Source organism: Mesoplodon mirus, assembly GCF_964341445.2.
Source record: "Mesoplodon mirus genome assembly, chromosome: 8".
Classification (NCBI taxonomy): Eukaryota; Metazoa; Chordata; class Mammalia; order Artiodactyla; family Ziphiidae; genus Mesoplodon; species Mesoplodon mirus.
Window position 1 is genome coordinate 35,479,473 of NC_138984.1, and position 576,716 is coordinate 36,056,188.

Here is a 576,716-nt window from a genome sequence, read left to right on the forward strand (position 1 = left end):
CCCACTTGCCCCAACGTTTTTCTTATTCTAGCTGCAGAAATGTCTACTCACAGGAAATTGCATGGACAAGTCCAGTCTGTGCCCTGAAGTGGAGGTGTAGGGTGTTGCATCCACCCAGCACCTTGATGCCTTTCCTCCTTCCTCCTGGCCCACAGGATTATTCCATTGGAAAATAGTGATCCAGTCTAGGTAACCACTCAACAGATAAATAAACTAGGGCCCACCTCTCTGAGCGCAGCTTCACCGCTTTCTCCCTTGGTTGTCGTCTCTGCCACACTGGCCTTTCCCTGCTTCTTCTTTTTTTTTTTTTTGTGGTACGCGGGCTTCTCACTGTTGTGGCCTCTCCCGTTGCGGAGCATAGGCTCCGGACGCGCAGGCTCAATGGCCATGACTCATGGGCGCAGCTGCTCCGCGGCATGTGGGATTCTCCTGAACCGGGACACGAACCCGTGTCCCCTGCATCGGCAGGCGGACTCTCAACCACTGCGCCACCAGGGAAGCCCTCCCTGCTTTTTGAATGTGCTGAGTTCGTTCCTGTCCTAGGCCTTGGTGCACGTTACCCGTTCTGCCTCGACTTCTCTTCTCTCAGATGCTGGCATGTCTCTGCCTTCTTGGTACTTGGGTCTGAGCTCTTCCCTGACCACCCCGTCTGAAGGAGCATGTCCATCACTCTCCTAACAGCTCTGTTTTGTTTTCTTCATGGCACTCAGTCCTACCCGATGCTTCTTCACCTGGTATTTGCTTTCTCCACTAGAATGCAAGCTACCTGAGGGCACCACTGTATCCCAGGCCTGGAATGGTGCCGACCACAGAATAGATGCCCAGTGAGTACCTGTTAAGTGACCAAAGAAGGCTCTTCCATGTTGCAGTGATAACAACCCTGTTCCTAACCAGCTGTGGTTGTTTGTCCTTGTATCTTCCCTCCTTCTCTATTTACCATCAAAAAGCAGCATCAGGGCCTCCCTGGTGGCGCAGTGGTTGGGAGTCCGCCTGCCGATGCAGGGGATACGGGTTCGTGCCCCGGTCTGGGAGGATCCCATATGCCGCGGAGCGGCTGGGCCCATGAGCCATGGCCGCTGGGCCTGTGCGTCCGGAGCCTGTGCTCCGCAACGGGAGAGGCCACAACAGTGAGAGGCCCATGTACAGCAAAAAAAAAAAAAAAAAAAAAAAAAAAGCAGCATCAGGGGCTTCCCTGGTGGCGCAGTGGTTGAGAATCCACCTGCCGATGCAGGGGACACGGGTTCGTGTCCCGGTCTGGGAAGATCCCACATGCCGCGGAGCTGCTGGGCCCGTGAGCCATGGCCGCTGGGTCTGCATGTCCGGAGCCTGTGCTCCGCAACGGAAGAGGCCACAACAGTGAGAGGCCCGTGTACCACACACACACACACACACACACACACACACACAAAGCAGCATCAAACCTCTCTTCACTGCTTTCTCTCAATTCCAAAAGCATCTGCAGATCCAACCAATTGCTTCTTTACTTTCTACTTAATAAATCAGGAAACCAGTCTCTAATCTGCTACTAATAGTTTGTTGGCTTATCAATGTTCGTATCTCATTTTCCCAATTAAGTAATAAGCACCTGGAGGTTAAGCAGCTGGTTGTTTCCCCCACCATGCTCAGCATGGATGACAACTTGTTCATTGCAGGGATTCATGAATGCTTTACTGATTACCCCAAATACTTTAAATGAAGGAGGCATTAGTGATCATTCATTCATTGGCCCAGCAGTTATTAAGCATCTACCTTGCACCAGGCATTATGCTAAGTGGTAGAAGCACAGTGGAAAATAAGATCTACATGTTTTCTTCCTCCAAAGAGTTTATAGTTAGTAAGAGAAACAATTAACATGTAATTAAATATCAACCATTGTGAGAAACATAGAACAGAGCAATTAGCTTTGTCTGGGGAGAAGGATCAGAGAAGACTTCCCTGAGGAAGGGACATGTAGGCCCACAAGATGACTAGGAGTTGATTTCAAGAGAATTGGGAATGGAGGGGAGGCAGGCTGGGGGAGAGGGAGAGTGGCGTGTGGAGACGGAGGCCCTTCCACTGGCTGCTTCCACTTAGGGGAAAACCGACGCAGGGATTGTTTAAGGGTCCACACAGTCTGTTCACCATCTTATTCTGCCCTTGTTTTCTGTTTTTGGCCTCTGCCCCTGGCAGTGGAAGCATGGAGTCCTAACCACTGGATTTCCAGGGAATTCCTTCACTCTGCTTTTTAAAACAGAGCAGCCAGTGATCACAAAGAACACATGATTCCCATTTATAGGAGCGCGGATACTGCCAACAAAAAGCATAAATCATGGTGTTTCAAAATATTTATAGGAGTAACTCCTTCAGAGTCAATATAAAACACAAGCATTTACTGGAGAAGATCAGTTTTAGAGTACTAAAGTCAGATTACGGTATTAGAGTTGGAAGATATAAGTACTATGGATTAGGGAACCAAATACATTCATTGCTGGGAAACTGGAAACTGACCTTGAATGACTTTAAAGAAGTGTTTTTCCAACACGCAGGGAAAGTTTTGCTTGAATGGTATCTTGTGAAGTGTAAACAAATTATTAAGACGGTTACTGCTTAGCCTGGGGGGCTATGGGTGAGGCCTAAAGTCCTCTGGTTTTCTCTCCTTCGGAAACCCTCAGGGCTCTGGGGAGCTGAGTCTAAAGATCCCTCATGGCAGAGGGAACAAAGGTTGTTCACAGTAGGAAGGTAGGAGGTTGTCTCTGCCAAGTTTTTCTGATTCTCAGATCTCATTCAAGACAACGGGGGAAAAAAGCAACCACTGCTTTTTTTTTTTTTTTTTAATTTCTTTCCTTTTAAATGGGTTGTTCCAGTGGGTGAGAGAAATGCCACATCTATTGACCCAGGTGCTTGTATGTTTGTTATAAAAAAGTTCTTATGAGTTACATCAAAGAATCCCTGTCACCCAAGGAAAGAATTCACATTGGAAATGACACCCCTCCCCAACAATTCAAACAAACTTATTTCTGGGAAAAAAAATGTAACCAGTCTTGCCTGCTGATGTAAATGGAAAAGTACTTGCCACTACTTCTGTGTCCCTGGGGTGCTGCCTTTTGTTGCGAGCTCCTCAAAACCTGAAGATGGAACACTGGCAAGCAGACCAACAGTGGGTGCTTTTAGGAACCCCAGGTTGGTCATTAAATGACCTTAGGTTGGTCATTACATGTCTATGTTCCAGACCCTCCATTCTCAACCTCTTTGACTGTGAGGTCCCTTCCCTGCCCCTCCCAGCTCCGATCTTCCAGCCTCTGCGGAGCCAGGTGGCTGCTGGGCTTGTGGGAAGCTGAGTGCCAGTGAGGCCTGGGCTGTGTGTGGGGAGAGGTTCCAGGCTGGGGGAAGACCCTGGAAATCTGCACTTTGAGAACTGTGAATCTAGAGGAGAGTTTGGTCCTTTGGGGTGCAGGTGTGCCACATGGGCCATCCAAGCCCTTTCTTCCCAATGGGCGAGTATGAGGGGAGTCAAGGGAGCTGTAAGGCTGTGAGTCTTTCTCAGTTTCCTTAGAAGGGCACTGGCAGGCTTCCTGCTTCTGCCCTGCCAGCTCACCATGTGAATCAGGATCACTTTGGCTTCTATAGCCTGGTGCTTCTTAGGGTACTCCAATAACTAGGTTGGAGCCCAGTAAGCTGACAAATATATTCAAGGGGGCCTGTTGCGGATTGAGCTGCATGAATTTCCCAATGTGATCTTATTTGGAAACTGGGTCTTTATAGATGCAATCAAATTAAGATGAAGTCACACTGGATTAGAGTAGGCCCTATAAGGGCCCTTATAAGGAGAGGGAGATTTGGAGACAGACAGACATACACGGAGGGAAGATAGACATGGAGGCAGAGATTGGAGTGATGTGTCTATAAACAGGGAATACCAAGCATTGCTGACAACCACCGCAAGCTAGCGAGAGGCAAGGGACACTCCTTCCCTGAGCATTCAGAGGAAGTATGGCGCTGTTGACACTTTGATTTCAGACTTCCAGCCTTCAGAACAGTGAGAGGATACATTTCTGTTGTTTTAAACCAGCCAGCGTGTGGTAATTTGTTAGTGCAGCCCTTGGCAACTCATACAGACCCAAAAGTTAGAGGGACAATTATTCAAAATAGAACACACTCAGCAAAAGGGAGCTGTCGGAGGAGACAACTGTCAATTTGAATTAAAAAAAAAAAGATTATTGAAGTGCAGCCCTCATTAGGGCCGCCCCTTCCATCAGAGGCCTAGCGTGCAAGGGCCTGGGAGGCAGAATGATTTCAAAGGAGGGGCTGCTGCTGCCCTGTGCCCACACTGCGGGCTCCACTTCCTGTCCAACTGGTTAGGTGAGGGCCTTTGGCTGGTCCAAGCTGCACAGCCTCCACCTGCCTGCTGAGTGTACCAGCTGGAGCGTGGCTACCTCTGCCTGTTGTTGAGGGATGGAGCCACCTGGAGCTGTGCTGGCCACCAAACAGAGAACAGCCTGGGGCGGGACCATGGTAGACAGCCCCCCCTAGGGCAATGCCCAGCAGAGGCATCGGGCCCAAGTTCTGCCCAGGAGAGCTGATGGGGTGGGATCCTGAAGGCAGGCCCAGCGGGCCCTGAAGGCAGGTCATAGCTCCAGTGGGCCTGGAAGCTAGAGCATCTAGCCAAAGAGGATTATTCTAGAGCATCTAGCCAAAGGGGATTATTCTGGAGCCTTAAGGATTTGGACATCTCTGGACCTGCCATCCTTTTCTTCTTTCCTATTTCTCCCTTTTGCAATGGAAATGTCTATTCTATGCCTGTCGCACCACTGTATTTTGAAAGCACATAGCATGTTTTATTTCCTATGTAGCACTTTGCCTGCATGAAAGAAGGTCATGAATTCTGTGGGGCAGGGGTGGAATGCTATGCTCTGAATGTTTGTGTCCCCCCAAATTCATATGTTGAATCCTAACCCGCAAGATGATGGTATTAGGAGGTGTGGGGCTTTGGGAGGTGATGAGGTCATGAGGGCAGAGCCCTCATATATGTGATTAGTGCCCTTATAAAAGGGACCCCAGAGAGTTCCCTTGCTCCTTCTACCAAGTGAGGGCACAGTTAGAAGACAGCAGTCTATGAACCAGGCAGCAAGTCCTCACTGGACACCAACTCTCTGGTGCCTTGATCTTGGACTTCTGGCCTCCAGAACTATAAGAAATAAATGCCTGTTGTTTGTAAGCTACCTGGTCTGTAGTATTTTGTTATAGTACCCAATGGACTAAGACAACCCCTGCCCCCAAGACTTTCTCAAGAAAAAAACCAACCAACCAACTTACAAACAATTCAGTTGATGGAACAAGATTGGAGAGATGTGTCTACAAGCCAGGGAACACCAAGGGAGACACTCTCTGTGAGCTGAAGAGAGATCTGAGTCTAGAGATTGGAAATTCTCCTCAAGTTCCAGGCTGGATTGAAGAGAAAGACACGCATCTGACATCTCCTGACACCATTTTTGTACTCCAAGGGTAAAAAGAATTTCTTACAAGGTACTAGGTTGAAAGATCAAGTTTTCTATGAAAGAAAAAAATTCAGCCTGGCATCAAACTTCTCGCTGCCACATGGACGATAGAGGGTGGGAGACTAGCAGCTGCAGGTTTGGTTTCTGAGAGGAGAGAAGGACAATAGATACCTTGTGGGTGGAGCTAAGTATTCCTGCCAGGGTAACAACCACCTTACCAGCTGAGAAGGATCAAACAGAAAACAACCCCGTTGAGAAATGTGAAGAGGAGAGGAAGCCTGAATTATATAAATATGTGACATTATATTATTTGTTATATATGTATAAATAAATAGAAAAATTAAACATTTTAGATAATTATAAGATATAGAAATGAAATAACTATTACTACTTAAAAATAATGACTAGCAGATTGGATTAGAAAAATACCCACCCTCCCCCACCCAAAAAATATATATAAATATACTAAGAAACATGTTTAAAGTGAAAAAGAAAGGATGAAACATAGATGGGTCAAAGACATAACAGGCAAATTTAAACAACAAGACAACTTATTATGGAAGAGAATGGCAAAGATTAAAGCTCTATCACTGAACAAAGCACCAGGAACAAATGTATTTACAGATGAATTTTACATAATTATTAAGATAATGCCAATGTTATTTAAACTCTCCCAGGTCGTATACAATAGAAATTATCCCCAATTCATCTTATAAACCTAGCAAAATGTTAACAATGAAACCCAACTCAGACAGTACAAAAAATTGTAGAATAGATCTGCTTATGAATGTAGACACAAAAATTCTAAATAAAATATTAGTAAACAGGATCCAGCAATGCACTAAAGGATAATACATCAAGTAAGGCTTGTTTCTGGGACACAAATGCAGTTCAATATCAGAAATTTATGACATTTTACAATTTAACTTAGTTTGTTACATCAAGAAAATAAAGGATCAAAATTAATCAAATTGATAAATGCTATTAAGTTACTTGATAAAATTCAGCAGACATTCCTAAGAAATACTCTAAATCAAAGAGAACAAGAAGAAACTAGTGAATAAGAGTATTTACAATAAACAATAATTAATATTATCCTTACAGGCAAAAATAAAAATATTCAATTAAAATCAAGGATTATCTAGGGATGCCCTTTCTTACCATAATTGGATAACACTGCCCTGGAGGTTATAACAGATGTAGTAAAATAACAGAAAGATGAGATAACTTGTATAAGTTGATATAAACATTGGAAGAGAAGAAAACTCGATTTAGTGATTGATATAATATAAATATTGAAAAATTAATAGTTTTTGTTATTATGTAAATACACACTTAAAAATGGAAGTGGAAGGACTTCCCTGGTGGTGCAGTGGATAAGAATCTGCCTAACAATGCAGGGGACACGGGTTTGAGCCCTGGTCCGGGAAGATCCCACATGGCTCAGAGCAACTAAACCCGTGTGCCACAACTACTGAGCCTGTGTGCCACAACTATTGAAGCCCTTGCACTTACAGCCCATGCTCTGCAACAAGAGAAGCCACTGCAATGAGAAGCCCACGCACTGCAATGAAGAGTAGCCCCCGCTCACCACAACTAGAGAAAGCCCACGTATAGCAACAAAGACCCATCGAAGCCAAAAAATAAAAATCTTAAAAAATAATAATAAAAAAATGGAAGTGGAAAAATTTCCATTCACAGTAGTTCCAAGACATAGAGTGCTTAAAAATGAATTCAACCAAAAAATGTATGGCCTTCCCTGGTGGCGCAGTGGTTGAGAGTCCGCCTGCCAATGCAGGGGACACGGGCTCGTGCCCCGGTCCGGGAAGATCCCATATGCCGCGGAGTGGCTGGGCCCGTGAGCCATGGCCACTGAGCCTGCGCGTCCGGAGCCTGTGCTCCGCAACGGGAGAGGCCACAACAGTGAGAGGCCCATGGACCGCAAAAAAAAAAAAAAGAAAGGACTTACGTATGGCTGGAGTAGAATGGTAGAGAGAAATGGAAAAAAGAACAATGAGTTTTGCGTAGGACCTCCAAGAGACACTCACTCTCCATTTATTTTTCTCATTTCAGAGAAAGAAAGCTTTTTACTCATCATAAGATGATATACTGACTTATGTAAACCACCATGGGGTAATTTACCCCAGTGATTCTCAACTGTGTGAAGTTTTTAAAAATACAAATACTCTGGTTGCATGCCAGCCTAATTAAACCAGAATCTCTGGGATGCAATCATTCCATCACTTTTCAAAACTCCTCAGCTGATTCAAATGTATGGCCAAGTGTGGAAGCCGTGAGTTTATGCCCTTGTCTTGACCATCTCTCCCACACTAGATTCTGTATTGACGACACGGCAGATGTGTTAGCACTAGATTCTCATCTCACTGGTTGGGAATGGGGTCCAGGCTTCATTAGTCCAATTTAGTCTCTTGGAAGAGTGCTTGGTGTACAGAGCAAGAGTGGACCCTGGATTCACTGTGCAGTTGTGTTTTTTGTGTCCTCCAGTCCCCCTCCCCCATTAAGCTTACTTCCTCTTAATGTTATCTCACTCTCCTTTTTTCTCTCAAATTTTCCAGTGTTCATTGCTCTCCTGTCTTACCCTTATGACTCCTCCAGGAAATAGAGGCAAGAGTTCCCTTCACCGCCCAGCCTTACTCATCTATAGCTGCAGTCAGCCTCATCCCCATTCCAGGCCGGGAGGGTGAGGAATCCCCCGACCTCCTCCCCTGTGCTCTGGATCCTATCTATTCTTTTCTCCCCATGGACTCGCTCCATTATCACCTGCCTTCCTAACCTCTTCCTTTCTAGGGTCTCATTTCCCTAAATTCCCTTGAATTTAGAAGTAAGTTCAAGTGTTTGTTGTGCTAAAAAAAAATCCCCAAATCATTATCTCTCTTCAGCTAATAGCCCATCTTTCTCCCCTTCTTAGTCAAGTTTCTTCAAAAGCTGTCCAAGACTTCCTGGCCCTCCAGTCACTCCTGTCTGTACCTCACCATCTGTACCTCGCCTTCTAGCTCCACGTCCCTGCTGACAATGCTCTGGAAGCAACCTAATGGCTCTGGGCCACTCCCTGGTGTTTCATACTATTGCACTTCTACCATCTTGGAAATTTCTCTTCTAGATGCTCCTTTCAACTCTGGCTACTCCCTCTTGGTCTCCTTTGTGAGGGTGTCTTTCTTTGCCCATTTCCCTGTCTGTTGTTCTACAGTGTCCTGCACTTAGAAGCTCTTCTCTGGTTCCTGCTACATTCCAGACAACCAGAGCTGAAAACTTGTCTTCACCACTAACTGGCCCTCGTGACATTGACAAGTTATTTAACCCTCTTGCCTCCGTTTCCACTTTTTTCAGTATTAGTGATAGTCAAGCCTATCTCAGTGTTATTTTGGGGACTGAATATGATAACATATGTAAATTACTTTGAACAGTGCCTCACATTCAATAAATGTTAGCTATTTTTATTATCATTGTTAGTATTTATGTTGATAAAGTTGAATAAACTATAGCTCCGGATGAGACCTCTCCTCTGAATAACAGACCTGTCGACATAGATACCTGTGGACAATCCCTCTCAGGTGTCCCGTAATTACTGCAATGCAATGCGTCCAAAGCTGAACTCACCCCTTTTCCCTCCTCTGCTTCTCCCCTTCCTAATCTGTGAACAGCGTCACTCAGGGACCTAACACAAAAACTTGGGAATCATGCTAGACAACTCCCCCACCACATTCAATTAGTGAGTAAATTTACATTTTAGGTCAAGGTGACCTAAAATGCTCGACCATGTAGCATGACTTGAGGTCTCACTTAGCCCTTCCAGGGGAATAACTTTTCTAGTGTATGTTGACCTAACTCTTCTTCCAGGACAATGTATCACCTCTTTGTGTTAAAGGCATTCTTGCCTGGCCCCCACTCTGAGATCTCCTGCTCAAAAGCAAAGGAAGTAGCTGTACAGCAATAGAGAGCATGGCCCTGAGAGACTGGCACACAGGACAGATATACTCTGATGGGAAGAAAGTCCATGGGAAAGATCTGGAGCTTGGGAAGCTGCAGGAGAGCAGGCCTGGAGGCCGTGTGAGCACGATGGACACCTGGAGAGAGGAGAGGGGACATATGGACAGGAGGTGGAGGCCCTGCATTCTTTCCAGAAGTGCTGGGGCCAACACAAAGGATACTGGATCTTCTTGGTCTCAGGGGTTTTTTTTGTTTGTTTTTTGTTTTTGCGGTACGCGGGTCTCTCACTGTTGTGGCCTCTCCCGTTGCGGAGCACAGGCTCTGGACGCGCAGGCTCAGCGGCCATGGCTCACAGGCCCAGCCACTCCGCGGCATGTGGGATCCTCCTGGACCGGGGCACGAACCCGTGTCCCCTGCATCGGCAGGTGGACTCTCAACCACTGCACCACCAGGGAAGCACTCGGGATTGTATCTTGACACCATGACGGTGCATGCACCGCAGCCTCCTCCCCTGCAACCATACTTCATACTTCCTGTGAGGTGGACCGGAAAGAAGGGAGTCAAAGAAAAGAGGGGCCCAGGCCGCTCTGCTTTCTACCGTTTTCTTCTTCAGATACTGATAACAAGTAAGTCATTTTCTGGAGTCTTCCACCAAGATTTCCTGCTTAGAGAGTTGTTCTACTTTTTTGCATATAAATGAGCTAACTGGTGAAAGGGGAGAAGAAATCCCTACAGACCCACACTACACTGCTTCATCTGAAAACCCCGATGCATTTCTGAATCCAACATTTTCTGGATTTTAGAAAGATAGTACAATCGCCCTCCAGGTGGGGCTAGTGTTTGCAGTCAAACACTAATGTTTCTGCAGTGAGTCATATGTATATTCACACTGAGTGGGACACATGAAGACTACAAAGAACCTCATGACAGTTAGATCAGAGTCTGCCTCCCAATGAGTATGAAAAAGCCTGTTGAATTCAGGGTTGTGGACAATGGATTCTGGACTCGTGTTATATTATTACTGTGGAAGTGCTGGGAGATGGTGCGTGTGTAAAATTCAGAAACGCCCATCGGGAAGTTAAACTTTCCCTGGTTCAGCAATGTAATGCTTTTGCTTTCTTATGGGATTAGAGAATATTAATTGAATAATCTTGGCTCCTGAACCAGTAATGTCAACAGCCTCTGTGTTCCCCTCCCCTGTATGACGCTGGCATATTTTGACAAAGAAACAACAAACAATATATGTAAATCCCCTGCTACAGGTTCTATTAGAATCTACTGGAATTTGCTTGGGACCTTTTCTGGGTGAGGTTTAAAAAGGACTTCATGGGTGCAGATTATACTTGGCTTGGGTGGAGGTGGAGACTGATTTCATCTTGGAAGTTGCTGCCCATGAAGAAGTAATACCGGATCAGGACACCTTGGAGTAAAGTGCTGAGATTCTTTGCAGAGGTTCATAGTGGCTGCACACCCACTTCCTCTGTTCTTTGGTCCTCAGTCTAAGCCAGCTCAGGGAAGTCAAGTCATGTGGGTGATACCTTAGTGAGAGTGCACCGTTGACCGGAACAGAAAAGGCAGAGAAACCCTTTCTCTTTGCCTTTGGTGTCCTGACATTTCTAAGCAAAGGAAACCAGGAGCCATCTGGCTCAAAGATGGAGGCAAATTTTCACTTTTCACTCTGTCAGACCTTAAAACAGCTCTGTGCTGCACATGTTAATGTTGCCTTGAGTGAAAAGGAAAAAGTTGATTCAATTGGCTGCTTTGCCCTCTGGTCACCAAACAACTCGCTTGATGCCACTCCCACCAGAAGTGTCTGACTCAAGCAGTTTCTTCCATATTCTGTTGACTCATCCTAAAGCTCATCATTAGGTAGGGTTGCCAGATAAAATATAGGACACCCAGTTAAATCTGAATTTCAGATAAAAAATAAATTATATTTTAGTGTATGTCCCATGCATTCAAATTCAAATTTACCTGGGCATACTGTATTTTTCTATGCTAAAGCTGGCAACCCTACATAATAAGTCAAATTCAAACAATAATATATCAGAAGTTTATTTTTTGGTCCTTTAAGAAAAGAACTTTCTCAGTGTCCCCAAGATACACAGCCCTACAGCATATCCAGAAGTTACCCTGAGACTAAATGCTCATGGCCAGCATGGGCAGTTGACCATGGAATTTCCACTGGCTTCTGGTCATCCATCAGTGAGTGATTGTGTCCCACGTGCCAGGCAGAGAATGTGACGTTGGGGTCAAACTTGATTCTTTGCCTCAACGATCTCACTCCTCCTTCATCTCTTGTTACACCCTCCCATCCCCACACACAACTCTTTACATCCGTCAGAATAAATTGCTTTCAGTTCCCTCAAAAGCAATATATTCTCTCGCCTCTGTATCCGCCCCAGCTCACACATAACACCGACAAGGACACCCTCGCCCCCAAGACTTCCCTTTGCCTAGCAACTCCTATATAACCCTCCTCTCCTCCTTCCATCCCCAAGCCTGCTGTGAGTGCCCTGCCCGTGTCCCGACAACATGGCACTCATCACGCCCACTGTCTGCTTCTTCACTGGCTGTTTCCCTCACTAGACCGAGGGCAGAGGCTGTCTTCTAGCTTACTGTCATTTGAACACCTGGTGCTTGGTAAAATTCATCAACTGAATAGTTGTTTCAAGAACTGCAAGAGGGCTTCCCTGGTGGCGCAGCGGTTGAGAGTCCGCCTGCCAATGCAGGGGACACAGGTTCGTGCCCCAGTCTGGGAGGATCCCACATGACGTGGAGCAGCTGGACCCGTGAGCCATGGCCGCTGAACCTGCGTGTCCGGAGCCTGTGCTCTGCAACAGGAGAGGCCACAACAGTGAGAGGCCCGCGTACCGAAAAAATAAAAATAAAAAATAAAATAAAATTTTAAAAGAAGCACTGCAAGAAGTGTTAGGGCTTCAGTGATGGTATATGTGAGGGGAAAATAAGGACAAATGTTTAGGGAGCCTCTGACACATCTCATTTCTCCAGTTTTATCCTAGAGCCAGGATCTCACCCGGATTAAGCAACTCTCTATGACACACCCTCCTTGACCCAAGCAGCTGTGGGCCATCCACTCTTTGTGGTGCTTTATCTTGTTTTACAGATTGGATCGCTTAACAGCAGGCCAGGAGGTGTCATGTGGAAGGAGAGGTGATGCAGGATTGCACCCCAACAGGTCTGGGCAGGGAGGCCGGGATGGGTGGGTAGCTCAGTGGGAGGCTGTGAACTTGGGCAAGGAAAGAGTGGAATGGTTGAAGGGAGGTGGAGATGCCTCCAGACAAAGTTTTCTCTTTGTGTGAGTGTGTCCTATTCTGGAAATGACACCTAAGCCAGGCTCCAAGCCAGCAGCAAATTGGAGTTTTGTGGCAGCCTGAAGTTTTTGTAATATTGGACACCTGCCTTAAGGAAAATAAGATAAAGTTATGAATATAACTTAGGTAGAGGGCTCTGGGAGGGACCATGAGAGTCCTGTGAAAAGTGAAGAAGGTCAGTGCTGGTATGTGCATGTGGGGTGCTGATTCTGGTAGGAAATCTGTGCTTATTCATAAATATTCATGAGAATCAACCACTTGAGGAACAACTTAAAAATAAAGCCCTGGGCTTCCCTGGTGGCGCAGTGGTTGAGACTCCGCCTGCTGATGCAGGGGACACAGGTTCACGCCCCGGTCCGGGAAGATCCTACATGCCACGGAGCGGCTGGGCCCGTGAGCCATGGCCACTGAGCCTGCGCGTCCGGAGCCTGTGCTCCGCAATGGGAGAGGCCACAACAGTGAGGGGCCCGCATACCACAAAATAATAATAATAATAATAAAAATGAAGCCCTTAATTCCATCTCAGAACTGCTGACTCTGTAATCAGAGGTTGAGATCTGGAAGTCTTAGGTGAGTCTTAATTCCTCAGAACAACTTATTTATAATACTAGACACCAGAAAGGAATGAACAGAGAGGGACACTGAGGGAAGGGGTGGGAAAATGGGAGACTGGGGCTGCTTCTGGCTATGCTTACCTGGGAGTCCATGAATTTTCAGCTTATTCCTGATATAGGATTTCTTCATTTTAAGATGTCTAGAGAAAGCATGGTAAAGTGTGTAGTAGATTTAGAAGCGTAGTAAAAGGGAAGTGATACGGTGTGCTAACACTGAGACTTTGAAGCTGGGTAAATGGGAGATGGCGGAACCAGTGAGGGAGGATTTGGCCTGTTTGGGTTTTGTTTTGTTTTGTTTCAACTATAAGCCAATTCCTGGAACAGTGAGTGCAATGGGGACACTAGGGGACCATACTGGCTACAGTAGTAAAATAATGGGGTAGGAAACCAGATTGAAATGTTAAATAGTGAAAGATGGAGGCTGGAGAGAAAATGAGGCATCAGATACACACAATTTATTAGATAAGTCTGGCAAGGAAAGAACAGGGAGAAAGGAAGTCATGTTTTTAGATGTGCACATTGGGAGGCAAAAAAACAGAAGCAGAAGGAAGTGAAGATTCTGGAGGCAGGATTGTCTTGTACACCACTGACTCCTTAGTGCTTAACACAGTGCCTGGCTCTTAGTAGGTGCTCAATAAGTATACTTATTTTTAACTTATTATGTTGTTATTTATTTATTCATTTATTTATTTATTGGCCACGCCTTGTGGCTTGTGGGATCTCAGTTCCCTGACCATGGATGGAACCCAGGCCACAGCAGTGAAAGCCCGGAATCCTAACCACTAGGCCACCAGGGAGCTCCCTTAACTTATTATTTTGAAACAATTATAGTCTTACAAGAAGTTGCAAAAATAGGAGATGGTCCTATGGGCCTATCCCCCAGCTTCCCCCAGTGATGACATCCCATAAAACTGCAGTACAATAACAAAACCAGGAAATTGAAATCGCCATCATGCTGATAACCAGACTCCAGGGCTTCTTCAGATTTCATCACTTATGCATGCACTCATATCATGTGGGTATACTCAGTTCTATGCAATTTTATCTCATAGATCTGTGTAACCACTGCCACAATCACTCCCTTGTGCTACCCTTTTATAGTTGCACCCAAACCCAGAAATTTCTTTTTGACTATTTATTGAAGGTGCAGGAGGAGTGAGAAGTGAAAAAGGGTCCAGATCAAAGGTTAACAGCTGGGAGTGCATTAGTTATACATTGGGATTTTGAAATATATTTATAAAATCTTGTTTTCTCTGATATGGATTATAAAAAGTTGACAAGTCAATGAAATGCCCTTGTGGGAAGCTATTGTCAGTAACATGCACCCTTGAGCAAGTGGCTGGAAATTTTTAATCTTTTTTTTGGTGGGGACCCGCCACGTGGCATGCAGGATCTTAATTCCCTGACCAGGGATTGAACCCGTGCCCCCTGCAATGGAAGCTCAGAGTCTTAACTGCTGGACCGCTGGGGAATTCCCTGGCTGGACATTTTTACATTCACACTCCTGAATATAAAACCATCATCAAGGTGACCATGGGTCTCAAAAGTCATAAAGTTATTTCCAAAGTTAGCACACTCGAGGTTCACTGGATGATTATTTTGGTTTTGCTCAGGTGAAAAGTACAACAAATAAAGCACAAATCTATCACTTTTAGATGCATTCTCTGAACTCCAACTAGACTGTACAAATTAAACACAAGCTTATTTACCTAGAGCAAATACAGAGTGACTTTCTTCAGAAGTCTTAGCATGGTCTTTTTTCACCACCCAATCCAGATCGATTGCAGTAAAATGTGAGGATACAGACTTTCCTCAAGTAGAATAGTAGATTTACTTCAGGATCACCATTCTTCTCTATGACCTATACTGTTGAAATAAGAGAAGGGATTTTAGGAAGATAATACCAACATGTTATGGCAATTCTATCTGTTGTTTTGGGGGGCATGTTTTTGATAGGTGGTGGATTCACAAGGACCAAAAACAACAAAGGAAACCATTTCTAACACTTGGAACTAGAATTTTGGAGAAATAATGGAGCATTATTTCAGAACTTTCTAATATATGTGACAATTGTAAATTCTGTATTATTTTTCCTTAGAGTTACCTGGAAAGGACCAAGATGGGGAAACAGGTAGATTCCAAAATTGACTCAAGATAACTCACAGCCACATAAAGTCATCAAAATGTTTAGCCTGAGAAGATCCCCTAAGGGGGTCATAAGGGAGTATGTTATAGGGGAGCCACTTCTGTCTCTGCCACCTCCCCTCCCCCAGTGAAACGGAGGTGCCAATGTGAAGGAAGAGCAGAAGAGAACATAAATCTCTGCTCTGTCTATCCTGTGGTGCTCCAGGCTGCTCCTCCCAACAGATCAAACCTGGCACATCAGGGCTTCCCTGGTGGCGCTGTGGTTGAGAGTCTGCCTGCCGATGCAGGGGACACGGGTTCGTGCCCCGGTCCGGGAGGATCCCACATGCCGCGGAGCGGCTGGGCCTGTGAGCCATGGCCGCTGAGCCTGCGCGTCCGGAGCCTGTGCTCCGCAACGGGAGAGGCCACAGCAGTGAGAGGCCCGCGTACCGCAAAAAAATAAAATAAAATAAACAAACAAAAAAAAACCCCTGGCACACAAGATGAAAGCTATCTGCCGTCCCTGGCTCAGGCAGCTCCTCTGCTGGGTACAGTCAGGCAAGATTAGAGAGGAGAATTGGAGAGAAACTCATCAGGAAGGGCAGCAACACTGAACCCAGAGAAAAGAGGACACAGGCTCAGTAGTTGTGGCACGTGGGCTCAGTAGTTGTGGCGCACGGGCTTCGTTGCTCCTCGGCATGTGGGATCTTCCCAGACCAGGGCTGGAACCCATGTCCCCTGCATTGGCAGGCGGATTCTTAACCACTGCGCCACCAAGGAAGCCCCTTAATCTTTTTTTTTATATTCACTTGTTTCTTCAAATTTAAGGGTTAAGACCTCGAACTACTTAAAACCAGAAACATGTACATAAGCTTGCTATGGGCTGGAGACCGTTCTCAGGACTCCCTTAATCCTACAACAGCTTGGTAAAATGGTATTGTCATCTTCACTTTCAAGATGCAGAAACTGAGGCACAGAGACATTAGGCAACTTGTCCAATGTCACATAGGCAATGGTGACAGAGTTGCTCCAAAGTCTGTGTCTTTGACCTCCTTCCTGTGCTCCAGATGGAAACATGGTAGGAAATGAGGCTGGAGGAGTCATCAGTGACCAGAGTCTGGGCCAGAGCAAGTAGGGAGGCCTGGTAGGCATGGTAAAGGTTTTGCTGAGCTGTCTAAATATGATGGGAAGCCATTGGAGGGCTTTTAGGAGGGGGTGACAGGGTCTAAGTTTTAAAAAGATGGCTCAGCTGTTTGCAGAGAATGAAGGGTAGGGGCAAGGGTGGGAGAAGAGAGATAATTAGAAGTTATGACATTGGCCTAGTCAAGGGATGATGAGGCTTGGACTAGGGTGACAGTTGGGGGAGTGGTAAGAAGGGGCCAGATTTGCTGACAGATTGGATGTGAGGGGTGTGTGTGTGTGTGTGTGAGTGTGTGTGTGTGCGTGTGTGTCAGGGGTGGAATCAAAAATGTCCCCACAGCTTTTGGGCTGAGCAGGGCACTGGAGCTGTCTTTTACATCTCAAGTTCTATTTGGATACGAAAAGTTTGGGAACCCTAAAAAGCATGCATGTGCTGCAAATGGAGATGGTGAGTGCGTTGTTGGATATTCAAAGCTGCCTCCCTTTGCTTCCTGTCTTGAGGAGAGGGAGGGCTCCGGGTTTGGGACAGAATTTCACTACAGAGACTCCAATCTTCCTTCGAACCCCGAGTTCTGACCTCACCGGCCGGGCAGTACGGCCCCACCCTCCCCTGCCTTGCTGCCTCCGCAGTTCCCATCCTCATCCCTCTGCGTGCTCCTTACCCAAACAGGGGTTTGAAGGATGAATACAAGAACAAAGAAAGGACATTTCAGCAGAAGGAACCACCGTGTAAAGTCAAGGAAGTTTGAAATTGCGTATTACGTTTCAGAGATTTACAAGTAGTTTTATCCTTGCATATGAATTGCATGAGAATGAGTGAGAGGAATATGATTATCAAATAAGATGGTTCTTTTATTCAGAAATATTTGCGTGCCTGACAAGATCATTGTTCTCCTGGATCTTAGGGGTGTGTGTGTTTGTGTGTGTGTGTGAGTTCTGTGGGAACCGTAAAGTACTACATATTGGGTTGGCCAAAAAGTTTGTTCGCGTTTTCCTATAACATCTTACAGAAAAACCCAAACGAACTTTTTGGCCAACACAACAAAATGCCATGTATTTAGAATGTGATGGGATAAAAACAACTAGAGAAATAAGTTAACTTCAGGAAATGGTAAGCCATGTGATGAAGAGGGGAAGGTGATACAAACTGACTTAAAAGACTAGTTTAGTTTTGGGTAGTCAGCACTGTGGTGCATTTGAGCTGAGTCCTAAAGGCCAGCCTACTGAGAGAAGGCACAGGAAAAGAGAGCCCCAAGTGGCCCAAAGGAAGAAATGAGCTTGTCATGTTGAAAAGCAGAAAGAAAGCCAGTGTGGGTGTGTGTGGAGAGAAGGAGGAAGATGGCATGAGAGAAGATCAGAGATGGCAGGGCCAGGGAGAGGGGTTCGCAGGTTTCTAGGTGGGAAGGGATGCCACGGAGAGTTTTGAGCTGGGATGTAACATGATTTATATTAGATCATTCCACTGTATAGGGAATGAGTTATTGCTGATAAGAGGGTAGCCTGGATACCAGATCTGAAGCTATTGACGGGGTTGATGGGGAATTAGACTAGGGTGTAAGGTGGTGGCATCAGATGGAGAGAAGGGGACAGACTTGGTATGAATTTTGGAGGTAGAACCAACTGGATCAGTTGATAGGTGACATACAGGTTGGGGTAAAGGAAAGAGAGGACTCAAGGATCAGTCCTAGGTTTCTGGCTTGAGCAGGTGGGTGAACTGTGGAGTCACTTGCTGAGATAGGAGAACTGGGTTTGTAACGTTGGGGGTGGGAGTCTTCTCCTGGGTCTGTTCAGTTTGGGTTGCTTATTTGACTTTCAAGTCCACATGTCAATTGGATATAGGAATCTGGAGGTCAGAGGAGTCATCCAGACTGTAGATGCCAATTTAAGAGTCATCAGCTCCCAGATGATATATAAGCACAAACCCCATGGGAACTGTAAAGTCCTATTTCTACTGTGGCAGGAAATATTAGCTGATGTGCTTCCCCCTTGCCACTCTTTTTCCCATTCTTCAGGTACTGGTGAGGGCATGCCACACTCCCAGCCTTCAGAATGCGGTTCTTACATCAGGAATGCAAAAAGAAATGCAGAAATGCCAGGCCCAAAGACAGGGATGCCAGAGGTTAGTGTCTTCTCCTAAGGCCACTGTCCCAAATCTACTACAGGAACTTTGTACTGCTGGGTTTCCATTGAGTAGGACTCAGTTTCTGCTGCCAGGTGGAATAGAGCTTGAGATAGAATTTAAACATATATATTTACATATATATATAATTTAATATATATAATTACTATATATACATAGAGTAAATGAATATATAAAATATATTACAGTTGTGTAATTGCTAACCTTTATTCAGTACTCAAGTATATGCTGAGTGAAAAGCTTCCCTGTATTAGCTCATTTAATATTTGTGATAATCTTTTTATTTTTTAACATCTTTATTGGAGTATAATTACTTTACAATGTTGTGTTCGTTTCTGCTGTATAACGAAGTGAATCAGCTATATGTATACATATAACCCCATATCCCCTCCTTCTTGCATCTCCCTCCCACCCTCCCTATCCCACCCCTCTAGTCACAAAACACTGAGCTGATCTCCCTGTGCTATACAGCTGCTTCCCACTAGCTATCTATTTTACATATGGTAGTGTCTATATGTCAAAGCTACTCTCTCACTTTGTCCCAGCTTACCCTTCCCCCTCTCCCTGTCATCAACTCCACTCTCTTCATCTGCATCTTTATTCCTGTCCTTCCCCTACATTCATCAGAACCTAGGTTCTTTTTTCTTTTTTTTAGATTCCATATATACGTGTTAGCATACGGTATTTGTTTTTCTCTTTTTGACTTACTTCACCCTGTATCTGTGCATTAATTTTTTTTAACATCTTTATTGGAGTATAATTGCTTTACAATGGTGTGTTAGTTTCTGCTTTATAACAAAGTGAATCAATTATACATATACATATAATCCCATATCTCTTCCCTCTTGCGTCTCCCTCCCTCCCACACTCATGTGCATTAATTTTGTATCCTGCAACCTTACCAAATTCATTGATTAGTTCTAGTAGTTCTCTGGTGGCATCTTTAGGATTTTCTATGTATAGTATCATGTCATCTGCAAACAGTGACAGTTTTACCTCTTCTTTTCCTATTTGGATTCCTTTTGTTTCTTTTTCTTGTCTGATTGCTGTGGCTAAAACTTCCAAAACTATGTTGAATAATGGTGATGAGAGGGGGCAACCTTGTCTTGTTCCTGATCTTAGTGGAAATGGTTTCAGTTTTTCACCATTGAGAACAATGTTGGCTGTGGGTTCATCACATATGGCCTATATTATGTTGAGGCAGGTTCCCTTTATGCCCATTTTCTGGAGAGTTTTTATCATAAATAGGTGTTGAAATTTGTCAAAAGCTGTTTCTGAGTCTACTGAGATTATCATATGGTTTTTATTCCTTAATTTGTTAATGTGGTGTATCACATTGATTGATTTGCATATATTGAAGAAACTTTGCATCCCTGAGATAAACCCCACTTGATCATGGTGTATGATCCTTTTAATGTGCTGTTGAATTCTGTTTGCTAGTATTTTGTTGAGGATTTTTGCATCTATGTTCATCAGTTATATTGACCTGTAGTTTTCTTTTTTTGTGACATCTTTGTCCGGTTTTGGTATCAGGGTGATGATGGCCTTGTAGAATGAGTTTAGGAGCGTTCCTCCCTCTGCTATATTTTGGAAGAGTTTGAGAAGGATAGGTGTTAGCTCTTCTCTAAATGTTTGATAGAATTCGCCTGTGAAGCCATCTGGTCCTGGGCTTTTTTTGTTGGAAGATTTTTAATCTCAGTTTCAATTTCAGTGCTTGTGATTGGTCTGTTCATATTTTCTATGTCTTCATGGTTCAGTCTTGGAAGGTTGTGTTTTTCTAAGAATTTGTCCATTTCTTCCAGGTTGTCCATTTTATTGGCATATAGTTGCTTGTAGTAATCTCTCATGATCCTGTGTATTTCTACAGTGTCGGTTGTTACTTCTTTTTCATTTCTAATTCTGTTGATTTGAGTCTTCTCCCTTTTTTTTCTTGATGAGTCTGGCTAATGGTTTATCAATTTTGTTTATCTTCTCAAAGAACCACCTTTTTGTTTTATTGATTTTTTTTGCTGTTTCCTTCATTTCTTTTTCATTTATTTCTGATCTGATTTTTATGATTTCTTTCCTTCTGCTAACTTTGGGGTTTTTTTTTGTTGTTGTTCTTCTTTCTCTAGTTGCTTTAGGTGTAAGGTTAGGCTGTTTATTTGAGATTTTTCCTGTTTCTTGAGGTAAGATTGTATTGCTATAAACTTCCCTGTTAGAACTGCTTTTGCTGAATCCCATAGGTTTTGGGTCATCATGTTTTCATTGTCATTTGCTTCTAGGTATTTTTTGATTTCCTCTTTGATTTCTTCAGTGATCGCTTAGTTATTTAGTAGTGTATTGTTTAGCCTCCATGTGTTTGTATTTTTTATAGTTTTTTTTTTCCTGTAATTGATATCTAGTCTCATAGTTGTGGTTGGAAAAGATACTTGATACAATTTCAATTTTCTTAAATTTACTAAGGCTTGATTTGTGATCCAAGATATGATCTATCCTGTAGAATGTTCCATGAGCACTTGAGAAGAAAGTGTAATCTGCTGCTTTTGGATGGAATGGCCTATAAATATCAATTAAGTCTATTTGGTCCATTGTGTCATTTAAAGCTGTGTTTCCTTATTTATTTTCATTTTGGATGATCTGTCCAATGGTGAAAGTGGAGTGTTAAAGTCCCCAACTATTATTCTGTTACTGTCAATTTCCCCTTTTATGGCTGTTAGCATTTGCCCTATGTATTGAGGTGCTCCTGTGTTGGGTGCATAAATATTTACAATTGTTATATCTTCTTCTTGAATCGATCCCTTGATCATTATCCAGTGTCCTTCTTTGTCTCTTGTAATATTCTTTATTTTAAAGTCTATTTTGTCTGGATTGAAAGTAAAAAGACACAAATTATAAACCATTCAAACAATAAGTAGAGAGAGAGTGTGACTATAGAAACATCAAACAACATAGATTTCAAGAAAGAAGTATACAATTCAGAGCAAAAAAAAGAAAGAAAGAAGTATTACCAAAAATAATGATAAATGGGACAATTTATCAGAAATACTTAAAAATCCTGGGCTTCCCTGGTGGCGCAGTGGTTGAGAATCTGCCTGCTAATGCAGGGGACATGGGTTCGAGCCCTGGTCTGGGAGGATCCCACATGCCGCGGAGCAACTAGGCCCGTGAGCCACAACTACTGAGCCTGCGCGCCTGGACCTGTGCTCCGCAACAAGAGAGGCCGCGGCAGTGAGAGGCCCGTGCACGGCGATGAAGAGTGGCCCCCGCTTGCCACAACTAGAGAAAGCCCTCGCACAGAAACGAAGACCCGGCACAGCCAAAAATAAATTAATTAATTAATAAACTCCTACCCCCAACACCTAAAAAAAAAAAAAAAAAAAAAAAATTAAAAAAAAAAGAAATACTTAAAAATCCTAAAAGTGATTTATTTAATAACAGGACTTCACAATACAGTGTTAAAGTCCATACCCCAACAACAACAACAACAACAACAACAAAAAGTCTATTTTGTCTGATATGAGAATTGCTGCTCCAGCTTTCTTTTGATTTCCATTTGCATGGAGTATCTTTTTCCATCCCCTCACTTTCAGTCTGTATGTGTCCCTAGGTCTGAGGTGGGTCTCTTGTAGACAGCATATATATGGGTCTTGTTTTTGTATCCATTCAGCAAGCCTGTGTCTTTTGGTTGGAGCATTTAATATGTTTACATTTAAGGTAATTATCAATACGTATGTTCCTACTACCATTTTCTTAACTGTTTTGAGTTTGTTATTGTAGGTCTTTTCCTTCTCTTGTGTTTCCTGCCTAGAGAAGTTCCTTTAGCATTTGTTGTAAAGCTGGTTTGGTGGTGTTGAATTCTCTTAGCTTTTGCTTGTCTGTTAACGTTTTAATTTCTCCGTCAAATCTGAATGAGATCCTTGTTGGGTAGAGTAATCTTGGTTGTAGGTTTTTCCCTTTCATCACTTTAAATATGTCCTGCCACTCCCTTCTGGCTTGCAGAGTTTCTGCTGAAAGATCAGCTGTTAACCTTATGGGGATTCGCTTATATGTTATTTGTTGCTTTTCCCTTGCTACTTTTAATATTTTTTCTTTGTATTTAATTTTTGATAGTTTGATTAATATGTGTCCTGGCATGTTTCTCCTTGGATTTATCCTGTATGGGACTCTCTGTGCTTCCTGGACTTGAGTGACTATTTCCTTTTCCATGTTAGGGAAGTTTTCAACTATAATCTCTTCAAATATTTTCTCAGTCCCTTTCTTTTTCTCTTCTACTCCTGGGACCCCTATAATTCAAATGTTGGTGTGTTTAATGTTGTTCCAGAGGTCTCTGAGACTGTCCTCAATTCTTTTCATTATTTTTTCTTTATTCTGCTCTGTGGTAGTTATTTCCACTATTTTATCTTCCAGGTCACTTAACCGTTCTTTTGCCTCAGTTATTCTGTTATTGATTCCTTCTAGAGAATTTTAAGTTTCATTTTATTGTGTTGTTCATCTTTGTTTGCTCTCTAGCTCTTCTAGGTATTTTTTAAAAGTTTCTTGTATTTTCTCCATTCTATTTCCAAGATTTTGGATGATCTTTATTATCATTATTCTGAATTCTTTTTCAGGTAGACTGCCTATTTCCTCTTCATTTGTTTGGTCTGGTAGGTTTTTACCTTGCTCCTTCGTCTGCTGCTTATTTCTCTGTCTTCTTATTTTGTTTAACTTACTGTGTTTGGGGTCTCCTTTTGACAGGCTGCAGTTCGTAACTCCCATTGTTTTTGGTGTCTGCCCTCAGTGGGCAAGGTTGGTTCAGTGGCTTGTGTAGGCTTCCTGGTGGAGGGAACTGGTGCCTGTGTTCTGGTGCATGGGGCTGGACCTTGTCTTCCTGGTGGGCAGGGCTGTGTCCAGTGGTGTGTTTTGGGGTGTCTGTGAACTTAGTATGATTTTAGGCAGTCTCTCTGCTAATGGGTGAGGTTACGTTCCTGTCTTGCTAGTTGTTTGGCATGGGGCATCCAGCACTGGAGCTTGCTGGCTGTTGGGTGGAGCTGGGTCTTAGCATTGAGACGGAGATCTCTGGGAGAGCTCTCATTGATTGATATTACGTGGGACTGGGAGGTCTCTGGTGGTCCCAGTATCCTGAACTCGGCTCTCCCACCTCAGAGGCTCAGGCCTGACACCAGGCTGGAGCACCAAGACCCTGTCAGCCACATGGCTCAGAAGAAAAGGGAGAAAAAAAGAAAGAAAAAAAATTTTTTTAAATAAATAATTTTAATTACTAAAATGAAAAAAATTTTTTAATTTAAATAAAAAATTTTAAAAAATAATAATAATAAAAAGAGAGAGCAACCAAACCAATACAAAAATCCACCAATGACAACAAGTGCTAAAAACTATGCTAAGGTAAACATAAAAATCAGAAACAAATCAGTCTCAGACAGGAAACCCCAAGTCTACAGTTGCTCCCAAAGTCCACTGCCTCGACTTTGGAATTATTCGTTGTCTATTCAGGTATTCCACAGATGCAGGGTACATCAAGTTGATTGTGGGGATTTAATCTGCTGCTTTTAAGGCTGCAGGGAGAAATTTCCCTTTCTCTTCTTTGTTTGCACAGTCCATGGGGTTCAGCTTTGGTTTCGGCCCTACCTCTGCGTGTAGGTCACCCTCAGGCATCTGTTCCCCACCCAGACAGGAGGGTGGTAAAGGAGTGGCTGATTAGAGGGCTCTTGCTCACTCATACCTGGGGGAGGGAGGGGTACGGTAGTTATAATTGGAATGTGGGGCAGCCTGCAGCGGCAGAGGCCATCATGATGTTGCAACAGCCTGAGGCACGCCATGTGTTCTCCTGGGGAAGTTGTCCCTGGATCACAGGACCCTGGCAGTGGCAGGCTACACAGGCTCCTGGTGTGTGTGTGTGTGTGTGTGTGTGTGTGTGTGTGTTATACTGACCTGTGCTTGCACACAGGATTTTTGGTGGCTGCAGCAGCAGTGTTAGCGTTTCGTACCCATCTCTGGTGTCCACCTCTGGTGTCTGAGCTGATAGCTGCAGCTCATGCTGGTCTCTGGAGCTCATTTAGGTGGTGTTCTGCCTTCTGTGTGCAGACAGGAAAGGAATCCCCTCTCCTCACACACCCCAAAACAATGGTCTCTTGCCTCTTAGGCAGGTCCAGACTTTTTCCCAGACTCCCTCCCAGCTAGCTGTGGCGCACTAGCCCCCTTCAGGCTGTGTTCACGCAGCCAACCCCAGTCCTCTCCCTGGGATCTGAACTCCAAAGTTCAAGCCTCAGCTCCCAGCCCCTACTCGCCCTGGCGGGTGAGCAGACAAGCCTCTCGGACTGGTGAGTACCGGTTGGCAGCGATCCTCTGTGTGGGAGTCTCTCCGCTTTGCCCTGTGCACCCCTGTTGCTGCGCTCTCCTCCATGTCTCTGAAGCTTCCCCCCCGCCCCGGCTCACCCCCTGTCTCCACCAGTGAAGGGGCTTCCTAGTGTGTGGAAACCTTTCCTCCTTCACACCTCCCTGCCCGAGGTGCAAGTCCCGTCCCTATTCTTTTGTCTCTGTTTTTTCTTTTTTCTTTTGCTCTACCCAGGTACATGGGGATTTTCTTGCCCTTTGGGAAGTCTGAGGTCTTCTGCCAGCGTACAGTAGGGGTTCTGTAGGAGTTGTTCCACGTGTAGATTTAGTTTTGATATATTTGTGGGGAGGAAGGTGATCTCCACATCTTACTCCTCCACCATCTTGAAGGCTCCCCATTGTGATAATCTTTGAGGTAGGAATCAAATCTCCATTTTACAAATGAGGTTCTGAGGCACCCAAAGATAGTTACATGTTTTGTACAAGTGAGTCTGTGCCCTATGAGATTCCTATTTGTAATTTCTTATTCTTGTTTCCTCAACCACCTGTGAGACAGAGAATAATTCTCAGTTTCCTTGGAATGCTGGAATAGTCTACCCTAACAGAGTAATAAAGTTTTCACTGCCTGTGAAATAGAAACGATTGCAGCTTTTAAATGTCATGGTAATTTATCCCCTAGCTTTTATCCATCACGTTTTTAAAAATTGTATGGCCTGACTCTGGGTGCCCAGCCCCTCGCTGGGTTGGCTTAGTTTCACCACTGATGGAACCTGCTTGGTTGAAAGACCCAGCACGACCCTCCTGAGATGTGTTGGCAATTCCAGGTCCAGGTTATTTCGACATCTTTTTCAAGCAGATGGAGCTGCAGTGTCTCCCTGGTGAGTAGAAATGTGTATAAATAGAACACCAACTGTTCCTTAAGATTTAATAGCACAGAGTTCCTTCCAGGGCTTGTTTGCGCTTGTAATAATACAGAGATATGGTTTCTCCTACCATGTGAAAATGGGCAGTTATCCCTTGGAGTCAGATATTTCTTGAGGTCTTGCCTTCTCAGTAGGCATGGGTCTTGTTTGCTCAAAGATGTAAAACTATGGACTTCTCATCCTCCCTGGAAATGCAGGTCATGTTGGGAGCTGGGCTGCATCACAGGCCTGGAGATTTCATGGAACCACCCTCTGGAGTCTGAAAGCACCAGCTGTTGAAACACACACATGCCACTTGTCCATGTGTAACAAATCAAACACCCAGACAGAAATAAGGCCCCTTAGGACAGAATTGTTTAAACGGTACTGCTTTCCTTGAACATTTCCATAGCTTTTGCCTATAATTTACAATCTGTACTTGATGTTGTTGTTTTTGAATTCTGGTTCATCTATGCAATGGAGCCCTCGGTTCTGCCCACCAAGTGGCTGGCCAAGAATTCCATAGCATTCTTCTGCCACGCAGTTGCTCTCTACCCCAGGAGTTAAGACAAACGGGCACATGGAGGGCTGGATAACACTGCCCTTCCCTTCTTCCAGTCAAAAATGGGGGTGTGGCCTCTCTGCCACTCCCCGCCCCCTACCCGGCCCCTCCTGTGCCCACTGGCTCACCTGCATCTCCAGAGACAGCTGGGCCCTGCTATAGGGCACTTCTATTTCTATTAGACATTGTCTATTGTCATTGTAACAAAACGGGCTATTTTTTAAGGCTTCTGGCTTCTGCGGTGTGACAGGGCAAAGACAGACGCAGTAGGTGAGTCCTCCCCACTGCTTCCTCCTTCCTCCTCTCTACCCCTCACAGGGAGGGGCATTTCCCCCTCCCCATGGGTCTCTGTGCTTCCCTTCCTGGAGACCAAGCAGGTTAATGGTGGGGAGGAAACAAAAGGAAGAAAGAGTTGGGGAAGACAGACAAGCCAGACTAGGGTTAGATAGGTGGGTTTGCAGTAAGGGCAGTTAGTTGCAGGGCTTGACCGAATTAGGAGGAAATAGGCTTTCTGGAAGTGTGATGAGTTACAGATTTCAATGAACATTCTTCAGGAGACACAAAGACTGGAAAACACACTAACATTATTTTTGGCTACCAGACTGTATTTCTTAATGCCGCTTGGTACATGGATCCATGGGAACGGGAATCTGCTGGTACACAAATTTGGTCAGTCAGGACCAGAACATTTATTTGGATCCTAGTGTACTTTGCTGGAGGGACAACCAGTCATGTTCCATGGGCGGAGGCTATGAGAGTAGCACTGTCCATTACTGGCACTTTCAGCTCAAATTCCCTCTCCTCCATCTCAGGACCTACCTGCCTGCGACTCTAGGATTCTGCCCTCTGCTGGGCTGAAGTACCCCAGTTTAGAGGGCCATGAAATGTTTTCTTTTCTTTTAAAATCAGAAGAAAAAATGAATATAAACCACCCTGGATTATACTTTTGTACCAATTCAGCCGTAAAATATAATTTCTAATATTTGTTTATGGAGGAAGGAGCCCCCAAAGGCAAAAGTCCCCCAAACAGGCCCCATCTTGCACCACCTGCCCCAGTCACAGGGCCCACTACGATCAGGGCAGGTTGAATTCAGAAGTGAAATATGTGTAACATGGCTTGCCCACAGCCCTAAGCCAATTCTTCAACTTTGCTTTTAATAAAATTGGGATAGTAATTTGATCTTCATCTGTTTAATTCCTCTATCTATTGCTCAGTTGTCCTGAAATCAGGCAGCCTCTTCAAACTCCAGCACATCAGCTAATCATTTCGGTCTCACACTCCCAGCTTATTTCACTAGGTCAAACCCATTAGTTTCACAAACTTCTATATGGCTAATGTTATTCTTGACACCTTTTTTTTTTTTTGTGGTACACGGGCCTCTCACTGTTGTGGCCTCTCCTGTTGTGGAGCATAGGCTCCAGACGCACAGGCTCAGCGGCCATGGCTCACAGTCTTAGCCGCTCCGTGGCATGTGGGATCTTCCTGGACCGGGGCACGAACCCGTGTCCCCTGCATCGGCAGGCGGACTCTCAACCATTGCGCCACCAGGGAAGCCCCTTGACACCTTTTTGATTCAACTAAATTTACCCAAATAAAAGCTTCACTGTGGTCACATGGACTCCTATGGTTTGGGTGTCACTCTAGCACGTGGAGCACCCAGATAGGTATGAGCCTTTTGGGATCCGACTCAGTAAAGGGGTCTCTGTATTTGGTTGTGGGCACCATAACCTTGACTCTAACAGCCAGGTTGAAAGCCTCCCAAAATAGACTTCTCTTTTCCATTCTAGTCCCTCAAACTTGCTTCCACACTGCAACTGCATGGATCCGTTGAAAACACAAATCTGAATATGTCAATGTCAACTGCGTGTGCCTAAACTCCTCAGTGACCTGCCCTGTATTTGGAAGAAAGCAAAGATGCTAACATGGCCCTGCCTGGCAGGCTCTCCATCCCACTGACATGCTCCCCACACAGGCCTTCTCCCAGTCGCTGGCTCACACCTCTCATTTCCCACCGCAGAGCCTTCAAGCATGCTATTCCCTGGCACCATCTGCTGCAGTTCTTGCCCAGGCAATGTCCCCTTATCCTCAGGGCATGGCATTGCTGTTGCTCTTGGACTCCCAAGTCTCAAAGTCCCTTACATTATCTTCACTGACCATTTCATATTTCTTCTGAGCACTTAACAAAGCTTGCAATGACATTTGTGTGGTTACTTGGTTAATGTCAAGTCTCTCCTAGGGTCATAAACTCCATGTGGGCAGGGCCTGTCTTGTTCACCATGTGTTTCCAATGCTTAGCACAAAGCCTGGTTCACCTATGACTTTATAAAGACAAAATGGATGCTCTTTTAAAAAGAATGACTAAATTCATACTGTAATGAGCTTTATCCTAAAGATTTTAGAGTGGGTCTATCCTGTTCTTTCGTACTAAAGAACTGATAATAAGCCTATCCACTGTGGCTCAGACGATAGTCTATGTTCTTTCTGGACCCTCTTCTGGGTGATCTATGCTGTTCTTGTCCTGCTAGGAGTCCCACTACTTATTTCAGGGCTTTCAGTGCTCATCACAGACAGTTGCTAACTTTTACTTAGGCACTTGCTCAAAGAAAAGTCTTTAAGTACAAAATCCCTTTCAGTGATTTCTACTGAAGTCTTGGCCTCTCTCCAATTTGCTTCACAACTTTTTAGACAGCTATTTAATTTTGTAATGAAAAGGACTGCATGATGCTGTGGCTTTGTTTAACTTGAGCATCCTGTGTCTGTGTTCTCTTTGGTAGCTTCATTCTCTCTGCAGGACCGGCAATGCCTCTGTGACTCTGCACTGGTGAAGGCATCTGCATTCTGGAATAACAATAAGAGTTCACTTTTATTGAGTGCTCACTATGTGCCAGGCACTGTTCTAAATATTAGCTTATTTAATCCTCAAATCAATCTAGTAAGGCAAGGACTATTATAGTACCCATTTACAGGTCCAAAACACCAAGGTATGAGAGTTTAAGAAACTTGCCCAAGGTCATACTCTAGAAGTAGTAAAGCCAGGACTCAAACCCGGGCAGCCTCGCTCCAGCATCCTGGCTGGTCACCACTAAGTACCAATGCCTCCCTAGGGACTTGTGGATGCCATGACATTTCTGGGCAAGCTTCATTAATGAAACCCCTCATTGAAAGAAATAATTAGGGAGTGGCTCAGGGAACGCATCTCTTCTCCTGCTCCCCTGGTGACTGTGGTATTGTAGGTAGATAGTGGGTATACGGAATTTTCTTCTGGCTGCGAAATAACTGCTACCTTGGCCAGTCACTCGTTCTCTCTCTCCTTTCTGGTCAGCAAAAAGAGAATTGGCATACATATTGGGCTGTGAATAAGTTAGACATTTAGAAGCTGATGACCCTTTGTGCTTATCATATGGCACAGTACTGGTCATAACAGGAACTCAAAAATGACTGTTGGATGAAGAAAATAGTACGAGTGGGATGGGTTCCACAGTTTGGGCTCTTGGCTCATTTTCTATGTTGAAATTCATCCCTCCAATTTACTGGAAGATCTAGAAATAGTAAGCCCACCCAAGAAGCTAAAATATCACGGGATGGTGCAGGAAAATATTATCATCTTAACACTTAAACCATTAGAGCAGATCAAGTCAGGCATTTCTTGGTAGTCTTCAAAGAGCCTTCTCAACAAGGAGCATCTGGGTTTCCTTTGAGGACTGTCTTTCTTGCGCATTACTCTCCCTTCCCTATGTCATTCTGGTCTCCTAACACTGTCTTGCATCAGGTACCATATTAAACAATCCAAACCTCCTGCCATGCTAGTAACTGACAGACTCAGTTCTCTGCTCTGTCCAGCCACTTGAGCCCTCTCACTTCCTCTTCTTATTTGTGCCTTGTTTTCATTATTTTTCTTTACCCTTTAAGGCTATGTCTCATGCATATGTTCCTCACCCCCACTCCAGTTTGTTTCTTATTTCATTTTCTAGTCATTTTCCCTTTGAACAATCATTAGTGATCACAGTGCAATCCATATTAATTGGAAATGATAAAAAGACGAACAAAAGACATCTAGCCACAGATAAATTTTAAAATAAAATTCTTGGGACTTACCTGGTGGCGCAGTGGTTAAGAGTCTGCTTGCCAATACAGGGGACATGGGTTCGAGCCCTGGTCTGGAAAGATCCTACATGCCACAGAGCAACTAAGCCTGTGTGCCACAACTACTGAGCCTGTGTGCCACAACTACTGAAGCCCATGTGCCTAGAGCCTGTGCTCTGCAACAAGAAAAGCCACAACAATGAGAAGTGCACCGCAACGAAGAGAAGCCCCCGCTCGCCGCAACTAGAGAAAGCCTGTGCACAGCAACAAAGACCCAATGCAGCCAAAAAATAAGTAAATAAAAATAAATTTTAAAAAATTCTTGGGGCTTCCCTGGTGGCGCAGTGGTTGAGAGTCCGCCTGCCAATGCAGGGGACACAGGTTCGTGCCCTGGTCCGGGAGGATCCCACATGCCGCGGAGCAAATAAGCCCATGAGCCATGGCCGCTGAGCCTGCGCTCTAGAGTCCTTGAGCCACAACTGCTGAGCCTGCGTGCCTGGAGCCCGTGCTCTGCAGCGGGAGAGGCCACCGCAGTGAGAAGCCCATGCACCGCAACTGGAGAGAGCCCACGTGCCGCAATGAAGACCCAACACAGCCAAAAATAAATAAACAAAAAATAAATAAATTAAAAAAAAATTCTTAACACTCAGGCTCAAAGAAAGACTAAAAAAAGAAAATATAGACTTATAAAAATAGACAATGAAAAGGTTCTATGTCAAAACCTATGACATGTGACTAAAACTATATTGAGGGGGAAATTTTATAACTTGAAATGTTTTATTTTTAATCTAGAATGATTGAAAATAAAAGAGCTAACCTTTCAACTCAAGAAGGCAGAAAAAGAAAAATAAATCCAGAAAAAGTAGGAATAGGGATAACAAAGATAGAAGAAGAAAAAATATTTAGAAAATGGGAAAAGAGTAGAATTGATAAATAAAACCAAAAACTTTTTTGGGAAAATCTAATAATTAAATATTTAACAAGTCTGCTTAAGGAAAAAAAAATGAGAAAATTCAAATAAATAGAATTAGGAATAAGAACTAGGATATAACTATTATATTCAACTTCATGCCTATAAATTTGCATTGCTTATACTACCAAAAATTTAGGATACACACTCCTCAGTGTAAGAAGACAAATGCACTTCAATGGAAAAAATAGTTGACTATGATATACAGATATTATGGAAAACAATTTAGCCATTAAAAATAATGAAGAGCTTTGGCCCAGGATTAATCCTTCCAAGGGGGATTCCTGGAATCTTCTCTTCCTGGTCTCCCTGTGTCCAATCCCCTTACTTTGGCCCATTTGCCACAGATTTTCCTACTGTTCTCTCTGATGGTGTCATTGGTCTCCTTAACAGTCTTAATAGATCTTTCATCATAAAATCCAGTAAATCTTCCACTTGAAGCTCTTAACCATTTGGCAATCAGTTTAAGAACATTTACTTCCAGGGGGCTCATGTATGTGTACGTTCATAAAATACAAAACACAGTCACTGTCCTCAAGAAACTGACAGCTGGATATAATGAATGATTCAGTAAAAATTACAAAGTGAAATTTTATTAAGTACCCAGAAGCAGACTATGAGGCTTAAGCTGGGTGGAGCATGCGAAAATGTTTTGGAAACTGGACAGTGGCATGCAAATATTGCTTATTATTATTGTAGTTATTATTTTATTTGCTATAGTTCCAACAAAAACTCTTGACTGCCTATATGTAAATTGCATCCCTAATTGCAAATTCCTGCTTAGCCTACCACCCTCTTCACCCTTCACGTGACCCTCAGACAGGCAGCTCCAGTTTTTGAAAATGATGGATAGAGAAGGGGGCACCCCAAAAGAAAAAGGTGAAAGGGAATGAGTGGGAATTCAAAAAGGATTTATTGACTTGAATGTATTTATGGTGAGTCCATGTGCAAAATCAGCTTGTTTGTATAAAGTATAAAAATTGTACAAAGAAGTTTGATATTAGCTATTGTTCAGTATTTGAACATTTATGTTAGAATACTCCAGACTGGAGAATTTTTTTTTTTTTGGTTTTTTTTTGTGTGTGTGTGCGGTACGCAGGCCTCTCACTGTTGTGGCCTCTCCCGCTGCGGAGCACAGGCTCCGGACGCACAGGCTCAGCGGCCATGGTTCACGGGCCCACCCACTCCGCGGCATGTGGGATCCTCCCAGACCGGGGCACGAACCCTCATCCCCTGCATCGGCAGGCAGACTCTCAACCACTGCGCCACCAGGGAAGCCCTACTCTGAGTTTTTGAGAAGCTTGACAAGTGGGTTTAAGGAAGCATCAAGGTATCTGAAGCTATTTGAGGCACTTCTCTTTACAGAACGGTTTCCTTCGGCCCTTGCCTGGTACAGTTTTCAGTTTCTTTTTCCTACCAAGATACTTTTCAAGAACCACTAAATCTACTGCAGAAAACAGCCAGGCTGGCTTAAACATGTTTTGCCTACATTCTCTTTGCTCCAGAGCACAAGGATAAACGCCACCACTCCCGTGGTCATGGGTCGCAAGACGCCCGGCTGCGCTCTTTCTTTACAAGGATGCCCTGGAGGGAGAACTGAGGATGGCTGCTGCTGGCCTGGTCATTGTCCCCTGGTCCCCGCGAGCGGGTCCTGGCGGGGCTGGCTGGCTTGTCTGCGTCCTGGTCCTCCCCGCGCCGCGGCGTCAACGGCCCAACGGCCGCGGTGCCCAGGGTCCTCGCGGGGCGGATATTGGCGCAGCCGTTGCTCCGCGCGTGCGCGTCCGGTCCTCCGCCCAGCCCGGTGACCCCCGCCCCGGTGGCGTCTCCCCGCCCCAGAAGCTCGGCCGCGCCCCGGACCTGGTGGGCGCACGACCACGCTCTCCGTTGACTCTTATCTGAGAAAGCAAAGCGTCCCGTGTCTCGCGGGAAGCGGGAAGTGTCGGTTGAGCAGGTAGCATTCATTCCTCGCTCGTCACCAGGCGCTTCGCATCTCGGCGGGACCCTCGCCAGGCCTTTGCGGTCTGGGATTTATGGCGAGACGGGTGTTTGGGCACCGGGAGAGGCTGGTCAGAATGGCCAGTGGCTCCAGACCGGGTCTGGGTGAGCTGCACCTCACCGAACGCTTCCCAGGCCGCAAACGGTTTGAGCCTGTGCGCGGTTTCCCCCGAAGTCGCCCAACGTTCCGCGGCTCATTTCCTGTGACCGCCTCTCCCGCCTGGCTGGCCTCATCCATGCCACTGCCAAGTGACATTTGCCCATCGGCCCGCAGACCGGAGTCCATGCCTCCTCACCCGAGTTTTGAGACCCTCAGCCCCCCTGGAGTTAGGGGCACATTAATCGAGGCTTGCTGGGGTTCATCCACTGCAGGGGTATGATCTTGTGCTTTTCAGGCCAGTGGAGGGGCTTTTTGTTTTAAGTAGGTGTGTAATGGGGGACTTTTCAGGGCCTTTCAGATCTTGCTGTCTAGTGATCGCCCCCTTCCCCGTGGCAGGCATTGGCTCTGCCTGAAGGTGTGCTCCTGCTCTGGCTGTGTGCCCAGACTCCAGCACTCACCACTTCTTTCCAGGTGTTCAGTGCTTCCTGGCTCTAATTACTAATTTGCACTGACTCATGAATCTGTCTGCGGCCCAGACCTCTTGCCAATCCGGAATTCACTGCCTGTTGGATAAACTCCTTGGCTGACTACCAGGCTATAAATCTAAAATCAAATTCTCCACCTTCCCTTTGAAAGCAGCTCCTCCTCCTGTGTTGTCTACTTCTGTTAAAGGCACCACTTCCTCCACTCACCTGAGTATAACCTCGGACTTACCTTGGACTCCTTCTCCCCTGCCCACCCTATCCTATCACCCCATCCTATCAGGTGGCAGAGGCTGATAATATCTATCGCTAGTACTTAGCTGTTAATATGTGTCAGACTATGTTAAAGACTTTTACAGCTCAGTTCATTTAATGCAGGGCCTCCACTAGGTAGGTACCATTTTTTTCTCTAGTTGACAGATGCGGAAGCTGAGGCACCGACAGGTCAAAAACTTGCCTAAGGTTAAAAAAAACAAAATAGACATTTCTCCAAAGAAGATATACAGATTGCCAGCAAACACATGAGAGAATGCTCAACATCACTAATCATTAGAGAAATGCAAATCAAAACTACAGTGAGGTATCACCTCACACCAGTCAGAATGGCCATCATCAAAAAATCTACAAACAATAAATGCTGGAGAGGGTGTGGAGGAAAGGGAACCCTCTTGCACTGTTGGTGGGAATGTAAATTGATACAGCCACTATGGAGAACAGTATGGAGGTTCCTTAAAAAACTAAAACTAGAACTACCATACGACGCAGCCATCCCACTACTGGCCATCTGCTCTGAGAAAACCATAATTCAAAAACAGTCATGTACCACGATGTTCATTGCAGCTCTATTTACAATAGCCAGGACATGGAAGCAACCTAGATGTCCATCAACAGATGAATGGATAAATAAGATGTGGCAGATATATACAATGGAATATTACTCAGCCATGAAAAGAAATGAAATTGAGTTATTTGTAGTGAGGTGGATGGACCTAGAGACTGTCATACAGAGTGAAGTAAGTCAGAAAGAGAAAAATAAATACTGTATGCTAACACATATATATGGAATCTAAAAAAAATAAAAATGGTTCTGAAGAACCTCGGGGCAGGACAGGAATAAAGATGCAGGTGTGGAGAATGGACTTGAGGACACGGGGAGGGGGAAGGGGACGCTGTGACAAAGTGAGAGAGTGGCATGGACATTTATACACTACCTAATGTAAAATAGATAGCTAGTGGGAAGCAGCCGCATACCACAGGGAGATCAGCTCGGTGCTTTGTGACCACCTAGAGGGGTGGGATAGGGAGGGTGGGAGGGAGATGGAAGAGGGAGGAGATATGGAGATATATGTATATGTATAGCTGATTCACTTTGTTATAAAGCAGAAACTAACACACCATTGTAAAGCAATTATACTCCAATAAAGACGTTAAAAAAAAAAACCACACAGCTAGTTTAAGTGGCAGAGCTGGGATTTGAACCTAGTCATCTGATTTTTTTTTTTTTTTTGGCTGCATTGGGTCTTTGCTGCTGAGCACAGGCTTCTCCTTGCAGTGGCTTCTCTTGTTGCGGAGCACAGTCTCTATGCGCGTGGGCTTCAGTAGTTGTGGCACACGGGCTCAGTAGTTGTGGCTCACGGGCTCTAGAGCGCAGGCTCAGTAGCTGTGGCGCACGGGCTTAGTTGCTCCACGGCATGTGGGATCTTCCTGGACCAGGGCTCGAACCCGTGTCCCCTGCATTGGCAGGCGGATTCCCAACCACTGCACCACCAGGGAAGCCCTTAATTTTTATTTTGATGAAGTTTGTTTAAAAGAAGAAAAAATTTAAGTGACAACACAAGCCCTGAATTTTTGAGTAGTCCATCTTTTTAGGAAACTACTAAAATGAAAAGATTACTTATTCTGAAACTTGCTCTGTAATGGATTTAAGTTCATGATACTTGTTAGGGCTTAGTAGAAGGATATGTTGTTTATGAGATAAACGGTACTGGGATTACCCTTGACCTGGATATAGTATGTGGACACTTCAGAGCAGTTTTTCTCAAACTTTTTTTGACCATAATTCACTGTAATATATAAATTTTACATTTTTACCAAGTACACTCAATGTGTGCTACATGCACACATTCACACATACAGAGAGTTAAGAAATAAATCCCATCCCTCATGTATAAAACATTTTGATATTGCCTATATTAGTGTATTATATTCTGCTTAATTTAAAAATTGTGGTTGTAACCTAGTACATTAACTTTATGATCTTCTATCAGGCAGTGAACTGCAGGTTGAAAAACTATTCAGGAGCCTACCTGAGAAATTTTACCCAAGGGACAGGAGAAGGGCCAAGGAAAGAACCATCTCTGTCTTTCTTTAGGAAGTACAGTGTAGTAAACTTTACACTTTTTGTGGGGAAATACAGGCGCTGATGGAGGGAGCCTGGGAGGCAGCCATAGATTTGATGTTATTAAATAGAAAGCAGTTTAACCCACCAAATATTTGTTAGGTGTATCTTATGTGTAGCCATGGTTCTGGGACTGAGGAGACGGGTGAGAGAAATAGGCCTTGGCCTCAAGATGCTATAGATACTGACTAGTGGATAAGGCTGTCTAGGAAATGCCCATAGAATGAAACCAAAGAGGTCCAGGATGGAGTCCTGAGGAACATCAACATTGGTGGGAATGTGCAAAAGCAGACAAACAAAAAGCAAACAGGGAAGGAAGAGCCTGAGAAGGAGCGGGAACATCACGAGGGTGAAGCATCATAGGAACCAAGGGAGGAGCGTATTTTAAGAAGGAAGGAGTGGGAGAAGCTAACCATGACGAATCTGCTAAGTGGTCAAGAAGGGCTAAAGTAGCACAGAGGTCTTTGGGGACTTTGGGAACAGCTGTTTCGGTAGCGTGGTGAGAGAGGACATCAGATTATACGGTTGAGAAGTGGGTAAGCTATAAGCTGTATAAACCAGGTTTGGTGAAATGCTATCCAGTGATGGCCCTCGAAGAGACAAGCTCAAAGAAACATCACCTTGGCTTTATTAACATTTTCCATTCCAACACCCCAACTCTATGTGTGGGCTGATGTGTTGCCACATCACAAATAATGATCAGTTCTGTAGATTGAAAGGGTATTAAGCCCAACCTCTTTGAGCTACTATATCCAGGACCACAACTGAGATCAAGATAAGGATGTTCATCTTGCCATGTCAGTCTTTAAAACTTAGAAAAAGATGAAAAATCAAATGGAACACTAGATTCTTCAGGGACTGGAAGCCCCTAAGCTCCACACATATTAAAATGGGAGCCCAGGTTTTAATCCCCTTATGTGACATTTAGGTGATTGCATAAAACCCTCAGCTTTCTTTAATAGGGAAAAGGAACACCAAAAAGTTCCTGAGAAATGGGAACATAGTCGGCTTTAGACAGGAGTAGTAGAGCAGGGGTCCTGGAAAGTCAGATGAGTGACAATTCAGATTATCCACCCAAGAAAGGGTTGATTACATTATTACAGAATGGATTAAGTTCCTGTACAATGACATCTTTGAGCTTGGCTTGAGATAGGGGATGTGTCACTGTACATTGGAGGGGCTGGGGTAGTGTAGGAGATCCCTTTGGGCATCATATGAGGGTTGGGATAGCATTGGAGGGAGAAGGGAGAAGGATACAGGACCAGCTCTCTGCTTCAGCATCCTGAGCTTGCCTAGCAGGGATGCCCTGGTTTTGTTCTCTTCAGGTGTAGATTTCACTTTTTGGAATGTTGGCGAAACCTTCTCACTGGTAAGGGTGGCTTCAGGAAGGAAGGCCCTTGGTAACAAAGTGTTGTGAGTAGGACTTAACCTGCTTCTTGCTTGAGGGGTAGTGAGGTTCTGGTGGTGATGTAGATACTTCCTCCCTCTCTAACAGTGTGAGCAAGTTTTACAGGATGCAACCTCCCTCTTGTTTTAGGGCATAGAAGATGTTCCTTCTCTTTGCTGCTGGTCCAGAGGCTGAACAGGGTGAAAGGAATTCATCGAACATCATCTGCTCGTTCACCTGTTCTCTCAGAGAAGGTGAGCAGCTCCCATTGCTGGTTTGCTGTGTGGACATTCCAAAATCCTGAGACTGGTTTGAGATATAATCCAGACAGGCTGACTGTAAAATAAATCCTTGGAGTCTTATTTTGAGACTTTTACCAGTGCAGGTGAGCTACTGCATCACGTGGTCCAAGAGTGGGGTGGGATTGTTCAGGCTCTGAGGTTCTCATGGGGGGCATTATGTAATTAATTGGGGGCAGAGATAAGCCAGCCCAAGAAAGCTGCAGTAAACACAGCTAAAGGTTCAGAAAGAGGGAATGCATGCTCTACAGGCTAAGAGAAATCCCTATTCCCCCTTGCCCCTTGCCTCCACTCCCCTCCAAAAGGAAGGAGTGTTGCCACCAAAATAGGCCAAGGGCTAAGGCTATTTTATTGGTTACTCCTTTCATTGTGGGGACATTTCAATGAGAAGGGCTTTCCTAGTGACAAGCTCAAATTGAGATGTTCTCTCACCCCTGTCTTGTGTGCTTTTCTGTCCATAGGATGGAGGAGTGAGAAGGTTGGGGCTGCTTTCAAAGGGAGGCTGTAGAAGTGAGATGCAGGAGACGCAGGGCTGGCTCTCCTTTCCTGAGAGGAAGCAGGTGCACTCTCTCTCCCTCTCTGCCCCCATGACTTTTCCTCCTACTAGGCTAAGGAAAGAGAGCTTGGGACATTGCCCACAAGGGAGCTGTCCAAATGCTGGAAGGCCTGGGGTGGGGATTAAACTCTAGATTTTATGGAGAAACTCTTCTTACCTCCAGTTTATGCAAAGAAATTTTCATAAATTGGGCATACTGTCCCTTGCGTTTGCCAATGTAGCTCCCAACTTTCTACATCAGGGCTTTGGGCTGAAGATCCAAAGGAAAAATCAGCTTATTTGTACGTCAGTGTCTGGGACTTTTGAGGGCAAGAGTCAGAGAGCTTAGGGGAGTTTAGGATTCCCTGTCATTGCTATTTATAATTATTTGTCAACTACCCCACCGTGAGCCGATTATAAGTTTCTTTTAGAAGCATAAACAGAAAGGCTTACAAATGTGTGTGTGTGCATAAGTTAAAACTTTTCTAGAGAAGAATTTTGTCCTTAAGAGACTACAGAAAAACCAGCAATGCTCACTTAAAACCAATGTCCATATTGTTTATTAATTCAAGGACTCAGTAGTTTGTTCAACCGGGAAAACTTTGGGAAGTTTTCAATGTGTGTATACGTGTGTGTGTGTATCATTGTTGGAACTGACTTTTAAATATGTATGAGAAGTTTTTTTGTTTTTGACTTTTTTCTTTCTGTAGATGTACTGATTAGTTGAGAACCGAGGAGTTCATTTGTTTCGAGACAATTCAAAACCCTGTTTCAGGGAAGAGAGTGAAGTGTCTGTCTTCTAAGGCTGGACAGTATGTAGGTCAAGGGTCAGGGAGAATAATGTAGGTCCCCAATTGTTCCCATACTGTCCCTTGCTCTTCACAGTGGTATGCTCCACTTACATAATCTTTTCTAGTTGCAAAACAGTTAATTTCTCTTAAACTTAGAGTGGGCTGTTGAAATACCTGAGTTTTAGTAATTTTTAGGGGCTCATAAGGGACTTTTGACAGCATCTGAGGAGAAAGGATTTCTGCTATGAGACTATAAGTGGGAACATTGAGGAGTCTTTGGCATCTGGGGAGCTAGTCCTTCTTCCTACATCAGTGTGAATCTGGAGACAAATCTGCCTTGGTTAGTGTTTTCCCAGATTAGGCACCATTAGCCTTTGCTCTCCCAGTAATTCCTCACCTGTTAGATTGACCCACACGAAATGATCATTTTTATGTCAAAAATAGTCAAACACCAACAATTTAATATGGTTTAATCCAATAGCAAACAAGGGCATCTGCTGATAAAGTACTACACTCTTGTTTTGAAATGCTTTGCCCTATTCTTCTAGTAGATATACAGATTTATTTAATTTTTATATTTGGTAAAACCAATTTGGAAATTTTGGTACATATTTGTCTGAGACACTCGAGGAAGGATCCATTTGATAGTCTTGGGTCAAAGAGGTTGGGTAAAACCAGGATCCACCTGGAAACCTTTTGGGTCTTATGGGAGGGCTGCTAGCCATAAGAAGTGAGCAAAGTAGATGCAAACTGCATTGGCAGGCCCTCTCCCTCTGCCTTGGGGGACCCTGGCTCCTCCAGTCATCCGCTGCTACATGAGGGACAAGGGGGATGAAACTGTGAGGGCCTGTGAAAGGAATCAGGTTTATCTTTTTATTTTATTTAAGCATTGGCTCAAATGCATCCCTCTGGGCTAAGCTTGAGAAGTGCCAAGTCCTCTGGTGTTGGCAGATGATACAAGGACTACAAAACCTCCCAATACTCTGCAAAGGACACCAATATGGCTTCTGTGTTTTATCAAAAAACCCCAAGGACTCTGGACACTGAAATGAATGTCCTGGTGCTAGAGACACCTTCTGAGAACTAGTTATAGCCAATAATAGGAGCTGTAGTCATGCCTTTACACTCTGGCATCATCTCAATGTAGTTTTCCCTTCTGTGTTTTCTCTCTTGTGTTTTTCATTTCTGTATCTCTCAGGGTTTTATTCTCAGTGAATTCCTCAATATGATTTTTTCCCCTGAGAGATAGATAGATTAGTTCACTCATTCATAAAAAATTTTTTGCAGGACAAATTAAAGGAAGGTTTAGATGCTTACCTCGGAGGAATAGATTGCTATTGGATTTCATGTTGGTGCCAGCAGAGACACAGGGAGCTCCTCTGGGTTATCAGTACTCTTTTTTTTTTTTTAAAATCAGGTATTTTGTGCAGCTTTGGACCATGGGTGTGTACGTTTCCTTTGGGAGAAAATTTCAGCTCCCCGAAGTATAAAGTCCAAGACCTTGAATAAACACTCCTTCAAATCTAAGGCACAGAAAGAAATGAATCTCACTTTTTTATCCTGTGCTAAGAATTTCCAATTATCATCTAAAGATGTAGTTCCTTTAGTGACTGACTCCTCTGGAGTCCAGGAGTCTCCAGCTCTCAATATTCTACCTGTAGATGCAAGAAGTGACTTTCTGATGTTCTTTTGCAGATTTTAGGAAATTGCCTGTATTTGCTTACAAAAACAAATAATGCTAATCTTCAATAGTCCAATGAATCATTTGCATAATGGTGATTTTAGAAACAGATCCCCAATTCTCCTGTGGTCTAACCTTTAGAACAAGGTTCATTCATCTTAAAGTCATTTGACCAATAGAAGGAACTCTCAGATCCTTTTTTAGTTACTAGGATGTCTTTCAGAGTCTGAGGATGGTGGCCAAGGTCTTGGATCTGTTCTCTCTCAAGAGAGAATGTCCCAGCCAATTTCTTTAGCAATGGGTTCATATCCCAGCATCAGTCCCCCTCTTTCCCTCATTCCAAGGACTAAATTCTGACACAATTTGACTACATTTTTAATCTAGTAGTTATTTAAATAGAAGTGAACCCTACAAAAATTTGGTTCAAGAAGAATTAATGATTGGAACTGTGAATTTTATACTGAAATAAACTTTCAAACATTTTCTTTGTTCATATTTGTGATATGCTAAAACATTTGGGTTATATTAAAATGTTAAAGAGCACAATTGTTCAGCTCTTCACTGTGGAGTTAAGGCCCCCAAGCTTTCACCCTTGGCCCATCTATTCTCTCTCCCTCTCCCTGCCATGATCCTGGATTCTGGTGTGGTTTCAACTACCACTTCTCTGTGGATCACTTCCAAATCTACATCTTCATCGCAGGCCCTGAACTTTAGACTTGGATCTCCAACCTTCCCCTTGACACTTCCACCTGGGTCTCTCATAGATACCTGGGAGTCAACAGAACTAAGCTGAGCTCATACTTTTGTCTTTTAAGTGTTCATCGTCTTCTTAACTTGAAATTTCAGTCCCGGAGACCACCATGATTGGATCTCCATTATGGAAATTTGTGATCTATTCTTTCTTTCTTTTTCTTCCCATCTACTGCCTACCTCATCAACACCAGCCAATTTACCTCACATTTCTGAACATCTGTCTCCTCTTCCTCACTCTTCTACTGACCTCATTTATGCTTCTTCCATCTCTTGCCTGTCTGTGATGAGTTTCTGACTGATCTCCTTAGTGGTTACCTAGACAGTCAACCATCAGTCAGTGGTTCCTACTGTCAGTGGGTATCACACACTCCTGGAAAATTTGTTGAAAACACAGATTCCTGGACCCTACTTGATTCAGTAGGTCTGTAGTATTGCCTACAACTATGCAATCTATAAATGTTTGTTGAGTGAATAAGTAAATTCAAGGATTCTCCTTCTACACTTGTATGAGAAAAAAAAAAGAAGATAAGGAAATAATTTTAGTTAATAGAACAGTTTAGTGATGCCCAGGAAACAGAAGAAAGAGAGTTGCTTCTCTCCACCTGTATTCAAAGCAAGTAAAATATGTGATTAGTGTGTGGAACATTCATGTACCAACTCACTGGTGCCATAGAATAAGGTGTGTACGTATATGTCCTATGTCAATTTTCATTTGTTTCAAAATAATTTTTTATTTTCCTTTCGATTTCTTCTTTGACCCAATGGTTGTTTAGAAGTGTGTTGCTTAGTTTTCACATATTTGTAGATCTTCTCACTTTCCTCTTGTTGATTTCTGGTTTCATACCACTATGGTCAGGCAAGATAGTTGATACAATTTCAATCTTCTTAAATTTGCCAAGATTTATATTGTAGTTATCATATGATCTGTCCTGGAGAATATACCATGTGCACTTGAGAAAAATGTATATTAGGCTGTTGGATGAATGCTCTGTATATTTCTATTAAGTTCTCTTGGTCTAAAGTGTGGTCCAGTTCCAACATTTTTGTTGATTTTCTGTCTGGATGATCAGCAATAGTGCTGAGAGTGGAATATTGAAATTCCCTCCAATTATTTTATGTTGTCTATTTCTGCCTTAAGACATGTTATTAATTGCTTAATATATTGGGTTGGCCAAAAAGTTCATTTAGTATTTTCCGTAAGATGGATCTAGTAGCGCTTAGTTGTCTTTAACTTCATTCGAAACAATTTTGTTAGATAGTATTGTGACAGCTGTCATATCAGCACATGCATTTTAAAAAAACTTATCAAAATTGGTGAATTTTTGTGTAGCCATTTTAGTATCGAAGATGGAAGAAAAAAAGCAACATTTTTCAGCATATTATGTTTTATTATTTCGAGAAAGGTAAAAATGAAACCGAAATGCAAAAAAAAGATTTGTGCAGTGTATGGAGAAGGTGCTGTGACTGATCGAACATGTCAAAAGCGATTTGCGAAGTTTTGTGCTGGAGATTTCTTGCTGGACAATGCTCCACAGACAGGTAGACCAGTTGAAGTTGATAGCAATCAAATTGAGACATTAATTAAGAATAATCAATGTTATACCTCGCGGGAGACAGCCGACATACTCAAAATATCCAAATCAAGCGTTGAAAATCATTTGCACCAGCTTGGTTATGTTCATCACTTTGATGTTTGGGTTCCACATAAGTTAAGCAAAAAAAACCTTCTTGGGCTTCCCTGGTGGCGCAGTGGTTGAGAGTCCGCCTGCTGATGCAAGGGATACGGGTTCGTGCCTGGTCTGGGAAGATCCCACATGCCAGGAGAGGCTAGGCCCGTGAGCCATGGCCGCTGAGCCTGTGCGTCCGGAGCCTGTGCTCCGCAGCGGGAGAGGCCACAACAGTGAGAGGCCCGCATACTGCAAAAACAAACAAACAAACAAACAAAACACTTTCTTGACTGTATTTCTGCATGCAATTCTCTACTTAAAAGTAAGTAAAATGTTCCATTTTTAAAACAAATTGTGACGGGTAATGATATGTAGATACTGCACAGTAAGGTGGAATGGAAGAGATTTGGGGCAAGCCAAATGAACCACCAACAACACCACCAAAGGCCGGTTTTCATCCAAAGAAGGTGAGGTTGTGTATATGGTGGGATTGGAAGGGAGTCTTCCATTATGAGCTCCTTCTGGAAAACCAAAAGATTAATTCCAACAAGTACTGCTCCCAATTAGACCAACTGAAAGCAGCACTCGACAAAAAGTATCTGGAATTAATCAACGGAAAACACAAAATCTTCAATCAGGATAATGCAAGACTGCGTGTTTCTTTGATGACCAGGCAAAAACTGTTACGGCTTGGCTGGGAAGTTCCGATTCATCCGCTGTATTCACCAGACATTGCACCTTTGGATTTTCATTTATTTCGGCCTTTACAAAATTCTCTTAATGGAAAAAAATTTCATTTCCCTGGAAGACTATAAAAGGCATCTGGAACAGTTCTTTGCTCACAAAGATAAAAAGTTTTGGGAAGATGGAATTATGAAGTTGCCTGGAAAATGGCAGAAGGTAGTGGAACAAAACGGTGAATACATTGTTCAATAAAGTTCTTGGTGAAAATGAAAAATGTGTCTTTTATTTTTACTAACAAACCGAAGTCACTTTTTGGCCAACCCAATATTTCGGTACTTAGGTGTTGGGAGTGTATGTACTTAAAATTGTTATATCTTCTTAATGTATTGACCCCTTTATCATTATATAATGACCACCTTTGTCTCTTGTTACCCTTTTTGGTTTGAAGTCTATTTTGTCTGATATAGGTTGGCTATGCCTGCCTCCTTTTTGTTTCCATTTGCTTGAAATACCATCTTCCATCCTTTCACTTTGAGCCTAGGGGTCTTTTAGAGCTGAAATAAATCTCCTGCAGGCAGCATATGGTTAGGTCTTGTTTCTGGTTTTTTTTTTTTTTTTTTTTTTTTGGTTTTTTAAATTCATCCAGCCGCTCTGTGCCTTTTGATTAGTGAGTTCAATCCATTTACATTTAGGGTGATTATTGACATGTAAGGATTTACTACGGCCATTTTATCTTTTGCCTTCTGATTATTTTGTCTCTCCATTGTTTCTTTTTCCTTCTGTTTCTGTTTACATTTTAAGTTGGTGGTTTTCCATGAGGATTTGCTCAGTCTCCCCCTTTTTAATATTTCATGTCTCTATTCTAGATTTTTGCTTTGTGGTTATCATGAGGTTTACATAAAACGTCTCATAAATAAAATAGTCCTTTTTCTTCTGATAACATTTTACTTTCAATCACCTATAAAGGCTTCATTTTTTTACTTTCCCCCTTTTATATTTTTGGTGTAACAAATTATCTCTTTTTATGCTGTGATTTTATTACCAAGATGTAGTAGCTATAGTTATTTTTAATGATCTTTTCCTTTAAACTTTGTGCTATAGGTAAGAATATAATATATTATTCTAAAAAAAAGTTATAGTATTCTAATTCTGACTAACTATCACCTTAATCAGAGTTCTGTGTACTTTCCTTTGTTTCAACTTGAATAGCTCCTTTCAACATTTCTTATAAAGCAGGTCTAGTGGTGGTGAACTCCCTTAGCTTTTGTTTGTCTGGGAAAGACTTTATTTCTCTTTCATATCTGAAGGATAACTTTGCCAGAGAGCATTCGTGGCTGACAATCTTTATCTTTCACTATTTTGAATATTTCATTCCACTCTCTCTGGCCTATAGAATTTCTGCTGAGAAATCTGCTGATAGCTTAATGGGGATACATTTGTAGCTTACTGCTTTTTTCCCCTGGCTGCCTTTAAAATTCTTTACCGTTGACTTTTGACAATTTTAATATAATGTCTCTTGGGGAAGGTCTTTTTGTGTTGCAAAAATAAGATGTTCTATAGCTATGTACATTTGTATATTCAGTTCCTTCCCCAGTTTGAGAAGCTCTCAGCTATTATTTCTTTAAATATGTTTTTTTCCTCCCTTGTCTCTTTCTTCTCCTTCTGGGATGCCCATTATTCTTATGCTGGCTTTTCTAATGTAGTCAGATAGTTCTCATAAGGTTTCTTCACTCTTTAAAAATCTTAGTTCTCTCTCCTCTCCCACTTGAATCATTTCTATATTTCTATCTTTGAGCTCACTAATTCTTTCTTCCATATGATCTGCTCTATTTCCAGTGTATTGTAATGCATTCTTCATCTCATTTATTGAGTTCCAGAAATTCTGTTTGGTTCTTTTTCAGATTTTCAACCTCTTTGGTAAAGTAGTCCTTCTGTTCATTAATCTTATTCCTGAGATCATTGTATCGTCTTCCTGAATTTTCTTGTAGCTCATTGAATTTCTTCATAACTGCTATTTTAATTTATCAGTTAGATCCCAATATTCCATGTCTTTGCTAGAAAATTGTCATTTTATTTTTGTGACACCATATTACCATGATTTTTCACGGTGTTTGGTGAAAAGTGCCTCTGTCGCTGCATTTGAAGTAGCAAATTTCTCATTTAGGCAAGGCTTTATTTTGATTCTAACCGTTCTACAGACTGGTAGTTAAAGAGCATTCCTTTTGTTTTCCAGAAGGTGGTGCTATAGCACAAATTTTTGGTTTCTCTTACCAGCGCTAATTAATTGCTGAGATTGGGCAATGTATTAAAAGAAAAAAAGAAAAAAAAAGCAAAATGTGATGGCAGAGCCAGTGAGCCAGTTAACACTTGGGGCTTTGAGTGTACCGATGCCTGATAGGGAGGTCCTCCAGTAGAGGAGTCCCAGAGGTCCTTGGGCAGTGCTCTTGCCTCCTGAGGCAGGCAGCGGGAGACATTTTCCTTCAGTTCTCTTTGCCTGCTTCCCTTTCCTTTTCCTCTCCCCAGTCACTCTGGCCTCTCCTGAGAGAGAGCAACAGAGCAACTGATCCCTACAGCTCAGCACATGGCTGGGCAGGCCCCGCTCCCTGCCCCCCCCCACCCCGCCTTCACCCTCCACCTCCTCTGGTAGAAAAGTCGTGCCGGCTCGAAGCCTTCTCTGCCGCCACCAGCTCTGCCTCCAATTCTGTCTCTTTGCCAGTTCCTCTAGGGTCCAATCCACCTTCTTTCAGATGCGCAGAGGGATGGATCTCACGGGTGTCCTGTTTATGCCTTTCAGGGTGCTTTTTTTTCGCTTACGGATGTCCAATTAGTTGTAAATCAACGGGGAGAGAAAAAAGGAACGACTCATGACACCGTGCTGCTGATGTCACTCATAAAATTTTTGATATGTAATCTAATAGAATTTTTAAGGCTTATAAGTACCTATACTAGTCCATCTCCCTATAAAATTAAAGTTGCAAATTTTCACCATAATCAGTCTTAATATTATAGTCATTAAAAATAATAGTTATGAAGATGAGGTAATAATGTGGCAAATAGGTATGATAAAAACATATCAGGGCTTCCCTGGTGGCGCAGTGGTTGAGAGTCCGCCTGCCGATGCAGGGGACACGGGTTCGTGCCCCGATCCCGGAGGATCCCACATGCCGCGGAGCGGCTGGGCCCGCGAGCCATGGCCGCGGAGCCTGTGTGTCCGGAGCCTGTGCTCCGCAACGGGAGAGGCCACAGCAGTGAGAGGCCCGCGTACAGCAAAAAAAAAAAAAAAAACATATCAAATGGGAAAAAAAAGGCAGCATATGAAATTATGTACATATAAGACCTGAAACCATAAAACTCCCAGACGAAAACATAGAGGAAAAGCTTCCTAACATTGGTCTTAGCAATGATTTTTTTGGAATTGACACCAAAAGCACAGGTAACAAAAGCAAAAGTAAACAAGTGGGACTACATCAAACTAAAAAGTTTCTGCATAAGAAAGGAAACAGTCAACAAAATGAAAAGGCAACCTACGGAATGGGAGAAAATACTTGCAAATCATATATATGATAAGGGGTTAATACCCAAAATATATAAAGAACTCATACAGCTCAATAGCAAAAATACAAATAACTCAATTGAAAAATGGGCAAAGGACCCAAATAGACATTTTTCCAGAAGAGACATATAAATGGCCAACAGCTATATGAAAAGATGCTCAATATCACTAATCACTGGGGAAATGCAAATCAAAACCAAAATGAGATATCACTTCACACCTGTTAGAGTGTCTACTATCAAAAAGTCAAAAGACAACAAGTATAGGTGAGTTGTGGAGAAAAGGGAACGCTTGTGCACTGTTGGTGGGAATGTATTGGTGCAGCCACTGCGGAAAACCAGAAAATTAAAAATGGAGCTACCGTATGGTCCAACAATTCCACTCCTGGGTATTTATCCAGAGGAATTGAAATCACTATCTTTTTTTTTTTAATTAATTAATTTATTTATTTTATTTATTTTTTTTTTTTGCGGTACACGGGCCTCTCACTGTTGTGGCCTCTCCCATTGCGGAGCACAGGCTCCGGATGCGCAGGCTCAGCGGCCATGGCTCATGGGCCCAGCCGCTCTGCAGCATGTGGGATCTTCCCGGACCGGGGCACGAACCTGTGTCCCCTGCGTCAGCAGGCGGACTCTCAACCACTGCGCCACCAGGGAAGCCCTGAAATCACTATCTTGAAGAAATATCTGCACTCCTATGTTCATTGCAGCATTATTTACAGTAGCCAAGATATGGAAACAACATAAGTATCCATTGACTGATGAGTGGATAAAGAAAATGTGGTCTATATATACACTGAAACACTGCTCAGCCTTAAAAAAGAAGGAAATCGGGACATTTGCAGCAACGTAGGTGAACCTGGAGGATATTGTGCTAAGTGAGATAAGCCAGACACAGAAAGACAAATATTGCATGATCTCACTTATATGTGGAATCTAAAAAAGCCAAACTCATAACAACTTATACTCTAAAGAGAGTAGAATGGTGGTTACCAAGGATTAGGGTGTGGGAAATTGGGGACATGTTGTTAAGGGTATAAACTTGCAATTAGTAGGTAAGTTCTGGAGATCTAATGCACAATATAATGGTTATATCAACAATTCTGAATTGTAAACTTCAAAGTTGCCAAAAGAATAGATCTTAGTGGTTCTCACCACAAAAAAAGAAATACAATAATATAATAGAGGTGTTAGCTAATGCTAATCATATTGCAATATATAAATGTATCAAACCAAAAATTGTATACCTTAAACTTACACAATCAACTATACCTCAATTTAAAAAATTGTTAACATGTCTTATACAAAGCAAACACTCAGTAAATGGTGCTTATTCACTAATCCTGGGGCTAAAGACAACCTGTTACACATATTTTCATTTAAAAGTTATGTCTGGTTTCAAGTTTTCTTTGTTTTTTTAAGTCTCAAGTTTTCTAAGTTCAAGGACCATATTTTTCATCGTCAGGATATTTTACTAATTCTTTTCATATGAACTTATGCTTGATTCATAGTCACCAACTTTTTCATATCCTCCAATTTAAAAAATAAGTATATTCCTTTGAGGAATGGAATTTAAACATATTTACCTTAAAGTCACTTCAGTTTGCTCTACTCATCCCTTGGTAACAAATTCTTCCATTTGTTGTATTTTATGGCATTAGTTTACAGCTATAAGTTTATAGCATATATTATAACATATATAAATGTTAGTAGTATATATATGAATAGTGCAGATTATAATATTTTCTGAGTATGACAACTCCTCTTTTACCATTCTTCTTGTAGACAGGTTGCTTTTGACATATACATTTAAAAAGTTGTACAATATTTTTCAGAATACCTGTCAGGAAGTGCCCATGTTAACACATTAATCAGAAGAGGAGTATGAGAAGCCTTGCAAGCTTGGGGAAAAGAAAAAAACAGAGCCAAATACCGGCAGTGGGCAGGGAACCTTGGCCAGGTTTGGTATTTCCTGGTTTGGCTGCCAGTGAGGTGATATGTGAGCCTGGCTTTGTATGATTCCATTGAAGAGCCAGATCATCAACCTCCCTTCTGATTATGTGCTTGTTGGGGAAACTTCTGGTTCTGATTTGGCTTCCTGTGTAGACCCACCTCCGGGAAGGCGACTGTGGTGGTCATATAGAATCCGAGTAGTCTGTTCCTTTTACAGTTGTTATGATTCTTGTCCCGCAACTATAAAAGAGCAAAAAAAGCAGGGAGGGTTTTCTGGTGATATTTTGGCTTCACATCTAAGTTTACTATCAGAGAGAAAGCAAAACAGGTCATAGGCCAACAGTAGAGTGAATTTAAGAAATACACAGAATGCTATGAGGTCATTAGAGGACTATAAAAAGCAAAGGTCAGGGCTCCCCTGGTGGCGCAGTGGTTGAGAGTCCGCCTGCTGATGCAGGGGACACGGGTTCGTGCCCCGGTCCAGGAAGATCCCACGTGCCGCGGAGCGGCTGGGCCCGTGAGCCATGGCCGCTGGGCCTGCGCGTCCGGAGCCTGTGCTCCGCAAAGGGAGAGGCCACAACAGTGAGAGGCCCGCGTACCGCAAAAAAAAAAAGCAGCAAAGTTCAGCAAGCAATCTCCTACTCATGGTATCTTGGGACTCCTTGTACAGGTCTTAAGTTTAGAGAAATATAGCAAGTTAGTGCCTTAAAAAGAGTAATAAAAATGATCACACTGTAGGAAAAGTGATCTTAGAAACAAAGAACAAAAATTCATGACCAGCTTTGGCCAGTGGGAAAACCCCTTCAACACTCTCTGTGTGCTTTTGACCTGTCCTCATCATTCTTCAAGCACTCCCTTGCTTTCTGGCACAATTAGATTTTCAGAGGGCTGACGCCATGCTCTTTCCAGATTTGTCCGTGTTTCTATGACTCCAATATAAAAGTAGGCAGGTCATCTCACTTGACCTTGACAGATCTAGGAACAAGGCTCTTGCCCCGCCCTGAGCCTGCACCCCACTGTGGGTGGATCCCAACCTACTTCCAGATGTGTGTTGTAACTTTATGGCCATCACCAGAAAATCATAGCACCCTCCCAATAAGCTCGAAAGATGTGCCAATATATGTTTATCTGGTAAGAGCAGGGTTAGTTTTTGTTGCTTCCAGTGGGATCTCCTTGTTGCCTGCTTGGACAAACTCCCTTGGCTGATGTGGTACATTGTTCAACTTTACTTGTATGGGGCTGTTTTGGTCATCTATGGTTTGACTCACAGCTACTATAATCAAGCCTCCATTTGACAAGAGACCCTCAGGAGGCAGAATGTAAGGCAACATTTCTGTAGGGCAAGATATACTAAGAAGCAACAAATGTTGCATCCTATTAATTATTGAGACCGAAAGGCATAAGCGCTAAATCCATGCCAGACAGCACTAAAAAGCTTTGCAAAAATCCCTCTGTCCTAAGCTGTTGACATTATGCATGGGACCATCAACAACTAGCTTGTAAACCTGTGGTTGTTTTAGGTGTAACGAGACATTACATGTAGGAAATTATGGGACTTATCTCAAAAATTTCCACCATCCCAGCATGATAATACATTCCTCTCCCTAATGAAAGAAGCATTCCTTTCAATGAAAGTAAAATAAAATAAATAATAATAAACAATATTAAAAAATGTGAACAATGAAGCATGACTTTTCAAAGCTTCTTTTCTCTTCTAATGGAGAATAATTTTAGGACAGTATTAAATACCCCTTACCTAAAATACCCAAGTGGTAGAAAGACTAATGCTTTTGAATAAAGGCTTTGTTAACCTGCAAAAGAGAAGTGTTTTCAAAGGAAAAATATAAAACTGGACAAAAGGATCAAAACATGGGAAAATGCCCATTTTCTTGCAGTCATACTTCTTATTATTGGGAATATTAATTTGCTGAGTGAACAACAAGCATGGTGAGGAGACAAAGTCACTGTTTTGGTGAATCTGTTTGAAGAACAATTGTAAAAGTGATGGAGGTAAAAGTCTGTGGTGGAAGTTTAAATGCAGGGACCCCAAGCAAAATCTTCCTGTCCCCATTCCTGGGCCTAGGGTGGAGCTACAGCTATGGGCTATGGTTAGAATATGCATAGTATATTTTTAAGTTCAAAGGAACAAAGTGAAAAAGAGGTAACTTTGGTAGATCACTTATGTTGCTGCCAGTGTGTCCCATCCATCACTGCTCCCTGAGGGTCTCCCATGAAACATCAAAGTGACTTTCAAACAGCACTAATTAAGCACTCATGTGGCTTTGCAGAACCTCTCCTCCCTCAATTTTAAAATCTGGGTCATGTTGTCATATGAACATTTTATTCCTGGAAGAAGAGCAAGAACTGCCACCCAGGGAACACCTATCCAGTTTTCCCATGAAAGTTTAAAATGTGCATGTGGAAAGTAGCACATATTTGTAAATTAGTCAAAGGTGTTTTTCAAAACATGATCAAACTTAACAGCTTCTCACGCAAGGACTTCCTATAAATGTATTGCTTTTTCTCTGTAAATTCCCAGAAGTGAACGGGATGGTATAAGCTCTACTTTCTTTTGCTAATAACCAGACACACAGTAAGTTGCGTTTAAACAAGAACAGCATTTAACAGCTCTGAAGTGCTTCTCTGGATGTGAAAACATATCCATATGAACCACATACTCCTGTTCTGTAAAATCTGTGTTGCTGATGTGTACCTGTCGCCTAAGCTCTTGCTACTTAACGTGCAGTCCAACAGCATAGTCATTACCTGGGAGCTTGAGAGAAATGCAGCCTCTAAGGCGCCACCCAAGACCTGTTGAATCAGAATCTGCATTTTAACAAGATGCCCAGGTGATCCGTCTGCTCCTGAAGATGGGGCAGCACTGGGCAGGGGAGGAGAAGGAAGCCCTGAGGGATGCAGTAGAACATGAGACAAATGCTTCTACCACACAGCCCACCGGAGCTCTGCAGGCTTCAGCCACACCTGGAGCTCACCTGCCCCTTCCGGGTGTCATTAGGATTCTGGCTACTAATGGGCTCACGCTGTTGCATGAGGGTCTGGCAGGAACACTGCAGGTGGAAAAAGCAGAGTGACAGAGAATTAAATGGTCAGGACTTCTAAATGCAGCAGAGGTTCTCATCTGGCACCGACCATTATATTCTCTGTCCTTCCTCAAATAGCTTCCATGTGGTTTGACTCCACATCTAGGTGATGGCCAGGCCCTGGTGTTCCTTGTAAAAACGGTGGGGCTTAGAGGGTCACCCAAGAGGTAAAGGAGGAGGCTGGAGGGAAGCCAGACAATGTGAACCCCATTCGCCCAGTTCTACCAAAACAGCTCTGTTCTTATTTGCTTGATCTGTTAAGGTTCCATTTAAGATTTGCAGCATACTTAGCAAGGCTATGAATACCACTGCCCAGAGCAGCGAGCACCAGAACTATTCCCAGATCAGGTAAGAGCGAGGCCGCGTGGTGTGAAGAGACATGGGTTTTGGAGTCAGACATCCCTGGGCTTGAATAGCTCTGCTTCTCAGCAGACTTACACTCTCCATGCCTCAGGGATCTCATCTGTGACCTGGAGATACTAACAATAGGTGACCACACACCTGGTCTGCCCAGGACAATCCCTTGGTTACACTTCTTATCTTTACGTTAATATTGACGACTTCCTTTGCTGTCCAGAGTATCTTGGTTTGGATGATATGGTCACCCTAATACCTGCTTTAAAGGGTTGTTTTAGGTACTAAATAAGATTAGGTAACTACAGTGCTTGATGTCATCTAAGTGACACTTCTTAAAGAAGACATTTTTGTAACCCAAATGGTTACAGAGTTACCAGTATTGAGTAGATTACTCTTGGCCTTGGTACTCAAGTTCGGCAGACCAAACCAGGGAGATCTCTGCCCACACCCTTTCAAAGTGGAACGTTGCACTTGTCCTTTTTTAGCTACGATGGCCTTTGGCTCTCCGAACCCCTGAGAGGGCTGTCTGGGGTGGTCATCGTTCTCAAGTAAGGAGGTATTTTGTGTAGGGGCTTGTTATAACTGTGCTCTGCTTGGACATAGTGAAATGGCAAGGGTACAGGAGTGGTACCAATTTACATTTCAAGCCTTCAAAGAGAGAACCTCCTGGCTCAAGATCCAATTATCTCCACCTGAGAGTTCCTCTTGAGCCCCCTTCTTCTGTGGTTTCCCATGGCCAGGCTGGGAATGAATGGATCATATTACATTCTATACTTCAAATAATGCTTCAGGAAGAAAGGCAGTGTGTCCTGCCTTTGTGAAGTTAGGGTCTTGGGGTGGTGTTCTTAAAATGTATTAAGGAAAAATAGAACTTATGCTGCTAAACAATAATCCTGTGCCCACTATTTCAGGTGGTACCGAGAAACACTATGAGATGGTGTTTTACCCTCTTCTGTCCAGTACTCATGAGGAAGGAAGGCATCATGAGAAATTTTCTGGACTAGAGCAGAGGACTCCTCTGGAAAAAGGGTTTGAGATTTAAGAGGAAGTTTGGTGTCAGTAAAATCATCACCCACACAGCTTTGCCATTGACGTCTGCACTAGTGGAGACCAAGGTTGGGCACAGTCATGGTATTTATCTCTCCAAGATGTATACAAGACATCAGTATCTTTAATTCATGGCTGGCTACCTGCACAGGAAAACAAGTGGACAGAATGTGCTCTAGGACACTAATTTAAACCTATAGAAAAGTCTTTTATCTCTTTTGAAAAGTGATAAGGAGATTCATAATCTATGGTTTAGGTGGACACATAACAACCAAATATTTTTAAGAGTTTAAAAACTTTTAAATAGGAAGTGCTCCCCTATACCCCAAACCTGTCAAGTGTCAGAGGTCAAAACAAATCCCACAATGCCACATGACATGGGTTTTAAAAAGTCTTTATTGAGGAAAGGGGTTTCTTGCAAAGAGAAAGCACAGATTCCCCATCTTTTCATGACCCATGGAGAGGCCCACTGTACATGCAGCATGGGTCCATATTCTAGAGGAAGGGCCCTGACTCTACTATGGGCCCCCCTTTGATAAGATGAGCATGAGAAAGTGGGCTCATTGATGAGGCAATGAACAGGTTGTCTGGTACCAGGAAGTCTGAATTTGGGGTGCTAATTATGTACAAGAGTTGTCTGGAATGCTGGTAGCCCAGCATCTTGGCTTAGGAGCCCATGAGCAATTACAGATTCTCTACAGGAGGAAAGGAGCCAGTGGTCCTTGGGGAGCTGAGTTTTGGTGAAACCCCTCTCACTAGAGAAGGGAGGTGAAGCCCCCTTCCCAAATCCCAGCTGCCTCATTGACAGGTAATCCAGAATGAGCGCCTAGGGACACCTGTGGGCAATTCTGGTCATTGCATTAGAAAGCCCACAGGTGATATGATAGTGTCTGGGAATATTTTATAAAGTCTAATCTTGACTGATGGTGAAACTGAAACAACCTCACACGTATCATTTTGGTGTTAATACCTTGTCCCGATCCAACTACATCATGAACTACCAATACAGCCCCATCTGTGTAGACATGAATCAAACAGCAGCCTGGAAATAAAATTAGAAATCTGTCCTCCCTGCCATCTGTACACGAATCTTTGACAGTGAGGCAGTCACAAATGAAGTACCAAAAGTCCCTAAAATAAAGACAGTTTCACTCAAGTACGTACAGGATCAGTGGGTTCATCAAAAAGTGTGTGCCACCTGCGAATAGCAAAGGTGCCACTCCATGAAAACTGTGAAGTAGAGAAAAGCCTACACGTACACTTTATTGTTAGAATTTAGTCATGAGCTTTCTCTTGGTCCTCTTGCCATTTTCAGCTGCATTAGTAGTTACAGCTCGAATGCCTGCTGGGCACTGTTCTCCTATCTCCCTCTTTCCTATTGTGAGGCTGAATTCAATGGGGAATGCTCTCACCCTGCTTCTTCTGCCCTGCGAAGCAATAACAAATTGACCCAAATTGTTAACACCCAGCAGAATTTAGAGCTCCTTGTCCTTTGTTGGATTACTGGCTCTTTTTGCCCTCAGTTGTCATTTAGGGATTGCCACTCTGTCCTAGTGAGTGTGTGTTCTTGTTCCTCTGAGCATATTACTGTCAACTGCTTCTGGGGAGTAAAAAGCATGCAGAGAAAAGTAAGGAATAGAATATAGCAAAGTATAAAGAAAAAAATCATCCATTATCTCATTGCTCACACCCTGTTATCATAAGAAAAATTGAATAGTGCTAATATAAGTCCTCAGTCCCTTATCTGCAATTATGAATTCCAAAAAGCCCTGAAAACCAACATGGTGGAGAAACCTGACTTGATCTCATCCAATGATGAGATTCATAGTCTTTTAAAAAATCTCAGTGTGAATAATCATACACTTCGCTGTGGAAATACAAGCTTGAATAGGGTATGTTGCCCCAGACTCTGCTGAAGATTTTACATAATATCTGGTAGACAGATCATATGATCTTTTAAATCAGGAAAATAAGAATCCCAAAATACATCTGGCCTAAAGGGCTTCATAGAAGGGATTATGAACATGTACATGTACCCAGTTAGAAAAATCAAATAATACAGGAAGGTACAAGATGAAGAGTGAAGTCTCCCCTGCCCACTTACCAGCCCTGTCTCTCTTCCTGAAGGTAACCACTGTCATCATTTCCTTGAAATTCCTTCTAGAAGTTATTTTATGAATACGCCATAATTTTGTGAGATGATTTTTACAAAAGGTGTAATATTATAAACATCATTCTTGGATATTTTCCCATAGCAGTATATAAAGCTCTACCTCATTTATTTTAATATCTGCCCAGCAGTCCATCATATAGATGCAGCATAATTTATTTAAGAAGTCCCAAATAAGGAACACTTTTTTTGGGGGGGGGGAGTGCCCTCTTGTATGAATATCTCCTGAATCAGTGAGTCCGACCCCAGGTAAAGAAAAGGATGGAAAGAACAGCTCTGCTGGATGGGTGCAGCGTTCCCAACCTTCTGTGGAGCTGGGACAAACCATTGTTTTCTGGATCTCAGGACAGCACCTCCTCCTCCAAGGTGTTATAGCATATATTTGTTATTTAAATTAGAATACATGTATTGCGAGAATTAAAAAAATATGTGTATCACAAAATCATAGGGGGGGTGGGTCATGAAGATTCCATCTATAAATGGAGTGGGCTGTGGGTTTCTATTTGAGGGCTCATTAGGAAGCAAAGGTAAAAGGTGGGGCCTCCCTCAAGGAGATGAGCAGGTAGAGAAAAGACGAGTTCTGAAGCTTCTAGAATAGTCAGAAACATCGGGGGAACACAGGACAAAGCCCAATAGGCCAATGATGCCTTCATACCCATTGCCAAGGGATTAGACAGTGAGTCAGAGGGGTCGTGGGAGGGACTCAGTGCGGTTCTGGAACACGAGACAAAGCTGCAAAGGCAGTTGGGCTTGGATGAGGGTCAAGGATGAGGCCCAGGCTCCTGGCGGGAGAGGAGCTGCTGAGAAGTGGCCACGTAAGTGTTTCCCTTGGTATAAGCAGAGGAGGAGTGTGCCTGGGACAGGCTCAAACCTCTGCCCTCCTTCCGGATGCCAAGGATGTCATGCCATGACACCTACAAGCCTTGGGGCGAGGGCGGTGGGAGGGAAGAGAGGAAACGATGAGTGAGCTCTGTGGAAGTCGTTTTGGGGAAACCTGAGACATCCATCAAAAGGACACGCAGTCACTAGAGTACGGCTGAAGGTGGGGTGGCCGAGCGTCAGTGCCGGGGAGCCCTGATGTGCGACCGTCGATGCCAGAAGGCGATCAGGGGAGGGAGGAAGTCCAACGTCCAGGGAGCCCCAGCTTAGAGACTGCAGGGAGGGGGCAGGGTGAGACGGGAGCCCTGGGGATTCTATCCTGGCTGACCAGTCGCTGTGTTTTGTTTGGCTTTCGGCGTCCACAGGTACAGCCCTTCCTCCCTTGGCTGCTTCCCATCTCCTGACAGCGGCCCACGCTCACACCTCAGCTCTTTTCTTCTTCAAACTAAACGTTCTGAGTTTCTTCCATTATTTTAATGTTGAAGCTCTCAATCACTGTTCTGGCTGACTTACTTGATACTCTCTGGTGGGCTCTATTGAAGAACCCTGAACTACTTATCTATCTGTTGAATGAATGGTCCCTTCAAGGAAAGCAGCCGTGTATGACTCTCTACCTGCCTGACCCCTGACTCCTTTTTTTCTTTTTTTTCTTTTTTTTTTTTTTTTGCGGTACGCGGGCCTCTCACTGTTGTGGCCTCTCCCGTTGCGGAGCACAGGCTCCGGACGCGCAGGCCCAGCGGCCATGGCTCACGGGCCCAGCCGTTCCGCGGCATGTGGGATTTTCCCAGACCGGGGCACGAACCCGTGTCCCCTGCATCGGCAGGCGGACTCTCAACCACTGCGCCACCAGGGAAGCCCCCCGCCTGACTCCTTTATGGTGTGCTGTAACACACTGCAGTTCAGCACATACTTATTGAGCATCTTGTATGTGTATTTTATGTGCTAGATACTAGGAGAATAGAAATGCAAAGGCAGGAAACTTCCCCCCACAAGAAGCCAGTGGTCTGGCAGGGAGCCCAGCTTATGACAAGCCACTTGATTCAGGATGAGATGTTCAGGGTGCTGGGAAAGAGAGCACCTGGCATGTGGGAAGTGCTCACCAATTATGATGCTGAATGAACTGTGCAGGGAATCTAGGCTCACAGAGGGGGATTTCCTAGAGAAGGTGATGTCTGAGCAGGGATTTACTTCTAATGCACGGTGGAGTGGGAAATCACCCATGCTTGTAAATTAGTCTTGATAGAGCTCAGAGTAAGAACCAAAGTTCCTCTCCCACAGGCTGAAATCTCCTGGGGTATAGTGCTTGAGCTTTGTGATGGTTGTTTTAGATTCTTAGTGGTATTTTCTGCTTCTTTACATACTCAAGGCTATATTCCACAGTGTTGATGGTGCCAGAAGAATATTCTTCAGTGAACAGGAGCATTTGTATAACCAGGTTATAAATGCGTGGGGATGAATCAGGCTTGGCCCAGTGTCACCCCAAATCCTAATCTGTCTGTATTCCCAAGGTCCCCCAAAACAAGGAGACCTGCAAATGCTATGGCTTCTATTCACACGTTCATCCTGCTTTTAGCCTTTCTCTCATTCCCTGCATTAATGTTCCCTTTTCTTTTATGTGCAGTGACTCAACTGTCACATAATGCAGTAGTGGGGCTTGATAAGAAGGTGCAGAAATCACATTGTCAGTGGAGCCTGTGGGTGAACACAGGGTTCTGTAGATATTTGAAACTGCAAGCTAGTCAATCACTGAATTTTTATTGCATGTAATGACTTTCCACACCTTATATTTCCCAAGTAGTAGGTGGCATCCTCCATTTATTATTATGTCATCCCTACCTTTAGAATAAAATGGATTGGAATAAAATGGAGAGGAAAAAAATAGAATCACAACTTTAAATGATTTGAGACTGTGAGTTCATGTTTATGGAATATTCCAGAAACCATTGTCATCTTCTTGACTATATGAGTTAGGAGACAAAGAGTAGAATAACACCCAGGAAAGAGTAGGAAGCTATAAATTTCTTGCTTCTTCTTAATAAATGAGGCAGCTGGGAAGCTATCTTTATGTTTAAGAAGTTCCTTTTCTGTTGATGTTTCTTAGGAGTCACAATGGACCACTTTTTGTGGTTTTTGTACATGACTCTCAGTTTTTAAGATTGGTTATCAAAAGCAATTCATTGGATTTCCTCTGAGTAGTTTGAGATTTTTTTTCAGTGCTTTCTTTTTTTTTAAATTGAAGTATAGTTGATTGACAGTGTTTCAGGTATACAGCAAGGTGATTCAGTTATACGTGTATATTCTTTTTCGGATTCTTTTCCATTATGGTTTATCACAGGATATTGAATACAGTTCCTTGTGCTATACAGTAGGACCTTGTTGTTTATCTGTTTTAAGGATAGTAGCATGTGTCTGTTAACCCCAAATCCCTAATTATTCCCTCCCCCTACATTTCCCCTTTGGTAACCGTAGTTTGTTTTCTCTGTCTGAGTCTATTTCTGTTTTGTAAATTTACAAGTTCCTTCGTATAATATCTTTAGATTCCACATATAAGTGATATTGAATGATATTTGTCTTTCTCTGTCTGACGTACTTCACTTAGTATGATAACCTCCAAGTCCATCCATGTTGCTGGGAATGGCATTATTTCATTCTTTTTTGGGGCTGAATAGTATTTCACTGTGTATATATATATATATATATATATATATATATATATATATATCACATCCTCTTTATCCGTTCATCTGTTGATGGACATTTGGGTTCCATGTCTTGGCTATTGTAAACAGTGCTGTTATGAACATTAGGGTGCATGTATCTTTTCGATTAGAGTTTTCATCTTTTCCAGATATATGTCCAGGATTGGGATTGCTGGATCATATGGTAACTCTATTTTTAGTTTTTTAAGGAACATCCATACTGTTCTCTATAGTGTCTGCACCAATTTACATTCTCACCAACAGTGTAGGAGGGTTCCCTTTTCTCCATACCCTCTAGTTTGAGATTTTTTTTGATTCCTTTGTTATTAACTTTGACAAGATTCTTTATATAATTAATGGCATTAATGATTAACTGTTCTGCAAAGTTTTGTTTCAAGCCTTAATTTCTCATATTCTCCATCCAAATACAAATCCATGTTCAAACCTTGCCATTTATTTCTTCTCTCATAACATTTCTAGGATTCTATTCTCCTCTTTCAACAGCCATCCTTTTGTCTGAGCCTTAATTCTCTTACATCCAAACTACTGCAGTTGTTCAAATTCCAGAGTCTTCTCTAACCATTTCTATTTTAAATCCACCCCATAAAAGTGGCCGAAGCCACCTCCCAAGAAAACATCACTTTGCTTGCGAAGCCCATAACAGAAACCTAGTGGTTTTTCTTCAGCATACTGAACCCCACCCTTTTCTTTTTTCACTAAGTCACTTAATGCCACCTCCTTTATGAAGCTCTTAAGATCACAGTCTGCCTAATTTTGGTTGGGCTACTAAAAATTGAACATATGCCTATAATGCCTTTTAAAAATGATCCTGAGTCAGGCGGGCAAGGCAGCACGTGTGCCACGAAGGTAACCTTGGGTCTGAGGCTGGTGATGGTCCCACTGAGGCAGGTGAGGAGTGGTGATGGTGACTCTGCAGCTGCAGATGGGAGCAAGTTAAAGAAAGGTGTCTCTCTTTCTTTGTATGCCTATGTGTCTGCTCAGTACAGGATCCGTGTTTGACTCAGACATCAATCAGGAAATAATTTCTGCTGCCTCACTGGGCAGAATACAGCCCACCAGCACAGAATGCTGAGCCCCACTAGGAATAGACAGGTAGAAGGTAGAGCAGGTGAGCCCCTGGATGAGAGGCCAGGGGAGGAGCAGGAGGCATTCTTTGCAGTGAGTGGTGGTGGGAGCAGCCTCTGTGGAAACACGATGATAAGAAGACTAGGTGTCTAGGAACCGAGAATAATTCGTGTAGTGCAAGAAGGGTCCTGAATCAGACATCCACAGAGCTGTGTGGGGTAAGAAAGATACTAGAAACATAAACATATTGTAAAACTGAAGCAGAGAAAGGCCAAGGACAGTCTTTAGCTCTAACTGTCTGAAGACTCACCAATTCTTGGATGAGGGATGAACTGAAAATATCAAAGCACCACTGCATGTAATTTCTATCTTATTCTCTATATTTACATCTAAGTTACATAAAATTTTAAATGACTTCTAAAGATTCGGGGATGCATAATTAATTCTTGATATACTTCTGGGGAAAAAAAGAGCCCCTCCATGGATTGTTATCAATAGATATTTGGATTGGGTGGCATCTCGAGAACCTTGTGCTCAGAGTTTTCAAGACTGATAAGTAGCTCCTCATAAAGCAATGCATGAAGGAAAACAAACAAACAAAGAAGCCTGACTGACAAAATCCCACACCCAGGGATTTTGACCTAACTGGTCTGAAGGGGAGATAAGTATCAGCATTCAAAAATCTCTCCAGGTGATAGTAATTGCACCAGGGATTAAGACCACTGCTCAAAAGAATGGTCTTTGCTGGGTCATTTCTGCCTGGGGGTGGCGGGAGTCCCAGGAATGCCCCAAACACCAGGGCTGGGGTAAGAAGAGTGGAGGCGAGGATAAACACCATGAGTCCCTGCTTGTGGCCCGTATCCCAAGGGATAATCATGGCAGGTAGGTTGGCAGGAGATGGTATGTCACACTCTTAGGTGTACAAGGACACTGGGGAAGAACAAATTACTAATTATAATATATTTCTGAAAACTCTTCTGAATCCCCTGAAGAAGGCTTTGTAAAGTCTGAAGTTAAGCCCAAATAGCTTACTAGTGAAATAACAACTGAAGCATTATATACAGCCATTAATAGTTATGAGGATGTTTTACATGATAAAAAATTACGTAAATGGCGATGGGGAAAATTCTCTAAAATTGAATATATAAACAGAAACAAATGAATTTAGCTGTATGTAAAACTGATGCTATTATCACAAAACATTAATCCAAGTAGATTTTGAACTCAATTTTCAGGGTATACACTCTCACTAGGATCGATTGTTAGAATAAAAAGAAAGCTTCAACTTTACTTAGTAAGTTTGTGGTTTGTAGTGCTGAGTGTAGTGATTCTGAAACTATTTTGTGTGGGTGTTTACAGGACTGTGCAAATGAATAAATACATGTATATTTTTGGGAACCAGAGTTCTCAGTGTGGGTGAAGGGGGTTACAAATATGGAATGGGGGTAAGTGAGGAAGAACCCTGCAGTTTTGGATTGGAATTAGGGGTATTAAAAGAAATATGAACTCATTTCTTTTAAAAATATGTATTTCCTAACTGAAAATAGGAAAGAGCAAAGATGCCCCTGTAGCAATGAACACACCTAACACCAGATCTGGTTTCTCAATACCATTTCCCACTACAAGTAACCAGGACTCCTTGGAGAAAGGTCAATTCCAGATTTGGAGCCAAGAAAGGACACAATCTTGTTGAGTTAGAAAGTAAGAATGTGCTCAAAAGCTGATGGATTTATGTCAAAAGGCTACAGGAGGCAGCTTGAAGGGGCTCCTACTGGCAAATGTGGAACAATCTGAGTGTCAAAAATCATATGGTTGGAAAGGATTTTGACACATTAATTTTTTTAAAGCCCGTATTGATACAAAAAATTTTAATTTATTTACAGAAGAATGTCAAGTAATAAATGTAAAATGTATAACAAAGTTAGAAGAAATCACCAGGCAAGAATCATTAGTGATATTAAAACCAATGGGTGGGGCTTCTCTGGTGGCACAGTGGTTAAGAATCCTCCTGGCAATGCAGGGGACATGGGTTCGAGCCCTGGTCCAGGAAGATCCCACATGCCACGGAGCAGCTAAGCCTGTGTGCCACAACTACTGAGCCCACTGAAGCCTGTGCTCCTAGAGCCCGTGCTCCACAACAAGAGAAGCCACCGCAATGAGAAGCCTGCGCGCCGCAACGAAGATTAGGCCCTGCTTGCTGCAACTAGAGAAAGCAATGAAGACCCAATGCAGCCAAAAATAAATAAATAAAATAAATTTTAAAATAAATAAATAAATAAAACCAATGGGTGAAAGATTTGGGAGGAACAGAATATTCATTCAGTCTCAAACTATCACTCCACGGATAGCATATTCACTACAAAGGGGAAAAGATACCTTTGCATAGGATAAACCTGGCAGTACCACTTTAACCAAATGATCAAACTTAATATCACTGATAATGGGGCACATTAAGGTGTTGTGCCTCCAGATGTGTGGTGATCAAAAGACATTCCTGATGTTCCTGCCAAAAATGTTTACCCTGAATCGAATCAGGAAGGAAAACCCATCAAATCCAAACAAAGGGATATTCTGCTGAACTGTCCTCCTGGCTCTTCAAAAATATCGATGCCATGAAAAAAATATCTGAGACTGTTTTAGAATAAAAAAGATAAAAGAGACATGCAGTGTATGATCCTGGATTCAATCCAGGACCAGAAAAAAAAAAACCCAAAAAATCCCAGGACATTATTGAGTCAATTGGAGAAATTTGAATATGACTCATATATGAGAGAAATAGTATTATGTAATTTTAAATTTCCCAAGAATGATTGTGCTGTGATTATGAAGGAAGATACTGTAGGAATACGTGTGTGTGTATTTAACATTTTATTTCCTTCTGATGTTTTGCTATTTAAATTTTTTATTTTGAAGAATTTCAAGCATTCAGAAGAACACTGATAGAGGAGGGTGGGATAGGGGAGAGAGAGAGAAGGGCACAAATATGGCAAAATATTAATAATTGGTGAATCTAGGGGAAGAGCATATAGGTTTTCATTTTTCCAAATGACTGAAATTTTTCAAAAAAATTTAAATAGAAAAACACAAGAGAAACATGTTAAATAGTTTTCAAAGAACATTTAAGAGGTAGTTGGGAGGATTTTCTGCAGGAAGTGAGGGTGAGAGATTGAGAATGCCACTTAGTTTTCTGCCTTCTGTGAGTAAGTGAATGATAAGGTCATTATTTAAGGTCAAAAACAGAATAAGAAATTGGTTTAAGGAGGAGGATGGTTAGTTGAGTTTTGATCTTGTTGATTTTAAGGTGTCCATGGCCCAACAAAATGAAATATCTTAGATATAGAAGTCAGATCTTCATGGGAAAGGTCAGAGCTAAAGTGGATAATTACCAGCATGGAGAGGGTAGAGAAACGATGAGAGACAATAAGATCACCAATGAGACCTTAAAGAAAGTGAAGAGCAATGAGCTATGGGATCCAGGGGAATTCTAACATTTAAAGCAGTTCTTAATCTAGGCATCAAGGAGTCTGGGAGACCCCGCAGCATTTGCCAATACCCACTTCTCTTCCTTTCTAAGTGTGTAGCTAGCTACTTTTCTCAGTTTCTCCTGCCTCTAGGTGAAATCATGTGACTGAGCTCCAGCCAATGGAATGGGGGCAGGTACCTTCCCCTGCTTCTAGGTGACATCATGTGACCAAGCTCTGGCCAATGGAATGGGGGCAGGATCATATGCACCTTTCACTCTCCCTGACTTCCCATCTGTGCAGTTGGAAGCTGAAGACTCCAAGATGGCTGAGCCACATAATGTTGGAGGGTGGCTTCCTGAATCATGCTTGGAGAAGAGCCACCTAGCAGAACATTCACATTGATTTGCCCAATCAAGAAATCAACCTTGGTTGTGCTAATCCATTAGGGTTTGGGGTTGTTTGTTGAAGCTGGTAGACTTACTTATACAGGAAATAGTTTATCTGGGAGAAAGGTCCTTTTTCTTTGGGAGAAAGGTCTATACCTTTATACTCTAAGGGGTCTGGATTTCCAGAAGAATAATAGGACTAGGCAGAGATGGAGGAGCCAGAGAGAAATTAAAGAAGGAACAAAGAGGCATAAAGAGAAACTCGAGAGATTAATGTCAGAGAAGCCAGGAGAGTAGAGTTGCAAGGACCAAACGGTCTGCAGCAGAGAAGGCAGCAGAGATGTCCAGAAAGAGCTGAAGAGTCTCTCACATTGGAGGACTAGTAGGCCACTGGTGGCCTTGGCAGAAGCAGTAAGTTGAGGCATAAACGGGAAGGAAGGAAGTAGACAGGGTAGGAAATTGCTATAAAAACTTGTCTCTGAAGGGAAGGAGAAAGAAACAATAGCTAGAGGAGGAAGCAGAATCAAGAGAGGGTTACTTTTAAGGATGGGATGGACTTGAATTTCTCAGAATGAGGCAGTAAAGAGATGGAAGTTAAAGGTATGGAACATAGAAGGGATAATTGTGGAGAGTGTATGGAACAAGGGAGCTGGTGTCAACACTGACCCCGGAAAGGAGGGAGGAGCCCTCACCATCCGAGACTGCATGCAAGGTGGAGGTGGGGAGGGGAGATGGGGATTGGGGCAGTTCATACTTGATGGGCCTCAATTATTGTTATTCCTTTTTTATGAAGTAGGAGGCAGCTATTATCTGGGAAGAAGGGGAGGAGGACTTTTGGAGGAGACTGGTACAAATCGGGGCTGGGCTTTGCCTTTTTCTTGATGTTTAATGTTTGCCTAAGCATTAGCTTTTATACCTGGGTTCCACAGCTATAAATCAAGAAAATGACAACACCTCATTTAGAAGTGCATCATGACCCAAAAATCGTGACTAGAAATGTACCAACCTGTGTTAATGCTGCATCCTGGCTTGACAGGTTATGTCCACTTCTTTATCCTCTGCCTTTCGTGCCACATAATAATGTTCCTGTCCTAAGTGTGTTTCCCCTGCTAAACACAGCAAGCAGATGAGGGTCTTGTATTTATTTTTATTAAAAAAATTTTTTTAATTTATTAAAAAAAAATTTTTGGCGTTGCCTTGCGGCATGCGAGGTCTTAGTTCCCCGACAGGGATTGAACCCGGGCCCTCTCAGTGAGAGTGCAGAGTCCTAACCATTGGACTGCCAGGGAATTCCCACAGGGTTTTATTTTTAGAGCTACTTAATTTAAACATATTCAAAACACAATACAGCACATTTTACTAAGTGTTACTATTATTTTCTTCTAGGTCATGGGAGTAACATTTGGTTTCCTATCTTGAATCATTTTAATTTGGCAAAGTTTTCACAGGCAGCTATTATTATACACAGGAGAATTGAGTGATTATGTGCAATTTAAAATCTCCCACATGTTTGGCTCCATTTCCCTATCTGCTTTCATTGGCGTATTCTCAAGAACTAGAAACTAATTATTACTGACTTGAGCAAAAAGTCAGTGATCAGATAAGAATAAATAACGAGATGTTCTCACCCAAGGGTGAATCTACTTCTGCAGTGAAACTGCCCAAGGGGCAGGGGTGGCTTTACCCAGCACATAGAGACTAGCACTTAAGCAGTCACACCCAGCCAGTCATTCGTCTTGCATCTATCTACTAGAAAGATTAAATCCAAACCACAACCAGCACCCACTGAAAGAGGCCTCTTTAGGTGTGGAGAAAAGGGAACCCTCTTACATTGTTGGTGGGAATGTAAACTGATATAGCCACTATGGAGAACAGTATGGAGGTTCCTCAGAAAACTAAAAATAGAACTACCATATGATCCAGCGATCCCACTCCTGGGCCTATATCCAGACAAAACTGTAATTCAAAAAGATACATGCACCCCTATGTTCATAGCAGCACTATTCACAATAGCCAAGACATGGAAGCAACATAAATGTCCATCAACAGATTAATGGAGAAAGAAGATGTGGTACATATATACAATGGAATACTACTCAGTCATAAAAAGGAACAAAATAATGCCATTTGCAGCAACATGGATGCAACTAGAGATTATCGTACTAAGTGAAGTAGGTCAGAGAAAGATAAATACCATATGATATCACTTATATGTGAAATCTAAAATATGACACAAATGAACCTATCTATGAAACAGAAATAGAATCAGGCACATAGAAAATAGACTGGTGGTTGCCAAGGGGGAGGGCGGTGAGAGAAGGTTGGACTGGGAGTTTGGGTTTAGCAGGTGCAAACTGGTATATACAGAATGGGTAAACAACAAGGTCCTACTGTATAGCACAGGGAACTGTAGTCAATATCCTGTGATAAATCATAATGGAAAAGAATATGAAAAAGAATGTATATATATATAAATGAGTCACTTTCTGTACAGAAGTAATTAACACAACATTGTAATTCAACTATGCTTCAATAAAAAGTTTAAAAAAATATATTAAAAAATTTAAAAAGAAGAAAGAGTCCTCTTTAAAACCCACAGGGACCTCAGCTGTGAAGAATAAATGGTTGCATGTGAGGGGGAGAGGGGAGGGAAGGAGTGGAGGATAAAATCTTTTTTTTCTAAATTTCACTGAAGTGTGAAGTAAGAACTTCAGAAATCTATAATTAATCGTAGGTAGAATATAAAGTTTGTTTGCCTTCAAGAAGCTGGAGATGATGCAGAAAAGTACCAGGGCAATTGGAAAGAAGCATTTAATGATCAGCCCATCAACATAAATTTTAAATTGACCTGGTACCAAAAAATATTTATATATGGGCAGCTTTTGAATTCATACCCCTGAATATCTAGGAAGGGTATCCTGGAATTATTAGGTTCATCCAATTTTAGTTCTCTCTGTGATAGAAGTCTGGGAATTTAATAGTAACTCCAGTGAAAAGTGTTGCCAAAGATTCTGTTTTCAGGCCTCTGTTTCTATCTCTTCTCCCTCCAGCTTCTGCCATGAGATTGGTGGCTATAATTTTCCTTAATAAATCATAGGACAAATTCCTTCTCTCTCCACCCCTTTACTTCAGATTCTGGTCGTAGAGTATTTGTCTTTTTATTCAGAAATCTCTGAAAAACTAGGTGTGATATATGTTTTAAAAATTGATTTTCAGATATTATTCTCTCCTTTGGTGACATCATTCACTCACATGGCTTCTCCCAAACCTACATCTCCAGCCTCAGCATTTCTCAAAGCACCAGAATTTCCTTCTAACTGGCTGTGGACAGTACCCTCAAATGGCTTGCTGGCCCCTTGAACCCTCATCTTCTGCCAATCTCTAATTTCAAGGTTTTCTTTGATTCTTTTTACTCTTCACACCTAGTTAGCGACTTGTACCTGTATTCTCCTCTCTACTCCCAGGTACCAGCCGTCATCTCTCACTTGGCATACTATAATGACCTTTGACCTTGTTTCCAGTGGACACTTACATTCACACTGCACTGCCAGGTTCACTGAAGGGAAATTTTGATCCTATCACCTTCCTATTCAAACCCTCAAATGACTTCCATAGTCTATGGAACCAGTACTATTTTTTGGCCAAGGATTCAATGTCTTTCATAAAACCTCTCACTCCTCTCTGAGTCTGATGTTCTGGATGGTCCATCTCTTTACTAACTTCCATGAGAAGAATTAAGATGAGTCAGTTGCACCCAAGTTCTATAGAAGCAGCATCATCGATTAAAATCGCATCAGTATTTTAAAACTTTCATGCTGAAAAGGGACTTAAGAATTGACCTTCAATGACTTGATCAAAGGTTGAAATGCCTCCTCCACATTTCTTTGTTCTCATTTTTTGTCAGGCCTGATGAATGACCTGTGTTGTATTGCATCCCGTGGGTGGTAACAAACAAAAGGTATTACCGATATAGTGTAATTCAAGATTCCTGACTTTGGTCGCCTCCACATTCTCACACTGAAAACCAAACGCAATGTTAACCGTCACTCCAGGAATTTCCTAGGACAGCACTGATTTCAGACACAATGTCCCAGTGCCTCAAACCATGTATCTTGACCTGGTACAGCTCAGAAAATATGACCATCATATAATGGAATCCCGTCATGTGCATACTTAACTTACCTACGAACTTCAGCCTTCACTGAAACTGGGACTCCTCTAACACCTTTAATCCTCACAACCACAAACATTCTGGAGGCTTAATTTAGATTAGTCTAATCCCTGCAGGCGAGCAGGTGGCCTTTAGAATTCTCCCTCCACCCCTAGCCAGGAATTTGATGGGAATGTTAAAGGAGAATGATTTCAATACTTAGACACCTGCATAGAAACTTAATCTTTGTTCCGTATTTTAAGTCACGCTGTTCTCAGACTTTAGTTTGCGTAAACATTACCGAATAGGATCATATGTATAAAACCTTGTGTTCTGGACTTTATGGACAATTCAAGGGATTTTTCAAGGTTACTTTTAAAATTTATTTTTCAAAATTAAACAACACAAATGAAACAGAATCAAAATGTATTTGATGGAGAGTCTTGCCCCCATCATAAGTCACATGTCAGAAGGGAATGAAAATGTATAGCAGCAAGGTCCCTGTCAGCCAGGGACAACATGCCCTGGGATGATGCGTGGGGTTTCTTGTAGGGTAGAGCATGGGGCTTGAACACCAGCTCAGCTCCGCCACCACTAGCTCTATGACCTCAGGCAATTCACTAGAACTCTCTAAGCCTCAGTGTCTTCATCTTAAAATGCCAACCTAAGAGGGTTCTTTGCTGTCTCAAATTCATTCTGAAATAAGGCTTAGTACAAATAAATAATCTAAGGTTCTAAGGTTGTGAGGAGGGTTACATGTGGTCCTGTGTATAAAGGCCTTTGGAAAATAGCACCAGGGAGTAGCAGCTGCCACTATGAAAACACCATGAGAATCTGAGACACTCTGGTCATACCACCTGGTCCTATGCAGATGGTCTTTCTACTTCACTGCCATTATCATGGGTCATCCTGAGTTTTTATCAGGTGGACCACACCAGGCAATGCCAGGGCCTTGGAGGCATCAGTGGGACTGGGAAGGAAACAGAACCACAAAGGAACCAAGTGTTACATGGGATGTCATGGCCCTCTTATGTGTGAACAGAATCTCAAGAACCCCAGTGTAATTCACAGGAGCACCACCAGGCAAGTCTATAATGACAGTGTGTTAAAACCGTGCTAACACTATGGAAGTGGAAAACATTTGTTTCATTGGATGCTGAGGATGACAAAAAAGGGCGTCCGCAGGGGAGCATTTTGTTATTCTCACCTTCCACTGAAGGCATATCCTTGAGGTTTCCTAAACCAATGCTCAGTTGGTGGCACTTCTGGGAACTCAGTCTCCTTCGAAGATGGACATTCAGAAAAACAGTAGAGAGAATTATAGCTCTTTGGGATCTCATGAGCTGAGGAAGTTATTGTCATCCTTTACATTCTCAGGTAGTAATGGCCAGCTCTTCATATACCAGCTCCTTATCTTGGCAGGGATGCACTCTTTTACCTGTTCCCAAACCCAGTTTTCTTCTTTAAAAATTTTCTTTTACCAAGCTAAATACTGGGATTGCTTTTTTGTGAAATACTTTGATGTACTGAGTTGGGTAGATTGTTAATAGATAATTATGCCTTTATAATACCTGCTAGATATTTCTGGCTTTCTAACTCTGCCCTTGTTTACTTACATGATTTTAGCATGTGGTGTTGGTTGCACACCCAGGAAGCATTCTCCTGCTAAGACAGGCATGTCATCACAAAATACAGCCTCTCCTGTGGCATCTTTAATACCTAACTGGTGCATGATGGAGCATCTACCTGGGTCTTGGAGGGGCTGCTGAGGATCTACACTCTATGTTTACAAAACCAAAGCCAATCACAAAGCAAATCAACCAAGCAGGAGTGTTGATGAGATAGAGACATCCACTAAGAAATGGGTAGATCTTTCCCTAGTCTACGTGAGAAAGAACTTTCCAAACTAGTCTGTTCAACTTAAACTGGAATTTTCTTCTTCCTCGCTGTCTACAAGTGTGAAGATAAGAGGGTAGGTGTGATGAAGATGAGTTGGGGTGGGGACTGGACCATGAGTGAAGATGGATTTGGGACAGCTAATATGTGGGAAACTCTGCTTTTCTGAGAAAGCATACATGTTTCATAAAACAGATCTTAGTGAAAGTCCACTAGAGGTAACATTTCTAATACTGGCAAGTGGAAGGCCATGTGCTCTGGTCAACATCATCTGACAACTTTGGAAGCCAGCCTATGCAATATCTCCCTCCAGGCAGGCAGTGCTGATCAAACGAGGGTCACATGGGAAACTGGGAGACAGGAGTTCTAGTCCCGGTTCTGCTGTATTAATTTTGGGAAGGAGTTTTTGTTCATTTGCTTGTTTGCTTTAAGCCCTTTGGGCTTCAGTTTCTAAACCAGCAAAAGTGCAAGATTAGATCCATGCTTCTCAACTAAAAAACATTTGAACTTATAAACCAAGAGCGGAGAATTTTTTATTAACCTGGGACTCTGAATTTGGAGGTGGGGTGAGGATAAAATTCCATTCAGGCAAATGGGGCAACAGGTAAAAGAAGATCTTTAAGGAGTGTCAGTTCTTACCTTCTGTAATTCCATGTAACCAGAGGAATTCCAGGGAATACTCCTGGCCCCTGCAGACGTCTTCCAGAGATCCTGGGGACAAACACCAGGCAGATCTCAAATAACAGGCTCTTTTGTGCCATCTGGTAAACCTATGGGGGCCAACAACCAACCCAGCCACAGCAGATCAGTCAGTGCCAGTGCGAGAACCAGCTTTCTGATCTGGGAAACACGTTTGACCACTGCTCTGCCCTCTCTCCCCTGTTCGTCCTGGGTCTATAGCAGTGGGTTGGTCTGGGGTCCTGAGGACCATGTGAATGTGACCGTCTGTCGTACATGCATACAACAATAAGTCTGCTTCCAGCCACAGGGGATCAGCCACAAAATCCTTTCCCCCTGCATTTCTCTCAGGCTTCCTGCTGCCTTTTGTTGTATTTTTGTCCTTCAGATCTGTCCTTACTGTTCATTTTTGTGAGATTTTATTAGCATAAAAACATAACAGAGCTATAGGGAGGGTGGGAGGGAGACGCAAGAGGGAGGGGATATGGGGATATATGTATACATATAGCTGATTCACTTTGTTATACAGCAGCAACTAACACAACATTGTAAAGCAATTATACTCCAAAAAAATGTTTAAAAAGTCAATATAATTTAAAAAAATGTATAACTTCACGGATAATTAAAGAAATGCTAATCAAAATAATAAGACACCCTTTTTTCTAAACTGTCAAATATTAGAAATATATATGTTAGAAATATATATACTGTATATATACAATATATATAAAATATATATATACCCAGTGTTGGTAAGGGTGTGATGAAATAAATGTAATCACACTCAGTTGCTGAAAGTGTAAGTGGAAATAATCTTCCTAAAGGCTACAAGTATTAAGGACCTAAAAAGTTGACAGAAACTTCACTTCTAGGAACTAATTGGAATTGGACATAAGTGGAAATGAAATGCAAAGACTTATGTACTAGAACATTCACTATAATATTATTGTTCTCAACAATGAGGGATTGGTTACATAAATTATAACACATCCATCTGAATAAAAAAACATAGCCATTAAAATTGTTTTGGGGGCTTCCCTGGTGGCGCAGTGGTTGAGAGTCCGCCTGCCGATGCAGGGGACACAGGTTCGTGCCCCGGTCCGGGAAGATCCCACATGCCGTGGGGCGGCTGGGCCCGTGAGCCATGGCCGCTGAGCCTGCGCGTCCGGAGCCTGTGCTCCGCAATGGGAGAGGCCACAACAGTGAGAGGCCCGCGTACCGCAAAAAAAGAAAAAATTGTTTTTGAAAAATATTTAGTGACATGGAAAAATGTTCATGATACACTATAAAGTGAAAAAAGAAACATGTCTGATTATATATAAAACATAATCATCACTTGGTAAAAATATGTGTTTTATTTATTCACATATTTATATACACCCTAAAAACTCTTAAGATTAGAGGAAATCTATTAAAATCATAATGATGTGTTAAGAAAAACTATCCAAGGCTTGGAAAAAAGAATGAGTGTATGTCCTTTCCATGTCATATCAAAACAGTCTAGCAGAGCTGCTCAGTGATTATCTGATTCTCTAGGGGAACATTCCTTTGTTTAAGTTATTATAGTTGTCACCTCTTATCTGAAGGAACTGTATTCCAAGACCCCCAGCGGCTGCCTGAAACTGCAAATAGTACTAACTCTATACATATTGTTTTTTTCCTATACATATATACCTATGATAGAGTTCAAAAATAAGGCACAGTAAGAGAATATCCAGATTGCCCACGTCACTACTCTTGCTCTTTGGGACCATTATGAAGTAAAATAAGGGTTACTTGAACACAAGCACTAGGATACTGTGGGTAACCGAGATGGCTACTAAGGGAATAACGGGAAGGAAACGCTGAACTAAGGGGTGATTCACATCCCTGCCGGGATGGAGTGGGACTCAGAGAGATTTCATCATGCTCCTCAGAATGGTGCACAATTTAAAACGTATGAATTGTTTATTTCTGGAATTTTCCATTTAATATTTTTGGAGTGCGATTGACCAGGGGTAACTGAAACCACAGAAAAGTGAAACTGCAGATAAGCAGGATGACTGTCTTTCCTATTGATTTAGAGCCTGGACTATGTGAAGTTACATGACAACATGTGGATTTTTTCCCCCAGTAGCTAATCAAGTTATATCTGCTCTTAAAGATTACGGTTTTATTCTCTGCAAGATAGGAACCATCTTGGTATCTAAACTAGCAGTCTTCCTTCCTTGTTCTCTCAGTGCATGTACACTCAGTCTCTCAAATTCACTTTCATTCAGTTTTATCATCTAGCTGGTTCCCTCAGTGATGAGTTAAGTAAATCTTTCATGTGTGCTTAGTTTAGATTTGTATGAGAATGAAGTTTTTAATATTTTCAAAATACTTTGACTGTGGCTGTATATTGGAGGTAGGTTTATAAGAGATTTCAGTGTTCTTCCTTACATCCTTCCATATTTGTCAAACATCCATGAAAGGACATGTTTCACTTTTATAAAAAAAGCACAAAATGTATGTGTACACACGTATACGTACATTCTAAGTTGATTTTTCAGTCCATACTTGACCTGGTCCTATACCCAGTGTAGGGCTTACCTCCCCGATGATTTCCAAATGTGGCTTTGCAACTGACAGGGCAGACTCTGACTCCAGGGGACAGATAAGAAAAGGTGTTATTATGCTCCCAGAAAACTAATCTGTGTAGCTGGATAAGTACAGGTAGGTTGATAAAATCCATTTCCACTGTCAGCTGAGCTGGACGGGGGACAAACTTCTTTAGTGGGAGCGGAGGACAAGTGCCTGAGTAAGCACACGCCCCCTCCCGCCCCCTTCATCAATGGAAACTGGAGTCTGAGTCCTGAGTGAGGGACTGGAAGCACAGCAAGGTCTGAAATGTGAGACCCAGGGGAAGGCAGAGAGGACCACAGGAGGAAAGGGGGCCAAGCATGAGAAAGAGGGGAGGCAGCAGACTGGAGGGGGAGCCTGCGGAGACCCCAGTGCCCCCGTGTAGGCTGGGAAGGGAGCTGGTTCAGCCTAGTCTTTTTTTTTTTTTTTTTGCGGTACGCGGGCCTCTCACTGTTGTGGCCTCTCCTGTTGCGGAGCACAGGCTCCGGACGCACAGGCTCAGCGGCCATGGCTCACGGGCCCAGCCGCTCCACGGCATGTGGGATCTTCCCAGACCGGGGCACGAACCCGTGTCCCCTGCATCGACAGGTGGACTCTCAACCACTGCGCCACCAGGGAAGCCCCAGCCTAGTCTTTTGCACCCACACTCTGAATTTATCTTTCATCTTCCCCTCCCAACTTCACCTCATTTCCAACCCCATAGCCATGCAGCTGACATGACTATGGTCGCTGGTATTTGCTTAGAAATGCACATGAGAATTTCTGGCAGTTTCTTACTTTTGTTGCTCTCCTTTGCCTAATTTATTGACTATTGGAAACAATTCTTTGTCTTCCTGCAGAGACAGCTGCCCCACTCAATAACCTAGGAACAGAGGTGCTGTCATCCACTGGGCTCTGCGGTACACATTCTGGCCTGGAGACACCACCTCGCCAGCGACCACCTGATTTCTCATCGTCACTAAGGCCAGGACTGATAACACATCTGTTTTCTTGGTTCTGTCACGTCAGAAACCACATCAGAGAAAAAGCCACAACCCTAAAACTAGAACATAAATTACACAGAGGCAGGCGAGAAGGTCTTTGCTGCCCCCTGTTGGTGGGCTTCTACTAACCCCTAACATTTTATTTCAAACATTTAAGCAGTATGCTACTTGGTTTCAGTATTTTTACTCTTTGAGAGTTCTGGTCCTGGTTTTGCCACCTATTCGCTGTGAGACCTTGTTGAAATAATTAAATTTCTTTGGACCTCACCCCTCCTCACCTATGCCACAAGCTTATTAGTCTCTTTCAATGATATGATTTGAGATGCTAAGGATCCTAGGTTTTTAGAACTTTTAAAGAAAATGGATAAGAAAATAGTGCAATGACCTAAAGCCCTCTAATGATGTAGATCAACATCTAATCTGTTATTACTGTTTTCACCTAGGCATGTGTAAAATATTTGCTGCAAACTCTATTTTTATTATGTTGAATCCAATTCAAGTTAAAAATAAAGTAACTAAAACAGATGAAAGTGGACATCATAAACTTCATAATCTTATACCTTTCTAAAGACAGAAATGAAAACAGAAACTAGGACTTGATCTGGTTTAAGGCTTGCATGTGTTTCTCCAGAAAGAAAATGATCATGTAAAGGAACTTACTGCGTTCCTTCTTGTTGGGGGGTGGGGGAAGAAGCATTAATTATAGGCACCATACTACTGAAACAACCTTATACTTTATTAATGCAGTAGTATTCTTATTATAAAAAGGCATTCTAAAGTTAAAATGAAATTGAAAAGAGCCACACATAGTGTCGTGACTCTCCCATGATATGGTTATATCCAGATGTATCTAGGGACCCTGCCTTGGAGAAAAAGCTTTCCACCTGTGCTAACAGAGCAAGACTCCTCCAGCTTACGGGAAGCACTCTGCCGAGGCTACAAGGGGCAATTTATTGGGCAGAAGGGTCTGAATCAGTGAGTAAATGTGACAGTGGCAGACAGATGGTATCCTGTGGCAGAGAGCATGTGGGTGAGTTTGAAGAGCTGAGATATCTTGAGAGGGTCAGTGGTAAACACAGGTATGTTACTCACAAGAACAGTGACATCAACAAATAAAATCCAAATGACAGCAATAACATCAATCAATGAAAGACAGCCATAGAGGCATGTGATTATTTTCAATCCAAATCCTGAACTGTAGACGTGCAACTAAATATTACTCCCCTGGAACTAGTCTCCTTGGGAGAGACCACACACTTATCTCAACAGTGCTGTCCTCCTCAAGACATTTGGGGATCCCTCTGGGAGGGATGTTCATTCAAAGCCTGTGGCCTCTGTGGCAATAAATGTTTATCCCTTGAAGGGGGTTTGCTTCATGGTAAGAGGTAAAAGACATTCAAAAGCCAGCTTGATGGATAAGGCAGAGGGTCAGACTGGCTAAAACATTTTTTGGTCAAAAGTCAAGTAAAGGGCTTCCCTGGTGGTGCAGTGGTGAAGAGTCCGCCTGACAATGCAGGGGACACGGGTTCGAGCCCTGGTCCGAGCCCTGGTCCAGGAAGATCCCACATGCCGCAGAGCAACTAAGCCCGTGCACCACAACTACCGAAGCCCGCGCTCCTACAGCCTGTGCTCCACAACGAGAGAAGCCATCGCAATGAGAAACCTGCGCACTGCGGCAAGGAGTGGGCCCCTCTCACTGCAGCTGGAGAGGGCCGTGCGCAGCGGCGAAGACCCAACGCAGCCAAAGGTAAATAAAGAAATAAACAAATAAATAAATAAATGTTAAAAAAGAAAAAGAAAGAGAAAGTTATTTTAAAAAAAAAAGTAAAAAGAGACCTATTTTTCTCGTGTAGTTTGTAAACCAAAATGTGTTCTGTTTTGTCTTCAGTTTCACCACAGAGGGGCACTTCCCCAGGCCGGTCCTGTGGGAACTTCCCTTTCCAATTAATTTACCTGACAAGGTCAGTATAAATCTAGGTATTTTATAGTCAATAGGCTCTTGACACCATCAAAGATGTCTTGTGATCCTCATGAATCCTCTTCTGGGGATTCCACTATAGTTAACATTTTTCCCAATGAAGCACTACTGAACCCCTCCCACGGCTGCAGTACAGATGCAGGCAGCCCAGAGCTGACAAGGAACGAGGGCGTCAGGTGTGAGTGAGGGCAGAGAAACGATGGCCCGTGGGCGACACACAGTCACAACCTTCCTTCTGGGGAAGCTGCCTCCCAGGGCAGGCCATGGATGAGGATTCCATCTTTGAAGAATTCACTTTGAACACTGGACTGCAGATAGACTGAGATTACCATCAGTGGTTAAAGGCCCTTGCAGGGAGATACAGCCATTCTAACTCAGGCAGCTAGAATGTGAACAGAACAGGATCCAGAGGAAGCCAACAGAAACGCAAAGCCCCAGCATTCAAAGAGGAGGGTTGAGACTGGGCTGCAGGCACAACCCAACAATTCTTTCATACAGAGACCCTGAGGGGTAACAAGGATAACTCTGTGGTATGTTATTTATATGTAGATCATAGTTTATAGTTAATAGTTTAGTATATTTTTAGTATATAGTTAATATTTTATATATGACATATTATAGTTGCTATAATATAGAATTACCCTAAAAGGTTGAATAAATTGTGTCATTCTCATTCACATTGATTACCAGTTCAGTTGCTCTCAACGAATCCGTTAGTTGTCTTTTTAAGGCAACAAGTTAAAAATCCCCTTTGGAGGCTGTTAACATAGACTTTCTGGATGGGATAGACCCTCAACAGACAACGGCAGACAGGGCCTGCGTGGGGGGACCAGGAAGGCAGCGCCCACCTCCCTTAGAACCTGATCAAGTGGCTTATGCCACGAAGATCTGAAATTAAGTAGTCTGTCTGATTTGGCCTCGTGGAAAGCACAGATGGATGTAGCAGGAAACGGCAGCAATACTGAGTGATACAACCTTTCCACACTAAGGTACCCACACCCGGAGGTGGGCCAAGAGAACAGAGAGCCATGATCTGCTGTGAAGCCCAGGTTCTCAGGTGATTCACTGCTGTGTTTTCGCCTCTGGGAGCTGTGTGGCGGCCTCTCCCAGGCTGTCCTGCCCGAAAGCGAGATATCGTCATTCATATTCTGTAAACGTGGAAAAGAAGGCGAGTAGGGAAAGAAGGCTCCAGTGGACATATGGTGACAACTTTTTCGTTTGTAAATGTCCCATTTTTCTGATTATTAAAGGAACATATACTCATTGTGGACCATCTTGTAAATACAGAAAGTAAGAAAAAGAGAGTCAAAATAGCTTAGAACCCCTGAAAAAATACGGAAACCATTAGAACCCTTTCTTGCTCCACAAAGTCAGTGCTCCCTCCTGGGTGATGGGTCCATCTCCGGCCTCTTCCCTCGTGGTCCAGCAGCAGCACTGTTTTCCATCTCCAGCCCCTGGCATGCGCTGCACTCATCCTCTTTACCTGGTTATCCCCACTTACCCTTTGATCTCAGCTAGGAGAAGCCTTCTCTAACTCCCCTATAGAATCGGTCCTCCTGTTATCTGTTCCCCTAACACCATGCACCTCTCCTTTGGAGCACTTGTCCAGTTGAAATTTTAGTTTGTGTGATTATTTGTTTGACATCTATCTTCACACTTAAACTGTAGGCTTCGTGAGGGTGGCGTCCGTGCCTTTTTATTTTTTAAAGACCATTGTATCCCAGTGCCTAGCACAATGCTTGCTTGCTTCCTCGTCTAACTTGACCAAACCCTCCCCATCTTTAAGGTTAAACCTGAATTCCACACTCCTTTCCCTATGCCTTCAGTAATTCTCTCTCTCATTTCCTACTAATTTGTATCCAGTTCTACATGACTGGTACCAAATCGTTCTCTAAATGGATCATATTCCTAGGTGACACTTTCAGCAAGTGCTAATCTGACTTCCTGCTTCCCTCTCTTCCTCCACCCATTAACAAATATTCCTGTTCACCTACTGTGTGCCTGGTACTGTTCTAGGGCTGAGAGCAGACAAGTTCTTCTCTAACAGGAAGACAGCATTTTAGCAGGGGAAGACAGCCATCACCAGATCAGTGAATACACAAGGACGGTAATTTCAGATATGATTAAGTGCTATGAAGAACCAAAGCCAGGTAATAGGGTAGGTGTGAGAACAGGGGCTTGAAAACACTTCCTGGTGATTCCAGCAATGGTGGTTATAAAGTGTCGCCATGCAGGAGTGAGGCTTAGGGGGAAACATCTCAACTAACGAATCTCTACCTTCTAAATTACTCTCATCCACCTTTCCATTCCATCCCATATTATAGTCATGATTTTTAAAAAGGAAAATATTTTTTTCACATCATAATTGCTTGTTTCTAAGAATTTTCTGGCATCACAGGCACTGCACAATTTTAGATTCTGTTTCATACAATAATTCACTCAGCAGAGGGAGCTCATGCTTTAATTCTGGGAAGTTGGACAGAAAGCAAGATTCTTTAAAAAGAACCTGAAATAAATGCTGCAACTCTCTCTCTCTTTTTTTTTTTTTTTGCGTTCGCGGGCCTCTCACTGCTGTGGCCTCTCCCTTCGCGGAGCACAGGCTCTGGACGCGCAGGCTCAGCGGCCATGGCTCACGGGCCCAGCTGCTCCCGCGGCATGTGGGATCTTCGCGGACCGGGGCACGAACCAGTGTCCCCTGCATCGGCAGGCGGACTCTCAATCACTGTGCCACCAGGGAAGCCCTGCAACTCTCATTTTAAATAAGGTTGTCTTTGAGTACTTCTTGGAGCTAAGACCATTTGACTAATACATAAATAGATGTGACTGATGAATTCATTTCGGGGAAGAATTTTCTTTAATAAGGTTCTGTTTTACATATCAAATAGGCTAATTTAGAACAGGTATCCCAGCTCAGGAGTCTAAGGATTCATCTAGAAAGAAGACAGCTGTCAACTTGTCCACCTTTCTGTTAAATTGCACTCTGAACTCAGAACATGAACTTATTTGACTCATTTTAACATGACTGTGATTTGATACTGAATGTGTGCATATTGAGGTCCCTGCCCTTTGAAATTATAAAACAGATATTTATTTAGACTTCAAAGAATATTTACTACAACATAAGCCAAGGTCAAAGGCAGAGAAAGTAAAGATCGAGAGAATGAGTTAATCTCTTAAAGAGCCAGAACCATGAAATTGACTCAGCAGTTCTGAAACCACAGGTGAAATCAGCAGCAATAACAGCAAGTTAATCTCTTAAAGAGCCAGAACCATGAAATTGACTCAGCAGTTCTGAAACCACAGGTGAAATCAGCAGCAATAACAGCTGGGGTTTTGTGTGTGTAAACTACAATTTTCAGTTTTCCAGAGGACTACAATAATGACAGAAAAGGTATATTAGGTAGAATTTCTCTTACTGTACATATCTGATTAGTAATTCTGCATTCTAATTCTCATTTCTACAAGATAGAAAGCAACATTTAAAAACACACTGTTGGGCTTCCCTGGTGGTGCAGTGGTTGAGAGTCCACCTGCTGATGCAGGGGACACGGGTTTGTGCCCCGGTCCGGGAGGATCCCACATGCCGCGGAGCGGCTGGGCCCGTGAGCCATGGCCGCTGAGCCTGCGCGTCAGGAGCCTGTGCTCCGCAACGAGAGAGGCCACAACAGTGAGAGGCCTGCGTACCGCAAAAAAACAAACAAAAAAACACTGTTTTCTTAATGTATGCAGTGTGGGGTTTTTTTTTGCTGTTTTTTTAAAATTGACGTATAGTTGATTTACAATGTTGTATTAATTTCTGCTGTATAGCAAAGGGATTCAGTTGTACATATATATATATATATATATATACATTCTTTTTTATATATTCTTTTCCATTATGGTTTATCATAGGATACTGAATATAGTTCTCTGTGCTATACAGTAGGACTTAGTTGTTTATCCATTCCATATATAATAGCTTACATCTGCTAACCCCAACTCCCCACTCTATCCCTCCCCCAACCCCTTCCCCCTTGGCAACCACAAGTCTGTTCTCTATGTCGGTGAGTCTATTTCTGTTTCATATGTATGCAGTGTTTAAAATGGGTATTTATTTTTGTCTTTTCCTCACTTAAAAATCCCCAAATTCTCCTTCATTAAAATTTAAAAATCGCTGTAACTGGGCTAATCCAAAAACAGTACAATTTTGAAAGCATCCCTTAGATTGTAGAGGAAGATTCCACTGATGAAAAAGAAAATATTGGGAATTCCCTGGCGGTCCAGTGGTTAGGACTCCATGCTTTCAATGGCCTAGGGCCTGGGTTCAATCTAAGATCCTGCAAGCCGAGTGGTGCAGCCAAATAGTATCACACTTATCGCTCTTTTTCTACGTCTATCTTTCCCACAATACGATGAGTTCCTAGGGAAGAAATCATGTATTTTTCATGATTTATATAGCCCAGTGCCTGGCACATGGTAAGTGCTTAATAACTATACAATTAATAGACAAATGAGTGTTTTTATTAATTAATGTATGTTTGGCTGCATTGGGTCTTTGTTGCTGCGTGTGGGCTTTAGTTGCGGCGAGCGGGGGCTACTCTTCATTGTGGTGCCCGGGCTTCTCATTGCGGTGGCTTCTCTCGTTGCAGAGCATAGGCTCGAGGCGCGGGCTTCAGTAGTTGTGGCTTGCGGGCTCTAGAGCGCAGGATCAGTGGTTGTGGTGCACGGGCTTAGTTGCTCTGCGGCATGTGGGATCTTCCCAGACCAGGGCTCGAACCTGTGTCCCCTGCATTGGCAGGCAGCTTCTTAACTACTGCACCACCAGGGAAGTCCCCCAAACGAGTGTTTTAAAATGATTTTATTTTACCTGTACTTTTCACAGAGTAATATTGGTCTATGGAATTGAGTACAAAAAAAAAAAAGAAAGAAAGAAAGAAAGAATTGAATTCTAAATAGTAAAAAAAAAAAAAAAAAAAAAAAGCCTCTCCTTGTTGGATACCTTTGGGACAGGCTGCTTGGAGAAGAGAAAACTGAAGGAGTGAGTGCCTGGTGACTATTTTGGCCTATGAAAACACCACGGGCTGTTTAACAGGGAATGTGGTCGCTGTTGCCATCTGCTGCTGGAGGGGAGAAACTCACGAAGCGCAGCTTGAACAATGGAGGTAGCTAGGGCAGCTGGAGGAGTTTCTGGGTGAATCAGCAAACATTTGTTGAGCCACAGCTCTGTGCAGAAAACTGAGTCTGAAGAGAAAATGTACAAGAATGGGCATCAACAGAAAATCTACAAACAACAAATGCTGAAGAGGGTGTGGAGAAAAGGGAACCCTCTTGCACTGTTGGTGGGAATGCAAATTGATACAGCCACTATGGAGAACAGTATGGAGGTTCCTTAAAAAACTAAAAATAGAACTACCATACGACCCAGCAATCCCACTACTGGGCATATACCCTGAGAAAACCATAATTCAAAAAGAGTCATGTACCACAAGGTTCATTGCAGCTCTATTTACAATAGCCGGGACAAGGAAGCAACCTAAGTGTCCATCGACAGCTGAATGGATAAAGAAGATGTGACACATATATACAATGGAATATTACTCAGCCATAAAAAGAAATGAAATTGGGTCATTTGTAGAGACATGGATGGATCTAGAGACTGTCATACAGAGTGAAGTAAGTCAGAAGCAGAAAAACAAATATTATATATTAACGCATATATGTGGAACCTAGAAAAATGGTACAGGTGAACCGGTTTGCAGGGCAGAAATAGAGACACAGATGTAGAGAACAAACGTATGGACACCAAGGGGGGAAAGCAGTGGGGAGGGGGTGAATTGGGAGATTGGGACTGACATGTATTCACTGATGTGTATAAAATAGATAACTAATAAGAACCTGCTATATAAAAAAATAAATAAAATTAAAATTTTTTAAAGTCAGTTTAAAAAAAAAAAGAGAGACAATGTACAATCTTTACCAGGATTTTCTGAATAAGATCAGATGCAGTTGAGCATCACACTGGAAAATATAATTTCTTCCAGCCTCATGATCCTGTGATTTGGTTAGTGGCAAGTAGCCTTAGCTTTCTTTAGCAGAACCATCTGTAACATAAGGATCTTGTTATAATAAATGAGAACACACCTTGTGTGTTAGTCACTATAAATAATTCCAACATCCTTGCAAGAGAGATAATAACTGGATGGAACATTTCTTTAAACTTTGTATCAGGCCCTTACAGGTAGGAGAATTATCATTAGTGGGAAAGAAGCCAGCTAGATTTCATGTTGCAAATAACACTGTGACCTAGAAGCAATTATCATAGGCCTAATAAGCAAAGTGAAATAAAAGTGTGACAAATGAGGCTTGTTTTCGACCACATCCTAGAGTTGCACTGAGAGGTGAAACTGCTCCTTAGGAGCCAGAGATTTTAATTATATAACAAGCTGGCTATTAGTTGGGCAAAAGGGTGCGTTTGAATCACCAGGTATGTATTTTGATTTGTGAGCAGATGCTATGACTCATCTTCTTTCATTAATTTTGATTTTCAATCAAAGTAGGAACTGTGGTGTCATTGCTGTCACCATCCCACAAGGGGAGCCTTAGGGTCCTTCATCTTCAGTCCCAGAGGTCATTTATGGTTCCTAGGGTGATCCAGGGAGTCCTCTCCCCATAGAAAGCCAGACATTTCTTCTTGGGCTCTTTTGCCAATCTCAGCAACAGATAAATTCAGACTTAATGCTGGTGTCAATGACAAACACACGGCCTTCATTAGAGCTTACAAACTGAACAAGATTTAATGGAACCCACCATGATAACAAAACAAAAACAGATACTCATAGAACAGTAGCCTAGTCAATTCACAAGTAAATTCACTGCTTTGCATATTTATTTTTCCATCTCTTCTAGTTAAAAAAAAAAACTAAGTGGATTTTAATTAAATCTTATCTTATAAACAAACAAGAATCTTATGTGCCAGGGATGAGGTTTCTAATGTCAACTTCTCAACCTAAGAAATAATTGCTGGCTAAGTTACAAATGATAACAGAACATCAACAGAGAATTAACTGTATGTGCGCCAGGAGTGTGTGCTATTTATTATCAGGCAGGCTTGCAAAGTGCAAAAACACTGAGTCCATCAGGAAACGGGAGACCCAGGTTCTAAGCCCTGACTGACCACTAGGGAGCCAGGTGAATTTAGGAAAATCTCAGTGACTCTCTAGGCTTGATTTTATCTGCAAATTAGGGATTTGACTAGAAGATATTTTGGCTCTCAGAGGCCATACTTCTGTGAGGTAAGGCTGGCTGTTTGTTGAAACATGGTGAAAGAACAGAATGTTCTGTGAAAGAACAGAGTTGTTCACAGTTTCACAGTTCTGTGAAAGAACAGAATTGTCTAAAGCCAATAGGGACCTTCCTTTCACTGACCTTCATTGTTTCCCAAGCAAGATTGAGGGGTTTTACAGCTACAGCGGAAAGTTGGACTTTTCTCGGTTAGCAGAAGTAGTTAAAGAGCAGAATTTTGTTAAAGTTTTCCTCCCATTTCGTTTCTCTAAAACCAAGGGCACTGCAAGTGAGAGTTGACAATAAGACGGAATGAACAAGTAAATATTTATGAGGGTGATTTGCAAAGAGTAGATCACGCTTAATTGGGTGACCTTTTCTTTTCCTTTCTCTTCTTTTATAATGGACTTCTGTGCTTCCTGTTTTGACCTGGTACAGGGACCATATAATAAGTCATATTTTCTAAGTCTGAAATAGTTCCTATTCCACTCAGCCTAACTAAATTTGCCACTGTTTTATGATGTTCAGCAAAGAATATGGTATTCAAGGAAAAGCCCTTGACTTCTGCTTGCTCCTTCACATGAGTAAATCTGAGAACCACTGGCCTAGTTTTATAGAAGGGAATAACCATGAGGCTCAAAGAGGGGATGTGACCTAGTCAAGGAGACACAGATGGTTAATGTGAGCAGAACCATGAACCCGAGGGCACCAGGCTCCCTGCCTGGAGTCCTCTAAAGTTGAAATGGTTCCATGCATCTGGAAAAAACATGGTTTAAACAACTTCCGCTAGTTAAAAAAAATAAGGAAACCATTTCTCAAGGGAATTGGATTAATTTGTTTGAAATTAAATTTGATTCTACCTTTAGAAAAATATTTTATGCAAAACCGTTTTGCTCTTTGTGGGAGCCATCAAAAGGGCAGATCTTTGGGTGGAGGTCTGTGTTTCCATAAATCATTTCACACTGAATAATTTCAACACTGAACAAAAATCATGGTGGAAGTTGCTTAATTGACTAAAGTGATGGAAATTTAACAATAAAGGCAGATTGGCTAAAAGAGAATTTCTTTTCATAAGAATTCTGTAAATCTTGTCTTAAGTTATGTGTTTTGTCGGAAAGAATGACAGAGAGATGGAAGTTTCTGGGAACTGATTAAAAGCTCCAGTTAATGAAACAATCCGTACGTGTGTCTCACCAGGTTGGGCCAGTGGTTCTCAGAGGATAGTCCATGGATTCCTTTCAGGGGTTCCAAGGTCAAAACTATTTTATAATAATATTTACCCTCTTCTTTCTCATTCTCTCACGAGTTACACTGGAGCTTTCCACAGGTTGCACCGTGTGTGGTACAGTAACAGGCTGAATGTAGAAGCAGATATGCAAATCCAGCTGTCTTTTAAGCCAGTATTAAAGAGCTTTGCAAAAATTGTAAAACAATGCCACTCTTCTCTTTGATTTCTCTTTGGAAAGATAGTTATTCTTCATGAATCGTATGTTTTTCATGCTAATGTGCAATGTGTTCACCCATGTTATTTTCTTTAAAAAATTTTTTTTTATTGGAGTACAGTTGCTTTACAATGTTGTGTTAGTTTCTACTGCACAGCAAAGTGAATCAGCTACACTTATACATATATCCCCTCTTTTTTTGGATTTCCTTCCCATTTAGGTCACCACAGAGCATTGAGTAGAGGTCCCTTTGCTATAAAGTAGGTTCTCATTTGTTATCTACTTTATACATGGTATCAATAGTGTATCTGTGTCGGACTTCCCTGGTGGCGCAGTGGTTAAGAATCCACCTGCCAATGCAGGGGACACGGGTTTGAGCCCCGGTCCGGGAAGATCCCACATGCCTGTGTGCCACAACTACTGAGCCTGTGCTCTAGAGACCAAGAGCCACAACTACTGAAGCCCGCATGCCCTAGAGCCCGTGCTCCTCACCAGCAGAAGCCACCGCGATAAGAAGCCTGCGCACCGCAACCAAGAGTAGCCACTGCTCGACGCAGCTAGAGAAAGCCTGCGCGCAGCAACGAAGACCCAACACAGCCAGAAATAAATAAATAAATAAATTTATTAAAGAAAATAATAATAAAAGGGCTTCCCTGGTGGCGCAGTGGTTGCGAGTCCGCCTGCCGATACAGGGGACACGGGTTTGTGCCCCGGTCCGGGAGGATTCCACATGCCGTGGAGCGGCTGGGTCCGTGAACCATGGCTGCTGAGCCTGAGCGTCCGGAGCCTATGCTCCGCGGCGGGAGAGGCCACAACAGTGAGAGGCCCGCGTACCGCAAAAAAAATAATAAATAGAAAAAAAAATAAAAGACCCCAAACTATTAAAAAAAATAATGTATCTATGTCGATCCCAATCTCCCAGTTAATCCCACCCTCTCCTTTCCCCCTCGGTATCCATACATTTGTTCTCTACGTCTGTGTCTCTATATCTGCTTTGTAAATAAGATTGTCTATACCAATTTTTTCAGATTCCACATATATATGTTAATATACGATATTTGTTTTCCTCTTTCTGACTTACTTCACTCTGTATGACAGTCTCTAGGTCCACATCCATGTTATTTTCAAATTAAAAAATGTGTAAAGCATTTCCCAGTTTGGGGAATTCCCTGGCAGTCCAGTGGTTGGGACTTGGCGCTTTCACCAATGAGACCGGGGTTCAATCCCTGGTTGGGGAAGAAAGATCCTGCAAGCCATGCGGTGTGGCCAAAAACAAAACAAAACAAGACAAAAAATTTCCAGTTTTAATTTCAAATACCTCAAATGTTAATAGATATAACCCACATAAATAAAGGCTCTTTAGGGCCCTCAATCATTTTTTAAGGGCATAAGCAGTCTTGAGACCAAAAAACTGAGATGCCCTGCAGGGCAATGGTGACACAGCAGTGAATGCCACATTTTCCTCACAGGTGGCTTGTGCTCACAACCTAGTGAGTACATAGGTGATATCGATCTGGCAGAAGATACCCTACAGGATAAGGACAGAGCTCTAGGGAGCACAGTGGGATTCCTCCCCAGACTTGAGAAGACTGTGTTAGTGAAAGGTTTCTGAAAGAAATAGAGAAGGCGTTCCTCAGTCTATGCTTTCGACCCACCCCTTCCATCTCTGAAGTTTCCAGCTTCTCCCTTTTACATGTATTCTTCCCATCAATCTTCAAGCTTCTTCCACCAATAAATAAGACAAAACTCAAACTCTTCAACCCCAATCCCCACCAAACCCTATTGATTTTGCCTCTTAACCCTCTCTCCCGTCTGCCCCCTCTCTCCATTTCCACCACCAGCACCCTAATCCTAGACACCATTGTCCCTCTCCTGGGCTGTGTGATACCCACCTGTCACCCTGCATTCCCTTGTGACCCCTTCCAATGTTTACCCCATACAACAGCCAGAGTAATCTTTCCAAATGGTGAATATCGTTTATTGAAATCCTTTCATGACTCTCCATTACCTGCGCAAAATATTGATATTCTTTAGATCTGCACTAAAGGCCCGTCAGGATCTGCCCTTCTCTGCCCTTTCCAGTCCCACACTTTGGGGTAGGGGTGGGGGTTACAGTGAGCCCTCCAACAGGCGATGCCCTCATCATTTGGGATTGTTGGTTTTTCCTGAAAGCTCTGAGTTCCGCAAAGCCACTAGCCAATACATGTGATTTTTACTTTACCTAGAATTCCCTCTCCATGTCCCATTCATTTCCCCTTCCTACTTTTTGATAACTTCTATTTATAATTCAAGTTTCAGCTCAAGCTTGGCTCTTTGTCAAAGTCTCTCTGGATGTCCACCCTCTCCCACCTCTTGCTCTCTGCTCCACTCCCAGACCCCGGTTCCTAGGTCTCCATACAGCCCTCTTGGCCTTCTATTGTTAATTGTTATGGGCACATCTGTCTGACTCTTCCATCTGATTGTGAGCTCCTGAGAGACAGGCAGTATATCATTTCTGTATCCCAAGGGCCTAGCAAAGTGCTGACGTTTGGGATGCTCCCCATAGAAGTTTGTGCAACAATTACAAATGAGTCCAAGAGACGCCTGGAGGAACAAGTTTTTAAAAAGAAAAGAAAATGATTTAAGCCTGTGTCAGGCTGTCAGGTAAGTGATATAAGGAGCTGGTAACTGCCCTCACCTGCTTACAGTTTGTACCCTGGGTTTTCTTTGGATTTTAATAAAGATGCCTGTGTGCCAAAACAGACTCTGACTGTCCTGCTTTGGACACAGAAGGAGATGAGTTCTACTAGATGAAAGGTCATGGACAAGGTGGGTCCACTCAGGGGCAGGGCAGGGAGGGGAATGCCTTCCACAGTTTCCTGAAGGTGACGGTAGTGCAAAGGTACCCATGGGACAAATTGATATTAAGTCAATTAACATTTTGAGTAAGTAAAATTTCCTATGATAGATAGTAAATCCTTGTTCACTTTGGCTTTATTTTTAGTGGGGCAAAAACTAAAGAAACAAGTTATAAGGAAAAGAGTGTTTTTCTTTGAAGATGTTTTACATTTTCCTTTTTTTTTTTTTTTTTGTGGTACGCGGGCCTCTCACCGTTGTGGCCTCTCCCGTTGCGGAGCACAGGCTCCGAACGCGCAGGCTCAGCGGCCATGGCTCATGGGCCCAGCCACTCCGCGGCATGTGGGACTTTCCCGGACCAGGGCACGAATCTGTGTCCCCTGCATCGGCAGGCGGACTCTCAACCACTGCGCCACCAGGGAAGCCCTACATTTTCCTTTTGACATTCATGTTAAGATATCTGAGTTAAAGATGCTGGAAAGTATCACCTGGGGGTGAGCTGATGGACTGTTATTCCTTTAGAGTTGACATAAAAAGAGAAATAAATCAGGAGAAAAGAACGTACCATTAGTTCAGGTGGAAATATAAGTTCCTGGGTTGAGTCCAAGGGCTGCAGGTCTTCTTTTTTACACAATTTGGTACAAACTTGAAGAAAAAAAATTAGTGTTTTAGTCTTTTGGTTAAAAAAAAAAAAGTCAAAGTTTGATAAGCACCACGGTCATTAACAGCCAAGTACTGAGTCTCTCCTGTTTGAAAGGCCCTGGACTGGGCTCGGGATACATGGCAGTGAGGGACAGACCAGTCCCTCAGTTTTACTCTGATGAGAGGAGCATCTGTCAAGCAGTTGTCCTGTGCCAAGCACAGGGCCTGGCTGGATCAAGATGAACTACAATTAGGGCCAACAGAAGCCATGCATCAGAAGAGGGGTCCAGATGGCAGGCTCCCCGAGGTCTGGGAACAGTGGTTGCAGAGGCTTCCTGGAAAAGGGGTGAGGAGGGAATGGAGCCAGCACAGACTCAGATTGGGCAGCTGTCCACAAGGTGTTAGAAAGAAACCAAGTCGGTGGCTTTGACCACAGGGAAGTGATTAGAAGGAGGCGGTGTGAGGGGTCAGAGCAGACAGACTGTGGAACGTCTTCAGAAGTGGGCTTCAGTTTTGAGACAGCATTTGGGGCCAGTGGGAGCCACTCAGCATCTCTGAACTGATAGTTCTGGAAGGTTTCTTGGGCTACAGTATGCAGTGGTTCTTGATTCCAGACCTGCAGACTGGTTGCGTTTGTCACCTAGGGAGTTTTGTAAAAATTCTGAGCTATTCCCGGGCTACTCCGCACGAGGTTCCAATCCAGTAAAACTGAGGGAAATCCTAGGCCATCACATTTTTAAAAAGCTTCGTAAGGAATTCTGGGAAATGTGAGGACCCTGCTGTGAGTTGGGTTGTGTGGGAGGTGTGGGAAGGAAGGTAACCAGGTGCAGAACTTGTGTGATGATCTCAGTGTAAATGAAGATGGTCTGGATTAGGGCAGCGTGAGTGTGGAGGAAAAGCGACATGAGCTGGAGGGCTAGTGCGTGCTAAAATCATCAGGCCTTGGTTCTGGGTGAGAAAAATCACACAATGGTGGTACCATTTACCATAAGCATGGAAGGCAGGAGAGGGGCTGGTTTAGCAGAGTAAGAGTGGAGGTTACATTGGCTTCCCTGGTGGTGCAGTGGTTGAGAATCTGCCTGCTAATGCAGAGGACACGGGTTCGAGCCCTGGTCTGGGAGAATCCCATATGCCGCAGAGCAACTAGGCCCGTGAGCCACAACTACTGAGCCTGCACGTCTGGAGCCTGTGCTCCGCAATAAGAGAGGCCACGATAGTGAGAGGCCTGTGCACCGCGATGAAGAGTGGCCCCCGCTTGCCACAACTAGAGAAAGCCCTCGCACAGAAATGAAGACCCAACACAGCCCAAAATAAATAAATAAACAAATGTGGGGTTTAAAAACAAAAACAAAAACAAAAAACGGGAGAAAAGAGGGGTTAATAGCTAACTACTATTTCAAAATTACCAAATCATACCTCGTTTCTAGCATAAAATAGTAAAAGTTTAAAGAGTGGAGGTTACAGTGAGCTCAGGATTAGGTATGGGAGGGAAGGGTCCAGAGAGAGAAGCAGTAGGAGAGGATTCAGGAATCATTTATGGAGATGTTACCTGGAGTCTCAGGAAGGAAGAGATGTTAGAAAAACGTATGGCAATAACTCAGCCAGAAAGGGGACAAGGAGGGGATGTCGGGGTGGGGGGAAAAAAAAGAAAAAAGAAAGGGGACAAGGAGGGTGAGTGCAAAAGGATAGAGGGGATGAGACCTGGCTGCACCTATGGGAAAGGCTGTCTCATAAACGAGGCACGGATTTGCCCAACATTATCCCCTATGTGGACATTACAGGAAAGCGGGTCTCAGACAAAATTAGAAATGGCTTTCTAAACCAGAGTTGGCCTGGGGAACCACTGAATCCAGTTCTGTCTGTTGGCTATTACAGTTCCAGGGAAGTCTGCCCATTCTAACAGGGACTAAACATGGTTAGTTGACACTTTGCAGGGAGGTGATGTAAGGAAAATTATAGCTGAAGAGTGAGGAATAGTTAGATTAAGCACTTTATTCGATTTTCTGTAACATTATTTTTTATGTATATGAACTACCATCCTGGAGTCCACTCTTCTTTATATTTCTGTTGATGTCAGAAGTATCAAATGTGGCTTAAGGAGTCCATTCCCAACACCGTCCTTAGTCTCAGATTGTTGGGACTCCGTTCTGGGTCCCAACTCTAGATATTAAAGCACAGACTATGGGTGATAAAGAAAGAAGACTTGCAATTTTGGTGCAATGATGCTACTGTTGTCTAACGGACACCACCAAAACCTAGAGGGATGAGATCCACGTGGTACCTGGCAATGTTAAAAACAAGAAAACTAACAAAGGGCGGGACCATATGATCATAAAATATAAAATTGAGTGGAGATCCAGGAACTTCACAGGAAGAAAGGGAATAGAGACCATTTGGGTGAGAATGCAAATAGAAACAAACAGAAATGTACCTATGACTCTCTCCTACCTCACACTACGGGCCACAGTGCTTGCTAAAAGTAACTGTCCAGATTCCCTGCTTTTATTTTCCTAACTTAGTGTTTTTATACCTGACCCTCTGATCCTTGGCTTTCCATGGCTTTTTTTTTTAAACATCTTTATTGGAGTATAATTGCTTTACCTTTGATATCTGCCTCTAGCCCCTTAGTTCTGGGGCTGAGACTTCTACTTCTGGCTTATTGGATCCAGCTTCCTTGATCTGAACATGTAGTTTCAGCATTCTCTGCAGCCCCAACAGGGGATGTCTTCATGCCTCCAAACCCATCCTACCTCTTGAACCAGAAGGTTGCTCCCAGCGGGGTTTGGACAACACAAGCCTCTTGGCCCAACGAAAGGTACGGATGGGGCCTCCCTAAAGCAAATCACAAAACTTGAACAGAGAGAGAATATAGCTGGGAAGGGATCCTTCAATTACCCAGGTTTGAGAAGCTCTACCTCTTTTAAAGAAGAAGCCCTAAAAAGTGCCTGCGTGGCTCAAAAAGTGAGAGGAATAAATGAGGGGAATGGCTGTCGAGCCAACCACAAAGGCTGTGATAGGAGAGTGACAGAATGTTTAGGGAGAACATCTTTGGGTTCCTAACAAGAGAAAGACAAGAGGGCTTGGTGTTGTTAGTCAGGGCTATAGGCTTCTCATAAATCCATTTCAGAAAGTACAGAGCGGTGATGGCTCTTCTCCCATTTACCAGCAACTGTAAAAAGGAAATATAGCATAAAATGCCCAGGAAGCTCTCAGAAATGAAATTTGGAGGATGTAACAGTAAATGAAGAAATAAGGACTGTGGGTGTGGGGGGCACTGTAACCAGATTGTTCTCTGCTCAGCAAAGACAAAGAGGACAGGAACAAATTATGGAAGTAATGGGGCAAACTGACGCCAAAGGCAGAAGTGTGAATCAGAGCAGTGCCAAGTTGGCTAAGTGCCAGACAGAGAGAACTTTTGTGGGAAATGCTATCGAACATAAGATGTATCACTCAAAGAACAAATATACTGCTCAGTGAGGATAGAGTAATATTAACAAGTGTCAGAGAGAAGGCACAACTATTTTATTCCTAGTTTTGCTTCCGTATTTCTCACCAGAGGAATACTTGGTAAACCAAAAGCATCAGATAAGCACATTTAAAAAGATGTGATGCCCACCACACGTGGAGATTTTAAGACAGCACTTAGCTTCTTTAGATCTGTTTAAGTGGTCAGATCGATCAAGGTGAACTTTGTCCCATGACCTTGAATTTAAAGATGAGATTGTGAAACCATGGTCAGTAGTGTTTTGGGACATCACAGGAAACCAGAGCAGAGCTGGAGCCCTGGAGACAGGCAACCATTGATCCTGGTCCTCGAAAAAATGCACGCTGATGAGGTTGACTTTGTTCTCGGGCAAATCTCTGCATCTATTCTGGAATGGGTTATTGATGAGGGGGCCTCGAGAAGTGGTCCCTAAGAGGAGAGTGAATACTGAAGAAAACTAGCCTCTTTCCCTTTTGAGAGAAGATTTCTTTTTTTTTTAATATAAATTTATTTATTTATTTATGGCTGCATTGGGTCTTCGTTGCTGTGCACGGGCTTTCTCTAGCTGCAGCGAGCAGGGGCTACTCTTCATTGCGGTGCGCGGGCTTCTCATTGCTGTGGCTTCTCTTGTTGCGGAGCACGGGCTCTAGGAGCCGGGCTTCATTAGTTGTGGCCCGTGGGCTCAGTAGTTGTGGCACGGGGGCTCAGTAGTTGTGGCTCACAGGCTCTAGAGCGCAGGCTCAGTAGTTGTGGCGCACGGGCTTAGTTGCTCCGCGGCATGTGGGATCTTCCCGGACCAGGGCTCGAACCCGTGTCCCCTGCACTGGCAGGAGGCTTCTTAACCACTGCACCACCAGGGAAGTCCCTTGAGAGAAGATTTCCACACTGAGAAGCTGGTCAGTGCTGTAGACACAGTGCACGGGGGTTTTATGAGGCATTTGATGCTGGCTGTGCCCCCTCTGTGGAGGGGATGAAGAAAAGTAAATGAATGATACCCCAGAAGGGTTTGTACTTGAGTGAACAAGTCCAATGTCAACAGTGTTGATTAATTTTCTCATAGTTCTCCGCTTGGCTTATTCTATTCAGTATTTTAATCAATGACATACATACAGACAGAAGGTAATGTTTATCTGATTTGCAAATAATAGTATCAAAGTTAGAACACAACGTGACAGGCATATATGCAACTTAATAAGAATTTAAAAGTTTCCAAAATGGAAAAAGGGGAAACACTGCTTTAAAAGTCTTAAGGCTTTTTTCCATTGAGTACAAGTTGATGAGTCATAAGGGAGTTTCTTCTGATCCCTAAGAGTCTATAACTTCATAAGCGTTAATAATACTTAAATAACAACTGTATCAGCTACAGCCACAACGAAACATAAAGCAAACAAACGTTCGTTGCTCCTTTTGGCTGACTCTATGTACATAATTAAAGGATTTTTAAAGGCCTAATATTTCCAAACACCATTCCAATAACATTGCAGCTGCATCAGAATCACCCATGCAAAGACTGTTTCCATAAACATGTGCTTCCCAAACATACATTACGTTAAAGTGAGCAGAAACAATTGATATGATGCCAAGAATGTAACAGTCATGTGGAAAATTCACTTTACTTCTTGGCCGGCTGCCTCAGTTTCCCCTCCTGCTAAATAGGGATGGATAATACTTGCCAACACAGCTTGAGAGAAGTGGGTCACAGAGATCAACGAGTCAATCTTTGCCAAGTCCTTTGGCCTGATTCCTTGGAGGAAAATTCTTGAGCATCCTGCTCATCTTGTCAAGGATAGTACTCGTTCCACAGTGTAGAGGTTTGGGACTCACCACCCAAGCTTCCCATTGACTGCTCTGTGGTGGGGCTCTGGGTGGTTCCTTAGGAGACTGAAGATGCTCATCACCAGGCCTGGGGTGCAGAACTCGCAATGGGTACCATGGCCTTTAGCAATCCTTTTCTAAAAGCAGAGAACACAGAGGATCCAGCCTGAAAGCTGAGGGGTAGGAAGCTCTCAGAAATGAGGCAGAGGCTCTGACTGGTACAACTAAAGGTCGGCACAGGCCCGGCAGGTATAGGCTGGAAGTGCTGTGATTATTCACATGTAAGACGCCAAGGGATGCTTTCTGGGGAGAGAGTCCCTTGATGTCTCTGGGGAGGAAGTCCTCGAAGTTAACCTGGGGCATGACTTCAAGGGCACAGTTTGGATTCAACCAAGACCACAGACATTGAGATTATCTGCTTTTATTTTGTTCTCCCTCTCATTCTGCTACCACTTGGGGAAAAAATTGAATTCGAGGGATTTGTTGTAAAGTCTTCTGTCCATAGAGAGAGCTCCAGCTTTTCTACTTCCTATTTCCGCTGAAGGGTTAGCTGGTGTTTCATTCATTTTTGGACATTTGTACTAATGCAGCTGAGTACCTGAGTTTAAAAATCCCACACAAACCAGCCTTGAGACTAATGCACCCAGCTGTGTGCCTCTGATGGTGTGAGGGGCTTCGTGGGAGTAAAAGGACAAAAGGTTGGTGAGGTTCCTTCCGCCTGGCCTCCGGCTCAGTGGTCTGCCGGCGACCTTCCTGGCACACCAATGCCTTATGGTGTGGGAGGGTATTTTAGCACGAGACATAGTCCTTACCCCCAAAGTGTTTATTACTTATTCAACATATATAGTCTTGACTAAAGACTATCACATAGCATGCCAAATTCAAATACCTAAGTCACAAAAGTTTTTTTTTTTTTTTAAGCATTTTCTTCTGGCTAGAATTAGCAGCTTGGCCATTTACACAGATCAAACACAGAATAGGCAACCTTGTCTTTTTCATTTCGTTATAGGAAACAAGATAAATGTGCATTTCTGTGTCTTTGTGCATAGGTCCCAAAACCTTCCTGCAGGAAGGATTCCTCCCTGAGGCAATTAGATGGTCTGAAGTGACTCAGAGAGTCACTCCCTCTGCACCACTTGCCCGTACATTTTTACAGAAGTGTAATAAGCTTCAAATAATAATAAAGAAAGCCACAGAATGAAAAAAGAAATTAAGGAAATGTTACCATTTCTTCCTATGAGAGGGACAGAGACCTTCACCTACCATATCTATTTTCTTTACATCTTTACTGGAGTATAATTGCTTTACAATGGTGTGTTAGTTTCTGCTGTATAACAAAGTGAATCAGCTATGCATATACATATATCCCCACATCTCCTCCCTCTTGCGTCTCCCTCCCACCCTCCCTATCCCACCCCTCTAGGTGGTCACAAAGCACCGAACTGATCTCCCTGTGCTATGCAGCTGCTTCCCACTAGCTATCTGTTTTACTTTTTCGCCTGCCATCTTTGTCCTCTAAAACCATAAGCCATGGCCCAAACAGCTAAAGGAGTCACCTAGATCTATATTTATCTTGAACTCATTAACCTATGCTTTTACCTGAACTAGATCAATCCTGGTTTTGGTGCTTCCTATGCCTTCTAAGGCGGCGGCAGCAGCCCCATCGAGGGAGCAGATGGGCACCAGGCAGGCAGCGACGGAGGCGTGACTTCAGAGATCATACAGTGAAGCCGAAAAGAATTGGCCCAGTGACAACAGCAGTTTCCAAAAAAGAAAAAGGAAAATGTATTTAGATGATTATAATAGTAATTACTTTGATATGAATACAATTAGTTAAGTATGTATCAAAGCTGGGCCATTACATCAATGATTTGGAACTTGAGTATGGAGACCTAAAAATAAATATTCTATTCCTTGGAATTAAAAAAGCCATTTCCCCCTCCCAACTATCTTGTTGAAAAATAGTTTTGGAGTTGAAATGGTCTCTGTTTACTCCTATACCCTTTTCAGTTTGCCAGCTGTTATATGTCTGGTCAAATAAATTCGTGACCCTTCAAACAATCTCCAGGTTACCTGTGATCTTATAAAAGACCCAGAGGATATGAGGAAGAAGTTAAGAGACCACCTTGAAGGCAAGTCATTCAATAACTTCAGCAGCGTGTAAACTCCACGAGGGCAGGTAACTTTGGTTCCCAGTGCCTAGGACAGGGGAAGCTTGATAGATACTGGTTGAATAAATAATGAGGATAATTGGGCATTTCCCCTAAATGTTCAGGCTTTTGAATGCACATGAAATTCATTGTACCTCTCAAGAGGAGGAGAGAACTTGAGTTTGACCCTGAATATGGTCATCTGTCTACAGGAGCGTTATTAGGAAGGGGGAGAGCAGGCTTTTAGATCTCTCCTGGGGTCTCTCTCTCTTTTTAATTCACACAAAGACAGGAAAGGAGGAAGTATCTAAAAGGCACACAAACCATCGAAAATGGAAAATTTCTAATATAATTGGAGCCTCCCCAGTACCACTTCTTTTAAACAAGGAAACGTAGGATAATTGGAAGAGAATATAATACAACTTTGGGTGCTTGGCCTAAGAAAAGAAAAAGAAATCTATAGCCATCCGTCACAAAATGCCTGAACGTTCAATTCATTCATAAATCGATGATGGAATGAGCAGAGGGGATGTAGTGAATTAGAGCTGGTTTTCTGCATGGTTGTGGGACACAACCCAATGCTGTCATGACACCTTTATACAGTCACAAGAATGTGAAGATGTCAAAGTGGAAAGAAGGTACACAAACAAGGTACTGCTGCCTGTTGAGTTTCTAAGGGCACTTTTCACACTTTTTTTGGCATTGAAACAAGCAAACAAAAATCAATGTCTCTCAGGGTCCTTCTCTTTTTTTTTTTTTTTTTTTTTTACATCTTTATTGGAGTATAATTGCTTTACACTGGTGTGTTAGTTTCTGCTTTATAACAAAGTGAATCAGTTATACATATACATATGTTCCCATATCTCTTCCCTCTTGCGTCTCCCTCCCTCCCACCCTCCCTATCCCACCCCTCTAGGTGGTCACAAACCACCGAGCTGATCTCCCTGTGCTATGCAGCTGCTTCCCACTAGCTATCTATTTTACGTTTGGTAGTGTATATATGTCCATGCCACTCGCTTGCTTTGTCACAGCTTACCCTTCCCCCTCCCCATATCCTCAAGTCAATTCTCTAGTAGGTCTGTGTCTTTATTCCTGTCTTACCCTTAGGTTCTTCATGACATTTTTTTTTTTTTTTCTTAAATGGTGGCTTTCACTTCTTTCCAGATTGCAGGTATAGATGTGTTTTCTGGTCTCCAAACCTGCCCCAGGACAAGTCTACAGGGGGCTCCTGTCTTTACACTGTGATTGAAGGTTAGGAATCAGTCAGAACACCCTCCAGGAGGCCGGACTGTCAGCCGCAGTCTGGGGCTCAACTCTGGTGAATTCAGGCAGACCCCAGCTCTCCAGAGCTCTCACTGGTCAACTCTCAGTTCCATAGAGGGTCAGTGCAGACAGTGATCACGTGCTCACAGCTGGCCTGGCGGCTGGCCCTGGAGACCAAGGCAGGACCCTCAGCTACATGTGACACTGACCAAGAGGCTGAGGCCCTCCATGAACTTAAGTTTCTCAGAATGAATCAGGTGTCAGGGAGTGGGGCTCAAAAACTCCCACATTTCAAACAATATTTCCAGGTGATCATTATCCTTGCTTAAATTCAGGAACCATTGTTTTATACCATTCCATTTGCAAGACAAGCCACTTACTTTAATCCTACCTACAATCGAAATGTTTGTAATGTCTATTTAGGTCTTCCGCCCATTTTTAAATTGGATTGTTTGTTTTTTTGATATTGAGCTCCATGAGCTGTTTGTATATTTTGGAGATTAATCCTTTGTCTGTTGTTTCATTTGCAAATATTTTCTCCCATTCTGAGGGTTGTCTTTTTGTCTTGTTTATGGTTTCCTTTGCTGTGCAAAAGCTTTTAAGTTTAATTAAGTCCCATTTGTTTATTTTTGTTTTTATTTCTGTTACTCTAGGAGGTGGGTCAAAAAAGATCTTGCTCTGGTTTATGTCAAAGAATGTTTTTCCTATGTTTTCCTCTAAAACATATAGTTTATAGTGTGTTTATAGTGTGTGGTCTTACATTTAAGTCTTTAATCCATCTGGAGTTTATTTTTGTGTATGGTGTTAGGTAGTGTTCTAATTTCATTATAAAGATCTATTTAAAAAAAAAAAGAAGCTCACATTACATCTCCTAGTCAAGGCCTATCCCCGTGAATACAGATCAGCCTTATCAAGCTGCTGATTAGAAGAGGGAGGAGGTGGTAGTCAGCTAAGCTAGGGCTGGTGTAAGTTGGCACAGTTGCCTTATTTAATATTATTTAATTGCTAAATAAACTGATTCAGTGAATCAGCCCCACAGTAAAATGATGTAACAAGCAATAAATCTGATTAAAAAAATGTTTGTAATGAAGCATGATAGGAAGAAACAGTTCTAAACTTTGCAAGAGAGATTGCAAAGTTTCCAGAGTTTCTTATTAGCTTTGATTTCCCAAACAAACAAAAAGATACAGTGTTTTCTCAGGTAGAATAATAAATTTACTTCAGGATCTGAATTACTCTCAATGACCCCTGCAGAGGAAATGATTCTATAGATTGAGGCAGTTTACCTGTAGCCCGTTATTTCTGAATAATAAGAATCATTCGGACTATGCTTGTTGATCTTGTTGGCCTGAGTTGATCAAACATCACTCTTTGCAATTATAAAATTACATAACACTGTATTGTATTTGGCTTTATTTTGTCCAAATGTTTGCCTTTGTGTCAGAGGATAACCAACAAGGATTTGCATTCTAACACAACACGGGTTTCAGGAAAGTAATAAAAGATTATGAAATACTGAATATTATAAACTTTTTAAATTCTTGAGTTCACAGAGTTGAGTAAATTGGTTTTAACTCTCAATACTACCTATAAAACATACTCTTTGTTTGTCACTCATATTTGCAAAGTTAAGAAAACAAGACCTTGGCGGTAGTAATCAAATAGCATGATTTCAGCACCCACGGGAAAACATTTGCACAACTCACTGCCACTTCCCGTTGGTGAAGGGATTCTAGAAGGCTTGCCACCACCTGAGGAGAGGAAACTTGGTCCAGGGGAAGCAGCACAAACTCTGGGAGCAGAAAGATGAGAAGCAATGTCCCTCTGATGCCTATTAGCTGAGTGATCTGGGGCATATAGCTGCCCTGAGCCTCCATTTCTGTACACAGCCCTACGTGGAGGGGGCACACATGGGACCATTATGCTCAGTTTCAACCTCAACTGCCTCTTCCTCTCTACCAGTGGGACTGAGAACAACGATGCTGGGTTGCCCTTCAGGTCCAGCGTTAAAGACAGTGAAAAGCAAAGTGCACATTCCATTCGTGGATTGTGTCTTAGTTAAATCTCAAGAACTCAAAAAAAAAGTGGGAGGGCTCCCCGGTGGCGCAGTGGTTGGAAGTCCGCCTGCCAATGCAGGTAGGGGACACGGGTTCGTGCCCCGGTCCGGGAAGATCCCACATGCCACGGAGTGGCTGGGCCCGTGAGCCGTGGCCGCTGAGGCTGTGCGTCCGGAGCCTGTGCTCCGCAGTGGGAGAGGCCACAGCAGTGAGAGGCCTGCGTACCGCAAAAAAAAAAAAAAAAGTGGGACCAGAAAATTATTTTGCCCTTTGTCCTAATTTAAGGACAAAGGTCTGATTTAAGCCCACTTAAAGAAGTAACAGATTGGGCTTCCCTGGTGGCGCAGTGGTTGGGACACTGCCTTCCGATGCAGGGGACGTGGGTTCGTGCCCCGGTCCGGGAAGATCCCACGTGTCGTGGAGCTGCTGGGCCCGTGGGCCATGGCCGCTGGGCCTGCGTGTCCGGAGCCTGTGCTTCGCAACGGGAGAGGCCACAACGGTGAGAGGACCGTGTACTAAAAAAAAAAAAAAAAAAAGTAACAGATTAAAATGTAAACTAACTGTAAAATTTATCCCTAGCTTTCCGGGATGACGTCTCTTCTAGTCTTGCTGGTCAAAAGTTTTATAATTAGTTGCAAATGATCTGAAGATTTTACACTCCTAATTTGTGTGTGTCGGGGGAGGGTGGCTTGAGGCAGAGGGGAGGAAGGAAGTAGGGAGGAAGAGAGAGATGCGGAAGCTGGTCATAAAGAGAAATCGATGCCTAATACTTAGTGAATACAATCTAATTTGGCATGCAATTACCAAATGTAGTCTGAAGACATCAACATAATCCAGTGCTTTTCATCTAGTAGTCCTAATGCATTTTACAAGTAGATTCCACCCCCTCCTCCCAGAGACCTACAGATTGATGGAGTGCCATGGTCACTGAGTCAATCACCAGTTCACGCGCTGGTCACCTGAACCTAATACCTTCTTGCTACCATGGTTTCTTTCTCTACATAAATTTAGAAACTACAGCGCGATAAACTTACCTTCCTTCCATTCACAAAGAAAACAAGTTCATCTGACTCCTTAGAATGAGACGTTACGCCAGAATAATTGGCTGAATGTTGTGGAGTTGCACCGAAAGCACCTGCTGCTGTGTCCACCTGAGCCAGGGGCCGAGATGTTCCCATGGGAGGATGACCAGCAGGACAGAGGGCAGCCCCGAGGGGTGATTCTGGTCTGCTCTCTGTCTGTGTTCCTGCCGTCAAATCCTGTTTGCCTGCCTCTCAGTTGTCTTATTTCCCTGCCTCCCTCTGTTACCCTCACTTAGGCCAATTTGAAAGGTCAATCTCAATCTAGTTCTTACACAATGTACACTTTTCCCTGCCCTGGGGGCGACCCACCGGAATAAAATTTCTTCTTACAGGGGCTTCCCTGGTGGCGCAATGGTTGGGAGTCTACCTGCCAATTCAGGGGACACGGGTTCGAGCCCCAGTCCGGGAGGATCCCACATGCCGCAGAGTGGCTGGGCTCGTGGGCCATGGCCGCTGAGCCTGCGTGTCTGGAGCCTGTGCTCCGCAACGGGAGGGGCCGAAGCAGTGAGAGGCCCGCGCACCGCAATGAAGACTGGCTCCCTCTTGCCACAACTAGAGAAAGCCCTCGCACGGAAACGAAGACCCAACACAGCCATAAATAGATAAATAAATAAATTAAAAATTTTTTTTCTTCTTACAGCCAGCAACAAGAACTTTCTTTAATCTGAAATGGAACTAAATCATGTAGATGTAATGCATTCAGGTGTGTTTTTAGGTGTTAATGTATTTGTTTTTAAATTATGAAACGAATGCTTATTTTTTTAAAATCAAAACCACAAAATTGTATAAAGTAAAAGCGAAAATTCTCCTTCCCAATTTTCACTTTTCAGAGTTAACTATTACCAGATTCCTCTGTATCCATACAGAATTTTTCCATGCGTATATGAAATCTAGAAAGTGAAATCAAACTATTCATATTACTTCGAAATTTGCTTTTCTCAAGTTACTTAGGCGCTTTGTGCCTCAATGCCTCACCTGTGAAATGGACAAAAATAGTAGTATCTCTCTGGGGATTGCTGTGAGGATTCAATCAGCTAATAGGTGTACTTAGAACAGCACCCGGCACCTAGTAAGTTCTCAATAAATGTTAACTATTTTTATTATTATCATAATTTATTAAACTGTCCTCTAAGTTTTACATTGTTTTCCATTTTTCACTATTACAAGTAGGCTTTATCTTTGCACATTTGAGCAAGTATTTCTGCTGCACAAATTCTGAGAACTGGAATTCCTGGGTTGGAGGTCCAACTAAACTGGCTTCCAAAATGTGCAGTAATACAATGAATCGTGTATGAGAGAGTGTCTGTTTCCCCATATGCTTCACCAGCACTGAGTACCATCCATCCTTGGCATTTTTCAAATATCTGGGGGGAATTTCAGTTCATAATTGGCATTTCTTCTGTTATTGTGAGATATTCCATCTTGCTATAGATTTAGTGAATATTTTTATTTATTCTTCTGTCCTCTATTTTCTCCTATTAGGTTTTTTACTTTCTTACTAATTTGAAGAATTTTCTTTTAATTAATTTATTTTTATTTTTGGCTGTGTTGGGTCTTCGTTTCTGTGCAAGGGCTTTCTCTAGTTGCGGCTAGCGGGGGCCACTCTTCATCGCGGTGCGTGGGCCTCTCACTGTCGTGGCCTCTCTCGTTGCGGAGCACAAGCTCCAGACGCGCAGGCTCAGTAGTTGTGGCTCACGGGCCCAGTTGCTCCGCGGCATATGGGATCTTCCCAGACCAGGGCTCGAACCCGTGTCCCCTGCACTAGCAGGCAGATTCTCAGCCACTTCACCATCAGGGAAGTCCTGAAGAATTTTCTTATATACAAGGGATATTAACCATAATCTGCTGTAAATGTCCAGGTATTTTATGCTGGTTTGTTAACTGTCCACTGGAGACATCACATATAGCCCTTCAATTGCGAGTATCCTGCATCTGGGAGGATGGAGTTCCATCCTCACAAGGCTTCCAGATGGCATGTCCGTTGTACCCTCTCTAGGTCATTCCATTGCCCAGGCGCTTCTGAGTGGTACAGATGTGATATGACCATTGGATCCCATATCTCACGCTTACCTCACCCTGCTGCAAAGCAGGTGACAGTATTTGCTGTAAATTGTTCTGAGGTGATGTTATGGGGGATCCTACAAGAGCAGATTTAATACTAAGTAAGCCCTTAGGCAGTGGTGATGGCTGAGGTCCTGGAGGCAGGCACAGCAAAACTTCACCCAAGACATGCATCTCTTTCTGTTAAAATAAATCACAGCTCCTTCCAGGGTAGAAGTGTTCAATGTTGTCAGCTTGCCACCAAGTGGCGAATTGGCCTCCTGGAAGGATGCTGCCAAACTGGGGACTAGCTTTGGTCTGTATTGGGGGCCGGTTGGACATTCAGCATCAGCTACATGGATGCACAGGGCCCATCCCTGCCCTCCTGGCCCTTCCCACATCCATTGTGTCAGCAGTGGAGTGACCAGGGACAGAGGTGGCTAATGTCAAATGCCATTTTGTCTACTTTGCCTCTTTCATGGTGGGTGTTTTCTGCTAGAACTGGAATTCCTGGGTCGAAGGGTATGTACACTGCTGGGTCCAACTAAATCACCTTCCAAAATGTGTGCGGTAGTACAACCAATCAAGTATGAGATTGTCGCTACTACACACGAGTCCATATATATTTTAACCTTGGGCCACTCAGCTTTCCACACAAAGTGGATGACCAGGTACGCCATCCAAAGCTCTGCCCATCAGAAGAATCTACCCTCACCACCTCTGAGTGGGGCTGTAGTGAAGACACCACCCATACCTGGCTTGTACACACATACTGAGCCCACCCATTTGTGAACCAAGCTGACTTTTCCTTTTCCATCGGTTTGTCATAAAGGACCTCTCACTCCACCGTGTAGCCACAGGGGTGATTTGTGGGAGACATGCTGATGCGACAGTAGTGGGTAACGGGGTCTGGGTTACCTGCAGCTTGCTTGTTCCTCCAATTCCTGCTTGTGTTTGATTTTGGATGTGCCACTTCCAACTTACCTTATTGCTTCTGGGCTTGCTTAATTGCATTTTAACAAGATCCTCAAGTTATTTGTGTGCATTTTAAAATGAGAGCAGCACTACATAGTATCAGACAGACAAAAGGATAGGTCGAAGTGATAGTGTCTTCCAGGCAGAGGACACAGGCAAAGGTTCCAAAGTGAGAATCAGAACGGGAAGTGCTCACGGTAAAAGAGAGGGGGTTGTGAGATAATGCTGGAGAGGTAGGCAGGAGCCAGATCACTGAGGGTACACACGCCACCTTAGGGACTTGGAACAGTATTCTGGTGGGATGAATAGGAAGCCATGGCAGGATTTGAGGCAAGATCGTAACATGATCATATTGTGTGTGTGTGTGTGTGTGTGTGTGTGTGTGTCCATACTTCTACACGTAACTTTGGCTTTAATCTGGAGAATGGTTTGGAAGGGAAGCAAAATGAACACGGGCAAAGATGAGGAGGCTACCGCAATAGTCAAGTTAGAAATAATGATGGTTTGGAACAACATGGGAACAAAGAGGGTGAGAGGCAGAGGTAAGACACTTCTCTGAGGTGGGAGTAACAGGACTTGTGCACCTGGAGGACGGAGCATCTCGGATCACTCCCCCCTTCCCCCCAACCCCTGGCTTTGGCTCAGCATCTTGTGGACGGCTGCACTGACAAGAAGATCTATTTGGGACCCATTAAGATGGAGGTGCCTTTGAGACATCCAAGTGGCAGTGACAGAGAAGTTGGGTTTCCAGAGCTGGACTTGGAGTGAGAGAAGCCCAGGCTGCAGGCAGAGAAGCCACAGGAGTGAAGGCACCCGCCAGGGAGAGGGAGTGAGATGAGAGATGAGGACCCATGGCTCCCTGGGAGATCCCAGCATTTATAGACGTGGGCTGGAGGAGGGGTTGGCAAAGGGAGGAAAAGAGAGGGGGAGAAAGCAGAAGACACAGAAAACCTGGGGGAGCCAAGTTGTGAGGATCCTAAGAATGTGCCCTCCTTTGATCTGTGTCACCACAGCATCCAGGGTGAGACTTTAAAATGCGTCAGTTCATGTTACTTCTCTGCTCTGCATTTCACTCAGATTAAAAGCCCACGTCCTCCCAGTGGTCTCAAGGCTCTGCTTGTCTGCCCCTCCCCAGGCCTGTTCCAGGCTCACAAGCGCCATTTCTGTCCACAGAGAGGCAGGCACGCTGCCCCCAAATGCTCTGACGTGCTCTTCCTCCAGGTACCTTCTTGGCTCAGACCCTCACCATCCTCATCCCCAGACCTACCAGCTGCAACCAGCCCCAGGCCTCCCTCACTCTCCATCGCCTTAACCTGTTCTACTTGCATTGTTCCCTCAGCACTCGGCTCCATCGATCACACTCTGTAATTCAATTATATTTATTATTTTCTGTCTGTCTCCCCTGACTAGATTATAATCTTCACAAGGGCAGGGATCTTTGTTGATCTGGTTTACTGTTATGTCCTAAGTGACTAGAACAGTGCCTGGCACATAGTAGGTGCTCCATAATCATTTGTGATATGAATGAGAAAGTCTGCTCTTTAAAGGGTTTTAATGTAACCATGTGTAACCATAATAAGAATGACCTTAGTCTTTAGTCCTAGGCCATTGAAGAAGTTTTGCCATCTTACCTGGCTCTGGGACAAGAGTCAAGAGTTGAAAGTGTGACAGGGAGAAGATATTATACTCTAGTCTCTAGTCCTTTATACATCAGTGCCGATGTTTCTCTCTGCCATTAATGGACATGGAGGTTTTCAGCGATTCTGTCTTGCTGCTTAATCCACTTTGAGGTTTCCTGTCACTAAAGGCCATTGGGATAAATTTCTTATGAATCTCACAACTTCTCACTCTTCCATGTTTTCTGTTTCTCACATACCATAAAATTCACTCTTTTAAAATGCGTATAATTCAGTGGTTTTTAGTATATACACAGGTTGTTCACCCATCATCACTATCCAATTCCAAAACATTGTCAACAGCCTGAAAAGAAACCCCACACCCATTAGCCATCACCGTCCCATTCCCTTTTCCCCTCAGGGCCTGGCAACCATTAATCTACTTTCTGTTTCTATGAATTTGCCTATTCTGGACATTTCATAGATGGAATCACACTATTAATATGTGGCCTTTTGTGCCTGGCTACTTTCACTCAGATAATATTTTCAAGGTCCATCCATGTTGTAGCGTGTATCAGTATCTCATTCGTTGTATGGCTCAATAATATTCCCTTATATAGATATACCACATATATCAGTTTACAGAGTTGGGCTGTTTCCAGTTTGGGCTATTATAAATAATGCTATGAACCTTTGTGTACAAGTTTTTTTGTTTTTTGTGTTTTTTTGCGGTACACGGGCCTCTCACTGTTGTGGCCTCTCCCGTTGCGGAGCACAGGCTCTGGACGCGCAGGCTCAGTGGCCATGGCTCATGGGCCCAGCTGCTCCACGGCACGTGGGATCCTCCCGGACCGGGGCACGAACCTGCGTCCCCTGCATCGGCAGGTGGACTCCCAACCACTGCACCACCAAGGAAGCCCATAAATAATGCTATGAACCTTTTTGTACAAGTTTTTGTGTGAACATACGTTTTCAATTCTCTTGAGTATACATGTAAGAGTGGTCATATGCTAACTACATGTTTAACTTTCTGAGGAACTGCCAAACTGTTTGCCAGATGACCTGCACCATTTTCATTCTCCCCAGCAATGGATAAGGGTTCCAATTGCTTCACATTCCTGCCAGCACTTACTATTGTCCATCATTTTGATTACAGCTGTCCTAGTGGGTGTGAAATGATATCTCATTGTGGTTTTCATTTGCATTTTCTTCATGACTAATGAGTTTGAGCATCTTTTCATGGCTTATTGGCCACCTAGATGTCTTTGGAGAAATGTCTATTTAATTCCTTTGCCCATTTAAAAATTGGGTCATTTATCTTTTTATTGTTGAGTTGTAAGAGTTTTAAAATATATTCTGCACACTAGATCTTTATCAGACATATGATTTGCAAATATTTTCAATACTTTCTCCTGTCCTGTGGTGTGTCTTTTCAATTTCTCATAGTGTCTTTTGAAGCACAAAACTTTTTAGTTTTGATTAAGTTCAATTTATCTGGTTTTTTCTTTGGTCCTACAGATTCTTTAGACATAGTGCCTAGATCCATTCTGACAAGAAAAAGAGGGTGATAGCAGATGGGGACAAATGAGAAAATGACAAGTTTACAGTTCATACTAATAAAATTACTTAGAAAACCGCCTTTCACTAGACAGTATAATTTCTGTTGGTGAATACAAGCCAACTATGAATCACATACAAACCATCATCTTCCATTCCATTCAGCTGGATGGATTTAAGGGACAGAATAATAAAGAATACCATTCTAGAGGAAACCAGTTAGCATTTATGCCATTTAAAATATGATTTCTAAATTGCTTAAGCATATCTATCAAATTCCAAATGGAACATTTAAAATCAGCATCCTATAAAAGCAATAATCTGTGAAATGATTTCTGAACTGTGAAAATTTGTCTTTCAGACCCATCATCCTAGAGCATTGAGACTGGATAGATTGCTTTGTTGGAAGAGCCACCCCATCATCGCCAGAGGTTTGTATTTGATTCATATGGGTACACTCCAAGGAACATAGGATCCAGGTTTATCTCTTGGAATCTGGAATAAAAGGACAAGTTTGGATGTTTGCAACTTGGAAAATGTTTGTGACGTGTGACAAATAGCAGACTATAAAATAGGATAAAAATCACCCAGAGGGTGACCAGGACAATGAGAGGTCTGGCCATGACAGTATGAGAAACGTGGAGGAATCCAGGAGAAGACCAAGGGTCAGGCGGGGCAGGACAGCTATGAGAGTCATCTCATGCTTGAAGAGGGACAAAGGAAAGGTGGAATCAGCCTCTGTGCTTCTCCAGAGTGAAGCGGCGATTCGTGGGGTTTAGGAAGAGCTATGAGGGGTACCATGAAGGGCCCTCATGAGAGAGGTATAGGACGGGGCTCTCCCCTCAGTATAAGGAATAACTTGTTTACGGTCAGAGGAGTCACTGTCAATGGCATGACCTCCTCCTACAATGAAAAATCCCACTGGAAGCACCCAAGGAGAGCTGAGATGTTTGCTCAGCCGGAGGGGGGCGGGACGGGAGGTGGGGTTGGCTTGCAGGAGGGATTCCTGCTGCTGGGGGTTGGGAAAGGGCCCGTCCTACTCTGTTGTTCAAATGAGGAATGGCACATACTCCCAGTGGTTTGGAAGGAAGTTTAGTCTGTCCTCTAAACTTCCTTCCGAGGAAGTGAGATTGCGGAGGTGGCCCAGATTCTTGGCCTGGGATTCTTGGGTTCAGGGCACGGCTCCTGAACTTTATCCCTGACTAATGTGTCCTGGGAAGGGAACAAAACTAATAAGGAGGAATATACGATTGATGAATGAAGAAATGAAGAATGAACCTTTCTTGTTTAGTGGTGCAGAACTGAGCCCCACTGCAGGCAGGCTGCTGTCCTGCTCAGATGTCTTCGGGACCCCTGTCACCTCTTCCTCCGTGGAAAACCACCATGGTGGGTTAATGAAACTTAACCACAAGGACAGGGAAAAAACAATTCAGACTTGTATGAGCAGAACATACCATTTTTGTGAACTTGTCTTCACAGGCCATTCTAATCTTCTCTGGGGTCAGTGGACTATTGAGCTTCAACGGTCCAAGCAGCCCTCTCTCCTGTCGTGCTGCACTTACCGCGTCCTGGATGGCAAAAAACACCGAACACCCCAGGAATACCCCAGACTCTCCCAGACCCTGGAAGGGAAACAAGTCAACTAGATTATGACTCTCTCTTTCTCTCTCTGTATGTATATATACATATGTATGTGTATTATGTATATGTGCATCTATAGGTACATATGTGCATGTATGGGTACATAAAATATTAAATATTATATGAACAACTTTTTCCTTTAAAAAGCTAATTCACTATTTTAACCCAGTATTCCCATTCTTAGGATTCCAGCCTAAGGAAATGATCCCAAATGGAGAAAGCAGATATAGGCATTAAGATGAAAAATCAGACAACCTGATGGTAATAGTAGTTTGTGTTAGTCTCCACGATTCGGAGTATTTTTTTATTTTTTATTTTTTTGCGGTACGCGGGCCTCTCACTGTTGTGGCCTCCCCTGTTGTGGAGCACAGGCTCTGGATGCGCAGGCCCAGCGGCCATGGCTCACAGGCCCAGCCACTCTGCGGCACGTGGGATCTTCCCGGACCTGGGCACAAACCCGTGTCCCCTGCATTGGCAGGTGGACTCTCAACCACTGAGCCACCAGGGAAGCCCAGATTTGGAGTATTTTTTAAAAATTGTATAATGTTGTTAAATTACTTTAAAATTAAAATGTTTTGGGAATTCCCTGGTGGTCCAGTGTTTAGTACTCCGTGTTCCACTGCGGGGGGCACGGGTTCAATCCCTGGTTGGGGAACTGAGATCCTGTAAGCTGCATGGCAGCCAAACAAACAAACAAAATGATTAATAGGGCTTTTTTCCCCTACAATCCTGGCAAAACCCCCAACCAAGAGATGAATGTAGCCCCTCCCTGCTGGCACAGATATCACATAAACATGCATTTATTCATAGAGCACAGCTTACCTTAGACGAATACAGGGTATTTGAGTTTTGAGATGGAGGCAACAAAGAAACGTGCAACTCCATGGGGATGTCACAGATGGCAGGGATCTTATATTGGTTTGGGCCCCGAGTGTACAGGACCCCCTGAGGAGAATAATTCAGTTCCTCTATTGTATAAAGTCCCATGCCTTGAATAAATGCACCTTCAATCTGAGGCAAAAAAAAAAAATTTCCATATATGAGAAAAGACAGTCAACAGTAACATTTCACCTTCTTGCTGTTAGTCTGAATTTTAAAAATGCAGTTGAAGGGGGTTTGCAGCATGTCTTGGAGTACGTCTCCAAATGTTTACTTACAAGTTCACCTCGAAGCATGTCTGAACATCTTAGCAAGCGCTAAGTTCACTCAAAGGACTTGAGTTCGAATCTCAGCCTGGCATTAAAATTGCAGCTCTGGAAGAACCCTCACGGAGCCTGTAGCCCAAATGCCCTGACTTTTTCTGCCTACAAGGCAGCTGGTTGGCCACAGACCCCAGCACCCCAGGAAAGGCTCTCGGGGCTCTGGAACCTTAGCAGCTCCTCACTCACGAGCCTGCCGGCCTCACATCTCTGGACTCAGTTTCCTCGCTTGTAACATGAAGGGTTTGAACCGTGTGCTTGCTTAGCTTCCTTTACAGCTTTAAAATGCTCCGGTTCTTAGATGTCAGCACGTGGACAAAATTACCTTTCCACACAGACTTCTGATTTCTGAGTCTCTTCTTCCTTTCTTTCCTTCCTGTGTCCATATTTTCTCCACCCATCTCCATCCTCACTTCTATCTATTAGCAGAGACGTTCTTCTCTACCCCGATGTTAGAGGAAGCTTCCTAACACTCCAGACTGCTCCCCGGGCCAACTCCCCTCCCCCTGCTAAGTGAGGTGCCTGTCTTTGGAGGCTTCCACCAGCCCGGCCCTCTTCTGCTCCCTACCTCCAGCCTCACATCCTGCTCCTGGGACATGGGTGAGCGCTGCCACCAGCCTCTCCTCACTGCCAGCCATGAACACAAGGTGTGCAGAATCTTAGCTCTTTCTTTAGGTTGATTTCCTCCACTCTCCTCCCACCCGGAACACCTCTTCCCGATCATTCTTTGACTACCTGGTCCACACCACTTCCTCCCGGAAGCGTGCTTTGACTTCTCCAACCCATACATTCTTCCCATTCTCCAGTCAATGTCCTAATTGGAGAGTCCCTCAGACTATACGCTCCATTGCAAGTAGGGAGCTGAATGGCCCACTGGGGCTGAGGCAGGTAAAGAAAGTGAGTGACGCTTCCAGAGAGCATGTGACTCTCTAAAGAAGCAGCCAATCAACTTTTCCTCGTGGAAATGTAGCTCCGGTGTTGTCAAAGTTTCTGTGTTTCCAAGAGGTGCTAGCCATTTGAAAATTCATGTAAAATAGCTTGTGATTTTTCAATCTTGTTAATTATTTCAAATATAAATTTTAAAATGTCTGTGGGCAAAATAGGCTACCCATCAACAGCTGCTGCTGTAACTATTTGACGTTTGTTATCTCAACCCAACATTAAACTCCCTGAAGCCAGAGCCCATCATCTCCCCAGGATTCAGCACTAAGCACTGCATTCTACTTCCAGCCCACAGGTATGGGGCTCACTTTTCACCTCTAGGCTTAGTCCTGCTCATTCAAGCTCCCCAGTCACAGACTGTATGTTTCTTCAAAAACTACCTGAAACACCTTTGTTCCCTTCCCTTTTTTAAACACTAAGAGATTTGAGTTCTGTGGCTGTCCTGAATGGAAAGATTCTGAATAAAGGGATAGAATAAGAAGATGATGAATAAGCCAACAGGATGTGTTCCTGGCAGATCCCCCAGAAGTTTTGACTTTTACAAATAGGGAGTCAGGAAAGTCATTTCCACATACCTGGCCTATGTCAAGGGCTGGATTTATACTGCAGCCAACATCCATGACAATGTCTGTTCTGATGTTCTAGTAATTTAAAAAAAAGTTAAAATGTTTAGTTTAATGAATACAACTTGGGGAGACAAAGTCAAGAAGCAGTTCCTGTCAGGATGGCATTGGAAAAGAACCTATCTTTGGGCCACATTATATTTCAGGAGAAAGAAGCAACAAAGTTTATTATGTAGAACTTTCAAAGTTATATAAATACTCAACCAGCTTAATCAGTGATTTTTTTTTCTTGGAAAAAATAGGAGAGAAAAATATTTACTTGACTTTGATTCCAGCTGAGTGATGTAACATATTCCATTTAATCCACTATAACAAATAGAACATATGCCACAGAAAAGAGAAAATGTCTATGGCCCTCTTGATCCTTGTTGTAAAACTTTGTGGCTACCACACAACCCCACATTCAGAGTCCAACTGGCTGGGTGATAGTTACTGAATCAAGAACTTAGGGTACATCAGCAACATTTTTCATTTTCAGAGCAGAGCAGAGATTAAATCTAACGTTACCATTTTGGTGACCAAACGTTCTCTGATAACCTACAAACGAGGAGAAGGACAGCAGGCCCAGCCAGGCTGGTGGTGACACCTTTGCTCCTCAGCAGGTCTGTACCTTCTTTTCTGTGACATATGGTATTTGTCATGACAGATTCTACTTATAATAATAATAATAATTATTATTATATATATATATTTTTTGCGGTACGCGGGCCTCTCACTGTTGTGGCCTCTCCCGTTGCGGAGCACAGGCTCCAGACGCGCAGGCCCAGCTGCTCCGCGGCATGTGGGATCCTCCCGGACCGGGGCACGAACCCGTGTCCCCTGCATCGGCAGGCGGACTCTCAACCACTGCGCCACCAGGGAAGCCCAACTTATAATTATTAATGGAACAAAGGAAACCCAAGAATTTCCTTATTCGATCTGGGACTTTCATCTAGCATTTTTCTTAAGTAAATTAGATAGTGATCTAGAATGTTTTACTATAATAAAACTTCAGGCACCCACCCCTCCTGTGTAAAGACACAGTGAAATGTAAATTTCTTTTCCACACCAGTTAGCAAGGCTGGTGGCCTCTTCTAGGAGACCAGTGGCCTCAACTGGAAGCGAGCAGGGGTGCTCTCAATTCTGCAGTGTTAGTGAAGGTTTTGCTTTCAAGGCTGTGGACTTCCTGCTGTCTGCACTGTCATTTGATAGGGCTGTTCTAGGCTGTGGCAGCCAGACTCCACGATGGCCCTCAATGGCCCCCACCTCCCCGTATTCACGTCCTCATGCAGCCCGCTCCCGCACTCTACCAGGGGTGGCTTGTGTGATCAGTAGGATATGGCAGGAGTAATAGTTCAGCACTCCGAGACTAGGCTGACTGTGGCTTCTGTCTTGGGTTCTATCCTAATCACCCATACTCTCTCTCTCTCCTTTTCCTTTGGACCAATCCCTCGCGGGGAACCAGCTTTCACGTCCTGAGGACACTGAAACATCCTATGGAGAGGTCCAAGTGGTGAGGAATGGAGCCCTCTGGCCAACAGCCAGTGAGAAATTGAAGCTTCCTGCCAACAACCATGCAATGCAGCTTGGAATTGGATTCTCCAGCTGCCACTGAGCCTTGAGATGACTGCAGCCCTGGCCGACAGCTTGGCGGTAACCTCATGAGGAAACCCAAGCCAGAATCACCCCAATAAGCCACTCCCAGGTTCCTGGCCCTCAGAAATGGTATCAGCTAATAAATGTCTGTTAAAGCAATTCCATCAATATGAGGAGAATTTCTGAAAAACAGGCCACAGGGAGGTCCCTTAGTGGGATGTCACATTACAGCCTTTGCCTTGGGGGGATACCTAACCTGAGCCTCAGATCTAGCTTTTATGAAGACATCTGATAAGGCTGTTTCATGCATCTCTTAAGATTGTTCAGTTGGGCTTCCCTGCTGGCGCAGTGGTTAAGAATCCGCCTGCCAATGCAGAGGACATGGGTTTGAGCCCTGGTCCAGGAAGATCTCATATGCCGCTGAGCAACTAAGCCCGTGCGCCATAACTACTGGGCCTGCGCTCTAGAGCCCGCGAGCCACAACTACTGAGGCCTCATGCCACAACTACTGAAGCCTGCGCGCCTAGAGCCCGGGCTCCGCAGCAAGAGAAGTCTCTGCCATGAGAAGGCTGTGCACCGCAATGAAAGAGTAGCCCCCACTCGCTGCAACTACAGAAAGCCCGTGCATAGCAACAAAGACCCAACGCAGCCAAAAATAAATAAATAAATTTATATAAAAAAAGATTGTTCAATAAATTATAAGAGCACACCTTAACATTTCATACCAAGGCTAATTATTTCCCTGTTCTTAGATGTTAACAAGACTAAGGCACATGCAAGACACAAGGAAACCCAAATGATTAAGTCTTCACCAACATTTTCTTCGAGGGGGGGGGGCGTAGAAATCAGTCAGCATGAGAGAACTTTCTACTGAACTCCCTAACACAGGACAGCTACTGTAGCATGAAAAGCATGCTTAGAGTGATCACTGTCTTGCCCCAGTCCAAGTTTCCCCCAAAGTAATCTGGTTTGAATCAGAATCCAGACATGCTAGATACTTGAATGGGCAGATTCAATAAAGGTGTAGGTTCAATAACGGTATATATAATTTCAAAGATTAGGCTGACTACAGTTTAAAAACATACAGGCTGGAGACATATTAAATGAAAACTTATATTTGATCACAATCCAAGATGCAGTCACAAAGGATGTTTGGAAATATCAAGAACTAGAGCTTGCCTCTGGGTAACTTTTGGGCAGATTATCACATGACAGCTGTGAGGGCATCACAGTCCCATTTAATCCATCGATGATCATTTATTGTTATTGATAGTGGAAAGGGGCTTCATTTACCCTCAGAAGCCCAGCTACAAGAGGAGAAACTCTGAGTCCTTGAAGCAGGAGTGTGTGTGTGTGTGTGTGTATGTGTGTGTGTGAGAATCTGTGTGAGCATCTCCTCATAGCATTTCTTTTTTTTTTTGCGGTACGCAGGCCTCTCACTGTTGTGGCCTCTCCCGTTGCGGAGCACAGGCTCCGTATGCGCAGGCTCAGCGGCCATGGCTCACGGGCCCAGCCGCTCCACGGCATGTGGGATCTTCCCGGACCAGGGCATGAACCCGTGTCCCCTGCATCGGCAGGCGGACTCTCAACCACTGCGCTACCAGGGAAGCCCCATAGCATTTCTTAAAAGCATAAGGATGCTCTTAAACTATCTAAAAAGCAGGACCTAGCTGGACAAAAGATATCAAAAGCTGGCCACTAGCTCCCCTGGGCTGGCCCTTGGTGCTTGTTAGCAGATTGTGGATGCTTATGAAATCCTTCAAGAACGCCATATGGGGCTTCCCTGGTGGCGCAGGGGTTGAGAATCTGCCTGCTAATGCAGGGGACACGGGTTCGAGCCCTGGTCTGGGAGGATCCCACATGCCGTGGAGCAACTGAGCCTGTGAGCCACAACTACTGAGCCTGCACGTCTGGAGCCTCTGCTCCATAACAAGAGAGACCAGGATAGTGAGAGGCCCGTGAACCGCGATGAAGAGTGGCCCCCGCTTGCCACAACTAGAGAAAGCCCTCTCACAGAAACGAAGACCCAACACAGCAAAAATAAATAAATTAATTAATAAACTCCTACACCCAACACCTTCTTTAAAAAAAAAAAAGAATGCCATATGATGGCATTTCATGCAAGAGGAAGCCCCCTGTAGGCTGCTTCTTCCTTGAAGCCCCCTGTAGGCTGTGTTTCTTCCTTGAAGTGATTTTTTTTTCCTGATTCCATTTGAAAGAGCAGGGGAAATAAAGAAGAGAGGCTGCCAGTTGTTTTCCACATAAAATACTGAGGCGATTGCTGAGCTTCTATTTTCCTTGGTAAAACAGACAAATTATCCTTAGGCCGATTACATGGTGCCTCTCTGGTGCTCAGACAGATGGAATACGTGGAAAATAGATGTATCTAGAGTTCAACTTGAAGACCTTCCCAATTGGTACTGACCTTATGAGCACCTGTCAGACAGTCTATCTCAACCTCGGAACAGGCAGCTCCATAAACAAAGTATTCAAAAGGACGGCCTTCGCCTGTCTCCCAGTTCATGTTCGACTCATAACCCCTGGAGGAAACAGAATTCTTGAGGAGCGTTGTTAAGTGATCAAGTCCCCTAATTGCAGACCACAATGGTTAAACAGACCCGTTAAGAGCTGTGCTCAATATGTATGCACAGCAAACCAGAGGAGTGCACATGTACAATGATGTGTAGCACATAATACATGCAATAAGTCTGCTGAATAAATAAATATTTACTTCTTTCTTATTAAACTTCCTTTGCCTGAAAAAACATGAAACCACTCCCTACCACTGACTCCTTATGCTTGGAAGTTAACTGCTGACTGTATGGACATTCATCCTATTGCTTTTGGCTAATATTGGGTCATGTAATCCTATTGCCATCAGATTTGGGGGATTCTACCTGGATTTTACACCAAACACTCCTTCAAAGGTGCACGCTTGCCTGTTCACCCGTCTTGCTGGCTCTAGGATTCAGCCTTCTGTGCGAGGGATCAGGCCCCTTGGCTCTCATTCTGTGCCACTACTCTGGTCGCTCCATCAGGCACCATGGCCTGCTCTGTTCCTAACTATTCTTTAAGAACACCAAACAAATGCCATGGTGGAAGAGAAGCATAGGCCAGCAGCTTGCCAGTACTTTCTACCCTTCTCTCCTCTGCTCTGCCCAGTCTGGAGGGGCTTATTCCTGATAGCCTGGGACACCCATGACAAGTGACAAACAGACAAAATCAGGTATGACTCTCTATGTCACTCTATTCTCTGATGGCTTCCACTCTCCATTAAAATAACTCGATAAATTGATAGATTCTTTTCCAAAGTGTCTGAGTTCTAGTTGTGCCACATCTTGACAACACATAGGTATTGTCAAATTCTTATATTTTGCCAATCTAGAAGGTGTGAAATGGTATTTATCTTATTATGGGTTTAATTTGCATCCCTTTCCCTTCATTTCCTAACTTAAGGGACACACGGAGTTTTCAACAAAAGGTCAACCACTGTTGTGGGTCCCAAGCACTAACCCCCAGGGAACCCTCCAGTACTTCCCAGTATGATTTGAATCATCGATTCAGCTGTATTTTATTTGTGTGTCTATTTTTTCCCAGGCTTTCTGGAAATTTGGATTAAGTAGCACCTAAATGTTCTTTATAACAGTGGGTTAACACAAGGTACAAAATCATTTTTTGCCAAACTGGCAAACAGAAATGAAACTTCCCCTCAAGATACCGCTGCTATTTTCCATAGCATGCGATTGAAAGGACTATTTACCTGAAGTATCCAGTAGCTGAAAGACTAATGCTTTCATTAAAAGCAGCCTGTGCCTGGGAAAGAAGAATACAACGTGATGCAATAAAGATGTTTAAAGTAAGAATCACTCGAGACTTCAATATTCATTTTACTCTGTGTTAAATAAAGTGATCAGTAGTAATAACTAGGAAGGACCAAGTTTAATTTATTCCTTTCAGCGTTTTCCATCTCTATAGGCATTTATGGTTCACTGCTTGTAGGAACAGCATTTGTTCAATGCATATCATCATAATAAATGACTCCCATGGTATGTTACACTTATAGATTGGACCATTGTGGGCAACACATGTTCTGCTTATGAAGAATTTCACTCAGTCACCTGGAAAGACTTAGCCTATTAACACAGAACATTTCAGGAAAAAAATGAGTGGTCAGACATTTAATTTTAATATCATGTATCCATAACAGACCTAGGACCGGGGTACAATCTTACTAAATTGTACCATTTACACCAAAGGTTCTCCTGACTCTGCAGTGTACACAGTTGACTAAGATACAAAATGATGCCCCCAAGTCTGAGAAAGAAAAATGTGAGAAGTGCAACCATTACAGAGGAAAGTGGGCTGAATGGCAGCATTTTTTGATGGTGGAGGACCGACTCCCTTGCACTGCATCTCTCTCCATCTTTCTCCAACCAGACTCTCCCAGGAAGCACTGGGCAAAGGGCAGAAATAAATATGCCCAGAAAGGATTGAGAGCTCCTATAAATATGAATTATAGAATGAATCCTAACTCTACGGAATAGCAGGAACCATTTCTAAGTAAGACTCTCCAATGTTATTTCCTCCAGACCAGTGCTTTAATATGACTTGACATCCTAGAACTGTCAGCCTTCAGTGGGTATCCATTCCACACCATCTGGTACTTTAGAACCTGTTACTCTGAAAAGTTTCCTAGTTGACTTTAGAATGTGTGTCTTCTCATCCAATTAGATTTTAGGTAGATGAAAGGAAGCAGTTGAATATTTCCATTCCATTTAGTGCCTACTATTTGCTGAATAGATACCCAAATGGCTTGGTTTCCTCTGTCTAAAAGAGTGCTTATATGATTTTTACCTTTATAAAAGGATTCTAGTGTTATCTTCCAATTTTAGGAACAGGGGAGCCCCCAAAAAAGAACAAATAGATGAACTGCTATTATCTAGAAAATACCTAGATTCCTTAGGAAGAAACATTAATTAATTCTTGATTGAAACAAGAGTTCTGGACACAAGAACCATCTTTTCTCTAATAAAGAATTGTCCCAGATGTAGGAGTTCCTCCATCATGCTGTGATAATATTTCCACAGGCCGAGAGCCAAAGGCCTCTAGTGATCATGATGTAACTGCAGTACCTTTTAATGTGCCCTTTCTACTGATATTTGATTCACACATCTCACTCTCCTCTCTCCTTTTTTTTCCTAACATACAATACAAAGTAACAGTGATTCTCACCCAGTCCTTCCAAGTGCCTCCAGGATTCTTGTTGATGATGGGTTCAAGGCGTTTTAGAAGAGTCTGACAAGCGTCCTAGGGATTATTTTTTAGTTAAAATTATGACCATAATGTCATGCGAACAACAATTTCAAAAACACACTATTATGTGCTGTTATATAGGCTTATTTAAGAGGCCCATGGTACACGGAGAAGGAAGACACCAACCCCGTAAGACGTGGTGTGAAAGGTCTCATGGGGTTGGGGGTGAAGCATGAGCTGGTCTTAAAGACAGACCGCCTGGGATGGGGGCCTTGTAAGCCCTGCTAAGCGGTCACGACTTAACAGAAAAACTGTTGATAAACCACCGGTCACTGTTTTTAAGCTCAGCATGGTCAGATTTATTTTGTGGGAAAGCTTTCCCTGGCTGCAGAAAGCCAGAGTGAAAGGCAATGAAACTGCGGTGGACAGACAGAGCCTTGCGATGGCCCTGACAAGAGGCGCGAGTTTGAACCAAAGCAGCCGTGGTGCTGAAACCTGGAACTGGAAAGAGACATTTCTGAGTAGAACTGAGAGGGCTTGGGGACCAGTGAGCTGTCAGGAGTGAGGGAGAAAGGAGGTGGCATCTCCCGCTCGGGAGAGTGGCCAGTCCTGGACACTGACTGAGCCCCCGACTGGGGGAAGGAGCAGTTTTCCCCAAGAGGGTGTGGGAAGGAGACAAGAGCTGGGTTGATTTGCAACATCTTCTGAGCTCCAGCCTTGACGGGGTTCATGATTTGGGTGCCACTGCAACGATTTTTACCTTTACTGCCAACCCATTGAGATCGGCCACCACGGAACCTCCAGAGATGTTTGCATTAGGGACGGTTTCTGTGCTTGTCCCCCGAAGGTGGATGTTGGACAATGGCATCCTTAATTCACAACTGGCCACCTGGATTTTGGAAGAGATCTTCTTTCACTTTTCTTTGGTTAGTCATAGACCCGTGCACTTAGCACATGGTAGCATGTGTGTGGAACACCCCCATGCCCAACTGGAACAAGCAGCAGGACCACGAATTCTTCCAGCCACAAGAAGTTCCTCTTGTCTAAGACCCTGTAGCTAGTCTGGCCCCCCAGCCCTGAGCACACTTTCTTATTCTTTGACTTTCTTTTGTGCACCAGGAAGAGGAGGTGAGTCAGGCCCCAAGCCAAGGCAGGAAGAAATGTTTCATGTTTTCATCATCATGAAATCAACACCTTCAAGGCCTCTCCTACCTCTGTACTCTGCAAAATTCTAGCAAATCTGACTTCATCAGAGAGGAGATGCCTTATCCACATTTCTGGAGATGCTCCAGGAAGAGAGCATTTCTGAGAAAGGACAATGGCTTTGTTAAAGCAGCTGCACCAACCGGAGATCCCAGAAGTACATGGTGCCAGTGCCACTGGCCAACATAAGGACTTAGCTGGCCGCTAGGTTCTTCCTTTGTGTTTAATGATGGGGCAAAATCATACTACTAATCTCAGCTGGTTCCACATTCTCTTTCCTGGTAGCAGTATGGCTTAGTTGAGTTTGTCCACAATTATGACAGGGGCATAAAGCATACAGAGCCCTCCCCATCACTGGCTTTCAGAAGACTGCCTACACAAAGTGCATAGGCTTAGAACAGAAAGGTTTCTGGCGGCCCAATAAGGAAAACACGGAAGTCTCACCCCAGAAAGGGGGACAGGTATGACCACACAATTCTCAAGTGAGTGATAACATGAAATAAAACATATATTCAGCACCTCTATGATAAGAAAAGTGCAAATTAAAGCAATAATGAGATACTTTTCTCTATTAAATTATCTAAGATTTTTTTAAAAACAATCCATAACGTACAATGTTGGATAGTGGTGTAATGTGATGGATACTTTCTGGAAAACAATTTGGTAACATGTGTCAAGTGACTTAAGATATATTCTGTGACCCAGTAATTCCATTCCTGGAATTTACTTTAAAAAAATCATTGGTTTGATCACAGGTTTATGAACAAAAATGTTCACTGAAGTGTTCAACAATTGGGGATGGCTAAATAAATTATACAGACATATACATGCAGCATTAAAAATCATGATTGTAAAGAATTCTTAATGACAGGAGGAAATGGTCACTCTATATAAGGATAGGTCAAAATCCAGGATATAAAATTATATAAACAGAATGCTAGTGATTTTTTGAAAAAGAATAAAAGTCAAAATAGAGAGACCCCAAAACAGTGATTATTGCTAAGTGGTAGAATTGTGCAGGGTTTTCTAAAATAATGTTTGTCTTTCAACTGTTTTATAATCTATAATATTACAATAATTAGCAAAATAGAAACAGTAGCTAAAAATTATTCTAAAATAATTGAGCGAAAAGAAAACTGGTAGTTTGGTTAGAAATATCAAATGTGTTTTATACTATCAGTTGTTCAGAGTCCTTACTATAAAAAGGGCAAGAAATAATGCAATACATCAGAATTTCTAAATCTTTTTATTGCCCAGCAAAGGTTCAAAACAGACAACACACTTGTTAATATATCCAAAGGAAAGCAGCAAATGACCATACAACCTTCTTTAGCAGTGAGACAACCAGAGGCTATTCTACCACGTTCTTTTAGGAGGGTCAGTTACAAAACTGGCTTGTTTACCCAGTTTCTGTGAATAGCTTAGCAGTTGAAGTAGTCAAAGCTAAAGTCTCCTACCCTTTTTATTTTGGAACAGAAAATGTACACTCCAAGTCTCTCTCTCATACAAGCATCTACAAGCACACATCCGACTTAATCCAATTATCTGCATTCTTACCTGAATCATTTTAGTGTGGACCCCCTGCCCCATTTCAATTCCACCATGAGTCACCAACACAGACCCATCTAGATAAATGTGAACCAGGGCAGCAGCCTAAGCAAAAAAGATGAAAACGGTTGCCACGATCTGTTTGATTGGCATGATCACATATCTTGTCAATGAGAAAACCTTTTCCCTGTAAAGCATCCCCTCCCTCCTTTCCACATCTGCTGAAATAAACACAGACCCTTTCCCCATCACCCTGAGAGCAGTGAGCAGAGCCAGGGCGAGGCAGGGACAGGTGCTGCCTCATGATCGTCCCACAAGAGGCCAGCTTGTCGCTGGATGGCTGTGAGTCTGGGGCAGGATTAGGCTGCTTATGCTACTATTTCCTCAGTAGATCAGCTGAGCGCACTGGTACCTTCAAGGATCCCCCCTACCCAGGGTGGAACAATAATCTGGATTTGGATTTTTTGGGGGAGAGGGTGTCAGTTTTAAATGCAAAGTTAAGTATAGATAGTTTGGGGAAGAAAGAAGACTTGTTTACATGAACACTTATCCCCATAGTTGTAGGTATGTTATAGAGAAGCAAAAATAAAAATCCAAATAAGATGGGGCAGATAGACATTACTTTTTTGCTGCAAAATGAGCTAAGCCCACCCTCAATCATCTTGGCCCAGAGTTATAGGGCTTTAGAGTTCGAAGAGAACTTGGAAGTAATCTTATCTAACTGCACAGCTCCCACAGGAATACAGAAGGAACCAAACAGCTAACATAGAATAAAGGGCTGCTGTGGTCAGAAACACCCAGGCTCTAAGCTAAGCATGTTTTACAGTCAATAGGAATGTGCCTTCTTGCCAAGTCTGCTTGTGCTAAACTAGGGGGTATGGAGATGGGCCAGGAGACTGAGATATCCCAGGAGATGGCAGAAAATGTGAATGGCGCCTTCACTTTGAGCCTCCAGTATACGAGCAATATTAACAGCATATGGGCCTAGAGAAAAATGCTTCTAGTGCTTCCACTGTGGTTCAGGTGGCCTGCAAGGCACACACCTTTACTGCTGCTCAATTGGGAAATGCCAGCCTCTTAGATGTAGTCTAGGCCAGCCAGGGGTCACTAAAAGCTATCGGCTGTTTCTTAATATCTAAGCTTCTATGCAGAGTGGCATAATAATCTAGGATTTGTAAAGGCAGGTCTTCAGAAAATTCTGGCGACAAGCTAATTTCCATTTAATGAAGCTAAAATTTTTAAGCCTTGCTTTACTCACTTAGATTACTTATAAACAACCCTGGTCAGAAGTGAAAGTCAAGACTTCCGGGTAAGATGGCGGAAGAGTAAGACGCGGAGATCACCTTCCTCCCCACGGATACACCAGAAATACAGCTACACGTGGAACAACTCCTACAGAACACCTACTGAACGCTGGCAGAAGACCCCAGACCTCCCAAAAGGCAAGAAACTCCCCACATACCTGGGTAGGGCAAAGCGGAGAGATCCGCACACAGAGGATCGGTGCCGAGCGGCACTCACCAGCCCGAAAGGCTTGTCTGCTCGCCCGCCGGGGAGCGCAGCGCTGGAAGCTGAGGCTCGGGCTTCGGTCAGAGCGCAGGGAGAGGACTGGGGCTGGCGGCGAGAACTCAGCCTGAAGGGGGCTAATGTGCCACAGCTAGCCGGGAGGGAGTCCGTGAAAACTCTGGAGCTGCCGAAGAGGCAAGAGACTTTTTCTCCCCTCTTGGTTTCCTGGTGCGCTAGGAGAGGGGATTAAGAGCGCTGCTTAAAGGGGCTCCACGGACGGGCGCGAGTCGCGACTGAAAGCGCGGAGCCCAGTGACAGGCGTGGGACGCTGGGGCTGCTGCTGCCGCCGCCAAGAAGCCTGTGTGCGAGCGCAGGTCACTGCCCACACCGCCCTTCCGGGAGCCTGTGCAGCCCGCCACTGCCGGGGTCCCGGGATCCAGGGGCGGCATCCCTGGGAGAACGCACGGCGCGCCTTGGGCTGGTGCAACGTCACGCCGACCTCTGCCGCTGCAGGCTTGCCCCGCACTCCGTGCCCCTCCCTCCCGCCCGGCCTGAGTGAGCCAGAGTCCCCGAAGAGGCTGCTCCTTTAACCCTGTCCTATCTGAGCGAAGAACAGACGCCCTCCGGCGACCTACACGCAGAGGCGGGGCTAAATCCAAAGCTGAGACCCAGGAGCTGTGAGAACAAAGAAGAGAAAGGGAAACCTCTCCCAGCAGCCTCAGAAGCAGCGGATTAAAGCTCCACAATCAACTTGATGTACCCTGCATCTGCGGAATACATGAATAGACAACACATCATCCCAAATTGAGGAGCCCGGAGTCAGTGCTGTGCCTCTGAGGTGGGAGAGCCAACTTCAGGACACTGGTCCACAAGAGACCTCCCAGCTCCACATAATATCAAACGGCGAAAATCTTCCAGAGATCTCCATCTCAACACCAGCACCCAGCTTCACTCAACGACCAGCAGGCTACAGTGCTGGACACCCTGAGCCAAACAACTAGCAAGACAGGAACACAACGCCACCCATTAGCAGAGAGGTGGCCTAAAATCATAAAAAGTCCACAGACACCCCAAAACACACCACCAGACGTGGACCTGCCCACCAGAAAGACAAGATCCAGCCTCATCCACCAGAACACAGGCACTAGTCCCCTCCACCAGGAAGCCTACACAACCCACTAAACCAACCTTAGCCACTGGGGACAGACACCAAAAACAACAGGAACTACGAACCTGCAGCCTGCAAAAAGGAGACCCCAAACACAGTAACATAAGCAAAATGAGAAGACAGAAAAACACACAGCAGGAGAAGGAGCAAGATAAAAACCCACCAGACCTAACAAATGAAGAGGTAATAGGCAGTCTACCTGAAAAAGAATTCAGAATAATGATGGTAAAGATGATCCAAGATTCTATTTCCCAGATCCAAAATCTTGGAAATAGAATAGACAAAATGCAAGAAACAGTTAACAAGGACCTAGAAGAACTAAAGATGAATCAAGCATCGATTAAAAACACAATACATGAAATAAAAAATACTCTAGATGGGATCAATAGCAGAATAACTGAGGCAGAAGAACGGATAAGTGAGGTGGAAGATAAAATAGTGGAAATAACTGCTGCAGAGCAAAATAAAGAAAAAAGAATGAAAAGAACAGAGGACAGTCTCAGAGACCTCTGGGACAACATTAAACGCACCAACATTCGAATTATAGGGGTTCCAGAAGAAGAAGAGAAAAAGAAAGGGACTGAGAAAATATTTGAAGAGATTATAGTTGAAAACTTCCCTAATATGGGAAAAGAAATAGTTAATCAAGTCCAGGAGGCACAGAGAGTCCCATACAGAATAAATCCAAGGAGAAATACGCCAAGACACATATTAATCAAACTGTCAAAAATTAAACACAAAGAAATCATATTAAAAGCAGCAAGGCAAAAACAACAAATAACACACAAGGGAATCCCCATCAGGATAACAGCTGATCTCTCAGCAGAAACTCTACAAGCCAGAAGGGAGTGGCAGGACATACTTAAAGTGATGAAGGAGAAAAACCTGCAACCAAGATTACTCTACCCAGCAAGGATCTCATTCAGATTTGATGGAGAAATTAAAACGTTTACAGACAAGCAAAAGCTGAGAGAGTTCAGCACCACCAAACCAGCTTTACAACAAATGCTAAAGGAACTTCTCTAGGCAAGAAACACAACAGAAGTAAAAGACCTACAATAATGAACCCAAAACAATTAAGAAAATGGGAATAGGAACATACATATCGATAATTACCTTAAATGTAAATGGACTAAATGCTCCCACCAAAAGACACAGAGTGGCTGAATGGATACAAAAACAAGACCCATCTATATGCTGTCTACAAGAGACCCACTTCAGACCTAGAGACACATACAGACTGAAAGTAAGGGGATGGAAAAAGATATTCCATGCAAATGGAAACCAAAAGAAAGCTGGAGTAGCAATTCTCATATCAGACAAAATAGACTTTAAAATAAGGACTACTAGAAGAGACAAAGAAGGACACTACATAATGATCAAGGGATCGATCCAAGAAGAAGATATAACAATTGTAAATATTTATGCACCCAACATAGGAGCACCTCAATACATAAGGCAAATACTAACAGCCATAAAAGGAGAAATCGACAGTAACACAATCATAGTAGGGGACTTTAACACCCCACTTTCACCAATGGACAGATCATCCAAAATGAAAATAAATAAGGAAACACAAGCTTTAAATGATACATTAAACAAGATGGACTTAATTGATATTTATAGGACATTCCATCCAAAAACAACAGAATACACATTTTTCTCAAGTGCTCATGGAACATTCTCCAGGATAGATCATATCTTGGGTCACAAATCAAGCCTTGGTAAATTTAAGAAAATTGAAATTGTATCAAGTATCTTTTCCGACCACAATGCTATGAGACTAGATATCAATTACAGGAAAAGAGCTGTAAAAAATACAAACACATGGAGGCTAAACAATACACTACTTAATAACGAAGTGATCACTGAAGAAATCAAAGAGGAAATTAAAAAATACCTAGAAACAAATGACAATGGAGACACGACGACCCAAAACCTATGGGATGCAGCAAAAGCAGTTCTAAGAGGGAAGTTTATAGCAATACAATCCCACCTTAAGAAACAGGAAACATCTCGAATAAACAACCTAACCTTGCACCTAAAGCAATTAGAGAAAGAAGAACAAAAACATCCCAAAGTTAGCAGAAGGAAAGAAATCATAAAAATCAGATCAGAAATAAATGAAAAAGAAATGAAGGAAACGATAGCAAAGATCAATAAAACTAAAAGCTGGTTCTTTGAGAAGATAAACAAAATTGATAAACCATTAGCCAGACTCATCAAGAAAAAAAGGGAGAAGACTCAAATCAATAGAATTAGAAATGAAAAAGGAGAAGTAACAACTGACACTGCAGAAATACAAAAGATCATGAGAGATTACTATAAGCAACTCTATGCCAATAAAATGGACAACCTGGAAGAAATGGACAAATTCTTAGAAATGCACAACCTGCCGAGACTGAATCAGGAAGAAATAGAAAATATGAACAGACCAATCACAAGCACTGAAATTGAAACTGTGATAAAAAATCTTCCAACAAACAAAAGCCCAGGACCAGATGGCTTCACAGGCGAATTCTATCAAGCATTTAGAGAAGAGCTAACACCTATCCTTCTGAAACTCTTCCAAAATATAGCAGAGGGAGGAACACTCCCAAACTCATTCTACGAGGCCACCATCACCTTGATACCAAAACCAGGCAAGGATGTCACAAAGAAAGAAAACTACAGGCCAATATCACTGATGAACATAGATGCAAAAATCCTCAACAAAATACTAGCAAACAGAATCCAACAGCACATTAAAAGGATCATACACCATGATCAAGTGGGGTTTATTCCAGGAATGCAAGGATTCTTCAATATATGCAAATCAATCAACGTGATACACCATATTAACAAATTGAAGGAGAAAAACCATATGATCATCTCAATAGATGCAGAGAAAGCTTTCGACAAAATTCAACACCCATTTATGATAAAAACCCTGCAGAAAGTAGGCATAGAGGGAACTTTCCTCAACATAATAAAGGCCATATATGACAAACCCACAGCCAGCATCGTCCTCAATGGTGAAAAACTGAAACCATTTCCACTAAGATCAGGAACAAGACAAGGTTGCCCACTCTCACCACTCTTATTCAACCTAGTTTTGGAAGTTTTAGCCACAGCAATCAGAGAAGAAGAGGAAATAAAAGGAATCCAAATTGGAAAAGAAGAAGTAAAGCTGTCACTGTTTGCAGATGACATGATACTATACATAGAGAATCCTAAAGATGCTACCAGAAAACTACTAGAGTTAATCAATGAATTTGGTAAAGTTGCAGGATACAAAATTAATGCACAGAAATCTCTGGCATTCCTATATACTGATGATGAAAAATCTGAAAGTGAAATCAAGGAAACACTCCCATTTACCATTGCAACAAAAAGAATAAAATATCTAGGAATAAACCTACCTAAGGAGACAAAAGACCTGTATGCAGAAAATTATAAGACACTGATGAAAGAAATTAAAGATGATACAAATAGATGGAGAGATGTACCATGTTCTTGGATTGGAAGAATCAACATTGTGAAAATGACTCTACTACCCAAAGCAATCTACAGGTTCAATGCAATCCCTATCAAACTACCACTGGCATTTTTCACAGAACTAGAACAAAAAATTTCACAATTTGTATGGAAACACAAAAGACCCCGAATAGCCAAAGCAATCTTGAGAACGAAAAATGGAGCTGGAGGAATCAGGCTCCCTGACTTCAGACTATACTACAAAGCTACAGTAATCAAGACAGTATGGTACTGGCACAAAAACAGAAAGATAGATCAATGGAACAGGATAGAAAGCCCAGAGTTAAACCCACGGACATATGGTCACCTTATCTTTGATAAAGGAGGCAGGAATGTACAGTGGAGAAAGGACAGTCTCTTCAATAAGTGGTGCTGGGAAAACTGGTTAGGGACATGTAAAAGTATGAGATTAGATCACTCCCTAACACCATACACAAAAATAAGCTCAAAATGGATTAAAGACCTAAATGTAAGGCCAGACACTATCAAACTCTTAGAGGAAAACATAGGCAGAACACTCTATGACATAAATCACAGCAAGATCCTTTTTGACCCACCTCCTAGAGAAATGGAAATAAAGACAAAAATAAACACATGGGACCTAATGAAACTTAAAAGCTTTTGCACAGCAAAGGAAACCATAAACAAGACCAAAAGACAACCCTCAGAATGGGAGAAAATATTTGCAAATGAAGCAACTGACAAAGGATTAATCTCCAAAATTTATAAGCAGCTCATGCAGCTCAATAACAAAAAAACAAACAACCCAATCCAAAAATGGGCAGAAGACCTAAATAGACATTTCTCCACAGAAGATATACAGACTGCCAACAAACACATGAAAGGATGCTCAACATCTTTACTCATTAGAGAAATGCAAATCAAAACTACAATGAGATATCATCTCACACCAGTCAGAATGGCCATCATCAAAAAATCTAGAAACAATAAATGCTGGAGAGGGTGTGGAAAAAAGGGAACACTCTTGCACTGCTGGTGGGAATGTGAATTGGTACAGCCGCTATGGAGAACGGTATGGAGGTTCCTTAAAAAACTACAAATAGAACTACCATATGACCCAGCAATCCCACTACTGGGCATATACCCTGAGAAAACCATAATTCAAAAAGAGACATGTACCAAAATGTTCATAGCAGCCCTATTTACAATAGCCCGGAGATGGAAACAACCTAAGTGTCCATCATCGGATGAATGGATAAAGAAGATGTGGCACATATATACAATGGAATATTACTCAGCCATAAAAAGAAATGAAATTGAGCTATTTGTAATGAGGTGGATAGACCTAGAGTCTGTCATACAGAGTGAAGTAAGTCAGAAAGAGAAAGACAAATACTGTATGCTAACACATATATATGGAATTTAAGAAAAAAAAATGTCATGAAGAACATAGGGGTAAGACAGGAATAAAGACACAGACCTACTAGAGAATGGACTTGAGGATATGGGGAGGGGGAAGGGTAAGCTGTGACAAAGTGAAAGAGCGGCATGGACATATATACACTACCAAACGTGAGGTAGATAGCTAGTGGGAAGCAGCCGCATAGCACAGGGAGATCAGCTCGGTACTTTGTGACCGCCTGGAGGGGTGGGATAGGGAGGGTGGGAGGGAGACGCAAAAGGGAGGGGATATGGAAACATATGTATATGTATAACTGATTAAATTTGTTATAAAGCAAAAAAATAAAATAAGTTAAAAAAAAAAAAAAAAAAAAAAAAAAAAAAGAAGTGAAAGTCAAAGGAACTGCATGTCAATCACCAGATATGCCCAAGGAAAGGAGTGCATTCCTAGGTCGATTCTTTGCCCACCAGAAGGACCTTTATAGCCATCTGTGGGCCATGGGCCACACTTGAAGAGCTGTCTCTTTACTGGCATCCAAAGGTTCACACTACTCTAGCAAATGACAAGCAGAAGGCTCTAGCATTCCAAATCAGGCACTTTGACAGTGAAAATGCACTCTATTTACCTGGTCAGCTGGTATAAACTAGGGATGTATTGAGAAAATGGTGACATAGGAGCACTTTCTCTGAGGACAAAGGCACATACACTCACAGCCCAAGGGAGAATCTTAGAACCTTAGGAGAGGCATCGTTGCCATAATAATCATATCCAAGTGCCTTGGGGAGATCCAGCAGAGCATGTTTTACTGTCTGTTGACATATCAGTCCTGGAAACGCTGTCTTGTGCTCCTGGTCATTTATTCTCTAAACAATAAAGATAAGGAGTGACATCCTCTACAAAGCACCCAGGGCGGGCTGCCCAGGGGTTATGCACCAGAAGGCAGGGGATGCCAGCTGCAGCGGCTGCTCCTGGGCTCCTTCTACGGCACCTCTTTGTAGTCTGCTGGAATGTAAGCCCCCTGAAAGGAAAGTCTGTGTCCTAAGGCATCCTTTGCAAAGCAACATACTACCTCATGAGCAGTAAGTACTCAATAAAAGTTTGATAAATGAATTGGCAACAGCATAGCCATTTAATCTGATCCTTAAGCTTGTAGACACTATATTTGGCCTCCTTGGCTCTGCCAGCAATTCAGAAGTTGCTTGTGGGTGAAATGTGTAGCTGGCACATGTGACTGAACTACAAGTACAGTGGATTGTGCATTTCCTTCATGTGTGACCCCGCTGGCAGCAGCGCTCTGCCTGTGTGTCCAGGGCAGCATTTCTGTCCGAGACTGCTGAGTAACTTGTCCCATGTGCTGTTGCAGTCTTCTTGGGCCACTTAAAATGTCAAATTTGGTTCAGTTAAGTGGCACCACCGGATGGCCCATTGTTAGCGCCACAAAAGATAATTCTGCAAAGCTGCATCTACGGGCTTCCCTGGTGGAGCAGTGGTTGAGAGTCCGCCTGCTGATGCAGGGGACACGGGTTCGTGCCCCGGTCCGGGAGGATCCCACATGCCACGGAGCGGCTGGGCCCGTGAGCCATGGCCGCTGAGCCTGCGCATCCGGAGCCTGTGCTCCGCAACGGGAGAGGCCACAACAGTGAGAGGCCCGTGTACCGCAAAAAAAAAAAAAAACCTGCATCTACGAAATCAGCACAACTGGCACGTGGGAACAGATAGGTCTCCAATATAAACCTGGAACTTAGTCTGTGAAATTTAAGTCCTCAAGCAATGACTGCTGGTGTTGGTGAGACATGAGCTTTGACCCAACAGATTCCCAAAATGTCACAGCCATTCAAACAGTTGAGTTCCTCTTCTGTGCCAGGCACCGTATGAAGGCACTGGGAATACAGAGATTCATTAGATACTGTGTGCACTTCAGTGCTCTGTCTAGGAATTAAATGTAATGCAGGTGAGGCATGTCTGACACCCTCAGCTGTTGGGAGCACAGTCCTGAAGTCAAGTCCTTTTTCTACCACTCACTAGCTGGATGTCCTTCTGTAGGAGAGCGGACCTCTGTGGGCTTCAGCTCCCCCTTCTATGAAACAGAATCACACCAGCCAACAGAGGGGAGATGGGGCTTAAATCAAGTGGGAAATTGCAAATCACCCAGCCTAGGGCCGTAGACACAGAAGGTGCTCTAGTTCCCCCTCTATCTGGTTTGCTTCAGAACAGAGGCTTTCAGCGTGTGGCTTCCAGGAAGCAGCCTGACTGATCTCAAACTCCTCAATTCAACTCTGCAATTCAGCCTTAAGCAAATGTTTTAAGCACAGAAGCTGGTTTCCAGGGAAGGATGGGAGGGGATGGTGGTGGTGGGGAGAGCGTCTCAGGAGCCTTTGAGAATGAATTTGTGCTGCTGGCTGTTGTCTAGTTTCTTCCCAGCTGAGCTGAATCCCACCTCAGTTCCCTCCAGAAGGTGCTATGGGGAAGCAGCTTGATGTAACTGACAAAGCACAGCTTCTGGAGCCTCTGAGACCTGAGTTCTAGCACCAGCCCCGCCTCTCACCAGCTGTGGGACTCTGGACAAGTTATTTAAGCTCTCTGGGCCTCAGTTTCTCATAATTAACATAAGGTTACAAATCTTATAGGTTGCCCTGAGGGCTGAATGAGATGAAATCTAAAAGAGCTTACAACATAGTAGGTGCTCAGTAATTATCGTTAATTTTTATCTACTTTTTGAGAAATTTCTGATGAGAGAAATGGGACAGACCTAGTTTCCTGTGGAGGCCAGGTATTAAGTAATGGCAACCATTGAATACAGACAGCCTGCCATGTCTACCCACAGCCTAACGCCCCCAAATTTCCAGAAGATTCATATACAATGGAAATTGTTTTCTGCATGATCCTGGTCAGCGTACTCAAGGACAGCTGGCCCAGACTGACCTCTTTGCTGCCAGCTGGCTAATCAGTTTGCCCCAGAACTATATACAAAGAGTCACTGCTCACTAACCCTTTTCTAGGGATAGTTTTCCCCCTTCCTTTCCTTTTTAATAACCTTGTTTTTACATATATATGGAATTTAAGAAAAAAAAAGTCATGAAGAACCTAGGGGTAAAACAGGAATAAAGACACAGACCTACTTGAGAATGGACTTGAGGATATGGGGAGGGGGAAGGGTAAGCTGTGACAAAGCGAAAGAGAGGCATGGACATATATACACTACCAAACGTAAGGTAGATAGGTAGTGGGAAGCAGCCGCATAGTACAGGGAGATCAGCTCGGTGCTTTGTGACCGCCTGGAGGGGTGGGATAGGGAGGGTGGGAGGGAGGGAGACGCAAGAGGGAAGGGATGGGGGAACAGATGTATATGTATGACTGATTCACTTTGTTATAAAGCAGAAACTAATAAAAAAAAAAAGAAATTCAAACTGTATAAATAAATAAATAAATAAATAACCTTGTTTTTGCCTTTATTCCTCAACCAGAGCCTCTTGACTCTCTCATCTGAGTAAATCGTAGGCAGATGACTAAACAACATCTGTGCTGTTTTGCCGTCGTAAACAGGAGAGGCATAGGAAGGCTGCACTCAGATCACCACTGTGCTGTTAGACGCCCCTCTGCGTTAACCCACCACAATCAAAGCTGCGTGAAAACGTTCTGGTGATTTCATCGAGGCTGAGTCAGGATAGATGGGTGGATGATGGGTGTGGAAATGGGGGAAGGGCCTTCCTGCCTGCTTTTCCTGGCCTCCCCATCACACGGCCTACACACTAGTGCTCCTCACGGCCCCACCCCCACTGATCCCTATTCTGTCAGCGCTCAACACACACACCTGCTGTACCTTCTTCACGGTTCAGCCAAAGGTGTGAACTCTGCGAAGGGGAGTGACTACAGTCTTGAGGGCTCTGCCGCCTCATCCACATGTATGTATAGATACACACACGGACACGTAAGAACATAGGGAACAGGGTTCCCACGTCCCTGCTGTACAATGAGCGACAATAAAGACCACCAGCTGACCAGGGTAAGTTCCACTCAAGAATGAAGAGGTGGAACCTGCAAGTGAGGTTTAGCAACCAAGCAGGGAATTCATTTAATCAATTAAAGAAAGTAAACAACAAGAATAGATTTTTCAGGACTTCCCTGGTGGCGCAGTGGTTAAGAATCTGCCTGCCAACGCAGAGGACACGGGTTCGAGCCCTGGGCTGGGAAGGTCCCACATGCCGTGCAGCGGCTGGGCCCGTGAGCCACAACTACCGAGCCCGCGTGCTGCAACTACTGGAGCCTGTGTACCTAGAGTCCATGCTCTGCAACAAGAGAAGCCACCGCAATGAGAAGCCCGCGCACCGCAACAAAGAGTAGCCTCTGCTCGCCCCAACTAGAGAAAGCCTGTGCGCAGCAATGAAGACCCAAAGCAGCCAAAAATAAATAAATAAATTTATTTTTTAAAAAAAAGAATAGATTTTCAGTCCTCCCCATGATACCTTTAACGGCTATAAAGTGAAAAACAAACTTCTATGATTGTGTTTGAAAAGCTATTTAAATGATTTATTTTTCTGGATGTAATTTTCCCCAACCCACCAAAAAGGGGAGGAACACTGACTGCCTCGCAGCTTCTTGTTATTATTTCATTTCCTGTTTCTATCTCACAGAATCAGAGTAGCTGAAGAGGAGTCTTGGGGGTCATTGGTCCCCACCCTTATTTTATACTTAAGTGATATGGGCCCACAGTGAGCTAACTCAGCTGTTCAATTCCAAGGCCAGGAATAGGTGCTGGGTCTCCCAATTTCCCAGCAAGAATGCTTGTCACCAACCCTGGGGAAGTGGGCAAAGTAGCTCTCGTCTCCTCTGGAGAAAAACTAGTTGGACGGAGCACAGCTTTGGGGAAGTTGAACAATTAGATATTGCAACCATATGGCTAATCCACCTTAATGGAAAGTTTCCTCAACACCTTTTGATTTGTCTGTTTGGAGAACTAACCTGACCAGCAGCAACTGATCCAAGGCCGACAGGAAACTTGAGGGGGACCATTGCCAGCCCCTTCTTCTTCCAGCAATTCTCCGAGTTGAATTTTTCTACAGCTGCTTTCCTTAGGGCGTAGGAAGACATGGCCATGCATTCTTTCCAACACTGGATCAGGTTCTTGGCATTAATCTCTTGTTTGTAGGGTGTTTGATCAATTTCCTTATACATGTTTATCGTTCGGACCTACAAAAGAGAAGGAGATCAAAAGGGTTGGGGGGGCGGGCCTCCCTGGTGGCGCAGTGGTTGAGAGTCCGCCTGCCGATGCAGGGGATACGGGTTCGTGCCCCGGTCTGGGAGGATCCCATATGCCGCGGAGCGGCTGGGCCCGTGAGCCATGGCCGCTGAGCCTGTGCGTCCGGAGCCTGTGCTCCGCAACGGGAGAGGCCACAACAGTGAGAGGCCCGCGTACAGCAAAAAAAAAAAAAAAAAAAAGGGTTCGGGGGGCACGAGGCAGACGTAGTCTCTCCCACCCACTGTCCTCCTCGTCAAATTCTGCTCATCATAGAAAACCCAAACTGAGTTCAATCTACTCCTTGCTGAAGCCTTTTCCAACACATAACATCTTCCTCTTCCTCTACTCAGAGCCTCTATCAAATGTGTTAGCACTTATATGCCTTCGATGCCGCTCTTGTGTGAGTTCAGAGGAAGGACTCCTTGCCTCATATTCCTTATATAACTCAACAGTGCAGTCTAGGTACACCGTGGACTCTTAATTCCAGTTGTACTTGTGAGTATCTGTTGAAAGGTAATGCTGAATTTAATTCCAGGCTACATGATCCGTGTGATTTCAATTTTCAGATGCTGAGGCAAGAGAAGACCACTCACTTCCAAACAGGAAACTATGAAAGTTTGTTTAAATATAGCCCATAACTAGGATGAAAAGCCAATTAAGAGATTCTATCCCAGGATGTCTGAAGCAGAGTAGAATTCTTCCTGAATTCCCAGAAATTGGTGACTAAGGCGCCCAGCTGAGAACAAAAGGTCAAGTACTTCACATTCTCAGCTGAGAAAACTCTCAGCAGTTGAGGCCAGCCCTCTCCCCAAGCTGACAGGGGCCATTATAGACATATCTTCTTCCCATCTCCCCCTCCAAAAAGTCTCAGATCATTATAAAAGGATGACTGGAAATTAGTGAGCTGTGCCATTTTGGGGAATGTGTTTTTGTTGTTGTTGTTTTTTGGGGTTTAAAAAAATTTATTTATTTATTTGGCTGTGCTGGGTCTTAGTTGTGGCACACAGGATCTTAAGTTGCAGCACATGGGATCTTTAGTTGCAGCACGTGGGATCTTTAGTTGCGGCATGTGGTACCTAGTTCCCTGACCAGGGATCTAACCCAGACCCCCTCCATTGGGAGTGCGGATCTTAACCACTGGACCACCAGGGAAATCCCTGCTGTGGTGTTTTGAAGGACGGCTACTCTCTCCTCCATCTTCTCTGGAGATGAAGGGAGGTCATTAGCTGATCCTCCTCCTAGTGCTACCAATGTGACAGCACATGTGGGAAAGAGGCCATGGTGAGACAGCCAGGAAGGGAGGGGCAAGGGCCCCCCACCCAAGTTCAAGAGACATAAAGATGATGGCTCCTGCCTATGGTCACAAATTCTAGTGCTGGGGGGGAAGGAGGTAGATGAATCAGGGACTGGGGCTTTCCATGGATGGCTGCAGCATGGGGCCAAGAGGCGCGGGATTCAGGGGATGCTGCGTGAGGGGCCAGCTGAGGGTCAGTAGGAGATTTAATGCTTGCAGGGGACTGTCGATTTCTGAGAGGGCTGGCAGAAATGGAGCCCGGAGACAACATACTTGAAAAGTGGCTCCATCTAACCAAGAAGAGGACAGAGAGCTTGCTGGGAGAAGTCAGCTGGGGAGATGCTGTCTGTTTTCCCTGGTCCTCACGGGAGGGAGAAGGGGGCAGAGGGCACACCTTCTGCCCACCCCAACTCTATTCCAGGATCCTGGGAAGGGAACCGAGCTTTTTAATGAATGAAATTGGGACCAAGACTTAAAGAACAGAAAGGAGGCCATTTTAGTAACTGAAATGACTCAGATGACAGCTCCCTAAGATGTTAAGGAAGCAGAGGAAAGAAGGGTTTGACAGAACTTATTAGTAGCAGTTATACTTCTAACCCATGGAGACTTCTCACTAACAATGAATCCAGAGCTCACTTCTCAACACCCTCTGCCCCAGGATTTTTGAGGAGCCCGAGTAAGACAAGGGCCCCTGAACTCTGGAGTCCTGCTCTGTATTAACTAGTTAGCTGGGTTACCTCCAGCAAATCATGTAGCTCCTATGGACCCCAAATTCCTCAACATGAAGACTCCCAGTGGCCCTCCCACCTCTAAAATTCACTATCTTTCGTCTGTGAAACTAATTCAGTTTTACCTTCTCAGGAGACAACCCGCATTTGGCTGCAACTTCCGTGATACAGGATTCGGTGATCAGCCCTGTCTGAGGAAAGCCAAACCCTCGCAAAGCCGTGTTGGATGGAAGGTTGGTTCTGCACGCCCACGCCCGACAGCGCAGGTTGGGAAACTTGTAGGCATTTTCCATTTTCAGAAGTCCCATCTCTATCATCTGGGGAAATCCAGAGTTGATGTGATGAGACCTCATCCTTCTGCACCTGTTTTACCATCCTGAGACTTCGGACCAAAATCAGGCCAGAAATGACCTACGTCACATCAAACATGCTAACCTTGACCCATGTCTCGAATTAAATGCATTTTTACTGTAAAATGATTTTTAAAGATTTGAATAATTTTTTTTGAAATAATTACTTTTACATTTTCACATTAGGGCTAATGCATTTTCCCCCAGGTTTTAAAAGTTTCCAAAAGCCTTTGAAGCATTCATAGGCCCTCTCAGTCTACAGAATGTAGAGTCTCTCTCTGTTTACAGAATAAAATATCCTGAAAAACAGGAAAAAAAATGTTGGTATTTGGCCTAATGCATTTGTTCTCAACCAGGGGCAATTTTCCCCTCTTCCTTCCTGGGACATTTGCCAATGTCTGGAGATATTTTGGGTTGTTAGGTCTGGAGGGTAGCTGCGCCACTGACACATACTGGATAGAAGCCAATGATACTGAGGGACATCTTATAGTGCACAGGGTGGCCCTACAGCAAAGAAGTATCCATTTCAAAACATCAGTGGGGTCAAGGTGAAGGTCTAATGCTTGCATCTGGGAAAAGAGCTCTAAGTTTGGGAAACACGGAGATAACACACAGATGCAGACTTAGCCAGTATCTCTGGGCTCACCCTGGGGGCACCAGTAAGTAACATGAGTCTACTTGCTCCCTGCATTGCGAATCTTTATGCTTTTATAATGAAATATTATTTAACTATTGAACACTTTTTCTGAATTAAATAATTTTATGTAACACTTTCCAGAATGTGAATTTGCTCATTAAAACACTTACAAGTAATGACTCATCCAGGGAGGCACCTCCATTGCCATAATGCTCCACATCCAGGGCCAGGATTCTGCCATCGTGCATGAATCCAGCCTGGGGAAAGAGAATGGACCTTTGATACTGGTTCTGGGGACCAAGTCTCTCTAAAGTTTACTCTGTCACTTGTGAACCCTCTACATATAGATGAAAAATTTTATGACATTAGATTTGACAATTTCTTGGATAAGACACCAAAAGCATAAGCAACAAAAGAAAAAACAGATCAATTGGACTATATCAAAATTTAAAACTTCCCAGTATCAAAGGATACAATCAACAGAGTGAAAAGGCAATCCAGAGAATGGGAGAAAATATTTGCAAACCATATATCTGATAAGGGGTTAATATCTGGGATGTATAAAGAACTCCTACAACTCAACAACAAAAAGCCCCAAACAACCTGATTAAAAAGTAGACAAAGGACTTGAATAGACACTTCTCCAATGAAAATATACAAAATGGGTAACAAGCACATGAAAAGATGCTCGGCATCACTAATAATTAGGGAAATGCCAATCAAAACCATAAGATACCACCTCACATCCATTAGAATAGCTACTATAGCAAAAAAAAAAAAAACCCCAAAAAACAGAAACAAAACAATGTGTTGGTGCAGACGTGGAGAAACTGGAACCCTTGTGCACTCTTGGTGGCAAGGTAAAATGGTGCAACTGGGTATTTAGCCAAAGGAATTGAAGGCAGGATATCAGGGAGATATATGTATACCTATGTTCACAGCAACATTATTCACAAGGGGTAGAAGCAACTCAAGTGTCCATCAATAAATGAGTGGAGAAACAAAATATGGCATATACATATGATGGAATATTATTCAGCCAAAAAAAAGGAAGGAAAAAATTCTGACACATGCTACAACATGGATGAACTTTGTGGACATTATGCTAAGTGAAATAAGTCAGTCACAAAAGGACAAACACTGTATGGTTCTGTTTATGTGAGGCACCCAAAGTACTCCAATGCACAGAGACAGACAGTAGAATGGTGGTTTCCTGGGGCTGTTGGGAGAGGAAGGAATGGGGAGTTATTGCTTAATGGGTACAGAGTTTCACTTTTGCAAGGTGAAAAGAATTCCAGAGATGGATGGTGATGACTGCACAACGTGACTGTACTTAATAATGCCACTGAACTGTACACTTAAAAATGGTTAAGATTGGGCTTCCCTGGTGGCTCAGTGGTTGAGAGTCCTCCTGCTGATGCAGGGGACACGGGTTCATGCCCCGGTCCAGGAGGATCCCACATGCCACGGAGCGGCTGGGCCTGTGAGCCATGGCCACTGAGCCTGTGCATCCGGAGCCTGTGCTCCGCAACGGGAGAGGCCACAACAGTGAGAGGCCCGTGTACCGCAAAAAAAAAAAAAAAGGTTAAGATAGTAAATTTTATGTTATGTGTATTTTGCCACAAATAAATATAATAACAATAAAAAAGGAAGGATAGAGAAAGATATAAAAGCAAAACAAACACACAAAAAACCCCTCCTGTTTAATCTGTCACTACTGTTCAATCTTTTTTCTCCTCCTAAAGCAAATCAACTGCATATTTCTTGACCTCTTTTTCTCACCATAAGCTCTTGAATTCTGACTCCCATCCTCATATTTCCACCAAAACCTTTTCCCCTAAAGCCAGCGATCTTCTAGTCTCCAAATCTGGTGGCCTGCACGTAATGGACTCTGCACATTTTTCTCATAGGGCCCAATTTCATCACAATTCTCAGCAGCATTTGGTGCTGCTGGAGGTCTTTTAAATAAATATCTTCCTTGCTTTTAAGATGTATTCAATATTTCTGAACTTATTAAAGTTCATTTTGGGAATTCCCTGGTGCTCCAGTGGTTAGGACTCTGTGCTTTCATTGCCGGGGCCTGGGTTCGATCCCTGATCGGGGAACTAAGATCCTGCAAGCCATGTGGCGTAGCCAAAAAAAAAATAATAATAATAATAAAAGTAAAGTTTATTTTAATGATTTTTGTTGACTGGAACCAAATTCAAACCGAAGTCAAGGGCATGAACTGTGAATTCAGCAGTTTAAGTCTGAGTCCTGGTTCTGCCACTTAACCCACTCTGTGATCTCGGGCAAGTCATATAACCTCTCTGACTATCTGTGACCTGGCAATAAGTAAGGTAATGCAGGGAAAATCATAAGCCAGTGACTGAAACCTAGCAAGTATCCTAAATACTACTACTGTAAATATTATTAATATCATCTCCTGTCCTCATACTACCCTCCATCAGAACACATTATTTCCTCAAGGTTTTACTCATCACTACGCTGATGGTTTCTGTAACTTATAATCCAGTCTTTTCAATAAAGTCCCATATCGATAAAGGACATTTCCACTTTTAAATGTCCCACTGTCACTTCTTCTCCAAACACACAAATAAACTCATCCCTGTCCATCTAGACTGTTTCCTCCTTCCAACTTGGCTCTATCAGAAACCTCCAAGGCATGTTTGTGGTTTTTATTCTCCATTATATTTTGCTAAGTTTGTCACCAAATTCTATTTTATTTTATAATAGCTCTTGGACCCAGCTCTTTTTCTACATCTTCCTATCATAGCCAGACCCCAACTGCTTCATGTCTGAAAGCATCAGCTGCCCCCAGGTGGTGTGCGTCCTCCCTCCTCGCTAGGTCATCCTGCCCAGTGCCATCATATTCTCCCCCTCAAAGCGCCCATGTTTGGTTATGACACTTGACTGCTCAAGCATCTACTCAGTCTCACTGTATCTTATGAGATCAAGTTTAACCCCCCCATCCTGGGATTCTCAGGCCACTCTGAGTCTGGCATCACCTAACCCAACCCACCTTATTTCCCATTACTTTCCAGTAAGCGCTCTGTGCTCTAATTCCCCTTCTCCCCTTATTCCTGCCCCTATCAAACAGGCCACGTGTATCCCACCTCTGCATTTATGCTGCTACTATTCCCACCACCTGGTATGCCTTCTTTCTGCCAATCCATTCTTGAAGGTCATTTACGTTTCACCTTCTCTAAGAAGTTTCCTGTACACACTCCAACTCATATTCATCTCTCCCCATAGTTTTACTATGTGCACCTCCTCCTTTAACCTGAGATTATTATGTTTTCATAATGACTTCATATGTGTAAGTCTTATTTCCCCCTCAACGGCTAAAATGTGGCCTCCTTCAGGACAAAGGTTGCTCTAATAAATCTATGTTGCACTAAACCCAATTCAAAATATAGCTTAGGGTGAATGTAAGTTGAAATAGATACATTCGTTATCTTCTAACAATATGTATGCAGGTACACCAGTTGTGGTAGAAACGATGTGATGTGTTCAACAAATCCTGTTGTCTTTCATCCTGGGCATGCAGGAAGACTACATTTCCCATGCCCCTTTGCAGTTAGGTGGCAAAGTTCTGGCCAATAATGTGGCGATTAAAGCAAGGGCCACCACTTCCAGGCCTGGTGCTCAAAACATCTCCCACAGAACACTCTGCCCCCTCTCTTCCCTTCCCTTCCCTTGTCTGCTGCCCTCTGCAGAAAATCCACTGGAGGACAAAGAGTCTTTAGGGCAGTGCTAACGAATGGAACTTCCTGTGATGATGGCAATGATCTCTATTTGCCTGTCCTATATGGCAGCCACTAGCCACAGGTGGTTATTGAGCACTTGAAATATAGTTAATGCAACTGTGGAACTGAATTTTTTTTTTTTTTTTTTTTTTTTGCAGTACACGGGTCTCTCACTGTCGTGGCCTCTCCCGTTGCGGAGCACAGGCTCCGGACGCGCAGGCTCAGCGGCCATGGCTCACGGGCCCAGCCGCTCCGTGGCACGTGGGATCTTCCCGGACCGGGACATGAAACTGAGTCCCATGCATCGGCAGGCAGACTCTCAACCACTGCGCCACCAGGGAAGCCCTGGAACTGAATTTTAACTTTCATTTAACTTAGTAGATTTAAATTTAAATAGCCGTATGTGCCTAGTGGCTTCCATATTCAACAGTGCGGTCTGAGGGGAGGATGGTGGTGTTACTAGATGGAAAAAGCTTGAGTCCATGAGCGATTCTGTGCAGCAGGGTTCTCTCCTGTTCTCCGCCCACCTCCCACCCTCCTCTGATTACACTGGGCTGTTACTTGAGCAAGAGTTAACACAAAAAAGGTCTAAGTCCCAGAGAGTTTTTTTTGTTTTGTTCTGTTTTGTTTTGCGGTACGCGGGCCTCTCACTGTTGTGGCCTCTCCCGTTGCGGAACACAGGCTCCGGACGCGCAGGCTCAGCGGCCATGGCTCACGGGCCAAGCCGCTCCGCGGCATGTGGGATCCTCCCGGACCGGGGCTCGAACCTGTGTCCCCTGCATTGGCAGGTAGACTCCCAACCACTGCGCCACCAGGTAAGCCCCCCAGAGAGTTTTTAGTTGTTAGAGCAGTTAGCCCATTCTGACAAGTAAACTTATTTCTTATAAAGCAAAAGAATACTTATTTTCTGCTACGGAAACTTTTCTACGAATTAGGAATTTCTGGTACAGAGTTTTACCAAAATACCTTTGACATATTGATAAATGAGAAAGCTGTTGGCAAGCATTTGCAACTTCGCATAACATTATTGTTACAGAAATTATTCTGTTTTTACCTCCCACGTACAAAACTGTGGGCATAGTGTGGTTATCAGATCCACTTTCATGGACGTATGTATATACTCACATGTTTTCCAGCTATGCTCTCTGTAGCAGCCAATACCAGCTCGTACTTTTTCCACAAACTGATATCTTTGAGGGAAGCAGAAAAGCTTCACTGAACCAGCCAGTAATCAGTTAGCACGAGGAAGAGAAAGTGTGACACACAATTTGTTGATCTGCTCACTGTTATTCCCCAGTAGAGAGTAGCCAGATGCTGCCCTCTGCATTTCTGTAATGTTATATTTACAACATAAATCCCCCATCCTTCTACTCACTTTATACTTTCCAAGGTAAGGGTGGCGGCCTCCAGTTATTAACATGTCTTCTCCTCGTTCCAGAATGCAGCGGACTGCACGACCATGCCTAAAACAGGAAAAAAAAAAAAAAAAATCGGGAGAGGTAAACTCTTTTACCTAACAGGTATTATCTGGGGTTTATGTAACTCCTAGTGAGAGCCTGGTGGCATCCACACACACTGCAGAACAGCAGAGTGACTCCCTGAGCCCAGGCTGTGCTGCTCTCAGGCATACACCAGTGACCTCCTCTTCCTTTGGGTCAGGGCACAGTGCCTGGCACTCACTACTTATGCAAGAGGGCTGTCGGGCCCAAGGCTCTGGGGTATTGCTTTGGGGTTATTTCCCACTGTGATAATCCCCTCCATGATAGGCAAACAGTCCCAAGGCCACATTATAGATGGTTACAAATGGAGGAACTCAAGTGGTGTCTGACTGCCAAGTGTTCCCTGATAAGACAGGTCTGGAATGAAGGTCTTTTTGTGTCATGGGGCAGAGGAACTGACGTACATTACTTAGCAAAGAAATTAAGCTAAGAAATAAAGGTGTGCCTGTTCCAAAGACAATTTCCTATGGTTATATTCTGACACCCTTAAAGGAAAATGGTACTATAAATAAAGGTAAGCCTAACAGAAGCAAATTTTCCATTTAAATTAAGGTGAAAACACACACACACACACACACCTTTTGAGATACACATATTTATATCTATCTATATGTATATAAACCTTTTGAGATATGTACAGGTGTAGATATATAGATAGATATAAATGTCTACCTCAAAAGGTTGAGCTGACCTATGTAGATATACAAGTGCTAAGGACAAGTAACCCCACCCTTTCAGGATCTGCTTCTGTCTACTCTCCAGGTATTATATATTTTACTGTGGTTTTTACTCTTTTCAGTAATTGATTCTCATTTTTGTTTTTATAGTATGTAGTTTGACAATATAAAAGAAAGAAGTTGTAACAAGCTGGCAGCTTGTTTGTATATTTGTATATTATATGTGATTTTAAATAACCTTGACCCAGATTCTTCCTCCTTAACCACAGTGTTGAAAATATTCAATGTGACCTCATTTTATTTTTAGTCTACTTAACAGATTTTCCCCACTTACTTGTTTGCAGCAAATGCGGTGATGGCTGCCATGATGCCAGTTTTCATCACCTTCCCCCCGAAAGCCCCGCCAACACGCTTTACATGACACATGACCTTGTTAGCTGGGAGCTTCAAGGTTGAAGCAACTATGTCCTGTGAATGATAACAGTTCTCATTAATCTGACCCATCTGCAGCAAGGGAGTGGGAATAGTCCTTACACATTTTGATCCCTTAATGTTGTACATGATACACAAATTGTGTGGTTATACTAAATAATGGGATGATTTCCAGTAACCTAAGCATGCATCCGTGCTGATCTCAGTAGTATTTAGCTGTAATGACAGCACCAAAACTATCCTTAATATTAAGTAGTCCTTCCAATATCAACGAGATATTTTTGTGATAATAAAATTAAAAAAAATTTTTCCCCATGAACTACACCCAAGGTATCCTTTTCAGACTAACCCCTAGGGATATGTTTCCTGCAGCAGTGAGATTTCGTGGCCTTCCAAGCCTCTCTCAGACTGGGTCTTTTCCCTGCACACCACTGTCTCCACTGGAGAATGAGCACTCCTCACCTCCCATTTGGATTCAGTGCCTGGTGGGTCTTTCCTGGATGTAGGCCTTGCTCTTCCTTGCCATCCTAATGTTTGAGGTCATTAAGTCTTTTTTGTTGTTGCTGTTATAAGTTTATTTATTTTTTTATTTGTTCTTACTTTTATTTTTTATTTTTGCCTGCACTGGGTCTTTGTTGCTGCGCGCAGGCTTTCTCTAGTTGCGGCAAGCGGGGGCTACTCTTCGTTACGGTGTACGGGCTTCTCATTGCGGTGGCTTCTCTTATTGCGGAGCATGGGCTCTAGGCGCGCGGGCTCAGTAGTTGTTGCACGTGGGCTCTAGAGCGCAGGCTCAGTAGTTGTGGTGCATGGGCTTAGTTGCTCCATGGCATGTGGGATCTTCCTGGACCAGGGCTTGAAGCCATGTCCACTGCATTGGCAGGTGGATTCTTAACCACTGCACCACCAGGGAAGTCCAGGTCATTAAGTCTTAATAACTCATTTTTATACGTGGGGAGCCCAAGAGGAATGAAGTGATGGGACCAACGTCACACAGGGAGTGAGAGGCAGAACAGGAATGGAATGGAGTTCGCCTGATCCTTCTTAGTGTTCCACCTTCTAAGAGGCCTCATTCTCCACATTCCCACATTCCTACTTGCTCTGGTAATGACACTGGCTCCTTGTGACCTACTGAATCAAGACCCCAGTGTTTGTTCCCCTTACTTTCACCCTGATGCTTAAACCAGCCACCCCAGGCACATTCAGCTTGGGCAGTCTTCGTATTATTCCTCCTTCTTTTTTTTTTTTTTTTTTTTTTTTGCTGTACGCGGGCCTCTCACTGCTGTGGCCTCTCCCGCTGCGGAGCACAGGCTCCGGACACACAGGCTCCGCGGCCATGGCTCACGGGCCCAGCCGCTCCGCGGCACGTGGGATCCTCCGGGATCGGGGCACGAACCCGCGTCCCCCGCATCGGCAGGCGGACTCTCAACCACTGCGCCACCAGGGAAGCCCTATTCCTCCTTCTTTACACGCGTGCTGCCTGGCATATAGGACACAGGCAAAAAGGGTTTGCAGAAGGGACAAGTGAATGAATGAATGAACGAATGAGTGGCATTTGATCTTGGTGTGGAACTCCCTGGAAATGGCTTCTCCTCTCACCATCTAGACAAACCTCATTCCCACTGTAAATCCCAGCTTAAGACTTCATCTTCATGAGACTTCCTGGATGATTCTCGGGCTTCACAAACCTCCATTCCCTTAATTCTTCCACCTATGTAAATTCTGAGTTTGTTGCTTGCATTCTGCCCAATACTATTTCCTAATTGCTTCGTGTGAGTTAGGTGACTGTTAAGTTTTGGAGGGCAGGCCTTCCTTTGTTAAATTTTGGGTTTTTTTTCAGTTTTGTTGAGCAATAATTGACATACATCACTATATAAGTTTACGGTACACAGCATGATGGTTTGATTTACGTATATTGATTACCACAATAGGTCTAGTTAACATCCACCATCTCATATAGATACAATTAAAAGAAAAAAATTTCTCCTTGTGACAAGAACTCTTAGGATCTGTTTCTTAACAACTTTCATATATAATACAGCAGTGTTGACTACAGTCATCATTTCTTTCATGTTCTTAACAGTGCCAAGAGTATAGAAAAAGAGACCGGCTGATCCCATAAGTGATTTTAAAGTTACAGATCCACAAACAGAAGGCCATTACTTTCATAATACTATCTTAAAAGTTTTAAAGTTGTATGGTTATTAATACCCAAATGGATATGGCTATTAGTATTCCAAACTCCTTCAGTTTCTAAAATGTTCTAAATTGTTCTTGGTATATCTTATTGACAGAAACCACTTAGCCATGTCCCCTCCATAATGGTCCCCACATTACCTGTATGTATTTGGGAAACTGTGTGGACACATAGACATCAATTTCTTGATCCTCTCCTTTGGGAACAACAAGCATGCTTTGGGTTTCCATATAAAAATGTTCTTGACCTCCCAAGTGTATTTCACCTGTTAGACGAAAATATTCCAGAATCAAGGAGGCAGTCAGATAGGACAGGTAGCACCCCTCAGGTGTTATCTTATTACAGAGAAATTCCACTGACAGTGTTTCTGCTGGGGCAGTGGGTTACATGGTAAAGAGCCACAAACAACAATATTTAGCTTTTATTACACCTGCATATTTGAAGTAGAGTTCTGCAGGGGAATGTGTCATGTCTGCCAGCATGGTAGGTCTCAGAGTGATAAAGATGTGTGACTTTTCAGAGTCAAAATACTACAGCAAGGAGAATTCCAGTTCCAAGACAAGATGGAGTAGATGCATTTCTCCCTGTTCCTTCTTCTAAGTACAGCTAACAATTCTGGACATTATATGTAATAAAAGAAACATAAGAAGGTTCTGAAAAGTAGAGGAGAAGGCAAACCAGCTAGGAACTTTGAGACCCAAGGAAAGACACAATGTTGAGTTCAGTGGGTTTTGTTATTTTTTGCTTCATATATCCCAGACTTGGTGCCAGGGAAGCAGAAATCCAGAAACACCAACAGGCAAAGAGAAAAAAAATCCCCCAAGAAAAGCCTACTTTCTCTAGCCAAAGGACGAGGAAAGCGGAAGCCTATCAAGACAATACCTACTCTGCTCTAGCCAAACACTACAGAAAAAACTGCGGACCTATCTCTGTCTGCAAAAGTTGAGTGGGGAGCTTAGACTTCCACCCTTATCAAGCTGTGATGAGGTACCCCAAACCTTCCACTGGGGTGGTGTTAATGGGGACCCTACAGGGAACCTGGACTTCCATGCTCCACCTGGCAATAACAAGACATCACCCCCCAGTCGTTCCAACACAGGGTCAGAGGAGTTCTGGTAAAACAGATGATTTAAATAAGATCCAAAGTCTTACAACATAATATCCAAAGTGAACCGGATAAAATCAGAAATAATTCATACCAAGAACTCAACTTGAATGAGAAAAGACAATCAACAGATGCCAACAGTGAGATGACACAGATGTAGGAACTATCTGTCAAGGATTTTAAAGCAGCCATCATAAAAATGCTTTAATTTACATAAACACTCGGAACAAATGAAAAAAATAGAAAATCTCAGCAAAGAAACAGAAGATATAAAAGAACAAAATGGAAATTTTAGAACTAAGAAATACAACACTCAAAATATAAGGAGCTCAGTGGATGAGCTCAACAACAGAATAGAGAGAACAGTGGGAATCATCAGGGAACAAGAATACAGAACAATAGAAATTGCTCAACCTGAGCAATAGAGAGAATAGACTGAAAAGAAAATGAGCAGAGCCTCAGAAACATTTGTGATTAAAATTAAAGTCTGAACATTTGTGTCATTAAAGTCGAGTATTTGAAGATGTAATATGTGAAAATTTCCCAAACTTGGTAAAAGACACCAACTTACAGATTTAAGAAGCTGAGTAAATCCCAAAGAAGATAAACCAAAGAAACTCATGCCAAGACACATCACAGTCAAACTTCTGAAAACTAAAAACAAAATATGTTGAAAGAAGAGAGAGAAAAACACTGCCTCTCCTACTGGGGAAAAATACTTCAAAAGACAGCAGATTTCTCATCAGACACCATGGAGGCCAGAAGAACTGGTACAACATCTTTCTTCAAGTGCTAAAAGACCTGTCAACTCAGAATTCTATATTCAGTGAAAATATCTTTCAAGGATAAAAAAGAAATTAAAAAGACATTCTCAGATGGGGGCTTCCCTGGTGGCACAGTGGTTGAGGGTCCGCCTGCCGATGCAGGGGACATGGGTTCGTGCCCCAGTCCGGGAACCCACATGCTGCAGAGCAGCTGGGCCCATGAGCCATGGCCGCTGAGCCTGTGTGTCCGGAGCCTGTGCTCTGCAATGGGAGGGGCCGCAACAGTGAGAGGCCCACGTACTGCAAAAAAAAAAAAAAAAAAAAGACATTCTCAGATGAAGGAAAGCTGAGAGGGTTTGTCTTCAACAGACCTATCAAAACGAATGACTGGCTAAGAGTTCTTGAAACAAACAGGAAAGTTTTTTTTTTTTTAAAGGAATCTTGGAACATCAGGAAGGTGAGAGAGAAATGGTAAGCAGACAACAACGGGCAAACACAATAGACTTTCCTTCTCCTCTTGAGTTTTCTAAATTGTATTTGAAACAAAATTATAACATTGCTTCATGTGATTTTCAATGCATGAAGAATAAATTTTTAAAGACAATTGTATTTAAATAAGGGAGAGGAAAAGGATGTAAAGGGAGGTAAGGTTTCTATACTTTACTTAAATTGATAACGTGTTGCCACCAGATATACTGTAATTTAAATTTCACTTCTAGAACTACCACTAAAAAAATTTACAAAGAAATACACTCAAACCACTATTCATAAATCAAAGTGGAATTCTAAAAACTGTTTGAAAAACAGAAGAAAAAACAACACAATACGACAACGTCAGTCATCATGTTAGGTGGAAGGCAGGACTTTTAAAAATTAAAAATGTACCCAATAAGAATGATTTGTAAATTATTTGAGGGAGATTCCCAAGGAAATTTTTTGTATTAGAATCTGGACTTCCTATCTCATCCAAAATCTGAGTAAAGAAAGAGTACAGAAGAACAAACAGATTCTACTTCTTTTATAAAACATAAAAATTAAAATATCAAGAACCCAGATCTCAATTTCAATCTAAGCTCTTATCAAAAATGTACATTGAAAAACCCATTTGTCAGGAGGCTAAAATCCATGGTTTGCAATATTAGTGATTTCACCTATCCACTCAGAATTAATTTGGTTAAGTATCTACTTCATTGAAAAAAATACAGAGCTAAAAAGTATTAGACAGAGCTGTTTCTACTTAAACCTGTAAGGTAGGCAATGTTTTAGGGCCCTGGTACATTGCGCTGCCCAGCCCCGTAGCCCTGGACCCACGGTGCCCTCTCCTCACCCCACAGTGTTGCTCTCAACTCTCTCGGTTGGAAACCAATTTGTTCAACTAACCCCTGAGATAAAATGTTACCCCAGTATGGGTTTAGGAGTGATTCCTTTAGGCGTATTTACATTTTAATGAGTTCCTTAAAGATGAAAAGCCATTAAGATAAGAAGGAGTCTCTCTGTACTATGCCCAACAGGACAGGGTGTGGGGAAGACAATCCCAGTTTCAGGGCTTCGAGATCTCCTGCAAATCCTGCTACGAAATTGTCAGTGTAAAGCTCAACCAAGATCACAGAATTTTAAAGAGATGAATGAGAAGCGGTGTAATGCAGAGGAGAGAACGCTAACTTCAGAGGTGGGAAACGTAGATAGATTTGATTCCTGGTCAACTGTCTGTCTCTCTAGACTTAGCGGGCTCATCTGTAAACTGTGTTCTTTAATGCCCCTCTGGGGCTACGACACCAGCATTACGTAGGGCTGAGATACATCTGCACAGTTGGTAAAAGCCAACAATAATATGATTCCCTTCAAGAACACGGTCTAAGACTTGATGTGATGCTCAATATATTTAATCTTTTAAATATGCTTTTCCTTGGAGCATCTATTTTCCTAAGGGGCAATTAAGTGCTGTTATGATCAGGACCTCCAGTTATCTCTCATTGAAACAAGTAGTCAAAAATTCTTCATCCAAATGACAACTGCAGAGTAAGAATAAAACCCCTCAAACCAGTGAGTCAAGAGGATGAAAACTTAAAAGTAGTATAAATGTCCCTTTTAGAGCTTCCTGTTCACTTTTATACTTGTCGATAGGGTATGGGAAGTTAAAATTCAAGTAAGAGACAGATTGAACAACTTTCACCTAACTAAATCAAATAATTAAATAAGATGTTGAGTAAAAATACAATAACTGAATCCTCACACAAACATATTATGGAAAAAACAGAGCAAGGACATTTTATGGCACAAGTGGAAGAACTTCCCTAAATATTGATATTTCCAAGATGCTCTCGCCAGGGACTCTGTACAAAAATGCTCCTTCCTTCTGTTCTCCCACAAAACAAACTCACCCTATGAATGTTTGCTAGATTTTACTAACCCTAAGAATCACCTGGAGCACAATTAAAATTTATCAAAAACAAATTCCTGGGCTACCCTGGGTCTTTCAACTCCAGAATTCCAAGAAAAGCCCACAGGAATCTCCAGGCAGGTCTTAGAAGCATCTTCTAGTGTGAAAAACTGGGAAACACTGAGTTTGATAGATGAACACCTGCCGGTGTGTTCCCTCAATAATAGACAACCTTTTCTACAGAACAACAAAAATATCCAAACCTAATAATAATTATTGTTCACAGTTATGGCTCTCTTACTATGCCCCAAGCTTTGTGCCAAGCACACATTTATTATCTCTTATAATTTTCATAATGGGTCACTGAGGTCAGTATTATTTTATCCATGTGATTTTTTTTTTTTTTTTTTTTTTTTTTGCATTACGCGGGCCTCTCACTGTTGTGGCCTCTCCCGCTGCGGAGCACAGGCTCCGGACGTGCAGGCTCAGCGGCCATGGCTCACGGGCCCAGCCGCTCCGCGGCATGTGGGATCTTCCCGGACCGGGGCACGAACCCGTGTCCCCTGCATCGGCAGGCGGACTCTCAACCACTGTGCCACCAGGGAAGCCCCTATCCATGTGGTTTTGAAACAAGGAGACTGAGCCCAGAGAAGTGCCCTGCAAAGTCACACAGCTAGTAAGACAGGATGCCAAGGAATACTGGCAGGGTGACAGTACAAGGTGTCTTTGCTACAGCTTCCAGGTGACATTATCCACTCAGCTCCGACCAGCTTCAGGTTTTATACAGCCATGGAGTGAAGAGACATGACAGGCTTTCAGCTCAGTGGCTGAACTTACTGATTATATATGGCACAGCTCTGGGATGGTATGTTTTAGGACTCTTCCTGTGCTTGAGATCAGGGTTGGAGAGAAAAATTAAGGAGATGGTAGCATCTAGCATGCACTTGAGGCTAATATCCTGGAAATTCACTTGAAGACAGGAGATGCAAATGACTTATTCTCTGCCCTTATTCTCTGAGATATGGTACAGACAGCCCATACCCACCCAGCAACACATCTGGGTTAATCAGATCTTGCATGACAGGCATTAGGGATAGATTTTACAGCACAGCAGTATGACAGCACGGCATATCTAAGACCCACGGTAAATCACTTCTGTTCCTGCTATAAAGGACATCACTAAGACAAATGGCAACATTCAAATAAAGTATGTAGATTAAATGATAGTATTACGTCAATGTTAATGTTCTGATTTTAAAAACTGTATGTTTATGTAAGATAATATCCTTGTTCTTAGAAAAATGGACACTGTGGTATTTAGGAGGAGAGAGGCATCAAGTCAGTAACTTACTCTCAAATGGCTCAGAAAAAAATGTGAGTGTGTGTGTGTGTGTGTGTATATGTCTCTCTCTATATAGAGAGAGAGACAGACAGACAGACAGGCAGAGAGACAGAGACACACACACAGAGAGAATGATAAAGCAAGTGTCATGAAATGTCTATTGGGGAATCTGGGTAACTAGGAGTTTCTTTAATGTTTCTGCAACTTTTCTAAAATTCAAAATTACTTCAAAATAAAAAGTTACAAAAATTTTATTGGAAAGTTCAAATCAACTGATTTCCAAGAGGGAAATTTAATTTTCATTACATATATACATAACTAAAGGAAGTCTGCAAGGAAGTGGGGGAAGGAGACATGGAGGGAGACAGGGAGAAAGCAGAGATGAAGGGGGGAGGGAGAAGTCAGAAAGGATGAAACAGAAAGAAACATGGGCTTTGGAAATCCTTAAACAAGCTATCAATCCACAAAGCTTCGTGGCTTAGTGGCTGTTGTATGACGGTGCTCCTTCACCACTCTGAGCCTCAATTTCCGGACCTTCAGGAAAACAGACACCCTCTGTATAACAACTGGGCAGGCCGGGGTTGCTTCCCCTCTCATCATTCTTTTCAGATAGTTTTACCTTCAAGAATTTGATCCACCATTTTAAATGCTTCATCAATATTTCCATACTCCAGTTTCCTTTCTTTCTCGAAGAAGGACTTGTGTTGTATAGCATCCTAGAAAGAGAACAGAAAAGTGAGGCCCCCGGGGCAAGAGACCCAGCCCGACAGCAGTAGCCACATGTGATGCTGCATCGTCTGAGTCTGCGCAGCGCTTCTCTTGCTCTGGAATCGCATGAGCTGAGCTGAGAACCAGGCTGCAGAAAGACTCCCCATGGAGCAAATGCAAATGTCCACTTCAAAAAAAAAAAAAAGTATGCTCAGAAAACACCTAGCACCAGGTGGTCCCATTACGGAACTAATATTTCCAGGCAGATTATTCTTTTCATTCCACAGCCCATGTTATGCAGCCAATGTAACAAGGCACAGAGGTTTAGATCTTGGGCTCTGGACCCAGTCGGAGTTGTGTCCATTTTCTCCATTTACCAGCTGTTTGACTGTGGGTCTATTACTTCACCTCTTTGAGCCTCATCTGTAAAATGAAGGTAGAGTTGTGCACATAGCTCCAATAGGGTTGTGGAAAGAAAAGAATGAAATGAGGCATGAAAGAGCTTACACGGCATATAATAAGTGCTCTGTCAGTGTTAGCTGAAGACACTCTAGTGATAAGGACATGGTGGCCTTGCCTGCCAGCCCCAGGCTCCTCTGGGGGTATGAGTACAGCATTTGCACCTGGGACCTCCAGCCCTGGAAGAAAGATTCCATTACAAGTCCAGAGTGGGTACCACAAATCCACTTATATTCTGGTTCCTAATGGCTTCTCCCAGATGCCTACTGAAGGGGTACAGTAGTAGGTACACATAATCAGGGATGTAGCTATAATAATCTAGGTTGGTTTTCTTACCTATCCTTAGGAATCCATCTTGCTGTAATCCCTGGGTCCTTGGCAAATGTGACATGCCAGCTCCTGCCAGCATTTCTACAATGGATTATTGGCCATCTATGAAATTCCAGCCTGCTGGCAGCTAGGGATTCTCCTAACTCTGGTTCCCTCTGGCCACCAATCGGTGTCTAGACCAATCAGTATACCTTACGGGATGTTCTATTGTGATCCTGCCATTTCCTCCATTCAAAAAGTGGGTTGGTTTTTTTCTACTACCATGGGGCCAAGGGTCTTTGATAGAGTGTCTGTTGATTGCTTCTATTGCTGACCAGGTGCTGGACCCTGGGTAACTGTGTCTTTCAGCTTCTGCATCAGAATGGGGATAATAACAGTTTTTACCTCATAGGATTGTTGTGAACATTTAGTGAGTTAATGAAGGAAACCTGCTTAGAACAAGGTAAACACACAGAGAACTCTAGGTATTAGCTATGGTCACGTTGTTGACCATGACGATTGATGAGAGATTGTGGTCGAGAGCATAGTTTTCTCACCATGGTCATCAGCCTGACCCCGTGAGCCAAGAGTTTTGATAGCATTTCCCCATCCAAACTATTAAAAATTCAAAAAAGCATAGGCTAGGTTAAACAGTAGTGATAGTGATGGAGATCCATTTGTTTTTATCCTATTTTGATTGATAACACACTTCCTAATGGAATCAATTCATATGATTTTCTTATTAATCTAAGACTCAGATATTCTAGGTTCAAAACAGAAATTAAGTTTTATAAATCCAATTTTTTTTAAAGTTTAATCTTTTTCCACTTCCCTTGCTGCTTGCTCTTTGAGTAACTTGGAGCTAATTTCCTGAATATTTCTTGGTCAGCAAAGTGATAAAAAGAACTGTAATGTGTAGGGAGCAGGGCATATTTCCTTGCTATACAGTTTGATTAAATCTACTTGATCTAGTTGATTAACCTTGGAGAGCTTAACCTCTGATATAAACATGAGGTAGTTCTTTTCCACGATGTCAAAGTTTGGTATTTGATGCTGGGATTCTCTGGCAGACAATTAGAGATGTGCTGGTCCAAGTTGCGGGGGAAGGGGTGGGAAGAGAGTAGTATCTATTTGCTTATTTGGAGTTTTATTTGGCTGGAAAGCGGGGTGAGGGGGAAGGGAAGATATTTAGCTACTGGGATTGGGCAAAGAATTACAAACAAGATTTTTTGATAAAGTATTACGGACATAATTTCTTACTAAGAAGTAAGCCTAACTCTAAAACAAAATGTTGAGGAAGGAATGTATAAAGTAAGCAAGCAGAGCAGGCAACATATGAATGAAAAGGGTTTAAGAAGGGAACAGAATGTTTGAATTTGAAACTGGCCAGGAAAATTTGGAAAGCATAATCACTCTTTGACTCCAACTAAACTTTTATATTTTTGTCTCCTTGACATGATTTTATTTTAATTTCAGAACACAGAGGACATTGTCCAGAAACAAACTCTATGTTCCTTGGCATAAAGCAGCATGATAGGAAACATACCCAAGGCCAAGTTCTCCTGGAGACACTAATCTTGGCCAACTCATTTCCTTATTTTCTGCCTCAGAGCATGCTAGTCACCTAGAGCCCAACTTATTTATTATGTTGTGGAGATAATATTGTATTCCGAGATTACACTGAGTCTGTATGTGCTGAATCTTATCTATTCATGATGCTTTCCCAACTTTCGTGCTTTTATTACTTAGTAAATTATAAGAACCAATGAAATATATGCAGAAGAATACTCATTTCATGGAGATGAGTCTGAAAACCTTTATAAATTTCAAAATCCTTTTTAAAAAACAGGATAGGAAAAGCAGTTCCCCAATTTGTTTACGTTGCCAAAATAGCTGTAGGCATCATAGGATCTATTTCTCATACTTACTTAAGATATGCATTAAAGGATCTAAAACTAGTGTCTGTAATATATGTTTCACAGAGCATCTTGTTGGTTCTCACCGGGTACCTGAAAGAGTCTGGGTGAAGGTGTATATGGAGTCCTAGGGTGTGTCCCCTCTCCTGAACATTGTTGGTTACCCATCCAGCATTCTTTTCACCTGTCCCCTTCCAAATAGTGCTCAGATTTCTGTTTAGGTCTCCATCACTCCCCCATACAGCCCATAAACCGCCAAGAAATCTGACCCCCCCTCCAGCAGTAACCACCAGTTCTTGCCAGTCATGAATCCAGAGAGGGATGTGACCTAAGTGCCTGATGAGGCCGGATCCCAGGACTCGTGGGATGTTGGGACAATGGCATTCTTTCTTGCTTACTGGACGTGAACTGGAAGCTCCTGGCTGCCAACCTGTCACCACAGGAGATAAAGCCTGTACCATGGGCAGCAAGGAGGAGAGGCAGAAGATCAGCTTTCTTGCTAACACTGATGGAGTTTGAGGCCAACAAAGCCCCTGGTTTTTGGAAGCCACTTTGAGTTGGATTTTCTTTCCTGTTTCTGCAGTCAAAAGCATTTTAAGTGATATGCCACTGAAATCTGCTTTTCTGGCCCAACCTTTGAACTCATTACCTCGATGGTCAGGATCAGTGGCTCCAAATCTCGGTAGACAATCTTCACTCGCTGTGCAGCTCGCTTTGCCTGAACCTCGGAATCAGCAATCACGGCACAGACAAGCTCACCCACGCAAAATACCTACAACACAGAAAAGACCTCTGTTTCCAAGGAGGGCAGGCACCAGGGCCTCTCCTTTCGTTCATTTCCCCCCTCCCTGCTAGCACAGAGCTAGACACACAGTAAATGACCCCTTCACGTGTGACTTAACCGCAGCGCTGTGGTTAACGAAGGCTTCGGTAGGGAAGCACATCTGTCAGAGTTGGCGTGCTGACCTCAGGCATTGGGAGAGTGCAGGTCTTTGCGCTGCATCATTGGCAGCAGTGGCTGAAGAGGGACAGGTCTGAGGCTGCCTCATGTACAGCAGAAGAGTCAGTCCCGTGGTTTGACCTGGGGTTGCCACACCACGAGCTGGGCCATTCCGAGAAGTGGCTTCTCCTTCATGAACCGGGAGCACCAGAAGGTCACAGACCATCTCACCCAGAGAGGAAGGAGGGAGAGAGTTATAACGCAGCACGGCTGGTGAGCCCATCTCTGCCCTGAACTGTGGTGGAGCACACACAGGCTTCTCACAGAGAGAAGTGACTACAGGAGCCAAGAGCGAGCCTGGAGCATTCTTCGGTTCACCAGCAGGTGGCGTAGGTAGGCGGCCTAAGGAGGTCACCCAGGGACCAGGGTAGAAAGCGGATGGGGAACAACAAAACTAAGGCTCCAGAGAGGTAAAATAGTCAGGACTGGAAGAAGTCGTACGACCTTTTGATTCTCTTTCCCACCTTTTACTGTGATCCAAATCAAAACATAATCACACTCATTTTTAAGAACGACATTAGATTATTAGGTCTTTTCTACAATTACCATATAGTAGTTTTATCACCAAACAAAAATGGTAGTTAAAGAAAAGTTAAATCCAGCACACACACACAAAAGTGTGTTGGGTATGGGTGGGCGGGGGCAGTGGGGAGACACATGAAACAAAAATGGCAAGTGTTAATAATGGTTGGAGCTGGGTGATGGGCCTATGGGGATTCATTGTACTAGTCTCTATTTTTGTGTGTGTTTAAAATTTCTGCAATGAAATGATTTTTTAAAGATATAGCGTGCTAAGGACAAATACTAAAAAAAAGGAATGAAACTAACGAAGGCAATCATGCGCAACAGCTCTGTTCTCCGCTCTCCACAGACGTGGGTCTTGCCCTGTGACCTGGTACACAGAAACGCCCCTGAGATGCTCAGAATCAACGCGCACACACCTCGGGGCCCAGGAGGGCTTTGCTTGGTTAATTAACATTTACGCAAAGGCCATAGTCCTCATTGTCCTCTGCCTTGGGGGAGGTTCAACCTTGACTTCAGACTCTCAGCCACCAAACTTTCATTTTTATCAACTAAGTCTGCTAGTGAGAGCCAGAGGCAGGGACTCTTCCAAATGGTAAAGCTCTTTTGGACACTGAACTGAGAATCTGGAGTTATGCAGAAAACCTTCTGGACACTGCCCTTGCTGCATTTTCTGATAACCTGAGATACAGTAGTCAATGTTTTAATCATTTGAAACGTTCAAATGGCAACAATGCTATCACTGTTCCTCTGCTCATTTACTCTGCTTTGTAGGAAGCAGTGTATGGAATATGCTGATGAATCAGACGTGGGCTCTCACTCAAGGCATTTTACTAGGTAGGAGAAATAGGTAAGACATAGACATAAATACATAAGCTCAATAGAAGATAGAAAGTGCAATAAAGGTCCACGTTGTCTTCTCCTCCAGACTTTAAGTTCTGCAAGGGCAAGAACCACGGGGGTCTTGTTCACCTACGGCAGCAGGTGCTCACTTAAAAGATGCCTGTTGAACACATGGCCTATGAATGAATGAGAGAGAGTGAGTTCCGAGAGGGAGAGAGAACTCCTGGATTAAAGGATAAGGAAAGACTTCATGGTGGAGCTACCACTTGAACTTGGACGTTGGACTGAGACTGGGGCAATGGCAAGGGATTCTCAGGGAAAGTATGAGAAAACAAAAGTCATTATTCTCTTCTCATATATCCTTTCATAAGTATGAAAGCAACACATGATCTTACTACTAGAAAATATAAAACACTCAAGTATCTTTTATATAACTAGTCAACTTCTTTACTTACGTGGAAAATGAATATTTTTGAACTAATTCACTATTAGAATATAGTGATTTATAATAAGCCTTCAAAGAATACTGGAATCCTTTATGATGTGCCAAGTTCAATGCTATCTTTTAAGAAAATACGAAGTGTCATAAACTGAGGAAGTTACCTTTAAAACAGAAAGCAAAAATGCAGTACCTCATCTGTCGATAGAAGTTTCTCAGGTTTGGTTAAAAGGCAGAAGGAGTTGATGCCATGAAGATGTTCCTCAGTCAGGATGTCCACCACACCTGGCAGGCTGAGAGCTTCTGACAGATCCACAGACCTAGATAAGAACACACAGAACAGGGCTACTCAGAGTGGCCCCGCAGCCTGCAGACCACAGAGAACGTGCTTAATCGGAGAATAAGATATGAGAGAGAGAAGATACCTCCAAAACCCTCCAATAAGGCTTCCCTGGTGGTGCAGTGGTTGAGAGTCTGCCTGCCGATGCAGGGGACAAGGGTTCGTGCCCTGGTCCGGGAAGATCCCACATGCCGTGGAGCGGCTGGGCCCGCGAGCCATGGCCGCTGAGCCTGTGCGTCCGGAGCCTGTGCTCCGCAACTGGAGAGGCCACAACAGTGAGAGGCCCGCGTACCGCAAAAAAAAACAAAAAAAAACTCCAATAGTTCTATGCCAGACAATTGGGAAAAAAATTCCTGGGACAATGAAGTTATTATATGGAGGGACAAACTGTGGTGAAGCCTACACTTTGATCCCATTTCACTTCAAATCTAATACACTGGACATTGCCAACAAATAGCTTATCCTCTTCAAACCGTTACTTTTCACTAATGTGACTTGGCCAAAAAGGCAATCATTTCTGTCTACTGGGTAAAAACCTTATCACTTACACAATCTTAGCGTGAGCTCTTGAGCTTGTTACAAAAGTCAAGAACAGCTCCCGGTCCACTGCAGGCATGTCATCACAGTAGATGGCTTCACCTGTGGCATGCTTAATACCAGACAGATGCATGATGGGATGGCCAACTGGGTCTTGAGGAAGCTGCTTTGGGTCTGCATTCTGTTTAATCAATAATCAACATATCATTTTTATAATCATATTATGCACATCTCTCATGAGAGGGGAGCTATATAATTTACATCCAAACCAGAACACTTTCGAAAATAAAAACGTCACTATTAATAAGACCAGGACAGTCAGCCTATTTCAATAATTCAGTAGGCAAACTGGGATGTATAGCCATGATGTTGTTCTTATTTTTTCCCCACTATTTTGATATAGACCACAAACATCTCGAATGCAAATTCTATTTGTGTAAGTAAATGAATATAAATCTTTCTTCCTGACAATATAAAATGATGTCCTTTTGCAAATGCTCATGCATTTCTTTAACTTGTACTATCAAAATTATTTTACTGTTGTAGCTAAGCACGGCACATGTACTATTTTGCAGAAAAGCCTGATGACCATGTTTATAGAAAATGAGTGCGTGCATTCAACCACAAGAGCTTTTTTTATTTTCTACTTTGAGTGAGGAAGTCTAAGAAATAATTGGTAAGACTCATAACTCAGACAATCCTGATAAAGAATGAAGACAAAGGAAGCTGCATTTTGAGTAATGATTCACTAATATTACCTTTTCTTAGAGACCCACAGAGTAAAATGTCTTGCCACTGATTTTATAAATATCTTAACTATGCTTCATTAACCAAAGTCGAAATTAAGAAACATAACATCTCCTCCAGTATTTTAAATATGAGAGAGTTGTTAGCTTTCTGGGTTGGGAGAAGAAGAATTGGAGGTATGAAGAAAGAAGGGTTAAGAGACATGGTATAGACCAAGCTCAGAGACCAGGGGCAAGGCTGAGGCTGCCGAGGGGTCCGGTGATGGGACTGTGGGAGGTGGAAATTCCAGGAAAGTTGCCAGCCAAGCGGCCACTCCCCAAAGGCTCCTCTCAAAGGAGAAGGCAGATCTGGGGCCTGGAGCTCTGCAGCAGCGCCAAGCTGCCCCGTCCACACCTCGTGGGGTCAGCACTGCATCCGGCACCAGGGCTGAGGCCAGACCCCCTAGGCTTTCTCAGGAAGACCCGGGCAGGAGGAGGGTCGGCCAAGGTAAGGCCTGGAAAAAGCTATGGAGGTTCCCTTTCCCACCCCATCTGCTGCTCCACACTGCTGTTCACGGGGTCACCCTGAGCCGGGGGAGGCACGGACTCTTTCTTTGAGATGAGGCTCACAGTGCTCCACTGCATCACACAGCAGGAGGGAAGACAGAAAAGGCACCAACAGGGCTTCCCTGGTGGCGCAGTGGTTGAGAGTCCGCCTGCCGATGCAGGGGACATGGGTTTGCGCCCTGGCCCGGGAAGATCCCACGTGCTGCGGAGCGGCTGGGCCCATGAGCCATGGCCGCTGGGCCTGCGCGTCCGGAGCCTGTACTCCGCAACGGGAGAGGCCACAGCAGTGAGAGGCCCGCGTACCGGAAAAAAAAAAAAAAAAAAAGCAAAGGCACCAACAGAACACATGCTGGTCAGCACCTCCACTGAGAGGAAAAGAAGCCATAGAAGCTGACCTGTTTCCAGCTCAGCATCATGTAAGGCATCTGAGAAATTTTAAAAAAGTAAATACATTTGTATTTGATTCCCAGAATGTGGTTTGAGAAAGCCTACTTATTACATATTGACAATACATGAGATGTTTGATTCCACCTAGAGTGGTAGCTCATGTCCATCATAGCTGCAGATTTTGCAGAGTCAGAGCTTCCCTTGGTTCAGTGAAAGTGCTCTGAGGTTCTTGCTCCACAGCATGGAAGGGAAAGACCCTAGCTGTCTGGGATCCCACTGATCAACTGTCATGTTTTCTTCTCATGCAGGTGTTTTGCTTTCTTTGCCTTTCTGAACGTTTAGATTCCATTTACCAAATACTATGAATGGAGGAAAGCCAGCATGGTTACGATTGGGAACTTTACATAAAGGTATCTGTGAAAAGACACCTCCCCAAGCCCCTCTGCTGCTCACGAGACCCAAGAAGAATGTTTGTCAGTCACTGCCAGCCTACTTGAGGGACTCAAAAAATAAACCTTCAGCTTGAGATGGATCAGAGGTTCTCTAGGCAGGAACCTGGAGAAACCTCTGATCTGTCAGAGGGAAAAGGAGAGTGGCACATGTAATCCGAAAACACATTCAGCATTTTTATTGGTTATTAGAGAAATGAGGAAAAAAACCCTATTGTTTTTATACCATAAATGACAACAAGTAAGATATCAGCCAAATTTTCCCTGACAATTATATGTAGAAAGTAGAGTCATTTCTCAAATGAATTTGGCATAAGACATATGTGTAGGATGCTCTGAACTTATTCTTATTTCATATAAAATTTACTGTTTTACAGTAAAATATATACTTACTGATAAACATTTATTGTTTTAAAGACCATATTTGCTTCACTTAAATGTAAACTTCAATTCTGTAGTTAGTACAAGACAATGCACCAAAAAAGGAATATTGGCTAAGTCTTTGTGTTTTGTTTTGTGGTGGCTGTGTTCATCCTGACTTTATAAACTAGAAAGCAGAAGATTATGAAGAAAAATAATTTAGAACTTGGCCTAGGCACCGTTAAATAAAGGTGGACATTAGGCCACAAATGTAGGGGAAGGGGGGAAATGAGAGAAAATTTTACATGTTGGGGTTCAGGCAATATGAACAGGCATTTGAATCAGCCCCAGTGCACACCAGCCCCATCCTCACGGCCAAGTGCTCTCAGCAGGCTTCTTCTCCCCATTCTCTGAGAAGTTGAGGTGGTGATCCAAATAAAAACATGTATCAGGTCCGGTTTGTTTCAGATGGTAGGGACTGATGCCCACTGTGAAATGCCCCCAAAGTGCTACCTATAATGCTGTGTTGAGTTCTCCATTTGAACAACATTTGAATGAAAAATCACCCACATCTTTTTTTTTTTAATCCAAAGAGATTTTTTCTATCCTGAAGAGCAAAATTCCAGGTAATCCATAAGCTTAGACACTAAGGAAACACATTCATAGGTCTCTACATAGGCTCTGGGAGTTTTCTATGACATAATACTTTTTACTATAAATACTGAAACACATCACTGCTTTGGGAAAAAAGCATTTTGGAACCTTGCTGTGAGCCCTGCCTGCCAAAAGGTTGAAGATAAATCCCAAAATATATCTTTCATATATATATCTATAAATTTAAAATTGATTAATTTAGCTGAAGCTATAACTTTTTTTTTAAAAAGTCAGTTGTGATGAATCTACTAATGAAAGAGGTTGTATTTGATTACTTGCTTGTGCTTGTTATATGGCTAAAGATACCATGGAGGAAAGACTGTTGTCTCCTCTAACTGGTGATCTCTGTCAAAAGGCTTTTAAGCAAATTAACTGACTTGGGGAAAAAAAAAGTTGGTCATGACTGCTGAAGTTCCTCTAGCAATGTGGGTATTTGTGTGTGTGTGTGTGTGCCCACGCGCGTGTGTGTATGTGTGAAAACCCAGAGGAAAAACAAAAATAAAACATAAATATGAGAGATACACTACTTCCAAAACTTGGTCTTGCAATCTATAATAACAAACTATGTGAAGATTATCACTTTTCTTTGGACGATTTGAAAGCCCATTAATTTGTTGTTGTTCCTGTGGTTGTTGAAGTTTATTCCATGGTCAAGGCAGTGTTAGGGTATTTATAAATAAGCCAAACGTTGCAGTGGTCGTATTTTACACCGGGGAAGAGGGAAGCTATTTTTGACTTTCAAAATGATCACTTTCAACACTTTCAATGGAGTTTGGCATATTTGAATTTTGAATATATTGAACCTATAAACTGAAGAGATATATACCAACAGGGAACTGTTTGTTATGACATACTGTAAGCTTTTACAACTAAATTCAACAATAGATCCAATGAACTGAATCTATTTTAAAAGAATCTTTAAAAAGCCTTTTCATGCTCTTGGCTTAATCAAACTCTCAAGGTAAAGTTTCTTGAGAACAATTTCAAGGAGAAGCACTGAATCTTATCCAGTTTACTGACAGGAGGACTTCAGGCGATACTCTTATGATGTTGTAGCTGAAAATTCTGTTTGAAGGTCATGAGGAATTGTGTTCTAACAGGCAGCTTTCATTAGGAGACCTTGAAATTAGCTCTTAGAACCTAACGTTTGATTCAACTCTAAAACTAACTCACAGAGAAAACACTTGGAGAATGGGGACTGGGGGAGCCGAGTATCTCCACATTCAAACAAAATAAATCAGCAGCTCTGACTTTGGTTGTGTTCTGACTTCCACAATGCCAAGGGCAAGAGCATATGGCAAACTAGGCAGCTTGTTCATGTCAGTGGTACAAGGCCACAGAACAAAACACACAGCCCTCAAGTTGAAAACAGACATTTAAAAAAATTACCACTGCTAGCTTTATTTTTAATCACAATACTGCATTGATTTTGAAAGTTTAATTAACAGTAAAGAAGGCTGTGGGTTCACCAGAAGGGGAGCTCGGGCTAATACATCTTGATAATCACTGAGAGGTAAGTGAAGAAGCTTTAGCACAGGACCTCTGAATTAAAAAGAAGAAAAAAAGCCACTAACCTGGTACTTTAATGTTCTCCAGTGATGTCTGGAATGAAGCTCTTCTAAAGCACTCTCGTACTTGTCTGTAAGGCTAGGATAGTGAACAGGGTCCTGAAAAGTAGAACCACTGTAGATATTTAAAATATGCCAGAATGGTCTGGGGAGGGAGGCTAGCATGGCTCTTAGCAAGCAGCTCTACTGTGAAGTCTAACATTTGTTAAGTACTTGCCTAATTCAGAATCCTGGAAGTAGAAGCAGGGTTCTCCCTGACCTCCAGGACACACACTCTGGAAGGTCCACACATATAACCACATATTATGAAGAGCCACGTGAAAACAGTAGATTACTGACTCCCAATATCTTTATGTTTCTTATGATACTTTCACATGCTTTCCTAAATGATTTGAGGGCTTACAAACCAGTAAAACAGGGAAGCAGAAGCTAAGTAAGTAATTGGAAAGGAAGAGAGTAGTTAAACCAGGAAAAAGTCAGAGCCAAGGTACACCACTGCAAATGAGCATCAAGCTCTGCTTTGTACCACCTGGCCAATCAGGAAGAAGAGAAAACGCGGCGGGCTGCATCTCTGCCACAACCTCACAGCAGTAAGCATTCTGGGGCCCCAGGAGGAACACTTCCTAGAGCTGAGGAAAAGTGGGTCATTTGGTCCTTAGGCAAGACTTTAAACAGTGCACCTAATGGTTATTTTTTACAATTTAAAATTTTTAACAGAAAATTAAAGCCAACAAAGGCTATTATTTTTAATAGCAGAGGAATATTAATAGAGGAAATTGAATAGAAGGTAAAAGACTACAAGATGGAAGCTGTAATTTATATCATTTGATTCATCCAATAAATTGTATTAGTTTGCTATTAATTGGAGGAGTGTATAGTTGGCTTTATTACTTTTTCTCTTTTGATTACCTAGTGACAATATGTCACATATGTATGATTTCAAGCTTCTATTCTAAAAACTTTGATACAACTGTTCTGGTTCTTAGTTCTCATATATAATGAGAAGATACCTTCAGAAGCAATGATAAGAGAGAACTCTGCCCCTAATTTAAAGTGATCATACTAGGGCTTCCCTGGTGGCGCAGTGGTTAAGAATCCACCTGCCAATGTAGGGGGACACGGGTTCGAGCCCTGGTCTGGGAAGATCCCACATGCTGCGGAGCAACTAAGCCTGTGCGCCACAACTACTGAGCCTGTGCTCTAGAGCCCGCAAGCCACAACTACTGAGCCCGCATGCCACAACTACTGAAGCCCGCATGCCGAGAGCCTGTGCTCCGCAACAAGAGAAGCCTCCACAGTGAGAAGCCCACGCACCACAGCGAAGAGTAGCTCCCACTCACCACAACTAGAGAAAGCCCGCGTGCAGCAACGAAGACCCAACACAGCCAAAAATAAATAAATAAATAAATTTATTTTTAAAAAAAGGAAAAAATTTCTATACCACATGAGGAATGTTCTTGGCTTCTAGTCTAGTTTGGTCCGCTGATTGTAGCTTGGGATTAATGAACCAATATGGTTGAAGTTCCCTTTGGGTCTAGCAAATTTATTCCAAACTTTTTTCAGTTGTATCCTCCCTAGCCAAGTCTTGTAACTCTAATTGTTTGTCATACAGGAGGCCAAGTGAAAGAATGCCCGGATGCTTACTACTGTGATTATGACTACCAGTAGGCAGTCTTCACCATGGTTCTCTGAAGCATTAGGGACCATATGAAGCCTTTTCCTACGATGACCCATTTCTCAATAACCTTGTGGAGTGGCTGCCATTGCCACCTTACAAGTGAGAGAAAACAAAGCTGAACCCAGAGAAGAAAGCCAAACGTACAAAGGTAAACCTTGACAGGTGGAAGAACTGCTTTCCTAAGGGAAAATATATTCAAATCATTAAGAAGTTTCTGAACACCATGGAGACATACAACAGGTCAGAAACAAAATAACTGAGTGGTATTAAACCAAATCCCGCACAACTCTGTGCTCTACTCGCCATTCTTCCCCAAACACACACCCCATCGACAGACGGCCTGCCATACGCCCAGCAAGCCCGTGAGTCTCCGATTTGGGTTGTCTTTTCTATTCTATTCTACAGCTATTTGGCAGGGAGTTGTTGCCGCCACTTTGTGTATCCCCAGAGCCCCCAAGACTGGGAAAGGTAACGCATGGTCAGGTCCACTTACCATCCTCTTCAAAATCTGTGACACTTCCAGGTAGAACTTGAAGAGGAAGCTGATGATGAGAGTCCTCTTGTACTCCACCCTCCCACCTGGGGCTGAGCCTGGGAGGGAGACTTCATCCAGAATCAGCCTGCAAGCTGCGTCCAGCATCTCTTCATTCCAGCGCCTATGGGCGTCAAAAGAGAAGACTCCTAGCCCAACAGGACTCACTACCTCACAGGCTCAGTGAACTTGTAAGACAAATAGCGACAGTTTAATGCAGGAGAAAAAGAGTACAAACTCCAGAGTCAGGCAACCCAAGTTCAAATCACAGTCCACCACTCTCAAGGTGTCTGGCCTGGGCCCACCAGTTCATCATCTGTAAAAGGGCAGTAATGGTAGAACACAGCTCCTGGAATGGTCGTGAGAAAGAAATGACAACTCATGTTAAGTCCTCAGCCCAGGAGTAACTGCTCCCTATATCACTAGAACGTTTACTGCATGCCAGGTTCTGTTTTACGTACCTTATATGTATCCATTCATTTAATCCTCTCAACTGTCCTATGAGGTGTGATTATCTCCCTGACTGATAAGGAAACTGAGGTACTGTAAGATTAAGTAAGCTGACAGAGATCACATAATTTATAGGAGTTGAACTGAGATTTGGACCCAGGCAGTGTGGTTCAATCAAGATTGTGGTTTTAACCGTTAGTGTATTACTTCTGAAATGTTAACTGGTACCTAGTAAATGCTCAAGAAATATTGGCGACTAGTATAGAAATAAAAAAGTTAGGTATGCATGTGCATTTAGCAAGTTATTATAAAACAAACTCCCATAATCTATCTTTCATAATGGTAAATTATTCTCTTACAATAAAGAATGCAGATTTACTCATTTTGCTTACTGTGTCTATATACTATTGGGAGATGGGTTCACATACACACACACACACACACTATATGGTGTCCACTTCAGAATTCACTACGACACATGGAAATAATCATGAGATCTTACTGGAATTCCATGTCGTTAAACAGAAAGGTAGTAAGCATTTTTCTTCTTGTAATTACATGATACCACAAAAAGAGCTGCTCTATTACTTGGAGACTAAGGACATGAATCCATACCTTCCGATGAGTTTCTGGCAGGAATTCTTTGCACAGATGGTGGTTGGACCAACGCCTCCATATGCAATGGATAACTCTCTAATGATGCCATCTCCTCCTCCAAAATAAACTCTCATTCCCGAATTGACTATCGCTAGTGCATTCTGTTGCCGCTGAGCTTGTCGGAAGGCTGACACAAACTCCCACTGAAAGCAAAAGTGAAGTGGCACCTGTAGAAACACACTGAGGGACAACTGTGCACGAGGCAGTTTGTTTATGTTGCCTCATTTGACCCTTGTCACACTCTCTGTTATGGGCCAAATTGTGTCCCCCTCAAAATCGATAAGTTGAAGTCCTAACTCCCAGTACCTCAGGATGTGACTGTATCAGGAGACAGGGTCTTTAAAGAGGTGATTAAGTTAAAATAAGATAATCAGGGTGGGCAATGATGTAGCATGGTGGTGTCCTCCCAAGAAGAGGAAATTTGGACACGGACACAGAGGGAAAGCACACGGAGACACAGGGAGAAGATAGTTATGAAAAAGCCAAGGAGAAAAGCCAAAGGAAAACCAACCCTGCAGCACCTGGATATCACACTTCCAGCCTCCACAAGTGAGGGTGTAGTTAAGTCACCCAGGCTGTGGTTCTTTTTTTTTTTTTTTTCTTTTTGCGGTACGCAGGTGTCTCACTGTTGTGGCCTCTCCCGTTGCGGAGCACAGGCTCCGGATGCGCAGGCTCAGCGGCCATGGCTCACGGGCCCAGCCGTTCCGTGGTATGTGGGATCTTCCCGGACCGGGGCACGAACCCGTGTCCCCTGAATCGGCAGGCGGACTCTCAACCACTGCGCCACCAGGGAAGCCCCTGTGGTTCTTTATTATGGCAGCCCTAGCAAATTCATACACCCTCCAAGGCAAGCTTGATCATTCGCATTTACAGATGAGGCATCTGTAATTAGGAGTGATTCAGTAATGAGCTCAGGGTCAAAGTAGGTCTAAAACTAGGATTCACTCTTGAGTCTGACTCCAAAGCCCTTCTTCTTACCATTAAGTTCTATTGCCAATGTATAGCCTCTTCAAAACCTCAAGATATAAGTAGAAGTATCATTTTAAGTCTTATTTAGGAAAAAGCCTCACGGGACAAAGAATTTTTAAAAATCTGTAAGAAAGTAACTTTAGAGTTTGGTTTGGGTGGCAGGAAGGTGGGGAGGGAGAAAGAGACACAGAGAGGGAGAGAGAGGTGGCGGGCAGGGCTGGGGAGGAAGGCAGAGTCTAAGGTCTCCAGATTCTAGCAATGATGGGGGGTATATAACACAAGTGAAACATACCTAGTCACAAATCCTCATATTCTCCACTGCAAACACTCAACACCTTTTCTTAACCCGCCCTATGTTGGAATTAACAAGCTGTGCACTCACAAGTAAAACCAAGAAATTGAAAGGACGTTCTCACCTTCCTCAAATAAGGGATGTTGACTGAGGTCAAGATTTCTTCAGGCTGAAGGTCAGCACTGGGGCACTTCCTGAGAAACTGCTCATTTAAAGGAATCTGTCGTTTTCCTTCTGTGGAAAGAAATGACACTTTCCCTGGAATCTGTTCTATTAAACAATCAAACTCCCAAAACTTGGGAAATAATTCTACCAAATATCACAGGAAATTTATTGTTTGAGGAAAAAAGGGCTCTTCCTATGTTTAAAAATCTTTCACCATGGGGCTTCCCTGGTGGCGCAGGGGTTTCCCTGGTGGCGCAGTGGTTGAGAGTCCGCCTGCCGATGCAGGGCACACAGGTTCGTGCCCCGGTCCGGGAAGATCCCACATGCCGCAGAGCGGCTGGGCCCATGAGCCATGGCCGCTGAGCCTGCGTGTCCGGAGCCTGTGCTCCGCAATGGGAGAGGCCACAACAGTGAGAGGCCCACGTAACGCAAAAAAAAAAAAAAAAAACTTTCACCATGAAATGGCATCTTGCAATGTTTCTTCCCATCTAGGGCCCACCTTTTTTTTTTGCCTTCCTTGCTTGATTATAAATAAAAATGTCTAGCAGAGTAGACCAGAGGTCAGGTAGAATCGGACCGTAGCACTCTTTCTGAGCAGCATGATTCATTTTGAGCTTTGTAAGAAGGGAGAGGACATTAATATCCCTTTTGATATTCTAATAAAGTCATTCAACAAACATTTATTTATAACCATGAACCCTACTTGATACGGTAGTGAATAAATAAATTGCCTTTAATGAATTTTTATACTAGTGGGATGCAGTCTTATTTGTTTATATCTTTTCTCAGCACCAAAAGAATTTCTGTTCTTTAATCAGCATATTGGGGGGAGGAACTGTTTAAAGCTATAATGAAATAGGACTTTGGGATAAAGCTAAGAAGCTTTTGATGTTCATATTTACATCACAAAACCTATTTCTCAATAAATGATTTTTTTAAAGGATGTGACTTAAATTGATAACTGAATGTACATCTTCTTCCTTAAGATAATTTTGTGGTTTAGATGACATGAAGAGTGGGCATTTAACAATGCAGGTAACAGAAAGTTAGTACATATTTCTAAATGAAAAAAAAAAAAGCAACGGATGTATAGAGGACCAATGAAAACTTCCTAATAATTGTCGACAAAGTTAAAATAAAAGAAATAAATGAAAAGTCCTGGACTTAGTTTCAAAGAACAAAACTCAAGTAAATAAATATAGAATGAAGCCCAACCACTGTTCAATAGAACAAGGTCTGCAGGCTTCCATCAATGGCAGCTGGAGCATGAACACATAGCATGACGTGGGTGTCACACACTCCTGTACCACCTGGAGAACGTCTTTGACAAAGGGGCCCAATCGTTGTCAATAGCCTAGAGTTCTCACCACTGTTCAGATCACACCGGGACACTAACCAACACTGGTCGATGTCAGGGGACCAGCATGGGAAAACATCTAGCACACGTCCTCAAAAAGAAAGAGATGAAGACATTGGGTGTGTGTGCATTTAGGACCAGACAGACCAACTTTCCAAGCATCCAGAAAGGCAGAGGAATTATTAATATTATAAAGGATAGTAATTTTCAAAACTGGACTTCCTGCATCCCCAGAGAGGCAAAAGGGTAGGAGGAACAGGGTTTAATAATCCCTAAGAAGGAGCTGTCACTTACCTTTTGATAGCACGTTGAGGGTACAGTTGCCCACGGCCAGGAGGGGGTTCAGATCTGAATCTGGATGCCTGCTCACTATGTGGCCCCCTAAAGACTTTTTAAAATAATGGGTTATTTTCACTCCACTTATGTAATTATAAAGACACAAGTGGTAAAATAAGAATCAAGCAAGACTTTGGAAAACTATTCTTTTTGTCTATTCCAAAAGAATGAAAATGTCATGATTTATCAGGGACAGTCATTCATGGGACACATACTAGATGTTACTGTCGTCAGATACATACAGCCATGTTCCTGATCTGGGATCCAGCCAGAGTTCCCAAATGCTTCAAGAGAGCACGGTACATCTGTGTCTTCTCCTCCGGGAGCTTCAGGATCACATTAGCCAGGATGTCCTTCACCTGAGCCAGGCTGAGGGCGGCACCTAAGGTCAGTCCTGAAATGAAATCATTTGTAGATAACGCAACGTGATCACTGCTGACCTGGAAATGTCCATTAGATTTTAGACTACAGATATGGGATCTTTATGCTAGATACATGCTACCCTGCTTACTGGTGGTCATGGTGGTGACGGTGGGAATAGTGGTTGGTAATGGAGGTGTTCATGATGATGGTGAAGGAGGTGATGGTGTTGGTGACAGAAGAGGGGGTGAGAGTGATGGTTGTCATGGAGGCTAAATTTTCTGAATACTCACTGTGTCAAGCACTATGCTGAATGCTTCACAGAATCGTCTTGGATTCTAACAAAGCTTTGAAGTATTAATAGTCCCCCCCACACTGAGATTCAGTTAAGTAACCTGACTAAGTTTTTCAGCTAATATGTGACATGGTCAGGAATTGGACTCCAGAGCCAGACTCCAAACCCACATTTCATTGCTTCTCATCATCGTCATTAAATCAATTTCCTTTATTGAAATGGAAAAGCCAGTTTGTAAGCTGCTTAATACGTAAACTTGTTTGGTTACTACTGTGCTTCTGGAGGGCAAAGACTCCATCTTTATCTTCTACCCAGCACTTAGCACAGTACCCTTCACTGAAAAGCTGTTACATTTCCCTCACACAGCAGACATAAAAGTTCTTCAGTGAAAATCCGACTCTTCAGACAATTAGTATCTCGTATAATTAGAGAGAATTCTTCCCTGAGCCTCCTCCAGAGTGTTATCACCTTACAAGGGAGTCTCTCTGTACATTACAATTATGAATAAGACTTTTTTTGCTTGTCTGCTGAGCAAAGCAAATAAGCTGATTAATGCATTTTAACTAAGAAAATAGGGACCTTAAGAACTCACCATTATCTGTATAGTTTACAACACTCAGTTCTTCAATTCTATCAGGAGAAATTATAACTGGGTGAAAGATGCCTTTAAATTTCATGTCAGGCCCTGAAGGATTAGGAAAAAAAAACAAGCAGACTGAGATGAAGGGGGGTTAACTGCCTTTTAGATTTTGAAATTGTGATTAAAACTGATGTCTTTAAATATATAAAAATTACATATCTATTGGTCTGTTCATTGCCAAATCGCACAAACAGAGAACCGACGGGTGGATTTTCACTAAACTTGGGGAACTCTTTGGACTCGTCAGCCTTAAAACTTGGCAGACACGTCCAAGACCACTTGTGGCATACTCAAAATTCTCCTTGGGAAGACTCTAGGAGACTCCTCAAAGAAGTAGGCAGTCCAACAGAGTTTACAATGGACACTACAGAAAGAGCCTGTCACTGCAGTTTAAGAAAACCTATTATGGCCATTGAGACACCACTGAGAGAGGAAACAGCAATTTCAAATACAAGCTCCAGATCAGTCTCTACGTGGAAAGACAGGACAGCTGTCACTGGAGCTGCTGCTGCTAATTTGTTACGGAGCAGGCCTCTTGGGTACAGCTCTGTGCACTGCTCTGGTTAGGGCAACAGGAATTCACTTATGTGATGGAAGTTGTAAAAGTCTCTTGAGCAGTGCTCAAGGGAAGTCAAATATAAATGATTTAAAATGTTATTTCAGACTGCTTTTTCGGAGAACATGCATATATGAGGTTTTCTCCTCCCCAAAGGCCTTTTCCTCAGTTTCCTCATAAGAAGTCCCTGGGGATCTACATACCCACAGAGGTGTTCCCCATGACAACCGGGGCCTGGGGATACTTGAGTTTGGCTTCTAGAAGTTCGTTCAGGGTCACTGGAGAAATCCATGTCATTCTATCACCACCAAAAATCCTGGTCCTTTGTGGTTGTTTCTCAGCCATTGTCTATTGAAAAAGCAATAAAAATTCAAGATCGTCTCATGATAATATTTCCACCTGTTTCTTCTCTGTCTTTACAGGAACAGAGAAAGGAGATAGAGATCTTTTTAAAAAATAAAATAAAAGTGTGACTTCCCTGGTGGCGCAGTGGTAAGACTCGGCGCTCCCAATGCAGGGGGTCCAGGTTCGATCCCTGGTCAGGGAACTAGATCTCACATGCCACAAGTAAGAGTTTGCATGCCACAACTAAGGAGACCATGGGCTGCAAGTAAGACCCAGCTCAACCAAATAAATAAATATTTTTAAAAAATCATTGGAAAAAGCAAAACAAAATAAAATAAAATAAAAGTCACTTAAAAGTAGAGCTTTACTAGGAATCAGAGTACAAGATAAAATGTGACAATATTTTACTCCTCTGGAGACTATTCCAATACAGCTCCCTTTGGTGCTTTTATATCTCAAAAGAATCCATTTCAATGCTTAAAAATACTTTACATGCTTAATTTCGTCAAAACATTTAATGGAAGAATAAAACTCAGCAAAACCGGAAATAGAAAACACGTCTAAATCTACAGATGCTGTGATGTCTTTTCAGGACATTTTTTAATACATACTATCTGCTGCTTCTTACATTCAACTGTCCCCTGGTGGTGACTCCACCCTCATTCCTCCATCTCTGCCCTGGTCCCATACTCTTTAGACCCTGGACTGAGAATGGCAGGTGGATATTACCTATTCGCCAATCAGCTTTCGAGAGGATCCATAAGCAAATATCCTTCCTGGCATTTCACTGTGAATTCCTCTAGGATGAGCTCAACTTTGTCTTACTTACCATTAGCTCAGGAGGAAATATCAATTCCTGAGTTGGATCCAATGGCAGAAACTCCTCTTCTGAGAAGAATTTTAGATTTGTCTTAAACAGAGAAAGTACCAGAAGTTACTGTCATCAGGCAATTCTCCCTACTTTAAATCCTTTGTGGAATAAGGTCAGATGAAGGTAGGCATAGAAGAGACAGACAGACAAAAAACCCCACTGGTCAGCTATGGTACCTGGGCTCTAAGCCAAAGGCTCTAACACAGACCAGGTCACCAGCATCTCAGCGCAGATGCTGGTGGGCCTCCAAAGCCCTCAGACCCTGCACATGCTCCTTGGAGCCTGGGGGGAGCACAGGAGGCAGCAGTGTGAGACACAACTGAGAACCAGAACACTCCCCTGAATTGCCACCTCTCTTATCACTCCCTGCCTTTCCATTTCCCTAACATCTCCACTAGAAAAAAGACTTGAAGAAGGCTTTTTTTAAACTAAGAGACAATAAGGGATCAATGTGTTCTCCCTCCTATATGTAGCTGGATGTGACCGAGAGTAACATCAGGAGTGAGGGATGAAGTTGTTAGGTTAGATTTTTCTTTTTTTTTTGATAGAGATGGGGGAGGGGACATGCTGACACACCTCAAATTAGTTACCTTACGCAGCCATTTAGTCTTCCTAAAGGTAAGTTGGTCTCTACTCATGTCCTGAGAAAATCTTATAAAAAATTTACATTTCACTGACCTCATTTCCTTCCTCAAACTCTGGTAATCCATTTATTCCTTGATCCAAACAGCAAACCCCATTTTCTTTACTTTGACAGCAGCCAGAAGTCTAGTGGGTGAAAAAAACAAATAACCAAGAATTTATTGTTGATTCTACTAAATATTTTTTCGGCTTTATTGAGATATAATTAACAAATAAAATTGTGTATATTTAAAGTGTACAACATGACTATTTGACATGCGTATACTTTGTGAAATGATGACCACAACCAGGTTAATTAACACATCCATCACCTCACATAGTTAACCATTTGTGTGTGTGTGTGTGTGTGTGTGTGTGTGTGTGTGTGGTGAGAACACTTTAGGTCTACTCTCTTCACAAATTTCAAGTACACAACACAGTATTATTACTATAGTCACCAGGCTGTAAAGATCTTATAACAAAGTCTGGCACATGGCAATAAATATTAACAATGGTTTAATATTTAATATTTAATTAACAAGAAATAATTTATTAATTTATTATTAATAGTTTATTAATAAATATTAATAACAAATATTATTATTATCACTCTGTTCTTATGATACACTGCTTTCATCATTTAAATTCCAAAGGGCCATCTTATGTCCCTCATTTCAACATTGTTCATCTATTCATTCAACAAGCATCGATTGAGTGCCTATTCCATTGGTGCAAAGTGACTCAGCCTCTGCGTCAAGCAGACCACCTTCTGGTGAAGAGATGGAAGAGCAAATGGGCAATTACACCACCGTGTGCCCAGCGCTGTGATAGGGGTGTGCTCAGAGGGCTGCGGGAGCAGCAGGGCAGGGTACCCAACCCAGACAAGCAGGTCAGTTAAGACCCCTTGGAACAATGACCCACAGCCAATGTCGAAGTGCTCACGTGCTGCCTTTGTGGCTACCAGGGCAAGCTCAATGAACCAGGGTAGGCGCCCTGCTCAAGATCAAGTAACAAACAGCAATTATGGACCTTGAGATAAGAAGTAGCCCTGCATTAGTGACAATGGGCTATTTTCCTAATCACACCTGCCAACCCGCACCATTTTGTTTCATTGAGGAAAAAATATACTCAGAAATGTATTCCTTTCTACTCACTTTACAGAAAGTCTTGCATGCATCGATTATGGGCCTGTATCCAGTGCAACGGCACAAGTTACCTGAAAGGGAAAAACCCAACTCTGTTAATCAAGGAACCTAGAGAGAGGCACCGTCTGCCAAATGCATGCTGGAAATAAGGACCCCATCCAAGAAGGAAGCCCTGTTTGACATTTTGGTCCCCAAATCCACAAAGTCGGATTTTTTTTTTCGTCAGCTACTTGGGATACCTGGTTGATAGTCTTGAGGTAGTCTAACAACTCAGCTATCTGTACTTTCTCTCTGTAAACAGTTTTTATATCCTCTGCTTGTGATAGGTGCTCAAAGAATACAATGATTTCAAGCCAAGAACTCTTGGTCTATAGGCACACTCAAGAGCTAAGCTTCACAACCCAAATGCCCATCAACAGATGACTGGGTTAAGAAGATGTGGTGCATATACATATAATGGAATGTTACTGAGCCATCAAAAAAGAATAAAATACTGCCATTTTCAGCAATGTGGATGGACCCAGAGAATGTTATACTAAGTGAAATAAGTCAGACAAAGACAAATACTGTATGATATCATTTATATGTGGAATTAAAAAAATAATACAAATATACAAAACAGAGACAGACTCACAGACAGAGAAAACAAACTTTGGTTACCATAGGGGAGAAGGAAGCAGAAAGGCAAATTAGAAGTATGGGATTAACAGATACAAACTATTATATATAAAATAAACAACAAGGATTTACTGTATAACACAGGGAATTTTACCCATTATCTTGTAATAACCTACAATGGAATATAATCTGCAAAAATACTGAATTACTATGCTGTACACCTGCAACTAACACAATATTGTAAATCAACTATACTTCAATAAAAATTTTTATTTTCCATATGTAGTAAAAGACAATGTAAATAAAGCTGCATTGTACATCATTTTTTTTGATATTTTAAAAAAAGAGTTAAGCTGCAGTCGATAGAAAGATCAAAGGCATTATATAGCAGCAAAGATAATTTTCAAACTCTGGAAGCAATTGGGCACACAATTTATTTACAGTAAACCATTAGGCCAGTGTTCCTCCACAGTGGTCCATATCCCATGTTCTCCTCCAATCCCCAAATCTGGCATCTATTTAAAACACAAAGCCACTGAAGCCAGCTGTCTGGGGTTCGGTCCCAGGAATCTTCATTCTTTACAAACTCCTATGTAAGTCTTAAGCACCCGAAAATTTGAGAACCCCATGTCACTTGTTCACATCACAAACGGCCACGAGATCAAATGCATAATAAGACTTAAGGGAAATAAGGCAGAAGACAGTTTGTGTCTTATGCACCTCCCCTTTCTACTTCTGTTTAGTCTTGTCTTCCCTGGAACACTTTCGCAGAGGAGCTGAACACATGAGCTTTCGGCCCATGTAACATGGCAGAGAAATAAGGTCCCTGGGAGACAGCAGACAAGTAGAGCCATGGAGAATTTCACCAGAAATAGGATTTGGGAGGCACTTATTCTTTAGAATTGTTCAGAGTCTTGTTAATGAAGACCTCCCCCTATCCCCCGCTAAACACACACACACACACACACACACACACACACACACACTGAGTTCCTGAATTTGATAAACTAGCTCCAGATAAAGGCAGTTCTTTGAAATAAGTATCACCAGAAGATGTCAGTCTCTTTGATTTCATGTTGCACTCATCAGGAGCCCTCTGACAACTTCATATTGCCCTGAAAGCACCCACCTGATAGGAGAGAGCAGCATGTGGAGATAACTGGACCCTTTCCAAGGGTAAATGAATAAACTGGCTTTGTAATTATTATTAAAATAAGCACACAATAAAAAAGGGAGGAAACTCTTACAGATTAAGAGAGACTTGAGAAATATATCAGCCAAGTGCAATGTGTGGATCGCGTTTGAATCCTGATTTGAACAAACTAACTCCTCCACTTATTGGTGGCATCATTTTTAGTAAATTACTCTCTTTAAACCTCAGTTTCTCCATCTATGAAATGGGGGATAGTAATAATGCCTACCTTATAAAGTTATCATACAGAGTAAAGGAGGTAATTTTTATATAGCACTTAATGTAGTGCGTGGCACCTGATAAATGTCTCATGTTAGCTATCATTGTCAACATCATTTAAAACTTAAAGCACACACACATATAACCTACCACCAAGAGCATCAGTTAACTGACTCAGGGTGGGCTCTGGGTGGTTCCTCAGCAGCGTGTAGATGGACATCACCATCCCAGGGGTGCAGAAGCCACACTGTGTGCCATGACACTTGGCAATCCTCTCCTGGAAGCACAGAAAGGTTGAAAGGCAGAATCTTGGGCCTGACCCCAGACCTAATGAATCAGAACCTGCATTCTGACAAGATCTCTGGGCGGTTCACATGCACATTAAAGTTGGAGAAGAAGCCCTGGAAAATCCTTCTCAGCCTTGGTGTCTCCCTTTCTTGGGCTGGGGTGGCCATGATGACTGGTCCTCAACAGCTTTTGAGCTTCACTGAAGGTTCTCAGCTTTCAGAATCACCAGGGGAGCTTTAAAATTTCCAAGGTCCAAGCAGTACCCCAGACCATTTGACTGAGAATCTCTGGGGGTGGGGCACAGACATATGTTTTTTAAAGATTCCCAGGTGTTTCAATCTGTAGTCCAGAATGGGAAATCACCGAGATAAAGGAAGTCCTTCAAAGAAATGAACTGAATTATATTCAGGTTGAGGGAAAAAAAAACTTTTATTTCCCAAGTGCCTTTATCTGCCCACTATTGCCCTAACATTTCAGCACACAGGAATTCTTTTACAAAGTGCCATCATTAATCCAAAAAACAATCAAGAAGGAAACATTGCCTTGATTTTTCTTCCAAATCTCCCCCTAGCCCCCAGCCTGTTCTCTTTGGAGTCTAACTTCAAAGGTGCAACCCCATTTCAGAAGCCATCATCTGTCTACACTGCAGCCAGGAGATGGGCGGCAGGTACTAAATGAAAGGGTGTCTTCATGCCTCCGAACAGCGAGTCCCACAAGCATACCCAGGCAGAATCTGCTCCTTCTAGGTAAAGAGGTTTCATAGAAAATAAACAGAACCCAAGATTCCTTCAAGCACAGAGAATTTGAACTTTGGCCATTTTCTATGTTGCCCCTATCTTTTTCCTCTTCCACCCTCTCCTCTTAAGTAGTACTCATTAACTTAGATAAAAACAAGTAGCAACTGCATTTTTCTGGGCAATGTATAAATAATTGAAAGAGTCAGGAGTCTGAGGTGCCCTTTCATTAAGGCAAAGTTCTAACAAGGTGCCTCCTTAGGAGAAAAGCCTCAAAATTCATTAACAACTCCTATTATATATCTTCCAAACAAGCCCTAAATTTAACAAATCTTTTTGGTAGCTGAGATTTTCACTCAGCTTTAAAATCATGTTATTTTCCTCTTTATAGAAAAAAAATATTAAGATTATATCCCCCAAGGCACTTGGCTCTCATTTTTTTATAAGTTTGGAAAATGTAAAATGGACAGGTCCCATCTAATTAGAATATAGAAAACAATGCTAGTGATGTCAAGATTTTTTTTTTTTTAAAGAGAAAGTTCTCTAGTCTTTCAAAAGTATTTTTCTAAGAAGTCAGTCACATGTCCCAGGTTTCACTCCTGGCCCGCAGCTTGGTGTCATCTGTTGGCTGTGATCAAGCAGCAGGGCTCATTGCTCTACTGTATTAATTTCAAGAACTCATCATGTCATTAATGGTTTTCGAAGCACAGAAACCCTAGGAAGAAGAGGTGCATCCTCACCTGAACAGGATGAATCCTGGTCTTGGTGCTTCCTATGCCTTCCACTGTGGTGACGGCAGCCCCATACAGAGAACAGATGGGAATCAGACAGGCGTTGGCTGGATAATGTCTTCAGAATGAAAAAGAGAAGCACAAACTACACTGTATCCGGTGGGAAAGGAGCACCACCAACGTGGCAGGTTTTGTATAATGTCCCAGGTTTTGCATATACATTTTGTCCTTAGCTCATGGCCATTTTACAGAATAAGACTCTGAGGGTCAGAGTGAGTTGCTCAGGGTCACAGCTGGAGTGTCAGATAGGATTCAAATCAGGCCTCCTAATTCTAACTCCAGAACAGTTTCCACTAACTTTGTTTTTTTCTCTTGATTGAGGGGCTGACATTCTCCTCTCCAGTCACGTGTGACAATCACCTAGAGCATATTTCATCCTCCAAGCAGATGCTGGGCAAGGGGTTAGCTGGGCAATAAAGTTAAATTGATATTGTGCCTCAGAAGAAGAAATAGGGTGTGGATACAGAACTCCTCAATCCCACAAACCTACTGCTAGAAAATGTCTAACTCAAAACGACTCCTAAAATGTTCTATTTACCAAACAAAATTACAGATGGCCAATAAATATATGAAATGAACGTTCAACCTCAAAAGCAATCAAGAGAGATTCAAATTAAGCAATGAAAAATCATTTTTATCAAAGAAAATGACAAAGATTTTTAAAAATTGTAATATGCATTATTAGCAAAGGTTTGGGAAAATGGAATTCACATATTGCTGAAAAGAATGTAAACTGATAGAGCTCTTCTGAGAGACATTTTGCTGGAAGGCGTAAAAACTTAAAGATGCATTCACTCTTTTATCCTCTAATTCCATCTCCATGGATCTATCATAAGGAAATCATCACAAACATAAATATAAACATATATATACACATGAATGCTCACACTCCTTATAATAGTGAAAACCAAAAAATAATCTAAGTGATCACTATTTGGGGGTTGGTTTTGATACGCCCAAACAACAGAACATATACAGCCATTAAAATTATACTTATTATTTTGAAAAGATATTCATGAGAAGTTCAGCAAAAAATAGAGGTTTCTAAGCTGTATAGGCAGTATGCTTCCTTAAGTATACACACAAAAGAAAGACTGGAAGAATATTTTTCATTTATTAAATAAATGTAAATATTTATTGAGTGCCTACTGTGTGCCAGGTGGAGTACCAGGCACTAGGACTCACTGGTGAACAAGACAGATAAAATCCCTGCCTTTCCTGGAGGGGTGGGATAGGGAGGGTGGGAGGGAGACGCAAAAGGGAGGGGATATGGGAACATATGTATATGTATAACTGATTAAATTTGTTATAAAGCAAAAAATAAAAAATAAAGAATAAAAAAAAAATCCCTGCCTTTGTAGAGTATATATTCTAGTTGAGGGAAGATAGACAATACATAGGTACATAGACAATACATACATACACAAACATATGGTGAGAAGTGCCATGAATACCTTAATATAGGCGAAGGGAGTAGGGAGTTGCCGAGGTGAGATGGGGCACTGCTATGGAGAAGGTGGTCAGGGAGGGCTGAGAATGTAACATTTTTGCTGGAACCGGAATGATTTGATGCCCGTCAATGTATCCCCAATGCCTATCACAGTTCTTGTCACATAGTAGGTGCTCAATGCATATTTACCAAAGGAAGAAGAAAAACAAAGTTCAAAGCTACAAAAATTCAACCATATCTGGACTTTGCAGCAAGGTACCTTATCCTCTTGGTAATGGGGTTACATCGTGATATCATCACCGTGCAGGCACCACAGCCTCCCGCTCCACAGCCATATTTAGTTCCTGTGAGTCGGACTGGAAAAAGCACAGTTAAAGATAATGTGTTTTCCATAATTCTCTTTGTGAAATAGCTCTGACCTTAGGAGACAACACCATCAAAGACTCTTCAATGTACAGTTAAGTTTGATACTTATTTATCAAATAATGTATGTATGTCTTAGTTGCTATTATTTATAATCTTGTAAATTCTTGTTTTCCATTTGCGTGTTATATCTAGTCTCTTCCTTTTTAAAACAACTGGACCCCAGGTTGCCAAAAATAAGGCCAAACTTAAAAAAAGGAAGAGTCTACACATATAAGGCCTTGAGGATTTGAAGGTATGAGTACACTGCATATCTGTTCTTATCCTTATCTGTGTCTTTGATGACATACAAAGTGGAATGTCAAATTGTAAATAATTCTTAGAATATTTGTGTCATGTTATACAAGTGTGCCATATTTCTCTGCTTCTCAGTAGCAGAAACTGCTAGTTGTTTCCCAATATCTTTTCCCTCATTCTTTCTTGGTAATAGAAATCCTAATTTTTGAGCTACACACATGGTTGCCCAGAATTAAAAAAATACATTTTCACAGCCTCCTCTGATGATTGGTGGGGTCATTAACAATGTTGGCCAATGGATGTAAGCATAAAGGCTGTTTTTGACGTCCAGGAGGGAAATGTCCTCAAAGGGAGAGGGGTGCCCCTCCTTCATCCCTTACTTCTTCCTATTTGCTGGAATTCAGATATGATGGCTGGACCTCAGTTAGTCATCTCTGACCATGAGAAAGCTTCATGCTGGGGAGGGTGAAGCAGCAAGACAGAAAGAGCTTGGTTCCTGATAGTGTTGTGACAATGCTTTGCTAGCCTGGATCTACCTACCTTTGGAATTCCTTTGTGTGAGTATGACAACCATGAGAATGTGCCTCAGAGACTTCCTTCAACATAGAGGGTAACTGACCAAGAGACCCAACTGCTGCACTTTGATATCCATCACCCCACTTTTCATCAAGGCCATGCCTCGCATGGGCTGCTTCCCACCAATGGCTCAGTGCTATGCAGAGGTATGGGAGTCCTTGTCAACCATTCTCAGTGGCTTTGATGAACGTGCCTTAGACTGCACAGAAGTCTGAGACCCTTCAACTCAGCCTTCTCCCCCTCTCTTCCTTACAGGTCTCAGTCTTCTATGGCTGTCTCCCTATTTCACTCAGGCATTTTTCCTAATAAAACCCTTGCATATTTAATCTCATTTTTTGGTGTGTGCTTCCCAGAGAACCTGAAATAACACAATGAGAAAGAAATAAACTTCTATCTTGATTACTGCTATTGGGATTTTCTGTCACTCACAAGTGAACCAAATCTTAAATATCACATTGGTACCATGGATAACCAGGAAATTAGTATTAATTACTTTTATGTCCAAAAACCTTGAGGACTTCCCTGGTGGCACAGTGGTTAAGAATCCGCCTGCCAATACAGGGGACATGGGTTCGATCCCTGGTCTGGGAAGATCCCACATGCCGCGGAGCAACTAAGCCCGTGTACCACAACTACTGAGCCCACGTGCTGCAGCTACTGAAGCCTGTGCGCCTAGAGCCCGTGCTCCTCAACAAGAGAAGCCACTGCAGAATGAGAAGGCTGTGCATCTCAACAAAGAGTAGCCCCTGCTCGCCACAACTAGAGAAAGCCTGTGCACAGCAATGAACACCCAATGCAGCCCAAAATAAATTAAATTAATAGAATAATAATAAAAAAAACCTTGAATGACTTTCAGAAGATAGCTATTGATATTTTCTGAGTTGTGTGCTCTTTTGGGAATTTCACTCTCTCTGGGGGAAAAATGTACAAATTCCTATTGTCACACAAGTTTGCATATAATGTAGTGGGGTCCACAGACCTCTGGAAGCCCACTGGAGTTCATGCGTAGCAGGATAAGAATCCATTCCTTAGATGGCTTTTATTGAGAAAGTTTTTCCAAGGTAACATTTTCAGGTTTAATTTCTCTATTGTTCTTTCACTTTCATTTCAGGAGATTTCTGTGCTCTCTTTTTCTTTTTCTAAATAACTTTTATTATTTGTTTATTATTTTATTTTTTATTTTTGGCTGCATCAGGTCTTAGTTGCAGCATGCGGGATCTTTCATTGCGGCATGCAGGCTCTTCACTGCAGTGCGTGGTCTTCTCTCTCTAGTTGTGGCTCACATGCTCAGTAGCTGCAGCTTGCGGGCTTAGTTGCCCCACCGCATGTGGGATCTTAGTTCCCCGACCAGGGATCAAACCGCGACCCTTGCATTGGGAGGTGAATTCTTAACCACTGGACCACCAGGGAAGTTCCTGTGCTCGCTTTTTCTAATGGGCATGATGATTAGTCCTTGAAGGTAGAATATCAATATTGTGACTCTTAATTCTAAAGGATGTTTAATTAAGCCATTTTAGCACCCATTGCTTTAATTCCCATTGTTAGCTTCTCCATTTTATTCAATGTATTTAATGCCAAAACAGAGATTAGAAAGAACTTGGTTCTCTGATAAGCACAATTGTTCAATGCCTACAAAACTCCGATCTAGGACTTTCTTAAAAATGAACATAAAACCGTAGTAGGGAATATGACTCAGTGTGGCTCTAAAAAGATATCTGAAATATCACTTGATGAGGATATCAGGGATATACACACATACACACATATACACACTCAAAGCAAAGGATACGCTTCTTCCTCAGATATGGTAACAGCATTGTTTCAGGATCAACATTTTTTTCTATCACCTGTACCAAAAGAAAGAGTTTAACTCACAAAGCTGAGAGAACTAGAATATTTACATTGGGGGCTCATGCTAATTTCATGCACTCTTCTACTCATATTCTAAACTTGATTTAATGTTTACGGAACACCTGTGATATACAAATCACCTCTCTGAAGTGTGAAGTCTACATCTTGAGCCCGGCCACTACTTTGCCACTGTCCTTGGTCCTGAATTATCACTGTTCTCTAAGGCGGTGGGTGTTTCTACTAACAAAACATTAGTGACTCCTGTCCAACTTCTCCTAGAAAGTCTGAAGCAAGTGAGGGTAAAGATAACAGTAGAACTGAATATAGGAGGGGGAGGAAGAGAAAGAGAGAGGTGGGGGAGGTCTCCTGGACTAGAACAGTCTCTGAGAAATTGATATAGTTTTTTTTTTTAAAGACTTGTTTGTTCACCATGTTCAAAGAATTACATTTTCCAGAAAGAGATCACAACCAACCATGGCTCCCAAATCTAAGAGACAAAGGAGAAGATAAAATGATCCAAAGATGTGCAAGCAAAGACACACTTTAAGAAGTTTGTGTGGGCGGCCTAGCAGCATGGCAGTTAGAACAGCAGCACCCAATGGATGGCATGACTGAAATGTCACGATTGGTTATGTTTTCCAAAGTGATCGTGTTTTCTCTTTTTTGATGACAAATTTGGATTTCTTTTAGATTCACAAACAGAAGCATGATTTACTTCACAATTTCAGAACTAGAAATCATCCTTCACCATGTTATACTAATTTTCCCTTCTGGAAAGTAGGTGACAAGGGGACACATGCTTCCTCACCCTTAATTCTAAGTGGCCATAGTCCGGGCAAAGTGAGGCACATGCCAATTACCAAGGTCAGATCTGTGCCCTAGAGGAATGTGCAATATGGTAAGAGAGAAGTGATTATGTGTGTGTGTGTGTGTGTGTGTGTGTACACATACTAGAATACAAGGAAAACTGTGGGATGTCCCCAGGCATCCCCAACTAAATTGGTCCTCAAATGGAACTCTTTATTTCCCAAACTTACTTCTTCCTTTCTTTTCCCTAACTTGTTTAATAGCCGTACCATCTGCTAGGTCACCTAAGCTTAAAAAACTGCGCTACCTTCGACATTTTCTTTCCTTCAATCCACCACAGTCAGCATCATCAAGTCCTGTCATTTACACTTCCAAAACGGTTCTCTAAACACCCTTCACTTCTACTGTCACTCCCTGAAATCCACCCTTATCACCTCCAGCCTGAACAATGATAACAGCTGCCTAACAGGTCTCCTGCCTCCATTCCGGGCAGCCACAATGCCACCCTCTATACCACCACTTGAGCAACCTCTCTAAAATCCAAGTCTGATCATGTCCTGTATCTGCCTAAATCCAACACTGGCTCCTGGATGCCAAACTGCTCTGCTGGGAATTCCTGAATCACTCAGGGTGCTTGTTAAAATGAAACCCCTATCGAATCAGGATTTCTGGGACAGGGAACCAGAAAATGTGCATCTTTAATGAATACACTGAGCGGGTCTTAGGTGAATTTCTACTCAAGAGCTCCCGGAACACAAGAAGAAATTCAAACTCCTGAGCATAGCCTACAAGGCCTCTTTGAGAAACTTTCCATCATTTGTCATTCAACCCATGCATCTTGAACTCTGGTCACGTGGGAGAACTGGCTGGTCCCAGCAGTGCAGGGACTTTTACCCTTAACTACATTTGCTTATAGGATTCCCTCTGTCCTGAAAGTCCTTCCTCTCTTCTCTACTTGGCCGAAGTTTGTATGCCACTCAAAGCCCTGCTCAAATGTTCTTTCCTGTGGGATGTGCTGCCATTTAATATATGCTTCCCACTCTCTGCTCCAAGAAACAGTCCTCCTCTGTGCTCCCATGGTCAACATCTACACATCTTTCACAGAACGTGTTACTCGGCAGCATAATTAGTTGTGTATGTATAAGCCTCTCTTGATCCTGAGAGAAACCACCTTCCATTATTCTTTAGGTCAAACACTGAACTAGGTGCTGGGGATATATGATAAGGACATAATAAATGTTAATCTAAATGAATAACTTGATATGTACAATTTGCTATGAGAACACTAAGGAAGGAGGGATGATTTCTCACAGGCTGGGACTTATGAACAGAAGAAAAGAAAGAAAAACAGAAGAACCAGTAATGGTGGCAGAAACTACTGATTGTCTATCTCAGCATGCTTTCTCCCTTTCTTCCTTCCTGCTGTCTGTAATAAAGATCACGTGGCTAGAATGCCAGCAACCATTTTAGACCATAAGACAACACATTAATGGCAACAGGGGAAAAAAAAGAAAAGAAACTTGGGTCTCAGATGACACCAAGAAGCCTCTAGACCAGCTCTGCAATGACTATCCCCAGATACAGTATCCTTTATGTAAAAGTAAACATGAATTATATCTTTTTTGAACTACTTAGTTTTGAATTTGTGCCATTTGCAGGTGAAACTAATTCTAATTCATACATAAGATGGTGAATCCTCAGAAGCCCAACCTTAATGGAGAGACAGGATCTGGGTAATAAAGAGCACTTCAGGCTTGAGATATATTTGTATTTTCATAAGGAATTAATGGCAGAGCAGGCCTTGCTTGCTTGGGTATTTGTTCCCGGAGATGTCTCAAGAGATTTGTTCCCGGAGATGTCTCAAGAGTGGACTTTGGCTCAAAGTGCCACTGGCTTGAAATGTGTTTACTTTTCTTGACTTGGTGGATGGCACATTTGGAGGAGGGAAGTGGGGCAGGAATCTGGCATGTACCCTGTCCCGGCAGGTCTTGGAGTGAAACAGGGAGGTCAGGACTCAGATGGTAGCTGGCAGGGGGCGGGGAGGGAGGGCGGGAATGAGGGACAGAGTTATTCTCACTGACTCTGGTTGGGAGAAATGATGCCAGCTCTCAGCTCAGGGTCATTGCATGTTTTTGTCTCAGTAAAGCCTTGCATGTTGCAAGGGTGGCATGTGTCCCTCTGTATCTCCACTGGCCCTTTGGGAGATAAGTTCACATTGCACAAGGCTGACAAATCACTTTCCTCTGTGCAGGGCTTGTGACTAGTGCATGAAGGGGGCCTTGCCAGATACAAGACAGAGGCAGAAAGAAGAAAGAGAAGGAGATCAGGAGGAGAGAGAAAGGGGTAAAAGAACAGAAAATAAGGAAAGCTGAGAGGAAGAAGACAGGAGAAAGAGGTGTGTATTGTGGGACATGGTGAGGAGAGAAAGAGGGAAAGAGGCCTGAGGGGACAACCAGTGAGGAGGCCCTCAAGCTGCTGAGTGTTAGAGCAGACAGTACAGGACTCAAATCCACGCCTCACCATTTCCAAAGCCCACACCTTCGATCTCTACGCCTCACTGCTTCATAAAACGAGTTGCTACGGTTCCTGAGATGTGTTGAGAGTGGCATCCAGGATGTAATTTATTCCTGGGTTCTGCCTCCCGCAAACTCCGTGTTAACTGGGTCACCTGCTTTGGAGGCTGCTGGGTGAGAGTGAGATTTCAGAAATCTCTCCGCAGCTAGATCTCTGACCAACATGCATGGCCTTAGCCCCTACCCAATGACACCTTTTGGCGACTTGGGGGGATTCTGCAAAAAACCCAGACGGGAGGCCAATGACATCACCCAGAGTCTCCTAACTGGCTTCAAAGCTTCCTTTCAAGGGCAGGATTTTAATCCCAGAGGTTATGTTTGACTTCAAGACCCCCTCTCCTGGTGGCTTTCTTCTCTCACTTTTCTCGACAGCCACTCACCCTCTGAACCAGAGACTTTATTCTAATTCTATCCATGTGGCAATCAGGCTTGATTTCTGGGATTGAAGCACACACCTAACAGAATTTGGAAGGGAGGGGCAGGAATGGAAAAGGGTGACATAATTTCTTTTAACAGGGTAATTGCAAAAACTAAATCAATATTTCTAGAATGCACTTTCCAAATGATCACAGGGCTTTTGGCCCATAGATAAAACAAGCCCACAGATAAGGACCAGCTTATCTATTTTTAAAAATCAACAGAGCACGGGCTTTCCTGGTGGCGCAGTGGTTGAGGGTCCGCCTGCCAATGCAGGGAACACGGGTTCATGACCCAGTCCGGGAAGATCCCACATGCCGTGGAGCGGCTGGGCCCGTGAGCCATGGCCGCTGAGCCTGTGCGTCCGGAGCCTGTGCTCCTCAACGGGAGAGGCCACAACAGTGAGAGGCCCACGTACCGCAAAAAAAAAAAAAAAAAAAAAAAAATCAACAGAGCACCAACTATTATTAGCCATTCTGTTAAAAGTTCCACTACAGTTTGTTTGGGAGCAGGGGAGGGAGGAGGGGGAGAAGCAGCTAGACTCAAACACCTGTTTCCTCCTTTAACCAAAACCCTTTCCATCTCCTCCAGAGCCCCTGGCCACATCTCCAGCCCCACTGGCCTCCTTGCTAACCCCCCGAGCACGGAGAAATCCTCGTGTCTGAGGATCTTTGCACCTCCGCTCCCTCGGTCTGGAATGCTTTTCCCTCAGACGTCTGTTCCTCACTTCATACTGGCCACAACTCAAATGTCAGCCTCTCAGAAAGCCTTAAGCATCCATCCCGCCTGAAGAACCAGCTCTCGCCCCTCTCCGGCCCCTCACTCTGCTTTATTTTTTATCCTGGCATTTATCACTGCCTGGCTTGATACATTTCTATTTATTTATATGCTTGTCGTCTGTCTCCCCAGCACAACATAAACTCCGTGCAGACAGGGACTTGGTCATTTCTGTGCTCTGTTGTGTCCCCTGAGGGCATTGGAACACTGGCATAGAGCAGGCCCTTAAATAAATGGATTAAAAACTATCACTCTTCTTGAAGTAGGCAGTATTATCTCTGTTTAACAGAGGAACTGAGGCTAGGTTAGGTTGTCTCCCTAAGAATTGGAGCTGGAAATGAATACTTGTTTGTCCAAATATAAAGGCCAGAGCTGTGTCTACTATACCATTCAGTTATGCAAAAGAAAAAAAGAAATGACATCACGTGATCACTTCAAACCCAACTCCCATCTGCCATCCTCACCCTTATCATGGATCACGATCATAGCAGTCCTGCGAGGGGGTCCTAACGGCCCCCAGCGCGGTTCAGGAAAAACAGGCTCATCTTACCCAGGGTGGAATCCAGGCAGCAGGAACAGAGGAAGATTTTATAGGGTCTAGAACTTGCACAGTTTGGGGGAGGGAATCCTCTTTAAGAAAAATAATACAAAATCCAAATTCGAAATTAGGCTCAGGGCTTTAGAAGAGGCCTCACAAGTGAGAGGCCCTGATGCTTGACCTTCCTTAGCTTTCTGGTGAGTCCCTGTGCCAGTCAGGGAAAGTCGGGCTATCCCGGCCCAGAAGCAAGGATCACAGTGGGGCTCTGAAGGCCCCGGCGCGTGGAAAGGCCGCTATCACGGCCCTTGCTCCCTTGTCTGCTCTTAAGGAAGCCCTTTAACACTCCTGCCTCGGTTTCCCCCTTGCAAAGTGCTGGGAGAACATGAAGAGTGAGCAGTCTATGGTCACGTCTGTGGGAGTGTTTTAAAGGATTCCCCGGGCGCTTTGCTGCCTCCAAACATCGGACAATAGCTGGAACTGCCCCAGAGGATCTGCAGAGCCAGCACGGCTTCTGAGAGGGCAGCTGCTGCGCCAGCAGTGGGCCCACTAAGGACCTTCGAGTCCCCAGAGGAGGGTGTCGGCTCAGCGCTGCCAGGAACTAGCTGTGACTTTGGAAACGATGGGAGTGAGAGGTCTCAATGAATTCATTTCTATGGTCCTGTCCTGACTCCAAACCGGTCTCTGCTCATCCAAACACACCCAAGAGCTGAGGCCTAATGAAAGACCTTCCCGTTTGGGGGTGGGTTTGACGGAGGGAGGATTTGGGAGTGCTGACTCTGCCGAATAAGGACAGTCATTTCTCTTCCTGTTTATGGGGCAGGGTGCGGTTGATACTCAGCCTGTGCGTCTTGGAAGGAGAGGAGAAAGGAACATGAGGAAGGCGGGACCCAAAGATCCAGGCAGTCCCTGAAGACGCATCCTTTCCCTGCCCCGACGCGCAGGCAAACCCGCGTGCAGCCCAGGGCCCGGCGCGTGAGCAGCGCTCCAGTACCGGGGAGGTCCGGCGGGACGGCCGGGCAGCCCCGGGGCGCGCTCACCTTGCGGCCGTTCACGTAGAAGAGCAGCTCGGCCGTCCCGTCCATGGTGGCGGCCCGCGGTCCCACCGCGCGGGCCCGCGGTCCGAGGATCCCGAGGAAGAGTCGCCGGCACCTGGGACCCGACGACGCAGACCGGGCTGCAGAGGCCTAAATTCCAGCCACCCCCGAGGGATAAAGTCCCAATTCAGATCCAAAGTGCGGTGAGCGCCCGGCCAGGAAAGCTCTCCCACGGATATCAGGACGTCACTGCCGCGCTCCCTCCGGCCTGAGACCATTGGCTGAGACCCTCGTTCCCCCGCCTGCGGCGGTGGGCGTCTGCGCCCCACTCCCCCGCCTCTTAGCAGGTAGGGCGGGTCCTGTGACTCTCTTCGGTCGTCTTATATTAGTACGTATTTTAATGGCTTTCCAGCTAGATTTGAAGTCCTGGAACAGTAGGGGTTTTTTTGTACCTTTCCTGCCACCACGGCTGCCTCATCCTGTACTTTTAATAGTTGGTAAACAATCACATTCATTCCAGCTTTGCAGGAGAGGAATTTAAGGACAATGGATGGTTTTACAACTTTACCTCACAGTTTTACAAACAATTATTCCAGTTTTTTATATCAAGAGCTACCTTGATATAAACTTTTTAAAAGTTTTATCGTTATTCAGTTTATCCAGTAAATCACTATAAAGTTTATCTGATGAGTGTCAATAGAGATGTAAAACATCTCGAAAAACTTTTTAAAAATAAAACTTGGAAAATACTGAAAAGCATAAAAAGAAAAGTCACCTGTGTCCACAACTTAGAACTTACCCCTGTTAACTTTCTGAGTCTATTTTTACATTTTTGAAATCTGCAGTATAACACCTTTTAAAAGCTCAAATGGACTCACACTCTTTTCCAGACTTCTCTTAACATACCTAGAACATTTGCCATCTCATTTATGTAAACGTATACGTTATTGTGAAAATTTCTAAAATTTGTACATAAAAGAGTACAACTAGCGTCCCCATACGCCTGACTCACTGAGCTTTAAAAATTCGCAACATTTTGCCACACTCCCATGTCTCTTCTGGAGTATTTTAAAGCCAATGTCAAGCACATTATTTTACCCCTAAATACTTCAGTATACATTAAAATTTTTTTTCTTACAAAGGAAAATGCCATTATCAAATATAACAAAATAAGTATTTTAATATCTTCAAATTTCCCAGTGTCTTAAAAAAATGTCTTTTTACATTTGATTTCTACTTGATGTACGTCCTTGTTGTCTCTTCAGTCTTTTTAAATCTAGAATAGTCTCCTCATCCACTCCTCCTTTTTAAAGCTATCAACACGTTGAAGAAGAAGCCTAGGTCAGCTGTCCTATAGAATGAACATTTTGAATATGACTGGTTGCTTCTCCCTGGTGTTCTTTGTTCCTTCATGCTACTGACTTCTTGAACCCTGCTTACGGATCTAAAGCTTTGATTTAATTCAGGTTCAATTTTTTTTAACCATCTTGGGTTTTACAATTGTATCTCTTTTCGCTTATGCCAAAAATCTTGGTTCTAAAACTTCAACATAATTGCTTTATCTTGTCCTTAGATCGATTTCAAAACAACCACATCAATACTATGGCCGCAATAAGGTTAGTAAATAAAAGTTTAAGATTTCTTTACAGTTCTTTTATTCTTAGAGTATACCCTAATAAAGATACACATTTAAAATTCTTTTTCTAAGGTCAGTTATCTGTTTGTCACCATCTTGATAGTTTTCATTTTCACTTGTTTTTCAAGTTAGCTGCTCCCTATTGCTGCTTATGTTGTTCCTTTTTTGTTGTTGTTATTACAAACCATACCATAGTGAAATTTTTGTATTCTTTTCAAGAGAATTTTTGGTATAGTTACCTAAAAGTGGGATTGCTGCGTCAAATGATTTTATATGCATATGTATTGAATAATTTTGCTAGATACTGTCAAAACCTTTTCTATAAATGTTGTATCATTTTGCATTCCCTCCAGCAATGAACAGGAACCTCCCCAGGGAAAAAGGAAGAGGCTGGGATTATTAGAACTTGGAAACTTAAGAGGAGACCTCTGAGGGGAGGGCACTGTTCAGCTGCTGTTAATACCTCAGGAGGTAGGAAAAGGGCTTCCGGGGGTCAGTGGGCACTCAGATTTCAAATGATGGCGTGTGGCAAGGAGGGTGCTGCTCCCTCAGGCGCCTGGAGGCGGCTCCCTGATGAGCTAGGCCTGAGGCCCGGGAGTGGGTACAGCCCAAGCAGTGTGGGCTCTAGGAGTGCTAAACCAGCTGGTGACCGGGACCACGTGTCACCCCACTCCCAGCCCCCGCCCCCCGCGTGAAGCGCCAATGCTGAGGTGATGCTGAGGGGAAGAGCAGGCCAGCAGGAAGGAGCAAGTCCCTCTTCCCTCTTTCTGACTTTCCATCTCCTTCTATCGCCCCCTATTGACAGAAGCTTAAAAGTCAGCCAGCAAAGAAGAAACGTGATTTGCAGAGTTCTGGCATCACACAGCAAAGTATAGAGAGACGGGCTTAGAGTTGAGACAAGAGCTGGCACACATTCAAAAGTGGGGTTTATTCCACGAGAGCAAGAATTTGTTTCAGGATCAACAAATTAATGAATATAGTTCACTATGTGAATATATCAAAGGAGGATAATCATGTATCTTTTTGTGCTGGTTCATATTAAGCTACTGTGTTTTGACTTCAAACCCACACTTCTCTACTCCACTGTAAGGCTAAGCCTTGGCAAACCACATTTCTCCTTTGCCAGGTTCCCTTCCAGTCTCTGGCGATAGGTGATAGAGGGGAACTGGAAGGATGGAGGAGAGAGACATTTGCTGTTCCTGTTTGCTTCCTGTTCCTGTCAGCGTCACCACAGAGTGGTTCACGCGGCGGGAACAACTGACTTCAGCAGCCACAGCTGGCTCCAGTTCGCAGCTTCTCCACATTATCGGACCAGTCTTGTGTGGCCCTTCAGGGAAACAGCACCAACCAGTTGCACACCCTCCCCCTAGAGTCCTCTAAGCCTTTGAAGTCTTCCTCTAAGCCTTTAAGTTTCAATACTTCCATCCTTTTCTCTGTGTTCCCTCAGCCCCAGAGATGGTGGGTGCTTCCCATAGTTACTTCCTCTATGATACTCCCCTAGTCCCTTTTGCCCTTTCAGTTCTTGTTCAGTTCTCTAGAATATGGTTAACAATTTATATCTGTGGTTTTTATCTCTTGGCTGGACCCTAACTAATAGCCTCCATCAGCACCAAAAGTCACTTGACAAAATTCAACATTCATTCATAATTTTTTTAAAAAGCACTCAATAAAATAATAATCAATAGATAATAGTTTAATGTGATTATAAACATACATAACCAGCTCAAACCACAGCATCTTACTTAATAGGATAAAACCAGAGGCATTCCCATGAAAATCAGGAACAAGACAAGGATACCCACTATTGTCACTGCTATTTAACATTTAACATAAGGTAGCAGCCATGCAATTAGACAAGAGAAAGCAACAAGAGGCATTAAGAATTGGGGAGAAAAAGGGAGTAAAGATAGCTTGGTTTTCAGGAGATAGATCTAGAAAATACTGCAAACAATAACAGAGTTTATTTCCCATTTATATTACCAGGAAAAAAGAGAGAATGCCTAGGCATCAAGAAATGTGGAAAACCTCCATGAGGGAAACTTTGAAACTCCCACAAAGTCTCTATAATTTAAAGAGGATGGTAGTGGGGCATCAAAAGAAACACAGACAAGTAAAGGGAACAGAAAATTGAGAAATAAATTTAAGTGTACATGGAAATACAACATTGAAAAATGTGGCACTGCAAATCAGTAGTGGAAAACACGGACTTTTTAATTAATGGGGAATCATTTGGAAAAAGGTCAAAATTGCATTCGTATCTCACACCATGAAACAAAATCCACGTGAATCAGAAATTTAAATGTAAAAACAAAATGAAACCATGGGTAGATGTCTTTATAATATGGGAATAGGAAATTTGTTTCTTGCTGTGACCAAATTCCGCCAACAATAAAAGAAAAGGTTTATAAGTGTGATACATACAATGAAAAATAATTTGCATGGGAACAGAAAAAAAGAAAAGACAAACCTCATGGAAAGGAGAAAAAAATAGAACTAAACAATAGGAAACATAATACCAGAGAATGACTCTAGGAGGTCCGAAGCCTTAAAGTAATAGGAGTACAGGAAAGGAACAGACTGTCAGGATGCCAAGCTCTTAACCACCGTGTAAACTGTTCCTTTAATAAAGCCTCTAGCCTCCATTCAGCCAACACTGTTGATAATGAGTAAGTTCTGTGGGACTCTGTAGTCCTACAGCAGTTTCTCAAAGCTTGGTCCTAGGACAATCTGCCCCAGAATTATCTGCGGTGTTTGTTAAAAATGCAGATTTCTGGGCCCACCCTTTTCGTTGTCGGATATTATCTTAAGAAAACTTTTCCATATAGGCAGAATAGAATTTGACTAGTCATCTGAATACAGTAAGCTATGTTCATTAATCTCAGATAGGAATAGGATTTACTACTTAAAGTTATAAAAACCAAATTCAAAAGAGCCTGAGAGGTTAACCCCTCAGACAAGTCATCAGATTACACATTATGGAAGTAATACAGAAGCTGCAATTGAAGAAGTAATTTTGAAAGTTGAAGAACGAAGGGTGAAAGACAACTGGCCAGGGCAGAAGGTGACTTTTAAAATCTTACAGGTGTTCACATTTACTGAATGGTTTTAAAAACAAAACAAAACAAGATAGCTTGGTGTACAACAAGGTAACCAATGCAAAAGTATTTATAATACATTTTATTTGGTTAAAAGGCTAATAGTTATTGTGTAGTTAAAGGTTGGTTGAAAGGAGCTTAAATGAGCAGGAAGATGTTATAGGATGACCAAAATAATTTTAAAAGGTTAGTATTACAAAATAGCTATTTTATGCATATTATCTATACATAAGAATAAACACTCCATGAAAAGGCAGAAAATGAAAAAGAAAAAAAAAAACCAAAACTTTTTGTCATACGTTTCATCTTCTTGATCTTAGTTATACCCTTGTTTTGACTTCTTATGGTTTGAGGATTCAGAAAAACCAGAATGTATAAATTCACTCATCTTCTCATCTTCCTGCAAAGTAGAAAAAAAAGGAAGATTAACAATAATAACAACCTAAAGCTAATGCTTTTGCTGCAAAGTATGGAGAGGAAAATTGCTGCATCATACCAGTAGAAAGCAGTTTCCTCAAACCACAAAGCTTTGTCATATATTTAAAATACTCTATGATAGTGGGAATTATAAATAAGGTTTAAGAGAAATTAATCAACATAGATTTTACACATTTCATGATTTACTATATATTTCCTTTTATTATGAACTTTAGCATACATATAAGAATATATAAAAATGTACAATTTAAAAACTCAAATAAATGCTGATACACCTACACCCAGGTTAAGAAATAAACTCTTACCACACCTCACAAGCCTCCAGTGTGCCCCTTTCCAGTGTGCTCCTTTTTGTGAGACGAGATCACAGTTCTCTCATCTCCCAAGAAGTAACCACCAGTTTGAATTTAGTTCATCAATCCCTTGTTGAATAGTAGCAGAAACAGTGGGCATTCTTGCCTTGTTCCTAATTTAAGTGGAAATACCTCCATTGTCTCCTCATTAAACAAGATACTGCCTTCAGGATTAAGGTATGTATATACAATTTATCATTATAAGAAAGTATCCCTCAATGTCAATCGAGTGTTTTAATCATGAGTGACTTGAACTTCGTCAAAGGCTTTTATCAGCATCTATGAAAAAATCATATGCTTTAGTTTCTTAGGTTTATTAATATGGTATACGAGGATAGGTTTTCTAATACTGAACCAACCTTGCATTCCTGGAATAACCTTACTCGGTCATGGTATATGTTTTTCATAGCATGGTGTGGATATGCTTTTGTAATTGTGCCATGAACACTTGAGAGGAATATGTATTCTCTCTTATCAGAGTGTGGAGTTTGATATGTATACATAAGATTTACCCTATTCATTATGTTGTTTAGACCTTCCATCTCCTTACTTATTTTTTGCCCACTTTATTTGTTTTATACTGAGTATATTAAAATCTATTAGTGTGTTCCTATCTGTCTCCATGTATCTCCTGTAGTTTTTGCTTCATAAAAGTAGTTGTTCTGCTATTTGGTACATAAATATCATAACTATTACATACTCTTTGTGGATTAGGGCTTTTACTATTTAAAATGTCCCCTTTTGTTATGTTCAGTACTTTGGGACTTAAGAGATAAAGGCTTTAAAAAATATATTTGTATTACCTTCCTGGTAACTCCTGCTGCTCCTACTCTCAACGCCTATGATGACCACTCCATAATATACTGTAAGCAGTTTCCATCAGTATTTATTCTCAGTGGGGGCCTATCAAAAGCTGTGATATACCTGCTGCATGCCATTCCCAATCCAAAAGGAAAAAAACAGCAGCTGGATTGTTATTACTCTTAGTATTTATACTAATGTACATTGTGATATTTGGTTTTAAAAAATTTGCCAACTAAACTGATTACCAGATAATCTGCATGCCCAGAAGATCTAAACTAAAATAGAATACTATTTCATTACAGCATTTTGCTGTATTTAGTTTAGAATAGGTAGCTCTTTTAAAAGAATTAATTAAATTAAGTGTTATTCAGCAGTAAAAAGGAATGAGAAAAGTCTCTACAGATTGATATGGAGTGACTTCCAGAACATACTGTTAAATGATAAGAAGCAAAGCCCAAAAAAGTAGTTAAGTATGCTACCTTTATGTAAGAAAAAGGGTGATATACATATATCTGCTTATTTGTGCAAAAGAAACACAGGGACAATAAACCAGAAACTAAAGGAACTGATTATCCACAGGAGGTGGTGAAAATAGGATAGAAAGAGGGAGTAATGGGAATGGGGTAGCAGGAATGAATAGAGTTGACACTTCTCGGCATATGCCACTTTGTATAGCTCTGACTTGTACAACCCAAGAAATGACTCACATACTCCAAAAGTAAACAACTAAACCTACCAAGATGTGGGAGAAGAAAATGGAATACAAACAATAACAAATGAATAACATAATTATGTTGAAGGTGGGTGGTAAGAAAAGAACTAACCTAAGACAAAAAGAACTGTACCTAAATGTTATGATCTAGTTAGTATGTTTCTCATAGGGTATGGGTCAGCAATTCTGAAACTACTTTATGTGTATGCTAGAATTGAACAAACAAACAAATAAATAAATATATCATAGATAATGAGAGCCAGGCTACTTACCAATAGCGAAAGAAATTACAAATAAGCAAAGCTAAAATGAACCCTGTGATGTTGAACAGGAATCAGAGGTATCAGTCTAAACTCAAGGTTTTCACTATACACACAGATAGATAAATATAAAAGTATGCATATTCATGGATTAGTATAATACATACATTTCCTAGCTCTGTCTGCTGATGGGGCCTAATATCAATTGCCCCTGTGGTAGACAGACTCTGTGGAGGACCCCGCCACGATCACTGCCTACTGGTGTTCATGCCCTTGTATTATACCCTTTCCTTGAGTATGGACAGGAGCTCTGAGTTGGATCTGACCAAGAGAAATGGCAACGGTGATGGGGTGTCTCCCTTTTGGGTATATGTTTCATTATATAGCACTCCATCTTGCCAGAGGATTTGCTCTAGAGACTCTCTCTGGTTTTGAAGTAAGTGGCCATGTTGGGAGGCCCATGGGGCAAGGAGCTAATAATGGTGGCCTCTAGGAGCTGAGGATAGCCTCCAGCCAACAGCAAAAAAGCTGGGGCCCTCTGTCCTATAACCACAAGGAAATGAATTCTGCCAACAATCTGTGTGATCTTGGAGGCGGATTTTCCCCCAGGAGAGCCTCCGGACGAGAATCAGCCTGGATGACACTGTGATTGCAGGTTTGTGAGACACTAAGCAGAGCACGCAACTTAGCTAAGTGCAGATTCCTGGTCCACAGAAACCAAAAGAAAATAAATGTGTGTTGTTTTAAGCCACCAGGTTTATGATAATATTGTTATGCAACAACAGATAATACAACACAACATAAGCAGTGAGAATACCTAGTGCCCAGATCTTGTATTGTACCAATGCTAATTTTCTAGCTTTGATAATTGTACTACAGGTATGTAAGATGCTAGAATTGGGAAAAGCTGGGTAAGGAACATATGAGAAACCTCTTACTATTTTTACAACTTTTTGGTAAGTATAAAATTAGTTCAAAATAAAAAGTTTAACTTACAACTCAATAGGAAAAAGATAACCCAACTGAAAAAAGGGCAAAGGATCTGAACAGACATTTCTCCAAAGAAGATATAAAAATGGCCAATAAGCACATGAAAAGATGCTCAATCATTAGTCATTAGGGAACTGAAAATCAAAACCATAATAAGATACCACTTCACACTCACTAGTATGGCTAGAATCATCAAAAAGTCAAATAATAACAAGTGTACTGGTGAGGATATAGAGAAATCAGAACCCAACAGAGTCCCACTGTTGGTGGGACTATAAGATGGTACGGCAGCTTTGGAAAACTGTCTCGCAGTTCCTCAAACGATTAAACATAGCTAACATATGACTCAGCAGTTCCACAACTAGGCAAATACCCAAGAGAAATGAAAATATATGTACACAAAAAAACTCACAAATGTTTATAGGAGCATTATTTATAATAGCCCAAAGGTGGAAACAACTAAATGATCATCAAAAGACAAATGGATAAGTAAAATGTGGTGTATATATACAATAGAATATTTAGTCATAAAAAGGAATGAAATACTACTCATACATGTTACAACAGGGATGAACCTTGAAAACATTATGCTAAGTGAAAGAAGCCAGTCACAAAGACCACATATTATATGATTTCATTCATATGAAATGTCTGAAGAGGATGTCTATAGAGACAAAAAGTAGGTGATTGGTTGCTTGTCTAGGGCTGGGGGATACAGCAATGACAGCTAAAGGGCATGGGGTTTCTTTTTGAAATGAAGAAACGTTCTTAAATTGACTGTGGCGATGGTGTGCGTATCTGTGACTCTACTAAAACCCACTGAATTGTACAATTTAAATGGGTGAAACATATGATATGTGAACTATAGCTCAATAAAGCTGTTTTTTAAAAAAGCCCTTGGTTAACTGGCTTCTCTTGTACCCTCTCTTGCATTGCTGCCACCTGCTGGTTATTGTTTTAAAATACCTGTCAAAAACGATCAATGTCTTTAATTTTATAAAAGCAAACACTGAAACAAATGCAAAGAGAAAATTTGAGGATACTTCTCTCTATCCTTTTGGAAATACCATCCCAAATATGATCAGGTTCTCTGAAATAGTAACTTCATTTATCCTTGGAAAAATAAGATTCTGAATAAAACATATGTAAAAGGCATTTGGACATTTTTTGAGATAATCAAGGAAATGTGAATTGGGATTTGCTATTAGATGATAGTGAGGAATTATTGATAATTTTGTTAGTTGTGATCATTGTTGTCCAGTTTTGTTAAGTTTTTATATTCTAGAGATATATACAGAAGTGTTTTAGGAATTAAATGACTCAATATTAGGGATTTGCTTTAAAGATACAACAACAAAAAACAGATAGCGGAAGTAAATATGGCAAAATATTGATAACTCTCAAAGCTGAGGGATGGATAAATGGTGGGGGGAGTACTATTCCCTCTTTTGGGGTATATGTTTGCGGTTTAAAAAAAAAAAGAAAAAGGACTATTATTCTTTGAGACCAAAGGACACATAAACACGCTGAATTCTCCTAAGGACAAGGTAGAAAATCAATAAATGGGGGTAACAAATAATGAGGTTTACAAATTATAGGCAACAAAAAAAATTTTTTAAGCCTGTTCAAAGAATAAAAGAAGACATTTCTTCAAATCTTACCCAGGTCATACTGTGGTTGTTACATGTCAACAATACATGCTTCACTGATACTCAGAAGTGTTCAAATACTAATTCAGGCAGGAATCTTTTTGAAAGCACGTATTTTAGAGTACCGCACTGAAATCGCTTTTATGTCATTGAAATACTCACCCTTTGAGACTTGGCTCTTTTAAAGAGAGAGGAGTACATCTTCTTCTTCGGCTTGACAGCTCTGAAGATAGATCTTCTAACTTGTTTTCAGATTTAGCAGTGTTATTTGAAACAAAACTGGTATTTGTCAAGTCCTGTAGCATTCTAACACCTGAAAAGAGTATTGTTTTCAAAAATATTTTTAACAGTATATATAGAGATATGGAACTACATATAGGATATTTACTGGTTTGTAAATTATTGGTAGCAAATTTTTAAACTTAATAATCAAGTTATAATGTTAAATTTTACAAAAGTAGCACTGAAATTATCTGTAAATCAGTTTTTTTTTTAGCAATAATGAGAGGAAAAGAGACCTACCATTTAAGACAAACTAGCAAGTAGTAGCCTGCAATATTTTTATACTGAAATCACATTTAGGCTGACAGAAATTCTTCATGAATTCAACTCTAGTCACCGAATCACGCAAATTACTGCACATTCATTCAACATTTGTCATCGACTGCTCACGCTATGAAAGGCACCATGAGGAACAGAGATGAAAGACAGCTCACCAGTCTCTAAAATGTCCTCCAACTCTAGACCTTGGCACTTCTTTTGCGTCAGTATTCCTTTTACCTGAAGTCTTATCCATAAAAATCCTAGTGTTCTATATACATACATTGAAATGTTAGGCTCCCAGTAGAAAACTTTAATTGATACGGGAATGTCTAATGTTGCAAAATTGCTAACAACAAAAGAATGTCAATGTTAAGGGGAAAAAGTGAGGTAAGTAATGTTATATATAGTATGATTTCAAGTATATATTTTAAAATGCATAGATTCAAGCCTGCATGCATATGCCAAAATGTTGACTGCAGTTCTTCTGGGTGATTGTTTTTTCTACTATTTTCTGATTCTCTACTTTCAATTTTCTGCAATGAGTATTATTTTAATAACTGGGGAAAATAAGAAATAAACACTAAAGGTAAAAATCCTACCTATGCTTTAGGGCTTAAAATGCTATCTATTTGATGATGCCTCTGCAGATTCCTCTAGCCAAAATTATTCCCCATCATTACATCCCTTAACATGTGTGGTTTTATTAAAGCATTTGCCATATTTAAACACTGTACCTGTTACTTTTCCATACATGTACTCTGAGGAAAGGGAGTTGGTATTATTTTTTAATCTTCTAAAATACCTAGAATAAGTGTTGATCGTATTAAATATATGCTATTGGAGAGAGTCCCAACCTTAAGAAATTTGCAATTGTCTTTGGTAAAATCAAACCAGGGCAATTCATTATTATATGCATTTAAAACACCCAATTTCCTTCAAAAATATGAAAAAGGAAATTATCTGCCTAATGCCATTATCAGACTACTTTGTGCTAAAGGCCAAATACATTTTTTAGTGTATAAATGTCCAAGCCACTCTCATTGTTATCTTCTCAAAGTATTAAACTTTCTTTAAATTCCTCCATATTGCTTCTACAGATCAGGCTACACAATTATACACTGTTTTAAAATTCCATAAAAATCCGTTGTAACAGGAAATGCTTTACTGGTTAAATGAAAAAATATATAGAATTTTAAAACTTGATCACTTCAGGTATGGACATACCTATTTCTGATCTTTGTGTTCTCTGGTTGACTTTAAATTTCATCTTTTTCATCTTCTCATGCACATCATCACTTATTTGAAAGATGGGTGAGCTCTCCAGAGCAAAATTTTCTTTCAGATTTTTACTAGAAGAAATACTCATAGGTTTTGAACCCTCAGGAATACTGTTAAAGGAAGAATCTTGTCTGTTAGGTGAATTCATCTGAGATAAAGTTTTCAACATTTTTGTGTGAAAGTCTGGCTTAATTTTGACAATATCCTCATTTTCCAAATTCTTTTCCTTAACAGCATATTCAGATTCAACTGATATTCCCTGAACGGTGTCAGATATTATCTCCATTAGTTCATGACTATCTGGAGAAGGATCTACGAAGGTCTTCCTTTTCTTTGATTTGGATGTCATTTTATTTACTTTTTTGACCTGGCACTCTCCTTCCTTTGTCACTTCCATGAAGGGGATATCTCTCTTTTTATTCAGAGTTGTAGTGCTTTGCTTTGGATTCTTATGTAGTTCCATTTGGTTTCCAGGGTCAGAATCTGTCTCATCAGTAGTGTGTTTTAAACCTGCTTCTAAGGAGACAGACGTCTGTGAAGAACCTGTTAAGTGCAAAATAGGTTTATTGTTACCTTTTGCCAAAATGTTCTTTGCCTTGCCTGATGATTCTTTCCCATGCTTTTTAACTGGTTTGTAAGGATTTGAAATTTGACCACAATTTTCTTTTTCATTATTGTTGATTTCCATACAGTATCCACTAATACCTTGGCCTTCAAGTCTTTGTTTAGATTTATTTATTTTAAAATTAAGATCTTTTGTATAGCTTTCTTGGCCATGCACATCTTTATCGTTATCCTCATATATCTGGTACATTTCAGAAATTATTTCTGTCTTCCGATTTACTTTCTGCCTAAGCTTCTTATTTGTTTTTGATTTATTCTGCTGAGCGGGTTGCTTATCAGTGACATGCTTTTTCAAATCCAATGTATTCTGGGTCTTATATAAATTTCCATTATTTTTGGTGGGAAGATAAATCGTTTGAAATTCATTTGTGACTTCTAGGTTTTCAGAAATGGTTTCTTTATCCTTTGGGGTTAGGGAAAAGAAGGCACCTTTTACTGTGTCATGTACACCTTTGTCGTTAAATTCATTTTTTTGGTTCATTTCCAAAATTATTTCTGTCTTCCGACTTACTTTCTGCCTGAGACTCTTATTTATTTTTGATTCATTTTGCTTCCCAGTATCAGTAGCATGCTTTTTCACCCCTAAAAGGTTTTGAGTCTCATAATCACATGGATTCCTATTACCTCTGAGGGAAGGATCAGCTATCTGAAACTCATTTGCATCTTCTAGGTTTTCAGGGATGATTTCTTTATCTTTTTGGGTTAGAGAAAATAAGTTACCTTTTTCTGGGTCATGCATTCCTTTGTCATCATTCTCATATATTTGGTTGATTTCAGAAATGATTTCTGTCTTCCGACATACCTTTTGCCTAAGCTTCTTATCTATTTTTGATTCATTTTGACAAGCAGGTTGTGTATCATAAACATGCTTTTTCACCCCCAAAACATTTTGAGTGTCATAATCATATAGGTTTCTACTATCTTTGGAAGCAAGAGCAGGTGTGTGAAACTCACTTGTGCCTTCTAGGTTTTCAGAGATAAGTTCTTTATCCTGGGTTAGGAAGAAAGAGTTACCCTTTTCTGGGCAATACCCACTTTTGTTATTATCTAAAAGATTCACTTTGGAAATTATTTCTGTCTTCCTATTTACTTTCTGCCTAAGATTCTTATTAATTTTTGATTCATTTTGCTGAACAGGGTACACGTCAGTGATCTGCTTTTGCAGACCCAATACATTCTGGGTCTCACAATCACACAGGTTTCCATTATTGCTAGTGGAAAGACCAGATTTTTGAAAGTCATTTGAAACTTCTAGGTTTCCAGAGACGATTTCTTTATCCTCTCGGGTTTGGAAGGAAAAGTTACCTTTTTCTGGGCCTTGCACATCTCTGGCATTATCCCTAAGTATTTGGTTCATTTCAGAAATTATTTCTGTCTTCCGATTTATTTTCTGCCTAAGCTTCTTATTTATTTTTGATTCATTTTGCTGAGTGGGTTGCATATCAGTGACATGCTTTTTCAAATCTAACATATTTTGGGTCTCATAATCACATAACTTTCCATTATCTTTGTTGGAAAGATAAGCTGTTTGAAATTCACTTGTGACTCCTAGGTTTTCAGAGGTGGTTTCTTTAACCTTTTGGTTTGGGAATAAGTTATCTTTTTCTAACGTATGAATCACAAATGTCTGTCTAGAAGTCTTACTTTTCTTATAAGCTAGAGAACTTGGACCCATATCAAATTTACTGTCCTGCTGGAATTTATCTGAACTTTGGGAGAAAGAGTATGTTTCCTCTTGATCATCTGTTACATGAATTCTTCTCCTCTTTTTGTTATACTGTGTACTTTGTCTGTCATCCTGATCAAAGCCATTATGAAGGGTTATTTTCTTCAGCATGTTCAACTGAGTCAGCTGTTCAGTACTGAAAATAAAATTTGGTTCTTCTGAATCCCCTTTGCCATCCAGGACAACAGATCTTCTTTCCAGTCCATTTTTGATCTTTTCCTCAATATTCACATCTGAACTATTTTTAAATTGTCTCTTTGATCTTTCTCTCTTTTTTTCAGAGCTTGGATCTTTCACTTTTCTGAAAGTTTTCATTCCACAATCATTTGGTTTTTTATTATCTCTTTTATTTTTAGTGCCTGTTGAAACTGTAACAATTTTGCTTACTTCACTAGCAGTTAAATCCATGTCATCATCATACACAGTTTTTTGCAACTGAAAGTCATCAGTACCCTGAACTGGATTCATGCCCTCTGCAATAGGTTCACTTGCAGACTCAGATGAGGCAGGAAGGCACATTATGTTTCTTTGCATTTTAATATTTGCTTCGTTGGTACAATCTTTTATTTCATTATTCCAATTTAATATTGGACTTGAAATCTGTTGTTGATCCAAATCTGTTACACAGGGAGTGTCTGCAGGATTATTTGATTCCCAAGATGATACATGTTTTTTCCTTTTAGTCACATTACTAGGAGATGACTTTTCTCTGTGGCTCATCGACTGGGCATTTTTCATCTCACTCATTAGAGAACTCCTGGAACTTTGGTCTGAGTGGGAATGGCTTTCTATAAAATAAAGGGAAACAAAATTCAGAAATAAGTAGTAACAAGGAATTTATTATTTTAAACAAATGAGATTAGGAATCAAACTGTTTCAGAGAGAGGATTTCTGACAATGTGTTCTCTTCAGATACTAATATTATGAAGAATCTATGTTGATAAAAAATAAAGTAGGGGATTTCCCTGGTGGTCCAGTGGTTAAGAATCTGCCTTTCAATGCAGGGGATGAGAGTTCAAGCCCTGGTCAGAGAACTAAGATCCCACATGCCGTGGAGCAACTAACCCCACGTGCTGCAACTACTGAGCAAGTGGGCCACAACTAGAAAGCCCACGTGCTGCAACTACAGAGCCCACACGCCACAACTACACAGCCCACGCGCTCTGGAGCCTGTGTGCCACAACTAGAGAGAAGCCCGCGTGCCACAGCAGAGGATCCCACATGTCGCAATGAAGATCCCGCATGCCACAACTAAGGCCCGACACAGCCAAAAATAATAAATAAATAAATATTTAACAAATAAATAAAGCAGAACTGAATGGAGTAGTCATAAGTCACATTTTACATTTCTATCTACAGAAAATATATACTGGGAATTCACTCTGCCTTGGCCTCAGCAGTAGAGTGGAGAATAGCCAACAATAGAGCCATTAACATTAACGTATGCTTCTAAGTGAGAGGAGTCTGGGAAATGAACCCAAGTAACAGTGATAACTCTGATAAGGATTACTATCAAAGTTTATAAAAATTATATATACACAGTCATATACCTTTTAGAAAGGAAAAATAATTCAAACTCCAAATTCAATATAGTTATGGTTCCATATCCCAATCTGAAATTCTATGTCAAATATATAAACCAGACTACACCACAGGATTATTATTTTAAAATACCATATAACTAAAATGTAAGTGTCATCATTTTTTCTTGCTCAACCATCACCTAGGCTCAAGTTCTTGCTTTATCACCAATTGGTTATGATCTTGAAAAAGTCACTACACGGATCTAGAACCTCTATTTTTATATCTATGAAAAAGAGAAGATATAACTAAATAATATATCATGTCTTTCAATTCATAAGCTAAGATACCAAGAAAAGCTCTTTAGGCCAGCTCACTTCTAAATACTGTTTCCAGAGTAGTAGTATTAGGCCACTGTAGACCTGACATTTGTTGGCATATTTACTTCTTTCTGGCTGCATTGGGTCTTCGTTGCTGCGTGTGGGCTTTCTCTAGTTGTGGCGAGTGGGGGCTACTCTTCATTGCGGTGCATGGGTTTCTCATTGCAGTGGCTTCTCTTGCTGTGGAGCACAGGCTCTAGGCACACAGGCTTCAGTAGCTGTGGCACACGGGCTCAGTAGTTGTGGCTCACGGGCTCTAGAGCGCAGGCTCAGAGTTGTGGTGCATGGGCTTAGTTGCTCCATGGCATGTGGCATCTTCCTGGACCAGGGATTGAATCCATGTCCCCTGCATTGGCAGGCAGATTCTTAACCACTGTACCACCAGGGAAGTCCTGGCATATATACTTTTAAACTAATTTTTTCACCAGAAATTTTAAATAGTAGAAGTTAGGAAATCTGTAACATAAGAAGTCTAACTTATTAACTGTTTATACATGATGGCTCCCAAGAAGAAAATCCAATGAATGTTAACTATTTAATACTGACACTCAAAATGAATTAAAAAAAAAAATCTCACCTTTGGGAAGTATATCAACAATAGAAGAAATGTGTTTTGAATCATTTACACCACAAACATTTGGATCATTTTCTTTAAGAAATAACAATTCCAAGTTATGCTGAGTTGATACCAAAGAGGGGCTATCAGGTGATGTCTTTGACATGATATTGTCACACTGTATTTTCTCTTTATCTTCATCATCATCATCATTTGAAGTTAATGGTACCCTAAGAGCAAGTAAGAATGAATGAGGAATTTTGTATTTTACAAAAATTATTTAGAAAATTACATGGATAGTTCTTTCTATATCCCATTTATTTAAGATCCAACCACAAACCCACCCTGATACCATTTTGTGTTCAGTGAAGGCAATTATACCATTTTGTGTTCAATGAAGGTAGGAAATAGGTAGTTTCTAATAGTACAGAGGAGTAAAACAGGAATGCTTCTTATCCCCTTAACTCCAGTGACTCCAAAAGGAGATAAATGGTATAATCACTGGTTGAGCTATTAGGACAATAATATTAATGAAATGAATAAAGTTCAAACATACTTATAAATATTTGTCTATAATATTTATAATTTTCCTGTAATTAATTCTATGGAAAAGCCAAAACTCTTCCTCTGGTTTCAAACAAGTACAACTTGTATGTAAAGTTTTGTGTGTAATAAAGTCTGCTATGTTTCCAAAAGGTATCCATGTAAACTAAAGCCATATTCCTAGAGTAGTTAAATCTATGGGGGGAAAAAGAAATCTATGGAAATAGACAAAAATGACCTTTTTGAATTCAAAGAAGAAAGAGTAATATGCTCCAATGATAAAGATTTTGCTTTGTATGCTGCACAAATCATAGATATTTCAAAATTTTTGATAATGATAAAAATAAATACTAGAAAATATTTGTTAAAAATTTAAAGGCACCTATTAGTAGAATAGCCATTGGGAGGAAATGTCTATACCACTTGAAGAAACAGGTTAGCAAAAATTGTTTATTTTACAGAGGAGAGGTTCTGCTTCAGGTAATGGCCAAATAGCTACTATTGAATCAACCTTATCAAACATAATGAATATAAATTCTGGACAAAATATTAAAAAAACAACTACCCGAAGTCACTGGAGAGTGAATAAAAAGCAACTAGATACAGAAGAGGGGTTGGCACTTAGAAAAAGGGTGAGCTTCTCACTGTTTACAAACCTCAGTCAGTGCCACATTTTGTAGAAGTTAGAAATCCAGTCTTATTATTATTAGTTCAAGGTCAGAATTCAGGGTAACTACAACTGCTGTAAAGTGTGTGTGATGGGAGAAATAACAGGGAAAGTAGACAGGGAAGCCCCAAATTTTGTGCATAAACTCTCTCCAAATCTCTAGCTCATTCCTGAATCACATATATGAGAAAGATTCCAAGCGGCCCAGCTGAGGATTATAGAACTGAAATGAGATTTCATATGTTGTTCATCACAGGGAAGTAATAACAAGACTGAGTTTAGATAAGGTAACTATCTACTAAAATAAAACATCAAACTTGTTGGAGGAATATACCTGAATCCAGATTTTCTACAACACAGGAGTCACAATGTCGGGGGTACAATTCAATATTATTCAATATATGAAGCAACAGAAAAACATGATTCAAACTCAAGAGAAAAAGATAATCAACAGAGAATGATCCAAATAAATAAATGGCCAATAAGCACATGAAAACATGCTCAGTATCATTAGTCACCCAAAAAATCCAAATCAAAACCACAGTGAGATACCACTTCATATCCACCAGGATGGCTATAATCAAAAGGGTAGGTAATAACAAGTGTTAGTGAGGATATGGAGAAACTGGAACCCTAATACTTTGCTGGTGGGAATGTAACACAGTACAGTACCTTTGGAAAACAGTTTGCCAATTCTTCCAAAAGTTAAACATAGAGTTATATGATCCAGAAATTCCACTGGTAAGGGTACACCCAAGAAAGTGAAAAATATGTCCACTCAACAACTTTTATATGGATATTCATAGTACCATTACTCATTTACAGCCTAAAAGTGGAAAGAGCACAAATGCTCATTAACAGATAAATGGATAAACAAAACGTAGTTTATCCGTACCATAGAATATTAACCAGTCATTAAAAGGAATGAAATACTAATATGTGCTATAATATGGATGAAACTTGAAAATGTTATGCCAAGTGAAAGAAGCCAGACACAAAAGGCGACATATTGTGTGATTCCATTCATATGAAATGTCCAAAATAGGCAATCTATAGAGACAGAAAGTGATTAGTGGTTGCTGGGGGCTGGGGAAGAAGAGATGAGAAATGACTACTAATGGATATAGTTTTCTTTTTGGAATGATGAAAATATTCTTGAATTGGAGAGTGGTGAATGTTGCACAACTTTGTGAATATATTAAAAACCACTGCATTGTATACTTTAAAAAATAAACTTCATATTATGAGAAATTTTATATTATGTGAACTATATCTCAATTTTTAAAAAATAAGTAGAAAAAAGGAAATAATAAGGTGCAGACACCAAAGAAATATGAAACCGAAAAAAAATTGAGGAAAAAAAATCAAAGAAACCAAAAGCTGAGTTTTTTTAAGAGATCCATAAAATTGACAATACTTTAACTAGTTTGATCAAACTTTACTGTCTAGATGAAATGGATAATTTTCTAAAAAGACAAATATTTTCTAAGTTGGCCTCCAAAGAACAGAAGATCTGAAAAGCCCTCCATATCTATCTAAGAAATGAAATTAATAATTAAAAACTCCAGACCCACTTCTCTTATGAATTCTCTCAAATACTTAAGGAAGGAATACAATTGTACAATTTTTTTCAGGAAATGGAGGAAGAGGGAATGCTTCTTATCTCATTTTACAAAGCCAGCATAACCATTATCAAAACCTATCAAATATATAATAAGAAAATTATAGACCAATATTCCTTATGAATATAAGTACAAAATTCTTTAAGTAATTATTAGCAAATCAAATCCATCAACCCATAAAAACAATAATAATCCATTATTATACACCATGACCAAGTGGAATTTATTCTAGGAATGTAAAGTTGGTTTAACATTAAAAAAATCAAAGTCACATTAACAGAACAAAGGAGAAAAGTTATGATTCTCTCCACAGATACAGAAAAACAAATTTGACAAAATTGAATACAAATTCATTATTAAAACTCTCAGCAAACCAGAATAAAAAGGAACTTCCTCAACTTGCAGAAATGGTGCCAACTTTTCAACAGTAAAGACAGAAGACAATGAAATGATACCTTTAAATTGCTAAAATTTAATAACCTAAAGTTTTATAATTGCAAACATAATCTTTAAAAATGAAGGTGATATAAATATGTTTCCAGAAAAATAAAAGCTGAGTGGATGCATTGCTAGTACCTGCACTAAATAATAAAGGATTTCTTCAGGCAGAAGGAAAATTATCTCAGAAGGAAATAAAATGCAAGAAGCTTATTTGTGAATTTTACCTCAATAAAGCTGGAAAAACAAAAAATAAAATACAATTAAAAAGGAGCATACAATTAAAAAATGCAGGAAGGAATATGAAGAAATTGGAAATGAATATTGACTACACAAAACAGTGAAAGTAGTTAATTTGTGGGATTAAAATTTATGCAGAATGAAAATACATAATAATGACATAAAGGCAGGACACAGGAATGTCGAGTTGAAGTGTTCGAAGGTGATAGCATTACTGAGGAATGTTAATATAATAATCAGTATTAGAGTATAATAAATCAAGGATGAGTGTTACTATCATTAGGGTCATCATAAAGGAAGAGAACTTAATAGACAAGGAAAATTAAATTATGAAAAATATTTTATTTCAAATGAAGTAAAGAAAGGAGAGAAAAAAGGAACATAAACAGGTGGCTCAAATATAAAATAACTAGATAGCAGATATAAATCCAACTCTCTCAGGAATTATATTAAATGTAAACATAACAGCTATTCTAATTAAAAGAGATGATATTACATTAAAGTCATTTTTTTAAAAAAGGTAAACCTACATGCATTTTAAATATAACAGAGTTTGAAAGTATAGAAAAGGACATACCATGGCAATGTTATATCAGACAAGTAGACTTTAAAGCAGTATCATTTCCAGAAATATTTCATATTGATAAAACAATTTATCAGGAAAACAGATCAATCCTAAATTTATATGCATCTAGTAACAACTTTAAAATATATAAAGCAGAAAACTGACAGAACTAAAAGGAGAAATAGATAAATCCATAATCACAGTGGTAGACTTTAATGCACTTCTCTCAACAGCTGATAAACAGACAAGAGAAGCAGGAAGGATAATGGAAAGTCTGAACAATATAATCAGCAAACCTGACATGATTGATGTATAAAAAATACTGCATCCAACAGCCACAAAATACACATTCTTTCCATGTGTACCAAAAATATTTACCAAATTAGACCAAGCTGTGTTCTAATGCAAGTCTCAATAAATTTAAAACGACTAAAATCACTTGAACTATATTCTGTAATCACAAAGGAATTAAATTAGAAACCAAGAAAAAGTAATTAGAAGAAAACACCCAGCTACTTGGAGATTAAATAATCTTGTAAATGATCCATGAGTCAAACAATGTGTCTGAACCGAAGGTAATAAATACTTTGAAATAAATGATAATAAGGATACAGCTTATCAAAAAAAGTGGGATGTAGCTAAAGGAGAAAAATAGCCTTAAATGTAGGCAGCTATGCCCCAACAACTTCATATTTTTTAAAAGGCTTAAAAACAATAATCTAAACCATTTTAAGAAACAAATAATTACAGTAATAATAAAACTTTTAAATTGAAAAGATAAACACAACACTGTAAATCAACTATACTTCAATAAAATTTAAAAAAGAAAAGAGATAATAAGAAGCAGAATAAATGCAATAGAAAATAAATTTACTAAAAGAAGGATCAACATAACCCCAAAGATGATTCATCTTTGCAAAGATGATAACACTGATAAATCTCTAGGGCAAAACTAATCAAGAAAAAAGTGAGAAAAAACAAATAGCCAATATTGAAAGAGAACATCATTCTGTACCCTACAGCAGACATTAAACGTGTAACTAAAGCTATTCTGAATGATTATATGCCAATAATTTGATATTTTAAATGAAATGGACAAATCTTTTTAAAAATTAACAAACCTGACAAAAGAAGAAATAGAAAAGCTGAATATTCTTACATCTATTAAAATGGGATGTTATCAAAAATGTTTCCACAAAAAAACTTCAGGTCCAGATAACTTCTCCCAAATATTTAAAGAAAAAAAAATTTTTTACACAAATACTTCCAGAAAATAGAAAGAGGGGTATTTATCAATTCACTTACTGTGACCATCATAATATAAATATCAAAACTTGACAAAATATATTATAATAAAAGAAAATTATACATCATCTTCATTATTAAAATATATGCAAAAATCCTTTAAAGGATTAGCAAAATAAATTTAGTGATATATATCAAAGGGATATATCATCAGGAGCAATTCATTTCAGGATTGTAAGTGATTTAACATTAAAAATATCAATTATAATTCATTACCTTAGTAGAAAAAATACAAAAAATTCATTACATTAATAGAAAAAAAAGAGAAAAATATTATCTTCTCAATAGTGACAGAAAAAGCATTTGATAAAATCCAACAGCCATTGATGAAAAAACTCTCAGCAAACTAGGAGTACAATGGAACTACTTTAATCTGATAAGGAGAATCTATAAAAACCTGAGAGAAAACATGTTAAATAATGGGAATACAATAAGAATACCCACTGTTAGTACTTTTATTCATTACTGAACAAGAAATAATCAGACCAACAAGGTAAGAAACAAAAGATAAAAGGCCTATAAACTGGAGAGGCAGGTGAAGGGAAAACTGTTCTTATTTACAAATAATAAAATTCTATTAATAGAAGATTTTAAAAAAACTATGGACAAACTATTAAAATAGCAATGTCAATGTAAACAAGGTTAATATTCAAAAATTAGTTGTATTTCTATATACTATCATCAAAAAGAAAAAGAAAATTTGAAAACTATCAAGAATAGCACTAAAAACATCAAATAAGTAGGAATAAATGTAAGATGTGCAATAACTGTATTCTAAAAGCTCTGAAACTACATACATAATATCTAAAAAACAGAGTGATATACCATGGTCATGGATGAAATACTCAATTTTATAAACTGTCAATTTTCCCCAAACTGAACTATATTCTACATAATCCCAATCAAAATTCCAGGTGTGTGTGTATGTAAACTGACAAGCTGATTCTAAAATTCACATGGAAATGCAAAAGGCCAAGAATGGCCAATTAATATATTTTTTTAAAGCATAAGTAACTAAAATAGAGATTCAAACTATCAAATATCGAGACTTATTATAAAGTTAGTAATTAAGATAGTGGTTTTGACAAAAAGACTCATGTAATGGAATAGTGAGTTCAGAAATAGACCCATACATATCCAGTCACTTGATTTTTTATACAGATGACACTGCAATGAGATGGGGAAAGGATGGTCTTTTCAATAAATGGTTCAAGGTCAACAGGATTTCCACACTAAAAAAATAAATGACTCTTCTCTCACATCATACCCAAAATTCTAGGTAGACTGAAGATCTAAACATGAAAGGGAAAATAATAAAGCTTTTAAAAGAAAACATACATAGGAGAACACGTCATGACCTTGCAATTGGTAAAGGCTTTCTTAAAAGACACAGAAAGCATAACCATAAGAGGGAGGGGGACAAATAGATATAGATATATAAATTGGGTTCATCCAAAGATACCATTAAGAGAGCACAGAGGCAAGCCACAGAGTAACAGACATTTGTATGCACAAAGAATTTATACACAATGTATAGAAAGAACTCCTACATATCTGCCAAAAAAAAAAAGATAACCTGCTAGAAAGAAAATAAACATATAAACAGATGCCTAACTTCATTAAGTATCGGGAAGTTAAAACTTCAGCGTAATACCTCTACACCCCATATGGCTAAAATGAAAAAGACAGACAATAACAAGTGTTGCTGGAGATACATAACAACAGGAATTCTCATATATCGCTGTTAGAAAGGAAAACTGGCATAATCCCTTTAGAAAACTGCTTAGCAGTTCCTTCCAAAGCCAAATACATGTAAACCCAGCAATTCTACTCCTAAGTATATACCCAACAGAAATGTATACATATATTAATCAAAAGGCAGATACAAGGTAGAATTATTTATAATAGACCAAACCTAGCAAAAAAACTAATAACAGAAGGATGGATAAATTATAGAATAATCATACAGTGGAATACTACACAGCAATGAGAATGACTGATCTACAACTACATAGGACAATACGGATGAAATCTCATGAACACAACGTTGAGTTACAGAAGCCAGAGACCAAAATCATACATCCTGTATGATTTCATTATAGGAAATTCAAAACTAGGCAAAATTAATTAATCTACAATGTCAGTAGTCAGGATAATATTTATCCTTGGGTGGGTGATGAGTAGTGACTGGCAAGGGGCACAAGGCTATCTGAGGTACTGGTAATAACCTGTTTCTTGGTCTGGGTATTGGCTATACCATATAGTGTTCACTGTGAAAATTCACCATTCTCTAAAGATTTTTGCACTTTTCTAAAATGTACATTATACTTCAAACAAAAGTTTACTTATGGGCTTCTCTGGTGGCACAGTGGTTGACAGCCTGCCTGCCGATGCAGGGGACACAGGTTCGTGCCCCGGTCCGGGAAGATTCCACATGCCGCAGAGCGGCTGGGCCCGTGAGCCATGGCCGCTGAGGCTGCACGTCCAGAGCCTGCTCCGCAACGGGAGAGGCCACAACAGTGAGAGGCCCGCATACCGCAAAAAAAAAAAAAAAAAGTTTACTTAAAAAAACAAAATAAAATTTTCTGGAGGGCAAGTTAACACTTGATTTATACATTTACATGAAATAATGCATGCATAATGACAGCCAAGATTTTCTTGAAAAAGAACTGAGCACCTACAAGACAACAAAATGTACTATTTTAAAACTATATTAATTAAAATGTACAGGTGCAATGTGGCGCCAGTACAGAATAGAAAAAACAATGGAACAAACTGGAATGAATAGAAAATGACAAAGTGGATAAAAGAATTCTTTTTTACTATAGTACAGATACCACTTCAATACATAAGTGCACTTTGTACACTTAAAAATGCATTAAACCTATAATTTATGTAACAGAAAGAATACTGTCTAAAAGAGACAATTCTGATCAATGCTATTAATTCAATGAGTCATTTTACCTCTCTGGACCTCAGCAACTGTCTTTAAAAGTGATAGGTTTGAAATAGGGTATTTACTAAGATTATAATCAAATTAATCAAGAAATGGGAATTTTGGTCAGGAGAATAGTAATGATGAAAGTTTATTTTAAAGTCTGAGTAGTATGCAAGATAATAAAGGTAGAAATAGTTATCAGATTTACCCAGCAGACAACATGAGGCCAGTGGTGACCTGGAGGAAAAGAAAGAACTGAGGAGTAGCAGGGTTCTATAGATGACCTTGGTTATTGAATTGATGGGTAAGTTTCCTTGGAGCCCTGGAAATACAACCTGTAGCAAGATACCACAAACCATCTCATTTCTACCTTAACAGGAAACTACAGGTTTATGAAACCTGAACATTGCATAACACACACAGATCATGTTGTATGAAAATCTAAGTATTCTGAAACAGTGTAATTCAAACCTATGTAACTCAAGGTCTACCTGTGCCTCTTTCTTCTCTAGAAACTATGGGAAAGCTGAATATTATTTCAAAGTTTAAAACTGAATTCTATTAGATTTTATCTTCAATTTCTTTCACTGGTACAATATTGACAAGTATTTCATTATTTATTTTTAAATGTTTTTCTGTTTCAAGGAAGCAAACCAAATAAAAACTTTTCGAAGTCCAATTCAGGTAAAAGTGCACCAGTCAGTATTTAACCACGTTTTGAAGCAATTACCTTGCAAATGGAAGACGCATCAATTTGCACTGTTTACTAACCCGTTTCTTCTTGCTACTTGGCAGAAGAAAGGGACTCTGATGGAACTATTTTTGAAAAAGACAAAGAAAATGAAAATGAATGAAATTTCTAATCTCATTAGATCATGTTTGTCATTAAAGTACCAAATTATACAAGGATACTAACAGTAATAGAACAATTCTTACGTGTAGCCTTCAATAGTTTAATGAGAATAATGTGATGATAAGGTTAAACACAGTTCATCGTTAATCATGCTATACAAAGATAATCACTACTAATATTTTGGTATATAACCTCCCAAACCGTATTCTATGCCTATGAATAAATACACACGTCTATACTCATGCATATACAATATTTCTACATATACATTTGACCCTTGAAGAACATGGGGATCTAGGATCTACCTCTATTTTTTTCCTCAATAGTTTTTCGATTGTGTACATCTTTTTAAAAATAATACAAATTCTTCCCTAATTTGAAATATGACTTTTCTACTAATATCTTTTATGTTTTTGAGTCTGTTTTGTCTTGTGTTCCATGAGCTGTCTAATCCTGTGTTACTTTTAACCGAAAGCTAATTTTTATATAAAAATTTCAATAACTAATTATATCAAATAATAATGTGCCGTTAGCCAATTAAAATTAATATTATCTCCATTCCTTGGTACAAAGTTTAAGATATGCATCTCTAACCTTGATGCTACTTAACTAATCTCAATTATCCTCAGTAATGCTAAAAATATTACACTATTTAGACACAAGTTCTACTTACCTCAGAAAGAGTGCTCATTTCAATTGCAGTTATCAAGTTATTGTTCATGAGTGCTTCTATTTCTATAAGCTTCTTATTCTGAAATAAAGAGCCTTCTAATCAACTAAGATTTGGAGTTTATTATACCATACATTTACAAATACCATCAGTTGAGAAGACTTAAAAAATAACAGATCACATTAGGCTAAAAAGGTGCTACACTGCATAGTTCAGACACAGACACATATGCAGACGTTTTGAATGCTTTTGAGCTATCAATCATAAATTTTCCTACTTTTTTTTTTGGCAGCACCACGCGGTATGTGGGATCTTAGTTCCCTGACCAGGGATCGAACTCGAGCTCCCTGCATTGGAATCACAATGTCTTAGCCACTGAACGGCCAAGGAAGTCCCTTCCTACAGTTTTTAATCTTCTCATAATAATAATACATCATGTGGCAACTGAACACAGTTTGTCAGCCACAGGAATTTAACCTCCAAGAAGTTGAGTAAGTCATTTTTCCATTTTACATTAATTTCTACTCATTTTGGAGTTAGAGCTATAGCTGTAGCTGTAACCTAGCTAAGCACTGTCTCTAACTGCCCTGCTGTGGACAGAGTTGGAAGTTGGAAGGAAAAGCAAGGACTACAATCTTCATTCTATTTGGCTTGTAGCCAGTGGAATGTTGCCATTAAGAGAGAATACAAACACTCAGGGAACTTCCCTCCTTTCAATTCACTGGAGGAATTATGCCCATCTTCTTAAAACATATTAACGTAGGGCTCCCCTGGTGGCGTAGTGGTTGAGAGTCCGCCTGCCAATGCAGGGGTCGTGGGTTTGTGCCCCGGCCCGGGAGGATCCCACATGCCGCGGAGCGGCTGGGCCCGTGAGCCATGGCCGCTGAGCCTGCGCGTCTGGAGCCTGTGCTCCGCAACGGGAGAGGCCACAACAGGGAGAGGCCCGCGTACCGCAAAAAAAAAAAAAAAAAAAAAAAAAATTAATTAATGTATCAAGTCTTGCTTATGATAAGCAATCAAATGTTGATCAAGGTATTATTAGTTTGCAGAGCCACAAGTACACATTTAGAATGTAGATTCAAGACACCTATTTTATTACCCATTAACAGTTTGTCCATTAACATGGCACACTCTTTCAATAATTTTTTTACATTAATTACAGGTTTGAAAAACATTTAGAGCTTCTAAAATAATACAGTGTTAGAATTCAAACACAATATAGTTTCCATACCAAATTATTTAGCTTTAGACGAAGAAATGTGTTCTCAAAATTCAATTTTTCCACTTCTTTTTGCAATAGCATCTTTTCAGTTGTAACTCTTCGAGAATTCTCTTTCTCTCTGCTAAGAGCCTGAGCTAATGCCCTGTTGTTGTGCTTTAAAGAAATTTTGAAAATAGAAGAATTGTCTGTAAAAAAATTGTAAGAGTTAATATTGAACATCTTAATTCATTTTCATATTCCTTAATAAAACTACTTTGGACAAAACATATTTCAGTTTGTAAGTTTTAGCTGAAGTTAGAAAAGAAGAGCATGACAACACAGATGGAATTTTGAAAAAAATGTACCCAGAGTTTGGAGCTGAAGAAATAAAAGCTAGATAGAAGGTGAATAAGAGTTGTGAGAGATGCAGAATGTTTGTGAATACAGAGTTAGGATTAAGAGGACTCTAATACAGGGCTTCCCTGGTGGCGCAGTGGTTGAGAGTCCGCCTGCCGATGCAGGGGACACGGGTTTGAGCCCTGATCTGGGAAGATCCCACATGCCGCGGAGCGGCTGGGCCCGTGAGCCATGGCCGCTGAGCCTGCGCGTCCGGAGCCTGTGCCCCGCAACGGGAGAGGCCACAACAGTGAGAGGCCCGCGTACCGCAAAAAAAAAAAAAAAAAGAAAAAGAAAAGAGGACTCTAATATAGACACAGTATTCTAGATAATTAGATCAGTCACAAAAACTAAATCTTGATACTTGTTGCTCTGCCTTCCTTCCTACCTTTGACTAGGAGGTAAAATGGAGAAGCTGATCCCACAGCTCTAACTAAAGATGTCCTAGAGAAATTAGGGTAGCCAATCTGTGAAAATTTTAGAGCCAGTTTCTGTGGCTCCAGAACTGAATTAATGTTCCCAAAGTCCATTTTTCAAAACCTCAAGTAGAAAGGCAGCATACTTACTGTAATGTCGGACAGATCATCTAAACCCTGGGGGATCTTCTACCTCCACCTTAGATATCCTACCTCTTATTTCTAGGCATCTATTGCAATCTAAACTTGATCCCTTCTCTTTACAAGTACTATGTAAATATAATTTAAATCAGGATGCTTTCCTGTTGTTAGCAAAAGAAATTTAATTGTGAATTCCTTGGTAACGCTCACCTTACATAAAGTGTTCCCTTAGTACACCTAAAACATAATTATATTTTCATAGTTTTGATTTACATGCCACTTTTCAATAACACATCCCGTGGATTTAAAGTTACAGTATATGTAATATGTTTTATAATAGTAATATATATTTTTATGTAATAGTATTAATAGCTATAGTAATAGTAATGGTAGTAATAGTTTATAATACTCTTTTTTTAAATACTCAGGGAAAGCTTGGGCGTCTGAAAAAAACAGAGTGCAAAAAGTACTTTATTTTTAGCACAAAGAAAGTAGATTCAGACAGCCATCTTTGACATATCAAGTGGAAATAGACTAGAACCAGTTTAGGACTTCCAGAAGCTAAAGGTTAATAACATTTTCCTGTTGCACTCCTCAGACTCAGTGTATTCCTTCATAGCAGTGGGCGTGCAATGCTCCTGCCAAAGAGAATAGGAAACTGCCACTATAGAAAGTGGTCTAATACAAAAGATGGTCCTAGAGACCTAGGTAGGAGCAACATTACGATTTAAAGATACTCAGGAGGTTGGGCTATTTCACAAGGCACAATTACTTTTCACACGTGTTGATCAACAGGAAACCTCCCCCAATCCTGCTAAGATGGAAATGAATCATTGAGATAATTTTCAGAAGTAATGAAAATTTATCTTGGGGCGTTTCCCTTTCTTTTTTTTTTTTTTTTTTTTTTTTTTTTGCCTTCTTACATCTTAGCTCCAGAGTCCATGAAACACCATATCCAAAGAGCTCAGTGCCCTCATGATGAGCTTTGGTTACATAAAATCACCCACTACAGCACACAATCTGGGCCAACCACCTCTAGATTACCCATCATCCAAATGCTGCAACATGTCAGAAGGACAATCCGTCACTTTTTTCAGCTCTTTTTCAGAAATGTCACGTTGGTATTTTCTTTGCAGTGTAGGAGGTAGCTGCCTTGGGCCACCCCAGCCTCACTGCTGAAAATTCAGCTGTCACCATTGACAGTAAATCATCATAACCACCCAACAGGAGTTGAAGGAGACAGGAAGAATTGAATAGAGAAAGTCTCATTTAACAAAATAGTCATTTTCTATACTTGAAAAAGTATCAAATACTATATCAATTCTCCAGAAAAAAGTAAAAATGTGAGTATACTTTAAGACTAGTAACACTTACTTATTATTTTTGTTTTGATTTTTGAAGCAAGAGAAACATTCAACTTAGCAGCCTTTGACATTCTTTTCTCTTTCACATGTCTTTTAATTCCTGAGGTAAAAAGTGAACCAGTTTCCATCACTGGGTACTCCATCACTGAAGTAAAAAAAGAAAGAAAGCAGGAAATCATAGTATTGATTAATAAAGGGAAAAAGGATAACTGATAAATACATTCTAAGAAGTAAATCATGACTTAAATAATATACTTTGTACATAAGTATTTGCAGAACCCTTCATATAAAATCTGAAAGTATGAATATAATCAAAAGTGCTTTAAAAGTGGAATCCTAAAAAGGTAAATGACTGTTTTTTCGTTCAAACCTATATCATTATATCTGCCTGCCAGGAGTTAGGCTAGGCACTGGGGACAAAAAACAGGATACAGCTGTATAGGAATGCACAGTCATGGAATGCACATCCAGTGTGGGCACAGACTCAATTGTGATGCAAAGTAAGAAGTGTAACCTTAGAGACATGCACAGAAGAGATATACCTAATCCTATGGGGACTGTTCCCACTTCATCATCGGACATACACTCCATTTCTCTGCAGCCTTTACAGCAAAACTCCTTTAAAAAATTGCCTATACTCAGTTTCCAATCTTTTTGTAACTCTATTTCACTCAGGCTTTCACTCAATTCCAACAAAACTGCTTTTGCCAAGGTTTCTAATGACCTCCACACTTCTAATCTAATGGTCAGTTCTCAGTCCGCATCTAACTTGATCTAAGAGCAGCATTTAATGTGGTTAATTTCTCTTTCCTCCTCAAAAACGATATTTCCTCAGCTACCAGAACACCAAACTCCTGGGTGGTTGTTGTTTTTTTTTCCCCTAGCTAACTAGCTGCTTCCTTCCAGTCTCTTTTACAGATTCTTCCATAAGTTCTCTCCTTGGATTTCTTCTCTTTATCTACCCTCAATCTTTTGGTGTATTTTATGTATTTAAGTCATGGCTTAAAATACTACCTAGAATCAAGAACCCCAAAATTTATGTCCTGTCTGGATCTCTCTCCTGAACTTCCCTGGATTCATATAGCTGTCTACTCCACAATTCCACTTGGATAACTAAAATAGCACATCAAACTTAACCTGCCCAAACCTGCTTCACTCGGAGCCTTCCCCACTTCAGTTAATAGCAACTCCATCCTTCCAGTTGCTCTAGTCAAAAATCTCTCTCATCCCAATTTACCTTCACAATGCATTTAGAATCTGATGACTTCTCAGTATCTCCACTGCTACCAACCTAGACTAAGGCACTAACATGTCTCACCTGAATTATTTCAATAGCCTCTTACCTCCCTACTTCCACTCCTGCCCTCACTACAGTGTATTAATCTATACTATCTAAAACTCTCCACCACCTGCTCTTCTTCCCATTTCTATAACTTTAAACTCCTCCTCCTCTCCCCCCTAGTCCATTCCTCTCAAGCCACAGTGGCCACCAAGATCTAACTGCTCCTGACATATGCGAGGCATTCTTCAGCTTCAGGTCCCTTGTATTGGGAGTACCCATTCCAGGGTCACTTACCACACAGAGATTGAGGTACAGTCATTCCTTGGTATCTGCAGGGTACTAGTTGCAGGATTCCCACAGATACCCAAATCCACCATGCTCAGGTCCGTTATATAAAATGGCATAGTATTTACGTATAACCTGGGCACATCCTTCTGCATAGTTAGATTACTTATAGTACCTAATACAATGTAAATCGTTGTAAATGCAATATAAATGTTATGTAAATAGTTGCTCGGCAATTAGCAAATCAAACTTTGCTTTTTGGAACTTTCTGGAATTTTCCCCAATTTTTTCCTTCAGTGACTCGGTTGAAGGAGATGATTCGGAACCCGAGAGTCGGACAGGAGAGCTGACTGTATTATAAATAGTGGTTAGTCTGTGTTGGTGCCCCAGTTCTAATATTTCATAGCTACGTGATCCTAGCGTCTCCAAGTCTCAATTTCCAGACTTAGAAAATTATAAAAAGTCAGAGCATCTCATTGTAGGGACTTAATGAGCCAACGCATATACAGTGACTAGTACTGGACGTAGCACAGAGTGCTCACTAACATTACCGATGTATTATTACTCTGTAGCTCTTGTCTGGCTAGCATCTCGGCTAAAGCAGAACTACTCAATCCCACATCCAATTCTCCTGAATTGGATTCCTCATCTAGAAAAATCATAGTCCCTATTTGCCTACCGAAATCCTACCTGTGCGTCAAGACCCAGTTCTGGTTCTAAGTTCTTCCCAGTCGTCTATCACCGCTTCGCCTTCAGTCAGTCTCCCTTTTAATCGAGCACTCCAAAGGAAAGGGCTCCTCCAAGAACTTGAGTAAGCAGTCTCTAACATTCATTCAGCCTATTTACTGAGCGCTCACAGTGAGCCAGATACTGTTCTAAAAGCAGTAGAGCAGTCAGATAGACAGAAATCCCTTCCTACAGGAGCTGGGTTTCTGCCTGCCGGCTGGCCCCCCTCACGAAGCCGAGAGCTCAAGTCCCAGGGGCAAGAAGCAGTGACTTAGATCCAAACCAGGGCCTTCCTCAAGAAGCCCCTCCAGGCCAGCACTGGGCCCGGGGGCCGGGATACCCGAGGCGGAGTGGGCGGGGCCGCCCGCGGCTCGGCGGACCAGAGACCCGGGAGGGCAGCGCCGGGAGGTTCGGCTCGGGAAGGGCATGGGTCCCGCCAGACAGGGCAAGGCCACGCCAAATGTCACAGGTCACGGACTTACCGCTTTTTCAGCGTCGTGGGACCACCACTCAACTCCCGGAGCCCGGCGCTCGGGGCCAGGGCTTGGGTTTAAACTCCGTAGCCGTTAGCGGTTGCCTCGTCAGCCAATCAGGTCCCGAGAAGGCGGCGCAAAGCAGTTTGGTTACCAGGAAGTGGGAGGTGGAAGGGGCGGGATCTCGCAGCGGGCGATGGAAGGGGGCGTAGCCAGGCAAGCCAGGGGCGACTCAGCTTGGGTGCTAGGCCTTGAGCAGGTTCTGTTGCGCTGTCTCCTAATGTTTTTGAAAAAGAAAACGCTCCTTTGACAAAGCTACCTTTGTCAGTCAGATGTTTAAAAGGCTTGACAGCCACCTGAAGCCTGTTGGAAAGTTTTTGTTGTTTCTGACGTTACACTGTGAGACTGCCCGCCCACATTTTACCAGTTCTTCTGCATCTTTGCACTATGATGCCAGCAGCGTCATTTAGTTTACACTTAAAAGCCCTCCCCATTTTTCTTTTAACTTTTCGAGGGGAGAGCGGCAATGAAATTTCGTTGAAAATCCTGGATCTCATTAATACTTAGGTCTTATACTAATGGTTTGTTTTAGCTAAATATACAAGAATGGCATTTTCTGTGATTCAGAGCTACACAAAAATATATATTACTCACTTTATGTTACAGGTCAATTAGCTTAGTTTCCTTTCACGAGTGACTTTCATAATCCATACAAAGAATTTAGAAAAACTATACAGAGAATAAAATTTCCTCTTTGTATGCCATTAGACTGAAAACGAAAATAGCTTGTTAAATCTAGAATTTAATAATTAATTATACAGTGATGCAGTCAACTTCATATTCTTGTCAATATTTTGTTCATTTGGGGACATTTGAGAATCACAACTTTCCATTTTACTTTACAGAATCTAGACAAATGATGCAAAACATGGTTTTGAGTTAGATCTTAAATATATTTCAAGATTGGTCTCCATAGAGATCGAGCTACGTGAGTCTTGTGTAAGTAGAACAGTTTTTATTGATTGGCTGCCTGCTATAATAAGTCTATACTACAGTAAAAATTTCAATAATAGTGGTTTAAAATGAAATACATCGATTATAGAAATTTCTGGTTATCAAGGGGTTAACTAGCTCTCTATCTTGTGTACCCATCCTGACACATTAAATGCTCAATATATATTATATGTACCTTATTTCAGAGCAGTTCAGGGAATTTCATGAACCAAATGCCTGTGAATTATAAAAAGCTCTTGAAAATGTAAATTCTTATCATACAAAATCATAAACCTAAAAAGTGTAATTGACTGGGCTGAATTTAACCTGACCTCAGCTTGCTTTTAGGTCATTTGCCTCTTGGGTGGAGGTAAATGGATAGAGCCAGAAGCCCTGGGCTACGAGTTTGAAGATACAGTTAGCTGTATCTTGAACACACATTACCTTTGGGTTCTTTGTTCCAAGCTCCTTATCTATAAATTAAATGAGCTCACAGTTGTGTTGGGATACTCTCTTGCACAGGGCACTGATTTTGCTCCTTTCCATCTCCTTAATTTTCGTACTCATTAGTTACCTAATTTTCTCTACCTAGGAGTAGATTCCAGTCAATTAAAATTTGATTGTCCTGACCCATACCCCAAACACACACCAAAAAAGAGGAAGGAGGGAAAGGGAGAAGAGGAAAGCTTCCTGCCAAACAACAATAAGAATGAACAATCCTGTTTACCATCTCAGCACTATTAAAACAAAAATCATCCAGGAAAAACAGTCCCTGAACAGGAGCCACATAGAAGCACGCTGCAAATCAATAAGCCAATAAAACAAAGTAGAAATAGTGTACGTATATTTTATTAAACCATCTGATCCGATAATCCATATCAGTCTGGCAGGTTGAAAATTAGCCCAAGAAAAATTAACCTAATCTGATAGAAGCAGAAAAGGACACTGGGTTATTTAAAGCATTTCTGGAGAGTATAGAGATACAGGCTTGGAAAACAGGCAGGAACAGGGGCTCTGGCAGCGGACAAGGACCCAGCCACAGTCACAGCCTGTGAAGCCAGCAGTGGCTTTGAATGCTGCTGTTGGGACCATCACTGCTGCTATGTCTGGGAAAAGTGGGCATACTGTATGGCAGTGCCCTCCACCCCTGCCACTTGGCATCGCTAGCTCCTGTTGCTAGGCCTGGGTTGGGTGTGCCTGACTGGTCAAGCCTGAATCACAGACTACAAACCCTAGCTGCAAGGGAGTCCTGAACATTCAGCCTGTATCTGGCTTTATCAGATTCTTAGTGAGAGGCCATCTCTGCCTCCCACCTAGACTCAGGAAGGGCATTTTGAGCTGGGCAACCAAAAGAATGACAAAGGTTTGTTTCAGTATTTGATGCTACCTTACTACAACCATTATTTCTATTCTCATTAATGAGAAGACTTCCTGCTATGCCTGGTGAGGGACAGGTAATAATTATAATTGCAACAGACAACATTTATCAAGTGCTTACCATTTCCTAAGCCCTGTGTCAGGCCCTTTATATGGCTTTTAAGTTGTCACAACGATCCTATGTGGTAGGTACTATTATTTCCTTTTTATGGTTGAGGAAACTGAGGCACAGAATATTTGAATAACTTCTGCAAAGTTTAGTAAGCAGCATAGGCTGGGATTTAAACCCAGGCAGTCTGGCCTGGGCCTCTTTAAAAGAGGATAAGTGACTTGTCATCTGCCACTTCGGTTTCGAGGCATGGTGTCCATCACGTGAATTTCATCAGGCTGCCTGCTTGCCAGCCTCCTCTTTTTCTTCAGTATACATTTTTGGGGAGTCCCTTTTGGCATTATGCTAGAGGTGAATATCAGTGAGGCTGATAGGCAAACTATCCATTCCCATACATTTCTATTAAGTAGAGACTGGAGGTGATTTGAGACCGTTTCTTTGATTTAGGCAAGGACAGGGAAGATGTAATAGGGACACCAAGCATTCTTCTCTCAGCTCAAGGTATATGTATGTGTGGAAGGAGGCTTCTCTGGGGAAGGATAAAATAATCAGGGGTCTTGGTGTATCATTTCTGGCCGCATAACCTCTGGCAGTAGTTCTCACTGCAGCTGTTTCACCTACACACTAGTCCACGTGCTGGACTATATTGAGAGAGAGGGAGGGGGTGGGGGCAATGTCTACTTCCCAACCTCTACTCTGTGCCTCCAAAGGGAATTCCAAAAAGACTTAAGCATTTCTTTCCTCAAGATTTCCAGTGACAAAATTCAAACCATACAAGCTGGAAGCTTGGGGAGGGATTGCAAAGTCAGCTGTTGTGCACACTAGCTTTACTAAGGGGCTTACATTTACATGCACCATCCAACAACGCAGGACCCTGAAGCCCACATCTCCAGAGTTCTCTCCATGAGGACATTCCCCTGGCTGTTGGAGAGGGTCCCAAGAGGTCTCTGTCCACACCCTTCCTTATCACATATCCCATCTCCCTTCTACCCCTCACTGCAAATGCAAAGGAATAGCAGCTGTGGATAATAATGAATTCTGCTGTTTTGAAGTCCCTTTGGGATGTGTAGGAGGTAACGTCCAGCAGACACACAGGTATAAAACGTGGAGCTCAAAAGAGATGTCTGGGCTTGGGAGTCGGCAGTGAACAGTAACAGAAATCAGTGGAATCGATTAAGTTAAGGAGGGAGAGTGTTTAGAAGCCCAGGGAGAGTAGAAGGTAGAACCCTGGTAAGCATCAGTGCAAGGAGGAAAGATGAAAGGGTAGCAAGAAAGGCAGTGAGAGGGAGGAGGAGACATAGGCTTCACAGAGACCAAGAGAGGAGCTCATTTCAATGAGGAGACAGCCAGCTTTGTCTTATGCAGCTGGAGATGTGAGCACAAACAGCTCCGGGGTCAACAGTTAGGATGCAGCAGAGAGGATGCAAAGATGAGGGAGCAGACAATTCGTTGAAGATGAAAAGAGAAGTGACAATAGCTCTGGGGCATCCAGGTGGAAGGAGGGTTTGTATTCTTTGCATAGGCTGGGGGAAGGGTTGGTAGAAAAGGAGAATGGATGATACAGGATGGTGGAGCAGAGTTCCATGGATGCAGAGGTTGGAACAAGGGCTAAGCCATGGGCTGAAGGGTTGCCTCTTCCTCTGGGGCAGGAAGAAAAGATGAAAGACCAGATGTAGACATAGATGAGTTTAAAACAAAAGTGCTTTGTAAGCTTTCAAAGTCATACGAATATAAGACTATTACCTATCATTTTATTTAAAACAGTTGCTTCCTTAAAAAGCCATCTCTACATTTAAAACATTTTGATGCTTTAATTTAGTAAAAACTAAGGTCAGGGACATTATTTAGATAAGCACCAAAAACTTCCCCATCTCTGTAAACAGTTTCTCTAACAGAATGAAAGGAAATAATTAGTTTGTGCCTAAAACTCTCAGCTGCTATCTTATCAACCACTATACGAGGTTAGGATCTCTTAAGGTACAGTTAGTCATGGAAAGAAATATAAAAAGCACTGGGTTCAAACTCGGTTGCCTGCTGACTAAAACACTGTGGAATTTAAGAGGGAAAAGATAAATACACTAGATTGCAGATTTCTCCCAAAGTAAAAATTTAGACAATGAGTATAAATAAACTCAAACAAATAGGGTCATCAAATCAAATTTTTCTCAGCCAAGGCAGGAGCCTATAAGTAGCTAAATATTTATCATAACATTTGGCTGTAGAAAACTTTGCTACATTCACCATTAAAGCAAATATGAAGTACTTTTCTCAATTAAAGGACAACTCAATTGTTTAAACTCACAAAACATCATGTATCTTCTCTATCATCCTAATTTTATTAGGGTTGATGACATAGGTGGTTTTCTTAAGATCATATTTGCCATTTTAATGTGTAAGTAATGCACTATATAGAGTGGTAGAAGTTAGAAAAAAAGGATAAATGGCTAATAGGTGCTAGGTCCTATGAGGTTATAATGATGGAAAGTTTGAGCTGTCAAAGAATTTTAGAGACAACGAGATCTGACACATACAATGATAACAACACAAGGTGGTCCAGGTTCATTGCCACGACAGTAGCAAAGGAAAGAATGATTCCTACTTGGTTGTAGACCCAGGAAGCCACACAGGGGACAGTTCATGTGACCTGGGGGTTGTAGTAGGTTGAAAAAATGCCCCCCCAAAGATATATTGACTTCCTAATCCTTGGAACTTGTGAATGTTACCTTATAAGGCAAAATCATGGATGTTACCTTATTTTGCAAAAGAGTCCTTGAAGATTTAAGGATTTTGAGATGAGGAGATTATCCTGGATTATCAGATGAGCCCTAAATCTCACCACAAGTGTCCTTATGAGAGACAGGCAGAGAGAAATTTGACACACAAACTCACATGCAGAGAAGGATGGAACAGAAAGAGCTGCAGTCACAATCTCAGCAATGCCAACAGTCACCAGAAGCTGGAAGAGGCAAGAAACAGATTCCCCTAGAGCCTTCAGAGGGAGTGCAGATATGCTGATCCCTTGATTTTGGACTCTTGGCTGCCAGAATTGTGAGAGAATAAATTTCTGTTGCTCTAAGCCACCCCGTTTGTGGGAATCTGTTATAGTAGCCACAGGAAACTAATACAGGGGTCTTAAAGGATGAGGAGGGTTTCACCAGATGAGAACTACAGCATGTGGAAAGGGGCAGTTTATTTTGAGAGAAGGGTAGGATAAAGGCAATAATATGGACAAAAATGAGTAAATTTTCTAACGAATAGTTCAGCTCAGGTATGATGTAAATATAGAGGGCTAGGTAGGAAAAGAAAGATGGGGCAGTTATCTCGCAATAAGGACACAGGTACATTTTTTGAGCAGAAAAAGGACATAATCAGTCCTATGCAGAAGATATACTCTATCAGCTTGCAGAAAGGTTTCTGGACTTGTTGGAATAATTTACAGTCTATATAACATGGAATTATATTTACATTTTTTAACATTTTATTTTGAAATAAACTTGTATTTTTATTATGATACTTTTTATTCTGACAATTTCACTCTATAGACTCCTTTAATCTGGAAAAGTTACAAATTCTTATTTTGTCTTTCACGACCTTGACATTTTTAAGAGTACAGGCCAACTAAATTATACTGTCATTCTATTTGGGATTGTCTGATATTTCCTCAGGATTAAATTCAGGTTCTTATTGGGCAAAAGTAGCATGGAAGTGATGTTGCGTTCTCGGTATATATCAAGAGCACATAATGTTGGTTTGCAACGTGACCTTGATCACTTGATTTAAGTACCGTCTGCCAGGTTTCTCCGCTGTCGACTTGCTATTATTTCCTTTATGATTAATAAGAATCTGGTAGGGAGACATGTTGAGTGTATATAACTATTCTGCTACTAATCAAAATTTTCACTCAGTAGTTTTAACCTCTACTGATGTATCTTGCCTGAATCAAGTATTTCTGTGATAGTTGCCAAATGGTGATTTTTCTAATTTTATTATTTCTTTTACTGATTGGCAAGAGATTTCCTCTCCACCCCTATCTGTCTGTATACATATCCATCAAATAATATGGGCTCATCTATCAGTATTTATCACCACCTATCAGTATTTATCAGTATGGACTCATGGATTCTTATTTTATTCAATAGATTATAATCTATTACTATCATAATTAATTTTCACAAGCCAATGGTCCCATATTTGGCCAGTAGCCCTTCAAGATGATTCCTGTGTCCCTTTGACAGTCCCCATCATTCACTGAACACTCTTACTTTCTGAAACAGCAGGATATTTCTGCCTCATTTTGTACTTTCTCAGTCCCAGCCTCAGTCAATCAACCATTTCACCAAGAAGCTCTGTTTCTTTTTCCTGGAGAATGGGGCAGAATGGGTTTAGAAACCAAAATCTAGGCACTCGATATGCCCATTGCTACTGGGGTGTCATTGGTTCTAGGTTCACTCAGGGGACAGAGCTTGAAAATCTATATACATTTGTATATACATACATGCATGAATATAAACATATCCACATTTCTTTCTTCCTATCTATTGATCCACCTATCCATCATCTATTTTAATTTTTTTTTTTTTTTTTTTTTTGCGGTATGCGGATCTCTCACTGTCGTGGCCTCTACCGTTGCGGAGCACAGGCTCCGGACGCACAGGCCCAGCGGCCATGGCTCACGGGCCCAGCCGCTCCGCGGCATGTGGGATCCTCCCGGACCAGGGCACGAACCCGTGTCCCCTGCATCGGCAGGCGGACTCTCAACCACTGCGCCACCAGGGAAGCCCGTATCTATCATCTATTTTAAAACCCATGCATTCACACCAATACTTTCCATTCCAAATAAAAACCATAGGGTTCATTCTAGCATTTTCCTTTTTAATGTATATAACTACTTTTCTAACAGTGAGAAATTTGGTTCCTATTATTTACAATATATTTACTTTTTGCTCAGTCCTAGAATACATAGAAAGTAACTTCAGAGTTGCTACCCCGTACCTCTGTGAAAACTTAACTAGACTTGAAAATTTATTTACTCTTCTTTTTAAAATCTTAAGTTTAAGGGTATGTCATCAAATACAGTGATCTAAAGTTACTTGGATTCCCAAGTTTTCCCCCTCGCTTCAGCGTGACTACGCTGTTCATTTGAATTATGGTTAGGTTTACTTAGGTCTACTTGTATATAGCTTTAGAGTTTTTCCCTATCTTTATGTGCATGTATGTTTATTTTCTTATGTTTTAGTATGCGAAACATTAACTAGTTTCAAAAGCCAGAAGTTTATAAATAGGTGTATTCAAAAGTGTCACTCTCTTCCTTTCTTCTTTCTGTTTCTCACTCCTAATTCCTTACCATCTGTGTTAGTTTCCTATTGCTGCTGTAACAAATTACCACAAACTCAGTAGTTTTAAATAACAGAAATTTATTCTTTGATAGTTCTGGAGGCCAGAAGTTTGTAAGGAGTCTTATGGGGCTAAAATCAAGGTGATAGCAGGAGCAAGCTCCCATGGAAGCTCTAGGGGAGAATCTGTTTCCTTGCCTTTTCCAGTGTCTAGAGCTGCATTCCTTACATTCCTCAACTCCATTTTCAGAACCAACAGCATAACATCTTCTGACTCTGCTTTCCATGTCTCATCTGCCTGTAGTCAAATCTCCCTCTGCCTGCCTCTTATAAGGATACTTGTGATTACATTTAGGACCTACCTCAATAATCCCAGATAATCTCTCCATCTCAAGATACCTTATTTATTTGTTTATTTATTTATTTTTTTTGGCCGTGCCGCAGGGCATGCGGGACCTTAGTTCCCCTACCAGGGAATGAACCCTTGCACCCTGCACTGGAAGTGCAGAGCCCTAACCACTGGACTGCCAGGGAATTGCCTCAAGATACCTCATTTAATGATATCTACAAAGACCCTTTTTCCATATAAGGTAAACATTCACAGGTTCCAGGGTGGCCATTTTTTTTTTTTTGCGGTACGCGGGCCTCTCACTGTTGTGGCCTCTCCCGTTGCGGAGCACAGGCTCCGGATGCGCAGGCCCAGCGGCCATGGCTCACGGGCCCAGCCGCTCCGCGGCATATGGGATCCTCCCAGACCGGGGCACGAACCCGTATCCCCTGCATCGGCAGGCGGACTCTCAACCACTGCGCCACCAGGGAGGCCCCAGGGTGGCCATTTTTGGTGGCCACTACTTAGCCAACTATAGGTATCTAATCTTAATAGTTTCTTGTTTATGCTTCCTGTGTTTCTATTTGTACAAATGATTAGATACATGTATGTTTTCTCATTTCCCATTCTTTCTTACACAAAAGGTGACATAGTATAAAAACGCTTGCATTTTGTCTTTTTCACTTAACAAAATATCCTGGAAATCACTCTACATTAGTTCACAGAAAATGACCTCATTCTTTTTACACCTTCAGAGTACTCTGTTGTATGGATGTACCACAGTTTATCCACACACTCTCCTATGTATAGGGATTTAGGTTTTTTCTGATATTTTGTAATTACAAATAATACTACAATGACTAACTTTGTGTATAGGATTTTCATACTGTTGGAGTTGTAGCATTGGGGTAGATTTAATTGGCATTTCACTTATAATGAGTGATTTTTGAAGATATTTTCATATTTTTGAGAAATGTGTATGTGCAAATTGTCTCCCTGTTAGTAATTTGACTCTTATCATTGTTTATTTTTTGTTGTTCAAAAGTTTTTTTTTAACACAGTCAAATGTATCAGTTTTATTTTGTATTGCATCTGAATTTCAAGTCATAGTTAGAAAGTCTTTTCCTACATCCAGGCTATAGAGAAAATCATACATCGTTTCTTCTAGTACTTACAAGGTTTCATCTTTGACATTTATATCCCTGGTCCATTTGGAGTTTATTCTTGATTATAATGTGAGACTTGGTTCTAATTTTATCTTTCTCCAAATAGCAAACCAGTTGTCCCACCAGTATTTATTAAAATGTCCATCTTTTCCCAAGTGATTTGAGATACCATGTTTGTCACATACTAAATTTCCATATGTATTTGAATCTATTTCTGGGACATCCTATTTTATTACACTGGTCTATTTGTCAATTTATGCACTAGCACCATGAGTAGATAAACAAACCAGATTTATAGTGTATTTTAACAACTGGTAGGGCTAGTATCCCTCATAAACTTTTCTTTTTCAATGTTTTCCTGGCTATTTTTTCATGCTTATTTTTCCATATAAACTTTAATAACAACTTGTCTAAGTCCATAAAAATCTTATTGGTACTTGTTAAATTTATAAAATAACTTAGATAAAACTGGTATCTTTATGACATTAAGGAATGTCTTTCATTTGTTTCAAGTCTGTTTTTGTATCTTTCAGGAGTGCTATAAAATTTTTCTCATATAAGATTTGCACATTTCTTGATAACTTAATTCTAAAACATTTTATCTTCTGTTACTACTGTATTCTCTGCTTTCAGGGTCCAAAGTAAAAATATCCATAAGATCTACCTTATTAATTATGCTATTTACATCTATATTTCTTTCCCTCACATTTTTTGTTTACTTGGTCTGCATGTACTGAAAGTGGCATATTAAAAGTTTCCTGCTACTAACGTATTTCTCTCCTTGTTTCTTTGCATGTCCTATGATTTTTGCTTTATAAATGTGTTGCTGAGTTATTTGGTGAATAGAATTTATAACTGTTATATATTCATTGTGAATTGGGACATTAAAACATGTCCTTCTTTGTCTAATTTAATGCATTTTGGTTTAAATTCTACTTTGATATCAGGATCATAACCTCTACTTACTTATCATTTCCAGTTGCCTAGCAAACCTTTGCCCATTCTTTTAGTTTTAGACTTTCTGACATTCTGATTTAGGCATGTCTCATTTTCAGCAGCTTTCTTTGTGAATCAAATTGAAAATCTTTTTTCTTTTAATAAGTTAAACCTATCCATATTTATTAATATGGCATATTTTTAGTCCCACTGTCATATTATTTTATGTTTAAATTATTTTATCTAATATTAATGACATTAATATTGTTATAGTTACATTTCTTTCTGTACATAATGCTTTTTCCTTGTTCTTTTGATTTTTAAAGTTTCTTTTTTTATTTAGGAAAGTTTGTAGTGTTATTCTAGTGGTTATCTTTGTCCTCATACCTTTTATAAAGCCCTTAGTTGTCTTTCTAACCTTTTATTATCTGATTTGTCAATTTTAATATTATCCTTTAACCCCCACCTATTGCTATATCACAATCAATGAACTTATTCTACTTTCCTCTTTCTCTCTCCCTCCTCCCATTTTTATTTGCATTATTTCTGCTATGTTAGAACCAGTTACACATTACATATAACATTATTCTTTGAGCTTTGTTCTCACCTGGTTTTAGTTTTAGGTCTACATTAAATATAGTGAATGATTGCCATCACATCTTTTGATGAAGTTTTGCTACTTGGTTGAATGGAAATCACTTTTTCAAAGATTCTTCAAGAAAGGCTCGTGTATACAAAATTCCCTGAATTTTTCATGTTAAAAACTCATTTTCTATTGCCTTGATACTTGAAGGACAGGTTGACTGAATATCCTTGATTTACACTTTTTTTTTTTCTTTGTGTTTTTAAAAAAATGCTATTCCACTGCTGTCTTTCTTGTATGTTATTTTTGAGCAGGCTGGTCCCAGTTTAATTCTCTTGTCCTTGTAATTTCTTATCTTTTTTGTTTGAAGGCTTAGGTAATTTTTCTTTATCTTTGAAGTCCAATAGCTTTACTTGCATATGTTTGGGAGCTGACAATTCTGGTTTAATTTCCCCATGTAATTTACGGGTATATAGAATTATCAATATATCTTCTTTCACATTCTGAACATTTTTTTGATTTTAAATATAGTTCTGTTTCATCATTTTGTTTAGGCAGTTTAGGGACTGCCATTATTTGTATGTTTTTTCTTCTTTCTCTTTCATTTCAACCACTTCTCTCTGTTCCTAATTACTTTTAACTTTGTATCTCTTTTCATTATCTTGGTTATTTTTCTGCCTTTTTTCAATTTCCCTTATTAAATTTTCACTTGATTTTATTTCCCCCCAGAATCTTTGCAATTTCTTCTTCACTTCTGTGATAATTTTTGTCTTTTTCTCCTATTTTCTTTCCTGGATTCAACCTATTCCCTTCTCATTTCTTCCTGTTTCTTTTTTGTTTGTTTGTTTCTATTTTTTAATTTTTGAATTTCTGGTTCAAGGTGGTTTTTCATATTCCCAAAGTGGATATTTAATTCACTTTGGAGTTTGTGTTGTAGGTTTTTTTTTTTGGGGTTTTTTTTTTTCTGCTTTGGGTTAGTTTTTTTGAGGGGAAGCACTTTTACCAGCTGAAGTTGTCTTGTTTTCTGTTTTCTTCTTATAATAGCTTTGTGTATATTTACTCTGTTTTCATCTATTCATTTCAAAGAGTTTTGAATGGTTTATAAGATTTCAGGTTCAAGGGTATCCTCTTCTGCAGTGAAATACTTTCTTAATGGATGATTCTTGTGCATTTATGTGTGTGTATGTATGTGTGTGTGTGAGTGATATGGGCTAAAGATTGCATATTTTCACAGCTTTGGATCTCATTTTTCTTACTTGACCCTAAATTTCCTTTTACTTCTTTTCCTCTTCACCAAGTTCCAAAAGGTGCCTCTCCATTCCTTTTTTTCCCTTTGATACCAGAAGCAATGGTTTTCACACACTGTCACCTTGAATTATGTGCAGCTTTAATTTTTAAAAATACATAGTAAGTGCTTTGATCTATGAGGGTTCTTTACCAGTATTTTAGCACAAAAGCAGACTTTCTCTTTTTTGTGGTTATCTTAGATCAATCATAGGTCCACCAAGAGCCGCCTTCTTTTTTTGTGGCAGGAGAATGGGACACAGCTTGCCAAGATCTGGTTTTTATTTTTCTACTTCCAGATAATTTGAAGTTTGGGCATTCTTAGTTATACAGATGGCATGGGTTTGGTGCAGTTTTATTTGTTATCTATTCTGTATTCAGCTTTTTGGAGAATGATTTGGGAGATTCAGATTTACACTGTGATGGCTGCTATTATGTTGGCTACTCAGGAATTCCACCCCTAGTGTTATTTTGATGAAAAATAATACTCTGCACAAGGAATTTTTAAAAGAAAAACAATGCAGCTCATCCAGGTTTTGCGAGTAAAGGGGCAACCAGACACCTCATTCTCTTTCCAATACCTTGTCCTGGGTTGGAAGGAGGGGACTGCTTATGGTTTGGGAATCTTTTCCTAAAGGATGAACATAAAGTTATTTCCTCCTCCTCAATCATGATAAGTCCATATGTTTCCCATTCCAGGAAGAACCAGAAGAGGAGGGTAGTCTTGAGTCTGATCAGGTCTATGACTCAGGCTCTGATTTATCTGGTGCTTCCTATCTCCCTTCCCCTCAAGCTCCTATGCATCAGAGTTAGGATTATCTTTTACTTCTGCGAGAGCTGGTGGAGGGAATAGTCACCTAAAGGCTTTCTTAACGCTTGGGTTCCTTATAAGACCTGTGCATTCACTCAGTTTACCATAGAATTGGGAGCAGCCAGAGGGTGAGGTGACCCAATACTACTGAGCTAAATACCTGGGTTTTGGCTTCAACTTTGCACTAATAGAACATTAGGACTGTTCTCATCATGGCTCAGATCCCTGTTTACCTTAATCACCCCAATAGTTCCAAACCCTCAAGTTGTCCACTGTTATCTGGGGTCCTAGTCCCATATTGCCAGTATGTCTGCCCCTCTGAGCCAATCCCCCATTCTTCCTATTCCTCTCGAACACTTCCTCTGAGCCCTTTAAAATTCCCTTTTTTAAATGTCCCATCTTTTTTTTTTTTTTTTTTTTAATCGCCCTCTAAGAATGATTTGTGCTTTAGTAGAAAGGGCTCTTTTTTTTTTTTTTTTTTTTTTTTTTGCGGTACACAGGCCTCTCACTGTTGTGGCCTCTCCCGTTGCGGAGCACAGGCTCCGGACGTGCAGGCTCAGCGGTCATGGCTCACGGGCCTAGCCGCTCCGTGGCATGTGGGATCTTCCCGGACCAGGGCACGAACCCGTGTCCCCTGCATCGGCAGGCGGACTCTCAACCACTGAGCCACCAGGGAAGCCCCCATCTTTCTTTTTTAATGCACGTTCTCTGCTCCTAGAGGACCTACTTACTTCCTCTGTGGCCTGTAGCCCTCTCAAGAAGTGACTGCTTTTCCTTCCACTCCCCACATACTTCAGGGCCAGGGTTGGTGTCCTCTCTTCTCCCATCACTGCTAACAAACAATTTTTTCTCCTTCCTTTTTCTAAGCCCTAGCTGATCTGAACTGTAGCCATCTGGACACAGTATCTCTCTTTGTCTCCGCAATGTAGTCTGCTAAGGTTCTTCTACTCATCCATTATTGATGACATTAGCTTCTGTTTCATCATCTTTCTCTCTACACCTGCTCCACTCTTGTGGACATTGCTATTTATGGGGAAACTCATCTAATAATAATCATTTGTTAAACTTCTCACCTCCATTAACTTTTCTTCCACTCCATCTCAGTCTGGAACCTTGGCATTATGGTCATTGAATGACCTCCAAAATCTTGAATTCAAGTGTGATATTCTTTGACCACTGCCTCCAATTCTTCCAGCTCACTTACTCTTGTATTCCTATTTAAATAATTCCTCAATTTCTCTGAGATCTCCAATCCATTAACTTCACTACTTTTTCACTATCCATCACCACCGTTATATAGTTATTTCTCTCCTTATCCAGCTTAGAGTCCATGGTCCTCCATGGGACTCAATCACTTACAAACATCCTCAACTCTCACCCCTCTCTCCTTGTATTACATCACTTGATTAAATCCCAACATTAGTTGAGTCCAATGATCTACTTCCTCAGCAGCACCTACACTGAAGCTGTTGAGTGTTGCTGGGTAAAAGTCACATAACTGGGATGACTAGTTTGCCATCCATGTATAATGATTATAATCTTCAAACAGGCTCTCGTTCTCTCCGAGCAATCCCGTCATGTTTCTATAGAAAGTCTGCCCTTTCAATTTCTCAAGAAAAGTAATTCATACATTATCCTCCTTCCTCAAACCTCTTCCACCCCTCATCACCTTTACTCTTAGCCTCTGACTTTGCTTTAGACTTAATTGAGGAAGTAGAAGCCATTCAATCAGAATTTCCTCATTTTCCCACTGTGAAATCTACCACTTTACGTGAACTGAAATCTATCTTGTCTGTTTTACCTCCTATCCCTGCTCTTGCCAAACAGAAATTCCTCCTGCTCTGGCTCCAGGACCCTTTTGCCTTCTCAAGCATTTCATTCCCTCAGTTGTCCCCACTTCTCCACTGCATCACCAATCTCTACCTACCTATTGGATCATTTCCATCAGCATAGCCTGCTCTAGTGACTCTCATCCTAAAACTCCATCCCTTGACTTTGTCTCCCACCTCAACCACAGCCCTATTTTTCTCCTTCTCTTTCTTCTCTACAGTTATATCCAGTCTGCCATCTCACATTCACGCTTCAACCCACTTTCCTCTGGGCTTGCTTCCTTATCACCACACTGAAACTGCTCTTGTCAAGGTCACCAAGAACTCCTATCTTATCAAATCTGGTGGACTCTTGATCTCCTAGCAGCATTTGACATAAATGACACTTTACTTTTTGGTTCCTGTAGCTTCATACTCTCCGGCTCTCTGGCTCTTTCTTCTAAGCCTGAAATCTAAGTATTGGAGTCAGTGTTCCATCCTGTTTCTTCTTAATTACCTGCCCTTTATGTCGGTGATTTTATCCAGTTCCATGGCTTTAAATGCTGATGCCTTCCAAATTCACACCTTCAGCACCACCGTACTTCACTCCCGTGCTCCAGATTCATTCAGTGGCTATTTGATCGCTTTACTTGTATGCCTGTTTAACATCTCAGTCTTAATAGTTTAAAATACAGCTTCTGATCTCTCCCATAATCCAGCATTTCAGTAAATGGCACCATCATTCAGCTGTTCAGCCAACAATTGACACGTAATCCTGCATTTCCCCTTTCCCTCATATGTGGCAGCCACGAAAACGTACCTCTCAGATGTCTGATTACAGGGAGCATTATTGACGGATGTACTCCACATACTGTGCTCTGAAATCTATCACCGTGTTCCAGGCTGCACTTCCCACTGACGGCTCCCAGCCAGTGACTGAGTTTGGCAGGGATACTAAGGCAGGCCTATTCCTAGGAGACATAAGACTCCTTTGATGAGGGACATTGGCTCGAAAACTCCTCATTGGCTTTCCTGAAACTTTCTTGAACTGCATCATATCCACTTTTCCTAATCTGCATCTAGTCTAAAGGCTCTCTCGGTCCCCTTCAGATCCCTCCCGATTTTTTCCTCACAGGTGTCTCCCCCAATAAACTTTTTGTAGGTTTAATCTGATCTTGCTGTCCACTTTACAAAGAACCTGAACTAACACATCATAGCTGATCCTCAGCATATTTAATGTCATTTCTATTTCCTAAACACATTTCTTGCCCTCATCCACTTCTCTCTATCACCATCACCACTTGAGTAGGAGCTATGCCATTTGTCCCCTGGATTCCTGCAACGGCTGCCTACATTCATTTTATGCCTTTTCAATCCATTCTCATCACAGTAGCCAGAGTGAGTTTTTAAAAATATTAAATCGACCATGCCATTTCACTGCTTAAAACCTTTTAATGGTTTCCCATATGCTTAGAGTAAAATTTAAACTACTTCTGCCACAAGATGCTTTAAAAGCTGGTTCCTGCCCCTCTTCTCAGCTTCATCTCTTATCACCTTCCCCCTGGTCCCCATGCTCACCAAGCTCCAGACATACTAGTGTCCTTTCCCTTCCTACAAACTGTCAAGTCTTTTCCTGCCTCAGGGCCTTTCCACTTGGTCTCCCTTTTTCCTAAAATATGCTTCCCCCATCTCTTCGGAGGATAGGCTCATTCTCACCCTTAGTGCTCAACTTAAATGTCCCCTCATTAGTGAGAACTTCTCCCAAGCCATCATCTCCATCCAACATTATCCTACTTCCTCCCAAGTGGTTATCACTGTCTGTAACTATTTTGCTTAGTGTCTGTTTCTGCCACTTGAACAGGAGCAGGCAAATTATGATCCATGGGTGGCCCACGCTCTAAGAATGGTTTTTACATACTTAAGTGTTTGAAATATTTAAGAATATTTCATGACACATGAAAATTATATGCAATGCAAATTTCAGTATCCATAAATAAAGTTAGAACGTAGTCACTCTCATTCGTTTATGTATTATCTATGGCTGCTTTAACACTACAACAGCAAAGTTGAGTAGTTATGTATGGCCCATAATATTTAAAAATATTTTATATATAAATATATAATAGCCTAAAATATTTACAGATAAAGTCTTCTGACTGCTGCACTAGAATGGAAATGACATGGGACATTAGGTCAGGGACATTGATTGTCCTGTTCAGTCCTCCACTCCCAGTGTCTGGTCCATAGCTAGTGCTCAATAATTGTAGGCTGAACAAACCCTCTTCCTCTCCTGGGTACTATCAATATCTGAGGGGGTAGGTGGGCTTACCCCTCATTGGCTTATTCCCTTCTAAGACACAGTGAGAAAAATTAGGAACCAATTATTATTGAGTCTGGGAGAGTACCTTGAGAATAGGACTGTGTTTTATTCATTTTGAAATACCTAGCAACGCCTCTTGCACAAGGTAGGCTGCAGCTGGAAACCAAAAGAACTCTTGGGGTTACTGTTAAGAGGAAATTAGTGCACGCAAAGCATTTAGCAGAATCTCAGGGGTACAGAAGTATTCAATAAATGTTTGCTCCTGCCTCAATTTTCCTTACTGTAACAGGAATAAAAATATAGGGCTGTCACACAGACTAAATAAAACAAGAATGCTCTGTGTGAAACAGCTTTGTAAGCCACAAACACTATCCAAATGCACAAACATTCAAGTGCAACATATGAATGACTCTTGGCATTGAGCAACCCAGTTTGGAGGGAAGGGCCCTTCCTCATCTAGAAGTGAAAAGACCTAACTCATCCTCTTACCGCTTATTAACTGACCCTGGACGATTGCAACTTCGGTGTTGTTTTCTTCATGTGTAAAAGCCTCCTCTGAACGGACAAGACCGTCACTCGGGGATCCAACCTGCGTCTCTCTGCGTGTCCTTTCCTTTCCCGGCATGGTACCGAGACTGCCAGACCTCGCGTCCTCCCCAAAGCAGGCGGCGGCGGCGGCCGGAGGTGGGAGGACCAGCCCGGGGGCGGGGCTATGGAGGGGCGTGTCCGAGGCGTGTCCGGGGTGGGGCCTTCCTCTCCCGGCCGTCGCCGCCAGGCTGAGGCGCACTGAGGCGGCCCTGGAGCCGCGCTGCTGCACGAGTTGCCGAGCAGCCGGGGAGGCGCTCACTTCCGTGTCGGGCCCCGTGGCGTCCGGCGCCCTCGCCAAGGGTCGGGCGGGCCGCAGGTCAGTCGGGGAGGCTGCCTACCCCGCCCATCCCGTGCGGAGGAGTGGGGCGCCGTGTGGGCCGCGGGCCCGGGAGGCGGCAGGGCGCCCTGATGAAGGGCCCGGGCCGCGCTGATAACACGGGCGCCCGGGGCTGCAGGCTCGGGCTTCAGGCCGATTCGGGATCCCCGGACCGCGGGGAGACCCCTGCGGGGCTTTGTGGTGTCCCAGCCCCTCCCCTTTCGTCCCGCGTCGTGGGAGTCCCTTGAGCGTTTCTCAAAATAGGGTCCGCGGGGGGACTCCCGCCCCCACCTAAGACTTTCTGAACCAGAGTCTATGTCGTGGTCCGGGAATCTGCATTTTCAGCAAGTGTCCCTGATGGTTTTGGTGCAGGTGGTCACGGAACCGCAGTCTGGGCACGCTTCCCCAGAGGGCTGGGCACTGTCGACCCAGCAGGGAGTGCAAGTGGGTGCATTTGAAGGTGGGGCCCTGTGACTGGCCTTGAAATGGTGATGGTCCTCTGCCTTAGGGGTATCTCTTGAATCCTTGCGCCCAGGGTGCTGCTGTGTTCCTATTGCCATCCACCGGAGTCTTCAGACGGACAGACGCTTAGTGAGTGAAGTGCTCAGGTCAGGAGCCTTAGGAGTGAAACAGTGCTGAAGGAGTCGGTGTGGGGTGCAGCTGGAAGAACTTGGAGTTGGTCCTGCTGACCTGGATTGGGGCTGACGCCACCACTTATGGCAGGGCAGCCCTAGTGTAGACCCTGCACACATTACTATTTCTTTCTCCAGTGTCCTCACCTGTCAGTAGGGACAGTAACTCCTACCCAGTAGGGCTTTTGTGTGAATGAGGTAATGTCTGTCAAGTGTCTCCTACAGTGGCTGGCACATAGCATTCAGTAAATGGGAATTGTTAAGGGTGATGCAGCTTATAGTCCCCCAAATTAGGGATTAGTCAAGTGGAATAATATGTGGTCAGGGGTAGTATATCTGGGAGAACTGTGCAAGGATTCTAACTGGGGGTGCAGGGATTCTAACTGGGGGTGCTTGGGAAGGTCATGTAAGCAGTGAGGTTTGCCTGCAGCTTTGAAGAATAGATAGGATTCCAGGGAGCTGATAACAGGGACAGCGTGAACCAGTTCCATTCCAGGCCTCAGAAGTGGTTCTTTCACATGGTTCGTTGTTGGGCTGCTCCTTGGACTTTTAGGCAGTGTAGGAAGTCACATTGATAAGTGGATTTTGAAGGCTGGACTGTTGGCCCATAATAGTTTCTGTCTACTGTGTTTCACACACATGGTGTTCCTCAGACTCTAACGGTCTCCTTCTCTTATTAGAAATTGGCTAAACTGGAGCATCTATGAAAGGATGCTCAAAGTTGATGGCAAAGTGAATGGCCATGGATGTAGTTGAGCCTATTGGTAGCCATTTTACACTTGCTATGAAATGTGAAGATACATTGGGAGTACATTTTTCCTCAGGGTATTGTTTTAGGTTCTGTAGGAATGCCACAGTCAGCTGTGGTTCATCTATCTCCAGAATGGATTAAGAAATAAAATCCTTAAAATGTCTCTAAAGGTTCAGCTATTTCAGAGGGAAGAAGCCAGATGGTTTAGAGATGTCATTTGTTGTTCTTCTGGACCAGTTTGGCTTTTGGTATACATGGAATTCTGATCTCAGTTGATAAATTATATATCCCTTAGTTACCTAACTTAAGAATTACAACTACTGTTGTTAATAATTTCTGCTCTTACGTTTCCTTAAATCTCCAGAGCCAATATAAAGTCCTTCAGTATATACCCTCTTGTAAATTTTTATGTTATTATAGATAATATTTATCATTTATTGAGTACTTACTCTGAGCCAGAGACTGTTCTATATGCTTTTTATATTTTCTGTCAATTACTCCTCTGATAGTCCTTTGAGGTAGGCATCATCCTTCCCTCCAATTTAGAGATGGGGAAACAGGCAGAGGAGGATAAGTATTTGCCCAAGGTCCCAGGCTAGTAAGTGGTAGAGCCTAATAGCCTGATTCCATGCTACGTGCTGTTCCCCTCTGCAAGTCTACACAGCTCCCTCAGACTTACTGTAGTTTAAAAAGATATGTGAATACTGAAGATCATAAGCACACCTCACCTTTGCTTTATATGTAACAGACAATGCATTATCTCGTTTAATTCTTTAAACAGTCATTTCAACAGCTCTGATTTGGTTGGTAATACTTTATTATCATTTACAAATCCTCTGAGCCAGAGTTTTCCAGCTTCTCAGCATATCTCAGACTTCTTTTGTATTACATTAAATCCTTCGATTCAGTATTGCAGGTGCTGAGGAATTTGTTTTAAACCACTTTAGAATGTATTTATTTTTATTACCTATTTCATGTATTGTTGGAAATGTCAGTGGTGATTGTCCTTTGTTTTTACAGAGGGGTACTGTGACCACCATTGTTTTGCAGTTTCTGAGAGTGTTTCCAGGCAAAACTTCAGGTGTCAGAGAGAGCAATGGAAGGTCACAAGGTAGAAGAAGAGGCGTTGGATATTCTTCGACTGAACGTGGGTGGCTGTATTTACACAGCCAGGCGGGAGTCCTTGTGCCGCTTTAAGGACTCAATGCTGGCATCCATGTTCAGTGGTCGTTTTCCTCTAAAAGCAGATGAATCAGGTAAATATTTAAAGTCTGTAAGCATTATCATGAATATTCATTAAAATAAGAGTCTAGTTTAAATTCCCTTTAATTTTTCGAATTACAACAGAATGTATTAGCTTAGTATGTTAATTACTGAGATCATTGGGACTGTATGGAGATTCATTAAGTACATGGAGAAATTAAATACCAGTTTCTAGAACCTGTGATGCTGTTGCTAAAAGTTGACAAAAAAGTGAATGTGTGTAAAGGCCAACCATCACCTAATTATGGGGATTAATCATATTTTGAAAGTTGTTCCATTCATACAACTCAATGGGTAAAGGTATTGAGCCTGATTAAATATATTAGCTTCTCTCTGTGTTCTTCAAGTTAAAAAATGTATTTCTCTGGAGAAAGGAGCTGCCCTCATAGCTAACAGGGCAGGTACTGTCAGTGTAGAATTAGTGTTAAACTCACATCTAGTCCAGCTGCAGAGCCTTGTGTGGGCAGATGTGTATGCCTAAGAAAACATCAGTTCAGTGAGACTGTCAGTCACCCAGGACTGAAAATTGGTGTTTCAGAAGAAACTGTAAAATACAAGGGCTAGGGTCCTGGGGCCACTCTCTGCTTTGAGTGCTCTGGGGTTCACTGAACCTACTACTGGTGGTAAAGAAACTTCAGCAGAGCAAGTAAGGCTTTTTGTACATCTTAGGCATTCTGGGGCTCGTAGAACCCACTCTTGCTTCTGTGTTAGAAAAAAGGGATTGAGGAGCTCAGAGCGTGAGGGGTTGTTAGTAACCCTGGGTCTGGAGAGATTGCTTTGCCAGGTGAATGGCAGTTGGAAGAATGGAAAACTCACTGATGTCTGGTGCCCAGGACTTGATGTCCATCTGGACAGAAAGTTTGTTGGTGTAAAGGTGGTAAGCAGGGACTGAGTTGTTTCCTCTGCCTCTAAGTTTTTACCTTCTTAATCCCGTCCTAAACTAATCAAGGGAGGAAGGAAATCATTGAGTAACCTCATACCGAAGTGTTTTTTTATTTTTTTAATTCTGCTGAATTGTCTACAAAAAGTCTTTTATCATAAAGTAGTACCAGTATAGTATTTCTTTTCTAAAGTTTCATACAAAGGAACTAACCTAATAAGTCTGAACAAATGGCATGCCCATAGCCAGGAACCCAGGGTTTATTTGTTGGCAACACTGCAGGTCGACTTGTAGGGTCACTGACATACAAATGCTGGACCCCATTATACCCTCATTAGGGAGGAACTCCATACACCTTTCCTGGCCCAGCTGGGTTGAGATTAGGGGTAAGCTTCTGTTTCTACCAGCAGTCTAAGGTCTCCATGGCTTTTGCAGAGGCCATAGTGGGAATATAGCCCTTGCATCCAAGATTTCTAATGGAGCTCAGAATATGTTTTCCTTGCAGGTCAGAATACAGAGGCTCCCCAAATTTGACTAAACCTATTTAAACACTAGATATTTAACTTTCTTTTGAGAAAGAAACATTTCTAATTGTAGAGGTCTTCAGTCTAATTCTAGTTTGACATGTTGAAATTTTACCGTGGTCGTTGGTATCTATTCAATCATTTTTGAACTGAATATTTTCTAGGGGCTTGTGTTATTGACCGTGATGGACATCTATTTAAATACCTTTTGGATTATCTTCACGGAGAAGTTCACATTCCCACAGAGGAGCGAACCCGCATTGCTCTGCAGGAAGAGGCTGATTACTTTGGCATCCCTTATCCGTACAGCCTGTCTGACCACTTGGCCAATGAAATGGAGACATATTCTTTAAGGTCAAATATAGAACTTAAAAAGGTCTTGGCATTTTCTTAAGTTTTACAATATATGTATGAATGTTTATCTAATATTCATTTATTATGCATTTATTATGCACAAAGCAATGTATGTTATTTTGTATAGCCCATGTTGTAACATAAACCTAAATGAGACAGTTTTACATCTTACAGTATTTGTTTAACTGTATTATATATCTTTATTTGTTTTGTTTTCTTTGTTTTGAATTTTATTTTATTTTATTTTTTTATACAGCAGGTTCTTATTTTTCATTTTATACATATTAGTGTATATATGTCAATCCCAATCTCCCAATTCATCCCACCACCACCACCATCCCCCGCCACTTTCCCCCCTTGGTGTCCATACGTTTGTTCTCTACATCTGTGTCTCTATTTCTGCCCTGCAGACCGTTCACCTGTACCATTTTTCTAGGCTCCACATATATGCATTAATATATGATATTTGTTTTTCTCTTTCTGACTTACCTCACTCTGTATGACAGTCTCTAGATCCATCCACGTCTCTACAGATGACTCAATTTCGTTCCTTTTTATGGCTGTGTAATATTCCATTGTATATATGTACCACATTTTCTTTATCCATTCATCTGTCGATGGGCATTTAGGTTGCTTCCATGTCCTGGCTATTGTAAACAGTACTGCAGTGAACATTGGGGTGCATGTGTCTTTTTGAATTATGATTCTCTCTGGGTATATGCCCAGTAGTGGGATTGCTGGGTCATGTGGTAATTCTATTTTTAGTTCTTTAAGGAACCTCTATACTGTTCTCCACTGTGCCTGTATCAATTTACTTTCCCACCAACAGTGCGAGAGGGTTCCCTTTTCTCCACACCCTCTCCAGCATTTGTTGTCTGTAGATTTTCTGATGATGCCCATTCTGACTGGTGTGAGGTGATACCTCACTGTAGTTTTGATTTGCATTTCTCTAATAATTAGTGATGTTGAGCAGCTTTTCATGTGCTTCCTGGCCATCTGTATGTCTTCTCTGGAGAAATGTCTATTTAGGTCTTCTGCCATTTTTGGATTGGGTTGTTTGCTTTTTTAATATTGAGCTGCATGAGCTGTTTATATATTTTGGAGATTAATCCTTTGTCCATTGATTTGTTTGCAAATACTCTCTCCCATTCTGAGGGTTGTCTTTTCATCTTGTTTGTAGTTTCCTTTGCTGTGCAAAAGCTTTTAAGTTTCACTAGGTCCCATTTGTTTATTTTTGTTTTTATTTCCATTATTCTAGGAGGTGGATCAAAAAAGATCTTGCTGTGATTTATGTCAAATCACAAATTTATGTCCTATGTTTTCCTCTAAGAGTTTTATAGTGTCTGGTCTTACATTTAGGTCTCTAATCCATTTTTGGTTTATTTTTGTGTATGGTGTCAGGGAGTGTTCTAATTTCATTCTTTTACATGTAGCTGTTCAGTTTTTCCAGTACAGTTTATTGAAGAGACTGTCTTTTCTCCATTGTATATCCTTGCCTCCTTCGTCATAGAGGAGTTGACCATAGGTGCGTGGGTTTATCTCTGGACTTTCTATCCTGTTCCATTGATCTATATTTCTGTTTTTGTGCCAGTACCATATTGTCTTGATGACTGTAGCTTTGTAGTATAGTCTGAAGTCAGAGAGTCTGATTCCTCCAGCTCCGTTTTTTTCCCTCAAGACTGCTTTGGCTATTTGGGGTCTTTTGTGTCTTCATACAAATTTTAAGATTTTTTGTTCTAGTTCTGTAAAAAATGCCATTGGTAATTTGATAGGGACTGCCTTGAATCTGTATATTGCTTTTGGATAGTCATTTCCACAATATTGATTCTTCCAATCCAGGAACATGGTATATCTCTCCATCTGTTTATATCATCTTTAATTTCTTTTATCAGTGTCCCATAGTTTTCTGCATACAGGTCTTTGGCTCCCTAGGTAGGTTTATTCCTAGGTATTTTATTCTTTTTCTTCCAGTGGTAAATGGGAGTGTTTCCTTAATTTCTCTTTCAGATTTTTTGTCATTAGTGCATAGGAATGCAAGAGATTTCTGTGCATTAATTTCGAATCCTGCAACTTTACCAAATTCATTGATTAGCTCTAGTAGTTTTCTGGTGGCATCTTTAGGATTCTCTATGTATAGTATCATGTCATCTGCAAACAGTGACAGTTTTACTTCTTCTTTTCCAATTTGTATTCCTTTTATTTCTTTTTCTTTTCTGATTGCCATGGCTAGGACTTCCAAAACTATGTTGAATAATAGTGGGGAGCGTGGACATCCTTGTCTTGTTCTTGATCTTAGAGGAGATGCTTTTGGTTTTTCACCATTGAGAATGGTGTTTGCTGTGGGTTTGTCGCATATGGCCTTTATTATGTTGAGGTAGGTTCCCTCTATGCCGACTTTCTGGATAGTTTTTATCGTAAATCGGTGTTGAATTTTGTCAAAAGCTTTTTCTGCATCTATTGAGATGATCATATGGTTTTTATTCTTCAGTTTGTTAATATAGTGTATCACATTGATTGATTTACGTATATTGAAGAATCCTTGCATCCCTGGGATCAATCCCACTTGATCATGGTGTATGATCCTTTTAATGTGTTGTTGGATTCTGTTTGCTAGTATTTTGTTGAAGAGTTTTGCATCTATATTCGTCAGTGATATTGCTCTGTAGTTTTCTTTTTTTGTCGTATCTTTGTCTGGTTTTGGTATCAGGGTGATGGTGGCCTCTTAGAAAGAGTTTGGGAGTGTTCCTTCCTCCGCAATTTTTTGGAAGAGTTTGAGAAGGATGAGTGTTAGCTCTTCTCTAAATGTTTGATAGAATTCACCTGTGAAGCCATCTGGTCCTGGACTTTTGTTTGTTGGAAGATTTTTTATTTTATTTATTTATTTAGTTAGTTTTCTTTTTTATAAATTTATTTATTTTATTTTTGACTGCATTGGTTCTTTGTTGCTGCATGCGGGCTTTCTCTAGTCATGGTGAGCGGGGGCTACTCTTCGTTGCAGTGCACGGGCTTCTCATTGCGGTGGCTTCTCTTGTTGCAGAGCACGGGCTGTAGGCCTGCAGGCTTCAGTAGTTGCAGCATGTGGGCTCAGTAGATATGGCACGTGGGCTCTAGAGCGCAGGCTCAGTAGTTGTGGTGCACGGGCTTAGTTGCTCCGCGGCATGTGGGATCTTCCCAGACCAGGGATCAAACCCGTGTCCCCTGCATTGGCAGGTGGATTCTTAACCACTGCGCCACCAGGGAAGTCCTGTTGGAAGATTTTTAATCACAGTTTCAATATCATTACTTGTGATTGGTCTGTTCATATTTTCTATTTCTTCCTGGTTCAGTGTGGGAAGGTTATACCTTTCTAAGAATTTGTCCATTTCTTCCAGGTTATCCATTTTATTGACATAAAGTTGCTTGTAGGAGTCTCTTAAGATGCTTTGTATTTCTGCAGTGTCTGTTGTAACTTCTCCTTTTTCATTTCTAATTTTATTGATTTGAGTCCTCTCCCTCTTTTTCTTGATGAGTCTGGCTAAAGGTTTATCAATTTTGTTTATCTTCTCAAAGAACCAGCTTTTAGTTTTATTGATCTTTGCTATTGTTTTCTTTGTTTCTATTTCATTTATTTCTGCTCTGATCTTTATGATTTCTCTCCTTCTACTAACTTTGGGTTTTGTTTGTTCTTCTTTCTCTAGTTCCTTTAGGTATAAGGTTAGATTGTTTATTTGAGATGTTTGTTGTTTCTTGAGGTAGGATTGTACTGCTATAAACTTCCCTCTTAGAACTGCTTTTGCTGCATCCCATAGGTTTTGGATCATCGTGTTTTCATTGTCATTTTTCTCTAGGTATTTTCTGATTTCCTCTTTGATTTCTTCAGTGATCTCTTGGTTATTTAGTAACATATTGTTACTTCTTACAGTTTTTGAAGACATGTTTCTTAATTACCACTGCTCATTTTTTAAGGCCAAAATTTTATTCTAGGACAGTATATTACCACGCCACTCAAAAGTTCATGGAGTTTTTATTCCTCATTGAAGGTTTAACACTCTTTGATGGCTTTTTTTAAATAGAACTCTTCTTTTGAAGTTCTTCTTAAATTAAGAGCAGTACTGTAGTATGTGAGGGTATAGTGGGATTAATTCATTTACTGAAATGATATTTTTAAAGGATGGTCATGATAAATAAATGACTGTATAAAATCCCTTACCTGATTTAGTGAGTGTAGCAGTTTGTTACTAAGTTAAAACATTAGTTTGATTAGTTCACCTTGAGATCAGTAAAGCTTTTTTTAAGATGCTTCTGTTTTAAATCACATTTGAAATGCCTTTTTTTTTTTTTTTTTTTTTTTTTTTTTTGCGGTACGCGGGCCTCTCACTGTTGTGGCCTCTCCCGTTGCAGAGCACAGGCTCTGGACGCGCAGGCTCAGCAGCCATGGCTCACAGGCCTAGCCACTCCGCGGCATGTGGGATTTTCCCGGATCGGGGCACGAACCCGCGTCCCCTGCATCGGCAGGCGGACTCTCAACCACTGCGCCACCAGGGAAGCCCCTGAAATGTCTTTACATGACTTGAACAGCTTCAGCTGTTTTTGTCTTATTGATAAGTATTATATTTGCTATTAATTAGCACTTTTGAACATCTAAGAAAAATTTTTCCTAGATAATTGTTCATAGTGAAAAGTGATCTGAATTGGTTTGAATTCTTTGAGTTGGATGTCAGTGTTTAGGAGAGGAAGCTGACAGTATGGTTATTAGGAGTGAAGAGAAAGTTGATTTGGTTCCAGATCCCCTTCGGGAATTTGCATGGTTGTATGGGTCCTGCTATTGGAATTATTTATAAACTGAGTTGTCGAACAGTCTTTTGGTGCTGTTTGCCATATCTGCAGAGTGGGGCTAAAAAAGCCTAACTGGAAAGTTGGGACAGATTAACATTCACCTTTATAGTCTTTCATTCTTGGTTTGTATGCACAACAGACACAGCATGGGAACATTCATTCTGCCAGCCAGCTCCTATTTATTTCAAATGTTTTTGACATATAGGACCCTGTTCTAGGGACTGTGTGGGACACAAAGAAATATGACATGCAGTTTTTGCCCTTGAATGGTTTATAATGCTGTTGGTGATTTTCATAGATGTGCAAGTGAAGATAAGAGCCAATACAGGAGTTAGATGGCAATATTAAATGAAAGTGCAACACATGTTAGGGTCCTCTTTTCCTTCACTGAGTCAGTAAATATTAAGCATCTCCTTTGTATCAGGTACTTTCCTAGGCACTTGGGATACAAAACAAAACAGAAAAGAATGCCTATCCTCAGAGAGCTGACAGCAGTAATGCTGTTTCTCCCAGGGAAGGCCTGTACCACTCAACTGGGTGAAGCCCTCTTCCTCTGTGCCCCTTAGCACCTCATAGGCTTACCTGGTAGCCCTTCTTACACTGTGTGCTGATGGCTTATTTAATGTCTGTCTTCTGCATCAGCTATAAACTCAAGGAGGGACCCTGTCTCCTGCTCACCATTATGTCTCCAAGACCTTAGACAGTGCTTAGTATTCACACATAGGTACTTAGAATTCAAGTGATTGAGTGAATAGGTGGATAAATGCCAAATGAGTTCAGACAGTATATATCGAGTTCATATATTCATATCTTTCAGTGTAAAAGAACAAGTTAATCTGGTTAATCCATGATTGGATTTGGAGTTAAGAATAAGCATCAACCATGGGGCAAGTCAGTAAGAGGTAAAAGGAAGATTGAGTCAAATGGAAAATCGGGGGGAAAAGAAAGAATTTTAACTTTTACTTATTATATGAAGATTTTAAAATGATGTTGGTAGTGAGTCTAAAGGAAGAGGAAGTAAAACATAATTTCCATGTGGAGAAAGATTCTCTAGCTGAAAACGTTTTGGGTTTTTGGGTGATGATTTGTCTCACCTCCCCCAATACCCCAAATTCAACAAATGGTTTGGTTTTTAAAGGCATAAACAGTAGGCTGAGATATATAATCTTTTTATTTCCCTTATGACCAGCTGAAATTACAGCTTTACATGAAAGTAATAGAGAAAATTCATTTTTACTTTACTCCAGAATTAAATTCAAATTTTATATATTTTTTTTGCCCCAGGCTTTAACAGACTTCTGTGATTCGTATGGTTTAGTTTGCAATAAACCAACAGTTTGGGTTCTCCACTATCTTAACACATCTGGTGCAAGCTGTGAGAGTAGAATTATTGGTGTATATTCCACAAAAACTGATGGAACAGATGCAATTGATAAGCAGCTGGGAGGAAGAATTCACAGTAAAAGCATTTTTAAAAGGTATGTCTGCGTTTAAATATGAAAAGGAACAAAATTAAGTCTTGGTCTCTTCTAAGAGGTGTTACTGAATGGAATATGTGGTTGACTAGGAAAGAAGCCAGTACCTCTCAACAGACAGTGAATCTCATAGCTGTCGAGATAGGCCTGTTTCATGAGGTGGTTGTAATTCAGACCATTTCACATCTGTATAAGCAATAGGCCATCTACTTGGTCTAGTACAGTGGTTCTCAACTGGGAGTGGTCATCAGAATCCCCTGAGAGGCATTATAAAAAGAGAAAAGAAAGAAAGAAAAGAAAAGCCACATGCCTGGGTATCTCCCCTCCACTATAGTCCAGGGACAGAAACCTGGCCTAGAAGTCAGCAGGCCCACTGAAGGACCCAGGACTGGCCTGTGTCTTGGTGTCCCGGTTTGAGGAATGCTGAAAGACTTTTCATCTGGTCCCTCCCAACTTTAAAATTCTATGCCTTGAACATGTTAAATTCTTAAGGGTTATTCTGTTCATATTTTCCCTGTAATCTCATTTATACTAGTCAATTCACTTAGCAAAAAATTTTTTTTAATTCTCTGAGATATTGGATTGGGTCACATGTCAGTGACTAATGCATGACCACATGAGCTTGCTGTTTAGATAATTAATATGTTATCATTTTCTGAATTCTTTACAGGCAGGGATGTTTATATATGATATATAAGTGCCTGACATAGTGCTAGGAAAGTTTTAGTCAAAGTTGAATCTTTTCTAACTTTACTGGAGTTAGGTGATTTTTTTAAGAAAACCAATTTAAGGATTTGTTGATTTGTCTGCACGGTTTATATTGTGGAATTAACAAATACTTTACCGCAGTAAAAAAAGATCAAATGTAGGTTAGTACGTAAGTATAGTATATTATACTCATCTAGTATGTCGTATATAGAATATATATATATATATACATATATATATACTTAAGGATCACAGAAGAACAACTACTCATTACCTACATATTTTTTTTCCTTAGTTAACAAGCACTTATTGAGTGTCTATTAGCTGTATATATGTATACACATTCATACCTAGGTAGTATATTTTCATTACCTTTTGTAATATTTCTAGGGAGGCAGGAAATAATGTTCAGTATATTTGGAGCTATTATTCAGTAGCAGAATTGAAGAAAATGATGGATGCCTTTGATGCCTGGGAAGGAAAAGGTACAGTACAATTCTTTCATTTCATGGCAGAAAGTAGACTTTTCCTTAATAAGACAAAGCAAGTTCAAATACAGCATTTCTTTTTTTGAGAAAATGTTTTTGGTGTGGGTCCAGGTAGTTGTCACCTTATAGTAACACTGAGGCAGTTTACTTACAAATTTTTAAGCCCCATGAGTTGCTAGATATTATTAATAATCTATAATACAGTAACCTAAAATACACTTTTGTTAGTTATGCTTATTTAGTTCAATTTAAAAAGAGTTTCTGGGGCTTCCCTGGTGGCGCAGCGGTTAAGAATCCGCCTGCCAATGCAGGGGACACGGGTTCAAGCCCTGGTCCAGGAAGATCCCACCTGCCACAGAGCAACTAAGCCCGTGCGCCACAACTACTGATGCCCACGCGCCTAGAGCCCGTGCTCCACAACAAGAGAAGCCACTACAATGATAAGCCCGCGCACCACAATGAAGAGTAGCCCGCGCACCACAACAAAGAGTAGCCCCCGCTTGCCGCAACTAGAGACTGTCCGTGCCCAGCAACAAAGACCCGACACGGCCAAAAATAAATAAATAAATTTATTACAAAAAAAATAATAAAAAGAGTTTCTGTAGCACCTACTGTGTACCTAGCATTGTCCTAGGAAGTATACCTCTAAATTAAGCATAAAATGTGTAATCAAAAAAAAAAAAGAGAGAGAGAGAAAATGAAAATAATGCTGGGAAGATATCTAAAGAGCCCTTAGAAAACAAATATTCTTTAAATGCACACTTTGAAATTTGACTATCTTTACCAAGCTGCTTATGTGAGTTGATAATAGTAATGCTGCTTGATATTCAGTGTGATATGTAGTTTACATTCAGTATCTCTTAGTCCTAAAACAACCCTGTATGCTGTTTACGATTTTATTGATGAGGAAAAGAAGTCTCAGAGAGACATGCCACTTGCTTAAAGATCACAGAGGGTTAACTGTTCTATGCCTAAGGTTTTTTTTCTTAATTAACATGTATTGAGTGTCAATTAGGTGCAAGCACTATAATGAAGTCCTAAAATTGTCCAAAGATAAATAAGACACATCTCAGTCCTCAAATGAGCTTAAAAGCTGGTAGAGACAGACATTGCAAGTCATGTAAGATTGAATAAGGAAAGGAAAAGGCTTTTTAAAACTCTCTATCAGCTGTTCCTCTTTCAGGCAGGGAGCTAGTACCAACCCTTTTTTTCCTCAACTTTGCCCCACTCACTTTTCCTCCTTTTCCTTTTCATATCATGCCCCTCAAACAGATAGGATGAAGTGTGTTGAACAAAATGCTATTCTCTTTAAGCTTATTACTTCAGATTTAATTGACTTTGAGACACTTGGGCTTAAGTTGAAGAACAACCCCCCTGGTGTTCTTGTCTCCTTTTGTGCCTCTGGACTAGCAGGCTGCCTGGGAAGCTTTGGGAGGGCCTGGCTGGGATTCTTTCTCCACTGACTCAGGAAGCTGGAGCAGAGAGCTGGGATCACTGACTTTAACAAAGCGTGTGACTGATTTTAACTTTTTAGAAAGCATGTAATAGAGTATCATTGTTATCTAACAAAGTTCTGGAAGGCCTGTGGAAAGCCATAATACACGAAACAGAAGTAAGGAAAGAACTGTTGAAAGGAAGAAGACAGTTATTGTTATTTGTGGACAATATGTCTTTGTAGAAAACCGGAAAAGAATCGACTAAAGGTATTTCAAATGATGAGTTTAGTAGACTAAACTAGCTAGATACAATATAAATAAAGATTAGCAGCTTACTTATGGTAAATTAATTAGAAATTATAGGAGAAAATCCCATTCACAATAGCAATAAACAAAATGAAATAACTAGGCTGCCCCACCAAGAAATGCTTGGGTCCTTTATGAAGAAAACTGCTAAAATGTATTTATCTGTCCATCCATCCATCCATCCATCTATAAAAAAGAAGAGATGAAGATTACTGTGAGACATACCATGATCCTGAATGGGAAATCTGAATATTATAAAGATGTCAGTGTTTCTCAGATTAAATTATGGGTTTAACACAATTCCTACCAAAATATCAATGGACCTCTTTGGGAATCTTGAGGAAATGATTCTAGAATTCCTTTGAAAGAATAAACAGGTGAAATACCCAAAAACATTTTGGGAAGTAGAAGTCATTAGAGAGATGAGTTTAACTCTGTTTGATGGTAAAAATACTATATGTAGCTCTATACTAATAAAACCATGTCTCTCTGGTACAAGAATAGATTCAGAGATCAGGAATAAAATTCATTAAATTTATAAGAATAAAATTACTATGTGATAAGAAAGCATTAAATGCCAATAAAAAAGGATAGATTATTTGAGAAATATGCTTGGGAGAAAAACAGAACTTTAACCTCACATCATTTATGAAAATAATCCCAGGTAGATTTATGAATGAAAAATGAAACTATTATAGGCTATAATGAAATGTAAGCAAATAACTGATTTCTTAATAGGGGAAGAAATTATAAGCATAAAATATAACGTAAAGACAAAGAAATTTGATTACATAATATTTAATATATTAACTTTAAAACATAAAACATTATAAATAAAATTTAGAAACTAATAAAAAAACTTGGATAAAAGTGTTGCATTAACTGGACAAAGATTATCCTTATAATAAAGAGGATTTATTTAAATTGATTAGAAAACCAGCTCAACCCTACTACAAATAAATGTATAAGGTTCATGGCCATAAAATTCCCAGAAAAGGAAATAAACGTGGCAGAGGTTCAAACTCATTATCAATGAACTATACATTAAATGAGAACTATTTTTTTATATACCAGATTAGTAAAGATCTCATGAATTCTTGGCAGGAATAAAATTCATATTACTTTTTTTGGAAATAATTTATCAGTATGTATCAATAGCATCAAAATTGTTCATATTCTTTGAGCCAATAATTCTACTTCTAGAAGTCTACCTTAAAGACATAATCAAATGCAGACAAAGGCTTGTGAACAGAGATGTTCAACTAAACATTATTCATAATAGGGAAAAAATAAAAGCAATCTAAATGTCTATAATACAGGGTTAAATACATACTGGCACATCCACAGGTTATAGATGAGTATAGCTATTAAAATTATTTTGAGGGAGTTCCTGGGTGGTCTTTTGGTTAGGACTCCACGCATCCACTGCAGGGAACATGGGTTCAATCCCTGGTTGAGGAACTAAGATCCCGCATGCTGCATGGCTGAGAAAATAATAATGATAAAATAAAATAAAATAATTTTGAATAACTTTTTACGTTGATGAGTGCCCGTGATAAAGTAAGAAATGGTCAAAAGCAGGAAACAAAATTAAATATAATGTGTTTTCAATTATGTGCATATCATACAAATAGAAAAAATACTGGAATGAGATACATCAAAATGTCATGAGCCATGATTCCTAGTTTTAGGATTAGAAGTGATTTTTATTTTTTTTTATATATACTTTTCTATATTTTCCAAGTTTTGTACAATGAATGTGAATTATAGGCAGGAAAAAAAATGAAAGTCTTAAAAACAAGTTGCAGTATATCCATTTAATGGAATACTCAGAAATAAAAAGAGATGATTATTGATACATATATCAACATGGATGAATCTTCAAAACATCATGGTAAAGAAGCCAGACACAAAAGGCTATGTGGTGTATGATTCCATTTATATGATACTTTGGAAAAGGCAAAACTAAGGAATGGAGGGCAGGGCATCAACTGTAGAAGGGTAGGAGGGAACTTTTGGGGGATGATAGAAATGTTCTGTATCTTGATTGTGGCCATAGTTACATGACTGTATACATCTGTCAAAACTCAGTGTACTTAAAAAGAGTGAATTTTATTTTATGTAAATTATATCTCAATAAACCTGACTTTAAAATAAAAGTTAATGGATGAGATTTGGTGATGTTTTTGCAGCATAAGTAGGTTTGGGAGTATGATCAAGCAGTTCTAGAAAGTTGTTGTCTTAAAATGAGGTTCATAGACTTCGAGTATTTGGACATGTCTATTATATATAATAATATATGTGCCCAGCTTGCTAAGTTGTTTGTTATTACTAGCCCTTTAATGATTAAAAAAGAAGACACCAAGTTCCTTCTTGGGACTTAAAGGTTACTGTTGTTTTTTATACCAAGCAGTTTTTACTTAGCATCATTCTTTAAGCCTTTTTTAATGTGTCTATATATAATTTTTATGGTTCTTTTTTTAAAAAATGAGGTGAAATTCATACAACATAGAATTAATTACAGTATACATTTCAGTGACATTTGCTACATTAACAGTGTGTATAACCAACACCTCTATTTAGTTCCAAAACACTTCTGTCACCCCAAGAGGAAACCCAGTATCCATTAAGCAGTTACTCTGCATTCCCCTCTCCCCTCAGCCCCTGGCAACTACCAGTCTGCTCTCTGTCTCAGTGGATTTGTGTATTCTGGATATTTATATAAATGGAATCATACAATATATAACCTTTTGTGTCTGGCTTCTTTCACTTAGCCAAAGGTTTTTAAGCTTCATAAGAATACATTTTCAGGGACTTCCCTGGTGGCACAGTGGTTAAGAATCCACCTGCCAATGCAGGGGACACAGGTTCGTTCCCTGGTCCGGGAAGATCCCACATGCCGCGGAGCAGCTAAGCCTGTGCACCGCAACTACTGAGCCTACGCTCTAGAGCCCGCGAGCCACAACTACTGAGCCCACGTGCCACAGCTACTGCAGCCCACGCACCTAGAGCCTGTGCTCCACAAGAAGAGAAGCCACTGCACTGAGAAGCCCACGCAGCACCACGAAGAGCAGCCCCTGCTCGCTGCAACCACAGAAAGCCCACGCACAGCAACGAAGACCCAACACAGCCAAAAATAAATAAATTAAAAAAAAAAAAAGGAATACGTTTTCAGGTTTCAATCGGAAACATATCAAACTATTATATATAGAATGGATAAACAACAAGGTCCTATTGTATAGCACAGGGAACTGTATTCAATATCCTGTGATAAACCATAATGGAAAAGAATATGAAAAAATATATATATACACATATGTATGTATGTATAACTGAATCACTTTGCTGTACAGCAGAAATTAACAAAACATTGTAAATCAACTATACTTCAATAGAATAAATTTAAACAAAGAAACATATCAGATTTAAAAATTAAGTGAATTTGACTGGAATCTTGGCCTGCCACATTAACACAGATTATTCTTGTTTGAAAAGATGCCTATAAGGTATTGATACCTCATATTCATATAGTGGTTGCCTCTTACAGAGTGGTTCACAAAATTTATCTGATTTGATGATTGCAGCAACCTAGTGAGGTAGACAGGGCAAGTGTTAGAACCCCTACTGTCCAATCCTTTCACATTACTACCAACACTATGACTTATAATAAAGGCACCTAACATCTCTTGAGTGCTAAGTCTGTGCCAGGCCCTGTTCTAGGCATTTTGTTTTTATTTTCTCATTTAATCATCGCAGCAAGGTATGTACTATTACTGTCATCATTTCACAGATGAGAAAATTTTCCCAAGGTGATATGATTAGTGAATGACAGAAATGGGATCCAGACCTAGGCAGTTTTGGCTCCAGTGCCTGTGCCCTTAACCAGCATACACTCAGTTGCCCAAGGTCTGTATAGCCACCTCTGTTTATCAGTGGCAGAGCTGGGGCGGCTGGTAGCCAGCTCTTTCTGGACCCAGGTCATGAGCTGTGCCACTATTGCCCTGGCTTTTCTTGGGAGCACTTCCTGCTTATATTTCTCTTCATCAAATGGGAGTCATGAACCTTAAACTTTATCTGGCTGGTCTTATACAAAAGTGTTGCTGAGGCTTTGGCAGTGGACATTGGTTCTCTAAATTGTCTTTTTATCTTCCAGGTGTTAGCTACTGGCGGGTGCCTCATGAACTGATAGAATGTTGGACTCTGGAAGAGCGGCCTTTACATGGAAGCCTGCGTCACATGGCCCCAATTCGAAAGAGGTTATCTGTTCTTTGTTGATTTTTTAAAAAATTAATCTATGACCTATATTTTTACTGCCTCTACTGGGGGAGTGAATAATGGTTCTTGACTTCATTGAGCTTATTAATCACCTAGGTGAATATTCTGCCTTACCATCAAAGTATAAATCTTTATTTATTTATTTATTTTTGGCTGCATTGGGTCTTTGTTGCTGAGTGCGGGCTTTCTCTAGTTGCAGTGAGCGGGGGCTACTCTTCGCTGTGGTGCACAGGCTTCTCTGCGGTGGCTTCTCTTGTTGCGGAGCACGGGCTCTAGGTGTGCGGGCTTCAGTAGTTGTGGCACATGGGCTCAGTAGTTGTGGCTTGCGGGCTCTAGAGCGCAGGCTCAGTAGTTGTGGTGCACGGGCCTAGTTGCTCCACGGCATGTGGAATCTTCCCAGACCAGGGCTTGAACCTGTGTCCCCTGCACTGGCAGGTGGATTCTCAACCACTGCATCACCAGGCAAGCCCCAAAATGTAAATCTTGAGGGAATACCCTGGCAGTCAGTGGTTAGGACTCTGTGCTCTCACTGCCGAGAGCCCGGGTTTAATCCCTGGTCGGGGAACTAAAATCCCACAAGCCGTGTGGCGTGGCCAGAAAAAAAAATTTAAATGCAAAGTTACCAGAACTATGTAAAAAGTTGAAGTAATTCTTTAAAACTGAGTTATATGGTATATTCTTTTGGGGAGAGTATGATTTTAAAAATACTACTGGACACAGTGGGAATGCTGTGGTAAGTGTTTTTCCCCACTAAAGTGAAATCCCAGACTTTACTGGCAATAGTCAAGAAATTTATTAGACTTAATATTTGAAATTTCCTGTGATTTATTCTGAATCCCTTTCTCCTTCCTGTTACCACAAATAACATTTTTATTTAGCAGTATTATCTTGTGTTCTATGAAATCATTAGCACTGAATTCACTCCACATCTGTGTCTTTCACTGTGGTTTAAATACATTTAAAGTTATATTTCATTTTCATTGTCTGGGTAGTATTCATGACTTTCAGACATTCTGATTTCTTGATCATCTATTCTAGAATTTGATTCAGTGCCCGTATGAAATTTCAGACTGCTTTTTTACTTTTGCCCTCTAGATCTTTCACAGAGGTGCAGAGAATTTTATTCAGTTTTTAGTAGTAAATCATATGTTAAAGCAGATCTTTTTGCTTAAAGGCTCTCATTTTATTATCATTATTTATTTTGGTGTTCGAACTTATAGTTAGCAAATATTATTTGGGTCTAGAGCAGTAGTTCTCCATTTGGGGCAGTTTTGTTCCCCAGGGGATATATTTGGTAACGTTTGGAGACACTGTCAGGTGGGGGATGTTGCTGGCATCCAGAGGGTAGAGGCCAGGGTTGCTTCTAAACGTCCTAGAATGCAGAGGGCAGCCCCCCCATGACAAAGAATTGTTGAATCCCAAATGGCAATAGTGCTCAGGTGGAGCAGCCTTGGACTAGAGTCCAGTGGAAGATGTGTACAAAATATAAAGCAAGCAGAAATGGTTTTATGGAAACTCTCCTCTGTGTTAGTTGTCTTTTTCCTCTGGGATTTTATTAAGCATCATTTTTGATTCACGGACCAGGTAACGGTGACTTAGAAGCACTTGTGAGGTCCCAAAGAACCATTTCTCACCTACAAAATTTTAGTTATGTTCAGTAGAGTTTTGAGGTTGAATATATTATATTATATTTCAAATCACTATGCTATTATGATCCCACTTCCAAAAATCAGAGTTCAGTATCTTATATTTGCCTCTGAAAACACAACAGTGCTGAGTCAGAGGGAGAAGACTTGGAGGATTGCCATTACACATGTTCAGAAGGTGATCTTCCTGAAGTGAAACTGATGGAAGCAGTGGAAAGAGCAGGCAGGCTTTTGACAGTGGCTGCTTGACAGTTTGACAGTTTTAAGGTCATTTAAAATAATGTTCCATGCGATTTTTTTCCTTCATTTTGTTGATATAGTGTATCATATTGACTGATTTGTGGATGTTGAACCATCCTTGCATCCCTGGAGTAAATCATCATGTGTGTTCCTTTTAATGTATTGTTGAATTCAGTTTGCTAGTATTTTTTTTTTGAGGATTTTTTGCATTTATGTTCATCAGGGATATTGGTGTGTAATTTTCTTGGCATCCTTGTCTGGTTTTGGTATCAGGGTACTACTGGCCTTAATGAATTTGAGAGTTCCCTCCTCTTTTATTTTTTGGAAGTGTTTGAGAGGGACTGGTGTTAATTCTTTGAAGAATTGGTTTGGTAGAATTCACCATTGAAGCTGTCTGGTCCTGAACTTTTGTTTGTTAGGAGATTTCAATCTCCTTAGTAGTCATTGGTCTGTTCAGATTTTCTATTTCATCATGATTTAGTCTTGGTAGGTTGTATGCTTTTAGGAATAAATCCATTTCTTCTAGGTTGTCCAATTTGTTGGCATATAATTGTTCATAGTAGCCTCTTATTATCCTTTGTATGTCTATGGCATCAGTTTCACCATCTCCTCTTTCATTTCTGATTTTGAGTTCTCTCTTTTTTTCTTGGTGAATCTAGCTAAAGGTTTGTCAGTTTTGTTTATCTTTTAAAAAAAAATCAGCTGTTTTATTGATCTTTCCTTTTGTCTTTTTAGTCTCTATTTCATTCATTTCTATTCTAATCTTTGTTATTTCCTTCCTTCTACTAACTTTTGTTTGATCTTTTTCTAGTTCCTTGAGGTGTAAAGTTAGGTTGTTTATTTGAGATTTATCCTATTTCTTGAGGTAAACATTGCTATGAACTCTCTTAGAACTGCTTTCACTGCATCCCACAAATTTTGGTATGTTACATTTCCATTTTTATTTGTCTCAAGGTATTTTTTGATTTCTCTTTTGATTTCTTCTTTGACCCATTGGTTGTTCAGTAACATGTTGTTTAACCTCTATGTATTTGTGAATTTTCCAGTTTTCTTTGTGTAATTAATTTCTAGTTTCATACCATTGTGGTCAGAAAAGGAGCTTGGTATGATTTCAGCTGTCTTAAACTTACTGAGACTCGTATTGTAGCCTAACACATGATCTATCATGGAAAATGTTCCATGTGCACCTGAGAAGATTGTGTACTATGTTATTTTTGGATGGAATGTTCTGTAAATATCTGTTAAGTCCATCTGGCCTAACATGTCATTTAAGGCCAATGTTTCCTTATTGATTTTCTATCTGTAGGATCTATCCATTGATGTAAGTGGGGTATTGAAGTTCCCCACTATTATCGTATTGCTCTCTGTTTCTTCCTTTAGTTCTGTTAATATTTGCCTTATTTTTTAGGTGCTCCTATTTTGGGTGCATTAATATTTACAAATGTTATATCCTCTTGTTGGATTGACCTTTTTAAGATTATGTAATACCTTTTCTGTCTCTTATTACAGTCTTTGTTTTAAAGTCTGTTTTATCTGATATAAGTATAGCTACTCCAGCTTTCTTTTGGTTTCTTGTGGTTTGCATGGAATATCTTTTCCCATCCCTTCACTTTCAGTCTGTATGTGTCCTTACACTTAAGTGAGTCTTTTGTGGGCAGCATATAGATGGGTCTTATTTTTTGATCTGTTTAGCCACTCTGTGAATTTTGTCCATTTGCATTTAAAGTAATTATTGATAGGTATGTACTTATTTCCATTTTGTTGATTGTTTTCTTATTGTTTTTATAGTTCCTCTCTGTTCCTTTCTTCTCCTGCTCTCTTCCTTTATGGTTTGATACTTCCTTTAGTGGTATGATTATATTCCTTTCTCTTTATCTTTTGTGTATTTACTATAAGTTTTTGCTTTGTGGTTACCATGAGGCTTACATATAATAACTTATATCTATAACAGTCTGTTTTAAGTTGATAACAACTTAAGTTTGATTCCATTGTAAAGCTCAATATTATACTATCCCCTGCCACGTTTTAGGTTTTTGGTGTCATATTTTATATCTTTTTATATTGTGTATTCCATAACTAATTATTGTAATCATAGTCATTTTTATTACTTTTTTCTTTTAACCTTTATACTAGCTTTATAAGTGATTAATATACTACCTTTACTATATATTTACCTTTCCAGTGAGATTTATTCTTTCATATGTGTTGTTACTAATTAGTGCCCTTTCTTTTCAGCTTAAAGAAGTCCCTTTAACATTTCTTGTAAGGCCAGTTTAGTGGTGATGAGCTCCTTTAGCTTTTGTTTGTCTGGAAAACTCTTTATTATTCCTTCAATTCTGAATGGTAATTTTGTTGGGTAGAGTATTCTTGGTTGGATTTTTTTCTTTTACTACTTTGAATATATCATGCCACTCCTTTCTGGCCTGCAAAATTTCTGCTGAAAATCTCCTGATGGTCTTATGGGGGTTCCTTTGTATATAACAAGTTATTTTTCTCTCGCTGTTTTTAAGATTTTCTCCTTGTCTTTCACTTTTGACATTTTAATTATAATGTGTCTTAGTGTGGGTCTCTTTGGGTTCATCTTTTTTGGAATTCTCTGGACTTCCTGGATCTGGATGTCTCTTTCCTTTCTCAGCTATATAGTTTTCAGCTATTATTTATTCAAATAAGATTTCTTCTCCTTTCTCTCTCTCTTCTTCTGGGAGCCCTATAATGTGAATGTTAGTCCATTTGATGTTGTCCCGTAAGTCCCTTAAATTATCTTCACTTTTTTTCCATTCTTTTTCTTTATTCCTGCTCTGATTGGGTGAATTCCACTGCCCTGCCTTTGAGTTGACTGATCCTTTCTTCTGCTTCATCTGGTCTGCTGTTGAACCCCTCTAGTGTGTTTATCAGTTCAGTTATTGTATTCTACAGTTCTGTGACTTCTATTTGGTACTTTCTTATATTTTTCATCTCTTTGTTGAAGTTCTCACTGTGTCCATTCATTCTTCTCCCCAGTTTGGTGAGCATTTTTATGACCATTATTGAACTCCTTCTCAGCTAAATTACTTATCTTTGTTTAATTAAGGTTTTTTCCTGAGATTTTATCTTGTTCTTTCATTTGGAACATATTCCTCAGTTTCTTCATTTTACTTGACTCTCTGTGTTGGTTTCTATACAGTAGATGAAACAACCACCTCACTCAGTTTTGAAAGAGTAGCCTTGTGCAGAGGATGAACCTTATTGTTTGGCCCTGCCCCAGCTCTTAGTTGACTGTCAAACCTTTGCGACTGTCCAAGCAGCCTATTATATTTTTAATAGCTCCCAGTGGTTGAGGATGAGCCAAGACCTGTCAGTGTCCCAAAGGGGAGGATCTCATCACCTAGATTGAGGCTGCTTGGAAGCCAGACCCTCAGGCAGCAGCTTTTAGAGCTTTACAAATATATACAGTCCTGTGGGACTGCAAGTGTAAGCTCTGCTGGCCAACAGAGCCAGGCAATCTGAAGATGCCCCCTTGGTGGCACCTGCAAAAATCGGGGTTCCAGCTGAGTGTATAAGCTCTTTTCAGAAAGATTCTGAGGAGCTGGAGCAAGGCAGAGAGAGAGAGCACCAAGATGGCATTCACAGCCTATGTTCCTTGAGAGCAGCTCTGTTTGGCAATACATATGTGCCAAACCTGAGGCCTGCCCCTCAGGCCAAAGCACTAGGACAAGCAAAAAGGCCTCCTTTGCAGAAAGACTGGGGGATGTTCCTCAGTCTGTTGTCTGTGCAGTGTCCTGTAGATGTTAGCCCGCCAGGAACCATCTCTCTGATTGCCACAGTCCCATGGGACTCAGGAATGCAAGCCCCACCAGCCACCAGAGCCAGGGGATCAAGGGATCAAGGGGCATGCTGTGGGTGGCAAATACAAAAACCAGGGCACCAGATGCATGTAAATTTCCCCTTCAGGAGACACTGGCACTTTGGAGTGTGGCAGAAGGTGGGTGCGAAGATAGCACCCACCCTACGAGGTCTCTGTGAAAGATTATAGTCAGCCCCTAGATGCATGTTTAATTAGAAGTCTGCCCCTCAGGCTGCAGTCATGATGATCAGCTAACAGACCTCCTTCACGGAAAGACTGAGCTTCTGGGTCTGTTGCCTCTTGTTGTGTCCTGGGGTGATGGCTGTTTAAGAACTCTTTCTCCATTGGTTACAGTCCTGTGGGACCCACAAGCATAAGCCCTACTGGCCACCAGAGCCATGCAATGTAGAGGTGTCTCTTGGCAGCATTTTCAAAAATTGGGGTACCAGACAAGGCTATGAGCTCCTCTCTGGGTAACACCAATTGTTACAGTCCCATGGGACCAGGAATGCAAGCTCCACTGGCCTCCAGAGCCAGGCAATCAGGAGGTGTCCCCTGGCTAAGAGCCATAAAAAGTGAGGGTTCCAGACGAGTGTAAAAGCTCTCTTCCAGGAAATACTGGTGCTCTGGAGCACAGCAAAGGGAGAGCATGAAGATGGTACCTGCTAGTCTTCATTCCCAGAGAGTGTTCCAGCGGGCTTCTAGATGTGTGTATTAAATTAGACACCTGCCCCTCAGGCCAGCACTTTTCTGTCAGCAGGTGAGCTACTTTACTATTTAAGTCTGGGTGCAATTGGCCGCCTTTGAACTGGGCCCTGGGGTGGGTGAATCTGAGCATGTGGACCCTTGAAGAGCTGTTTATCAGATTGCTATAGTCTTGTGGGCCTCAGGACTTGAACCCTGTTGATTTTCAAAGTTAAATGTTTTAGGGGCTCATCTCTCAAGTGCATGTCTTAAAAACTGGGGAGCCTGATGTGGGGTTTGAATCTTTCCCTCCTCAGGGAGAAGATGCAGGTTTTGACTTTCTTCCTGGTTGCGGATTACTGCATTGGGGGACGGGTTTATGGCAAGATTGTGTTCCAGCTTCTCCTACCTGCTTCAATGTTGTTTTCTTCTCATTTGCTCAATATGTAGTTGTCACTCAGCCGGCCTTTAGGTTTTATTTAAGAGGAAATTGTTCCATATATAACTGTAAACTCAGTGTGTCCATTGGAGGAGGTGAGTTCAGTATCTTCCTATATTGTCATCTTGAACTGGAAACAATCTATCAAATGGTTTTTATATCATATCAGAAATCATATGATCATCTCAATAGACGCAGAAAAGGTATTTGACAAAATTCAGCATCCATTTTTGATAAAAATTCTTAACAGAGCAGGTATAGTGAGGATGTACCTCAACATAATAAAGCCTTATATGACAAGCCTACAGCAAACATACTCAGTGGTGAGAAGCTCAAAGCATTTCCTCTAAGATCAGGAACAAAATAAGGACCCCCGTTCTCACTACTTTTACTAAACATAGTATTGGAAGTCCCAGCCAGAGCAATTAGGCAAGAAAAGTAAATTAAAAATATCCATATTGGAAAGGAAGAAGTAAAACTGTCACTCTTTGCAGATGACATGATATTATATATAGAAAACCCTAAATACTCCATCAAAAAACTGTTAGAACTAATAAACAAAATCCATACACAAAATTCTGTTGCCTTTCTATATGCTAGTAATGAACTATTAGAAAGAGGAATTAAGAAAATCCAGTTTATGGTTGCATCAAAAAGAATAAAATGCCTAGGAATAAATTTAACCAAGGAGATAATAAAAAACCTGTATGTTGAAAACTGTAAGATGTTAATGAAAGCAATTGAAGAAGACACAAATAAATGGGAAGATAGTCCCTATTCATGAATTGGAAGAATTAATATTATTAAAATGCCTGTTTTCCCCAAAGCAATATACAGATTCAGTGCGATCCCTATCAAAATTCCAATGACGTTGTTCACAGAAGTAGGACGAACAATCCTAAAATATGTATGGAGCCACAAAAGACCCTAAATAGCCAAAGCAATCTTGAGAAAGAAGAACAAAGCTTAAGGCATCATGCTCCCTGATTTCAAACTATATTACAAAGCTATAGTAATTTAAATGGTATGGAATTGGCATAAAAACAGACACACAGATCAGTGGAACAGAAGAGAGAGATCAGAAATAAACCCATACATGGGACTTCCGGGTAAGATGGCGGAAGAGTAAGACGCGGAGATCACCTTCCTCCCCACGGATACACCAGAAATACAGCTACACGTGGAACAACTCCTACAGAACACCTACTGAACGCTGGCAGAAGACCCCAGACCTCCCAAAAGGCAAGAAACTCCCCACATACCTGGGTAGGGCAAAGCGGAGAGATCCGCACACAGAGGATCGGTGCCGAGCGGCACTCACCAGCCCGAGAGGCTTGTCTGCTCGCCCGCCGGGGCGCGCAGCGCTGGAAGCTGAGGCTCGGGCTTCGGTCAGAGCGCGGGGAGAGGACTGGGGCTGGCGGCGAGAACTCAGCCTGAAGGGGGCTAATGTGCCACAGCTAGCCGGGAGGGAGTCCGTGAAAACTCTGGAGCTGCCGAAGAGGCAAGAGACTTTTTCTTCCCTCTTGGTTTCCTGGTGCGCGAGGAGAGGGGATTAAGAGCGCTGCTTAAAGGGGCTCCACAGACGGGCGCGAGTCGCGACTGAAAGCGCGGAGCCCAGTGACGGGCGTGGGACGCTGGGGCTGCTGCTGCCGCCGCCAAGAAGCCTGTGTGCGAGCGCAGGTCACTGCCCACACCGCCCTTCCGGGAGCCTGTGCAGCCCGCCACTGCCGGGGTCCCGGGATCCAGGGGCGGCTTCCCTGGGAGAACGCACGGCGCGCCTCGGGCTGGTGCAACGTCACGCCGACCTCTGCCGCTGCAGGCTCGCCCCGCACTCCCTGCCCCTCCCTCCCTCCCGGCCTGAGTGAGCCAGAGTCCCCGAAGAGGCTGCTCCTTTAACCCTGTCCTATCTGAAGGAAGAGCAGACACCCTCCGGCTACCTACACGCAGAGGCGGGGCCAAATCCAAAGCTGAGACCCAGGAGCTGTGAGAACAAAGAAGAGAAAGGGAAACCTCTCCCAGCAGCCTCAGAAGCAGCGGATTAAAGCTCCACAATCAACTTGATGTATCCTGCATCTGTGGAATACATGAATAGACAACACATCATCCCAAATTGAGGAGCCCGGAGTCAGTGCTGTGCCTCTGAGGTGGGAGAGCCAACTTCAGGACACTGGTCCACAAGAGACCTCCCAGCTCCACATAATATCAAACGGCGAAAATCTTCCAGAGATCTCCATCTCATCACCAGCACCCAGCTTCACTCAACGACCAGCAGGCTACAGTGCTGGACACCCTGAGCCAAACAACTAGCAAGACAGGAACACAACGCCACCCATTAGCAGAGAGGTGGCCTAAAATCATAAAAAGTCCACAGACACCCCAAAACACACCACCAGACGTGGACCTGCCCACCAGAAAGACAAGATCCAGCCTCATCCACCAGAACACAGGCACTAGTCCCCTCCACCAGGAAGCCTACACAACCCACTAAACCAACCTTAGCCACTGGGGACAGACACCAAAAACAACAGGAACTACGAACCTGCAGCCTGCAAAAAGGAGACCCCAAACACAGTAACATAAGCAAAATGAGAAGACAGAAAAACACACAGCAGGAGAAGGAGCAAGATAAAAACCCACCAGACCTAACAAATGAAGAGGTAATAGGCACTCTACCTGAAAAAGAATTCAGAATAATGATGGTAAAGATGATCCAAGATTCTATTTCCCAGATCCAAAATCTTGGAAATAGAATAGACAAAATGCAAGAAACAGTTAACAAGGACCTAGAAGAACTAAAGATGAATCAAGCATCGATTAAAAACACAATAAATGAAATAAAAAATACTCTAGATGGGATCAATAGCAGAATAACTGAGGCAGAAGAACGGATAAGTGAGGTGGAAGATAAAATAGTGGAAATAACTGCTGCAGAGCAAAATAAAGAAAAAAGAATGAAAAGAACAGAGGACAGTCTCAGAGACCTCTGGGACAACATTAAACGCACCAACATTCGAATTATAGGGGTTCCAGAAGAAGAAGAGAAAAAGAAAGGGACTGAGAAAATATTTGAAGAGATTATAGTTGAAAACTTCCCTAATATGGGAAAGGAAATAGTTAATCAAGTCCAGGAGGCACAGAGAGTCCCATACAGAATAAATCCAAGGAGAAATACGCCAAGACACATATTAATCAAACTGTCAAAAATTAAACACAAAGAAATCATATTAAAAGCAGCAAGGCAAAAACAACAAATAACACACAAGGGAATCCCCATCAGGATAACAGCTGATCTCTCAGCAGAAACTCTACAAGCCAGAAGGGAGTGGCAGGACATACTTAAAGTGATGAAGGAGAAAAACCTGCAACCAAGATTACTCTACCCAGCAAGGATCTCATTCAGATTTGATGGAGAAATTAAAACGTTTACAGACAAGCAAAAGCTGAGAGAGTTCAGCACCACCAAACCAGCTTTACAACAAATGCTAAAGGAACTTCTCTAGGCAAGAAACACAACAGAAGGAATATACCTACAATAATGAACCCAAAACAATTAAGAAAATGGGAATAGGAACATACATATCGATAATTACCTTAAATGTAAATGGACTAAATGCTCCCACCAAAAGACACAGAGTGGCTGAATGGATACAAAAACAAGACCCATCTATATGCTGTCTACAAGAGACCCACTTCAGACCTAGAGACACATACAGACTGAAAGTAAGGGGATGGAAAAAGATATTCCATGCAAATGGAAACCAAAAGAAAGCTGGAGTAGCAATTCTCATATCAGACAAAATAGACTTTAAAATAAGGACTACTAGAAGAGACAAAGAAGGACACTACATAATGATCAAGGGATCGATCCAAGAAGAAGATATAACAATTGTAAATATTTATGCACCCAACATAGGAGCACCTCAATACATAAGGCAAATACTAACAGCCATAAAAGGAGAAATCGACAGTAACACAATCATAGTAGGGGACTTTAACACCCCACTTTCACCAATGGACAGATCATCCAAAATGAAAATAAATAAGGAAACACAAGCTTTAAATGATACATTAAACAAGATGGACTTAATTGATATTTATAGGACATTCCATCCAAAAACAACAGAATACACATTTTTCTCAAGTGCTCATGGAACATTCTCCAGGATAGATCATATCTTGGGTCACAAATCAAGCCTTGGTAAATTTAAGAAAATTGAAATTGTATCAAGTATCTTTTCCGACCACAATGCTATGAGACTAGATATCAATTACAGGAAAAGAGCTGTAAAAAATACAAACACATGGAGGCTAAACAATACACTACTTAATAACGAAGTGATCACTGAAGAAATCAAAGAGGAAATTAAAAAATACCTAGAAACAAATGACAATGGAGACACGACGACCCAAAACCTATGGGATGCAGCAAAAGCAGTTCTAAGAGGGAAGTTTATAGCAATACAATCCCACCTTAAGAAACAGGAAACATCTCGAATAAACAACCTAACCTTGCACCTAAAGCAATTAGAGAAAGAAGAACAAAAACATCCCAAAGTTAGCAGAAGGAAAGAAATCATAAAAATCAGATCAGAAATAAATGAAAAAGAAATGAAGGAAACGATAGCAAAGATCAATAAAACTAAAAGCTGGTTCTTTGAGAAGATAAACAAAATTGATAAACCATTAGCCAGACTCATCAAGAAAAAAAGGGAGAACACTCAAATCAATAGAATTAGAAATGAAAAAGGAGAAGTAACAACTGACACTACAGAAATACAAAAGATCATGAGAGATTACTATAAGCAACTCTATGCCAATAAAATGGACAACCTGGAAGAAATGGACAAATTCTTAGAAATGCACAACGTGCCAAGACTGAATCAGGAAGAAATAGAAAATATGAACAGACCAATCACAAGCACTGAAATTGAAACTGTGATAAAAAATCTTCCAACAAACAAAAGCCCAGGACCAGATGGCTTCACAGGCGAATTCTATCAAGCATTTAGAGAAGAGCTAACACCTATCCTTCTGAAACTCTTCCAAAATATAGCAGAGGGAGGAACACTCCCAAACTCATTCTACGAGGCCACCATCACCTTGATACCAAAACCAGGCAAGGATGTCACAAAGAAAGAAAACTACAGGCCAATATCACTGATGAACATAGATGCAAAAATCCTCAACAAAATACTAGCAAACAGAATCCAACAGCACATTAAAAGGATCATACACCATGATCAAGTGGGGTTTATTCCAGGAATGCAAGGATTCTTCAATATACGCAAATCAATCAACGTGATACACCATATTAACAAATTGAAGGAGAAAAACCATATGATCATCTCAATAGATGCAGAGAAAGCTTTCGACAAAATTCAACACCCATTTATGATAAAAACCCTGCAGAAAGTAGGCATAGAGGGAACTTTCCTCAACATAATAAAGGCCATATATGACAAACCCACAGCCAGCATCGTCCTCAATGGTGAAAAACTGAAACCATTTCCACTAAGATCAGGAACTAGACAAGGTTGCCCACTTTCACCACTCTTATTCAACCTAGTTTTGGAAGTTTTAGCCACAGCAATCAGAGAAGAAAAGGAAATAAAAGGAATCCAAATTGGAAAAGAAGAAGTAAAGCTGTCACTGTTTGCAGATGACATGATACTATACATAGAGAATCCTAAAGATGCTACCAGAAAACTACTAGAGTTAATCAATGAATTTGGTAAAGTTGCAGGATACAAAATTAATGCACAGAAATCTCTGGCATTCCTATATACTGATGATGAAAAATCTGAAAGTGAAATCAAGGAAACACTCCCATTTACCATTGCAACAAAAAGAATAAAATATCTAGGAATAAACCTACCTAAGGAGACAAAAGACCTGTATGCAGAAAATTATAAGACACTGATGAAAGAAATTAAAGATGATACAAATAGATGGAGAGATGTACCATGTTCTTGGATTGGAAGAATCAACATTGTGAAAATGACTCTACTACCCAAAGCAATCTACAGGTTCAATGCAATCCCTATCAAACTACCACTGGCATTTTTCACAGAACTAGAACAAAAAATTTCACAATTTGTATGGAAACACAAAAGACCCCGAATAGCCAAAGCAATCTTGAGAACGAAAAATGGAGCTGGAGGAATCAGGCTCCCTGACTTCAGACTATACTACAAAGCTACAGTAATCAAGACAGTATGGTACTGGCACAAAAACAGAAAGATAGATCAATGGAACAGGATAGAAAGCCCAGAGTTAAACCCACGGACATACGGTCACCTTATCTTTGATAAAGGAGGCAGGAATGTACAGTGGAGAAAGGACAGTCTCTTCAATAAGTGGTGCTGGGAAAACTGGATAGGGACATGTAAAAGTATGAGATTAGATCACTCCCTAACACCATACACAAAAATAAGCTCAAAATGGATTAAAGACCTAAATGTAAGGCCAGACACTATCAAACTCTTAGAGGAAAACATAGGCAGAACACTCTATGACATAAATCACAGCAAGATCCTTTTGGACCCACCTCCTAGAGAAATGGAAATAAAGACAAAAATAAACACATGGGACCTAATGAAACTTAAAAGCTTTTGCACAGCAAAGGAAACCATAAACAAGACCAAAAGACAACCCTCAGAATGGGAGAAAATATTTGCAAATGAAGCAACTGACAAAGGATTAATCTCCAAAATTTATAAGCAGCTCATGCAGCTCAATAACAAAAAAAACAAACAACCCAATCCAAAAATGGGCAGAAGACCTAAATAGACATTTCTCCACAGAAGATATACAGACTGCCAAGAAACACATGAAAGGATGCTCAACATCTTTACTCATTAGAGAAATGCAAATCAAAACTACAATGAGATATCATCTCACACCAGTCAGAATGGCCATCATCAAAAAATCTAGAAACAATAAATGCTGGAGAGGGTGTGGAAAAAAGGGAACACTCTTGCACTGCTGGTGGGAATGTGAATTGGTACAGCCGCTATGGAGAACGGTATGGAGGTTCCTTAAAAAACTACAAATAGAACTACCATATGACCCAGCAATCCCACTACTGGGCATATACCCTGAGAAAACCATAATTCAAAAAGAGACATGTACCAAAATGTTCATAGCAGCCCTATTTACAATAGCCCGGAGATGGAAACAACCTAAGTGTCCATCATCGGATGAATGGATAAAGAAGATGTGGCACATATATACAGTGGAATATTACTCAGCCATAAAAAGAAATGAAATTGAGCTATTTGTAATGAGGTGGATAGACCTAGAGTCTGTCATACAGAGTGAAGTAAGTCAGAAAGAGAAAGACAAATACTGTATGCTAACACATATATATGGACTTTAAGAAAAAAAAAATGTCATGAAGAACATAGGGGTAAGACAGGAATAAAGACACAGACCTACTAGAGAATGGACTTGAGGATATGGGGAGGGGGAAGGGTAAGCTGTGACAAAGTGAAAGAGCGGCATGGACATATATACACTACCAAACGTGAGGTAGATAGCTAGTGGGAAGCAGCCGCATAGCACAGGGAGGTCAGCTCGGTACTTTGTGACCGCCTGGAGGGGTGGGATAGGGAGGGTGGGAGGGAGACGCAAAAGGGAGGGGTTATGGAAACATATGTATATGTATAACTGATTAAATTTGTTATAAAAAAAAAAAAAAAAAAAAAAAGAAATAAACCCATACATACAGGCCAACTGATTTACAGCACAGGAGCCAAAAATATACGATGGAGAAAGGTGTCTTCAATAAACGGTGTTGGGAAAATTGGATATCCACATGCAAAAGAATGAAACTGGACCACTATCTTACACCATACTACACAAAAATTAACTCAAAATGGATTAAAGCCTTGAATGTAAGCCATAAAACTCCTAGAAGAAAAAATAGGTGGTAAGCTCCTTGACATAGGTCTTAGTGATGATCTTTTAATCTGACATGAAAAGCAACAGAAGCAAAAATAAACAAGTGGGACTACATCAAACTAAAAAAGCTTCTGCACAGCAAAGGAAACCATCAACAAAATGAAAAGGCAAACTACTGGATGGTAGAAAATATTTGCAAATCATATATCTGATAAGGGGCTAATATCCAAAATATATAAAGAACTCATACAGCTCAATAGCAGAAAAACAAACAATCTGATTCAAAAATGGACAGAAGATCTGAATAAACATTTTTCCAAAGAAGACATATAGATGACCAATGGGTACATGAAAAGATGCTCAACATCATTAATCATCAGGGAAATGCAAATCAAAACCACAATGAGATATCACCTCATGCTTGTTAGAATGGCTGTCATCAATAAGACAGGAAATAAATGTTGGCAAGGATGTGGAAAAAAAGGAACCGTTGTGCACTGTTAGTGGGAATGTAAATTGGTGTAGCCACTATGGAAAATAATGTAAAAGTTCTTCAAAAAAGTCTAAGTAGGACTAACATATGATCCAGCAATTCTACTTCTGGGTGTCTATCCAAAGAAAGCAAAAACACTACTCATAAAGATATATGTATCCCCATGTTCACTGAAGCATTATTTACAATAGCCAAGATATAAAAACAACCTAAGTGTCCATTGATGGATGATGGTATAAAGAAATTGTGGTATGTGTGTGTATATATATATATATTTGCAACAAATGGACCTTGAGGATATTATGCTAAGTGAAGTAAGTCAGACAGAGAAAGACAAATACCATATGAGCTGTCTTTTATGTGGAATCTTAAAAACAAACAACAAACAAGCAAACAAAATCCAAAGCAAAAAAACAGGGAACTGATTGGTATTTGCCAGAGGTGGGGGGGGGCAGTGGGAGAAATGGGTGAACTGTTTTTTGTTTGTTTGTTTTAGTTTAAACAAAATGAATAAAAAATAAAATAAGGTAAAACAATGTTTCCACTTCAGGCTTTTTATAGTGAATGGCAGCTCAGCTGAGGAATCTTTGAAGGTTTGTCCAATACTTTTCAAATTCAAAATACATCTAACTGTACCATGAGTTCGACTATTCTAGCAGTTCCCAAAATGTGTTCCATAGCATGCTAATTTTACTGGGTGCCAAAGTGCATTACAGAATGATTGGGAAACATGGATTCAACAAAGCTAAATAGGTGTCTTTACTATAGAATCTTTAATTTGTTAATAAAGAATTTAAAGCTTTAGGGGGAGAATAAAATATGCAGTAGCATTTCTCAAGTTTATTTGTGAAACCCTTTTTTCCTCAGTAAATCTCTTGAAACTGCTATTCTGGGAAAAACAACTTGGGATACTCCTGGTTATCCTCTGGATCACATCAGAATTTGTGAGAACTGAGTAATGTGTTGTGTAATTCCAGTGTAACACTCCAAATTTTAACTTGCTGGTATTAACATTATGTGTGAGTTTGAAAGAGTGTATTCCAGTTGAAACAATCTTTTGTAAACTTGCTAATTTACTTATTGACCTTGGTGGGAGATGAGAGATGAGGTAGGTTGATACCTCTTGGCTCAAATTCTTGATGAAAACCTTTTTATTCACCCTGAAGGTAGACTTTGGAGACGTTTTCCTTAGTTACTAAACCTGTAAATGCTGGTTTACAGGACCAGCTGGTTGACAAGAACCTGCTTCTCTATTTACAGGCGACTGCTAGTGCCCAATGAGGAGGAAGAAGAAGGCGTGAACTGTAAGACTGGTCCTAAGCCAGTCCGATTTTTGGGGCCTTCCACCAGCACCCAAATTAAAGTCAAGAACTCGGCTTCCGTCAGGGTGCCTCCGGCCAGTGCCCCGCAGCCCTGGTCCCGGGCATCCGTGAACCCGGATGCAGGAGGAACGGCAGCTCAGCGCTCTGCACCGTCGAAAGCCCCGTCCCCGGTGGGCACAGGCCTGCCCGGGCATCAGGCCGCCCACGGGACCGAGGGTGCTGAGAACGGGGCCATGCACCCACCTCCAGCTAAGGTTCTGCTCTCCGACAAAAAGGCCACCCCGCACCGAGTGATAAAACTGAAGCGGACTCCCTTGTGCGCTGCGGGGCCTTCCCCGCCCGCCTGCACCGCGGCCAGGCCGGCGGGGCCCCCAGAGCCGACCCCTGACGCCCCCAGCGCCCTGGGCGCGCAGACTGAGAACGGGCAGGGCCAGACCGATTGATGGAAACGGGGACTCAGGGTGTCCCGTTTGCCTCTCCGAGCTTACAACCCGTTTAATACAAATAAGCGGCACTGTTTCCTGATGCAGTTGGGATGAAAACTTGTTTCTTTCTATTTAGGGTGAATTGTGTGAAGTAGGAATGGAGGAGGGAGACTATAAGTGGTTGGGCCTATACTTCTCATTTTCCCAACGTTTAAATTATTTGTCTAGGGATGGTTTTAATTTCAGGTTTTTTAATGTGTGTGGGCTTTTTTTTTTTTTAATGTTTAATTGGTATTAAGGCAACAAAACAGTAGAGCAAAATCATCCCTAGCAAGTCCACTTTGTTGCTGAAATAATTATAGATTTTAGGCACTTATTTAATGTTACTCATTGCAGCCCAGGGATAGGAGTGAGGTTTGGGCTTAGCTTTCAGTCTGGTGAAATAGAGAGGGTGATATTAGTGCTTCCCTGTGCTGTGGCCCAGATGGGAGGAGATTTGAGAGAAAATGTAGATCAAGGTGAACTCCCTGCAGGGCACTCTCAGTCTCAAAAGGTAACATGAAAAGAAATGATGGGGAGGGGGAAAAAAAGATAATAATTTGAGATCACACTTTGACTTTCACTTAATGGAACAATTTTCTTTCCTAGATTGGCTTTTCTTACTCTTTTCCGTTAGCAGATTTAGTTATACCTTGCAAGAAGATTTCTTGGAATAAGAACTATATAACATGTCATGTAATTAATTGTTAAAATATTTTATTTTTCATTTGAATAGTGAAGTTTTGAAAGTACTTTGAAGAGAAAAGTTTAACTTTTTAACTAAAGTTAATATTTTTTTCAGAAATGACCATTAAAGAGTTATTCTGATTATACAGTATGATTTTTTATGCATAAAATTTCCACATAACTTGAATTTAATATTTTAAAACAGAGAATTTTGATTAATCTTCTATTTTTTCACAACTATTCAGTTGTATGTGTTTACACGTACATGTTATGTTTTATAATTGGATCACATGTTTCTGTCTTCAGTGAGCAGTATGCCGTCAGTGTGTTAAAAATAAGTTCATAAAGCAGGGTACTTTTTACTCAGTGCTTATCATTGTACTTGTACTGGTTTAAAAGAGTAAAGTAAATATACTCAAAACATTACTTTTTATAAAATAGAAAAAACCTTTCTGTAAAAAGTGACATTTTTCTGTGACTGTACTTATTTTTAAGCCTTGGAGCCCTTTAGTAGTTTGAAAGCTTGTTCGTTTATATAGGTTACCTATTACAGCTCACAAAATTGCTTTCTTGTCTAGTTAATGTATGAAATCGTTAAACCGATTTTGGATAGCTATCCAAATACCACCAGCCTTTTTAAAATAAGTGGTTTATTTGGCTAGAAAAAGTGAATATTTAAAACTAAAGATTCATGAATGATATTCCCCTGGGGAATATATAAAATATTCAGTCACCTTGAAAAATACTATTACATAGAATCCAGGTCTTCTGAAAATTAAAGACCATAGTGAGTTTTGAGAACTTCCGTTTAGGATATTATTGGTATTGCTTGATCTACAACATTTTGAATTGCTGATTCATGTAAGAAAATTTTATACTAATAGACGTGTATTTTACACATAATAAACATTTGTCTGGAAAGGAAACATGTTGAAGGTTAATCATGGTTGATTCAGTCAACAGCCTGCATTTCTTTGCATCAAGTAGTTTAAGGGACGTCTATTGAGCACATTTGGCTTTTATAAGAGGAGAGTTTTTGGAATAACTATTGGGCCATGGTTCAGCTGAGGTGGAAAGGGACAAACCATCCCTTATGGGTATCAGGAGTCAAAATCAACTTCAGAATGCTCCAGTAACTTGAACATTACTCTATTTGGGTGTGGTTCCCTGGGGATTAGGTTCATTTCGCATGAAGACACATTTTTCCTAATACCAGACTCTGTAAACATAAGAGTTGGTAACTCATCATAACCCATTGGTCTTCCTGGAAAATAAAAATTTTTTAAAAGGAAAGCATGCTTTATAAACAGTGATTCAGTGTCATTACTTTGGAAAAGTAGGTTTGTGCAGTTGTTGGATCAGAGGACGCAACAGAAATCCTGAATGGTGGGCTTCCCTGGTGGCGCAGTGGTTGAGAGTCTGCCTGCCGATGCGGGGGACACGGGTTCGTGCCCCGGTCCGGGAGGATCCCACATGCCGCGGAGAGGCTGGGCCCATGAGCCATGGCCACTCATGGGGCCTGCGCGTCCGGAGCCTGTGCTCCGCAGCGGGAGAGGCCACAACAGTGAGAGACCTGCATACTGCAAAAAAAAAAAAAAAAAAAAAAGAAATCCTGAATGGTAAGTAGAGTATTTAGGTATTGCTCATATTAAAAAAGATAATTGACTATGCCCTTCCAGGCAATCTGTGTTGAAAACCGGTTTGCCCTGATTAAAACTGGTTAATTATAAGGTGGAGAGGCTAAGGCTGGCAGTAGGAATCTACTGAAGGATTTGTTTCATTTGTATTTTTAAATAATAAGTTTTTGTTTCAATATTGCTTTATGTTAGTTTATGAAGTATTTTCATATATTTTATTTCACTGTGTTCAGTTTGCTTTTTAGTTTCAGAACAACATAATGAAAGTAGTCTTTTCCAGTCCTTTAGAGATCGAGAAAATGAGGTTCAGTAACGTAAAGGCTGTACAGTAATGATCCCCCCTCCACACACACATTTTAGCCACGTAATCTAATTTCACAGAATGCCACAGCAGCACTGATCAAAGGAAAAGCCAGAGGGAGGAAGTAGATGTCAAATGGTGGATTTGTTTAATATTTAAAGTTTTTGAACAGGAAGGTATTATGGTGTTAGGATGACATGTCTGACTTCTACTAGAGAGTGACTGCCACCTCTGTACTTGCAATGCCTGGTACACAGTAGGCCTCCGGTAAATTGCTGACAGGGCAACGCCCCCTCCCCCAATTATTTTATAAACTGTATCTGGTATGGTCTTTGGGGGCGCAGAAACTGATTTCCGACCTTGGAAAATTTATCCTGTCAGAACAAAGGAGATGCTGGCGGAAATCCCTTAATTTGGTGATGGTTGCTAATGACCACAATTACCATTAGTAATGACAGTAACAGTTATATAACTTGTCAAGTTGTTTAAAGTAATTCAGAGACATGGCTCATGAGACCCCAGAGAGGTCAGACAGATACTGCCTGACTTCTGAGAAAGGAAAAAAGCAGTCTGGCCCCTCTCCTCCTGCTTTACTGCCCCTGCTAGACTTGCTGATGCAATTTCTTTTTCATTCACAGATGGAATCCTATTGCTTCCTTAGCGAGTGCTAACATTGAAAAAGTTGTTGATTCACTTCCCAATCTATGGTTAAATACAGTGTAATTATTATCAACTATACTTTGATTTCTAAAGAAGGAATTAATGTACAAGCGTATTTGGCTTTTCCTGAGAAATTGTTCATAGAAGAATTTTTATTTAAATAGCATTTTGAATGTGCACAAAAACTTGTGGTAGTAAATTGTTCAGTAAAGGGAAAAATGCTAACATATGAGTATGAGGTGCCTTATAAAGGATTGCCTTATTTATACCTGCAATCCCTTTGAACAGCTTTAATCTGTTTGGTAGGATGTTGGTTAGAAACTAAGTAGAAAATATGCACTTAATAAAATGAAGGGAAAGAGCTTTTACTATAGCAAATGAAAAATATTTTTAAATGATTTACATATGTGTATTCCTAAGTTAACCAGGAACTTTTTAATTATGGAAAATACTGTCATTTTCCCATATGCTGAAACTCTCCCTTGGAAACTGTCAACAAGTTGCTGAATTCCTCAGCCAGTGAGGAGTGGATGAGTGATTCTTTGTCGAGGGCTGCAGTTTTCACTCAGATGAAATCAAATGCAGGATTTCAAGCATGTAGTACAGCCAGAAAAGGAAACATCCTGAATAACTAACAGAAAAGAAAGATTGGTTTCCAGCTGTTTTCAGAATTTCATATCCACGGAATTTGGTTGGTGGAGCAGCCAAAGAACCGTTTTCACTTATAGTCCTGTCAGCCTCATGAGCTACACATGGTTTATATTGTTACAGAAAAGCTAATTTTTCTTTGTTCACATATGTTGCCTCAGACAGCCCATACACATTTCATATTTGCTGGCTAGACACTTCCTGATGTAAGCTGTGGCTAAGACATAATTTTACAGTAACTGTCAGTCAATATTCTGTCCTACTTGTTTATTTAACAACTTTTCATTTTACAATGTTGTTTCTCATACTTTCTTTTACCCTAAAACCTTCATTACCTTAGTAAAATTGTGCTCAGCTACAGGAATGAATCTGAGGGCCTGAAGCTTAGAAGAGAAACTTGTTTTAAACAGCACTTTATGGAAAGCAAGAGATTGGAAAAAGTTGGAAAGGTTTGCTAAAGTTGGAAAAAGACAAATATTGCTTCCTTCTGCCAAGATTTCTTAAAAATTTGGACATTCTGCTTCAATAGCAGCTCTTTCAAGAACTTATGCCCTAATTTCTTGGTTTGGAAGATGTGGAAACCCAGCTTCTATGTAGATGACATGAATAGCCCAAGGACATCAGAAATTGTATATTTAGACTCCAGCTGTGGGCCAGACAGTCTGGATTTCATGACATAGGCTGAACCAACCAGGAACCCAGCGTAACTGGAGGAACAAGGCACAATGTCTCTGCTCATCCACCGTTTCTGTTTTCTTTCTCCAAAGCCCCTGGACCCTCCAGATCAGGGTTTTTCAACTGTGACACTATTGGCATTTTGGACTGGATAATTCTTTATTGAGGACGACTGTACTGTGCACTGTAGGATATTGAGCAGCATCCCTGCCCCAGTTGTGATAATCAAAATGTCTCCAGACTTTTCCAAATGTCTCCTGGAGTTGGGGGGTGGACACAAAATTGGTTACCCCCAGTTGAGAACCATTGCATTAGCTGGGTGACTTAACCTGAGCAAAATACTGGTAACTATTTCTCCTAATTGGGGGTTGTGGATGAGTAAGAGAACATTAGAGCTGTCAGTCACAGGCAGGAGTGGAACCCTGGGAATTGAGGGGGAGGATGATACTAAAGGATGTCTCAGGCCTGCCAATTAAAGAATTCGATCCTGTTAGCTCTCACTTACATTTCTGGTTTTGGTATAATATTAGAAATATTTTTGTTTGCTGTTCTAACCAAGCAACTATCTAATAAAAACTAAGATGTACCCTTCTAAGCCCTTTATATGTTAACTTATTTAATACAGCAACCCTATAATGTAGGTATATTATTATCCCCATTTTTCAGATGGAGAAACTGAAGCACAGAGGGGTTTGGTAAGCTGCCTTGCATCTAGTATGAGGCAAGGGCAGGATTCACGTGTATGTCATCTTAATCGAGTCCAGGCCTTTAAGCACTATTTTAGGCCCCTTCTTATAGGAACTTGACATTCCTCCCAGAGATGAGCTAGCCAGGACTTAGAAAATTTGTGTGCCTCATAGCTATTTATCAAATACTGTTTATTTGTTTTAGATTTATTTATCAAATACTGTTCTAGTGCTTTCTAAGGGTATGCCAGGTATCAACTCTTTGCTTCTTGGTTCCAAATCTACTCTTCACTGCCCTGCTGTGATCCTGGAGCTGGACCCCCCTAAGCACTTCCCTTTAGCCAGCTGGCTTTGTCACTGCAGGGACACTGCAGCAGGAGGGGGCTTTTTCCTGGTTCCATGAGTGTCCCTGTGTTCTTGCTCCTGCAACGAGTGCTTGGCTGGGATATGGGAACCCCAACGGGCCCAAGTTTCAGCAGCAGCAGCTTCCTGTCCCATGGGCCTCCTGGCTGGCTCCCCAGATAATTCAACAACACGCCTGCAGGAAGCTTCCTGGCAAGTTTTGCTGGCGCCCCAGCAGGATTCCCAGTGGGTTCCGTGGCACCCCTGCAGGTGGCCCCCTGGTGAGTCAGCCAGCTCCTCCGGGGAAAGCTCCTCGGTTCTCCAGTGCCCTGGGGGGTGGGGCTTCTCCCTTGCCAGTACTTCAGGGGGCTTCTTGGCCTCTACTGGGGCCACAGGGTCACCCTCCCTCACAAGGTCAGAGTCTCAGCCTTGGGGGCAGGGGTGGGTGGGGCAGGGAGTTCTCCCAAACTTGTCCTTTCCTTTGCCTCAAGCTCTAGTAATAGCCATCCCAGTACCTGCTATTCCTGTTTTCTTTAGTAGCTAATCCCCTTACTAATAATTACTTCATATATACATGCATTTCTCTCTCCATAAAGCTTCCCCATATAAATTTATAAAGTGTCTCCACTCACATTGCTCTGTGGTTGCTGTCTCCCTACAAAGTACCAGGCATTACTCCAAGTGCTTTGCAAAGATTAACTTATTCAGTCCTTGTAACAATCCTTCCAAGTAGGTATGGTTATTTGTCCCATTTACCCATGGAGAAACGGAGGTATTGAGATGTTTAGAAACGCATTTACACAGCCAGCAGGTGGTGAGGCCCATTGTGAATCCAGGCAGTCTGCACCAGGGTCGGAACTTTAGCTGCTGCTCTCTTCCCACCTTCTCTAGAATTGACGTACTGGATTATTTTGCACGGGCCACTTAGAGTCCAGAATTTTCTAAGGGTATTAGAGAAATACTAGGGGTCATTCTTTCATAGCTGCTCTCTCTTCCTTGTATTTACTGAGTACCTACTGTGTGTCAGGCATTAGCAGAGGGGTAATGACATTATTGGCCAGCTTGATGACAATAATTTACAAAAAGTATGTTCTCTCAAAAGTCTACGAATAGGTAAATCTAACTCAAACTTAAGTTAAAAAATAGAATAGTTTTCTGGTTTTGATAGGAAGTGCTTTTTTGTTTTTTGAAGCTGAAAAAGAATTTATTTTTTTTATTGGCAAAACAAAAATTTTTTTATACAGCATGTTCTTATTAGTTACCTATTTTATACATATTAGTGTATATATGTCAATCCCAATCTCCCAATTCATCACACCACCACCACCCTCCCCCACCACTTTCCCCCCTTGGTGTCCATACGTTTCTTCTCTACATCTGTGTCTCAATTGCTGCCCTGCAAACCGGTTCATCTGTACCATTTTTCTAGGTTCCCCATATATGCGTTAATATACGATATTTGTTTTTCTCTTTCTGACTTACTTCACTCTGTATGACAGTCTCTAGATCCATCCACGTCTCAACAAATGACCCAATTTGGTTCCTTGTTATAGCTGAGTAATATTGCATTGTATATATGTACCACATCTTCTTTATCCATTCATCTGTCAATAGACACTTAGGTTTCTTCCATGACCTGGCTATTGTAAATAGTGCTGCAATGAACACTGGGGTGCATGTGTCTTTTTGAATTATGGTTTTCCCAGGGTATATGCTCAGTAGTGGGATTGCTGGGTAATATGGTAATTCTATTTTTAGTTTTTTAAGGAACCTCCATATTGTTCTCCATAGTGGCTGTATCAATTTACATTCCCACCAACAGTGCAAGAGGATTCCCTTTTCTCCACACCCTCTCCAGTATTTGTTGTCTGTAGATTTTCTGTTGAAGCCCATTCTAACTGGGGTCAGGTGATACCTCATTGTAGTTTTGATTTGCATTTCTCTAATAATTAGTGATTTTGAGCAGCTAGTTTCTTGTGCTTCTTGGCCATCTGTATGTCTTCTCTGGAGAAATGTCTATTTAGGTCTTCTGCCATTTTTGGTTTGGGTTGTTTGCTTTTTTAATATTGAGTTGCATGAGCTGTTTATATATTTTGGAGATTAATTCTTTGTCCGTTGATTCATTTGCAAATACTTTCTCTCATTCTGAGGGTTGTCTTTTCATCTTGTTTGTAGTTTCCTTTGCTGTGCAAAAGCTTTTAAGTTTCACTAGATCCCTTTTGTTTATTTTTGTTTTTATTTCCATTTCTCTAGGAGGTGGATCAAAAAAGATCTTGCTGTGATTTATGTCAAAGAGTGTTCTTCCTATGTTTTCCTCTAAGAGTTTTATAGTGTCCAGTCTTACATTTACATCTCTAATCCATTCTGAGTTTATTTTTGTGTATGGTGTTACAGAGTGTTCTAATTTCATTCTTTTACATGTAGCTGTCCAGTTTTCCCAAAACCACTTATTGAAGAGACTGTCTTTTCTCCATTTTATATCCTTGCCTCCTTTGTCATAGATGAGTTGACCATAGGTGCATGGGTTTATCTCTGGGCTTTCTATCCTGTTCCATTGATCTATATTTCTGTTTTTGTGCCAATACCATATTGTCTTGATGACTGTAGCTTTGTAGTATAGTCTGAAGTCAGAGAGTCTGATTCCTCCAGCTCCGTTTTTTTCCCTCAAGACCACTTTGGCTATTCGGGGTCTTTTGTTTCTCCATACAAATTTTAAGATATTTTGTTCTAGTTCTGTAAAAAATGCCATTGGTAATTTGATAGGGATTGCCTTGAATCTGTAGATTGCTTTGGGTAGTATAGTCATTTTCACAATATTGATTCTTCCAATCCAAGAACATGGTGTATCTCTCCATTTGTTGGTATCATCTTTAATTTCTTTCATCAGTGTCTTATAGTTTTCTGCATACAGGTCTTTTGTCTCCCTAGGTAGGTTTATTCCTAGGTATTTTATTCTTTTTGTTTCATTGGTAAATGGGAGTGTTTCCTTAATTTCTCTTTCAGATTTTTCATCATTAGTGTATAGGAATGCAAGAGATTTCTGTGCATTAATTTCATATCCTGTAACTTTACCAAATTCATTGATTAGCTCTAGTAGTTTTCTGGTGGCATCTTTAGGATCCTCTATGTATAGTATCATGTCATCTGCAAACAGTGACAATTTTACTTCTTCTTTTCCAATTTGTATTCCTTTTATTTCTTTTTCTTCTCTGATTGCCATGGCTAGGATTTCCAAAACTATGTTGAATAATAGTGGTGAGTGTGAACATCCTTGTCTTGTTCCTGATCTTAGAGGAAACGCTTTCAGTTTTTCACCATTTAGAATGATGTTTGCTGTGGGTCTGTCATATATGGCCTTTATTATGTTGAGGTAGGTTCCCTCTATGCCCACTTTCTGGATAGTTTTTATCGTAAATGGGTGTTAAATTTTGTCAAAAGCTTTTTCTGCATCTATTGAGATGATCATATGGTTTTTATTCTTCAGTTTGTTAATATGGTGTATCACATTGATTGATTTGCATATATTGAAGAATCCTTGCATCCCTGGGATCAATCCCACTTGGTCATGGTGTATGATCCTTTTAATGTGTTGTTGGACTCTGTTTGCTAGTATTTTTGTTGAGGATTTTTACATCTATATTCATCAGTGATATTGGTCTGTAATTTTCTTTTTTTTGTCATATCTTTGTCTGGTTTTGGTATCAGGGTGATGGTGGCCTCATAGAAAGAGTTTGGGAGTGTTCCTTCCTCTGCAAATTTTTGGAAGAGTTTGAGAAGGATGGGTGTTAGCTTATCTCTAAATGTTTGATAGAATTCACCTGTGAAGCCATCTGGTCCTCGACTTTTATTTTTTGGAAGATTTTAAATTACAGTTTCAGTTTTATTACTTGTGATTGGTCTGTTCATATTTTCTATTTCTTCTTGGTTCAGTCTTGGAAGAATTTCTAAGTCTTTCTAAGAATTTGTCCATTTCTTCCAGGTTGTCCATTTTATTGGCATAGAGTTGCTTGTAGTAGTCTCTTAGGATGCTCTGTATTTCTGCAGTGTCTGTTATAACTTCTCCTTTTTCATTTCTAATTTTATTGATTTGATTCCTCTCCCTCTTTTTCTTGATGAGTCTGGCAAATGGTTTATCAATTTTGTTTATCTTCTCAAAGAACCAGCTTTTAGTTTTATTGATCTTTGCTATTGTTTTCTTTGTTTCTATTTTATTTATTTCTGCTCTGATCTTTATGATTTCTTTCCTTCTACTAACTTTGGGTTTTGTTTGTTCTTCTTTCTCTAGTTCCTTTAGGTGTAAGGTTAGATTGTTTATTTGAGACTTTTCTTGTTTCTTGAGTAGGCTTGTATTGCTATAAACTTCCTTCTTAGAACTGCTTTTGCTGCATCCCATAGGTTTTGGACCATCGTGTTTTCATTGTCATTTGTCTCTAGGTAGTTTTTGATTTCCTCTTTGATTTTTTCAGTGATCCCTTGGTTATTTAGTAACGTATTGTTTAGTCTCCATGTGTTTGTGTTTTTTATGTTTTTTTCCCTGTGATTGATTTCTATTCTCATAGAGTTGTGGTCAGAAAAGATGCTTGATGTGATTTCAATTTTCTTAAATTTACTGAGGCTTGATTTGTGACCCAAGATGTGATCTATCCTGGAGAATGTTCCATGAGCACTTGAGAAGAAAGCGTAATCTGCTCTTTTTGGATCGAATTTCCTATAAATATCAATTAAACCTATCTGGTCTATTTTGTCATTTAAAGCTTGTGTTTCCTTATTAATTTTCTGTCTGGATGATCTGTCCATTGGTGTAAGTGAGGTGTTAAAATCTCCCACTATTATTGTGTTACTGTCGATTTCCTCTTTTATAGGTGTTAGCAGTTTCCTTATGTATTGAGGTGCTCCTATGTTGGGTGCATATATATTTATAATTGTTATGTCTTCTTCTTGGATTGATCCCTTGATCATTATGTAGTGTCCTTCCTCGTCTCTTGTAGCATTCTTTATTTTAAAGTCTATTTTATCTGTTATGAGTATTGCTACTCCAGCTTTCTTTTGATTTCCATTTGCATCAAATATCTTTCTCCATCCCCTCACTTTCAGTCTGTATGTGTCCCTAGGTCTGAAGTGGGTCTCTTGTAGACAGCATATATATGGGTCTTGTTTTTGTATCCATTCAGCAAGCCTGTGTCTTTTGGTTGGAGCATTTAATCCATTCACATTTAAGGTAATTATCCATATGTATGTTCCTATTACCATTTTCTTAATTGTTTTGGGTTTGTTTTTGTAGGTCCTTTTCTTCTCTTGTGTTTCCCACTTAGAGAAGTTCCTTTAGCATTAGTTGTAGAGCTGGTTTGGTGGTGCTGAATTCTCTTAGCTTTTGCTTGTCTGTAAAACTTTTGATTTCTCCGTTGAATCTGAATGAGATCCTTGCTGGGTAGAGTAATCTTGGTTGTAGGTTCTTCCCTTTCATCCCTTTAATTATATCATTCCACTCCCTTCTGGCTTGTAGAGTTTCTGCTGAGAAATCAGCTGTTAACCTTATGGGAGTTCCCTTGTATGTTATTTGTTGTTTTCCCTGGCTGCTTTCAATAATTTTTCTTTGTCTTTAATTTTTGCCAGTTTGATTACTATGTGTCTCAGCATGTTTCTCCTTGGGTTTATCCTGTATGGGACTCTCTGTGCTTCCTGGACTTGGGTGGCTACTTCCTTTCCCATGTTAGGGAAGTTTTCGACTATAGTCTCATCAAATATTTTCTTGGGTCCTTTCTCTCTCTCTTCTCCTTCTGGGACCCCTATAATGAGAATGTTGTGGTGTTTAATGTTGTCCCACAGGTCTCTTAGGCTGTCTTAATTTCTTTTCATTCTTTTTTCTTTATTCTGTTCCGTGGCAGTGAATTCCACCATTCTGTCTTCCAGGTCACTTATCCATTCTTCTGCCTCAGTTATTCTGCTGTTGATTCCTTCTAGTGTAGTTTTCATTTCAGTTATTGTATTGTTCATCTCTGTTTGTTTGTTCTCTAATTCTTCTAGGTCTTTGTTAAACATTTCTTGCATCTTCTCGGTCTTTGCCTCCATTCTTTTTCCAAGGTCCTGGATCATCTTCACTATCATTATTCTGAATTCTTTTTCTGGAAGGTTGCCTATCTCCACTTCATTTAGTTGTTTTTCTGGGGTTTTATCTTGTTCCTTCATCTGGTACATAGCCCTCTGCCTTTTCATCTTGTCTATCTTTCTGTGAATGTGGTTTTTGTTCCACAGGCTGCAGGATTGTAGTTCTTGCTTCTGCTGTCTGCCTGGCCTGTGGTCCCCAGGGCTGTCACGGCTTCCGCTGCTGAGGCCCCTCCAGAGCCAGTAGCCTAAGTGAGGCTGTCCTCTCCTTGGGCTCCGGGGCAGTTCATTGATGGTGGAGGGAAGAGACCCCGAGCCAGAAATTCCAGCTCTGCGGAAATGCGGGCTCCATTCTAGGCACAGGGGGTGGGACTGCTCCAGAAAGTGCTTTTTTACACTTATTTTCTGTTAAGAGTCTTTGGTCCTGGTTGCAGTCATGGTTCTGAAATATATATATATATATATATATATATATATTTGGCAGAATCTACATACTCTCTCAGGCAAATAAATTTGCCACTGAATTTATGTATTCTCTAAAAACTGTGTGCTGTAATTTCTCCTGTGAAACTTGAACTTAGTGGTAACACTGAAAACTCTTCTGAGCTGTAGAGTTCACAAACAAGGGGACTTCTGAAAATCAATCACCAAAAACAATTTGTGAGAAACTTGTGTGTTTCTCAGCATGACTGGGTACAGATGGGAGTTCCTTTGCCTGAGGGGCTGTAATGAGATTAAGCTCTGGTTTGGGCTGATCTGCCTCCAAGGCTTGGGGACTTGGTTCTTGGAAACAAGGAACAGACAGAAAACTTCTTTAGGAGTTATAAAGGTTTGTTGGGAAAAGGATGAAAAAAAATCCTTTTAACAGTTTGCAATGAATAATATTAAAATTGTGCCTCAAATTCTTGAGCTAACAAGGGAAATCCTGGGGCCTAGCAACTCTTCATATTTTTTCTCACAAAATTAGATCAGTTAAGATGGCTCAGTACTTTCAGGAAAATGCGAGAGCAATGTATTAATCAGTTGAATAATTATTATTTATTATTAGTATCTTTTGCTATTTTATGGTTTGTTTAGGAAATTTTGGAGTGACTCTTTCTCCTTTGCTTCTTTTTTTTGGCACCTGGGAGCAATGTGGAATCCTAGCCCACCTGTGCCTGAATTTTAGGTATATGCTCTGAAGCAAGTGTGGTTAAAAAAAAAGTGCCATTACATATTTTATGGATGCTGTCACTAGAATGTCTGCTGAGAAATGAAAATGTTACCATCTCCAGACACAAGAGGGCACTCTAAACAGCGTAGGTTACAGCATCAAAAGGGAGGGATGGAGGGAAGGAGGAAGCTTAGTCAAAGGTACTATTGAATTCAGGCATCTCCCTAGCTGTCTCCGTTGTTCCCCCTTCTCCCCGCCCCTCACCTCACCCCACCCCCGCCTTGCCCTGGGAAAAGAACTGTCCAGGCCTTGGATTCCCTCTTCTCATGGTTAAATCGAGATTGAGGCTTTCAGAGTCAGAATTCCCAAATCTCTTACTTCAGTAAAAATCTGCATGTCGCTTTCCTCTGCTAACTCACCTCATTAACTTCATTTGATGTTGCTTCCCTAAGAATGTTAAATTAAAATCTCGTTTTCTGATGCCAGCAGAATTGAACTGAGCTCTAAATTGGATATAGTATGGGTTTCTTATTTCTTCCCCACGGTATGCGGGCCTCTCACTGTTGTGGCCTCTCCCGTTGCAGAGCACAGGCTCCGGATGCACAGGTTCAGCGGCCATGGCTCACGGGCCCAGCTGCTCCGCGGCATGTGGGATCTTCCCGGACCGGGGCACGAACCCGTGTCCCCGGCATCGGCAGGCGGACTCTCAACCACTGCGCCACCAGGGAAACCCCCCCACAAACTCTTGTATGGCCTTTATTGAGGGTGAATTTTGCACCAACTTATGTTTAACCTTCTGAGCCTTGCTGTACTCAGCACCCCTAGAATAGGGTCAGCGGCACAGAGCTGGAGTATGTAGAGATTCTCAAACGAAATGTAAATTTGGAATGTAATTGGGAACCCAACAGGGAGGTTTTGCCTTTAATGGATGGAGCCTTGGTTGTACAATGTAGGTGAGTTTTGAAGTTATTCAATCTTCACAGGTATCAAAATGGTTTAACCTCTACTAGAGAAGTGTTTAAGAGAAAAGAATCTATTCTTCTAGGTACTGTGCATTAAGTAGAGAGATTAGAGTGCCCATAGCCCATGGATTTTTTTTTTAAGAAGTTTAAAATATCTTAAAAGAATGGCAAAATTCAACCCAGATTTCTAGGATCACACCAATGATTCCACTGGAACAGATGTAGATATGTAATATAGTATTTCAATGGACTGACACTGGCACTAAAATATTGAAACGACTATTTCAAAGATGCACATTGGTGAATGCTTACATGCCCAGGGTCTACAAGAAAGGCAAAAATCTAGGAAAAAAATGTAAACAGGTCTGAATATTTCTTAGCATTCTTTTTTGTTTCTTTTCAGTGACCCGGAGCATTTGCTACGTGCTTAGGAATGTGGCTGAGCTTTCTTAACCCCAAGAACAGCATAATGGGTGCGTCAAGGTTGAGGGTGGAGGGTCCACCCTGACAAAGGCAGATGTGCTCCTGACCTGGCAAACCCATCATTTTCCTGTTGCAATAATCATTTGACTCATCTTTAAAGCTGTTACATTTGAACTGACATTTTTCTGTGGTGAGCCAAATCTTGGTACACAAAATTTGTGCAAAGTCCTCCTGTCTTATAAAATATAAATCCAGGGCCTCAGATGGAATAAACGGAGATTGCAGTCCTGAACATTTACCTTTCTTATTTGAACGAACAAACCTTCCTTCCTTCCTGGAATGTGACTTCACATTTAAAATTCCTATTAAACCTAGAAAAATGGTACAGATGAACCGGTGTGCAGGGCAGAAATAGAGACACAGAAGTAGAGAACAAATGTATGGACACCAAGGGGGGAAAGCGGCGGTGGGGGGTGGTGTGATGAATTGGGAGATTGGGATTGACAGATATACACTGATGTGTGTAAAATAGATAACTAATAAGAACCTGCTGTATAAAAAAATAAAATAAATTCAAAAATAAAATAAAATAAAATTCCTATTAAATCTCTGGGTACACCCAGAGACCTCAGAAGTTTCTCTCCAGAGAGAGCAAACATCCTCCCTGCACCTGGCGAAAGAAGAAACGGATGCTTGCGTGGTGTGCAGGCTCAGGTGCTCGGGGCTGCTCTGTGGAAGAGAACCACTGAACCTGGGCTGCCAGAAAAAATGTTAACTTTGAGTTGAAAATAAGCATTTGAACTTGAAAGAAGCCAACACATCTGTAGGACACATGGAATTTCGATGGAAGCAGTGGCCAAACTGAGCTGCCTTGCCCTCCAAGACAGGGGACTTGGGGCTCCTTGGGGTGTGGGCCCCCGGTATCCCCTCTCCCTTCCTCAGATAACAGGAGCCCTGCTGCACACAGCCCCTGTGCTTCTGGGCAGCCGGCCACAACCCAGCTTGGGGGTGGGCTCTAGTCTATGCTAATTAGCACATGTCATTTGCTGATTGGTTGAGGGACAAGCCTACCAGCAGTCTGGGCCAATGATACGCAAGACCCTCGCTGGGACTTTTGAGAAAGACACTTGCTCCACGTGGACGCTACCTGGAGAGCTGCTCTTTTCTTCTGGACAGTGTAGGGGTGGACATGACTCTTAGGAGTGAGGCAGCTATTTGCCACCATTCTGAATACAACGTCAGCCTAAGGAGAAAGGGAGAGCTGAGATAACCAGGAGAAAGGAGCTAGAGTCCTGATCCATTTGGACCCAAGCATACTTTGATACTGGGCTTTGCAGCCACTAAACCAATACCTTTTCTTTATTGTTTAAATGAGGCTAAGGTTTATATTACTTGCAACCAAGGTTTCGTCTAAGACGATCGGGGTGCACATCGATCTATATGTGTGTAACGAACTGGCAGGGCCATTGTCAGGCATTGTTTTTTTCCAAAAGGTTACCTGTCCCGAGAGAAACAGTATTGTTCAGAGCTCTGTGCCACAACTTCTAGTCTCTAAAGTTTTCTTGAAAGTGCTACCTAGTACACTGGATGATAAAGTGAGCATAAATTAAAAAGGAAAAAAAACAAGCCAGGTGTCAAATGCAGCATATTTTAATTTGTTTCAAATAAAGCAATATATGTATATATATATTTTTCAGAAAAACACCAGATGTTAAACTCTAGAAAAGCGCACGTGTCTTCAGCAGATCAAGTTTGTCTGATCAATAAGAATTTTGTTTTCAACATTAACTCTCTAAAGACGATCAATGGACTGACATCACTGCTACAACATAGGTTGCTACTGAGCCTCTGATCTTTAGCCACATCTTGATTTTCCTAACAAATGAGTAAATACTGCCTGGCTAAAATGCTGCAAAGTCTTGATGAGAAAAAGCGCCAACAGATCAAGCAAAGCCATGAAAGTTATGAAGCAAGCTAGAGCTGATTATTAGAATTAGAAAAAGTGATTAAGAGAGGATGACACAGCCGTACAGGATTTGGATATTCGGATTGACTCTCTTTTGGCAGCGAATTGGGTCAGCACCTCGGGCAGGGAACAGAAACTGAATGAAAACGGCTTTTTTTTTCCTCTCCTAGCTCAGGCCACCAACGTCACAGCTGGGACAGAGAGAACCGCGGCATCTGTGGAAACTTCTATTCTCGTGGGGCAGAGATTGCACTGTGAAACCCTGGAGACGTTTCCCCGGAAAGGCCTGGCCTCCGAGTTGTCTGCAGCATGCTGCCTTCGTCGGGGCTTTTCCGGATGGGCTGCGGCCTCGGGGGTCTTGGTTCCCAAAGAGGCCTCCTGGTTTTTGGTGCCGCCTTTGTTTTTGGGACGGAAGCCGTTGTGTGGCTGTCTTCTGTGTTCATGGCGGTTGTTGCCTTTCCCCATCGGATCAGCTTCGTTACCACTGCCCTGGGGCTTCGCAGACCCATTTAGCCTGTTGTTGTGATACTGCGGATTAAATCTTCGTCTTTGGCTAGAAGACCCATTCTACCAAAAAAAAAAAAAAAAGAGGTAAGTATTAGATGCCAACAAACCTCAGATGACATCAGTAGACATCAGGGAAACCAAATCTCTAAGTCACAGGTAAGCTTTTTTACACCCCAGAAGAATGTGACAACATGCAAATGAGGTCAAGCTGATAGAATCCTCGAGCTTAAAAGAACAGCGGACTGTCGTGTAAATGGAACTCCAAGAAAATAAAATCACTGATGTTGAAAGAGGTTACAGAAGTGTAAGAGAGACAATTCCAGAACCAGGCCAAATAAACCCCATAAAGAATGCCTGAAATAAAACAGAATGAAATGTAACACAGAGGCAGGGAAACAATGATTCTCTACCATAAACATTTCTAGGACATTCTCTATAGGCTATGTATATGAATTCTCATGACATATATGAAGAAAAACATAAAATTCTATTTGTCATTTTTCATCTCTGAAGCAGCTTTTCTATTTTATTTCAAAACAAATACCATAGGGCCTCCCTGGTGGCGCAGTGGTTGAGAGTCCGCCTGCCGATGCAGGGGATACGGGTTCGTGCCCCGGTCTGGGAGGATCCCATATGCCGCGGAGCGGCTGGGCCTGTGAGCCATGGCCGCTGGGCCTGCGCATCCGGAGCCTGTGCTCCGCAACGGGAGAGGCCACAACAGTGAGAGGCCCGCATACCGCAAAAAAAAAAAAAAAAAAAAAAAAAAAAAAAAAAAAAAACAAATACCATAGTTCAGAAATCTTATCTTGGGTAAATACAGGGATGAGGTGTCTCTGGTAGATCTTGGTGAGATGTAGAGGTGATGTGTATTTTCAAAGAGATAATTAGTTCTTTTTCTAAACTTTTTGCAGTTCTCAGCTAATGAATTTTGAAGCATCAGACTGAAAAACTGGCAACGCTCAACAAATCAGCAACCAAGAACATAGATGGATAAGTAAAAAGGAAGCAGTGGATTAGCCAGCCTGTGTGTCTTCATACAAGGGAAAGATGTCTGAACTCCTTGAGGTCAATAACAGCCAACAGGTATGTAGTGCTTAAGTGTGCCAGGCACCAAGCGAGGCACTTGACCTTGTGCCACCTCATTTGTCATTGCCATCACCTTTTAAGAGAGCTTCTATAATGCACTTCATTTTATCGATGAAGATAAGGAGTTTAAGGGACTTGCCCAAGGTCTACAGTTAGAAAGTGGTGGAGCCATTCTCACTTCACATATTCCCTCCAGACAAGATTCATAAGCAGGTTATTACATGAACACAGACCTTTTTTTGAAAATCAAACCTCTATTACTAAAATGTGTAATTTTTTGAGTTACAAATATATCAGGTTCTTAATTTGTGCATTGTGACTGGATGGTATTGGTTTAGGGCAGACGCGCCCCTAGTAACTCAGGGCCCAGGGCAAGAGTACATAGGCAGAGGCCCACATACCATGTGTCTGAATATTTTCTCTTCCTACCTTTAGCTCCATCCCACATTGTGAGGGGCCGTGCCCACAGGAATGTGGACGCTCCAGCCTGCTCACCTAAGCGTCGTCTCCACCTCCACAAATAATCACCCTTTGGACCTACGGGTGTGCAAACTGGTAGTGTGGTCAGCTCGGCCCTCAAGGTGATGCATCCAGGGAAGTAGTCCAAATAGACCCTGAGAGTAGGCTTGGGGCTATCCGGGAATAGAATTCCAGGATCTCGAGTATTTGAAGCACTTTCCAGAAGGGAGAGTGCAGATTCTGGGTAGTCACATCTTGGTATCGCTCCGTAGGGAGGGCCATGGGCCATGGCTGGGGGAGGGCCATGAGGGTTTACGCTAAAGCACAGGACCCAGCACAAGGGCCCTTCTGAGGCTCAGATATATGTTTAAGGTTAAACAGGCCATCGCCTGAAATGCTTTGCTGAAAATGATGAAACAGTGAACTGAAAAAGTATCTACATGGACAGCATTTAATCTGGCCCTCTTTACTTTTAAAAAAATTGTGACAGGGAAATTCAGACTAAATTTTGGACTTAATTTTAGCAGGGGGTTTAATGATAAGCAAAGAAAAAAAGCTATGAAGCTGTATTTAGACAAGTGAAACAGATTTGATTATGATCTTGAATCTATGACTGTATGAAATACTCCTTGTCCAAGTGCTATTTTAAAGTTCATGAAGACATCTGGGGCCAGAGAAATGCCTGTCAGAGTCACTAATGAGAATTCTAAAAGACCAAGACCACAAAATCCAACAGGGCACTTGTTAGAAAACCAGCATTTTGGAATGCTTAAAAAAAAAGTCTCTTTATTCAAGCTCTCTTTCTGAGAGCTCAGGAAAAACGTCTTTATAGCATTCCCAGCTTCTGAATCATCAAATCCCATTTCTTGGTCATTCTCTAATGATAAGGAGGAAATCACTTCTCAAGGATATAGTGGAGAAGCAGAAGGAGAGAAGCCTGTCCTCTGGATACTTCTATTTTTAAGGGTCATAGTAGATAAGAATTAATAATGTCATTTTGAAATGTATTCTCTTTACTGAAAGCCCAAGAGAAGAAAGAGCAGTTTGAACTAACTTTGGCCTCTTACAGAAAAACTAGACATAAATGGGAGTTAAAGGATCATAAAAAACATGCCAGATTTCTTCTCACTAATGGTGTCAGTGGCCAGGTTCTGAATCTTGTTCCCATGTCTGTGTGAGTCCCTTCCACATGTGGGCCAGTTACGAGGACCTGGGTGGCACTCAGGGCATGAGAAGCACCGTCTCATTTAGGTGGACTCTTTGCTGATGCTGTCAAGTGTGTGAAGACCACTTCCTCCACAGGGGACAGCGCCTATGAAATGGGGACCGGATGGACCAGGGGAGCTCTGGGAGGCCGGACAGGCAGATGGAGGCTCTGGAGGTCGGGCTGCTGCTGGGGGTGGGCGGAGCCTGGGTGTGACCAGTGGTGGCTGTTTTCTTCCTCTGCAAACGAGTGGTTTCTCGCCCAGGCAACGCATTAGGGTCTGCGGGACTCCTGGAAGCAGGGCAAGGTGGCCTCCCTGGAGCAGTTTACCTGCTTATTAGCCGGCACAGCCTGGTGAGAGCTGTCAGCGGTGCTGGGAAGGTTGCTCGCCATTTTGGGGTTTGCTGCTTTACCCTCAGAGGGCTTGTTGTGATTGGATGATTTTCTGGTAAAGTTACTCTGTTTCCCAGAGGTGGTCGCGTGAGCGTTGAGCAGTGGCAGCAGGGAGCTGCAGGGAGTTCTTGAGGAATAGTTGTTCTTTGGATGTGTAACTGCAACAAGAAAGCACTTGGTGTTAGGGGCTGTGCATCAGTAACCCATTAGGAGATGGAGAAATTGGCAGAAGTTTCATAAAAACATTAAGTTTTTTTTTTTTTTTTAGAAAGATATCGTTTGAAAAAGCACCGAGGTGCCTGGAGACCAACAAATGTCTTCTGTAAGAATCACTGAATAGACTGAACAGCATCATCATTCAGGTTGGGAGACATTTGTAGGAAACAAGACAGATCTGAGCACCTTTAATATTATGCTTTAGGTCAAGAACCACCGAGGGAAGAGGGCTAATGAAACCCCGAAGTGCCCTCTCAGCCCTGTCCACAAAGGTACGCTGCCTCTTGGGCTCCCCATTACCAAACCTGTTCTTGCCGATCTTGTCATATCCCTAGACCAGTTGGTGTTGCAGAGATGCAGAAAAACCTAGAGGTACACGGACACTTGGCTGGTCAGAGCCACAATATTTTGAGAGCTTCAGAATGGGGTGATGCCAGGTGTCAGGAATTTTGTCACCCCGGGGTGGTATATATCCCCTGACCTTACGGCCAGGCCTTCCAGCCCAAAAGATGCCCCAAAGAATCTTCTATATTCCATTAGAGTTACATTATCTGGCCTTTTATCAACTCCATTTTCTACAGCCCCACTGCAAATCTGCAACAATTCCAATGCTAAAGTCCACACAGGCTAATCAGACAGATCCCCGGCAGGGCTCGGACAGGTCTGTTCAATTTTTATTATCACCCTTCCCGCTGGTTTTGAAAGGGGTGGTTTTTGATGGGATGTTTCTGTGTGATTATGCTGAATCAGGGCCAGAGGGAATCAACTTAACGATATAATCATGACTTTCCTCTCATAGTTCACCAGAATTTGACTGCCGGTCTGGACAGCAAGACCTCTGAATCTTAAAAAATTGTCACCAGTTTTTAAAAGCAATTTTCTCTGCTACCTGTGTTGGATCAGACTTAATCCTAGCATTCTTCCTGAGGATTTGGAGTGTGAGTAGGGATCCCAGAACATTAGAAGTGGAAAGGACAGGGAGGTATCTCTAGTCCCTTCATTTTACAGGTAAGGTGTGATGGCACGTCGGGGACTGTCCAAACATGATGAGGGGATTTTAGTGACTCTTTGCTAACTAGATTCACTTTCATAGGGGTCATTACTATTTCCGGTTCAGTAGCTGTGGGCTTTCCATGTGCTCTCAACAAAGCTGAGAAGAAAAGGGCCTTTCAAGGACTCTTGTCTCCAACAAGGGAGGCTGGCTTCCAATGTGGACACCTGGGATTTGGTAAGGGACGGTTCCTCCCACTAGGTGGCACTGGAGTGCTCTGGAGGACAGCAGGTGACGCTGCACCGCCCTCCCCTCCTCAGATGGTGGCAGAGTCACTTGGCATCAGGGTCTTGCCCATTATCAGGCTGGAGTGGAAACCAGGATGGGCAGTTAAATTTCCAACTGTGAATCAGATCGTCTGGTTTTTTAGAGGTGAGGCAAAATCTGGGGGTGGAGAATGGCAAGTGGGGATAAATTCATAAGGGAGGGAGTGTATAAAAATAATAATTTAAAAGAAGTGCAGTCAAAAATTCGGATAATTGCCAAAGATATGTGAGCAAGGATGCTCACAGCAGTGTTATTTTAATGGTGAAAAACTGGAAGCAACCTAAATGTCCACAATCAAGGGACTGATTGTGCCAATTATATTTAAATAAATTATGGGTTAAATATATTGACATGGAGAAATATTAGCCATATATTGTGAAATGATAAAAGCACAAATTCTCTTACTATATATGTATATTGCATAGTATAGTAAATGATGTAGTATAATTAAGTATACTATATAATTTACACAGTAGATTATATGTGCATAAAAAGTGTGATGGAGCCACAAAAGTAATGTCATGTTCTATTTTATATAGTTTGTAATTTTTAGGTCAAGCTTATATTTTTTATACTCAGAAAAAAACGCAATTTCCACATTGAAAAAAAAACGTGAAGCCAAATCTCAATTTGTCAGCTCACTACGAGGCTGTAGATATTGCATGTCCTTCACCAGTTGTTCCTTCCTCCTTGTGGCGTCCTTGAAGCCACTTTAGTGCTAATTCCCACCTCCCCTGGTGGGTGGGCTGGAGCAGGGGAAAAAGGATCAGCCAATTTTGTTGCATGTTAACTGCTCTAATTAAGGGAGAGGCTCAGTCAGGCACTGCTGAGCAGCGTGTGTGACACACACACAGACACACACGCACACACACGACAGCTGGGCCCTTCACGACAGTAGCCCATTGTTCTCAGACTCGTTAGGGAGACTCCCTCTCCCTGTAACAGGTCTCTATAGAACCAGGCTGTTTGAAATCAGAGAGGCAGTTGATCTGGCAGTGCTTAAGAAAAGTTTGCGAAAGGTATAAACTAGATGACCTGTTCTGTTCCGCTTAATAAATCCTGGGGATTTACTGATGGGCAGTGGCATTTGAAGACTCGAAGTTCGGATCTTGACATTTTTAGCGACTTGTGTCATGACCTTAGATCATTAAATCTCTTTAGACCTCACTTTAGCCCCGTGGGGGACCGCACACCTGACATTTCTGATATCAACTCCAAATAGCACCAGGCTTATATGCACACAGAATTATTTAGCAAGTATGCAAAACTCACTTTCTCCACAGAGCATGATTTGAGCCTTTAGCTGTTCAATGTCACAGGAGAACCGGGCAGCTTTCCCAAGCTCTTCATCATATTTACGCTCGCTGACAAAGTGCTGTAGGGAAGAGACAGGAGCCCCATGATTACAGAAATGACTGAGGCATGCTGCAGATCCATTCTCTGGTCTCCCGCCACCACTGATGACGTGAAAGCATCCCCAGGTGGGGAAGCATGCCAGCTCTGTCACTGGGAGGCTCTGTTAAAGCAGGCTTGGTTTTGACCTGCCTGGAGCACGATCACCTCCTTCTTCTGGGAAACACGTGTGGGTCCTGTCTGTACAGGCAAAATGTGTGTCTGGACTCATCTACTTAAACCTTTTAGCACCCCACGCCCTCCTTCTAGCACTTCCTGTCCTATTGTAAGTTACGGGATTGCCTTCTGGCAGTCTTCCTAATCTGGCCAATGGCCTCCTAAGGTATCACCCCTCATGAGAAAGCATGTCATCCTTCCTAGACGTCCGTCTCCATTTTAATAGGGTGCCAGGAAGTCCAAAAAGCCTTCAATATCGATAACTAGAAACCATTATCTTGAAATGTAGAATTTCAAGTGCTGTTAAAGGAAGTGGGAAAGAGATTACTCTTCAGTTCATTTAAAATTAAGATCTATGTGTAGATGACAGAGTGAGCAATACAGAAATAACTATGAGTCAGTCCCTCTGTGATCTACCAGGGAGTTTACCACATGGCAAGAGAGACAGATACCACAAAATACAATGTAACGTAGAATGTAGTAGGTGCTTTAAGAATATGAAAGAGGAAGAAATTATTTCCTACTGAGGGGAATGGGTAAAGAGTTATGTAAGAGGAAGCACTTGAGCTGGAACATTAAAAAAATATTGAACACTTACCAGACATGGGCCAAATTCTTAACAGTTAATCTCATTTTCAGCTGATCACATTATTATGAAATCAGTACTATCATTTTTTTTTTTTTTTTTTTTTTTTGCGGTACACGGGCCTGTCACCGTTGTGGCCTCTCCCGTTGTGGAGCACAGGCTCTGGATGCGCAGGCTCAGCGGCCATGGCTCACGGGCCCAGCCGCTCCGCGGCATGTGGGATCTTCCCGGACCGGGGCACGAACCCGTGTCCCCTGCATCGGCAGGTGGACTCTCAACCACTGCGCCACCAGGGAAGCCCAGTACTATTATTAACTGTAATTTACAAAGGGGGAATCGAGGTTCTAAGAAGCTAAGAGAATATATAATTTATCCAAGGTTGCAAGAGCAGGACTGTTGCACTCCAAAGCCTGTGCTATCAACCATTTTACAGTGAGTGGGGTTTTGATAGGTAGAAGTGAAACCTGGAAGATGAGTGGATTTCAGTTGACCAGGAAGCTGGCAACTTCATAGTTATCAAAACAAGTGTGTGTTTGTTTGTTTTGCTTTCCAGGATGTTCTTCTGGGTATCAAGATGGGTTCTGCCAACCAGCCCCATTCTCCATTCTAATCTCCTTTGGGACCAGGGAACATCTGTGACATTAGAAGTGCATCTGTGTCCACAAGACGAAGGGTTTTGTTCTACTGAAACTAATTAGCACTAGCCATAATAAATATATACTGGAGTCCAGTGGTGGATTTTATTTTGAAGGGAAGAGGAGACCATAGTGGGGGAGACCAGACCTCCTCTAATAACTCTGGTCTCAACGTGAATGACCAGGCTGGAGGGAGACAGTGGATGCAGAAAGACTAGTCAGGAGGCCACTGCAATTGACTGGGTTGGAGGAAACAAAGACCAGGAGAGCAGGTGAGAAGGGAAAGACCTATAGAACTTCTCAGAACCTTCAGGGGAAATCCTCATCCCCATGGGGCGCTCTTTTATGCCTAACCAGGATGGATGGGACCAAAGTCACTTGCCACTTTCTACCATACCCAACCAGTGGTTATGCTGGGATGAGCAGACAATCCTACTTATAAAGCTGGCAACAAATATGACTTCAAAGTACACTAGTTCCCTAAAAGTCGGTCAGAAGCTGGAGTGCGTGTGCATGTGTGTATGTTTACTGTATTGGGGAAAATGAGGATAAGGGAAAATTTATAAAGTGTAACTTCCTATTTTGTTGTAGATACTTGTTTTTGCCTTTCTGGTAACAATTTCTCCTTCTGGTAACTGTACCCCAATGCAGTTTCCAAGATTCACAGCGTTGGTGGGTCTTTCAATCAAGACCTCTCTTGGCCAAATGGTGGATGTGACCCAAGTGGAGGCCAATCAGAATCTCTCTGTTTGGGATTTGAATCCAGTGGGGCGGCCCAAGGGGTGATGACAGCTGGAGGTCACTCACTCTGATGGTGCCCTGAAGAGTGTCTGGTAATTACTACTGCCAACATTTCTGCCCAGTTATAATCTGGAGTCTTCAGAGCACACTCTGCTTTGGTGAGCTACCCTCATATCCTTTCCAATTCTACTTGTTCTTAAGGTTAGCCAGGATCAGCTTCTGTTGCGTGCAACTGAAGAAATCCACTAAATACGTATTTGTGGGTGGTATTCTTAATAAAAGGGCAAGTAAGCTAGAAAAGGATATAGGAAAGAAGTCTCCACATATTGTACATTCTTTAGAATCCTTACTGTTATACTAAGTTCATACTTAGTGTGTGTTCACATGTGTGTGTGTTTATATACATATGCATAAATTACATATGGTGAAAATAATGTTCCCCTTCCCAGCTATAAGTTATGGTCGAATACATTTTATTTGGGTCAGTTCCACTGGCTAAAAAAATAGCTTGTACCTCTCCTCTGTAATGATATAGCCCTTCAACACATAGTATACATAAATAAATATAGTGATAAGGTGGTTCTTTAACCCTTCTGTATTCTCGATTTCAACCCTGTGAAAGACAGCTGGGTGTCTGATGTTACATCTTCAGAGAGCAGCACTCTATGGATGCAGAACAGACATAATGGGGATCAGAACTCTGGCTCAGGGTTCAGGCTGTGATATTTTAGAACTGACCTTAATTTCTGCCCTGAGTTCGGCCAGCTGCATCTCTGCCATCTGACTGGCTAGATCAGTAAGTCTCTTTAGTTCTTCTGCTTTCTTTTGACGAGCAGTCAGGATTTCCACTGCCAGATAAGAAGGAATAATACATTAAGGCCAAAGATGTAAACATATTCAACGACCTGATTTCTTGGATCGGTTCTCTCTCCTCAGACTGATCGCTTTGTTGGGCCATGGCTGTTTTCTGAGTTGGTCACTAAGCTGGGTTGGCCCTTGGTGCTCATCACCAACCACTCATTTCCTTATGTCTTTATTCACCAAGCCCCAAACCAAACACGGTCCTTTCTGATTCACTGTACACCCACAATCTTCTTCATTTTCCCCACTGGCATCTGATCTCACTTACTTAGTTTGGACTTTCAGATTTGTGCATTACTCAGAACAACTATCTCCAAGAAGAAAAAAAAAAAATTAAAATCCTATCTGAATGATAATGCAAAGACAGTGAGTCCACTAAGCAAAAACCATTATTCTGTAGGTGCTGTACTATTAAATTCTAGCAACATCAGACCCTCTGAACTTTAACACATATTCATTTAGGGCAACTAGCTGTGTTATTGAAAGTTGACCTAAAAGTTTTCCTTTATTAGCTTTTTGTGAGCTAAAAAATGCCTCTGCTTTTGCTACTCTGCAGATATGTTTCCATTTTGCAACCAGAGAGAAGTTGCAAACCAGAGTTTTTGTTATAAGTGTCCACAATGGAAAAATTTCAAGGGTGAGTCAAAGCTTGCTTAAGCTGAATTCATGTGCACTCTTCAGCATCTGCACATGCAGCGAAGTCACAAGGGAATTCTCGGCATCACATTTCACACACCTGTCAGATGAACTACTAAAGGTTCAAGTAGATGTAGGAGCCCACAGGTTAATTGTCTGTGTGTGTGTGTGTGTGTGTGTTTCCCAAAAGACCATGGAGCTCAAAGGCAATGAATACAAATACATTGGGTGAGATTTAAACAAGAAGTTTGATTTTATAATAGAGAAGATTTGTAGTTCTCTCATTCCAGTCACATATGAATTGTCTTCATTTCTTTTGGACAAAGATTTTGAGTGATAACAAAAGAAAAGTCCACCTAACTAATACGATATGCACATGGAATTCACATTCCATTCTTGGCTGAACAAGGGTCAACTGCTTTATTAGACCAGATTCACAGCACAATGCCCAGATTCACAGCACAATGCCCAAACAAGGTGCTTTCTGATTTTAAGAGTTCTTAATTTATAAATGTCAAAAATAGTTGCTTCAAAAGCCCCAAAAGAAGTTCAGAATCAATCAAAAGTTAAGATTTCCTGCAAACCATAATCCATTCCTCAGACAGGATGAGAAATATCTTTTTATGCTGATACCAATGTTGAGATGTCAATAAAATAACTAATCTATAACTCATAAAGCCTAACCATCTGCCAAACTACTCTAATCATGCTTTGATTATTTACCGGGACGCCCCCTGCCTCCCATTTACAATTCCAGGTAGCTGGGAAGAGACTGAATTGTGCCTGGTAGCATTTCAGAGTACAGAGAAGCTAGTGAAAAACTTGTCCTGATGATGGGAGTGAAAGGAATTTTCATCTGAACATAGAAAATGTATTACTGAGTGATGTCCCAGGTTACCCAGTCAGACCAGAGGTCACAAAAAGGTAGCCAGCTATCACTTTCAGTGACAGGGTACATATATTTTGTTTGGTCCACACATTACTTTTACAAATAAATCACCCACACTTGAAAGTTAAGTGATTCCATTCAAAAGCTGGATTTCTGGTTGCTCTTAAAATATTGTTACTTCTGGCTAGAGCAGGCATCTCTAGTCCTGGCAAAAACTGCACATTTAGTTCTTTGTGTCCAGGATACCTAGGGCCTGGTACACAGTGGGTGCCCAATATGTTTGCTGAATGAAGGATTCCAACGAATGGATCAGTGCATTACTTAAAATGAATATGCAAAGAATGAATCAATGCATTACTTAAAAGGAATATGCAAAGAAAGGCAGAAGTTCCTTTTCTACAGGGGCCACTTGAGAATATCTAGGACTCATACCTTTGATTGATTATTTATTTCCCATTATAATTCAACATGTGGATGGGACTAAAGCCTGGAGAATAAGAAAATGATTCTTGAGTAGGAAGATGAAATGAGGTACTTTCCTCTTGCAAAGTAAGATAAATAAGAATGCTGAGGGCCCAGCTTTGATGAGCAGCTAGTAAAGGGGTCAACAGACCCTGAGTGACTACATGGATAAACAGATCTGACTTTTCTTAACAGATCATTTGTGGGACTGGTGACAATTAGGGGTAATTGTTCTTTTTGATTAAGTAGAACTTGGGCATTCATAGCAAACAAAAGATTTTGTAGAAATAGATATAAATGGGCCCTAAAATAGAAATGCAGGTGCAAGATCACCAATAAATTCTGAGTTACACTCATGCAAATGTGCATGGGAATGAATACTTTGCATCAGCAAGTGTTGGGATGAGTTTTACATATAGTCTCATTAACATTTCAAAGACTTTCATTATGAAAAAGTCCTAAAACTTGAGATCCAAAGCCAATATTCTCTGGGGGGAAGCCAACATTTTCACCTCAAAAGCATCAATCACAGAAACAGAAAGCAAGACTGAAACAGATCAGTTCCTAAAATTCATTGATCCTATAATTTAAAATAGAATAATAAGTATGTTTTGAAAGCACCATCCTTTTGGAAATTTGTAGAGGGAGACAGTCCCATATGGCTTTAGATTTTACTGCATTCAACACTCGATTAGTATTATTTATGTAGTTTTATAAACAGTATCTGGTATGCTGAAATCCATTCGCTCAGTAGGATTTATAATTTCCTTCAAGTTTCTGGAACACATTAGAAGCTTGCTCTTATTACTTGAACCATGGAAAATTTTAGGGCTTCTCGAATAATGTGTCTTAGCAGAGGGTATACTTGAAATCCTGGGGGGTGGGGGGCCAGGAGCTGGGGCCCAAGTAGCTTCAAGCACAAAGGTTCTTTGAAATCCTTTTAATTCCTTAAAAATTCTTGTGAATTTTGCGTTTTACTTCATAATAGATCTATGTTCCTGTTAATATAAAGTCATGTTTTCTTCCCATCTCTAGTAAATTTGACACTCTGAGAACACACCTGTCTAGGCCTCCAATTCCCTGGGCAGGCAGAGTTTGAGATCATAGCACGACAGCATCCTTACTTTCTTCATCTGTAAAATGTAATAATCATATACCCCTCACAGGGTTATTGTGGAACTGAATGAAATAACCTATATGAATTGTTTAGAATAGTACCCTAAAAAGCCCTAACTACAAATACTATTATTTTTTTAATTAAAAAAAATAAATTTATATATTTATCTTATTTTTGGCTGCACTGGGTCTTCGTTGCTGCACGTGGGCCTTCTCTAGTTGCGATGAGCAGGCACTACTCTTCCTTGCAGTGTGTGGGCTTCTCATCGTGGTGGCTTCTCTCATTGTGGAGCACGGGCTCTAGGTGCATGGGCTTCAGTAGTTGTGGCACGTGGGCTCAGTAGTTGTGGTGCACGGGCTCTAGAGCACAGGCTCAGTAGTTGTGGCGCACAGGCTCAGTAGTTGTGGCTCCCGGGCTCTGGAGCGCAGGCTCAGTAGTTGTGGCACACAGACTTAGTTGCTCCGCGGCATGTGGGATCTTCCCAGACCAGGGCTCCAACCATGTCCCCCTGCATTGGCAGGTGGATTCTTAACCACTGCACCATTAGGGCAGCCCACAAATACTATTATTAAAGTGAGATATATTTATCTAGAATATACCTCCCTCTTGTTGCAATTATATTCACGTTCACTAATATTGAATCTCACAGCCTGTAGATACTGAATTAATTACAATAATTCTTTTAAGAAATACAATGAAGTACCCACAGTCTTCTCAGCTTTGTGTTAGGTGCCATGAGGGATATAGGAGCTTATATTATAATTGGGGAAATATGGTTTATATCATGTGCAGGAAATGGAAAACGTGGAAAATACTCTTGAGACCATAGATAAGGAAGCTCAAAATGGTGGTTGTAAAGACAGTTCAGCACTTTGTGGGGAGAAATTCAATGGTTCTTTCTATCGATGGAGAAGACTTACAGTTGACATAGGTGTGTCACCTGAGAGAGGCTGCATAACCCCTCTGACCTCTGTTTTCTGAGGGGTTGGACTAACCTCTCTACTAAGATGAGCCTTTCTCTTTTTATACACACCGTGTCAGGCACTGTGCTAATAACTATTTGATATAGACACTCTTCTTATGCCCTCTTTTCTGATTAGGAACCTGACTTTAGAAATTCACAAAATAGTTCAATGTCACACAGCCAGTAAATGGGTGGAACCTGGATTTGATTTCATTTCTGTTCACCTCCAAGGTAAGCAAATTGGTTTCCCCAGGGTGCTGGGCAGTTCTAAACCAGGACCGATTCCTGAAGTTAGGGGAACCCTGTCAACCAAACTAGCCGTTTCAGCTAGCCTGAAAGCTCCATGTGTGCAGGTCCCAGATTTATCTGTTTGCTGTTTGTCCCTCTCTCTGCCAGTGCTTAGCACATAAGGAAGCACACAGTCAATGTTTACTGATTGAATGAGTTTTCAAAATGGGGATACTCTCAAGAGATGCCCAAATTCCACAGGTCTTGGGACTGAATACTACTGTCCCAAGAAGGAAGAATGAGCCCTTGAAATCTGAGGCCCTTTGTTAAACTCTGAGAAGTGATGTGCTAGTAACTTTCTATTTGGTGCTAGAGAAACATTTGTGTTTGTGTTGGCTGTTACATTTTTATCATTAGGATATGAAACTGAAAAGGGAAAATAAGCTGTACCTGAGAAACAGGGAAGATCCCAAGTCATGGGGTAATCTACTGCTACTGAAGAAATCAACAAATTTCAATAAAATAAAATAACTTCACAGTCAAAGAAATTGTGTAACTATCTAAATATTCCACAGCTTAACCCTGGATCACATTTAGTTTTATTTAATAAAACCTGCTGTATTTTAGATTCTAAAATGTTGTTTAAAATTATTTGGAAAAATTGTCTAACAAAAATAATGATAGCTATTTTCCATAAAATAACTACTGAATTTATGGCCAAGGGCCAGGCAAGAAAAATATTTTTAAAAGAATGAAGAATCTGGTCTGATCCTTCACTGATAAAAAGGAAAGCACTGAAGTCAAAAGTAAAGGAATTTTGCTGAAACCTGACTGGGGGTGCAGACTGCCATTTATCCAATTTATGAGATAAGATTTGGGTAAGGATGAAGAATTTAAAATGCCTAGGAGATATGGATTGTAAAACTAAATCCCAGCCGAAAAATATGGTCTTAGGGGAAAAAAAAAGAAAAAAAATGTTCTTAGGGCTCCCATTAACATAGCAAATGAATTTAAAAATAAAAGAGGGATCAGCATGTACGCCTGCGTTGAATCTGACTGAGCAATCTTGTCTCAGTTGAAATTTCCAACCCATGAACCTCAGCCTATTTGAGATGGCAAATCCACCCTAATGGCTGTTGGGTAACCTTACAGCAGTGGAAAGGTTTAGAAATAGGTATAAAAATAGTAAAATAAATCAAACCCAGAGTACTAATATTTTGTGTTAAATTCAGAAAAAGTTTTGCAATGATCAAGATTGTCTGTGTGTGTTCATTATTTAAATATAGAGTATTCTGTATATTACGCAATCTCACTTGTGATTTCAAACACGTAACTGATTTTCTTCTGAGGTGTTAAGTTGGCAGGTGTTAGCGAATTTGGCTGAGTTTGTAAACAGAATTGGAGTGTTTTAAGAGAACTTCATTTAATACATCTCTAAGTTTGAATTATTAATCTTATAAGAGTTGCTTAAGAGCTTGGAATACTTTGCTGGTTAGGTTTGTGAGTTTGCCTTGTCAGGTATCCGAAGTGCTTGAAAAAAATAAGATATATTAAATTTACAAATGTAATTCAAAATGTTAAGGGGAATTGAAGTAACCTTCAAATAGAACACATATTTTAGGGGAACTTAATTTGGTAAACTTGAGTTAGTTGAAAGAACAAGTGAAAAGGATTGTATAAGTAGTATAGCAAGATTTGTAAGTTGCGAAGGCATAAAAACTTATGTTTTAAAATTTAATACTACATTCAATGTCATTTTAAACCCAATTAACTATAAGTAGTCCTCTATAGGCACAAAAGTCTCCCTGGACTTTAAATAAACTCAACTGGCACCTATTCTTTGCTGCATGCCTATTCTGCCCTCCGCTCAGTGGGTGCTACTACTCCATCCTGTTGGACCCCACTCAGAATCTGTATCATTGTCAATCTGACCTATGGATTACTTCTGATTGGGAGACTCCTAATCAAACAACCATGTGTCTACTTACTGGCTTCTTCTTTAACTTTATCCATTTCTGCCATTAATGAAACTTCTTTGTCAATGATGCTGGGGGAAAAAAACAAAAACAAAAGCAAAGAATGCTTAATCAAAGATAAACTTTTAATAAGCACTGGAAGTAAAAGAAAAATTATTTTCATTAAACAAAATACAAGATTACCATAAATATTTCTATGTTACATTGCCAGCAGCAGACTCTGCCTTTCCAAAAATGAGGCAACATGGAAGGGATGCTCCCAGAGTTACATAGTGACATCTGCTGATTAAATCATTGTCAGCAAAACTAAAAAAAAAAGCCTTTTCAGACTTTCAGAATTGCACTGCTTTGAATTTCAATTTGGGAGTATTTTTGCCCTATGAATTTTTGAAGTTCCAAAACAATATAATAAGTATTTAAAAGGTGGCACTCAGGTTATCAAGGCCTGTAATTCTCAAATGTCTCTGTGCTTCACTCTCCCAGATTTGGGCGGGGAGGGAGAGAGGTGGGCCCAATGCTGACGCAGAGGGTCCTAGGACCCACTTTGAGAAATATGGTTCTGGGTCAATCCATCCACATGCTCTATAATGAGTCTATGCCTTCTCATTCCCCCAAATAAGCCTTGCAAGGTTAAATTAACATTTTTCCATTATATTTAATATATTTTTGGCTAGTCCTTTGAAAAGGTATTACCTGCAAAAGTAATAATTTTCTGTCCAAAAGTTCATTTCTCTCCCATCCTGACTCTTTGCTCCCCTTGCAGTATCAACACATCATCACAAATCCCTTATGTATCCTTTCACAGATTTTTATGTGTAAATAAGCACAGATGCCAGATTTTTAAAATTTTCATTTCAACCATAATATTTCAATATAGGTATCTCAAAGATAAGGACTTTTGGGGAATATAACCATAGTATTACTGTAATACCTAAAAACATGAACAATAATTTAATGTTATCAGATATCTACTCAATATTCAAAATTTCCTAATTGCCCCATACATTTTTTTTAAACAGTTTGTTTGAACCAGGATCTAAATAAGGTCTGTTCGTGACAATTTGTTGACTGTCTCTTAAATCTGTTTTAATCTCTACATTCCCTCCCATCTCTCTTTCTTCTTTTTCCTCCCTTGCAATTCCTTTGTTAAAGAAACCAGGTCCTGTAGAGTTGTCCAAGGTCTGAATTTTGCTGACTCCATGGCCATGGTATTATTTAACCCATTCCTTTATATTTTCTATAAATTTGTTATGAGATACAGAAATCTGATTAAATTCATATTTGTTTTTTATTTCAGGAGAAATTATGTTATGTACTTCCATCAGCAGACACATGACAGGACACACTTATAAATACTCCTCCTGAAAAAAAATTAAACCTGAAGGTACTCAACTTTATACATCTCAAAATAAATGTACAGGAAATACAAAGAACCTCTCTATTTTTTATGATATTAGCAGCTATTGGTGATCACTGCCTAGATCAAGAGGGTTTGAGAAATGAGGATATTCAAATTCTCTCACTCCTTGGTTTAGTTACTGAAAACTTCCATAAAGAGAAATTTTCCTTTATCAACTATTTGGTTATCATGAAGTACAGTTTGCATAGGCAGGGTAAATGCTTGGTTCTCTCTTTTTATTTATCAGTTTTCAAAATGATAGTTGGCTCCTCCAAAAGTAACCAATGAGATTTTTTTTTTGCTTGTTTGTATAGTTTAATTGTGAACTCATATTTAATGTGCTTCAATACACTGCAATTATTATCCTTAGAACATCCTTATTTATTACTACTCAGATTGTTCCAACAGGTGTACATTTTTTTCTCCATCAGATGTATTCTTAAAATTTAAAGTGTGTTGAAAATCTATTTCCCCTTAAGAGGAAATATTTTGTAGCATTTGTCAAGGTACGAAGTGGCTCCTGGGATGTATCTCTAGGAGTTTGGGTCTCCTCATCCAAATGATGTAAACTAAACACTTGGAGAGTAAGGACTGTGTGTTGAAGAGCTTGGCGCTTTCCAACCAGGAAATCCTCATGGAAAGAGCTGACGTGAACAAGGAACGGCAAATTCTCCAGAACTGGGCTCGAAGCCTAATCCATCAAGCATAGACATCAGCTCTCCCCATGACGCATGTGGCTTTAGGTCACTGGCTATAACCACTTTGGTGTAACTAGCGTATCAAGAGAATTGTACCTTATTTATTGACATTAAACACATATGATGTCAGTGTGTTTTAAGCACAGGAAATACACGATACAGAAAGGTGCACAGCGAGAAGGAAGTCTTTATCCAAACTCTGTCTCAGTTTACTCAGTCCTCCTCCCTGGAGGTCTCCACCGTCACCAGCTTCTTGCGTTTCTTTCCGGAGGTCATTATTCATAAACCAGCACATATTCGTTAATTGTACGAAATGCTGAGTGAAGTCAATAGGCTTGTGCTCCTGTTATTATGAGGTATACTTAGCCTTCCTGTCAAGTTCACAAATGTAGCCACAAGCGATTGGAGAGGGCAGTTCTATGTTAGTTTAGAAAAACAAGGCTAATGGATAAGCTGGTAGGGAGATAAGGTGAGAACCTAGAGATTTGGAGTCAGGAGCCCAAATTATAACAACACGGCTAAGCTATTCTACCTGAGACAATGTTCTGAATGTTTATTCACTATAGAAAAGGAGGTGAAAAGAGAGAGAGTCAGCCAGAACGCTGGGAGCTGTGTAGGGTGAAGAGGTGGGGAGAAATCACCAGTAGTGGGGTGAGCAAAGGAGCTTCCAGAAGCAGGAGGACCACATATGCTACTGTGAGGTATCCACTGTAAGGTGTGTGATGTGAGCCTTGCTTGGGATGTCCAGACCTTCACCACGCTTGGTGTGAATGGTCTGAACGTGTGTGGGTGCGCGCACACACACACACACACACACACACAGAGGAAGTGGCTGGGTTTCACGTCTGGGTCAGTGCAGGGCTGAGAAATGGGAAGAGCAACAGCCTGAAGGCAGAGTGAGCATTGAGAATGTCGGGCCTCATCCGCATCCCTGAACTGGCACAAATCTTAGAGAGGTCTTTTGACTTCCAGCGGACATGAAACGGGAGTCCAAGGGGCTGGGACTCCGCTGACTTATGGGCTACAGGTCAGGTGAGACTTGCTCCATTCTCTTAATCAACGAAGTGAAGCCGGCTTGCACAAGTGTGGGGTGACGGTACAGAATATGTCACAAAGAGCACTAGAAGACTCCAGTCTCTGGAGAGACTGACAAAACATTCATCCACTGGACAAACATTTGCTGAGTGCCTGCCACATGCCAGGCGAGGGTGGAGCTGGGAATACAGCTGTGGATAAAAAAAAAAAAAAAAGATTCCTGCCATCCTTGTGGAGCCTCCATTCTTTTGGGTGAGCTGAGAGGAAGAGGGTGAGAGGACCTGCCGAACTTGCTGGGGAAATAGCGTAAAACAGATGGAGAGGGAAGAAAATGATGATGGCAGGAGGAAGAAATTAGAATTGCCCACCCTCCATCAACCAGAAGGCTGTAAGTAGAGTCTCCAGGATTTGAGAGCATGCAAGGTGCACAACCAAAGCAAATACCTCCACGTGATACAAGATGGGGTACCTTTAGACTTCAGGGGGCAGGAGGGGGTGGACCGCAGTGACAGTGCCAAGACAGCCTCATGTAGTCCCCACGTCCTCAGTCCCCAAACAAGGCCACGGACCCTGCAGCCTGTGTGTGTGCTGGATGAGAGCATGGTGTAGGAAGGGGCCTTTGCTCATTTCTTTACCAGCTACAAGATTATAGTGCATTTTTGTTGATTAAACTTGTTAATATAATTATGTGCCCAGAGAGTTTACAAGATGGATATTTGGGGTGCAATCCGTATCCCCAGGTCTAACACATTAAACATTGTGGATATTCACACAATGGTTAGTTTAGGCCTCCTGGGCTAGCAACAGGAGGGATGAAGGCTATACACAATAAATTGTTAATCTGCTTAATGCCCACTGGAGGATGTGAAAAGCCTCTGAAGTTGGCATCAAACCATGCTTCCATTCCTCTGGGTATTTCAGCAAAAGACTGTCCTCAAGCATCTTAGTAATTCAAGCACCGCAATGTATGATTGCTTTCAAAACTCATGCATAAAAGCAATCCAAGGGATCTCTGCTGAGTCAGGACCCTGCTCAGAACCCATGAACTGGATGCAAACCAGCATCCAGGTGCTAGCTCGAGGCCGTGCCCCAGGACCTCCCATGAGAATCTCAATAAGGTGCACCTCAGAGTTTCGCTGGATTTTTTTTTTTTTTCCTTTCAAGGCAGCAGGCTTGTGGAAGGGAATACTAAGGGAAGAGGATGTGGAAGATGAAGAGAATGAAGTAGCGGAAGCCGGCCGGTCCTCTGGCAGGCTGTCAGACAGTGAGGAACCAGCATCACAGCAAGCTGAGAGCCAGACCAAAGGAATGTCCAAGATGAAAGGCCGCGTCTAACACCTTTTTGGGCCGCACCGTGGGGCCTGCGAGATCTTAGTTCCCCGACCAAGGATCGAACCTGTGCCCTCGGCAGTGGGAGTGCAGAGTCCTAACCACTGGACCGCCAGGGAATTCCCTGTGTCTCACACTTTCTAAATGCCCGCAGTGCTGGGGGCCACACCCAGCTTCCTGAGTCACTTCCTCAGTGCCATTTACAAGTCCCACTGAATCTTCTTAGAGACCCCAAGACAGAGATACGCACTGAAGTGCTGCCTGACGCAGGACAACTCTGCAGGCTGGATAAAAGAGGAGGGTGCTGGGCAAAACCCAGTAGGGAGTTAGCAGATATGGAGGTCAGGAGGGAGGAATGGCACAGAGGGAGGAGACGAGTCACAGGAAAATCACAGGCAGTGTCACTGTCCCCATTCCTACTGGAGAAGCAGGAAGGTCACGTGCAGGCTTTCGAGATACCACTGTGTATACAGCCTCAAAATGACAGCTGCTCGTAACTAACCCTCCTGAGTGCTTACTGTGCGAGGCCATCAGGGAGAGCACCAGTGCCTCACTGGAATGATCTCATTGAAGTTTCCCAACACCCCAGGAGGTATGAGCTCTAATTCCCCCTCACCACAGGACCTTGGCACGTGCCCTTCCCACTGCTAGAGGACAGCTCTCCTCCCCGGCTCTGCCTTTCTTCATCTCCTTCACTTTGAGGCTTCCTTCAGGTCTCTGCTTAATCATCCCTTCTTCAGAGAAGCTCTGACAGAGTTTTAGGAAACTTCTGTTCAATGTTATGGTCTTCGACCATGGTGGGCTGCTCGACAAAAACTGCTTGACAGTGATGAATGGAAGGGAAGACAGCATATTTATTTTTCTATGGCATAACAATAATGAAACTCCTTAATTGGTACACTGTGGTGCTTGCATATAAATCATCTTTATGCAAAAATTTATATAACTTTTGTCACTGACAGAATCTAATCATTTGAGACATAAGCTTACGAATAAAAGTACAACGATATTCACTAAACCACACAGGGTTTGGCTCAGAATCAAGACACGTAGTTAATGATTCTGTTTGTAAATTGGGATGGTAATAAATTACTGAGATTTGTACTTTCCCCCACTAATCCTCTGCAATTCAGGTTTGGGGCATTTTTGCTTTTCAACGGTGATCCTCCGTACTTGATAGAAACACAGAACTCTTTAATCGGCTTTGCGCTGACCACTGAAAGTTCTCTAAATGGCTGGATAAAGTCCTCAGGAGGGCACCAGACTGAAGACACATCAAACGTGTTCTACATAAACTGAGCTCACATAAAACCCATGCTGACCTCACATGTTTCAGATGTGCCCTTTATCCTTCCAAAAACACATCTTCTCATTTTATCTAAACTGCCTGGATAGTAAAATTTTATTCTCTTGCCATAAAAAAGCTTTTATTATTAAAGCAATAAGGTGTAAGGAGAGGGAGATGACCATGGCAGAGCCTTCATGGTTTATTATATTGTTAATCACAGAGATAAAGTGTCATTTTATAAAAATGTTTCCACTGTCTTGATTCCTTTCTATAGAGGACTAATAATAACAATAATAAAAAGAAACAGAGAGGCACTTTAGCAGGAATAGATTTATCATTTTCTGCTCTGTGAAAGACTCTTCTTTAAATGTGGAGACAAGATACTGAGAGACAAAACGGCTTCATTTGGCAGCTCGAAGGAGCCACGTCGAGTCTGGTGTGCTTCATAAACAAAGATGCCGTGATGGGGAGCGGCCACAGGACTGTCAGTGGGTGAGAAGCTGGAGGGCAGAAGCTTCTGGCGGATACTGAGGAATGAAAGTAGGATTTCAATAGGAGTTGAACGAGATCAATCTGCAACAGCAGCCAGAGTCAGACGTTAAGAGAGTTAAAACTAGGCTACATTTCATCTTCCTGAGCTGGCCTCAGGGAGGCCATAGTGAGAGAAACGGCCTGCGACTATCTGATCCCAGACAATTTTGCTTCAGGACCTTCTGGTGGACGAAGTGCTTCGGTGCGGAGCTTCTTTAACTCCTCGGTTGCCAAGCAGAACAAAGCAGGTGGAGAGCCTCAGGAAGCAGACAGAGCCCCGCGCTTGCTGGCAGGATGATCACGGGGCAGAGCCTCCAGACCGCCGGCCCGTTAGAGAGAAAGAGAATGTGGAGATTGCTGGGGAGGAAGGATCCTACCGAATGCTAAGGGGATGTTTCAGCCCTCCTGGCCCGTAACAGACAGTTTAAAGCATGCGAAGGAGGGATAAGCTGTAAAGCCAGACTTCCTGTTTAAAGAATTTCTATTTCTTTCACTAAAGAGAGAGGGTAATGTACAAACATTTCCCCCCACTGTGGGCCCTGCTCCTTACCTGCTGCATCAGGAGTAAGAACTGTGACCACGGGAGGAATGCCTGCTGAGCGCCTGGCAGCCTAGTAGCACCCAGGGGCCGCTATGTGGATCCTGAGCTGGGAGCTGGTACTGATGGAAGAGGCCACCTGTACTGCCCAGGAGTTTAGGCATCTACGTCCCTTGCCCTGGCTGAGAGGACTGTGCCCACCAGGTGGAGGGCAGAAAACCTCCCTTTATATACTTAGGATGTACTCTACTGTTACCATGGGTACCATGTCTAGTCCAATCTCCCAAGTATTACCAGGAATTCTTGGCCCAGGGCAAAACTAGTCAGGGGTTTCGGCCCACCCATTTCTCAATTATTGTTGCTGTCACCAAAGGCGTCCCTGGCATGACAGGCACAAATACATCAAGACTGTGTATGGTTCTCTATTCTCAGGGTCAGAAGGACAGGCAGCCCTAACACGACAGGTGCCCACAAATGGTGCCCACGCTCTTGCATGGCTGTCAATTCCCTGTTCCTCCTTTCTCTGTTCTGCTCCCTGAAGGCTAGCAGAATATGCCACCCCAAATATGGCACTTTGGTATATTGATCATGATGAGCTGTGGGCACGTGAAAAACAGCAAATGCAGGGACAGGCTTTCTCCAAACTCCCCTTTTCTGCTTAAAGACAGATTGTCTAAAAGGAACTCAGTTGTCATAAATTCCTTCTCCAGAAGTTTCACCAACCAGGGAGGATGCCGACTCTCGCCCATCAAAGGAGAGAAGACTAGACCTGACACCACACTCAGCAGACTGTGTCACAAGCTATCATACCTCCACCTGTTCTTCTAAGGACCCATTCATCTTTCCTAAAAGTCATTTACTCTCCCCTCAGAGGCCTACACCCCCTCTCCCCTTTCCCTATGAAGATGGTATTTGATCCTGAATTCCAGGCCACCTTGGGGAGTTCTTCATTTTTCCCTGGGTCTCTCCCATGTGTACATGAGGCGTACATGTTAATAAACTTCTGTTTGTTTCTCTCTTGTTAACCTGTCTTTTATTACAGGGTCTCAGCCAAGAACCCAGAAGGGCAGAGGGAAAATATTCTTCCTCCCCTGCACGTCCATTCTGTCCCCACTCCTGCACCCGTCTGCTGGTTACTGATCTCACTACTCACCAGTTTCCACGACACCCCTTCCTTCACTTCCCACGTGATCAAGTCCTCCCAAGTCTACCCCAGAAATGTCTCTCCTACCCAACTCCACTTGCCAATTTATCTCAGGCTCATTATCAAGTAGCTGGCTATGCTCATGTATTTATGTTTTTTTGTTGGGATTCCTGGGTCCCTTACCTTCTACTCTGTACACTTTTGCATTTTGGTTTCACAACAACCTGCGTTCTTCTTGTAATTGGAATTCTTTTTCTGAGTGCAGCAGTGATTGACAAATTGATCTAAAGATTTCTTGAATTCCACAGCGTTATGTGATAAACATATAAAACCCAGCATACATGTCTACAGCCTGTCAGCTGGGGTTGGGACACAACTCTTTGAAGCTGCCTAGTAATCATGACTCTCAGGGTAACAGAGTGTCCTCTAAGCATGAATCACTGTTGACATATACAGCAGAGTTACACCCCTCTGGCTGCCAGTGAATGTGGCCAGTGCACTCAATCTGCCAATCAGGTTGAGCCCATTTTCTTTCTATTTCTTTAATCAGAGGTAATATAATTTGTTAATGTTAATATCTCTTAGTCTGCATATTTTATATTGGAATTCGACAATGATTTAAATTACTGTTAATGAATATGTCATCACACTGTCCGAGGTATGCTTCTGGAATGAGACACGAACAAATGTAGCATAAGGACTAACTCCCAATGCTTGTAAAATCCTGGAATTCCTCACAGATGACACAGTTGATTGAAAAAACAAACAAACACAGACAGGGATTCCTTTTTCTTCTTGGAATTAAAAAAATGACATCAGAGTTATAAAATCCTGCAAATTCTACAACTCCCACAACATCACATGTTCACCTAAAAAATCTGTATTCCTTGTATACCTCTATTTAGAATTTTACATATATTTGGCTTAATAATGTAATTTCTTATCTTTGCTGATTACTTTTTAGTTTTGTTTCTTTCCATGGAGATCACTATTGAGGGAAAGTAACTAACCTGTATGTCAGTTTCTATAGCTATAAAAGTGACATGACTTACCACCATCTCTTTTTTAAAAAATAAAAAACAACCAAACTACATATAAAGAAAAGAAAGCACACTTCTATCTGTGGGCATTGTTATAGCACAAGGGTACCAATGAAGGAAGTAACATTCTTCTTCATTTACTTCATTTTACATGCTCATTAAAAAAAACTGGGAAATGTACAAAGCAGGATAAAATAAAACAAATTTCAAAATAAAACAAGGCAAAATCTCTCTTTGTTTCATACCCAAAATAGAGCCAACCACTCTGAACACTGTTGCCTTTCCCTCCAATTTTGGGTGATGGGGGGCATCTATGCAGAAGCCATCATGGTGACTGAACCTGAATAACTCAGGAACAGAAACTAGAGGAGACTGATGTGGCACAAAAATTCATAGAAATGCCGGCCCACTTCCAACCCAAGGCAGCCAGGCTTAGCCTCCACTGCTCTGGCCTCCTGGGGTCTCCTGAATTCCTTACCTCTCCTGTGAAGAGGGGAGGGGAGAGGATGTGGACTTCTTGGTTTGGGCCAAAAGGCTCTCATCAGCCAGCATCTCCAGGCTCACTTGCTACCCCTCCTCTTTAGGACCTGACCTAGCCAGTGGCTTCCCAAATGGGGGCAACAAAGAAAACAGTAAACTGTATGTACTTTTTTTTTTTTTTTGGCTGCACCATGCGGCATGGGGGATCTTAGTTCCCCGACCAGGGATTGAACCCATGCCCCTGCATTGGGAGCGTGGAGCCTTAATCACTGGACCACCAGGGAAGTCCCATGTACTTACTTTTTATTCTAAAAAGTAGACTTTCCTAATCTTTAGTATACAGATTAACCACAGTACACATATATGATTTATAAATAAATTTTCTGGTTTGAGAGGGATGTGCTCAAAATTCATTTATCGATGGAGTGAGACCCAGGGAACGCACTCCTCCTAGAGCACACCGTGGTCTCTCTTATTTCTGGTTCCTTGTGTTGTTTCTTCTACATGGAATCCTTTCTCCTGTCTCAGGCTGATAAATTACTAGTCTCCCTTCAAAGACCAGCTCAAATGTAACCTCTGTGGTGGACCCTTCCCTAACCAGCCAGCCAGTGTTGATTTCCCCTCCTCCACTCCCAGCTCCATTGCAGTATTTGCCATCGTGCATTACACACTTGTTTCTGTCTTCACCCACTAGCTCCTGGGCTCTGTTGGGTGGATGAATGAAGAGAGGGGAAGGGAAGGTAGAGAGAAGGCATGGCAAGACGGGAAAGGGGAAAGAAGGCTGATGTGGTGACAACTGTGGCCATTCAGAATCAGGGGTCCCTTTGCCTTACTTCTCTCTTCATCAGGCAGTCAACAGTAAAAAGCTGTGATGAAATACCATATCTTACAGCTGGCATCTACTGCATAACTAAATAAACAGAAAGGTGGAACAGATTAACTTCCTCCCAGTGTCTTGGTAGAGAGGGAAAGACATTTACTAAATGCTTATCTGGAAGAGAAGAGAACCAGCCTAGACTGAACTTTGATCATGGGCCAGGCAAGAGATTTTCTAGAATAATCTGAGAAGTGCATATCTTGTCCATGAATCTTCACAAAACCCCCAGAAAGTGACAGCCGTACACCTGTTTTGTAGCTGAGTAGAAGTTAAGAAACTCAACTATATTCAGAGCTAGAACACGTGGAGATGAGATTTAAACCCTATTCTGTCTAAGTCTACACCCCACACCTCTTAATTATGTTGTTAATAAACCTTGGAAAATGTCACTTTTGTTCGAATATGGCCTACTAAGAATCAAAGGTCACTGTCACTAGAAGGATAATGTAACATACATATATGGAATTGGCTATTCTATTATACTGGCTTCAGGTACAGTTTTTGTATGATTTGTTGCTGTCCTAGCTGACAAACTGCCCAAAATTTCTCCTTGGTCTCACTCTAAGAGACTACAGAATCTCACTCTGTACTAGTCTAATAAATAGAAATAAGCTCCAAGATCCATTCTGAAATTGTGATCTAGGATATTCCACTTTTCAAACTATAATGTATTTATATTTCTACTAATGTATAGGAACAAATTTGTCTTATTTTCTCAGTGAAAATGGATTATTCTGTAAATTCAAAACACACACACAAATGATACATACTTTCCTTCTGGGATTGTGTAGTTAGAACAATGTGGTTAATTCCTTTTTATATTTCTGTTCTATGATGAAAGCTAACAATTCCTATTCAGGAGCATGTTACAAAGCTGGTTTGATGGGTAGCCTTCATTTGCGGAAAAGATTCAGAAAATCTTTTCGAATTTCAAGCTGAAATCAGAATCAACTTCTTATCCTCCAGCTCTTCTTGTGGGTTTATTACTCTGCAAGAAGGCTACAGTGAAGGAAAGCTGTCTCCCAAGGCTAAGTGTAGCACTGACATGACGTAGAGAGGTAATCACACATGGAGCTCAGAGAAGCTATTAATACAAGGTGCTATTTATGCTAGTTTCCTGGGGACTACACCCAACTGAAAAGGCTAGTTCTGTACTTTCCATATTTATCAGCCCGCTCTTCCTTCATGTTGACTGATTCACTAGGTCCTTGCAGTGGCCCTGGGGAAACATCTAATGCAGAGAAAAACCTCAGGGAGGAAAGAGAATAGGAAAAGAGAAGCTTTCACCTCCAAAGAGCGAGCTACCCCTATTTAGAATGACACACAGTCACAAACAAGGCAAGATATGAAATGCCCTGTACCATGGGGACTTGCCATAGACCCAAAGTCACAGGGACCTTGAGTTCCTCCCTGGCATAAGGTATTTACCCTTTTCATGATTTCAGAATGGCTCCTGGAGCTGATTTCTGTTTATTGGACTGGTGCAGAGTAAGAAAAAAGAGCCATTTGGGGCAGTTTGTCGGCTAGGACAGCGACAAAAACTCATTATGGCTCTCTTGAGGCATAACTATATTTATTAGCCTCTTCTATTATTGTCTCTTGATCCTTTGCAGGTGGATGTTCATCTTAATAATGTGTGTTCTTTTAATATGCTGGTATAATCTCCAATATTGGGTGTTGGGAGAAGGAATGGGTTTGTTTAATTTCTACTGTGCAGTACAAGTCACTAGCAGGTGGGCACTTAGAAAAACCATCTGTTGAGAAGAAAAGAGATTAGTCAGAAAGTTTTGTTTGCAATAGGTTTTGATCAATGGGAAGTATGTATTCCTTTCCAGAGCAGAAGGACGTAGAGACCTTGTATTAAATTTCTTTTAAAAACCATAAAAAAGTGTAATGTTAGACTCTTGATTTTGCCTGTGTCTCGTGTATAGGCTAAGGAGCTGGCAAAATCTAGCAATCATTTAACACGTTGTTGATACAACGTGGGAATAGGGAACCGAAGTCCTGGTGAAGTTATCACATGACAATACTAAGTGGCTGCAAAGGTTCCTAACGTCAGCTCTCCTACTGGTGGTAACATCCCTTGTTGAACGGCACAGAGAAAAGCATTACTTTATTACTGGCCAACACACTGCTCCAGACACTCGATGCTCATGGGCATGCTCAGAATGCTTGCTGTTTCAGCCACGTGGTTTTACAAAGGAGGCCCAACTCATCACTCATGCTTACACCCACACCCTACACGTGACTGAACTCAAAAACCCCATTTGCTTGTTTTCACAGCACCTATTCTGTGACACAGATCTGATTCTAGGACTTGTTTCACCTAATGCATATTTTCCCGGTACTTATCTATCAGAGTAGACAGACTGTCATAATTTCAATATTCTCCTAATTATGAGAGGGTAATTCAATGGTCAACAAGTATTTGCCCAACTACTACCGCACCATAAGATTGCAAAAAGACCTTCTGTTGGGAATTCCCTGGCGGTCCAGTGGTTAGGACTTCACACTTCCACTGCAGGGGGCCCAGGTTCTATCTCTGGTCGGGGAACTAAGATCTTGCAAGTGGCACAGTACAGCCAAAACAAAATCAAAAACAAAAACAAAAACAAAAACCTTCTGTTGTCATTCAATTTAAATAGCACAAGGGCAGGCGCACCTGAAGATGTCACTGGCATCAGAGTAGATGGATATATACCATGTATAGCCAGGAACACCAAGTAGTATTGCTGCTTGACTAAAGCCCGAGGAAAATAATAATCCCCCAAAGAGACACTTAATGGAACAATTCCCTACTGTATTTATCTTCACATGCCTCAGATCTTCATCCTAATCCCAGTCCCCACTGTGATATTCGGTTTTATTGCAAAATGAGAAAAAAGACTCAGGTTGAGACAGAATGGTGAATGAAAGTGATGGCCTGTCACCAGCTACAGCCTTCAGTTCTTAATTGTTCCATTTTCTCCTAAGGACTGACTTGCATTCCATAATGAAAAATAGACAAAGCAGCAAAGCCCTCAATTTTCTACACTTCAGTGTAATTGTTTTTGCTTGTCTTAAGGAAACAAAAATGTAATTTGACCTTTAAAATGTGTAGCTAGAAGGTTTATGTTTCAGGAAGTATGGGGAAAATATCTCGCGACTGCACTGATGTGGAAAGAGAAGACACTATGGCTGTGTTCTGGGGTACATGCCTGATCTGGGCATGTGAAGGAAATCTCCTCCCTCGGGTCTGCAGCGGTGGGTAGGAGGGCGGCTGGGGGAGGGGCAGAGAGGCACTCAGGTGCGTTGCAAAGGGAGGTACAGCAGACCTCGCAGAAGGGCTGTGCAACCTTCCTCTCCCTTTCCTCTCACCCAGGCTTTCTCAGCCTTACCGATACCTTGGACCAGATCATTCTTTGCTGGGGGTGGTGGTGGAGCAGGGGATCCTGGCCCGTGCATACGAGGATAAGGAGTGGCATCCTGGCCTCTGCCTACTATATGCTGGTAGCACTACCTCTCCACAGCTGTGATAACCCAAAATATGTCCAGACATGCCACCTGTCTCCTGGGGGGCAGATTCATCTGGCTGCAAACACTGCTCCAGCCCCAGACATATCACCTCCTCTGCAGGATTCTCAGTCCATGGTTTTCAACCACAGATGCACAAGAGAATCACCTGGGGTTCTTTAAAGACAAAAAAAACCCCTCTTTCTGGGTTCACTTATGCCCAGCGAAATCAGCATCTCTCCGGGTGGTAGCGAGGCAAAGGATGACCACAGAGCTCTGAGAGTGTGTAATTACAGTGCAGACACGTACACTTTGGTACGGAGAAAAGTACAGATGCATTTACAGACATCATCTTTCAGTCAATGTTCAGTTACTTATAAAGAGAACAAACAAAAAACCCAAAGAGCACAGAAAAACCATATGTGATAAATCTGCAAAAGTGAAGAAAAATGGTCTTATTTGGACTCAAACTGAAGTAGTTCCAAGGCTGCATGCTCCAAGAATTTGATATTATTTGGGTACCCAAGGAGCAGTAAAGTGGGAATATGGGACAGATTGCTGCTTGGCTTGTTCTGAAATGCAAGAGCCCCACTGGCAATTTCTTCTTTGGGAGGCCTTCTCGAGTTTATATTCCAGAAAAAGACACAATATTTTAAATGTCACAGCAATGATATCTGGTGGTCTGTGTGTGATTCTGCTTGGATACCAACAGGGCTTTAGTAGCAGATAAAGAGCCCTCCTCTGGAGTGGGATTTGAGGGATGCAGAAGAAGATATCTCAAAATTGCTTTTTCTGGGCTTCCCTGGTGGCGCAGTGGTTGAGAGTCCACCTGTGGACTCAGGGCACATGGGTTCGTGCCCCGGTCCGGGAAAATCCCACATGCCGCCGAGTGGCTGGGCCCGTGAGCCATGGCCGCTAAGGCTGCGCGTCTGGAGCCTGTGCTCCGCAACGAAAGAGGCCGCAACAGTGAGAGGCCCGCGTACCGAAAAAAAAAAAAATTGCTTTTTCTTCAGCCTGCAATTCTCACTTTTAGAGTTATTCTTTTGGCTGCTGGAGAGTCTCAACAGACTGTCAACTTTGGTTTACATGCAAATCTGTCACTTTGGGACGGATGACACATGGTCATCAAAAGGATGAGGTTACCAGTTACACGAAAACGAGTTTCAGTCGTTAAAAGGAAGGAAAGGAAAAGGATACAGGGAGTCTGCTACAAGGTCCTATGGCGTAGTGAGTGGGGTCACGGTGGGGAGCCCCTAGCCTGTAGGGGGCAGTAGGAGGCTCACCTGCCTTTGCTGGAAGGGAGGAAACTCCAAGATGGAGGGTAAGTCGGCAGAGAAAGGGGAGGTGGGGGAGGGCTTCGGGTCGGGGGAGCTGGGTGAGGGCTTAGGGTCCGGGAGCTGGGAAACTCCTGACCCACTTCCAATTTCCTGGCACTGCTTCAAGAGAAAATAAACACCGACTGGGTCCAGGAACACTTCTGGCCCCTTTTTTCACAGAAGGCATGCTTTGACTGATGTCCCTTTCCTTTTTGAAAGCAAAGCAGCCTAAAAATATTATCCCCTCCGGCCCCCATTACCCCAGTACACACCCTAACCCTCTGGCTTGTTACCATCTTCTGTTTTCTTTAGGAGTGCTTTTAATTAGATGTTAAATTGACAATAGCACCTAGCAATTTTTACAGCTCTATTTTGGAACCCTTTCTCTCCCAGCATATGGAAAAACTATCAAGTATTACTCTCCTTCCTCAATGTTTTTTGAATTTAATGTTTTATTGCTCATTTAAAGCCGTCAACATCAACTTGGTCATGCACACACACAGATTTGTGGTGAGAAGCTAGACTAGTTTGCACACAAAGCAATTAAACCTGGCAGCTATGATTCAAAAGGATGAATATTTTCCAGTTGTGGTAGGGGCCAATCATATAGGAAAGAAACCAGCTGTTTCATGTTAGTTCCTGATGTGACTTTTCACATAGACGCTCATGTTGCAAAATTTATTTTCTGTGAAGACATACTGTGAGGGCATTGTGTTATCTTTGTTCCCCTCTTAAATCCCCAGTTCTTTCTGGAAAAATGAGAAGGAGTCATGTAATGGTCACTTGGCCCTGTGTAACTGTGTCCTGGTTAAGTGCCAACTCTGATATTATAATTTAGCTACTTAATGGTTTTCTTCAGTAACATACTGAGCAAAATATTCTTCACAGCCAGATGGGAAGGACAAGCATTTCCTTCATTTCACTCAGATATCCGCTCACTCAGTACTGAGCATATGCAAACAAGGGCTTTCTCCCAACCTCACACAATCACCATTCCCATGAATTCCAGTGAGATCTGGGGGGAATTTAGTCACACAGGATTCACCTCCTGAAGTTGGTGCTTTGGTAGCAAAGTGAATGTGGAGAATTCTTTTACCAAGAGTGTCTATATTTCTAAACTACACGCACCGCCTATTGAGTGCTTAGGTGAGAGAATGGGATGGCCCCGAGGAAAGGGAGCAGAACCTGCAGGGGGATGTATGCCACCTCCCTGTCGCCTGTGCACCAGATGAGTCAACATCTGCCTCAGAACCAGCACTCTTTCTGGAAATCTCCAGAGGACTCCACATCCTCCAAATCTGGATATACTTTACGATGTTACCCTGAGGTTTCCATTCTATTAAATGAATAGGGCTATATTCAAAATTCTCTCTGGTGCCTAGAGTTTGTGATTTCACCACCACTAGGAAAGCTTCATTTTTTTAAGCATGTAAGCTGCCTCCTTCGATTCCGTGACCCGCTCTTTCTCAAGAGCCCCACAACCCCTAAAATCCATCCTTTGCTCCTCAGAAAATTAGAGAGAGGCTTAATTCAAGCACATCACGCCATTGCCTGGGCTGCAGGCTTAATTGGAACAGAGGCAAAGAGTTTTCCCTCTGGCATAAATGCATGTAAATGGTTGATAAAAGTGGTTTTATTTTTAAGTTGGCATTTATGTAATTATTTTGGGATCATTTTAATGAAGGGTTAGGTCAGAAAACAAGTGGTGGTGTTTTCTCATTTTGCAGCAATAGAATATAGTTGATCTAAAGTTTTTCTTCTTCAGTTTGGAGGAAAAGTTCCATTCTGTCAAGTAGGTGACTTTTAAACAGCCGTACTGCTTGGCAGGGCTCATTCAGAAGTGATCCTTCCCATCAGTTTAAAACACAAAATGAATTACAAGCAGAGACAAGATACACAACTTCCCTGGGCGCTGACCTTCCTGGCCTCACACTTCCACCTCTTGAGGAGTAAAGCGCTCAGAGACTCTGTTCTAAATCTCAAGAGTCTCGTGAGCCATGTGATGTTCATTTTACTAAGGAAATAAAATAAAATAAAAAAGAAAAGTATTCAGAGCAGCTGGAGGAGAGAGGTAATTTGGGGTCATTGCTACACTTTGTCAATTAGTGCGTGAGTCACTCAGTTGGAAGGTATCATACAGAGGCCTCAGAGGAAGAGTTTATTCTAAAACGCCACACAAAAGGACAAGACAGTGTGGTCTTCTGTGAGCAGCTCACTAATGCCTCCAGACAGAGGCTGGCAAACTACGACCCCCATGAGCCAGAGATGACTCACTGCCTCTCTGCATGATTTCTGGCTGCTTCCACGCCACCACAGCAGGCCTGAGTAGGCGCACTCAGACCTCACCACCCGTAAAGCTCAAGATTTTTACTAGCTGGCCCTGTACAGGTGAAGTGGGCTGAGTCTGGCTCTCGAGAACAGGCCTGGATGTTGAGTGTGCTTTTATATATTAGGGTAGCTTAAGGATAAACTGTAAAAGTCATATAACTGTAAAATTTAAAAACCAATGATGATGATGATAATAATAACACCTTTTATTTGTATAGCATCTTTACCTTCTCCAAGTACTTTCAAATGTATTCTCGGAGTTTGCTTTGAACAATTAGTGAGGTTATAATCTGATCAAACAGAGAAGGGTTCCAGGAAGGTTGAGACGGTGTGACGGGGTGGAGGGTAAATGATTCCTCACTGAATAACTGAAGGAGAGGCTTTCTTTCAAGTCCCTGGTGTCTATGCACTCTTGGAATCTCACATTATATGTAGCAGATGGTTTAAAGTTCAAGAATTTTTAGATTAGGTTAGCGCTCGGCGTAATCCTTAGTTTTACGCAACTCTACAATTAGCAAAAAAGCACATCAGTGTCAAGGAAACGACTTAGAATGGGAAGAATATGCGGAAGATGTGATCAAATTCTAGAATCACAGGACGCCAATATAGGGAACATGTTATGCGAGCCTGGGCATTGCGGACATGTGTTTTCTTTGTTCTATATTTTCTTCTTTAACACCTTGTTTCCTTCCGGGAACCATGGCTCTTCAAGTCTCACTTCATGGAGTTCAGGTGGGGCTCCCCCCCCCACTAACTCTGTGGTAGGCACATGACTCCGGCCTGGCTAGTGGGAAAACTCTGTCCCTCTAGCCACAGGGACAGGTTTATTGACAGATACATGACCCAACCCGGCCAATGGGAATTAGGCCTTTTGGACTTTTTGTTGGAACTACTGGAAATGAAGCCCTCTCTCAGATCACAGGGGCTAAAGATTATGTAAGCTTGGAGCTGCCAGCGTGTCATCTTGGCTGCTACATGGAGTCAGTACCTAAGAATGAAGCCAAGAATAAGCAGAACCAGGAGATTGTGGGAGACATTGAAAGAGGAAAGGAGGCAGAGACAGAAAAATTGAATCCTGATAACATATTGGGCTTAGAACCAAATTTGCCTAAAGGAATCTCCTGGAACTTTCATGTACATCAGTCAATAAATCCTCTTTTCTCATTAACTAGTGTGACTTGAGTTTCTGTCACTTGAAAGTGAAAGCATCCTGATGGATACACTGGTAACACTTTTCTGCTGATAATAACTTAAACTTTTTACTAAGAGGTATTTCATTCCAGTTGTGGACATGAGCAAAAGCACAGGGCTGAAAGAAATGTCTTCCATCAGAATCTGCTGCAGAGCAGGGCAGGGCAGGACCAAAACCACACTGGTGTACCATTTCTTAATTCCAGTCTTAAAGATACCCAAGAACGGGGTTCTATCACTAAGCTTACGTAAGATGTTTCTCAGTTTTGTTAAGGGAGTTTTTCTTATTTTATGATGATATCAGGCTGGAAAGTATTTTCTTCTGAGTAGCATTCATGATGTTAACCTTCCAAAGATCTGTCAAAAATATCATTTTTGATGTTTTGTTCTTTGTTGAGGTTGTGTTCTACATCATTCATATACTTTTGGGCCAACTTCAACCTCCAATGAATTATGTCTATCAGGTTTCTCTTTATTCCAACATTTTCTCTTCTTTTTTATTCTCAAGATATATGCATCTGTCTGCAGGGCTTAAGAAAATCTGCTGAAGTGTTGTTCTGTGATGTTTATGGATTAAATAAACAACATTTTCCATCTGATGTCTTTACCTATAGGAATAGCAGAAGTGCCATAAATTTATAGTTTCTAAGTCAAATTACTCACCAGTTGTGTAATTCCGCAAAGGCAGCTTTGATCTTCTTCACTGAACTATCCACTTCCTCCTTGATCATGACGCGATATCTAGTTAGAGACACAGTGCAGCGTTGCAAATCCTTCACCGATTTCTCAATATTTGGGCCTAAAATTAATGTCAAGAGAAAGCATGTTAAAGCGAGCACTTTATTTTTTTATTTTTGAGCTAAACAACAACAACAAAAGCAACTAACTCACCCCCTTCCAATAAAAAGAGAGAGATTTGTCTCTTGTTTTTCAATGGAAAAAAAAGTTCCTTTAAGAGGATGTTTATAACCCAGACTGGGTGGTTGTGTGGCCCTGGGACCGCTGGGATCTCACCAGTGGGCTCTCTGGATGGGCCATTTGGGGCACATGCGTCTCCTCTGCCCTCTGGAAAAAGGCTCTGATCATTATGTTCTATTGCAAACTGTAGTTTCTTAGACTCTGATTTGTCTAAAGACCATTTGTGCCGCTGGCTCTCTCTCGAGAGACACCACTCTGCGTAGTTTAAGGCCAGCGGGGCTTTTGGAAGAGGAGAATGACAGAGAGGTTGGGAGAGGTCCAAATGGGCTAGAGAGAGGACAGAGCAGCGCTGCCAGGTACCTGGCTGTGGCCCCAGCAGTAGGGTTTACACACAGTGCAGAGCAAACAGGCAAGTTGTACTTATCCCAACAGGGGCATGTTTCTTAGAAGAAAGAAATCTCTCTCAAGAAAAGCGAGAAGGTATAATCAAACCCAAGCCAAGGAAATCAGATGCAACCGAGGCTGAATGAGAAGAGTATTATGTAATCTTCTGGCAATCAGAAAGGAAGTGATTTAGCCCCTTTCATTGTTAATACCAGTTATGTGTAAAGTATATCAAAGCTCAGAAAGTGATAAAAATATAATGTGTCAAATATAAAACTCTCTTTCAGTGTATATTGTCTGCAAGTCCTAACACAGAACTGAATTTACGTGAGGAAGGTCATATCAGAAGAAGACACAGCAGCCTCTAAACTCATCTTCATTCAGTGCAAGTTCGGCACTTACAAACTCACATATTGGGGAAACATTCAGCCTTCACATTGCTAAAAGAGCTCCTGCATTAACATTTGCTTTATAGGATGTAAGGGGAGAAAGTATTTGTGGTGCAAATTTATCCATGCCTACAAAGAGAAGAACGGCCACAGAGGGGCAGAAAAAGGGGATATAATTCCACTTAAACATTCAAGACCTTTAATTAACAGTGAGGGAATCACATCTGGCTTTCAATCTATGTGGCTCACAGAAAGAAATGCAGTTTCATGTGTATCTCTCTTCACTAAGCAGCATCTTTTGGAAAGTTCTGTCATTCGGGTACTCCTCTGTGTGTACAAAATATGTTGAATCATTTGTGCAAAAGAAATCACTTTACCTCTTTTCTTTGCCAACTCATCTGGCTTTATTTCAAGATGAGCTGCAGGGGCATTGGACTTAACAGGAGAAGTTTTTGCCTTAGGCTTGCTTGGGTTACAAGGCTGCTCAGCTGACCAGTGTAGGCCATCTGACCCCTCTGGTGTTCCATGTATAGGTTTGGGGTTCCCATCTAAGGATAGTTTCTGTTGCAGTGGTCTGTTGCCTTCTGTAAGAAAACACCAAATAATGACTGTGAAGTGATAAACTAAAAACACTGATGATAAAGTGATGGGGGATGCCGCGATTTTTGTTTTTGTTTACATGTTGGCAATAGTGCCCTTCACTGCAAACAGTCAAGAAACTGTTTTAATAGATGCCCCAGGAGATGAAAGGGTATACTGGAAAGAACCTTGTACTTGGAGTTACAAGACCTGGGTGGGTGTTTTGGCTCCAGTAATTACTTGCAGAGTGACCCCCAGGTGAGCCACTTATCTCTGAGCCTTAGTTTCCTCACCCATAACCACCCAGGAAGGTCATTAGGAGCCTTACATGAGGTGAACAGTTTGTTTTCCCCCATTCAGTAAAGGCTTAGGCGTCTTTAAGTATGATTTCATATTGAGGCAATAAAAACATAGCCCTCGGGCTTCCCTGGTGGCGCAGTGGTTGAGAGTCCGCCTGCCGATGCAGGGGACACGGGTTCGTGCCCCGATCCCGGAAGATCCCACATGCCGCGGAGCGGCTGGGCCCGCGAGCCATGGCCGCGGAGCCTGTGTGTCCGGAGCCTGTGCTCCGCAACGGGAGAGGCCACAGCAGTGAGAGGCCCGCGTACAGCAAAAAAAAAAAAAAAAAAAAAACAAAAACATAGCCCTCCCATCTCCAAGTGCTACATCAATGTCTTGTGGTATTTTATTCAGAATTAATGAAGGCAGAAGAGTGACTGGAGATAGGGCAAGGATGTAGTGACAACAGGTTCTATGATCATTTCATCTAATTTATGGAAGGATTAAATCAGGAAACATCATCACAGTAACTCAACTATATTTAAAATCTAGGGAGTCAGATTCTCTCTGGAGCTTTAACAGATGTGGCAATAAATTAAGCAGCGCATTGCTTTCAGCGTCTTTTAAAGGTAGGTTCCGATTTAGTTATTGCTGGAGTGAATTAAATGGCACCTTAGTGGCCTGAAAAGGAAATGTATCACCATTAACATCTTACTCACAACCAGAGAGAGCTTTGGGTGTGAGAAAAGGGCAAGCCGGCATGCTTTTGCAGGTCAGGTTCTTAGAGAAAGCTGGGGGTAGTGGAAAGAGGGCAGGTTTGGCACATTCTGATCTTCCCAATGTCTGGGTGACCCTGTAGGAATGACTGCACTTCTCTGGCCAACTGCAGCTTATACCCAAACAGAGCACAACATCATCTCTGCGACACCCAGCCCCCTTTCAGACAGTCACCCTGCCTCACTTCTCTCTACTCCGTGGTGCCTTGTAAAAACTTCATGCATTATACTCTAACACAGGGTTTCCATGTCTGTCCCTTCCTTGCAGAGGCTATGACGCACTTGAAGGCAGGTGCTAAAATCATATTCGTTTTTGAAGCTCCAGTACTTGTGTCTAGGTCAATAGCTATCTGTAGAATTGTGACTGAATTAAAGTCCTCTTCAAATGATTTCATAGGAAGAAAACAAGAAGCAAAGAATACCTTTCCTGACACTGTCACAAACATTACAGCGACTACACTTGGAAGGTACAAAAGAATACGATCTGGTCCCCGTCAATTTGATTTTAGACATTTGCCCATTTATGATGGGTAAATTTGACTTTAGTTGAATCCATCATTTACTACCTATATATCAAAAAGGCACAGCATACGTTTTTATGGGCTGAATACTGAGTGCCCTTTAAATTTTACTTAAAGGGAAATTATAGCATCCAATGAAATGTTCAGCCCAGGTGGTGAACAAAGTAAATAAGTACTGAAAACACCATTTCCTCCAGTAATAAAACAGATTTAAATGGTAGTATACAATTTTATCTTTAGTTATAATAAAGTTTGGAACTTCCCTGTAGAGCAGTAGTTGTCAAACTTTAGTGTGCATGAGTTTTTCCCCTAGTACTTACTGCAAATGCAAATTCCCCAACACCACCTCCAGAGATTTCGATTCAGAAGTAGATCCAGGATTCAACTTCCTAGGTATTTCTGTTGGGATGGAGATGGGTGGTACCTAGGTAGTACCACCCACCAGGAGAAACTCTATTGTGAAAGATGAAAAACTAATTTTTTTGGGGGGGGCCATGCCCCGTGGCATGTGGGATCTTAGTTCCCTGACCAGGGATTGAAGCTGCGCACCCCCTGCAGTGGAAGCGTGCAGTCTTAACCACTGGACCATCAAGGAAGTCTCGAAAAACTAATTTTTTGATGAATCTATAAATGTTTTGTTAAAAGTAATTAAGTATAGGCTGGTTCCACCTCACTCCCTCTCTAAATCATAGCTGAGATTCAGGCTTGATGAAATATTATAAATTGAGAATCTAAAATACAGCTCATTGTACATAGTATAGTAAATTACTGTTATTCTTGAAAATAAGGGGATTTCTATTATAGCCTAGTGGAAATAAAGACCTTAGAACAGAGGAAAATATTATTCTGTTGAATGCAAAACATTTTAAATGAAGACAAGCATGCAAATGAGCTTGGGCTCATTAACCTAGAGCTGAAAATATTTTGTTTGTGTATCAGAGAACTGATATGTGGGCTACTGGTTCATTTCATCATTCATCCAAAAACTATTTATTGAGAAATTTGAGTAGTAGTATCTTTTCAGGTCCTGAAAAGCTGTCTCATTAGTGAGGTCATTGAATGCTGGGAAGATCTGAATTCTCAAAGACTACTTGGATATATTCTCACACCTGCTGTACAGATCTGTCTCCAGATATAGTAAAACTCTAGGACTCTTTCAGATGAAAATTGGTGGAGAGTTATAGAATCATAATAGAAGTAGGTTCATCTTGACCACAAATCCAGATATTTCTAGCAACAGAATAACAAGAGTTCTTTCCTGGATACAGTGATTTTCCTCTAACATTATGGGCTAGAAGCACCATCAGTCTTCTACCTTTCTGGAATCCACTTGTAAACTTCAATAGACTATAGTTGACTTGGAGTTGTTTCATATCACTGTCCATTAAGGTAGCCCCTAGCCACATGTGGCTATTGAACACTCGAAATATGGCTTGTCTGAATCAAGTTGGCTGTAAGTGTAAATTACACACTGAAATTTGAAGACTCAGTACAAAAAAAGAAGAGTTAAAAATATTCCTTTGATAATTAAAAAAATATTGATCACATGTCAAAATGATTTTGGGTATGTTGTTAGGTAAGATATATTACTCTATTTAATTCACCAGCTTCTTTTTTTTAATGTGTCTACTAGAAAATTTTAAATTACATATATAGCTCACATTACATTTCTATTGAAAAGCACTAATATACACCAAAAGAAGCACGAGATTGCTGGTCTCTCTAGACTAAGAGAGTATTGATTAATGCAAACTTAAAATATCCTCTGCAATTTCTACATGAGAAAAGTGGAGACAGTGATGTATTATCTTGTTCATCATTACATGCTTGGTGCCTTGTGAGTACATGATGAATACTGAATGGATGCCTGAATGATTGAATCAGCATTACTTTGGTACTGTGCATGCCTGGGGCCTTTCCAATTATAGGGAGCCTAGTTTGATATGAGTCTCTGGTTGTGTCTTTATCCTATAGTCATCAAATACTTGAACCAAAGTAGCTACATCTTGGAAAGAAAAGTTCTCTCTGGAAACACCCAATCTGCCCAGATTTCAATAAAAATTATATATATTTTAATTTAATCCTTGTCCATGTATCTAAAAAATTGCTCCTAGAAGCTTATGTGTTTTTGAATCTATTACCTAAGCCTTCCTTCTATTAAAAATACTTATCAAATCCCAATATTTATATAACTTCTTGAGTATGGCTCTGGTTTCTGATTCAATTTAACTCAACAGACCTGTATGGAGTGCCCACTTACTATGTGCTTGCCTTGGCTAATTCACAGGAGTTAAATGGGACATAGTCTCTCTGCCATTAACAACTAGTATATAAAATTGAAAAAGTAATATAAGACTCCAGCATGATAAATCTGAGTTGACCTTTCCCCACTGTACTGTCTTGGCACCTTTGTTGAAAATCAATTGACTGTATATATGGTATTCTATTTCTGAACTCTATTCTATTCCACTAATCTAACTGTTTCTCCTCACTCTGATACCACACTACCTTATTTACTAACTACTATATAATGAGTCTTAATATCAGGTAATGAATGTCCTCCAACTTTGCTCTTCTTTTTCAAGACTGTTTCAAGATCTTAGGCCCTTTGCATTTCAATATGTGTATTTCTTACAAAAAAATTCTGATGAGATTTTGACTGGTTTGCATTGAATCTATAAATCAATTTAGAGATAACTGGTACCTTAACAATCTTGCATCTTTTGATCACTGAACATGATATATCTTCCCATTTTTTAAGGTTTTCTTTAATTTGTCTCAGCATTGTTTTATAGTTTTTAGTGTCTTGTGCATCTTTAGTTAAATTTATTCCCAGGTATTTTAGATGACATGCAAAATGTCACTGTATATAATTTTCTTTAAATTTCATTTCCCAACTGCTGGTTGCTAGAATGCAGAAATACAAATTAACTTTTTATATATTTGAGCTTGTACCTAAAACACCTTGCTACTTTCCTTATTAGTGTTTTGTTTTGTTTTGTTTTGTAGCTTTCTTAAAATTTTCTACATGGGCAATAATGACATCTGTAAATGAAGTTTAATTTCTTCCTTTCCAATCTTTCCTTGCCTTATTGGACTGGTTAGGAACCCTAGTACAATGTAGAATAATCATTCTTGCATTGTTCTTGATCTTAGGAAAACTACATTCAATATTTTATTATCAAGTATTATATTAGCTGTATAGTATATTTTTCATATGTTTATCAGTAAATTCTCTTATATTCTGGGAGTTTTTATTTTGTCAGGTGATTTGAGATGATCATGCTGTTGTTCTCTTTGATTTTGTTAATGCAGTAAATTACATTGATTGGTTTTTAAATGCTAAATCAATGTTGCATTCCTGGAAAAAAGTACCCTGGTCATGGTGTATTACCTTGGGTTTAAATATTGCTTACTTCAGTTTGCTAATATTTTGTGGAGGATTTTGCTCTTTTACTCATGAGCAATATGGTTCTTAAATTTTTCTTGTAATGATTTTTGTCAGGTTTTGATAAGGTTATGCTGGCCTCATTAAAAGAGTTGAAAAGTGCTCCCTTCCTTCTATTTCTAAACTATTTCAGAAAATAAAAATATGTTTAAGATTGCTATTATTTCTTTCTAAAATGTTTTTAAGCGTTCACTGGTGAAGCAATCTGGGCCTGGAATTCTAATTACCAATTGCTTTGATAGGTTTTGGGCTATTCAAATTTTCTATTTCTTATGTACATTTTAGTAATTCATATTTTTTAAGAAATTCAGCCATTTCACTTTTTGGCATAAAGTTGCTTATAATATCCTGTTTGTTGTTAGTCTTTAAATGAATGAGGGGTCAGGGTCAATTTCATTACCGATATTGGTAATTGGGTTATTGTATTTTCATTATGATGTAGTTCAAAATATTTTCTAGTATCTCTTGTGAAATTTTTTCTTTGACCAATGGATTATTTATTTATTTTTATTTATTTATTTTGGCCGCACCATGTAGCTTGCGGGATCTTAGTTCCCTGACCAGGGATTGAACCTGGGCCCTCAGCAATGAAAGTGGGAGTCCTAAGCAATGGACCGCCAGGGAATTCCTGACCAATGAATTATTTAGAAGGCTGATTAACTTCTGAATTTTTGGAAATTTTCTAGATATCTTATTCCTATTAATTGTTAATTTACTTCTATTTTTGGTCAAAGAGCATATTCTAAAGATTTCAAAACTTAAATTTTGTTTTGAAACTTATTTTATGGTCCAGTGATTGGTCTATTTTGGTGAAAATGCCATGTGCTCTTGAAGTCATTGGGTGTAGTGTACTACAAATGTCAATTAGGTCAAGTTGGTTGATAATATTTTTCAAATCTTTTACACTCTTACTGATTTTTAATATACTTGCTCTATCAGTTGCTAAGAAAATGGTGATAAAACCCATAATTATTGTGGATTTGTCTCTTTCTTTAGTTCTATCAATTGCTGCTTCATGGGTCTGGAAGCTTTGTTGTTAGGTGCATGTAAAGTTAGGGTTGTTATGTCTTCTTAAGGAATTGATCAATTTATTATTATGAAAAGATCCTAATTACCTCTGGTAATATTCCTTGTATTGAAATCTTCTTTGGTGTTAATATAGCTTCACCAACTTTATTATGCTTACCTTTTGGATAGTATATCTTTTCCTTTCTCCTTTAACTTTAGGCCCATCTCTCTTTCTATGTAAAGTGCATCTCTTGTAATCAGCATATAGTTAGGTCTTGCTATTTTATCCAGGCTGTCAATCTCTGCTTTTTAATTCGAGTTTTTAGTCCATCTCCATTTAATGTAATTTTTGGTATTATTGGGTTATGTTTACCATTTTGAGTTGTGTCTATTCTTTATTTCTTTGATCTGTTTCCTTATTTCTTTTAGGTGAATTTGTTTTCAAGTAATAGTTAGTCTTATCTTTTTTTGTGATACCTCTTCATTCTTTGTCTTTAGAGACTGTTCCAGGGATTACAGTATGTATCATTAATTTATTACAGTGTCTTTTGAATCAATATTATACTGCCTCATGTATGACGTAACAACCATACAATAGTATAATTCCACTTACCCACTCCTGTCAATTGTATATTTATAGTCATATATTTTACCTCTACATTTGTTGTAAACCTCACAATACATTGTTATTGTTTTTGCTTTACACAGTCAGTTGTTTTTTTAAAAAAATATAAGAGAAAAAAAACTTTTCTTTTTATCCATATATTTACCATTTTCAGTATTTTTCATTTCTTCCAGCAGATCCAAATTTCAATCTGGTATCATTTACTTTCACCCTAAAGAATATCTTTCAGCTTGTTTTGTAGTGCAAGTCTGCTGGTGATGAATTCTTTCAGCTTTTGTTTATCTGAAATTATCTTAGCTTTACCATCCTTTCTGAAGGATATTTTCACTAGATATACAATTCCATATTGGCAGTTATTCCCATTACATTACAGATTTCATTCTAGAGTTTTCTGGCCCATATTGTTTCTGATGAGAAGTCAACCTTTATTCTTTTTGTTGTTTCCTGTTTGCAATGTGTCTTTTTTTCCCCTGGCTGCTTTTAAGATTTTTGTCTTCACTTTTGACTTTCAGCAGTTTGACTAGGATATGCTTTGATGTGATTTTCTATCATTTACTCAGCTTGGATTTTGCTGAGCTTTTTGGATATGTGGGTTGTTGTTTTATGCTGAGTTTGTAAAAACTGTGGCCATTGTTTCTTCATAAGCACCCTCCCTCCATTCTCTTCTTTTTTTCTTTTGAGATTCCTATTGCATATCTGTGAGACTGCTTGATACTGTCCCTTAAGTCACCGAGGCTCTGCTTTTTGTTGATGTTTTGTTTTTTCTTTTAATCTTTTTCTCTGTTCTTCAGTTTGTTTATTTTTATTTTTATTTTTAATTAATTAATTAATTAATCTTAGTTCCCTGGCCAGGGATCGAACCCATGCCCCATGCAGTGGACGCATGGAGTCTTAACCACTGGACCTCCAGGGAAGTCCCTGTTCTTCAGTTTGGATGATTTCTTCTGACCTGTCTTCAAGTTCACTGATCCTTTAGCCTTTCTTGTCCAAACTGCTGCCAAAGGCATCTGATGACTTTCAAAAAAATTCAGTTATTGTACTTTTTAGTTCTAGGATTTCCATTTTATTATTTTTATCTCTCCTAAAATTCTCCTCTCTTCACCTTTTTTGGTAAAATTTTAAAACATATTTATAATCCTTATCTGCTGATTCCAACATCTGGGTTGTCTATGGGTCTGCTTCTAATGACTAATGTTTTCCTTCACTATAGGTCACATTTTCTTCTTCCCATGTCTAGTAATTTTTTAAACGGGATACTGAATATTGTGGATGACACATTGAGAAACATTGGATTTTGTTATTTTCCTCTAAAGAGTTTTGTATTTTGTTCTAATAGGTCATTAAAATACCAGCATATCACTCTCTGCTCCCCCCCACCCTGCCTTTTGCCTTGAAGGTAAATGTTAGGCATCTTATAAAACAAGCTGGAATGGAAGTAGGTAAGGGGATAGTAGACTGTTCCTTAAAATACCTTTATTTAATTACCCTGTTTTATATTTCTTTTCTTAAGTTTGCCCCCCATATCTGCTGACTCCAAATCCAGAGTTTCCCCATTTTCTGACAGGCAGTCAGCCTCCTCCCTCCCAAAGCTCTCTCCCTCTGAATTCTATGCTGAAGTTTCCCATACTCTGCTTCATCAGTCAATCCTCTTCCACCTACTTTCCTTCCTCTAGAAATTGAGGCCCTCTTCTCCCTTTTCTTCATTATTGTGGATTTCTATATTTAAAAATCCTTTACTATAATTCAGTGGCGTTTATGATGAAGAAGATATAAATTCATGCCTTTCTTTTTCTTAAAAAATTCTTGATATGCTTTGCCAAATTATTTTCCAGTCACTTGGACCCACTGACATTCAGCTGTAATGCATGCAATTGTTCTCACACTTAACTCTTGCCAATACTGAGAACTATCAATTTTCCAGTTACTAAATCTCAGTATCAACTTACATATTGGACTTGTCCTTGACTTGATTTATTTTACAGAGCAAAACATGAACTGTGGTGGTTATTTTTTGTTAACAGCACCAGAGAAAACAAATCTTCCTTTTGGGAGAAATACAAGAACTTAGATTCAAAGATTTTCATAATATATGTACAGCCATGTATGTGTTCAGATTTGAAAGTTTCTGAAAACTCCTTTTTCTCTTTAGCTTTTACTTTTTAGTGAAAGCCTCATGTACTTAAAAGTAGACTGAAGGAAGTATACACAGAATTCACATCTAAATTTAAAGGATGTCTTAAATACAGAGTAGTTCTAAAACAATTATTTTAACCCATTGAGTTAAGATGATTTCATAGTCTCCTACACAAATGTAATTTCAGTAAATCACATCACTTCATGACAATTAACTTAGTATTGTAAAGTATTTCTATCTAGAAAAAACCGATAAAAAAAAAATTTTGTTGTTATAAAATAATGCCTAAAATTGCTAATATCTGTGTTACTTAAAGCATTACCATTCTCTTAAAAGTATCAATACTTAAGTGAATTCAATAGTGTTTTATAATAACCAATAATAAAGTAATTGGTAGTTCTTTAATCATTGATCTTAGTGTTCTTAAGTACTCACAAAAGAAGAAATGTAAATGGAAATTAAACATTTTAAAAATGTTCCATCTTTCTACTAATCAGTTTTACAAATAAAAACAATGAGATTAGTGCAATGTTTCTGGACAGCAATATATTAAGCACTTAAAAAATATCCATACTCTTTGAGCCCAATAATTCCACTTCTAAGAAAATATGCCAAGGAAATAATCATAATTGTTCATAAAGATTTATATACAAGAAATGTTTGCTACAGCATTGTTTATAATAGCAAACAAATGGAAACAATGCACATGGACAACATTATGGGAATAATTAAAATAAACATGGCAAATTGCAGTCATTAAGGTCATGTTTTTAAAGAACATACAATGATAAGGTAATGTTTATAATGTCATGTTAAGTAAAAAATGGAATACAAAAGTTCACCCGCTAGGGCTTCCCTGGTGGTGCAGTGGTTGAGAGTCTGCCTGCCGATGCAGGGGACACGGGTTAGTGCCCCGGTCTGGGAAGATCCCACATGCCACAGAGTGGCTGGGCCCATGAGCCATGGCCGCTGAGCCTGCGCGTCCGGAGCCTGTGCTCCGCAACGGGAGAGGCCACAGCAGTGAGAGGCCCGCGTACCGCAAAAAAAAAAAAAAAAAAAAAAAGTTCACCTGTTATATAATATTTGTAAAAACAACCCCTATATATATATTTGCATTTAAATCATTCTGAAATGAAATTTAACAGTGTTTTTTTCTGAGAGGTAGGGTATTTTTCCCCTTAAACCTTACTGCATTTTTCATATCTCTCCAAGTAATATAAATGCCTTTTAAAACCAGAAATACAAAATCCATAATTATCTTTAAAAAGCAGCACAGCAACTTAAACTTTTTAATTAACCTACACTTATCCACATATTTTATCATTAATAATTCAAATACAACCATGAAAATGGCTTGTTTGAGTTCCTATCATGTCCAGTTATTGTTCTAGACGCCAAAAACACAACAGTGGTAAAAGACATTTGTGGTTCTCATCTTTATAGAACTTGCAGTCTCATAGGAAGACATATAAATCAAACCACCACACAAAAAAATGTCGAATTACAGCTGTGTTAAGTGTTATGAAAGAAAGGTACACAGTATATGAAATCCTCAATTGGAGTATTTGACTTAGGGATATCAAGAATGAATTCTCCATGGAAGTAACAACTAAGCTCACCTGAAATTACATGAAAAACTAATCAGATGAAGAGGGCAGGCAAGTACATTCCAGGCAGAGACAGTATTTGAGGCAGTTATCAAGTTATTGTCTCTCAACTCCAAATCCACTCTTCTTTGCCCTACTTTGTGATACTGGAGCTGGACCCTGTAAACAATTCTGTTTTGCCAACTGGCAGAATGTTAGCTTTGTCAGTAGAGGGCAACAAAGGGGTCCCGCAAGGCGATGAAGACAGAAATACACTTCCCGTCTAGGTTCTGGTCCTTCCTTATTATTATTATTAGTCACCACAGGAGCCAGCAGCCATGCAGAGGAGCTCCAGCTGCACTCTCATGCCATGTTCCCTGGCTCCCCTGCCCTGATAGTGGCTTTGAGCAGTTCCAGTCTATCTACACCCTATGGCAATGGTGGGCTTCTTCTACAGAACAGCTTGGGCCAGGCCCTATGTCAAGATTTCTTGCCACTGCAAGGTGGCATGCATGTTCCTCTGGGTAGCCACACACCTTGTTTGATGAGGTCAGTCTCAGTTTTAGACTGGGGGCCTCTCCCAGTCCTAGTTCCTTTATTGTCCAGTCTTCCTGGAAATAGTGACTGCTCTCTTGACACATCTAGGCCCCTGAGAGTCCTTACTTACCCCTTTTAGTAGTTAGCCACCTCCTACAGTTTTAGTTAGCAGTTCTTCCTATTACATGCCTCCCATCCAAATAACCGGTGTGGCTTCTGTCTCCTGACTTGAACCTGACTGTTATACATGGCCAGTACGTGGGAGTAAGAGGACACCAGTACGGCTGACGCAGAGAGCAAGAATGAACATGCTGTGCATTGAGGCTGGAACGAGACACAGGGGCCAGAATATGCTGGGCTTGCAGGCGAGGGTAAGACTTTTGGTCTTTATCTTAAGAGTTCAAATATGTGTTATCTGAAAAGATTACAGGATAGAGAATGATTTAGAGGGGAACAGACTGAATGCCAGGAGATGAAAGAGTGGACCCTTAGAGCAGCAGAGGCAAGAAAGGATGGTTTTGATCAGAAGGTAGAGGTAGAGACAGTGAGAAATGGATGGATTCCAGGAATATTTGAAAAGGAGAATCAACAGAACTTGGTGATGAGGAAGATGTCATGACTGATGCCTGGATTTCTGGCTTGCAGAATGGATGGACGGTACACTAAGATCAGGAACAATAAAAGAAAGCTAAGACTGGGAAGGGAGATCAGGAGTTTGTTATGAGCATGTTGTTCAAGTGCTTTGAAATTATCAAAGTGAAAATGTCAGGTAAGAGTCTGAGTTCAGAGAGTAGCCTCAACTGGGATGATGAGTTTGTGAGCCAGGGCACATAATTAAGGCTAGGGTATGGCTGAAATGATCTACAAAAAGAGCAGAGCTCTATATGAGAAAGGATTTGGCACTAACCCAGCCTTGGTGAGCCTCAACAACTAACAGCCAGTAAGAGAAGACTTAGAGGTAAACGTGGTGGGAGCAATTTCCTTGGAGTAATGGGGCTGTAAGCCATAGGAATAGGTTGATAAGTGACAGAGAGGTAAAGGAATGGAGACCGTGAGTAAAGACAACTCTTTTAAGATGTTACAGAATAACGGTCCAGTGATGAAGCCCCAGGAAAACTCTTTTCACATTACAATTATTGTACACCTTAATTTGCATTTTTCATCATTCTTCTATCTCTACATGACAGGCTAATTAACAGAAAATCAGAGGAACCAATAACTAATAACAGGTTTATTCAGAAGACATAATGTCAGTCAGTTCTGCCTTTTCATAACTTCTTTATCATATACAGGTAGACTTTATTATTTCATTCATGTTCTATAGGACTTGATCAGCTCAGAGGTCATAAAAGCTGGAAACTTTCTAATTGGAAACCAATCTTTTAGTTTAATTTACGTTGTCTTTACAAGGTCTCATACGTCATCCATACTTTTACAGGTTTATTTACATTAAAAGATAATAGATAACAAAGTCGATGGATTAATAAGCTGTCAATGACACAAGGTAGGCATATTAACTTGATTTGTTTTGCAGACTTATTTCTCTGAAAAACAGGCTTAATTCTCGTAGCATTCTGATAGAACCATTTAGATCTTTGTTCAAAATTAAGAAAAAAAAAGGGAAGGCCTTTTATTCTTTGCAAGGAGTGCCTTCCATTTAATTAAGTCTATTTTTAACTGAAACTGCCGTAACAAGGTTTGAGTGGGAAGTTATGAAGGTATCAGCTATTCAGAGATGAGTAGGTTTGTGGTTTTGCTGTTAAGGATGCAGCAAAAGTAGTTTTCAAATGAGAAAGAGAAGGGAGAGGGCTCTGGATTTTGCTGTACCCAGGTAACAGAGAAGCACCCGAGGGGTTTTAATATCCTGTGTCCTCATGTCGATACATCCTATGTCTGTCTCCATCTCTTTCTGCTTTATCACACACACAGAAAGGAAGCAGAGGCCTAAGCCATTGAAAACACAATGTAAGGCCACCCCTAATACTACCTGAACAGTTCAGACACAGTGCTGCCGGAAGCAGATGTTGAGACTGAACAACACACAACTACAGACAAGAGTTAACACCAAGGATCTGATGCCAAAATAACAGAGTGAGAATAATGATAAATGTGCTCTAAAATATAAGCTTCAAAACGCCTGTTCACATGACAGTACTTAAGGTCAGCTATATATACGAATAAAGTACTATACTTTTAATTAAAAACCAAAGGTTATAACTCCACAAGGGCTTCACCTAAAATAATCCTTAATTAAAGTTTAAATAAAACATTGGCTGTTCAGACCAAGATAGCTTGATGTGACAGAATGTGAACAGGGGCATCCTCAGCCTCAATGTCTCAGCATCCATATCTCCTCTTCATTCACTCATGTCACGTATGGCCTTATCTGAAGTTGCTACCCACACTTCCCTTCCTGCCCCAGTCTTTCTCCTACTTGCTGGCTTCACAACATTTACTATAATCTATAATCATTCAGCTGTATTCTGCTTTACTGTGCATCTCTCCATGAGGGCAAAAACTTTTTAATTTTGTTTACTTCCTCTAGAAGAATTCCTGGCACATGTTAGATGCTTAAAACATTTCCTGGATAGATAAGAAATGATTTGAGGGTTTACTTTGTGCCAGATGCTGTGCTGATCACTTTATGTATCTCATTTACTGCTCACCACAATCTTGTAAAGTAGGATATTTTGCAAGTGAAGATAAAAACACAGGGGAAAACTCTGGAGCTGCCGAAGAGGCAAGAGACTTTTTCTTCCCTCTTGGTTTCCTGGTGCGCGAGGAGAGGGGATTAAGAGCGCTGCTTAAAGGAGCTCCACAGACGGGCGCAAGTCGCGGCTGAAAGCGCGGAGCCCAGTGATGGGCGTGGGACGCTGGGGCTGCTGCTGCTGCCGCCGCCAAGAAGCCTGTGTGCAAGCGCAGGTCACTGTCCACACCGTCCTTCCGGGAGCCTGTGCAGCCCGCCACTGCCGGGGTCCCGGGATCCAGGGGCGGCTTCACTGGGAGAACGCACGGCACGCCTCGGGCTGGTGCAACGTCACGCTGGCCTCTGCCGCTGCAGGCTCGCCCTGCACTCCATGCCCCTCCCTCCCGCCCGGCCTGAGTGAGCCAGAGTCCCCGAAGAGGCTGCTCCTTTAACCCTGTCCTGTCTGAGCGAAGAACAGACGCCCTCCGGTGACCTACACGCAGAGGCGGGGCCCAATCCAAAGCTGAGACCCAGGAGCTGTGAGAACAAAGAAGAGAAAGGGAAACCTCCCAGCAGCCTCAGAAGCAGCGGATTAAAGCTCCACAATCAACTTGATGTACCCTGCATCTGTGGAATACACGAATAGACAACAAATCATCCCAAATTGAGGAGCCAGGAGTCAGTGCTGTGCCTCTGAGGTGGGAGAGCCAACTTCAGGACACTGGTCCACAAGAGACCTCCCAGCTCCACATAATATCAAACGGCGAAAATCTTCCAGAGATCTCCATCTCAACACCAGCACCCAGCTTCACTCAACGACCAGCAAGCTACAGTGCTGGACACCCTATGCCAAACAACTAGCAAGACAGGAACACAACGCCACCCATTAGCAGAGAGGTGGCCTAAAATCATAAAAAGTCCGCAGACACCCCAAAACACACCACCAGACGTGGACCTGCCCACCAGAAAGACAAGATCCAGCCTCATCCACCAGAACACAGGCACTAGTCCTCTCCACCAGGAAGCCTACACAACCCACTAAACCAACCTTAGCCACTGGGGACAGACACCAAAAACAACGGGAACTATGAGCCTGCAGCCTGCAAAAAGGAGACCCCAAACACAGTTAACATAAGCAAAATGAGAAGACAGAAAAACACACAGCAGGAGAAGGAGCAAGATAAAAACCCACCAGACCTAACAAATGAAGAGGTAATAGGCAGTCTACCTGAAAAAGAATTCAGAATAATGATGGTAAAGATGATCCAAGATTCTATTTCCAAGATCCAAAATCTTGGAAATAGAATAGACAAAATGCAAGAAACAGTTAACAAGGACCTAGAAGAACTAAAGATGAATCAAGCATCGATTAAAAACACAATAAATGAAATAAAAAATACTCTAGATGGGATCAATAGCAGAATAACTGAGGCAGAAGAACGAATAAGTGAGGTGGAAGATAAAATAGTGGAAATAACTGCTGCAGAGCAAAATAAAGAAAAAAGAATGAAAAGAACAGAGGACAGTCTCAGAGACCTCTGGGACAACATTAAACACACCAACATTCGAATTATAGGGGTTCCAGAAGAAGAAGAGAAAAAGAAAGGGACTGAGAAAATATTTGAAGAGATTATAGTTGAAAACTTCCCTAATATGGGAAAGGAAATAGTTAATCAAGTCCAGGAGGCACAGAGAGTCCCATACAGAATAAATCCAAGGAGAAATACGCCAAGACACATATTAATCAAACTGTCAAAAATCAAACACAAAGAAATCATATGAAAAGCAGCAAGGCAAAAACAACAAATAACACACAAGGGAATCCCCATCAAGATAACAGCTGATCTCTCAGCAGAAACTCTACAAGCCAGAAGGGAGTGGCAGGACACAATTAAAGTGATGAAGGAGAAAAACCTGCAATCAAGATTACTCTACCCAGCAAGGATCTCATTCAGATTTGATGGAGAAATTAAAACGTTTACAGACAAGCAAAAGCTGAGAGAGTTCAGCACCACCAAACCAGCTTTACAACAAATGCTAAAGGAACTTCTCTAGGCAAGAAACACAACAGAAGGAAAAGACCTACAATAACGAACCCAAAACAATTAAGAAAATGGGAATAGGAACATACATATCGATAATTACCTTAAATGTAAATGGACTAAATGCTCCCACCAAAAGACACAGATTGGCTGAATGGATACAAAAACAAGACCCATATATATTCTGTCTACAAGAGACCCACTTCAGACCTAGAGACACATACACACTGAAAGTAAGGGGATGGAAAAAGATATTCCATGCAAATGGAAACCAAAAGAAAGCTGGAGTAGCAATTCTCATATCAGACAAAATAGACTTTAAAATAAAGACTACTAGAAGAGACAAAGAAGGACACTACATAATGATCAAGGGATCGATTCAAGAAGAAGATATAACAATTGTAAATATTTATGCACCCAACATAGGAGCACCTCAATACGTAAGGCAAATACTACCAGCCATAAAAGGAGAAATCGACAGTAACACACTCATAGTAGGGGACTTTAACATCCCACTTTCACCAATGGACAGATCATCCAAAATGAAAATAAATAAGGAAACACAAGCTTTAAATGATACATTAAACAAGATGGACTTAATTGATATTTATAGGACATTCCATCCAAAAACAACAGAATACACATTTTTCTCAAGTGCTCATGGAACATTCTCCAGGATAGATCATATCTTGGGTCACAAATCAAGCCTTGGTAAATTTTAAAAAATTGAAATTGTATCAAGTATCTTTTCCGACCACAATGCTATGAGACTAGATATCAATTACAGGAAAAGAGCTGTAAAAAATACAAACACATGGAGGCTAAACAATACACTACTTAATAACGAAGTGATCACTGAAGATATCAAAGAGGAAATTAAAAAATACCTAGAAACAAATGACAATGGAGACACGATGACCCAAAACCTATGGGATGCAGCAAAAGCAGTTCTAAGAGGGAAGTTTATAGCAATACAATCCCACCTTAAGAAACAGGAAACATCTCGAATAAACAACCTAACCTTGCACCTAAAGCAATTAGAGAAAGAAGAACAAAAACATCCCAAAGTTAGCAGAAGGAAAGAAATCATAAAAATCAGATCAGAAATAAATGAAAAAGAAATGAAGGAAACGATAGCAAAGATCAATAAAACTAAAAGCTGGTTCTTTGAGAAGATAAACAAAATTGATAACCCATTAGCCAGACTCATCAAGAAAAAAAGGGAGAAGACTCAAATCAACAGAATTAGAAATGAAAAAGGAGAAGTAACAACTGACACTGCAGAAATACAAAAGATCATGAGAGATTACTACAAGCAACTCTATGCCAATAAAATGGACAACCTGGAAGAAATGGACAAATTCTTAGAAATGCACAACCTGCCAAGACTGAATTAGGAAGAAATAGAAAATATGAACAGACCAATCACAAGCACTGAAATTGAAACTGTGATAAAAAATCTTCCAACAAACAAAAGCCCAGGACCAGATGGCTTCACAGGCGAATTCTATCAAGCATTTAGAGAAGAGCTAACACCCATCCTTCTCAAACTCTTCCAAAATATAGCAGAGGGAGGAACACTCCCAAACTCATTCTACGAGGCCACCATCACCTTGATACCAAAACCAGGCAAGGATGTCACAAAGAAAGAAAACTACAGGCCAATATCACTGATGAACATAGATGCAAAAATCCTCAACAAAATACTAGCAAACAGAATCCAACAGCACATTAAAAGGATCATACACCATGATCAAGTGGGGTTAATTCCAGGAATGCAAGGATTCTTCAATATATGCAAATCAATCAACGTGATACACCATATTAACAGATTGAAGGAGAAAAACCCTATGATCATCTCAATAGATGCAGAGAAAGCTTTCGACAAAATTCAACACGCATTTATGATAAAAACCATGCAGAAAGTAGGCATAGAGGGAACTTTCCTCAACATAATAAAGGCCATATATGACAAACCCACAGCCAGCATCGTCCTCAATGGTGAAAAACTGAAACCATTTCCACTAAGATCAGGAACAAGACAAGGTTGCCCACTCTCACCACTCTCATTCAACATAGTTTTGGAAGTTTTAGCCACAGCAATCAGAGAAGAAAAGGAAATAAAAGGAATCCAAATCGGAAAAGAAGAAGTAAAGCTGTCACTGTTTGCAGATGACATGATACTATACATAGAGAATCCTAAAGATGCTACCAGAAAACTACTAGAGCTAATCAATGAATTTGGTAAAGTTGCAGGATACAAAATTAATGCACAGAAATCTCTGGCATTCCTATATATTAATGATGAAAAATCTGAAAGTGAAATCAAGGAAACACTCCCATTTACCATTGCAACAAAAAGAATAAAATATCTAGGAATAAACCTACCTAAGGAGACAAAAGACCTGTATGCAGAAAATTATAAGACACTGATGAAGGAAATTAAAGATGATACAAATAGATGGAGAGATGTACCATGTTCTTGGATTGGAAGAATCAACATTGTGAAAATGACTCTACTACCCAAAGCAATCTACAGATTCAATGCAATCCCTATCAAACCACCACTGGCATTTTTCACAGAACTAGAACAAAAAATTTCACAATCGTATGGAAACACAAAAGACCCCGAATAGCCAAAGCAATCTTGAGAACGAAAAATGGAGCTGGAGGAATCAGGCTCCCTGACTTCAGACTAAACTACAAAGCTACAGTAATCAAGACAGTGTGGTACTGGCACAAAAACAGAAAGATAGATCAATGGAACAGGATAGAAAGCCCAGAGATAAACCCACGGACATATGGTCACCTTATCTTTGATAAAGGAGGCAGGAATGTACAGTGGAGAAAGGACAGTCTCTTCAATAAGTGGTGCTGGGAAAACTGGATAGGGACATGTAAAAGTATGAGATTAGATCACTCCCTAACACCATACACAAAAATAAGCTCAAAATGGATTAAAGACCTAAATGTAAGGCCAGACACTATCAAACTCTTAGAGGAAAACATAGGCAGAACACTCTATGACATAAATCACAGCAAGATCCTTTTTGACCCACCTCCTAGAGAAATGGAAATAAAGACAAAAGTAAACACATGGGACCTAATGAAACTTAACAGCTTTTGCACAGCGAAGGAAACCATAAACAAGACCAAAAGACAACCCTCAGAATGGGAGAAAATATTTGCAAATGAAACAACTGACAAAGGATTAATCTCCAAAATTTATAAGCAGCTCATGCAGCTCGATAACAAAAAAACAAACAACCCAATCCAAAAATGGGCAGATGACCTAAATAGACATTTCTCCACAGAAGATATACAGACTGCCAACAAACACATGAAAGGATGCTCAACATCTTTACTCATTGGAGAAATGCAAATCAAAACTACAATGAGATATCATCTCACACCAGTCAGAATGGCCACCATCAAAAAATCTAGAAACAATAAATGCTGGAGAGGGTGTGGAAAAAAGGGAACACTCTTGCACTGCTGGTGGGAATGTGAATTGGTACAGTCACTATGGAGAACGGTATGGAGGTTCCTTAAAAAACTACAAATAGAACTACCATATGACCCAGCAATCCCACTACTAGGCATATACCCTGAGAAAACCATAATTCAAAAAGAGACATGTACCAAAATGTTCATTGCAGCTCTATTCACAATAGCCCGGAGCTGGATGTGTCTATCATCAGATGAATGGATAAAGAAGATGTGGCACATATATACAATGGAATATTACTCAGCCATAAAAAGAAACGAAATTGAGCTATTTGTAATGAGGTGGATGGACCAAGAGCCTGTCATACAGAGTGAAGTAAGTCAGAAAGAGAAAGACAAATACTGTATGCTGACACATATATATGGAATTTAAGAAAAAAAAATGTCATGAAGAACATAGGGGTAAGACAGGAATAAAGACACAGACCTACTAGAGAATGGACTTGAGGATATGGGGAGAGGGAAGGGTAAGCTGTGACAAAGTGAAAGAGCGGCATGGACATATATACACTACCAAACGTAAGGTAGATAGCTAGTGGGAAGCAGCCGCATAGCACAGGGAGATCAGCTCGGTGCTTTGTGACTGCCTGGAGGGGTGGGATAGGGAGGGTGGGAGGGAGACGCAAAAGGGAGGGGATATGGGAACATATGTATATGTATAACTGATTAAATTTGGTATAAAGCAAAAAAAAAATAAAAAAATAAAATTAATAGAAAACATTTTCCAACTTAAAAAAAAAAAAAGAAAAAAGAAAAAAGCATTAAATCTAATTAAAAAACACAATTTTAGTCAGCCAGTACTCTGTTTTAAAGAAAGAAAGAAAAGGAATTTGTAAAAAAAAAAAAAAAAAAAAAAGATAAAAACACAGAGCGGTTAGCTTGTCCAGGGTCACACACCTAGTAAGTGACAAGGCCAGTATTTGAGTCCAAACATTTTTAATGCTAAAGCCCTGGTTCTTAGCTATGATATTATGCTGCTTCAATCTGAGAGCTGGTACGGCTGAAATCCTGGAATATACACGTTTGGCTTTTCTATTAAAGTTCTCGGCAAGCTGCTTTCTTCTTGTTGATCTTTTCTAATCATGTGGTCCAATATAGGGTTTAGAAAAGCAGGGGGGATAATCTTGTAGCTAGGGCCAACAACAGCATTAAAAAATCTGCTTGGAAATCCTACAGGGAACCTCACACCATAAAAATATTGTAAAACAGTCTGTTGTTGTTGTTGCGTTTTAATAAGAAGCACAAATGAAGGACAAGGAGCCAACATTCTAAAATAACAGGACCCTTTCTCTCACATTTGGTTCAGTTCACCTAGAGAATGAGAAAGCAGTTCTGTGCCAGAGGCATGCCAAACACAGAATCTGCACTGCAAAGGTAAAACGATGGAGCTGCTACTGTCCTCCAATACAGGGCAGACTGCGAAGTCTGGTTTGTGGAGGTCAGTGAACACTGCATGGGGCCTTCTGTTTGAGACAAGTAACAGGTAACAGAAGAGCTGGCTTCCCAGGATCCTTGACAAGATGAGAGGGTATAAAGGAAGCCTGCTGGGAAGAGAAGCTGAAGACAAGGAAAGCCCCGCCCCCAAGTTTATCTCAATGGAGCCAGTTGGTGGCGCATAATCCTGCTCCTTTCCTACTGGATGGGAATTGTGTCCAGAGGGAGAAAGACAACACAGGAATCTGAATTCCTATTCTGGCCCGAACGGTGATAAGCACCTATACATTTCAGCAATCTGAGCCTTAAGAAAAATAGAGCAGGAGCAACATTTAAGATAATTGCACCCTAAGGGTATAATGTGCTTTAGTCATTTAGATGGAGCCTTAGAAATAAAAATGATCCTTGGCATTACATTTGGTGAAACTAAATCTTGATCTACTCCTTGTCTGAGTTTGTACTTGGACACAGATGATCTTGATTGGATTATGTAAAAGATCTAATTTGAGCTGTTATTAAAAATTCTGAAATACAGAAAAAACTACTCCAAGGCTTAAAAAAGTAATTTTGTACTAAGTTTAAATCAAACTCCCCAACTTCAAAGCTATATGCTGACATGCAGTGTTGTCCCACTCGACAGTACTATATTTACAGCCTGAAATGATGATGCTTTGGGTGGTTATTTTTCATGTGGGAAGTCACACTAACACCCTGGAACCACCTGCATATATCTTAAAGCTAACTTTTCTCCTACCAGAAAATGATCCTTTTAAAACTTTTAAAAAGAGAGATCTTGAATGTCAAGGTGTTAAAAAAAGATAAAACATGCATTCCACATGTTCACAGCCTGCTGCCCAGCTGGGCATTCAGAACAGGCTTTCCTGAGGCAGTTTCATTATTGGAAAGCTTGGTAAATGCTCCACCACTAGCGGACTGGAGATGCCTTTTAGGCTCGTACTTCAAACTCATTCAAGTACAGAATACCATTATCTAGCTTTGTTATGATTACTTTTTCCTAAGTTTTCAATTATACATCTTTTAGGAGTAAGGGAGCCTGTGGTTTTAGCAATAACTCTCTAACATGTGGATACAATTGCATTGACTTGAGTCAGGCTTTTGCTAACCAAAGAGAGTTACCCCCGGGTGTGGGTCTTCTCAGTTTCTCGACCCAAGGGCCTTGGTTTCCTCAGCTATAAAGTGAGGGGAGTAAGGAATCGTTCCCATCCTTTTCAGTTCCAAAGGTCTACTCAAAATGGGGTGCAGAATGCCCAAGACCCAGCACTCATCTGTGAAATATCTAGCAGAGGTCTCAGGATTTCTGATAGCCTGAATAAGCATTTCAGAGTCATTTGACAGCTTTGGCATCAACTTCCTGATGAACCTTCATTATCTTTGGGAAGGAAAACTTAACTAGTTATAAACTCATTTTAAAATTTATGATCACAATAAGTGAGCTGCTGATGAATGGTCAACCAGGAGGATTCCCTTCCTTTTGCAAAAACATCTAATAACCTTCCATTATCATCATTTTATTCTTTAACAGAAAAATTTACATGAGTGATAGATTTGTATTATTAATTATTAACAAATAATACTGACATACCTCAATGCCTTCATGCTAAGCTTATAAAACCGAAGGGATATTGGGATGGCTCTTTGTGCAATAAAGTATTCTTCACCAAAAGTTTCATGATAGGGTTCACAAAAGCCCCCTGGTACAGAGAACTCATCTGATGGGTACTTTCAAGGCAGCTATCCACTGTGAAGTGAAGCGATTCAATACTGCATTTGCTCTAATGTCATATACTTGGTAGAGTTACTGAAATTGCTTTAGGAAGAAGGTATAAATTATAAGTAAATGAACAACTCTATGTGCTGGGCTTTTAGTGTATGATTGATATCACAACAGCAACTTGAGTAATTAGCTTTTGAAATAATTGGTGTGAAGGCAAATCACAAGCAAAGTTGGGAATGTGCCACTCGATTATTTAATTTCTTTCTCCTGCCCTGACTATAAATCAAAACATTCTCAAAATTGTAGGCAGAGGAAAAGCTGAATTAAAAGATTACTGGAGGGGCCTCCCTAGTGGCGCAGTGGTTGAGAGTCCACCTGCCGAGGCAGGGGACACGGGTTTGTGCCCCGGTCCGGGAAGATCCCACATGCCGCGGAGCGGCTGGTCCCGTGAGCCATGGCAGCTGAGCCTGCGCGTCCGGAGCCTGTGCTCCGCAATGGGAGAGGCCACAACAGTGACAGGCCCGTGTACCGCAAAAAAAAAAAAAAAAATTACTGGAAAATCCAGATTCTAAATAGAAGTAGGTTATTTTCGTTGTTGTTGTTGTTTTTTTTTTTTTTCGTGGTACGCGGGCCTCTCATCTCTGTGGCCTCTCCCGCTTCGGAGCACAGGCTCCGGACGCGCAGGCTCAGCGGCCATGGCTCACGGGCCCAGCCGCTCCATGGCATGTGGGATCCTCCCCGACCGGGGCACGAACCCGTGTCCCCTGCATCGGCAGGCGGACTCTCAACCACTGCGCCACCAGGGAAGCCCTCGTTGTTTGTTTTTAAGAAATCATTGTGTAGTAAGGATTATCTGAATTATAGCACTATTAATAGTGTTGTTAGGTAATGTGTTTATGGAAGAAAATTAGAGCTTTGTGAGCATTAAAAAACTTCCTAGTGTGTCATATGGTGTCAGTTATGTAATGCTTCCTCATGGTATCCCTGATTCAATACTGGTTAGCATGTGATTTTCTGTTTGCACTTGTCTTTTCTGCTAGACTAAACTCTTCTCAAGTAGGGCCCCTGTCTTATTCATCCTTGGTTTACCTTAGGAGGCATTTTGAAAAACAGGGCCCTTTTAAAATTTATCTAAATGATTGTATATGGGAGGGGGGGGTGTTGGGGGCAGGATGCTAAATGACTCACAATCACAGGAATCCCACACAGCGAAGAACTACCCCGTGACCTGAACTTTCTCACATCCTCCTAGACACATGACATGTAAACCCAAGTATTTTTTGTACAGTTTTCCTATGGATTTCCAAGGTTTACTTGGATTTCTAGGGTTCAACTACTGTGGAAATTAAGAGAAAATTGTACTCTGGTGTTCAGAACTTTACCAAGAGTTTTTCACCATTTGGAAAATCCCATGGCCAATCCCATGGGCAGTCACATTATTTGAGTTGACAATCAGCACTTGTCAGTCTGTATTTGTAGCAGCTGCATTCACAGTGACCCCATGTCTACATAAAAATATACTTATTCAGTCCTTCCTTCACACATCGCATCTAAAGAAACAGTGTTCACGTTATCCAGTTGACTGCTGTCTCCCTTCTTTTAAGTGCAAAGTGAGTCATTATAATTGGGTGTCAACAGCTGGCTATTTTACTAGGCCTTCTATTTTAGTTGTTCTTGAATTTCTTATGTTTTTACATTATTGACATTTTGTTTCTAGGTAGATTATATTACCTATGAATTTTATTTGAGTATTTGATATAAAAATGGAGCATTGGGTCAGACAGTATTGAAGACCACTGATCTAGTAGATTCCTGTACAGCTGCCTTATTTGGCAGAAAAGAAATGGGACACTAGAGATGAAATGATGCCCCCAAGGTCATACAGTTGATTAAGTAGCCTTTTGTCGAGTAATGAATGTATAGCTATAGCACAAGTAATTAACATTCCAGATTCTAACACCCTGGGATATATATTCTACCACATAATACAAAATACCGGGAGTTAAAATAACTTGGCCTACCCTTTAATAACATTTCCTTTGGTCACCAATTATCCCTCCCTTATCCCAGCAAAAGTGTCTACAAAGAAAATTTCTTTAAACTGGAATTTCCTTTTTCCTGATGATCCCAATACAGACTAGAACTATATTTTTTAGATTAAAAAACCCTCTGACTTAGTGCAGGGCTAGATTGCACACTTCTTCTTTAGCCTTGTCACCTTCCTCCCCGCCTCCACCATCCTGCGAGAAGACCGCTTGAATCTGTGGACACCATAAAAGAACAATCTTTCCCTTCCAACAACATCAACAGTAGCAATGACTGCCCCAGTGGGTCCCTTGGCATCCTTTTCTTCTATGTCTTTCTAAGCAACTTTACTTAAGAATAACTGACCTGTGACCCCACGGAGTGCCTTGGAAGGTTCCTCGAGTATTGAGATCTTTTTCTCACGGGGGGCAAGGGCTGGTTTTTCACTGGCAGAATCAGTGGATGAGCTGTCCTTCTCACAGCCGTTGACGTGGCCATTTTGTATCTCTGGCGGAGGTGGCTGCACAGGCCCTGCTTCGGGCCTCTCTGCCTTGTCTTTAGCATCTTTGTTGCCTTGATGCTGCTTGGACTTGCTTCTTTTTCTCTTATTGTTCTAGAATGAGAAACAAATGAGAAGCTCACACCCTTGAAATAGAAGGTGAACCCGAGAGACCAAAATAAGATATGTTACCCTTTTTTTGTTTTCTGGCTCTTCTAATAGAATGGGTGAAAACACCTATGTCTTTATTAACCACCCAAGTCAATGTAAATATCTTCTTTCCTACAGTGAGCTGTATAAACTTTTACCTCGTAAGCATAGGAAACAAAAAGTTTTCTTTAAAAGGGAAAACGCAGCAGGAAATGGCTTCAATAGCTGACACATTATTTGAGCACATTGAGTTGCTACATATTTGAATGGTCATACAGTAGAGTCTTGTGATAACTGCCCTGGAAGAACCTGAATTCAGCTATTGTGCTATTGAAGAAGAGGTCTCATTTCTTAAAGAGACGATGGGTGGGGGGGGGGAGTCCAGGCTGGGTCTAGGAAAAGGCACCAACCAACCAGGAGATCCCTGGATTGCTGTCACTGTCCGGGAATCATCCCCATGAATATTTAAGCTGGAGTGGACAACTGCTACAAAGGAACGCTGAACCCACGTGGGTCTACCTGGATTCGCATTGTGCACCTGTATCTGGATCTCTCCGCTGCTACCTGAACGGCATTACAAGACTTCAGTTACATTTAGTTCAAAATAACACAACCCTGCATTCTAGATCATTGAAAACTTTTAGACCCTGGTGCAGGCCTCAGCCAATGAGAGCAGACATGGGGCCCATCAGGGCAGACACTGTCCTGCCTGTTGCATCAGTGTCCCACCAGCTGAACATCAGCCCGGCTTTGTTCTTCAATACATTTGGAAAAAAAATAGAGAAGGGCTTCCCGGGTGGCCAGTGGTTGAGAGTCCGCCTGCCGATGCAGGGGACACGGGTTCATGCCCCCGTCTGGGAAGAGCCCACATGCCGCGGAGCAGCTGGGCCCGTGAGCCATGGCCGCTGAGCCTGTGCGTCCGGAGCCTGTGCTCCGCAATGGGAGAGGCCACAACTGTTAGAGGCCCGCGTACCGCAAATAAATAAATAAATAAATAAATAAAAATAAATAAAAAGAAACAGTTTTCTCTTGATTCTCCTCCCCGTTCTCCTTCTTTTCCTTTGAAACCACAATCATGCCCCTGAGTAAGGGCTCCTCCAGGGGAGAGGAATGCACTGACTGGGTAAAGGAAGGCCCAGGGGCACTTATTCCCACACAAGCCCTGCATCTCCTGGGCTGGGGAGACAGTTTTCCCACTGAACCTCTAAGAGGGAGGCTTAGTAATGAGTTGGGTCTGCAGCTGCCGTCTGCTCTGTTTTTCACATCAGAGAAATTTCATACCCAAACCACACATCTGAAATTCTTCCAGGTAAGTATAAATACTGCCTTTCAATCACCTGCAAATTGTCTTCATCTCACATAGAAGCCTGGGAAGCTATGATTAAAGATAAGCAGAGATTGTCAAAGACGGTGGCATACAGAGGTTAAAAAAATTATCATAATTCTTCCTATTCTCCATGAAGCTAGGAGGAGAAAAAGGAGGAAAGGATCATTCCAGTAATTTCAGTAATCTCGGGATTTTATGAAAGCAATACTGTTTTTTTGTGTTTGTTTAAAATCTGTGCCACAGGCCTGCCATCTTCCCTCAGTGGGAAGGGTATACCCTGGGATTCCCAAGACACAAGGCTTCTCTGGGAATAGTGGGAATGGGTGGGGAAGTTACTTTGAAAAGAGAAGCAGACGTTTTGTGAAAGTCATGAAACAGGTTACAGGCCAAGAACAAGAAGGAAGCTGCACCTCCCTGGAGCTAGTGAGCGCTCCAGTGCTCCATGGTCACTCACAAGACCAGAAAGGCATGTTCTGGAGACAGAGGCCAGTGTGTGCGCTGCATACCGCACGTGCGCCCATAAGTCGAGACTGTGTGACTAGACAAGAAAGCAAAATAACTTGAGAGGGGCAGAGTAAAATCTCCCCTCTGTTCTCAAGGAGCAGTCAGTCTGTCAGGGTTCGAAAGAAGGGAAAACAGGTCCCTTACTTACTATGGCTTTAAGGCGCTTTCCTTTTTTCTTCCTTTATTAAAAATCTAGCTTATTAGAACTCAGGAAAAAAGTATCTCGGGGCAGCCCTGGACAGATTCTCTCAGCTGGAAAAACATGTGAAAATATATTTAGGGCTTTTCAAGTATCTTTAAAACACTCCTTAATTTTTTCCTTTGTGCTACAGGATATGTTCAGGCAAGTTAACGTCTAGAATCCTTTGAATTCTCTGGTTGGGCTCGCCTTAATACTTAAAAAGAAAACTCTGGGATTTCTAAAGCACACCTGGTGGTTAAAAACACTTGAACAGAAAACAAGGGCATTAGTAGGGAGGGAGGCTGGTAATTTAAGAGAGTTGTGAATCTGGAAGCTTCCTGGGTGTACATATTAACATATTTGAAAGAAGCACAAAATCGGCAGCCTTGTTAAAATGATAACAACCATGAAGGTTCTGATGGAAGATGCTACTAATTTACAATCAATATCAATCTTACCTTCTTTTTTCCTGTCATATTCCATTCTTTTAGAACTTGAATTGCACTGCCTAGACAAAGACAAAGAATCTTCAACATGCGTTCACATAATAAAGCACCACACAAAATTCATCTCTGTCTTTCCATCTTGGTAGCGATTTTTTTTTTCCGCTTTTTCATTTGTTTTGATACCTCCTACCTTAATAAAAATGTCAGTTTCATTTTTTATTCCCAGATTTTCATTAAATTCACTGCATGATCTTGGTTTTATCAAAGTATTAAGCCCCACTACATGAAGCTGACTTTGTTTTATCATTATGTTGTCTTAGAGAAAATGAAATATATCTTGAGAATTTTCTGATAGCTTCATTGCCATAGGTAGAATTAAAATTGTTCTGTTTGATATATGAATCAAAATACCTCTAATCTTCCAGGCTAAACATGAGATTTTGAATATTATTAGCCATGTGAATCCTAACTTTTTGTTTGGCTATTCCTGCTCATTTTCTGCCTCTCTACTCATTATGTTCACAACCTGCAGGGTGATAAGAAGGCCAGATGATCTGATGTTAGCTTTGCTCTCATCACTGTGAATAGGGATGGGATGCAGTCTTTGCAAGGTTCCACTTTGAAACAAAAGGAGCTCATCAAGTAAGTTGAGTCCTAGGTTCTGTCAATGCCATTCACATGCATACGTGGCATTGCTCAGATGCACAGGAAAAGCCTAACTTGATTAAATTAGAAAACATTTTAAAAGAAATGCTTAACCACTGGTCAGCTACAATAAGTATCTTCATGTAGTCTAAGTAAGTTCTTCACTCATTCCAACTCTGCTGGGGGTAATTTCAACAATAAGTTATTGGTAATGAGTAGACCAGTTGTTCTCATTTAAATAGGTGCTTCTAAAAGAGTAGCCCTTAAATGTATCCTTTTAACAATTTTAAGCATTCTCATACAGTCTCATTATACTAATGGTTCTCTACAATGAGTGTGTTGGCTAAACAAAGATAAACTTCAGGCCGGTCTTTATAACACATTTCAAATTAGTAGGGCCCCAATTATTGAGTCTACTGTTACTGGTTGATAAGCAGAAGGCCATAGTGTTTAGACTAATGTTGAGAAAGGCTAATTATTCCTATCCATTCACAGTTTCCAATTCAATGCCCCTCTTAGGCCTTTTGCGTTACATGTACTTGAAATAATAAGACTGCACTTAAAAGTAAGCTATAATTCAGTCTTTTTATTAACTGGGCTGGTCTTTTTCTAATTTGCCCAGAGAATTAATGTTTCACAGTATTTTCCTTTTGAAGAACTTTAGGAAGTCACTTTCACTAGGTTACTTCGTAAGTCACACCAGTGGTTAATAATCATTAGGGTAGTTCTTACTTATAGCTCAACTTCAGTTTTCCAGATAAAATTAAATTTTAAAAAATGTTAAATACTGTTCTTTTTAATCAGAGGAGGGAGGTGAGTTGCTTACTGCTTTCAACTGCAATATTCAATTATTCCTCTAATTTGCATATTTTGACATAAATTCTATTTGCAATTTGGACAACAAGCTTTTAGAGGGTAATTCTGAAGAAGAAATAACTATGTTTACAGACAATTTTGAAATTGTTGTTATTAAACTTTAATTATACTGAAACTGCTTGGAGGTCTTTAAGCCGCTCAGACAGAGTGATTTTAGTGTGCCTCGTAAATGATTCTTAACAATTAGTTCTGATTTTCAGTGATTTTTAAACAAGTTTTCTGACTGCTCCCCATCCAAAATGATATGAGGTTTCTCAGCAATTGAGGAGTCTTTAAAAATGAGACCTCAATACCGACAAGGTGAAAATGTCAAGAAGGACAAGCATGGTGCTCTATTTAAATATGATCGGATTTGATGACAGTCCAGCAGCTACTGAGTATCTGTGCATCTCATCAGGGGTCACTCTGCAATAAAAACTTTCATGATGGAGAATGTCGGGGCCTCAATCCAACTGAGGCTGGGGAGGCATGGGGATAATAACCTTTTTCCTTTCCTAAAGCTTTTTTCCGTGTGAGTGATGTTGGCAAGTGAAACCTGAAAAGAGTTTATCTGAGCCAGGATATGCATGTTTCCCCCAATTTTTTCTTGAGACGAATTGCACTAAATGATGCAAAGGTGGAGGAATAATCACATTCTCTGTATTTGTATCTGGTGAGTAAAGATTCTTGTACATGAAGCAGGAAAAACAGTCAGAATAGTTATGTACCGTGGGTCTGCTTGCAGGTCTATTTTGAATGATAATCATTTTTAATTCAGTTAGGACCCTAAACCCTGACTGCAGATATCAGAATGTAAGTGTGTTGCCTGGTTCCAAGACCTTATCTGAAATGCAATTGTACTATATGTAGGAACTTAGGAAGATTATTCTACTCCTAGGAAAGTAAGTAAATCAAACTGTCCTTAACAAATAAAGTGTAACTAGGATAAACCCGAGGAATGTGCTGATAGGTCTTCCCTGACCTTTCGGTCAGACTATGTTTAGTTAGTCCACACTGACAAAACAGAAACTAATGCTGGGACAGAAGACATATGATAACTAAGGACAGGTATGAGATCTCTGTTCATAAATGGAACTTTAATTTGAGTAGGAGAGAAGAATTTCCCATAATTTATAGGAAATCTAAAGCAGTAGGTTATCCATTTATAGAATAAATACATTCCTGAGACTTTAGATTCTATACCGTCACTGGCAATGGGCTGTCCAAAAAAACATTTTTTTTTAGACAGCAAAAAGTTCTAGAGGTAGATAAGATGAACTGATATTCTGATTAATTAGGTAATCTCAAAATCATAAACTAAGGATATTAAAGACTAAACCAGTCCTCTCAGGCTACATAAGCATCAAGTTCAAGGATTCCAGTTGTAAGGCCAAGTAGAACCATACTGGTTGAAGAGTTGAGAAGGCTTCCCAGATCAGGAGTAAAGTACATTATCTTCCATTAACAAGGGCGCCATCAAATAAAGGACATGTTTAGTAACAAATTGGACAGACTGCTTGACAATGGAATTAGCAGCATTATAAAATCTATCCTTTGCAAACTATCTACAGTCTGTCTTTTTTTTTTCCCCAATGAGGAAAAAAGAAGTTCCAAATTCTGCTCTTAATATGTAGATGTGTTTTTAAAACCTAGCACATTTTAATGAAAATTAAAGTATTAGTGAATAATTGGTATTCAATGCATTCAAGGAAAAAAATACAGAATATATGGAATATCTAGTTCTAACATCTTCAGGTTCAGGGGACATGTATACTTACCATCCACGAAGGCCTGCACTGCTTTATCTACATTAAAATCAAACTGTTGTAGCACCAGAACTATTTCATTATTGCTTTTGTTGGGAACAACTGATCGAACCGCATAGATCTGCAAAGGAGAGGAAAAGAAAAAGAAGGGTAAACATTTTGAATATTTTTCATCCATATTAGTCTCTCACTGGATAGAATAATAACTGTTAGAAAGGCCTTGAAAAGCCAACTAATCTACCTTCTTGCCATGAAGCATACTCAAGGCACTTCAGACCACTAAAAATTAATCCTGGTGATCACCTTGATAGCCTCTTTACCTGAATACACATTTCTACAGAGACGTCCTTGTTAGGACTGGAGTTGCACGTGGGAAAAGCCAACTCTGGTTTTGCAACCTACTCCCCCCACCAACCCAGCCCCAAGACTCCAAATGCACCCAAGGTGTGCTTTCAGTGAGGACACAGATAGTTTTCTGTCTCAGGCTCTCTTCTCCGTGGGCTCAGGGCAGATCTTTGGAAAATTTACAGAAATAGCTTCATGCCTCAGCTTCTCTGATCTGCACAGTGGAGACAGTCATAGTGAGGTTCACAGAAGCGTGTTGTGAAACTCCATTAATTTTTATAGAGATATAAAATGTGGGGCATTGTATTTTTGAAATAGCAATCTTAGCCATAATATGGAAAACGTTCCCCAACACACTTCTGAAAATCAAACATTTAAAACAGTAAAAGTAAATACATATATGAGAGCTAAGGACTTCAACAGGTTAAGCTGATATTCAATTTTTAATGACCTATAGGTATTTCTTCATCAAATTTTGCACATGTTCTTTCTTCTTGCCTAATAGAATTAATTGACCTTTATCTCACAGAACTTGCAATTACTACAGGACGCTCTATCCACTTCAGCAAAACCTGGCTCACCCAGCTTTCTATCAAGGGGATTACTTCAGCCACTACGGACAAATATGAGAGTACTGCATGGTGCCAAGGTGAGTAGCATCCATAATGATGACCACAAAAGCACTGCACAATCCTTACATGTTTTCATCAATGGTTAAACTGAGTTTTAGAGTTACAAGCAATTTATTGTAATCAGATTCATGGACTATGGATTGTATGTGTATGATAATGTGTAACGTGATTCTATTGCCCAGAACACTCAATTAAGCAGCATAGCCTATTTCCTAATTATGTTAGAAAATAGACAGCCTACTCCATATCAATGTACATGTAAGAGTATTTAGATTATAATGAGAAAACAGCACAAGATATGAGTTTATAACTTGGAGAGGTTCTGACATTATAGAAAGCTGGCTTTGAATCTTGACATTCAGAAATGCTACATATGTAGGGGTTTTCAAGGACTCTAATTATACACACACACACACACACACACACACACAGAGTTGTATATATGTGACAAGAGTCCTTTGATTTTTTTCTCTACTTTACGGTTCTTAGTTTTCCTAGCCTCTATTTTTAAAAAATATTAACTTCTTCAAATCTAAGTTCTTTCTCACTTTTTCTCTTGCTCTCTTTAAAAATCCTTTCAGTGAATAATTTTTGAATGTCTATTGTGTGACAAGGCACCAAACTTCCTGTAACTTATAGACTAGAGGGGGATGCACAAATTGTTCAAATGATCACACAAATACATACTTATACATTGTGATAAATGCTATAAATCATAGGACAGGGAGACGACTTTATATAGGTATGCTGAAATCTGAAGGACAGGGGAGAAGAGAAGGGTGGGAGGTTAAGAGGAAAGGCATCTTAGGCAGAGGGAACAGCATGAATGTGGAGCAAGGCACAGGTGAGGGAGTATAGAGGGAGGCAGAGGCTGAGGCTTCCAAAGTACAAAGATGAGGCCAGAGGCGGGCAGGGACCAGATCATGCAGCCTACAAGGCTATGCAAAAGACTTAGGTCTTGTGAGCACCCCATAACCATCCTTTTGTGTTGTCCTTTCTTATTCATTCATCCTGTTAGAAAGATAGCTCTCTCTCTTTTCTCTCTCTCTCTCTAATTTATCCTTGTCATATACACATTTTATATGTAGATAAATGTATATTTATATATCATTATATTTAAGTTATGTGTAAGTTAAGGTGTACAGTATGTTGATTTGATACATTTATATACTGCAAAATGATTACCACCATAGCATCAGCTAATACCTCCATCCCATTAGATAATTACCACTTCTTTTATTGTGGTGAGAACATTTAAGATCTACTCTCAAGTATATGAATCAGTATACAATCACCATACTGTGCATGAGATCCCCAGAACTTACTAATCTTGTAACTGAAAGTTTATACCCTTTGACCCAAATCTCCCCATTTATCTCTCTTTTTTTAAGAGAAGCCAAGATGGGGACAAAAACAAGAACAAAAACACCTGCACTGACCCGGGAGAATCATTAACAGTGCATGTCCAAAACTAAATACAATTGGCCTAGCAGGCACCAGTGCACCGGAGTTATGTATAAGCATTACGTGTTGTCCTTCTAATGTAATTCTTTTAAATAAAATTCTAGCATTTCAAGCCACTATGATTGGTTAGTATTATATAAATTTTCTTAATAATAATTACCATCATTATTACCACATCAGTCATGCCCTTCTAAATAATAATTTGCAGTAACATGGATGAACCTAGACAATATTATGCTTAGTGAAACAAGTCAGAGAACACATATGATATCACTTATATGTGAAATCTAAAAAATAAAACAAATGAATGTATATAGCAAAACAGAAATGGACTCACAGATATAGAAAACAAAATAGTGCTTACTGGTGGAGAGAGGGAAGCAGGGAGGGGCAAGATTGGGGCATGGAATTAAGAGATACAAACTACTATGAAAAAAATAGATAAGCAACAAGGATATATTGTACAGCACAGGGAATTATAGCCATTATCTTGTAATAACTTTTAATGGAGTATAATATGTAAAAATACTGAACACTATGCTGTATATCTGAAACTAATCTAATGTTGTAAATCAACTATACTTCAATAAAAAAAAAGTTTTCGATCCACCTACATAGTTGTGTGATCAGTAAAGAGCTAGAAGTATGGAATAAACATAAAATAATTGTTCGCCCTGTTTCCAGTCTCTCCTCTGCAAAACATAATTTATTTTATTATGTTAAGGCAAAATATAATAGAAACCCGAGCTTATAGAGATACTTCTTTAGATGTTTATACTACTCTTGCCTGTCCCTCTTTAAAAGAAAAAAAGAAAAATCAACCATGGTAGGATATAGAAGACATCTATCCTTGTCACTTTATATATCCTAGCACTGAACATATCCTTAGAATACTGTCAGTAACTGAGTTCTGATATCAAATATAACTATGAATATTGCATATAACTCCTGGAGGAAGACACAGTTAAAACAGGAATGTCGAGTTTTAAAGAAAAGAGAAAAAAAAATGAAAAAAATAATTTCTGCCTATTCTTAGATATTCCATTGTAATGTTGAATTCTAGTGAATTTCTGGGCCAAGATTCTGCTTTAATCACAGCACTTGGCTAATGTGAACAGAGTAGTATTGTTTCTACACCTTCTTATTTATAAATTCACTACATTTATTTTTCTATGAAACTGTGTTTGAGAAAGATGCAGAAATCCAGGCACTCATATGCACGCATAAAAATACAGGAACCTGGGCTTCCCTGGTGGCGCAGTGGTTGAGAGTCTGCCTGCCGATGCAGGGGACACTGGTTCGTGCCCTGGTCTAGGAAGATTCCACATGCTGCGGAGCGGCTGGGCCCGTGAGCCATGGCCGCTGAGCCTGTGCGTCTGGAGCCTGTGCTCCGCAACGGGAGAGGCCACAACAGTGAGAGGCCCGCGTACCGCAAAAATAATAATAATAATAAAATAAAAAAAATACAGGAACCTCACAGTGTCACTATTCAAGATGCAGCAGTCATAAGGGGTCTAAGCATTTAAATCTAAAAAAAACCTCCTTATGAAGGAGGTTTAAAATATAAGGAGTGGATGACAAAGGCAGTGTTATAGTGAGGTTGTGCTGAAAAGCTGCCTTTGCATTTGGAAATGAAGCTCCTGGAGCAATGGATCAATCAATGCATGACTAATGGTAGTTTGCATGCGGAGAACTCATAAAATTCACGCCTGCAGTGGCTGTTTTGCAGAGGCTGTCTTTGGCGGCGATGCTTCAGATACATGGCCTTTACTTCACTGCCACAGCCCAAGCTGGTGAGTCTGTTGCTGCAGCTTCACCCCAAAGCCCACTGTTTGCAGCTGCACGTGAGTGCATCCCTCAAAGGTTCTCATGCCATAAACATGCGTTCCAGGGGGGTCAACCAGGCAGCGGCGCAGGATGTCAGGTGACAATATGCCCCCTTAGTTAGTGGTTCATTTAGCAACTGCTTTACCTTTCCCAAATCACATTCCCCTGTTTTGCTTTTACTAATTTAAACTTAGTTTGGCAAATTCAATTTGCTATTGAGGAATCTTCCTTTTGCACATCAAAAGTTGTTTTGATTTTAAAAGCTTTTACACAGCAAAGGAAACCATTGATAAAATGAAGACAGCCTACTGAATGGGAGAAAATATTTACAAATGATATGACCAATAAGGGTTAATATTCAACATATATAAACAGCTTACACAACTCCAGAGAAAAACAAACAACCTGATTAAAAAATGGGCAGAAGAACTGAATAGACATTTTTCCAAAGAGGAAATGCAGATGGTCAACAGGCACATGAAGAGATGCTTAACATCCCTAATCATCAGGGAAATAAATGCAAGTCAAAACCACAATGAGATATCACCTCACACCTGTCAGAATGGCTATCATCAAAAAGAACACAAACAGCAAATGTTGGCAGGGATGTGGAGAAAGGGGAACACTCGAACACTGTTGGTGAGAATGTAAATTAGTGTAGCCACTATGGAAAACAGTATGGAGGTTTCTCAAAAAACTAAACACAGAACTATAATATGACCCAGTAATTCCACTCATGGGTATATATCTGAAAAAAACAAAAACATTAATTCGAAAAGATAACATGTGCCCCAATGTTCATAGCAGCATTTACAATTGCCAAGATATGGATACAACCTAAGTGTCCATCAGCAGCTGAATGGATAAAGAAGATGTGAGATATATATATATATATATATATATACACACATACACATATATATAATGGGATACTACTGAGTCATAAAAAAGAATGTGATTTTGCCATTTGTAGCAACATCCATGGACTTGGAGGGTACAATGCCAAGTGAAATAAGTCAGACAGAGAAAGACAAATACTATATGATGTCACTTATATGTGGAATCTAAAAAATACAACAAATTAGTGAATATAACAAAAAAGAAGTGGACACAGATATAGAGAACAAACTAGTGGTTACCAGTGGTAAGAGGCAAGAGGGGAAGGGCAAGATAAGAGTAGGGGATTAAGAGGTACAAACCATTACGTATAAAATAAGCTACAAGGATATACTGTACAACGTGGGGAATAGAGCCAATATTTTTCAATAACTCTAAATGCAGTATAACCTTTAAAAACTGTGACTCACTGTATTTTACACCTGTAACTTATGCTGTACATCAACTATACGTCGATAAAAAATAAACATTTAAAAAATTGTTTTGATTTAACGTCAGCATTCTAATCTCCCTTTCTCTCCTCTCTCTGGGGCTTTCTATCTGGCTTGGCAGGTTTTGCCCCATTCTGCCTCAGGCCCGCCCTGCGTCATTTTGACTGCAGTAAGCAGCAAGGCAGTGTGGCTTTCATGTTTGATTTCAGCTTCCCACATTAACCTACCTCCCCTGGACCTGACTTGTCTGGTTTAAGAGCTGTTAGATTTCCTCATTCACACTGCACATTTCTTGAGCCTGTCTATGATGATACCTTAGAAATTCTTCTTGGCTTACTGATGAGTCACTTAGACTATGTCTGAGTTTCAAAAAATGGTTCTGACAGAAGTTTTCAATCCACCTACACAGCTGTGTGATCAGTAAAGACCCAGTATTATCAAATAAACAGAAAATAACAGCTCCCTCTGCTTCTGGTCTCTCCCCTGCAAATTCACCCCTAAGGCTGTTGCCAGACTACTCTTCTTCAAGTATAATCATGACTATTTCCCCACCTTCCTTAAGAGTAAAGTTAAATGTCTACAACCTGGATTCCAGGCCATCAACAACTGGGCACCCACTTGCTTTTCCAAGTGCCCCTCTTGCTCTGCCCTTTATAGATAAGTGCAAGCCCAGTGTTGGCCCCCTACCTCTGTGCGAGCTTTGCCCTTGACCTGAGATGTGTTCACTTGCCCAAATCTTACACTCCAGCTGAGATGCCATGTGTTCCGTGAAGTCCGTCCCAACCATCCCTGCTGTAAGTCATCTCTGTCTCCTTTCGGTTCTCACAGACCTTATCAGTGGGTGCCTCCTAACCTTAGCATCTTCTACGTCACAGCCTAAGTGTCTGTGTAAGGTGTGTCTTCTAAACGGTAAGCAACATGTGGGCAAAACCTTCCTCTCAGCCTTTGCATTGTTGCCAAGCGCACCCCGAGTGGCTAACAATGTGCACATAGTAGGTATTTAATAACTATTTGTTGAATGAGAGAATGCTAATTTGTACCTATACAGGCTGCTCTTTTTTTTTGACATGTCATGCTAATATTTTTATTACTTTTCCATTAATTCATATGTGAAATTGTGCTACAGTGGTGTTTTGCTAAATACGCTATAAAGCTCTTCTTCATTCTCTACCCTCTAAAACCATTTTTTTCCACTGGAGTATAGTTGAGCTGAAAATGTTGTGTTAGTTTCAGGTGTACAGCAAAGTGAATCAGTTATACATATAGCCACTCTTTTTTACATTCTTTCCCCATATATGCCATTACAGAGTATTGAGTAGAGTTCCCTGTGCTATACGGTAGGTCCTTATTCAGGCTGCTCTTTTGAGTCAAAGGAATATTCTGCCAGTGTTTGGACCATCCCATCACTCTGTATTTACCATCCACAATAACAGGCAGGTGAGTCTCTGTAGACTGTGATATGACCTAAACATTATATGGTTATGGAGAATAGACATATGTTCTTTAACTTTCAACAACAGAGATGGGAAGAATATTTATGAGACTTCTGTATAATAAGATACTCATGGTATTTTGTGGAGTTTTAAAAATACAAAATAGCATAGTAACTGCCTATCCTTCCAAAGCTCAGCCCAGCAGACAGGTATTGGTTGAGCCTCCACAAGGTAACAGGCACTGAGGGCACAAAGGGGAGCCAGCTACAGTCCCTGCCCTAAGACAGACAGTGTAGCAGTGGTTCCAGAACCGTCCGTACCTGAAAGCACGTAAAACGCTGTGCTGCCTCTATGAAAAAGGCTGTAGTATCACAGAGAAGGGAGCAGTTAAGTTGGCCCAAGGAAGGGAGAATATAGAGGAAACAGCCAAATGTCGCAGAAGCAGCTTTGGAATTAAACAGACCTATTTTCCAATCTTGGCTCTGCTATATGCTAGTTCTATGACCTTGGATGAGCTGCTTAAATTGTTGAAACTTGGTTCTGTAGCTGTAAAATGAGGATATGACCAGCTAGAGTCTCAGTAAAAATGAAAAGAGATGATGCATGTAAAGTGTCTGATATAGAATTTGGCATATATTAGCTGCTCAATAAATTTTAAAAAGGAAAGGGTGGGAGCATTTACACTGGGCCATGAAGGAGAAGGGTCTCTCTAGGTATAAAGGTTGGTGTGTCTTTGAAATGGAAAGAATGTGTGTCTAGAGTGTTGGCCAAGCCTTATTTGGGGGAGATTCCCCCATATACTTCCCTTCTTTAGAACCTTCCTCCTCAGCCTTGCTGAGCAGTCAGTGGACCCAAGGCTCTTCTCAATCTCTTTCTCTCCTGCAAGTTGAGTGGCACCACAAGGAAGCCCATCACTAGGGTGGTTAATAGCACGCACTCCCAGACTCCCCCCACCCCACCCCCACCTCCTGCCCAAGTCTCATTCTTTCATTTAGTTATTTACTAAATGCCTACTATGGTCAGGCCGTGCACTAGTGGCTGGAGACAGCAGTAATAAAACAGACACAGTCACTACCAAAGGCAGCGAGGAAAACAGATGTAAAATACACAGATTAAAAAATACACAACTGGGCTTCCCTGGTGGCGCGGTGGTTGAGAGTCCACCTGCCGAGGCAGGGGACGCGGGTTCGTGCCCCGGTCCGGGAAGATCCCACGTGCCGCGGAGCGGCTGGGCCCGTGAGCCATGGCCGCTGAGCCTGCGCGTCCGGAGCCTGTGCTCCGCAACGGGAGAGGCCACAGCAGTGAGAGGCCCGCGTACCGCAAAAAAAAAACAAACAAAAAAATTTATATATATATATACACACAACTGCAACTCGTGCCAAGTGAGTGATATGAAGGAAGCAGAGTATAGTGACAATGACCGCAGCAGTCGGGTTTGAAAAGACAAAGTGGGCCAATCGGATTCTCTGCTTTGGCGTCTGGACTATTCCACACAAAGGGAGAGAAGCCAGAATGGAGATGAAGAGGGGCCGTTTGGAGCTGCCTTACTTCCTGGCTTTCCTGCTTCTTTAACTTGTCCTGAAGTCCCATGAGTCCCTACCAGTTCTTTAGAGTAACCTCTTTTTCACTTGCACGAGTCGGAGAGGTTTCATTTTCTAGAACAAGTAGCGAGTGCCTAGGGGCAACATTAGTAACTAGAGCTGAAAATAAAAGTAATAAAGCCAGATTACTAATCCAACTGGCAAAGGGGAAAAATGGGCGATTTTAAAGATAAATCCTGATAGAATGGGAATGACACTTCAGAGAAGAGAGGCCCACGAGCCTTGTTCACAGACCTCATCTAGCACTAATGTTGCCCTAATTATTTACTTATATGACTATTTGCCCCACTGGAATGTGAGCTTGTAAATGACAGGGATCATAGCTGTATATCCACAGGGCCTAGAACAATGGGTGGCATTCAGTAGATGATTCATAAATGTTCAGATAGATGAATGAACAAAAGGAAGTAGGGAGTCTAGTAAGATGATCATTGAAATATTACTTTTATTTATCCAGTTTTTTCCCCCAGTGCATCTCTGTAATTCAGCTTAACATATTATACGGTAGTAAAAAGTATTCAAGTCCAGAAATGTATGAAGTGCCTCCTAGGTCCCAGGCACTGTGGGTCCCAGCCTTGAGGACCTTGTAATCTTGGAGGTGAGCTTAACCTTATCCCCTACAAGAAGGACAGCAGTCAAACAGCCTGCAACTTCCTTTTTGCACCACTGAGAACCAGAGTTATTTATGGGTTGCCGTTCCTGCAGCTCTGAAAGGAATTTTATAATCAGCTTTGGTCACATTTCTCAAATGCTGAGCAGTTCAGAGATGCCTTAAAAACAGCTCATCTGTGTACGTTTCGCTTCACTTGCTGGGCCACTAATATTATCTACACTCTAATGAAGGCAGTTCGCCTATGAATCTTCTTGGGGAAGAAAATGTTCTTTGCAGACCAATACCTTTGCATCATGGATAATTCTATAATTTAATTGCCTTTTCTAACATCTACTTTCTGCCAGTAAAAAATATGCAGAAGTGTTGTCATGTTCTACTTGGCTGGCTTTTGGGGAATTAACACCAGGCATATAAATCAAAATTAACTTTTTTTTTTGGGCAGGAAACCAGGATTAGAAGGAATAATGAAGATTTGAAGGTGGAAAAAAGTGCAGTTTTCACAGAATTGTGGGAAGTTTAAAGTTGAGAGAATCTTACAGATAGTCAAGTAGTGGCTCCACAAACTTTAAAGTATATTCACCTGGGGATCTGATTAGAATGCAGATTCTGATTCAGAGGCTTGGGGTGGAGCTCAAGAGTGCATTTCTAATAAGTTACCAGGTGATGGAGATGCTGCTTGTCCAAGGATGTGGTGACAGAATAATAGCCCCCAAAGCCAACCACCCCCTAATCCCCAGCAACCTGTGAATATGTTAGGCTACTGGCAAATTAAGGCTGCAGATAGAATTAAGGTTGTTAATCAAATCACCTTGAGAAGGGGAGATTATCTGGATTATCTCAGTGGACCCAATATAACCATGAGGGTCCTTATAAGTAGAAGGAGGAAGAGAGTGTCCGACTGACTCACTGTGAGAAAGACCTGACCAGCCATTGCTGGGTTTGAAGCTGAAAGGGGGCCACGAGCCAAGAAATGCAGGCAGCTTCTAGAAGCTGGAAAAGGCAAGAAAACGAATTCTCCCCTAGAGCCTCCAGAAAGGAATGTAGGTAGCCCTGCTGACACCTTGGTTTTAGCCCAATGAGACCCATTCAGACTTCTGATCTCCATAACTGTAAGATGGTAAATTTGTGGTATTTTAAGCCACTATGTTTGTGGCGATTTGTAATAGCAAGTCCCATTTGTTACAGCAATGGGAAAATACTACAACAGACCACACACTGAGGAACAAACTCTACTTTTTTCTTCCTCCTAATATGGAGCCATCTTTCCCTGTCTCAACAGCTATCCTCTTTTTAAAAAAAATATACCTTCCAGAGCGCTGCTCTCCCTCTCCCGCACTCCCCCTGACACAAACATTTTGAGGGAATTCTAACCATTCATTCCAAGCCAGATTTCATGAGAGAAAGTGAGATGAATCTGTGAGATGAATCTGACACAGTATTTGCCCCCAAGGAGCTGACAAAGCCATAGAAAAATAAGGCAACGTCATAAATAACAACTAACTCAAGGTCGTTCTGACAACAAAATCCTCTCTGAGTCTCACCTGTTCTCTCTTTTTTCTTTCACTACCTTGGACAGGTTCCCTTTGCCTTTCACCTGGACTCTGGAAAAAGCCTCCTAATTGGACTCTCTGGCTTGGTTTCTGTTCTCTCCAATCCATCTTAAAACAATCACCACACAATTCATCTCCACAGAGTGCCTGAGTGTGTTGAGTGACGGGAGAATGGAGCCGGCAGTGAGAAAGAATTTGAAGAGAGGAAAGACGGGAGATAAATTATGAAACAAAGTCCCAGAGGAAATGAAAGAAAATGGTATCAAAATCCATGTGGAAAGGCAAGCTTTGGAATGGAAGGCAGATTCTTTCTCTTTCTCAGAATTCTGAGGAAGGAAGAAAGGAGAGAAAGGAAGAGTGAAGATAGAGAAGAAATTTGAGATCCTGAGGAGGACAGCCGAAGGAAGGTATTTCCTCTGAGTGAGAGTTTTAGAGTTTGCCTTAGGGCTAAAATGTGGAGAAAGGTTTAGAGCTGCCTTATGGCAATGTGATAGGAAATGGCCTAGATGAATGAAAGAGGGCCGAGCTGGACTGAAGGGCCGCTAATGCCGGATGATGGCACGGATTTGTCATGGAGCCAACTGGTGTGGCTTTCCTCAACAAGCCAGAGGTAGAAGCAGACAAAAGGAAGGATTCAAGGTTATGAACTCTAAGAAACATAGTGGTAGATCCTAGGACTCGGGGATACGGCGGCTGAGAATCATAAGGTAGATGATCAAGGCGTCTGTGGGCAATGAAGGAGGACAATGAATTGGGAGACTAGGGAGAGACTAAGGGACGAGAGATCCTGTTGAGAACACAGAGCAGCTGCTCAACAGAACGAGAGGATAAGAGAGGTCAATGATAAGAATGTGGCCAGAGAGGGGATGTTAGATGTTGCCAGTCCTTGGTCCTGGTTCTGCCTTCTGGTGTAATCTTTTCCCTAAAGACCAGCCCTTCATTTTTTTTTTTCCAAGGAACGAATGTGTTCCTCAGAATTCCATCTCCTACGGAGCACAGTTATGCTCTTCTGTTTTTCATAAGCTGTGCTTCCCAAGCTTTCACCACCCTGGTCGAGCTCCTCTGAGTGCATCCTGGTGAAATGTGGTCCTATAAATGACGGACCTTGTTCCAGAGGTGGCTGGATCAGAGCAGAGGATTGTGGGACCTGCACCTGTCTTGGTGGGGCCCTACTTACCCATTAAAGGAATCTAAGGTGGCATTAGCACTTTCAGGGTCCTCATCAATTACCGGTTCAAACAGAGCTTACTATGTTAGTAACACACCCTGGATTGTTTCTGTGACAAGCGTCCCCCATCCTATACTTGTATAGTGACTAGAACGCAATGGTAGGATATTGCATTCACCTTTATTAAATTTCAGTCTGTAAGTTCTGACCCATCACTCCAGTCAGCTGTTAGCTTTTAGAACCTTGCTTTCTGCCATCAAAAACAGGGAATGCAGGCTTCCCTGGTGGCGCAGTGGTTGAGAGTCCACCTGCCGACGCAGGGGATACGTGTTTGTGCCCCGGTCCGGGAGGGTCCCACGTGCCACGGAGCGGCTGGCCCCGTGAGCCATGGCCGCTGAGCCTGCGCATCCGGAGCCTGTGCTCCGCAATGGGAGAGGCCACAACAGTGAGAGGCTTGTGTACCGCAAAAACAACAACAACAAAAAACACAACAGGGAATGCATTAGCCATTCCTTCCAATTTTGTATCATTTAAAACATTAGTTGCCATCATCTGTATCTTATCCAAATTGTTGATCTGAATTTAGATGGGCCAGAGCCAAGTACGGAGGCCAGAGTATCACGACAAGAACTTCCCTCAGAGCTGATACTGCTCTCTTAATCCACATTCACTTGTTTATTCACTCATTCAGTCACAATGAACAGACTATGCCAGACGCTGGAGTGTAGCAGTGACAGAAACACTCCCTGACCTGCTTTGGAGCTTATAATCTAAGGAGGCAGATGTTTGATGAGTGTTACAGAAGGGGAGGTAAAGATGAGTTGGGCACCTGTAACAGGGAGACCTATCCTAACCCAGAGAATCAGGGAAGCTCCATCTGAGGACTGAAGTTTGTTTACGCTGAGAATGAAGGGTAATAAGTCCAAGCCAGGAGAGGGAAAGGGGAGAAGAGATGGAGTATTCCAGGAAGAGTATACAGCATCTACTCACGGACAGGACTGAGTGACTGGAAGCACGTTCAAAGGAATGAAGACCCAGGATTGTTGGAGCATTAAATGTTAGAAGAAATGGGATTTCAGATGAAGCTTGATCAAAAAGGCATGAGGCAGGGCTTCCCTGGTGGCGCAGTGATTGAGAGTCCGCCTGCCGATGCAGGGGACACGGGTTCGTGCCCCGGTCCGGGAAGATCCCACATGCCGTGGAGCGGCTGAGCCCGTGAGCCATGGCCGCTGAGTCTGCGTGTCCGGAGCCTGTGCTCCGCAACAGGAGAGGCCACAACAGTGAGAGGCCTGCGTACCGCAAAAAAAAAAAAAAAAAAAAAAAAAGCATGAGGCAAAGCGTGCAAGGCTCTGCAAGCCATCTTATGATTCTGCGCCTTATCCTAAAGGTAGCCATTGGAGGCATCTACTCAGAGGAGTGTGATATTTGCATATTTAAGAAGGTCACTGTGGTTTCTATGTGGATGAGCTGGAGGAGAGCAAATGGATGCCAGTTAGGATTCTAATACAGTATCGAGGGGAGAGAAAGTAGACCAAGATGGAGCAGCGGAGAGAATGACTCACACATTACTTGGGGGGAAGTGACTGATTTGTGTTGCGAGGAATGAGGAAGACGGAAGATGAAGGAATCGGGATGACTCCCGGGTGTGTGGCTTGAGCATTTCTGTCGATAGTGCTGTCATTTCCTGAGAAAAGAAGTAGTGGTGAAAATGGAACCTTCTGCTTGAGGGGGTTGGGAGGCATCCATGTCCAGACATCTAGAGAACAGTCAAATCTATGAATCTGCAGCTCCAAGGAAGAACTGAGCCAGGGATACAGATTTGGGCACTGTTAGCATCTAACAGTGGTTCTCAGCCCTGGCTGCAAACTGGAAATCACCTGGTGAGTTTTAAAATGTACCTACATCCGGGTCCCACCTCAAACAATTAAATATGGGCCTGGACATTCACTATTTTTTAAAGTTTTCCTAGTGGTTCTAATGTCCACTCTGAATTGAAAACCGCGAGTAAGAGATATAAGGGAAGGCTTGGAAGCTAAGGGATAGTGTGGAAAGAAGAGAAAAGAAGGTGGCTACTAGGACAGACCTCTTTTTAGGTATAACTGCTCACCTATTAACTAATTTACCTGCATGTAAACACCCACGCCTCTGTATTATTTAGGCAACATCATCATTTAAAAAATATCAGTTCTAGTTTGAACAGTTTTAATTTTTGAGAGGGTATTCCAGTTATTTACTGCTGCATAACAAGTCAACCCAAAACTCTGTGGCTTAAAACAACAATCAATTGTAATTTTTCAACGTTTCTGTGGGTCAGGAGTTCAAGAGGAGTTTGGCTGAGTGGGTCTACCTTGGGGTCTTTCATGCAGACAGAGAGAGCAGCTGGTATAGTGGGGGAGGTGCAGCTGAGGTCTGGCTGGCCATCTCTCTCTTCCTGTGCTATTCTCAGGTCTTCTCCACGTGGTCCTTATGGGCTAAGTCTGGGCTTCCTCAAAGCATGGTGGCCTGAGAACAGTCAGATTGTTTACGTGGCTGCCCAGAGTTCCAACATAAGTGTCCCAACTAGTGAGGAAGAAGCTCAATCACCCACGATGAAAGCCACAGAGAGACACTTCCTTCCACTATCCTGGTCAACCAGTTCCAAAAGCCTACCCAATGTTAAGGGGAGGGGCTCAGACCCCACCTCTTAATGGGGGAGATATTTTATAGCCATTGAAGAATACAATCTGGTTCAAAGGGTTAAAGCAACAACAACCCTGACTTCTTTCCATCCATTCAGAGTCTATACTTTCTCAAGTCACTGAGCATTTGAGGGCAGAAAAAAAAAGCAAATTAATGTAACAGTTACAATACTAAATGAAAATTGATAGCTTAAAGAAGTTATATAACTTCTCTAATTCCTAGAAATAAGCCTGATAAATTGACTTGTTGAGTATCTGATACTTAAGTGAATGCTTCTCCTATGTAAAGAAATAGTAAAATTAAAATCAGATAGGGCCTCCCTGGTGGCGCAGTGGTTGAGAGTCCGCCTGCCGATGCAGGGGATACGGGTTCGTGCCCCGGTCTGGGAGGATCCCATATGCCGCGGAGCGGCTGGGCCCGTGAGCCATGGCCGCTGGGCCTGCGCGTCCGGAGCCTGTGCTCCGCAACGGGAGAGGCCACAACAGTGAGAGGCCCGCATATCGCAAAAAGAAAAAAAAAAAAAAAATCAGATAGAGTGTCTTAAAGGTTTTAATTTAGTCCATGACACATTTTTCATATCAGAATTCTCGTCTTTAATCTGGCACATGTAGGTTTAATGTTTAATGCTGTTAGTAGCAGCTGCCCTTCTAATCTATATTGAGACAAGCAATGGACTTAATACACATTTCATTCCCTTAGCTACTAGCTTGTATTCAGTGTGTACCTGCATGTTCTCCATAACTGTGCTTTATTCTTCTTCATATCTTCCCAGAACTACCAGTTAGACCTGCACATAATTTAGGATAGGGTGAGCCTCTGAGTCCATTGGAAGTCTATTTTCAGCCAGCCTTTTATACCCACACAGTATTAGGACTCAGGTAAATGTTCTGTTGAGCTACTTTCTCTGATGAAATCCATATTTGGATTTATTAGTGAAGACAAAAAGAAAAAGGGAATTTTATTTTTTTGTTTTTGTTTTGCGGTACGTGGGCCTCTCACTGTTGTGGCCTCTCCCGTTGCGGAGCACAAGCTCTGGACACGCAGGCCAGAGTTGCTGAGACTGCGTGTCCGGGCCTGTGCTCCGCAACGGGAGAGGCCACAACAGTGAGAGGCCCGTGTACTGCAAAAAAAAAAAAAAAAAAAAGGAAATGGGAAGTTGTTGTTCAATGGTATAAAGTTTCAGTTATGCAGTTTAATTAAGTTCTAGACATCTGCAGGGCAACGCTGTGCTAGAGCTAACAACACCACAGTGAACACTTAAAGAGAATAATCTCCTGTTAGACACTCTTAGCACAATTTAAAAAAGAAAAACGTTAACTTTAAAGTATATCATTGCGCCTCAATCATCATTTCAGTACATTTTTGTTGATAGTTATCTTCAAGAACTGAGCAGCAGAGTTCTGAAGTGTCTGTAGACAGGGAGGCATCAGAAATGACATACCAGTGAGCCATAAATGTACCTTATAAATAGTTTAATCAAAAAAAAATTTTTTTTTCTGGTATGCAGGCCTCTTACACTGTTGTGGCCTCTCCCGCTGCGGAGCACAGGCTCCGGATGCGCAGGCTCAGCAGCCATGGTTCACGGGCCCGGCCACTCCACGGCATGTGGGATATTCCCGGACCGGGGCACGAACCCGTGTCCTCTGCATTGGCAGGCAGACTCTCAACCACTGCACCACCAGGGAAGCCCTTTTTTTTTTTTTTTTTTTAAACAAGGAACTGAGTATGGACAGGTTGTGTACCACATTCAAATTGAGGCAGCGACTTGTATAAGGACTAAGGCTGCCCCCAGGTTCTCTGATCCGTGGTACAGTTCCCCTTTTCAGTCTTTTATGGGGCCTATGAGGTGGAAAAGACCATGGATTCATCCAATATTAGAGCTGGAAAGGATTCTGGAGATCCTCTACATAAAGGAGACCCCTCATTTGGCAGATAAGGAAACTGAAGCCTTGTGAGGTTCCACAATGTACCAAAGGACACACAGTTTTTCAGTAATATTAATGTGTCCCTTTGTTTCCTTAAATGTGGTTAGAGAGTATACTTCTGATAGAAAATAAGACTCCTAAATTATCCTTTGCCCTAGAAGTTGAGACGACTCCATATACTAGTGGCAGTATGGCTCATCTTGCTAAGGGAAGGGAAATTCTAGAGTTTGTATTTGAATTTACTAATTAACAGAGGTTCTTGAAATTTTTATTAAAAAATTTTAAAATCTCATGCTTTTCTCTTATGTGATTGAATTCCAAAATAGACATTTCAATTTCCTTTTTAAACATAAAATTTTGTTATACTCTCAAATATTGTGGTGGCACAGAAATCTCCCTCTGTGGGAAACAGAGTTGACTGACAGCCTAGCTACCGTCCCTCTGGGTCCACTAAAGCCTCAGTCCACCCAGGATGCACCAAGTCAATGGCTCAGGTAGGGGGTGCTAGTAGTGAAAGCTCATTTCTGAGGGATGTGGGAGTTCCCCAGCTGGGGAATGAAGACTCGCCATCGACCTGCACAAACCTTCTTAGAACTGCACTGCCCAGGGAGACTCTTTCTTCTTACCCAATTTTTTTTCCTTCTCCTTCTTTCAGCTATGGCAGACCTGCATGCTTGGCAGTCTGTAGACTCTCCCTGCCCGCACATCCTTCTTCCCCTTTCTCTTTTTACAAGCACCTGCCTCCACTGCTTCCCACCCCCAAGGCACCTCTTAATCATCTAATCCCACCTTGGCCTCCGCTCTTGGAAACTCAAAAGAACACAAATATGCTTTTTCTAATTACTCCCGTCTTTCCCCTACTTACATTCTAATGCTCGTCCCAGCACAGGGAGGCACGCTCCTTTCTTCTCCTTTCTTCCTACTGGCTGAGAATCACCATTATAGAATCTTGGCTCAGTTATTTGACTAAATATTGTTTCACAGGTATTTTGGGGGCATAAATTCTATGATATTACCATTACAGGAGCTACTGAGTACACAAATAAATTGAAAATCCATTTGTGCTTATAAGGAGTTTGTAATCAAGTTGTGGATAAATCACAGAGAAAAAGTTGTTATAATAATAATAATAATGCAAGCAGTATACTGTTAAGTGGTGACTCAATCAATCCATCTAACTACCTATCTAATCCATCTGGATAGATTTTTAATGCTCAAGGTCAGAAGAGAAGAAACCACTGCAGCTTTATCATTTTTTTTAATTTGTAAAAATTGGATAATTTAATAGGAAGGATCATTGTGAAAAATAACTAGAATATTGGTAAAGTACACATAAATTCCAAGGGATTGCCAACAGAGGTAACTTTTTTCCTGTCATCAAAGGTTTTAATTTTGACATGCTCTTGTATTGTTTAGCATTAACCCTCTACCTTGTATGTAACTCTCAGCCAGAGTGCAAAAGGGGCTGTGATGAAAGGCTGGAAGCAGGTGGGGGCGGGAGGGCAGGAGAAGCAGAACAGAAACACTGTGAATTCCGATTGTGTAGCTTAGGAAAAAAAAACAATGTGATGCTAATCCTACAATAGTAAATTTCTTCTTATCTGCAGAAACTGATGCTGACATTTCCATTTATTCATTCAGTTCCTTCAGACTCCTTGTCAGATCTCTTCTAGTTGCCAAGCAACAATAACAGCAGTCCTGTACACAAGCATTAGGCAATAACTATTGTCAGTGTTTCTCCGTTCTTTGAAAGGGAAATTTAATGACCCTTTCCTATGAGAAAATGATGACAAGAACCTATTCATGGTGAAACCTAAAAGCTCTGTGTGTGGCTTGTGTTTTTGCTGTTGGAATCCAAGGACTGGGCTAAAGTGAAGTAAACCCTCGTACAAAATGATGAAATTAAGACTCGCTCCAAAGCTTGCATGGTTTGGTCTTTAAAAACAACTGCATATCATTAAAACTTGTACTACTTCCCATAAAATGAGTTCACTATTAAAGGGAGTTAATATTTTAAAGATGCTTGATGATGGGTTTCTTTTGTACTTTCTCTGATCCTGTTAAAAATCTCTTTAATCAAACTCTTGGGTTTTTCTGACAATACTCCCCCACATAAAGACTTGAGCCATATTTCAGTACTTTATAAAACATAAATCAAGACAGTTACAGGAAAAAATAAAATAAAATGGGACATCTGTCCACCTGCTGAGGACAGACTCCAGGACACAGAGTCTACGTCAGTCACCTGCACAGATGTTGAGATGGTCCCTCCCTGTTCCCACTATGGACAAAAAGCTCCTCTTCCCTTGTCTAGTCCTCCTCCTCCATTTTCATAAGTCTATATGATTATTGTTTACAACCCAATTTACTTCCATGACTTTAACAGCTCAAAAAGCTATTCATAATAAGTGGCACATTGCAGCGAGGATATTATAGACTAAGTGATTCCCCATTTCCATATCATCATATTTTCTAATCCCACTTATTTTTTGTGAGGCTCAGCAATAGCTATAAAAGTTTGAAAAAGTCAAGTCCAGTTTTATGTTCTTTTTCTCATGTGGGCTTTTTATTGTGTTTTCTTTCTAATCTCAGTTCTACGTGAATTTATATTTTGAGTCACTAACAAAAACATTAACTAGGGCTCCTTTTCCATTTTTTAATTGTAAAATACACAGATGAGCTCCCCCAGATCCTTTATAGTTTATAGGATTAAGAGCTCACAAAGCAGCTCTACTTTTATTACTGTATTTGATGATTTTGCAGGTAGGTTTTGTTTTCATGTCCAATCTACAGATTAGAAAACTGAGGCCCAGAAAAGTTAAGTGACTTCTCTAGGCTGCTCAACTAGTAATCAGGCAGCTACTTATCTCTGCTACTGTTTCCAAACTCCAAGCTCCTTCCATGACTTTACCTTGCTGGAGATCACTTCCCAAGCATACTTGATTCCCTACAGTGGCTTAAGGAGCACTTTTTGTTGGAATTAGTTATCAGACCATAACTAGACATTCAGCAAATATTATTTTGTAACTCCATTTGTAATCCCGTTTTACAAACAAGGATACCCTTGGATTTCCATCACCAAATTGTACTGCTGAATTGTATTCTATATAAACTGATTTATAATAATGCATGAAAATATCTGGCTGAAAATGTTATTTCGTGCATGACAGTTCCAATAATCCTTTCTTACTCAGTTGAGAATTACATCTAAAACTTTATAAATCAATTTAGGTTGGTACCCTAGTGCTTCACATGAGAATAATGTAATAGTCACTACTGAGCCCTATCCTTAACTCATCTATGAGGTTCTAGTGTTAAATTTCTTTTTAAAAAATACGTCACTTAGAAAAGAGCTGTAGAAATTGAATTGGCCCTAAATATGGGATCCCTGATTAGCCTGAAGGTTTTGTTCTGGTATCTTTCCTTAATAAAATGAGATATGGAGATTTTTTTCATTTTTTTTTTGGAGGGGGTACAGTGGGATGTGACTGGTTACTCACCAAAGGACCTCATCTGCTATTGGCAAAACCTACCTGAGAGCACCAGTATTTGATAACCATCTGATAAAGACGCTGCTTTTCTGCAGAACCACAGGTAGTCAACCTAAGTAACCTAAGGTTGTTTTTAGAAGCAATTTAAAACTTGCTTTATTTAATAGCAAAGAGAGTACCAAAATAAGATGAAACTTCCATTAACCTACATTTCAGTTTTCAAGAAGGCTTGAGGGGGCTTCCCTGGTGGCACAGTGGTTGAGAGTCCGCCTGCCGATGCAGGGGACACGGGTTCGTGCCCCAGTCCAGGAAGATCCCACATGCCGCGGAGCGGCTAGGCCTGTGAGCCATGGCCTCTGAGCCTACCCGTCTGGAGCCTGTGCTCCGCAACGGGAGAGGCCACAACAGTGAGAGGCTCGCGTACCGAAAAGAAAAAAAAAAAAAAAAAGAGGAAGGCTTGAGGTTTTGCAAAATATCGTGAATGGGAAATCTGTTCCTAAAGAACGTAACAATTCAAGCAGGCGTGTTCATTCATTTGTTATCCATTCATTTATCTAAATCGAACTGGGGTCAACTATGTGTCAAACACAAGAGTACGAAAGGCCCAGTGCCTGCCCCCAGGGAGCACACAATCTCCCTTGGGGAGACAGACCACTAACCATCATGGTATGGAGGCAGAAGGCAGAGAGCCTCACTGAAGCACAAAGGAGAACAGAGGAAGGGCCAATAATTCAGGAGGGGCAGGAGGGCAGAGAAAGGAGCCATCTGAAAGGCTTCCTAAAAGGGAGGTGGGTGAGGCTCGGGTCCCTGTGGAGGATGTCCCAGAGAGAGGAAACTGCCTTTGCAAAGGCCTGGAGGCAGCAACATTCATGGTCAGGATGGCTGTGTTGAAGGGAGAGAAGAGAAATGGCTACTGAAAAAGGTGGAAATGTAAACAGGGTCAGCTCACACAGAGGATGGATGTCACACTCCTAAGGAGATCAAACTTTGACTTCAAGGATATTTCCAATTTAAATCCTTTCAGTTATCGTCCAATAATATAGAGATACTTTAAAAGAGTCACAAAGAGTGTCAACTGTAAATTTCATTCTTGGATATGAGAGACCTTAAGTTAAGCCGCATGAGGACAGAAATGATTCTCTCACCAAAGCACCTCTCCCTTTCCAATTCATCCAATAGAGATAACTGATGAACTCATTTCACTGCAAGACTTTTTACTAAGTATTTAATTTCCCACAGTGCTTGGCTAGCTAGTGTATAAAAACACCACATGGATCTGTTCTCACATCTCTAAAAGCTTATAATTTATAACTTAAGACATAACAGTTATTATTCTTAATTTTCAGAACTAAAATGTCATTGCTGTGTGACAGATTGGGAAACAAACTAATCATAAAAAGGCCATAAAAGCTAATCACTAAAGGAAATAAAAGTATGAAAATAAATCAATGTAAAATTACAAATGATCAGAATTTTCCGTTGTTTATTATGATTTATTTTATTGAGCTGAGAAATCTATTAACCTTTTGATATGGGAAGATGGAATTTACTAACTGAGTTAGAGGAGTTTTACTTCCATTGTCATGCAGATGGATAATATTTACAACTTAAACATCACCCTCTTTCAAAACGATGCCAACATTTTGATAAGTTGCTGAAGTGCAATGGCAAAAACACCATCTCCTGTTACTCTTCGTATGTGTATGTGACACTGGTCATGACAAGTGGATGAATGTGGCGCCTGAGCCCATGCATGGAGCATTCACACTGAACCTCTGTGGTCTGTGAGATCACAGATCGGCCTCCTTCCCCATTTTGGCTTGAGGCCACCTCTGTTTTGAATAAGACACTCTATCTGCTGAGCCTGCCATACTGGTCTGTCCACTGGCCATGTTTTGCAGGGAATCAATTACTATGACTGATTCTTTAAAGTGCTTTTCCTTCCCATAACCCAACTTTAGGAGCTGTTCAACCCATCCATCAACAGATAGTTGGAAAGGGGCCAATATTTGGTCAGCACTGTGGTGCCGGACCCAGCTTCTCAAACTGGGAACACATAGTCTCACCCGAGTGTATGACTGTGAGTCACAGAGAATATGAAGCCACAATGTAAAAAGGGCCCAGACTTCTGCCACTGTTTGCTCAATGGTCGATAAGTGAAAACAGTTCTGTATTAATATAATATATGGAATATATTACGGAATACAATGGATAAAAAGATTGCATCCATTTTTAAGATCACACAGAAGACTCCAAAGAAATTATATGTGGAAGTTGGTTTTGACCATGTCCCAAAGTAGCAAGTTTGTTCTTCTGTGCCCTGGGGTTATTTTGGTGGAAAACTCTGGGAAGCAGTAATACAGTGGGAAGAGCATGAGCTTTAGAACCAGACAGAGCTGAGTTTGAATCCTTGCTGTTTCATATTCCCTGAGACTCTGACTTTGACCAAATCACTTTATCTCAAGCCTCTGTGTCCTCATCCAACAGAAAATTATTTAATATGAAGATCTATAAAATAAGTAGTACAGCAGCTGGCAAAGCTGGGGGAGGTTTTAAAAATATACCACACTAAGTCATGTTCCTGCTTAATTCCTTTCAACGGCTACTTTCGCCCTTTGAATAAAACCTTACATGTTTCTGTCTCAGCTTCTAAACCTTTTGGGGCACAGACCCCCTTGGGCAGTCTGGTGAAGCCTCGGGGGTCCCTCTCAGAATAATGGTTAAATAAAACATGCACGATTACAGAGGAAACCACTCATATTGAAATAACATTAAAGTATTAATAAAAAATTTTATGCTACAGTGATGTACGTGCTTCTCTGTCAACATCAAATAACACAACACAGCGGCAGGTTCTGTAATTACAGTAATTTTGAAGTAGTGATGAACAAACAGCTTTTCAGGATATCTGCAACCAATGTAATGTGATATGAAGACACCTGTGATTTCTAGTGGTGAAAGTCACAGGTACTCCTGCTACTCCTGTGGGTTGTTTTTCTCCCTTGCCTAGATTCATGATTGAGGGAAATGCTAAATATCATTTACATATGAGTAAAGATGAAAATTCATATTTTATTTTCATCCAACTTTGTGAAACCCTGGCTTCCACCCCTGGATGCTGTGGAGGATGAGGAAACAGGTGAAGGGTCAGTATTCTACCAGTTCCGGTTCCTGGCGTACTCTATGCCCTCATCTCCCATCACCACCCCTCTGCCTACCACACTCTGGCCACACCGGCCACTCAACCACTTGCTCTTCAAACACGATGAACTTTAGTCTTCCTCAGGCACCTGCTTTTGCTTATCTACCTGGAATGCTCTGCCCTTGGATCACTGCATGGTGTTTCTTTCCTGTTTTCTCTATCTCAGCTCAAATATCACCTCCTCTGAGAGGGCTGCCCTGACCAACCCCATTTAAAGTAGCCACCTGCCCGTGCCGCCCTGCTGTATTTTCCTCATCGTAGACGTCACTATATGAAGTAGTCGTGTTCATTTATATGTTCTTGTGTTTACTTTCTGTTTCCCTGCCTTAGAAAACAAGCTCCATGGGAGCAGGAACCTCATCCACACGTTCAGTGCCACATCATCAGTATCCAGAATAGTGTTTGGGACAAAACAGGAGTCTGATACATCCTGGCTAAAGGAAAGAAAAATTACTGAGGATTCCAGTAATGTTACTTCTCTCATCCTTCATTCAGGGTTTTAGGCACTGTGGGATACAAAGAGATGAAAGACCAACTCCAGCCCCCAAGTAGTTAGCCTAATGGAGGTGGGAGGTGGACCTGTGGAAGGCTGGAGTGAGTTCCAGGTGAGGCTCTCTCACTTTGCTGTGTGACCATGGACAAACCCCTTCTAGGGCCTCAGCTCCCCTGGTGCCAGACGAATGGTTTGGACAAATTTAACTCCCTGGTCTCATGGGATCTACAGTGTATGATCATTTAAGATCTAACAGTGCGGGCTTCCCTGGTGGTGCAGTGGTTGAAAGTCCGCCTGCTGATGCAGGGGACGCGGGTTCGTGCCCTGGTCCGGGAAGATCCCACATGCCACGGAGCGGCTGGGCCCGTGAGCCATGGCCGCTGGGCCTGCACGTCCGGAGCCTGTGCTCCGCAACGGGAGAGGCCACAACAGTGAGAAGCCCGCGTACCACAAAAAAAAAAAAAAAAAAAAAAAAAAGCTAACAGTGCAAGGGAGCATATATGGCAAGGGAGGGGTTGTGACCCTAAGCGGAGAAAATTCAGAGGAGGACAAGACTTGGAAGGGCTCTGAAGTACACTCAGCCTCCAACGAATAATGAGGAGGGGTGATTTTCAGAGTCATGAACCCTCAGTGTTGAAAGAAACTGTAAAGGCTACCCAGCACGACCACTAGGGAATGCTTTGGATAGCTCTACGAGGCTGTTTTTGGAGATGTAGCATAATGCCCCCGCTCTTAGATGGAACCCAGCATGGTGGTTAAGAGTATGAGCTGCAGAATAGCACGGCTGGGTTCAAATCCCAGCTCTGTTGCTTCCTAGCTGTGTGACCTCAGGCAAAGTACTTACCTTCTCTGTGTCTCAATTCCACCCTCTGTAAAATGAAAATAACTACATGGCGTTATAGTCAAGACTAAATGAGAAAATGAATATAATATGCATAACACCCATTTAGTAAATGCTACTTATGATTCTGTGGAATGGCTTTCTCATGTGTCAAGCTTACTATGTATTCTCCCAAACCATTTTTCCCTTCTTCCATTATAATTGAGTTTTTACTAGCTAGAGACTACATTATCCAGTTTGGAGTATCTGCAAGCCAATATTTAACTATATCTTACCTTTTCCTTGACATTCACATGAGTATTGAGTTCAGCCATCTTGCTTCTAGTGGAATAAGCCCTACCAAGAAGGGGGAAAAAAAAATGATTAACTTTAAAGTTTTAAAATTGATTTCTCAATGTGTTATTTTTATGCTCTCTTCCAATATAGTAAACAATTTCATTCAGCCATAATCATAAATACCAATTTAGAATATAAAAATACTTTCAAGCTAAGCACTTGTCTTAGATATGCTCTAAAAGCATGTTATGATAACTCCAGATGACAATGTAAAATATTTTATTCATACTGTACCAACATGGAAAATGACAAACACAGATGGGTATGGACCTAAACTTTGTTTCTTATTATGTAAAAGAACGGTGGTCAAAAACGGTGAGAGGAAGAAAGTGTACCTATTTTAACTAAGCATTGTCATCACAACCTTTACTGTTCCAATGTTTTTATTAGTCTCTAGTCAATATAGCAAACATTGATTGAGTCTTTCCTGCATGTATGTAACTACACCAAAACACTCCAGGAAGAAACAAGAGAAAGGTTCCAGATTAAAACATAAGAAACACATAATAGTTTTTAAACTTGCATTTTCACTTATCAATATATGCACATTCTTCCAGATCAACACATATATACCTGTATCATATTTTTAATGACCATAAATTCATGATCTGTAGTCTCAAATGTACTCTTAAAACTGCCCATAACCCTTCTGTTTTCCTACATTCTTTAGGTTTTCGGCCTTTGGCGTCCAATCTTCTTTGAAAAGTTGCCCACTATGAGAAGATCTGTATTCTTAATATCAAGCTGTTTTTCTTCTTCTCATCCGGTCTAAATCTTTTACCATTATTATAGAAGCTACATCTTAAGTCTTTAGTAGTTTCAATCTCTTTTTGAAATAGGGCATAACTGACTTACAATGGGCAAAGAGATTGGTTCAGAAGTTAGCAGCTAGACAGGCCAAGATATCAGTATATTACCTATTTGCATGTTTAATGCTTTTTGTCAATCAAGAACCACTGAAACTCTTTCTTATATCCTTTTTGACTTTGGCTACAAAGAGTGTATCTAGAATTGGTAACATTTCAGGGATAACTTGCAAAAATTCTCTGATTTCTCCCCACCATTTTCTTTTAAGCCTAGGTCTTAAATAAAGCATAAATTCAGATCCATTACCTTTGTTGATTTAGGATGAAAGCTTGGCAATATGTAATCTTAACTCTATTACCACTCAAATAGGAATCCATATACTACTATCTACTATATTGTTAAATATTAGAAACAGTAAAATTTTATTTTTACAAGTTTCCAAATGACATTGCCACTGATACATGCATTTGGGCACGGTGGCAGGGGAGACCCTGCATACTCAATCTCCAGTAAGACAGCTCCTTCCCATATACTGTGCAAAGAGTGCCCATCCCACTGGATACACCTTCCATTTAAATAACTCTTCCCAATGGTAAATGCTATATCCTCTGCCTTGGCATAAGGGAGAAAGTAAATAATGCTAGCTGGCAAATAATGTCTGAATTTCATTCTCATTATTCTTGCCCCTGAGAGTTACTAGTAAAAGACATTAGGATTATTTTCTGATTATCCATAACAGTGAATACAGATGGTATGTGAAGTATGAGGACAAATAATCAGGTGTTTTTGTCTACAAGCCATAGATGTGAAACCTTTGATCAGTCATCACAATGCCTGCAAGGTAGTCTATAAGCGTGATATCTGAAGACATTTGAATGGTTGATTTCCTTATTCAAATGGAAGTTCTGGCATTATGTAAACATACACTGCATATACATAGATTTTTCTACATGTGATAGTGTATGTATGTATGTGAGAGAATGAGGATGGGGAAGACAGAGAAAGAGACACAGGCTGTGGCTATGGAGTGAGGAAGGCTCAAAGAAGACAGCAGCACTTGCGGCAATTTGTTAGGATGGATCTGAGCCACAATTCCTCTCCTTAGACTGGATTAGCTGCATCTTCTGGACACATCAACTGCTGCCATTATAGATGTGTGAAATCTGATAGAAAAGGGGTTTTGTTTTTGTTTTGCTTTGATGTCTAGGATTTGGGTGTGCAGCATTTTCTAAAGCTGGAGTGTTATAATCTATAGAGAAATCAGGGAGGAATTCCACAGGGGACAGAAAATTCCTGAGATCTGAGTAAGTGGAAGTACTGAGCTAGATTCATAGGAATACATATATTTCCTCGGCAATTCCCTTTCTCATTGCTTCGGCGTCTAAGTCAAGGAAGACTCTTCTTTGGTTGTGATGCCAGCAAGATTGATTACAATATTATTTTTTTTTGTGGAAGGAAAAGGCTGGCTGTGAGAGTAGAATGGGGCTATTACAGGTTCCTCAGATGGGAAGATAAGATAAAAATAATTGGTAGGGAGCTCTTCTTTGTCCATTTTACTCTTTATTCCCCCCCCCCCCCCCCGTGTGCTATCTCTACAGGCAATTCCTTCCAGCTGGATTCCTATGGCCTTTGCACATCAAGGCTTTCCGCTGGCTGGTATATAACAGAGAGATTGGGAAATCAGCTCCAGCTCCAGTTATAGAAACTAAATGAAAGATTTCAATATAAATAGAAAATAAATCTGATTTGCTTTAAGAATTGAGAATTTAAGTGGCTAGATAGTTAAATTGGGTTCTATTGATAAGGACAATCAACGGGGACAAGATTGACCTTCAGTGTCAAAGGCCCTTCCTGAGTGTCCACACCTCAGATTGGCACTAGCCCTTCCAGAATATTCGGAAGCACACCTCTCCCTGGCATGGCATCACATGCCCATGACCTTTCCTCTGACTCCCTCGCCCCTAGGAAAATGAAACTGTGCTGTGCCCCTATTCTTCTGGGATTCTGTTCTCTGCTCTGAACTATATCGGGAAAGCCAGATCCACTTAATCTGAATCTTAACTGTTTAACTTAAATAGTTAAGGAACTTTTCCTCTAAGAAACAATATATTGTCACCTCCTCCTAAATGACAGGCCCAGAGTTCAGCAACTTGAAACTCCATCCCTCAAAGCTGCAGACCCCCTGGGTTAACCCGAGAAGCCTTTGAGGCTGTGAGTAAGTTGACATGTTTGGGGCCAACGGACCTCCTATTTCCTTCTCATCACGCTTGGTCACCATGCTTGATGGTCTATCTCTAACACAGCTTGATCTCGAGAGCTTTTAAGTCCATAAGAAAGGTACAACGATCTCTGACTTCTTGGGGAAGAACCTGGTTTCTAATTCCTATTATCACTACAATTGTTCTTAGAACAGACCAATTACTGGGGCCTAACTATTCAAATCCACACATACATGTCCCATGCATATAAATAATTGGGGCCTAACTATTCAAATCCACACATACATGTCCCATGCATATAAATAATCAATAGAAAATGAAGATAGCCAGAAATACAAGTCCTGATATTGGTGCAACATTTTAACAGCTTAGGTATTGTTTGAAATTTTTTCCCTATAATTACACCTCAGCTTTCAGTAATAACATTACAAACATACATATACATCATCTAAGTTTTACACATATCCTAGAGAAAAATAAAGATCAAGGAAACTGTTGACTGAAATTTTATTTATGAAATCTCAGATTGATCTCTCACCTCAGTTTAGATATATGTTCCATAGTCAAAAACTTGTTAGGAAAGATGTCAATCCCAAAGAAAAGCATTTCACCATTAATCTATCACCAATATATCATCTATACACGTCTCCAGTGTAAAATTAATAATCCACAACTATAGTTACCATCAAACTGAACTTACTTATGCAAAGATCTTAATATGCATTAATGCTAGTCAGAAAATCTATTAGTTTGTAAAAAAAAGACAAATATTCTTTATGAAAAATACACCTGAATAGTGCAAATTCCGGCACATACATTTGTTTCAGTATTTCTAATTAATACAATTCAGAGAAGTTTAATATATACCACAATCTGATCAACTACCAAACTTGGAGTTTAAAAAAGATATGTATATGTTTATATTTCTCACGCAGTCATATAAACTATAAAAAGTTAAAGCAGTATATTGAAATGCCAATTGCTTTCTGATTTACCAATCTCCGTTTTCCCTCCTGTTTCACTATGTAGACAGTAATAAAGTTTCACTTTTGTTTCTCTGAAACCTATTACTGCTCTTGGACTGACTTTCCTGTTCTCAGGTGTCATATCACTTTTCTTGAATGGAATTTGGAGAGCCAGAGGAAATACATAAGAAAAAATTTAAAATAATGATTTTAACAATTTTTTCAAGGTCATTTATGCAAAGTTTTCCCATGATTTATAAAAAACATAAAAATAGAGAATGCCAGTTGGTATGGGGGGGAGGTGGAGGCCAGAAAAAAGAAATTTCCTCGGGTCATTTTCTTGCAAAGTCAGATTTGAATGCGGCTGGTCTGAACCAGAATGTCCTGGGAGCGTAAAATGCATCCTGGATTTCAAAGGCTTGCTACAGAAAAGGAATGTAAACTGTCTCAATAGACTTTTATGTCAGTTGTGTGTTGAAATGATAATATTTGACACGTTGAGTTAAATAAAATATAACATTAAAATTAACTTCACCCATTTCTTTTTACTTTTTTAATGTTACTACTAGAAAATTTTAAAGGGCTTATGTTGCTGACATCATACTTCTACTGGAAACTGCTGTCCTAGAGCAGTGGCTCTTAAAGTGGGATTCCCAGAGAAGCAGCAACAGCAGCATCTGGGAACTTGTTAGAAATGCAAATCCCTGCCCCTCTCCAGAAGGACTGGATCGGAAGCTCTGGGAGGGGGGCACAGCAGTCAGTGCTCTAACCCGCCCTCCAGGGCATCCAGACACACGCAAACCAAACTGTGAGAACCACTGTTTATAGTCTCTGGCCTGGGAATATTAAGAATGGGCCACTTCCTTGATCCCAATCACCACACACAACAGATTCTCCAGATGCCTAGACAGATAAATGGGTGGGGAGCTAGTTTCGTTAGGGAATGGTCTTTTCACCAACATATTAATAATAATAATAATATGAAGCACTTAGATTGTGCCAGGCACTCTGCTAAGTGCTTGACACGTATTTATCCATTTAACCCTCATACCCCCATAAAGTAGAAACTGTGATTATCTTCCTTTCATACACGTGAAAGCTGAGGCACAGAGAATCAGTAACCCACCCAGGGTCCCACGGTAAGTGGCAGGGCCAGGACTCAACCCCAGGCAGTCTGAAGCTCTGGAGCCCAGAGCCATTGTGCTGATAGCACCTCAAAAGCATCATAAACAAGTCATGGGGCTCATTGTATAAGAACTGCAGTGAGAACTCTGCAAGGAGAATAAAAGCGGTCCCGGGCGCTGCCTTCTCCAGCCGGTCAGGCATGTGACGTATGCTTTGTACATTCGCAGGGCACACAGACTGCAGAGCAAAGCACTAAAGTCTCACAGGAATGGGAGGGAATGTACCTATTATAAAGAGATGGCTGTTTTCCTGTGGCTTCTACCTCAGATGAGAATGTTAGAAGCTTCACTTAGTGGGCCCTTGACCAACAAGCTGCTTTCCTGGTTCTACAGCGTTGCCCAGAGGCTCCATGACATTCCAGGGTCTAATGTTTAACTACTCCACCTTTCTAAGTTAAAGTAATTAAAGTGCCTCTGTATTTGATTTTGGTACAGCCTAGACAGTGTTTTGATCACATAGATCCTGAGACATTTTCTCATGGCTGCCTCAGAGAGGAAGAATCGGGACTGATCTTGTGGGGAGGAAGTCGATTATGCGATGTGATTGGAGAAGCAGCAAAAAGCCTCTCCGTCAAAACAGAGCGTCCCACAGTCTCCCAGAGAGCCAGCTCCTCACCTGGGGAAACTTCTTAAGAGATGTCTACATTTTTACTCAGCTTATGGGTTACCACCACCTCTGGAAGCAGGTGCAATTTCACACATTCATTTATTTCATTCTCTACTGCCATCATTTGGCCCTTAGCAGACAGTGGTGCTCTGAGAGAATGGGAAACAGGACAGGGAAATGTTGACAGACAGCTTGGGGAAGCCTGCACATCTGTCTATGTGGGCCACCATTTGCCCTGATGGAACATCTGAGTAAAGGTTCTAGATTGTCAGAGTAGAGCATGAGGGCCTCAGGCACTCAGTTGCAGAAAAAGAGATTGGAGTTGTAGGGAAGAAAAACAAGTTTCCCTCTACCCTTTGAGTTCTTAGCTGGGACCCCTGTAATAAAAGATGAATACGTGAAAAACAAACAGACATTTATTAACATGTATATCTCACATACACATGGGAGATACTCAGGGAAAAATGAAGAACGCCCCCGAGGTGGCCTAGAATTCAGGATTAAATACCATCTTAACAGGACAAGCAGAGGGGAGAGTAAATGACTTTTAGGAAAGATGAATGAGCCCTTAGAAGACCAGATGGAGGTATGGTAGCTTGTGACAAGGTCTGCTGAGTGTGGTGTCCATTCTCTAGTCTCCCCTCCTGTGATGAAAGTCAACATCCTCCCTGGCTGGTGAAACTCCCGGGGAGGGAATTTATGACAACTGAGCTCCTTTTGGACGATCTGTCTTTAAGAAGAAAAGGGGAGTCCAGAGAAAGCCTCTTCCTGCATTTGCTGGGGTTTTTTTTCTTTTTTTTTTTTCCTTTGCGGTACGCGGGCCTCTCACTGTTGTGGCCCCTCCCGTTGCGGAGCACAGGCTCCGGACGCGCAGGCTCAGCGGCCATGGCTCACGGGCCCAGCCGCTCCGCGGCATGTGGGACCCTCCCGGACCGGGGCACGAACCCGTGTCCCCTGCATCGGCAGGCGGACTCTCAACCACTGCGCCACCAGGGAAGCCCGCATTTGCTGTTTTTCAAGGGCCCACACCTCACAATCATCAATACGCCAAAGCGGCATATTTGGGGTACCATGTCCTGAACCACCACTGCCGTATTTTGGGGTGGCATCTTCTCTAGCCTTCAGAGCGCAGGACCTCTGTGGTCCTTTTCAGCTCTCAGGTATTCAAGTCTGTAAGGGCCCTGGGGGTGATGCAAGCACTTAGTAGCCAGGGTAGCTGAAAGCTGAAAATTCACCTTAAAAAAAAAAAAAAAAAAAAGACGTGGGTGCTGTCTCCCATGTACTAGGCTATTTCTCTGTAAAGATCACCTTTAAACTGGTCAAGGACTAACTGTCCAGTCCCCTAAGCACAGTCAAGGGCACTTACATGCCAGCTGGAGAGGAAAACAGTGCTCCCTCTATAAAACTGGGACTTTGCCTAAATGTATCAATAACATCATATAGGTTTTCTGTTGCTTAACTCTTCCATTGCCTAATCTTCCCTCTCTTCCATTTTGTGTCCTCTTCCCTTTCACTCCTACCTTAGCTGTTCCTTATCTGGTCTTGTAATTACTGAGGTCTCTCATAATCTAAGTACTTTAGCTCTTTTTTCTGTGGTTTAATTCCCACAGTTTAATAAAGGTTCTTGTGCAGTGCCTTGCTCCTCGGAGGAAAGTTGCTTTAATTATTGGGAATGGTGTATGTGTATGACTGATTCACTTTGTTATAAAGCAGAAACTAATAAAAAAAATTATTGGGAATGAAGGCACATAAACAATGAAACAGAGAATAGTGACTGAAATATGAATTTCACATGAAGACTCTTACCGAAACTTTTTTGTTTAATTTGAAGGGGGAAAAAAAATCTCAAGGTTGCATTTTTATTCAAAGACACTTCAGTGTTCTAAATCCACTGTTAGAACAACTTCACTGAAAAGCATTTTAAGGGCAAATGTCAGGAAAAAAAATTTCACTTTTAAAAGCCCTGTCTCTGCCCCTTTTGAAAAGCAGGGTTAGCCTTTGGTTTAGAAATGTCACTGCCTACTAAGTTCTTTGTGGAGGGAAGAAAGAAAATTGAATGTTTTCTTTAAACAGGTCATTAACAGTCAATACTTACTCGAAAAATCCTGCTTCCAGAGGCAGATAAAAGCTTCCAATCACTTAGGATATCACTTGAGCACATCTAGGGCAAGATGTGCTGATGCCAAGTTTCAGACCTTTATGAAAGAATGTCTTGACTCAACAGCCCCGAGTGCTTGCGTAGGAAGCGGAGTCATCGGGACTGTGCGCCCTTGGACGTGCTGCACACACAGAGCCCCCGGGAAGAGCACAACGCACACTTTACGGCAGGCCCGGCTTTGCATTTTCCATTTTAGTACCGGCACACGCGTATGAATGAAGATTAACCATTTTTGCATAAAGTGCCAAACCACCTCCCCAAGGCAGCAGAATGCAAATGGGCGGAAAAGAGCAAAGGACAGCTAAAATAAACGTGCAGATCTCAGGCACCGCCAGCACAGGGGGAGGGCGCACAGGGGGAGGGCGCACGGCAGGCTCTATTAGCATTCATCTGCGGCCTGATTTCTCTATTTAATTTGAAATTATTTCATTGCATAGGTCTCTGACAGCTCGAGAATATAAATAAATGCCTTTTTCTAAAAGTGACCCGATGCTGGCTCCTGGAAGGCTCTGCTTCTCATTGCTGGGCTTTCAAGCAAACATGTGTTTCCATAGAGATGTGGGTGACCCGGGGCCCGATGCAAGTACCCACTTGTATCAGCAATTCAATTATGCTCAGTTCTTTTAAGATGCGATGATGTCAGCTCAAGTCTTTAAAACAGGCCTATCCTCAGAGACGCCTCGGGAAAGGTGAAGTGGCCAGCGTTACAAGGCTCGGAGGAATAAATTCCACTCTCTCCAAGCACGCCATAATAGGCTCTCTCCCCACAGATCGCACCGCCTTGCCCACCATCCCCTACTGCCCGCCTGCAGAACAAATCTCAAACTCCAGAGGGGTTTAGACAAAAGACTAAGCACAGTTCTCCTTCACACCTCTGAGCACCAAACTCACGCCAACTCCCCAAATGTTGAAAAGGAAATACCATGCCTTCTCTTTCTTTTTTTTCCTTTCCCCCAGCTCTTCAACCAGCTATGGCAATTCCTACACAAAGGGCAATGATTTTTATTAGTATGTGACAAACATTTACTAAACACCTACAATGTGCCGGGCTCTAAGGGGAATGCTGGCAATGGTTATAAAATACCACTTATGCAACTCTTGCTGTATACCTGGCACCTTCCACGTATGAACGCATTTAATTCTCATAAAGACCCATATGGAGTATGTCAGCCCTCATTTTATAGAAAAAGAAATGCCAGCACAGAGAGGTGAGCTACTCAAGTCACACTGCCAGTAAGTGCCTGAGCTGAGATCTGAACTTGGACCTCCTGACTGCAGCGCTCCTGCCCCCAAAGGAGCTTAAACCCTCTGATGAAGACAGATATACAAGCAAAAACACAGAAAAGAGGAGGTGGGGAAGGAAATCAGCGTGTGAACTCAGGAAATTAGACTAGGAATTCAAGGCTCTGGGCAGAGCAATGCTGGTGCTGTGATCTGCCCAGGTGGCCAGTCTCACCCCAGAGACCGGGCTTCCCAGAGGGTTAGAGGTGGGCTCGCAGTTAGAGGGGGTGGGCTGGAAGTGGAGGCTGCATACTTTTTAAAAGATTTTACAGAAAATTTTGAAGGAAAACACTGATATTCATCTCCAAAGAAAACATGAACTGTGGTTCTGCACTATAGCTCTGGCCTGGCAAAGAGAAACCCTGACAAAACCTGGCAAACAAAAGCTCTACGTTCACAGCCAACTCTGGGCAAGCGCGCTCATCTGTCATGGAATAAACACCTGGTAAAGGAAGCCACGGTCTCTCCTGAGGATATTCTGGTTTCAAAAACCCCTGTTCTAAGGTACTCACAATATCCCTGGTTCATTAAGTCAGAACCCTCCTAGTAAACATTTAATGGTTTTCTCAAAGTAGCAGAGCAAGTCAGGTCCCTCCTACTTCCTTGAAACGTCCGTCACTGGCACTGGCTGAATCAAAACAGTCTGTGATGTTCTAACTTACAGGCACTGGCGTTTGCTGGGAGAGCAGTGCTAGGGAACTGAGGCAGAAGAGAACTACAGGCAGCCAGCCCCTCTCACGCCTCCTCCCCCGACCCAGCACTACTGCTCCTAAGCCGTTCCAACAAAATCCATCTCGACTCACTTGGTAAGGTGTCCTGGTGTTCCACATCAGGGCTTCCAGCGCACGGCTTGCCTGCCTTTTCTCGATAGACAGATAGACAGATGGCCTGTCCCTGAACTGGCCACCTTTATCAACTTGCTTTTACTGCGTCAAGTTATCTCAACAGCGAGGCAGGTGGAGTCAGAGACTGGGGTAGGTAGCAGGATCCTGGGGATGGCTGAGGCCACCTGAGGCTCAGAGGGACTCACCTACTTCGAAAAGACTTGTTTCCTTTTTGTAAAGCTGCCCCGTGCTTTTGCCTTCAGGCCCCTGGTAGCGAATGCCCAGTTCGTCGTTCTTCTCCTCTTGGGAATCGCAGAGCCGTCAGACTGCACTTGCGAACTTTACACGGACCGCCCCGGAGGCTAAGAGACAGTATGGGCTGGGACCGCAGTCATCGTTCCAAAGGTCAGTTCCTGAGAGTGGGAGTCAGCCAAGGGCTTCTAATCGTCCAGTGCAATGAATTAGCAAACATCCCTAGCACTGCACCCTGAGCCTTCCTCTCTCCCCTCCCCATTCTAAAACCTGTTCCTGGTTCTAGACCTAACCAGAGGCATCTGCATCTGCTGGCTAATTTTACACTAAATGAATAATGTACTACTGTGTCCAGGGGTATATACAGTTTATTAGGGGTCATGCCCTCACCCAAAGGAAGGAAGTTTTCATGGTGAATTTCACCAGGGAAAAGCTAGTGTGAGGAGCGCGGGAGTGGGGATAACCATTGGGGGAGCAGAATGGAGAAGGCCTGTCAGGCCTGCGCGCCACCTACAGGCACCTCAGTCCTATCTATGTTTGTTTGCTGGTTTGACACTTAAAAAAAATTAACTCGTAAATTCAACATGTTCTTAGAAAGGCACTGTTTCTCTTTAGGGTCAGGCCCTCTCACCCACCATCTTGCTCACCGTCCACAGGCAGTCAGCCCGGGAGCCCCTAGAGCCAGCCCTGTGGCAGAGACATCTACATTAATTACTGTGCCTCTGTCACCACCACACAGGATCTTGGGCCCCCAAATGATCGCAAACAGGAAACACTGCCCATTTCTGCTATTCAGATTCTTCCTTATCCTCTTATGATCGAAAATAAGTAATTACAATTTGCCAAGTTTGAATCTCAACTTTGCCTCTTACTGGTTTTGGGATTTGAGCAAGTTATTCAACCTCTCTACATCTTCACTTCCTCACAGGTAAACTGAGAATGATTATAGTAACTACCTCATGGGGTAGTAATTTGGATGAAATGAGTTCATATTTGTAAAGCGATTAAAACAGTGCTTAGCACACATTATGTGCTATAAAATAAATAAAAATAAATAATCTCATTCGATTCCTCCATAGCTTATGTGGTTGCTTTCCCCTCCATCCTCATTTTGCAGGTGAGAAACTAAGGTGGAAGAAGTTATGGTCATGCATCTAGCCAGTGATGGAACTGGCCCTTGAAACACAACCTTCTGACCACAAGTTGCCCTCATCTGGATACACCTTTCCCTCACCATGGACACTGCCACCTTAAGGGAAGCCTAGGGCAATTCTAGAGAGGTGTGGGTAGCAGTCCAAGGCTGAGGCCTGACTGCAGCACTGCTGAGAGAGATAGAGACTTCCAGGGCTCAGTGTCCACAGGGTCATTTGTTTATCATGTTCTTAAATTTTCAGCACAGGCAAAAGTGAATCCAAGACTATAATACCTCTTCCTTGTAGAATGGCTCAGAAACCCATGCCAGGTCACGGTTTCCTGTCTTGTGGCTACCAGATGTGGTCAGTGCTCTAGTGACCAAGTTCACAGCTAAGGTACTTGTCTTTAGAAGACAATAAGCAGTTATAACATGGAAAGAACAAAGTATAATAAAGTCTTAGAGCTAATAACAGAACAGCCTAAAAATGACAAAATCTCCTTTCATACGTGCTGATTTCAGGTAATTGTATCAAGATGGATAAAAGAGAATTAACATGATTTTAATGCCCTTGAATTTATTCTAACGCAATCACAGATAATAAAACTCATTTTGACCATTTTATGATATGGTCAAAATTCTAGAGGTCATATTCACTGCCTTAGTGAATTTTATTTCAATTTTTAACTATAATAAAAAAATAGAAATTTGTCACCTGAAATATATGCTGTTTTGGGGAAATTAATAACTGTTTTTAAAGTGCTTCAAATATATGAGATATTAATAGATTTAATGAATCACAAAAAGAATTTCTTCCTTTTAAAAAGCCTGTCTCTGGGGCCTCCCTGGTGGCGCAGTGGTTGAGAGTCCGCCTGCCGATGCAGGGGATACGGGTTCGTGCCCCGGTCTGGGAGGATCCCATGTGCCGCGGAGCGGCTGGGCCCGTGAGCCATGGCCGCTGGGCCTGCGCATCCGGAGCCTGTGCTCCGCAACGGGAGAGGCCACAGCAGTGAGAGGCCCGCATACCGCAAAAAAAAATAAATAAAAAAAAAAAAAAAAAAAAAAAGCCTGTCTCTGATCAATTCCACTTCTCCTTTCCCTTTTCCAAAGTACCTAGGAGAGTGCCTTTGACCTTTTAAATGTTCAATAAAGACATGTGGAAAAGAGGAGTGAATGTCCTCTCATTTTATTTTTCCTTTCTTGGTTTCAGTGAGTCTTCAATAATTTATCCCCCAGGTTCCAACATCTAGTGCTGGAGTATCACTTTAAATGCCACCATTAAAACCAGCATTGTCAAATGCTGCTCTAGCCACATCGCTTTACACCCCCTCCAATCCACCCCTTCTCCCTCCTCCCCCCATATCTCCAACCCAGTAGTGTTTCAGTCATTCTCAGAGTCAAGGTCGAATCATGAGCGCTGAAGCCCTCTACATCTTCCTGTGTTGGACCCCACGTAGCCCATGTCTTTAACCAGGTAACTTCCCCAACATCTCCTACTTATTTTAGTTCTTAACTCAGAGCCTCGTATTCAGGATAATCAGGTCACTAGGCTAGCCCTCTAGTTCCCCTGCACCAAAGCCTATGCTCTGTCTAAAAGAGATAGGCCGAAAATTTATCCTTTCTGTGGAATACAAGGGGAAAAAGGTGGTTTCCAACCCAATGCTAAACACATTTAACCACTAACCTCACCAATATATACCCTGTAACTCCACCTATAGATAGGGATTTTTATTGCTGTTGACACCCTTATGCACTCTATGGGTTCTTTGTAAACCTTCTCACAACCTGTCTGCTTATCCCTTTAGTTTACAGCAATCAAAGTCCCGCCTGAAAGCATACACCTTGCTCTGAGTCCCAGCCTGACCTATGGCTCAACTCACATTGGGGGAAGTTTGGAAGGTACCAAAGGCTTATGATGGTCTATAAGCCATAGCAATATGTAGTTTAATCTCTTTCAAATCATTTTTCTAAAGATTGAATGGATCGAAACTGGGTTTTGTACAGTAGTTCAAATATTGTACAGGTCTCTCAATTAAATATAATACCATATATTATTTCCCTTTGGAAGACTTTCTGTTAGTCATCCAATCTCCTTTAAAGCAATTTTGAGGTGTAAATGTATTAGGTTTTGATCACTTGTCTGATGAAAAAGATCCATCTCTCACAGCCTTGATTCCATTTATACCCATTCTTGGCAGACCGATAGAGACAAGCAATCAGGGTTGCCTGGTTTTCTACACTAATGTTAAAAATTTCATTACCTAGCTGTAGAACACATCCTTTGAGTGTGCTTTCCATAGGTGGACACTGCATGTGCAGGGGTGTCCCTGTGTGTGTCCCTGTGGGAAATAAGACTCAATGCCTATTCTTGATGTGTGTATATTGTGGGGCATGAGGGATGTCAGAGCCAAGAGAAATAAGAATCTTAAATCATTCTGAAATGACTACAACCATGTTTATAAAAGGGGCTTCTCGATGGGTGAGATGGCTTTAGTTCAGGTGGGTTAATCAGAGAAGGCTTCTAGGAGGAGGTGTTCTTTTGCACTGCATTGAGGCAGTATTGCCAATGATGGGAATGCCATTTCAGGTAAGAGAAAGAGCAAAACTGAAACCTCTCTGGTGGAAACAAGTAAGTCATGCATGAGATCAGAAAGAAAACCCACCTGCATAGTGCACAGAAGTCATTCAACAAATATTTACTGGGAGTCCACTATGTGCCTTGACTACATGCAATGTGTTTAGCTAATTGCAACGCAGTGTAATTTTAAGATCGGCTCCTGAGGGAGATAAGATTAGCAGGCAGTAAGTAATTAGATGACATCAGAAGGCAGTATGTGAAAAGGTGTTCACAATTTGGTTTCAATTATACACGTGTCCTGTTCATAATACAGCTAAGAGTTAACATCCTTCTTTCGTTTTCCTTTTAGCGAATGCGAGAGTTTCTGCTCATCCGAACCCCACACCAACTCCCCATCCCACCACACTGTCATTTTTGGTTACAAGGTTCTGAAACCAGACCCTATTTTCTCCGTTATTCTTGACATGCTGAATCAGACACTGGAGATTTTTTTTTGTTTTTTTAGCTATTTTAATGTAATTCTTTGTCCTTACAGTTTTATAAAAACATAAGCTTTAATCTGACTAATATTAAAGGCCCCAAAACAAATAAAAGCTATGAAGCTGAGTTTCACTTAGCTCTAGGAGAGAAACTCATAAATTACATTAAAGACTTCATATGGTTTTATTTTTTACCTGGAAGATGACCAACAGCTAATACTATGTAATTTACCAAACTCAGTCTTGAAAAAGAGATAACCAGACACTGAAAAGATGTTCCTGTTTTATTAAATGCTTCTTTAAAAACAAGGAAGTCTTAAAGAGGAAAAATGTCTTTGAAAATTAATCTACTTTAAAAAAAAATCTATTTCTGAATGGCTACCAGCCAGACTTAACTTGGTTTCATTTTTCATTTCAAGCTTTCAAACAATATCTGACTAGGCAGAATGAGACCTCTCTAGATACCTCATGGAAGAATGGTGTAAGGACTGAAGAAACACTACAAAGACGACCTAATGGTCACAGTTTTACTTTAATTTTCAAAAAATCCTAAAGCTACGCTGCATGATGGGAAAAAGTAAACTTAGCTATGGCAAAGCATTCCCCTTCTTCAAACCTGTGAATAATCAGCCTCTTGCTTTACAAAGACTTCTCACATCTGAAAACACTGCCATGCCTTTAGTAAGAACTATCCTCTACTGAACACATTCATTCACTCATCCATTCATTCATTCATTCAGTATTCACTTAGCAAACACCTCTGAGCACCTCCTCCGTGCCAGGCACTGGCCTACATGATGGGGCTACAACAGTGAACCAAATGAAACACCCTCGGGCACCACACTTTGATGATTTTATCTCTTTATGTCTACTTCCCTGAGTCCTCAGGATGCTCCTGCAAGGTAGGCATTATTATCGCCATTTTCTAGATGAGGGAACTAGGCGTACAGACGTTAAGGCCAAGACCCCAGAGCCAGTCAACAGCAAGGAGGGGACTCAACCTCTGGGAGTGACTCCCAAGCTTGTGCTTATTCCACTAGTCTGCTGCCATTATTTTGGTTCAATGAAAATAAAGGGAATCGTCTGAAAAGTATTTAGTGGGTTCATTCCAAATTAGAAACCTTAGTATTCCCTAGAATTAGAATAAAAAATGTAAAGCTGACTTGGTTAAAAAAGAAAGTCAAATGGGGTGGAAAATTATCAATGGGAAGAAGAACAACGTTTTTAAATTTTGCTCTAAGATTGAATTTTGTTGATAATCACACTGTACATCGGTCATAATGAGCCTGTATTAAATGAAACTCCCAAGACTTCCTCATTTGATCTATTAGTAGGTCCCATCTCCCCAATCTTTATGTTTGCAGTTGAGTTATTTGGAACTTAAGTGTATGAGTTTATATTTGACTCAAATTAATTTTATCTTTATTCATTTGGCTACTTTTTCCAGTCTATTAGAGTTTCTTTTTTCTTTTTTTGGATACCAAATCTATAACTTTACAATTTTAGCTATACACATCACTTTGGTCATCCACAATTTAATGGATATCATTGATGTAACTTATGCCACTAATTAAACAGTCTGGGCTTGAATGTCAGCTCTGCCACCTAAGAACGGTGTGACCTTGAGGAAGTTACTTCAACCCTCTGTGTTACTCATTTATAAAGTGGAGATAAACATAGCAACTGCATAGGGATTGTTGTAAGGATTAGGTCCCATTTGTTTATTTTTGTTTTTATTTCCATTACTCTAGGAGGTGGATCAAAAAAGATCTTGCTGTGTTTTATGTCAGAGAGTGTTCTTCCTTGATTTATGTCAAAGAGTGTTCTTCCCATGTTTTCCTCTAAGAGTTTTATAGTGTCCGGTCTCACATTTAGGTCTTAAATCCATTTTGAGTTCATTTTTGTGTGTGGTGTTAGGGAGTGTTCTAATTTCATTCTTTTACGTGTAGCTGTCCAGTTTTCCCAGCACCACTTATTGAAGAGACTGTCTTTTCTCCACTGTATATCCTTGCCTCCTTCGTCATAGATTAGTTGACCATAGGTGTGTGGGTTTATCTCTGGGCTTCCTATCCTGTTCCATTGATCTGTATTTCTGTTTTTGTGCCAGTACCATATTGTCTTGATGACTGTAGCTTTATAGTATAGTCTGAAATCAGGGAGTCTGATTCCTTGAGCTCCGTTTTTTTCCCTCAAAATTGCTTTGGCTATTCGGGGTCTTTTGTGTCTCCATACAAATTTTAAGATTTTTTTGTTCTAGTTCTGTAAAAAATGCCACTGGCAATTTGATAGACATTGATTGAATCTGTAGATTATTTTGGGTAGTACAGTCATTTTTACAATATTGATTCTTCCAATCCAAGGATGATGGATGGTGTATCTCTCCATCTGCTTGTGTCATCTTTGATTTCTTTCATCAGTGTCTTATAGTTTTCTGTATACAGGTCTTTTTTCTCCCTAGGTAGGTTTATTCCTAGGAATTTTATTCTTTTTGTTGCAGTGGTGAATGGGATTGTTTCCTTAATTTCTCTTTCAGATCTTTCGTTGTTAGTGTACAGGAATGCAAGAGATTTCTGTGCATTGATTTTGTATCCTGCAACTTTACCAAATTCATTGATTAGCTCTAGTAGTTTTCTGGTGGCATCCTTAGGATTCTCTATGTATAGTATCATGTCATCTGCAAACAGTGACAGTTTTACTTCTTCTTTTCCAATTTGGATTCCTTTTATTTCTTTTTCTTCTCTGATTGCCGTGGCTAGGACTTCCAAAACTATGTTGAGTAACAGTGGCGAGAGTGCACATACTTGTCTTGTTCCTGATCTTAGAGGAAATGCTTTCAGTTTTTCACCATTGAGAATGATGTTTGCTGTGGGTCTGTCGTATATGGCATTTATTATGTTGAGGTAGCTTCCCTCTATGCCCACTTTCTGGAGAGTTTTTACCATAAATGAGTGTTGAATTTTGTCAAAAGCTTTTTCTGCATCTATTGAGAGGATCATATGGTTTTTCTTCTTCAATTTGTTGATATGGTGTATCACATTGATTGATTTGCATGTATTGAAGAAACCTTGCATCCCTGGGATCAATCCCACTTGATCATGGTGTATGATCCTTTTAATGTGTTGTTGGATTCTGTTTGCTAGTATTTTGTTGAGGATTTTTGCATCTATATTCATCAGTGATACTGGTCTGTAATTTTCTTTTTTAATAGTATCTTTGTCTGGTTTTGATATTAGGGTGATAGTGGCCTCATACAATGAGTTTGGGAGAGTTCCTTCCTCTGCAATTTTTTGGAAGAGTTTGAGAAGGATGGGTGTTAGCTTATCTCTAAATGTTTCATAGAGTTCACCTGTGAAGCCATCTGGTCCTGGACTTTTGTTTGTTGGAAGATTTTTAATCACAGTTTCAACTTTATTACTTGTGATTGGTCTGTTCATATTTTCTCTTTCTTCCTGGTTCAGTCTTGGAAGGTTATACCTTTATAAGAAATTGTCCATTTCTTCCAGGTTGTCCATTTTATTGTCATAGAGTTGCTTGTAGTAGTCTCTTAGGATGCTTTGTATTTCTGCGGTGTCCGTTGTAAATTCTCCTTTTTCACTTGTAGTTTTATTGATTTGATTCCTCCCCCTCTCTTTCTTGATGAGTCTAGCTAAAGGTTTATCAATTTTTTTCATCTTCTCAAAGATCCAGCTTTGTTTTATTGATCTTTGCTATTGTTTTCTTTGTTTCTATTTCATTTATTTCTTCTCTGATCTTTATGATTTCTTTCCTTCTACTAACTTTGGGTTTTGTTTGTTCTTCTTTCTCTAGTTCCTTGAGGTGTAAGGTTAGATTGTTTATTTGATATTTTTCTTCTTTCTTGAGGTAGGCATGTATTGCTATAAACTTTCCTCTTAGAACTGCTTTTGCTTCATCCCATAGGTTTTGGATCATCGTGTTTTCATTGTCATTTGTCTCTAGGTAGTTTTTGATTTCCTCTTTGATTTCTTCAGTGACCTCTTGGTTATTTAGTAATATATTGTTTAGTCTCCATGTGTTTGTGTTTTTTACATTTTTTTCCCTGTAATTGATTTCTAATCTCAGAGCATTGTGGTTGGAAAAGATGCTTGATATTATTTCAATTTTCTTAAATTTACTGAGGCTTGATTTGTGACCCAAGATGTGATCTATCATGGAGAATGTTCCATGTGCACTTGAGAAGAAAGTATAGGCTGCTGTTTTTGGATGGAATGTCCCATAAATATCAATTAAATCTATCTGGTCTAGTGTGTCATTTAAAGCTTGTGTTTCCTTATAATTTTCTGTCTGGATGATCTGTCCATTGGTGTTAGTGAGGTGTTAAAGTCCCCAAGTATTATTGTGCTACTGTCGATTTCATCTTTTATAGCTGTTAGCGGTTGCCTTATGTATTGAGGTGCTCCTATGTTGGGTGCATATATATTTATAATTGTTATTACTTCTTCTTGGATTGATCCCTTGATCATTATGTAGTGTCTTTCCTTGTCTCTTGTAACATTCTTTATTTTAAAGTCCATTTTATCTGATATGAGTATTGCTACTCCAGCTTTCTTGTGACTTCCATTTGCATGGAATAACTTTTTCCATCCCCTCACTTTCAGTCTGTATGTGTCCCTAGGTCTGAAGTGGGTCTCCTGTAGACAGCATATATATGGGTCTTGTTTTTGTATCCATTCAGCAAGCCTGTGTCTTTTGGTTGGAGCATTTAATCATTCACGTTTAACGTAATTATCTATATGTATGTTCCTATTACCATTTTCTAAATTGTTTTGGGTTTGTTTTTGTAGTTCCTTTTCTTCTCCTGTGTTTCCCACTTAGAGAAGTTCCTTTAGCATTTGCTGTAGAGCTGGTTTGGTGGTGCTGAATTCTCTTAGCTTTTGCTTGTCTGTAAAGCTTTTGATTTCTCCATCGAATATGAATGAGATCCTTGCCAGGTAGAGTAATCTTGGTTGTAGGTTCTTCCCTTTCATCACTTTAAATATGTCGTGCCACTCCCTTCTGGCTTGTAGAGTTTCTGCTGAGAAATCAGCTGTTAACCTTATGGGCATTCCCTCTGTGTTGTTTGTCATTTTTCCCTTGCTGTTTTCAATAATTTTTCTTTGTCTTTAATTTTTGCCAATTTGACTACTATGTGTCTCGGCATGTTTCTCCTTGGGTTTATCCTGCCTGGGACTCTCTGTGCTTCCTAGACTTGGGTGGCTATTTCCTTTCCCATGTTAGGGAAGTTTTCAACTATAATCTCTTCAAATATTTTCTTGGGTCCTTTCTCTCTTCTCCTCTGGGACCCCTATAATGCGAATATTGTTGTGTTTAATGTTGTCGCAGAGGTCTCTTAAGCTATCTTCATTTCTTTTCATTCTTTTTTCTTTATTCTGTTCTGTGGCAGTGAATTCCACCATTCTGTCTTCCAGGTCACTTATCCATTCTCCTGCCTCAGTTATTCTGCTATTGATTCCTTCTAGTGTATTTTTCATTTCAGTTATTGCTCATCTCTGTTTGTTTGTTCCTTAATTCTTCTCGGTGTTTGTTCTTTAATTCTTCTAGGTCTTTGTTAAACATTTCTTGCATCTTCTTGATCTTTGCCTCCATTCTTTTTCTGAGGTCCTGGATCATCTTCAGTATCATTATTCTGAATTCTTTTTCTGGAAGGTTGCCTATATCCACTTTATTTAGTTGTTCTTCTGGGGTTTTGTCTTGTTCCTTCATCTGGGACAAAGTCCTCTGCCTTTTCATTTTGTCTATCTTTCTGTGAATGTGGTTTTCCTTCCACAGGCTGCAGACCTGTAGTTCTTCTTGCTGGTGGATGAGGCTATCTAAGAGGCTGTGCAGCTTCCTTGCTGTAAGGATTAAATAAACGGATACACATAGAGTAATAGAAAAGTGTTTGACACTTAAGAGTTCAAAAGATGTCACTTATTTGTATTACCTCTAACAGATTAATCATCATTCACATTACTGATACAGAGAGATCTAGAGAAAAACAGAAGTAGATGTCTATAGATCACCCCTGCAATCACATGGGCCCATTCTTTAGCACTCCTTGGGTTTGGTTATGCAAACCTAGCTGTGAATCCACTTGACTATTCTGTCATTCAGTTCATATTTCTCCATTAAATCCTAATAGGATCATAAGATATTGTGAAAACTGCCTTGATGAAATTCATACATACTGAATCTACCACATTTTCTTCATCCTGCATTCTAGTTACTCTACTGAAGAGGAAAATCATTTAGTCCTGCTTGACTTCCTTTTGGTGCCTAATGATTACCTCTTTCTTTTCTGAGTGTTCTCAAAAAGTTTCAGAATAAATTTTAGAATTTTGCTGGGATTTTATATTTTCTCTTTTTGTCAATCTCCAGGCTTTTGGGGACTTTTCCATTCGCTGAAATGTCTCCAGTGTGGCTGGCTGGAGTGGGACAGTCACAGGCATGAGTGTTCTCAGGCTTGTGGATACAGTCTGGGCCAGGAGACCCCAATCCATGCCAAACAGCTAAGGATCTAGTGTTATGCTGCTGCGTGCCTCAATTCCCTCTTGTTCACATTTTGTTCTACCCTACCAGGTGGGAAATCATGATCCTCAATTAAAAGGCAAAAATAGGAAGAGATGAATAGGCTTTTGTTTTTCTCATCAGAGGTCCTGTCACTTTCTTGTTCTTTTTTCTACAAAAGTAAAACAAAAAGTCTACAATAAAAATAATATTCTAGTCTTGACAGAAATTATACCTATGTCATTAGCAAAAATGGGTACAATACTGAACATCACAAGCATTCCAGTTTTCTATGTCTGGCTTATTTTGTCACCATCATTTTCTGTAGAATTGTTCCTTGCCAGCTTTTTAAGTCTCTTTTGTTGTTTTTAGAATTTTTTACATACTTCAGCTCACTCTGGACTTTAGGCTTCCTGACACTATTCTAATGGGATTATCTCTCTCTTTGGTATTCTCAGTTATTTGCCTCTCCTTGTGTTCTTCTTGAAATGGTCTTTTATATTTTGAGTTAATTTAAACACGCCCTTTGCAGCCACAGCCATTTCTTTTCCTCATTATTTAGAACTTTCAAACCTTTAATTCGAATCGTTCAAAAAACTGAATTGTTAGACTTGGAACGTGTGTGTGGGTGTATACATTATCTTTGATAATTTGGGAAAGTATTCATGATTATATTATCAGAATTTCATCACTATTTATTGCTTAATTCATTATATATATAATGAATTGTGGGTGTGTATGTATACATAATTTATTGGGCATATATAAGCTATGTGTCAGGGACTGTCCTATTTGCTGGGATACAAAGATAAACATGATAGATGCAGCCCCGCTGTCTTGAAGCTTAAAGCTTCAGAGTAAATAGAGATGAGCGCAGGGGAATTATGACCCAGCATGATACTGGATTTGAGAAGAGAGTTTTGAGGAGTCTTGGGAACACATAGAAAGGGCCCTAATTTGAACTTAAGGACTGGGTTTCTCATCTCCTTTGTCATCTCCTCTTTTACGGTCTCAGACTATGGAATCACATCTACTTCTTTGACTATTTGAAATTTCCCTCCTAAAGTCTGCTGTATGTAAGTAACCTGCTCCTTGGTTATCACAAAAGTTAAGAGGACATCACGGCTATAGTCTTCCAAGTGCTTGGCACATAGCAGACATCCAGTAAATATTGGTTGAATAAATGGATACAGATTCCTTCCACTTCTATTTCAGCAAGCAATCTCTTTTTGGTTAAAATTTGATCCCTAAATAGAAGTTGCCTTCATTTTCTTTACCTTTCTAAAAATGAAAATGTCAGGTAAATTGGTATCTGAGATTTGTCTTCATTTAAACATGAATAAGACTTCTAGCGATGCCCAAAGAGCTTAAGTCTCTCCTCACTCCTACTAACTACCTTTGTGTCACTTTTGTATGCTATATCAGAAGTAAATTAGATCAATGCTTCATATGGTTGGGTGGTCTAAGTTCATTTATTCACTCAAAACTACTTATTGAGTGTTTACTATTTACAAAGGACTCTTCTGGGCACTGTATTCCTTCTTTCTTCCTTTTAACTTCTCCAAGTGTGTGTCCTTTCTTGGGTCTTTAGATATGTACCCTTCTGCCTCCCCAAGAATGTCTGGATTTCTGCTCAATGAGAACAACTCATTTTCCTTCTGTTTCTTGCCTGTCAAAAATTATGCCATGGACCAACCTTTAACTGCACATTAGTTAAAATGGGTTTCTCAGTCTTTTGATAATGAAAACCTTTCTTATTTTCCTATAATGCTATTGGAAATATCAAATTAAGGATAGTAATTTAAAAAATCAGAGCTATGAGAGAAAGTACTACATTGTTTACAAAATAGACCCTTACCACCCACCATTAAGAATCACTGACCTTAATGATGGAAATAATTAACATTTTAAAAGAATATGGCCAAATTTACAATATTCAGTTGATTATCAACATAATGAGTAACTTTCAGGATTTGAACTTTAATTTACTTATCCGTATACCCCATGTTTAGCATAAAAATTGGAATTCACTTCCAATACTAGGACATGTAAATATGAGCATTACTTTCTTAATTTCTTTAACCTACTTTTTGCAAAGTAATTTAAGTAGTCTATAATAAAATGTCTATAATAAAATGCAAAAGCTGTCCCAAATAAACCACCACAATTTATCTTCCATATGAAATAAAGATATACTCTTATTTTCTTGAAAAGTATAGATTTTCATCAAGGTTTCTGTACCAAATATTTGAGTCTTTAAATCATTTTTACCAGTTATGATTTGAGCTCAGAGTTAACTTGTCAGTAGAGAAACAACAAATCCATTTGTCTTTGGTGTTTTCTTGATGTGCTGCTAACAGACCATGCTCTGTCCACACAAGGTCATGGCCACCTGACCTGGAAGCAGGCTTTGCTGAGTCAGGAGGTCAAAGATCATCATGGATTGCTAAATAAGCAACAATACATAAAAGTAATGGAGAGAGAGGAAAAGAACCCTAATGGTAATTAGCCTATAACCTAAGCCAAATACAGTTTTGTCCAAAGATAAAAGAAATTCTGCATTGGGCAAGATAACTTTCAGTTAAAAACAGAAAATAAAATCCATTTGTAGTGAGTTTACTTAGAATACTGATGATACTGCTGTTTTAACCCATCAGGTATATCATTTCAAAAATACTGAATTGTGAAAGACTTCGTAGTAAGGTTAAGAGGTAATTTTTGAAAAAAATTCAGTTTATTTTTAAGTCTTGAATTAGTCATAATTACCAGGAAACAGAGCAAATTTTAGGAAAAATTAATTGCACCTATAGAAACTCTTAGTAAATTACTACTTCAGATTATTACATGTAATATATTAACAAAATATCTAAGCATGTTTAATTTAGTAGCAAGAAGTACTTGAGACCTGTTAAGATTCTGATACGTATGATAATAAGCGTTAGGAATGTAGAAGGAAGCAACCTCCAAAATCTGTAATCTCAGATGCAATCTTGTAGTTTGGTGTGGATTCCCTCTTCAGGGATAACCTAGCAGACATCATGTGTGAGCTATTACAATGATTTATATTTCACATTCGTACTCTTACTACTGGCATGTTAGTAGTTCTCTTTTTTCCTTTTATTTTCATATCAAATATTCCACACTGTTAATATATGGTATTATGTCCATTACGAACTCACGTTCACGAATAATCAGCAAAATTTGCAGTTTTTTTCTTATTTGATACCGCTGTTCTCATATAATGGTTTATTTAATTACCTTCAATTGAAATTATTAGTACAGCAGAAGATTTCATTAAGTCCCTCTCTAGGTAAAAACAGATGGACATAAGAACAAAAAAGTAGACATAAACAAAATTTATCATTTTATCACGCTTAAGACGCTCCTTTTGGATGTGCTTAACGGCATAAATGAAGACTATCCGGCAGAAAATAAACCCTTGAGTTAAGGACGTAAATATCAACACAAGTACAGGTATGAATCTATTGACCATTAATGTATATAAGTAGATGAAGTGAAATAATCAATCCACGTTAAAGAAATGAATTCCATGGCAATGCTCCCAACTTATCATTTGCAAGATACGACTGACTGTTGATTTATGTTTTCTGGATGGCTAATGAGTTGCATTAGAATCCCAATATGTTCATGTTTGGAAAGAACTTCATATCATCTCAATGAAATTTCTCTTTTTAAAAATGAGGCAACTGAGGCCCTAAGCATGTAAAGAACTTGTCAAAAGTCTCACACTAGAAAGTGGCAAGGCCAAGACTTCAACATAGGTCTTCCATTCTCTATTCATTCAAGAAAATTTTATTGAGCACTTCCTGTATACATAGGCTTGTGCCAAGTAGTAGGTAGCAGAGTAATAGTGAATGAAATATGGACCCTGGCCTCAGAGAACTGAGTAGATGTGGTCACGCAGATTCTGGTGAGGGTTACCAGACAAATAAACAGGACACAAGTCAACACAAGCTATTACAGAGGAAGTACAAGGTTTTATTAGATCACTTTGACTTGGGGGTACAGGGTGGGAGCAAAGACCGAGATTAGGAGGATCAAGGGAAGCTTCCAGTTGGATGTTAGAGCTAAGCTGACCCCTGAATTAGCCAGATGAATGGGGTACAGTGAAGAGGAAAAAAAGGGGAAGAACATGATCTCAGCAGAGGGACCAAAATACACCAAAGCACAGATGCAAAAAAGATTCAGGGCTGACGGGGGTGTTCAGTATCCTTAACACTGAGTGAAGGGAGGAAAGATGAATCCAAAGAGAGAGAGGCCTGTGACTTAAGTAATGGAGCCTCAACTTTATCCTGAGGGGAGCAAGGAGTCCCTGAAGGGTTACAGCAAGGGAGTGAAATGGCCGGATGCATATTTCAGAAAGAACTCGGGGGCACTGGGGGGATCAGATTGGCGTTAAGGGCAAGAGAAGTCTGTGAGCTCTTGATTTTGGAAAGAGGAAGTCCTGGTCCTTAGAAAGAACAAATGCCCTAATAATAAAAACATAATCTTTCTAGTTGATCCATCATCCATAGAAAAACTCTGTTAGCCTGAGTATATCACTATAGAGTCTGAGCATCTCTGAGCTCACAGAAAAAAAGTCCAATGTATGGACCTCCAAGGCTAAAAACTGGGCTTTGAAACAAGGCCTCAATGGAAAGGTCCTGCCTAGGCAACCAGCTTGCAGCAGCCCCACACAGCAGTCACATCGCTGTCCCAGCCAAACCAGTACAGCTGCCGCCCTCCCTGAGCCCCTGGGGCCTCAGCTGGAATTGGGGGTCATGATATCTATTTATCTATTTCATAGTGATATTGTGAGGATACTCGCCCTTCCTCAGCGGGAAGTGAGAGTAATAATATCTATTTCACAGTGATGCTATGAGGATTAAAAGACAACATATGGGGCTTCCCTGGTGGCGCAGTGGTTGAGAGTCCTCCTGCCGATTCAGGTATCGTGGGTTCGTGCCCCGGTCCGGGAAGATCCCACATGCCACGGAGCAGCTGGGCCCCTGAGCCATGGCCGCTGAGCCTGCGCATCTGGAGCCTGTGCTCCGCAACAGGAGAGGCCACAACAGTGAGAGGCCCGCGTACCACCAAAAAAAAAAAAAAAAAGACAACATATGTAAACACACATAGTTTTAGCACTTTAAGTAGTAGGAATACCATTCCATTGGTTTCTTTTCCTGTGATAACGCAAAAGCTGTTCTCTGTGAAAATAACTGACTCAACAAAGAGAGAAAAACCTGTGGCCTTCACTTCATTTACACCAGGCTCAACCCAACTGACTTAACGAAGCAAGTCAGTGAATGCTACATTGTGAAGATTCTCATTTTCAGAATTTTCTGTCATTAAAAAAAACAAGAATGAACACACACACACACACACACACACACACACACACACACACACACTGTCCTTAAGTTAAAAAAAGAAAACAATGCATCTGAGTTCATTCTTCTCAGCCCAGGCAGGCTCTAACTTGGAGTGCCTCTCAGGAATGGCAGCCCACTTGGGGCTCCCCCTCCCTCACTGGGGTGCTTGGCAGCTGGCCCCTTTCTCCTCTCTGCTATTGCTGGAAATTTCCTTCTCCATACACTCCACCAAGGTTTCAGACAGAGCAGAAGAGGGGAAGAGAATGGGGCGAGAATTTGCTTAGGGGAGGGATCTAAGAGTTGGTGGTACCTGGAAGGCACTGAAAGAAACATCCCACAGTTGAAATATAAAATAAATACATGATGGTTTTCTGAGGTCAGTCTCCCAGGGCAATAGAAATAAAAGTAAAAATAAACAAATGGGACCTAATCAAACTTACAAGCTTCTGTACAGCAAAGGAAGTCATAAACAAAACAAAAAAATAACCTGTGGACTGGGAGAAAATATTTGAAAATTATGAGACTGACAAGGGCTTAATTTCCAAAATACACAAACAGCTCATACAACTCAATAACAAAAAAATAAACAACCCAATCGAAAAATGGGCAGAAGACCTAAATAGACATTTCTCCAAAGAAGACATACAGATGGCCAATAGGCACATGGAAGGATGCTCATCACTGCTAATTACTAGAGAAATGCAAATCAAAACTGCAACGAGATACCATTCACACTGGTCAGAATGGCCATCATTAAAAAGTCTACAAATAATAAATGTTGGAGAAGGTGTGGAGAAAAGGGCACCCTCTGATACTGTTGGTGGGAACGTAAATTGGTGCAGCCATTATGGAAAACAATATGGAGATTCCTCAAAAACCGAAAAATTGAGTTGCCATATGCTCCAGCAATCCCACTCCTGGGCATATACCCAGACAAAACTATAATTTGAAAAGATAATGCACCCCTATGTTCATAGCAGCACTATTTTCAAAAGCAAAGACTTGGGAACAACCAAAATGTCCACCGACAGATGAATGGATAAAGAAGATGTCATACATATATACAATGGAATATTACTCAGCCATAAAAAAGAATGAAATAATGCCATTTGCAGCAGCACGGATAGAACTAGAGGTTATCCTACTAAGTGAAGTAAGTCAGAAAGAGAAAGACAAATACCACATGATATCACTTACATGTGGAATCTAAAATACGACTCAAGTGAACCTATCTACGAAACAGAAACAGACTCACAGACATAGGGTACAGATTTATGGTTGCTGAGGGGAAGCGGGGTGGAGGAAGGAAGGTTTGGGAGTTTGGGATTAGCAGATGCAAACTAGTGTATATAGGATGGATAAACAACAAGGTCCTACTGTATAGCACAGGGAGCTATATTCAATATGCTGTGATAAACCAAAATGGAAAGGGATATGAAAAAATATATATATATTGGGTTGGCCAAAAAGTTCGTTCGGTTTTTCCATAGGATTGTACAGAAAACCCAAACGAACTTTTTGGCCAACCAAATATATATACATATATAAAAAACTGAGTTACTTTACTGTACAGCAGACATCACCACAACATTGTAAATCAACTATACTTGAATAAAAGTTAAAAACATAAAATAAAATCAATACATGAAGAATCTGAGAAATCTACAAAGTCTCCTTAAAATAACAGGGCCAGTTTGAGGCTTGACTGTTGTCACTGAAATAATCAAAGAAGTCTCTCAGCAACCTCAACATGGGAACGTACACTGAGGGTGCAAACCTTGCCTGTCTGAGTACTGTCAAAGCCAGCATATATCACTATGTTCCCTATGCTAAGTACCACTCACAAATTATTTTATTTAGTGCTTACAACAAACCTGTGACAAAAATCATTCTATTCTTCTCAGTGAACAGGAGAGGAAACTGAGTGTATTCGTTTTCTACTGCAGCTGGAACAAATTAGCACAAACTCAGTGGCTTCAAACAACACACATTTATTATCCTACAGTTCTGTAGCTGCAGAGGAGGATCTGTTTCCCTGCCTTTTCCAGATTCTGTAGTCTCTCCACATTCGAGAGCTCATGTCCCCTCCCTCCATCTTCAAAGCCAGCATGTAGCATCTCTCTGACTATCCCATAGTCACATCTCCCTCACACTCCGACTTCAGCCATAATATCTGATTTTTTTAAGCCCCAAGAACCAATTTTCACCCTCATGAGGGAAATACAGCCCCTGTTGAGAATGCACAATCTATACAAACAGGAATAATAATACTGAAGTAGAACCTATTGTTTATCTTCCACCCAAAGCTCCCCAGTACCCCTTCCTCTGCTGTGTAGCGGCCATGCAGTTTGGGTGGGACCGATTCAAGGCTTAAGCTTTGACCACAGAAATTGGCACAGGGAAGATACACACTAAACACTCAACAAATGAGTTTTTATTATTACTATATTATTATTTCTACAATGAGCGATGAAAATGTTAAGATTTGTATACCGAATACATGATCAGCTGAGAAACACATTTTAAATGCAATTTTTAACATCCCCTGTATACTAAAATTAATCCAATACTTAGGTAGAGCCATATATTTCTTTTTTGTTCCTGGTTAAAATAATGGATGTCCCTGATCTAATTCTGCCTCGGTTTTTATTACTTTTCTTAATAACAAAAGCCAGGGACAAAATCTGATTTTGCTTCTAGCAGTTTAAGTAGGTAAAAATCCGTGTGACTGTCAAAATCCAGGTTGGTCTTGTCAGGTTGAGATGAAAACCAGGGTTACATTTGAAAAAGATGAATGTGGACACTAACAGGAAAAAGCGCCTGGCTAATCAAGTAAGCAAATATGACATGCGAGTCCCAGATGGAATATGTATAGCACTGTAATCAGCAAAGTGTATTTTCACCATTATTTTCCTAGAACATTCTTAAAACAATGCAGATCTTACAATGGGGTGGTAGCAGTAGTACAATTTTTTAAACTTAAAATTTTCATTTACTAGGATTTTAAAAGTTTTATCTTTACCATGACAGGGCTCAAATATACGTTACTGCCCCTTTCAGAGAAGTGTAGCACTTTCTTAGACTAACGGGATGATTTGGATCGAAGGGCGATAGGGCAGCATGGCTTTGGGAGCCTGAAATCACAGTAATGAAGCAATGTGTGATCTGGGTTTTATATTGAACCTATTTAGTCTGGAAACTTCACCTAGATAATCTATTTTAATTCAGTTATACAGTAGTAAAAGACATTTCTGGAATTTAGCTTCAATTTCTTTCCTAGTAGCAGGAGAGGTATGCCTTATTGTTATCCCCAGGCCTGAAATCCACGAGGTTGCAACACCAGGCTTATCCAAGAGTTTGGGCTTCTACTGCAGAGCAAGATTCTTTCCTTCTTTATATCCTTAGGTATCTTCTACGGTGCATTTCCCTAGTTGAGATCATGGTCAAAACACGTTTCTCAGGCTTCCCTGGTGGCGCAGTGGTTGAGAGTCTGCCTGCCAATGCAGGGGACATGGGTTCGTGCCCGTTTCTGGGAAGATCCCACATGCCGCGGAGCAACTGGGCCTGTGAGCCACAATTACTGAGCCTGTGCGTCTGGAGCCTGTGCTCCACAACAAGACAGGTCGCGATAGTGAGAGGCCCGCGCACCGCGATGAAGAGTGGCCCCCGCTTGCCACAACTAGAGAAAGCCCTCGCACAGAAACGAAGACCCAACACAGCCATAAATAAATAAATAAATAAAGCAAACTGTCAACAAGTAAAAATAAAAATAAACACTATTAAAAAAAAAAAGGAGTGCAGATGGACTCAATGACCTCAACAAAGTCCCTTGGCCAGGGACCAGATATGCTTCCAATGCATCCCTCTCTCTCTCGAGAATGACACAAAATTGTTTTCTGCTTATGAACAATGAGAAGCAACAAAGCTTTTGTTTCTCTTTGCTTTGTTTCTCGTGACCACATGCCTTGACCTATGTCTTCCCTTCCACAATGTGCCAGAGACTGCAAAATTTAATAGTAGGAACAGCTTGGGTCGGGGCGGCATGCTGTGCATGGTGGGGAATGGGCGAGTGGAGCTTGGAAAGGAGTTATATGTTGTATCTAGATGAGACTGACAGCCAGACCATTCTTTTCAAAGACACACACACACACACACACACACACAGCACTCTTTTCTGTATAATGAACTCTGGGGCAGGGCCACATAATGGCATATCTTAGGCCTTCAAGTACACAATTCAAAATCTGGTCAACAGGCTTATGTGTTTTGCTTGTTCTTTTGGTAAAAGAGAGGAGTGCTCTTTTTTAGGCAGATACATTTGAAAGAACAGGAAACCTTACTTATTAGGAGATGATACAAGCTGAAGCAACAGTGGCCTATTTATGAGGAGAGACCTCTCTCCACCTGTTCCCTCCTTTCCTTCCCCCAAGAAGGAGTGGCCTCTCTCATAGGCATATTTGAAAGAATAAACTGAGCCTGCCCCACTCCATTCCTCCCCCTCTCCTCTGTTAGGAGCCTCTGGCCTTCTCACCTGCTCTTGGTCACGAAGGAAGCTTTAGGTGCAGCCCCTGGTTGGGGAGGAGGGAGGTAGAAAAGGAGCTATAATTGCCCACCCACTTTACCTGTGACTTGTCTGCTAACCGCAGGGGTGAAATATTAGCAAACAATCCTGGCCCTGATCTAAAGCCACATTTTCCAGTGAGCTTTTTTCAGAAATAAAGCTGACATTTTGATCTTGCCTGATCTCTCTCTCCAACTGCCTGGCACGCTGTAGGGGATGAGTAAACAATTTTTGAACGAGAGGATGAATGGACCTGGGTGGGCCAGTTTGCTGACCTCCTAAAACCCCGATGAAATTGTCCTGAATTTGAGGCTTTATATATTTTTTGACCATTCACTCTATTAGTAAAATGCACCCCAACATATGTATATTATTTATTTGTAAATGTTACACATGTATCTTTGTACTAAATACACTTTATAAAAACACTCTAAAATAGGCATTTTTAGAGATATGAAAAAATGTAAATATAAGTTCCAAGAGATTCTTCCTGCACCATGGGGTTATTTTGAGCACTCCACTCCGTTGCCTTCTGGTCTAGACTTTAAGTACTTAGAAGTTCAGAAGAGAAGGATGTGGAGGTCTGGAGCAGTCCAGACAGACTCAAGCAGTACAGTATGACCCTGTTTCACACAGCCCTGTAGTCCTCACCATGTACTCACTGTAAGGTGATTTTCAATTTGATGGCAGGTGCTCAGTCAGTATGTGTCAAAATGAATGGGGAGGAGATAGTGAGTGGGTGTTTATCAAGCTAGAAGGAGAAAGGGAGGGGTGTCCCAAGTAAGACTTATCTTGGAATGCCTTATTCCAAGAACAGACATCACAGAAATGGGAGAGAGGCTTGAGCACCAGTACACTGTAGAGGAGCAGGAAATAAAGTCAGTTATTAGATGAGAGAGAGAAGAGAGAAGGTAGCAGGTTATCCTGAACGATGAAATCAAGGCAGAGATCATCCGGATCTAAGTGCTGTAGAACAAAATAGGATACTATTGAATGATTTTGAACATCATCATGGTTTCAATGTTTTATGAAGATTACACTGGAATTAGGATGCTATTCGATGGAACAAAATTTGGATTTGGTCTGAGCAGCTCTGAAGAGTCTAGAATGAGAGACCGTGAGAGTCTGACTAGAGGAATGAAGGTCGTAATGGAAAAAAAGTATGAAACTAAAAGTCCATTAGAGGGCTTCCCTGGTGGCGCAGTGGTTGAGGGTCCGCCTGCCGATGCAGGGGACACGGGTTTGTGCCCCGGTCCGGGAAGATCCCACATGCCGCGGAGCGGCTGGGCCCGTGAGCCATGGCCGCTGAGCCTGTGCGTCCGGAGCCTGTGCTCCGCAATGGGAGGGGCCACAACGGTGAGAGGCCTGCGTACCGCAAAAAAAAAAAATAAGTCCATTAGAAGGAATAGGAATCAAGCATTGGTAACCAGTGAGATGTGGAGGAAGAAAGAGAAGAAACCAGATATGCCTAGAGATGATCCCACCCTTATGGAAAATGAATGACCTTAATTGATTTCTTGAAATTTTTCTCTAACCTGAATTGTTGTGGTCTAAGTAATCCCAGTGTGAGTTGATGTTTCTTTGTTCCTATTTAAAAGCTTGGGGCTCACCCTACAACCTCAAAGTAAAATTCTTAAGCACAGAACATGAACTAAATCTTCATGAGTCCAAGGTACCTAGTTTGCTGGAAGATGCAACTTAGAAATGGCACTCTGCCTCAAAAAGAAAGGAAACATCATGTCTGAGTGTATGCAGTTGAGAACTGCTGGCTTTCTGCACTTGGGTGAACAATCTAGTCAAAGACAACACTAGTAATAAGTCCATGACCTTTTCAGCCACATTTTTCCTTTATGTGAATTCCACAGTATTGTAAGCTACAGAGTTTAGCTCTGGAGTACTTTAGCCTGCTGAATAGTAAAAAAGATAGGATAGAGGAGTAGGTCATAACAGTGCTGGAAGAGAAAGAAATCCAAGCATTTTCACCAAATAGCTATAATTCTGTGGACAGGTTATATGACATGCCTATGTCTGTGCAGCTCATTTTTTCGAAACCTGTGTGCTTTATCCCTCAATGACTCATTCTGAAAATGGTCTCCTAAGATGGTAAGAAATGACCAAAAATTACATAAAGCTCACTTTCCAAATAGAGTTCTGCAGAAAATACAGCTGCCATCTGGCCTTCTGGCTAACTTCACTTCTTTCCTTTCAGGCAGATATTATTTAATCCAGACCACATAGTTTGTGCGTCTAGTTGGTTCATGAACATTTCAGAACATGAATCTTTAGCAGGAATGTCTGGCAAGTGACAGAACATTAACTGCTTGACACGAGGGCAGTTTCCTTGTCTCAGTGGTTAAGCAAGTCTCTCCCAGGCTCTGTGTGCTCAGGTGCCTTCAGCTATGAAGCCAAACTGATTACCCTTGTCAGTTCTCAAAGATGATGTCTGCAGTGCACTTTGAGACAGGTACTGCTCCTGTACATATATTGATGCCTTCACATTAACTACAAAGACTTTAAAACCCAGTGCTAGTTCACGGTTAACGTGACGATGGTCTACCTGAATGTAAACGTATCTAAACCAAGTCACCGTACTTGTCATTTCACGCGAAATAGGAATAAAGTTTCCCTATTCTTATTATATAAAATACAACCTGTGCTTTAAAATTTATCCAGGGTGTATTAAAGTATGGAAAAAGTAATTTGGTCTGGGTTGGCTTTTCAAATCCTGTTTAAACGAAGAAAAGAGGCATTTAATAAACTAACTCACATCAGTTACATAGTTGCTTTTTCTCCTTGCCAGGTTTTTAGGCAGAAACTGCTGGTGTCTGTAACTGCCTCCCTGCCTCCAAAGAAAGTGAGAGGGTAAGGGACTCACAGCCTGAAAACTCCTGCCCTGTTCAGATAGGGCAAGTCTTTTCAACACACTCTAGGCTTGGCTTCATTTTTCAGTGGTCTCACTTAAGTAGCAGCGCTAAAGACTGCGGCAGAGCCCAAAGCATAATTCTATAGATTCTGCCAATGAAATCGCCATCAGGAATAGTAGTAATCCATCCCAGTGAGGCAGATTACCAGGGTCAACATAGGTCAAAAAAAACCCAAAAACAAAACCTGGCCATACAATAAAAGTGAATGGAAAAACTTACATCTGTTAAGAATGTTAGAAGATGATATACTATAGTTTTCAAGAAATATTCAGGTAGAACTTTACACAATTCTAATCAAGAACAAGATTCTAGCAAATAATAATTCCATGATCCTTAAGGTTTTATTAGATATTTACCAAGTTTGTTTTCAGATTTTCATTTCCTATTAAATCTAATTGGTAAGTTTATCTTTTATTTGTATAATTCCATTTCCTTCATCATTTCTTATTCAGAGCATGACATCATGGAGTCAGAGAATGGAAACTGTTTCTATACTTTGGGAGGAAAAATAGCAATGTTTGTGATAAACCAATTTTTTTTTCCTCCTTCTAAGCTAAACTCTTAGAATTCTTAACACATGCTTTTTTCTTGGAACCATTTTTACTTCTGGCTTTATGTAAAATGTGAGAATTTTCTATCTCAGGAAGTGGCATTAGTTCATCTCTTATGACGCTCCCATTGTATGTTCACTGCTAGTGAGATAATTTGTTTAGAGCCACCATTATTATTACTATAAATTGACCTGTATAGTGTACTTTTATGCATGTTTATCATTTTCAGTTTCAGAATTGTGTTACTTAGGCCCTGATCAGAAAGGTTATCACATGAAAATATCTAATGAACCTGGCTTTAGGGTATGGAATTCAAATATACTTTGTAGCTACAAATAATACCCATTTACTAAGAGTGGACTGACTTACTATAAGTAATTCAAAACCACAGATGTAAATATACTATCAGTGTTGGAATTAGGCCTGTAAACAGAGATATAATTCATGAGTTTTATTATTTAATCAACCACTACATAGATATTTCTACGTCAAGTTGTAAAATCTTAACACTCAACTTTAAGTGTGTTTTATAGGTACACGCAGTACTCTCTCTCTCTAACGCTTATGAAATGAAACCCCGTCATCTAATTTTCACCCTCCAGGTATAAGGATCTTATAAAATAGCAGAATATCGAGGTAAGAGATGGTTTGAGCTTCTCTGGATTGTTTGCTGATCACCTGCACATGTGTCTGCTTCACTATTTAAAAAGGCAGAGATGTGATCATGTGTGTGTACATACAAAACCCAGACATGTATAGAAATACTCACACACACAAGGGGATATGGAAGGCAAGGAGAACTCAAATCTGAATTTAAATTTGCAGTTTCTAAAGTCCTGCTTGCAGCACCTCAAATATTTCAAGCTCTCTGAGTCCCAGTCTCACCATTTGCAAAGCAGCTGTGAAGAAGAGATGCGTGTGGGGAACCCTTTGTAAACAGTGAGATATAAAACACTAAGCATACGTGAGAGCTGTGTGTTTGTGTGTGTGGCCACTGTAGCTTGACCCAGTTCACACAAACATACAAATGAACGAAGGTTGTTTTCTTCGTTTCTCTCACAGACATCTGGACATTTTTTTTTTTTAAAGGATACTTGTAAGTCCAAATGAATAAAAGTAAATGGTATTTAAAAGACTCCTACCACATTAGAAAAAATATTGGGGTGTCCACCTGGTCCTGCCCAGGAGTTGTCTCTGGGGTCAAGCCCAACTGTGCCCATTGTGTTCAGCTCCTTCTTCCACGTTAGAAACGACAGTTTTTCCAGAGTAGCCAAGCTTTTCCACGGGCAGTTTCCATGGCAGTGCTGAAATGGCTCTGGCATTGAGGGGACGGGAGGGTGGGAGTGGAAGGGCAAAGAGGAGAAATGAAAGGGATCCTGAGAGGGGAGAGGTGGAGGAGGGGCAGCCTTTTATGTCTGCTGGGAACTTGTTTGTCAAGTTCTTGTAAATCAGGGGTTGTACGTATATCCAACCATACTTTACTACAGTTTTTTAAAAAGCCATTCACGGCTGACATTTCCTAAATGTCATGTTTAGCTACAAAACACAACCCTGGCAAGACATCAAAGGTGCTGCCTTTGTTGCTGAAATCTGGTTTCTTCAGTCACAGCAAATAACTAACAAACTTATGGCTATTTTCTCTTAAACACAAAAGCATCTTCTTGTATATACCAAAAAGTGCATTAAAATACATGTACAGACAGTTAAAAGCTATTTGTATTTTCTACAAACTACCCCCCAAGATGGGAAGAAAGGACATTAACAAGAATCCTTGGCACTACTTACAATAGCCAGGACGTGGAAGCAACCTAAGTGTCCACTGACAGGTGAATGGATAAAGATGTGGCACATATATACAATGGAATATTACTCAGCCATAAAAAGGAACGAAATTGGGTCATTTGTAGTGAGGTGGATGGACCTAGAGTCTGTCATACAGAGTGAAGTTAAGTCAGAAAGAGAAAAACAAATACCGTATGCTAACACATATATATGGAATCTAAAAAAAAAAAAAAAAAGGTTCTGAAGAACCTAGGGGCAGGACAGGAATAAAGACACAGACGTAGAGAATGGACTTGAGGGTGCGGGGAGGGGGAAGGCTAAGCTGGGACAAAGTGAGAGAGTGGCATGGACATATATACACTACCAAATGTAAAATAGAAGCTAGTGGGAAGCAACCGCATAGCACAGGGAGATGGGTGCTTTGTGTCCACCTAGAGGGAGGAGATATGGGGATATATGTATATGTATAGCTGATTCACTTTGTTATACAGCAACAACTAACACAACAATGTAAAGCAATTATACTCCAATAAAGATGTTAAAAAAAAAAAGAATCCTTGGCACTAAATAGCCTCCCACTTTGGTGAGGATCTCAGAGGCATGACAGTGAAGCAGGTAAGAGATGGCCACATGCAACTCTACTGGGGCTGGTTAACTGCACCAGCCCTACAGCTCCATTGCCAGCGTCTCGAGCTAAAGCTGAAGTCATCTCATTGCATGAAGGTGAGGGGCGTCAATATCCATTTCTACTGAGAACGAAGAGCCTTCACTAAAATGCACGGTGTTGGCCAATGCATCTTTTCCTCTTTGGGATAAAAGAGGGGGTCTGAGCTAATGATTCACAGTGTTTATAAAATGACAGACGTAGGCAAACACTTATTCACGGTCAGCTAAGCTTCGGTCTGCTCCAACATGCCTTCCTGAAGCGACTCCTCTCAAAAACAAACTCACTTGGCAAATGTTTAACTTCATTAAGTCTGAATGACATCAAGAGGGTACATTTCCAATGGATTCAGACATGCAAAATGTGGATCGGGCATCTTTACCAAAGGCCCATTTTGATATTTGTGGAATGTTCTCAAATGGAGACAAAACTAGAGCGTGGCCAAGAAAAGGTAAAAGCTGTGGTTTCCTACAATAGTGTGGTACATTTCTGTTTTAGACTCTAGCAGTGCTTCCATAAGAGTTGATTACGTGTTTATTTTCTCAAGAACAATGTGTCTGAGTGGCAAACACCTTCGGAATTATTTTTTTAGGGATAAGCTAAACTAAGTCAGATTTCTTTGTGAAAGAAGGGATGCAGTAAGACAAAGGGTGTTGAGATTTAAAGTCTGAAAATTTAGGGTCTGGCAGCTATTGGGGGTGGGGGATGGTGAAGGCCTCTTGGAAGAGGATAAGAAGATCCAGGGACCACAGCCATGTGCTCTGGTTTTCCTCTTTAGGGGCAGTGACTTCTTTTGAAAAATGAGAGGTTTATTTTCCTAACAGGCAGGGAGGAAAAGCTAGGCAGATGTGTGTGGGCTGGTTCTGGCCCTTGATGAGCAGACAGAAATGATGCTGCCTTTATGTCTCACCAAATATATCCATCCAAACATATATGAGGGGCCTCCACTTGAGCTGCACATTCAAGATCCTAAATTTCAATGCAGTGCTGGTGCTGTTTTAGGGAAGTTTACGTGGCCAAATTTCCATTAGCAGAACCGTTCTCAGATGTGGTTAGCAAATTACACGGACATTTCCTCCCCCCCCGCCCCGCCCCCGCTGCTCACTCCTCTAGGTTGAAAAGTCTGAAATCAAGGTATTTTGAAAATGTTTCTGTGATTTGATCAAGGAGGTAGTTGATAGGGGCCAGATGTAATTCTTAGGGCAAAGTGAAGACTATGACCAAACAATCCCCTTCCTTTGAACAAGAATGCTCCCAGCCTTTTGAAGACTGTCCCTGTCATGTACAACATGTAGATGCTCTTGTCAGTGTAGCTCAGGTTTTTGACAGCTAAAAGTGGAATGCGGCTTTGAGCACTCACTAAAAAGCTCCCTGTACAGCTATGTTTGTGTGTCAATGTGGGTGTTCCCCCCCACCCCCGCTTTTTCCGTGTTTTTTTTTCCCTCCTAGAATAGGGGGTTTTGTGCTGTTAATCCGCTTGGAATGTAGCTCTTATCACCACCTAGATGAATTCATTACCCTTTTGCCCTCAATGCTCCCCAGGCCCAGGAGACTTGGGAACAAGAGAGCAATTGTCTCGGGAGCTTCCCCCTGAATTCAGGTATGCTGGCACTGGGTTACCCTGCACCCCGATTTTTCCTATAATCAAAAGGGAAGGGGAGAAATTAATCATGCTTCCCTCTCCAAGGGAGTGGGAGGAAAAGAGCCTTCAGGAACAGAGGCTGAGGCCCCCTGCCATTAAATCCAGCTATTCTAAAGCTAAAGGTTTTTTTTTTAAAAAGGCAGCAGGCTCACAAGAGCATTCTGTAGCTGTATCTGCACAAGGCCAGAGCAACTGATCAATACAGTGGAGGAAAATACTAGTTAAACCTGTTATCTGGGAGGATGTTTAAGAGAGAGAGAGGGAAACATTGCTTGCTTGTCTTTATTTTTCTTAAACTTCTGCTGGTTATACAATGGCATCAAAACCAAAATGTTCTGTACTTTATACAGAGCTTGCAAAACTTATTTTACGTCTTTAACTGTATGTCCTTCTCTATCATCTTTAAATCATGAGTTTTGCTCACACAAGAAAACAAACTCAGAATACAGATGCAGCGTGCACCTCTTAGGGTTGTAAACCATAAGACATTGTAATGTCATCTAGGCAAGAGGTGCAGACACAGGAGTGCATCCGTCTCTGGTTCTTCCTTCAAGCACATAAACATGAAACTGAGATGTACACTGGAACGGGCAATGACCCAAACCAAAAAGGTGGCCAAATAGACTGGAGAAGAGATATGAGCATTCTTAATCCATTAAAAGGCAAAAGAAAGCAACCATTAATTGAACAATACTGAACTAGATCCCCCCTCTTAAAGAACTCTGTCAGAGGGCAGGGATTTCTAACCAAACTCCTCAGATATTTCTAGAATCCAGTACTCCCTGAATAAAGTCCACAGGACCACTTTACACTAAGGTCTACATTCTTTTGTTTTTTTTTTTTTTGAATTCTTACAGCCATTTATTGCGCTTTTTTTTACATCTTTATTGGAGTATAAGTGCTTTACAATGTTCTGTTAGTTTCTGCTGTACAACAAAGTGAATCAGCTATACGTATACATATATCCCCAGATCCCCTCCCTCTTGTGTCTCCCTCCCACCCTCTCTATCCCACCCCTCTAGGTGGTCACAAAGCACAGAGCTGATCTCCCTGTGCTATGCGGCTGCTTCCCACTATCTGTTTTACATTTGGTAGTGTACATATGTCAGTGCCACTCTCTCACTTTGTCCCAGCTTACCCTTCCCCCTCCCCATGTCCTCAAGTCCATTCTATACATCTGCGTCTTTAACCCTGTCCTGTCCCTAGGTTCTTCAGAACCCCCCCCCTTTTTTTTAGATTCCATATATATGTGTTAGCATACGGTATTTGTTTTTCTCTTTCTGACTTAACTTCACTCTGTATGACAGACTCTAGGTCCATCCACCTCACTACAAATAACTCAATTTCGTTTCTTTTATGGCTGAGTAATATTCCGTTGTATATATGTGCCACATCTTCTTTATCCATTCATCTGTCGATGGACACTTAGGTTGCTTCCACGTCCTGGCTATTGTAAATAGTGCTGCAATGAACATTGGGGTGCATGTGCCGTTTTGAATTATGGTTTTCTCAGGGTATATGCCCAGTAGTGGGATTGCTGGGTCATATGGTAGTTCTATTTTTAGATTTTTAAGGAACCTCCATACTGTTCTCCATAGTGGCTGTATCAATTCACATTCCCACCAACAGTGCAGGAGGGTTCCCTTTTCTCCACACCCCCTCCAGCATTGATTGTTTGTAGATTTTTTGATGATGGCCATTCTGAAGGTCTACATTCTTGTTAGCTGTGTTTTCACAAGGCTGAAATGTCTTGTATCAAAATAAAACTCAATTTATAATCCCTCATTACAGGTATGGTGCGGGAGGAGTGAATACAAAACTTTTCATGCCTCCTCCTTCAGTTTAAGGCTATGTAAATCCATCATGGATTCTGAATACAATATTAGAGAATCCCTTTGGTAACAATTATGCATGTCAGAACACCAGGAATAATGGAATACTAACTAAAATACATCAGGTTTTGGATAAAAGTTCTGACAGGCTAATATATTTATTTTTTAATGGAAAATTTTAGTCCCTGGTAAAATAAAATACGTGCCATTCATTTAATTTTCTCAGGATCTTGAAAAGCATCTTGCCTTCACTGTTTTTATTGCAAACACGTTGCTGTAGTCACAAAATCGTCTACCATACATTAAGTTTATTCACTTAACAAACACTTCTTCCTCTGCATTGCAGGTATGTACACAGTCGGAGGAAAGCTTCCCATTGCTGGTTGGTGCATCTAAAAACACAAACACCAAGAGATGTTCTGCACTTCCTCCCAACAAGTGTTCAGCTACAGAAGAAATACACAAACACGCCTCTCCCTCAGCAGTTCTCATTGATTTCCAGCCATTGATTTCATAGTGGCGCATTTCATTTTCAAAACACTTTCATAAACGTGATTGGGAACCATGCTGGGAGATTAACTTTTGGTGATAACACAAAACCTGATAAGATTTGTTTTTCGGAAGGTTCTTGGCAGTGAAGGAACATATGGTGCACTCTTTGCTGAGCATAACTCCTTACACCCGAGAACTGAGATTTCCTTAACTCATTCTCTGTATTGCTGAAGGCCAAAGTCCTCAACACCCCCCCCCCCAAAAATTAACTGTACTCAGTCCTGGTCGGTCACTATCCACTCGGCTTCGGGTCCACATTAAAACCTTGTATTAAGAGAGAAAGAAATAGGGCTTCCCTGGTGGCGCAGTGGTTGAGAGTCTGCCTGCCGATGCAGGGGACACGGGTTCGAGCCCCGGTTTGGGAAGATCCCACATGCCGCGGAGCGGCTGGGCCCGTGAGCCATGGCCGCTGAGCCTGCACATCCGGAGCCTGTGCTCCGCAACGGGAGAGGCCACAACAGTGAGAGGCCCGCGTACCGCTAAAAAAAAAAAAAAAAAAAAAAAGAGAGAGAGAGAGAGAAAGAAATAAACAAGGTATAAGCCTCAAAGGAGACAAAATGGCTGAGACACAACAATTCTGAAAGATAGAAAGCGAACAGAGGAGTGGTACCTGGCTCAGCAGAAGCGAGTGAGAAGAATACAGAGGAGAAGCCAGCTAGTTGGGCCCCAAAGAACCCCCAGGAAGGCTGGAGACCAGACATTACAGAGGACAGTGTGAGGCACCAGGCTGAAAACAAGGGGCTGAGGAGGAAGCCTGGACAGTAACCATGAGGCCTCCAGCCCTGCTCCCATTCAAAGCTGAGGATGGGGGCTACTCTTAGACCCCTAGGCAGCAGTTATGGGTTCCATCAGTGGCAGATTAAGTGGCCACAATAAGAAGATCATTTGGGGAGAGAGTAAGATGGCTTCTAACAAACCAAACTGGCTGAAAGAAATGAATTCCTGTCCTTCAGTGGTTGGATGAGACTAGCAATTAGCAAAAGACCAGAAGGAGAGGTTTTGAGGACACCCAGGAAAGTCTAGGGACTACTGTCATCAGCTCCTTGACCTGGACACCAGGAACCTTGGGTTTAAGATCGTGCCTGTGTCCCTGACTCTTCATGTAGCCTTTGAATTACTTTTCCTTTCCAGGCTGCAGTTCCCTCATGGTAAAATGAAGGGTTAACAGTCCTAGGGTCCTGTTATTCTGAGATGCTCACTCTTCCCAGCAGATCCAAAATGACAGAGTCTCAGGGGTCTCTGACATGGTGCCATGCAGCCCAAGGCTTCACTGACTTCTCGGGGTCCTTGCAGCTCCCACAGCAGGTGTTTGCCATTCCTGGATGTGATGCAATGACATCATCCTTCCAAAAAGGCTGTTTTCAACAAACTTGCATCAGAAGTACAGGACAGGGGCTTCCCTGGTGGCGCAGTGGTTGAGAATCTGCCTGCTAATGCAGGGGACACGGGTTTGAGCCCCAGTCTGGGAGGATCCCACATGCCGCAGAGCAACTAGGCCCGTGAGCCACAACTACTGAGCCTGCGCGTCTGGAGCCTGTGCTCCGCAACAAGAGAGGCCGTGATAGTGAGAGGCCCGTGCACCGCGATGAAGAGTGGCCCCCGCTTGCCACAACTAGAGAAAGCCCTTGCACAGAAACAAAGACCCAACACAGCAAAAATAAATTTTAAAAAAATTAATAAACTCCTACCCCCAACATCTTAAAAAAAAAAAAAAAAGTACAGGACAGGACTCTAAGGCACTTACGATATGCCGGTATCCACTCTCCATTTTTCCATATAACAAAGTAAAAGCATTGTCAGGCGCAGCTAACCCAAACTCAACTGCTTTACTCTCACACTTTTCTTTTTTTCTTAATGAAACTCAGGAGAAAAGAAAAGAGTGAAAAACTCAATACACCTCCCTCTTTTCAAGGGGCAACTCTGAAAACAGAAAAATAGTTAACATTTTTTGAACACTTAGGACAGGTCTGAGGTACTGGGCTAGAAGCTTTACATGTCTTTTCTCACTAGATTCTCAAATACCCCCATTTTACAGATGAGGAAATTGAGGCTCCAAGAGCTTAAGTCATCTACTGGTACACGTGGAGGGGCCAGTGTCAAACCAAGGTCTCTAAACTACAGGGGCCACACTCTTGTTCCTACTGTCTTCAGCCCAGGTAGCCAGTCCCCTGGACACTGCAAGTGAGCATCCTGCACTCCAGCCTCCAGTGTTATTTCCAGTAGCTTCATAGGATTGACATGATTGGCCCTTCTGCTGAAAAGCTAGGAGGCATTCTGAAAAATCAATACTGGCTTCTGCAAGAAGCAGCCTTGCCCAAAGCTAATTGAAAGCCATCTCAACATTTTCAGAACTGTGGCCATAGTCATCTGTCTTGTGGCATACCCTGTCCCATCATGCAGTAAGTCACTTCCAAATCACATCTACATGTTCACTCATACAAAACAGCAGACCATGATATTTTTTGTCATTGCCCAGTAACTCCTCCACCTAAACTCAGAACACTGGTATTATGGTTTACATAATAGGCAGCTTGCTGACATTACTATTTTAAAGTACCACTTTTTCAGGGATTATCACAAGTCATTTTAAATTTCATTTAGCTCTAACTTGTTATGTAACTTTATGTTTAGAGACAATGTCCTCTGCTGCATCAACAAGCTGTGTTGGAAAATACAATTATTTGGGGTCTAAACATTTTTTTGGCAAACTTTGATTCTACCCTTTTAGAAGGCCATAAATAGGATGGTAATGAAAAAGGGAAGTTATATGGCTTTTTGCAAGATGTTAATCTGGAAAACTAAAAGATATATATTTTGATATTTAATCTGGATTTATGGTATGGCCTTGAGACTTCAATTTCATTTACCATAAGTGAACCCAAAGACCAAATCATTATTCAGTGTAACTTTGCAAGCCAAATGATCATCTACCTCATTACTAGAGACTAGAACTCAGAGAGGAAACTGGCAAATTTGGTGGGGTAGATATTTGTGGTTTGGTCATCATCCAGTATCTACTCACTCCCACTTCTCCTGGCCACGAAAGCTCCATTTTGCTACCTCCCGAAAGGGTGGGGAGTGAGGTATATGACCCAGGATGAACCCATCAGCACATCATTCCATATGTCTCAGTTATGGGTTCGACAAAAACCCAAATGGGCACTCAGACCAAAGAGAAGCCAATCCAGGGCTTTGCTTAAGGCTATTAGGAAACTGGACTTTCTTTCTGCTAGGCTTGAATGGAAGAGGATGATGGAACTGAAGCTGCCTCAGCCATCTTGTGAACACGAGCTCAGAGAGGAGAGTACACAGAAGAAATCAGAGGAAGCAAGAGTCAAGAATACACAGCCCAGTCAACCCCTGCCAAAGAGGTTTCCTGAAAGTCCCATCTAACGACCTCTCCACTGGCTACCCCTAACCGCAAGGGAGGCTAGGAAATGCAGCCTTTTGGCTGGGCACGTTATGCCCTTGAATAAAACCAGGGTGTGCTGCTAAGGAAGAAGGAAAGAAAGGGTGTCGAAGAGACAATTGGTAGTCTCCTCCGTGGCCTGTTTCGGTTGGGTTTTCTGTACTCACTATAGAAAACAGAGATCCTATATATGTAAAGGAGTCTACAAATTAGAGATAAAGTAAAAACACACAAGTGTTTGATTTATAAAATCTTTCATTAGGGTAACCTGATTCTCCTTTTATAGTAGATTCATTTGAAATCATTACTCAATCTTAAAATATGGTATCTACAATTAAAAGTGCAGGATCAGCAAGCACGTGCAGCAGCCCAATTTTGCGTATTCAGTGTAGTTACTGAAAAAAAATGTTGCTAAAAATGTTAAATATCCTAATTTCTTCTTAAATTATAGGGATAAATCATACTACATATTTATGAGTTCACTGTCTCAAGGCAGGAATTTTTCTGTTTCAGATTATGCCTTAGAATTCTATAGGTTAGGTTAGAAATGATAACAAATACGGGAATCTTTGAATTGACATTTAGTTCTCAGGCGATAGCTTTAAAAACTAGAGAAGCAGCTGCTATTAAGAATTTTTTTTCACTAGTCACAAAGACACATCATACATTAGAGGATATACAGCATACCAAAATGAGATGCTCTCTGAAATTATTTAGTGTGGCACAAGAAAAGCAAGATAAACAAGAAAACAGCGTTTATTGCACCAAGGGAGATAAGAGACTGAGGACTCATAAGGCTGGATTGTTAACAGACACCCTGCCTTTGGTCTAGAGTCATGCAGGCAACAATAAATGGCCTCTGTAAATCATTTTCATATAATTTCAGAACTGGAAGGAAGCTTGAAAATCACTGAATTCAACCCTCTCGCTCTACAGAGGAGAAAAACTTGGACCTAAAAAAACTCTTTCTACAAGTTCATGGAAGAGCCAGGATCAAAATACAGTTTTCTTTCCTAACTCGTGGCCCAATATCCTTTCCACCAACTTCCATTCAGAAGTTACAGAATTAACAAGTCAACCTGCCAGATGTGCCCTGTCATTTACCTCTATGTTGACTGTGAACTCATTCTGAAATTGTATTTTTACAGGTAGGAGGAACTGATGGTAATACCATGACATCTGCCAAGGGTGATTAATGAGAAAAGTATATGACATCTCGCCTCACTGAGCTAAACCTGGCCCAGGGTGTATGCACATACAGAGGCCTTCCTTGATACCAAAGGAAGAAGCTGAGGGGCTGTAAGGGTTAACAGCTGGCGGGACTTTTATTTTCTAGTGGAGGTTAATTCTCTGTCACTCCTTCCTTCAACTGCTTCCCACCTACTGCTGAAGTTCCCCTGAAACACTGAGCAGTTCCCTGCAATGTGACCCTCACGGTAAGCTCTTCCCAAACATTCAAAACTAGGGTAATCAACAAGTGATGGAAAAACTAGATCATTTGAAGGTCTCTCTCCAAAGCATCAGAAGACAGAACCAAGAAAAATCTTTCAGAGTGGGTTGGTTTGAATGTATTACAAATAATAAGATGAATCCTTCTTATTAATACACTTTCATCACATGGCAGCTTGTAATTATGAGAAATGCAGGAAGTCCCCACTCAGCAGTTTTTCTGAATAAACCAAGAAGGTATAGACCTGGCATTTGGGAGTAGGAAGAAACCCCAGAGATGGTCTAATAAGTTGAGTTCCTTCGTTTTTTTTTTTTTTTTTTCTTTTTGCGGTATGCGGGCCTCTCACTGTTGTGGCCTCTCCCGTTGCGGAGCACAGGCTCCGGATGCGCAGACCCAGCGGCCATGGCTCACGGGCCCAGCCGCTCCGCGGCATATGGGATCCTCCCAGACCGGGGCACGAACCCGTATCCCCTGCATCGGCAGGCGGACTCTCAACCACTGCACCACCAGGGAGGCCCGAGTTCCTTCGTTTTGCAGAGATCAGGAAGAAAGCTAATAATCTCTGCTAAATCAGGGAATTTTATAGGAAAGAGCAGTTACTGTTCTCAAATCACGGCATATTCAGCTGAAGTTTGTTTACAAATATATTCTCCTAAAGAGCATCACATGAGGTCTCTAGAACCCATCATTTTCAGATGGCTTGACTCATATTTTCCTTTTTTCAATTAAAAATAAACTTTGTTGGTTCTTTCTTATTAGAAAAGGCAGTATAGGGAGGGCTTCCTTGGTGGCGCAGTCGTTGAGAGTCCGCCTGCCGATGCAGGGGATACGGGTTCGTGCCCCAGTCCGGGAAGATCCCACATGCCGTGGAGCGGCTGGGCCCGTGAGCCATAGCCGCTGAGCCTGCGCATCCGGAGCCTGTGCTCCGCAACGGGAGAGGCCACAACAGTGAGAGGCCCGCGTACTGCAAAAAAAAAAAAAAAAAAAAAAAAAAACCAGTGTATGTTTAGAGTAGGAAATTAAAAACACACAAAAATGAAGAACATTTGAAATGCTCATGGATCTTACTACCCAGAGAACCACTTTAAAAACCCTTAAATATATTTCCAGGTCATTTTCTAAGGATATATCCATATATTACCAAAATGTGATCATTCTGTGCATACTTGTTTTTTTTAATAATGGGATTTTAACACTTAACAATATATGATGAACACCTTTTTATTATCAATATTGATCTATATCATCTATAGTAGCTGAACAGTATTTCACTATTTGTAACATAATATATTTAACTAATCTGTTATTGTTGTACAGTAAGCAATTTCTTATTTACCCTATTATGGGCAATGGTGTGATTAACACCTTTGTGGCCAAAACCTTTGCACATATCTTTAATTATTTCCTTAGCATAAACTCCTAGAAATAAAACTTCTGTGACAAAACAGTGAACACATTTTAAAAGGTTTTTTAGAAATACATATTGCCTCCACAGATTGAGTCAATAGTTTAATTGACTTGAGTTACATGCATATCAAGTGCTCTGATCAGTTCAGCACTTCATGAAGAGAAACCATATAGGCTTGGGTTGGTGAAGTGTAATAGATGTGCTATTATCTATAATTCTGATGAGTGTTAACTGCAAACACTTTAATCAATTAGATAATTGTTTTTACTAGAAGCTCTCTCTTTATCTACTTCCAGTCATGGCTGACTTATGCACTCCATTTTGACTCTTTCTTTGGAATTTGATGCCTTTTTTCCCCTCCTGTGTAAGTACTCTTTTTACACACTTACCAATATTCTTAAAGAGATTCTAGATGTTTAGTTCCTGGCAACATTCTTGTAGTGCACTGATTACATGCATCAGCTAGAAAATCTGTCTTCCAAGTTATGCTCCCCATTAGATGGCAGAACCAGTTTGCAGTTGGACATTTTAAGGAAATGATAAAAACAACACCTGAAGTTCAGGCAAAATTGACAAGTACCTACAAGACTAAAGAGAGGAGGTAGAACGTGTTGTCAGGCTGCACATTGTACTTCAAATTTTTTATTTATTCATTTTTATTCTACCTGGTTCCAAAAAGGACTGAAAACAGCTTTTCTTTTTAAAAGTATCTTCTAAATTGGACATTTTCACATCACTGAGGCTGCCAACTTCTTTCCTAACATAAGGATATTCTTCTACCATGACTGCTTGCTATATTTGAAAACTGAATGGCAAGGATATTGTTCTTATCCAGAAAAGAGGAAAAAATAACTCATTATGATCATGACTCCTGACTGGAAGACCCTCCAAACAGCATGCCCTAGGTATGAAATGCAAGTCTCATAAGAAACCAGGAAGAACTCCATTTCTAGGACGTATGAGAGCTCCAACAAATCACAAAAATTCAGGCCTTTGGGTATTCACTTCTCCCAAGGGACTGTAAATACACAGATCTCCAGCATCTTGACTTGTGAGACCCAAAAACACATAGGGGGGCCTGAGAGCAGGGAAAGCCAGGCCGGGCATCACGGGGAAGAGGGAAGCTTCCATCTCCCCTGGACCAGCTGCAGGAAACACCCATCTCCTGCTCGGCTTGTCCTTCTGAGTCTCCTCTTTCTGCTTCTTCCCAAGTCCTCCTCTCTTCCAGCACCACCCATCAGACCTCTCGGGGGTCTGGCTCTGGTGTCCTGTCCCACATTTTGAAACATGGGGTTTTTCAGCCCGTGGTCTTTCTATTTTTTTTTAATAAGGAAATGGAGATCCATTTTTTTAAAATAAATTTATTTTGTTTATTTATTTATTTTTGGCTGTGTTGGGTCTTCATTGCTGCATGTGGGCTTTCTCTAGTTGTGGTGAGCGGGGGCTACTCTTCGTTACGGTGCGCGGGCTTCTCATTGCGGTGGCTTCTCTTGTTGCAGAGTATGGGCTCTAGGTGCGGCTTCAGTAGTTGTGGCGTGCAGGCTCAGTAGTGGTGGCGCGTGGGCTTAGTTGCTCCGTTGCATGTGGGATCTTCCCGGACCAGGGCTCAAACCCGTGTCCCCTGCATTGGCAGGCGGATTCTTAACCACTGAGCCACCAGGGAAGTCCCAGCCCATGGTCCTTCTAAATCCTCATCTTTAGACTCGATTTCCACCTCTCTTCCATTGGCCTAAATCTTGCCTGATATCTCCCATTTCAGGGCTGTGTGTTGAGAAGCATGGTCCCAGACCCCATGTTATACACTGAAGGACCCTTCATGACAAGTACTCGGTATGTAGTAAACAGAAGACTTGGAAGAAAATTAATTTTGCGTGATTTAGAAGAAAAGGGAGGGGTGTTAAGTGCTACATTAATGTTAAAGGGGTTAAAGGGAACGAATGTCATTGAACTTACTTGGCATGTTAAAAGTGTTACACTGAGTTTTGCCTATGCTCTAAATACTCCCAGATGCTACCATTTAGGAATAAAAGGATCATTTTCATTGTGAAACCTGGGGTTTTCTGAAATTTCAAAAAAACCCTCAAGACAAACATGCAGTATTTCATCTGAACCAGCAGTATATCCAAGGAGCAAGGACCAGATTCAACAATAAGACCCACCTAACAGAAAATATCTTATCGACAGTTAGCCCAAAATTAACCCGGATGGTTTAGCATTTCACAATCTACAGTGGGCCCTTTCAAATAATCGTTTCATTTGATCCTCCCCACAATTTAGTAAGGTAGGTGTTACTAGTACCACCTCAGAGATGACGAATCAGGCTCCCAGGCGTTACATGATGCACTCAAGGCATTTAGGCAGCTAGTTCAGTAGTTGAGAACGTGGGCACTGAGGCAGACCCCCGAGGTTCAAGTCCAGGCTCTGCCCATGCTAACTGTGTGAACTTGGCAACTAACTTGTTTTCACTATGCCTCAGTGTCTACATCCTAAAACACAGACAAATAACAATACTACCCGCCTCACAAGGCCGCTGTGAGGATTAGCTGAATTAGTACCCTGACGCGGTTACAGAACTAGTCAGTCTGTCTGTGGGTGCCTGCCACACAGTCGCCACTTAAGAAATGTTCACAAGACTCAATTCTCAGAGCTAAGTGTTTTAAGGCCAGATGAGGTATCCTTATCTTTACATTGCTTCTATGATTCATAATTTTATCAGTAGAGAAATTAGCAATTTCTCACCAAAGAAAAAGACATGCTAAAAGGAAACCTTGAACTGGATACAATGACTCAAAAAGGAAGGAAAGGGCAAAAGTTCAAGTGTGGCTTCTTAAAAGAACCCCATTTATTTTTGTTTCCGGAAACATACTGCATACCATTTAAGTATTTTCAGTCATTTTAGAGCACAATGAAAGGTCAGGCTAAGTGGAAGTAATATTTGTATAGCCCATGGTGACTGTCCAGGAGTCTGTTTCCCATGGCCTGGTCCTGGGTGAGGACAATGAAGCACTTCTGGAGCCGCGGAGAAAGGGGCTGTGCCCCACCGCCAGTCCTCCCCCCACCCCTGCGCCCACTCCACGCGAGCTCTCGGGCAAGAGAGGAGAACAAAGATGCAGCTGGCAACGCTGGAGTGCTGGAGAAAAGAGCAATTGCACCCAGGGAAGAGAGAGGGCAGTGGGAAACGGGCAGAGGAATACTACCAGGACACATTTTCTAGTTTCCTGCAGCCATGGGGGCAAAGAAGGAGCAGAGAAGGTGGTGTTGGGAGGACAGAGAGGAACAGAGAGACCGACCGAGACACGGTGATGGCAGAAAAAAACGCAGGTGCCTGGAATAACTACTGAAAAAGGACCAGCCTGCAGAAGATACCAAAGCAGCAGAGTGTCATGGCAGAGAAGTTCTGGAAAAGTAGGCATGTCAGAGGCCCATAAAGGGGGGCCACATAAGGCCAGGAATGAGTGATTTCTCAGTCGTATTCCAGTGTGCAGGAGGGACTGGGAGATGACCACGGTGGGGCTCCTAGCCGTCATCTATAGATTGCAGTTGTGATGCAGGTTGAGGTTCCTTCCTAGAAATCATACCACCTTCTAAAGCATCATGTGAAGTGTGCTTCTCCTGGCACAAGCATGGTCTGGAGGGTTCAAAAGTCAAGTACAGTGTGAAGGAATCCAATTAAGGAACTCAGGGAGTCTCTGACACAAGGGTTACATGTGAAAAAGGAAATCTCCCTTGAAACAGGAACATATTCAGCATTAAAACATGAAGTTATGGACTGTCATTCAGCCCAGAAGTTCTGCATGTCACAGATGTAAAAATAATGATTACATTTGTACAGCACTTTAAAGTTTACAAAGAATTTTTATAAAAGTCTGTCCCACATGGGTGCTTTTCATGCCCCAACATGACATGTTCTTCGTATTATTATGAGTCCCTAAGAATTGGCGTTATGCTACTGCATAAAAATACTTTTTTTAATCTATAAATACTCCTCATAGAATTTTATCTAAAGTACTATACATAATAGGCAAACAGTGGGTTCTAGGTACTGAATCTATTCTAAAATATCTACTACTTTCCCAGAATGACTAATTAAATAAAATTTACATTACCTGAACTAGGTGTAAATATTGCAATACTCTGCACAGACCATTAAACATATTTCATTAAGAGAAGTTTCTATATTTCCAAACCCTCAGATATTCTAAAGGGGTACTATAGGTGAAAGACCCCTCAAGGGTCTTTAAAAACAGCTCTTCATAGCATAAACAGGAAGCCTGCTATAAGGTAATGAAGAATGATTGAATAAAAATGATTGTGGCCTATTTCCACAAAGAAGCATGGAAAAAAGAAAACAAGCTAATATTACTCCCAGTCTGCTGAGTTAAAATGAACTGTTTTGTCATTAGGCAAGTGTCCTATTCACTCTTTGCCCTATATACAATAATAACGTGTTGTTGAGAGTCAAGGGTTCACATTAGCATTTTTTAATTTAGGAAAAAGGGGAAATTGTAAACACTAAAGAAATTTTTCTGGTTGACACAGTTGAGCATGCCTGGAGGGTGATGTGTACTTTGTACCCAAATCTATACTAAATGTTCTATCCTTGAGGGACTTCCATGGTGGCGCAGTGGTTAAGACTCCACCTGCCAATGCAGGGGACATGGGTTTGAGCCCTGGTCCAGGAAGATCCCGCATGCCACGAAACAACTAAGTCCATGCGCTACAACTACTGAGCCTGCGCTCTAGAGCCTGCGAGCCACAACTACTGAGCCCACGTGCCACAACTATTGAAGCCCGTGTGCCTAGAGCCCGTGCTCCGCAACAAGAGAAGCCACCACAATGAAGAGTAGCCCCCGCTCGCCGCAGCTAGAGAAAGCCCGCGCGCAGCAAAGACCCAACACTGCCAAGAAAACAAAAACGTCCTGTCCTTGAGATACAAAGATAATATTTCTGACCCACAGTTAGCAGAGCATTCATTTTGAGGTTCTTTCTCTCAGCTCTGACAATAAATTTGTGCTGATTTACCCTCTTTTGGTCATCTGGTTTCCTACATTACTGACAGCATACATTTGGGAGACAGCTGCCTGGCGCTGCGAGAGAAGTTGCAGCTTGGAGGAAGGAAGTGAAGCAGCGAGCTAACCCTTGGTCTTGGCACTGGGTGCTTGCCAACTGATGTATTAAAAGCAAAATTCTATAAAGTTGAAACTGATACTGTCAGTATGGTAAGAACTCTGCAAACCTATTTATGTTAAGAAAAACTGTGATAAGCTAAAACTTTTCACTGGATATGTTAACTTCTGGAGTAAATTAAGCCTCCTGGAAGGTTGTATCAGTTCCTTGTATATTGCTGAGTATTCAGGTTGTTCCAAGTTTTGGTTTCTCCAAGCCCTTATTCTCCATCATACTGGAAGGTCCCAGTCTACTAAATTTGGATACTGATTCCTTGATCAGAAGTAATGTGGCCCAGAGTATATCTGGCCCAATATATAAATCACCAATATACAGATCACAGAAAGACCTACCTGAATATATTCCTTCATTCAACAAATACTAATGGAACATTTCTTATGTGTCAAGCAGTAGTCACAGCACTGGAAATACTAGTGAACAGAATTTACAGTCAGCCGGTGGTCTACCGTGGGGCTAGCTGAATATATCATGCACCATTTTGCTAAATCTTTGAGCAGACCATAGAGAAAGAAGAAGAAAAGAGAACATCAACTCATTAGCAGAGAGCAAGCTTAGAGGACAAAGCCACATCTCTCCTACTTGCTGATTTCCTCTCCCTAACTCTTTGTCACTCTAGGTGAGGAACTGCATGCCTCTTAACTGGCTGCCAGAGCCCCCTTCGAGCTCTCTTTTCAGAAAGCTTTGCAGAAGTCTTATAAACAATTTTGCTATTCCAGAAAATGTTAATGCTCAAGGTACTCCTTTGAAAAAAAAGGAAAATTCCTATGAGATTTTTGTCTCAGTAACCAGGAATGCAATTAGGCCTATGCTTGGCACTTTGTTAGTTCCCAGAGCCAAGAGATCTCAGGGTTAGGAGAACAAAGCTACCAAGATGCTTTAGCTATTGACTATGGCTGGCCCAAAATTCAAGAGTTAAAGCCTGAGAATGTTTTACCCCTTTACTTTAACTTCCCATTTAAGTAACTTCCAAATACCAAAGCTTAGAGGACCTAGAAGGCAAAATCCTTTCCACTACTTTATCGAAAAATTATGTATGCTGTGATTTATTGCTAATGCTGGTCTTTCAAAGCATTAGTCAGGACACCTGCAAACCTTTGGACAACAGCTGTCAATACAAGTTGAACATTTCATGGGTCAGCACTTAAAATCTGACAAATAATAAATCATTCTTATAACCTAACCAGTGTGAGGCACTGGGTTGGTAATCTATTGAGAGTTGGTTTAAAAAGTATAAACCACAGATTACATTATAACTCAGCACTTGGGAAAATGGAGACCGGGTAAAATAATGATTGTTGTTACCATTTCTCTTTCTTCGGTGGTACTCTTTCTCTAAGAAAGAACTCTTTTTACATAAAGATACTTCACTGTCTGTTAACAACATAAAATTTGGTTCTTACATTATGTGTATGTGCTTTAAAAACAAAGAATTTCTGCACTCTTTATAGCTAATAGTGAATGTTCCAAAGGGGACAATACTCTATTTAGGACTTGCCAGGGCAATATTTTTTTTTTTTTTTTTTTTTTTTGCGGTATGCGGGCCTCTCACTGTTGTGGCCTCTCCCGTTGCGGAGCACAGGCTCCGGACGCGCAGGCCCAGCGGCCATGGCTCATGGGCCCAGCCGCTCCGCGGCATATGGGATCCTCCCAGACCGGGGCACGAACCCGTATCCCCTGCATCGGCAGGCGGACTCTCAACCACTGCGCCACCAGGGAGGCCCCAGGGCAATATTTGATAGCAATTTTTTTTTTTTTTTTCGGTATGCGGGCCTCTCACTGTTGTGGCCTCACCTGTTGCGGAGCACAGGCTCCGGATGCGCAGGCCCAGCGGCCATGGCTCACGGGCCCAGCCGCTCTGTGGCACGTGGGATCCTCCCAGACCGGGGCACGAACCCGTGTCCCCTGCACCGGCAGGCAGACTCTCAACCACTGCGCCACCAGGGAAGCCCTTGATAGCAATATTTAACTTGTTTTGGAAGATATGCATCGATTTTTCAGGGATATAAACATTTTCATCATTTCCATTATTAAAATATTATAAGTAATTGCTTGAGCCCTGGTAGAATAAATGCTATGTATCAAATACCCACTGGTGTGAGGAACAGCTGGATACGTCTGTCTAGAAATGGCTGTGATATATTCAAATATACTTTAATAGGTTCACAAGAGAAAAAAATTAAGGTCCTTTAGTGGTATGATGACTTGCCTGTGGTACACAGTCTCTGTGTACCTCTCTTACCTTCTTTCCACACTGGCATAAAATTTTAGGTCAAGTCAGGCTGTCAGTGAAGAGAGCATCGGCATTAGGAATCCTAAAATTCATTTGATGCCTTCTTTCTAACCAGAGGTAGAGCAGTAGCTAAAGGTAGAAGTGGAGTCAAACCTTAGAGAAGCAGCCTGGGCAGAAGGACCTCTTGGTACCTACAGAGAATTTTCAACATCTAATGAAAGTGATTTCAACTTCAGTGTTCACCTCAAGAAAAATATGAGAAGCCCAGACTCAGTTAGGTGCATTGACATTTATTGAAGAAAATGCTCATATACACTTCCTTATTTAAATTTCTTTGATTCCTTTTATTCAAACCCCTTAAAGAGAATTGAGTCATTAGCAACTATAGAAACATTAATACCGGTGGTAGGCAGAAGCTCACAGGGATGCCTGGTTTCCTGAGATGGCCCAGACATGCAGGGCTAGAGCTCCCAGGAACCTTGTCTATCCTATGTGACCTGTTCCCACCTAAGGCTGACTGGTCAAAAGGCGGTCATCAACCTAAGTTGGATAAATTAGGTTCCCTCTTCGTGGAGCCTCAGACTTTGAACTATGAACCCCAGCAGGTAGATGTCATCAGCACTCCATCACACTGACAGCAATGCCTTAGAGAAGAGACCACAAAGCCCCGTGTCGAGTCTGCAAGGCCTTCCCTGGTGGTGGCCCCTCGTGCAGTTTGAAGGTTCTACCATCCCTTCAATGCTATACATGCCCCAGGATCCTGCCAATAAAACAATTCAAAAATAATTCTGTTTTGGTTTAAGCTAGCCAGTCAGTTTCTGTAGCTTCCAATCAAAAGAGCCTTGTAGGTTAAGGACGTTAGTACTTTAATAAGAAGCTACGTTTTGTTAAAGGTGAAGTAGAAGGGACAGGACCATAATTCCTTCTGTTTGTAGGAAACTCCATTTCACAGATGCCCTCACATGTGATCACTGTCAGGGCCAGGGAAGGGTTGCTATTATCCCCTCAGGAGAGACAAAAGGCAAGGACAGCTCAGCGAGGGCACTGCCTCTGTGCTGTGGCCTGATTGCTGGCAAGTGGCAGAACTAGGCTTAGAACCAGGTCTCCTGACTGCCGGTCAAGCACCCTTCCCACTACCCCTCGGTGTGTATGTATATATGTAATCATAAACGAATCTTACAGGGAATATAAGCAAAACAGAAAAACAGAGCTATTCTGAGTATATACATCGTTTCATTTTTTCCTACCCAACTCCAAACCAAGGGCTTGGGGAAAGTCTTAATAAAGTAAAAAATACAAACTGTTGCCTTATGATGATATTTGTCAATAAAAACATTAAGACCAAGAATGCCTCTTTTTGACACGAATAGTAAGTTTACCTTCTCCTACACATTTTAACTATTAGCAGGGAGTAGCCTTTGAACTACAAGGAAGTGGTATCCAAGGTATTTTCATCTTACATGTTTGAACAAAAAAAGGTTTGGCTATTTGTTTACGATTCATATATATGTATTATTGTACTAACTATATATAATGGTTTGTTATGATTCATATACATGTATTATTGTATATACATTATAAAACATAAAAAAATAGAAAGGAATGACAGAATTGATGTACTATTTTGCTAACCATGATGTCTCAAATCTAATACACCCAGGACGAGATTCATGACTAATTAACCACAGTGGATATAAATCTGTACGTCTTCTAGATAATTTAGAATTTTGGTGGCCAGCTTCTTGCAAGATCGGATTAGATGAGCACTGTCATTACCTCATAACAGGGCTGACAGAGTTCATGTTAAACTTTGACATTTTCTTGTTGCTTGAAATATTAAAATTATCTTCAATTTATGGGAATTCTTTGTAGAATCTTTTTAAGACTCTGTGAGGGTTTGTTAAAACTAAAACATAGAATTTGTAAATACAGTTGACCAGGCATGATATATTCCACAAAATAACCAAAGCAGATGAGCCAGAGGGGAAGCCACTGTGAAGAGGAGGCCTCACCTCCCTCCCTCCAGGTGATACTCGACCATTTGACACGTGGACCCAGGAATGATGCCAGTGCCAATATAGTCACCATCTGTTATCATAATGTTTCATGATAATAAAATGAATGTAAATGAAAATTCTAATCAATGTCTTTCTCAACCAAATGAATCTTCTCAAGAGCTCCCTGTGGGTACATATCCTATTTTGGAGGCCACTTTGCCAGGCAGTGAGGCAGTCGGTTACTTCTAGAGTCACTTATAATCACAGGAATCTCTTGGCCTAAAACTATGCAGGGCAAGGATAAACCAACCTGGGTGGGAAAAAGTTTATTTTGCCTTTTTAAAAACTTTTAAAATTATGAACTCTAAACCACAACCAGAAAAGCACATGAAACATTAATGTTTGATGTATACACTGTGTATTACCCATGCAACTGCCAGCCCCTGTCAAAAACCAGAACATCGCCAGCACTCGCACGAGACCCGCAACTCCTCTCTCTCCCCCAGCATGCCCTTCAGAGGGAACCATTATCCTGATTCTTTCAGTAATAAATTCCTGGCCACTTATGTCTGTAACCCTTAGCAACAGAGTTTAGTTTTGTCTGTTTTCACACTTTACATAAATGAAATAACATTGCTATGTATACTTTGTATCTTCTTTCTTTTAACATTACCGTCTTAAGATGTATCCCTCTTCTTGTGTGTAGCACTAATTTATTCTTTTTTCATTGCTGTATAATATTCCACTATATAGTTATAGACATCATAATTCCTTATGATTACACCGCAGTTTATTCATCCATTCTACTATTGATGGATATTCTGTGTTTCTAATTTGAGATGAATACAAATAATGCTGCTAAGAACAATTTACACATCTTTGGATGTACACAAGTGTACATTTCTCTAGAATACACAGACAACTGCACACCTGTGCATGCATGAGAGTGGAATTGCTGGATCGGACCTTAGTTTCTAAAAAAAAAACAAAACAAAAAAACCTAAGAAAGGTAATTCTAGTGAATCACTTGGAAATCAATTTTAATATAAACTAACTCTTACGTGGCCATGAGGAAAGCTCATTAAATTACTAGATTTATCTTTCCCTAGACTTTCACTCCTGCACACTGACTAAATTTGAACCAAGACATTAAATGCACTTAACTCTGTTAAAAAATAGTTTGAAATTTTCCAATGAATTTACTGAAGCCAATACCCCCAAATCTCCTCTCCCTGCCACATATATATTTTTTACATACTGTAATTGCATTTTTCCTTTTAATGAGGGCCAATATTGTGTCTGCTGAGAGAAAAAAAATGTTCATTCAAATTTTAAAGCAATTTTGCACCAAAAGGTTTCAAGTTAGCACTCATATTGATCAAGCATGGAAAGCCAAAAATGTTAATCCTGAGCTAAACTGAGGAGTACAAAATACAAACAATAGGGATTAATTCCAACCTCAGTCTCCAATGTTTCATTACCATCATGAATGATCTCCAAATGGACTACAGAAATGGGACATACTTGGATGACAATATTGTGGCACCAGCAAATCTGCTCCTCCGTCTCCCACTGTATTATTGACAAAAAACATAATAACTAGCATCTATGATAATGCCAGGCACTGTCTGCATGTTAGTTCTTACATGCAATGCCTTTTTTATTCTTTTATTTATTTATTTTTTTTGTGGTACGCGGGCCTCTCACTGTTGTGGCCTCTTCCATTGCGGAGCACAGGCTCCGGACGCGCAGGCTCAGCGGCCATGGCTCAGAGGCCCAGCCGCTCCGCGGCATGTGGGATCTTCCCGGACCGGGGCACGAACCCGTGTCCCCTGCATCGGCAGGCGGACTCTCAACCAGTGCGCCACCAGGGAAGCCCGCAATGCCTTTTTAATCCTTAAAACAACCCTATGAGATAGGTACTATTATCCTTCCCATTTTACAAAAGGAAACTGAAGCCCAGAGAGGGAAAGTAACTTGACCCAGGTCCCATGGCTGTAAGTAGTTGAGTTGGGAATCAAGCCGGTTCCTGGTGCGTCAGTTCACACTCTACTGCCTGGCAACATGTTAGTTTTGTTGTTATCATTGTTGATATAATTTTGATAACAAGAAGAATAGTTCTTTAAGACCAGGGCAAATGTGTGAACCAAAGGGAAAAAAAAATCTATGTACGTTTGCTTTTATTGGAAAATATTGTAGAAATGACTGTAACCAAGCAACTCTAATTCTGGGAGAACTAATTAAGAAATGAATTAAGGGATTCGATGGATACCCAAATTAGTCATTAGAGCTTGAAGATCTGGAGTTCTGGTCTAAATCCAGCTTTGGCACTTGCATCCAAAATAAACATGACCAGATAAGTACCATAGCTCACAATTAAAATGGATTTATATGGCTTATGCGTCCACATGGGGGAGGTCGCTTCCTAATTGAATTCGGACACCTCTTCAGTTACTGTGGGTTTCATTTGCCATCTCCCTGTTCTTTTGTGACTGCCAGCAATAGGATTATGCTGAGGGAGAAATCATTTCAATCAGTGATGTCTGCAGAATGAGCGTAAAAAGATAAAAGTAAAGACTTTGAACTATAATTAGAAAATTCCTTAAGTGTGCTCATGTGACATGGGTTTGAGACTATGACTAACTGGCAAGATGAGTTACAGAATGGACGTCCGATGTCACTGTTCTGGGATAAGCAGCCAGTAAAACTGGTGCTCCAGCATGAGACAGCCGTAATCTTTCGCAGGCCAAAACATTCCTGCTTTCTACCTCTAATATAATTAGTGACAGACAGCTGGAGGTATCTCATTCTCCTGACAAAAATATGATCAGAATTGTTTTCAGTTGGTACATCTTTCCATCAAGCTGTTTGTTGCCTTCCAGCAGAATAATCAGAGTTTCTGATTATCTGGTACGTTCCAAGAAAACAGGAATTGATTGTGCCCTTGCTTGTCTGATGGGGAGAAGGCTGCCAGAATTTACATAGTAACTCTTCAGTTGCCTAATGGAAAGCAAAACTAAGCTCTGTGTGTGTGTGTGTGTGTGTGTGAAAGAAAAACTAAGGGGTGTGTGTGTGAGAGAGAGAGAGAGAGACAGAGAGAGGAAGAATCAACCAATAGTTTCCATAATAATTCTCTTTGAACAACAATAAAGAAAATGTTTTCGTGGTGATTCAGATTTCAGATATGAGGAAGTAAAGTATTCTATTCCATTCACAGAAAACAACCAACGTTAATGGCTCTTTTCAAAAAGTTACAGTCATCTTACTACTGAAGTTTCAGGGTTATGTAAGAAGAATCAAGTTTAAACATTCATGGAAACATCCAGGTGCAGTAAGACCTCATTATTTTGGACTACTTCTATTTGGAATTTACAATCATTTGACAGGATCTAGACCAGAGGTGATCTTTTCACAGTGAAAAATGGCTTGCTAAGCAAATTACTTTAAACAAGCAAGACTGCTGGGGGGAAAAAATAAGAATAAAAATATTTTTGTAAAGTATGAGGAACGAAAAATAACAACATGCTTCCCCTCCAACAAATACTTGTGATGAACCCAGTCAAATACCAATAACTGATAACAATAATAATTACCATTTAACTGAATGTCAATCTTATATAGTCCACTTTACATACATGAGCTAGAAATATCCCAACAACTCTGCAAGATGGGTATAATCATCCCCATATTAAAGAGAAGGAAACTGAGGCTCAGAGAGGCAGGTGACATGCAGAGACCGTACAATTACTAGGCAGCAGAAGCAAGATGCAAAGCCAGGCTGTCTGGCTCAAAAGTCTGTGTCCTTCCACTCCCCACTCAACGCTGAGTGAGCACTGACGACTGCAAGCCAGACTTCCAGATTCACTGGACCAAGTTCTTCGACAACAGCAAAAACGGTTATCCCTTCAAGGAGGGAAAGCCAAGTAGTCTGGCCCCAGAGCCCACCACTCTTAACCATAATTCCTTTCTACAACACAATGACCTCTATAAATAAAGACTTTTCTCCCCTGGTACTTTGAGGTATTTCACATGCATGCAACTACAGGAATCCATAGAAACGTCGATGTAGGTGATGTAGGTGGAGAAGGCACAGGGGGGTGGGGGAGGATTGCTTCCAGTCCTCCGCTCCTTGCCTCCATCCCCCATCCCCCATCCCCCACCCCATCATGAGCGACTTGTCTCTTCGGTCTGTACACCTATACAGGAGCACTCTGGTGCTAAAATCCTGAAAGCTGACAGACTGTGACAAGACCTGTGGGAGTCAGCTGCAGGTGCAGGGGCAGCCAGCCATGTGGGCAGCAGGAGGATACAGAGAAGGGAGGGATCAGCCTTTACTTACCTAGGAATCCACGGAGATATTCCTGACAGTGGTCAGAGTCTGGAGTGCTCTAGGAAAAAAAAGAAATTTGGGAAGTCAGATCTCACATTTCAAAGCCACACCACTCATCTCCCTCACACCCACACTCAAGCACGGGCTCTGGAGTCAGGCAGACAAGGAATTGGGTCTTACCTGTGACTTAAAGCCTCAGTTTACTCAACTGTAAAATGGGGGACAATATCAATAATAGTAGCTTCCTCACAGAGATGTTGGGAAGACTGGGTAGTATATAATTTGTACAATGAATTTGGCACACACAGTAGTGATATTTTAATAACAACAGCTAACATTTATTACTTTCTTACAAGGTGCTTGGCGTTGTTCTAGGGCTTCAGTGGGTTAACTCTTCGATACTCTGAGGTAGGCACTATTACCACTGGCATTTTGCAGATACAGAAAATGAGGCACCAAAAGGTGAAAGCACCTCTCATAAAAATATACAAGGGGCTTCCCTGGTGGCACAGTGGTTGAGAATCTGCCTGCAATGCAGGGGACACGGGTTCGAGCCCTGGTCTGGGAGGATCCCACATGCCGCGGAGCAACTAGGCCCGTGAGCCACAACTACTGAGCCTGCGCGTCTGGAGCCTGTGCTCTGTAACAAGAGAGGCCGTGATAGTGAGAGGCCCGTGCACCGTGATGAAGAGTGGCCCCTGCTTGCCACAGCTAGAGAAAGCCCTCGCACAGAAACGAGGACCCAACACAGCAAAAATAAATAAATTAATTAATAAACTCCTACCCCCAATATCTTATATATATATATATATATATATATATATATATATATATACACACATATATACAAGACAAGTGATGGAGCTGGGATTCTGTGACCATCTGACCACAGGGCCTAGACTTTAAACCACAGGGATATCCTGCCTAATTGATCACAAATAAATGTTAGTGACTGTTATTATTATTATTATTTCTGTAATGATCTCCTTTCCAAAACATAGCCTGTAATATCCACACAAGCCCAGGGAACTCACCATTCAGCTAGTAACCACTTAGGCACAGAGACAGGTGCTGGGCTCCTAAGTCAACCAGGCAATTACTCACTAAGTCAACAATCTCTTCAAGTGTTCCCTGAGAATCCCTCTGCATCCGTTGCTCTGTTAAGCACCACGTGGGGCTTCAAATGCTCTGGTCACTGATCCTGCAAAGTCAGCTCAACCTCCATGAAACAACCGGGGAACGAGGACAGGAGGGAGCACTGGGAAGGACGGGACAAGACCTCAGGATGCTGGATGCTGTGCCTGGCTTGGCGCCATCTCTCTAGGTGACCTTTTCCAAGTCAGCTGACCTCTCCGGTTCTCATCTTTAAGTGAGAGGATGGACCTAGAGGCCCTTAAGTCTTGAGATGCGAAGTCACCATTCTATTCGGACTCTCTTGTAATCAGACTACCTTTCCTCCAAACAGTCCATTTCTGCGAGAATATATCGTAACCCTTCATTTCTCTAACACACTGACTGAACACAATGCCAGGCACTGTGAATAGTGCCCAGGATTAAAACACAAGACAAAGCCTACACTTTGTAATGAGCTCTGAGAGCACGATGAAGTCTTACCACGGGAAATCTCGGCAATCGGAAGACCAGGGAAGAGGGCAGCCCTTAGGACACCTGCGCATGCCCAGTGGGCCCCCATCGGAGCTCTGGGTGTGGCCCCGAAGGACTCTGCACCAATCTTAGGACCCAGGGTCCCGGTGTCCCAGGTGCCCAGCAATCTGGGAAGGGGGTGCCATGCTAACCTTATGGGGCAGATAAGAATGTCTGAAAAATAAGGCAGAAGCCAGACAACCAGGGAGATGCTTGAGCTGAGGGTTAGGTTTGTTTTCTGAAAGTAATAGTGTTGTGTGCAATAAACCAAAGAGATGAGAACTCAGCTGGCACTTAATTACTTGACTTTCTTCACTTTGATAAAGTATACCCGTGGCCATTTTGATAGCGATCTTTTATGTATGTGTGTGTGAGTGCGCATGCGTGCCTGCTTCTTTGCGAAACACTCTGACAAAAGATGCTACCAACTTTATTTAAAGATCAGTTCATCATACTTAAGATATATTTGCTTTTACAGAAACTCCTTGGAGGGAAATAATTCAGTGAGTATAATACTTCCATTAAAAAGAAATTGATTTTAAAATGTGCTTTTCAAACTTTGACAAAAACAATTCTTTGATTTTCTTTATGTACCACAAAAGGCAAACATTGTTGTGTGGACAATGTAACACATAACATGAGTTGTCAAATGAGACATTAAACATTTATTGATTTAATTTTTAATAAAGACTTTTAAACATAACCCAAAATGTCCATCAATCTTTGACATGGGAGGAAGTAGCATTTTGGTAAATTCCATCTCCTACCACAATTGAAGTCACAGAAGATGTTTATGGTTCTTAGAGAGGGCAATGATGGTATTCTTTACAGGATGGTCAAATATTTGCAGCATATAACTTTAGAAGGCACAAAAAGGTAGAACATAAAAATGTATTATTTTGACAGGTATTTAGGTAACGGATACACCCTCTTTGCTATGTCTCTACCAAAGTACCCAGTGCATGGGAGTCTACAGAGAATTTAGTTCCTAAATTGGCTCCAAAAATGTTTTAAGCAATGGCAACATTGTTAGAGAACATGAATAAACTTCAAGGATGACAATTCTGAGGAACAATACCCTCTTGGATATATAAATTATAGCTTTCTTAAGCCTAGAAAGAAAAATAAAATAAAATTTTAGTAGTGATCATCCCTGGGGTGAAGAATTATGAGTGATTTTTTCTTCTTTATAATTTTGTCTGCTTTCCAAACTTCCTATAATGAGCACGTGTAACTTTAACAATTTGAAAAAGAAATTTTTTTACACTCTCAAGATTCCTGATGTAAAAAAGTGAAAAGGCTTTGGAACCAGACAAACTCGGGTTCAAATTCCTGCTTATACCCTTTCTAGCTTGGTGCCCTCAGATAAGTTACTCAGCAGCCGAAGTTGAACATGAAATGGAAATAATAATACATGCTTAAAGCATCATTTTGACTGTTAGAGGTGAGATATTGTAAATGCTTAGCACAGAGTAGGAGCCCAATAAATGACAGTCGCTCTTCCATTTATAGTACACAGGCAAGAGAAGTTAGGCTCTTCTAATAACAGTAAATAAATTTGTTGGTGTTTATAAATTGATGCTTCAGGCCATTTGTTTATGGAAACACTGAGTTTTTACTACATAATTTTCAGAAATTTTCTAACAATTAAAAGTTCAGAAAAAGAGTAAGTAAGAGGCTTCCACCTCACTCTCCCTTTCATCACATTGATTAGATTCCTACAGTCTGAGACTCTTGAGTTTACTGGTATTTGCCACTTTGCGGCTGTGTTAAGAAATCCTCTGGTTGGGATGGGAGTTGGGAGAATGGGTTACAGTGAACCCTTTAGAGAAAAGAGAAAGAAACCACAGCTACCACAATCAAGATCTTTTCCATATTGTCATTCCTTATGATGAAAGTGAGCAAAATAAACTATGAGATTGCTTAAATGAAGGGCGAGGGACTAGATCAGAGATTCTCCAGCTTTTCTTTTTTTTTTAATGGTAGTTACGTTGATATTTTCACCCTATTCATGTGAAAGTAGTTCAGTCAAGTAGGTTTATGATAAAATACATGTACTTAACAAAATATGGCTGGTGGGGGTATGTTGCCCTTGGTTATATGTTGCTGTACTTGACTACAGCAAGAAATATAGATTTAACTGGCTTTAATATCAAGTCAAGTATTTGTTGACACATGGAAACGAAAAATATCAAGGAAAAGCTTGATATATAGGTCAAATCCCATTTCAACTCACTCCAAGGGACTGTCCAAAGTCTTCTGCTGCCCTAAAATTGTGTTCTAAATGATGCTTGTCCCAGTCATAGATAACAGGACTTCTCATTACAATGGGATTTGCTACGTAAATGAATACTGGTATAGATTTTCAGGCAGTACAAATTATTGTAGAAAGTACAGCTCAAAAAAAAGAAAAATCATTACATACTTAACCTCTCCCTCTCTCTCAACCCTGGAGGTTTATCTTGCTTTCTGCCTGAGGTGTGAACTGCTCTCTCCTTTTCAATGTTTGATGGCTTTTTGTTCCTCTCACTTTGCCTAGTACACAGCAGACGCTCAAAAAATAGCTGATGAAGAAATGAGCTGAATGAAATGAGGTACCAAAGCAAATAAGTGAAATTCAGAATAGTTTCCTGCATAGAAGGAGAAACAAAATTTAGAAATTGATTCAAGATGAGTATAGCAAGCAGGGTTAGCATTCCCAGCTAGCGGGCTCAAGGAGTCCGGGGCTCCGTGGGCCCTCTGTTGGCTTCCCTACTGCTAAGTGTTCATGGGGGTTTGTATAAAACATCCAGCACTTGGTTGACCCACACCCCGCCAATCTCCGAGGAATGCCACGGAGACATTTCAGTCATTAAGTACCTGAAGCACCTTCATAACGGTCCTGCAGTGAGCCCAGGCTGGGGTGGCCAATGAACAAATCCTGTCCTTTTAAAGGACAGAGAGAAAGGGCCACCACGACCACCTGGGAGGCAAGAAAGGGAAGGCGGGTTAGCCGGCAGCAGCCCCAGTGGAAAGGGAGTGAGCGCAGCCCCTGGGGTGGGATTGACTCTCTGGCAGCCAGACTCAAAAGCAGTTGCTGAGCCCTTGCCTACATTACCAGGGCTGGGGGGAAACCACAGGAGACTTCAGAAAAGTATGCGTGATGTCCAGTGTCAAAATTCCTAACTTCTTCTCTTTCATTCTCCCCTTTGGCAAAATGATTGCTTTAATAATCAGAGTTTCCTATAATTGTTTATAATGCAACCCTGTTGGAATATGCTTTTCTATCTGATAGTCTTTTATTGTGAGCCCTTTTTTAGTTGAAAGCTAAAATAATGCATCAAATATACAAGTTTTGCTTCTGTCTTGGAACAACTTAATAGACCTAAATGGCTATTTTTATAAAGGTCTGTACTGTATTCAAAGGAACCACGTACTGATGCCAAGGGCTTCCTTCCCTCATCGAGGGATGTGCCACGGGAGTGAGTAGTTAAGCTCTGAGAGATGCCAAGCTCGCTGGGCACTGGGGGCTTCCTGGGCAGAGAAAGGGCCTGTCCCTTTATTATTGGATAGAGTATAAGCAAAGAGTTAGGGGGGTCTGGTGAGGTTAGCCCCAGGAGTGGTGTATTTTTACATATATTTTACAAATATTCCCATTATTCATTTGAAAATATTTTCAATGGTAAATCGGCTTCTCCTTGGGAGGCATGACCTGTGGCCATTAATTAATAACTTGGGAGCTAACCATGAAAGCACTTTTGAGTTCACCCACTGGTTTGCTCAATGCGTTTAATCCTCCCTATGACCTTTGTGCAGGAGTCATTATCTCTGTGAGAGCAGAGGGAGCCGAGGCTCAGAGACAGTAAAGCACTTTGCCTAGAGGTAGACAGCTACGGAGCAAGCGCTGGATGGAGCCGCATCTCGGATCCCATCCACAGATTCACACCCATCGTCCACAGATTCACACCCATCGTCTTGTGCACGGTTCTACCTACTCACTAGCTGTGCAGCAAGCCCAAACTGAACTCGCTGGGCCCTTCCCACCTGCAAACCACGACGGGGCACAGACTCTCCACAGACCAAGCTGGTGGGCGTGCTGTGTCGATACAAACCTTCTTTTTTTTTTTTTTTTTATTAGTTTCTGCTTTATAACAAAGTGAATTAGTTATACATATACATCTGTTCCCATATCCCTTCCCTGTTGCGTCTCCCTCCCTCCCACCCTCCCTATCCCACCCCTCCAGGCGGTCACAAAACACCGATCTCCCTGTGCTATGCGGCTGCTTCCCACTAGCTATCTACCTTACGTTTGGTAGTGTATATATGTCCATGCCTCTCTCTCGCTTTGTCACAGCTTACCCTTTCCCCTCCCCATATCCTCAAGTCCATTCTCAAGTAGGTCTGTGTCTTTAAACCTTCTTAGTCATTGGGCTACGACGGACACTGTTTCTCCCTTGTAAGAACTAAAATGACTGCAGGAACACGGGGACACTGCTAAGGCAAATGTGTAAGTTCAAGGGCTATGAAAATTCAAGAACTCAAAAACCAAAGATAACTTTCTTGACTAGACAAGAGTTGGGCACAAGCTCTGCAACAAAGTAGCTCTTGGATATGAAATATGACAACTAGGGTTTTTTTTTCTTTCATTTTTACTAAGAACTGAAACCTACAGAATGACAAACCAGGATTACCCTATTAAAAGACAACTTCAATTGCTCCTTTGTTCTAAGAAACTGTGTGTTGGGTACTGACTGGCAACACCTTATACCTTGATTTTCATATTAATTATGCGTTTTTCCTTCAAAAATTGACTGCCACACTACACGCTGTGAGTCAGATTTGAGAGCTGCCAAGATAAATGTTCCGAATGGCTGACTTTTTAAAGACAACCTGTCAGTTCACCAAATAATTCTTTGGGGGTTTGTCCCAGTAAACGTTATGTCTCCCCTATACCTATACTTATACCTACAGCAATTGTTACAGCTCTTTCCTGGTGTAGCATCTTACAACTAAGGCTAAAGATTTTCCCTTTCAACCCCGAATATACCAGCAATGAAACTTATAACCCCTTTTGACAGCATCAATTTACTTTGGCTGTTATTGTTTAATTCCTATACTGATTTGTGTGAAATACTCTGATTCCTAGGGAGATAAGTAATTCTGGCCTAGTCCATCCAACTAAAACAAAGATGACTTTTGTGTTTTTGACTAAATAAATGTTTTCTTCCCTGACGTTTGCTTTCATCAAATAATCACACCAATGTTTGATTTCCTTTAGTTAGCACCTTATTTTAATGAGGCTTGATTCCAAAACATATAAGAACATACGCACACAAGAGGTACTATATTGAGTAAGCCAAGAGTTCCAGCCAAGTGTCCTATCTTTTATGTGGCACCAAGTGACATTTTGTGAAAAGCACAATGGTAACTATTCATTCCGCCAGCCTTAAAAAGATAGGCATGAACTGCCTGCCAGAATGGAAAAGCTTAAGCTTTGAAATCAGACAGCTGGCTTCAAATACCATCTCTACCACCACTATCTCTGTGACCTTGGGCAAACTACTTGTCTCCCCTCAGAGCTTTTTAATCCAAAAATAGGGGTAACAGATGTACCTCAACGGGGTTGTGGAAGAGTTAAATGAGAATTTTGACATTAAAAAACCAAGCATATAACCTGGCATATTAAGGAGATACTAAAGAATTGATCATTTTTCTCTGCCTCTCTGTAAAATGCCATTAGAAATTCATTTTGTTGTCTACGCACAAAAAAAATGTAAAGGATATTAACTGTGGTGCTCTTTATGACAGCAAAGAACTGGAAATGGTCTAAGCATAGCGAAATGATTACATTAAGGTACATTCATATATTGAAATGTATGTAGTCATTCCAAATATTTCTCAAATAATGTTTTTTGACAAGAGAAATTGCTACCCTAGAATTTAAGTGAGGAAAACAAACAAGAAAACCTGTATAGTAACAATAATAGCTCACATTTACTGAGCATTTACTGAGGCATACACCATGCTATGTACTTTACATTCATTATTTTATTAATTCTTACAATAAACCTACTAGATACATGCTATTATTATCCCTATTTTATAGAAGTAGAAATTGAAGTTTTGATCGTTTAAGCAATTTACAGTCACTACATGAGTAGCATAGCCAGGACTGAAATCTCCAAGTGTCTGATTCCAAAGCACTTTTAACTACTATGTCACACTGATTGCTCAGTACAAACCGCCTAGGTCTACCATGAAGCTAGTTTAAACACACACACACACACACACACACATGCACATACTCACAACTACACATACATCCATGTCTGGAAGGAAAACACACCAGATACTAACAATGACAATCTCTGGGTGGTGAAATTTTAGCTGACTTTTAATTCTCTTTTATCCATTTCAGTATTTTTTCCAAATTCAAAGAGTATGCAATTATTTTTACAGTCAGCAAAAACTTTTTTCAAAAAAAAAACTTGTGAGAGTATTTTGTAAAATCTAAAGCACCACCAAAGAGAAGTATTTTTATGAAGCAAGAGTTTATTCCTTGACTTATTACAGATTTGAGTTCCTCGTGCTACTACTCTTTCAAATTATTTTTTCTTTCCATCCAGTCCAAGGTAAAAAGCGTGGAAAAGACCATTTTGTACACAAGTAAAACAAAACATAGTACACAAACACCATATTATAAGTGACAGACATTTGATATTAATATAAAAGTCAAAGAGTTTGTGTGAGAAGGAAAAAAACCCTCTGAATAATACAGGATTTTCCATTTAGAGAAAACACATCCATTAGTGACATGATGCCATCAGTGCATTCTCTGTCATGGTCACAGTCATGGTCACAGTTAGTGAAACTGTCATGGAGCCATTTACATAGACTCCAGCATGCTACTTGGACATGATTCAGCCTGATTACTGTCTGTCCCAGGAGATGTGAGTATAATGATGTGCTGGAGGGACACCTAAGGAGTGATTTCCTGTCCCACCACCAATTAGTTTCCAAAGCAATGATTCCATACAGAGAACTGAATGATATACAAAAAAGCAATGTCTTTGAACCAAACAAGTTCACGTGAATTGAAATTATGGGTGAAGAATGAACTTATTTTACAAAATTATTTTTTAATAAATTAAAACTATTTACACATGTTTTTTAGTAAACTTTTCAAAAGAAAAATGAATGCAATCTAAAAGTTACTCCAATTCATCTTGCTTCATTTCGTAATATAGTTCTATGATTGGCAATAAGTGGGTCAATCACCATAGTGTCACTAAGGCATCTAAGTCCTTCCTAACTGTATCCTCTTAGAGAGCTTGGGGGCAAGAAAGTAAACACGACTGCGAGATGATCAAACTAGTTCCAACAAAGAAACAAAAAACAGCTAACAAAATTCATGTATGGATGTCAAGAAGTCTCTTGTAGAAAGTCACAGGGCTCTCTCTTTGGCCTGTCTTGGTCCACATTTTATCAATGACAGAGGAAGTACCTTTCTCAAAAAGTGTAATTGACAAATAAGTGGAAAATGTACCACTGAGAGATTGAACTTTTAGAAATTATAATTCAAAAATGTCTTGATGGAGAGGAAAAATGATTTGCCAAAATGGGACAAAATGTAACGAGAATAAAGGTAAAGTCCTCTACGTGTGTTCCCAAGGTTAACTGCACAGATACAGAATACGGGAGAGCTGGCTTTGTAGGGGTTGTCCAGAAAGAGACTGGGAAGTTTTATTTGACTTTGGATATAAACTAACAACGTGCTGCCCCTCATTTAAAATGGAGGCCAACACAGGATCTGAGTAGATCAGCAAAAGAAGGTGCCCTGGATGGGGAGTTAGCTGCAGCTGTGTGTCCTCCGCCACTCAGAGAACTCAGGAGCAGGGTGTTGAGTTCAAGATGCCTCGCTTTTAAAATGGCACAGGCGGAGTGGCGGGCGACCAGAGTGTTAACAGGATGGCGAATCTCAGCCAAAAGAACTGGAACCACGTAAGCCTGAAAAGAGAAGACTTCGAACAGGAGATACAATAGCAATGGTCAAATATTTGAAGACCTACCACACTCAGGTGCATGACTATTCTGTGGCACTCCAAAGGGTGATAGGAGATGAACAGGGAAGCTACAGGGAGGCAGATTTCCGTATCTGATGTGCGTGATAATGAGTATTGGTCCAACCACAAAGGAGACAAGGTCCAAATCTAAAGGGGCTCAAGATCTAGGAGCACTGCAGGCTACCGTGGGCAGCAGTCCTCAGTGTCACAAAACTGTGACCACCTCATTCCTGGCAGGGTTCGAACGGCAGCTGGCTGACTGGGGTACTGTGGAAGGGATTCCTTCTTCTGGGGGGACCGTTAGGCCACAGCATCCACTACCTCTTTCCAGTGCCCACCTTCTATGCTTCTAATTTCACATCAGTAAATTTCATGAAGATATTCAGTGCATTTATGTAAGCAATAGCTAAATATGCCTCGCCTTAATAAATGAGAAATAACTATAAATTTAAAGACAATCCAGGAGATTCAGAAGGTAAAATCCTACCAAAGTTTGGAAATGATAAATTAATGTTGTCATGACAACCTTAGTTGATATCACCCATCGCAACTGCAACAGTTCTTGCTCTGGGACTACCAGAACAATAAATGAGTTTATATATTCAGTGCCACAAACCAGCACTAAATACTATTTTTAATGCTTTTATTTTTAATTTTAGAGGTAGTAGGTTTATACTCTCTCCTTGAGTATTCTCAGGTTGAATATGACACTATACTGAGGCTGTGGTATTGCAGTGGGGCGATCGAGATTACATCAAGAGCCCAGGAAGTCACTGGCAGCCCCCTGCGTGTACTGAATCCAGTCCACCATTCAGACTTCACAGGAGAAATGAATGAGAAAGGACAAAGACCTTCTAGATCAGGATGTTAGCAGTCACAGTAGCCAGCATAACATCTTCCACTTTCCCCTTTAAAAATGATAGGACTGCCCACGTTCCTGTAATAAACACAGGTCGATCATAAGTGGCAGTATGTCAGATCAGACTATCTTACTGCCGTTTATGGGTTTTCTCGGTTTTGTATTAGCAAGCACTACAATACAGGAAAGTGAGCCCTCACTGAGAACAACACTGCCTCCAATCAAAACCATTCTCTCCTGAGTATACTAAAGCTTTTCCCCCCTTCTTGGAAGCAACAAAGGCTACAATAAAAGAACTTCCCAAACACCCACAGTTAAGGAAAGAATGGCTCCTACAAAGTAAGTGTGAAATCTGTCCCTGGTATCTCATTTGTATGTGAATCTTCCTTTTCAGGGTATTTTAGTGGCTTCCTTCAGCTATAATTTATCAGCAAAGAATAGAAATAAAAATTTATTTTGATGGCAGTGCACCTAACTATTCAGAGACTCAAAAACTTGCTTTGTTTATTCTTATATTACCCTGGCAGAGGATGTAAACATTCCTTTTTTTCCATGGCTTCATGTTGTATTCATAATCCCAGACGAATATTTTCACAAATGCAAACCATTAGGCAGGACGGGCCTTAAGCAGAATGTGAAGGCAACTTCCTTCTGGTCCTTTTTCACCCAGGGATGGCTGAATTCTGGCCCTCCTGGCCCAGGTTTCTTATCTCCTTCTTATCAGTCTCAGGGAAGGGTCTATAAAATCATTCAGTCTAAGGAGCACATGTCTGACCAGTTTAAGTTACCACTTTCATAGCATTGCATTTTAGGCCCTGATGCTGGGCACTTTATACCTTGTTTTATTTAGTCGTAGAAAATCATAACAAAGCAAGTAGGTATTATTAATTTTACTCCATAAATGAGAAAACTGAGGTTCAGGAAGATTAAATAATTGGCTCAAGTTCATTACAGCCAGCCAATTACATGCGTCAAAACCAGGCTTTTCAACCATCAAATCAAATCTGTTTTCCTTCTCGTCTAAACCATATTGGTCTTAGGAAAGAGAATAGAGTTTTTATCATGTAGGCTTTTGCATATTAGAGAGCAGGAAAGAGAAAGTGTTGATATTTGAAAAGCCCTTTTGAGTAGAATGAATTCTGAAATCACACCATAAAGGCAGCCACCTTTCTTGCCCACACTTAAGACCAGCCTTCTCACAGGGAACAGAGAAGCAGATGTACCATAATTTAGGAAAATCAGCCCTATACTTGCCTTCCCCTTCCCCTCCCAAGTTGCACATGTGGTACAAATGGGACCCAGAGACCAGTGGGGCAGCCAAAGAGTGTTTGGTGTCAGGGGTCTGGAATCAGGGAACAGCCAGTATCCAGGCAAGCTCTTCAATTCCACAAATACCTATTAAACTAGCTGAGTTTCCTGCCCATTGCTGGCAGGTGTTAGTAGAAGCTTGAAAGTGGGCAGCAGGCACTCACTCTAGGGCTTGTATCTCAGATTCAAGACTACTGGCTTAAGAAGGCTTGGAGATATGTGATGGGATCCTTACCCAAGGCAATTTGAGATTCCTACACAAGACCTCAAATCAGGGACTTGGAAATGTGAGAGAGAACCTGGGGCACAAAGTGAAAATGTGGTACGCAAGAATGAGACAGTTCTGGCTTCCCAGGTAAGGCCAGACAGACTGCATGGTCAACCCAACGGAGAGTCACTCGGGTACAGGTGGAAAGGAGTTGTAGCTCCTGCCAAGCGCCCAAACTGGTCCCAGATCCTGCAACTGGGGGAGCAATCACCACACCACGGTGGTCACCACTTTCTCAGGCCAGTCTCTGTACAGGTATGACTTTCAAACTTTTATTTTTAGCCTAAGAACCTTTCCCCCTACCAGAATCTTATACTAATGCCTAATATGTAAAAGCAAATCAAAGCAACTGCCCAGGGGCATTCTTCTCAGAACCAAAGGGCTCAACAGAACACAGCACACAAACCACCAGGAGAGAGGCGCTGAGCCCCACTGCCTATCAGACTCACTGGCACCTGATTCCATTTAATTTTTCCCGTGATAGTCATGGTTTCTTCCCCTCACCTCCAGGTTTCTCCCTCCTGCTCCATCCTGGTAAGCTCTGGTTTCCCATCACTGGTTTGGCTTTTCCACTTGAAAACAAAGCTCTGTATATCTCTTAGGACATATTATCTTCTGGGTCCTTGTGACAAGGTCCTTGGGACCTTGAGAAAGGTCCGTATACCTTCCTCAAGCCTTCTGGGCCAAATGATCCACAGACTGCTGCCCTCAGTATCCTAAGGCATAACTGAGGAGGACTAGTTGTTGGGCACATCATTTTGTTTGATGCACAATGGCTTTATCATGTACATATTATTGAGGCTCAAGACAGTGGAGGACCTGGGACTTCTCCCACTGGGAAAGGGTCCATGGCAGCATGGGGGAATCTCAGAGACCTAGGCGTGGCTCTTGGTGTTTTGTCTGTACCTCACAAGCAGGAGGCTTCCCGGGACTCCACTTGCCCTGTCCTTGCTCCTCCTGTCTACCTCAAATCCTCCCTCTAGCACACAGTATCCCTGTTTCCCTCTCCTGATGGTGTCTGGGTGGGCCTGGCGAGACAGATGTGCCAGACTCGTGATTTTAGCCCTGTGCACACTGTAGGAAGGACTCCTGGCTGTAGTTTTCACAAACTGTCTCTCTGATTCTGAATCGTATCTAAAGCACTTTAATATCTGTGGATTTAAGAAACTGAGCAACTGCTGCTTCTCTATACCTGTAGGGCTGACTTAATCACTCAAAAAGCTCCTGGGCTTGGCTCGTACAGGATGCATCTCCCAGGAACAAGGAGATGTTCTATAACGATGTGGTCCAATACGACTATTATGCCAGCCACACAGGTAGTTTAAAATTTCCTAGTAGCCATGTTAAAATATCTTAAAAAAATAAGATAAAGAGAAACGTGAAATTAATTGTAATAATATATTTTATTTAACCCATTATATCCAAAATGTTACTGTTTCAACATGTAACCAATAAAATTTGTTCATGAGCTATTTTACATTCCTTTTTGCATACCAAGTCTGGCGTGGCGTATTTCACACTCATAACACATCTCAGTTTGGACTAGGTACATTTCAAGTGCTCGGCAGCCACAGGCAGCTAGTGGCCACGGTACTGGACAGCAAAGTTCTTCAATCTCTTCCCTGTTCCCATCCCTCCTCCCGTTTCTCGCCTGTAACAACTCATTTCCTTTAGTAGGGATGCTGCGGGGAGGGGTAGTCAGTGGGGACCAGGATCATTAGAGAAGACTTTGGTACACACCCGAAGGGAGAGCCCAGATCACAAAGGAGCTTTTGTGCCAGGCTAGGGATCTTAGATTTTATCCTGGAGAAACAGTGACTCCGCTGAAGGAGTTTAAGCAGCAGAGAGTCCATGATCAAATTTGCCTTTTAGAAAGGCGGCAGTGTGGGGAAGGGATTGGAAGCAGGCCAGGCAGAAGGCAGGGAGACCAGTTACAAGGCTACTGCAGTAACCCTCAAGAGAGTGATGAGGGCCTGAACCTAGGCAGTCGTGGTGGTAATGGCCTAGAGAGGTGAGCGCGGACTCAAGGGTTTGAGAAGACAGTTTTTACACAGCTTAGTCATCAATGAAAAGTACGGGTTGAGGAAGAGTGAGGATCCTAGAACAGCTCCCGGATTTTAAACTTGGTCAAATGGGTTTCATTAACTGAGGTAGAGAACACAGAAGGAATATGCTGGCTGCAGAAGTAGAGTTCTGGGGCTTCCCTGGTGGCGCAGTGGTTGAGAATCTGCCTGCTAATGCAGGGGACACGGGTTCGAGCCCCAGTCTGGGAAGATCCCACATGCCGCGGAGCAACTAGGCCCGTGAGCCACAACTACTGAGCCTGCGCGTCTGGAGCCTGTGCTCCGCAACAAGAGAGGCCGCGATAGCGAGAGGCCCGCGCACCGCGATGAAGAGTGGCCCCCGCTTGCCACAACTAGAGAAAGCCCTCGCACAGAAACGAAGACCCAACACAGCCAAAAATAAATAAATTAATTAATTAATTAAAAGAAGGCTCAACATTAAAAAAAAAAAAGAAAAAGAAGTAGAGTTCTGAACCCCCTGAGTTTAAGACACCTGGAGCAGATGTCAGAAGAGTTCAGGGTTGCAGATTCAGGAATCGATGGCGTATGGGTGGTAGCAGAAGGAAAGAGTAGGTGAGCAGCGGGTTGAAGGGGGAACCCTAGAGGGTACCGAGGTCCGGGAGGAGGAGAGGAACCAGCAGAGAAGCCTAATACAGAGCGGTTGGGCAACAGGAAAGACATCAGGAAAGGAATGACTCAGAAAACAGGTGGGCAAGGTGTCAAGGAGTAGTGATCAGTAACACCAGAGACTCCTGGACAATGAAGCTGGCGGTCTGCAGGACAGAGGTGGCCATTACGAGAGGACAGGGCTGTAGAGGGTTGGGGAGGTGTGGGTGTTGTGTGAGGACCTGTTCTTCAAGGAGCTGCCTGCTGAGCCCAGGAGGGAGAGGCAACGTGACCAGACCAACAGGGAAGGGGCCGCAGGGATTTTGTTTGTTTTGACTTCTCTTGTTATTAAAGAACGAAAAGGCTTATGAATGCTTATGCGACGAGAGGGAAGGCTGGTTGAGACCCTGAAGGAAAGCGAGATAATGGAGCAAGATCCCTGAGGAAGCAAGAGGGGATGGTGTCCAGACAGATGAGCCTCTGCCTGGAGGAAAGTAAAAGGTAGAAAAGGAATGAGGAGGGCTTCCCTGGTGGCGCAGTGGTTGGGGGTCCGCCTGCCGATGCAGGGGGCACGGGTTCGTGCCCCGGCCCGGGAGGGTCCCACATGCCGCGGAGCGGCTGGGCCCGTGAGCCATGGCCGCTGAGCCTGCGCATCTGGAGCCTGTGCTCCGCAATGGGAGAGGCCACAACAGTGGGAGGCCCGCGTACCGCTAAATAAAAGAAAAAAAAAAGAAAAGGAATGAGGAAGAAGGCCCTGCCATTTATAAGGAAGATACAACGTGACCATTGCAAAGCTACTTTTCTTTATTTAGAAATATATGTGAAATATAATTACAGGTGAAGGCTTTTTTTCTTTAATAGTACTACACATCATGTATAAAATCGGATAAAAGTTACTAGTTTTCTGGAGCTCCAGATGTGTGGTCTTGGTGTATTACCAAATCTTTCACATCCCTTTGGACTTGGCCTCAACATCACCTCAGGGGACGTTCATCACTGGGAAGGGCCACAGCGTGGTATATAGCTGGTGGCCTCTCTGATTGGTCGGTGTGTGTGCCGAACTGATAGGTAAATATTTCCCGTATCACCACGAATTACCTTAAAGGGCGGTGTAAGAAAAAAGCCACTGATCAACCCTGCGGATTGATCAAGCTACGTAACTTCCTAGAGCCCCCTCCTTAAAAGATACATAATCCCTACCTTGCAAGATAGCTGTTAGGTTTAAATGAGATGGTCACTAAGTGGTGGCCATCAGGATGATGACAATGATTGTAATTCACTTTGTTCTGAATTTCTAGGAATTGGGTGCTGCTGTTAATGAATTAGTGCTTGCCAACAATTAGCATCTTGATCCCCCAAGGAGAATTAAAGACTCAATCCTAGCGTTAGGAAGGGCCCCTAAAAATCCTAATGGCCATCTGACGTTTGCATCCTTTCTTCATCCAGTACATATTCAGTCGCTGCCCTCAAACTGCCTGGGCTGACACCTGCTCTACAATGTGCTCACTACTCAACCTTCCTAGGCTTCAGTATTGCCTGTCGGTAAAATGGGGGGGGGGGCAGTAACACTGCTTTGAGGAAAAACAGAGATGATGCATGTATTGAGACATTGCCTGGTATATGGTATAGCTCATGCTTAAATACATTTAACCATGGGGTCTTACCACCTCATGAACTAGCACAATCCATAACAGGACCACCTTCCTTATACTGACCCCATATCTGTCTCCCTGAAACTCACACCCATCGGTCCTAGTTTTACAATCCATGGAGTAGTTATACAGAATCAGAATCTGGGAACTATAACAAACAGTATGTTTACTCATTTACTGAGCTCTGCTAGGATCACTGGGCAGTGTCCCACAGATGGCTGGCTACTTGGGACCACATTCAGTGCTGACCTCTTCCTATTTACATTACTATGAAAGTTTCCATCTTCAGTGGTGTTTCCATACTGCAGGAGACCTCTTCAAGCATTCTAAGCCAGTTGGATGCTACCCAGAAATGCACCAGTTATACTGCTTACAAGACTTAGTTTGCGCTTTATGTCATGGTCAGTTCAGCACCTGGCACCAAAGTACCTATTTCAGGTCTCCATATCTCCTTTAAGTTTCATTATGGAACATTGCAGACCACCAGTACCCAGGAGAGTCCTAGTGGCATTTCAGCTTCTGAAGCAGTGGTAGTATATTAGAGGATTCATGTTAGAGTCAAAACACCCTGGAATGCCTGGCCTGTGTTCCTCCCAACCCTGCTGTCCTTCCCTCATCTCTATATTCCCAGTAATAGCTATTGAAATCTGACCCAAAGCCTTTCAATAATCAGCTCAAATAACTGTCACTCTAGGAAGGTCCCCACCGCCCTCCAATCTGAAGGAAATTTTCCCTTCTGAGCTCTCTTAGACCTTTGTTTCTGAGATACATGTGTTATTTCTCCTGCTGGACTATAAACTCCTTCCCGGCAGAAACAGTGCCTTGTACAAAGTGAGTCTTATTAAAGTTAAAAGAACTGAATTTTGTCCTGAATACAATATGATGGGTGTGGCAATTTTTCCCTACCTCACTTTTCATCCCTAGATGGATACCCAGATGATTTATTTTTTTAATGTACGAGAAGCTTTTAAATGAAAAAGTTGGGTAGCTCTGCAATACAGTCTTGGAGTTTGGAGCCGATTAGCTGAATATTTATAAAACTGATAACTCTAATTGTTTTATGTATAAAATACTGGCATAAGGCCTCAATCCTTTCATTTTTGCCAACTAATGGGACCCATCACTCCACCTTAAAATAATGACAGCCTCCTTAATTCTAACTCACAACTGCCAGCCTCCATCAGTACCTCAACTCTGGAAAATGCCAAGGCCTCAGAATCCTCACAGCTGATGAATGGAGAGGCTGATTAGAACCACTGAAGAAAAATGGGGAAAAAACTCCTTGACAGACGCCTCCTTCAAACGCTTGTCCCTTTTATCCAATGTCAACATTAATTTCTCTGTTAACAAATATTTATTGAGGTCATGACTAGGTGTCAAGCTGCAAGCTAGGCTCTGAGGACATGATGATGAGCAGTACACAGGCAATATCAAAGCCCATCTTTAAAAAAAAATTCACCTTTTTAGTTTATTGATTCTATAGGTCTACTTATCAAGGGCTTGCTATGCCCAAAGCTTGTAGATGGTTCAAAGATAGCATACAGGTACATCAGTGCCCTCCAGGGTCTTGCAATCTTGTTGGAAAAGCAAGAATTGTGAACACGATAGTATAAGAGAGTATCTCTTGGTCTAAAGAATGATGTAGACAAAAGGGCAGAAGAGGAAGAATCCAATGAGAGTAACATGATTCGGGTGAGCAGACTTAACATGGAGATTGTGCTTAGGTCAGAGGAAAAAGGAAGAGACATTCTAAAAGGGAGAGCATGAACAAAAGGGTACAAAGTCATCTTAGAAGGACAGTGAGATCCAATTAGTAGGAATAGAAGGTTCATGTTAGAAAAGTAGAAAATAAGGTTGGTAAGTAAAATTTGGGCAAGAGTGAGGTATATCCAAACCAGGTTGAGGGGCTTCCCTGGTGGCGCAGTGGTTAAGAACCCGCCTGCCAATGCAGGGGACACGGGTTCGAGCCCTGGCCCGGGAAGATCCCACATGCCGCAGAGCAACTAAGCCCATGTGCCACAACTACTGAGCCTGTGCTCTAGAGGCCGCGAGCCACAACTACTGAGCCCATGTGCCACAACTACTGAAGCCTGCGTGCCTAGAGCCTGCGCTCTGCAACAAGAGAAGCCACGACAATGAGAAGCCCGCGCACCGCAATGAAGAGTAGCCCCCGCTCATGGCAACTAGAGAAAGCCCACGCGCAGCAAAGAAGACCCAACACGACCAAAAATAAATAAATTAATTAATTAATTTAAAAAAATAATAAAACCAAGTTGAGACCTTGGATCAAGGTGGGGGGAGGGGGAGGGGGCATAAAAAGCACTTGAACTAGTGGAAAGAGCACTAGCTTTGGAATCAGACAAATCTGAGTTCAACTCAGACTTCCTGTGAGACAATCCTTGGATAAGAATTCTAAGGAGAAGAGGCTTTAGGAAGGTTAATATGACGAAGTGCGAAGCATGGGGAGAACTCAATTACAGAGAGACGGGATGTAGCAGATTATAATCATCCTAGAATAGGGATGGCCGAGGGCCTGGGTTATCGGGGTGTGGGGAGTGAGGAATGCCATGGAAATGTGGGAGCTGGCTAGGAAAAACTCTTACAAAGGAAGAGTTAACAGGACTTGGTGCCCGATTTTACTGATGGAATGAAAGAGAGAGAGAGAAGAGTCAGGGATGGTTCCTGGGTCTCCAGTCTGGGTGATGAAGAGAACGCTAACAGTATGAAGAAAAGAAAAGTCTTTTCAGTGCGAAAGGAAGAGGTTTAGCAGAGGATACTAAAAGTTGATAGGCATGCAGCCGTTGGCCTAACAACAGGACATCAACCATGAAAACTATTAAACAGGTGCATAAATGAGAAGAGAGTTTGTGTCAGGACTAGAGAGAAAGATTTGTATGTATAAGGGTAAATAACACCATCCCATTTAAGAATATTTTTATTAGAAAATAAAAACTCTAGCTGTTAAACAAAAATAATGGGAAGGATATAAATAGTAGAGAGAAATGCATCCTCACAGACTATTTTTCTTAGCTATGGTACTTAGGGGATCCTATCCATTATCACAACACTGAACGAATAAACTTCTATAGGAATTCAACATATGGCCTATTTACATAACAAGCATCACAACTCCAAATTAGCCATTTTGATGTGTCAAGGAAATAACACCTTCATAGCAGACTACTTCAAAAAAATGGAGGAAAAAAGAAAGGTTTGTTTTTCTTCTATAATTATGTGTACTGGGTTTTTAACTGTTTGTATCGTGAAAATCACATTTTAATTGTGTGATTACACTCTAAGACAGAACAGTGATGGAATGAATTGATGGGCTGAATTATGCACGATCATTCAGAGATCAATAAACAGACTCCATCACTTAAATCTGCCCATATTATGTATCTGCCCTCATGTCCTATGTCATGCTTGTGAAAGCAACTGTTCTGTGTACAAAAATTATAACAGCCATCTGATTCAATTATCACAGTCAAATAACAGTAAAGGGTCTACAGAAGATGACGGGGAAAGAAGCACAAGGGAGCAGTGAGTAAGCGGTATCTGTCTAATACAAAACCCACTCCACTCTAATCATATGGCGAGACAGGAGGTAGCAGCTTAGATCTTACCATGAGCAACCTCAACCTCTTCCATTTATCAAACTGTAACCAAAAGTTCTTGTCCTGCCTCGTGAGACGCTGATTAAAGCTGTGTAAAGGTAAACAGGATGAAGACCACCTAGGTGCCTTCGACACAAAAGCCATAAATGAATGTTCACTGATAACAAGAGCACAACTCTATGATCAGAGGCTGAGAAACTGATAAAACTTAGAACCAAAAATGAAACATTTCTAAAGCTTAACTTCTGATGGAAAGTATTTCCATTTGCACAGCAAAGCAGGTCTTTGAGATGCTTCCTATTGGCAGCGCATCAAAGGCTGAAATGGTGTGGCCTAAGCATTTTCTTTTCCTGATCATTACAGAGGTTGGCCAAGCAGCCTCACAAGCCCACAGACACCTATCCCCACAAAGCCCACTTGAAAATCAGTGCAAGCACAGAAACAGTCAATTGAAGGCTTTCATTAGGGGGCTCCCTAAAACAAAATGAATACAAAAGGAGTCTTGATCATTTTGCCTAAGTACTTTAAACTAAGTTGATTCCTAGAAAATTATTTAATATTTTCAGAGGCAAGGATTAAAGAAAGAAAGAAAATTTCCAATTAATATACTCCTTCCCCACATGTTGAGGGTTTTTTACTATCCTCTTAAATATTCCCTGCATTCAAGTGATTGTATTTTTATGCAAATTATCCTTTGGAGCTAGTCGTGTGTGTGTGTGTGTGTGTGTGTGTGTGTGTTTTTAAAGCCACACAAAGAATCGGACATATTTTTTGTTCTGCTGCCCCATAAAATAGATTTTAACAAAGCTTGAGTTTAATCCAAAACTCTAATTAGAGACTGGGGCAGTATTTGCCTTGTCCAAATAGAAAATCATTCCCAAAGTTGATTTTTCCCCACTTAGAGCTCCAACAAATATTTTCATACACAGATTTTTTTAAAAACACTACAATTAAAAAAAAAAACACTACAATTACTTGATAAAAACTGCTCCCACCCATACAACACACTGCTTTCTGGTTGATACAATTTTATAAGGCCAATCAAATACTTTATCCAGAAGGCCACTGTAGACTTCACTTTCAGAGTATCTTTCAAAGCCACTGTATTTGTTACTTGAATATTCTTTTTTTTCTTTTCCAGAATGAAGCAATTTCTGACTTCCTGTCCCTTCTTTTCCCTGCCATATTGCACATCTGCTTTATCTCTAGAAAACAAAATCAATCATAATGGCAATGAATCGTTCCTTGAAGAAAAACTAAACCGGTCATAAAGGTTACACGACCTTACTCTTTTAAATACTGGCATAAAGCCTCTTCCTCTGCATAGGTTCTAAAATTTCAGAGTCGTTTGTTTTCTTACTTGCAAGACGATTGGTAAAAGTTTTCAATATAACATTTCTTTAAATGTAAATAAGTGAAAAATATTACACATAACATTTTATGTAAAGAAAGAGACTGTGTTTGAAGTTCAAGGTTTTTCACTAGCTCTCAACCTACAGATTCTGTAATACACTCAAAGGAAAATGCTGCACAGAAAGAATCTTTACATGTCAGGTCTCCAAAACCTTGGCATCTGCTAAAACCCGGACTGCTGGGAATTGAAGGCTCAGGAAGTTCACAAACACACAAACCAAACCCCCAAGAGGTGGAAACCTCCAGTTGAGAAGATGGGAGGTTTCAGTCGCATCCCCGTCCAGGTAAAGTCTCAGCCCTTCACCTCCTACGTCTGCAGTAAGTATTAATCGCCGAACAGAGTGGGAGAGAGCGGGGCCGATCTTCCAAGACTCGGAAAAGTAGAGCGTGTGGAGAGAGCGGGAAGACCCTATCGCATCTCCGGAACCACCGCTGTCTTGGGCTCGGGCCGCTGTCGGCCGACTCCGGGTCCGCCCGCCCAGACGCGGCAGCGCGACCGCTTCGTCCCGCGGCCGGGTCGCTCGGCATCTACTCCTGTCACGCCGCGGGCAACTGCGGCGACTTTGCCGGCACCGGGGGTCGCCGCATCCTGCTCCCGCCTGGCGCCCAAGGGGCGCGGGTTTCCCCGGACCCGCGGCTCCCGGGCCGGGCGGCGATCGAGGGCGAGACGCTGCCGGCGGAGGCGGCTTGGAGCGGGAGGGGGTGGGTCTCCGTCCGCCGGGCGGGTGGAAGGGGACTCTCGCGCGGGGGAGGTCAGGCGAGGGACCGCGGCCGATTCAGATCCGGGGCGGGCGGGTCCACGTCGGAGCGCGGCGGCCACACGCTCGCCCCGGGCGCGCGAATGTGCGCCGCACCCGGCGCCTCCTCCCGCCAGCCGGCTATCTCGCCCGCGCCGCCCCGAGAAAGGAAGGACGGCGACCTCCGCGTCCGGTCCGCGCGGCCAGCCCGCGTCGGCGCCGAGCGGGGGGCCACACCCAGCGCCCCGAGAGGCGGCTGGGGCTGGGCGGCCCAGGCTGCGGATCGCGCGGCCCAGGCTCAGCCACCGTCCCGGCCGCGCAGGCCCCGCCGCGTCCGCCCGAGCCCCGCGTCCCGGCCCGGGCCCGGCGGGCTGGCGGGCTGGCGGGCTGCCGGGGAGGGGGTCCCGGGCGGCGGCGGCGGTCGGGGATCCCGGGCTTACCTCTGTGCCGAGCGCCGTCCGCTCCGTCCCGGGCCAGGGAACAGGGATCGGGGGCGCGGTCGCCGATGGAGGCGCGGCGGCGGTGGCGGCCCCTGCGGCGCGGAGGGCGGGCGGAGCAGGAGCCGCTGCCTGGGCCGCGCGCCGTCCGGAGCTCGCCCCGCGCAGCCGGCGCTCGCGGCGGAGGGCGCAGCCGGTTCGGCCCCCGGGCTAGATTCCTTCACTGACACAACTCCGGGTCGGCCCGCTCCACGCAGGGACACTCCCGCCCCTCGTAGGCTGCCCCCGCCCGCCGGCCGGCCGGCCAGCCCGCCCCTCGGTGTCACTCACCCAGGCGCACACACCCCGAGCCGGCGCCCCTCGCTCCCGCTCGCATACACAGCGCTGCTCACGCCTCTCTCGGGTTTTGTATCCGCTCACACGCACGTTCTGACACAGATCCCTTCCCTCCACACGCCCTCCCTAGCTCCTTTCCCACCCCACTTTCTAGAAGAATCCCCGTACAGCTTCCGCGCTTTGCTTGCCCCACACCAACCTCCTCGCCTTTCCCCGAACCCCCGCCTCACTTAAACTGCCCCTGTTATTCAAAGGTTTTGCCACACCCCGCACGTGTTGCAGGAGAGGCATCCTCCCATACCTAGGAGAATGAACTTTGCTCCCCCCCAGCACCGTCTACAAATGCAAGATGCTTCTATTTTTAGAAAGCACTGATGCTTTCTGGTGCTGAGCCAAGCTTAAAATGTAAACAAAGGTAGCCGATTCCGAAAAGACCTGAAGAACCAGACGCGGAAAAAGTACTGGGTTTGGTTGGGTCTGACCTTAGAAACGCGGCTAACCGGGAGTATCCCGGCTCCTCCCTTTCGCTGCCTTTCAGGCTGGAGGACGGGTTGCTCTAAACGTGTGTGATAACCAAGTTCCAGATAGACACCCTGGGCACCAGCCCATGGATTTCTGCCTGGGAGTACAGTAGTCGGGAGAGTGAAGGCAGTTTCTCAATCATTATTCATGATGGAAGCACTTTAGATAACACACCTCTTCCAGAGGCAGTAGAGTGAAATGCAGGCAGCTCTCCAGTTTTGTTTTGTTTTGTTTTTTTCAGGGTGACTTAACCTCCCTTTTTCTCAATACCAATAACCGTCTCTCAGCGGCTCCTTGGATGTCAAAGCCCCCTGCAAATACGCAGGCCGGAGTTACTTGACGCCTCTCACGCTCCAAACTCTAAGGGGCCCCTGAGTGTATAGCAGAATGGTATATCATCTGATGTTTAGGAATTCATAATTTGAAATTAGATACAAACACCTTTCTGGTAAAGTTCAAATGTTCTAACATAGTGTACCCCTGTGGACAAAGCACAGCCCTAATAAGGGATAAAGGAGCCGAAAGCCAAGGAACCTATTTTCTTTTGTGACTTGTGGTGGCTGTTCTTGTTGCACTGGATGGGTGTATGGATCATATAATTTATTTTAAAATATTTGTAAGTGCTTTATAAGTATTAATTTATTTAATCCTTCAAACAGTCCAATCAGGTAGGTAGTATTTTTGAACTTTTTTTATAGATAAAGAAACTGAGGCATGGAGAGGAGAAATGTTAGAGGGAGGGTTTGAACCTACACAATCTGGCCTCCTATGCTACAGAAAGGAAAACCTGCTTCTAGAAGCCATATTACATGTAAATATAAAGGATAAACATCATATTGCTTATTGAATTTAGATGGAAAGGTAACATGTAACAATTTGACTTGGAATTTGATGTACTTTTTAGGTCCTCTGGCAAAATAATTCACTTAAGTTTTGGGGAGTTTCTCCTCATAATTAGAATTCAAAAATGAGTAATAAATTATTGTTTTCCTAGGAAGGGCTTTGGAAAGAACATTGAACTCAGTCTTCATTCCTTTCTTCTACCATTTCATTACTTCCTAGGACTCCAAATCTAATTTGTTTAGTAAAGTCTGAAAGAAGAAAGCTTTCAAGACCTGAATATGACCAGAGGGAAGAAAGGGTTTTCAGAAGCCCATACATGGCCTTTTACCTTTAAGGGCTATTTTCCAGTAAGTAGGTAGTAACCACAAGAATAACTGGTGTGTATAGTGAGAGTGAAAATATTAAAGCATTGAATTTGATTAAAAATAAATAAATGGAGAATGGGTGTATATTAGTAGCCACTGTACCACAAACTAGACTAAAACTAATTTTCTACTGGGAATGGAGTGGCGGCCTAGTCCATGAAAAGACAATTAAAAAGTAACTAAAGAAAATAATTACAACTTTCAAGGGTTATTAAGGGACCCAGCAAAAGAAATCAGACTTTTAAAAGTTTATACACAGTGAGTTTCAAATAAAACTTAAACCTTTTGCTGTTCAAATTAATTTACTCTTAGAAAAAAAAAGTGAAAACTTTCTCGGAGAGAGGGTTTATTCAATAAGCATGTAAAAATTTCTTGGACATCAAATAACTAACAAAGCAGTATTTTGATGAGTCAAGCATAAGTGATTTTTAAAATATATGAATTACATTCCTATAATTATGTGGAGATATAAAAATCCAAAGAAATAAAATATGAAAAAGATATGTATTGGTGCTAGTACCAGATATTGAGAATTTATTTGAAAAATTACGTTATTTGAAATTTTGATCAGAAGGTTATCTATAAAATGCTAACATGACTCTTTTTCAAAATGATTCTCTATGATTATAATCTGTGAATCTCATTTTACTATTTTCTAAGCTAAATGGAAAAGTGAGAGTCTTTTCTTCAGCAAACAAACAAGAATTGTAAGAGTCGACATTTTCTGAGAGAAGAACAAAGTATGTTAGTTTGTATATTATAATATTTCCATATAGGTATTTTTAATCTGTGTCTACTGCTTTCCTCCATATTGTCACTTACACCCTTTATCTGATGTGCTTAATTGTAAGCATGGGGGAACAATGCATATCCTGCAATGAGGCTGACCTTTTCCTTGAAAGATTTCAGCAAAATGCCATATTTCCTATTTTCCATCTCCTAGATTGTCCTGATTCTCTAGCCATGGCCATTCAGAGCAGGGTTCACATTCATGGAAGCAGCTCAGATCCCAGAAGCCAGTTTTAGGCCATGGTCAATTGTCTTTATCAGAATTTTGGCATCTGAATAAGTATGGAGACAGAGAGTGATTTTTAGTTGCTAGGCTCCAGACCACTGACCGCTGGGCTCCAGGCCGCTATCCAGACCTACTGGAAGGCCTTTCATCTAGAGATCCTTGACTTTGACTAGGTGCAGGGACTGGGTACAATCTAGGGGATCTCCCTTTGGGAGGAGTTGAATATGTTCTGTGTGTGTGAGTGTGGTGTTCATCAGAGCTGTTTACAAATATTCCAGCTCTGCTTTCTTCAAAGCATTTGGTAGGATTGTGTGTCCCCAGCATACCGAAGTACAGGGTAGCTCTGCAACTTGCTTCAGCCAATGAAATCAGCTCTGGGCAGAAGTTAACAGCTAGTGTGTGTATCACCACGTTCTATTTTCCCCTGTAGCACTACAATCAGCAAGGTGCCTGGCGGTGGCTGCTCCATTGGACTGCAGTGCATGATGATAATGAGCAATGCCACCCCTGCTGACCTTCCCTTCCTGGACAGGAGTATGAGTGAGAAATAAACCTTGTTGTTTTAAACCACTGAGATGTAGAGGTTGTTTGTTTCTGCAGTATAATCTAGCCTATTCTGATTACAAGTAGGGAGGAAAAAAGAAACAATAATTGCAGGGCATACTGTGGCAGAGAATGGCTAATAATTCCACAACTCTGTTTCTCTTTTCTCCCTGGTGCACAACTAATTCACATTTCTCAACCTCCTATGTAGTGAGGTGAGGCCATGCAACTGAACTGCGCCCAGTGTAATGTAGGTGAAAGTTTTGTGCTCCACCTCCAGTCCCGAACAGTGGAAAACCTCCTGCATGATCTCTCAGTCTCCATCTGCCATATGGAAACGAAGGGTTCTGAGACTCCAGAGCAGGAGTCAGCAAACTTTTTCTATAAAGGGCCATATGGTGAATATTTTAGGTTTTGTGGATCATGAGGTCTCTGTCATAACTATCTGCTGTTTTAAAATAGTCATAAGCACTTTGTAAACAAATGGACATGGTTGTGTTCCAATAACGCTTTATTTACAAAAACAGGCAGTGGGTCTACGTGTCCTGGGGGTGGTAATTTGCTGACTCCTTACCTAGAGGAGGGTAGAAACACAGGATGGAGGGAGCCTGAATCTCTGAGTCACTCTGAATCACATAGTCACTCTATGGTATTTACTTGCTGAACACACACATTGAAATGTTATCTGAGTGAAAAAAGCAGGCTTCTGATGAGTTAAGCATAACTAATATGCTATCTTATTCCAGATTCCAGAAAAAATTCCGGATGGATTAATAATCTAAACAAAGAAAACTATAAAATACTAAAAGAAAATGTAGGAAACTCTTTTACAGTATTGGTTATCTTAATAAAACTAGTTAGAAATATCATGATGAAAACCCCAGAAACTAGGGCTTCCCTGGTGGCACAGTGGTTGAGAGTCCGCCTGCCGATGCAGGGGACACGGGTTCGTGCCCCGGTCCGGGAAGATCCCACATGCCGCAGAGCAGCTGGGCCCGTGAGGCATGGCCGCTGAGCCTGCGCATCCGGAGCCTGTGCTCCGTGACGGGAGAGGCCACAACAGTGAGAGGCCCGCGTACCGCAAAAAAAAAAAAAAAAAACAAAACCAAACCCAGAAACTATAACAGGAAAGATTAAACAGATTTGACTACAAAACAAATAAACTACCCAAACATTTCTATACAGTGACAGGTACCATAAACAATATTAACTAAGGGGAGAAACTATATGCAACATATATACACAATGGGAAAGAGTTAATATGCAAAATAACAAATAGCTTCTAGAAATCAATACAAAAAAGAGAACCAGCAAAATAAGAAAACGAACACAGGATATGAAGAGGTTATTTTTCAAAAGAAGGAATATGTGCCAATAAGCCTATGGAAACATATTCAACCTCATCAATGATCAGAGTGTAAATAAGAACAAAGCAGCATTTTTTACTTATTAGATTGTCAAAGAAGTGTTTTAATATAAGGTGTTTGTGAGTGTGTATAAAAACATAACAACTTTCATACTCAACTGACTATAGTATGAATTGATAAACATTTCTGGAAAGCAATTTGAAGTATCTGTAAATATTAAAAATGCATATATATTTTGACCATGCATTTCCACTACAAGTAGTCTATCCTACAGAAATACTAAGTGTGCAGAAATATATTTACATGTATGTCTATATACATGTAAATACTATAATACAAATATTATAGTATTATTTGCAGGAGGAAAAAAAGTTAGACTCCACCTCAACATTTATGAATAGAGGAATTGTTAAAAAAATGGAGTGTATGTACACTGTGGAATAGTAAATAACTGTTAAAAACCAGGGAGCTATGCACGTGTTGACATTGAATAGTGTTCATGATATATTTTTGTGTGATAAGAGCAAGTCAGAACAATATGTACAGTATGTGCTCTAAAAAGAGGGGAAGGAGGGTGGAAATCTATGTATCTTAAAGGATATGCACACTGTTGACACTGGTAACCGCGGGGGTAGGGCTCTTCCATTTTTAACTTTGTACACTTCTCTTTTTCCCTTTGTATATCATTTTTATAATTACAATTTCTTTAAAAAGTACAGGGACAGAAGTCAAGAGAGACTGAAAGAAAAGCCCATTGTGGACCCTGGCCAACGCCGAGAGGTTGAGAGATGGCTGGGCAGAGGAACAAAGACTTGTTGAAGACTTGCTGAGGCAAATCCAAAGGCATGAGTCACTCCCGTGGAGTTCCAATGGCAGCAGATTGAGTGGTTATGATATGGAACCAGGGTTCTGCTTGGAAATTTTCCAGGAAAGAGGAAAACTTGGGGTGAGAAGAGAAAGGATACCCTTGCCGGCCTGAGGGCAAAACATGTTGGAAACACAAAAAACAAATAATGTCCCTTGGCTGAACTTTCTTAGTCTATACAGGTGCTAAATATTAGGTTATCTTTTCACTTCTTCAGATTTTTTTTTTAGGTTAAATACCTTCTCTTCTCAGAAGTTGAAATGAATATATACCCAATAGAAGGGGTTCTTTTTTTTTTTTTTTTTTGGTTTTAAAGGTTACATGTCACTGTGTATTCTAGGAAGATAATTTGAGGTTCATTCAACCTTAGTTGTGCCAGCAGGAAGACAAATGGCCCCAGTGTGTGTTATAGGTGTAAACGCTCTCACTAATTCAGGATGCCTTCATTCATTCGTTCTCTGATGTGTATTAACATTTTCTGTTGACCAATAGTAGTTTTGTCACAAGTCTGATTAGTAGTGAGATGGAACACCTTGTATGTTTATTAACCATTTATTTTAACTAATGCCTTGTTGATGTGTTACTTAAAAGAAAGTTTTATTTTATCTCTTGGATATAGCTTGTACTCTAAAATTCCCCACATTATTGTATATTACTTACCTTATAAACAAAAACCCACTGGTGCAGCTTTTGGATACCACACCAAAGGAAACTTTTTGTAAACCCAAACCCACTATTTAAAGAAATCTCACGATTCCTCTGGGTCACAGCATAGGAATGAGCCAAAGGCAGATTCAGGCATTTTTCTTTTTGGTTGTACTCTGAGCACTTTTGCCCAGATCTTCACACATGTGGGACTGGCCTTGCCTGGCATGGAACCTGAGACGTGGGGGTATGCTGGTAACAAGGAAATGGTGCATTAGTTTGCTAGGACTGCCATAACAAAGTACCACAGATGAGGTGGGTGGCTTACAACAGGAATTTATTGTCTCACACTCCAGAGGCTAAAAGTCTGAAATCATGGTGTCAGCACCGTTGATTCCTCCGAGGGCTGTGAGGGAAGGATCTGTTCCAGGCCTTTCTCCTTGGCTTATAGATGGCTGACTTCTCCCTGTGTCTCTTCACATTGGCTTCCCTCTATATGCATCTGTCTTTATGTCCAAATTTCCCCTTTTTATAAGGACACCAACCATATTGGATTAGGGCTCACCCTATTGACCTCATGTTAAAGACCCTATCTCCAAATGAGATCACATTCTGAGCTACTGGGGCTTAGGGCCCCAACATATCTATTTTCTTTCTTTTTTTTTTTTTTTTTCAGGGCAGGGCAGCAAGGACAATTCAACAACAATTGATGGCATAATAATGAAGTTAATAGTAAAAGTGGGGTCAGAGCCTGGCTCTCTGACTAGTTACCCAGGATTTTTTTATCAGACCCCGCACCTCTGCATTCCGTGCTGTCTTCCTGCCCTTTTCCCTGGGTTCCTGTTGATTCCTGTGCATTTCTCTAATGTAATAATTAGGTAATTGGGCATTTATCTCTCTGATGAGACTTCAGCACTAGCTGTGAGCAGGGACTGTGTCTTTTGTTCCTGTGTCTAGCACCGTGCCTGACCCAGGCAAGGTGATTGAATGAATAACAACATCTATCTTGTAAAAAGCGCCGGTCCACACTGCCATTCGTCTTCCTGATTGCACAACTAAATATAAGTGAATCTAGACTCAGCCCTGTGAAACAAACATGAGAACTTGAAACATTTAAAAATCCTTATTAAGTATATTGTGGCACATTGTGGATAGAAGCTTCTAGATGGGATGGTGGAATAAGGAAGTCCAAAATGGGGGAGTCCTTACATGCAGCTACTTCATGAGTGAAGCAAGTTCAGCCAAAGGGTACTGTGCCCTACTTACATTAATAATGAACTTTAGATTTAAAGTCTAAGTTAAAAATTACAGTTAGAGGGGCTTCCCTGGTGGCGCAGTGGATGGGGGTCCGCCTGCCAATGCGGGGGACGCGGGTTCGTGCCCTGGTCCGGGAGGATCCCGTGTGCCGCGGAGCGGCTGGGCCCATAAGCTATGGCCGCTGAGCCTGCGCGTCCAGAGCCTGTGCTCCTCAGCGGGAGAGGCCACAGCAGTGAGAGGCCCGCGTAACGCAAAAAAAATAAAAATAAAAATAAATTACGGGCCTCCCTGGTGGCGCAGTGGTTGAGAGTCCGCCTGCCGATGCAGGGGATACGGGTTCGTGCCCCGGTCTGGGAGGATCCCATATGCCGCGGAGCGGCTGGGCCCGTGAGCCATGGCCGCTGAGCCTGCGCATCCGGAGCCTGTGCTCCGCAACGGGAGAGGCCACAACAGTGAGAGGCCCGCGTACGGAAAAAAAAAAAATAAATAAAATAAATTACAGTTAGAGATAATGGAAATACTTCTGTGGAGATTATTCTATGGTTAATAAATAGAATTCATGAGGAAGGCCTATGGGAGTTGTGTGTTTTTAAAACCAAGAGAACACAGAACCAAGTCAGAAGGGCAACTTAGTAACAGTCTTCAAGTGGAAACACAGGGATGTTGATGAACTTTCCGGTCTCTGCTGAAGACAGAACCAGAAAAGTTTATGCCACAGCATGCAAGGGTTTGGTTGACTATGAAGGAAGGATTTCCCAACAGAATACTAAATATCCAGGTGGCTTGGATTCCAATACAAGCTGTGGTTTTACATCTTTCTATCATTTAAATGAAAACTCCTAAAATACATCAAGCCAAGCTCTTTCACTTACGGGCCATGAGACCTTGGAAAAGTTACATCATTTCACTGAGAGTCTGTTTCCTTACTCATAAAATGGGTTTAATTTTTACCTCAAAGGGTTATAGGAGATTGAATATGAAGCATGTAGTACAGCCCCTGGCACACTGTAAGCACTCCAGAAATAGCATAAATAATGAACACGGAGCAAATATTAATTAATTACTACATGTCAGACACCATTCTAAGCACCTTATGTGCTATTTCATTTTGGTTTCACAACGATCATGTGAGGTAGGTGCTTTTATTTCCATTTTACAGGTGAGAAACTTGAGGCACAAAGATATTAAGTAACTTGCCCCAAATCATATAGTAAGTGACAAAGCTCCAATACAAGTCCAGGCAGTCTGTCTCCAGAGCCTGTGTGTCTAGTCACTAAACTGGCAACCTCTCTGTGTTTATAGCAACTAAATATTAGCTCTTTTAAAATAAAAAATTGGCACGCTCTTTAAAATATCATAGTCTAGTGGTCCCCAGCCTTTCAACATCCTTTTTATTATTGTTTTCCTTCTGTGTTTTGAATGGTTTTATTTACTACAATACTGCAATGATAAGTAATAATTTATTTTTCATTGCTATTAATGGAAGAAATATGTAACAGAACTCCAGATCAATATGAAGTAACAGCGTGATCTTACAAGAGTCTTGTCAAAGGCAAACAACTTGATGTTTTGGTTGGCTCATGCAGTTTTATCACCGCACAGTTTGTACCAGCCTTTCTGAAATAACTGTAATAATTAACTGGTCCTCTTTCTTCCACTATGAAGTTCACAGAAGTTAATATTCTGTGATGAGTCATCCATGATACTGATATATGAATTCCCTATACTGAAACATCATAGTAGGTAGGTAATCCCCAACGAATGACCCCTTCATGTGATTAAATGCAATCTGAAGACACAGATGTACTACATTAGCATTCTCAGATAGTGTGGTCAGTAGTTTTGGATACGTCTGGTTAAGGTCCCGAAGGTATTTTCAAAATACATATCCCAGGGGCTTCCCTGGTGGCGCAGTGGTTGAGAATCCGCCTGCCGATGCAGGGCACACGGGTTTGTGCCCCGGTCCGGGAGGACAACACATGCCGCGGAGCGGCTGGACCCGTGAGCCATGGCCGCTGAGCCTGCGCGTCTGGAGCCTGTGCTCCGCAACGGGAGAGGCCACAACAGTGAGAGGCCCGCGTACAGCAAAAAAAAAAAAAAATATATATATATATATATATATTCCGTTATTAAATGTTAAAAGTGAATGTTTTAAAGTAGGGAACAAAATGTCAAATCCCTGGATGTAGGTGGGTATGAAAGGGTTCTCTGCAGCTGGAGGCTAAGGTAGACTGAAAATTGGCGGATCTGGAATTAGAGCTGTCCACTGCGTGCGCAATTCTGCAGGGGCAATTATGGGGAGAAACAAGCAATGGTGTGCTAGTAAACCACCTTTAAGAAGGGGAAAAGGCCCCAATGGTAGCATTTGCCAATTTCCATATTACAAATACTCCTACCATGGCCAATTTCAAGGTACCAACAGTTTGACAACATTATATATTTATATTTATGTTTATTCTATCTTAATATATATTTATATTTTACAGCCGGCTCTATCAAGCCAACATAAGCTTGCTCCATCAAATCCCTGGAGATAAACAAACTTATTTATGAGTAGTCTCAGGATGGAGCCTGGAGATGCTACTAATGAGAATGAGTGTCTGACAGGGCAGGTGAAGGAGAAAGTCAAGAAAACAGATTTTCTGAGATGAAGTCCAAGACTGAAGACTTATAGCCAGAAATGATTTTGAGCCAAGGAGGCCACAAAGAGGAGAAATTCTGGAAGGTAGCAATCTAGTCACCAAACTGGGGATGAAAGGCTTGGATGCATGGGCATATCCCAGAGATGATGACTGATTGGACAAGGAGGAGAAGGGGGGAAGATGCTGCAGTATAAGCAGGGTGAGGATCTGCTCACCTCAGACCAGATGTGTTTCCGTACCAATTGAAATTCTTGTCTGATACAGCCAGCTAATAAGCCAGGTACTAAGGAATAGGAAGCAGAGTGGGGATTTTGTTCCAAAAATTCTAGTACAAGGTGAGGAAGAAGGAGGAAGCACAGCTACTGAGACTAGGACATAAGATAAAGCCTAAAATAACAACCCTACTCAAAGTCAACTTCTCTGAAAGAAAGCTACTTAAATCCAAATCTGAAAGGCTTCCACCAAGGATCCCCTTTTGCCAGTAAGCCACAAGCAGGAGAACAGATGGTCTACAGACAGCGATCAAGTGCTTGCAGCTGTTAGCAGAAAAGGGCCATCTCAGGGCAAGGGAACAGGTAAGTCATTATACTAAAGAGGAAAGAGCTTTGGTTGTGAAGAGTTCAGACACTTCAGTATAGTTCTCGGCTGGAAAATCAAACCACACTTAGCTTCTCACAGCTTGGCGACCAAACTCTCTAGGCTACCCCCGATCTTACAGTACAAGCCTTTCCCTGCCCACCCCCCATCATATCAGGACCAAATTTCTGGATGCCCGAAGATGGTGACGAGCAGAGGGAGTGTGAGGAAGTGGAAACGGTGGACATGGACCACTGTTTCTAGCAGCATGAAGTGGAGAGATGGAGCTACAAAGAAGTAAGTGACCTAGGGGTTTGAGTGAAGGGGAAAAACAATAATGAAGTGACGACTGCCATGAATTCTGATCAAAATTAGGAGTATGATTGTGTTTATCTGGGGAAAAGAAAAAGCAGAGAAATAAAAGCTAGAGGTCTAGACACACAGGCGTCGTCTTTCCAGTGCTCCAGTGTGCTGTAACGTCCTGAGAAGGGACGATTCACATGTCCAACTGCTTCTTTTCTGCCTCCTTTATAATAACCAAACTGCAAGGTGAGAATATTAGAACACTGGTGTCTGGCTTCTTCTCTGCAATGACACACGAAGTGTCTCTCTCCACCAAGGTCACTAGAGACTTCCTATGTGCCAGAATCAGTTGACAGTGTCTACTCCTTATCTCCCCTGGCCTCCTCGAGCGATCTGACACTGTCCTCCTTGTGAGAACACTCCACTCCCCTGTGCTATCACTCTGAGCTCATTCAAGCTCTGGGATGGTCTCTTTCCGGTCTCACACTAGGGCATCTTCCTTCTCCTGCCTCTTAAATGTTGGTACTCCTGGTGTTCTGTCCTCAGTATTTTCACTCCTGAGTCGCTACTCTATTTCTAGATGACCTCCTCCATATAAGTAATTTCATTTGCTCTGTACAAATGATAACTCCAGTATCTTTATCTTTGGCTCACAGCTCTGTCCTTGGCTCTAGACTTCTAGATCCTAAATCTATGTAATTATGTCCCACAAACAACTCCATTCCACAAGTCCAAAATTAGAACTCTCCAACCACTTCCAAAGCCTTTAGAGTACAGGAGTTACAACTCATGCCTTTTTTCATAGCCTCAGTGCATGGAGGGTTCAGCAAATATTATCAAATGACAACATGGCTGGCTATTTTCAACAAACGTATATTTAAATTTCATTTATTTATTTAATATATTACTGAGGTACAATTGGTATACAGTAAATTGCACATATTTAAAGTGTACAATTGGATGTTTTAACATGTGTATACCTTTCACCACAGTCAAGATGCGGAACAAAGGCATAACCCCCCAAATTTTCTTCTTTGTGCCCCTCTGTGAACCCTCCTTCTGTTCTCCCTACCCCTTCCCACTGCCAGACAACCAGTGATCCAATTTCTGTCACTATACCAGTTTCCATTTTCTATAATTTTATGTAAATTATCTCATATGTTATACGCTGTTTTTTTGGCCTGGCTTATTTTGCTCAGCATAATTATTTTAATTGTTCTTATGCCTCATGTATCAATAGTTCACCCCCTTTTATTGCTAAATAGTATTCTGTTATGTTGGTATATCACCATTTGTTTATTTATTACCTGTGGATGGACCTTTGTGTTGTTTCTATTTTTAGCTATTACAAATAAAGCTGCTATGAATCATTTGTGGGAAAGTCTTCGTATGGCATATCCTTTCATTTCCTTTGGGTAAATAAGTAAGAATGGAATAACTATATTATATAGTAGGTATACGTTTGACTTTATAAGAAACTGCCAAACTTTTCCTAATGTTTTGTACTATTTTACTTTCCCACTAGCAGTCTGTGATGTTCTAATTCTTCCACATCCTCAGTAACATTTGGTATGGTCAGTGGCTTTAATTTTAGCCATTCTGATAAATGTGAAGTGGTATCTCACTGTGGTCTTAATTTGCCTTTTCCTATTGACTAATGATGTTGAGTACCTTTTCATGAGCTTATTTGCCATCCATATATCTACTTTGGTAAAGTGTTCACTTCTTTTGCCCATTTGAAAATGTTATTGTGAGTTCTTTATATATTCTGAATATAAGTTCTTTATCATATGTATATGGTTTGCAAATATTTTCTCCCAGTTGTGGCTTGTCTGTTTATTCCTCTAACTGTGTCTTTTGAAGAGCAGAAATTTTTAATTTTGGTGAAGTTCATTTTGTTCTTTTATGGAGTGTGCTTTTGGTATCACATTCAAGAAATCTTTGCCTAAACAATAGTCACAAAAATATCCTATATTTTCTTCCAGAAATTTTATAATTTTAGATTTTATAATTAGGTCTATGATCCATCTTGAGTTAATTTTTGTATATGGTGGGAGCTATGAATTGAAGTTCCTTGTTTTCCATGTGGATATTTAATTTGTTGAAACACATATACATTTAAACAAACTATAAGGGAGTCTGTCTTTATTGTAAATCAGTGGAAACCTATACTTTAAAATTTTTAAATCAAAAATAATGTGCCAGGGACTCCCCTTGTGTTGCAGTGGTTAGGAAATCTGCCTTCCAGTGGGGGAGATGGGAGTTCGATCCCTGGTCAGGGAACTAGATCCCACATGCAAGCCGAGACTAGGAGTTCGCATGCCACGACTAAGGAGCCCACAAGCCACAACTAAGGAGCCCACAAGCTGCAATTAAGACCCGGTGCAACCAAAATAATAATAATAATAATAATAATAATAATGTGTCAACAGCCCAAACTGTTTGCCTAGTTTTTAAAAACATACTGTTTACTTATTCTATTTTCAAGGTATCTCAACTTTTAAATTTTTTAAAATTTATTTTATTGAAGTATAGTTGATTTACAATGTGGTGCTAATTTCTACTGAACAGCAAAGTGATTCATATATATATATATATATATATATATATATATATATATATATATATATATACTCTTTTTCATATTCTTTTCCATTATGGTTTATCACAGGATATTGAATAGAGTCCCCTGTGCTATACAGTAGGACCAACTTTTAAATTTTTATAGTAAAGGAATAAGTCAACATTTATGTCTTGTGTCCTATTGGCTTATCAGCTTATCAAGTTTGAGTTCTATTAGCTTGCTTTGATCCAGATTGTTCCTAGGCCTTTCAGGGTGGGAGAAGAGTAATGGGAAGCAGGGTAGGCATGAACTAAGGATAAATGTACCTTATTTATGCCTCATTAAAATGCTCATAACTCTGAACTGGCACATTAGGGGGGCTCCAGGATTATTGCATGAAGCATCTTTTCTGTATGGATTTTGACCCAGGAGAGAATGGAATACTTTTAACAGTATGTGTATGTCTGTATATTTTATTAGGAGGCAGGAAGAAGATGGCTGATTACAGATCTTGTTTATTTCAGTTTAGTAGAGAGAAAAGTCCTGGGACAAACCCATCTTCCCTCTTCGAAATGGCCCACCAGAGTTTAATAAAAAATGACTCGGGCTTCCCTGGTGGCGCAGTGGTTGAGAGTCCGCCTGCCGATGCAGGGGACACAGGTTTGTGCCCCGGTCCGGGAAGATCCCACATGCCGCGGAGCGGCTGGGCCCGTGAGCCATGGCCGCTGAGCCTTCGCGTCCGGAGCCTGTGCTCCGCAACGGGAGAGGCCACAGCAGTGGGAGGGCCCGCGTACCGCAAAAAAAAAAAAAAAAAAGACTCAAGTATCTAGAGTGGTCTGTGAATTCCTAAAGCCATTCTCAGACTGGAGATGACAAATGGGCATCCTCAGCCTGCTCAGTGAAGCTGCGAGGAACCTTCTTGTGGGTATTGGGAAATAATTTTGACCATTAAAAAAGTATCCACTTTTAAAAATGGGACACAATTTGTCATTAGCATCCTAAGTCCCTTCTTCACTTCTCCTTCTGGTAGTTTCTTCTCCTCTTTAGGTATTGAAGCCTCTCACGCTTTTGGGTGCTCTCTCCCTTCCACAAATCTAAACCTGCCCATGATTGATGATTATGTCTGCATGTATTATGTTAACAGGGATACTTGCACATTAGCAGAGGACCAAGCCTTAACCAAAGGACTTTCTAAGGTTGGAATGCTAGGGCTCAATAAGCCAATAGAAGAGGTATATATTTGGGTAGCCATTTAGGCTAGGTAGTGGACATATGTAGATACTGTGTTACTTCCATGCATTCATTTTCCGCTCTCCCATTCTTCATAGCCCCCAGTATCTTTGGGAAGTCGTGAAGTTCCATAAAAACTGAGCCCACCTCTAACTTCAGCTGTGGAACATTGACCAATTAGCTCTTTCAATGCTCCTGGCCCTTGAGATTGGTTCACAGATGGGAATATTACACGAGTTGGTTCAGTGAGAGTGAATCTCAAGACATGTGTGGAAACTACCAGAAGTTTCTTCTCTATTCCTCCAAGCACTGGACTGTAAAATTGTAAGGGCTGAAATTGCTGCCACCAGGAGAGGAAAACTTCTATTTGAAACTTGGAAATGAAGCCAACACTGTAGATGGCCAAAGGGATATTCAATGAGAAAAGTTCTTGGTGATGTAGTTGAGCTGCTGGACCAAACTTCACTTGATTACTTCAAGATTGTTCCACTGTGTGAGGCAATACGTTTCCTTTTTCTTTTATGGCTGTCACTTAACTGAAAGAAAGATACAATGGGGTAGCTTAAGGCTGCAAGGGACTGAGATCTGCTCAGGTTTCCTCAGGGTTATGAGGATAAAGCACAGTGCCTCAGCAGGTCTCCTGAAAAACTAAAACTTGGTTCAAGAAACAGATGAGCTTGAGCAAATCTAATTTTTAAAAATCTCCTCAGAAATTAGTATCTAACCTTATTCTGATGCTCTACTATGTTGGTGATTTAGCTGCCTTCCTGTCCAAACACTACCAGTTACCTGATTCTCTTCTACTCTATTTCACATTCATATTTGAGTCCAGTCAGTTGGTTACAATTCCAGAACCCCTCTCAAGCATCACTGGCAAAAATAGATATCTGCTTGGTCCACTCCACCCTGGTGAATAATCAGGTGGAGGGTTAAAAAGCATGGTGAGGAGGGCTAAGGAAATCTTCAGCTGTAGGCTGTGGGTGTGGAAGTCACTCCAAGCTTTCTCTCAGGAGGGAGTCTTGTTAGGCACCGTGCATGGGCTGTGCCAGACAGTGTGCTTTCTGGAATCCCTACACTTCTGATGGGTACTGTGGGAGAGCTGAAGGAGCCAGGGAGCTGAGAGTTGCCAGGGATCTGACTGTGTGTGTAGGAACTTCTGGAATGGTCTTGTTGGCAATTCCTATGTAATCATATGATAAAAATGATGAAATGTGATTTTGACAAAAATCACGTGGGAATGTAGATGCCAAGGTGATGTGGGCGGGGTCCTGACAGTGTCTCATATGATTCTATCAACCAGCTTTCCTGTCCTTGTCTTCTGATTGGGTTCAGTCAAGAAGGAGCCATCGTGAAAGGTGGGAGAGAATGGAGGAGAGTAATATTAGGCTATTTATGCCCCTGGCTCTCATCCTATGGGATTGCCTTAGGCTGGCTGTGTCCTTCAACCAAAGGTCACTGCTCTGCAGTCTGAAGATCACAGCTCCTCTCAAGGCGACCTTTTCTAGATGAGTCTCTTTTTGTGGTTTCTGGTAACTGTCCCCTGCCCTCTGTTGTTACCAGCTCTGGTCTGGCACTATCTCTCTGGGTTTCTCTATATCCTTATTACACCCTTATAAATAGTCCTCTGCTAAATAAATCTCAGTTTTGTCCTAGTTTGTGGCTTATCTATTCTTTTTCTTAACCGTGTCTTCTAATAAGCAGAAGTCTTTGTTTTTGGTGAAGTCTAATTTATCATTTTTCCAAAACAGTGATTGCTTTTGCATCCTAAGAAAATGTTGCCTCTCCCCAAATCATGGATCCAGTTTCCTGGATTCTCTTCTAAAGCATTATGACTTTAGCTTATATATTTACATCTCTGATCCATTGCAAATTAATAATTGTGTACAGTGTGAGCTAGGGGTCAATTTTTTCCGCATATGGATAATGCAGTTATTCCAGTGTCTTTTATTGAAAAGACTCCTTTCTCCATTGAATTGCTTATGTTGATATGGTTGGATTTATGCTACCATTTTGTTATTCATTTTATGTTTGTTCTTGTGGCTGTTATTCATTTTATGTTTGTTCTTTTTCCTCCATTTCTCCTTTTATGCCTTCTTTTGGATGAATCACATATATTTTAGAATTCCATTTTAATCTATCTATTGGCTGTTTAGCTATACTTCTTTGCATTAAATGTTTTAACTAATTTCTCTAGCAATTACAATATCATTCTTAACTTTTTATGACCCTCTTAGGTTACTCTTTATTATTTTATGTAAAATGAGGAAAACTTGCAATCATAGAGGTTGCATTTACCCCCTTTTTCCTTATGCTATAATGGCCCTATTTATTGCATCTCCATATAGTATAAGTCCCACAAGACAGTGTTATAACTTTTGCTGTAAACTGTATGAATTCTTCAAGTTTGAAGAAAAAAGAGGCTTTTATAATTACCCAGCTCTGTGCTATTTCCAATGCTTTTTATTCCTTCCTGAGGATCCAAGTTTCCATCTAGTATCATTTCCTTCAGCCTGAAGAATGTCCTTTGTATTTCTTGTAGTACAGGACTTCTGATGATGAACCGTTTTAGCTTCCTTTTCTTAAATCTGAAAATGTCTTGATTTCATCTTTATTCTTAAAGGATATTTCCACTGGATATAAATTTTTTTCAGCCCCTTAAATATGTCACTCCACTGTATTCTGTCCTGCATTGTTTCAGATACAAAGTTAGCAATAACCTAGATGAAATGTGGTAATTATCTCAGGCTGCTTTCGAGACTTTTATTTTCTTCTTTTTAGCAGTTTGATTATCATGTGCTGGGTGTGGGTTTTCTCATCTGGGTATGGTTTTCAGTTTGATTATCATGTGCTGGGTGTGGGTTTTCTCATCTGGGTATGGTTTTCCTTATATTTATTTTGCTTGACTTGGCTGAGCTTCTTCAATCTGTAAATAGTTTAATCTCTGCTTTAAAACTCTTGTCTCCTAATTCTAATTTCTGAATCATTTTGGGTTTGGTCTGTATTGATTGTTGTTTCTCTTGAGACTGAGTCACAATTTCCTGGTTTTTATATGTTGGGTGTATTTGGCTGTATCCTAGACATTGTGAGTATTACGTTGTAGAGACTAGATTGTAATCAATTCTTCTGAAGAGTGTTGACTTTTTCGTTTTTTCTCATCTGTGTTTGGTTTATCAGGCAATTGACTTGGCTAGACTCTAAGTTCAAACTTTGTTCCTTAGGTGGCAGTTCAAATCTCAGTTCAGTTCTTTTATTGTTATCTAGACTTGAGGGGTCTGGCAGAGATGTGTGTAGAGTATTAACTCCATCTATCTAAACACTTTCTGGGATAATTCTCTTATTGCAGCTGTATTTCTCTACACTCTGTCTTCTGGTTCTTTAGGGCAGAATAACTTTGAGTTTCCTATCAGAGTTCTAGCTGCTCTGCCTGGTGCCAACTGCAGCCTATCCCTGGGCTAAAAGCCATAACAATGGAAAATTCATCGTATGCCAATCTCTTCTTCCAAGCATCTTCTCCCTTCCAAAATCTATCTTCTTTTATTCACTCTCTAACCTTCAGATTGTTATTTATTATATTTTTCCTGGAGTTTATAATTATCATCTATGGTCTCGTAGGAGCTTACTCACCTATTTCTAGAAGCAGAACCTCTTACTTCTTGAATTTTTGGAGTGTGTTCTCTCATAAAACAGGCAGTTTCTGGATTCATGCTACGATAACTGGATCACTGTGAAATTCACCTACCTAACAATGTTTTGTATATTCTATGTTGATTTTCTCACACATTTTCTCTCCAAGTTGTCCAAGTTTTCTGTTACCATTTGGTAGAGCCATTTTATTCTCCAAGGGGTACTTCCCAGTTTGCACTTTTGTGGGCTTCCTATTTATGGCTTTAAGGGAATGCTGTTCAGTACTTCTTGCATCTGAATTCTCTCAAGGAATGCCATTCTACTTTGCTCCCTGAAATCTTGAGTCTTTCTCTTTCACATTTCTTCTGGGCCCCATCAGCCTCTCAAGGGCTAGCCATGACTAAAACATCACCCTGTTTTATACTCCCATAGTTATAACAGGTTAGACTTTCCATACTTTATAGATTGTCTGGCCTCTAGTATATTATTTTTTTCTTCATATCTTTCTAGCCTGACTACTAAGATCCCATTTTTCCCAAGGAAATTTCTTTCTTCCTCCAGCTTAATCAGCCTATATTTCTTTATTTTTCTTTTACTCCCCTGCTGCTCCATTCAGAAAGTAAGTCAAAAGCATGTTTTAATATTATCTTTTATCTTCATAAAAGAGATACATGTACATGTATCAAATAGTCAAATAATATTACAGAGTTTTAAAAAACACCAGCTATTTCTTACCCACCTGTTTCCCAAGGCTTTTCCCAAAACCCCTCCCCAGAGCAATCATTTTGAATTGTTTTACTTCTTTCTTCTGGTGCTGTCCTCTATGTTTCTACATAATATGCTTAGACCCCCCTAGTCAGTTATTTATTGATTCTTTTCACCCTGTATGTACTACTGGTGTAGTTTGGGCGCACCCAGAGCAGACCTGGATCAAAGACTTGAGTAAAGTAGTTTATTTGGGAGGTAATCCTTAGAAGTACAGGTAGGACAATGGGGAAATGAGACAAGGAAGGGCAAGGAGCCTAATAAAGAGTGTACTATCAAGCATATGGCCAATGTGGACACCTAGGACTCAATCATACTGGAGAACTCTGGGAGATAGTATAGAAGATGCCTTGGAATTATTCCTGAGGAGCAAGGGGCTGAGATAGTTGTCCTTCAACTCCTATCAGTCATTGACTGAGGGGTTCAAGCAGAACCCACTATCTGTATGCACTTTCAGCGACTCAGTATGCAGGTCAAGTAGATTCTATTGGTCTGAGAAATCCATCAGACAAAGAGTTGCAATTGCTTTCAGTTAGATGCCATTGAGTAGCACGCATTGAAATGGGCAGCACCAAAATGGCAAGATAATGTGAGTGGGACTCCCCTAGCATATTTGTATCAGTCGTAATTCTCTAAAGAGACAAAACCAGTAGATGGGGGTGAGGGTGGGATTTATTATAAGGTATGGGCTCATGTAATTATGGAGCCTGAGAAATCCCACAGTCTGCTGTCTGCAAGCTGGAGAACCAGGAAAGCCAGTGGTGTCGTTTTAAGGCCTGAGAAGCTGGAGAACCAATATTGTAGATTCCAGTCTGGCTCTGAAGGCCTGAGAACCAGGAACACCAAGGGCAAGAGAAGACCAATGTTCAGCTCATGCAGAGAGCAAATTCAACATTTTGTCTTCCTGTTCTCTTCAGCCCGTCAACAGATTGGAGGATGGCCACCCACATTGGGGAGCTCTGTGCTGGCACAATCCCTTGCACTTTTCCTACACTCTGCTCCCATCTTTGTACATTGTCCCTTTGTAAATATACCCTCTTCAAATTATCCTCATTTGAGTGCGCCATCTGTTTTTTTGTTTTGGGACCCCAATGGGAGAATGTGGTTTGAAACAGCAGCTAAACGGTTTTGAACTAGACTGCCTACTCAGCTCCCCGACACAAGTATAAGATTCTCCCCCATGGAAGGCAAGCCCCTTCTTGGCAGAAGAGGATAATTTGTTTTTCCTGTGGACTCACCATACCAAAAGCAGAAAGAACTAAGCTAAGAACAGTTGTGGTCCTTTCCCCAAATTCATCAGTTAGATACATCACTCCTCCTTCCTTGAGGTGAAATGAAGACAGACACTCTCTTCGCATTACTTTCAAAGCAGTGGACTTTATGGGCCAAGGAATGAAAGCTGGGAGGAGGAAGAGAGGATGGTTTTGACAAATCAGTGAGTTTGAGTTCAGCAAAACCTGCTTATCTGATACTTTCATACTCAGAGTTGTGGGTATGTATCAGGTGTCAAAACCTGGTGGTAAATTGAAGTGGTAGTTGAATTGCCAGTTTACATGCAGCAGAGATCAATTAGAAAAACGAATTACTCATGGTGTGTGACTAATAGTAAAATAATAAAGTTACTCCCATCACAAGAGGGAATGCTTGCGATCTGTGTTCTTACAATTACTGTAATTTTTAAATTTCTTTCCTTTGTATGTCCTTGGAACTCACTAGCCTGTGAGCACGAAATAAATTGCATTTATTAATAATATTTGTCAAGCGTTTGATTCCCCACTTGCACTGCTCCCAGCTCTCAGCCCCATCCTCCAATGGAATCTCCCTGAGCTCCCCCTGCCCCTTCCTGGGAGTCCTTGGGTGGTATCTCAGGGTTGCTCAGTTCTTCTGACCCTGCCTTTGTGAGGTTGGTGAGGGAGGCATTTGTTTGCCAGCCACCTGGAGGAGGCAGGTTTTCACTGCTTCTGCTGCTGGTGTCCTTGCTGACGGCACCTTGATACTGTCTCCCAATGCTTTCAGGGCCCCCGTGCCACCGAAGTCACCAGGTGCTCTGGGGGAAAAAATGGGTTGAATGATCTTCTTTCCATCTTTTTGATGGCTTTTGTCCTCTGGACTCCAAATAGGACTACATGAACTTCAAGACTCCCCAGATTCTTTGGCCACTAAACAAAATACCATAGACTGAGTGGCTGATAAATAACAGAAGTTTATTTCTTATAGTTTCTGGAGGCTAATAGTCTAAGATCAATGTGCCAGCAGATTTGACGTCTGATGAGAGCCTGCTTTCTGGTTCATAGATGGCTGCCTTTTTGCTATGTCTTCACATGGCAGAAGGGGCTAGGGAGCTCTTACAAGTCACTTCTTATAAGGGCACAAATCCCATTCATGAGAGCTCCACCCTCATGACCTAAGCATCTCCCAAAAGCTCCACCGCCTAATACCGTCACACTGGGAACTAGGTTTCAACATACGAGTTTGTGGGGGGACACAAACATTTAATGTCTAGTACCTGGCTTCCAAAGCTGATCCAAGGTTTTCTCCTTAGATAAACTTTCTGACCCTGAAGCAGCCTGATTGGACAGGTTATGATAATATTCCTGGATCTGGGAGATTGCAAAAACCCAATGGTCAAAACAATACTGTTTCTTTCCTTCCTCTTCCATTCCCACTCTTCCTTCCAGAACACACACATTTAGTACTTAAGGATGAGGTTGACAGTTGTACAGATTGTAGCCTGTGTAAGTAGCACACTTTAGAGTTGTGCAGCTCACACTCACACCAACTGGCCCTGTTAGCATTAAAGCCATTATTGCTGACCTGTTGGATATCTCCTTATGGCTCTAGCAATCTATTCCTTTATTAGGCACTACATTAAATAAAACCAGTAACATATAACAGTATAACTCAAAGAATGGACCATGGGAAAAGGGAACCCTCCTGTACTGTTGGTGGGAACATAAATTGGTACAGCCTCTATGAAAAACAGTATGGCCATTCCTTAAAAAACTAAGAATAGAGTTGCCATATGATCCAGCAATCCCATTTCTGGGCATATATCTGGAGAAAACTATAATTCAAAAAGATACATGCACCACAATGTTCATAGCAGCACTATTTACAATAGCCAAGATATGGAAGCAACCTAAATGTCCAACAGTAGATGAATGAATAAAGAAGATGTGGTATATATATACAATGGAATACTATTCAGCCATAAAAAAGAATGAAATAATGCCATTTGCAGCAACATGGTTGGACCTAGAGATTGTCATACTAAGTGAAGTAAGTCAGAAAGAGAAAGACAAATACAATGATATCACTTACATGTGGAATCTAAAGTATGACACAAATTAATTTATTTACGAAACAGAAACAGACTCACAGACGTAGAAAACAAACTTATGGTTACCAAAGGGGAAAGGGAGTCGGGGGGGATAAATTAGGAGTTTGGGATTAGTAGATACAAACTACTATATATAAAATAGATAAACAACAAGGTCCTACTGTGTAGCACAGGGAACTATATTCAATATCCTATAATAAACCATAATGGAAAAGAATATGAAAAAGTATATACATATATATATATATATATATATATATATATATATATAAAACTGAATCACTTTGCTGTACACCAGAAACTAACACAACATTGTAAATCAACTATACTTCAAAAAAAAAAAAATAGTGGACCATGGACTGACAGCAAGAGCGTCACCTGAGAACTTGTTAAAATGTAGGTTCTCAGGTCTCACCTAGACCTACTGAATCAGAATCTTTGGGGTTTGGGCCTGAGAGTCTGTGTTCTAGCAAGCTTTCTAGGTGATTTTTATGTGGGTTAAAGTTTGAGAAGCACTCGCCTATAATCTACACAATTTCTTGAGTTTGGTTAAGCTAACAGGAGTTGAATGTAGGTGAGATATAACAAAAATAAATAATCGTGTCCATCTGATGCCCCCAGTTAAACCTCTTGGAAAATGGGGCCAACAGGGAGCTTAAAATCAGTTACCAGCCACTCTTATCTTGGCCTGCCTCTAACATCAGTATCAACTGTAAAAAGGGAATGGTGATGATGATAGAGAACTTACTGGGCTCTTGCGAAAATCAAATGAGAAACTAATGTGATGGTTCTTTCCTCCCAAATGTCAATAACTGTTATTAGTAACATAAATCTTTTGAGTCACTTGAATCCCATTTATTAAATTTCCACTTTAGTAAACTAAATGGTATGCATCAATTTCTCATAATGACAATTTTCAATCAATAAAAAAGCCACTGACATTGCTATTGTAAATTTTAATATTTGAAAATATTTATTCATCTTTTATCCATGTTTTTCTATTTATGGATAATTAAAGAATACCTTCTTATACTATACCTTCCACAGATTGCTCCTAGAAGGGGTAGGGTCTGTTTTGTTTTTTCCTTACAAGGAAGGATTTTTTTTTTTTTTTTTTTTTTTGCGGTACGCGGGCCTCTCACTGTTGTGGCCTCTCCCGTGTTGAGGCCTCTCCTGTTGCGGAGCACAGGCTCCAGACTCGCAGGCTCAGCGGCCATGGCTCACGGGCCCAGCCGCTCCGCGGCACGTGGGATCTTCCCGGATTGGGGCACGAACCCGTGTCCCCTGCATCGGCAGGCGGACTCTCAACCACTGCGCCACCAGGGAAGCCCCAAAGAAGGATTTTTAAAAGTCTTTTATCTTGGTAACTATTCATTGCCAATCAGTATAAAAGAGCTTTTACCCCACTAATAATTTCTATTTTATGGTGACATGCTTGGTCAATTTCAGTACAATTTTAAGGTACAAATGGATCTACTTAAGTGCTATTACTTTTTTTTTTACAGTAAGTGAACATTTTATTAATAAAACAAAAGTATTCTTTATGTATCTAATCATAGAAAAAAGATATTTGCCAAGAGGTTAACAAATGATTTTTGTTTTCTCCTCTTGGCTTATCTGTGTTTTTTATTATTTTTTTAGAAACATCAGTTACACAGATTATTTTATTTTATTTTATTTTTTTGGTTTCAAATTCTGATGATCATTTTTTTTATTGGAGTATAATTGCTTTACAATGTTGTGTTAGTTTCTGCTCTACAATGAAGTGAATCAGCTATATGTATACCTATATCTCCTCCCTCTTGGACTCCCCTCCTACCCTCCCATCCCCCTCATCTAGGTCATCACAGAGCACGGAGCTGAGCTCCCTGTACTATACAACAGGTTCTCACTAGCTATCTATTTTACACATGGTAGTATATTTATGTCAAACCTAATCTCCCAATTCATCCCATCCTCCCCTTCCCCCCTTGCTGTGTGCACATGTCCATTCTCTACATCTATGTCTCTATTCCTGCCCTGAAAATAGGTTCATCGTACCATTTTTCTAGATTCCATATATATGTATTAATATATGATATTTGTTTTTCTATTTCTGGCTTACTTCACTCTGTATGACAGACTCTAGGTCCATCCACATCTCTACAAATGACCCAATTTCGTTCCTTTTTATGGCTGAGTAATATTCTATTGTATATATGTACCACATCTTCTTTATCCATTTGTCTGTCATTGGACATTTAGGTTGTTTCCATGTCCTGGCTATTGTAAATAGTGCTGCAGTGAACATTGTGGTGCATGTGTCCTTTTGAATTATGGTTTTCTCAGGGTATATGCCCAGTAGTGGGATTGCTGGGTCATATGGTAGTTCTATTTTTAGTTTTTTAAGGAACCTCCATAGTGTTCTCCATAGTGTCTGTATCAATTTACATTCCCACCAACAGTGCAAGAGGGTTCCCTTTTCTCCACACCCTCTCCAGCATTTATTGTTTGTAGATTTTTTGATAATGGCCATTCTGACCAGTGTGAGGTGATACCTCATTGTAATTTTGATTTATATTTCTCTAATAATTAGTGATGTTGAGCATCTTTTCATGTGCCTCTTGGCCATCCATATGTCTTCTTTGGTGAAATGTCTATTTAGGTCTTCCACCCATTTTTTAATTGGGTTTTTTTTTTTTTTTATATGGAGCTCCATGAGCTGTTCGTATATTATGGAGATTAATACTTTGTCCATTGCTTCATTTGCAAATATTTTCTCTCATTCTGAGGGTTGTCTTTTCATCTCATTTACAGTTTCCTTTGCTGTGCAAAAGCTTTTAAGTTTAATTAGGTCCCATTTGTTTATTTTTGTTTTTATTTTCAAAGTGCTATTACTTTTTTAATTGCTATTTTTGCTACAGACTCGTTAAGAATTCAAAACTTGAATTGGAAGGAACCTAAAAATATCTTACTTTATGTCAATGGAGTCTATTAGATATCAATGAAATGAAATCCACTTTTGCAACCCTCAAAGAAGAACATATCACACCTAATGCAAATCTGTTCTCAGATTTCCTAGAAAATAAGCTGAACAAAGGGAGGACTAAATAAAATGTAATTTTAATATTGAATTAACACGACAGAACAGGAGAAATAGAGTCAAAATGCTGAACACATTTTTAGCTATCCAGGGTAGCCCAGGAGGTTTTATTTTAATTATACACTAGAGGTAATGTTTTTAGGGAGTTCAAATAAATACTCTTCATTCAACTTGACCTTTAAGTAGGCATTGAAAACCTTCTGCAAAGGGAAGGAAACCATCCAACAAAATGAAAAGGTAGCCTACTGAATGGGAAAAGATATTTGCAAATTATATATTCCATACAGGGTTAATATCTAAAATAAGTAAGGAACTCATAGAACTCAATAGAATCAAAAAACCAAACAATTCCAATTAGAAAGTGGGTAGATGACCTGAATAGACTTTTTCCAAAGAAGACATAAAGATAGCTAACAGACACTTGAGAAGATGTTCAACTTCACTAATCATCAAGGAAATGCAAATCAAAACCACAGTGAGATATCACCTCACACCTGTCAGAATTGCTATTATCAAAAAGGCAACAGGGCTTCCCTGGTGGCACAGTGGTTAAGAATCTGCCTGCCAATGCAGGGGACACGAGTTCGAGCCCTGGTCTGCGAAGATCCCACATGCCGCAGAGCAACTAAGCCCGTGCACCACAACTACTGAGCCTGTGCTCTAGAGCCTGCAAGCCACAACTACTGAGCCCATGTGCCACAACTACTGAAGTCCGTGTGCCTAGAGCCCGTGCTCCGCAACAAGAGAAGCCACGACAATGAGAAGCCCACACACCACAACAAAGACCCAATGCAGACAAAAATAAATAAATAAATAAAATTTTAAAAAAAGACAACAAATAACAAGTGTTGGCAAGGATGTGGAGAAAAGGAACCCCTGTGCACTGTTGGTGGGAATGTAAATTGGTGCAGCCACTGTGGAAAGTAGTATGGAGATTCCTCAAAAAATTAAAAGTAGAACCACCATACCATCTAGCAATTCCACTTCTGGGTATTTACTCAGAGAAAACAAAAACACTAATTTGAAAAGATTTATGCATTCCTATGTTCATTGCAATATTGTTTATCATAGCCAAGATATGGAAGCAACGTGTCTATTGACAGATGAATGGATAAAGAAGATCTGATAGATATAATATATATAGTGTGTATATATATATATATATATATATATTGTGTGTGTGTGTGTGTGTATATATATATAGTGTGTATACACACACACAATGGAATATTACTCAGTCATAAAAAGGAATGAAATCTTGTCATTTGCAACAACATGGATGGATCTAGAGTGTATTATGCTAAGTGAAAAGAATCAGAAAAAGACAAATACCATATGATTTCCCTTATATGTGGTATCTAAAAAACAAAACAAATGAACAAACAAAACAAAACAGAAGCAGACTCATAGATAAAGAGAGTAATTTGGTGTTTGCCAGAGAGAACTTGAGAGGGGAGAAATAGATGAGAAAGATTAAGAGGTGCTAACTTCCAGTTACAAAATGAGTCACAGGGATGTAGTATAGAGCATGAGGAATACAGTCGATAATACTGTAATAACTTTGTATGGTGACCAATGGTTACTAGACTTATGGTGATCATTTTGTAATATATGTAAGTGTCAAATCATTATGTTATACACCTGAAACTAACACAATATTGTACAGCTATACTTCAATTATAAATAAATAAGTGAATAAGCCATTAAAAAAATCTTCATGAATTCATGAAGAATCATCAGACTTCTGTTATATCCTCAAAGTTCATTACTTTTCCTTTGTTTTACTATAAGCTTTTTATCTATAATTAAAAGAAAGAAAATGTATGAAAGTACCTAGCATAAAAGTTAGCATATATACACGTAATAAATGTTTGTTTCCTTTCTTTCCCTGTTGTATAATAAACTTAAAGAAACTTATTAAATTTCTGGTCGCATATTTATTGGCTTTCTCTAGCCATTTTTAAAAGAGCAAGTAAATATGCTTGGAAAACGGAATTAAAACTCAAGGGAAAATTAGAGCTATATGAAGACAAAATCTTTTAAGTGCTTAAAATATTACATAATCATATGCATTAATGGTAGGCATTTTAACTTGAGCATAGTTGTGTGTATGTTGTTGATATTCACATTTTTAACTACTACTATTTTCAGGCATTGCAAATCCATGCACAGAATTCAATTCAGAGGGAAGCTAGGAGCCTCAGATGACAGATGATTAAGTCAAAAGGAATTCATATTTAAAATAAAAGTAAAAGAACTTCTTTAACTATTTTTAGATCATTGGCAGAAATTCTAACCAAAAGAATATTATTAAAATGATTAATCTTGCAGTCTTGGAATTATGAATATTTGCTTCTTCCAATTAAAAATGTTAGACTCATACAAAATGGTATAAAGATTCAACTGCATAAACCTACAAGTTAAAAAAAATCAGTTGTTACTACGCAGAACAGCTGTTACCTATAATGAAATTGGAATTTATGGGTGTTTGTGTGTGAACATGTTTATGACACAAATGGATCATAGATTGTTCAGCTTTTCTAAGTTCAGAAATGTTGGGCCAGTTTTACTCCCTTCCAAAGTGAAATTAGGGCTCTCAAAGATTCCAGACTTGAATACAGGAAATGAAAGTTCCTGAAATGCCCACAGGATAGGTACCAGATGGAGATCAGGGTTACCAAGTATTTGGGGCAAGGCAGCGCAGAAAATTATATCCAAGTAAGTGACAAAATGAAAGTAACTGAACCATTCAGTAAATGCTGTAGTTCATCATGCAGTCTAACGTACCAGTACTGTCTCGTCATCTTCTCTCTTTAATCATTTAGGTTGGAGTCTTCACTAGGGCCATAAGGGATTTTAGATCAATCTAGTTTGATCCCTTTATTATACAGATGAGGCTCAGGAAGATTAAGTGACTAGTTCAAATCACAAAGGCAATAATAGGAAGAATAGGGTCTTGAACTCTGCTCTCTCTGTTCTCAGCCCAGAGCTTTCCCCATTCTTTCCCAAGACCCTTTTCCAATATTATCAGCATCACAAGTGCTGCCTGAGGGCTGAAGTCAAAGCTTGGCTCTCGCTTTGGTGTTGCAAACAGGGAGGGATTCCAGTCCTGCCCATACCCGCCTGGAGGTTGAGACTGGTACCTGTGAGAAGTCTTAAGGAATCCTTGGAACGTGGAAAATAACGTCTTTGAGGGTGAGTGTGTGGTATGTGAAGATACACCTGAAAAGAAGGCTGGAACCACACTGTAGGGCCCTCAACTGCCAGGCTACTGAACTTGAAATTTATTTGACCTGCCAAGGAGTACCTCTCCTGGTGTCTAACACAGTGTAGGTATTAATGTATATTTGTTATATGAATGAATGAGTCGTTAGTAATCTGTGAGCTGATTCTGGGACATGTTTTATCAGAGATGCACTTCAGGCTGTGTTAGAGCTTCAGTGAGATTTGACTGAGTTTCAAGGAGGCTGGCAGTTGGGAGAGTAGATTCAATCACAAAGATGAGAAAGAGACTACAGCGAGTTATATGAGATATATATATATATATATATATATATATATAATTTTAATAACCTTGTTGGTATATAATTAGGTTTTTTAAAAAAGGTTGCTCATGGGTGAACCAGCATATATAATGTTAAGTGAAAGAAGCCAGACACAAAAACGTGTCAGTTCAGGTCCTCTAGGAAGCAGATGCCAAAATGGAATCAAAGTCCAAGGGACACAATGTGTGAAATAAAGGGAAGAGGGGGTGGAAATATAGGCAGGGTGAGCTGTCATGGTACAATGACACCTGTGACACCTGTGAAAGGAGAGGGGAAGGAAGGAGGATTGGTAAGAAGAGACTCAGACTGTAGGACTGCCAGGCCGATAGGGCTCCCAGATCACAGCTTGCCATGAGAGGGTCCTGCTTTGAGCAGAAATAGCTTGGCTCTGGTACTTCCACCCCGCTAAGTCATTGGCTGGGTTCAGCCTAGGGAAAGCATGGTCTTGGTGTAAATTCGGCTGACTGCACTCCTCCCTGCAGGTTCTCTCCTAAAGGGAGATCTGAGTGGCACATATCCATGGCCGTTATAATATTATTTGAGTCTGTTTATATACAATTTAAAAAACAGACAAGCCCAGATAGTGGTTACTTTTAGGGAGAGGTAGTGACTGGAATGGGATACAAGAGGGACTTCTTCTGGGGTGCTGATAATGTTTTTTCTTTTAATCTGGGTGCTGGCTACACACCAGATATGTTCACTTTCTGAAAATTCATTGAGGTAACACTTATGATTGGGTATTTTTCTGTATTGTGCAATATTAACATTAAAGGATGAAATAAAAAGATTGCTCGCTGAGCTGAAAAGAAAAATAATATTGAAGATTTTAATACAGTAGAAAATAACAAAGAATTTGCTGGAAAATCAAATACTTACTTCAAACATAATAAAAATAAAACAGTTGGCCTAGCTTCTTGTCAGGGCTTGAAATTGAATTAAAATGGAACAGTGTGGACTAGGACAGGGAACAAGCCGGCAGAATCTGGCAAATCTGTAAAGCTTCTCAGTTGGGGGCAGAGGCAGGGTGGGTGGGAAGAGGGACCTATAAATGGAGACCAGTGGTGGTGGGTGAGGGCAAAGGTCACCACGAAGAATGACCAGGCAAGGTGTGGGATCCCAGAGGACAGAAAGGCATCAGCACCCAGAGAGCCAAGTTGGGCGGGAGAACAAAGATGTATTTTGTGGTCTACTCATGGCATGCAAGCGTTTAACACATACTTTGTCAACTATGGGACAGAAAAATGTCAATATGTAGACTTGAGGCATCAGCTCAGTCGTTTGAATTATGAGATTGGATTTCAGGTCCAAGGCTGGTTATCAGGTAAATGGATGAAACTGCTGACCCATTAATTATACTAGTCCTCTGCTCATCGCTGATTATGTTATGTCTCTGGTAAAAGAAGCAAACATATAACAAACACAGCAATTGTTTCCATGCATAAGGAAAAAAATGACCGCCTTATAAAAGATATTAAGCTTGAAGTTGAAAAAGTGGTTTACTTGTGGTGTGAAAATATTAGGAGGTTCTATGTGACCCTGATCAAAAAAATATATATATATATGAAGCTATAAAGGCATTTCCATTTTCTCGATTTTAGGAATATGAGAATGTCTCAGGTCATCTCCCTCCGACATTGTTTTAGACAGGGATCTTGTCTTCATCATCTTTGGACGCTCAGTGTGTGGCACATGTGGATTTTCTATAAAGCCTTGTTGGAGGAATAGGTTTTTAAAAAAATGAATGAACAAAGAGGTCACTGTGTCATCAGTCTGGTCTTAGTGAGTAAAGTGTACATGAAATCAGAGGTCACATGGCAAACTTCTGTGTACCCTGGTAAAGCGAGTGGGGACCAGTTAGAGACAAGTTAGGACCACCCTCTCACTAAGAACTGGGTTAATGACACAGGGAGAACAACCTTGACATTCACCTTAAAACAGCACCACTTTTTCTGAGGCCCTTGAGGCCATACTTGGGTCAGACTTGTCTGAGCCCACTGGTGGAGACCTGATCCAAGGTTAGAAATTCATGTAAGAGCTGTTTGCAGAAGAAATTTCTGGTGCTCATCTTTAAGTAAATTGCTGATTTACTATAAATTCTTGAGTTCAAGGTGTACTGAAAAAAATCCTGTGTTTGTTCAGTGCTTTATTTATTTCAAATCTCTTTTGCACATATTATTTCTTTAGCTCATCATAGCAGCCATAATGTCTATAGAATGGATTCAATTTTTTCCATAATGTAAAATGGAAAAAAAAGAGGGTTATATTAGTCAGTGTTCTCCAGAGAAACAGAACCAATAAACTTAAAAAGAGAGAGAGAGAGAGAGAGAGAGAGAGGATGAGAGAGATTAAGGACATGAGTATAGAGACTGGCAAGTCCCAGCAGACTGGAGACCCAGATATGAGCTGATGCTGTATTTCAAGTCTAAAGGCTGTCTGTCTGATGCAGAGCTCTTTTTTGCTCCAGGGAGCAAGTCTTTTTGTTCTGTTCAGGCCTTCAACTGATTGGATGAGGCCCACCTACACTACAGAGGGCAATCTGCTTTATACAAAGTCCACAAGTACAAAGTCCACAAGTGCAAAAGCACTTTCACAGAAGCATCCAGAGTAACATTTGACCACCTATCTGGACATTGTGGCCCAGTCAAGTTGATACATAAAATTAACCATCATAAGAGTCCTAGACTCCAGGACTTGTTCAAGCCTATGGATTTAATTAGTCAGGATTGTTTCTAAAATTCTGGGCTTCTGACATTTAGTCCCCATGAGAGACTTACTGAACACTAGAATTAGGTGATGGTTTTTCATTAATTCTGATGTGGGAAGCAAGAATGGGAAGGAACTAGCTTGTAGTCAGAAATATTAGTTACTCAGTAGCTGCTGAAAGTAAGAATCAGACCTCAGGTCATCAGAAAACATGAAAAACCTCAGTCTTCCTTGAATAATGTTATGTGTAACAGTATAAAATCACAGAATCATAAACAAACTCAAAGCAAGAGAAAAGAAACTAAACCATCTGCTAAATTTAGAAAGACACCCATAGAGACACAAGTCTAGGTCTGGAGTGAGGATTTCATTATGATGATGTCTAGTACAGATGTGAATAACCACGGCCTAGGGCAGGGGTGGGCTGGCAAGGAACTGGGCTCAACTGGGAGGCTAGTCTATTCTGGGAAGGCTGATCTACATTGGGGGTCAAGTTTAGGCTTCCAGACTACCAGACAAGTGAAGAAAGCAGGATATCAACTAGCACACAGCTCTTTCCCTTCCACACATGACTCCCCAGCCTTCCTCATGTTGGCAGGGGTCTCTGTGTCTCACACAGCTCAGCCAGAGGAACTCCCCATCACGATGAGTGTGTGATCTGTGGCAAAAATTCATATTCAAACCCCATACATCTATGAATTGATGATTCTAGAGGTTTTCCTGTCACAACGTTGGGCAGTAAATTCTTATGCACTGCACATTCTCTCCTATGACCTGTGATAATGAAGAATACAATTCGTATGAATATTTGAAGACCTCAGATAATCCCCAAACCTAATTTTAAGTTAAAAGCTTTTTAAGTTTTCAACTTCCTATTTCAAGAAACGGCTGTTCTTTTGGTCAGTTCTTCCTTCTAGTCCTTCCTTCACAAATCCAAATGGAAGCAAAATGGCCCACACAAATGTGTGCCCTGTTTCTTACATCCTCAAAGTATCACTGAAAAGTTGTATATGAACTGTGCATTTTAAATGCACCCCAAAAGAGGCAACTTTCAGTTTAAAATCATCCTGCAGTAAAGAGTCCTTTGATTTTACAGTATTCGTGTCCTAATTTAGCAGCCTATGAGGTTCTGATTTTCACAAATCGTATTTACATAAAGTAGACAGTATTAATGGAAAACTGGGGGGGGGTGGGAATACAAATTATTAAGCACACACTAAGTGCCAGGTAATATGCTGGACATGGCACACTCAGTGAGAACAAGGTGTGTTGATGCCTCTGCTTCCAGGAAGTATTTTGCAGCCTGACACCACTGCTGAGGATGGACATGTTTCTAATGAAAGGCAAACTACAATAATTAGCACGGTTATGGAACAGTAAACGTGCGACTGCTTAAGACAGAACAATGAATCACGTTTCATTTCCCTGCCTGAACAAGAGAAGCAACTCTTTGTCCTGCCTTTCCTTCAACCTCAGCAGATGCTGGCTCCCCCCAAAGATAAAGCATTCTTTGTGTGCTGTGCCCTCAGCTTCCCTGGGTATTGGATGGCAGCTTCTGTATGCAGATGCTGAAAAATCTTTCTGGGAGTGTTGACATAGTATTTGTCTCTTGAGCACATGTTTATTTTTAGCGGTAAATTATCAGAGCTTGTGAGGCTGAAACCTCAGCTACTTTTTGCATGCGTTTTCAGTAGCTGAATTCCAGACCAGGGCACCAGAGACAGCCTATCAGCCATGATGATGATTTCCAGACCTCATCCTCCCATCTTGCCAGGTAACTGAAATTGATTAATGACTTACCAATTTAACGATGGTCAGTGAGGGCCCGTAAGATGCTTATTTTCAGATTATTCATAGTTGGAAGTCTATTTATTCATCACAGAGAGGAATGAGAAAATATTTCCCTTTGTGGAGGTAGAAACCTTAGATCAGGGATCTCAATTCATTGCTCAGCATCTGCAGGGAGTCAGAGCAAAGAAAAATGGTCAAGTCCCAAGACCCGAGGGCAAACTGCTCAAATTGCTAATGGGGAGGTGAAGGCTGCCTTGATTGCTTAGGATTCCAAGATGCTGCTTTCAGTAACATCCTTGATACTGAAGGAGGGTGGCAGGGATTGCTCCACATCTTTTTGGAAGAGACCTGGGAAACACAGTGAACTTATACCCAAGAGAGGTGTTCTTCTGGGCACAGCAAATGAAGAGCAGGGCATCTGCCCCAGGCCCTCTCTTTTGCATCTCGTTACCCTCAGAGATTTAAGGCTGCAGCACACTAACTGCAGGGCTTAGGGATATTATAGATTTTTTTCTTTTTAAAGTCAGGACTCTTGGGTCCAAGAAACAGATATTCAATCTAACTTCTTATACTTTCAACCTAACTTCTCATACTGCTTCTTAAACTTGCAGTTACATCAAACAAACAAAACCCTGAGAATATGAGTACCTACAATATGTTTGGCTTATGTCTGTGTGTGTGTGTTTCCTATAACTGAAAGTTTAAGAAATATATACAAGAGTTCAAATGATGTCATCAGGGTCCTGTTACTCTCTCCATGTCTTTGCACTGCTTGTCTTTGCCTGGTTTTATGCCACTTGTACACTCTTTCCATATGGTGGGCAATTACAGTCTGTGGTTAGAAATCAGTGGAAAAAATAGCTTCTCCTGCTGTCCATGTATCAATCCCCAAAAATGGATTCTGATAGGCTCTACTTGGGGCACAGGCACATCTCTGGACCAATCACAATGCCTTAAGGGACATGACTGGATGATCTGAGGAGTCATGCACTTATTCCTATGGGGAATGGAGACAGGGCTGTGTTGAGATTAATAACTCCATTGGGATCTCACTGTGTAAGGAAGGGATAGATTCTTCAAGGAAGGGATGACGATAAATTTTTTAAATGTCTACTACAACAGATAAGTGATCCATAAAACTCTAGTGGTCTTAAAAGTAAATAGGAGGGCTTCCCTGGTGGCGCAGTGGTTGAGAGTCCGCCTGCCGATGCAGGGGACACGGGTTCATGCCCCGGTCCGGGCAGATCCCACATGTCGCTGGGTGGCTGGGCCCGTGAGCCATGGCCGCTGGGCCTGCGTGTCCGGATCCTGTGCTCCGCAACGGGAGAGGCCACAACAGTGAGAGGCCCGCGTACCACAAAAAAATAAATAAATAAATAAATAGGAGATTGCCAACTGTTCCTCCTTCTCACTCATGCTCTTCCTCTGCCATTCAAGGCAGTCCTTGATGCTATGTTAAATGTATAGACTTGGAAGAGGTCCAAACAAGTCCTATGCTAAACTGATAAACCTTAAGTTGCTGCTACTTTCATTAAACCTAATTCTTCTGTTACAATAGTATGTCATCCAGTGATGTTTGATAGACCAAGATGGAGAGAAATATGAGCTTCTTGGGAGATAGAACTTGGTTTCATTTTATCTTTGTTTCTCCTATAACAATGAGCACCGTGTCTAGCACATAGAGGCCTCAGATCACTGTTTGTTGAATTGAATCAAGTAGGTAAACATGTTGTCTGGGGGTTTAATAGGTCCAATAGCTAAAGAACCTACATCCTCTGAGAACTTCTAGTTCCCCCAAACTCTTCCATATCAAAAATTTGATTTTTTTCAAAAAGATTCCCTTTAGCTAAAGACCTTCGAAGAGCCTAAGGAGATAACATATGAGGTCAGCATATTGCAATAGCTGAATTTTTAGAGTTAGACCTGGTTTTAAATTTTTCAATGTATTGGAGTATAGAGGTTTCTCAAAACATTAAAAATAGAACTATCAGGGCTTCCCTGGTGGCGCGGTGGTTGGGAGTCCGCCTGCTGATGCAGGGGACACGGGTTCGTGCCCTGGTCCGGGAGGATCCCACGTGCCACGGAGAGGCTGGGCCCATGAGCCATGGACGCTGAGCCTGCGTGTCTGGAGCCTGTGCTCCGCAATGGGATGGGCCGTGGTGGTGAGAGGCCCGCGTACCTCAAAAAAAAAAAAAAAAGAAAAGAAAAAAAAATAGAACTATCATATGACTCAGCATTACACTTCTGGATACTTATTTGAAGAAAACAAAATTTGAAATTTTGTTTGAAGAGATATATGCACCCACCCCCCATGTTCATTGAAGCATTATTTCCAATAACCAACACATGGAAACAACCTAAATGTCCATCGATGGATGAATGGATAAAGAAAATGTGGTATGTACACACAATGGAATATATTCAGCTGTAAAAAGAATGAAATCCTGTCATTTGTGACAACATGGATGGACCTTGAGGGCATTATGCTAAGTGAAATAAGTCAGACAGAGAGAGAGACAAATACTGTATGATTGCACTTATATGTGGAATCTAAAACAAAATAAAAAATATAAAAGGCACTGAGCTCATAGATATATTCTGAGAACAGGCTGGTGGTTGTTAGACGTAGGGAGTGGGGAGGTGGGCAAAATGGATAAAGGGGGTCAAAACATACAAATTTCCAGTTATAAAGTAAAATAAATCCTGAGAATGTAATGTACAGCATGGAGACTATAGTTAATAACACTGTACTGCATATTTGAAGTTGCTGAGAGAATAGATCTTTTTTTTTTTTTTTTTTTTTGCAGTACGTGGGCCTCTCACTGTTGTGGCCTCTCCCATTGCAGAGCACAGGCTCCGGATGCTCAGGCTCAGCGGCCATGACTCACGGGCCCAGCCACTCTGCAGCATGTGGGATCTTCCCGGACTGGGGCACGAACCCATGTCCCCTGCATCAGCAGGTGGACTCCCAACCACTGCACCACCAGGGAAGCCCAAGAGAGAATAGATCTTAAAAATTTTCATCACAAGAAAAAATTTTTCTAAGTATGTATGGTGATGGATGTTAATTAGATTTATTATGGTGATCACTTTGCAATATATACAAATATCAAATCAAATTATGTTATATACCTGAAACTGATATAATATGTTAATTATACCTCAATAAAATATTTCCAATTTTAATAAAATTTCCAGTAAGTTGGACTACCTTGGGCAAGTTATTTAATCTCTTGGATCCTCAGTTTCCCCTCATTATTACCCTCAGTGAAAGGGTAACAACAATACCTACCTCACAGATTGATATGTGGAAAAATGGAAATAATATTTGAGAAATCTGGTACCTAACAAATGGACAGATATTGTGGTTGCTGTTGAAGGAACAGAGACAGGTACTGATAGATGGGCCAGGAGATGGAAGAAGTACTTAGGGTGGTAAAAGGTTGGATGGAAAGTTGAAGGTCCAGAAGAAAAAATTAATTCACTTAAGACTTGCCCACAACAATGTATTTGTGTTGTGGTGACTACAAAAGCTAAAATCACTGGTGGAGAGGATGTGTCTCTTAATCAATTAATTTCCTGCCCATCTTGCATCCTTGGGGTGCAGCCCCTACCTTTGGTCACAATATTATTTTTATCACCATCTGGTGGTATCATAACAAAATTGCAGGGATAGCTATCAAAGTGAAACACCATCACCTGAGAGTAGATGATGAAAAAACTAATCCCAGAGGTGAGAACAGCTCTGAGGAGGCAACACCATTCAGTGACATTTTTATTAAACCCAAAGACACATTTAAAACTTTACTAGAATATGAAAATTTCAGAGAAGTAGCTTAGTATTAAACTTTTTTTTTTTTTAATGTGTTACTGGAATATAAAAAGTCTCTCCAGAGAAACCTCCCACTACCAATGACTTGTGTTGAATTAAGTAGTGTTATACTTGGGAAAGTTTTACCTTTCTCCCAATGCAAATCTATTTAAAGGTAAGCTAAGCTCAACTTTAAAAAAATAAATAAATCCCACTGTAGGCCTGCTGCTAATGCTTTATACATCCCATTTATAAAAGGACTGGTTGGTGTGAAGTTGTATATTGATAACTGGTAGGCCTGTTGTTATATGTTGATTATTTCTGTATCAGCCCAACTGGAAATTATGGGTTGTGAGGTTTTCAGTACATAATCATTTGTTTTTAGTATGACCTATGTGATAAAAACTTATAAAAATTTGGGATTTTCATAATTCTGAAAGTGTTTTGTACTATGATTTTAAAAAGAATAAAGTCTAAAACAGTATGGAAAAAATTGAGTCCCATATTAGACCTCCATGGACCTGCACATGGTATTAGGATTGGCCTAGGGCTGCTTCTAGCTCAGGCTATCTGTATGGCTGTCTATTCTTCCTTCCTACAGGTCTAAGAGATCTGTCTCGTTTCCTCTAGGGAAATAAGAAAGGCATAACTCAGGTAATGGCAGAGAAAAAAATTTTAAAGGGTTAAAAAATCTTACATTCCTTTGGCAAATGTCCTTGCTTGATAATTCCTATTGGTTCTTCCTCTATGCCTGATAGAGTTCTCACAATCAATATGGCTAAAACTCGAGTTAATCTTTTCCTTGCCAAACCTATCAATTCATCATTGATTACCAAACTGTGCTGATGGCACTATTTCCACCCAGTCCACCTGACTAGAAGCTTGAGTCACCTTTGACTAGTCCTTGTCCTTTATCTCTATATCAAATTGATCACCAAGTACTTCCCCAGGATATATCCAAATGGTTTCTTGGTTCCATTATCACTGTCACTGTCTGATTTAGACACAACTGTTTTTCACTTTGACTTTGGTAAGAGTTCTCCGTGGCTTCTCTCCTTCCTTCCCTACACTTTTCTTTCCCATTTATTATCCATGGAACAGAAAGGTTATTTTTACAAAATATAGATATAATCATTTACCCCCTTGCCTAAAAAACAAGACAGTCATCCAAGATTTTTGTTGATAACTTTGGTCCATGCAAAATCTTTTCAATATTTAAGAAAGAATTGAGAATCATTACATTAATATTGCAACAAAGTTTATAGATAGGTGAAACTTAGTGAAGCAAGATCAGCACAATTTATTAGAACTTAGCCAATGTTTATTACATTGAGAGTTATATCAGATTCCTGTTAAGATCATGACTTCTTAAAGAGGTATATCAATCTCTATCTGTACCTCAAAATGGAGACTTAAAACATTAATAAGTTAAAAGCTAAGTGGTCTATATGATTAAAAGTTGAGTCATTTTTCTATTCAAATTAATTACCAAAATTACGTTAAAAAGTGACAAAGATAATGAACTACCACTATTCTTAGTTAATTCCAACAGACCATATATACTTTGAACAACAAGAGAATAACACATATACTGTTTTAAAGTGTTTGGAAGCCTAAAAGAAAATTTTTAAATACAGTAATGTTTTTTCATAATTTTCTAATTATGGTAGCGTGACATGTTATGCAATATAAACAATCAATAAACAATGTATTTTTTGCCTTCTTACCATTAAAAAATGTTGTTAGATATACCCAAAAGGTTGTATGTAAATATATGTAAATTACCAGATAGTACAATAAACAACAGAAATCTGCCACCCACCCAAGAACAGGAACACTAGCTATAATTTCCATATATGTTTGTTCCTTTCCTATATAGCCCCCATTTCTCCTGCAAAGGTAACCCAATCTGAGACAGCTGTGGTACCAGGAGTGGTTGGAGAAAATGGGTGATAAGATGAGATTTTGAAGCTGAATCATAACCTACTTACTGGCAATGAGGTCCCCAAAACTGAGGTAGGAGGAGTAAATACAGTACCTGGCCCAAGGTGGTGAGCCATGGTTAACATTCTCACCAGAGGTGAATTGGGATGCTGTACTGGTGGGGTGTAGAACATTAGCTGGTGTGACATAACAGGCAGCTGAGAAGTATGTGGGAAAATGGTAACTTTAAAGGCAATGAGATTGGATGGCTATTGCTACTGTTGATGCCCTAGAAAAAAATGATGAAACGCTGTAAGTGATGAACAAGTAATTTGAAAAGCTTGGTATGAAAACAGAGGGCTTCCCTGGTAGCTGACAAAGCACTCTCATAAAAGAAGCCAGGTGGACACAATTATTGTAATGACTGGCTAGATTGGAGGGACAGCCAAAGGAGACTACCCTACAAAGACTTACAGAGAAGGGTAATAGAACATGGCATTCTTAGACACGAAATAGATGGGCAGCTGACAAGTGTACTACTCAGTTTTACTGTCAGAAAAAAAAACAAAGATAAAGGAACAAAAGACTAAGGGTAGTAGCCCCAGTAAAAAGTCATCTTTTGCTTAATTTCTGTACGTGCACCAGTTTTCAAACTTAGAACCTAGAAAGTGAAGTGAAGACCAGGTCCCCGGGAGGAAGAACTAAGTATGCCATGGCGAATATACATGGTAATGACTAGCCCAGAGCTTCCCCACAGGGACCAATGGCCATTTACTCTGGTAACTGTATATTTGGGAAAGGGCAGTACCCAAATATTCCTAGGACTATTGGATAGGTGTCATCATAGCCTATTACCATGGAGAACAGTAAGGCCAGGTAATGAATGAAGCCCTAGCCAAAGTCGACTTACAGCAGGTCCCCTGGGTTCATGGACTCACCTGGTCCATAGTCATTTCTTTGGTCTCGGAATGTATAGTTAGAATTCCTATGCATGGCAATTACAATACTTCCCATATTGGATCTTTTGCCTGTGGGGAAGGCAAAGTGGAGGCCTCTGAAACTGCTTCTCTGGGGGTGGTAGTAGAGATTGATGTCACTTTTAAGGATCTAAAGCAGCTTGGGAAACTTTCTCTTGAAGGGCCAGATGACAAATGTTTAAGGTTTTGTGGGCTTAATGTTCTCTGTTGTAACTATTGAAAGTTGCTCTTGTAGCAAAAAGTAGCCACAGGCAATATATAAACAAATGGGCCTGGCTGTGTTTCCTCAGATACAGTTCCCTTCTGCTGGTGGCCTCGGGCTCTGTGCAGGGGACCACTTCAGCCTCCCTGGGGGTCTTGGCTAGCCCAAGGAGTCTCAAGTTCCTTTTACTCTTGCCACAGTGGGCCATGCTATTGTCCAACCAGCCTCGGTAACCCTGTCCCTTCCAGCTGCCCCAGCTCCTGCTACTTCTACTCTCAGGTGATTTGCGGGGGGAAAGATCTCTGAACATATCCCCTGTCTCTTGTGAAGCCAGTCATGTCTCAGTGTACCTTCAAGAGGATTTAGCAGCAAGAGAGTCCCTCAGAGCATCTAGTTAGCCATAGTGTTGGAAGTGATGACCTTTGTTTTAAAAATACAATAGACAAGGATTTATTAGGCCAAATGTGCGAGACCCTGTTCTTTTATTCTATGCATGTTTACACACATGTAATAGAGCATGACTCTGATAAGAGTTTTTTGAAGCTAACTGTGTGCTTTAGATAAATATTTTTTGGAAAATATCTTATCTTTTAAGTATGGAAAATTTGAAATGTCTACAAAAGGAGAGATCATGGTAGAATAAGCCTTTATGTACTTTTTCATCCAACTTCAACAATTTTCAATTCATGGCCAGGCTAATTTCATCTATCCTCTCCTCTTTCCTCTTGATTATTCTGAAGCAAATCCAAGACAGCCTATAATTTATCCATAGATATTTGAATAAGTATCTCTAAACAATAAAGACTATTTTTCAAAAACATAACCACCTAGAGATTTGACAATGATTCCTTTATGTCATCAAATGTAGTAGGGATATTAACCCTTTGTGATATCAAATTTTTTTCCAGCTTTGTCATTTGTCTTCATACTTTGCTTATAGTGTATTTTTGCCATTTAAAAGTTATTTTTGTTTTATGTAGTCAAATACATCAATCTTTCCCCTACTGCTCTGGGTATTTGAGTTCTAGTTGAGAAAGTTTTCCCCATTCCCAGATTTTAAATTCACTCATGTTGTTTTCTTCTAGTTATTATATGGCTTTACTTTGTAAAAAAATTTTTACTATTTAAAAAAATTTATTTATTTTGGCTGTGTGGCACGGCTTGCAGGGACCTTAGTTCCCCGACTAGGGACTGAACCCGGGCCATGGCAGTGAAAGTGCCGAGTCCTAACCACTGGACTGTCAGGGAACTCTCTTTTTTTTTTTTTTTTTTTTTTTTTTAATTTATTTATTTATTTTTGGCTGTGTTGGGTCTTCGTTTCTGTGCGAGGGCTTTCTCCAGTTGCAGAGAGCGGAGGCCACTCTTCATCGCGGTGCGCGGACCTCTCACTGTCACGGCCTCTCCCGTTGTGGAGCACAGGCTCCAGACGCGCAGGCTCAGTAGTTGTGGCTCACGGGCTTAGTTGCTCCACGGCATGTGGGATCTTCCCAGACCAGGGCTCGAACCTGTGTCCCCTGCATTAGCAGGCAGATTCTTAACCACTGCGCCACCAGGGAACTCTCTTTACTTTTTTACATTTAAGTCTCCTATCCATCTGAAATTTATCCTGGTGTTTGGTATGAGGAATGGATCCAATTTTACATTATTCCTTGTAATTCTCCAATTATTCCTAACCATTGACTAAAACATACATTTTCCCCTCACTGATTTAAGATGTCAAGTTTATCATACATTATAATCTCATATGCAATTGAGTCTATTTCTGCATTTTCTTTCCCTTTCCATGGGTCTTTCCCTCTTTTCATGTGCCAATACCACGCAATTTTAATTATAGAGGCTTGGTAACATACTTTAATAACTGATTCAACTACAGCTCCCCTACAATTGATCCTTTTTAAAAGATTTTCCCCTGCTATTCTTGCTTGTTTTTTTACAAATGAACTTTAAAATCAGCTTAAAGCCCTCATACTTAATAGATATGGATTTTACTAAAACACAAGTATTTTGCTAGTTAAGTTATATTTACTATCTTACTTGCCGATACATAAATCAATATTTCTCAATACACTGCAGTGATATTTATAAAAACCATGTATTACATAATATTGTATCCCTTATTTTGAACAATTTCTAGTATTTGTCTTTGTACTAAGCTGGAGAAGATACTAACAGAAGCTGAAGGTAGCTCACTAATGGCCTCTATGCAAAATATCTGGTTGCCCCAGGTATAAGTAACTCTCATTTCTCTAACGTTTAAATAAATCCCTCCTTGTTGGAGATCATGTCCTTTCAGAGGGATAGCACAGTGCTGGTTACTTAGTAGCTGCTTAGTAAATGTTAGTTGGCTTTTGCATGGCAAATACACATTCTCATTATATTGTTTATATTTATAAAGAACTTACCAGAAGCAAAGTAGGGTGCTGAGCACTGTTCAAGGCATAAAGATGAGATGAGATTGAAGAGTTTACCTTCAGTAACTATCCCACAAGGCCCATAACCCAGAAGAGATGTGTAGACGAATGCTACGGAAAAAGAAAAGAAATTAGTTCCAGCTGGAGGACTGAGCAACAAGTTAGTATGCCAGAGTCTTGTTTGTTATGAGAATTAACCAACTAAGAACTCTTACCTATTGGGGAATCAGGGTAGAACTATCAGTTTGTCTAAATGGTTTGCATGAAGAGAAATTAATACACGTTTCCATGTTAAGCAGTCAATTTTTTCCTTCCATATTTACTTACTGTCCTGTAGATATGCCCCAGAGAAGTGCATATTTTTGGCTGGTGAGAAGGTAATGAGTTATTTGTAAGTCATTATTATAAAGAAGCTATTACTCCAGAATCATATTCAGGAAGGATTCCTCATCTGGATGCAAGGCACACCACTGCCTGATTAAGCCCTGGGAAGAGTTAGTGCACCCTGATGTAAGAGGGAGGGTGCGGCTCGGATATGGCTTTAGACTGCAATGTATTTCTGACTGCAAGACAAAATGAAATGAGCTGTGAAGGACCAAGCGAAGCAGAGAAATCGGCTCTCTAGGGCTGACCCGTGAGCCCAGCCATAAGCTCCCTTTTGCTTTGTCTTTGAACAACCTCATTGTTCCCTTAACCTTGTGTCCAACAAAGGTTGTCCAGCTCTTGAACCTCTGGTGTGGAGGTGAGAGGTCTGGGACGTTTCATGCAGGAAGAAGTGGTCTCTGTGGACGTGCTCTAGTGAGGCACCCAGGTAGAAGCCTCTTCGGGCAGCCTACTGAGCCCCTAGAGGCTCTTACCATGCCCCCTACCCACCCTGCTCTCAGCCTGCTGCTGATTCTGCATTTGCCATCCATTCACTTCAACTGGTGGGAAGGTGGGCCCTTCAGAAGAGATGCCGAAAGAAGGAGAACAGCTGTGAGGGGAATCCCTCAATGTTGGGCATGCCCTTGCCCCAGAAGATGAATTCCTGGATGGTGGTCAGGCAAACAGGCAGAGACACATCTCATACTACACTCTTTTGAATAAAAATATCATTTTATTTAAAATTTTATAAACCCAGCTGTGGTTAATTTTATGTGTCATCTTGACTGGGCCATGGGGTGCCTAGAACCCTGGCTAACATACCAGCCTTGTGATAGTATTGCTCATTTTGTTGAAATGTTCAGTATGATACAAATGGTACAAACACAAATGATAATCTGATTTGTTCTCTTGCTACATCCTTGGGAGTATTATAAAGAGTCAGAGAGGATGACTTCGCCAAAGCAAAAAAAACCTGTGGTTGTAACTGGAAGTAGATGATAAGACACATGACTCACATGTTTATTTCTACTAAACCATATTGCATCCTGAGAAACACTCACTTTCATGTAAAACAGAATCTTTTGCTTTCTGTATCTTTGTGGAGATCTGAAAGAGTTTCTAGTTGTCATTTCGAGAATTTTTGAGGCCTGTGAGGTAGGTCTCATTACTAAAATCTCACTAGATTTCTCATTTGAGTTTTGTCAGTGATATGTTATCATTCAGACAATATATATGCCATCAAAAGATGCTATGGGGCGTCCCTGGTGGCACAGTGGCTGAGAATCCACCTGCCAATGCAGGGGACACGGGTTCGAGCCCTGGTCCAGGAAGATCCCACATGCCGCGTAGGAACTAAGCCCCGGGCGCCACAACTACTGAAGCCCGCGTGCCTAGAGCCTGTGCTCCGCAAAAAGAGAAGCCACCACAATGATAAGCCCACGCACCGCAGTGAAGAGCGGCCCCCCCTCGCCGCAATGAGAGAAAGCCTGCACACAGCAACGAAGACCCAATGCTGGCAAAAATAACTTAAAAAAATAAAATACTATGGCTAGAGTGATTTAAGAAAAACTACAGCATCCCGTGGCCCAATGTTACTTAGTGTATTATCCAAAAAACCCCACAGCCTAGCATCCAAAGGTAATTAAAGAGCCATTCACCTCTTTAATTGTGTTTTTCAAAGAACTTTTATCATCCAGTTATTGAATGGTTTTACTTTATGATCTAGTTCACAACCTTTAGAAACCTTCCTGAGGGTCTTTTTTTCCTCTCCAGTTTTCTCAAACACCAAGAAATGAGGAGATTCTCATTCTTTTAACTTACTCTTCACCTTCTAGCCAGCTCTCTTCTCTGTCTGTGTCTCAGCCCCCATGGCCCTGGTCTCCTCCCCACTTCCTTGTACATTTCTGGTCTTATTTTTCTCCTGTTCATTTACCCCATTCTGACTCTTAGAACCTGGAACCTGGGCTGGCCAATAAAGAAGACTATTTGTAAAGTAGGGGAGAAGAAGAAGTTGAGAGGACAAAAATGTAAGTCTTTTTCAAGATGAAATCTTAAAATGCTCATCCTTATTTTCTCTCATTGTCACACTTAGAGGTAGCACTTCACGTTAGCCAGGGATAAGAGCCATATTAGCTGTCGCTTCAAGATCCTGGGTATGTTTCTTTTTATCTTTTTCTTCTTTAATTGAAGTATAGTTGACAATGTATAGTTACAATGTTATATTAGTTTCAGGTGTACAACATAGTGATTCAATATTTTGATAGATTATACTCCATTCAAAGTTAGTACAAAATAATGGCTACATTTCCCTGTTATACAATATATCCTTGTTGCTTATCTATCTTATACATAGTAGTTTGTATCTGCTAATCCCCTACCACTATCTTACCCCTCCCCCTTCCCTCTCCCCACTGGTAACCACTAGTTTGTTCTCTATATTTGTGAGTTTGTTTCTGTTTTGTTATATTCACTCATTTGTTTTACTTTTTAGATTTCACATGTAAATAATAACAGAGTATTTGTGTTTCTCTGTCTGACTTATTTCACTAAGTACAATAACCCTCTATGGTACATGTTGCTGCAAATGGCAGAATTTCATTCTTTTTTATGGCTGAGTAATAGTCCACTGTATATGTGTGTGTGTGTGTGTGTGTGTGTGTGTCCCCACATCCTCTTTATCCATTCATCTTTTGATGGACACTTAGGTTGCTTCTATATCTTGGCTATTTTAAATAATCCTGCTCTGAACATTGAGGTGTGAGGTATGTTGCTTTTATCCATAGTTGCCTTCACAGTAGCCCTGGATTGCCCATCAGAAGAAAGCTGGCACATCTCTGAGACTTTGCCAAGCTCCATCCAAACTCTCTTGTGTGTTTGCTCATCCTTTTCAATGATCCAAGACACTTGGACCCCTCCTCCTATATACAGATTGTGTCAGGCATTGACAACCAGAGGCTGTGTGATAGAATGGAAAAAAAGCCTCTGTGCTGGTGCAGGGTTGGACCGCTGTTGTACATACAACTGGATCACTTTTTTTTTTTTTTTTTTTTTCCCGGTACGCAGGCCTCTCACTGTTGTGGCCTCTCCCGTTGCGGAGCACAGGCTCCGGATGCGCAGGCTCAGCGGCCATGGCTCACGGACCCAGCCGCTCCGTGGCATGTGGGATCTTCCCAGACCGGGGCATGAACCCGTGTCCCCTGCATCGGCAGGTGGAATCTCAACTGCTGCCCCACCAGGGAAGCCCGGCTCATTTTATCTCCCAGGACAACCCTGTGGGATGGACAGGGGCAAATATGAATATTACTATTCTCATTTAATAGCTCACCAGGCTTGGCATTTCTGTTAAATGTTGGTGAGTGCTTCAAAGCAGTAGGGAGAGTTGTTCAGACTAACTGTAATTTTATTAACTCACATTAAGCATCCTGGATAGTTTTTCCATTTCTATACTAAAAAAAAGTCTGTATTCAGATATGAAGTAAACATCTCTTTTTTTCCACTAGAAATCACACACTGCATCTTTTACAAAGAAAAATATTGAATTTATAAGCATACTTATACTGTAATCATTTCCTGTGATTACTTTTCGTTTTTATGCTAACATAACTAGAATTTATGTAGTGCATTATTTTTCCATAGTGAGTGTATTCTGATAGATACAGAAAAAGGAAAAGCACCCAAAAACATATTCTGAGAAGAGCCATAAATATACATTTTTATCATCCTTATTAGCAATACATTCTTTATTCTCTCTTCTCTCTCTCACCTCATTAGAAACAATCTGTAATATTTATATACATTACATAGATTTATAAATAGATTTATTTATAGAAATAAAGTAGATATGGACCTTAGTACACTAAAGAACAAGTCATTCATAGATTTCTGTGACTCTCCTAAATTTGCAGCCTGTTCAGATACATGATCTGACGTTTCCTTGGTCTGTGAGGTTTTGGGGGACCATTATGCAGGTTACGAGCTCACCTCTTGGTCAACTGATTGCTCTGATTGACACAAATTATCTTTGGGCAAGAATACGTGTATAAGGGGGGTGCCTAAAGGCATGACCCTTGACAGCCCAAGGAATAGACCTGAGATGAAAAAGGAAGAGACCTGGCCATAACAGCTCAGATGTCCATACTATGAACATTGGCCAAACAAGGTTTCTAGAGACACCCCATGTCTTATGAGATGGTGGCGGGGCAGGTGTAGGGAAGGACAAACTAAATGGCAGGCCTGCGTCACACTGAGGAGGTGGGATTTAATACCCAGTTGCTTGGCATTGTTTTCTCCACTTAAAGTTTTAATTTAATAATCAGGTCTGAGTTTCTTTTTCTGACCAGGAAAAACAAATCAAGCTTGAAATCTGTGGAAGTGTTTGCTTTCCTCATGACGGAAGCGCAGCAACCTTCCTGTTCTACGTACGTTTATGAAGAGCAGCCGCCTCAGGGAGCTGAGTTTGTCTCCACTTTTTTTTTTTTTTTTTTTTTTTGCGGTACGCGGGCCTCTCACTGTTGTGGCCTCTCCCATTGCAGAGCACAGGCTCCGGATGCTCAGGCTCAGCGGCCATGGCTCACGGGCCCAGCCGCTCCGCGGCATGTGGGATCTTCCCAGACCGGGGCACGAACCCGCGTCCCCTGCATCGGCAGGCGGACTCTCAACCACTGCGCCACCAGGGAAGCCCTGTCTCCATTTTTTAAGGGACTGAATAAAGATATATATGACAGAGAAAAGCCCAAGGCTGATAACGATTTCTGAAAAGAGAACTCAGATTGTGCCGTGTTTAAGACACCAGCAGGGTCACCCCTGCCAGTGTTCCAGTCATGGGTGTTGGCCTTCCCTGGACTCTTCTGATCTCACGGGCCTGTGTCCATCCTGAAGCCCCCCAGGACAGAAGCCCATGCTGCATGGCTGCTGCCTAATTGCTTGCTTTCTTGCATTGTTCCCTAAAGCTCATGCCAGTTTCCTTTCTTGAGGGGTCCATCCCCCTGCATCTCCCAGTCTTTGCACAGTGTTGATTCACAGCAAAGTGCTTCAGCATCTGGAATGCGGATCATATTTGAAAGTATTAAGCAACGTGCATGTCATTTTTCTCCCTTGTAAACTGTGTCCTCGGACAGCCATGGTAAGCTCCAGGGAAGGGATGGGTAATGCCTTCAGAAGAGATGGATCTGACCAGAGCTGCTGACAGCATTTACAGTGCTTTTGTGAAAAGTAAAAAAAGGACCTTCTTGCTCTAGACACAGCCCGGTGCCAGGGCTTCTGCTGGGTGAGCAGAGGACAGCCTGGATTTCGAATCCTACTCGTTGTCTCATTCTTGCACAGGCCACATTCTGTGTGACTGCCCATGGTGGCCCCTGATGGAACATAGGGCTAAACTCTGCTAAACTGGAAGAAGGAAAAAAATAGCTCATCCTTCTGGTCCTTAGGGGGTTGGGGGGAGGAGAAAGACAGAAGTAAAAGGAGCATCAGCCATGAGTCCTGATCATTCCTTCGCAGAGAGAAATCCCAGAGCGTAGGCATTTTGGATAAGTTCAGGGGAAAGCCCAAAGAAGGGGATATTTACCCCCGTTCCTATTTGGGACCCTAGGAGGATACCCCCTTGCAGCACGTACCTTGTACTCACTGTAAAGTGATGGCACAGTGTGGCTGGGCAGAGAGGAAGACTGTGTTAGCATTGCTCTGCCTTTGTGCGGCGTTGCAGAGCCCTGAGTCGTCTGCATGGTCTGTCAGAGCACCTGGGGACTGAGAGTTTGCCTGGGCAACCTGCCAGAGGGAGTCACCACAGCAGGGACATGGTGACCTATACAGAGTGCCATCCAGGGTGGCCATCGAATGGAAGTCACAGCCAAACTTCAGGATGTCTTAATGCCAGGGAGATACTTGGGGTGTGTAGACAGCAGAGGAGTGGGTTATCCCCTGATTGAGCCAAGGCAGCCACTGCCTACTCCTGAGTCCTAGATCAACACCCAATGCCAGCCGGGTGCCCCGCAGCCAGTGGACAAGGGCTAAGAGACTAGGCAGCAGGCAGACAGGTCTGAGCCCTTGATGCACAGCTCTGAGGTCCTCCTTTCTCCTGCCACTCGGAGGTAACACACCCTCCTTCTGTTCTACCGAACCAGGAGTAGGACATCTGAAAGAATAGCAGTTGCCTAATAAAGACTGATTTATCTAAAGAGCCTAAATATTTAAATGATTGGATGAGACAGTGTTGACTAGGTTGGAATTTCATGTCGTCCTCCTTATACAGTGGGACAGGGGCTAATAAGAGAGACTGAATCAGCTCTAGGAGATTAAAAAAAAACACATTTTTTCCTTACTTGCGTTTGTGGAATTGGTCCCAACTTCACCCTCATTCCATATCCTCCCTCTAGCCATCATGTAGCATGAGTGGAAACTGGAAAAGCTGAGGGTTGAGGGACTTGGCCGAGAGCAAACATCTGGTTGGTGGTGAAGCTTGGACTTGAACCCAGTTCCTCTCATCCAAGTCTAGTCTCTGGAGGTTCCCTCAAAGGCCATGAACATGCTGACGCTGATCTGGGAAGAAATGTTTACCCAAGTGTCAAGTTCCTCAGAAGCTACCCTGAGGGTTTACATGCAAGTGAAATATGAAGGAATGGCTCCCAGGAGAAAGCAGGAACGGAGCAGAGGAAGCAGGGTGGGATGGGAGGGAAGCCAAGCAGGGCCATGACTTCAGAGGCAAGCCCAGCCTCAGCCTGGTCATATGGAAATTACCCCTCAGATGTTGTCCACCTCTAAGGAAGGGATCTAGGCTTTCACACTCAAGCAGCAGTCAGGCATGCCCAGGCACTTCTGGTTTTCTGTACATGAACCCAAAGAAATTCCAGAAGCCCAAGGGCAGTCCTCTGAAGAAGGCTGCTGATGGATGTGGTCAGAAGCCAAGCACAGAAGGGGTGGTGTTGGTAAAGGACAAATAGGAGGCAGCTGAGGAGACCATGGGAGCCCCTGACAGTGTTCTCTCTCTCTCTCTCTCTCTCTCTCTCTCTCTCTTTGTTGTTTAAGGCTACCAGCCATACTTTCTTAGGAAGAATAGTCCTTTATTCCAAGGTTACATTCTTCCTGCTTTTTTGTTATTAGTGTTGCTCCTTTTAGGAAAACCTAGTGGTTGTGGATAATAAGACACTGTATTATTGTTTTAATGTCTTACTTGGGCAATAAAAGTTGGCCACTGTCTCTTGGTTTCCCAACTTATTTTTGACATATTACTGGTCCATGAAACCCCAGAGTCTGGGAACCACTGCAACAGTCCATGTCACTTTTCTTTTTCAGTTGGTTTCCAAAGTACTTCCTAATCATCTCTGTGTGATTTAAAACAGGCAACTAAAACAATAAAGAGTTTGGAATCCAGCTCAGTAATAATTGTGTAAACACTGCTTTTCCTCCCAGGAGGGCCTCTGCAATCATCAGCAATATGCGCTTTCCCATGTAACTTGAAGGCAGGGGGGTGAGGGGAAAACTGACCCAGAAGGAGTGTCACAAAAGCTACCTTTGCCTCACCTCTCCATGAATCCTAGGCTGAACAAGTCTGGCTGAGGTCATAAGTGGGAGAGAATCCTGCAATCTCATCAAGAAATCCCTAGAAAATCCCCAGATGTGAGTGTGTGGGTGTGGGTAGCTATGCGCTGTAGGAGACCCGGAGAATGGCGAGGAAGGATAATTGTGATCAGAGTGCAGTTAAATGTGAAAATTAGGAGTCAGTCGGTCTGTGCCTGTTCCTGCTCAAAGAAATAAGTTGCATCACCTAATATTCTTCCCAGTGACAAATTCTAAGAGCTGAAAGGTTTTTTTTCTTTCCCTCTACTTTACCAAGAATCACTGAGTTTTCCATTTGGATAAAGCTTCATGCGTTTCTCATCTGCCAGCTGAAAAGTGCAAACAAGAAAATTCTGTTCTTTGGAGCAGTTCCTGGAGCAGAGGAATAGTTTCAGTTGATCAAAAGAATTTATAGTGTCTGATGCTTTTTACTTTGAACTTTAAGAATCAAAGATTTATTTTTGTAAAAGAGTTTGGCTGATTTTTCAGTTCAATTATATACTACTGACTCTTGAAAAATGCGTGACATTCAATAAAGGTATTCTAATTGTCTCATTTTAATGAGTAATAATCAATATTTCTATTTTGATTCCATATGATCTTATAAAAGACTTATTTTAAAACTATGGTTTGGGATATAATTATATGTCTAAGGTTGATTTAATGAATTATTATTATATTCAACTAATATTTATTTGTACCAAGCATGTGCTGGGCACAGTTCTAGGTGCTGGGATGCAGCAGTGAACAAAACCGTTAAAGCCGTAGTGTAGTAATTGCCAAAGAGTTAAGCTGGCATTTCCTGTGAAATTGCCTTTGAAATAAAGTATTTTCATGGGGGCAATCCAATGTTATATAATGCAGGGATTGAAAGTTACCAACAAATATAGAATTGCTATTATTTTGTCCTTAGAGTAAAAAAGAAAGTTCCCCCCAAGGCAGAAAAGATCACATTTTAATACAGGTGAAATCTTCTCTCAAAATAAGTAATGCATTTAAATAGAAAATAATTTTTGAAGTTCAGAAATTCCCGCGTCTTTAAGATTTAAATAGCTTAGGAGTCAGGAAAAAACCTGGATTTCATCAGCCAGATGAGGACAGGGAAATCATGTTGAGAAAAGCCCTGATTTCCTTCCCGGAGACCAAGGTGACTTGTGGATTATCTAGATAATTGTCTTAATTCTCAACCTTGAAAGATGACCTGAGAGATAAGCTAGATCACGTGAAACTTATTTAGTGTCCTTTAGTTCTCTGGATTTGTTAACAATGTAAGGAGATTTACCGTTAACTGCATCAAGTCACCAAACCAGGGGTTGTGAATCTGTTGAAGTATGTCATGCTGAAATCTACAAAATACCCAAAGAATTCCTTGTCAAGGATTCTGGGTGGACAAGTGATCAAGAGAGAACAGGCAGGCTCCTTTCAATGAATGACAATCTGGAATATGATCTATAGCTTCCTACATCACACTGATGATGCCTCTTTTTCCTCTCTAAATATCTATTAATCTGTTGTATTATTTTGCCACATGATGCCAGTAAAGGGTCTTTCCATTAAATTTTGGAGAGGGCCAAATTCAGTCTATAGAGGCCTTTCTAAATAAATATGAAGTTTTATAAGAATAATAATGCTTCTCTAACCTAAAGGGATCTGCTCATGAGTGATTAAAAAAAAAGCCTCTCAGTTATTTGTTAAATTCCTTCTTGGGTCCTAAAATTTAATTTAACAATAGTATTCGCTGTACATTTTCCATATACCAGACATTTCCCCAAGTACTTTACATGCATTATCTCATTTAATCTCCATAAAATCCTATAACGTAGGTACTCCTGTACTCCTATGCTACGTCATAGCACAATTAATGGAGGATTCGGAGAGGTTAAACAAATTGCCCAAAGTCACCTAGATAGTAAGGAGAAGAGTCAGGATTGGAACACGTCCACTTGATACCACACTGATGCTACCGGAAAATGATGTCAAATTCCAGGATCATAAGCCAATTCCTGGTAACTTGGAGAAAGTGATGGGAATCTCTTCTCCTAGAGTCGTTTCGTTTCCCCCTTCCATCCCACCCATGTAGCATTACAATGCTATTGTACCTACAGTGTGAATTTCTCAGTTGAGTAAACACTCACCTAGCCAGCTGGATCCCACACCTAGCAGCTTCCTCGTATGATAAACATTCGCTATTTATAACATTAATTACCCTGTGCAGTACAATTCTTTGAGGAAAATGTATGATGTGTGTTCAAAAAAGCACTTTCCCCCCCCACAATCTTGTTAATCAAAAGAGTTGGCAAGAGATCATAAGAACATCATAAACCTTGCATAGAATGTAAGAAAAATAAAAATACAAGTGAATTTAAAGAGGGTGTGTTCATTTCAGAGATTGTTTTTGCTTCTTAATGATCATTCTTCCTTCAAGATCAAGAGGCTGTGTGTCTGATGAGGATAGTCCTATTCTGTCTCCAAAGGTTACTCTTCAGTTCAACTTTCCAGGTGACCCTATAATTAGAAAATAACATTGTGAAACAAGAAAGAAGCACACATATCATTTTAAAGTTTTGCATACCTGTGTGCTCAGAAGGATTTTTTTTCTTTTAAGAGTGGAGTTTCAGAAGTAAACTTAGAATTTCTGAGGCAAGACGTTTTTAGAATTTAAATATTTTTGAGAGAAAATTGAGTTCAGTATTAAGACAGATGCATAAAAGAGAAATCAAAATTGAATCCTTGTTTTTCAACTCACTCAAGATTCAAAATACCTAAATATTTATAAACTACAGCTGATATTTCTATAGGCAGTCATCTTCAAATTTTAAAAATATGTAGATTTAGAGAATAATATATTATTCAATAATAACTTGCAGGTAAGCACTTGTCTACTTCAAATACATTCAAATTTTCCAGCAAAGACCCTTGTATCTAAAATTTAAACCAGTAAATGTATACTGTTTTAAAAAAATAATCCCTGGGCTAATGACTAATGCTCACAAGTGTGAGCACAAAGTGGCTGCCAACTACCTATGACCTCCACTATATCACTTAATTCCTCAGAGCTTCATGTGTGTCATTTCTAAAGTGATGAGCTAGATCTAGTGGGTCACAATCCACTATTAGGCTGAGAAATCAAGTTATGTGTCAAAAGTAGTGATAAAAAAACATTAAAATCAAAGAGTAGAAAGTATCTGCATCATGCATAGGAGGAAAAAGTATTATTTTATATAACTTTTGTTTCAGATACACACACACGTGTGGTGTACTGGGTTATGATGTAAAATTTATTTTATTCTGTATGTCACCGTCAAAAAAGTTTGAGAAATGCTGAGGGAGATAGCTTCCAGGGTGCCCTCTAGTTCTGAGATTCTTGACATTCTTTAGGCTTGTTGTGTAAGTGATAGGGTGGCAGAGATTGCAAACAGATTGTCAACCCTAATTAACGCTCTCTTCCATATCACAAAGTTGTGTCTGTGCACCCAGGGACTATAATTCCTAGCTCCTGTTCCAACCAGGTGAGACCGCAGGACTTGTTCTTGCCAGTGAAGTGTAAACAGAGTGATACATCACTTCCAGGTTGAAGGCGAAGGAGCCCGTGAGTTTTCTCACGCTTTTCTTCCCTTTCTGCTTTGGCTCAACACAAACATATCAACCTTGGGAACGCTGTGTTGAATGAAGATGGTGGAGCCAGAAGATGGAAGGAGCCTGGTGCTTCAAACACTGCTTGGAGAACAGCCCTTACCTAGGGACACCTGTTTCAGTCTTCACATGAGCAAGAAATAAAATTCTATTGATTTGAGGGCCGTCATACATGTTGAGCATCTGCTTGTCAGGAGAATGTTACTCTCACTAATCCAGAGACATCCAGCGGCTGGAAGTACTGAATTACTGGTATAACTTCCTTATGCTGCATGTCAAAGGCCTAATATAATATGTGTTCAGTCATTTTGTGTTTTCATAACCCTTTTGACCAAAACTTTCTGGACACAGAGTAGTTTCCTCTGTCTAACTATCAGAAAGTTAGAGGGTAGACAGAATAGCCTTCTTCTGCTGAGACAGCCTCTTAATAGCAATTAGAAAAATAATTAGGAAAATAAAAGATAATATATTCCATCATCTAAAGAAAATCATGATAGGTTTAGTTGAAAACATTTCATTTGTCTTTTTTTCAAGTAATGTTTTCTGTTTCTTTGATCCTTCATAGCTTACAAAGCACTTGTATGTATAAGATACATCACTTGATTCTGTCAACGATCTTGGTGGTAGGAAAGCAAGAATGAATTGCCCCATTTTACAGATGAGAAAATAAAGACTTTGTGAAATTAAGTGATTTAAGGTTTGTACCAAGAGTAGCGGAGCCAGCACCTCAATGCCACAACTTTAAAGTCCAAATCCTTTTCTCCTCTGAGGTCATAAAGGGCTGGGTCTTGTTTGTTTTCAGCGCCAGCCTGGAACGTAATAAAGATCTCATACTACTTCCCCTGGTTTGGTCTCAAATACCTCCTGTCTTTGCGGTAGGAAGAAACCTCTTTTTTTTTTTTACATCCAACAAGGGGCATTGACAGCAGACCTGAGAGCTGAATCAATTAAAGTCGTGTTAGAAAGCGAAAAAAAAAAGGTGGAGTGGTGCACATTTTGCTGATTAAAAAGAGTAGTTTTTGGATTTAATGATATTTAAACAATTTTGCACGGTTTTCCAGGGAATTCAAAACTCCTTGGGAATTACAAAATTTATTTTAAGCCGCATAATGACAATATACACAGCATTGTTAAGCATTAACTGATCAAAAATATCCACAACTATTTTTGCATGTTTAAATATAGGATGGTGTCAAACAGAACAAAATGTGCCCGGATTTTCTGGGGAAAAAGTGTTCTTATCAATGAAGCGCCAAGTCGTAAGCAGACGAATGGGCTCTGTTTTACTTGCTTTCTGTAGCCTTGTTTACACTTACTGAGGTAGCTGTTGAGGAAAAACAGAAGAGCTTTTGATCTTACCAGTTGAAAGAACTTCTCCAGAAATCACAAAAATATTAAATACTCAGCCCCACATAACTATTTCAGAAATGGTATTTTTGTAGCTATGTATAAATAAAACCATTTCCAAAGCAGAGGTCTCTGTAGGAAATTTCAGACCAGTGTTTCCATTATTAAATATGTCTATGAGCTAAAAAGTTTCCTAGATCCAAACCTGGCCTGTCTAGTTATTTTTGGACACAGTGGAGTCTCAAGCTTGCAGGGAAACGTCTGCAGTGTTCTGCTGTGTCACAGGGTGACTGTAGCACAACCCACAGACCATCTTCTGAGGAGTGGGGAGCAGTACAAGCTGGCTTCCACGCGGGGCACATCTTGTTGGGGAAGAACCAAAAAAGTCACTGGATCCATTCTTGAGAGTGTGATCCGAAGTTCATCTGAAAATTTAACAGCTAGAGTTGGAGGTAACTCAGCCCACTGCCACAGGAGAGTCTGAGGCATCTGAAAAGAGTGGCTGGGAGCTTGGCGCTTATTGCAAATGTTTTATAACTGGGACATCTCTCAAACTGGTTCAGAGGGAAACGTGCCTTTCATTGTAGAGCAATCTAGTTTGGTGATCAGGGCAATACATGTAAAAACCAAATGTTCTGCTCTGTTTTTAGATTAGCTCAACTGATAAAGCATTCTAAAAATCAGTTATTTTGTGTGTGTGTGTCTGCGTGTATGCGTGTCTGTGCACGTTAATAGTTTCTTCCAAAGATCAGGATGGGAGAGGCACATTCTTTGATTTAATGCCTTGATGTCTACAACGTTTCCATTTTGGAGCCTGAGTTCACACGTGGGCTGGGCATCCTCTAAGAGACTCCTTCTTGAATACCGAATGAAAAGAAATTACCAATCCAATAAACATATGTTAATTACCTTCACATTCAATAATTAAGGAGGTGGAAAATACCACTACTCTGAAACCATCCTATACGTGCCGATAAAGATTCAGACTCCTGGTCATAGCACATGCAAAGTACAACTCCCAGCATGGTGCACAGTTTAATGAACACCTCGGCTGGAGCTGACTACATCAGGAAAGGCTCACATCAGACAGCAGTGTTTACCAGAGTACATTACATGATCATTGCAATGATTAGAGGAAAATGGTTTTCTAGACATGCATTTGCTACAAGAAAAAAAAAAGCCAACATTAGCTTCTCCCTCTGTACCAGCCTTTATATTTTCCTATTAACGTGAGCAGGAAAAAAAAGTCTTATCCGTAATTTTGAGGGGAGAAGGAAAAACATATTCTATTCAGCAAGGATTCTGAACTTAAGAGAACCATTATGGATCTGTAGTATGCAGACGGGTTGATTGTTCGTTCACTAAAGACAATTATGGAATGCGTCCCAGGCCAAAGGCAACATGAGAGGGGCTAAAGAGATCTAAACACAAATTTCTAAATTCCTGCCCTTCAAGAATTTACAATTTAAAAAATGAAACAGAAGAGACCACGAACATCTCTAAAGTCAGGCCCAATGTGAGATGCTGTGTGTTATAGGAGCAAAAAAAGAGGGAGGAATAATTCTGGGGATGGGGGAGATTTTAAGACGGATGTAACAGCTGAGCTGGGCTTGGAAGGATGAGTGGGATTTCAGCTAGAGAATTACAGGGATGGCAGAAAGACATTCTGTCTACAGAGCAAGAAAGGAACAAAAGCACTGTAGGGGAGGAGGTGGGGTGTTCTGGGGACCGGTGGGTAACATCATGAATGGAATCTGTTCCTGGGGAGGTGCAGTGGGAGACAGGCGTGGCAGGGAACAGGAACAATGATAAAATTCCTTTAAAAGTACTTTATAGAGTCAGGGTGTTGCCACTGCCTCCAGGGAAATTACATTCTGCACCTTACACACCAGCCGAATTGAGGACATAATTGGTTGTTTTAAGTCCAATTATATTTAACTCAGTTGAAGGTAAGGATTATGGATGTTGATATTACTTACGATGGGGTGTGCATAATAAGGCCTTTGATAGAGGCTAAAACAATGATGTAAGGCACGGCGTTCTGCCCCTCGGCTAGGCAACAAGAAAGAGATGACAAAAAATGAGAAATGAGCCAATTAAATTACGCAAAAACATCAGGCTTGCAAAGAAACAGAAAACATAAAATCAGTCTTTAGGGTTGTACTTCAAAGTCTAATTTTCCTTCCCCTTTAACTTCCCCTTACTTCATTAGGATTTTTTTCCCTAAACCATTTAGTAATTGGATTATGCTCAGAAAAAAAAAAAAAAAGGGAAAAATGAATCCAACGACTAATCTTAGGAAGGAATTGGAGTGACAGATTTGATTCAGTATTTGTTATTTCTAATATCAGTTTCTTTGCTGGGGGAGGGTGACTGTTGTGTCCCTCCCTCTCAGAAGATAATTCTAAAGATTACATTCTGTTCCTGATAAAGATAAGGAACACAGATCTAAGCATATGCAGCCCAAGTGAAAGAAGAGAGGGGTAAATTATCTGATATTCTTAAGAGGTGTAAACAAATGTCTTAGAAGATTCAGTTTCAAGTGACACTTTTTTTTAAAAGGCAGGGTATTTTAACAAAGGAAGCAACCCCAGACTCATTGATTCAAACCTGTACACAAGAATCAATCCTGTAAAAATTACTTTCTCAATTTTTCTTATGTGATACCTCACTGAATACTATGTTGAAGGTGGTGGATACATGTTCATTAAATAAATGAACAGATTTCACTTAAAGAAATGGCATATAATTTGGATAAGTTATCTAAAGTTTAATTGGGTTTGACTTATGACCTAAAAATTGGAGCTCTTAGAGAGATCTTAGAAGAGAAAGAAGTACCAAATGAAAAGAAATGGGTGGTGGTGGTATTTTACCCGTCTTCTTCAGTCACTCTTATTTTACAAAATAGCCTTATTATTTATTTTCCTCATTATTTAAGTATGCATGCTCAATGCAGCCCTTCAATAAAGTTCATTCCATTCTAGAAGCATTTCACTCACCCTGCATTGCAAGAGCATCTTTTTCCACTTTGCAGGAGGCTTCTTAATGACACACCACCACCCATATAACGGAAATTTCGGTCCTTCGCTGTGACTCAATAAATTCACTGATGTTTAATTTTAGCCCGGAGAGAGCTAATTTTTCATTGAAACAAAATTTCAAATCAATATATTAAATTTCTTTCTTAAGAACCACATGGATTAAAAATTAAAGGGCAAATTAATGATCTTTTTTGACCCACCTCCTAGAGTAACAGAAATAAAAACAAAAATAAACAAATGGAACTTAATTAAACTTAAAAGCTTTTGCACAGCAAAGGAGACCATAAATGAGACAAAAAGACAACCCTGAGAATGGGAGAAAATATTTGCAAGTGAAACAACAGACAAAGGATTAATCTCCAAAATATACAAACAGTTCATAGAGCTCAATATCAAAAAAACAAACAATCCAGTTAAAAAATGGGCAGAAGACGTAAATAGACATTTCAGTAAGGAAGACATACAGATGGCCAAGAGGCACATGAAAAGATGCTCAACATCACTAATTATTAGAGAAATGCAAATCAAAACTATAATCCCACTACTGGACGTATACCCCGAGAAAACCATAATTCAAAAGGAGACATGCACCACAATGTTCATTGCAGCACTATTTACAATAGCCAGGTCATGGACCCAACCTAAATGTCCATCGACAGATGAATGGATAAAGAAGATGTGGCACATATATACAATGGAATATTACTTAGCCATAAAAAGAAAAGAAATTGAGTTATTTGTAGTGAGGTGGATGGACCTAGAGTCTGTCATAGAGAGTGAAGTAAGTCAGAAAGAGAAAAACAAATACCATATGCTAACGCATATATATGGAATCTAAAAAAAAAAAAAAAGAGGTAGACGTAGAGAATGGACTTGATGACATGGGGTGGGAGGGCAAAGCTGGGGCGAAGTGAGAGTAGCATCAACATATATACACTACCGAATGTAAAATAGTTGGCTGGTGGGAAGCAGCCGCATAGCACAGGGAGATCGGCTCGGTGCTTTGTGACCACCTAGAGGCTCGGTGCTTTGTGACCACCTAGAGGGGTGGGATAGGGAGAGTGGGAGGGAGGCTCAAGAGGGAGGGGATATGGGGACACGTGTATGAATATGGCTGATTCATTTAGTTGTGCAACAGAAACTAACACAGTATTGTGACGCAGTTATACTCCAATAAAGATCTATTAAAAAAAAAAAAAGCCCACTCCTTGCTGGCATGTATCAATCCTCGAGATCCTTAAATATTGAGGCATGTGATAAAACCAGTTGAGTTTATCGCAATGGAAAATTAATAGCCGCTCAACCACAAGCATTTAAAATTTTCTGAGTGGTTTAAAATGATGTACATGTTTAAAACTTCTCATAGTAAATATGTTCAGAGACCATCACCTCATCTGGTCTCTGCCATCCCTCATGGTTGAAGGAGGCAGGTGACGGTGTCTTTGGAACTTTAGAATAGCAGACAGCATGTGAATGGCAGTGGCACAGCCCCAGCAGGCAGCGTGCTTCTGAAGGTCTCTCTGTCTGAACCATCTGTCTAAGTGGTTTCCTACAGTCCACAAAATGCATACATGCGTGGTATCTACATCAGATAATTTTGTATCTTGTGGCTTACATGAGGTCTGGAAATGGTGGGCAATCTGGAAAAGCAAGAAATCATTCAAATGCTGGAAGAAAGATGGCAACGGCAGAGCTACTGCAGAGTCTGTTGGTTTTAGAAATGAGGGTGAGTGTCTCTACAGGGTGAGGTTGTAGCAGTGTCTGTTTAAAGGCTGGAGCCTCAGGAAATCCAAGTCACAATTCTTTCTCCCGCTCTTTTTAATCCCTTCCTGACCCTTCCTAGACAAACGTCCGTGATGTGGACATTTTCCCGTGACCATTATTTCACCCACATTTTGAGTGCTCTCCACTAAGAATTAGCTTCCCTCTCTGCTAGGGAACAACGGAAGCCAATGAACTGTGGTCATATCCTTGTAAAGCCCTGACAAGATGCTGATGCCTGATGCCCGATGTGCAAAGAACTCTCATGTACAACATGTTCTTTTCTTCCTCTAGCAATCCTATGAAACAATTAGGGTAGGAATTATTTTTCCTTGGTAATTACTTTGTCAGTAAATGTTGGAGCTGAGACCCAAACCCAGGTCTTCTGATTCCAAGCTCATTGTTATACTAACAAGGACCTCTGCTGCTCATGCACCCCTCCACCCTAGTGCGTACTATCATGTCAGGCACATCAGTAAACTTGTTTGCTTATTTCAAGTTAGTTCTTTAAAGGAAATTATCTTGTTTCTTCTCTTGAATAATAGTAAGAGATCTTGAGGATAGGTACTATTTTATTTAGATTCCCAGAAAGAACAAGAAGGTCCACTCAAGAGGCTTAAGGATAGATTTTAACAAAATTCTCTTTACAGAGATGTGGGCCGGGTAAAACAACTCTAGCAGGGGATGGTGACGCACCCAGGAATTAGCAGGAATCCACATCCTCCCTAAGCCTGAAGGGGAAGGGGCGTGCTATTACTGGAACAGAGTGCAAACCGAGTCCTTGAGAAAGAACCATCTAAGAGAAGATGAGGACATAAAGGAAGGAGCCTGGAGGAACCTAGGAGAATGCAACCACTGCCTACATCCTTGGACTAGCAGAGGCTTGGGAGTGTGGGGCAGGAAATAAATACTCCAGTATCTGTCTCCTCCCGCACATTGACCTACTATCATTGCCTCTAATTGGATGAATCTACCAAGACCAGGGGCTGAGTGAAACTGTCCAAGAAGTCAGCCTCCTGGGACACAGAACGGGGAAGAGATAGTAGACAGTAGGTCTGGAGAGGCAAACAAAGAGTCCTAGCACAGGAAGCTAAATAAATACTTGGCGACTGGAATGTTTTCTTTATTCCCTTCACTTTTATACCATAATTTACCATAAACCTCCTTCCTCCTTCTTTTCCTTACAATCAAGATGCCTGTTACTTACTTTTGTGTTTTTCTGTAGGAAACACAACTCCGCACAATGTATACATATACATGTACACGTGCGTGCACGCACACACAATTAAAAGGCATAAAGCATAGTTTTCTCTTTTGCTCAGTAGAGCCAATTTAATGAATGAGTGGGGTCTGTGGAATGGCCTGTGAAACAGCTTTATTTTCTTACACCACAATATTCTAAAACTGCTCTACTTGCTCTTCTTTTTCCATCACTCAAAGATACCTAAGGCAGACACCGTCATTTTTTCCAGTCACTTCCACATGTTAATAAACAGTGCTATTCTCAGGTATTAAAAAGTCCAGCTTCATCTAGATCAAAATCTCCCATGTCTCATGCAATCTAAAGCTTTGCCTCTGCTGCCAGTACCTTCACCTGATCCATGGTTGAATCCCTGCCGAGGAATGGAGGACACAGGGGTCCTCTTTTCTCTTTTTGCTCTGAGTTATCTGGCTCTGTGTGGCAGAGGTCTAAGTGATGGTTTTCTGTGTTGGGGTCCTTTGGTGACCTTTGTCTCACAGAGCCTTCCACTATACCCTTCCTGGTTGCCTATGGCTTACCCTCCAGAACCACCGTATCTTACATGGAGGGGCACAGTGCAGTGACTCACAGTTTCTGCTTCTGGCAGTACACTTCTCACAGGTTTGGGGATGAGGTCATCCCAGGACAGACCATACTGGGCTACCTGTTGTGGTGGCCACTCTTCTCCATGTGAAGCACCAGGAATTTTTGCCTTGACACACTCTGGAAGTGTAGACTACTTCTACTGTAGCCCTCTGTGCTCACAGTCCTCACTTCAGACTTAAATTTAAGTGAAAAGGGGTTGTGGGTCTATGCCCTTCAAACCTCATGGACCCACATCAAGCCCCCTGAGAGGTATTCTTAAATCCCCTTCTCCTTTGAAGGTGGCTGGGGAAAGCACAGCCCTCTGACAAATCTCTCCTAAAATACTTCTTTACTAACCTTCTCCTCACTCTTACCTTTGAGACTGAGGCAGAAGAGCCTAGAAGTCATACACACATGGTTTGGAACCTTCATGAGGATATGTGAGCACTTAACAGGTATTGCTCTCAGCCTCAATTTATACACTAGAAAAGCTGAATTTAGATTCCTGTTACCATCTTAGTATTGTGTAAATAGGAGAAAGTAAATTCCATAATCCCGCCCCTACAGGGACATTATCATCTTAAGTATTCTATTCCTACTCTTTTTCCTACTCCAGGCCTATTTTATGTAGTTGTAAACTCAATATTGTGACCTTTTCCCTAGGTTTTATTACCTTTTTGTTACAAGCACTTTTCATATACCTATATGGCTCATTTAATAATTTAACAATCCTTAATTGAGTACCAATCATGTAAAGACACTGTGCAGCCACCAAGAATACGGTAGGGGAGAAAACAGACATTATAGGTTGGTTACATTCTATAAGGGCAGTTAGGCATTAAAGAGATAATCACAAAAAAGTATGATGAGTTGTATGATCATTTAACATGTATAACTAGTATTTTATCAAGTGGATAGGCCATATTTTACTTAATTATTTCCCTATTGTTTCATTTTCTGAGCAATGTCATAATAATGTAAATAGTATTTTCCATATTCTGAATCATGTATTAGGCTAGATTCCAACAAAGATTAGGCACAGTGTATTTTTTACTTAGCTTGAATTGAAATGCTTGTGTTTTGAGGCTCCTCAAGCAATTTGACAGCATTCATATAAAGCACTTAGAATAACGTTGGGTGTATGGTAATCACCCAATACACATTAGATACTATTACTATCATTACTATCCTTTGAGATAATTAGAATTATCTTGAGAGGCTGTGACTCTTTTTATGAAGAAAATATAACTCATGGTTCCCTTAAATATAGCATAGGATATATACGTACATATCCCATGAAAACAAAGCAAAAATTGTAGGAAATAGAAGTAAAATCAGACATTTCATTTAAATCTCTTTGGTATCCTTAGACTTCTAGGCTAGTGCTTTTCCCCCTGACTACTCTAATTTCTCTTTGCTCTAGAGCTAAGCTGATGGCATTCTAGAGTTAAAGATAAGGATCAGAAAATTAAGTTCCTCAGTTCATGATCACATCATCATCTGAATTTCTACCAGTTCCTTCTATGTTATCTACCACTTCTTTATGAAGTTTATGAGAGAATATTTGTAAAGCACAAAATATAAAAACATGCCTGCCACTGGAAACAATATCTGTATTTTTGCACATAACTCATTCATGCTTGCATCATTTATTATTGAGTGTATACTCTGCATATGGATGATCTGAAAATGTGAGCTATAAAATATATCTCTCTTATCTCAGCTTCTCCACTGAAGCCACAGTGGTCTTTTTTTTTTTTTTTTTGTGGTACGCGGGCCTCTCACTGTTGTGGCCTCTCCCGTTGCGAAGCACAGGCTCCGGACACGCAGGCTCAGCAGCCATGGCTCACGGGCCCAGCCTCTCTGCAGCATGTGGGATCTTCCGGGGCGGGGGCACGAACCCATGTCCCCTGCATCGGCAGGCAGACTCTCAACCACTGCACCACCAGGGAAGCCCCACAGTGCTCTTTTAAAAATACAAATTTGACCATTTCAGTCCCATGATTAAAACTCTTCAATGACACACTTCAGGTGAAATTCAAATGCATTCCAAGATTTAATGTGCTAAAAACCTAGGAACTGGGAATAGGAGGGCATAAGAGGGAAGTAAAAATATTCTAAAAGTCATATTCTACTGAAGCAGAAGAGAAACAGAAGGGAAAGAGAATTTATCAATGAGGAAACAGTGTATCATGTTGGTGAAAAGCGTATTTTGTTTTCAAATAATAAAAGAATTAGGTGAGTAATGATGAGAAAAGGACAAAAGAAGTAGGAATTAAATGGAGTAGAAAAATATTGTGAACTCCCCAGGGAAAAAACGTAATGAAAAACAATTTGATCAAATCAGAAAAATAGGAGAAAAAGGAAAAGAGATAATATAAAATAAATATAAGATAGAAGGAATAAAATCAATTACATTAGTGATGACAGTACATGGGCAATAAACCTAATTCTCCCATAAAATACAGAGACTATTAAATTAGGGTTAAAACAAAACTCAGTGATGTACTGATTATAGGAGAATCACTTACAATGAAGGATAAAAATAAAGGACTAGGGGAAGAAATACCAGGCAATTGCGAAAGAAAAGGAAAGAAAAGAAAAAAACCCAGAAAAGATAAAAAGGAAAGCAAGAAAGTACAAGGATAATATTAAAATCAGACAAGCTGGAATTTAAGGTTAAAAGTGCTAAATAGGACAAAGATGCAAATTATACCATGATAAAAGTCACAATCTATGAAGAATTTAAAATACTTATAAACTCATATGCACCAAACAACTTAAAAAATAGATAAAGGAAAATCCATTGGGAATTCAATGAAAACAATAAAAATTATAATAGGAGATTTTAATACATTTCTTTCAAAATTGGATGTATCTAGGACAAAGCCCTCAGATTTTGCTCATATTTCTTCTTCTATCCAGAATGTCTTTATCCTAACTCATCACCGAGGGATTGATGCTCACCTTTAAAATTTTATTTTGGAATCATATTTTCCATGAAACTTTTCAATTACTCCTCTCTCCTGATAGACTTTACCATTTTCCTTTGGATTCCAATGAATTCCTTACATACATGTACCTAATACAGTTCTCTGAGAGAACTCACTGGGGTATTGTTTTGCTTTACTAATAAAGGGGTTTCCACCCCTACCATGGACTTCACTGAATTTCTTCTTCTGAACACTGATCTTCCTCTGGCCGAGTCACCAAACATGGCCCCATCACACCCAAGGGGTGGGAAAGAGCAATTGGGAAAAATAATCCAATTTATCACAGTGTGGTACCTATAAAGTAGAAATGTTCATCATAGTATGTGTTCACTGAGAGGCTTAAGACTGCCTCCAAAGGCATAAGAGAGCTTCTGAAAGTTCTTCTGCTCCAAGAGGATCATGCAAGTGATTGACAGGCTTGTAACACCCGGATGAGGAGGACCCAACAGAGTGTTCACTGAAGACATAACTTGTCTTATTAATGCCAGATGGAAGTGTGGCCATGCCTGAGAAACCAAGCAATTGATTAGTCACCTTGGCAGATGCTAGCACAGAGTAGAGAGTGGCTGCCAATCAGATCCCTCTTCCTCCTCCCACTATACCAGCTATGTTAGTTCATGAGAAATCAGAACCTCATGACCTGGAGAAGAAAAAGAGGGAAAGGGAAAATCTGGAAGTAGAGCTTGAAACAACTGATTTTATCTGGAGATGACTAAATTAAGGAACATGCCATCAGACAGACAGAAGCTGAATCCAGTTAGCCAAAAATAAATTGCATTTGTTCTCATCCAAGTTAGTGACTTGAAAATATCACACCTGCCACACAAGTTTATACCCTTGGCATGGTGCCTGGTAGGTAGTAGATGCTCAAGGAATGATTATTTATTTGAATGAAAGATCAAATTATAATTGAATAATTAAATTCTAAAGTTTCTTATTTGTTATTGGAATTTGGATTAATCATTTGTCTTTTTAGACTTTAAAGATTTGCTTTTATTTGTTTATTTTTTTGCTTTTCACTTTAAAGAGAATGGTTTGAAATAGTATATTCATCTAGATGTTTGATGTGATTGAGATATGGTTATTTTGAAACTAATGCATGTAAAAGAGAGACCAGAGGACTATTTCCTCAGTGAAATCCATGTCCGTTGATGACCATCTTAGATCTGTTCTCAAGACTCATTCATTGTTACTCGGGATAGAGCCTTAGTACCTTGGAATCCATTTTATTCTTCTCTATGAAGTTAAGAATGAAGTAAAATAGAAACAGTAAAAGAATCTACTACCACATCTTCAGAGGCTTAGTTATACACATGAGCAAACACAGAAATACTTATCTTTGAAGTTGAACTAACAATTTTAATTTCCTGATGACTTGTGAGGTTGAACACCATTTCATATGTTTATTGGCCATTTGGATATCTTTGTGAAGTCAATAACCAGTGTTTATACTGAGTTTTCTGTTTTCTTTCTTCTTGATTTGTAGGAGGTTGTTTTTTCTTTGCCTTTTTAAATGTTCTAGATTCAAGTTCTTTATGTTAATGATACTTTCAGAAGTTCTATATCTTGTTCTATAAACAGAAGTTCTATATTTTAATAAAGTCTAATTTATCCATCTTTCTTTTACGCTCAGCACAATTTTTCTGTCCTGTTTAAGAAATTTTGCCTACTCCAAGGACACAAAGTGTTCTCCTATGTTTTTTGTACTCTCCTTTTAAAGTTAGTTTTCAAATATTTAATTTTCCACACTGGTCCTGTTGTCATCTTTTCTCCTTCTTGTACTCTTGTGGTGCAAGAAAGATGGCTCTATTACACTTCCAGTTTTATAAGCTTGGAATCTGTGTGTATTCTAAATCAACACCATCACTAAATATTGAATCTCTATGTGTAGAGTGTTGCACAAGAGTGACATTTGACTTTAAACTTGGGGTGTGAGTTTAAATTTTTCTCTTCTTTGAGAAAAACCCTTGAATTCTTAGCAATTCTCTTCCCTCCCAGTGTGCCGAGATTTTTATGTGCTTTTATAGTTTATTGTTCATCCAGAATGCCTATCCAAATCCAAACAACACAAAACCACACTGAGCTGAAGCCATGTTTTCCTTAAGGTAACCGAAGAAGCAAAAGTACAGAAGGATACTAACTCCAACCCAATGAAACTAGGCTCCAGGCCGATTTTAGATCTGAATGTGCCTTTCCTCATGACCATAAAAAAAAAAAAAAAGTAACGATTTTGTTACTGTTAAAAAAGAACGGGAACATCAAATTTGTTATTCTGTAAGATATCACCTGGTATAAGCTTCATCAAGGCTTAAAGTGTTATCTTTACTTCGACTTCATGGTTTTAGATTTAAGCTATATTTTAGGGTTTTTAAAAATTATTTTATACTTGGGAGAAGATATTATGAATGCTGGTCTCTGGGATGAATCCTTATGAGGGACAAAAATAAGTAGTTTCTCTGTGAAACTCTTCCAGAGTTTCATTTTGTTTCAACAATTTGACCAAATATTATATCAGAAGAATAAAGACACTAAGCATAATTTTGAAACTGCTATAAGATTAATGGACAAATTTTATGTCCTCTGCCAAACTTCATTTTCTCTACAAAATGGGAAACTCTAGGAAACTAGAGTGTAAAAAGAAATATAATTGGCATTAAGCTTGAGAAGGCCTGCAAATCAAGCAAAGTCTGTTTAGAAAGCTTTTACTCTCTCATTTTGGTCTGTTATTATAGGAGCCTGACAGTAGTTCCACAAATGGCATTACAGTCTCAGTGTACTAAATAGCCATAACTATGAAATATGCCTACTTAAAAAAAACATACACACACAACTAATGCTTTCTTCTTACTACAACATTCTGATTTAGAATGAATGTTGTTCTTTGAGGTCTAGGAATAAAAACGCAGATTCTCTTTTCAGATTCAGCATGTCACTTCTGTCAATCAGTTATTCATCCTCTGCACATTGAGCGCTTACTTTGTGTCAGGAACTGTACTAGGTATTGAGATTATTAAGATGAAGGAGCTATGGTTTCTGTCCTTCAGGATTTTACAGTGGGGAGAAAGATAAGTAAACTGACAACAATATTACATGAGGCAAAGTGTTATGGAGAGGAATCACAGGGTATAAGTACCATCAAAATTCAACATGGCATTCAGAGAAGACTTCTCAAAGGAGGTGTTATGTGCACTGACAATTGGTAGATGAGTTTGATTTTGCTAATTGAAGACGAGAGTAAACTAAAACTAAAATATACAAAAAGAGCCACACATAAAGGGTATTACACTTCAAATAATGATAAAGAAGAATCCTTGTGGGGAATGGTAGGAAGGAAGCTACAACGTTAGGTGAGGAAGAGATCATAAGCTGTGTTTAAGCTTAAGGACTTAAACTTCTGGAAATAAAGTGTAGAGAATAAAACGCTGCAGAGAAGAAGAAAAGTGGAAGAAGACAAAAATGTTATTGGATTTGGTAGCACTGAGATCATTGAAGAGTAAATCAAGGTCATTTCAGTTGGATAATGGATTGCCATGGGCAAGAATCAATGAGAAGTGCAGACACTGCCAGGTACCTCCTTCTAGAACATTGATTGGAGGACCAGAAATGAAGCAAAGTTTGGCTGGCTTGTTGTGGTTGTTAGCTTGTTGCTTTTTTTTTTTTTAACTTTATATTGGACAGAATTTTAGACTTCAGAGAATTTCCAATAGTGCAAATAATTCCTGTATCCTCCTCACCTATGTTTCCTAAATGCTAATACTTTATCACATTTTACACATTTGCTCACTCTCTCTCTCTCTCTTCCTCCCTCTCATTATATTTTTTATTGAACTGATTGGGAGTGAATCACAGACATGGTGCTACTTTACATCTCATTCTTCAGTGTATTTACTAAAAAACAAGGATATTCTTTTACCTAACTACAACACAATGATCAAAATCAGGAAATTAATGTGGATGCAGTATTATTGCTTAATCTATAGACCTTATTTAGATTTCGACAATTGTTCTAATAATGTCCTCTACTGCAAAAGAAAATCACAGCTCATGTGTTGCATTTAGTTGTCATGTCTCTTAGCCTCCTTTAATCTGGAATAGTTCATCAGTCTTTCTTCATACTTCATGAAGAATTTGCATTTTTGGAGAGAATAGGCCAGTTATTTTGTAGGATGTCTCTTGATTTGGCTCAGTCTATGTTTCCTCCTGAATATATTCTGGTAATGCTTTTATGGCAGGAATTCTGTAGAAATGATGCTGTGTCTTTCTCAGTGTATTATATCTGGAGGTGTATGTTGTTGATTGGTCCTAGTACTTTTCAATCATTTGGCCGATTCAATCATTTGGTCAATGTGATGGTATTTGCTAGATTTCTTCACTGTAAACTTACTGTTTTTCTCTTGTAATTCTTGTAACTAATAAGAATCTTCTGGGCGATATTTTGAGACTATGTAAATGTCTCGTTTTTCTTTTTCTTTTTTGTCTGTGTTGGGCCTTCATTTCTGTGCGAGGGCTTTCTCTAGTTGTGGCAAGGGGGGGCCATTCTTCATCGTGGTGCGCGGGCCTCTCACTATCGTGGCCTCTCTTGTTGTAGAGCACAGGCTCCAGACGCGCAGGCTCAGTAGTTGTGGCTCACGGGCCTAGCTGCTCCACGGCATGTGGGGTCTTCCCAGACCAGGGCTCGAACCTGTATCCCCTGCATTAGGAGGCAGATTCTCAACCACTGTGTCACCAGGAAAGCCCAATGTCTCGTTTTTCTTCAATTTTTTTACCCCAGCTATAGCATCTGTTGGTGATTTCCTGACTCAATTATTGTTATATTGGTTGCAAGATGCTAATTTTCTAAATTCATCATTCCTTCTACATTCATTAACTGGCTTCATAGTCTAAGTAAGAACTTTCCCTTCTCCATTTTTTAAATTTCTTATTCATTCTTGTCACTGTGGACCCATGGATTCTTATTCATTCAAAGAATTAAAATAATTTACTATGGTTTGTTTTTAAAGACACGTGAGCATGTTTATAGGCATAGGAAAAAGAGCCAGGGGAGATATAGGAGAGAGAGTGCGTGATTGATATAGCAAAGCAACTAATTCACTTTTATTCTGCAACTCTGTTAGACTAGGCTGGGTACTAATGATGCAAAGATGAGTAAAATAGGGCCACATCCCAAAAGGAGGTCATATATTGGAAGAGGGAGTTAGGGAGGGGCAGCCCATTGGGAAAGGGAACAGAATCATTTACCAGTGTGATTTGTAAGAGCTGCAGACATGAAAGCAGAGCGGTGGGTGTCACTAAGGGGAGAATAATTAATTTGGGTGGCTTGGTGAAGACTTCCCAAATAAATGACCTTTGAGACAGATTTCAGCAGATCAGTTGAATGGGGGGAGCAGGGAAGGAATAATAAAGAAGAGTGGAAAAGACATTCCAGACAGAAGTGACAGCCATGGAAATATGGAAATGGCTTGTTAATTTCATCTAAATCTTTGAGAAAATAAAAATTTTACAGTGAGCTGACACCAAAGGCTACAAGGTTATGTGGTCACTTCAGGTTTAGGCTAAATTTGTTCAATTTGTGGATTGAGAGTCAGAGGATGTAAACACTTTGGTTCAGAACAGATCTTGACTTTTAAGAGAAATCTCTCAAGGACCAAGCCTCAGAGAAAAATACCTTCTGTCAACCTCCAACATGACCACAATTATCAAAACTAATTCTATGCCCACTTTGAGGAGTTAGTTGCCAGATCTGTGTTGGTTCATTTAGGGAATCCCATGGGAATGTAGTGTATTCCTTAAAACATTTGCTTTTAACTTCCGAAAGTGTACTCACAAACCTTTTGCATGAGCAGAAAATGAATCTGACTGCAGTGTTAATGATTTAGCTTTATTTATTTCATCCACACTAACAAGAAGCAAACGTAAATCAGAATGCCAAAAGTTTGGTTTATTTCAGATTTTACCTTAATTCCAAAAATGCAGAAATACGGTTAAAGTTTTAATAGATTAATATTTGGTACCTGAAAAAGCCGCTGTGAGAGTTTTTGTGTTTTGTTTTTATTTTTGTTTTTAAATAATGCAGAGACAGATTAACATGGTTTTTAAAACCTGGAAGCAAAAAAAAAAAAAAAGGAATGCATCCGTTACCCCATTACCCAGGATACATAATACTCCCAAAGAAATTTAAACTAAAAGATTCTAAATCTTAGATTTCATTTTAGCAAAGGCCGTCTAGCTGCAAATGTAGGTCACATAGTTTTGGCATCCTGTGTGGGTTTCCAGCTGTCTGCTGAACACAGAAAACAGAAGAATACGTGTTCCACTGCACAGCACACTTGAGAGAGAATTTCACATTAAAGCTTAAAGTTAATCAGTTATTGAAATTTATTTTTCTTCAACATTCTCACTTCTAGTTTTTCCTTCTTTCTCAGGTCAGGATTTTTAGGTGGTAAAGAAAGTATAACATTTTCTCTCTTTCTTTGCCATCTGTGGACTTCAGTTTTCTACTACATTGAATTATAAATAAACTCAATCATGGTATTAACCTAATTAGCACAACAAAAACTGGTCTGTGATAGTTCAGGCTATTCCCAATGCAAATGCAGAAAAGCTAACATACCAATGGATTCATTCAACTTTTTGGGAAGGAGGATAAGTAAGGTAGAGCCATGCTCCACTATGGTTTATGAGCTAGATTTATACGTGGAGACTGACCAAATATGGCAGAAAATGATAAATGTCAAGTGAGTGCCACAGACAACAAATATCACAGAAAGCCAAAAGAGGACACAATTTGGGACAAGGGCAAAAGAAAAAGAAGTGTGTGAAATTCTTAACCCATGTCATTGTTCCACCAAATTGCTATAGCTGAAGAGCTCCCTCACTTTGTCACTAAACAATCTGTGACCATCTATCAGGTCAGTGAAATAAAATTCCACAGATATATATTGACCTTTTTATTTTAAGGAACAAAATCTAGCTAGAATTAGCTTAAATTAAAAGTGGAGGGCTTCCCTGGTGGCGCGGTGGTTGGGAGTCCACCTGCCGATGCAGGGGACATGGGTTCGTGCCCCAGTCCGGGAGGATCCCACATGCCATGGAGCGGCTGGGCCCGTGAGCCATGGCCGCTGGGCCTGCGCATCCGGAGCCTGTGCTCCGCAACGGGAGAGGCCACAACAGTGAGAGGCCCGCATACCGCAAAAAAAAAAAAAAAAAAAAAATGTGGACAAGTTATAAAAATCAAAGGTATCTCATAGAATTCAAGTGCCAGAATGCATCCTGACCTCTGGAAGGGTTGGGCCAAGCAGCTGGAAGGTCATCACAACCTCTGTCTGTCTCTCATCCATCTTTTTATCATACTGCAGACTGACATTTACCACTTCTCCAGGCTCTGTGGTAAAATATGGCTGCCCACAGCTCTCAAGGTTACATGCTGCCTTGGAATTCTACTTCCATTTCTCAGAAGAGAGACTCTGACTAGGTCAGCTAGGAGAAAGGTGTCCATCAGTCAGAGCCATGGGCAGTCACAGAGTAAGACAAGATGGTGGTGGCCATGGGAGTGGGTGTGGGGCAGTGGCAGTTCTCAAAGGAGGGAGAGTCTCTGTGAGATGGAGCAACACCCAAAATGTGTCTCGATAAACACCTAGTCTGCGAATGTGGCTATCTGCCCTCACGTAGAAGAGGAGGGTGCTGGGGTAAGATTAGTTTAGAGATGACCACTGTGAGGGAAGACACTGCAGAAGGGACTTAAAAGTGCTGGAGGAATCTAAGGAGTGGGAGAATCTAATGACTGGAGGTTTAGAAGAGTGCTCCTAGAGATGGAGATGGACCTGGACATGGGTAGACTGCAAAGGCAGAGATATGTGTAGCAGAGGGGGATGGGAACAAAAAGAGGTGGGTACAGTGAGCAGAGGGAACACTGGGAACAGAGAGGCCTGGAGACAGGAGTGCCATGTTCTGAGAGAACGAGAGGTAACCCCTGGTAATCCTCATGGTTAGGTGTGCCTGCAAATGATAAAACAAAGCAAAAGAACAGACAACAAAATAACTGTGGCTTAAGCAAGATAGAAGTTTATTTTTCTCTCATATAAAGGAGTCCAAATGTTGAGAGTTCAGGGTTGTTTGGATGACTCTGAGCACCAAAGACCCGAGCTCTTTCTACCGTGTTGTGCTGCCATCCTTAGTATGTGGTTCCTATCTTACAGTCCAAGAGGGTAGCCCAAGTTCCAGCCATCATATCTACATTCTGCCTAACTGTATGGAAGAAATGAAAAAGGGCAAACTCCCTACCATTTAAGGGTACTTCCCATATGATGCACACAACATTTCTGCTTACATCCCACTTGCCAGAACTTTGTCAAATGGATATGTCTAATGGCAAGCAAGCTGGCAAATGTAGTAGCCCTGTGCCCATATAAAAAAATAAGAGGGCTGTTTCTAAGGCAAAAGGTAAGAATAAATATTGGGAGATAAGCAGCCTCTTCCACTCTTACTTTGTCAAAACTGTAGGCTTTATATGAGGGATGAGGTTAGAAAGTTAGGTTAGAAGTCCTTGAATGTTAGGCCAAGGAAGTTGTCTAATTTTGTTGGCAGTGGGCAACCATTAAAGATTTTAGAACAGGCAAGTGACATGATCAGATTTATACTTTAAGAAAATGCCTACTCAACTGATTATAAAACAAGGCAGGAACTATTAAGTGCCATTTGAGAGTTACTCCTGGTTTAGGATCTATAGGCTGCGTTGGAAGTGGGAGAGGCAAAAGGTGGGGGATTGGGTATGGGGAGAGAATGGTTAGGAGATTACATTAGTCTAGAGTCCAGACAAGAATTAATAGCATCAGGGCTTCCCTGGTAGTGCAGTGGTTAACAATCCACCTGGCAATGCAGGGGACATGGGTTTGAACCCTGGTCTGGGAAGATCCCACATGCTGCAGAGCAACTAAGCCCATGTGCCACAACTAGTGAAGCCCACGCGCCTAGAGCCTGCAAGCCACAACTAGAGAAAGCCTGCGAACAGCAACAAAGACCCAACACAGCCAAAAATAAATAAAAATAAAAAAAATAAATTTATTAAAAAAAATTAATAGCATCAGAATTGGGCCTGCAGCAATGAGAAGAGGGGATAACAGAGGGAGAGGGAGAGGAAAAAGGCAATTCCAAAGTTTTGAGCCTCAGGGATTGAGGACTGATGGTGTCCTTAATAGAAACAAGAAAGTCAGGAGGAAGAGCTGGTTGGAATGCAAAAGGGGAAGACCATTGGTTTGGCACCATGTCCTGTGGTTAGGGCATCCATTCAGGGTTGTCCAGTGGGATAGTTGGAAAATGAAAAGATGTGACCAAGAGTCTCCAGGACAACTCTTGGTGGTTCTAGGATTCTATGGTGTCACATCGCCAGCACTTAAATAGCCAAGTGTGGCCGAGGAGTTATAATGCCACTGATTCATAGCCTGTTCTTGCATCACTCTGGGAAACTAAGAAGGCAATAAACCTCCATCACTCTTTAGTATTGAAATCTGCAATTATTCCAGGTACTCTGGACACATTCAGCATGGGTAAATGAGACTTGGGTGTACTGATACTGCTGTATTTCCAGAAAAATGTCAGTAAAGCCTCAAATGTAATTTTTGACCTAGGTTTTAAGTGGAGGAGATTGATGTCGAGGTGAACACTAAAGGCTTTTCAGAGAAATTCTTATTTCAGGGTTTTTGAATTTGTTTATAAATCAACTATTCATTCATTCAATACATATTTACTGAGCACTGCTATGACATACTAAATGCAGGGTTTATAAGGGTGGTTAAGGCAGACACGGTCCCTACCTTAGTCTAGATCAAAGGTTGGCAAAATATAGCCCATGGGCCAAATCTGGCCTGCTGCTCGTTTCTGTTCTGCTTGCAAGCTAAGAATGTTTTTTGCATTTCTCAATGGTTAAAAAAAAAATTCAAAAGAAGTGCAGTAATTTGTGATACACGGAAATTACAAGAAATTCTAATTTTAGTGTTCATAAGTAAAGTTTTATTTTGACAGTCATACCCATTCATTTACATATTGTTTCTGGTTGCTTTCACTCTAGAAGGGCAGAACTCAGTAGAGACTGCTTGGATCCCAAAGCCTAAAATATTTACTATCTGGTGCAAAATATTTACCATTACACAAAAAGTTTGCCAACCCCTGGTCTGGAGAGAATTAATCAAACACATGATCACACAAGTAAATACATATTTAAGCAAAGTGGGTAGGTTTTGCTAATGTCTGGTCTTACCCAGGTACTTTTTCTCACTACCATTCACTCCTTGAATATCAAGGCCCATGGTACATAGTCTCCAAAAGATGGACCCCAATGAATTGTGCTTCCCAGGATTCAGAGTCTTGTATCATCCTCTCACCTTAAACCTGGCTAACCTGTAACTTGCCTGTAACCAGGAGGATATGGCAGAAGTTACACGATGTGGCTTCTAAACTAGGTCCGAAGAAGCCTTACGCCTTGTCTCTTGGAAGGCTCATTCTGAGGTAAACCAGCCATTGACCTGAGTCCATCATTCTGTAGGAAGCCTGAGCTAGCCATGTGTAGAGGCCATGTGGGGAGAGAAATGCCTGGACAACCTCCAGTGGTCCAGGCATCCCCAGCCAGGAAATAGACATGTGGGTGAAGAAGCCATTTTGGATGTCCCACCCAGTCAAGTCTTCGATGATCATCCCCAGCTGACATTCTACTGCAACCCCATGAAGGACCCCAAATGAGAACTATCCTGCTGAGACCCATCAACCCTGAGAACCATTGGAGGCAATAATAAATTTGTTTTAAGTCATAAGTTTGGGGATGACTTGTTACACAGCAGCAGAAACAAGGCCCTGACCTTTATTTCTGAAGGGACATTGGAAGGGGGGAGGTGGGTGAATTCCACGTGTTGATGTTTAGATGGGACTTGACAAAGTCTTAGGGATGGACAGGTGATCTTCTGGCTTATCCTCTGGGCTATGCAGGCCTATCCTGGAATGGAGATAAAAGTCTGCAGTTGAGACTGATCATCTGTAGGTTCACTGGTTTGACTGCACTAGTTATTAAAATATGGAAATATTTTCATACCAGTTGGGAAATAATATGAGTAACTGCAATATACAGTAAAACTAAATAAATGATATGCATCTCAGCACGTGTGGTTTAATCACTGAAATCCCATGCACTGTAGAAATGAGACTTGTTTTTCTGGTTTTGGCACTCAGAATGCAGATCAGTGGAACATGCTACGCACTTTAGGTTATTTATTTCAGGTGTTGAAAGGTTGCCTCCAGTTTCTAAAGTTGTTGTTGCTGATTTTATGTTAGCTTTGTTGATGTGTAATTGAAATACAAAACTGTAAGATACTTACAATGTACATTGTGATGATTTACACATATATTGTGAAAGGACTTCCCCCCATCTAGTTAATGAACACATCCCTCACTCCAGTTCCTAAAGTCTTGATGGGGGAGGCAGGACCGCAGAGCTGAGCTGAGGAGGACCTATTCTGCAAGCCCCCAAAGGAATGCATAACTCTGCCCAAGGGGAAAAGCAGGGTCCAGGTTCAGGTAGAGGTTGAAGAGGCTTCTGGGGGTGGTTGCACAGACAGCAATTTGTGTGGGCAAGCCCTCTGGTGGTTTTCATAACCTTTGTTTTCTTTGGCATCATATCCTTTGGTTGGGGGCAGCTACCCCTGAACAGGTTTGCCTAGAACCCTATTTAATGGCCAGGAAACTGTGTGCCCCAATAAGTGACAGTGTGAGTCATCTCTGTCACCTCCTCTTCCCTGCACCTGGTCTCTGAGCAGAGGAAACAGCCCATTCCCTTATTCCTTCTATGGATGCCACTCTCTCATGCACCAGGGCAGACATGCAGAGCCAGCCCCAGCATAAGCCCTACCCACCTCTGGGTAATGTGAATGGCAAGCTTTTGCCTACTTGTCAATTAACTGCCATTTGTGTGTTCTTTTCGTTTATCTCTTCTATTCATTTTGTTCTCCTTTCTCTATGTGTTGCATCTTCTAACTGCTCCCCTCTTCCTCTCCTCCTCCTATCTACCCCTCCATCTGGCTTGTCTACCCCTGGTAGCATGAGAGAGGCTGGAAAGAGGCCTGGAGAGCAATGGACACAGCTAAGCTGAGATGGGGGCAGCTGCATGAACCATCGCTCAGGTCCTCACAGGCTCTCTAGTCACCTAATCCTTACCACTGCAATGGGGAAGTCGTTGAAAGAGTTTGATGCAATTACCGATGTCAGACCATGACTCATTCCAGGATATAATTCAGAGAGCATCTTAGTTTGGGTTTCTCTCCAAAGCAGGGCCTATGACAAGGACTTGGGTACAGGTAGGCTGTTTGGAAGGTGATCCCAGAAAGCAGGAAGGAAGGAGTGGGAAGAATGAGATGGGGAAGGAAGAGAAGCCAGCAAATGGGATGTTACTGTGTTGGTTTTCACTCTGGACAACTGAGACCTGATCCTGCTGGGGGACCCTTTGAGAAACCACATAGAACACACCTCAGAGTTGTCTTCCCTAAGGATGGGCATCTGGAGCACTGATGACCACTGACACCTATTTAACCATCGTCTGAGTTTGTCTCTGGGGTGTTCACTCCTGGGCACTTCCAGGGCAAGGGCTGGGTGAACACTTGTGGCTTCAGGGAGAGCTCCGAGGCAGACCAAAGGAAGAGATGAGCAGGCTCTTGTATTGGGATGCTGGCAGTGTGCGTGGGAAACAAACACCTCAGCTGCAGCTGAAATCAGAGAGGGGCCCGGGGGAGGTGGCATGGGAAGCACAGAGAATCTTCCTTAGATAGCGACAGCTGCAGCAAACACAAATGCACGCCCTCACTTGCTGTAACCCAACAAATGCTTTGGGAATTGTTAGAATGTTTTAACAAATGGGTTTTGCTACAACTTAGGTTTCATGGTAAATAGTTTTATACTCCAGTTTAGATAATGTAGACAATAAAAGAGAATCTGTTCTTAATTTTTGACTTATATATCTGTTCATATACTAGTGAATATTAGCATCAGATGGTCAAATATTTGTTGTACCACCCCTGTCTGTATGTTGCTGCTCCCTCCCAGGGCTCCCTGGTGCCAGCCAAGCATGGTACTTAGCCATCCCCTGACGCTGACTCCGTATTTCTTCTTTACTTGGTCCCCAGCATCTCTCCTCGGGTGACAACATCACCTCTACTCTCCACCCCCAGTCTCACAACCTGCCCTTTTAATCCACACAAGCCTCTATTGGAAGTCGAAAAACGGAACATTAAATTGTTCTTGCTCTTGTCACTCCCTTTATAAATATTCTACTTGTCCTTGAGTAAGTGGATGTGTCTGATTAGGGAAAAGGTCATATATAAGTTGTGGAGGGAAGAAAACACGTTTCAAGTTATTACCGTACTGCACTGACACTTATGATAAGGGCTGTGCAGGAAGAGTAGTGACTGTTATGAAGAAGTATAATGAGGACGATGCGGTGGGGAATCAAGGAATGCCTCTGAAGAAGTGACTTTTAAACTCAAATCTAAGGGATGAGAAGAGAAAACAGACAAGAGATTTGAGGAACAGAAAACAGCATGTGTGAAGGCCCTGTGACATGTGATAAAGGATCTGAAACAAAGCCAGGAAGTGTGGGTAAATATCGCAAATATGACACATGTACTTACTTTGCTTGCTCCTGAGATTCCACTAAATGATAATAAAGGGACATCCCAGCATGACAGCTGCTCATCAGATGTAGAAGTCTGGGCAAGTGAAGGGAAAAGTCTTTAAGAAGATAAAAATTGACATGCATTTCATTGTTTGGAAGTATGGAGATGTTCACACACCTGAGGGGGAGTTTAGGGTTGATGTAGTGATAAGAAGATCAAGCCAATGGGAAAAAAAGAGACAGTTATCTAGGAAAAGTAAAAGTTATTCAGGAAAGGAAGAGTAATCTTTGATACTATATGGCTTAGCAAAAATGTTTACATAGCCCAAATAATGTAAACACAGGGTACTAATCTAGCCACAGTGATCAAGTAACTATGTTGGAAAGACAAGCAATGGGGAGGGTGGTGTCGAGGGAGGGTCTGGAGGGGAGGGTAAGAGAACGAATTCTCATCTTCCATAGTAAGAACTCAACAGGATATGTTAAAAACAAAAATAAAAAATAGCCTTAAAAGCCTGGTATTTAGGGCTTCCTTGGTGGCACAGTGGTTAAGAATCCGCCTGCCAATGCAGGGGACGTGGGTTCGAACCCTGGTCTGGGAAGATCCCAAGTGCCGCGGAGCAACTAAGCCCATGCACCACAACTACTGAGCCTGCGTGCCACAACTGCTGAGCCTGCATGCCACAACTACTGAAGCTCGTGCGCCTAGATCCCGTGCTCCACAACAAGAGAAGCCACCGCGATGAGAAGCCTGCGCACCGCAACAAAGAGGAGCCCCCGCTCGCCACAACTAGAGAAAACGCACTTACAGCAATGAAGACCCAAGGCAGCCAAAAAAAAAAGCATGGTATTTAGAGATGTGGGGACAAAATCGCAGAGAATCAGCTGAAATTATTGCAAGCATTTGCCTTGGGGAAGTGGAAGCTGGGGTGACGGGGTGCTCTGTGACATCTCCTCAAATGGGGGCATAACTGTAAGCAAGCAACTTCAAAATCACAGGTAATAACTCTAAAATTATTTTACTGAAAATCCATTCAGATTAACGTTGAACGTAATGTTGCAGATTGGCAAGGACATTCATTTCAGGCTGAGTGCCTGTGGAAACTATGCCGGCAAGCCCCATCGTGGCCTTGCATCCAACGATCCCATTTTCTTCAACTAAGTGGCTATTTCAAAGACATGTCATCTGTTTACTGTTAATACATAATAATACAGCCATCCATGGATCAACAGCCAAGCCCATCTAGAAAGGCTACATTATACTTGTACAATTTGTATATGCTTTTTCAGATGCAGGTACGTTTCAATTCCAAAACAACATCTTCTGAGTGACATATCACAGTGAAAATAAAATGACAGTAAATTTAACTCTGCTGGGGGAAAAACGTTATCAAACCTTAGATTACTTAAAAATCAATGTTCTTGGGCTTCCCTGGTGGTGCAGTGATTGAGAGTCCGCCTGCCGATGCAGGGGACGCGGGTTCGTGCCCCGGTCCGGGGAGATCCCACATGCTGTGGAGCGGCTGGGCCTGTGAGCCATGGCCGCTGAGCCTGCGCGTCCGGAGCCCGTGCTCCGCAACGCAAGGGGCCACAACAGTGAAAGGCCCGCATACCGCAAAAAAAAAAAAAAAAAAAAAAAAAAATCCATGTTCTTTTTCTGTCTCTTGCTTTATTCATGTTTCAAGTGAAGACATTTGCAGTGATCCTAGCTCCCATCCCCTACATAGACACTACCATGTAGTTTCAGGCCATTTGGCAGTTTTTCCTTGCCGGGGTTGAAAATTTTCCTAATATTTGCTAACAAAATTTGGGTGTCATTTTCTTTCCATAGCAGTCCTTTTCATTTCCCTAGGGATGGAAAGAGACTCTGAGATGTTCTGATAACAGTTTAAAAAGAAAATTAAAAAGTGAGTGAAATAACTGCCTCCAAGCTCCGTCCTTGATTCTGCATCCTAGTAACTTGATTTGCTGATTCATAAGGCAGCCAAACACGTTACAAAAACAAGCAATAGTTTGTGTGTCTGGGATTTAAAATCAAAGCCCACAAGTGATCAGAATAAGATGAATGGAGTTTGCTCATGCTTGGTAATCATTTTTGGTTTAATTTACTTTGCATTCATATCTGGAGCAGTTTCCAAATGTTGACAGGGAGTGGGGCAGGCAGAGAGAGTGGGTGGTTGGAATCTCCTGGTGTTTTGTAACGGACAATCCTTTCTATTCCAGGGGCCCAAAACTATTTGCTTGGTTCTTGGTAACCCTTTCCTCACCAAACCTCCAGACTAATATGAGAAACATCTATCTCATTCAGCATTCAGATTTAGCAGGTGTTAATATCTTCCCACATTTGCCTCATATCTTTTATATTAAAAATAGAATATCAGAGATACTGCCGAAGCCCACTTTGTCTCCCTCCATGGTCCCATTTGGCCTCTGTTTTTTCTCTAGTGGTAAATCACTGTCCTGAGGCTTAAGTATATCTTTCTCATCCGTGTTTTACATGTTTACTATATATGTACATATCTATAAAAAACATGTACTATAGTCTGGAGCATATGAAAATGTGTCATAAATGGCTTTATGCTCTACATTTCATTCTGCAATTTTCTTTTTGTAAGTCAACATTTCGTTTGTGATGTTTATACACATTGTTACCGGTAGCCCTGGTTTATTCATTTTCATTACTATACTGTCCTCTGATGGATGGAAACACCACAATCTATTTATCCATTCCCTTTTAGATGAACATTAAGGTTCTTGTTGTCTTGTAACAAACACTTTTGCAGTGAACGTGACAGATCCCATTAATAGACCAATTCTTCACTGATCCCTGCAACCGAATCCTTTGTCAGGTGACTTTGCAGTTACTCCCCCAGGGTGTATTTTTCTGTTTGGTCATGTGACTTGCACTGGCCAGTGGAATGTTAGCAGGCACAAGTGACCAGAGGCTTGGGAGGTACCTATGTGACTGGATCGGTGCTCTTGGGTCTCTGTCGTAGCCGCGGGAATAACATGCCTCGATTACTCATGAGACCCAGGAGGCGGATCCACGTGGGTCAGAGCTGGGTTTCCTGGCTGAGCCCAGCCTATAGCAGCTGACCCCTGGATGGGTGGGTACCACCCCAGCTAACACAAATAGAGCCATCTAGCTCAGCTAACTTCCGGCCAACCTATAGATCCACGAGCTCAAGAAATGTTTCTTCTTGAATGACATTGAAATGCTGTGGTTTTTTGTTATGCTACAATATCTAACTAATATGATAAATATCCTTGTAAGTGAAAGAAAAGTTCCAAGATTTTACCTAGAAATGGAATTGCTCAGTTACAAGGGATGTGAATTTTTTTTCTTTTTCTTTTTTTTAACATCTTTATTGGAGTATAATTGCTTTACAATGGTGTGCTAGTTTCTGCTTTACAGTGAATTTTCAATTGCACTAGATGTTCTTAAATTCCAAGGGAATAGACTCACTTACACTGGTGAACCAGTGGTATATCTTATTTTCCTACATTCTTACTAGCACTGGTTATTTTGTGTATCTTTTTCATTTCTTTCTGCATTTCTCTACTTTCTAGGGAGGTTTATAGTCCCAGCTGAGCCTGTTCTTCTGTCATCCCAGCTCAGGCTCCAGACAGGTGAGGCAGGAAGCCACCTTGGAAATGGATTCCAAGCTGCTCCAGCCACCAGCCATTCTAGTCACGCCCTGTCAAGTGAGCTGGCCCAGCTGAGGCCCCAGGTACTGTGGAGCAGGGAAGAGCTGTCTCTCCTTTGCCCTTTCTGAATTCCCAATGCATAGAACCCATGAGCAGAATAAAATGGTTGCTGCTTTACACTGTTAAGTTTTGGGGTGGCTTGTTATGCTGCAGTACATAAAAGGAACACTGGCTCATCTTCCTTGGTGTGGGACCCTTTTAGCCCCATGACAGGGGAGGGGTTGACCGTCCCCCCGTCGCCTGGGCCCCCGCTGCCTCTGGCTGCATGTGTACGGAGATCGTGGCTCCTGGCTCACTGTTTTGATTTGCTGTTTCATTTCTCATCCAAGAAAATTTTTGGTTTTGGTTTGAGCCATGTCTTTTAAATATTCTTTTCTCTCTTTGCTGTATGCCTGGAGTAGCGGTGCCAGGTTTCAATCCAAACTTACAATGCTGTCTTGACTGGTTTGCACTTTAAGTAAAAGGTCTCATCAAACATGTATCCAATTCAAGATCCTGGATCACAGTCATACTTAGCTCATTCATTTATTCCAAAGGTTAGTTAGCACCTACTGTGTGTAAGCACTTTTCTAGACACACTAGAGGATACCAAGAAAAGTTAGACATGAGCCCTGCTCTCAAGGAGCTTATAGTCTGTAGGGAGGACAAGATGCACATATATAACTGTAATAGCATGTAGACTCCTAAACTGTATGATCAAAATGATGGAGTTACAGGAAAAGTCCTATGACTCAAAGATGACAAATAAACAAAAATAAACCAAGTTGGTGGTGGCAGAGGAGCCAGACTCAGCCGTCGGCTCTCATGTGTCTGTGTTTCCTTGAGAGCACCACCAGCCATGCATTCGCCTCCATTCTATTTATTACCAGCACATAGATGACCCTTAAATTGGTATCTCTGGTCTGGACTCCACACATATCTTTCTCTTGCAACTTTGCTGCCTCTGGGAGAACTCCCGACTTTCTCCCAGGTGTGTGGATGTGAACTCTCGGATTTGACTTTCACCTTTCCTCTTGCTTTCTCCTCCATCTAGGAAGTTCTCGCATCCTATCAAATGTTCTCTCAGACTGTCTCTGGTGTGTATTTATCTACCTATGACCACCATCCCAGTGCAGGCTCTTAACAGCTTGCACGTGTATTACTGCACAATTTACATTTAGCATCTCTAAGGCTAAGCGTTCACATTTCCCACTGATACTTCACTCTTGGGCTAGATGTGTCTTCTTAAATGACACTTTTATTATGTTCCTTCTCTGGCTTCCAACCCTTCAAGACTTCCCTATTTTCTATTGTAATTCGTTTAAACTCCTTGGCTGGACCCCAATACCTTCCTTAAATCAGCCACACTGTCAGTAGGGCATTTCCTTCATCATATTGGACCATCTCCTCTTTGTCCTGAGTACTTATTCTCATATTCACAACTTTTTCCAATGCTGCCCATTGTCTGGAAGGCCCTTGCTCACTATTATTACTTCTTGGACACTTTGCTTCAATCAGTTCATATTATAACATATTCCTGGTCTTCCAAAATTTTCAAATGAAAAACTTCTAAAGGAAGTGAGGGTGCTGTCATGTGGGGAAATGTTGAAAGGTGGCCAGCGAGGAGGAGAATGATAGAGCTGTCAGGGAGGGTCCAACAGAACCCTTGGAAGGAGATCGAGCTGCTGTTATTGTCTCCAATTCCTAGAGCAATTGAGGTTCAGGGAAATTGATTTTTTCAAGGTCACAAAGCTGTCCAGTGTCCAAATGAGGCTTAAAGCCCACATCTTCTCACTATGAACCCAGAAAGATTTCTATACCATAGCAGAGTTAGACATTGTGTGTATAGCCAATGGATAGAAGTTTCCCAAAGATAGACCACTGCTCAAATGAGAAATAACTTTAACAATAAAAGTTATATAAAGGCAAATGAGCGACTCCATTTTAAAAATGAGTTCTGCACATTAGAAGCAAAGATAGGATGATGGAGAGTGGTCCTGTTTGGAAGAGAGGAGGTGAGACCTCTAGCATCCCTTTGAAGGATGACATACTGTCATTCCCAGCTTGTCTGTAAGTGCTGCTTTTAACTGGCTCAATGAAGTGGAGAAGGAAGAGAAGAGGGATGGGAGCTATTGTTTACCTAATAAGTATTATAGGTAACTTCCTAAGGGATTTACATTTTTGTTTAGTCATTACAGCAGCCTAGTGGATTAGGTTTTTATCATCATCCCAAATTTGAAAAAAAAACTTCAAGGTTAAGAGAGGCTAATAAATTTACTCAAGACCACATAACTGATCAGTGGAGAAAATGGAATTCAAGTCAAGTAGAGGGATGGAGGGGAGTGAGGTCAGGTATATATCTCTCCAGTTCCCTCCGTGTGGGGTGTCTCCAAGGCTGGCTGCTTCTCTGGGCCAAAGGGTTCCTGTCAGGCACCTTCCCCAAGGTTCATGTTCTGTTTATCACATTGTGCAGCACATGTCGGGACCTAGAAATGCTTATTATCTGATTACCTAATGAAAGGATCAAATGAATAGACAAAGAAAAAGATGCCTTGAAAATTAAGCCAGTGTACTAGCAGGCCAAAATTGTATTGCTTTTGATCAAAGTTTGCTGCATGACTTATAGAGCAAGAGTAGATGTCAAGGAATATTTAACACAACATACAGGATTTAACAACAACAAAGTATAATCATAAGAGACATTTAGAATCATTATTGTAAAAGTATTCTTGACCCAACATGGAGATATCTAAAGTAGCTTTAACTCTTAAGTACAACGTAACTGGAGTTTGCAGTGACACAGATGCAGGTATATCTGTGTTAAAGAGCCAACAACTCCTCTTTCCTGGTATTATTGTGGACTAGATAGTTCTTAAATTACTTTCAAGAAACTCTGGTTTGAGTACAGATATGTGGAACAAATTAAGAGGTAATGTCAAACGTCTGCTCTTCAAGTGTCTCCATGTATTTATGTTCACTCGTCTGGAGGCGTCCGGAGGCGTCTGGAGGCATCCGCAGGCATCTGCCTTCAATCATGGCAGTGGGCCGCTTTGGATGTGGAGTGCTGGAGAGGTGCGCCTGGCCAGGTGGTTTGATCTACCACAATTGGTTTTCCACTTGGAAAATACGGTATCCAAAAGAGTCAGCCTGAGGGACGTGGTGTTTTGATTGAAAATCCACTCATCGAAACTGATGTGTGCTTGAAAAACGACCCGTGTGTGACTTGAAGTTATTTTGTGCTGAAAACCAGTTCTTATGATTCTCTGGCTGGATATCATCAACTGATGCTTCTCCTAGGAGACCCAAACTGGGGGGAATTTTGTTATGGTCATATGAGGGGGAGATGGGGTGGAGGGGAGAAGAATCTCTGCCCGTGTTGGAGCAGAAAGAGTGGTGGCCAATGTAATAACTTTGCAAGTAAAATGTTCTTTATGGTTTCCAAGTTTGAATTCCATGTATCAAGCCAGATTCAAGTCCCTGTTCCATAAAGAATATAAGCTACTCTAGATGAATTTTAGCACAAAATTGATTATGTGGTTAACTTTAAGAGAACTAGCATTTTAGTCTAGCTTCTGACTGAGGGATTTTAGTTTTTACTCTTTTAGTGTAGGTGCCAGGAAAAGTGTGTGTGTGTGTGTGTGTGTGTGTATTGTGTGTTAATGTAACCCTAGATATTTAAAATCCTAATATTGAATATTTGAATACCCATCACTGTCTGCTGATAATAAGTACCAGACTGGTTTCCTAAATAATCACTTTGGTTTGTGACTTTTGAAATAATCATGGAATTTGGAAAGTAGGCAATCAAAGTCTATGAAATTAAAACAAAATAGGCCATATAGTCAGCAGACAGAAGAATAAAGTTTCCTTGAAATCTAACTGAGGGAGGGAAAAATTGGGCTCAAAGATATCTTACGTATGTCATTAAGCTAGAAATTAAATGTGGGAGCTGGGGATGTAGTGCTATGCTGATATCTTCTGTTTACCCCTCCAGATCCACTCTCTATCCCTTTCTGCCCTGCTCTGGGCCTCAGGAGTCTGACCTGCTTTGAACATATTAACAGCTTCCTTTGCCTCTGGCTTCCATTTGGGTGAGGTCAATGGGAAGCAACGGAAGGAGATATTTATTCTGCTAGTTCTCTCTTTGTGGGGTCCTACAAACTGATGGGAGGTCTAAGCTCCTGTCAGGAGGCCCTCTCCACACAGCCCACCCTGTCTCACTAATCCGTTGCTCCCCTGCCTCTTCAGGCCTAGGCGTGGTGACTCCCAAACATGCTAGCCTGGGTACTAATGAGGCACTATCCCTTGTGCTTTTGCTACTCTTGTTAATAGCCCCTTTCTTAAACTCTCCTCAAATTATCTATTTCTTTGTGCTTATGTCCTCTGCTTCTTGCATAGTTTTAATCTTTGAACCATCAAAATAAACAGAAAGGAAAGGAGGAAGGAGGGAAGGAAGGAGGGAGAAATCTGTGATTTGTGGTGTCTTTGTGAAGTTGCTAAAGTAAGAGACAACTGTGAATGTCAGTGCCTTGGACAATTTCAAAGGGCAGAGTAAAAGCTATAGAAGAGCCACTAAGGAAGTGTCAGGGTGTCTTAGAGGTGCTTGTAGACTTGATTGCAGTAAACAATGGAATGGTAAGTGCTGGTCGCTTGATAATTGCCTCCCCCAAATCAGCTTGTTCTGGAGGTGGATGCTATTGGATTTCTCTCAGGCTCTGTGCTTGTTCGATACCTGTTTGTCACACAACTTGGAGGTTTATTGGTCAGTAGGGTCCTGGATTTAGTTTTTTGCCCTTTTAATTATTGAGACAATAATTTTTCTTTTCTGGCTAAATTGGATGTCCAGGATTTGAACCCAACAGGGTAGAGATTTACTAAATAATCCTGGAGGCAATGCATCCTTCTGGAAGGCCTTACCTAAGAGAAAAGATCTTTTTGTTTCTTTCCTGTTGGAACAAAAGATCTGTGAGGTAAATTGGGTATATCCATTAAAACATGGACAAAGCTGAGGAAAATAAAATCCATTTAATAAGCCATCTGTTTGGAGGTCAAATCTTAGTAATAACATACTTCAAATATGTGTTTTGACAACCATTTCACAGGCAATTTATAGAATGGTTTAGGCTAGGTAATTCGGTCTTTAAAGCATTCAACAAATTATCTAGGGCCCATTTGGTGCAAGGCATCATACCAGGCAAAAGAGACCCAGTGTTGGCCAAGATAGACAAGATTCCTGCCCTCAAAGGGATTGTATGCTGGCTGCACATGCATGGCTGAGCAAAATTCATTGCCCCTACATGTCATGTGAAGTGAATAACAAAGTCTTTTATTATATCTTACCCTCAAGTTCAACAGGTCATAGAGGATTGATCAAATACAGTTTTTTCAATATTCTTCCATATAAGAGGCTTCAACATGTCCCTTCTTGCTTCCTGAGCTTTATATTTTTGCCATGAAGCACTTTCATCTTTTGAATGGTTTCTGCATCAATAGCAACTTCAGGGAAACCCAGCTGTACAATCAGCATCAAATACTTTTTACCCCTCTCTGGACTTCATGCTTGGGGCATGAGGATGTTTGAGCCTTCTTTTCTCTAGGTGAATATTTGGTTTGTGAATCCTTTTGACTACAATACTAGGTAGCTAAGTAGCCAGGAAGGACAATAACTTTCCAGTTTTCCATGAACAAGATGAGCCCACAAGCCATATCTTGTAGGAGTCCTCCAGTATAGCTTTTCTTTGACCAGAGAGGCATTCTGCTTTGCCTTCAAAGGACTTTTATAAGCCAGATGTTCAACCCATATTGTATTTTGTGACTTTGGAAGGAAATCTGAGCACCTGGACAAATGCTAGGAGGAGGGAAAAGTTTAAAGAATGATAACAAAATGCTTAACTTACACAGTCTATTGTAAGCACAGGAGGCACCAGTGTGTGATGAGTCCTCCATTGTTAGATCAAACAAAGCAGAAAAAACTTGTTTTGTTTTTGTCACTAATGAGATATTTCTGTACAGCTGGAGTCTTTTAAAAGATCTCAAAGAAACCACACTTTATGAAAATGCTATACATGCAATATCTGTACTTAAAACAAAAATAAAAACAAAAACTAAGCAAGATCCCATTATCTTAAAGACACTGAAAATACATCTTCTAATTTAGGAGTGAATCACAGTCTGGATGAAGTTCTAGTATTGTTCTGAATAGTTCAATCTAACTGTTTTGTAAATATAACCAAACCTTATGGTCACCATCAGCTGGAAGATAAACTTTTAAGTATGCACAGTGTTTTGTCCACTCCACTCTCCTCTTTTCTTTCCCCCTTCTGACCTTGTTTTCTGTATGACTATTATTATTATTATTATTATTATTTGGTTGCATTGGGTCTTTGTTGCTGCACGGGGCTTTCTCTAGTTGCGGTGAGCGGGGGCTACTCTTCATTAAGGCGCACAGGCTTCTCATTGCAATGGCTTCTCTTGTTGCGGAGCATGGGCCGTAGGCGTGTGGGCTTCAATAATTGTGACACTCAGGCTCAGTAGCTGTGGCACACAGACTTATGCTGCTCAGTAGTTGTGGCACACAGACTTATGCTGCTCCGCGGCATATGGGATCTTCCTGGACCAGGGAACCCATGTCCCCTGCATTGGCAGGTGGATATTTATTTATTGGGCTGCATTGGGTCTTCATTGCTGCGCGTGGGCTTTTTCTAGTTGTGGCAATCAGGGGCTACTCTTCGTTGCGGTGCGCAGGCTTCTCATCGCAGTGGTTTCTCTTGTTGTGGAGCACGGGCCCTAGAGTGCGCGGGCTTCAATAGTTGTGGTGCGCGGGCTTCAATATTTGTGGCACACGGGCTTAGTTGCTCCGCAGCATGTGGGATCTTCCCAGACCAGGGCGCGAACCCGTGCCCCCTGCATTGGCAGGCGGATTCTTAACCACTGCGCCACCAGCTAAGTTCCAACTGTAAGTCTTTCTATTAAAAATTGAGTTCAGGAAAAACTTGCACAATGAGATGTAAATGACTGGGTAGTTAGACTTCCACAGAGTATGTGCACTTTAGCTGGATGCAAAGGAGTAAGTCTCCACCTGGGATGTAGGATGATGTCAGGAAAGCAGGAGGAGGGAAATGAGGGGATATTGATTCTTTCTCACCATCTGGCAGACTCACGGGATTGATAGATGCTACACCCAACTAGCATGGCCCACATATGTGGGTGGGGATAATGGCGATGGTGGGAAGAGTGGAGTGAAGCTGCAATTGTCATATGTGGTAGTTTTTTTTTAAAAAGTGTGCTTCCCAGTCCTTCTGGGATGGAACACCAAGTCTTATGTCTGACCTAGGTATTTTAGAATAAAGAAAAATGGAGTTGAGAACTTCCCAACTCTGCTTCGTATTTCCAGGCTGTGTCTGAATGTATATATACCATAATGTAGCAAGTCTGGCTCATTTGTTTCTCCTTTTGAGTAGAAAAGAACGTCTGTCCACGGATGTCAGAGAAAAAGATGCTGAGAGACAGATGAAAACAGATGGCATATAGTTACAACCACGGATTCTACAGCCAGACTGTCTGGGTTCAAATCTTAACTCTTCAGTTATTAGCTGTGTGACCTTAGGCAAGTTAATTAACTTTTCTGTGCTTTAGTTTCTTCACCTGTAAAATGGGAAAATACTAGCACTGGCCTCATACCACTGTTGTGAGTTATTTATGTGAAGTATTTAGAACATTGCCTGGCACATAGGAAGCCTTGTATAAGTGGTAATAATAATAATAATAATAGTTTTTAAGTTAGTATAATAATATTATTAATGGTGACCTCTTAGATTCCAGACCCCAACATTTCAATCACTCTTTCTCTTAGATTCCCAACCCCCCAGCCCCAGTCTCCTTCTGCTGTATTTCCCTGGCAAAACCCCTGGCAATGCTGGGGGAACCTAGCTGCTCCACTCCTGACGCTATAGCCAGGAGTCTGGGCTACCAAGCTCTGCCAAAGAAAGCGTCACAGTGCAGCAGACTGCTGTCGCCACACAGTTATGGGCACCAATCTCAACGGGGCTCCTGACACCACCCAGAAATTCTATTTCTCATCCTCATTTTCCACAAGAACTATATCAAACCTTGCCCGGTCCCTTCCAGTCTCCAGCTCCCCGTCTCCTTCATTCACTCTCAACTGATAACCTTGGTTCCCATTTCATAGGAAAAGAGATGTGAGAATGAAATTCCCCTCTGTCTCCAAATCTACAGACCCCCTGGCATCACTCACACTGGGAGAAATGCCCTTCTCCTCCCAGCGTGCTTTGCAGCCCCTCTCTACCGCTTTCTAGGGCTCGCTCCCTCTCTCATCCTTCTTTCCCCCATATTTTCTGTATGTCTTTCTCAACTAGTTTCTTCTACCCACATCCAGATAAGCTCAAGTCTCTTACTACACATACACAGACACACCCCTTTTCTTAATTCTGACTACCCTTCAGTCAAGACCCAAGCAACCACACCCTTCTTGTTCATAACCAAACTTTTGCTGTTCCATTATCCATAAAGATGTACCTTATCTTTGGGCTTCCAGGTCACTGAAACTTCTCTTGCCTACATTCCCGAAGTCTTACACGTCGTGAGATCTTCAGGATATTTTTCAGTAGTTGTTTTGCTCTCTTCTTTCAAAAATTCCCTCCTCTTCCCTTCTAGTTACAATCATCGGATTCTTCTACCTCACTGACTGCTTCTTACATGTCTTTACAATGTTTCCCTTTCTACTCATTCCTTCAATATCTCTAGTCCTAAGGGGTCTTCTCTTGACTGTCTGATCTTCTTCCTTCAAGCTCAATGGATAACGTCCTCCCCCTTTAGTTTTAGGTACCAGCTACCTGCGGATGGCCCCCAAAGCTACAACACTAGTACAAACCCTCCTCTTCAGTTCATGGCCCGTACACCCAATCGCCTGTTAGATGTCTCTGTTTGGATGCTTGGATGTCTCTAATGCCATAAATTTAACACACCAAAACAGAACAGATCAACTTTTCTCCTAAATCCACTTTCTCTCTTTCTTTTTTTTCCAGATCAGAATTCATTATCTCAGGGAATGGCACCGTCATTCACCCAGTGCTCATATCAGAAATTTGAGGAAGTTAACTTTAAATCCTCCATCTCCTTCATTCTTTACGTATCGATTCCCTTTTATCTTCCTTCCATCTCCTAGATGTCTCTTGAACCCATTCACTTCTCTCAATTCACTTCTTTCTGCCTTACCTGGCCTTTCTACTCACCTGAATTACAACACTGCCTCATACTTGCTCTTCCCTTCTGTGTCCTATACTTTAACCTTGAGATCTTTGAATATTCAAACTTGATCACGGGAGTTGCTTAAAATCCTTCATTAATTTTTCATTGACTTTAGGATGAGTTCAAACTCCTCTAAAGGGCCCCTGCTTGGGGCCCTCCAGGCTCTGGCCCCTTACAGTTCCTCTAGCCTCCTCTCTCCAATTTCCCCTTGGCCTCTGCCATCCAGGTGTATAGACTTTCTTGGGCTCTGCAGAGATGCCTTGTTCACGCTTACCTCGGGGTTCCCCTGGGTGCTGTTCCTTCTGCCTTGAACACACTCCTTTACCCTATGAATTTTTTCTGGCATGTTTTTTTTTTTTTTGCGGTACGCGGGCCTCTCACTGTTGTGGCCTCTCCCGTTGCGGAGCACAGGCTCTGGACGCACAGGCTCAGCGGCCATGGCTCACGGGCCCAGCCGCTCCACGGCATGTGGGATCCTGCTGGACCGGGGCACGAACCCGCGTCCCCTGCATCGGCAGGTGGACTCTCAACTACTGTGCCACCAGGGAAGCCCTGGCATGTATTTTTATAATCCTTCAAGAGTCTAACCACTAGACCATTTCTCCCCCTCACATCTGTACCAATTTTTAAACCAGTGCCTGGTATATAGGAGGTACTCAAAAAACATTGATTGCCTGAGAAATGAATAAACAAACTTAAGAATTCTGGTATTGCATCTTTTCGATTGTCTCTGATATCTCAGAGCTTATCAGAAGTCCCATCTATTCCCCTATTCCCATCTCAAAATCCATCTTCTCTACCAACTCTCCACAATTTTCTACACTTTTAAATTTAATTATTTTTTTTAATCCTCCTTGTAGCCCAGAGTTTGCAAATTACCAGTTTATGGATCAAATATGGCAGATCATACGTTTTCTTTGGTCTACACAATATTTTAAAACTTGAATTAGTTGCCAACCTTTAAAATTCAGGAGGTTTGCATAACAATTCAGCTTCTCTTGAAAACAAATTGGAAAAATCAAGATCTCACACTATACCAGCATTCCCACATGGTCATAACTAGTTCGAGTTGGGTAACAGTCACTCTAAAAAGTGGGGAGTTTCCAGTTTACCTTAATCATACCAAGCCCACTTCATCACTCGATTCCTCTGTGGTGCCTGCAGTACCTGTAGGCATCTAGTTTACAACACCTGGTATGAATTTTCTCCTAACAGTAGATTCCCCAGGCAAGAAACTCAATCTCAGTCATGTTTGTAGAGTTCCCCAAAGTGCGCAGGAATGCATAGGATTTCTGTGCTGGAGTGGTTCCCAGAGAATGGGGTCAACGTTGTCATCATTTCTTGCCCAGTGTGGGTCCCCTGATGTCTGGGTGTGCTGCTGCCATGCCAGGGGGTGAGGGGTAGGCTCAGAGATGTAGTCTCACAGGGGTCCTTTCCATGGGCCTGAAGACTCAGTGATAGAGGCCCTAGTCATAGCACTTAGATTTCCAGTTTCCATAAACATCCCATAGCCTCCCACCATCCGGCCCATCACTCTCTCCTGGGTCCTACATATAAGTAGGGTGCATCTCTGCCTCTCTTGAGAAGCTCTCAACTACTATCCTCTTTCAGTTTTGAGGAAGCTCCCTCCTGGGTTTGGGCCAGGCCCCCACTCTAACCCAGAACACCAGCCCCAACTCTTCCACCGCTGGCATCATCTGTTTTCACCCCTTTTGTTCCTGCCAAGAACACGAAGGATGTTTTCTGCCCCTGTGGAAGTTCTGGAAGGGAAATCCAAGCCTTTCAGAGACACAATAATGGCACTGTGCTAGCATATGTTTTACTCTTCCCTGGTGAACTCATCATAGCAAAACAGTAACAAAATAAGACACCCATCAGCATTTTTCTCAACATCTTACCCTCTTATATCAGTTATTTCAGGTTCCTTGTATTATCTTCCCCACTGGACTGCCAGTTGCTCAAGGATGAGACTTCTTTTATTCATCATTTTTATCCCTAATACTTGGCATAGGTTCTGCCATATAATATTTGCTCAATAAATATTATTTCACTAAATGAATGAATTATAGGTCAGTATACTGAGTCTCTGAGTCTAATAAGTAAGCGGTCAATATTTAAGGGAATACAAACTCTAAAGCAGTTATCTTCAAAGACCACTTGTCAAAAATATCCTGGCTCTATAGAAATCTGAGGATCTACGGAGACAAACAGTTCAGTTTATCCCATTCAAAGTAAATCCCCCCTTCAAACATTCATTGGTGATAACTAGAGATTCCATTTCTGAGTAATTATTTCTCTTTCAGGGAGTCAAGGTTCAGATATTTTCAAAGCTATAATCCTGACTTAGCCACACTGATTTCTGTCACTTAAGATTATCCTTGAAATAGTGAATGCACGTTTCTTACCCTGGGGTTAAAATTCATTTGAAAGTCTAGCCATTCTTTGTTTGCTCCGGATGAAAGTTCACATTTCTCTGTAACACAAGTTACATGAACAGGTAAATTAAAACAAGTTTTGCACTGTGATTTCCCATTAATCATGATTATCAATTCATGAATTCCTGATAAGCCTGTTTGGTTAAATCTGATCTTTCACCTCCATGTTTAGAAGTTGAATTAAGGATAATTGCATGCATTATGCCACTTGTGACAGTATTTGAGCTGATTAGCTTGTGGAGGACTGATTAGGTGAAGGCTATAGTAGTATAAAAGTGTGCATTATAATAGGCTATGTAGATGAGCTCATAGTGATATTGTATATGACATGAAACTAAAAGAACAGATTTTTATTCAAATTAGAGACGCATCAGGGTGCATGACAGTCATTGAATGACTATGTAAATTCAGCCCCACATTTTTATCAACTGCCCATCATGACTCCTTTGCTCTCCGCTGAAGAAAAGGAGAAAGCATAAATAGAAAGTTCTGGCAGGTGGCATAAAAATGCACAACAAAGAACACAGCCCAAAGCGCTCTCGTGTGAATCCACAAAAAGGGATACACTTGTTTCTACTGCCGAGCCCATTTATTTTGATAAAGGTCTTTGAGAACCCCACCAGACCCTCCCACAGCAGGTAAAGCTTCTTGTCTCATTTGCAAGCAACACCTCCCACTCCCACACGCTTTCCTTCTTATTAACTTTTTTTTTTTTTTTTTTTTTTTTTTTTTGCAGTACGCGGGCCTCTCACTGTTGTGGCCTCTCCCGTTGCGGAGCACAGGCTCCGGATGCGCAGGCTCAGCAGCCATGGCTCACGGGCCCAGCCGCTCCACGGCACGTGGGATCTTCGCGGACCGGGGCGCAAACCCGTGTGCCCTGCATCGGCAGACGGACTCTCAACCACTGTGCCATCAGGGAAGCCCCTTATTAACTTTTAGAAGTGTGACAAGATCTTGCTCAGCGCTGGTGTTCCAGTTTGCTTTATGCTTTTCCTTTTGACTTGTTCATCATTGATAATTTCATCATAGTTGCTTCTGGCAGCCTCCGTGTGCCGTATCCTTCTTCGTTTCTGCATGGTGCAATTACCTGATGTGATCTGGGATTCTAATTTTCCTAGACAGCATAAAGCATCAGCAGTAGCTACTCTGAAAAGTAATAAAACAAACACGAATATTCCCTACCCCACCTCCTCTTGACAAGCCTTCCATTTGGCTGCATATTTTAAAATGTCTCATCTTCAGCACAGGAAAGAAAGCAAAATGTAATGTTCTGCTGTGATGGTGACTGGGGACTTTTGAATTACATCAACTAGCCAACTCAGGACGTTTAGAAAGAATGTGATTTTCTTGGAAAATCATTGTGAGAACTTTCAGCAAAAAATTACCAAATCTTACAGAAAGGTGGCCTAATAAAAATATTAACTGGGCTTTCTCTTTTTTGACCACATATACTTATTTTTTAGTTGTTTTTTTTTCTAAAAACATATATTTTCTAACTTGTATCTTTTCTTATGCTACAGGTGAAAACATTATGAAAATATGCAGCTTAATAAAAACATTTGGGAGACAGGTCAAAAAGTGTAGTTATAATGTGACTTTCAAAGGTGGCCCTTTGATTTTTCTACAGGGATCACATATGGGCTGAGGGTACAGCCTAGGTTGAGAGGTGAATGATGTAGGTTAGCCTGACCCTTGGTTTAGCTCATATTATAGTGGGACATCCAGTTCAGTGCAATGTCCTTGTGACCTCAGCTTTCCCATCTATAAAATAACAACAACACTTACCATGTGTATTAGGTAGAATAATGGCCCTCCCAAAGATGTCCATGCTCTAATCCCAGGAACCTGTGTATATCTTACCTTACAGGACAAAGGAGAATTTACAGATGTGATTAAGGATATGGACCTGGAGATGGAGAGAATACCCTGGATTATCTGGGCAGGTCCAATCTAATCACATGAAAAAAAACCCAGAAAATCTTTCCCAGATGGGTTAAATAGAGAGGTGTGTTGGAAGAAGAAGGAAGGATTCAGAGCATGACAAGGACTCGAACTACCAGTTACTGACTTTGAAGATGGAAGAAAGGGGCCAGGATCCAAGTAATGTGGGAGGCCCCTTGAAGCAGGAAATGGCCATTAGCTGACAGCCAGCAAGAAAACAGGGATCTCAATCCCCATTTCGTAGTCCCTGTTGCTGAGTTCTTGCCTATCACGCCAATAAACAAGGAAATAGTTTCTCCTCTAGAACCTCCAGAAAGAGGTGTCAACTTGCTGACACCTAAATTTTAACTCAGTAAAACCCTTGTTGGACTTCTGACCTACAGAGCTGTAAGAGAATACACTTGTGTTGTTTAAACCAGGGGTCCCCACCCCTTGTTCCCTGTTAGGAACTGGGCCGCACAGCAGGAGGTGAGCGGTGGCCTGAGCGAGGGAAGCTTAATCTGCCGCTCCGCATCGCTCCCCATCACTCATATTACTGCCTGAACCATCCCCCGCCACTGCCCCCCACCCCCCGTGGAAAAATTGTCTTCCATGAAACCGGTCCCTGGTGCCAAAAAGTTGGGGACTGCTGGTTTAAACCACTAAATGTGTGGTATTCGTTACAGCAGCAATTAGAAACTAACACAGCATGTGATGAGGGATTAGGAAGGTCTCAGCCTTTTTATTTTTTCTTCCCCAGACTATTTCCCAGAGATGGAATATTCTGGGATTGCTCACTTAGCTACCCCCTGCCTGCTGAAGAGCATTCTGGGTCAGTTTGGGTTTTGGACCTTTGTGAGGAGGAAGTGAGTAAAAGGAGAGGAAAGAGGGAGGGTTAGAATACACCAAAGCCTCAGAGGAGGTTCTTGACCAAAACACTCTTATAAAGAAAAGAGGCACTAAGTTCTCTATGGGGCTGGATAGGCTACGTGTCAGCAAGTGCCTGGGGACACTGTAGGAATGTGGAGGGAGTAGGGCTTGTCTAGGGAGTGGCAGGGCTCAGGCCTGATAAGCTGCAAAGGAGAGGGGCAGGAGGGGAGAAGGGAGAGGCGAGAGAGAGAGAGAGAGAGAGAGAGAGAGAGAGAGAGAGAGAGAGAGAGAGAAGAGAGAGAGAGAGAGACGAGCGGAATTTTCTGGGGTTGAGAATAAGAGACTGCTGGGAGATATAGGATTTTTAAGAGCTGTTAAGGATTTTGTGCTCATATCCCATACTATATTTTTCAGAAATATTGGTGAAGATTGGAATTCTGATTTGGACTATGTTTCCTCAGAAACAACTCCATTCTGGCCTGAGCCAAAAGTCCATGATGAACACGTTATAAGGACACAGGAAACAAGCGAAGTAAAAATTAATGAAATGTTCAGACAAAGGAAGATACGTAAAATCTAGATCAAACTGGCACTTCCGTTAACTCTTGATAGATTTCAACAGATGGATAAATAAGATAACTGAGACCAGCTTATTAGAAGGGTCTTCTTCTGTACCAGTAGCTTAATCTCCATGGATAGAACATTTTTATTTCAACAACTAAACCTCCAGCTTAAACTGATGTTTACTCAACAATAAATAGAATTAGAGTTAGACCAGCATTCAAATTCCAGCTCTCCCTCTTATAAGCTGTGTGATACTGTTGGTGAAGTGAGTAACTTCATAATTCAGAGTTACTACCTCACCTCTAAAATGGGATAATAATCCTTGTCTTTCAATGTTTGGTGAGAATTAGATACCACATCTGAAAAGTGCCTAGAAGTCTGGTACATGGTAATAAGCATTTCATAAACAGCAGCCCCTGTTATGATTAGGCAAACTGGAGGATATTATTGTAATAGCTTAACCCAGGATATGAAAGAGGACAAGTGGATGACAGTTGCTAAGACTTAATAGCAATTTTCTTTGGAATTGTTGACATAAATAAATGCATGAGCCCTTGATTATACATTTTCCAACAACTTCAGTTAATTGTGGTTTCATTTCTCAAACTGTTCTCAACTCTAGGACCTCCGCAAGTGAAAAATAATTAGCATAAAATGCAGAGTAAATGAAAGCAATATAGAATCCAAGTGTTAGCTCCTCAGCATGTTACAATCATAAATAATATAATGTCCTTGCTTGGAATCAAACTTTCTTTTCTTGATTTTTCCCCCTATTTATGAGAAGTCAGATTAAAGCCAGGCTGCAATGCAGAACTTGGTCAAAATTGAGAGGTGTTAAAAATCGGTATTTGTCATTTTTTTCCCTCTAGTGTGATACTCAGTCAACTATCCAAGGCCTGTCTCCAAGCTGTGGTTGGCTGCTTGTGGTGCTGGCTGCCCCCGCTGCACTCTGCCCATCTGTCGCTCCTCTTTTCAGAGTCCAGGAAACTCATCAGTTGAAGTCTGTTTAACAAGACTCCATTTCCTTTGAACATTGCCTGCACAGACACTGTCTCTTTTGTTTGAGTTGCTCTCATTTGTTCACTGTTTATGCGATATATTAGTTAGCTATAGCCACAGTTATGCTGCGTAACAAACAACTTCAAAACCTCGAGGCCTCCAACAAAAATCATTATTCTTACACTCACATGAGTCTTCAGGTGGCTTGGGGTTCAGTTGCTCTAGGATGGGAGGCTCTGCTTCAGCCTGCAAGTCTGTTGGTCTCAGCTCTAGGCTGTGGTGGACTCACATGTATCTCATCTTCCTTGGACTAGTGACAACACAGGGATTGTTCTTCTCATGATGAACAGTTGGTGTACAAGCCAAACCACACATGCACATTTCAAGTTTCTGCTCACAAACATTCACCAACCAAAGCAAGTCATGTGGCTAAGCCCAGCGTCAACGGGCTGAGGGAGAATACACCACCTCATTGGTTGAGCACTACAAAGCGACGTTGCAAAAGGTAAGGGTGCATTAGGTTAAATCAGGCTGATATTTGATCATTTTTCACTTAACCAAAAATGTCAGTTATACATAGTTTGATCTTACATTATTATTATCCAAGGGAATGGAGAATTGGAACAATGATCCAATCTACCACAGATGGCTAGTCAATAGACTTCTCTGGTTAACTTATTGACCTTCAACATTGAAGCTTTTAGTCTTTCACATTAAGTATGAGGTTAGCTTTGGTTTTCATAGATACCCATTACCAGTTTGAGGAAGTTCCGGTCTATTTAGTTTGTTGATTGTTTTGACCATGAAGGGATGTTTTGGTCTCTTTAAGGTTACTTTACATACTCTGATAAATGAGTAATCAGTGTCAGGGTTCAGTTCTTGATGAGAGATATCTGCCCCCTTTTTCCCCAATATTGGGAGTATCTCTCTTGCCTAAAATAGCTTTTCAATTTGTTGTATCTAAAGTACTCCATTCTAAAATACATCTCTGAACCCTGACACTTTTTTAACTTTTAGAAAATATTCAGGTTAAGATGAATGTACACAGACTAAAAATTTCATTGATTGTAAGCCAGCCTGCTCATGGCAAGCTATCTTTTTTTTGGGGGGGGGGGGCGGTACGCGGGCCTCTCACTGCTGTGGCCTCTCCCGTTGCGGAGCACAGGCTCCGGACGCGCAGGCTCAGCAGCCATGGCTCACGGGCCCAGCCGCTCCACGGCATAGTGGGATCTTCCCAGACCGGGGCACGAACCCACATCCCCTGCATCGGCAGGCGGACTCTCAACCACTGCGCCACCAGGGAAGCCCATGGCAAGCAATCTTAACAATTCTTTCCATCAAAAGCCCCTAACCTGAAACAAGTTTGCTACTCTGCAATTTTCCCATTTTAATTAACTCTCTTTAAATCTAGTATCAACTGAGGAAATTTTAAATGAGTTCATTAATCCAAATACTCAACACCTCTTCCTCTCAACAACTGAAATAAGAAGTTAAAAAGAAAGTTCCTTTAAAAATTAGTCTTAAAAAACAATAAAAATCCACACACTGCATTTTAAATGTTTTGGCTGAGTCTGAATTGCACTAATGAAATGAGAAAAATGTCCTTATAAATCTAATGTCCTTCACCTCATCGTCTCTCATCTTCTAATTTAGCATCTGTTGTCTAGTTTACTTGTGCTTCTTTGTGGTCTGTTCTTGGTTTAAGTATTTCATAGATAGAATTTGTCTCCTGACTCTTAATCCCCAGTGATGGGAAATGTACCCTCTATAATTGAGAAAATAAGCCGGACAACAAATACCTTATTGTGGTGAATTTTAACTTGAGATTCAGAGACGCTTTAAAAAAACTGAAGATTGCTATGGATCTTCTCTCCAGAAAAATGCACACATGTGCAAGTAAATAAAAGTTTGTATGCAATTTTAGTAAGTCTTCAAATGTGTGCAGAGACTGTAAAAGTCCAATAAGTCTTTGAGCCTACAGTTAAAGAAGCAAATGTACTAGAAAAATTCCAAAGAAGTAGGAAATAAGAGTATTTTTTCACAGTTGGTTGTCATTTTTATGTCCAGTTTAGCCTCTTGTGTTCCAGACTACTCATTACTCTGGACATCCCTGATGCTTCAGAGACTTTAGTTTTCTGCAGGCAAATCCTAGAAATAATCCTGCCTTATAGCACAGCAGACAAGTAGTTAATGCTCTGGCGGATTGGAGAGAAAGAAAGCAATACAGACAGGGAAACAATATTTCATTTTGCCTAGAATCTCTTTTTTATTGAATTCCTTGCCCCTTTGTTCCCTTCTCTCCCAGCTAAGAGCTTCCTGTATTGTCTTGAGGATGGGAAAACACAAGCTGGGGGAAGGAGAAGGCTAATTTTTCAGTGAGGCTCTTCAATGCCAATGACTTGACAGATGGATTTGGAGGTTCACACAATCACTTTATCCTTAATCATGCTGGCTACCACACGGTGCATAGACACAATTGGAAATGAAGGCTCATCCAGGAGGGATGTTTTTAAAGTACGTTTCTATGCACAGCTATGGAAAGTACAGACAGTTTGCAGAGCTATGGAGCAGGCTTGCATTCTAGGCATAGAGCCCTGTGCTACAAATGCTGCATGCACGCATGCACACATGTGCACACACACACACACACACATCCCCCTTCTAGTCAAGCGATTGTCTTATAAAGATCTGCTTTAAAAGAAAACACATCTTTATCTGAAAAATGCCACAAAGAAAGGAAAACTCATGCCATCCATCAATCTCTGGTAACTGGCATTCAGCTCACAGATAGACTCCCCCCTTTTAATTTTTAAATCACCTTATCAATCAAAGCACCGTATTGTTCTCAATCTCATTTTAGCTGCTCTGCGTTGATCCCATCTACTTGTCTCCTACTTGCTTCTTGGATTTTCTCCTATTGTCTGTGTCTTATAGAAATCATTCAGAGGCTTTCCGAGACACATGCTTAGAAGAAGGTATTCATTTTTCTTTAGTTAAATTTCCTTGGGAAACTGTGTAGGCTCAGTGAAGTTCAGGCTATCAATCTCCGACTTTGGGTCATTGTGACAAAAGGGCGAGGCACTAACAGTGAACCACAGCAAAAGCAGAGAGTTCAAGTTGAAGCTGTGGCAAACAAAACCTAGAGGCGATTCTCTGTACCCTGGTGCCTGGACTGTTTCAGAGAATGCCCCGGGAGATAAAACTTTATAGTGGCTCTGCCGTCATAAATCCTGGGAGGAAATTAAACAGAAGAATACATAACTTTTTAGTAAAACATCTCAGCCCGGTTCTGATCCCAGGTGACCCACGTCCCATACCCTTCATTTCAGAGTTTTCCTGAGCTGAGCTGTGTAGATCTGGTCCCAGTCTATTTTGAAGAAAAACAAAGTGGTAGAGTATAATTATTCTTTTTTGTGACATTAGACAGTAAACCCTGTACTATCGGCGGAATGGAGCATTTTTCCTTTTTTCCTGTTAGAGTAACTCTCTTTCTTTCTGACACTTTTGAGGGCAAGTGAAGAGGAAAATTATTGGTGCTTTGTTTTTTCATCTAAAACTGTTTTATTTGAGGTAATACTTTGATCACCTTTTATGAGCTGCATTGTCCTTTCTAATCAGAAACCATTTATCTACACAATAGTAAAATCCTTGCCATATTTAGGAAAGCCAGGAAAAGGCAAGGGGAATGGGCGATAAAGAGCAGGGCTGAGATACTGGATGCAGTATTGTGAAATTTGGAGTACTCCTACAACCCACGAAACAATACTCTAGAGACCTGAATCAGTTAACCACCCACACTGGTTGTGTCAGACTCATTCTCAGGAAGCAGCCATATAGGAAGACAGTATTTACCGTTTAAAAATTATACTTACTCAAAAGGGAACTAAGCTGTTCCTAATGCCATGTGTGTTATTACATCTCATTTTCTCTCACTGGATGCAGAAAAATATGGAAAATATTATATTTGCAAGTTAAATATATTTAAAATTTAAATCCTGAAATATTATATTTAAAAGCCTATTTAATTTGCTTATATATATATATATATATATTTTTTTTTTTTTTTTTTTTTTATTTTTTTTTTTTTTGCGGTACGCGGGCCTCTCACTGTTGTGGCTTCTCCCGCTGCGGAGCACAGGCTCCGGACGTGCAGGCTCAGCGACCATGGCTCACGGGCCCAGCCGCTCCGCGGCATGTGGGATCTTCCCAGACCGGGGCGCAAACCCGCGTCCCCTGCATCGGCAGGCAGACTCTCAACCACTGCGCCACCAGGGAAGCCCTAATTTGCTTATATTAATTCAATATGTATTGAGATTCTATTAGGTCCTTGTAGATAGTTGTTAAGGAGGATGTAATGGTTAAAAAATATGTCTTGCTCTCAAGGAGTTTAAAATCTTGCACGTAGTTTTAATGATATTCATGACCAGGTTAATTCTGCAAGTCCCATTTTGCATAGCCATATTAGGAAATAAAAAATTCGAGTGTCAATTTGAAGATAGGTATATATCAGCATCCTTTCTTTAAATAAAACCTTGCTTGCATCATGTTGATTGTACTTTGATACAAGAATTACGATAGCTTGCTAGGGAAACAACGTGCCTCTGTCATGCTATCTAGTTTTCTCTCTGTTCGCTGTCCAAAATTCCAACTGGGGAAAGACTGAATTGTAAACAAACGGTTACAGAAAACTTTCAGAAGGGCAGTGACCATTCCTTCAGATCTTCTCTTCTGAGCTGGTGTTCTTGTCACTTGGTCTGCGCAGCACAGATCCGGCAGCCTAAATTATACTTGTAGCCCTTGCCATACTTGAATAGGCATACTTGAATATTGAATGGAAAATGCTGAGTGTTCAGGCTGCAATGAATGACTTCTTACATCGTGAAGCTACTTTTCAGATACGTCGTGAAGCTCTAACTATCAATACATATACACTACAGGAAAAGACTTCCCTTCCCTCCCCCCCATGCCTATGGCCTGAGTCTCCCTACAATGCCCATCTCCATGCCCTTAGCATGGGGCCTAGAGAAAGTCATTTGAAATGTTTTATTTTTTCCCCTATTCTTTCCAAGAGTCAACCTTGGTGTTTCTGTAATCCAACCCTAGCAGTTGTTCTGTGTTTATGGGACAAGCTGCACAAGGGCGCAAATTTCAGCAGCATGAAAATCCAATTTCCCCAGTGTCCTCTGGCAGCTAGGGGTGTGGTAACATTACACTCATCATGGGATGACCTGCTGACTACTTTTAAAAACACTTATCAGCACCTAGTTCAACGCCTGGCACGGAACTGCAGATTTTTGTGCACTTTGCCCCATTTAATTCTTATTTCAACCCAAGGATGTAGGCATGATAATATCCCCGTTTTACGGATGGGGGTGAGGGTACTGAGTTCGAAGGAGATTGGATGACTTGGCCACATGGACACTTAAATCCAGATCTCCAGAGCCATTTAAATATAGCTCAACTTTGTCTCCCATTTATAACCTAAGAACAAAATTGAGCCTGAAATATGAAAAATCAGTCAACTACGTGCATTTGAATCCATAATAGGAAGGGAGCCAGGGGTGCCCTTTTCCCTCAAGTTTTCTAAACAACGTAAAAAAAAAAACCTCATCTATTTTAGCCTGAACACTGTAATATAACATTTCAGCTTTTTCCATTAAAACCGAGAAATTACCACATATCCAAGTAAACTAAAGAACGCTATAATTGTTCATGTTTCAGAAATGTCACTGGATATGTTAGCAAACAGGCTTGTTATTCTACGTGTCATAAATATTATTGTTTGAGTGGGTAAAATGCATGGTTTTAAAATTCCTAATCAGTGTTTTCAAGCGCTCCTATTGGCAATTCATGATTGCAGTTTCACTGGGTATTTCGGTTGTTCCTTCCAACTATCAAAGAAACATGCACATTTGTATTGGGTTAGCCAAAAATTTCTTTCGGGTTTTCAAAAAACCCGAACGAGCTTTTCGGCCACCCCAATATTTCTCCAGGGCTATCCCACCAGCTTCCTGGGCTCCAAAGTTCTGGATCTCTGCATGTCCTTCCACATAAGGTCCTTCCACCTGTCCCTGTCTCTGTGTTTCCAGAGGAAGTATTACTTCCTCTAAGTAATACTCCTGGTCTCTCCCCTGGGCCCCTTTTCACTCTTCCACATGAGAGGAGGGGTAGTTATGTGACTGAGTGAGTTTGCAAGGAATTAACACCTATTGGCCATGCTCCCCGAATGTGTGGCTAGAAGTTATTAAAACACTGCAAACACTGAAGGGTCCTTCTCTCTCTGTCATGAAGGGACGCAGCAATCCTCATTGAATGGTTTGCTCTGCAGACCCAAACTCTCTCTTTAGGAGGGAGTATTTGAAAGCCCAGCTTGGCCACCAGATTAAAGGCATGTTCTCCAATTGTTTTTTTTTTTTTTTATTTTTTTATTTTTTTATTTTTTATTTTTATTATTATTATTATTATTATTATTATTTTTTTTTTTTTTGCGGTATGCGGGCCTCTCACTGTTGTGGCCTCTCCCGTTGCGGAGCACAGGCTCCGGATGCGCAGGCTCAGCGGCCATGGCTCACGGGCCCAGCCGCTCTGCGGCATATGGGATCCTCCCGGACCGGGGCACGAACCCGTATCCCCTGCATCGGCAGGCGGACTCTCAACCACTGCGCCACCAGGGAGGCCCCAATTGGTTTTAAGTGTAATAAAACTAACATTTGCCTCTTAATGTTCTTAAGTCTTAGCTCTCAGTTGACTGGAAGAAGAAGGTGTTATTTATTATCTCCCAGTCCCTCAAAGTAACCAATATTTCAACTCTCACACGTACCAATGCCAACTCCCAACAACCTGGAGCACCTGGAAAGCCTAAAGCAGAACTTGAGGTTTTCATCAGTTATTTGCTGCGATGAAGTGCCACAGGGCAATTACACTAAGAAGGTCGTGATAGCCAAGCAGTCATTCACCCATTCATCTAATTTATGTTACCATCTACAAACTGAGGATCATGCCAGGTGATTAGGATATAAAGATGGTTAGGGCGTGCTGCCTGCCTTGAGGAATTTGTAGAATAGTGGGGAAGACAGGCAGGTAGCAGAGGTGATACTGCGATAAGATCAGTGATGTAACATGAGTATGTACAGGGACCACAGAAGCACAAACTCAGGCCCTGGGGTGAGGGGCTGGGGTGGGAGGAGGTCAGGCCAGATCAGGAGGAGACGTGAACTGAATCTTGAGGATGAAAAATAATTGGACAAAAAGAGAAGGTCGGGGGCTTCCCTGGTGGCGCAGTGGTTGAGAGTCCACCTGCCGATGCAGGGGACACAGGTTCATGCCCCGGTCCAGGAAGATCCCACGTGCCGCGGAGCGGCTGGGCCCGTGAGCCATGGCTGCTGAGCCTGCGCGTCCGGAGCCTGTGCTCCGCAACGGGAGGGGCTACAACAGTGAGGGGCCCGCGTACTGCAAAATAAATAAATAAATAAATAAATAATAATAAAAGAGAAGGTCGGGGGAGGGTGTAAGGCAAGGGGCTAAGGCTGTGCTCAGGGAAATAGCAAGGGTGCAATAGGTTTGGGAGTAAAAAGCCTGTGGAGACCTTGATGAGGCTGAAGAGCAGGTAGAGTGGACATGTTCCATTCTATCAAGCCCATTGTGGAGAGGGGAGAGTATTTTCCCCAGTAAATTTCATTGTCCTTGCTCCAGCCTGAACAGCTTTCTGGGAAATGGGATGTGCTAATGGGCTGAGGCCAAGATCATGGGGCAGAACTCCACCCAAAGCACATGCAGAGGGAATTCGGGGGTGCAGTTCCAGGATGGTTGGATGCAGTATGGCAGAGATGACCTGTGTCCACCATTAAGGAGATGAATTTCCACTGGGGCCAAAATAGCTGGGAGGTGGCCAGGGTCAGTCTTGCAGGAAATTTCTGGGTGTGAAGCTTAGCTCTACCACATACTGAAAAACCTTTGATGCATTGCAGAGCCCCTCTTCACATCAGTTTCCTTCTCTGTAAAATGGAGGTAATAAAGCCTACTGCTCTGGGATAATATAATTACAGTAGCAGGCAGATGCTACGCATTTAGTTAGTAGAAATTGTTGACATTAACTTTGGTTAATAATAATTTTTGTTAACATAACTTTGGTGCCATTCTAGCTTTTTTCAGTCCCTTCTCATTCTGTGACCTCTCACTCATATGTGAACAAAGGTTTTAGTACAGTGTGTGTCATCTTTTGCCTTGTAACAATTGCCACAAAACTTAGGGACTCGAAACAACAATGACTTACTGTTTCTCACAAGTCTGTGAGCTGACTGGAGTTCAGCTAGATGGTTCTCCTGCTGGTCCCACTTAGGGTCTCTCCTGCCACTGTCAGCGGACAGGAGCTGGAACATTCGAGGCTCCGGGGTGAGAGCCAGAAGGATGGATGCAGATGGGACACTGCGATGGCCAGATCTCTCCTCCTCAAGTGATCTCAGGACTCCTCCCCTCACTTAGCTTCTCCATGTGGTCTATTCATCAGGGCGCCAAATTTCTTGGTGGATCAGTTTTTTTTTAAATACAAAAGTGGAAGCAGCTAGGATTTTGTAAGGCTTAGACTCAGAACAGCGTTTCTGCCCCATGCTATTGGTAAAGCACCCAGATTCAAGATGAGAGGACTTGGAATTTTCACACAAAATTCCAAGACTGGGAGGCAAGGTTAATGAAAGCCTCTTTTAGAGACTACCTACTTCATGAAGACTTTACTTTTTGTATAGCACAGGTCTATAGCCTCTTTTTCAAAATTCTTAGAGTCAGATATTTTTCATATTTCAGATTTTTTTAGATTTTAGAGAAGAACTATAAAGCATATGCTGTGTATTATATCACATGCCCAGGAGAGTCTGTGGCAGCACCCCATAACCAGGCACCTTAATAATTCTGTAATAAAATGTATGACTCAAGTGGAGTAACTACAGGCTACAAATAGCCTCAGAGAAGGTCAGATCAAGTTTTGGCGTTTTCAGAGATTTTTGGATTTTAATTTGTGAGTAAAATATTATGAACCTGTATTTTGAGTCAAAATAAGCTTTTAAAGATAAAATAAATTTCTCCTCTCTTGGGCATATACCTGCTGTCAGTTCAGGTCCTCTGGGAAGCAGACAGCAAAACCGAATTAGAAGCGTGAGCAATCTGGGGAAATGCCTGTTGAAAGGTGCAGGGGAGAGGGAACTAGAGCAGGCAGGGAGGGCCTTCAGACCCCGAGGCAGGTCCGATGTCCATGCAGGGGCAGGGGGTGGAGGGAGGTTGGGCAGGAAGATCCTTAGCCGCAGGGCAACTCTGAGAAATTTCGGCTCATCCAGTGGGGAGCTCCATCCGGAGCAAAGGTTGCCTCTCGTGTTGGCGTTAGCAGTAACAGCCAGACCTGGTCTCCCTGCCCTGATTGGTCACTGTCTGGGAGCTGCCTAGGAAGTGAGCAGCCGGCACCGCCCATCCTTGGAGGCCGTCAGTCAGCTCCTGGCCTCGGGCAGGTTCTCCTGGGAAGGGAGATCTGAGCTTGTGCTCTGTGGTTGCCACCATCCTTCCTCAGCTTCCACAGATTTAGTTCCTCTGGTTCTTAGTTTCCAGTTAACACAGTGCTCTTCAGGAATGCGTCCTCCGTGTAACTGGAGGGGGGAGGGGGGCGGGGTCAGTTCCCATTTCAGGACTATCCAGTTAGTCCATCAGCCACACTGTATTGCTTCTATGCCCTCTTCCAAGTCTATCCAAACAGAGTGATTTTACAAGTTCTCCTTCCTTGGTTTTCTTTGAAGTCAGAGTGGGCAATAATTTACAGCACAAATCAAGAAGGGATACTCTGCGAAAGAAGCCCCCAAAGGCCTAGAAGGGCTGTGTGTGTGTGTGTGTGTGTGTGTTTTGGGGTGGGGCGGGGTGGGGGCAGGACAGGTGACACAGAACTTAGCAAACGTGGGGTACCTTTCAGGTCAGTGAATCTTCCTGTGGCTTTTAGGACTCTGTCCGGTCTCTCCATCCCTCAGCAAACCTCTGCTCCACACATAGCTGTGGAGTGGGCGATGCATGAACGGTAATGCCAGCACCATCTAATCGCCCAACCCTTCCTAGTGCCGATCCCATGACATGCACAACCGTGGTCCCCTTCCCTGCTCTTGTGCTCCCTGGAGACGATCAGCTTAAGGCTAATCAAGTGCATCTTATAGAGCAGGGAGCCCAGAGGGAATGTGCCCCGAATCCCCAGCTAGTGACAGAACTGGGACCGACTCTCACCCCAGCCCTTTTCCACTGCCCCGCTCTGCCCCTCCCCTCCTCATATTAGGACATTCACTCCCACTTAAGACCTAAGGTGCTAGTGGCGGAGTTGTTATTTTAGCAGGGTCTGAAAGGTCCAATGGTAACAAAAAATTAAAAGTCACACTTCTCTTTAAATAATTATTCCAAAGACCCCTTTAAAAATACATTGGATCTTCCTGCCAGATTAGAAGTCCTGGGGAGTCTTCCAAAGACTTCTTGGCCCCTGCGTGTTCTGCACGCTCCCAGTGTTTTCTACTAAGCTCCACATTCTCTCAGTCAGTAGACTGTTCTCGCAGATATTTATGAAATCTTCTAAGGCAGTCATGCAGCACAGGGCTAGGAGTTGTGAAGAGTGCAAAAGAGGTCTCAGAAACAACTCTCACCAAATCTCTGACCAGTTTTTCTAAGATGTGGGTAGATACGTATCTTCTACATATGGTCAACCA

General features: G+C 41.3%; 4 protein-coding genes and 1 long non-coding RNA gene across 12 annotated transcripts; 2 read left to right on the plus strand and 3 right to left on the minus strand.

The window, feature by feature from the left end:
* Positions 1-105,425: 105,425 nt before the first annotated feature.
* On the minus strand, positions 105,426-189,343 carry AOX1 (aldehyde oxidase 1). Of its 3 annotated transcripts, XM_082630124.1 has the most exons (35): positions 189,080-189,343; positions 182,869-182,926; positions 180,103-180,199; positions 178,343-178,451; positions 176,731-176,857; positions 174,561-174,622; positions 173,464-173,553; positions 172,744-172,824; positions 171,773-171,917; positions 170,966-171,058; positions 169,961-170,112; positions 169,677-169,770; positions 167,985-168,094; positions 166,558-166,742; positions 165,454-165,616; positions 163,289-163,381; positions 158,584-158,753; positions 157,889-158,015; positions 155,541-155,663; positions 152,119-152,215; positions 146,049-146,173; positions 143,617-143,750; positions 142,482-142,569; positions 137,528-137,614; positions 136,496-136,687; positions 134,072-134,299; positions 121,569-121,664; positions 119,569-119,697; positions 118,788-118,862; positions 117,316-117,368; positions 115,981-116,095; positions 111,933-111,998; positions 110,039-110,227; positions 109,030-109,197; positions 105,428-108,070 (listed from the first exon to the last, which is right to left on the minus strand). In XM_082630124.1, exons 1-35 carry the CDS (start codon positions 189,122-189,124, stop codon positions 108,020-108,022), a joined length of 4,017 nt encoding a protein of 1,338 aa, XP_082486250.1. In that variant the 5' UTR covers positions 189,125-189,343; the 3' UTR covers positions 105,428-108,019. The 3 variants fall into 3 exon arrangements, with proteins under 3 accessions (XP_082486252.1, XP_082486251.1, XP_082486250.1); XM_082630126.1 differs by lacking the exon at positions 182,869-182,926 and having other exon boundaries at positions 105,426-108,070; positions 189,080-189,161; XM_082630125.1 differs by lacking the exon at positions 189,080-189,343 and having other exon boundaries at positions 105,427-108,070; positions 180,103-180,288; positions 182,869-182,915.
* A 3,041-nt stretch (positions 189,344-192,384) lies between these two features.
* SGO2 (shugoshin 2) lies at positions 192,385-239,434 on the minus strand. The gene is made up of 10 exons (XM_082630500.1): positions 239,319-239,434; positions 221,776-222,043; positions 219,011-219,145; positions 216,714-216,889; positions 215,486-215,563; positions 214,690-214,775; positions 205,663-205,871; positions 200,781-203,972; positions 199,176-199,326; positions 192,385-194,207 (listed from the first exon to the last, which is right to left on the minus strand). The coding sequence occupies exons 3-10, from the start codon at positions 219,141-219,143 to the stop codon at positions 194,192-194,194; spliced, it is 4,041 nt and encodes a 1,346-aa protein (XP_082486626.1). The 5' UTR covers positions 219,144-219,145; positions 221,776-222,043; positions 239,319-239,434; the 3' UTR covers positions 192,385-194,191.
* A 151-nt stretch (positions 239,435-239,585) lies between these two features.
* KCTD18 (potassium channel tetramerization domain containing 18) lies at positions 239,586-276,763 on the plus strand. Its single transcript, XM_082630715.1, has 7 exons — positions 239,586-239,718; positions 242,122-242,357; positions 243,933-244,144; positions 250,222-250,415; positions 251,511-251,605; positions 257,504-257,606; positions 274,113-276,763. Exons 2-7 carry the CDS (start codon positions 242,198-242,200, stop codon positions 274,615-274,617), a joined length of 1,269 nt encoding a protein of 422 aa, XP_082486841.1. The 5' UTR covers positions 239,586-239,718; positions 242,122-242,197; the 3' UTR covers positions 274,618-276,763.
* Positions 276,764-290,548: 13,785 nt separating this feature from the next.
* On the minus strand, positions 290,549-467,232 carry SPATS2L (spermatogenesis associated serine rich 2 like). 6 transcript variants are annotated; one of them, XM_082630131.1, is made up of 14 exons: positions 466,855-467,140; positions 444,218-444,266; positions 397,420-397,533; positions 383,267-383,327; positions 358,412-358,520; positions 355,146-355,195; positions 352,393-352,639; positions 327,482-327,688; positions 326,077-326,212; positions 306,740-306,798; positions 300,333-300,442; positions 297,336-297,438; positions 294,467-294,687; positions 290,549-291,447 (listed from the first exon to the last, which is right to left on the minus strand). In XM_082630131.1, the coding sequence occupies exons 4-14, from the start codon at positions 383,303-383,305 to the stop codon at positions 291,052-291,054; spliced, it is 1,677 nt and encodes a 558-aa protein (XP_082486257.1). In that variant the 5' UTR covers positions 383,306-383,327; positions 397,420-397,533; positions 444,218-444,266; positions 466,855-467,140; the 3' UTR covers positions 290,549-291,051. The 6 variants fall into 6 exon arrangements, with proteins under 6 accessions (XP_082486257.1, XP_082486256.1, XP_082486255.1 ...); XM_082630130.1 differs by lacking the exons at positions 397,420-397,533; positions 466,855-467,140 and adding an exon at positions 467,182-467,232; XM_082630129.1 differs by lacking the exon at positions 397,420-397,533 and having other exon boundaries at positions 466,855-467,139.
* On the plus strand, positions 392,629-395,578 carry LOC309809210. Its single transcript, XR_014294828.1, has 3 exons — positions 392,629-393,354; positions 393,636-393,777; positions 394,742-395,578. It is a non-coding gene; the product is annotated as an uncharacterized lncRNA (long non-coding RNA).
* Positions 467,233-576,716: the final 109,484 nt, after the last annotated feature.

Excerpts from the sequence above, each read along its gene's own strand:
- KCTD18 (XM_082630715.1), top strand. The coding sequence starts at position 242,198 with ATGGAAGGTCACAAGGTAGAAGAAGAGGCGTTGGATATTCTTCGACTG. Across the intron at positions 242,358-243,932 it reads TCTAAAAGCAGATGAATCAG|GGGCTTGTGTTATTGACCGT; the intron begins GTAAATATTTAA and ends AATATTTTCTAG. Across the intron at positions 257,607-274,112 it reads ATGGCCCCAATTCGAAAGAG|GCGACTGCTAGTGCCCAATG; the intron begins GTTATCTGTTCT and ends CTCTATTTACAG.
- SGO2 (XM_082630500.1), bottom strand. The coding sequence starts at position 219,143 with ATGGAGTACCCAGTGATGGAAACTGGTTCACTTTTTACCTCAGGAATT. Across the intron at positions 205,872-214,689 it reads ATGCGTCTTCCATTTGCAAG|GGTACCATTAACTTCAAATG; the intron begins GTAATTGCTTCA and ends ACTTGCTCTTAG. Across the intron at positions 203,973-205,662 it reads TGTTGATATACTTCCCAAAG|AAAGCCATTCCCACTCAGAC; the intron begins GTGAGATTTTTT and ends TTTATTTTATAG.
- SPATS2L (XM_082630130.1), bottom strand. The coding sequence starts at position 383,305 with ATGGCTGAACTCAATACTCATGTGAATGTCAAGGAAAAG. Across the intron at positions 358,521-383,266 it reads ATGTGAATGTCAAGGAAAAG|ATCTATGCGGTTCGATCAGT; the intron begins GTAAGATATAGT and ends TCTCCTTTGCAG. Across the intron at positions 326,213-327,481 it reads TGAGTTGGCAAAGAAAAGAG|GCCCAAATATTGAGAAATCG; the intron begins GTAAAGTGATTT and ends CATTAATTTTAG.
- AOX1 (XM_082630124.1), bottom strand. The coding sequence starts at position 189,124 with ATGGACGGGACGGCCGAGCTGCTCTTCTACGTGAACGGCCGCAAG. Across the intron at positions 171,918-172,743 it reads TATTTCCTCCTGAGCTAATG|ACAATGGCTGAGAAACAACC; the intron begins GTAAGTAAGACA and ends CTTTTTCAATAG. Across the intron at positions 137,615-142,481 it reads CTTACCTTGGAAAGTATAAA|GCTGGATTCATGCACGATGG; the intron begins GTGAGTAGAAGG and ends CTCTTTCCCCAG.